Genomic DNA, 563,612 nt, shown 5'->3' with positions numbered 1-563,612 from the left:
TCCATGCCTTGGCTCAATCGGATCAGCTATGACCCTACAGGGTGTCATGTTCTTAAGAGACATGTATAATGTCCCAATTCTGTATAATATTGGAATACCTCTTCTTATTAATGATTAATAATGCTAGAAATCTACCAAATAATGGTGGTCAGCTGAGTGCGGGCTATGACATATAGAGAGGTTTGAGGTTTGGGTGAATATAAGTAGTGATAGATGTAGGGAAGGACACACGGCTTCTTTCTGCTTCCAAGAGAACTTCTCATTCTGAATATAAATAATGTTCACCTGAATGTATAATTTCTTTATTAAAATGTTGCATGCCAGATATACCATTGACTGCCTTCACCCATCACCTTGTATGTATGTTTTCTCACATTATTTGATGGGTGCATATAATAGTCACAACAACATGGAAGGAAGCCATTGGTCCATCGACTCCATACTGGCTCGCTGTGGAGCAATTCAGTCAGTCTCATTTCCCTGCTTTCTCCCTGTGGCACCGCAAGTTTATTTCTCTCTTAATGCTATCCAATTTCCTTTTGAAATCATTGATCATCTCCACTTGTACCACACTAATATGCAGCAAGTTCTAGGTCATTACCACTCGTTGTGTAAAAAAAAATGTTGTTCCTTGCAATACCCGTGCATCTCTTGCCCAAAACCTATAAGTCTGTGTCCCCTAGCCCTTGTACCATCAGCTAATGGGAACAGCTTTTCTTTGTCTACCTTATCTAAACCTGTCATGATCTTGTACTCTTCTATCAGATCTCTCCTCAATTTCCTTTGCTCCAAGGAGAACAACCCCAGCTTCTCCAGCCTAACCTTATAACTAAAATCCCTCATCCCTGGAACCATTATAGTAAATCTCAGCACCCTCTCAAAGGCCCTCGCATACTTCCCACAGTGTGCTGACCAAAACTGGACTCTATACTCTCTAATTGTGCAGCGGGACATTTAAACTGTTGGCTATAGGTACAGGAAGAATTATGCACAAAGAGTCCCTTCCACCATTCACTAGCATTTTCATTCTTCCTAAAATGAAGTTTGTTAAATAATCCACTTTATATTTAGAATGGTACGTGTTAAAATGTGAATGCCTTGCAATTGAAGCTGGATCTGACTCCACAGTGGCAGTACATAATGAGGTGAATAGATAAACTGCATGATCTGTAGACATCACAAGCAATAAGCTGACAATAGTTAAATATCAGTCTACCACTGGAAATATGTACAGTAAGATAATCATTGTAGTTAAAGTACACTTTTCTTTCTAGCTTTCACAAAAAATGTTGCTGCATTACATGTACCTTCGCATGTCCGTGATACTGGAATTTATAATAAGTATAAATAAAAAAAACTAAATGATGTTTTGTGTGTTCCTCATTCAACAGTTCCACAAAGCATATCAAAGAATTTTTATAAGGGTTACTATGCCAAATAGAATTTAACAAGCTCCAAAATATGCTGTATAATCAGCACATTCCCCAAATGGGAAGTCCAGGACTGCTGTGAAATTTGACCCCTGGCCTCACTAATATTTTTGAGTGAGCTGCCACTGCTTGTCACATCTCCCCAGGCAGCTCCCCACTTTGAAAAAGGTGAATTTTGGGCCCTCTCCCCTCTCGTCAGCAATCCAGGAGGTAGCTTGGAGCAGCAACCTGACACCCGCTGATTGGCAACCATTTTTCCCAGTGGGTGGGGGGGGTCCTCAAACAGATGTCAGCCCTCATTTACATATTTAAGGGGGCTGAGGCCTATTTTAGGAAGCCATTAGTAGTTTTTGGAAAATAAAGTTAAACAAGGTGTAAAACAAGCTGCTGATTTGATATCACTTGGCTTTCAGCAAGTGATACAAGTTTAAATTATCTCCTGTATCCTTGCACATTAAAATGAAAGGTTAGTGTTTCAGGACAATGGATATTTCCTACACATTTGGCTTATGATTCTTCTCAGGAAGCCATGCGCAGAGGCTGAATCATATCACAATGTGTGTGCTTAAAATGATTTGGAGTTGATAAGGTATATAGAAACAATTTCCTCTGCTGGCAGAGTCCAGAACAAGGGGATATAACCTTAAGCTTAGAGCTAAGTGTTCATGGGCGATGTCAGGAAGCACTTCTTCATACAACAGGCGCAGAAATCTGGATTGCTCTCCTCCAAAAGGCAAAGACAACTGAACATTTCAAAGCTGAGATTTTTGTTAAACAAGGGTGTTAAAGGTTATGGAATCAAGATGAGTAGATGGAGTTAAGAAACAGATCTGCCTGAATGGCAGAAAAGGCTCAAAGGGGCTAAAATGGCCTACTCCTGTTCCTGTGGTTCTGCAATCAGGTTATTGGGTGAATAAAAACCCTAATGAAGCAAACCATTAGAATTCTCAAACCATTAGAACAGGTGGGTTCCTGCTGCTCTGTGTTGTACAATAATGGTTCTGACAAGCTGCATGATTTTGTTCTGCAATAGAGCCAGTCAGGAGGAGAGATGGGGAGGGGGGTTAGGGAGCGAGATGGGGAGGGGAAGATGGTGGGGTTAAGGAGAGATCAGAGGCAGATTGCTTTTCAAACATTCTTAAAACCAATTACGGATTCCACCGACATTTTAAAGAAATTACAAATTTTCCTTACAGTACTGTTTCAAGGTCAAAATTCATCAAAATCTGCAATGACCAACTCTCCCCTGGAATTCCAATCTCTCTTCCAGTCTCTCCCTAATGCCCCCATCTCTCCTTCCAATCTCTCCCGAACCTCACCTTCTTGAATTGCTGCAGTCCATGTGGTGTAAACACCCAAAGTGCTGTTAGGAAGGGAATTCCAGGATTTTGAGAAGGGTACAAAACAAAAACAAAAATACCTGGAAAAACTCAGCAGGTCTGGCAACATCTACGGAGAGGAGCAGAGTTAACGTTTCGAGTCCGAATGACCCTTCAACAGAACACTTAGGTAGGCATCTCTGGCAAGCGCTAGAAGAAATAGAACTGGTGAGATTCTGATGTTACACAGCCCTACCAGTTGGCATGCCGCCCATTGTCCAGATTTGGAGCACCCAGGTCCATTCAATGAATTCACATGTCACTCAACAAATATCAAATGTTCAATTATATGATGGGCCCTGCACCAGCGCTATTTAAAGGGGCCAGTCAACAAGTTGCAGTCAGGGTGTTTGATTTACTTCTGCTTAGGCTGAGTTACTGGAATTACTGTGCCATGTTTCTGGAGTAGGTTTTTCAGAGTTGGTGCTTACAGTCAGGGAACAGGGAGGAATACCCGACCCAGACCTGGGGTCATTATTAGTTAAGGAGTCGGTTACTGCAGTAAGGAGAGATGATATCTTGGAAGGGGCATCCAATGAAGCTTTGGGGGTAGAGCTTAGGAATAAAAAAGGGGCAGCCAAATTGTTAGGTGTTTATTATAGACCCCCAGATAGTCAGTGGGAAATTGAGAAGCAAATATGTGCACAATTTGTGGAGGTGTGTAAAAACAATAACAATAGGGCAATTATATTAGGTGGTTTCAACTTTCCCAACATTAATTGGGGTAGACATAGTGTTAAGGGCTTGGATGCAGTGGATTTCTTGAAATGTGTACAGGAGAACTTTTTAGGTCAATATGTAGAGGGTCCAACAAGGGACAGCGCAGTGCTGGACCTAATTCTGGGCAATGCAGCCAGACAGGTGGCTGAGTTGGTGGTGGGGGAGCATTTTAGTGATAGCGACCACAACATAGTACAGTTTAAGTTTGTTATGGGCAAAGAAATAGACAAATTGCAAAAAAATGTTTTGGTTTGGGGGAGAGTGGATTTTAGTAAAATAAGGTAGGATCTGGCCAAGGTAGACTGGGAACAGCTACTTGTGGGGAAATCTACAGAGGAGCAGTGGGGGGGGGGGGACATTCAAAAAGGAAATGGGGAGGGTACAGGCTCAACACGTTCCCTCTAGGGTGATAGGAAGGAATAACAAGCCCAGAGAACCGTGGATGACCAGAGATATTCAGGATACGATGAGAAGGAAAAGAGAGGCTTTTAGCAGGTACAAGGGAAGCAAATCAGCAGAGGCATTAGCGGAGTACAGACAGTGCAGGGTGGAGCTTAAGAAAGCAATTAGGAGAGCAAAGAGGGGATATGAGAAAGCTCTGGCTGATAAAAGTAGGGAAAATCCCAAGATATTCAATAAGTATATCAATGGGAAGAGGATAACCAGGGAAAGAGTAGGGCCCATAAGGGACCAAGGGGGCAATCTATGGGTGGAGCCAGAGGACATCACTAGAGTGTTGAATGAATACTTCACATCCATCTTCACCCAAGAGAATGAGGATGAAGGTATCAAACTCGGGGAGAGAGACTGCGAGGTTCTTAAGCAAATTGATAAAGGGAGTGACAAGGTATTGGAGGTGTTGGCAGGCTTAAAAGTGGACAAATCTCCAGGTCCAAATGATTTGTGTCCCAGACTGCTGAGGGAGGCAAGGGAGGAGATCGCAGGGGCTCTGACCCAAATTTTAAAATTCCTCTCTGGCCACGGGGGAGGTGCCAGAGGACTGGAGAACAGCTAATGTGGTTCCACTATTTTAGAAGGGTTGTAGAGATAAGTCAGGGAACTACAGGCCAGTGAGTCTCATGTCAGTGATAGGGAAACTATTGGAGAAAATTCTGAAGGAGAGAATCTATCTCCACTTGGAGAGGCAAGGTTTGATCAGGGACAGTCAGCATGGCTTTGTCAGAGGGAGGTCATGCCTAACAGATTTGATTGAATTTTTTGAGGAGGTGACCAGGTGTGTAGATGAGGGTAGTGCAGTTGATGTAGTTTATATGGATTTCAGCAAAGCCTTTGATAAGGTCCCACATGAGAGACTTATAAAGAAGGCAAATGCACATGGGATACAGGACAATTTGATAAAGTGGATTCAAAATTGGCTTAGTTGTAGGGGACAGAGGGTGATGACAAAAGGATGCTTTAGTGACTGGAAACCAGTGTCCAGTGGCGTACCACAGGGATCTGTGCTCGGTCCCCTATTATTCACCATTTATATAAACGACATAGATGACTATGTGGGGGGTGGGATTAGTAAGTTTACTGATGATACAAAGATTGGTCAGGTGGTTAACAGTGAGGCTGAGTGTCTTGGACTACAGGAAGATATAGACGGGATGGTCAAATGGGCAGATAAGTGGCAGATGGAATTTAACCCTGAAAAGTGTGAGGTGATACACTTTGGAAGGAGTAATTTGACAAGGGAGTATTCAGTGTACAGCATGATACTAGGAAGTTATGAGGAACAAAGAGACCTTGGCGTGTGTGTCCATAGATCTCTGAAGGCGGAGGGGCATATTAGTGGGCTGGTGAAAAGGCATATGAGACACTTGCCTTTATCAATCGAGGCATAGATTACAAAAGTCGATGGATCAGTTCCTTTGGCGGGCTTATAGGGGTGGGGACAGGGGCAGCGGGCTTAGTGTGATGTGGATGGTAAGGTAGTCTGTGGCTCAAGTGTTCGCGTAGAACTAGCAACTGGAGTGCCACACGCGCGCCAGATTTCTACTTTGTTTTTATTGTGCTTCAAGTATAGTTTTAAGCCTAAACCAATTTTCTGAAGGATAGGGATAGGAGGTAAAAAGAGACGTAGTTTCAGAATCAATAGCCTTCACTCCAGTTGAAAGCAAGGCATCCTGCTTCCCATTGTCTCGCAAACAAGTCTACAACATTGTTGATTTGAAACAAGGAGTTGAGCTCTCAACACTTTCTTTTCAGAGTGTCAAGCAATTGTTGTCCATTGTAAGGAGTTTGTTTCTTTAAGATAGGCTTTTTCGTGGGTGTACTTATATGTTTGATGTCTGTGGAATAAAGGGTCACTGAACTGGAACAGTGTGTTTTTTCCTGCGTTACTATTGCATTAGACCTACAATATCTAATGATTTATTTATTTCATCAACTTTTTCAATCTAAGAAGGCTACATTCTTTGCCCATCTTATTTGCTCTGAGAAGGGGTTCCTGAGGGGGGGGGGGGGGGGGGGGGGGGGTCAGTGGGGGGTGCGGGGTATGGGGTTCTCCTTTAACTGCTAAAATCCTTCTAGTGATGGTGCTGCTACCATGGTGTTAGGTAGCAAATTCAAAGAGATTGATTTTCTTTAGTACATTTTACCAAGTTAGAACATGGCTGTGGCAATTGAGTTCTGTTGCCCTGCAGGATATCACAGCACTGCTAAGTGCTTTTACACTCTAAAACGGATTTTGAGCAAGTAGCATTACACTAGCCTCCTGGCACTGCTCTCCCCATTTACAATTTCATCTATAATTTGTTCTATATCAGCAGATGGGCAGAAGTAGAGCTGCGAAAACCCACAATAAATATCACCATAATAAGGGAAGTTTAACAGTTTATGTTTCTAACTTCAACCGATGATAAACACGTCTGTGTTTCTCGTCAGCTGCATTTTCAACTTTAATGGTTGCGTTATGTGGTTACACACACGCACCTCAGTCTGAAACTCAAAGTAGGCTCCTTTCCATTTCTCAATGTGGACGCTTTGCAGCAACAAGACTTACTGAATGATGTGGGCAACATTCATAAAAACTAAAATTAAATTAACTATGAGAAGAAAAGCCAGGTTAGAAAGAAATTGAATTAGAAAATGGCTCTATGCTGCCAGCAGTAATAATTTTAAGTATGAAATTAAAAAATGACTTTAATATTTCTTTCCAGAGCTATATCATTCTTCAGTATGACACAAAATACATGAAAAAAGAAATCAAGCACTGCAGTTCTCAGAAAAGCTCCTGACTCGGGTGGACATTTTGATTTTATAAGCAAAAGTCAAAGATTTTTGGTGAGTGCCTGTTTTCAAAAGGATTCTAATTCCTTTGTGCCATTTTCAACACCTAGGCCCAGGTTTTTGTCCCCAGATTGGGCGTGCAGAGTTGGGAGATTTCCCAGCTCTGTGAACCTGACCTTTAAAAATGTCTGCCCACAGGTCAGATCTATGGTCACGCCGGCTAGGTTGAAATTGGGCAGGTGACTCCGGAACGAAAGTGGTGGCAGCCAGGTACCAGCCTCTGTGCACCAGCATTCTGTTCAAATAAATAAAATAAAAGATTAAAACAGAAACACTCCTCCAGCTCTTACTCCTCACCAGACCAACACCCTCCACACACACACTCCCTTTACCTCATCCATGCCAACTCACCCAGCATCCTTGGACACATCCTTGATAGTGGTGACACTTGCTTGACAGCTATTACACTTCCTTGACAATTCCTTGACAGCTGGACAGTTCCTTGACAGCTAGACAGTCCTTTGACAGATGAACTGTTCCTTAACAGTTCCTTGACAGCTGGATAACTCTTTGACAGCTTGACAGTTCCAATGAGTTTGTGCGTAAACTGCATAATTTTAGCAATCCCAAAGCTGTCCTGGGACCCTGTCCAAACGGGTATGCTGGCTATCCAAACAAATCCACCAGAGTTCAGACCTCCCCTTACCTTTTCTAATCTGCACATTCCGGGTTTCACACTTCTGGCCTTCCAAAATCCCACTTCAGTTGAGGCAGCTGGTGATTTAAAGGGCTACCTGCCTCCACGAGTTGCGCATCCATGAACCCCCAGCCTGACTCCAGTCCCATCCCCACAATTATGGGAAATGTCTGTTTCAGGGGTGGGAATTAGAATTTTCGGTCTTTATAGACCCTAATTTTCTTGCTTTTCATGTGAAATTTTGTAACACTTGCTGATGAATAGCAAGTTATCGAGATAAAAGCAAAATACTGCAGATGCTGGAAATCTGAAATAAAAACAGAAAATGAGGGAAAAATTCAGCAGGTCTGACAGCATCTATGAAGAGAGAAACAGAGTTAATGTTTCGAGTCTGTATGTGCTCTGAAGAATAGAAGAATAGAAACTTTGAGGACTGGAAGGATAAATATGCTTCACCTTTTTAAACGGCATGTCAGAGAAGACAGTGCTGCAAACTAAAGTGTGGGAATTTTAGTTGTGAGTCAACCACACCTTGTGCCAATATCTTACCTGCCTCTGCACAGCTGCTGCCTCTTGGGTGGGTTGGCGGGTGTAGCTTGGCATCTGAAAGTGAAACTCACTAGGGTTGATGATGTCAGTTTATTTTAGAACACATTTTAAACATATACTTCCATTAACCGCACAGATGCACCTCAACATTCTGCAGCACTTCCAAATATTTACAGAGTATTAATGTTGAAGTGGCCAACGCTTTGCCCCTGCCTTTAAATCTCTCACTCAGACCTTGTCCCTTGCATGCAAAAAAAATCAGTGAAGCATTAACCATCACTTGTGGATGCCAAAATATTAGATTATGACCTGCCCACAGGCACAGAAATGAAACTTCTCCAGATATATCAATCTTTCCTATTACAAACCTGCTATTCTTACCTTTCTTTCTGATGCCAGTCAAAAAATCCATCAACTATAGAAGATGAGCTGAAACCTCGATGAGATAATCTGTCCTCGCCTATTTTGTGGCAATGAAGCCAAATTATCCACTAAACTGTGCTTATTCTTTCAAAAAATGTTAATATTGCAATGAATCCTCAAAGGAATATGACGGTCAGGATCTTGCAGTCAGCAGTGTAACAGAGGGAATGCCACTGACCATATGACAAACTACAATCCTTCCTTGGTCACGAGCTGCAGTGGGTTGTTGCTCCCCCAGCTGCAGAGCGATCTAGTGAGGTGACTGGGGAGATCTCGTGCCGAGGCGCAATCATGGTGAAGCCACCCTCCCTCTGATATCACATGCTGAAGACATGCCCATTGAGAACAAAAACAGAATTACCTGGAAAAACCCAGCAGGTCTGGCAGCATCGGCAGAGAAGAAAAAAGTTGACGTTTCGAGTCCTCATGACCCTTCAACAGAACTGAGTAATATTAGGAGAGGGGTGAAATATAAGCTGGTTTAAGGTGGGGGGGGTGGGGGGAGAGAAGGTGGGTGTGGTGTGGTTGTAGGGACAAGCAAGCAGTGATAGGAGCAGATAATCAAAAGATGTCACAGACAAAAGAACAAAGAGGTGTTGAAGGTGGTGATATTATCTAAAAGAATATGTTAATTAAGAATGGATGGCAGGATACACAAGGTACAGCTCTAGTGGGTGTGGGGTGGAAAGACTGACAGGGCATAAAAGGTATGGATTTAAAAATAATGGAAAATAGTGGGAAAAGAAAAATCTACATAAATTATTGGAAAAAACAAAAGGAATGGCGTAGAAACGGAAAGTGGGTGGGGATGGAGGAGGGAGTTCAAGATCTAAAGTTGTTGAATTCAATATTCAGTCCGGAAGGCTGTAAAGTGCCTAGTCGGAAGATGAGGTGCTGTTCCTCCAGTTTGCATTGAGCTTCACTGGAACACTGCAGCAAGCCAAGGACAGACATGTGGGCAAGAGAGCAGGGTGGAGTGTTAAAATGGCAAGTGACAGGGAGGTTTGGGTCTTTCTTGCGGACAGACTGCAGGTGTTCTGCAAAGCAGTCGCCCAGTTTGCGTTTGGTCTCTCCAATGTAGAGGAGACCGCATTGGGAGCAACGAATGCAGTAGACTAAGTTGGGGGAAATGCAAGTGAAATGCTGCTTCACTTGAAAGGAGTGTTTGGGCCCTTGGACGGTGAGGAGAGAGGAAGTGAAGGGGCAGGTGTTGCATCTTTTGCGTTTGCATGGGGAGGTGCCGTAGGTGGGGGTTGAGGAGTAGGGGGTGATGGAGGAGTGGACCAGGGTGTCCCGAAGGGGACAATCCCTATGGAATGCGGCCAGTGGGGGTGAAGGGAAGATGTGTTTGGTGGTGGCATCATGCTGGAGTTGGCAGAAATGGCGGATGATGATCCTTTGAATGCGGAGGCTGGTGGGGTGATAAGTGAGGACAAGGGGGACCTTATCATGTTTCTGGGAGGGAGGAGAAGGCGTGAGGGCGGATGCGCGGGAGATGGGCCGGACACGGTTGAGGGCCCTGTCAACGACTGTGGGTGGAAAACCTCAGTTAAGGAAGAAGGAGGACATGTCAGAGGAACTGTTTTTGAAGGTAGCATCATCAGAACAGATGCGATGGAGGCGAAGGAACTGAGAGAATGGGATGGAGTCCTACCAGGAAGCGGGGTGTGAGGAACTGTAGTCGAGGTAGCTGTGGGAGTCGGTAGGCTTGTAATGGATATTGGTGGACAGTCCATCACCATAAATTGAAACAGAGAGGTCAAGGAAGGGAAGGGATGTGTCAGAGATGGACCATGTGAAAATGATGGATGGGTGGAGATTGGAAGCAAAATTAATAAATTTTTCCAGGTCCCGATGAGAGCATGAAGCAGCACCGAAGTAATCATCGATGTACCGAAGAAAGAGTTGTGGGAGGGGGCCAGAGTAGGACTGGGACAAGGAATGTTCCACATGCCCCATAAAGAGACAGCATAGCTGGGGCCCATATGGGTACCCATAGCCACACCTTTTATTTGGAGGAAGTGAGAGGAGTTAAAGGAGAAATTGTTCAGTGTGAGAACAAGTTCGGCCAGACGGAGGAGAGTAGCGGTGGATGGAGATTGTTCGGGCCTCTGTTCGAGGAAGAAGCTAAGGGCCCTCAGACTATCCCGGTGGGAGATGGAGGTGTAGAGGGATTGGACGTCCATGGTGAAGAGGAGGCGGTTGGGGCCAGGGAACTGGAAATTGTTGATGTGACGTAAGGTGTCAGAGGAATCATGGATGTAGGTGGGAAGGGACTGGACAAGGGGAGAGAGAAGGGAGTCAAGATAACGAGAAATGAGTTCCGTGGGACAGGAACAGGCGGACATGATCGGTCTGCCGGGACAGTCCTGTTTGTGGATTTTGGGTAGGAGGTAGAAGAGGGCCGTCCGAGGTTGGGCGACAACAGGTTGGAAGCTGTGGGAGGAAGATGTCCAGAGGAGATGAGGTCAGTGACAGTCCTGGAAACAATGGCTTGATGTTCAGTGGTGGGATCATGGTCCAGGAAGAGGTAGGAGGAAGTGTCTGAGAGTTGACGCTCAGCCTCCGCGAGGTAGAGGTCAGTGCACCAGACAACAACAGCACCACCCTTGTCAGCGGGTTTGATGACAATGTTGGGGTTGGACCTGAGAGAACGGAGTGCAGTAAGTTCAGAGAGAGACAGACAGATTGGGTGAGAGGAGCAGAGAAATTGAGACGACTAATGTCACGCCGACAGTTCTCAATGAAAAGATCAAGAGAAGGTAAGAATCCAGAGGGAGGGGTCCAGGTGGAGGGAGAATATTGGAGGTGGGTAAATGGATCCGTTGAATGGGGAGAGGACTCCTGCCCAATGAAGTGATCATGGAGACGAAGACAGCGGAAGAAGAGTTCAGCATCGTGCTGAGCCCGAAATTCATTGAGATGAGGACGTAAGGGTATGAAACTAAATCCTTTGCTGAGCACTGAACGTTCAGCGTCGGAGAGGGGAAGGTCAGGGGGTATAGTGAATACACGGCCGGGGCTGGGCTTGGAAGACGGGATGGGGACAGAGGGACAGGCAGGGGTGGAGGGTCCTGGTTGGGTGTTGGTGTCGATGAGTTGTTGGAGCTTGCGTTCCTTAGCACTTGAGAGAAAGAGAAAAAGTTTCTTGTTGAGGCGTCGGATGAGATGAAGAATAAAATGAAACTGGGGGCACGCGCAGCTTTGAAAATGGGTGCGGCGGTGCTGCTGGAGAGAGAGGTCGAGTGTGTTCATATGGCAGCGCATGGCACTGAGTGTGGATCTCAGAATGCGATGGGAACAGCAGTCCGAGAAACATTTTATGTCCCGGAGATACCTGTAATCCTGGGTGGGTTCGAAACATGAGGGATGGAATTTCAGTTGAAATCCATGTGGGGTAAGTCGGAGACAGAGACAGTCACTGAGAAAGGAAATATGGCTGTGAAAGCGGGTTTTAGTAAACACCTTGTCAAACACCAGGAGAGAAATGGAAAGCAATGAAGGTGAATAAGGCAAAAGAGAGATACGGAAATCCTGTCGGAGAGAGGAGCAGTACTTCTTCAAGGTAGGCATTTCTTGAAGAGAAGTAGCAGTCAATTAAACACAAGAGATAAAAACAAAAAACTGCGGATGCTGGAAATCCAAAACAAAAACAGAATTACCTGGAAAAACTCAGCAGGTCTGGCAGCATCGGCGGAGAAGAAAAAAGTTGACGTTTCGAGTCCTCATGACCCTTTAACAGAACTGAGTAATATTAGGAGAGGGGTGAAATATAAGCTGGTTTAAGGTTGGGGGGGGGGCGGGGGGGGGGTGGGGTGGTTGGGGGGGGCGGTGTGGAGAGAGAAGTGGGGGGTGGGAGTGTGGTTGTAGGGGCAAGCAAGCAGTGATAGGAGCAGATAATCAAAAGATGTCACAGACAAAAAAACAAAGAGGTGTTGAAGGTTGTGATATTATCTAAACGAATGTGCTAATTAAGAATGGATGGCAGGACACACAAGGTACAGCTCTAGTGGGGTTGGGGTGGAAAGACTAACAGGGCATAAAAGGTATAGATTTAAAAATAATGGAAATAGGTGGGAAAAGAAAAATCTAGATGGAGGAGGGAGTTCAAGATCTAAAGTTGTTGAATTCAATATTCAGTCCTTCTCCTCCCTCCCAGAAACATGATAGGGTCCCCCTTGTCCTCACTTATCACTCCACCAGCCTCCGCATTCAAAGGGTCATCCTCCACCATTTCTGCCAACTCCAGCATGATGCCACCACCAAACACATCTTCCCTTCACCCCCCCGGCAGCATTCCGTAGGGATCGTTCCCTCCGGGACACCCTGGTCCACTCCTCCATCACCCCCTACTCCACAACCCCCACCTATGGCACCTCCTCATGCAAACGCAAAAGATGCAACACCTGCCCCTTCACTTCCTCTCTCCTCACCGTCCAAGGGCCCAAACACTCCTTTCAAGTGAAGCAGCATTTCACTTGCATTTCCCCCAACTTAGTCTACTGCATTCGTTGCTCTCAATGCGGTCTCCTCTACATTGGAGAGACCAAACGCAAACTGAGCGACCACTTTGCAGAACACCCGCGGTCTGTCCGCAAGAAAGGCCCAAACCTCCCTGTCGCTTGCCATTTTAACACTCCACCCTGCTCTCTTGCCCACATGTCTGTCCTTGGCTTGCTGCAGTGTTCCAGTGAAGCCCAGCGCAAACTGGAGGAACAGCACCTCATCTTCCGACTAGGCACTTTACAGCCTTCCGGACTGAATATTGAATTCAACAACTTTAGATCTTGAACTCCCTCCTCCATCCCCACCCACTTTCCGTTTCTTCGCCCTTCCTTTTGTTTTTTCCAATAATTTATATAGATTTTTCTTTTCCCACCTATTTTCCATTATTTTTAAATCTATACCTTTTATGCCCTGTCAGTCTTTCCACCCCACCCCCACTAGAGCTGTACCTTGTGTGTCCTGCCATCCATTTTTAATTAGCACATTCTCTTAGATAATATCACCACCTTCAACACCTCTTTGTTCTTTCGTCTGTGACATCTTTTGATTATCTGCTCCTATCACTGCTTGCTTGTCCCTACAACCACACCCCCACCCCCCTTTCTCTCCCCCCACCCCCCCCACCTTAAACCAGCTTATATTTCACCCCTCTCCTAATATTACTCAGTTCTGTTGAAGGGTCATGAGGACTCGAAACGTCAACTTTTTTCTTCTCCGCCGATGCTGCCAGACCTGCTGAGTTTTTCCAGGTAATTCTGTTTCTGTTTTGGATTTCCAGCATCTGCAGTTTTTTGTTTTTATCTCACATGCCCATTGAGGCCTGTCCTAAACTCAATGACAGCCTCTGAATTAATGGCCCAACTGCAGACGTTTGGTAGGTGTTTTTTGAACATTTTTATTTGAGTTAGTGTTAATTGCAGCTACCCAAGCCCCCTCCCTACCCAGGCTCCCCTGGCTCTGGCCCCACCTGGTTTTCATATGAATCTCATTTTTAAGTGTAAGTAAAATAGGATTTCAAAGTAGGATGGAAAGTCCAGTGGGGTAGATATGTTACAGGCATGGGCAGTTAGGGATGGGCAACAAATGCTGCCCTTGCTATTGATACCTACATCCCATAAACAGATTTAAAAAAACAGGCTTCTGACACCGGCCGCTGCTTGTTTTACCCCTCTTCCAAAGCTGAAAGTTTTGCCCCAGGATCTAATTTGCATAAATGGCACAGGGTGATTTAGGTTTAAAAATAATATATTAATGAAACAAGAGCATTATATTCAATAATGCCAAGATAACAAAGAGATTGAGCTAGCCTATTTAGCAGAGGAAAATGTAAAAGAGCTAGAGTTTTGGTTAAAGGAGTAAGAATTTCAATTCACAGAACTTCAGCTGGAGAGAGCATTAGACAATGGTTGAGGTATGGCCTGTAAAAGAAAAGGTTAGTACCACTTAGTTCAAAGACTGTTAATTTGTAAATGAGTTTAGCTATTTTAATGGCAGAGTTTCATGGTTTATTATTTTGTGGTATGGGAATTGATAGGAAATAGATACATCTCACTGGAAAATTGAATGCACAATTGAATCAGTTTGTTGGTTTACAATTGGCCTATCATCTCACTAGAGTACTCTTCAGTCATTTCTCTAAAAAGGCAGGAGAACGCACTTGGTAACACATGTAAGATCATAGTATCCAGTACACATAGGGGACCCATTCTTATGATCTCCAGGTCATATTGTCATTTAACAAACTTTTGGACAGTTACGTTGTTGTCTAAATCATATGGGATGGAAGGCACGCTGACAGAAGCTGACCAATGACATTGAATCCAAAAGTATATCTACTACAGTCTGTGAATACGTAACCGACACTATATAATGATAAACAGGCTTCAATCAAATGGGCCCCGTCAAAACAATGGCCAGAATTTTACGTTCAGCGTGCGGTTGCTTGCCCGACACGCCGGAACGTAAAATGGTGCGCGATGATAGCGAGCGTGCACCCCGATGTCACCGCACACCGTTGCAATATTTCATTCAGCGGGTGTGCGCTGGAGTCGGCTGCACGTCCGCCGATAACTGAAAGGCCTATTAAGGCCATTAAGGACCTAATTAACCTGAATTTTACGCTGACCGTCTAGCCTAACAGTCAGCGGGCAGGCAAAAAGGCCAAGCGGCCTTTATATTTTGAAGGAAACCTCATCCGCGAGTGGGATGAGGTTTCCTAAAGCTATTACATTTTAAATAAAAACTTTCTTTTGAAATTAAAAACATGATCCATCTCATGTGACACAGTCACAGAGGACAACTAAAAAAGAAATAAGGAGGGAGAAGATTAAATATGAGGGTAAACTAGCCAGTAATATAAAATAAGATTGCAAGAGTTTTTTTAGATATATAAAGGGTAAGAGAGAGGCAAAAGTGGACATTGGGCCACTGGAAAATGACGCTGGAGAAGTAGTAGTGGGGAACAAAGAAATGGCAGAGAAACTGAATAGGTACTTTGCGTCAGTCTTCACGGTGGAAGACACGAGTAACATCCCCAAAGTTCAAGAGAGTCGGAGGGCAGAGGTGAGTATGATGGCCATTACCAAGGAGAAGGTGCTAGGAAAACTGAAAGGTCTGAAGGTGGATAAATCACCTGGGCCAGATGGATTATACCCCAGAGTTCTGAAGGCGATAGCTGAAGAGATAGTGGAGGCGTTAGTGGTGATCTTTCAGGAATCACTGGAGTCAGAGGGTCCCAGAGGACTGGAAAATTGTTAATATAAGCCCCTGTTTAAGAAGGGAGTGAGGCAAAAGACGGGAAATTACAGGCCGATTAGCCTGACCTCGGTCATTGGTAAGATTTTAGAGTCCATTATTAAGGATGAGATTTCAGAATACTTGGAAGTGTGAAAAATAGGGCAAAGTCAGCATGGTTTCATCAAGGGGAGTTCATGCCTGACAAATCTGTTAGAATTCTTTGTGGAGGTAATGAGTAGGTTAGACAAAGGAGAGCCAATGGATGTTATCTACTTGGACTTCCAGAAGGCCTTTCACAAGGTGCCGCATAGGAGGCTGCTCAGTAAGATAAGAACCCATGGTGTTAGAAGCAAGGTACTAGCATGGATAGAAGATTGGCTGTCTGGCAGGAGGCAGAGAGTGGGGATAAAGGGGTCCTTCTCAGGATGGCGGCCGGTGACTAGTGAAGTTCCGCAGGGGTCAGTGTTGGGACCACAACTTTTTACTTTATACATTAATGATCTAGATGAAGGAACTGAGGGCATCCTGGCTAAGTTTGCAGATGATACAAAGATAGGTGGAGGGACAGGTAGTATTGAGGAGGTGGGGAGGCTGCAGAAGGATTTGGACAGGTTAGGAGAATGGGCAAAGAAGTGGCAGATGGAATACAACGTGGGGAAGTGTGAGGTCGTGCACTTTGGTAGGAAGAATGGAGGCATAGACTATTTTCTAAATGGGGAGAGAATTCAGAAATCTGGAGTGCAAAGGGACTTGGGAGTCCTAGTCCAGGATTCTCTTAAGGTTAACTTGCAGGTTGAGTCAGTAGTTAGGAAGGCAAATGCAATGTTGGCATTTATTTCGAGAGGACTAGAATATAAAAGCAGGGATGTGCTGCTGAGGCTTTATAAGGCTCTGGTCAGACCACATTTAGAATATTGTGAGCAATTTTGGGCCCCATATCTGAGGAAGGATGTGCTGGCCCTGGAGAGGGTCCAGAGGAGGTTCACGAGAACGATCCCAAGAATGAAAGGCTTAACATATGAGGAACGTTTGAGAACTCTGGGTCTATACTCGATGGAGTTTAGAAGGATGAGGGGGGATCTGATTGAAACTTACAGAATACTGAAAGGCCTGGATAGAGTGATCATGGGGAAGATGTTTCCATTAGTAGGAGAGACTAGGACCCGAGGGCACAGCCTCAGAGTAAAGGGAAGACCTTTTAGAACAGAGATGAGGAGAAACTTCTTTAGCCAGAGAGTGGTGAATTTATGGAATTCATTGCCACAGAAGGCTGTGGAGGCCAGGTCATTGAGTGTGTTTAGGACCAAGATGGATATGTTCTTGATTGGTAAGGGGATGAAAGGTTACGGGGAGAAGGCAGGAGAATGGGGTTGAGGAACTTATCAGCCATGATTGAATGGCGGAGCAGACTCAATGGGCCGAATGGCCTAATTTCTGCTCCTATGTCTTATGATCTCTTATGGTCTTATGGTCACATGAGGGGACATGTTTCGTTTAATTTTTACTGTATTTATTAATTTTTTCAAAAAACGCTTCAATCTCCCTGAGGCAGCTCCGTGCCTCAGAGAGATTGAAGTGCTCTTTCCCACACATGCGCGGATGCGCGCCAGGCCTGCTCTCCCTCCCCCCCCTCGCCCCCAACACAGTGCTAGCGCTCATGATCCACGCAAGGTGGGCCTTAATTGGCCCGCTCCCGTGAAATCGCAGTGCGGAGCTGATTGCTGACGGCAGTCGACTTCCCAACCGCCCCCGCCCACTCCCGCCAAGCCCACCCAACGACTGGAAAATCCTGGCCAATGTTACCGGCAATTTAGTTTCCATCCAGGTTTTTGATGATGATGTCATTCTACATTCATCAGCGAACTGCAAGTCATGCACTCTCAGTGCCTACGACTGCCAAACCTCTCACGCCACCGCATGCTGATATTTCACAAGAGAAATCCATTAGAACCATAGAAAAGTTATGATGCAGAAAGAGGCCATTCAGCCCATTGTGTCAGTGTCAGCCAAAAAGAGAAAAAAGAAACCAGAGGATACCAACTAATCAGGCCAGTTAGAAGGTGGGATCAGAGGCTGTCAAAATCAATCCGATTGATTGGGAGATAAGATTAGTGTTCATTAGAATTAATCAGTTAGGAGAACTGGAGCCAGCCAAAGTAAGTAAATCAGTTGAAGGTTGGATTTGAAGCTTTCAGAACCAGTCAATCAGGTATTACTTCCTCCACTTTCATCTATCAATCATTCTAAACTGTTTCTGTATCATTTCATAGAACCTTTTCCATCCTACACTCCACTATTTTGAAGTCAAGACCTACTATACACAGTCTCATAAGCAAGCACATATACCCAGGATTTGAAAGCTGAAATTTCTTGCCTCCTTCAAACCTTCCTTCCTCCTTCAGGCTTTTACAACATAAACTTGTCATCAGGCAGTAACTAATTTCTGATTTATCACTTCTCCTTTAATCTCCTTATGCTAGTGATGCATGTACTATGGGTCTCGGTCCTTCATCTTGATTTCTCAAGAAAATAAAATTATCACAAAAATTTCCTGGATTTAATTTAGTTGTGCATTTTGCTAGGGAAATATATTTTCATAATGAAAATGAAAGTGTACACCAGATAACACAGTGCTTTTAATTGTGCCTGTCAGCTGTAGAAATTTATTTTGGCTGCCAATAGAACTACCGAGCTAGTTAGCAAAGTGACCTATTGGATTTGCATGATGAAGGCTGTCCTACAGGGTTGAAAATGGCCAATTTTGCAGCTTGAGGAATAACCATATAAGCAAGTTATTCCAACATGTCAAAAAATGAACCAATTAATACTAATCTTATTTGTCATGGGTTGGACACTGCAGCTTCTCAATAATTAAACAGACTTGTGCTACAGTCTGCTGATATTTGTGATTGCTTTTGAAATTAATTACAAGATTAGTTAAGAAAATGGAGCCCAAGAAATTAAGTAAATGGAGTCAGTTCAGATGAGATGCTTAAAACATTGCAATTAAGCAGCCCATATTCCGAGGCTGGAGAAAAGTCTGATTGCAAATTGCATTAAAGTCATTTTAGGCAAGCAAGCCAAAGCAATTATATTTGTCTGACCTTTTATCGCTGCTTCAGTCTGCTTTGCTCAGCATCAAATTACTTGTTTAAGTGTATATAGAGATGGATAAATGTGAAATATCTTTATACCGTAATATTAAAAGCGCCAAACTTCCATAAGCCAGCTCTATCTCTTTGAATAAATCACAATTTGATTGAACTGCAGTGACTAACATTATCAACCAATGTTATAACAAAGTGAACAAAAACAAAACACACCCACATTTTAAGAAAAGAAAGAATTTGCATTTATGCAACAGTCTTTCATTATCTCAAGATATCAAAAGCCCTTTACTGAAGTACATTTTAAATGAAAACCCCAATTTTCACTTGGGGAACAAGTGTGGCATGCAGGGCCTGGAGTGAGCAGTAAGCTAACATGATGGCCCAGTGTGAGGCCAAGAGAGATCTTAACTCTCACGGCCTCATTTTCATGTTGAAAGCCTGACTCCAGACTGAACCAGACAGGAATCCCTACTTCTGGTGCACAGGAGCGGGAGCTGGAGGCTATCACAGGGAGACCTGAACAAACGGTTACCTACCGGCTTTGGGCCTCTTTTGACCTTGTTCGAGTTTGCCAGTGGGTTCCAACGGTACCTCCAGCAGCATTCAGGACATGCACAGTTAGAATTACACTGGGGTCCTAATCGCATCATAGGACTCCAAGTATTATATATTAACAGGACCCATATCCACCTCTGTTAAGTGTCTTCATACTGTCAAAAGCCCGAAAGTTAAGATGCTGGTGGGTGAGGACACATGGAGAATGGTGAATGAAGTACTCTGGTCCTATTTTAAACTCTGCATTATATTAGGTATCATCTCTGTCTTTTATATATATTTATATAAAATGATGAAAAGAGTGTGAACTAGATAATGCACAGAATTAGCAAAGCTTTTTGGCAATTAGTCATAATTAGTCTGCTAAACACAGCTGTAGGTCAGTTCTGAAGAAGTCATATTAGATTCGAAGCATTTAACTCTGTTTCTCTCTGCACATATGCTGCCAAACCTGCTGAGTTTTTCCAGCACTTTCTGTTTTATTGGCGGTCAAAATTGGTGGATGGTTAACTGACTGATTGCATAATCCCCAATAACTAATTGGAAACCATAGTTACAATCATCAAAGTCCACTGTTATCTTCAATCTGGATCACAGCCTGTGAGGAACTCTGATAACATACATTTGTAATGAAGGCCTCTTATAATTGCCTATTAAAGTTTCAATGTTGAAATGATCTACAAAGCAGTCAACAGATCCGTGGACACCAGTAAACTTTGTTTCACAAGATAATAGTAAAATTTACAACTGTTCTGCTAGGATACATTCTGTTTTGCATGTTGACATGGATGGTTTGGGAATTTCTATACAAAAGTAGCCAATTTCTTAATAATTTGTACCATGGCCCATTCAGTCATTCTTCTAGCTCTTCAGTTTGAATAAAAAAACTGAGAACAATTTACATTCACCTCTGAAGATAGAGTGAAACACAAAAATTAGGAGTTGGATACAGGCCACAGCTTTATAAATGGATATAAAAGACAGTCGCGTGATGCTAAACAAAGGTGAATAAATCATTCAGTCGATATTCCTTTTATCTACTTTTAGTAGTGACATTGTTTTCTTCGAACAACAAAGAATACAGGCAGCTAAGGACAAAAGGCAAGCTGGAAAGACTAGACAACCCCAACTAAATCAGACAATTCATCCCTGCCTGCCATCTGAAAAGTCTGAAATTGAGCTCCACAGCCATGCTAGAATGCACAACAGATGACTTTACAAACACAAGAAATGGCCATCTCTGATAACAAAGGGAAACTAACAATATTCCCTTTGTCTACTGCTCAGGTGAACTCATCCCCATTAAAGTCTAACTAGGACCATGGCCAGGATTTCCCCACCCCTCTGGGAGGCAGGGGTTGAAAAATTGCATGAGATGGCATTGGGATGGAGTCTCCATAGTGCCAACTGGCTGCTGGCTGATAACATTTAGGTACATTGAAAGGGGACTTAGAAGTGGTAGAGTGGAATGGCTGATCGCTTGTCTGGGAGGGTGGCCCTTGAGACTGGGAGTGCCCACCTGCCATGGGCATAGTCCACTCAAGAGGAGGATCCTCTAGTGACCTGAGACTTCAGCCACAAGGACCCTGACAGCAGCAACCTCCTGGCCACGTGCGGAGGCAGCCTTGGGGTGGGGAAACAGCAGGAGACCGTGGTGGGAAACAGCAACAAGTGCCAGCGTGGAAAAGGACGTACCCTGCAACAAGGGTGTACAGATAAGCCGAAGACAGTGTCTTTCCCAAGAGACCATCACAGATCTTTGCGTCATGATGGCGGATGAGCTGAACCCCTTTGCATTGGTGGTCACACAATGCCATTGACAGTGAAGGTCACCATGGCCCTTAATTTCTACAGCTCTAGTTTCATTCCAGGGGTCCACTGGAGACATGTATGGCATCTCTCAATCAGAGATACATCGCTACCTCAAGGTGGCGACTGATGCCCACTTCAGGAGGGCCAGCCAATACATCCAACATTGCATTTATCCAGCCAGTCATTCTAAGAGAGCTAAAGGATTCAAGGCCGTTGCTGGATTTCCCCAGGTGCAAAGTGCAATAGTTTGCACATATGTGGTCATCAAGACTCCCACAGGCCAGACAGCAGTTTTCAGTAACAGGAAGGCATTCCATTCTACCAACGTGCAACTGGTCTGTGACCAATGCCAATGGATCCTGCAGATGTGTGCTCAATACCCTGGGAGCAGCCACAATGCCTACATACTCAGGCACTCCCAGTGTCCGAGCTTTTCACACCCACCATGTGCCTTCAAGGTTGAATTATTGGTGACGTGGACTGCCTATTAACAGGCTTCAGTGAGGGACCCCATGAGCACCATGCAGCGACCCAAGTCACCATCAAGCAGACCACAGGTCTTCTAAAGATGACATTCAGGTGCCTGGAATTTTCTGGTGGGGCATTTCAATCTAGTATGCCCCTACTGGGTTGTGATGGTCTGCTGTGCTTTGCACAGCTTGGCGCTACAGAGAGGTGATGCCCAGGCAAATGAGGATAGGATGATTTGCGAAGCATTCTCAGATGAGGAGGATAACGAGGAAGCTGATTAGCAGCATCCTGGAACACATGAGGGGCTGCATGCAAAGTGCAGTCACATAGGCGCTAGGGAGGCTTGGGAGATGCTCATACATGTGCATTTAGGTCCGTAGAGCCATAGAAAAGTTACAGCACAGAAAGAGGCCATGACCCTTCTCACATCATCCTTCCAGTCAAATAAAGATCCACCTTCAACTTCCGCTGTTGCCGTTTACCTCAGTTGCAAGCCCCAGGTCCTGCTCCCAATATCAGCTGGTGTTTCTGCACCGTCAATATGGCGACAACAGGCGCTATGATCTCTCCCAAGCAACGCTTGGGATGAACCACATTACTTCTGCACTTCCAGAGAGCCTCCAATGTTGAGAAAACAAATAAATAGCTTTATTACAAACATAAGCAAAATCTCCTTCACAATCTATTCACCCGGGGCCCAAATGTGTTTTGTATATTTTCTTCATTCTTTTACAAATGCTCCTATGTGGTGCTCCCCCTTTACTGCCGGCTGCGATAGAGGCAGGCTGCTGATCTTGCTGCTCCATAGCCTGAGATGACCTTGACAGCCAGCCTCTGACTGCGTGAGGCCTGGAGGGCCCTGACATGTTGAAGGGCTCCTGCACAGGAACAGGAATTTTCAGCATCTACCACCTCACAGACAACTCCAGAGATTTGTCATTAGCCTGGGGTTGAGCATGGACCTGGCCTCCCATATTTATCTGACTATCAGTGGCCTCGGCTGTCATAGCCCCCATCAGCTGATCAGTCATGTGTGTGGTGGTCTTACTAGGTTGTGACCTCAAATCTAAGTGTGAACCGGCCTGCATTTTTTCTTCACTGGTGGAGGGTGTGGGGATGTGAACTGCGCTCTCTGATGCACCTTGCTCCTCCTCAGAGGTGGATGGCTCTCCACAGGAAACAATAGCTCTATGTTCTTGTGGATGATCTGTGGGAGAAAACAGCAAGACCAAAGGGTTTTGCCCTTCTAAGCATGGGCCTCCAGAATTGGCTGGTATTCAGATCAATGTACATACAGTGGAGGACACAGGAACACCATCCCTCATACTCACCTAAGATTTCCTTCTGCCTAGCCATGAGGCTACTCACCCTCTTGCACCCACACTCCTGCCTCACCCTGTCTGATGGAGTGGCTGCCATGCTGCCCTGCCAGATCAAGAGCCTCCTCTTCCAATGGTATTAGGATTACTAGAAATTACTAGAAATAGACCATTGGCCTGGACCATTTCTTTTGGCATTGTGGGTTCTCGTCTCCTGCAGGAACAAGCAAGAGAAATGTCAGTGCCGCACAATAACATGCATAACACCTTAGCAGCTCTCAACATAGGAACAGGAGTAGGCCATTCAGTACCTCGAGCCATTAAACTCGATCATGGCTGATCGCCTACCTCAGTGCCATTTTCCCATGCTATCCTCATATTCCTGGATGTCATTAGTATCTTGAAATCTATTGATCTCTGTATTGAACATACTCAATGACTGAACTTCCACATCCCCCTGAAATAGAGAATTCCAAAGATTCACCACCCATTTTGGGGCCACTCAAATACATCTGGCATTGGGCACACTCTGGAGCGATCTTCCAACTGTCACAACTACCAGACTCACACTGCATCATTCCTTTTACAGGAGCAGTTGCAGCCTCACCTCATTGCCACTGACATGGTGGGCTGTCCCTCCCCAGCAGCAACACCCTCACATGCACCCACTTGTTATCCCCCTAAGGGAACCAAGATGTAGTGTACTCACATTGGCAGAATGAATAAGGTCATTGACGGGCTTGTTGCACTATAGTCAGGTTTTCTGGATGATCCCATGGCTGCTGATTTCCTCTGTGACCTCCATCCAAATAAGGTGAAGAGGTTCTCCTACTTCTGTTCGTGGGGAAGAGAACCTTTCACGAGAAGCCTGGAGGACATGCAGGGAGTCTGCCGAGCATGCTGAGCACCCGGGGTCTTCCTTCTGCTATGCCAACAAGTGCCTCGTTCCTTAGGCCTTCACTATATTTGCTTCACTGACCTCATGGCCTTCTCCCATTGGCAGGGCTACAGTGCTGACTGGAAGTATGGATGGGGTAGCTGACTGGACTGCAGGAGGTCTTTGGCTGTGTTCCAGTGTTGGCAACCTTTACAAATGACGTCAGCACATCTGACCTTGTCAGCTAATGCCACTGTTGATGCCTTATTACCCGCCTCGAACCGCTGAAGAGTTGGCACCCACCCCCCACACCAACCCCGACTGCCAACTGTTAATTGGCTAGCAACAGTAAGAACTCGGTGAGATCGGGGACTGGATTGTGAGGCTTGGGTTTTTAACTTTGAGGTGGGTAGTGCAATTCAAGAAAATTTGTGGCTTCCCAAGTCTGCCTCAGGAGAAAGTACCTGCAAAGAAGAGATCTTCATTGCTAGAGGATGGGTGTGGGCTACAGTCAGGCCAGCCGACCTAGAAAAGAGGCCAGAGCCACAGGGGCTGCCAGGTGCCAAGGCGGGCTTTTAAAAGTTCTGCCTCGGTGCTGTGAGGCTTCGTCCAAGTTATAATGAAAAACATAGGACACTCTAGCCCTCACCTCTCATGCCTCCTCACTCCCCAAACATTCCCCAAACCCATCCATGTCACTTCATGAGCCTTGATCCACCCCCCCATGGCCCCTCATGCCCCTATCCCAGGCTATGCTCCTCCGCCCACCCCATCATGGCTCCCCATGGCCCTCAGGCCCCCAATGCCAAGCTGTGGTACTCCCTTGCCCATTCACCAACTATACACTGTATAGAACCAATGAACTCTATTGTGACAATAAGATGTGTAAAAAAAGCTTTAAGAAAACTGTCATTTATAACTTTCCAATATGATTTTAAAAGGTCCTTTTACTACAGGGCAATAAAAGTGTCAATTATCCAGACCCTTTAAGGTATCAATTACAGAAACTGCAGGTGCTTAAAACATCTCAATCTTGTCTAAATAAACATTCTGCACTGACAGCAAAGATCAGAGAGCAAGGGCTATCAATCAAGCAATGTTTTCTCTGGGGCTCAGGTGCTTTAGTACTCTAATGGATGTCTGAGCTCTCAGCCAAGAATATATAATGAGGCTTGGCTGAGAGCCTAGGCATCCATTAGTCTGTTGAAATACATGAAACCCAGGAAAAACATTGCTTGATTATCAGCTCTGGTTCTCTGATCTCTGCTGTCAATTTCACAATGTTTATATCCATAAGGTCAAGACGTTTCCAGTGCTGGCAGTTAGTAATATGAAACATTATGAATGATTGACTGTTTTTAAAGCTTTTTTTACAAATTCTATTGTCACCATAGTGTTCATTGGTTCTACACAGTGTATAGTGGCTTAATCGGCATGGAAGTGCCACAGCTTGAAATGGGGGCATGAGGGGGCATGAGGGTATGGATGGAGTAGCATACCTTGTCATAAGGGACATGAGGGACCATGGGGGTGGGTGGAGGGGCATAGCTTGGCATAAGGGTATGAGGAGTAGCCTTTCAAAGGTTCCCTCATGCAGACTATGGTTCACGACGCCTCTGATGTGCTGTGAACCACAACTCTTTGAAAAACTGGCCCAACTCCATGAAAGGTTTGGAGAACTAGGACATGCCCATCCCTGCAACGGAGGCCCACCAGGTCTTGCAGGTTGTGGGCTCACAACCCAAGCCAGCCGCACCCTTAAAAGGCACTGGTGAAAATCGGAACACCCAGTAATGGGGTTGGGAATCCCAGAGTCCAGACCCACCCACCATTTTTAAAGAGCTCCTGGCTCAACACTACTCGGCGAAAATCCAGGCCTGAATGTCAGCAACACCCACTTGCAGACCTGTCCTACCACAAACTGATGCAAAATCCTAGCCTTGGAGTCAGATTTGGCATGTCTGAGATTCTCTTTAATTAAAAAAGAAGCAGTTCCCGATTCTACAGAGTGTGCTCATCCACAACAGGCCACTCATGTAACAGGGAATTAGAATTTGTTTTCAATGTAATTCAAGTACAACTCCAATCAGATTTGGAGGGATCTAGTGATGGTGAGGGTGGGGTGGGGGATCATCCCTATAGGTCCTGACAAAGTGGGAAGTATAAACTAATCAGTTTTTACCACTAGGTTAGGGATAAGCTTAAACATTGTGTCAGAACAGGTTAACAAAGAAATAGTAACTGTTCTTAATCACAGTACCTATGCGAACACTATAAATTTGTCCAAGAACTATGAATATATGCAATTACACAAAACAACTGTACCCACACTCATGCCTTTTTGTTCGTCCCTATGCAACAACCAAGGGGAAACTTACTGATGGATGAAATCATGATAGCATTAACACTGGAATATTCAGTAGGTGGGCAGAGGGCTTTTAAGAGCAAAATGGATGACCTTGGGTGTCTGCAATTTCCCAGTACTTAACCACAATGTAAGTATTCAAATTATACTATGTGAGTCAAAAGACTGTTGATGATAATACTGGAATATAAATTATGCATCCTTATCAATTAAGGAATATCATCTCTACAAGAATCAGAAATAAATGCTAGCAAAGGAAACAAGGTGGTAATTCAATTAAAGTGATAGGTTGAATTTGGGAGGTAGAAAGAAATCATTTCAATAGCAGAGAGTACAGCTTTAAGATTTTACGTTAAAGTCAACACAAAGGATAATGCAAACCTACCATTCTGTAGATTATTCCTTATGATCAATAGTGTATTCTCTTGACATTTTCCTGTACACTATAAACCACAACTCTATTACATTAGTTCTATATTGAAAGAGATACTCATAAGAAGGAGTTAGCAATGTAAAGGATTTATAAGCCAATATGACACCAGAGACAGGTCAGAACCACTGAATAAATCAATGTTTTTAAAGATATGGTATGTTGCATTAGGATTCTGTTAAATTAGATTCTGGGTATCAGGGACAATATTTATACTTTATACAAAAATACTCCTCAGTTTCCACTTTTAGAACAAACTGTTGTTTCTGGTGCAGTTGGCAACATCAATAAGTGCAGTGTTTATTACCCATGCATAACTGCCCTTGGGGCAGTAAAAGTCAACCATTAATATGTGACAGAAGTCACATAGTATATGGGTTACAGGTCCCTCCCTGGAGAAGATCAGTGAACCAGTTAGGTTTTTATATCAGAACAGCATGATAACTCTTTCTAGTGCTTGTCCCAGATTATCTGTGAAATTGAAATTCAGATTCGCAAATTAGCATGATAGGCTTTGAGCTCATGACTTCTAGGTTTCCAGCCTACAATCATAACTGCTAGGCCACTAAACTGTTTCGTTCCTCAGTGGGGTATATACCCTCCAGTTCCCTTTATTCTGAATTGACTCCCCTGCGATTTGTATTCATTTAACATCCCCCCTGCTGGCCATTTCTTACATTATTAATTTAAAACTTTGTATAATAACTACAGATGAGCATCTTTCAGAACTTCATGAATTAAATCAGGATAAAACCACAACAGTGATGCCTTAATTGGAGATTAGAGTACATTCTAGTAGCAAGCTTATGACTAGTTTGAGTGATTTTGAATGATTTTTCAAGCACATTTTTCAAACACAAATGCATATGAATGATTAAAACGCAAAATAGAATATCCTGGGAAGTGCCAGGAAAACACTTAAGAATAATAAATCAAATCTCAATGTTTCAATTTGCTACCCTACATGAAACTATTGTGGCTCTCGGTGATAGAATTTGTTATTATTAAGATAAGAAGGGTAGACTTTGTTTGAAGTAAAGTTATTAGAATTGCAATCTGTGCAGCTTGTGTTGTAGTTAAATAGCCCTAAGGGTCATAACTGCTTTAATATTGTATTTCTAGATGAGCAAAGATAAAGTACAGAGTAGGATCAGGCAGGTCAAGTCAAGGGTCCATAAGTGCATCTCGTTGTCCAACCGTTATTCAGTGCTGAATACTCCGGAAAGTGCAGAATGGTATGTTGCTTCCCTGTTGCTGGGGCAAAGGTGTCACTGAGTGGCTGCAGGACATTCTGAGGTTGGAGGGTGAGCAGCCAGGTGTTGTGGTCCATATTGGCACCAATGACATAGGCAGGAAGAGGGATGATGTCCTGAAGGCAGATTTTAGGGAGCTAGGAGAGAGTTTGAAAAGCAGGATCTCAACGGTAGTAATCTCTAGATTACTCCTGGTGCCATGTGCTTGAGAATACAGAATTAGGAAGATAGAGTTGATGAATATGTGACCGGAGAGAAGGTGCAGGAAGGACGGTTTTAGATTCCTCTGGTTCTGCTTCTGGGGGAGATGGGACCTGTACAAGCCAAGCAGGGTGCACCTCATCAGGGCTAGGACTAATATCCTTGCAAGGGGCTTTGCAAATGCTGTAGAGAGAGTTGCAACTAGCTTGGCTAGGGGTTGGGAGCCTGAGAATAGATTCAGAAGGGAAAGAATAATGGTTGGAAATGGAAAACAGAAAATTAGTAAGCTTTTTGGAAAGCAGAGGAAACAAAAGCTAGAAAACAGTTAACAAGGGAGCTTAGCAGTGCTAAATTGTATATACTTCAATGCAAGAATTTTAGGGAATAAGACAGATAAGCTGAGAGAACAGGTGGACATGTGGGAGATGATATTACATCTATTACTGATACATAAGGACATAAGAAATAAGAGCAGGAGTAGGCCATTCGGCCATTCAAAACCACTCCACTATTCAATAAGATCACGCCTGATCTGATTGTGGCCTCAACTCCACTTTGTTGCCTGCCCCTCATAATCATTGACACCCTTATAAATCAAAAATCTGTCAAACTTAACATTGAATATATTCAATGACCCAGCCTGCACTGCTCTCTGGGGTAGAGAATTCAAAAGATCAATGAATCCTTGAGAGAAGAAATTCCTTCTCATCTATGTCTTAAATGGGATACCCCTCATTCTGAAACTGTGCCCCCTAGTTCTAGATTTCCCTATGAGGGGAAACATCCTCTCAGCATCTACCCTGCCAATTCCCCTCAGAATCGTATATGTTTCATTAAGGTCATCTCTCATTCTTCTCAACTCCAGTGAGTACAAGCCCAACCTACTCAAATTTTCTTCATAATACAATCTCTTCATCACAGGAGTGAACTTAATGAACGTTCTCTAAACTGCCTCTGTTGAAAGTACATGCCTCCATAAATAAGGAGGCTAAACTTGTATGCAGTACTCAAGGTGTGGACTCGCCAATGTCCTGTACAGCTGCAGCAAGACTTCCCTATATTTATACTCCATCCCACTTGAAATAAAGGCCAACGGTCCATTTGTCTTCCTAATTACTTGCTGTACCTGCATGCTAACTTCTTGTGATCCATGTATGAGGACACCCAGATCCCTCTGCACTGCAGCATCTAGCTGTCTGTCTCTACTTAAATAATATTCTGTTTTTCAATTCTTCCCACCAAAGTGAACAACCTTACATTTTCTCACATAATTGAAAGAAAGACAGGAGGAGCAGCTCAACTATCCTGGTTACTGGGTTTTCAGACAAGATAGAGAAGGGATAAGTAAGGAGGGGGTAGGTGCAATGTTAATTAAATAAACAATTAAAGCTGTGAGGAAGGATGGTATAGTAGAAACCTCATCATTTTTTTTTACAGAGATTGAAATAAGTGATTGGAACATAAACATGCGATTACGATAGAAACCGTAATATCAAGCTTTTAAAATGTGTATTTATCATGGTGGAGAAATGACATCCCACAAAAATAAAGTTGCTTTCTCAGGGCCAATGAGGGTGCTCATCAGTAATTATCAACTTAGTATGGCATCAAAAACATAGTTACACCTCATTCAACAAGGTGTAATCTTTGTAAGAGTTTCCATAGTGGTTTAAACTGAAGAACAAAAAGGGGAAATCACTACTGGGAATGTACTATGGATCCCCAAACAGTCAGAGGAAGATAGGACAACAAATATGCAGGCAAATCGCTGAGAAGTGCAAAAATAATAGGACAGTAATTGTGGGGGATTTCAACTACCCTAATATTAATTGGGATAGAATTAGTGTGAAATGCACAGAGAGAACACAATTCTTAAAATCCACTTAGAAGAACATTTTTTAGTCAGTATGTAGCAAGTCCAACAAGAGAAGGAACAGTTCTGGGCTTAGTTTTAGGGAATAAAGCTGGGCTGGTAGAGGGTATCAGTTGGGGGGCTTTTGGTGTAAGTGATCATAACTCATTTTGCATAATTATGGAAAAGGACTAAGATAAGCCAGGAATAAAAATTCTCAATAGGGGAAAAGGTAGTTTTACTAAGCTGAGTTGTTAGTTAACTAAAGTGGGCTGGAAACAACTGCTTGAAGGTAAATCAATGCCAGATTAGTGGGAGAGACAGTAAGGGTTCAAGGCCCTTAATGAAAAAAGGTGGGATGAACGAATCCAAAGTTCCCTTGATGTCTCGGGACTTAAAGAAAAGGATAAAGTAAAAGGGAAGCTTATGAAAGATCCCAAGGGCTCAATACTGTGGAAAACCTCGAGGCAAATTAAAAAGAAATTAGGAAAGCAGAGACATGAAAATATATTGACAAGTAAGGTCATGAACATCCCAAAGTTTTATTATGAACATGTAAAGAGGAAGAGGATAACTAAAGAAAGAATAGGGCCTATTAGAAACAATAGGAGTAACCTGGGTATGGAGGTGGAGGACGTTGGTGTGGTTCTTAATGAATACTTTGCATCTGTTTCCACAAGAGGGAGGGACAATGCAAACACTGCAATCAGTGAGGAGGTGTGTAAAAGTTTATACAAAATTAACATAGTGAGATAGGAGATATTAAGGAGTTTAAATTTTTGAAAGTGGATAAATCCTCAGACCCAGATGAAGCTGTTAAGGAAAGTAAAAGAAGAAATAATGGATGCTCTGACCATCAATCCACTCTGGCTACAGGTGTGTTGCCAGAGGACTGGAGGACAACTAACATTGTACCATTGTTTAAAGTAAGGGACCAAGTAATTAAAGGCCAGTCAGCCTTGGAGGGAAAGTAAATAGAAAAAGAGTCCTGATAGGCAGGATAAATCTTCATTTAGAAAGATACTGATTAATCAAAGACAGTCAGCATGGATTTGTTAAGGGAAGGCAGTGTCTGGCTAACATGACTGACTTTTTTGATAAGGTCTACATGGTAGACTGGTCACAAAAATAAAAACCCATGAGATCCAAGCAAAGTGGAATCCAAAATTGGCTGAACAGCAAGAAGCAAAGAGTAATATTCAGAAGTTGTTTTTGTGACTGGAAGGCTGTTTCCATTGGGGATTCACAGAGCTCAGTATTGGGCTTTTTTTTGTGGTACTTGTACATATCAATGATTTGTACTTGAATGTAGGAGCGTATGATTAAAATGTTTCCTGATGATGCAAAAATTGGCCATGTGGTTGAAAATGAAGAAAAAGCTGTAGACTGCAGGAAGATATCAATGAACTAGTCAGGTGGGCAGAATAGTAGCAAATGGAGGTCAATCCCAGAAGTATGAGGTAATGCATTTGGGGATGATGAACAAAGCAAGGGAATAGACAACAAAAAATGGCCAGGTACTGAAAAACATAGAGGAACGGAAGGACTGCGAAGTACAGGTCCACAGATGCCTGAAAGTAGCTGGACAGATCGATAAGGTGGTCAAGAAGACATACAGGATACTTGCCTTCATAAATCGAAACCTGCAAGGTACTAACTGGGGGGATATAATAGACTTGTTTAAAGCAGTGGTTAGGCCACAGCTGGAGTTCTGCATGCAGTTCTGGTCGCTTTCTCAAAGGAAGGATGTGATTGAACTAGAGAAGGTACAGAGGACATTTATGAGGATATGGCCTGGACTGGAGAATTTTAGTTGTGAGGAAAGGTTGGATAGGCTAGGATTGTTTTCTTTGGAACAAAGGAGGCTGAGGGAGACCCAACTGAAGTGTATACAATTCTGAGGGGTCTAGATAGGAAGGCCCTATTCCCCTTAGTTGAGGGGCCCATAACTAGGAGGCATAGATTTAGGGTAAGATAGGAAGCCTACAGGGGATTCAATGGAAAATGTTTTCACTCAGAGGATGGTGAGGATCTGGAACTCACAGCCTGAAAGGCTAGTAAAGGCAAAAACCCTCAACATTTATAAGGTGCTTAGATATGCATTTGAAATGCTGTAATCTACAAGGCTACAGGATAAGAGCTGGAAAGTGGGATTAGACTGGATAACTATTTGTCAGTCAGCTCAGACACAATGGGCCGGTCGGCCTCCTTCCGTGCTGTAAATCTCTATGATGTACATTAACTATCTTTTAATATCAAAAGATATCTCTGGCCTGAGCATCATGTACAATATACTGTATTGCATATATATGGTCTCAGAATAATCGCTGTATTGGATTTATTTTCTTTATTGATATTAAGAAATGTCTTGGGACCAAATTCTACTTATAGTCTATTTATTTTCTCTAGCAAATTGAAGTTTATGATAATTAGATTTCACCGTATTTCATTACATCCACATTCACCCTGATACTGCAGGAAATATTTTGTAAAACTATTGATTGTTACGAGTGGAATTTTTATTTTCATTTGTCACAAACTGTCACCTGAGCTGTAAACAGTAAAATTAATCTTAATGAGTAATAAAATGAATCTTTGGTTTGAGCAGTTAGTTGTCAGGATAGAAAAAGCTACAATGGGTCATGATAATAAGAAACAGCATGAAAGCAAGAAAAGGATGGAGGTGAAGTGCTAGTTTCCTAATGTTGATAGCTGAAAACTTTCTCTTACAGCTCTTCAAAGAAAACAACATAAAACATATATTTATGTAACATTTTTCATCACCTGCGGAGCTCCCAAAGTGCTTCACAGCCAAGGGAGTGCATTTGAGGCCCAGTCACTGCCCTGATATAGGAAAATTTGCTAACCATTTTCACGCAGCAAGGCCCTAGAAATGAGAGACGCCATCAAATAATTTATCTTTAGTGGAGCTATTTAAAGGATACACATTGGCTAGAAAACAGAGAATCTACTTCTCCTCTTTGAAAAGCATCTCATCTTTCCACTCTATAGCCTTCTGGACTCAACATTGAGTTCAACAATTTTAGATCATAACCTCTACCCCCATTTTGTTCTTTGTGTTTGTTTTTTTTTTATAGTTCAGTTTTTCTCTCATTTCTTTCTTAACCATTTATTCTGCATTTCCAAGGCTGCCAGCCACACCTCAACACAGAATCACAGAATCCCACAGTGCAGAAGAGGCCCTTCGGTCCATCGAGTCTGCACCGACACGTGAGAAACACCTGACCTACCTACCTAATCCCATTTACCAGCACTTGGCCCATAGCCTTGAATGTTATGATGTGCCAAGTGCTTATCCGGGTACTTTTTAAAGGATGTGAGGCAACCCGCCTCCACCACCCTCCCAGGCAGTGCATTCCAGACTGTCACCACCCTCAGGGTAAAAATGTTTTTCCTCACATCCCCCCCAAACTCCCTGCCCCTCACCTTGAACTTGTGTCCCCTCGTGACTGACCCTTCAACTAAGGGGAACAGCTGCTCCCTATCCACCCTGTCCATGCCCCTCATAATCTTGTACACCTCGATCAGGTCGCCCCTCAGTCTTCTCTGCTCCAATGAAAACAACCCAAGTCTATCCAACCTCTCTTCATAACTTAAATGTTTCATCCCAGGCAACATCCTGGTGAATCTCCACTGCAGCCTCACCAAGGTTCTATACAACTCCAACATGACCTCCCTACTTTTGTAATCTATGCTCAATTGATAAAGGCAAGTGTCCCATTTGCCTTTTTCACCAGCCCACTAACATGCCCCTCCGCCTTCAGAGATCTATGGACACACACGCCAAGGTCCTTTTGTTCCTCAGAACTTCCTAGTGTCATGCCGTTCATTGAATACTTCCTTGTCAAATTACTCCTTCCAAAGTGTATCATCTCATACTTTTCAGGGTTAAATTCCATCTGCCACTTATCTGCCCATTTGACCATCCCGTCTATATCTTCCTGTAGCCCAAGACACTCAACCTCACTGTTAACCACCCGGCCAATCTTTGTGTCATCCGCAAACTTACTAATCCTACCCCCCACATAGTCATCTATGTCGTTTATATAAATGACGAAAGGTAACAGCCCCGAAAAATTTAGACCAGGATTTCCCGGCCCCACCTACCGCCGGGATCTTCTGGTCCCGCTGAAACTCAATGGACTTCTGGCTGGCCCGCTGCATCTCCCATGGCAGATCCCACCACAGTGGGGCCAGAAAATCCCAGCTGTTTTTCTCTTTACAGAGGTTGCCTGACATGCTGAATATTTCCAACATTTTCTGTTCATACTTCATATTTCTAGTACCTGCAGTATTTTGCTTGTGCATGGGATTTCTGTCTCATCCAAAAGACGGCACCTCCAACAATGATTAAGCTACAAAGTAACTAATTACAGAAGAGCTGGTGAGTGGACATTTAAAGACTCCTCAGAATAATAATATGGTGCCACATCAAAACACTTCATCTATTAAAGGAGACTACGGACAGAATCTTATAGTTGTGTCCAGTGGCAGGACCAGAAGTGCACGGGACTTCCACTGAGAGGCAGGACGGCTCGCAATGCGCAATCACATGCTGCCAGCCAATTAGATATTCAGAGTCAAGCGGCCTGGCCAATTGTTTGGAGGTTACCTCATGGGTCGGAGATCTGGGTGCTCTATTTAAAAGGTACTCAGACAGGCATACACTCCCTGCAATCTAGCAACATCCAGGCTGTGTGAGTGGGTGTTTTGAAATTTGAACTGACGGTGCAAACTATTGATCTGAACTCCTCCCCCCATGCTCCCACAGCAAGTTGCAACCATCTGCTGTTTTTGAGTAATGTCTTAACACAGAGAATGAGTGGCCCCACAGTTTAATATTGCCTCCCTGCAGGTTCTCCTCCAGGCCGTCCGGGACAGCAGGAAGTCCTACTTCCCGGCGATGGAAGCAGGAGACCCTCCTGCCTGACTAAGGTGGGCTGGATGGAGATTACTGAAGAGGTTAGCAGCCGTGGGATCCACAAGAGAAACTGGGTCAAATGCCGCAGAAGGGTCAATGACCTCCTGTGAGGGTAAGTGACTGGGTGTAGTCACTGCAAAGTGGCACTCATGATGGCATCAAACATTGTAAATGCGTGTGTGGAGAGGTATGCCAGGCAAGAGCTTGGATTCTAGGTCTCAGCGCCAGATGGAACATGTGGACTGAATGTGTGGGAGCCAGTTCCTGCTGTGAAAGTAGTAGCAGTTGCAGATGAGTGCATGTGTGGAACTCTCGCTAGGGAGGTGACAATAGCTGTCATAGGCCTGCATGCTCTTAAGTGGTTTTCTGTCCATTGAGATGATACTCAATCTTTCTGTCTCCTTGCAGGACAAAAGAGTGCCTAGTGCTAGGGAGCATTCGAAGACCAGTGGTGGTGTCCCTGCCCTTTGCATATTGACCCCTGCAGAGCAGGAGATGGTGGAACTGACTGGGGAGCAGGGTGCATCCTCAGTTGTGGACGCCAAGGTCGGAGTGTCAAGACAACAGTGAGAATGTCTCCAACCTCATATCGAGAACTGGGCATGCAGGAGACACACATGACACTGTGCCGGAAAATAGGATTGTACATTACCTCAAGCTAATTCTTTGTGTTCTCCACAACAGGTCCCCGCAGTCATGAGACACACTGGTCTCAGTCCGCTGACAGCCAGAAATCCACCTCTGAGGATGACATGGCACACTCAGAGGGTGCACTGCACATCTTTCACCCTGTACCCTCCACCAACAGAGAGACAGTCACCTTGATGGGTATACATTCGCGACTAGACTCGGGGGCACAACCTAGTGAACACAACACAGACATGCGCGGCAGTTGATGGAGGATGTGGTAGCCCAGATCCCTGACAGTCGGAGGACTGCTGGAGACCCGGTCCATGCTGGTAATGTGCCTCTGGGAATGGCTGCAAGGAACTTGCTGGAGATGCAGAGACAGGCAGGGGAACATCCAGCAGAGACGTCAAAGGTTATGCGTAGCCTTGAGTGAATGGTGAAGGAGCCCAAGGTATGAACTCTGTCATGTCTCCAACATGTGAGCAGATGGTTAGCACCGTGGAGAGGTTGGTGACAGCCATGGAGAGGCAAGTCCAGCAAAACACTCAGTTGTTGCTGGATATGTGCTCGGGCCTGCATTCTGTCACTCTGGCCATGGGCTCTAAGCAACATTGGCTAGGCAAGAGGGAAACAAGGCACCTCGACCTCCCTCCAGGTGTCTCTTCTCCTCCTGGAGTCATGGAGATGCATCGTGCACCAACAGGGAGGACAAAAGCCAGCAATTTGTCTCAGGGGCATCATCCAGCAAGTTCTGGAGTTTCGCAGCTCACAGTGTATTCTTCATCCCGCAAACTTATTGCTCAATTTGCCTATTAGTAACAGCAACTGCCTTTAATGTGCTGTTATTTTACTGGCACTATTCGACCCCATGTGTATGAGTTGTGTATTTAATCTGTTCTGCTTATTAAGGTAAAGGCAGAATAGAATGAAACAGTTTCCATGTGTAACATCCATTATTGGCATCAAACACTTTCCATCAATCATTGTCCAAGTCAGATGCAGCTTAGAATTCAAAGTACAGTTAATATCTAAGCAAAAATTGAATACAAACAACATACTTATCAAATGACTCTCAAGCAGCTTAATTTTAATGACAGCAGTGTGATTCATTTTGAAATATCACAGTAATCATTTCTGTAGAGGCTGAATTATAAGACCCAAAATAGTACCTAATATAAAACAAGCATGAAATTCTATATATGAATTTAAAAATGCCACAGGTAAGGTCAGATCTATAAAATATTTTCAAACAGTGTCCACTGGAAGAAGGTTTGGTAACCAGAGGTTATGGATTTTTAGAAAATTTACAAAAGAACCAGAAGGGAAAGGGAGCCGGATATACACATGGAAAAAGAAAAAGTTGCAAAGCTATGAAACAGGGGCAGGGTTGTGGGACTAGCTGTTTCAAAGAGCTGATAAATGCACAACGAACTGAATGGTTTCCCTGTGATGTCTGGTTCTTTGATCCTTCTCTAACTCCCTGTAGCAATGGGCCTGGCTTTTAAGATATATCACTGTCTCCCCATCAGTGATACATCTTATCACTATCTGCAAAGTACTTCAAGTCTATAATAGGATGAGTTTGAGCATTTAGGCCTGATTTTTGCACCGAGGTGGGTAGCTCAAGGCAGGATCTTTGTTTCGGGGTCACAGATGTGGGATACAGTCAGGCCTGCCAAACCTGGAAGCAGATTGGAGGTGGCCACAGGGGTGGCTGAGTGCTGAGGTGGGCTGGTTGAAAGGCCCACCTCAGTTCTCTGGGACTTTGGCTCAATCGTTTGGTTACATTTTAGGCCCTCTAGACCTCACCCCTCTCATCCAACTCCACCCCACTCACTCCCCATGTAAATTCCATGTCCCCATGCAACACCATTCCCGCCATCAACCGCATGACCCGTTTTAGGCCCCATGCTACCCCCTGCCAACTCATGCCCATCCACCCATTCCCCTTGGGCCTTATGCCCTCTATGACGATTCATCCATCAAGGGCAGACCTCAGGAGCCATGAAATAAAGTTCTAAAAATGATATACAGTCTTCATTTTATTAAGAAAAATCCCATTCATGAAAGCCTATTCAAACCTTTTAAACCTCAATTGCTTAATCTTTTATAAAAATAAACAAAATTGTGCTCATACCCTAGAAAGACAGCTAATCCTTTAATTGCCTCTTTGAGCTGTCAATCAATCTGAACTCAGAACATCCCTGCCCCTGAATGAGATCATTTTAGCTTTTGGAAATCAGACAAACATTCATAAACAGCGCATAAGGAAATGTCAACACATAGCCATTGAAACTGCCTGAACCATGTTGTTTTTAACTTTCATTGACACTTGCAGCCATTTCTTTCCATTTTTAAAGAGCTGGGGATTTTAATAACTTCATATTATCATAATTATACAGATCTCCTATGCCCTTCAAGAGCATTCACATCACCTCCATGGGCAGGATTTTTTGGATGATGGGATTTCACACCCACCACCTAAAGAGTCAGTGGGGAATGCATCCCTGGCAACACTGACTGCGCACAGCCATTTGACTAGAGACAAGACTTCCACCTCTCACTCAGAAGGATGTCCTGCCTCAAAGAGCTGCTGGTCAATCTGATTGGCCGGCAGTTCTGTATTCCCAGCAATGCCAGTAGCAGCACTGGCCAAGCCAGGGGCTAACTACAGGCAGGCCCCAGATTCTAAATCCTAGAGTCCAGGACCACTAAGTGCAGGTGGTCTTACTGTGGGTTGGGGAGGTGACACCCAGGGAGGTGGTGGGGGAGGGGTAGCAGTCTTCATGGAGAGGCCAGGGGGAAGGGAGCACTCATGAGGGGTGACCTTGTGGGGGGGTGGGCACCCGATGTGGAAAGGAAGCCTTTAAGAGAGGTGACCACTGAACTCTTTCTGCTAGCCTCAAAATTGAGGGCGCTGAAAGGCATGCCAGGAGCAGCACCAGGCATACCTAAAAATGAAGTGTCAGCTTGGTGAAGCAACAACACAGAAATACTTGCATGCTAAACAGTGGAAACAGCAAGTGATAGACAGAGCTAAGTGATCCCACAACCTATAGATCAGATCTAAGCTCTTCAGTCCTATCACATCCAGTCGTGAATGGTGATGGACAGTTAAACAGCTAATCAGATGAGGAGGCTCCACAAACATTCCCATTCTCAATGATGGGGGAGCCCAGCACATCAGTTCAAAAGACAAGGCTGAAGCATTTTCTACCATCTTCAGCCAGAAGTGCCGAGTGGATGATGCGTCTCGGCCTCCTCCTGAGGTTCCCAGCATCACAGATGCCAGCTATTAGCTAATTCGATAATGTGATATCAAGAAATGGCTGGATACTGCAAAGGCTCTGGGCCCTGACAACATTCCGGCAATAGTGCTGAAGACTTGCGCTCCAGAACTTGCCGTACCCCTAAACAAACTGTTCCAATACAGCTACAACACCGGCATCTACCCGGCTATGTGGAAAATTCAGGTATGTCCTGTGCATAAAAAGCAGGACAAATCTAATCTAGCCAGTTACAGCCCCATCATTCTACTCTTGATCATCGGCAAAGTGATGGAAGGTGTTATCAACAGTGCTATCAAGTGGCACTTACACAGAAATAACCTGCTCACTGAAGCTCAGTTTGAGTTCCACCAGGGTCACTCAGCCCCTGAACTCATTACAACCTTGGTCCAAACATGGACAAAACAGCTGAACTCAAGAGGTGAGGTGAGAGTGACTGCCCTTGACATCAACGCAGCATTTGACTGAGTGTGACATCAAGGAGCCCTCACAAATTTGGAGTCAATGGGAATCAGGGGGAAAATTCTCTGTTTGTTGGAGTCATATCTAGTACAAAGGAAGATGGTTGTGGTTGTGCGCTTGGCGGCCTTCATTTTGGGGGAACTGAGGTAAGTAAGCAGCAGCGTTCTCCACAGCTTGCCTGTTGTTTACAGGCCTCAGGGGCGCCTGGGGGCGGGGGCAATTGATGCCTGGCCCTGCAGGCAACTGCTGAGGTCGGGGATAGTGTCCAGGGGCAAGTGCTGGCCAGCCTAGGAGGCGACTGCTGAGGCGGGGTTGAGGGGGGTTAACATGTGCTGCCCTGGTGCTGAATCCTGCGCACATGCAATCGGGGTGGGGGGCAGGGTAAGCGAGGGGAGTGACCACGCAATAGGAACACCTGTGTAAACTGACCATGTCTCCGCAACTGAGACAGATCAGGCGCAGCCACAGTGATATGATTGGGGTCGGGCTCCTAGCCTGCCAGCTCACGCAAGCAATGCGGAGGCACCATAGGGCCACCAAGCGCTCCATACCTTACCCCCCCACAAACCCCCACTCCCCCCGACAGAGTCTTTGAGTCTGCCACCACTTTATTGGACTGCAAAGCAGTTAGACTGCACACATTGTACAATCTCCTCGCCAACGTTGGCCATGTAGCAGTCACTGCTGGAGGCGCTCACAGCCCCTCGCAATCTCAGCAACCTGGTTCGGACCAGTGTCCCCCATGTCACAGGTTGACAGGGCAGCCATGCAGCGCACTCATCTGTGGCCATCCGAGAGGTAACCAGCACTCCCTGGGGAGCATTAAGGGGCGGTCACACAGGGCCAGGAAAGATGCTAAGTACACCCATGATAACCACGTCTCTCTCTCCCTTTCATGCTGCAGGAGAGGATCATGGATCCTGTTGACCCAGCTGTATGCCTGATGACCTACAGAGACTGTAGAAGACGGAGGAGAGAGTGACTGAGGCTCCTGGCCGCGCAAAGGCAGGAGCAGCAACCTCATGAAGAAGGGGCAGCAGGAGCTCCCGCACATGCTGCCCAGGAGCGATAGCAGCCGTGGCTGGTCAGCGCCTAGTGACACCCAGGGTCTATAGATGCCCGCTATTCTTGCAGATGACTGAGAACCAGTGTCGCCGACGACTGCGCATGTCTAGGAACCTGGTGGCTCACATCTGCCACTTACTGCAGGACTTGGCGCCAAGGGGACATGGAGGGCATCCACTGCCAGTGGCTGTGAAAGTGACCGTGGCACTCAATTTCTATGCCAGTGGCTCCTTTCAGGGTTCCAACAGGTGACCTCTGTGGGATTTCACAATCCGCCACCCACAAATGCATTCATGAGGTCACGGGTGCCATCTTCTCCATGGCACACAACTTTGTGCATTTCGCCCAGGACCGGGACAGCCAGGATGCAAGGGCCATTGGAATCACCTTGATCCCGGGATTCCCACAGGTGCAGGGAGTGATTGACTGCACTCATGTGGTGCTCAGGTCTCCATCGCTACACTCAGTGGACTTCATCAACCGCAAGGGCTTCCACTCTGAACGGGCAGCTGGTATGCGACCACCAGAAATGCATCCTGGAGGTAAGTGCGCAGTTTCTAGGGAGTGTGCATGATGCCTACATCCTGAGTCGCTCACAGATCCCTGCAGTCTTCCAGGGTCCACAGAGGCTGCAGGGTTGGCTCCTTGGGGCCAAGGGCTACCCACAGAGGCCGTGGCTGATGACACCCATGCGGCGGCCTCAGACTGCAGCAGACTGACGGTATAACGAGGCTCATGCTGCAGCTCACAACTTGGTAGAGCAGACCATCGGGATGCTGAAGATGAGGTTCCATTGCCTGGACCGGTCTGGTGGAGCCCTACAATACAGTCTGCAGAAGGTGTCACGCATCATCGTCATCTGCTGCACCCTTTATCTGGCGCTGCAACAGGGAGATGGGCTGGCTGAGGAGGAGATGGAGGAGCTGCACATCTCCTCCAGTGAGGAGGACGCTGATGGGGATGAGGGTGAGGGGGTCCTCGGTGGTAACGATGACGGGGATGAGGCTCTCGCACTGGCTATACTAGGCAGGTAAACACGCTAGACCCTCATAGCCATCAGATTTCTGGAGGATGATGATGACATGCAGTGAAGTGTCCCTGTAGATCCTCACATCGCAGTTGTGAACATTTGACTCCAGTCTGGCTTATAGCAGCATCAATACCTTCTGTGAGAATGCTCCTTTTATGGAGATGCAGTGGAAGCCCTAATAGTCACTCAATCGCAGGAGGATAATGACAGCATGCAGTGAGGACACTGCATAAATCTTCACACAGCCTCTGAGAATGTCTGACTCCTGTCTGGCCGAGGGCAGCTCGCTTGCGCTCCATGATCAGGGCCATCTCAGAGACGCAGCCATGAAACTTTAGATGCATCTGATGCTGTGTCCACCTTCAGCACCTCAGCCCTTCAGGAGCTGGTGCACAGCATCACTGGTCGCAGATTCTGGTGTGATGGGGGCCAGCTCCACCTTAAAGGTGCTGAGAGCACACAGAGAGTATGAGAGAACTCTGTGGCACCTGCCCACTACATTCTGGCAGCGATGACCAGCACCACTGAGGTGCAGGCTTCAGTAACACCTCCAGGGAATGTGAGGCTGGACTATCACTGTGGTCTGAAGGCCACACAGAGCACAGGGGAGAGGCCCTGGACTGAGACACCTGCCTTTTATCTTGTACAGAAAGATTTCACCTCTGAGTGACAAGAACACTGTCTATCAGAACAAGGACCCACAGGCAGGGTAACATTCTTAGGAGTATATTGACAATAGTGAACAGTATGTACAAGCGATCAACACTCATGGCCAGGCAGAGCAACTACTTTTAACCTAACTTTCCTAATCCTGCCGCTACGTCTTGGTGCTCCCCGGACATCCACAGCAGAGGTGGCTGACTGTGATGCCCTGTCTGTGATGACTTTGGTGGGCGTCCTCTGGAGGGCTGAGACTTGGAGGGCCCGGGCCTGCTTTCATGGTCCTGCTGTGTGGCAGTGGCACCCTCCTCGGCCTGTGAAGCTGGAGCTGCGGAGGTCACAGGAAGATAGGAGTCGGATGGGCCGGTCACTCCCAGAGTCAACTGGATGGCCCTGGAGCATGCACCTGCTGATCGTCCTCCCTATGGGTGCCCAAGGGCCCCTGGCTGACTCCGTGAGCAGAAGGGGTAGCTGCAGTCAGATCAAGCTGCCCAGCACCCCTCTCGCATACATGCTGTTGGAGGCCAACTATGACATAAGCGATGGAGTTAAGCCCGTGCAGCAGTGCAGAACTGATGTCCTGGACCGAGGTCTCCATGGCGGCCGCCATCCTGCCAGTGTTGACCACAGTGCATTGCAATGCTGGTGCTATCTCCCAGCCTAAAAATGGATGGACTCCTCCATCATGCCTTGCAACCTGAGGTGCGCAGCTGGACATACCTTCCTGTTGTTCCTTAGCTTGCCTTTGCAGCTCCAGCAACTGTGACATGACTACGTCAAAAGGATCACCTGACTCGGACTCAGCAACGTTCTGGCCTCCAGCAATCCTCCAAGTGCCAGGGACCTGGGAGGTCCTTGCCTCCGCCTGCTGTAGATCAGAAAGTGTGATGTACTCACCAGATTGTGATCCTGAGGCTACTCTAAAGCTGGGTCTCACCAAGATGTGTGTCTCTGCGCTGGTGGAGGGTGTGGGTGAGCGCTGTGACGGGACTTCAGGGAGGGTGCCTTCAGATTCCTCTTCAGAGGTTTATTCGGAGCTTGATTGATGGCCCTGGGTCATGGACTCTGTCGGCTGTTTGGCAGATGTGCCTGCAAAAGCAAGGAGAGATAATTTGTGCATGGCAGTGGCCTGTGAAAGAGGACACGTCACTCACGGCATGGTTGTCTGATGGGTGTTGCTCTGTTGGATCCGTACTTGGTAGGACAGCGCCAACCTCACTGTCCGCACAGGACTGGTCCCGGTCATCTCCGGCCAGCTGGACAGCTCTGTTTTCGAATTCTGCCAGAACTTTGATTTCTGGCATCCCTCCACCTGCCTGCGGCCTTTCCCTCCTGTTATGAGCCAGTTTGTCCTGCATGGATAGAGGTGGGGAGAGTGTATCAGGACTCCTGCCAGGCCAGGTGATAAGTATGCCTGGCCTGTGTGGGTGGTGAGTGGTCCCATGGATGGGATGAGGACAATGACGGTGTGTGTGAAAGAGTGATTGGTGATGTCCCTTGCACTGGCAGTGAGTGAGAGCCCTGTGGATGTGTGATGGGTTTGTGAGCATGTGAACCGAGAGTGATGAAAATAGTGACTTACCCTGGCAGAACAGAGGAGATCCGTCATCCTTCTGTGGCACTGGGTGGCAGTTCTCCTCTGGAGGGCATTCACGCTGACCACTGCTGCCACCGTCTCCCAAGCTAGGTTGGTGACAATGCTACCCATCCTGCAGCCAGAGTGGGGGTAGAGCAAATCCCGCTGGGCCTCCATGGCATCCAGCAGTTGCTCAATGCACCCATCATTGAAGCGGGGGGCTCCAGTCTTTTTATCTTTGCTGGCCATGTCTCCCGGACAGCGATGCTGAGCTGGTAGTGATGAGCGCTTTGCTGGTGGCTGGTTTTTAAAGATGGCGGTCGGTGTGATGCAACAGTGGGGTGATGGCGAACGGGCAAATGGAAGATATGGCATGAAAACCCGCCATTTTCATCGGCAGGTAGGACTCCATTTTATCTGCCTGCTACGGCACTTAGTGCAATTCTGGGAAAATTCCGCCCAGAGTTTTGAGTTGTAAACACACAAGTATAGCTGCTGAGCTCCTTTTGTAAATAAACAGAATGTGTTTGTTCTAAGAACGGTCTACAAATCTTCTCTGTCTTGGTACCAACTCAGTCATCCTGAAACAGGCATGCAACCCAGATCCTTTAGCCCAACAAACCAAGGGCACTGGATCCAACAACGAGCTTAAGTCGGGGCAGGGGGGAAGGCCATGGGATGGTCATTCTAAGAATTATGCAAGCCCTCTGCCTGCAAACCCACTGGCAGGGACCTTTAATTCTGCCCCAAAAATTCACGCCTCCCACACTGCGGGTTATGGCCTTTGCAACAGCCAAAATGGGGTCTGTTTGAACTCAGCACTGCGTTCAAATGGCCCTCCTGAGTTTGGGTTTTTGTCATGCCCTGCCCTCTTTCTCCTATCGGTAAAAATTCGATCTGCCTGAAATGGTGGTGGGACTTCCCCGTCCGGGTCCCATCTGCCATTTTGTTAGCTCCGAAGAGTATCCATGGCTCTGTGGAAAACTAGGTCTTTGAGCACTCCATTATTCTGTAGTTGTTTATGTTCCAAAATATTGCATTGTCATGTACCTTTAATGTAGTTATTTAAAAAAAATGTTTCGGATAACTAGCGTATGAAATTAAATTATTTTCTTTGTTAATCATGTTTTAATGTTTTCCTTTGATATTGCATATGATACACTTGTTGATCTATTAAATTCAATTTAGCTTCATAATTACAACTGGAGCCACAAAATGCAGCTTAAATTTTGCAGGAGATACTTTTCATTGATTAACTTCTAATGAGATTGTTTAACTACCAATTTCATAGCAGAGCGGGTGTACTTAAAATAGTTATAGAATTAGAGACATTAGAATCTCAGAATTGTTATGGTTGTAGAAGGAGGCCATTCGGCCCATCATGTCTGCACTGGCTCTCTGAGCATTTTAGCTTAGTGCCAATCTCCTGCCTTTTTCCCATAAACCTGCACATTGTTCTATTTAAATAATAATCCAATGCCCTCTTGAATGCCTCAATTGAACCTGCCTCCACCACACTTCTGCAATGGACAAATAGAACTTCATTTTATAGAACTTTATTTTATAGAACTTTATCTCATCTCTGCATGGGTCCTGAAGTCTCCTAGGTAGATTGGTATGGTAGGTGTAAAGGAAAAGGTTAGGGGGCATTGGTTGGCATAGGGGCTATAAGGGCCATTGGAGTGGGCAGAGGGGCATAGGTTGGCATGGGGAGTATGAGGGATGGGTGTGGCGGGGTTAGGGTTGGTGGGATGTTTCACCCAGCCCACCTCTGCACTTGACATCCTTCTCAGTTCTTCCCTGGTCACTCTCCTCAACCTCCAATCCAGCCGGTAAGCCTGCACCTGCAGCTCCCTGCCTCAAGGAGATTTCTGTGCTCTTACATGCACATGCGCGAAAGAGTGCAGGCCCCGACTCAGGGAATTCCACCCCCCACCCCCCCACATCTGCACAGGGAGCGCACAGCACTTAATTGGCTTAATTGGCCAATTTAATTGGCCCATCCACATAAAATGGCGGCGCAGCGCCGATCGGGTTCATGCCTGCCCCTGCACAACCCCCCCCAACGGAGGGAAATTTCTGCCCATGTTTACAAAGCTGCTTTTAGTTTCCTTTCATCTGGAAATTACACGCATAATTTAATTTTTTATTGATGTAAGGGAAGACCTGCTGGCTCTATTAAGCTAAGATAGAAGATCACTTATTGCTTATTGCTTTTGCACTTCTACCCATGACCTTGCAAGATAAACGTTACTTTTTTAATGTAATCAACCCAGGCTTGCTTGAATTGCAATTACATCAATTTCTCAATCAGATGTCCACTTTTTAAAAAACATTTCACACTTTAACCCCCAACCTAAAAATTATATTCCTGAAACAAAAAGTTATATTCTAAAACATATGAACTATGAACCAAATGTTTGCAACACTTGCCCCTTGGAAGCAATGCAATGGTTCATGTAGGCAGCTCACCACCACCTTCTCAAAGGCAATTAGGGATGGGCAATAAATGCTGTCCTAGCCAGTGAAGCCCACATCCCTTAAATGAATTTTAAAAATATCAACCTCATGATGCACTTTTGTTTATCTCATTTAAAATATTACAGCTTACAAATATTTTATATATCTTAACAACAATCTCACCACATGCAATACACATATTAATCATCCCCCCAACTGTTCAATGAAATTCACAAATCCCTCTCGATAACAGTCCACTTTATGATGTAAAATATTACATTTTGTGGCAATCTGAAAGTTTTCTTCCTACATATACAAAATCCATTTCACTACTATTAGGCGGAGACTCCTCATTGCCATCCACATGTGAAATTGTACACACAGTCTGTGAATTCCCAGGCTCAGTTTTTAAAATAGTCTGTTCAGAATTCACCTTCTGAACTTTACTATCCTCCGTGTTTGTAGTTTCTTCATTGTTTAAGTTCAAAAAGGTCCCAATTAATTCCATAATTAAACCGTCTCTTTCTTCTTGCTCAGTTATATGTATATCTTCATCTTAAGTTCATTTGCCAGACTCAAATATTTTAAATTGTCTTATTGAGATAACGAGTTCACAATGGCCACTTTATGTGCAACAGTTTATTCCTTTGTTGGTAAAAATGCTGCTTAGGCACTTGAAGAATATTAGACAATTTTTTATGTTCAAGCAGAACAGTTTGATATTCTTATTTGGTCTGATCTTTAACCATGGCACTCATGGTTGACAGTATGTGCAAACTGTGAGATGTGGGTGTGAGGCTTGCAGCAGTGCTAAGCATGTAGGAGTGAGGTGAAGCTATGTTAGGAATGAGTTGTAATTGATAGGGAATGTTGGTAGGTGTATTGAGCAGTATGCAAGGTTAGTGGTGCAGTAGGAGGGATATGGCACTTGAAGATATATTCACTGACCATGGCTATTGATGTGAGATCATTGAACATTTTGTGACACTGCCTAGTTATTTGGTCACACTGCCTTCGTAAAGTTTGTCCAATGGACCCCTTGGCCCCCTGTGAATAGAGGGCATCTATTCTCCTCTCCATTTTTTACCATGGCCTCCATGTGCAGTGTCATAAAATCTTGGAGGCTGCTTGCTGCCATTTTGTGCCATTATTTAGTATTCTGTAGATCAAGATCACTTTCAGAATGACCACCAGAACCTGCTCCAACCACATTGCACTTTCAAAGGTGAAGCTGACTTTAAGCAGTACAGGTTAGCTTCATTCTATGCTAGCCTCTCATAATTTTGCACCCCTTGGTCAGGCCTGCAGTAATTCAGAAGTGTTGGTTGTATGCTACAATAATTTAAATTAGCAAGTATCACAGAAGGTTGTGTGCTGCTTGCATCAGAAGAAAACAGCTCAGGATAATCCTGTATCATGATATCACACCTCTTTTTGCACCTTGTCCAATTTTGTGGCCACAGAATCTCAACAGGTATTTGGTAAAGTACCACATAAAAGACTTATTCAGAAAATAGAAGCACATGGCATTAAAGGGACAGGGTAACTTGAGTACGAAATTGCCACGAGGATAGGAGGAAGAGAGTACTGGTGACTATTTTTCTGACGAGAGGAAAGTACACAGCGGGGTTGTTGAAGTCTGGAATACACTACATCAAATGTGGTGGAATCAAGTAACATAGCAACTTTCAAATTGGACATATACTTGAAGGGGATTAATTTGTAGGTTTATGAGGAAAAAAAGTTGGGACTAAATGGGTCAGTCCTTTCAAAGAGCCAGCACAGGCACAAAGGGCAATGTGGTCTCCTGCTGTGCTGTGCATGATTCAAAGGAACATACTTTGAAATACTCTGTTTATAGTGGCTGTTTAACATCGGTTACAATAATTAGGGACCAAACTATATACATAAGTATCTAAAACCCGTCCCAAAGCAAGCTATTATAAACAAGACTATAATTATAAATTCAGACAGTTGACATGTGATATCCTCCATTTTAAGTTCAACGAGGGTTGCCAATTGTAATTAAAAGAATTCCTGGAGGTTTCATCACATGATTTGCCCCCACGTTCTTGCCATTTGTCACAAATCCATCCTTGTGTCTCACTGCCTTCCTACACCAACTGGAAAGCAAAAAGATTCTTTACCTAATTAAATGATACTTGACTATCAGCCAAGCACCCTTTTTTCCTCCCGTTTTCAATATTTTTATATCTGGTAAAGAGAAATGTTCAAATAAAATGACAAAAAAAATCTCTTTTTAACGTCCAGATGATATTTCTCCAGAATTGCATACAGCAGTGTCCTAGATATTGATCTTCAATTCCTGGAGACTTCAGGCCAATCCTAGAGGGTTGACAACCCTAAATCCACAGTCAATCTGAAAACCATTTACCTAAGCCATTAAGGTTTTCAGGCTCTAAATCATTAAATACCTTATGCAAATTTCATTACTTAATTTGATGTTAAGCAGAGAGGAAACAAATAAAGAGAATGACTGATTATTTAATATATTTTATCTATAGGAATACTTGTACTACTTTTCTCTGCATTAGATGTGTGATTAGTTATTTGTCGATTAATATGTTCAGCCTCATTTATATTGTAAGTTAAATCAAATGTTAAATCAATTTCCATTTATAAATCGTGCTCAATTTGTGGTACTGTAACAGTTAAATAAAATGAGAGATCAGTCTATTTCCAGTTTAGCCTAGTAGGGCAAGTATGCACCATCATAGATCCAACAGGGATACTCCAGTTTACTTTGTACATGCCACAGGGAAACCTGGTAGCAGCATGTCAGGAGCAGGGTTTTTTTTATTCAAAGTCAACCCGCTGTGGAAATGTACCAAGGGGGTCACAATGGCAAAGTAATTAGATAAATCTGGGCGACCACTATAACAAACCTCTGTATGCACTTTGGTTTCATTTTCACCATGAATGTGTTTAAATGCATAATAAAAATAGAGGCATTGTTACAACAAAGGCTCTGTATCTCAATAATGAAGCAAAAGAGGAACTTAATTAACATTTGGCTCAAAGTTAACAACATAGAGATTTTCAAAAGCACATTGGACCAGGAACCTCCATGGTCATGACTGGTTCAGTCTATGACTTGCAATGCTGATCCTATTGAAGTTATTTTAGTATTAGTCATCCATTATAGCAGAGCAATGCAAATTTGGGAATACACTAATTAAATATGATTTTGATTTCATTATTTGCTATAGACTGTAATCAGCTATTATTTATGAATACTTCAATACAAATTACAGGTAAGAGAAAATATGTAAGTTTACATTCAAGCATAGTGGTGGCTAATATGATAAGTCATTGGATTCACTGATGCTACTATTATTAAGTTTGAAGAGTGTTTAGGATATTATTGAACAATTAGCAGTAAATCAGGATCATGACAGAAGTTATCTAAATATAACATATAACACAATCAATGCCTTGTGAAACTGAATTCTCTCTATGGTGTAATAGTTTGTGAGCAGCTGGCTTAAAGATGCTAGAATGCAGATGGAAAGGATAAAGAACCATTCATTATTTATTTGAAAAGATTTCACCTGTTCTGAAAGGAAGATTAATCTTTGACCTATTGGCCTTGAACTGCAACAATAGCAGAAAAAAAGTCAACTGTTGGGTGTAAGCAAGTAGTCCTGTGTAAAGTTTAGGAGGGTGTTATATACCAGAGTGCCAGTCTCAAATGTCATATGACTGAACTGTAAAAAGCTGATAGTGAGGAAAACAGAGGCCCAGGGTTGTACTGATGCACAGCGGCTTATTTGCAGGAAGAAGCCTGGGTACCAGCTGTTAAGTGAAACCAAGTGGAAAACTGTGACCTATTGGAAACTATGTGAGGCACGTTGCTCTCAGATGAGTTCAAATGAGCTGACCATATCAGCAGTGGAACAGATGCTAAATTAGTTCAAATATTTTTGGCCAGGAGCCTCAGTCATGAATGTCGCCTTCAAAAATCAGAACAGATCAATTGCTCACAGTATCAGCTCATCAATTGTTGATGCTGGGAATCTGAAACAAACACACTCATCAGGCCAGGCAGCATCTGTGGAAAGAATGGATAAGTTAACATTTTGTCTAAACTGGAAAATATCAATGGACAACATTTAAATAGGAATAAAACAAGGGGAAAGGAAAAGGGAAAACACAATTAAGTACATGCACACATGCATAGAAAAGGAATAGAGTGACTTGTGAAATTAAATCAAAGATGGCTAAATGGCAGAAGTGCTGTTGACAGGAGACAAACAAGGCATATGTAAAAAAATATATACAAGCACAGAGAATGTGTAATTGTCTGAAAGAGGTGTGGGAATGTGGCAGGTATAAAGAGATATATAAAAACCTGGCAAAGGGGAGCAGGGTCTAGCAGCAGGTGATCCAGTACAAGGAAATAAAGCAGCTTGACACTAAGGGCTGAATTTAATGTCAGCAGTGGTGAGCCCATCCACCAGCCAGAAAATTGGGAGCAACCCTGCCACAGCTATTTCCAGGAGCCCTGAGGCAATTCAATGATCTTCAGCAGTTAACTGCCTGATGTTGGGGCTTCTGTCCCTTTAAAGGCAAAGATCCCACCTCCAAGAGCTGCCAGCCAGTGGGAGGGCTAGCAGCTCTTCAGTTCAAGCAACAGGCACTGGTACAGCAGCCGGCCTGGACCAGTGATAGAGGCCCCGAAACCCAGGTAAGTGGGTCAGTCTTACTGGGGCCCATCAGGCAGACCCCGGCAAGAGGAAGAGGGTGGTGGCATTGTTGAGGATGGGGAGGGGTCCTTCCGACAGGGAGCCCCTTCTGGTAGGAGTGTCCTCCGTGGGCCATGGGTGTCCGTTCAGGAGGGCATCACAATCCCCCACCCCAGGCCTGCAAGGGAGCAGTCAGTTTTTACTGGGCTGCCTCCTCACATGCCATAGGGCCCCCAACCCCATACCACTAGTGTTCTACTAGTGGCAGCAGGATGAGTCCCTTATGTGGCCATTAGTTGACCACTTAAGGGCCTCAAGTGGCCTCTGGGCCAGAATGCTGTCCTTGGCCTTTGCCTTCCTTGACTGAATCAGATGGAGTTGGCAGATGACGGGCACTCCATCTGCCACCTCCCAGCCCACTCTCAAGGGCTGGATTACCTCACCTATGTGGTGGTTGGAGCGAGGATCCCCACATGAAGCACCAACCTGCTACTATTTCCCCCTTCCCTTAATTACACATAACAGAATGGCAAAAGAGAATATGGCTTATATGTTTTATAATAAAACAAGATCTGTAATAATGAATATTAGATTTTAAAACACTTAGCATTATTGTAAAAACTATGCATTTAAACCAGCTTTTGCAGCATTTAAGAGAAAAGAAACATTATTACTGCTGAGGCCACCAGATGAAAATGTTTATCTTTAGTGACCTTGCTCTAGAGCAGAGTTGAAAGCAAATTACCATTTGCCAGCTCTCTGGAGAACAATGCAGTCACTCCCATAACCCTGCTCTATCCCTGTAGCCCTGTAAATTTATGTCCCTCAAGTGTCCATCCAATTTCTTTTGAAATAATTCATCATCTACATTTCCACCACGCTCACAGGTAACACATTACAAGTCATGACCAATTGCTGTGTAAAAAATGTTCTCCCTTACATCTTCCCCTATTTCTTGCCAAAAACCTTAAATCTGTGTCTCCTATTGTGATGAAATCCACAGTTTACGAGCTGTCATCTACACCAACTGTGGTTTCAAAGTCTGTATTTTTTGAGACAGTCCCCAACTGAAAAAGAAACCAGAATTTCGGGTTTCGGAGAAAAGGGGGAGTGTAACCCTGGATTCCTGGCTGTGACATAAGACTTCTGGAAAATAAACCTGTGATCTTAGGTTGCTAGGAAAAAGGAAGCTGATTGGGGGGAAAAACAAAGTGCTCAGAGATAAGATTTCCACACGGGGTAAAAGCAGTAAAGATTTTGAGGAACTATGTAGGTGAAACAGCTAAGAAAGAATGAACACTAAAGATTGGGTCTCGCAGCAGGGATAGTGAAATAAAGTTACTGCTGCTGCTTCAGTTTTTACTAGAGCTGGACATACTGGAACTCAGGTGTTAAGTGATCCGATGAAGATGACTCTTGGGAATCTCTGCCATCAAGACTGTTGTGAACCGAGCTACAGGGGTTCTGCAGACTTGTGCCCATTGGCGATAACCATATCTGTGGAACTTGGATGGAGTAACGCTATTGTTGGAGGTGACTTGAGGATCAAATCCTGCATGAAGAAAAGGAGGTTAACTCTACTTAAGGAAGACAGAGTTGTGATCCACTTTATGGCTGCACATGGTGACACTTATGTGTTATGGGGACTGCGAGTAAATCCATGAGCTCTATTGTTGTTGCATCAGCTATTTAAAGTGTAATTTATAGTTTCTATTAAATACAATTTGCCTGTTAATTTATGTTTAATTTTATGTTGAGTTTGGTTTGATTGTTAAAGTACAAGTTATAAAAATGAAATCTCGTTTATCGGTTTCTTTTGATGTGGTCATTTGCTAAGTTTGGTTCTTTTAGGTCACTGTTATCCATGGGGATCATAACACTGTTCCTTGCACCATCAGCTGATGGGAAGAACTTTTCCTCGTTTACCTTATCTAAAGCTGTCTCAATCTTATACATCTTTATCAAATCTCCCCTCAATCTCCTTTGCATCAAGAACAACCCCAGCTTCTCCAAACTAACCTTGGAGCTAAAAAACCCCATCCCTAGGACCATTCTGGTAAATCTCCTCTGCACCCTCTCAAGGACTCTCATATCCTTCCTAAATTGTGGTGACCAGAACTGGATGCAATACTTTAGTTGTGGCCTAACCAGAGTTTTATAAAGGTCACTATGACCTCTCTGCTTTTGCACTTAGTACCTCTGAAGCCCAAGATCCCTTATGGTTTGCTAACTACTCTCTCAATATGTTCTGCCGCCTTTGAAGATCTATGCACATGAACCACAGGTCCCTCTGACCATGCACACTCTTTTCAACTTTATGATTAAGTCTACATTGCCCCTCCTTATCCCTTTTGCCAAAAAGTATCTCCTCACACTTGTTTGTATTAAATCCCACCTGCCACCCATCTGCCCTTTCTGGTTGCCTATGTCCTGTCAGAATCATTTTTCACTGTCTGACAATCCTCCAAATTTGGTACCATTGGCAAATTTTGAAATTTTACTTTGTGTTCCAATATCGGAGATATTTACATGCATCAAAAAAAGCAACGAGCCTTGCACTGAACCTTGGGAAAAGCCATTGTCTCCCATCCTGCAGTCTGAAAAGCAACCATTTATCACCACTCACTTTTCTGTTAAAGCCAATTCTCGATCCAAGTTGACATTGACTATCCTATTCCATGCGCTTCAATTTTGTTAACTAGCCTTTTACATGGTACTTTGTCAAATGCTTTATTAAAATCCATATAGACAACATCCACTGCATTCCCTTCATCAACCTTCTCTGTTACTTCATCAAAAACGTCAATTGGATCAGTCAAGCATGGTCTGCCTTTTACAAACTTGTGCTGTCTCTCCTTAATTTTTTTTAATTAACTTACGGAATGTGGGCATCGCTGGCTAGGCCAGCATTTATTACCCAAACCTAATTGCCCTTGAGAAGGTGGTCTTGATCCACTGAAGTCCATGTGGTGTAGGTACACCCACAGTGCTGTAAGGGAGGGAGTTCCAGGATTTTGACCCAGCGACCGTGAAGGAACGGCGATATATTTCCAAGCCAGAATGGTATATGATTTGGAGGGGATCTTCCAGGTGGTGGTGTTCCTATGTGTCTGCTGCTCTTGTCCTTTGAGATCACAGTGGGTGTGAGTTTGGAAGATGCCGCCTAAGGACCCTTGGTGAGTTTCTGCAGTGCATCTTGCAGATGATACACACTGCTGCCACTGTGCGACAGTGGTGGAGGGCGTGGATGTTTGTGGAAGGGGTGCTTATCAAGCGGGCTGCATTGTCCTGGACAGTGTCAAGCTTCTTGAATGTTGTTGGAGCTGCACTCATCCAGGCAAGTGGAGAGTATTCCATCACAATCCTGACTTGTAGATGGTGGACAGGCTTTGAGGAGTCAGGAGATGAATTACCCGTCGCAGGATTCCTAGCCTCTTATCTGCTCTTATAGCCATAGTATTTATATGGCTGGTCTAGTTCAGTTTCTGGTCAATGGTAACCCACAGGATATTGATAGTGGGGGATTCAGTTGAAAGCAAACCACTGCAGATGCTGTAAATCTGAAACAAAAGCAGAAAATGCTGGAAAAACTCAGCAGATCTAACAGTATCTGTGGAAAGAAAAACAGAGTTAACATTTCGAGTCTGACTAACTCTGTTTTTCTCACCACAGATGCTGTTACGCCTGCTGAATTTTTCCAGCATTTTCTGTTTCTGTGGTGGATTCAGTGATGGTAATGCCATTGAATGTCAATGGGCAATGGTTAGATACTCTCTTGTTGGAGATGACCATTGCCTGGCACTTGTGTGGCGCAAATGTTACTTGCCACTTGTCAGCCCAAGCAAGGATATTGTCCAGGTCTTGCTGCATTTGGACATGGACTGCTTCAGTATCTGAGGAGTTGCAAATGCAGCTGAACATTGTGCATTCATCAGCACTGATTCCAATGTCCCAAGAATCTGAAGCCCTCCTTACTGCACCAGGCCTCAAGTCATGTATTGATCCTCCTTATCTTCCTATTCCTAATCTTGCTAGCATGTGGCACTGGCAGTAAGACAGAAATTACTACCTTTGATGTACTACTTTTTAAACTTCCTCCCTAGTGTCTGAGAACCTGGCCATAGGATCTCAATACCTGTCCTCTCTATATCATTGATACCTGCATATATCACAACTTCTGGTTCACTTCCTTACTCCTTCAGAATATTCTGCACCCTCTCTGTGGTGCCCTTTACCTTAAAACCAGGGAGGCAACACACCATATGGATCCCATGATAATGGTTATAGAAATGCCAGTCTGTCCTCCTACTATGGAATCTCCTATAACGACTGCATTTCTACTCTTTACAGTTCCAGTCCCTTGTCCATTGGTGCCACGGCCTGGACTGCACACCTTTAAGGTGGCATCACTCCCAGTAGTCTCCAATGCCAAGTACCTATTTGAGTGGCACACACCCTGAAGATCCTGCATTTCTGCCTCTTCCCATTATTCCGGATGGCCACCCATCTACTATCTTGAACTCTTACTGCCTGTGGGTTGACCACCTCCTGAAAAGTACAATCCAGGAAACTCTCATCCTCCCTGATGCTCTGCAGTGACTTCAGCTGCCCCTCAAGCTCAGAAATCCTGAGCTTGAGCTCAAGCAGCTGGGCACACTTCCTACACACGTGGTCCCCCAAGACACATGAAATGTCCTGAAATTCCCACGTGGTGCAGGAAATACAAGCATCAGGTCTCAGCTGCCCATTCATGACCTAAAAAAAAAACTCTACTCACTCTTTTAGAATCTAGTTACTACTTTGTATAAACCATTAATTTTAATCGATGTCTCTGGACCTGCTTGGTGCCAAAACTCTTAATACTAATTTCCTTACTGTTATGTTTATCTGATTGAAATTTGATTAATTAGTTTAACTAATTAGGCTATAAAATTAATACAGTACTCTATAGTTTTCTGATCCTAATTTAGAGAAAAAAATCTTACTACTCACCAACCTATCACCTACTGCTGTCCTGTGCCACTTCTGGCTTCTTTGGAAATACACTGATCAGGTCCACGTTGTTCTTCTGCTCTCCTCTCTCTCTCTTTTATTCTCCACTGCTGCTACTGGTATCTCTGTTCAGGTCCATACTGTTCCTCCACTTTCTCTCTTTTATTCTCTCTCGCTGCTGCTGGTGTCTTCGATCAGGTCTGCCCGATTCATATCAATGAATCAAAAATGTCAGTAAATGAGGATAGCAATCAAAATTAAGAATCTTGGCGTGCTTGATATTACACAGAGCAGAAAGAGCTGAAACTGCTCCGGAACTACACTAGGTGGCGGTTTGGCATATTCTACAGACCCCTAAGCATCAATCATGAGAGTCTATGCTAATAGGGAACCAACATTTTTTTAAATTTAAAATTATGCAATTAGTGAAGGATCCCAGTGTGGAGGAATACGTAACTTTCACAATTAATTTTCGTGTTGAATACTTACAGGTCAGAGACTTGTTGAATACTTACAAGTTAAAGTAACTACTCAGATGGCCTGGTAAGTGCACGCAGGTGAGCCCCTCAGATCTGGAAGGTTCCAGGTTTAATTCTTGTTCTATGTTGAGTTTATTGATCTCAGTTGGGGCAGTGGAAGAAAATGATTGGTTTCAATGATTGTCCATGATTTTGCAGTCAGCAGTGAAGTGACAGCGCTTGCTGCTGATCTTGGAGAAAGCTGCCCGCAAGGATCTCTGAGACATGGATTTCATCCTTTTCAATATTAATTTCATTCCAGCATCATCTACAGAAGATCTCCAGTGTCCAGTAATCATGTTATCATCAAGCAAGCGAAGCCACCAATCATACTGGAGAATTCTCACAGATAGCAAATCAGGAAGTTAAAAAGCAATAATTGTCCTTCTTTTAATCAACTTACAGAAAGCAAAATAAAGATAGTGACACACACAAAGGGTTATGGTAGAAGGTGAAATATCATAAACAAACTTTAAAATATTCCATTAATGTAAAACAAATTTAAATCATAAAGAAGAAATTCAGCATTCCACAAATATAAAATTAGCTTTTCAGGGTCAGAGAGGTTGTTCAGAGATAATAACAGTAAAAACCCAATTACACCTCATTAAACAATGAATAACTTTTCAAGATGAGACTAATAGCATAAAAAGCGTTAATCAATTCAAGTGATTTCTAAGACTTGCAACTGCACGGGCTTCAACAGCACGTCCTGTGGGGGAATGGGAATCACTGACAGCAACTTCTGGGTTTCCGCAATTGACCGTGCATGTGCAGGCATCAGAAGTTGCTGCTAGTTTCACAGTACTGAAGCTGAACACTAACAATTTTGCTGTTATTGCAATTACAAAATCTGAGCTAATATCTCAACAAGGAGGTGATGTGGGTGTGGGGGAGGAGGGGAGTAGCATAAGTATGCATTTACGGCATGGGCAATACTGAGCTCAGCAGCGATGTCCTTACCTGCTGAGCATCTTGCCAACAATCACTGCCTGGGCTCACACATGAAAAATGATTGCTAGCTGGGGTAGACAAGGATTACTGCCACTTCAAGAGAGGCAGGCCAGAGGCAATGTAGGCCTGATTTAAATCATCACGGCTGTCATTACTGTTGCTGCTGTTTAAATATGAAGGGAGTTAGCAGGACGCCTTCTGTGCCGAGCTAAAGTCTTCAAGGAATGGCATTGGAAAGCCGGAGGCCTGGCACTGGGTTTACGACAGCCCGCTGGTTCTCAGATGGTGACCTGAAGGTGATGCCTGAGGCTATGAGGGAGAGAAGGGAGGCCATATTCCTGGAGGGTGGCGGGGAGCTCACTCACTGAAAGTAAACAGGCCTGGAGTGAGGTAGCTGCACCATCATCGGCAGAAGCATTACTAGAAGAACATGGATTCACTGGTGTTAGAGATTCAACAACCTGATATTCTCTGGCAAGTGTTACCCAGTCCTCAGGACAGGTCTCAGGGCTTGTACCCTCCAGCAGATACGCCACCTAAGGACCCTCTGGGTGCCTGCTACTTCTGGACATGGGAGGACACTTAATGACCCTGCAGAATGGCTCAGAGCCACAGCACGGAAGAAGACTTGTCAGTGCTGAGATATGCAGATTCAAATGGACCGGGGCAGCTGCCATTGGCCATAAAGGACACAATGCCTTATCTTGCTTACTTTCAATGTTCAGGAAGCAGGCTCATAATGCACAGGAAGGGGGTTCCCTTCTACCAAAGGATAATGCCAATGGAGGAAAGGGCAATGGAGATAGCCAAGATTTTGAATGCTGATAAAGCTGGGCCTGCCGAGATGGGAATCAGTGGTGCAGATGATGATTACAGAGGGCAAAGCGCTCAATATGGAAAGGGGAATGGGTACAGTGAATTACACCATTTCTGGAAGTATGCTGAGCACTGAGTTGCATTGGGTAGCCTTAGTACTGCAGTGGCTTCTGCTCTCCTCGATGGGATCTCATCATTTCTTTGCATGTCTCCCACAGTTGCAGGCGTCCACCAGAGTACATCCTCTTCCTCTCCCACCACAGCCCAGAGGAACCTCCCAAAACCGAGGAAGCACCGTCACACCTGACAAATGCATCAGCAAAGATATTGTCATCTCAGTGCATCCTAGTACATGTTTAGATACAGTGGCACTGGTAAGAAGCACGACCCTAATGTGTAGGAGGTGCCAAAGGCAGTGGCAGCTTTGGGCAGGGAGGACAGACACAGCTGGGCACAGATGCAGTGCATCAGGAGTCTCAAAAAGACTATCTGTTACAGCAGCAGATGTGCTTTCATATGTCAGAGTTCCCTGAGGCAGTGAGGGGTCTTAGGCAGAGGATGGAGGAAACCATCCAGCTCAAGTGTGCACAATAGCTCAGGACTTTGAGCACGAGTTCTTTCATGGACAGAGTGTCCAAGCTTGTGGAGAGCAATATGCAGAATCACTCCGAGTGGATGCAGGAATAGCGAACTGACATGCACGGGATACATGCTTCACTGTTGAGCCTGGAATGGTCAATGGTGCTGGTGGCACAGAGATGTCTGGAGTGGATGCCAATTACATCCTAATTGGTATCCCCCTCCCAAGATCCAGAGTGCTAGCTGAGAGCAGAGGATGTCAGAGCGGAGAATGAGGTGCCTTCATAATCTTCCGCTTCCTCGGCTCCTCTCATGGAGGGAGCATCTGTGCAACAGAGCCAAGTGATGGAGACTGTCCCAGAAATGATGCAGATGCAGCAACCACACAGCCACCTCCACAATGAGCACACCCACCACACGCATCTCCGCCACATGCAACAACCAATCAGCAAACTGCCACTACCGCTCTGATGCCAGAACAGGAGCATTGCGTATAAGTGGTTGAATGCAAAGGACACCGTATCACACGGGGCAATGACTGGGATTACTGGGGTGCTCTCTTATTGTATGTGTGCACTGGTTTCTTTTGATATCATTTTATTGGTGGTGTGACAGCAAAAGCAGTAAGAGGTGGTGAAGGAGATCAAGGGTGTGATCAAGAAGAGGGTCAAGGTTTTAGGCAGATGTGGTTTCTTTATTACCGGTAAGAATTCAATGTTTCAGCCTTCAACTTCAATGGATGTGTCCTCAGAATCCATTGCGTCCCACGCCCTTCATCTTGGGTCAGGGGGACTCAGTTGAAACTTTCTGAAACCTGACATTCAGGCATCCTAACAAAACCTTTGTGGCCTGTGCTGTGCACAGCCACCTACTTTTGCAGCTGAGCAGCTCGGTGTTCTTCATCCTCCTGATATTTTCAGGCCCCACTAGACTCAGCTTTCACCTTTAGGGGGGGTGTTATGATGTGGCAGGTGATGTGGACGAAATCCACAAGGGAAACTTGTGGATTTTTGCATCAGTCCACTGAGACCTTTAGAAATTTTAAAAATTAAATTAAAATATTTATTAACAAAAGAAAAGATTTCAAGCACATACATAAGACTACAGTTACTTAATACTATATTGAAACCTAAAATTCTTAATTAACCTAGCTCCCAACTACGCACCCCCTTTAAGTCCAAAATAGATTTTAAATTTAAAAAGCAATCCAGCAAGGTTACCACCGCACCCATTCTACAGTGGAATATCAAACTTTAGTTACTGGACACAGCCGACTTCTGCAAAAATGACTGGAGGCTTCTTCAAGGCTGTTTCACACACTCCTGTTAGATCTTACATGGTCTCCTCAACATAGCCTTTCACTCCTCTTTATGTATGTCTCTCTGTTTAATCTGTAAATTCCATTGTTCCATATGTCTTTGCAAATTTACTTTTCCCATAATATAAAAATCTTACATGTTGCCAATATGATGTCTTTCTTTTTGGGAAAAATAAATACACTGCTTGGCCTTGCTTATCTTAGCAGCTGTAAAAATCCTACCATCCATTTGAAATCTAAACGACTCCTTCACTTATCTAAAAATGCAAATTTCCTTCATGCCTTTTATGCTAAAACCTCACTCATGTTTACTCATTAGCATTTCAAGTGCCCTTCTACACCAAAGTCCTTTTGATAATTTCTAGCTTGCAGTCTAACTGACTCCAACTCAATTAAATCCCGCACCGAGAGAATCATCCATACTCATCCTATAAACCTACTTTACAATAACCCACAATAATATTACGAAAATTATTATAGTTTCATAATGGGGGGGGGGGGGGTGAAAATTCAGCCCTAGCTCTCAGAATCATTGCTTTCTCTCATTTACCCTTCCAGCATTCAATTGTTTTCTAGTGCTGAAATCATATGACTGAACAGAAACACTCCATGTATAACTGTAAACAGTAGGATGACTATCCATTAGCTGAGTTATTGGCAGATCAGCTTGAACCAGGTTCACACTGCACACATGATTGATCAAGGAATTCCAAATCCACAATTTCCACAGCTTTTAAACTAGTTACTGTTTAGAACAAAATTCAATGGAGGGAGAGAAAGGGAGTGCAGCGCAATGCAGAACCAACATGCTGCATCAGTATACATCATGTATTTATAAAGTGCCTTTCATTATAAAACCAAATATGACAAAGTCACATAAGGACATACTAGGGTAGAGGACCAAAAACCTGGTCAAAGAGATAGGTTTTAAGCAGCAACTTAAAGAAGGAAAGAAGGGTAGAGAGGTGGAGAGGTTTAGGAATGGAATTCCAGGATTTAGAGCCCAAGCAACTGAAGGCCCAGCCACCTATAGTGGAGCAATTAAAATAAGGAATGTTCAATAAATAAGATTTAGAGGAGTGCAGATATCTTGGAGGGTTGTGGAACTGGAGGCAATTACTGACTTAGACAGGGGTGAGGCCATTTTTGCCAAAAACGAGGTGATGTCTGGTTCCAAGCTGAAGAACTTCAGTCTCATATCAGGCTCCATGTTCAGCTGCTTCCGCTTCTTTGTTTTAAGCCCCACAAGTGCTGAAAATCTGATCTCACAGTTGTTTGCAATAGAACCGCAAACCTTGCTTATAAAACTACATTGTTGTTGCTCACGCTGATGACAACTTGTGTCATGTAAGGGGAAGCCAGTCTGGTTTTGTGACATCACGCGAGTGGTGAGCATGAGAGTTTTCGCCGGGGGTTCTGCATCAGTGGCTTGCATTTTGGACTAGCCCACAGACCACTTGGAGAACCTCTGGCTGAGGAGTAATGGATACTTGAAAACTGTCACTGCTTCCTTTTCCCAGGAGAAAGGAAATCAAATGACTTAGAAAAATGCAGGGAATAAAATAAAATTGAATTCATTTAAAAAGAGGCAAGAATTGAGGTTGCAGAGATAGAATGGGGCGAGGCCATAAAGGGAATTAACCATAAGGATGAACATTTTGTGGTTATGATATGGAATGCATTACTTGAAAGGACGGTAAAAGCAAATTAATTACTTTTAAAAGGAAGTGGATAAATAGTTGAAGGGGAAAATAATTGCAGGGGAGTAGGACGAATCTGATTGTTCTTTCAAAGAGCTATCACAGGCTCAATGGACCAAATAACCCCTTGTGCTGCATCATGTTTGTTTTTAAGATTTTAGACACGAACTATTGGAGGACCCGGAGCCAACATAAGTTGGTGAGGTAAAGGGCGAGCGATACAGGATAGGATACAAGTATAGCTTTGGATGAGTTGAAACTTCGGGAGGGTAGAGAATGAGAATTCATTAGGACAATATTGAATAGTCAAATCTGGAGAACAATGCCACAAAGAGTTTCAATGGCAGGTGGGCTGAGGTAGGGTTGAGACCAACAATGTTTCAGAAGGAAAGTAGACAGTCTTTGTAATGGAATGGATATAGGGTTGGAAGCTCGGTGAATCAACATAAGAATTGCTAGATGACAAAAAAAATCATGGTCCATCTAGTTTGTTTTCTATCATATATGACTATCATCATGTTATGATAATGGAGCTGCTACTAATCATAGCAATCAATCTGCATCAATTAGTCTACACCAGGCATGAGGTGAGGATACCTCCAGTAATGGAGAGCTTTGGAAACCAATGATCTAAAGTCACCTATTTTTTCCAAGCTTTCTACAATTGGCATATGTCATGTCTTAAATTGCTCAAACACTGTACCCTAACACATTATCCAAAAGAAATATATCTAATTTGCATTTGAATGAATTAATACCATCTGCTTCCATTCTCTCTCCCAAGGAGTCTGTTCCACAGATTACTGCTGTCTTACTGAAATAATGGTGAATGGGTATTTTAACCACCGCATGTGCCCAAAATGGGAGAGTTTGCATCCAGTAGGAAACAAAAATTTTAATCTGGAACTTAACCCTCCTTGAATCTGGCCATTTCTGGTTTTAATAGAGACAGGAGGAACAACCAATATGCCCCCAGGAGGTGGGTTGCCCGTTTAAGTCTTCTAATGAAGCTGCGTGCTTCAAATATTTTCTGCTCCAGCTTTAACGTTGGCCAATGTGGTTTCATGGACCTCACTTAAGATGGGAGGAGAATCGGTAGTGGACAGCTTGTGTGTGGCACTGAGGGAGATCAGCGATTGGTCAGAGGACTGGACGATTCTACCTTCATCTCTCTTCCGAACAAAGGTGACCTGAAACAGTGCACAAATTATAGAACAATTGCTTTGATCTCTCACGATTGTAAAATCGTGCTCAGCATCATCCTGGAACTGATCCAGAAAAAGACAGAGATTGCTGATGAGCAAGCTGGATTTTGACATGGAAGAGAAACCAGAGATCAAGTCACTAATCTTAGAATCATAATGTGCAAAGTCCAAGAACATCAGCAGCCAACGTCCACGTGTTTCATTGATTTTGAGAAGGCATTCAATTCAATAACATACTAGAAATTCTGGTTGACAATGATTGACATGTGATTCCCACCACCTTTCATCTTGCTAGCCAAGCTTTATCGTAAGCAACAAGCTAGGGTCAGAGCTGCTGGCACTTTCTCAGAATGGTTCAGAGTGAAAAAGGGGTTAGACAGGGGTCTGTTCTCTCACCATATTTATTCAATATCCTAGCAGAAATGGTTATGAGAGAGACACTTAATGGATACAAAAGCTGGGAAACCAATTAGTGGGCGGCAAGTTTCAAATCTCCGATATGCTGATGGCATTATTCTGCTCACTAACTCAGTGGACGAGCTACAGGAGTTGGTGGATCGTCTTGATCAATTTAACTAGAAATATACAAGTCTCCTGATCAATGCCAACAAGGCAAAGGTGATGGGGATGGGTGGAAAGACCGGCAACATTCAGATTAACAGAGCTCAGCTTGAACAGATTGATACCTTTTGCTATTCTGGGTCACTCAGCATGGAGGATGCAAACTCTATCAAAGAAAGTTGGGCTAGGCTTAACAAGGGTCATGACATTGTGAACTCACTTATAAGAATATGGAGTAGCCACAGCATCTATCAGAAGAAGAGCTGTCATAATGCTGCAGGGCGCCACAGAACAGGTAGAAGATTGCCAAATCTGTGCATCCTGTTAGGAAATAGAGATAGTTTAAGTAAGTTATATTTGTATTCGTGGGTTTTAGGAATGAGTTTTAGCTTTAATGTTTAAGTTTGATTTGTATTTCTGTATATGTGTGTTAAGAAAGGTCAATTGAGTTTTAGTTTCACTTTAAAAGGTGCCTGCATTTCTAATGAGAGTTTTATGACTGTTGCAGCTAAGTTAAACAAATAAGAGTAGATAAACTGTTTCTGCCTAACAACAAGGGTCCAGAGAGACAGGTCCCTCCCACAGACACACAGAAGAAACTAGAAACAGCAGTTTGATTTGGAAGCTGTTTGAGTTCAGTTGGTTTTGAAAGTAGCTGCCAGGAGAGACTGGCGCAAAGGGCACAGGTACCTAGTCCCAAGCTAAAGAAAAGGTCCCAAAATCCAGGGGAGTGGAACAGGAGAAAGTTTTAAGCAGGCCTTCTAGTCAAAGGAAGGACAGGGACCTAGAAAAGGTCCTGCTAAGTGGGGTTAAGATGAGGGGCTGAGAAAGGCTCCAAGCTTCAGATTTAAAGCTATAACAGCTTGCAAGAGGCCAGAAGGTCCAAAGAGACAACTAAAGGTCTGTAACTCTTTGCTACGGGCATGTGAAGCAGTGGTGTACTATTGATGGCTGAGTCAGTGAGAGAGTGTGTGTGGAAGACAGCTTGAATGCATGTGATGATCCAGGGGACAGGAACATCAAAGCCTTGGAGGTGAACCTTTGCAGGCATCTGAGAGAAAGCATCAGTTTAGGAGAAGATTCCAAGGTGAGTTCTTGGAAAATGGAGATTGGAAACCCACGTGGTAAAGACCGGGTTCAGTGAGATTGTTTGGCTCACTATGTAACAAGCATCTGGGGCAATTGAGAAGAGATCCATAGCATCTGCCTGGGGTGGCATCTGTCCCTTGGTTTCAGAGTGTAGTGTGTCGGACCACAGGTCGTCAATTGGTTTACATGGATTGCGTACTTACTGTAGACATTAGAGCATAAGATAGCTTCTGTAACTTGCGTTATCCTTACAAATCTGTATACATCTGTAAAGGTATAGTTGTGGGCGAAGGAGTATTATAATATAGTTCATCTTTTCTTGTTTAAGAAATGTTTCATGCTTTTGTTAGAAGTTCTTTAGCTGACTCCGGTGACTCTGTTCAGTAGCCCCTTTCCACTTACCTAAACAAATAAAAGTTAGGATCTATCAAGCTGGGACCAGGCTTGTCCAGTGGTAACCTCAGCTGGGGAACATAACAATCCTCACAAAGCACAAAAGCAATGCACTGGAGCTGGAATGCTACCGGCCAGCTCGCTCCTCCGGTCGCGGTGAGGTGGGGGTCTTGGATGAAGGTAAGAGTGCAGGGACAGACGCGTGTGCAGTGGGTACTGGAAACATAATGAGCTGCTCTCATCAGAAACTGAACTGTCGTAGCCAGAGAGCCCATTGAAGCTCCATTGCAGATGGCACCATGCAGCAGGTCTCCACTGTCTCCTCAGCCTGCCTAGCATGCATAGTGATTATGATGATTGAAGGTACTGATCTTTTGCCTTCCTCCCGCAGATGCACCACTCGCATGAGCTGCCGGTGACCCCAAGGACACCCCCCATTGAGCTCTGAGAAAAACAGTACACTGCGCAAGTGTCACACTGTCTCTCTGAATCAGGCACCAGCGCAGATACTCACACGTCGGTGGCCATTGGGTATTTGACTCCACGGGTAATGCACAATGGTGAGGGTGCAACACACTCCCATGAGGAACTGGCAGAGGCAGAGAGATCCCAGGGAGCTGAAAGTGGGAGCACAGCTGGAGACCAGGACAATGTTGTGTCCAAGGCAGGTGATGGGCCTCTGGAGTCATCCATCAGGCAGTGGATGCTGGATGTCCAGCGGGATGCATGAGGGCAGGGACTCGAGGGCCTGTGTGCCATGGTCTCCATCGTGGAGGAGTCTATGCTGAGCATGAGTTCTACCTTGACCCTTAACACTGAGCGCACAGTCTCCTCCATTGAGTGTGGTGACTCTCATGGAGAGACAGCTTCAGGAGCAGACACAGGAGTTCCTGGGGACCTACAAGCCCTCACACAGACAGTGACCTGAGAAAGTCACTGCCAGTGTGAGAAATGGATGAGGCACCTAGTCTCCCTGCTAGGTCCCTATCCGTCAATGGTGAGCAGGGAAGTGCAAACACACCTCACACTGCAAGACCAGCTGCCTGTCATCTCTATGGGATTCTCTCAGGATGATCTGGATGAGGGCACCAGCTCCTCTGCCCCTCCGCAGTATCCACTGCATCTGATGATGCCACATCGACTGAGGAGTGCCCAGCCATGGGGCTGGATGCACCCTCCCAGGCAGAGCCTGCTCAAGTCCTGGGGGCCAGAGGACGATCGCCAATGTCATCAGGGTCACCAGACTGCCTCCAACACCATTGTGAGCGAAGTCAGGGGTTGGTGGGGGGGGCACTAAGATGCAGCACCCACAGACGTAAGTTGAAGGCACCTTGAGCACAATAAGGGCGTGTCACAGGTGACATTTTTTGTTAATTATTTTGACTCGTATGTTAGGGATGGGCACTTTGTTTGTTCATATGAAGTAACAAACATTTATTTGACTTAAACGGGCTGAGTTGGCTGGATGGTATGAATAGGTGCCAGATGCAGCACAGGCTTGTAAAATTATGGCATTGTGTGGTACTGGGCAAGGTTCTCACTTGTTAGCAAAGAAGTGTCATTGGCTTGACGAGGCATTGATGCCTTGGATGCCTAGCAGAAGGTTCGCTGGATCAAAGCATCCCTGGTGTCCCTGCCTCCATGAGGGTTCCTATCCTCTGCCTCGAGGTCCTCACCCTGCGCTTCCCCAAGCTCTTCCTCTGAGCCATCACTTGAGTCTTCCTCCCTGGCCTGTGGAGCTGCCTGACTTTCCTCAGCCTCCAGTGGGTCCTCCCTTGCCAGAGTCAGGTATAACAGGGCACAGCATGCAATGACTATGAGGGAGACACGCTCTGGAGAATACTGCAATGGACCCCCGGCCGCTCCTGCCACCCAACATACAGTAGAACATAAGAAATAGGAGAAGTAGGCCATTCGGCTCCTTAAGCCTGCCCCGCCATTCAATAAGATCATGGCTGATCTGCCCCAGGCCTCAACACCTCTTTCGTGCCAGCTCCTCATAACCCTCTACTCCCTGATATTTCAAAAATCTATCTACTTCCTCTTTAAATACTTTCAGCGATCTAGCCTCCACAACTCTCTCGGGTAGAGAATTCCAGACATTCACTATCCTCAAAGAAATTCCTTTGCACCTCAGTTTTAAACGAGTGTCCCCGTATTCTGTAACTATGTCCCCTAGTTTGAGTTTCCCCCACTAGTGGAAACATCTCAACACCTAACCTATCAAGCCCCCTCAGAATCGTGTATGTTTCAATAAGATCACCCCTCATTCTTCTAAACTCTAATGAATAAAGGCCTAACCTTTTTAGCTGTGCTTGATAAGTCAACCCCTTCATCCCAGGAATCAGTCTAGTGAATCTCTTTTAATCTGCCTCCAAAGCTTGTACATCCTTTCTTAAATATGGGGACCAAAACTGTACACAGTACCCCAGGTGTAGCCTCACCAACACCCTGTACAGCTGTAACAAGACTTCCCTATTTTTAAAACTCCAACCCCCTAGCAATACAGGCCAAAATTCCATTTTCCTTCTTAAATACATACTGCATCTGCATGCTAACTTTTTGTGTTTCATACACAAGAACATCCAGATCCCTCTGTGCTGCACTTTTTTTTGAGTCTCTCTCCATTTAGATTAATAGTCTGCCTTTTGATTTTTCCTACCAAAGTGCATGGCATCACACTTTCCTACATTATACTCCATCTGCCAAGTTTCTGCCCACTCACTCAACCTGTCTAATTCCCCTTGCAGATTCCTTACATCCTCATCACAACATGCCCTCCCACCTATTTTTGTATCACCAGCAAATTTGGATACATTACACTCTATCCCCTCCTTCAAGTCATTAATATAGATGGTAAATAATTGAGGCCCTACGACTGATCCTTGTGGCACTCCACTAGTTACGTCTTTCCAACCTGAAAAAGACACATTAATCCCGACTTTATGTCTTGTGTGTGTCAACCAATCCTCAATCCAAGCTAATATATTACCCCCAATACTGTGAGCTCCTATCTTGTGCAACAAATTTTTATGTGGCACCTTATCGAATGCCTTCTGGAAATCCAAATACACATCTACCAGTTCCTCTTTATCAACTCTGCTTGTTATATCCTCAAAGAACTCTAGCAAATTTGTCAAACATGATTTTCCTTTCACAAAACCATGTTGACTCTGTTTGATTGCATTAAGCTTTTCCAAATGTCCTATTTCTTCCTTAATAATGGACTCTAGCATTTTCCCAATGACAGGTGTTAGGCTGACTTTTTGTCTCCCTCCTTTCTTGAATAGGGGTGTCACATTAGCAGTTTTCCAATCTGCTGGGACCCTCCCAGAGTCCAGAGAGATCTGGACTAGCTTGGCCAATGCCTCCATTATCTCTGCAGCCACTTCCTTTAAAACCCATTGGATGCAGGCCATGAGGTCCTGGTGACTTGTCTGTATTTACTCGCATTAGTTTGTCAAATACTTTGTCCCTCGTGATAGAGACTGTTACAAAATCTTTCCTCCCATTAGTTCCTTGCGTATCTGATATCTTTGGCATGCTTATCGTGTCCTCCACTGAGAAGACCAATACAAAATAATGGTTTAAATTATCTGCCATTTCCCTGTTCCCCATTATCAATTCTCCAGTTGCATCCTCCAAGGGTCCCATGCTCACTTTAGCTACTTTCTTTTTATATACCCACAGAAGCTCTTGCTGTTTGCTTTTATATTTCTTGCCAATTTACTTTCATAATCAATTTTCTCCCTCTTTATTAGCTTTTTAGTCATCCCCCCTCCAATAACCTGCATCAATTTTTCCGACTTCAGATCTCTCCTGCATCGATGTTCTCCCAAACCTGATCTCTCCCACCCCATTTTCCTAACCTCTGCCAACTGATGTCCCCCTTGACCCCGACCTCTCCCAGCTCCCACCCTGATCAATGCCCCATCGGCCTCCAATCTCTTCCTCCTCTACCCTTGCCAGCTGTGGCCTGGTGCCACAAGCTGACCTGTCCCGACGCTGAGCCAGCTTCTCAATACATCTGGTTACAGCAGGGAAATGGATTCCAAAGATAGTAATAATGTCCTGTCATTAAATTCAGCAGGACCTGAAAGAAACCAATGTTTTCTTATCCCAAAGCTCCCCCTGAACTAACATCGGAGCTAATGTTTCTGCAGACTAGTTTTGAATAAACCAACCGAAGTGGAATCCTTGATCTCTGGTTCTCTCCGTTCTAGGCAAAGTTTAATAGCTAATCATGGTCTACATTATCTTGTCCCTTTAGAATCCTAAGAACAGCAATCAGATCAACTCTCAGCCGTCACTTTACCAGTGAGACATGCCCAATTTACATAATAGTTCTTCACAATCCAGTCCCACCATCCCATCAATAATTCAGGTTTCTCTCTTCTGTGTCCTTTCAATAACGATTTAGCAACTGAAGGAAGTGCCTTTGTCATTGTATAAAAAAAGTCCATGATCGCTTCAAGTTTGTTATTAGAGGTGAGAGTAAAGGAAGCAGGAAAAGGTAGCAGAGGAGGAAGTTATTCATGACGATCAGAGCGTAATAGGTGGTTTTGGAAAGGGAGAGTGAGGCCCTTAAGAGTCTAACCTAAGATGATATTGAATGACTAAGGTAATTGTGCCCAAGTCTGTAGCCCTAGCACTCAAGCAGAGAAATGGAAAGTGGCATGGTTACAAGACAGAAACAACCTTTAACTCCCACAAGAGTGTAACAAAAATTACTGACCTTTTGCTGCAATCGATCCCAGGTTTTGGTTTCTACCAGCAGAACAGCATGGCACCACTTTTTTTTCCTGTTTGCTACTGTGGTGGTGTCTCTGCTGGACTCCTGGAGGGTAGGCCTCTTGCCTTGATTAAGTAAATCGGCATCCTGCGATTCTGGACAGGATCTACCTTGAAGTAGATTTCCTGGGATTTTGGGTCAGTTATTTCATCCCATAATTATATTGTCCGAAGATGAAAATGTATATAAATGCCAATTTGTTTTCCCATGCACTTGCATTATTTCATTCTGAATTGGGATTTCCATGCAAACTCAAAGTTTTATGATTATCAACAAATATTCCTATGAACAATCTAGCTGCATCAAACATGTAATAAAAGTGCAACTTTTTATTAAATAAGTACAAAATATATCCATATATTTACAAAGGTGTATTATATATAATATATATATATATTACACACAAACACAGTGCATTTTTCAATTAAATAAATTCTAATGGCTATAATTGCATGTTAAGTCCATTTACTGCATTAGAGAAAGACTTCTAAAAACTAGACTAAGTTAGGTTAGCTCAATCATCTCAGTTGACAATTTGGTATGACAATTGATTAGCCAAAAATATTATTGGCAATTTCTCAACATTGAGCAATTATTTTAAAATGTTCATGTCAGCTTACTCTTTTTTTTTTTACAGCCCAGGCGTTTTCCCTGAATATGTTTTGGAGTCAACCCTGTGCCCAGTCAATAGTCTGCAGAAGCCTGTGCATTCCACTTGCAGGAGAGATGGATTACTTTGGCACATATTTGGCTGTTAATTATTTTGTCCCTTTACTTAATGAGGTACAGTACTGTTTTCAACTTGATCACTGCACTCCAGAAACACTGGACTGGAACAGTTAAAACAGGCAAACTAATAGTTGTATGGATTAGCATGTATAGACCAGGCAAAAACAACTCCGCTGCTTAAAGCTCCATAAAAAGATCTGAGGTGTTCTGCTATAACATCCTCAAAAGCTGCTTTCACCTTAAATGAAGTTCAGTGGCACTCTCCATAAATCAGATTTAAAACATAATTACATTATAGCTGTGTATAATGTTATGAAATGGATTAAAATAATGTCCTTTGCTTTAATTAACAAACATTTTATCACATCATAAACCATATTAAATTCATACATTATTAGATGGTTCAGACTGGCTGAATCTGCTTTCAGGCAAATCCTTTATGAATATATGAAGGGCTGCAATGAACTAGCAGACACTGGTCAGTTGTTAAAGCACTTTGTTCTTTTGCATGATTCTCAACATTTTAAAATATGTCAAAATCAACCAGATTCTGTGCAAAGTGAAGTCTCTTTGTATCAGTCACTTCAGCAGACTTAAGAATTCATAAATTTACAACAACATAAAAAAAATGCAATTATTTTCAGGACCAACTTACAATGATAAATATTATAAATAGTGATTAGTGTTTCAAATTCATTGCAGTCATTTTGGTAGCAATTATTTTGGGCAATGAGTTGACACATTTGAGTTCAAAGATTTTTGGATTCAAAACACCAAATAAATATGCCACTATCTTCAAACAAGCCTGCAGAAATGTACCTCCATTGCCCATTTGTTCAGTACGCACATATTCAATTTTTGAAATTCAACAGAATGTATTCAAGTGAAAGCAATGGACTTGACTAAAACCGACGAAATAATATTTGTTGCACATTTCATTTGTGGTGCAGAATGCCCCAAAAGGGTCAAATTTCTTCCTTTTCAGTCAACATTATGAGGAATACTGATTTACCATTATACCACTTCATCAGATTCTAAATTATATTCTTCATACAAAGCATCCAAGATCTCTATTTGCCTCCCCATGGCTGGAAGATACTGGTTTAAATCTCTCTGCATGCCTTCATAGAACGCCTCCTTCTGCTCATCTCCTTCATTTACAGCGAGTGCGGCCATAAACCCTTCATAAAATGGAGCTGCTCTTAATGCCAACTGTGAATGTGAGAATAAGGCAATTACACTTAATTTATAACTTAACTGAAAAAAGGAAATATGCACTAAACATTTTTTTAAAAAACTTACCGCAAAGACACCTCGAACAACCCAACCATGGTACTGTCGCAATGTTCTACCATATGAAGTATCTAAACAAAACAAAGAAAAACATATTTTGTGCAAAAGATAATAAAAAAGCCAGAACATATAAAAACTATATACAATTGTAGGAAACAATACCCAGTTCAAACCACATCAACAATTTGTCAAACAGTAGATTAACAATGGATAACTATAAATGCACAAATATTTTCTCTCTCGTTCTCTCTTTTCACACTGCAATCTTTCAGGAAATTGATCAAAGATAAGCAATGCCAATCTTTTTCTAAATCTACAGGAATTCACCACTGCTGGCTTAAGATTGGCACCATGTCACAGAAGCGACATCCATTCCAGGAATCAAGGCATAGACCTGAATTTAATCACAGGGCCAGAGATAAAAAAATTCATCCCTTTTCTTGTGCTGGTTCATGCAAAGATCAGAGGCCAAGTGTCTCCAGGAAAGTAGATTTTCATTCTCAAAGAAAATAGACAAGCTGGAGTAGAGGGGTGCTATCTGCAAAATGCACCCAGAATATACTACACACTGTACCAGTTTTGAAATGGAGTAATACTCAAATTTCCACACAAAATCATTAGTATAAAGGGTGACGCAAAATCTCTCATTAATCAGTGTGAGCAATCAATCAATTTGTGACTGGAGTATGGCATCATCTGGGATCACAGGGGAGTAGGATTGCCAGGAAATGAACCCTTTTTCAACTTTTTAAGCTAAATTGATCTGTAGCAGATCAATTGAATGATTTAATGCTCTTGGTCTTAAGTTTTAATTGGCTTTAGCTGACTGCTTGCATTGTGGCAGGCTTATACTAAGTAGTCATTTGCAGAGAGGAACCCTAGCTCCTTGATAGTAAAAAAAACTGTTTTTGGCACAGCCACATTTATTATTCATCCCCAGCTGCTCTAAAACAGCAAAAGGTCTTCTCCTTGGACTACTTCAGTCATTGCGCTGATGAAGCTGCCTCCAGATGGATTTATCTACAGATGAAGGAAGGATGATATGTCTAAGGCAGGATTTTTTTCTTTTCTTCATTCATGGGATGTGGGCGTTGCTGGCTAGGCTAGCATTTATTGCCCTTTCTTAATTGCCCTTGAGAAGGTGGTGGTGAGTTGCCTTCTCAAACCATTACAGTCCATGTGGAACACCCACAGTGTTGTTAGGGAGGGAGTTCCAGGATGTTGACCCAGCAACAGTGAAGAAACAGCAATATATTTCCAAGTCAGAACGGTGAGTGATTTGGAGGGGAACTCGCAGGTGGTGGCGTCCCCATGTATCTGCTGCCATTGCCCTTCTAGTTGGTAGAGGCCATGGGTTTGGAAGGTTTGGTCAAAGGAGCTTTGGTGAGTTGTAGTGTATCTTGTAGATGGTACACACTGCTGCTACTGTACATCAGTGGTGGAGGGAGTGAATCTTTAAGGTGGCAGATGAGCTGCCAATCAGTTGGGCTGCTTTGTCCTGGATTGTATAGAGCTTCATGAGTGTTGTTGGAGCTGCACTCATTCAGGCAAGTGGAAGAGTATTCCAACACAACCCTGACTTGTGCCTTGTAGATAGTGGACAGGTTTTGGGGAGTCAGGGGATGAGTTACTCTGCAGAATTCCCAGCTTCTGATATGGTCTTATATCCACAGTATTTATATGGCTGGTCCATTTCAGTTTCTGGTCAATGGTAAGCCCCAAGACGTTAAAGTTCCTTTGGCACTCTTCAAAAAAGCACAGGAGAGGCCTCCAACATTTATTTCTCAACCAACACTACTAAGACAGATTGTCTGGTCTGTTTGTGGCATTTAGCAATGCTACCTCACAGTGATTGCATTTCAGAAGTACTCCATTGATTGTGAAGTGCTTGGGATGTCCCAAGGTTGTGAAAGCCATTAGGCATATGCAAGTTCTTTCAGTCTTTTAAAAATAAAAAGGGCACAATTGGATTTGAGCTTGAAAGAAGTGAAAACCCAGCTGACACACCTCAATCAAAAATGTAAACAAAAAGTTAAAAACAGACAGCAAGTCCATCAGGATCTGAAAATTAAAAGATGGGTGAATGTTTTGGTGGAGATCTGTCATCAGAACAATTTGTACCAAATTGCTAAGAGTGCATATTCCCTTAGCACCCTCGCCTTTGAATCAGAGGGTTGTGGGTTCATGTCCCACTCCCGGAAACCAAGAACTGTGATTGTACTTGAAAGAGATGCAATCTGTGACTGTTGATAACTCGAAAGAGTTTCCCTTTGGTGAAGCTGATTGAGTCATTGTGAGGATATTTGAGGATCAAGAATCCCTTAGTCACCATTACAGCACTTGGAGGAGGCCAGATAGTTAGCTCCAGATTTAACTTTCATCATACAAGCTTAACCTTTGTGAACTCCCAGGAAGTGATTGAGCTCTTGTGAAAAGTCATCAATGTCTAGCACACCTCCTCATTGAGATCTTAATAAATCTGCTGATAATCCATCAGATATTTACACAGGGCAAAACAATGAGCAGGTAAATTGCAACTTTTAATTTCTGGTAAATTATTTAAATTTTTAACATAAGTGCTAAGTATTGTAACTGTCGGTTTATTGTATACTTCATATATCTGATTTACCTCAGAGCAATACAGAGAGGACAACAGTTTAACTCTACAACAGGTTTATTTACAGCGCTTAAAACTCTCTCTTCAATTACAATTTATCTCCACACATGTTCACAGCTCTGGCTTCTCAGGTCTTTCTGGAAGTTCCTGCTCACTTTAGCTCTCAGAGGCTACACCCTGGCCTAATCAATCTAGCACAGTGAACATAGATCAGTCAACAGACTAACATAATCAAACACAGATCAATTGAACACCATAATAATATTCATAATTTTCTGTGATAGTAGAATCCATGATTAATTTTAACTCAGGCCTTTATTCAAAATAATTGGATACAAACACAAACAGATCAGCTATGATCTTACTGTATGGTGCAGCAGGCTGGAGGGACCAAATGGCCCATTTTTGCTCCTATTTCGTATGTTTGTATGTTGATATTGAGGGATTCAGCAATGGTAATGCCATTGATTGTCAAGGAGGGATGGTTAGATTCTCTCTTGTTGGGGGTGGTTATTGCCTGGCATTTGTGTGGTGCAAATGTTACTTGCCACTTATCAGACCGAGCCCGAATTTGTCCAGGCCTTACTGCATATGTACATGGTGTGCTTCAGTATCTGAGGAGTTGCAAATGGTGCTGAACATTGTGCAAATCCGTGAACATTTACTGTGCAAATCCATGAACATTCCCAATTCTGACCTTGTGATGAAGGGAAGCTCAGTGATGAAACAGCTGAAGATGGTTGGGCCTAGGACACTACCCTGAGGAACTCCCGTAGTGATGTCCCGGGACTGTGCTTGACCTCCAACATCCACAACAATCTTCCATTGTACTAGATATGACAGCAACCAGTGGAGAGTTTTCCCATGATTCCCACTGACTTCAGTTTTGTTAGGGTTCCTTGATGCCACACTTGGTCAAATGCTGCCTTGATGTCAAGGACAGTCACTCTCACTTCACTTCTTCACCTCTTTTGTCCATGTCTGTAATAAGGTCAGGGGCTGAGTAGCTCTGGCACAACCCAAAGTGTGCGATGGTGTGTGATTCAGAAGGGAACTTGGAAGATGGTAGTGCTCTCAAGAAGTAAAAAATACCTGGAAAAACTCAGCAGGTCTGGCAGCATCGGCGGAGAAGAGTACAGTTGACGTTTCGAGTTCTCATGACCCTTCAACAGAACTAAGTAAAAATAGAAAAAAAACAAAAAACTACTGCGGATGCTGGAAATCTGCTGAAGGGTCATGAGGACTCGAAACGTCAACTCTTTTCTTCTCCACCGATGCTGCCAGACCTGCTGAGTTTTTCCAGGTAATTCTGTTTTTGTTAAGTAAAAATAGGAGGGGAGGGGGTGTGGTTGTTGGGACAAGCAAGCAGTGATAGAAGGAGATAACCAAAAGATGTCACAGACAAAAGAACAAAGAGGTGTTGAAGGTGGTGATATTATCTAAAAGAATGTGCTAATTAAGAATGCATAGCAGGACAAGCAAGGTAGCTCTAGTGGGGCTGGGGTGAAATAAGACTAAAAAGGCATAAAAGGTATAGATAAATGATCGGTGGAATACATTAAAAATAATGGAAATAGTAGGGAAAAGAAAAATCTATATAAATTATTGGAAAAAACAAGGAGGAGGGGGAAGAAACGGAAAGGGGGTGGGGATGGAGGAGGGAGATTAAGATCTTAAATTGTTGAACTCAATATTCAGCCCAGAAGGCTGTAAAGTGCCTAGTCGGAAGATGAGGTGCTGTTCCTCCAGTTTGCGTTGAGTTCACTGGAACAATGCAGCAAGCCAAGGACAGACATGTGGGCAAGAGAGCAGGGTGGAGTGTTAAAATTGCAAGCGACAGGGAGGTCTGGGTGATGCTTACGGACAGACTGAAGATGTTCTGCAAAGCGGTCACCCAGTCTGCGTTTGGTCTCTCCAATGTAGAGGAAACCGCATTGGGAGCAACGAATGCAGTAAACTAAGTTGAGGGAAGCGCAAAAGCTAATCTGCTTCACTTGAAAGGAGTGTTTGGGCCCTTTGACAGTGAGGAGAGAGGAAGTGAAGGGGCGGGTGTTGCATCTTCTGCAGTCGCATGGGTAGGTGCCGTGGGAGGGGGTTGAGGAGTAGGGGGTGATGGAGGAGTGGACCAGGATGTCACGGAGGGAACGATCCCTACGGAATGCCGCCGGGGGGGTGAAGGGAAGATGTGTTTGGTGGTGGCATCATGCTGGAGTTGGCGGAAATGGTGGAGGATGATCCTTTGAATGCGGAGGCTGGTGGGGTGATAATTTACTCAAGAAGTTACTGCTCTTGTCATCATTAATGGTAGACTTTGCAGGGGAAGGAGCCGCTATTGCAATCCTGTAAATCATACTACAAACATAGTAGATGGAGGGGAGTATGTATTGAGCCCAATGGCCTGAATCAAGCAAACTACTCTGTCATCTATGGTGTCAAGTTACTTAAGAATACAGAAACAGGACTGGTTCCCTTGAGCTGCTCTGCCACTCAGTTAGAACATGGCTGATCTATACTCTAACTCCATCCACCTATCTTTGTTCTGTAATCCTCAATACTCCTTTCTAACAATAATCTATCAATCTTAATTTTGATATGTTTAATTGACCTAACCTCAACAGCATTTTGGGGAGAGTGTTTTTCAGATTTCTACTACCCTTTTTTTGAAGAAGCAGTTGCTGATGTCACCCTAAATGGCCTAGCTCTAATTTTAATGTTATGCCGCCTTGTTCTACATTTCACCTCCAGGGAAATAGTTTTGTTCTATCTACATTATCAATTCTTTTAATCACCTTTAACCTTTACTTAGATGACACCTCAGTCTTCTGTACGCAAGGAAATACAAGTCTAGTCTATACAACTTGTCCTCATAATTTAATCCCTTTGCCCTGGTATCATTTTGATGAATCTGCACTACACTTTCTCCTTAGCCAAGGCATTTTTCTTGGGAACTTGAGCATCGCTGGATCCACACTCATCTAGGCAAGTAGTGAATATTCCATTCTAACTTGATGGTGGAGATGCAGCCAAGAATCAGGTGAGTCATGAAGTGTTCAATTTCTGCCGTGCACTTCTTGCTACAGTAATGATCCATCTGTTCCAGTTAAATTTCTGATCAATGACAACACAGCCCCCTAAAGTGTCAATACTGGGGGACTTGGCAACGATGGCAAGGGAAATTGAGCTTTTCTCGTTGGAGCTCATTATTACTCAACACATGTGTCATGAATGCTATGTGGCACTTTTCTACCCAAGCCTAGATGTTGTCCAAAACCTACTGTGGGACTGCATAATTCATTATCAGAGGATTTATTGAATGGAATTGAACACAAGAGAAATCTTCAGCCACCAGCCCCACTCTTGACTTTATAACAGATCTTTGAACATCTGAATTGATTTAGTGAGTTACATCTCCCTTATCAAAAAGGCAAAGGGATTCCTTTAAAAGGTACAGCTGGTCAAAAGCAGATTCATCTATCGAAATATCAAAAAAAGAACTCCCCCAAATTGTAGGCACACCATACCAACAACACATCCTATAAAATGTTAATTCACTCTATCCCATTTTTGCATGAGCCATTAAACAGAGGCCTCACCTGCCTGTTCAGGTGAACATAAACAATCTAATGGAACTATTGGAAAAGCACGGGGTTCTTCTGTTAACTATGCTTATCCTATACAGCAGCACCAAATGGATTCCACACATCTCATTGCTATTTGAGACCTTGCTGCAGAAAGCTGCTTTTGTATTTGCTTACTTTACTGCTACTAAGCACACTTCAAAATAATAATTGGTTGTAAAATGTGTTGGGAAGTTCCAAGAATATGAAAGGTGCTTTTTAAATGCTAGTTCTTTCTTGACTGGCCTTTTCCTCACTCCCTCACACAATGTTGACTAAGCACAGTGTAACAGAAAGGCAATCCCATAAAATAGATGGTTAACCCAGACTTACTTAGTGCTTTTTGTATATCCTTCTCTCCATTGTTCACTTCTTCCAGAAATCCTTTCAGAAATTTCAATCCTCTGTCACATGAGTATTAAAGGGGAAAAATGGTGATTTTCACATAGATTACCAATTACTTCTTGATACATATTATAGCAATGTTTAGAACAACAATTTTCTTACACTTGAAAAAAAATTGTTTTGGATTCCGTTGATAAAGGCAATACTGAAAGTTGCCACTAGGTGGTATACTGAAACACACACACACACACACACCCCCCTACTAAAATGGCAGTGCTAAAAAATAGCTTCAGAAAAGCTGTCACACTCCACAATAGGTCCACAACTCAAATCAATGTACAAATGCAAAATATCTCTTCACAAAATGTATATGAACATGATCACTTCATTAAGGTAAAATTAATTTAAGGTAATTGTTAAAAGAACCAGGAGCGACTGGAGGATGTTTTTAAAATGCAGTGAGTTGTTACGATCTACAGAGTGATGGAAGCAGATTCAACAATAACTTTCGAAAGTGAACTGGATAAATACTTGGAGGAGAAAAATTGAGAGAGCTTTTTGAAAGAATAGGGATAAGTATAGGGATAGGGTAAGTAAGTGGATAGTTCTTTCAAAGAGCTGGCATAGGCACAATAAACCATTCTGTGATTGTTAATTCCATTGGGTTCCAAAATTCTTTTAGTACATGGGCCACATTCTACAATTAAGTTTCCTGTGAAAAATGAACCCTAGGTCCCATGAATAATGTGAAAAGGAGCTATTGTGGAAGTGCAGCGGTATTTAACTGGGCATGGCATCAGCTGTAGCTATACCCAATATTCTATTAGTTGTACTATAGGGAGGAAACAGAAATAAACAAAGCGACATTTTTGCAGAGAGATGTGAGCTCTGATAGTAAAATAAAAGAGTTCTTATGGGGTCTGGGTAACACAGCTTCACCAGAATCATGCCAAAGTTAAAAGGGTTAAATGATCAGGATAGGTTGCACATATTAGGTTTTTACTCCCTTGGGTATAGAAGATTAAGGAGTGTTCTAATTGAGGTGTTTAAGATGATTAAAGGAATCAGTAGGGTAGGTAGAGTGAGTGAGAGAGTCCAGAACATGGAGACACAACCTGAAAAGAGCTAGGCTGCTCAGGGGTGGATCAGGAAGCCCTCCTCCACAAACAGTGCCATGGAAATCTGAAACTCTCTCACCAAAATGGTATTCAGGCTGGTTCAATTGAAATTTCAAAACTGAGATTGATAGATGTTTGTTAGGCAAGGGTATTAAGCATTATGGAACCAAGGTACATATATGGAATCACTTCGTCAATTATCTAATTGAATGGCGGAACAGGCTCGAGGGACTGGATGACCTATTCCTGTTCCAATGCTCCTCACACGGAAATTTAGAATTTTTTGACACTTTTTAAATACATTTGACAGTATGGAAGTGATACTCCAGTTAAAGCCAAATGTTCTGTAATGGATATATTCTACATTAATTATCAAAATAAGAATAGTAGTTGAGAGTCAAAAATCAGTGTGGCCCAAGAGAAATCAGTGACTAGTCATTGCCACTGCAACACCATTTTAGCAGCATGCACTAATTTTAGTAGAAAATGCTGTGTACAAAGAGAGGAAATGTACATCACAAAGTGCATATTTACTAAGTATCTATTACCATTCAGTGTGAAACTTAAAAACTTTTCAATTTTACCAAAGTTTATAATTTTGACATGAATTTATCAGACACAGCACATCTTAGTGCAACTTTTGGATTTTATTCTGCAGTTGTGAGCAGTATTTTGACTTCATCAAAGTGATTGCTGAGAATGTTGAACTACAAAAGATCTGTCAGACCATGCCTATGACATGACATGCCCTGTTGGAGCTATTTGGAATAGGTTGAGCATATTTACTTCTGTGGGTCTGGAACAGTTATTCTGATTGGTCGAGCTGACCATGAGAGAAGCTTGCCTCTCCATACATTGTTGATGATTTTCCATGATGCCGAAGTCTGGATTTTTTAAGCCTTATTACATCTCATTTTAATAGATAACCAGGAACCACTAACCAAGGAAAGAAAGCTAAACAACAACCTATAAAGGTACTCACACACTTGTGTCATTGCCCTTACCATTTCACCAATAAAACCACAGAAAGGTTAAAGTATACATGCATATACTATGCAAATAAGTATTGAAATCACATGTTCAATGATAGTGTCAAATTACTCATTCTTTATTCACAAATCAAAAATGCAATTAGCCACAACTAGACTCTCAACTAACCACGTGGTTATTGGCTAATGTATTGAACATGGTCATAAATTACACTTTTTATGCCCCCACCAACAGAAGGCAATACTGTCGAGTATAACATAACAGGCCTAAATGTATGCAGGTGTAATAGTTCAATGAGATATGGTCAGTAGTCTCACTTACATTATAATTCTGAAACAGATGAAAACATAAGGAAATTATAATGTAAAAAGCATCGATGCAAACAACAAAACTTGTTCAAGTGCACTCAAGTGCGGAAGTATTTCTATTGCACTCAAGAGCAAGAAGATTTCTCATTTCATTTTTAATTTAAAAAAAAGGGAGAAACATAATTAGTGAGCAAATAAATAATGGCACTGCAGCACCAAATAAACTTTTAAACATTTTCACTCTCTGATGGGCAGGGCTGAAGTTTCAGGGAGTCAGGGAGGCTCCAAGGACCTTTAAAAAACGGCAGAGAGGACCCCATTCTGGGATTCCCGGCCCCATTCCAAGATCCCCAAATTTTCATCAGCATGGGCTAAGGGTGTGGATCCCAAGCCCGCACCCTGCATTTTCGACCTGTTCGGCTCCATTTCGGGAATAGGTATCACTCAGCCACCCTCAATTTTTTGGAGTCGGGCCAGCTTTCCAAGGACTCATGGTTCACGACCACTCAGAGGTGTCATGAGCCATAGTCTGGATGAGGGAACCTTTTAAAAGGCAAGTTCAAAATGTCTTACCTATGCCCCCATGCCAACCTATGTCCCTACACACACCCCAATGGCCCCTCATAGCCTCCAAGCCAAACTATGCCCCTCCACCTACCCCACTGGCCCCTCATACCCTCCCAGTATACAGCCTGTACAGAACCAATGAACCCTATGGTACCAATGGCATGTGTGGAAAAGCTTAAAAAAGTCATTCATTACTTTAAGAAACTTATTTTACCATAGCACTATAAAAGTGTCAATCATTCAGACAGTTGAAGTATAAATAGAAGAAATTACAAGCACTTGACCCTCTTTATCTTGTGTAAATAAACATTGTGCACTTGACAAAATAGATCTAAGAGAAAGAGCTATCAATCAAGCAATTTTTCCCTTAGGTGCAGCTGTTTCAAAAGACTAATAAAAGTCTAGGCTCTCAGCCAAGAATGCATAATGAGATGAAAGGGTATAGGCTGGCATGGATGGGGCATGGAGAATGCGTGGGGGTGGTGAAGTGGTGAGGGCTAGAGGGTTTAATATTAAATAAAGCATTTGGAAAGAAGGTATGCCATTGTACAGAACTAACAAACCCAAAGTAAGAGAGAGTGTATTTTGGGTGAACGGGTATGGAGGTGTCATTGGTTCGTAGGGAGGGTAAAAAGGGCCATTGGGGGTGAATGGAGGAGCATAGGTTTGCATGGAGAGGATGAGGGGCCATGAGGGTGAATGGAGGGACATAGCTTGCATAGATGGAGCATGAGGCGTGTTTTGGAGGAGGTGAGGGGTGTGGGATAGAGGGCCTAACGTTTAATAAAACCCCAGAGCACCAAGGTGGGCCTTTTAACCAGCCTGTCTTGACACTCAGCAGCCCCTTTGATTGCCTCCGAACTGTTTCAGGAGGTGGCGGGCTCAACTCCAGTTAGCTCCTGCCCCAAGAATGAAAAACCCACCTATGCAGCCACTTTCTCCTGAAGCGGGGGTGCCAGCCTGGATATTTCCTGACTCCCACTACCCCCCTCTAGGATGAAAATTCAGCCCGCATTCTCCCAACCACCTCCATCTCCTCCAGATTCAGCCGACAGAGAAACTGCATCCCATACAATTCTTCCAGCCTTGTCCAAAACACTCTTCTAACCTCCCAGTTCATACAAGTCCCAACTCCCACTCAAGCAGGTGGTTTTACCACCCACCTCATACACATGCTGGTACTTTCTCTAGCACACCAATTAATACTGGCACTCTCCTTCCTCCAGCCAACCTGAAGAGCTCCTGTTTCAGAAACTAAAACAACCTCTCCTTTTCATTGCCATTTATTTCTCTCTTCCTTCTATTACCATCCATTTTTCCTCTTCATTGTCATTGACTGCCTCTTTCCTTTCCTCTTCAGTCATCCACTCATTCTTTTCATTCCCATCCATTTTCCCTTTTGATGTACTCTGTCGCCTTCTTCTCTTCTCTTGCTCTATTTTCTCTCACCTTGCAATCTTCCAGCTCCTATGAAAATCTATTTCATCCCCTCACTCCCCCACCACTTGCCCCAGAGTCAGGCCAATATATCTTTCCAGCACTTCCTATTCAGGAGGCCATGAGCTTGATAATTGGAATCAGTAGTTTTGGAAGCTTGCAAAACGAATGGTGCATTAGCCAAGGGAAGAACGGGGCAGAGTGGGATAAAGTGTTTGCATGGCTTGCTGACTTTGACAAAAATGTGCAAAGTGGAAACAGGGTTTCCATACATCAATAGGTGGTAGCACATGGGTTGCTGGTTAGATGCCATGCCTCATATTTAGCTCCAATGAGGTCAATGGAACTAGATATCAGGCAAGATGTATGAAAGGTGGTCAATGCAATACCACCTGCATTACATTACCATCCAAATCCCATTTCTATCCTATAGTGTGAATATGTGTTGGAAACTTTAAACTCAGTTAGAATTGTCCAGATGGATCAGAGGTTATTAAGATTTTAACAAAACAAAGACATCTGTAGTACTCCTTTATTCCCCACTCTGCCCCCCTCCGGCAACAACTATCCCCAGCTTTTCAGGGTCTGTGGTTTTGAAGAGAGAGGCTATGGTGATGACCAGCAATTGATGATGATTTATTACAATTAGAAACCTTAAAGAACAAAAAAAAAACAGGGTCCAATTAGAGAATTATATATACCGCGCCCCCCTCCACCCCCACCCAACTCCCACCGACTGTAGGAAATAGATCTATCAGGCATGATGATAGACTATACTTCCATTGGCATGTCTTAGAGGGTCAGTAGACAACTTAATCCATTACTCAGCTACATAGTTCAGAATGTTCTCTGTTTCAAACTTGGTTTTAGGTGCAGTTAACTGACCATAGTTCATATTAATGAGTGGCTGCAGCCTCCTTTGGGTGGGGGGAAGGAGAAGAAAGGAAGAATGGAGATAACAGCTATAGTTGCTACTCCTTATTGTGTTCCTGTGGCCTTTTTTGTGTTCCTATGGATTTTTAGAGTCTTGATTTCACTTGGAGTGTTCCTCATAGTTAATTAGGCTGGTACTCCCTGTCTGTGGGGTATGTATGAAGAATGGTCACTTGGATAAGCTCCAGGAAATGTGCAAGTACCTAAGCATGAAACTACATTCCCAATATAAGTCAGTCAATGTCTTCAGGAGAGAACTGATCAAGGAATAAATTTTTGGAAAGAATAGAAAATTACACATACATACCTCTTCAACCAAAGGAGTGCCTCAGTAGCAGAGTTTCTAACTGTAGCCTCATCAGTTTCCAGTTCATACAGCACTATCTTCTGAAGAGTAGTAAACCTTATGGAATCAGTGATGTATTTCTGATTTATTTTCTGAAAATAGAATACTTTTTTGCAATCATGATCAAACTTCAATGGTTTTAAAAAGCACATAAAACTGAAATACCCTATTTTATTACAAGTAATCATAGGGTAATGGTAAATTAGCAACATTTAGGAGGAATAAAATAATGAATCACTTACCTTAATATTACCCACAAAATCCAATTTTACAGGAGCAAAGACTGTTGGGCCAAGTTTATCTAGGAGGGGAAAAATGACAAGTTCAGGATAGAATATCGAAATTGAAACAGTGTGATCTGGAATAGAAATTAAAGGTAAAAAGGAAATTTCTGCAATTCATAAGGCTCTTGCAGCAGCCCATCTAAGCTTCTGATTTGAAAAGAATTAGGCAGGTTGAGAATTATTGCTTTCAAAATTAAAATAGATGGGAGCATTGAAAGCAATCCCATTGACAGAATTTCCTGTTACCACCTTTAAAGAAAGTGATACATTTTAAAGTAGCAAAATCACAATTATACTGTAGATTTAAAAATCTATCAGGGCTTTTAAAAAAGATGAGCACAGTGTCATGATTTTAATAGCAATATGAGCATGGTTTGTGCTGATAACCTAAAGGCAACAGGGGAGATTTTCTTGGGTTGGTGTCCAGGAACACCAGACTCTGGCAATTATCGGAAGCTCAGAATGGTCACAGTGCATGCTTGTAAAGGAACGTGCTCAATGGTCCTCCTTGGAGATAAACGGAGGAAATTTGGACAAATTCTTTTACAGGTGTAGACTCTGACCCACCCATTTTCCACTTTTTACTATGTTTGGGTGATATGGTATGCCTGGCCACAGACCCAGGAAAATTTCTGCTAAGGGATCAAAGTTAAGGTTTTGTTTCTTCCCTCACGGCAGCACCAATCAAACCATCCTCTGCCTTCAATAAAGTGAAAACCTCAATTCACTGAACATCTCATCAACAGAATATAGGCTCCTGTAGTTTAACAGATTGCTTTTATTCCCCAAGGCAGAAATAGATATCCGGAAGGAGCGAAAGTCATTAATGTGGGATGGTAGTTAAGTGGAAGGGTTGGTTCACTGCTTAGCTACACTATTAGGTCTCTCCACGCAGTACTTTATTTCTCAAAAGTACAGGGGGCTGAGTAACATGTGAGCAAACTACGTACCTGCTCCAGGTAGCCTTCTCTTTTTAAAGGCACAGTCCCTATAAGAAGGATGCTGCACAAATGAACTAAATGCTGCCGGGTAGTCACTTTGGAAGATTCAGGCTGAAGGGAGATATCACACTATGCCAGGGAAAGGGCTCCCTGCTTCACTGACCGTGGAAAGAGGTCATGTGTAAGCTGGAAGACAGGGAGCTTTCTAGACAAACTCTCAGAAGGGAATGGGAGCAGGTGGCAAGGTGCTGGTTGCCAGTGTTGCCCCCTGTACATGGCAACAGAGCAGAATGACATCATTCAGGTGGTCAAGGCAAGTGAATGAATCTGCTCATCACATCTCTCAGCCACCACACAGCTCAATGCACCACATCCCCATTACACACCTTGCAGCACACCCAGGAACTCAGGACCCTCCAACCCGTACCCCCCAAAACATCCTTCCAATGCACTTCACCCATACATGCCCTCCAAACAAGCCAGCTGCACATACACCTCCACAAGCCTCCACAAGCTTACAGCTGTCCTAGGGGTTACCAATGAAACTGAACTGGACTAGCCACATAAATAGTGTGGCTACAAGAGCAGGTCAGAGGATGGGAATCCTGCAGCGGGTAACTCACCTCCTGACTCCCCAAAGCCTGCCCACAAGGCACAAGTCAGGGGTGTGATGAAATATTCTCCACTTGCCTGGAAGAATGCAGCTTCAACAACACTCAAAAAGCTCGACACCATCCAGGACAAAGCAGCCCACTTGAATGGCACCCCATCCACAAGCATTCACTCCTTCCATCATCGACACACAGTGGCGACAGTGTATACCATCTACAATTTGCACTGCAGGAACTCACTAAGGCTCCTTGGACAGCACCTTCTAAACCCATGACCACTACCATCTGGAAGGACAAGGGCAGCAGATGCATGGGAACACCACCACCCAGAGGTTCCCCTCTAGGGCACACACCATCCTGACTTGGAAATATATCGCCATTCTTTCACTGTCACTGGATCAAAGTCCTGGAACTCCCTCCCTACAAGTACTGTAGGTGTGAACACTGGTTCAAGAAGACAACACACCACCAAGGCCAATTAGCAATGGGCAATAAATTCTGGTCCAGCCAGCAACACCCACATCCCAAGAGTGAGTAAGAAAAAAAGGTGACCCGTGACAGGCAAGAAAACTGTATTCTGACTGCATTCCCTCAGCGCCCTCGAGGAGATGGTCCCACAAATCATCGGGACCAATGCCACAAAGCTAGGATGCTGCCATTGAGGATGATGGTAAGCTGTTACCTAATGCACCATTTCCACTCACACCTCAACTTGATAGGGGTCAGAAAATGGAAACTGCAGATGTTGTGACAGTGCAACTCCTGCTTTCCTCCCCATGCTCCTACTTTCCCCTTATGCTTCTGTACTTTCAAATAGTCAAGAACTGATGCCTATGCAACCCCTAAAGATGCATGAGGTAGAGCAAGCCAAAGCTCCAAGCATTGTCATCAGCATTTCCCTGTAGTATACCCAAGCAAAGTCTTCATCCAAGTGCCCTGCAGCAGAACTCGGTGATCTCATCCCTGTGATCTCATCCCCTGGGAACTCACAAATGAGGCGTCCCACCACACCTACACCCACCACCACCATCCCCGCACCCCCCCCTCCACCCGCAAGCCTGACTGCAGCTCTCCCATTTCTGATGATTCACTGTGTGCTCATCGCGATTCTATACTAGCCTCTAAAGTTCACACAGTGCAGGTACGAGAGGTGAGGAGGCACTTTTGTTTTTATCTTACATGTGCAACCACCAGTTTAAATACTAGTGCTGTGCATACCTTACAGGCAGGTATAGGATTGCGATCAGCATGCAGCAAATCGGTGGGACATGAGTGAGCTATAGCCAAATCAGGGGATAGGACGGTTCACATGCAAGGTCCCTAGAGGGCGCGATCACAAATGAGCTCGTCTGTAGGGAAGGTGACCTCATTGTGGTGGACTACAAGAAAACTGATGACAATGCGCAGCAAGATGCTTGATGCAGTGGCAAGCCTGCCAGATTGCCTCCAGTCATTGGCAAGGAGCACGGTGGGGTCCACTCCAACCCAGGGGCAGGTTTCACACTGAGCCCAGAGCCCATTCTTTCCAACTTGGAAATAGTCGGCAACTCCACGGCAGCATTGCCTGAACGAGCAATGTTGGAGTGTCTGCTGGCTGCTGTCTCAGCTTCCACTGCAGCACAGGCAGAGGACTCCTGATGTCTCAGTGCTGCTGTGGAAGCTCTAATTGAGGTTGTGAAATCCACTGTTGCTAACATGCAGGCCTAAACTGCTGCCATTAAGGGAGGGGATCTCAATGTTCAACAGGGCTTGCAGACTCTTGCATCAGCCCACCAATCTATGCTCCAGCAGGTTACAAGTGATGCTGATAGGCACTGCCCCATGGTAGTAGTAGTGACTTGGGGGAGCACAAACTTGTTATCCTCTCTCAGGAGGACAGTATTCATGCTCCCAACATTGCCACTCCAGCAGTGCACTTGTTGTTACCTCTCAGCCAGCCAGCCCAAGCTGTTGCCTCCCATACCAAGGTGATGCAGTCAGAAGTAGGGCTCCCAAGGCCCAGAGCTACTTGAGGTCATCCTGCAAGGCCATTTGTGATCTCTCCTCACTTAAAGTCAGCAGCCTTCCACCAGCCATACAACAGCCACTGGAGTAGTACTGTGTTGGAGCACCAGGTAGGGCAAGGGAACCCACTGGCACTAAGGTATTGCACAAGGGTGATTAGTTCTGGGTCTTTTTGTATTATTGATGTGTTTCTGCTTAAAGTTGGTGAGCTGTTGGCCTTTATCCAGGGGATTGACCTAGATCCAGGGGATTTAGTAATGGGGAGTCTGATATGGGGGGTACAGTTAGGGAATGGTGAGTCTAAGCTGGGGTGGGGAAGTTCCACTTAACTAAGTGAAGACTCGCAAAACTGTCCCTTTCACTGTGTCCAGATGCACATGGTAGATGAAGTTCTTGCTCTCCTCCTGCTCCTCGTTTGGCCTCCAGGTCCCAGGAGATAATGGTAGGCTACTGGAATTGCAAGAGTTGCAGGACACAGGAAACCACCACAAACATGGGAACCCTCTTGGGCGTGCACTATAGACAGCAAAACTATTGTTTGAGAAAGCTGATGGCTCACTCCACGGTCTCGCGAGTTGCTCTTTGGCTCACATTGAAGGCCTTCTGACCTCGAGTGGTGAGGTGGCAGAAAGGGGTCAGCAGCCGCATGTTGCTTCTGCTGCATTTGGGAGGCTCACAGATAGGTAGGTATTACAGACTGATACATGGTAAAAACATTGTGGCTTCTGCTAGAATAGTAGGCATTCACAGAGGTGAATTTCTTGATGTGGTTAAACACCAACTGAACATTGATTGAGTGGTAGCCTTTCCAGTATCACTCTCCAGCCTTTCCAGTACCACTCCCCATTGACATGAACTGACCTTAGAATCACATGCGTTCAGTCAATGGTATCCTGCACCATTAAGATGGCTACTATAGTGACAAACCGATGTGCTCTCTGAATCTGATCTTACTTCCTCAGCGAGAAGAGGATGAAGTTCCTCTCTTCGCCTAGAATTCCTCTGTGATCTCTCAGATCCTTCTGACTGGAAGGATTGACTGGCATTGAATGCTAGGGTGATGATGACCTTCATGGCCACAGGGAAGAGCATCATCACCCTGGTATGAGGTTCAAGATTGGTGTGAAGGAGGTGGCATCGATCCTAAAAGTCTATCAGAATTTGCAACCAGAAATGCAGTTCCTATTCCTTCCTTATTTTAGACTATTTTGTATTTCTTGAGCTACTACATACAATAGCATTCCAATACACATTTCAAATGAATTAAATCATTATTTAATTATTCGGCATAATTCGTCACCCAAAAAAAGGGGCACTGCACACTGTGGGCTATGAGAGGCCTATAAAGAGTTCAGAGTTCTAAGACGATATGAGCCCAAGGGAAGAAAAAGTGGTGAGACAACAAGAATTAGAACCGTCAACACCTCTTTGTCCTTTTGTCTATGACATCTTTTGGCAATCTCCACCCATCACTGGCCCTCTATCCATTTCACCTCTTTTCTATTTTTCTTTAGTTCTGGTGAAAAGTCATACTTACTCGAAACGTTAACTGTATCCCTCTCCGCAGATGCTGTCAGACATGCTGAGTTTTTCCAGGTATTTTTGTTTTTGTTAAGAATTAGAACCTATTTATTCAGTTTAAATTTTAACAGGAAGTAAGGTGCCTCTGGCATGATGTCAACAGGATGTCAAAGACAACTTTCAGACAACAGGGGCTACTGCTTATTTTGTTAAGAAATTTACTTAACTAAAACCATTATGTCTTATAGCAACATTGCTCAACTATTAGACAAGGTCTTCGTTTTGTGTAAATTATATCCAGTGCTTTCAAGAATTCTCAATAATATAATTCTACAGGGTGGAGTTTAATGCTTTCCCCTGTGAGAGTTTGGACCTGGGAGGGGGCATTTAATCAGTCGGAAGAGCGGCTGGTGGGGGCTTCCCGTCTCAACTCTGATTAGGTCCATGGCAGGATGGTCTTGCTGTCCTGCCACCACTTAAGGCCTTAGCCTGCCACTATTGGTATTAATCCATTGGCTGGCAGAGGGCTCCCCATGTGGAGCTGCTTGAGGGGTCCCGGGAGATCCTTGTTCAAAGGCACTCAGCGACTGATTGAGGGGCCCAGCATTGGTAAGGGGCTCCAGCTGGCAGCCATCCCCTCCCTTGCTGCCGACCCCAACTCCCAATCCTCTCCTGTCATCACTCACCTGTGGGCTGGAATCGAGCGATGATCCTAGGCCTTGGGTGGATATAGTACTGGTAGCATCCACCACCTCCCCAGCAGCGCTGCCGTCCAATAGAGCTGCTAGCCTCTGACCGGCTGGCAGCTCTCAGCAGGCAAGACTTCTGCTTCAAGGATCCTTCAAGGAGCCTGTCACTACCCAATTAAGTGCCGGAGTGGTACTTAATTTGGTGGTTCTTCCTAAAAAAAAAGGCGATGCGGGGCTCTCGCCGGTTCTCCAACCAGCAAACAAGATAGCCATGCCGCCATTAAATACCACCCTCATCTTTTTTGCTTGGGTGTCAGATTTAATACATGAACTATGACAAGTGTCGGTTTCAAAACTTACTACCAAATAGTTCATTGATTCCTTAAAATGTAACAGTTTTGATAGAAACATTCAATACTTCCTTTCACATCAATGGAACCATTGCAAGTATCAATCATTAATTTTAAGAGTTTTTATTTATAGTTTTCTGTAGAACTTATTTAAGACAATAAAACTAAATTTGCTTTTTTTTTTTTACACGCAACAGTTACAAATTGCCATTCAAATACTGAACATTTCTTAAAGCAAAGGATCAAAATTTCTGAAACAAATCTAATATCAAAATGCTGCTTTGGCTGATATGCATAAAGTAGAACTCCACAATTAAAATTTGTCTCATGAAAATTTGTTGAATCAAAAAAATTAAGTGAATCAAGTACATTTGTACAAGAAAAATCCAATATCAGTTGCACATTTTGGCATAGCCATTCGTTTACAACTCCCAGGAACTTGGTAGGGGGACTCAATTTTGACCTGGTATAGGACAAGAAGACTTTATTAACAAAAAAAGACAATTTATAAAAAGGTTCAATGATCCATGCAAAATATTATTAGCACAATTATATTTGGGTTATGACATTTGCTCGAGATAAAAATGTATTTGTCAACAAGAGAAAACAAATTTGAAATTAAAAGGTTAGAATAATTTGCTTGCATCTCTCCCCAGATGCCTCCATGACAGAACATAGTTTTCCTGAAATTAATCTATGAGAATATTGCAGAAATAAATGCAGGTGCAGTTTCCTACCTAATACTGGAACTATTGCATAACAAGATTCCAGAAATGGCAGAGTAGGAATACCATTGTCTTCTTCAAATTCAATATCATTAAATCTGAAAATAAAAAAAAGAGACTTGCATGTATACTGATGGAAAGTATCAGAAGATTGGGAAAGCAAAATTTAGGAGACACTGGCCGGAAAAATTTGGAATGGCACCAATATCACCACTGCAGCAAATTCTGGGCCAACGTCATGTGTAATTGGTAAAATCAAAACTAATCAAATAATAGACACCTGACTGATTATCAGTTTAAAAGGATCACTTATACAAATTAACTTAAAAAGTAAATTGCATCATATAGTCAAAACTAGAATTAGCTTACCTATACATCTGTACAAGTACTAGATCAAACCAATGATTAGCTGAAACATGTAATCACAGCCTGATTATAACCTTTTGTTGATAGAGGCTAACTTTGAAAGAAAACATTGAATTGTTTTTCAATGTTTAGTTTGTGGCTAAAGAACTGTAATTTCTGTTCACAACTACGAATGCTAAATTACATTTTCATCAGTAATTTCCGTGGTGGTTTTCCTAATCCCCCGTAAAAACGGTTTAAATGGCTGTTTGTGTGGTTTCTCTGGGAGTTATCATTGAAATTACTGCGAAAGATTGAAGACCCTCCCCCACCCAAACTCTTATTATTTCAACCAAACAAAAATCTGCCAACAATATTTTCAGAAAACACTTCAGAAATTACTGAACTGAAGATCTCAAAGGAAAACAGTTGCAAGTCATAAATCTCATCATATCAGAGGATTTCAAGCTCTGGAAAAAAGTTTCACCATGTTCCAAATTATCAGTAACAACTTAATTGTTCCTTATTTAAAAGGGAATAACTGGATATAGAACAAATAAGTGAAAGATTAGCCTTTGTTTAAAGACAGACAAGTATATTGATTACAAAAAAAGTCACAAACTGATTGAAGTCCTATTTTCATGGAAGGAACACTTCTTTTGTATTGCATGGGAATTCTCATACAGACTGTTCATACCTTTGATCCATTGCACTGAAGAATGTCTGAATCTCTTCCTTTTCTGCTTGAAGTGTTGTATTTATACCACTCAGTTCCTCACTACCCTCAGCAATCTCATCTTCAGTTCCAGAGGGCTGAAGTTCAATATTCACACCACACTTCTCAGTAGCTGTATCTACTAATTCAGAGTTGTCCATCCTCTCTGCTTACATAACAAGGGGAAAGAAAAACACAGAATTAGACAAAAAACTTTACAGGTGTCAAATTCTCATTTTTTAAAAGCTCACTTAGATTAGGCAACATATAAATGGCACAGACTCAGCTGAATTAGGTACCCAATGTACATTTTTAGGGGAAAAATGTTTTAACATAAACATCTGATAGTTCCCACAGAAATAGCAATTTATGCAAAAACAATTCAAGATCATTGACTTATTTGTTGTACCATCTTATAGATGACTATTTTTTAACATACTTTAAAGGAGGTGCAGTGGAAATCCTGATAAGACCAAGTTTTGCTTGCATGTGAAATGTTACTATTCCAAGGAATGGACTTTATAACCTCTTGGTAGCTGGTAAGATTACTAAAAAAAAAACTGAACTACAACTGCCTCAATTCAGCTTTAGCCCAGCACATTTGTAGAAAACAAAGACCAGCATTCATGACAGAAGCTGAGCCTGTACTGCACGGGCTCTTGCTGCTGAGTTGCACCATGCGCGGTTTAGGAATTTGCATACTGTGATGGAATGAAGCACAGTGCTTTTATTCTTCTATCTCACTCATTAAGAACAAAAGATAATGGGAAAAGAATATAACATTCAATTGTTTAGAAAGATAGATTACTTGGGTTGTGTAGTGTTCCTTTTATTGGGTTGCTTTGAAATACACACAATACCAATATTCAAAGCTCAGCTTTCAAAAAGTATGAAAATATTTACTATTTCCATAAACTGTACTATAATATCCACTTCTCCACAAAAAAATGGTCGAGCCATTATGCAACAAGCATTAAGCAACATATGCAAAAAGATCATAGACTTGAAAAAATAAGGATCTTATGCAAACTACATGCTAAATCGAGCTTAACTTTACAAGGCAGCATCAGGTTATTGCAAGAATTATATCCATAGTGCAAAAGAAAGTTCAGAAACTTTTCAGAAAGTTCCAAAGTATAATGCAATACAACGATTTCATAGGTCAGCGAAAGGATAATATGGCAGAGTGGGTGGGAAGCAGGGGTTTGTGCTTCAGCGCTCATCTTGCAATCATCCATCCACTCATTTTAATAGGTGAAAAATCACAAGGTGCTTTTGAGGAAAACCCTGGCTAAGTTCTTTAGATTTCACAAATCTAAACAGTATCAGCTCTCAATTTCCTTCAGTTTGTTTAATAAAAACTGTATCCAGATAGATGCAATAAAATTCTCATTATTTTGGTGGGATGGGAAAAATAAAACAAACCAATAACTTAGTGTTTCTACAGAAGCACACTTACACTTCAGTGATTTTTGAAAGTCAAATATGTTATTGTGTACTCCGTTCATTAGGTTCTTCAGTTATCACGTATCATTTCAATCAAGGCAACAACCAAGTAATCCTACTCCGAAGACTTTGCCAGTATTGTCCACTAACAGCTCGATTTGCTACTTATTCTCCTTTTTATTTTAAAACATACCCTCTGCATTTTCTGTGCTTCCCCTTCTTGAATTCACTTGATGCTGATCGTCATTTTCTGACTGCGACTTTTCCTGAGTCTTGAAGTTGGCCTGTTCTATCGTTGATCCATTCTGGAAGTTATTCAGCTCATTCCTGCCGTAAACAAGTTTTGTGTAAAAAAAAATAAACTTTATCACTTATATAAAATTATCCTTTCTAGGCTGTGGTACCAAACACTACTACTTTTCACTAACAGCAGCAGCAAGATAGTTTGATAGCAGCACCGGAATCAATAACATTTAAAAAACATATTAGTCATTCATTTTATTGCTGTGAAACATTGTTGTAGAAAGTAGAAATTTTATGGAGCTCTCACATAATTAACAAATATGGGTTACTAAATTTGAATGACACTTTTGGGTGGGATTTGAACTGAGATACTGAGAGTCTAACATTGTATGCCAAATACTACTGGTCTATAGAATATATTTTCCATGCCCTATATAAATTCTTACCTTTTTGTGCAACTATAACTGGATAGATGATGGAGCTTAATCTACAAAAATGATATAAGAACACAAATTACAATAAATTGCAACATGCCCAACTCCATTCAATCAACAAATGATAAAATGTTGCTGATGGTTACTGTTAAACTCATCTTCCTGACCTGTGTTTCAATTCTTTGTTTCATTGATATATTTGGGCCTCAACCCAAGTTTTAATGTGTCTCGTACAGCAATAATTTGATCCTCGAATTTCCCACATTGGCCATCTTTGTAGAATAATGGGTGCTATCGCAAATATGTGACAAGTTCAACTGTGGGGAGTATAGGCTAAGACTATGCAGTTCTTCAACTATGGCCTAAACAGCAGAACATTTCTTCTTGAAAATAGTTTAAAAAAAAGATTTGATTTGGTGCTTTTTAAAAAAAAATAGGATGGTTCTGTGATATAATTTAGGGGAAGAGTAGAATGCCAGGCATCTGCATGACCTTCAACCATCTGCACAATGATAAGTGTTTGTCAAAGCTCATCGACGTTCGAAAATGAAGGAATAAGAGACTTTGAGACAATTTAATGAACATGAGTTACACATTCAGACCTTGACAATAGCACATGCTGCATTTAATAAAAGTACTGGTTCTTTGGAAATAAACATTGACTTGTGTGAGAGACTAGCCAGAAGCTGTAACATGAGGCAAGCAAAACTACAAACACGTACAAGCTCTGCCAATTTAATGGTACTGCCTTAGTGGATTTCTCTCCTAACTGGAAGGAGTTGACCCCTTGTTGAGATACCCAATTTTCACCTAAGGTCACTGAAGCCAATTGTAGCACATCCACCACTGCTCCCGAGGTCAGGCAACTAGCCAAGACTACAAATTGAACATGGGAAAATTATGATAAATATGCAAAATGACACTTAAGGTTACAAATAACAACAGCTGCCATATGGGGAGGTGGTGGAATAGTGGTATTGTCACTGAACAAAGACCCAGGGTAATGTGCTGGGGACCCGGGTTCCAAAATTTGAATTCAATAAAAATCTGGAATTAAAAGTCTGATGATGACCATGACCGATTGTCGCAAAAACCTATCTGGTTCACTACTGCCCTTTAGGGAAGGAAATCTACCACCCTTACCTGATCTGGCCTACATGTGACTGCAGACCCACAGCAATGTGGTTGACTCTTAAATGCCCTGTGAGCAAGGGCAATTAGGGATGGACAATAAATGCTGGTCTAGGCAGCGATGCCCACATCCCATGAACAAATAAAAAAATTGGCACATTTCCTAAACAGAAACAGTCTATCTAATGTACATAGAAATCATGCATCAGCATTAGCTGTACATTTTTCATATACAATTCTCCCAAATGTTGTTTAAAAACTGCTCCTTTCTGTTAATGCTGATCACTCTTTTCTTACCAATTGATTAGGATAAAACTTGAGCAAAACATTAGTTAGTTGAAATATTGCTGAAAAGAGAAACATATTACTGAAACTTTTCATCTTGCACTCATCAGCACAAATGCAAGAATGCCAATTTTGAAGCAATCACACCAATTTATACCACAGAGAAAAAGAGATTCTGATTGGTTGGCAAATTGGCAAGTCTGATTGACAAAGGCATTGCCATGGGGAAAGAGACAGCAAACTATAGGCTCCCCATGCTTCCATGTAATTCAAAAAAGGTGGGAGGCTTGAAGATATTCCTTTTGTTTGCCGAGAACAGCTGCCTGCATATGAGCGTATGTTGCTTCTAGCAAGTGTAAATGAGCCACAGATTATCTTAAATTAGTTGTTGATGTAGCTATTAGTGCATTCAAAATTGTTCAGCAAGAGCTGCTCAATCGCATCTAACAGTAGACATTTTGTTTTTGGTTTTGCAAAATTGAGCTAGTTGGGTACAGACTGTACTCTGCCTATTATGAACAGCCAGAGGACATGTGGCTTGATTCGATCAGCCAACTGTTGCGACGTACGGCCTATGTACCTGGCCTCATACCAGCACTGAAATTCTTACACGATGCTGCTCAATTTTGCGGTAGGCAGAATGTATTTTTGGACTCTCAGCAACATCCCATTAGTGGAAAATACCACTCACATCACCACTGCACAGTAGCAGCATGAAATGGCTTGCTTAACCTGTTGTTCAAATGTTTGAGATACTTTACCTTTCCAGGGGAATTTGACATTCTGAACTCGTAAAATGGCTCATTTATGTTTGCTAGATACATTCGTATGCAGGGACCCATTCTCTGCAAACAGAAGGATTATATTCCAGTCTTGTGGCTTTTTTGAATTACCTGGAAGAATGGGGAGCCTATAGCTCTGTTATTTTCTCCATGGCAACCTCTCAGCGAAGAGTCAACTTGCTAACCAATCAGCACCTCTTTTCTCCTGTCGTATAAATTGTTGAGACGGTTTGAAATTTGGCATCCTTGCATTTGTCCTGATGAGTGTAACATGAAAAGCTTCGGCAACATGTCTCGCTTTTCAGCAATACTCACGTTCTGTACTTCCAAGCAAATGTTTGTTGAAATACCTTTCTCGGTACAAAGCCTCTTTATTGCAGGATGTGGCACTCTGCACCATCCGTATTTGTGTCATAAGGCAATATGCCAAAATGAAAAACCATTTCTTTGCAACATACAGAAGCCAATTTGCTTTATAATGGACTGAAGATCAGTGGTCTCAGAACAGTATATTAACCTACGTGGCATCTAATCTAATGCCTTTTGGAAATTCAAGAATAGAACCTCTAGTGATTCCACTCTATATACCCTACTAGTTGCATCCTCAAAAGAACTCTAATAAATTGGTGAAACTCAAATAGCCTGTCGTAAAACCATGTTGATTTTCCCTGATCATACCAACCTGATCATACCATGATTTTCTAAGTGCCTTGTTAAGACTTCCTTCATAACAGATTCCAGCATTTTCCTGACTGATGTTAGGTTAACTGGCTTGTAGTTCCCTGTTTTCTCTCTCCCTCTGGTCTTGCATAGTGGTGTTATATTTGCTAACTTCCAATTTGTTGGGACCATTCTAGAATTAGGGAATTTTGGAAAAATCATACCCAATGCAGTTAATATCTCTGCAGCTATCTTTTTTTAGAGCCCTAAGATGTAGGCCATCAGGTCCTGGGGATTTGTCAGCTTCTGGTCCCTTAAGTTTCTCTAATACTTTTTCTCTGGTGATATCACTCTCTCTTATTAGCTCCTTGGTTACCCTCTATTTCTGGTATGTAATTTGTCTTCCACTGCGAAAACAGACAAAACATTTGTTCAATGTCTCAACTAGTTCCTCATTCCCTATAATTGCCTTATTTTATATATTTGTAAAAGCTCTCAGTCAGTTTTCATAGTCCTGGCTAGGTTGCTCTCAAAAATATCAATATTTTGGTCACTGTTTGCTGGTTTCTGAAACACCAAATCCTCAGGCTTAATATTATCTTTGCAAATTATAAACCTCTTCTTTTAATCTATGGCTATCCTTAACTTCGTGGTAGGCCATGGCTGAATCAATATCACTGGGTTTTGTCATTTAATGAAATGTATTTTTGTTGAACATTTAACTCGGTTTCTTTAAATGCTTCCCACTGTTTATTTACCACCAAACCTTTTAGTCTAGTAATTGGCTTTAAGTTTATTATTCTTGCTTTGGACTAAAGTATGCCACTTTCAAACTTAAAAAGGAATTCCGTTGTATTATGATCACATTTTTCCAGAGGATCTTTTGCTATGAGATTACGAAGAAACTTTGCCTCAATGCACAATACGGAAATAGCTTTATCCCTGGTTCATTCCACAACTTCTTGTTCCAAAAAAACTGTTGTGAAAGCATTCAACAAACTCAACTTCCAGACTACCTTTGTCAATTGAATTTGTGTAATCTATTTGAAGATTAAAGTCCCCCACAATTATTACATTGCCTTTAATTTAAGAAAAATGAGAGCATTATAGAAATTTCCTTTCTCAAACATCTCCTTTGATTGGTTGGTTACCTCTCCTCACTGAGGAACCAGGGACTATTAACACAGGGACAGAAATGGGATTAATTTTTCTCCCTTTGTGTTGTTAGCTTTCTCTTTTTACTTGCCTTTTTAAAAAAATCTCTTTAGCAGCATCCAAGTAGCAAATTAATGAAACAGAGCTAGGTCACAAAAATACATTAAATCAAATGTAACTTTAGCAAGTTAGATGCCCTTGTATTAGTAATTTGTTCCTGCAATGTGTTCTGCTTTCAATTTGAACTTGCCAGAGCAAATTAAGGTAAATACATGAAAAGAATATGTAGCATCAGTTCATTTGAAGAGATCCCATTCCATAAACTGAAGTAAAATAGAACATTAAAAAAAATTATTTGCTTAAAAAAACATACTCTGTTTGGTTTTATGATGGCCACATGCGGAGAACCTGGAGGTGTAGGGTGCAGCAGTTCAGGCCTAAAGGTAGCATTTGCAATTTGCATGCATTCTTCCAATGTGTTCATAAAAGTGTTGCAAGTTGATCTTAGAAGAGTTGCCATTTCAATCTTCGTGAAGTATGCACATAAATAGGAACAAGAATCATGACATAATATTACACTTTTGCATTAGATAGTTTAATGATTTAAGGGCGATCGTAATAGATGACAAAACATTGGCTCAGCTTGCCAACCCATGATGTAATAGCATTAATGAGTTCCTCAAACTCGGTCCCGAAAACAGAATTGCATGCAAAACACAGTAAAAATAATTCTGGTTTCCTTCCAGTCTCCTCAAAACAGTAACAATTCCCCTTGAAAATCAGAGAAAATACATTCACAGCAGTATAACTGACTGTTTTTTTTAAGTCATTCAGAAAAGAGTCACACATTTGATATTAAGTCACTCCTTCATTTTAAATAATTTATTTTTGCAGTGACTGTCAATACAAACTGCCAGAAAACAACTATTTGCATAGGGTTGTTTGTGATTATCATAGAGTCAGGCTTACATAGATTGCAAACAATATGGTGAATAGAAGGCCAAAGGGCAGCCCAATTTGTTTCACCATAAACAAGAGGACTGTAAAATTGCTTGGGGGCTTGGAGGTTGGGGGAGGGAGGGTCTGAGGTGGGATGGTTGCAGGTGGAACAGAAGAAACAAACAGGAAAAAGATCAACAATATAAAGTTCTTTCCTCCCTGGTTCCACATTTGGGATTTTAAAGTTGTTAGTGAGCAGCAAACGTTTTGTGTAAAATTTCCTCTTCCATAAGATTATGAACTTTCATTCCAACAACACTGTAAAAGCAGACTCAGACCTATAGACAACACAAAACATAGGATCAAGGAAGCACTGAGTGGCACCAGAAATTGTAACACTCAGGATTAATTAATTAATTAATAATTAAGAAAATGCAATTCCCTTTCCTGAGACAGTAACCAATGGAATAAAATGGAATATGTGATAGTGTTCTAAATTTGTTCAAAGGCAATGGAGTCTCCTTGGTTACCCTCATTATGTAATTTTATGGTGCACTCATCACACAAGGTAAGCAAGCCTTTTCAAAAGATGATTTAGTCTGGTTGCTCCATTAGCAGTGGTGCTAGGACAACAATGGTTGTCTAGAGTACTGTTTACTATTTTTGGCGATTAATTTGGCTATTATTGGATCAGCACTCAGCAGTACATTTTCACTGTTTGCAGGTCTGTCCATGACTTCTTCATTCATCATGCAGCTCAATTTGCCTGCACTATTACTTGGTCACCAGTGCTTTAGAATGATACCCGAGTTCCACAGGACGGGGAATCAGGACATTAAAGAACTCCCTCAAGAGATGGTACTGTTGGAACATAAAACACAGCTTAAGACAAGTGTAATCCATACTTGTACTCCTCTCAAAAGCTACCTCACAATCTAGCAAATTTGTTCAGAATTATATTAGTCCTTTCTAAGTATTAAGTGAAGGACTATACTGTAACAATATGTTGGCCTACCATGCATTTCTAGTGTTTTTTGGTTTTGTTTCAGTATTAGTATTCGTTATTATGCCAACTCTCTCTCCAAACTGTGGCTTGGTAGGTAACCAATCCTGATTAAGTTACAGACTGGTCAGATTGGTCATAAAACCAGTTTGCATCAGAACTCTCCCCTGCAAAAAGGAATGCCAATATGCTACAAAAGATTTTTCACCAGGCACTCTCATCAATATCTAGAGGCACTGTTAAGCTAATGGAAGCATGCAAGAGCGTAGGTTAACATAATCAGTTTTTTTTAAAAATTTAAATGAAAACGCAATGGCTTTGCTCAATCAACTAGGATGTTTTTTTTAAACATCTGTCACATTTTTCCATCAATATAAGTGAAGGGGAGGGTGTTGTAAAGATTAAGCTGCTGCAGTTATTAAAACAGCAGACCAGGAAGGAGAAGCAGTGGGGCACTCAAGTCTGCCTTGATTATAATGTGGGGCAGATTCCAAAGCATCAACAATGGACAAAAATCCAGTCATCTGAGATGCTGAGGAAAACTCAAGGATCTGATGGAAAGAGCGTAGATCAGTTACAAATCACATCAGTAGGTTTAGGTGAGTGGATAGGTTGGAAAAACCAACAATTTTTCAAAATAACGGCAGAGTATGGAGAAAAGAGGGAATGATGAAATGCAAGTTAACATCAGTAGCCTAATGGCTGAACATGAAAAAAATTTGGGATAGTTAATCACTCAGAACTATGCTATGGCCAAGATGTAAATGCAGCTCATGGTGCAGTGCTGATCATCTACCACAGGAAAGTCCAATTTTGATCCTTGACCTCTGATGTTAAGTGACCTTAGCCAGGCATGAGTGAGGGTGTTGCATTTATTCTTAGCATACCAGGTTAAGAAGAAAAAATAATCAGCTATATTTCTTCCTCTCAATCATTATCCAACGATGCCTGCTGGAAGTGAACATGGATGCAATGGAGCAATTGTTCAGCTGAGATCTTGTCCGCTTGCACATCTCTACCTCCACCCAGCACATGCACAAATACAATGGAGGAGCTTGTCAGCATTCACAGTCTGGACTGAAAAATGTGGAATAATCATCTGAGTGAGGTACCAGAGACTTGCCACTCGGAACTCAGGTTACCACCTTCAGATTAAGTTATCACCTTCAGATAACAACAACAACAACATTTAACACAGTACCCTTAACACAGTAAAACATCTCAAGGCACTTCGTGGGAGGGTTATCAAACAAAATTTGACACCAAGTCACATTAGGAAATACCAGGGCAGATGACCAAAGCTTAGTCATAGAGGCAGGCTTTTACTTAATTGTTCATGGGGTGTGGGCATCACTGCAAAGGCCAGCATTTATTGCCCATCCAAAATTGCCCTTGAGAAGGTGGTGTTGAACCACCTTGTTGGAGTCCTTGGGTATAGGTACACCCACAGTGCTGTTAGGGAAGGGGGTTCCAAGTTTTTGGACCCAGCAAAGGAATAGTGATATAGTTTCAAGTCAGGATGGTGTGTGACTTGGAGGGGAACTTGTAGGTGGCTGCATCCCCATCTACTGTTGTCCTTGTTCTTCAAGGTGGTGGGGAATCTCAGTTTTGGAAGGTGCTGTTGAGGGAGTCTTGGTGAGTAGCTGTGGTGCATTTTGCATATGGTACACACTGCTGCCGCTGTGTGCCGGTGTTAGAGGGACTGAATGAATATTTAAGGTGGTGGATATGGTGCCAGCCAAGCAGGGTGCTTTGTCCTGGATGGTATCAAGTTTCTTGAGTGTTGTTGAAACTGCACTCATCCAGGCAAGTGAACAGTATTCCATCACACTCCTGCCTTGTGCCTTGTCGATGGGGAACAGGCTTTAAGAATTTAGGAGGTGAATTACTCACCATAGAATTCCAAATCTCTGACCTACTCTTGCAGCCACAGTATTTATGTGGCTAGTCCAGTTAACTTTCTGATCAATGGTAACCTCCAGGCTGTTGATGCTGGGGGATTCACTGATTGTAATGCCATTGAATGTCAAGGGGAGTTGGTTAGTTTTTCTGTTATTGAAAATGGTCATTTCCTGGCATTTTGAAGAAGGAAAGAGTGGCAGAAAGGCAGAATGCTTTAGGGAAGGGTATTGAAGGGAATTCCATGAGCTACCTCATGGCAGCTGAAGGCACAATAAACAATAGTGGAGCGATTAGAATTGGGGGTGCTCAAGAAACCAGAATCAGAGGAGTGCCAACATCTTGGAGAGTTGTTTGACTTAAGGAGATTACAAAAATAGGAAGGAGTGGGGCCATTGGGAAGGGTTTGAAAACAAGGATGGAAATTTTAAAATCAAGACATTGCTTAACTGGGAGCCAATGTAGGCCAGCAAGCAGAGGGGTGATGGGTGAATGGGACTTGGTGCTATTTAGGACATAGGCAGCAGAGTTTTGGACGACCTCAAGTTTACAGAAGGTAGAACACTGGGGGCTGGCCAGAAAGGCATTGGAATAAGTCAACTCTAAAGGTAACAAAGGCATGGATAAGGGTTTCAGCAGCAAACGAACTGAGGCAAGAGTGGAGTCAGCCGATGGTGTGGCGATGAAAGTAGGTGGTCATAGTGATTGTGCAAGCCTGTGTTTGGAAGCTTACTCCAAGTAAATCATGTTATCATCAAGGTTGCAATCCGGTTCAGCTTCTGACATTTGCCAGGGAGACGGATGGAGTTGGTGGCTAGAGAGTGGAATCTGTGGCGGGGGCAGAAGACAGTGACTTCAGTTTTCCCAAAATTTAATCGGGGGAAATGGCTATTCATCCACTACTGGATGTCAGTGGAGGTACCAAGAGAGGCAGTGTAAAAAATGAAAACGGAAGGAAAATTTAGGGAATGCAAGTATTCGTAACCACAGGCATCCAAAACATTCGTAGTCGTATAAAAACCAAAAGCTCCAAAATCCACTGGCCCTTTATCCCACTGCAAATGCTTGGAATCACCTAACAGTGACATCCAGCAATAATCCTGTCAAAGGTTAAGATCATGGAAATGTCACCCCATTATCTTAAACTGGGTGGTTAGTTGGTGATGCAGCTTAGGCACACACTATTGCAGAGAAGCTGCAAAACGTGGCTATGGGCATACGCACATGGAAAGTGGAATGCCAAAGTCCTGTGTTCTATTGGAAACAGACAGGAGACCATCAGCACTCTTTATTAAGAGGTCAGCAGGAAAAAATTTGCACTCATTTGATCTCAAAGGATCCAGGTCACATCCTAAACCTTAATTCCAAAGGTGGACCCCACTTCCACCTGATCCCACACAACATAATAGTCCATTGCTCTTTTACTAGTAGAGGAACATGGAAACTGTAAACCTGGGATGTCCAGGTCCCCAGCTGCACCCCGTCCTTTGGTATTGCCCTTGTTTGGTGCAGAGGAGGTTATGCCCTGACAATAACCCTCAGAAAAACTCCTTTTCAAAGCTGTGACTGGGCCTAATTTGTGGCACTCCCACCTGAGTTGAGACAGAAGGGTCACAGGCTTTCAGAGCCCAAATGTTTATAGTTTTCTTCCTTTCAGTAAATTCCACCCTCCAATGTATGCAAACATTGAAAATGTATTTTATAAAAGGCAACTGCAAGATAATTGCCTTGTAATCTTACATGTCAAAATTGGTGTGTGCAATAGACTTAGTCTATGTAACTCACATATATCCAGAGTAAAAATAAAATTTCACTGTAGTTATGAAAAATAAATATACATGTTTATAGTCATGATTATCTGCAGAAAAAGAAACATGATTGCAGAGAAAGGGTTCATGATGTGCTAAACAGGTTCAAAGTCACGTTGATTGGTCCAAACCCAACAGGTGGAAAAAGCCCATATATTACACCAAATAGTCTAACAAATGGACAATTAAGCTCTAGAAAATTTTGCAAGCCCCACACTACAAGTACCATCATTAAACAATGATGTTCTGTAAATTGATATAATTTGATTAAACATTTATTAAAAATATGTAGTTGATTTCTAACAAAAACTGAGGCACTTTAATTTGACCAGGGGCAGAAATTTGCACTGAGTGGGCGGGCGCGAGCCTGACCTGCTCGAGTGTAAAATGATGCACGGTGGACGTCAGGCGAGCATCCTGACGTCATCACACACTCGTGCGATATTTCGGTCAGCAGACGCGCATAGTTGGCAGCACACCCACTGACAATTAATAGGCATATCAAGGCCATTAAAGTTCTAATTGAATGAAATTTTTCACTGCCTGTCCAACCTTACAGTTGGCAGGCAGGCAAAAAGGCCAAGCGGCCTTTGGATTTTTTAGGAAACCTCATCCACAGGCAGGATGAGGTTTCCAACAGCAATTAAAAAATTAAATAAAATTTTAAAAATTTCATTGACAGAGTCACATGAGGGGATATCATTGCTAAGTTTTTTATTTCTGATTTTTAAAATCTTCCGCTCCTGAGGCAGCTCTGTGCCTCAGGGAGCTTTCATTGCACGCACTTGTGCACACATGTGAACTTCCACGCTTGCCCTCCTCCCGCCCCCGCAGCGCTGACCGCTGCAGCGCGCGTTTCATGCTGGCTAGCCATTAATTGGCCAGCCAGCGTAAAATCGATATTAGGGCCTGATCGCGAGCAGCTTTGCGACCGCTCCTGGGCCCGTTCGCCGCACCCACCCGACAAGGTAAAAATCCTGGCCCAGAAACTTTATGGGACCATGCACATAAATGCTGTAACTACAAGAATAGGTCAGAGAGTGGGTATTCAGTAATGAGTAACTCATCTCCTTAATCTCCAAAGATTTTCCACTATTTACAAAGCAAAAATCAGATGTGCCATAGAAAATTCTCCCTTTATCTAGATGAGAGTGGCCCCAACAATACTCAAGAAGCTCAACACCATCAGGGCAAAACAGTTCACTTGAGTGGTACCCTATCCACCACCTTAAGCATTCACTCCCCTGACCACTGGCACACCATTTGCAAGATGCACTGCAGCAACTGGCCCAAGACTTCTTCAACACCACTTCCCAAACGCACAAACTCCACCATCTCAAAAGACAAGGCAGGCACCAAGTACAGCCCCTCCAGTCACACACCATGCTAACTTGGAAATATATTGCTGCTCCTTCATCATCACCATCAAAATCCTGGAACTACCTAACAGCACTATGGGAATACAGTCACCACACATACTGCGGTGGTAGAAGAACTAGGGTGAACATCACCTCAAGAACAATTAGGGATGGGCAATAAATGAAGGCCTTGCCAGTGACACACAGACATCCAGCAAATGAATTAAAAAAATTAAGCTCCGAGTGTTTTGAATTCATGTGACAAATGACTGCTTATTTTTCAAAGACAATTTATACAACTTTACATAAGAAATAGGGTCAAGAAGTCTGCTATTTAGCCCTTCGAGCTGGCTCTACCATTCAAGAAGATTATCAATCTTAACTGAACTTTCCTGCACTGCCCCTATATCCCTCAATTCTCTTAGTACCCAAAAATCCATTGATCTCTGTCTTGAAATATTCAATAAGCATTCATTGCTCATTGAAAGGGGAAAGGTTTAGGGGGAACTTCTTCACTCAGAGTGGTGAGAGTGTGGAACGAGCTACCATCTGACATGGTAAATGCGGGCTCACTCTTAAGTTTTAAGAATAAATTAGATAGATACATGGATGGGAGAGGTCTGGAGGGTTATGGACTAGGTGCAGGTCAATGGGACTAGCGGAATAATATTTCGGCACAGACTAGAAGGGCCGAATGGCCTGTTTTCTGTGCTGTAGTGTTCTATGGTTCTATTCACTGCTCTCTGGGGTAGAGAATTCCAAACATTGTTAATCCTTTGAGTGAAGAAATTTCTTCTCATCTCAGTTCTAAATGGCCTACCCTTTATTCCAAGACTGACCCAGTGTTCTAGGTTCCCCAGCCAAATGAAACATTTTCTCCGCATCTACCCTGTTAAGTCCTTAATGAATTTTATGTTTCAATTAGATCATCTCTCATTCTTCTAAAAGCCAGTGAATATATGCCTAATCTACTCAATCTCTCCCCATTGGACAATCCCCTCATCCCAGGGATCAGTCTAGTGAATCTATGTTTCATTCTCTCCAAGGCAAGTACACCAAAATCCCAAATCCCAGGGGCTCAGCCCACAAATGTGTGTTAAGCAGAGCTTCGTAATAGCTGAGGTGGCTCCATTCCCATCTGAATGCGTCTCTATGTAACACGATGTGCTTATAAACGCAGTCCGTGTCAAATACAACATGTTCAAATTCTAAATGAAAACACAGTAAAGCAGTGAAGGTGTGAAAAAGAGAATGGCCAGAATTTTTCCGTCAGCGAGTTGGGGGCTGGGCCCGCTTGCCGACGCGAAAATGGTACGGGGTGACATCGGGGGGGAACCCCCGATGTCATCCCGCCCCATTTAAATATTCAGGAAGGCGGGCGGACAGCGAAATCAGCTGTCCGCCCGCTGACCTGTCAATGGCCAATTGTGGCCATTGACAGGGTATTTAACACTTCCCAGTATCTCACTATTCAAAAAAATTATGCTTTTTTATTTTTTCTAAAAAAGTGGATAACTTCACACTTCACCACATGATTTTCCATCTGCCGTGTTCTTGTCCACTCAACCAACCAGTTTAAATTCCACTGCAGTCCTTTTCCATCTTCCTCACCGTTTACTTTCCCACCTAACTTGGTATCATCAGCAAGCTTGCCTTCTTTCATCTAAGTCATTAATATAGATTGCAAATAGTTATGGTCCAAGTACTGATCATTGCAGTACCCATCTAATTACAGCCTTCCAAATTGCAAATGTTCCCTTTATTTCTACATTCTGTTTTCTGCCCATTAACCAATCCTCAATCCATATTAATATATTACCCCTCAAACCCAGGAGCCCTAACTATTTGTAATGATTTCTTGTGTAGCATCTTATTGACTGCTTTTTGAAAATTCAAATACACTACACCTACTGGTTCCCCCTTTTCCATCTTACTAGTGGCATCAACAAAAAATACGAACACAATTTTCCTTCATAAATCTGTGTTGACTCTACTTAGTCATATTATAATTTCCTTAGTGCCCTAATAACAAATTGTAGCATTTTGCCTACTACTGTTAGACTTATTGGCCTTTGGTTCCCTGTTTCCTCTCTTCCTCATTTTTTGAATAGTGGGATTATGTATGTTAACTTCCAATCTTTAGGAACTGTTCTAGAATTTAAGGAATTCTGAAAGATCAAAACTAATGCATCAAAATATCTCTGCAGCTACCTCCAATACTATTTATTTAGTTATTCTGATTTCTTTAAATTCTTTATTTTTGCTAGACTCTTGATACTCCATTATTACTGAAATTTTTTGTGTGTCTTCTATCATGAATCTACAGGAGAATCAAGGATGCAATTGGTGGGGGAGGGGCCTGCAGGAAAGAGTTAAGGCCACAGTCAGATCAGCCACAATCTTATTGAACGACAGAGTAAGCACGATGCACCAAAAGTCTACTCCTGCTTATGTTCTTGCAAATTCTGATAATTATATTTGTTTAATGTCTGCCATTTCACTACTCACTATTAGAATTTCACCTATCTCTGCCTCTAATAGACCCATGTTTATGTTCGCTAATCTCTTCCTATGTATATACATAAAAACAGATGGAAACATTTACAATGTTTCTTTCTAATTTACTCCTATATTCTCTTTCCTTATCAATTTACTGGTCCTCCATTATCGGAATTCTAAAATTCTCCCAATCCACAGGTTTGCTACTTATTTTTGCAACAATACAAGCCTCTTCCTTTGATCTAATACTATCTTTAATCCTTCTTGCCAGACATGGTTGTGCCAATATTTCTGTTGGGCTTTTGTGCCTTAATAAAAGTTGCAAATTATGTAATCATTTTTAAAATGTTAACTACTGCCTGTCATATCTTTTAATGTAGTTTCCCAATATACTTTAGCAAACTCACCCCTCATACATACATAGTTTGCTTTGTTTAGATTTAAAATCCTTGTATTGGACATAACTAAGTCAGATTCAAAATCAATATAAAATTCTATAATATGGCCACTCTTCCCTCGAGGTCCCTTTACTACAAGATTAATTAACCCTTTCTCATTGTTGAATATTCGATCTAAGATAGCCTGCACCCTAGCTAATTATCCACATACTGATCTAGAAAACCATCTTGCATACATTCCATGAGCTCATTCTCCAAAATAATACTGTAAACTTGGTTTGCCTTGTTTGATCTTCTTATAAAGTCCCCCATAATTGCTGTATAACCCTCAGTACATGCAGCTCTAATTTCCTCATTTATACTCTGCCCTATACTACAATGATTGATAAGGGCCCTGTGTTAATCTGAGGTGCAATACATCTTTAAGAGAATGTGAGCATATTGACCACATGACTGTATTACCCAATTACTGTGTAGTGCAGGCTACAATGTCAATCAATAGTTTAGAATAAAGTCTAGTTGGAGAAGCACACATTGTGTTAGTGCTCTGGTACTTGTGTTAATAAACAGCATGTGCTTCATCTTACATTGGTCTCTGCATCTGCAGTATATCGTTTGCCAACTCACTCACCAGTAGATAGGTGTGCAACCATGTTCGCGAGCAAAGTGACCCAACAGAAGGAACATAACAACTGGCGACGAGGGAAAACATGATCAGTTGACAACACCAAGGAAAGCTGCGAAAATTCCACTGAAGTGAATCAGCCGGGCCTTGCAGGCCGATTGTAAATACAGCCCTCACCGTAGTCGTCAGCGTTATCTCCTTCCAGTATGCCACAATTTGGCCATATCGAACTGTTTGATCAGACCACCAGTGACTTGTCACGTTATACTGAGTATTCTTCTTTTTGGCCAATGACATATCGGGGGAAAAGGGGTGAGCGATCTTCTTATTGACACGTGGCAGTAAAACATACAGCCTAATTTGTAGTCTAACGGCACCCAACTGCCAGATTCCAAGAGCTTTGATGAGTTGGTAAATCTTGTGAAAAGCCACTTTCAGCCGAAATCCTCAGTAACAACACAGAGTTTTAAATTTAATTTGAGATGTCATGCCCCTGGAGAGACAGTCACTTGCTATGTAGCAGCCTTAAAACAACTGACAGAGTACAAAGTTCGGGACGTCGATTAACAACACGTTAAGAGACCAATTAGTATGTGGGATTAGTGAAGATGCCATTCAAAAAAGGTAAAAGGTAAAAGCAAAAAACTGTGGATGCTGGAAATCCAAAAGAAACACAAAAATACCTGGAAAAACTCAGCAGGTCTGGCAGCATCTGCAGAGAGGAACACAGTTAACGTTGAGTCCGAATGACTCTTCAACAGAACTAAGTAAAAATAGAAGAGAGGTGAAATATAAGCTGGTTTAAGGGGGGTGGGACAAGTAGAGCTGGATAGAGGGCCAGTGATAGGTGGAGATAGCCAAAAGATGTCATAGACAAAAGGACAAAGAGGTGTTAAAGGTGATGATATTATCTAAGGAATATGCTAATTAAAGGTAGAAAGCAGGACAAGCAAGGTACAGAAAGCCCTAGTGGGGGTGGGGTGGGGTGAAGGAATTGAAAAAGGCTAAAAGGTAGAGATAAAACAATGGATGGAAATACATTTAAAAATAATGGAAATAGGTGGGAAAAGAAAAATCTATATAAATTATTGGGAAAAATGGTGTGTGTGTGGGGCCGGGGGGTGGGGGGGGGGGAAGAAGATCATCGGAAAGTGGGTGGGGATGGAGGAGAGAGTCCATGATCTAAAATTGTTGAACTCAATATTCAGTCCGGAAAGTTGTAAAGTGCCTAGTCGGAAGATGAGGTGCTGTTCCTCCAGTTTGCGCTGAGCTTCACTGGAACATTGCAGCAGGCCAAGGATGGACATGTGGGCATGAGAGCAGGGTGGAGTGTTGAAATGGCAAGCGACAGGGAGGTCTGGGTAATGCTTGTGGACAGACCGGTGTTCTGCAAAGCAGTCACCCAGTCTGCGTTTGGTCTCTCCAATGTAGAGGAAACTGCATTGGGAGCAACGAATGCAGTAGACTAAATTGAGGTAAGTGCAAGTGAAATGCTGCTTCACTTGAAAGGAGTGTTTGGGCCCTTGGACGGTGAGGAGAGGGGAAGTAAAGGGGCAGGTGTTGCATCTTCTGCGGTTGCATGGGAAGGTGCCGTGGGAGGGGGTTGAGGTGTAGGGGGTGATGGAGGAGTGGACCAGGGTGTCCCGGAGGGAACGATTCAAAAAAGGTTGTCGTCAGAAACTAATTTAGACTTCTGCAAGGCGCTGGAGTTGGTGCTCGCAATGGAGAGTGCAGTCAGGGATTCAGAAACAATCAGGGGAGCACAAAATGGCGCCATCCTTCGCATCGGGTGGGAAGCACTGGTTAGAAATGGTGCGGAAGCGCAGGGCTCCGCAGAAAGGCGGGAAACAGCCATACCAGCAAAAAGGAATGGTTTACCAGAAAAAACTCATTAGTAATGGCAGAAATGGAACCAGGCAGCTTGCAAACGAACGACAATTTAAAAGAAAGTGTTCTACTGCCATAGTAATGGGCACATCATGCGATATTGTAAAGACAGATTGAGACAAAATTTTAAACAAACAAGTAGAAATCATTAAATCCACATAATAGAGGAACAGGAAGAAACAAAGTCAGATGTTTACTCACTACACAACCTTAAAAATGGGTAAAACAGAGCGAATCTACGTGACAGTGGAAGTCAACAGAAAACCCATCCGAATGGAGGTAGATACAGGGGCATCCACGAAAGTTACAAGGAATATGTTCAAATATCTGAATGAAGGAAGCCACTCAACTAAACCTGGAAAATTCAGATTAAGCACATATGCTGGTGAAGACATATGATTAAGAGGTACATGCAAGGTTCCAGTACAGCATGGAAGCCAGTCTGTTAATTTACCTGATAGTGGTAGCAGGGGAGGGTCCAAGTCTACTTGTTCAGAACTGGCTTAAGGAAATAAAGTTGGAGTGGACCGAGATTTTTCAACTCAGAATGAAAGAGCTGCAAGAATTATTACATATGCCTCTCTGTTCAGGGAAGAGCTCGGGAAGATTCAAGGGCTGCAAGCTAAAATCCACATGGTTCCTGGGGCAACCCCCAGATACTTGAAGGCAAGGCCAGTCCCCTGTGCATTACGAAAGAAAGTTGATGTTGAATTAGACAGGCTGGAAAGGTTGGGAGTCTTCCAACCTGTACAATTTTCCGAATGAGCAGCGCCCATAGCTCCAGTGCTAAAACCTGACCAGAGTGTGCGAATATGCAGGAACAACAGGTTGATCATTAACAAAGTGGCCAGACTTGATAGGCATCCTATTCTGAAAACTGATGAATTGTACTCCAAGCTGGCAGGGGGAACCGCATATACGAAACTTGACATGAGCCATGTTTACCAGCAAGTCGAGCTAGAAAAGGTCTCTCGGGATTTTGCGACTATCAACACATACAGGGGATTATACAGTGTACCAGGTTACCCTTTGTGGTGGTTTATCTCAACGATGTCGAGATAATCTGGAAGAGGTATTAAAGCATTTCTCACAAGCTGGAGTACATTTGAAAAGAGAAAAATGCATCTTCCAAGCAAAAGAAGTTGTTTACCTGGGTCATAGGGTCGACTTGCAGGGCCTTCACCCATTAGAAGACAAGGTGAGTACTATTCGTGAGGCGCCAGCACCAAAAGACGCCATAGAGCTCAAGTTCTTGGGAATGGTAAACTACTATGCCCATTTTCTCCCAAATTTGTCAATAGTACTGGCTCCATTATATGGGTTACTCAAGAAAAACCACCAGTGGACTTGGCAAGCTCCGCAACAACAGGCTTTTACGACAGTAAAGCAGTTGCTACATTCATCGGCCCTGTTGGTACATTTCGACCCAAAGAAAGAATTGATTTTAACCTGCAATGCATCCCCTTATGGAGTAGGGGCAGTACGCTCCCACTGGATGGCTCCGAAGAGCCCATTGGTTACGTCTCTAGAACACTCAGTGTGGCAGAACAAAGATACTCACAAATAGAGAAAGAAGGCTTATCCATTGTATTTGGCGTTAAGAAGTTCCACCAATACACCCATGGTCACCACTTCACATTGTATCCAATCACAAGCCACTACTAGGCTTGTTTGGGGAAGATAATGCAATACCCACAATTGCCTCGGCACGCATCCAAAGGTGGGCACTGATTCTAGCTGCTTACGAATATACTTTTATCCACTGGCTGGGGAGCCAATTGCCAATGCTGACACACTGAGCCGATTACCTCTAAAAGACAGCAATGGGGGCTTCCCAATTCCTCAAGAACTTGTCTTGTCATTAAACGTTCTGGATTCATCACCAGTACATGCCAAACACATAGGAGAGTGGACAGACCGCGATCCAGCTTTGTTTCACGTCAGGGAACAAGTCTTGCAGGGGTGGTCTAACGAGCCAAAGTCAAATGAAATGAAGTCCTATTTTAATAGGGGATACGAGCTCACCTGCCAGGGTGGTAGCTTGCTGTGGGGGTCATTGTGCCTCCGAGAGGAAGACAATCATTATTGAACAAATTGCATAGTGCTCACCCCAGCATCTCTACAATGAAAATGTTGGTACACAGCTACTTATTGTGGCCAGGGATGGACACAGAAATCGAAAACTTGGTCAAGAGCTGCATGCAGTGCCAACAGGTGCAGAAATTGCCCCCTTCTGCTCCACTGCATCCCTGGGAATGACCAGGAAGGCCAGGGGTCTGCCTCCACATTGACTACACGGGGCCTTTTTTGGGCAAAATGTTCCTTTTGATTATAGACGCTCACTCGAAGTGTATGAGGTGAGATCACCCACATCTGCCGCCACCATAGACAGGTTGCGTCAGAGTTTTGCGATACACAGGTTACCGGAGATAATAGTGTCTGATAATGGAACGGCATTCACCAGGGGGGGATTTACAAGTCTCAGTGGCATAACACATGTTAAGACTTCGCCATACCACCCTGCATCCAATGGTTTGGCTGAGAGGGCAGTCCAGACCTTCAAGTCAGGAATGAAAAAACTGGATGGAGACTCTATTGCAATTAGATTATCATGTTTCCTACTCAGCTATAGGACTACGCCACACACAACTACTGATATTGCCCCCGCAGAGTTATTAATGAGGAGATGTCTCAGGACATGTTTGAGTCTCATAAGGCTGAATTTAGGCGGGAGAGTAGAGAGAAGTCAGGAGGCCCAGAAATGTGGACATGATTACCACAGTCGTTAAAGAAACTTGACTATTGAAGACACAGTCTTTACAAAGAACTTTGGAGATGAACCCAAACGGCTGTCAGGTGAAGTTCGTGCTGTGATAGGACCCCTGTCCTATCATATATCAGTCGAAGGTTGGATAATTAGGAGACACATAGATCAACTCAGGGAAAGGGAAAAGGGAAACAGATCTACAAGAAAGGATGCATCAAGTATTCCCGTTGGAGTCTACACCACATGTAGAAAGAGCTCCTCTTGGTTTGGAAAGTACCCGTAGGATCCGTTGAGCCTAAGACAGTCGAAGAGACAAACTCACAGGTTCCTACTGGAGAGCCTAGCGAATAGATGACTCCTGAGAGAGAGGCCTCATATAAATGATCTGAAGTTGTAGAGCCACGACATTTGACATATTTGAAGAAGCCTCCAGGGAGACTGAATTTGTAAATAGTTCATTTTCATAAATAGTTGATATATTGTAAATTGTACTTTCGAGTAAAGGGGGAGGGATGTGGTAATCTGAGGTGCAATACATCTTTAAGAGAATGTGAGCAGGTTGACCACATGACTGCATTACCTAATTACTGTGTAGCGTGGGCTACAACAGTAGTTTAGAATAGGGTCTGGTTTGAGAAGCACACATGGTGTTAGTGCTCTGTTACTTGTGTAAGTAAACACGTGCTTCATCTTATATTGGTCTCTGCGTCTGCAGTATATCGTTTGCCAACTCCCCCACCAGTAGATAGGCGTGCAACCGTGTTCGCGAGCAAAGCAACCCGACAGAAGGAACATAACAGGCCCATAAACAACTGCCATCATTATTTGCTGCCCCTTAATGGTCTATTCAATTTCTTATGTTCTTCTGTTTTTTTTTTATTCATTCAAGGGATGTTGGTGCCGCTGGCTAGGCCAGCATTTATTGCCCATCCCTAATTGCCCTCGAGAAGGTGGTGGTGAGCTGCCTTCTTGAACTACTGCAGTCAATGTGGTATAGGTACCACAGTGCTGTTAGGGAGGGAGTTCCAGGATTTTGACCCAGCAACAGTGAAGTAACAGCGATATATTTCCAAGTCAGGATGATAAGTGGCTTAGAGGGGAACTTCCAGGTGGTGGTGTTCCCATGTATCTGCTGCCTTTGTCCTTCTAGATGGTAGTGGTTATGTGTTTGGAAGATGCTGTCTAAGGAGCCTTGGTGCGTTTCTGCAGTACTCTATCCAAACTGATTCTACTAAGTAAGAGCTGAATAATGTCTGCCTGCCCTGGTCCAATTATCCTTGCTCTACCTTGTTTTCAATTCATTCACAGGATGCTGGCATTGCTGTCAAGACCAATATTTATTGCCTATTCCTAATTGCCCTCGAGGAGGTAGTGGTGAACCACCTTCTTGAACCACTCCAGTTGTGTGGTGGCTAGTCCCATCACAATTATACTATCACAGCAGTTTGTTACAGCTGAAGGTGTTGCTGAACCATCTCAGAGGACAATTAAGAGTCAACCACGTTGCTGTGGGTCTGGAGTCACATTAGCAAGACCAGGTAACGATGGCAGATTTCCTTTCCTGAAGGATATTAATGGACCAGATGGGTTTTTACAACAATCCAGCAGGTATTTGGTCACCATTACTGATCCTCGCTCTTTTATAAATTTCTTTTTTATCCCAAATTTATTTAATTAACTGAATTTAAATTCCCCAGCTGCCGTGTGTGGGGTTTGAATCCATGTCACCAGATAATTGGTGCAGGATTGTGGATTACTAGTTAATTAACATAAAGTGTGCGCGTGTGCGCGCGCGCGCTAGTGGTTAAGTAACAAAAACAAACCAGCAGGGAACAGATTCTAACAACTCATTCCCTTAACCTTTTCCAGAATTGTATGACAAACCTGACATATCCTATTACTTTTGAGTTAGATACCTATTCATTATCAACAGTAGCACCCATTTCAAAATTTCGCTTTAACTAGCTTTTAAAAAAGTGTTTTATCGTATATTTTCATTAATATCATGCATGATCTACGAACTGTGGGTTTTTATAAATGCCACGGGCTGGATTTTACAGGGCGTTGTGGTCCCACCCCAGGCTAAAACATCAGGGGGTGGGGGGGAAGCCTATCCGCAAGCAACTTTAAGGCGATCATGGTAGCCCCGCCTTAGCGAGTTGCCATCCAATCGGATGGCCAGCAGCTCTGTAGTCCCACCTTCACCAGCTGGGAGCGGTGCCCACTGCTGGGACTACAGATAGTCCCACCATGCTGAGGAGCCCAGGTAAGTCTGGGGTTGGGGCTGGGGGTCTCAGAGAGGGGTTGAGGGGGCCAGGTTCAAAGGTTTGGGAGGAGGGTTAAAGGGAAGATGTTGGTGTCTCTGATGGGCCCAGGGGGCCCACAAAGGAGGTCGCCTCCCCCTTACCCAACACCAGTCCATGCAGCTAAAGCTGTCAGGCTTCACACAAGGCCTGGGCCTCCCCCACCACAGGTAACATACCGGCGGGGGCAGGATGACGCCCTTAAGTGGCCTTCCCCACACCCCCCCACCTGCAAACCCATCGGCAGGGAAGAGTAAAATCCAGCCCCCTACCAACGATTAAAAAATGTATTACACTATTAGAAATCATTCTTCTTTTAAAGAGATAAGATAAAGTTAAATATTGCTGTTTGTGCAAACTCATGCACAAATCCTCGCAATCCAAACCTCAAATTCAGCCTCACTTACCAGAAACTTGGTATAAATGCCTTCTTTCATGATTGGAAAACAATCAGTTATTAGCTTTTATTGTCTATTGTGCCCTATTCATAGAGCTCCTATAGTTAACTCAGGCTTTCTTCTGCAACAGTTTTGCTGTCAGTGCACATGTATTTCATATACGTATTATCTTATCCCATAGCCAACAATTCTGTGCCAGTCACTTGTATCTGCCCTTGATGACATGATTCTAACTTCAGTTGGCGTGCCTGGTGTTGCCAGTGACTTCTCGGCTATAAATAATTTCTTACTGTCCTTCAGTGTTAGTTTTTGGTGCCATGTGAGAACTTTCTTTGCCCGAGTGACCTATTAGTCATTTCTGTTTGTTCTTGGGGAAATTTAGTAAGTCTTCAATTGAGCAATCTTGGACCTTTTGACTGTTGCTTAAGAACTAAAATTACATTTACTTAAAGCACAAACATTTCCACTTGATCTTCGATATCTGACCCAACCTCCACTGAATATATGAAAATAAAACTATAAAAAGAATTTCACTCAGTCCATGTTCATAGCAACTATATTGTTAACTTATTAACTAATTTACTTTATTTCACAATTGTTCAAAATTTCCATTCTCACTAAATTTAAAGATTTTACAAATAGTTTACTAGAAATTTCTATATTTTTTATACCTTCCTTCAAAACGTGTGTAAATTAGCAACTTCCTTTTCCTGACCAAATTGACACCTGGGGCTTTCCACTCCCTTCCCTATCCAACTGTGCTGCTATCCACCGGTTTAATATTGCACCAGCTACTTAAGTTTCCTTTCATGTTGTCTCAGTGATGCTTTGATTTCCATTTCAAGGAGTTTTTAAATGGCACTTTGTGAATAGTGATGGTTACCTTGTGTGACCCACCCACTGATCAAACGTTATACTCACTTAAAACAAAAGTTTGAAAAATGCAGCCACTAGAGTGGTGGATCATGGGTTTGACCTAGTCATGCACTTCACCACAAAAGGGAGCCAAACAACCAGAGGCAAATCTTCAGCTTACTCTCAAATCGCAAAACAGTGCAATGGCTTAGAAGGTCATGGGTTCAAGCTCCACACAAGAAACTTGAGCGTCATATTGAGTGGGCTCTGCAGTGTCTAAGGTTTCATCTTTCAGATAAAACATTAAACTGTCTTATCAAGAAGAATGTGAAGGATCCCACAGTCAAAGAAGGATAAATGAATTCTAGTCAATGTTAATCCCCAGTAACTATCACTAAAACAGATGTTCTGGTCATTCGATTCAATGCTTTTATGTGGCCTCGTGCACAAATTGGCTGCTGAATTTCCTAAATTACAATAGTGACTATGTTTCAAAGTGCTTCCTTGGCTGTGAAACGCTTTGGGGTCTCCCGAGGTCAAAAAAGGATGCAAGATCTTTCTTATCATTCAAAGTAGATTAGATAGGTGAATTTGGGAAAAGGAATCAAAGTGATGTCAGAACAGGGTAGGCAAACATGAGTAAAATTATTTGTTTGAATGGAGGACAAATTATAACAGGTACTAGTTAGTTTGAATGGCCTGTCAGCATGTTGTAGCTCATTTACTTATATGCGCTATGATTCCACCTATCTGGTTCACTAATGCCCTATAGGGAAGGAAATCTGCCGTTCTTACTTGGTCTGGCCTACATGTGATTCCAGGCCCACAGCAATGAGGTCACCCTCTGAAATTATGTGGCAAGCCAATTGGCTCAAGAGCAATTAGGAATGGACAACATTCCATGAAAGAATTAAAAAAGAGCATCTTTCTCTGATGGCCAGAATTGCTGGTAGCCTCGGTTTTTTATATTGTAGTCAAGTTCTACTGCTATGTTTTGTTCCCATTGATGTACAGAACATCCCATTATATTAACCTGGATAATTGCCCAGAAAAATAATTGGCCTCAATGTACTACATATATTAGAAACACGTTAGCAGCAATGAGCACATCTATTGAGCAATATATACAAAGCAATGGCACATAATGAGTATATACCTCTAAATCAGTTGGATTAGGCTGATTAGATTGTGCATTTTCTTTTAGGTTATTCACTTGGTGGAGGAGAAGATCACAATACAATCTCAGTTCAGAGACCTTCTTTTTCAGGGACTCAGTGTTTTCACTTATTTCTTTAAAAAAAAAAGAGAAAATGAAAATCAGTTGCTTTCCCCTCAACTTTCTATAAGTCAACTAGTTTGGGTCCTAAAAGCCTTATACATCATTATATTTTTTGCAAGAGAAATAGTTTAAACATAAATACAAATAGATAATAGTGAATCTTGCAAGGATGAGTTTAACTTCAACTCTTGCCTGCATCAAAAGGTTACAAATCCTGTACAGTATGGTTTCACAATCATAGCAATCTTTCAAGTCTTTGTTCAGAAGTGGTCACCCTTCATACAAGAGCTTAGATAGTATTGGCACCCACAGGGGGATGTCAGAGTTCAACTCAATCCCCTCCTCATTCAGTGTCCACATATGCAAGCTTCATTTGTCAGCAAATAGAAGCAGGTGTATTACATAAGGAATCCAACTGCCTGCTTCCTTATCTTATCAGAAACCGAAGATCTTCCCAATCTAAACTGCTCAATACCATCAAACGTTATGCATATATCCCTTAAGTCCAGGTAAAATTGACAAAACAGATAAAACTTACTGAATAAATCTTCCACAGCTGAATAAGTAGACTTCATAACGTATGTCTAGTAGAGACACCTTAACTACCATTTACTAATATTTCCACTTTAGAGTGACAAATCCTGAAAAATCAGATGTGGTATAATGGAAATACAAGGGCTCATTTACAGTAAAGATGCATTTTAGAAGAAACTTTGTAGGCTTTTCATTTTAAAAAATGCATAAACAACCTTGGGTAGAGTTTTGTCACTCCTAATTTTGGGTACAATAACCCAAAACAATATCCAAGAGGACAAATTTCAGTCACCAGGAATAAAGGTTTTTCTCCAGAGCACAATTTTATTCAAACCTCTACCACTAGGAAGGACAAGGGCAGCAGATGCATGGGAACACCACCTCTGCAAATTCCTCTCCAAGCCCCACACCATCTTGACTTGAAACAATATCACTGTTCCTTCACTGTTGCTGGGTCAAAATCCAGGAACTTCCTCCCTAACAGCACTGTGGGCGTACTTACATCACATAGACTGCAGCGGTTCAAGAAGGCGGTTCACCACCACCTTCTCAAGGGCAATTAGGGATGGGCAATAAATGCTTGTCTAGCCAGTGACGCCCACATCCAATGAAAGAATTTTTTAAAAGTCAGAAATTGTGCTATGCTAGGGTGAAGTCCTCATTACACTGAACTCTCCAAGATTTGATGAGAGTACAATGCAGAGGATGAATTTTGAAACTTGAAATATTGAAAAACTTTTCACTTTATACATATTATCTGGTCATTATCACATTGCTGTTTGTGGGAGCTTGCTGTGCACAAATTGGTTGTGCATTTCCTATGCTACAACAGTGACTACATTTCAAAAGTACTTCATTGGCTGTTGGTGGTTATGAAAAGCACAGCACAAATGCAAGCCTTTTTATTTGAACTTCTGTGTTTACCTTTTACAATGAACTAACATTTGTGGGTGGCACGGGTAGATTGGGGATTAAAGAGTAAAATTGGACAGAGACTTTGGAACTCAAAATGAGTGTGCCAAAAACTGGTGGGACCTCAAATAGTATTAGCACAAATTTCCCAAATTATTTTTAGCAAAATTACCCAAATTTGGGGTGGAAGGGGTGGGGAGAAAGGGAAACAGAAGGGGAGGGAAATAACAAGTGTATCATCATACTTATTGATGTTTTAGCAATATAGCAGCATTCCAAGCAGTGAAAAAAAGCTCAACTACTGTGCAACAAGATCATTGAATAAATTAGATAGTATTGTATAAAATTAAAGTTTCCAATCACAAGCACACACGTGTACAAACCCCTCAATTTCTGCTCCAAACCTCACGCTAACTTGCAACGTCCAAACTTTCTGTCAAGGTTGCAGACCTCCTCCCAGGCCTTCACCAATTCCTTTATTTTTTTCCATTCAGCAGCTTACTTTTCCTTTAGGTTTTTCTACTCTCGCTTTCATGGTGAAGTGCTTTGTTCAACAATTCCCTACAGTAGTACTGGGACAGGAAATATACAATGTACCACCATGCCACTCCACTTCAGAAAGCATCCTTTCAAAATGTTTTGGCACAAATTACACTTTAAGATAAATAAAAATGGTAGCTCTACCCCAAAAATGAAAAAAACTTACCTTTCTCCTTCTTCGTCCTACTATCTGTCAGGCAAGCCTTGGACGATCCTAAGGCAACAAGCCACCTTTGTCTCTCTGCAGCATTGACAGCCTTCAGGTAAAAGTGTTGTTCTCCTGGGATGATCAGCTCCATTCTTGTGCTGTCGTTAGTATGCACTGCAAGTGAAAGAAACTGATTACAACATCCCTGAGAGAAGGGGATGGGGTGGGGTTGGGGTGTTGGAGAGAGAAGTATACTCATGAAAAGGTCGCTAGCAGAAGAAATAATTAACTCAGAAAGGCTGCCACTCACATGTTGAAGAAAAACTTAAACCAAAATATTTCAAGCTATTTTGCTTATTACTTTTGTTTCTATAAAGAAGAAACATTCCATCTGCACAAGGTCTTAGATTTCCGATCCACTACAGTGTGAAAACTATAGGTGAGATTTTAACTAATTTAAAATCCACCCATTTGCAGAGTTAAAATTAGACCCTGTGGCCCGGATGTGTGTAGAACTGGGCCTTTAAAAATGATGGGCAGGAGCTAATTGTGGGATTTCTGCCCCCCCCCACCTCTCGGCCACCAGCACTGCCCCCGCACCCCGCATCCTCCCCCATTCTAGCTACCGGCAACTTTTGTCAGCGCGGATTAAGGGTATGGGTAGCCAGACACATGCAACACTCCCACATTTGCCAGCTCCATTGTAGGGGTAGGCATTTCAAACACCCCACAGCTTTGATGGAGTCAGGCTTGTTTTGTTAATTGACGTGGTTCATGATACCTTAGGAATCGTGAACCATGGGAGAATCTTACTCTGGAAACTGGAGCCAAAAAGAAACACCGCCAATCAATATTCTTCTTGAGTTATATTGCTCCTCTTACATTCTCAAAGCTGTCAATCAATCACATTCATTCATAATACTGCATCAATGACAACAAGCTTTAGTCCAAATCGCATCTCTTAATCATGTGTAGTCAGAGGTATTGAAAAGACCCTTCAAAGAAAGATCAGGTTATTACAAGGTAATAAGGATGTGAAACAAACCAAGCTAGCACTTTCTGCAAGCTGTGCAACATTGCCTACAGTGCTGAGTCCATTAGTTACTCTGGGAGTTCAGCCAAACATTCAGAATAAGATCATCTATAAAAAAACAGATGTAAGGTCATCTATGCAACCTGCTTTTGTTGATACAATTGCCAGATGGCCTCATTATGAATGCTTGGCTGGACTCCAACAATGGCTGATGGACTCAGGTCTGTAGGCAATATTGACATATCTTTATTACCTTGTATTAACCAGATCTTTCTTTGAAGAGTTTTTTTTCCAAATTCCTGTGTGCTTATTTACATAATATTGAGAGGTGCGAAGTAGATTAAAAAATTTTTGTCACGGATACAATGAATGAAAGGTATGATTATTTTTTTTTAAAAAGGCTGAAAGGTGAGCAGTCTGCCCCCTTCCCCACCCTCCCACCACTCTAGAGGAGATTTTCAAAGCCTCATTGTTTATTGTGTCAGTTTCAGGAGCATTTCAAAGGCTTGCCAGATTTGCCAATGGCTTATTGGTTCTGAACATGGTGGATACTGGAAGAGTGGCTATAGACAATGCATGGGGGGGCCATAGAAGGGGCATGGGGTATATGAGAAGACATGAAATGTAGTGTCAAGGTAAATAGAATTACAGTTTGCAATAGTAAATCATTAGATGGGTTCAGGGTAAGGGGGAAAATAAAGCCTAAATCAGGGCTAATAGGTATATATGTGAACACATGGAGTGTGGTTAATAAGATTGGTGAACTACAGACACAGGTTGACAAATGGAATGATGATATTATTGCTATTATGATATTATTGTTGAGAGAACAATTAATAAAGCAGATAGTATTTTAGGCTTTATTCATAGGGGCATTGAGTACAAGAGCAAGGAAGTCATGTTGAACTTGTATAAGTTAGACCTCTAGTTAGGCCTCATCTGGAGTACTGTGTCCAGTTCTGGGCACCATACTTGAGGGAGGATGTGAAGACATTGGAGAGAATACAGAGGAGATTCATAAGAATGATTCCAGGGATAAAGAACTGTAGCTATGTGTAAAGGTTGGGACTGTTTAACTTGGAGAAAAGACTGAGAGGAGACTTGATAGAGGTATTCAAGATGCCGAGGGGTCTGACAGGCTAAATAGTGAAAAACTGTTCCCATTCAAGGCAGCTTCAAGGACTTAGAGGTTCAAAATAATTGTCAAAAGGAGTAAAAATGAAGTGAGAAAAATTTTTTTCACCCAGAGGGTGGTTGGAGTCTGGAATGAACTTCCTGAAAGGGCGGTGGAGGCAGGTTTGATCGAGGTATTCAAAAGGTGCTACCTGATTGCTACCTGAAATGAAAGAATGTACAAGATTACGGGGATAAGGCAGGGGAGTGGGACCAGGTAGAATGCTCTTTCAGAGACCCAATGCAGACTTGATGGGCCAAATGGCCTTCTGCAATGTAAAGATTCTGAGATTCACGTCATAATTACAACTGGGCTAATGTCAGTAAACAGAGGCGGGCCTTTTAGCCTGCCAGCCTTGCCATGTGTCCACCTCTGTTGCCACCTCGGACCTGCCTCTGGAGACAACCAGGTGGCCTAGCCCATCTCCCCGACAGGATGGAGATGGAATTGTGGGATTGGGAAAATTCCTGAGTGGTGGTGAAGTGGTGGAGGTGGGCAGTCAAGTTGGCGGGGGTGCGATTGCAGGTCGGTTATTTGGTGAGTTGAGTTATGCTGAGTTACACCAGAGATTAAACAGTGTAACAATTCTAGGTTAAGCATCCAGCTAAGTAGCACGTGTGCAACCCAAGTCTCTGACACTGCAATCACTGTAAGAGACATTCGCGGAAGGTTGTGAGCAGTGCAAATCAGGCAATTGGAAGTTTAAATTTCATGGGCAACTGCAGCACTTGTGCGGTCATTAGGACTTCCGAGGTGGTGGACGTTTGCTGCTGTTGGAATAAGATGTGGCCCCTTTACTCAGATAATCAAAAGCTTGGTCAAAAAGTTAAGTTTTAGGGAATGTCTTAGAAGGGACAAAACGAAATAGAGGCACAGAGAGGTGTAAGGCACGTATTGCATAGTTTAATGCCCAGGCAACTGAAGGCATGCCCATCAATGGAGGAGTGACTAAAATCGGGAATGCACAAGATGCCAGAATTAGAGGAATGCCGATATCTTGGAGAGTGTGGGGCTGGAGGAGATTACAGTGATATCTAATTTTAACTTTTACTAACAAGTCTATCAAGTATATCACCATTCTTTCATCATCATTTAGACTGTATCCTGGAATACTGCTGGGGCAACATTGCAGGAGGGCTGGGGTAGGTAGAGTAGTGGCATTGAGGCCACAATCAGATCAGCCATGAACTAATTGAATGGCAGAGTAGGCTCGAGGGGTTGAATGGCTTACTCCTGCACCTAATTTGTACGTTCGTATATGATTGCACCAGTTTAAGAAGAAAATCCACCATCTTTTCAGGACAATGAAGAATAGGAAATAAACACAGCCTTACCAGCATTTCCCAGAGCCTGAGAACAAATTTGTTTTAAAAAACTTCAATTTATTCTCAAGAGGTTTTGCAAACACGCAGTAGAAAGTCACTTTGCTTATTTCTGCCACAATGAGCATGAGATGAAGTTAATCACAAAAATAAGGCACTGGGATTAAAGAAACATACATTCTTCAAGTAGAGAAATAAAATTTGGTTTCACTGGTGTCCTAATGTTTTTGTTGATGTGGTGGATAATGTACCAACAGGTGATAGGAATGGGATCCTTGATAGTTCATTTCTAATCAAAATGTATGTAGACAGTCAGGTATTTAATCACAGCATCCTGAAAATGTGGAAATGATTGTTGCAACTATTGAGTGGTTTTGGGTAATTAGGTCTATGACAGCCAGAAAAAAACAGGTTGTTCTGGTTTCTTCAGTTAGTTTTATTGCTGCAATTGATTGTTCTCATCCTCCAAGTACAACAAAATTGTTGCAGCATATAGTAGACTCCACTGATCCTGAGTCTCTGACTGGACTTACCTTGTAGGATGACCTCAATATGTTGAGGCTTCTGAAATGTTGCTTCAAGTTACCTGTTGTGTTTGATCATGATTCCATAGCTGTAGGCACAGCAGCTGTTTTTAGCTGTTAGGGCTAGTAGGTAGGGGGCAATGGGGCAGCCTGGCATCAACCCTGAATTCTGTGGCTTAAATAATGGAGATATGGTAGTTTGCCTTTAAATTGAATTTAAACGTTTGCCTTAAGGATTTGCAAAAGGCCTTTGATAACTTAATTGCATAGTAGACTCATGATGAAGGTCATAGAGCATGTGGAGTCAGGAGACAGGTAGCAGAATGGATAGCAAGCCGGCTATGAGATAGTAGGAGCTAAGCGCAACTACTCAGACAGGCAAAAGGTGGGATATGGTGTTCCACAGGAATTGATGCTGGGACCAATTGTTCACAAACAATTCACATTAGATAATTTGGACTAGAGAATCAGAAGTACAGTTTCACAATTTGTGAATGACAACAAATTGGAGCATGTAGTTAACACAAAGGAAAAATGTACCAAAACACAAGACAATGTTAATAAACTTGTAGAATGGGTCTACAATTGGCAAATGAATTTCAGTATAGATATGTGCAAGGTGGTGAATTTTAGTAGGAAGAATAAGAAAGCCACATACAGCTTGGATAGCAAGTGTTTAAATTGATTACAGGAAAGAAGGAATCTGGAGACACAGATACATAAAATCACTAAAAGTAGCGGTGAAGGTACATCCACACTGCTGCTAGGGAATGGGTACCAGGATTTTGACCCAGCATTGATGATGGAACAGTGATTTATTTTCCAAGTCAGGATCGTGTGTGACATAGAGGGAAACTTGCAGGTGGTGGTGTTCCCATACAAAAGGTATGCATTAAAATTTCTCAGTTTTTGACAGGGGCTTCCTGCTCATGTCTCACCCAAACAGAAATATGCATCATCGGCAGAGGTCTGATGAGCATCTCAAACAACCCAAAACAACATTTGCATTAAAACATTTTGGATTTCCATCGTTTGACCTGATAAGTACACATCACTCAGATACAGTGCAAACTTGTTTGCATTTGCTGTTGAAGCTTACAGAAAGTGCATCATGAAATGGAGCGCCAAGCCAAAACAAGGAAAATTAAATATAGCTGTTTAAATTATTCAACATGGATGGAACATTCACAAAAAGAAATCAACATAACACTTCAAATAATATAACTGGAACTATGTAGCTGATGAAGCAACGTCAGAAAGAGAAAGGCAAATTATCCTGTGTAATCAGCTTTTTCCTTTCAGATGTCTAGTGTTCTACTGGGCATTTCCAAAATTAAGTAACAGTTACACCTAAAATGTTAACCTTTCTCCATCAGAGACTGATCATCCTGCTGACAAAATAACATACTTGCCATTCAATTGAAATAAGCCCTGGAAGTTTGTGTGAAGCAGATTCCTCACTTGTTACATTTCATATCAAACTTGCAAAAACATTACCTTCTCAGTCAATATAATGAAAATTAAAATCTTTCCACCGTAATTTTAATCAGAATCCATTCTTCATACATGTAAATACATCTAACAGCCACTTCAAAACAGCTTCCTTGATCAAAGCTACAGCCCCTTCATTCTGTACAATCCATTGATATCTACACACATTTAATCCAGACTTGTCATGAACCTTAAAAGTAATAATTTTAACTTATAATTTCAAGTGAGGGCAGTATCACTAGAACTCACCTCAAATGTTAATTTTGACAGCTAATATATTCTTTCCAGGTATAACTCGCATTTAGAACTACAAACTCCAGAAATGCACAGTTTCATTGTTCAATTAGATATAAAAAAAACTTCACACAGCTTTAACTGAGGTTTAACAGCGGATAAATGAAGAAGGAAGGCTCGTGGTGGAGAGCCTGTTGCCTTCCTAACTCTTCCACCAGCTCTCCAGCTGCCACAACCACTAAATTCCATATTGAGTTTCAGATTATAAAAACATTCCAGAGCTTTTTTCATGGGAAGTATAATTTATACTTAAAAGCTTCTGAGTCCAAAGCTTAAGAGTTAATTACTGACAGAGCACACAGTGAGGGTGGAATTTAATGCTCCCCCCAGGAGCAGGCTGGGAGGTTGGGGAAGCTGTATAATGGGGCAGGAAGGCTCGTGGTGGAGAGCCTGTTGCCTTCCTAACTCTTCCACCAGCTCTCCAGCTGCCACAACCACTAAATTCCATATTGAGTTACTGAAGATATAGGTTACATTCTAAAGTTGTGTGTTGAAAGCTCTTGAACATTAACTGCAAGTGGGAGTAATGCATCAAGGCATTCACTTTTAATTAAAAGAATTGCCTTTTGTTTTACCATATTGACTGGCACAAACCTAAGGAATTTGACAACAGGGTTTATTTTATTATTTAGTAAGATGCAATTTAATATCTACATCGGATTTTCCAATTGTTCCAATCTAGCATCAAGCAAATGAAAGTTAAAGGTTCGCAAAATTATGATCCAGTTCATGCTTTACCTTGTATTTCACACACCGCCATCTTAATGCTGCCTTTACAGCCCTTCCATGTGTCCTCTTGGGAATCATAATAAGACAAAATTCCACCAGCAAGAACAAACCAGCGTGGCTGCCATCCTGTGTCGAAACATTAATCATATCAAATTATTGCACAGTAGAGTAACATAAACATCTCTTTCTACAAAGGCAAATTGGGAATATTTAGCCAATGATTGTGCAGGTACCCAAACTTTTCAGCAGATGTTAGTGCCAGCAATTTCTTCAACAATAAAACACCAAAGAAATTCCATTTTTCATTCCAAGATTAGGAAATAGCATTTATAACTCTGAAAAGCACCCATTTTTAAAAAAATTCACTTACAGGATGTGGACATCACTGGCTAGGCCAACATTTATTACCCATCCCTAATTGCCCTTGAGAAGATGGTGGTGAGCTGCCTTCTTGAACTGCTGCAGTCCACGTGGTGAAGGTACACCCACAGTGCTGTTAGGGACGGGGTTCCAGTTTTTTGCCCCAGCCACAGTGAAGGAACGGCGATATAATTCCAAGTCAGGATGGTGACTTGGAGGGGGCGGTGGTGTTCCAATGAGTCTGCTGCCCTTATCCTTCTGGATGGTAGTGGTCAAGGGTTTGGAAGGTGATGCTTAAGGAGCCTTGGTGAGTTTCTGCAGTGCATCTTGTAGATGGCACACACTGCTGCCACTGTTCAGTGGTGGAGGAAGCGAATGTTTGTGAAAGGGTGTCAATCAAATGGACTGCTTTGTCTTGGATGGTGTCAAGCTTCCTGAATGTTGGTGGAGCTGCACTTATCCAAGGCAAGCTGATAGTATTCCATCACATTCCTGACTTGTGCCTTGCAGCTGGTGGACAGGCTTTGCAGAGTCAGGAGGTGAGTTACTCGCTACAGGACTCCAAGCCTCTGACCTGCTGTTGTAGCTATAGCATTGGTACGGCTAGTCCAGTTCAGTTTCTGGTCAATGGTAACCCCCAGGATGTTGATAGTGGGGGATTCCACGATGGTAATGCCATTAGCTATCAAGGGGCGATGGTTAAATTCTCTCTTATTGGAGATGGTCATTGCCTGGCACTGTGTGGCACAAATAGCACTTGCCACTTGTCAGTCCAAGCCTGGATATTGCCCAGATCTTGCTGCATTTGGACATGGACTGCTTCAGTATCTGAGGAGTCATGAATGGTGCTGAACATAGTGCAGTCATCAGTAAACATCCCCATTTCTGACCTTATGATGGAAGGAAGGTCATTGATGAAGCAGCTGAAGATGGTTGAGCCCAGGACACTAGCCTGAGGAACTCCTGCAGTGATGTCCTGGAACCGAGATGACTGACCTCCAACAACCACAACCACCTTCCTTTGTGCTAGATATGACTCCAACCAGTGGAGAGTTTTCCCCCTGATTCCCATCGACTCCAGTTTTGCTAGGGGTCCTTGATGCCACACTTGGTCAAATGCAGCCTTGATGTCAAGGGCAGTCAATCTCAACTCACCTCTGGAGTTCAGCTCTTTTGTCCATGTTTGAACCAAGGCTGTAATAAGGTCAGGAGCGGAGTGACCCTGGCGGAACCCAAATTGAACGTCAGTGAGCAGGTCATTGCTAAGCAATTGCCACTTGATAGCACTGTTGATGACCTCATCCATTTACTGATGATCAAGAGTAGAGTGATGGGGCAATAATTGGCTGGGTTGGATTTGTTCTGCTTTTTGTATACAGGATATATCTGGGCAATTTTCCACATTTCCGGGTAATGCCGGTGTTGTAGCTGTACTGGGACAGCTTGGCTAGGGGCACGGCAAGTTGTGGAGCACAAGTGTTCAGTACTACAGCTGGAATATTGTCAGGGCCCATAGCCTTTGCTGTATCCAGTGCCTTCAGCCCTTTCTTGATATCACGTGGGGTGAATCAAGTTGGCTGAAGACTGCCATCTGTGATGCTGGGGGTCTCCGGAGGAGGCAAAGATGGATCATCCTCTTGGCATTTCTGGCTGAAGAGTGTTGTGAATGCTTCAGCCTTATCTTTTGCACTGATGTGCTGGGCTCTTCCATCATTGGGGGTAGGGATATTTATGGAGTCGCCTCCTTCAGTGAGTTGTTTAATTGTCCACCACCATCTATGACTGGATGTGGCAGGACTGCAGAGATTAAATCCGATCTGTTGATTGTGGAATCACTTAGCTCTGTCTATCACTTACTACTTATATTGTTTCGCACACAAGTAGTCCTGTGTTGTAGCTTCACCAGGCTGACATCTCATTTTTAGGTATGCCTGGTTCTGCTCTTGGTATGACCTCTTGCACTCTTCATTGAACCAGGGTTGATCCTTTGGTTTGGTGGTAATGGTAGAGTGAGGGATATGCCGGGCCATGAGGTTACAGATTACGGTCGAGTACAATTCTGCTGCTGATGACCTACAGCACCTCATAGATGCCCAGTCTCGAGTTGCTAGATCTGTTCAAAATCTATCCCATTTAGCATGGTGGTAGTGCCACACAACACAATGAAGGGACTTCAGTGTGAAGACAGGACTTTGTCTCCATAAGAGGACTGTGCGGTGGTCACTCCTACTGGTACTGTCATGGACAGATATAACCTGACGCAGACCCAGTCTAGCAGCTATGTCCTTTAGGACTCGCCCAGCTCAGTCAGTAGTAGTGCTACCGAGCCACTCTTGGTGATGGACATTGAAGTCCCCCACCCTGTGTACATTCTGCGCCCTTGCCACCTTCATGGTTCCTCCAAGTGGTGTTCAACATGGAGGAGTATTGACTCATCAGCTGAGGGCAGGGAGGGGGGCTGGGGTGGCATGTTTGACCCAAAGTCAATGTTGAGGACTCCCAGGGCAACTCCCTCCCAGTTGTATATCAATGTGCCGCCACCTCTGCTGGGTCTATCCTGCTTGTGGGACAGGACATGCCCAGGGATGGAGGTGGTGGTGTAAGGTATGTATCCGTGAGTATGACTATGTCAGGCTGTTGCTTGACCAGTCTGTGAGACAGCTCTCCCAATTTTGCCACAAGCCCTAGATGTTAGTCGACAGGGCTGAGTTTGCCGTTGTTTCCGGTGCCTAGTTCGTTGCCGGGTGGTCTGTCTAGTTTCAATCTTTTTTTTTTAAATTGACTTTTTAGCTGTTTGGTACAACTGAGTGGCTTGCCTTTTCAGAGGGCATTTAAAAGTCAACCACATTTCTGCGGATCTGGAGTCATTTGTAAGACAGACCACATGAGGATGGCATTAGTGAACCAGACAACCAACAATGGTTTCCAGGTATTTATTTTCGACCCGGGTCCCCAGAACATTCCCCTAGGTCTCTGGATTACCAGTCTGGTGACAATACCACTAGGCCACCACCTCCCCCTATTATTAAGCTCTCAATTTCTTTGTAATATCCTAATAATAGTTTCAGATACCTTGTCCATCAAGAATTGGCTTGAGGATATTCCTCAACATCAAGAATGCAAAATAAAAGTAACAGCCTGGAATTTGCTCACAATGGCAAAGAAACAACTTTCACCATTGTCTGGAGTTTTTTCCCTGGGATAGTCAGCAGCGAATTCCACTAATCTGACATCTGATCTAGTGCAGTGACCTCTACAGGGGATCTGTGATATCATGAGCAATACAAGCAACAGCCAGATCTAAGTATCCTCACTTACACAGACTGCCAGCCAGGAAATAAAATGCAGGGAATATAAATAATATTTAAATCATGTACAAGAAGTGAAATAAAGATTGGGATTAAAGGGAGAGAGATAAAAGGGGAAAACTTCTTTTTAAAAATTCTGCAGCATTAATTTTATTCAGGGAATATGACTTCACATTTGCAAAATTAACTTTTCAGGACCAGAGTGGTTGCTCAGCAGTACTTTTTATGCCATTGCAACTTCACTTACTCCTAAATGCACTAGCCCTAATTTTTTATAGCCTTTTTTAGCGCAGAACTGGTGAGCAAGTAGCACAAGTTCATGCCAGTACTGTGAATTCAATGATAAGTCCATTGGCAAGGAGTGCAACATTGCACCCTGGGGAGGAGCAGGGCATCTCTGACATCAACTTTCGGATGTGTTTAACTGCACATATGCAGACACAAAGTTGCTGTGAGATTTAGCCTGGAATAATGACGAGTGCTTTACTATTACAGCAAAACTAGAGCCAACGTTTTTGACTGAGATAAGCCCAAATATGCTAAGTTCAATTGTGACTTATTTGCTTGGATGTAGGAGTTGAGATACAAGGGAAAACTATTTTTCTTTTGGTCAGCTGAGTAACCAGGATGTGTAAAAGTCCACTGTCAAGTATCTTCAAAACAAGCTATTGCTTATTTTGATGACAACAATAACAAAATCAGATAGTTTCTGGCCTCTATGCATACTGCCCACCTCCCTTGGATTAATGATGGAGAAAACTGCATATCAACAATTAAAGCAGCAAGTTCAAACTTAAGCTTCCATTCTGTGAAGGAAATATAATGAATGATGATGACTGAGGTATTGCAATCAGCTGCTGACCAAAAGGACATGAAATGCTTCTTCAATAAGCTACAGGTTGTGCACAGGCCAAAAAGAGGCCCTGTTCCATTGAGTGAAAATGGCACTAAAATGCTAATTGACCAAGCAAGAATCATGGAACACTGATACAGCCATTTCAACTAAGTCTTCAGCTGTCCCTCTGCAATGTCTTCTGACACACTAAATGACATACAGCAATTACTTTCGCAAGGTCAGCCTGCCACCCCAGCTGCCAATGCTGAAGTCAAATTTGCAATCAAGTAAATGCTGGGTGGAACAGTGATCAGTTCAGATGGTATCCCTGCACAGATCCACAATCATGGGGCCACAAACTTAGAAACTCCTTGTCCTCTACAACAAAATTTGGGAATGCAAAACTGTGTAAGATTTCAAAGATGCCCGGATCGCATACACTTCTACAAGCATAAGTGTGATTGCTCTGGCTGTGATCAGCACTTGGAATTTCACTTTTACCTGCAACCGATTCAAATTCTCACCCACATCATTCTCTGCCAACTAAAAGAACTAGAGCAGAAAATATTCTTCCAAAACGCCAATGCAGCTTTCAGGCTGGTCACAGAACATCTGATTTGATTTTTTTCAGCCTTCAAATCAAGGAAAATGTAGAGGAGGGTACCGGAATTTCAATACAGTTTCTGTTAACATTTGAATTTGTGAATCATGATACACTACAGGATATTCTGCCCTTTAGAAGATGCCCTGGCAGAACTGTGAATACTGTCCAGTTGTTTCCCCTTGGCATGATGGCCTGAGTAACAGACCAGCGTCATGTGTCATCACCATTTGTAGTCATTAACTATGTTTTACACGGTTATGTTCTTGCCCAGTGCTGTTGAGCATATTGTTTGCTGCAGTACTGCATGGAGTGTTCAAGAACGATGACAGAGGAACCTAAATCCGATACTGTGTAGGTGATGGCATCTTCAACCTTTGTCGGCTGTGTACAAAAATAAAGGTAATGCCAATGATTTTGCATTTCTTGCTCACCCAACTTGCTGTTATATAAACTCTTTAACAAAGTAAAGCATCCCAAGGCACTTCACAGGAGTGCTATTAAAAAAGAGACATGGCATTGAGCCATATTTAGAAATTTTCAGACAGGTGATCAAAAGCTTGGTAAAAGAAGTAGGTTTCAAAGGACAGGTGGAAGGAGTGGATTGATTTACAGAGGGAGTCCTAGATCTTACAGCCTAGGCAGCTGAAGGCACGGTGGCAATATGGACTGATGAAAATTGGGCATGTGCAGAAGGCCAGAATTAGAGGAGCACAGAGACCTTGTAGGGTTATAGTGATCAAAAGAGGTTTCAGACATAGGCAGGGGCAAGGCCATGGTGGGATCTGAACACAAGCATGAGAATTTTAAAATTGAGGTACTGCCAAAGATCATACTCGAGGATATTCAGCTTTTATCCAACTGCTTTGCTCAGGCTGCATAATCTTTTGGCCTTACAAACAACTTTAAAAAAAAACACAGAAGTCATGGTTCAGCCCATTCAGTAACACCCTCTGTGTTTATGATCAATAATGTACAACTGAAGATCACAGATACATTTTTGCTACCTCAGTGATGTTCTCTCACAGAATACCACAATCAACATCAACATCACACAATGGATTAGAAAGACCTGCTGTGCCTTTGTGAAACCTGAATTTGACTCCAGCAGGAACAAGGAGTTACTCTGCCAGGAAAAGTACCTAATTATTCTCACCATCTTCTAAATTGGTTTGAGTGGTGGATCTTCTCCCACTGTCACATCAAGAAACTTGACCATTTCCATTTGCACTGTCTACAATGTATCAATGGGATAGAGTGAAAAGACAGAATATCCAAAACTGATGTCCTGAAATCCAAATTATAACTGAAATTCAGGATGCAATCAAAAAGGTCCGGTTGCATTTGTCAGAACACATTGTTCACATGCATGATTACAGAATTCCCCAAGCAACGTATTATGGCTAACTGCAGTCTGGATATCACAAGAGACGTGGGGCAGATGAAACACTAAAAAAAGTCACTGTAAAAACTTACCATATTAACCCCAACATCCTAGAAAATATAGCTACCAAGAGACTATGATAGCAGCTTGTCTGCCTGGCTAGTCTGAATGATCTGGTTGCCAACCACCTGATCCCCAATGCAACTCATCTTCCTGACTCATATGACTTTCAGTAAAGTGCAGCCAGGAACAAACTTTTCTTCCATCAGCATATCCATAACAACTGAGACTCCATCAAATATAACACAATCTCTCTAAAGCAACACAGCCAACCATCTAAGTCCACAGAGTTTAGGTGTGGGCTGGCAGGAGCCAACGATTAGGGCTCATGGATGTATAGAAGGGAACGACTAGAAGTTAACAAGTGAAACCATATAGCCAACCAACACATAACACCAGTAGCTTCCTGGTGCTTGTCCAGCCAGGACTACCTGATTCAATAGGCCATCAGTTTCCAGGGCAATCTGGATCTGAGTGGAAACAATTCCAGCCCAGTGATGGATCTATCTCCCCAGATTCCATCTGTAAGCCAGCCTGGTTTATTGATAAACAACATGACACTGGACCACGATGGACCTGTTTGGGGCAATATTAGATTACTGAGGCAGCCACAGAGGGTTAACGGCTCATAGTCGAATGAGTTAAAAGGGAGCCATGTGACCTCAGACATGTCATCTCCACTTGCTCCAGACACCATGATGCTTAAATGCAGTGGTACATAGCCATCTTACTAGTAATCAATTGCTTAATCCAATCCCTCACATGGTTTTAGCCAAGTGACATGCCTGCTGTTAAATTAAATCTCCTGTAGGGTACTCAGCGACAGACACACCATGCTGTAGCCTTGGAAACTCTGCAATAAATCCTGAGTCTCTCCTGTGGGCCAGAAAAACTGAAATGTGGAATTAGTGTGGTGAAATGAAAAAGCCAGAAATAACATGAACAGAATAACAGTGCTGTTATGCTACACCATCAGCAGTGGTATAAATGTTTCAAATAAAAACTACAGTTGTAGTGTAAATGCACAGTCTGAAAATAACATGGAATATGGAGTTTCATTCCAATCCTAATTCACTCCTGTGTAATGTAAATCTGGTACAATGTCAGACCAGGCGTAACAAATGTGCATAGGGTCCTTTGGACTTCCTTATTTTTTTACACTTACCTACAACTAGCTGAAATTTTGAGACAATGCAGACTGTTTGACCTACATAGTTAAAACATTGAAGTTTGTCATATTGATGAGCAATCAGCCAGCCTGGCTTACTGACGACACCTGGAGACGAGTCATGTATGCATATAAACACAAATGTACAGAACTCTCTCCTCGGCACCAGAATTCAAGTGTCACTCAGGCAATGTAAATGGAATGTTGTCAGACTAAAGTGCCCAGACTGGTAGTTGCCTCTGAGCACACGCTAAGTTCATCCTCTTACAATATAAAATATGTTTCAGTATGAAGTAATTATTCATTTGATTTCAAACCAAATTATAAGTCAATAGAAACACACCAAAGCCCTATTATATAAGCTATCAATGGACAGACTAAAATTAACTTTAAAATCAGTCTAATCTCTTTGAAACATAATTCTAAAGAAGCATCCAGCGTAGTTAATGTTCAACAGTGCGAAGCATAATGCCGAAGAAGTGGGGCACGGAACATTTCTTCAATATTTTCCAACCCTTCAGTTTTAAGTTTTAAAAAAAATCAACCAAAACATTTTGTAATTATCAAACGTAAGCGTACCTGACATGCCCAATCATATTAATTTATATGAAATGGCAAAAAGGACCCACGGATAACAGATTTGTTTAAGGTACATGTAGTTAGGGAGAGTGAAACGTAGCCTTCACACGGGGCGGGGGGGGGGCGTGCTATTTAAGCCTTCTTTTTAAAATATATCCCCAATGACTTATAATGTCAAATGAATGCCAACAGGATTAGGTCCAACCTGACAAGAACAGCTTTACTGTCTGCCGTGTGACCCAGATACCATACCATTCTGCCTGCAGCTTACCCGGCGCAGTTTGTATTCCTATTTGCATCGCGTTCATGTCGAGATCCCGAATAGGCATTTTAAAAAAATACAATCACATAACGTCCTATTGTTGCACCAGAGGCCCAGCCACTATCTTAGGTGGCCTGTCAACTGGAGGAAATGAAATGCCTTCGGTCACAAGAATGCAACGTTTTTCATTATTACATGACAGGACAACAGAGCACCCACCCCACCCCACTCCACTCCACTTTTTCAATCAAAATCAACACAAAACCAAGTCTCACGCTTGAAATAAAAAGAGAGCAAATTACCACTGAGATAATTGGTCCACTTATAAAGCATTCCTTCCATGATAACTGTACAGTCTCCCTGCCATTCACAGCCCCTACCCCACGCCAGTGAAATACTGTACAACAATTCGCACAGCCAGGCGGAACCAGGAACACCAGGCACCCGATGATTGACAAGTTAATAAACCATTCGCCAGTGGCGCTCGCTCCGTAGGTAAACGCATCATAGGTCCCATAAGTAACCAATCAGAGGCTCGAGGAGGCGGAGTGATTCTCCCTCTCCCGCGCTCTCTTCCGGCCTTCTCTGCCGCCGTGATTAAAGGCTCCAATCAGCGTTTACGCTGAGGGAAAATCCGCCGCTTTGGGAAGGGGGAGTGTTTGTTGCGTCATAACGCTGGGAGGATTCGAGCTGCAGAACAATTCGGGAGCATGCGAATTCCTTTGTGACGTTGGACAGCAAGTCCGGAGGGGGCGGGGCTTAGTCGGCATGACGTTTGTGTGAGAGCTCAGCGCTGAAAAGTTGTAGCTGCCACGTCTGCGCGTGTTTGGCATTGAGTATCAGAGGGAGGGGACGGGATAGGCAATAAAAGGGATATATTCCCAAAAAGTGCGGCTAAAACTTACTTTGCGTATTATGATGCCTAAATGTTTAAACGTTTACCAAGCACTCATTTTTACCTTTGTGCTGGGTTATGCCAGCAGTGCTCTGATACCAGAGCCTGAAGTGAAAATCGATGTGTTGCAAAAGCCTTTCTTCTGTCACCGAAAGACCAAACTAGGTGATCGATTACTGATACATTACGCTGGATTCTTTGAGAATGGGACCATGTTTCATTCCAGGTAAGTCTGTGAGGTTCAAGACTTGATAGATATTTCAGAGTTTAAAATGTCAAAAATTATCCGAGATGCATTATGAGGAAAGATGACTGAATTGAATCATAACGGCGAAGGAATAATTTGCATTTATATTGTGCCTTCCACAACCTCAGGATGTCAAAACAAGTAATCAATTTGTGCACAGCAAAATCGAACAAACAACAATGAAATAAATGACCAGGTGATATGTTTTAGCTATTGACAGGATAAATGTTGGTTAGGACACCAGGAAAAATCTGCTCTTGGAGTAATGCCTGAGATCTTTTGTGCCCACCTAAGAGGGCCTTAGTTTATTATTTTATACAAAAATAGTACCTCCAAGAGTGTAGCACTCCACTACTACTGCACTTTTATGGTGTTGACAAAGATGCTTGCTCAGCGATCAACTTGTGGCTAAGGACCCAGCTATGTCCCATGCTTTGATGCAGTGAGTCCAGTTCTCCTAAAGGAGTATGAATCATCTGGTGACCTCCATATAGCAGGCCACCTCATTGAGTCTTTGAATACTACATGTCATGCCAAATGGGAGGAAATGACAGCAGGACTTAATTTCATTCATTCCAGTCGGAAGGACTGGAGCCTGATTCACTGTCTTACAGCAACCTAAAATTCATCTGTACCAAATTGTCCATCAGTCATCTTGAACAAAGTTGCCAGCACCTGCTCCATGAAGTGAAGGTACCACTGGGAAGAAAATAAAATGCCTCACCTCTAACAAGCTTAAAAAAAAATCACCAGTGCACAACACAGTAGTCCTGATCCCTTCAAGATCACATAACTGGAGAAAGCAATAAGGGGCCTAAAATATAGCAAAGCATGGGATATGACAACATTGCACAGATTCCTGAAACAACCTCCTCCCCCCAACTCCACCCTGTGCTCCTGTCTGGCTGACTCAGTTCTACACAAGAATCGTCAGCTCAAACTCGCTCCCAAAGGTGTATCGTATGGCAAAAATCATTGCCATTTCAAAGCCTGGAAAAGATCTCATTATCGGCTAGCTATTGACCGATTTCACCACTTTGTGTGCTTTAAGATCTTTAAGCCTCTTATCCTGCAACATACATCTCTGGAGAATGTTGACCAAGTTGGTTTCCATAAGGGATGCGGCATATATGATCAATTACTGTCACTCACCACCTACTTTGAAAATGGCTTCCAAAAGAACCTGAAGACAAACATGCTGCTACTGGACCTCACAGCTGCGTATGATACAGTGTAGCACGCTGATCTGCTCCTAAAGCTGTCCAGAGTGCTTTCAACCTGGGTTGGGACAGTTGTCGAAACATACTGGCATGAAAGAAGATTGGCTAGCTAACTGAAACAGAGTTGGCATAAATGGATTTTTTTCTGGTTGGCAGGATGTAATGAATGGTGTGCCACAGGGATCAGTGCTGGGGCCTCAACATTTACAATTTATATAAATGACTTGGATAGAGGGACCGAAGGTATGTTTGCTAAATTTGCTGATGACACAAAGATAGGTAGGAAGGTAAGTTGTGATGAGGACATAAGAAGGCTACAAAGAGACATAGGTTGAGTCAGCGGGCAAAGATCTGGAGAAATGGAATATAATATGGGCAAATGTGAAATTGTCCATTTTGGCAGGAAGAATAAAAATAAAGCATATTATCTAAATGGTGAAAGATTTCAGCACTCTGAGATTCAGAGGGATCTGGGTGCCCTAGTGCCTGAATCACAAAAGGCTAGTATGCAGGTACAGCAAGTAATTATAACATTCCATTAGCTTTCCTAATTTATTACGAGGGGAATTGAATATAAAAGTAGACAAGTTATGCTTCAGTTGTACAGGGCACTGGTGAGACCACATCTGGAGTATTGTGCACAGTATTGGTCTCCTTATTTAAGGAAGGGTGTAAATGCATTAGAAGCAGTTCAGAGAAGGTTTACCAGACTAATACCTGGAATGGATGGTGAAAGGGTTAACAATTTTATAATTTTATTTTGTTAGAAGTGTGTTTCAGTAAAAGCAGGGCTGTAAGCAGAAAAGCAGAACTGGGGATAGCAGAAATGAGACAGGCAAGCTATAAAACAAAAAACAAGGCCAGGGAGTGGGTGTTGAGATTAAGGTTGCCCAGAACCTGCACAATTAGCAAGATAAGAACATAAGAAATAGGAACAGGAGTAGACCATTCAGCCCCTCGAGCCTGCTCCACCATTTAATAAGATCATGGCTGATCATCTTGTGTTTCGATTTCCACATTTCATCTAACCCCAACAATCTTTGATTCCCTTGCCTATCACGAATCTATCTAGCTCTGCTTTAAAAATATTCAATGACCCCGCCTCTACTTTCTGAGGCAGAGAGTTCCAAAATCGCACAACCCTCAGAGAAAAAAATTCTCCTCATCTCTGTCCTAAAAGGGCAACCCTTAATTTTAAAACAGTGCTCCCTAGTCTGGTCTGACCCACAAGAGGAAACATCCTTATGACATCCACCTTGTCAAGGCCATTCAGGATCTTGTATATTTCAATCAAATCATCCCTCACCCTTCTAAACTCCAGTGGAAACAAGCCCAGTCTGTGCAACCTTTCCTCATAAAACAGCCCACTTATTCCAGGTTATCAATCTAGTAAACCTCCTTTGAACCGCCTCCAATGCATTTACATCCTTCCTTAAATAAGGAGACCAGAACTGCACACACTATTCGAGGTGTGGTCTCTATATAACAAGGATGACATCCTTCACGGAATCACAGTGCAGAAGAGGCCCTACGGCCCATTGAGTCTGTACCGACACGTGAGAATTTCCCTTACTTTTATGTTCAATCCCTCTCATAATAGAGGATAGATAATAATAATAAAGATATGGTAGTCTTGCAAGGATGAGAACAATGTCTAGTGTCTGTATACACGTGAAATAAGTAACCAAAGCTGGAGGCATCTGTTGAGCATGTGATTGTGAGTTGACAAGATTAGAATATTTGTACATGAGTAACTGTCTGTAGAAAGGAGATTTTGTTGTAATCTGTAGAGTACTGTCTTGGACCGCCCTGGGCTGTCTCTCCCTGCGTACGCTTGAATAATTAATAAACGATCATAGCCTATACCTGAGTCTCCTGGTGGTTTGTCCAGGTGAACTACAACATTTGGAGCTACGAGGAGGGCAAACGGGTGAGTATGTTTATTTACCACTCCTAGTTGTGTGTGTGAGAGCGAGAGAGAGTGAGATGCTATCCAAATAAAGGATATGTGTTGCTAAACATGTGGGACTTTTAATCTGGATTCAAATTTATAAACCTGAGAGAAAGGCAGTTTTAATTTTGATGGTGTAAATTACTGTTCTTACAAAGTTTAAACATTTGAGGTTTGGTTCCTGATAAAGTTCTCAAAAGGGAATTTTTATTTTAAAAGATTTGACAACAATTGACACTAATTCAAATGCTGCAAGCTTTTTGTATTTGTAAGTCTGTTCCCAAAATGTAAAGTTAAAGTCAAGACTTTGACAAAGTTTGGCAGAAATCCAATTTTTGGTAGAGTTAATGAACCTGGGATAATTTAAAAATGAAAAAAGGTCAGACACAATCTAGTGAGTTACTTTTGAGAAAATAAAATGTTGTTTGAGGGGAGGATGATAAGGAAGCAAAACACATTAATGCCTGGAATAAAAGAGAAACACTTGACTTCTGTTTTAAAAATGTTATGACAATACTTTATTGGACTGTAAAGTCTCTCCAGAGAAAGCTGAATGAGGTAAGATGGCAGCTATTGCATGTGTAAAATGGTATGAAGAAATTATTAAGGGTAGGAGATAGAGGTAGGGAAATAGGACACAATATACAAACTGTTTTAAGAGAACTGAATTTGATAATCTGGCCATCACCTAAGACATTGGAACCACACAGGGGAGATAAGCAAAGATCTAGAGACACAGATTCCATTGACATGGAATGGTTAATATGGCCTAAGGAAACATTTTAAACAATCAGAGCAATAGAGAAACTGGCCTTAATAGAATCTTAAGATGATCATGGTCAGAGGGAGTAAAGAAACTTAAAGGTAAAAGTATAAGGAATCTGTAGTTGCGGCAATTGAAGGGTAAGGAGAAATATTACTTAATGACAATTTACCACAAAATGGATACAGATAAAGAGAAAGCTGGAAAAAGGCTAATTAGATGTATTACTGACTATATTAATGTGCCCGAAAGCTACAAAAAGTAAGACCACAGGATTAACACCAAGATGACAGGCAGAGTTAAGCAGCTCCCAGCGAGAACTGCCACTTGAAGTGAAGACACTGAGCCATTGAAAGATAGGATAAGAAGGTGCATTGTAGAGTTGGGTAGACAGCTTAAGGAATTGAGGTCTGTGGCGAGACAGCAGCAGGAGATAGTGGACCAGGAAAGAAGTGAGGGGGAGCGGCTCCCCCAGGACATACCAGAAGTGAGGGATTTTTTTAAATTAATTCAAGTTGATGTGGGCTTCGCTGGCTGGGCCAGCATTTATTGCTCATCCCTAGTTGCCCTTGAAAAGGTGGTGGTGAGCTGCCTTCTTGAACTGCTGCAGTCCATGTGGTGAAGGTACACCCACAGTGCTGTTAGGAATCCAGGATTTCGACCCAGTGACAGTGAAGGAACGGCGATATATTTCCAGGTCAGGATGGTGAGTGACTTGGAGGGGAACTTCCAGTGGTGGTTTTCCCATCTATCTGCTGCCTTTGTCCTTCTAGATGGTAATGGTCGTGTGTTTGGAAGGTGCTATTGATACGGTAATGGTGAAAGTAACGCCCGAGAATCCAGGTTTTGCACCCAAGTGGATAATAATCATTAGCGATACTTGCGCCTGTGTGGATATGAAAGGGAAGGGGTGCTGGAAGCACTGGTCGCAATTGAAGCATGTTACTAACTGATCTTATTTTATAGAACTAATTGCGACCAACCAGTGATGACTGGGAGGTCTGTACTTGAATCCACAGGAATGACGCTACAACAACAGCACTAACTGACTTAAGTGGAGACAAAATGCCATGGCCACAATTAACTGATTCTCCCTTGTCCAGTATTGAGCCCTGGAGCAGAGAATGGACTAGTGTTGATAAAAAGTGTACAAAACTCTGTATGATAATGTACACCATGAGCTGGTACTCTTAATCCTAAACATCTCCAATATTGACCTGCCTGAGTGGTGTTCAGGTCATACTGTACGCAGCTCTGGTAAAGCAAGTGACAACATGGGCAGTTTAGTCTAACAGTGCAAGGCGGCCCATGGTTGCACCCCCTGTTCAGGGAAAAAGTCAGCTAAAATGTAGTCTGGTTAATGACGTCGCCATAGCATTTAACACAGGGACCTCAATTGTAAATTTGATTGATTTGGCAACAGTGGACCCAAAGTTCTGGAGCTTTAGCTCTCATCTTAAGAAAAGTCTGGAAAAGGACAGGGGTTCCAGGACAGGCAACTCAGTATGGACCAAGACCTGACACAGATGATTGAGTTTGGCCACTGTACTAGAGAGCCATGCTTGGACCATCGACAAATGGATTAATGTAGAGAGAAACCTCTTAGATGATGCAGTCAGGAATGATGTCTGCAGCACCTATGGATCATGGATGCTTGAGCAGACACTGGAAAACCTGAGACAAATACATAAGGGTAAGGTGCCCCTGTGGATAACAAATGCGCACTTGTTTAACCTGTCACAACACGAGAATTATGTTCTGACCGTTTGCAAGCTCAGGGCTCTATCTAACACGTGTATATAGAACCGATACGAAGCTTGTTGTGAATAATAATGTTAATCGGCATTGTTTTGGCAATCCCGATCATACCAGAATCAACACCCACTAAGACATTATACAGAGTAGAGAATATTGGGGTAATTAGGGGGGATTATTATGTAAGGCATCATAATATCCCCCCATATGCAGTAGAAATAAAGGATAGCATAGTAAGCCCCACTTTAGAGAGAGGCAGACTAGAGGCCTCCTCAGTAGTGTGTCCACATCCAATACATGAGACAGAAGAAGCAAAGTACGGGTATAATGCAACAGCCAATTGTACAATGGAAGCTATATGGGATACAATGAAACCAACTCATGTTGCTTACTAGGGTGCTGGGAGATATTGCCTTACCATGTCACAAAGAGAATATCAATATGGGAACAATCGATCTTGGCCTATAATCAGCTCTGTGGTGTGTCTACACCCACAGGTACCAGCCAGGGTGGGAAACGTAGAACTGGTGGAAACCTGCAAGAGGAAAATAATTCATGTGCAGGTAGAGGAAAAGCATAAAGGAAAACCTGACATAGTATTTGAGACAGTTCTCCTATGTAATCCACTGGTAGCATAATACCTTACAGGTATCCGTGGTGAGAGCCAGTGAGTGCACAAAAGCTATAACAAGTTGCAACAACAGGTTAAAACACTGACAGACGAGATCGAATAGATAGACGATATCACATGGCAGGAAGACTCATGGAATTGGAGACTAAATGTCCAGGTGCTCCCATGGATTAGGTTCATCTCACAAGTTTTGGTTATGGTCCAGTTGGTATTGGTTCTATACTTAACAAACTTGGTTCACTGCACCAGAAGGGCACACAAGAGATGGCAAAGAGTATGGGATTTCAGGAATATGGTGGCTAAACAAGAGAGACAAGTTCCTATGGGTTTTCTAATGATTGCTGGGCCAACCTGCACAGATGGTATAACCCAACACCCTTATAACCCTAAACTTGGTATCTGGCCAATATCAATGGGCGGCGGAGTATAAGGAAAGGGGAAATACTGCTGAGCTGCCTGCCTTGGGCTAGGCCAAGGGCCAAAAGTGGGGACGGTAAGGGTTAACAATTTTATAATTTTATTTTGTTGAAAGTGTGTTTCAGTAAAAACAGAACTGTAAGCAGAAGGGCAGAACTGGGGATAGCAGATGAGTTTTAGACAGGATAAGAAATGAGACAGGTAAGCTAGCAAAACAAAGGACAAGGCCAGGGAGTGGGTGTTGGGATGAAGGAGACCCAGATTCCTGCACAATCAGCAAAATATGGTGGTCTTGCAAGGATGAGAACAATGTCAAGTGTCTGTACACATGGGAAATAAATGACCAAAGCTGGAGGCATCTGTTGAGCAGGTGATTGTAAATTGACAAGATTAGAATGCGTACACCACTAACTGTGTATAAAAAGGTGATTTCGCTGTAATCTGTAGAGTAAGGCCTTGGACTGCCCAAGGCTGTCTCTCCCTGTGTATGCTTGAATAATTAATAAATGATCATAGCCTGTACCTGAGACTCCTGATGGTTTGTTGAGGCAAACTACAACAGGTGGGTTGTCTTATGAGGATAGGTTGAACAGGCCAGGCTTGTAACCATTGGGGTTTAGAAGAGAAAGAGGTGACTTGATTGAAACTTTCTAAGATCCTGGGGGCTCTTGACAGGGTGGATGTGGAGAGGATATTTCTTGTGTGGGAGAATCTAGAACTTGGGGGGGTCACTGTTTAAAAATAAGGGGTTGCTCATTTAAGATAGAGATGAGGAGAATTTTTTTCTCTGAGGGTTATGAATCTCTGGAACTCTCTTCCTCGAAAGGTAGTGGAAGTAGAGTCTTTGAATGTTTTTAAGGTAGAGCTGGATAGATTCTTGATAAGCAAGAAGGTGAAAGGCTATTGGGGGTAGGCAGGAATTTGGAGTTGAGGTACAATCAGATCAGCCATGACCTTATTGAATGGTGCAGCAGACTTGAGGGGCTGAGTGGCCTACTCCTGCTCCTAATTCATATGTTGGTATGTACTCCTTCGCAACAGACAATTCAGAGTCCACCTTGGCCAAGGGTGAAATGCATGGAGAAGACAGGCCAATAGACTACCACAGAGCTCAGTGCTAGCCCCAATGCTGTTCAACACACATACAAATGACCTGCCAACAACCATGTCCCCCGCAAGTTCATCTATGCTGATGACCTCTGTTCCATCCAAGCTCCGTCCTTCTGTATTCTGGACCAGGCCCTTAATGAAGGCTTTAAAAGTTGACAGACTACTGCAGCACATGGCGTCTCATGTTGAATCCCTCTAAAACTCTGTGTATCCATCTCCACAATGCCAGTGTCAAAAAAAAATTGCATATCTACATGGATGGCCAGAGACAAAAGCAAGATACCAACCCAACATACTTGGGAGTGACTCTAGGTATCACTCTGTCCTTCCAGTAACATCTGAAGAAAACAGCAGCAAAGGTCAAACCCTGAAACAATCTATTAACCAAGCTTGCTGGACCCAAGTGGGACACTGCTGCTGTAACACTTCGGACCTCAGTACTTGCCCTATCACTCCACAGCAGAGTACTGTGCACCTGTTTGGTAAAGATCTTGTTGACACTGAATTGAACGCAACAATGCACATCATAACTGGAAGCCTCCACTCAACACCCCTCCTTGACTTCGTGTCCTCACATAATCACTCGGTCACACATGCAGCAACTGATAAAAACCCACAAGTTGGCTGAAACCATCCGTGCTGTGCCTCACCTGCCACTCTATGATGATCTGGTCAAGTCACCTGCTGCCCATTTCCATTTTGGCGCCCCAAACCGATCAACCTTCCTGAGCAAGATCCTTCAGCAAACATCCTTTGGATGAAGGAATGGGAAACATGGGAAATCACTAAAAAGTTCCTTGCAACAAACCCCAACTGTCGAATGGCAAGCTTTGAACTTCCATGCTGCGAGTGAAGAAGAGTCATATGGACTCGAAACATTAACTCTGTTTCTCCCTCCACAGATGCTGTGAGACCCTCTGAGTTTTTCCAGCATTTTCTGTTTTTATTTATGTTGAGAGTGATCCTTGCTAAACAGGTTCAGGAGAAGCCAGGGCCACTATGCAGCCAACCTCCACCACTAGGGCCTCAGTACAAATTCCTTATGCACTTGTGGAGAGAGACAAACAATGCTGCACATTATCAAGGAGTGTCTTCTCTATAGACCAAGTAACAGACTAATCACCTTAAACTCTGCAAATTAGGAGGTTATTGCTTGGCTTCAGAGATTTGCATTTAGATAAGTATTGCCCTGAAGTGCCAACCTAGATCATATGCAGAAGGCTCTGCAGTGACACCACTGAAAGTTGTATGACTGGTGTGTAACAATGCCGTTGTGCTTCACTTTCACATTGCTATCCAGTGGTTCCATGTGTAAACTGATGCATAAAGTGATGCCATGAATTGAGTGTCAGTTCTGTCTCTGATTCCTGACTGCAGTAAAGCCAAGCAGAGTGAAAACCCTTCCATGAACTATCTAACATAATTTAAATTTACTGGCTGCAACATAACTTCAAATTGGTTAAATGCCATATTTTAAAATTCCCCTGGCAGTCCATCTTAATTGTATACCAATTGTATGCAGGTAATGAGCATTAATTAGGAATTCACTGGTGCTCCCATAAATGGGGCACTTAATTGGTAATGTATCCTACAAGAGAGGTATAAATATGAACAGACAAACTGGTGATTCGGTTAGGAGGTGTATGTTTGTAATGTGTTTCTCTAAATAAAGGCTTACAAAAGTGTGTAAAGATTGGCTCTAGGTCTTCCCTTCATTGTCTAGCTTTCTGGAACAGAACAGCCCATTGGTAAACAGTCAAAGAAACATGCATGAAAGTGTTCTTGCTCAGTGTTTCTTTGTCCCTGAGCTTTTGTGGAGGGCTGTCTGCAACATGACAAATGATAGATGGTTCTTGACCATCAGCAGATCCATTGTCGTATTGGGAACTATGGTGTAATTAAAGTCTAAATCATACCCCAAAGATTTACATGTGTTCTGTTTATGGAATTTAGAAGATATGATTTTGGTAGAAAATAATGTTTTTTAAAAAAAATACTAGTAAATATCCCATGGCGTTGACATGAGGAGTCAAAATGAAATGGAGTATTTAGGTCAAATGAAGTTCGAGAGTGAGGGGTATTTAAAAAAATGTATTTGAGATGTGGGCCATCACCTACAAGACTGGCATTTATTGCCCAGCCCTAGTTCTACAGATGCAGGTTGGTTGGCCAGCTTTGGAAAACACTAAAGACTGAGTAGTGATGGTGTCGAAAGGTTTAATTTAACTATGTGACTTTCCAGGCCAAATCAGAGGAACCAACCATATTAGTGCGGGATTCACACAAGTCAGATTGGCACTTTCTTTCCCTGCAGTGCATTGATGAACTAGTTGTTTATAGTTACTAATACTGATACTGATACAGCTGTTTATTTACTGATATTTAAACTAAATTGAAATTCTTAGATTGTCATGGTTGGATTTGGTTTTTTTTATTATTCGTTCATGGGATGTGGGCATCACTGGCTAGGCCAGCATTTATTCAGAGGGCGTTTTTAAGAGTCAACCACATTGCTGTGGGTCTGGGGTCAAATGTTGGCCAGACCAGGTAAGGACATCAGATTTCCTGAAGGGCATTAGTGAACCAGATGAGTTTTTACAACAATCAGCAATGGTTTCATGATCATTAATTTCATTCCATATTTTTATTGAATTCAAATTTCACCATCTGCCATGGTGGGATTTGAACCTAGGTCTCCAGAGCATAGCCCTGGGTGACAATACCAGTATGCCACTGCCTCCCCATATTACTCCAACAGCAGCATAAAGTCCCTTACATTGTTATAGCCTGTGCCAGGGTGAGGGAGGGATGCAACACTGTAGGCCTAGAAGTGGCTAGCGTAAGTTGGTAAAGGATGCGAGAGGATGGGGGGAGGACAGAGTAGGACTCTGATGATAGGGGAAAGTAGCGCAGAATTTGAAATTACTGGCGAAGGGAAGGTAATGTTAGAGGCTGGAGGGTGGCTTAAGAGGGGAAGGTTCTACTTGATAAGCCATTTTTTCTTGGGTGGCTGGTTGAACTGCTTCTTTCTTTCACTCCATTATGTCTGTATCTCATGTTGTCCGTTGTGCCTTTCTGATGATATCTCCAAGTATCAGCCCTTCTGTTCCACAAGTCATTTTAACCTAGTAGACAGGTATAAAAAGGCTAAGTGAACATTAGCTTTTGTTTCAAAGGGGCTGGATTACAAAGAGGAAGTAGCTATGCGTTGTACAGAGTCTGTCCCCATCCAAAGTACAGTTTTAGGCATTGCACTTCAGGAAGCATGTGTTGGCTGTGGAGATAGTGTAGCACAAATCCATTGTCTCGCTTTTCCCCCCTCTCTTTAATTTCCTCCAGCCCCACAACCCTCTGACACATCTGTACTCATCTAATTCTGGCATCTTGAGTATTCCTGATTTTAATTGCTCCACCATGGGTGGTCATGCCATCAGCTGCCAAGGCCCTAAGCATTGGAATTCTCTGTCTAAACCTCTAGCTCTTTTTATTCCTTTAAGATGCTCCTTAAACCAACCTCTTTGACCAAGCTTTTGGTCATCTAACCTTATATTGCCTTACATGGCTCAGTGTCTAATTTTGCTTTAAACACTCATATGAAGCACTTTGGGATCTTTTATTATTATGAGTGTGAGGTTTTATAAGGTGGTTATGTTTTAAACTGTCTCTTATAATTCATAATTAAATGAAGCAATGGAGAGGGATATGTGACCTCCTAGTTCTGCCTGGCAATCAATCTATGTGACTTGGTTGTCAGGGGCCAGGGCAGGAAAGGGCAAGTCCTGTTGAAACTCAAGTGCCAGCTTTCATGCCTGAGCACAAAGGAAATAGCAGTTGGCCTTGCTGTGGGCAGACTTGGAGACTCTCAGGCAGTCAGACTCTGAGAACCCAAACAGAGAGAGTGTCCTGGAGAGAAAAGGACAAGGAAACAGAACTGCTGTGAATAGCAGGGGAAAGGGCTGTTTTCTGTGGCCACCACCAGGCAGAATGCTGGTGGGAGTTTATGCCCTGGTCGAAGAGATGGGACCTGTAGAGATTTAAGGACACTGGAAGCTTCACCCTGGCATGACTGGGACAAGCAGTCACCAGTGTAGGCCAGAAGTCGGTTTGGGAATTCCCAGAAGACTGAGGAAAACTATTTTCAATGGACACTTGACGTTACAACTCAGTGAAATTGGGAGAAGTGAGCCTGTTGGAAGCTGGGAATAACTTCGGACTTGTTCTTGTAAAGAGTGCAATTCTGCGGAGAGTACGGTGAAACGTATAAATGCAGCGTGGGGTTTCTGGTTGTGTTAAGAAATTAAGGGAGGACATCTTTTCTATAGTTTAGTGTATTAGTTGCTTTCTAAGTAATGTTTAGTCAATGTTGATTTAAGTTTTTTTGTTAAGCATAAAGTCTTTGAAATCTTGTGTGATCCTTTGAGCCGGTCACAAGGAATTCAAATCTCTCTTTAAAAGTTAATGGTCTCTTTGGGGTCATTATTAAAGGTGCTATGTAAATAAAAGATGGTGGAAATGAGGAAGCATCTTTTCACACAAAGGGTAGTATAAGTTTGGAATTCTCTTCCCTTAAATGTTGTGGATGCTGGGACAATGCCTTCAAGATTGAGATTGATTGATTTTTCTTTGATAAGGATAGCAGGTGATAACGATTTGTACTGATATAGCATTTTTAATGTAATAAAATGTTTCAAGGTGCTACACAGGAGGATTATCAAACAAAATCTGAAACCGAAACATAAAGAAATATTATGTTATCAGATAATCAAAAGCTTTGTCAAAGAGGTAGGTTATAATGAGCATCTTACAGCAGCAAATAGAAGTAGAGAGGTTTAGAGAAGGAATTGCAGAGCTTAAGACCTTGGCACCTGAAGGCATAACCATCATTGGCAGGGCAATTAAGATTTGATGCGAGAATTGAAGGAATGCAGATATTTCAGAGGGTTGTAGGACTTGAGGTTAGAGATGAGGAGGGAACAAAGCCATGGAGGGATTTCGAAACAAGGACAGCCAACATTAACCCTTGTGGCCATCAGTAAATAATGGTGACTACACAACCAGCAATCTTTTGTGCTCAATAAAACATTATATGTATTGTGATTCTAACAGAGTATACACACCTGTCTTTTGGTTGGCTTAACAGGAATGGCTCACACACTAATATGTAATTCTGTTACATATTATATAGAAATATGAGTATAGAAATAGGAGGTTAGTCCAGATAAATGCGTGGTTGGAGAAATGGTGCAAGTGGGAGGGCTTTAGATTTCTGGGACATTGGGACCGTTTCTAGGGGCAGTGGGACCTGTACAAGGTGGACGGGTTGCACCTGAACCAGAATGGGATCAACATCCTTGCGGGGAGGTTTGCTAGTGCTGTTGGGGAGGGTTTAAACTAACTTGGCGGCGGGGGGGGGGGGGGGGGGGGGGTTTAGGATCCTGAGAGGAGGTTCAGCAGGGGGAGATGCACAGTCAAAATTAGAAGAAAAAGCAAGTGAGTCTGGAAGGCATAGAAATTATAGGCCAGTTAAGGCACAAGGGAGTTTGGCAAGGTTCGATGGTATTTATTTTAATGCAAGGATTCTGACGAATAAGGCAGATGAGTTGAGGGCACAAATTAACACATGGAAGTATGATGTCATTGCTGTCACAGAGACATGGTTGAGAGAGGGACTGGATTGGCAGCTCAATATTCCAGGATATAGGGTCTTCAGGAGAGATAGGGAAGGAGGTAAAAGAGAAGGGGGTGTCACAATATTGATCAAGGAATCAATTACAGCAGTAAGGAGGGATGACATCTTAGAAGGCTCCTCAAATGAAGCCGTATGGGTAGAACTGAAAAATAAAAAAGGAGCAATCACATTGCTGGGAGTGTACCAAAGGCCCCCAAACAGTTAGAGAGAAATAGAAGAGCAGATATGTAGGCAAATTTCAGAGAAGTGTAAAAATAATAGGGTAGCAATAGTGGGGGATTTCAACGTCCCCAACATTAACTGGATTAGTCATAGTATGTTTAGATTTATTAGATAGATAGGTTTAGAAGAAGCAGAATTCTTAAAATGCATCCAGGAGAGCTTTTTAAGCAGGTACATAGAAGGTCCTACAAGAGAAGGGGCGGTCCTGGACTTAAATTTAGGGGATGAAGCCGGGCAAGTGGTAGAGGTATCAGTGGAGGAGCATTTTGTAGATAGTGATCATAACTCCATTAGATTCAAGGTTGTTATGGAAAAGGACAAGGATGGGCCAGAAATCAGAGTTCTAAATTGAGGGAAGGTCGATTTTAGTAGGATCAGATATGATTTGGCCAGATGGACTGGGAGCAGCTACTTTTCGGTAAATCTGCATCAGAGCAGTGGGACTCATTCAAGAAGGAAACAGGGAGAGTACAGGGCCAACATATTCCAGTAAAGACAAAGGGACCAACAAATCCAGGGAACCCTGGATGTAGAGGGATATACAGGATTGGATAAAGAGAAAAAGGGAGGCTTATGGCAGATACCGAGGGCTCAAAACAGTGGAAGCCCTTGAGGAGTATAGAATGTGTAGGGGGGAAACTTAAAAAGGAAATTAGGAGAGCAAAGAGGGGGCATGAAAAAACATTGACAGGTAAAATAAAGGAAAATCCAAAGTTATTTTACAAGTACATTAGGAGCAAGAGGATAACTAGGGAAAGAGTAGGGCCCATTAAGGACCATAGTGGTAATTTGTGTGTGGAGCCAGAAGACATAGGTAGGGTTCTAAATGAATAATTTGTGTCGTTGTTCACAAGTGAGAGGGACGACATGGGTATGGAAATCAAGCAGAAGGACTGTGATATAATTAAAGAAATTAGCATAGAAAGGGAGGAGGTTCTAAGTGGTCTGGCAGGCTTAAAAGTAGATAAATCTCCAGGCCCGGATGAAGTGTATCTCAGGCTGTTGAGTGAGGCAAGGGAAGAGATAGCAGGTGCATTGGCAATAATTTTCAATACCTCTCTGGCCACAGGAAAGGTGTCAGAGGATTGGAGGACAGCCAATGTGGTACTGTTATTCAAGAAGGGACGAAGGGATGAACCAGGGAACTACAGGCCAGTCAGTCTAACTTCAGTGGTGGGGAAACTATTGGAAGTAATTCTGAGGGACAGAATTAATCTACATTTGGAGAGGCAGGGATTAATCAAGGACAGAGAGCATGGTTTTGTTAAGGGGAGATCATATCTGACTAATTTGATTGAATTTTTTGAAGAGGTGACCAGGTGTGTAGATGAGGGTAATGCATTTGATGTAGTCTGCTTGGACTTCAGCAAGGGTTTTGATAAAGTCCCGCATGGGAGACTGATAACGAAGATAAGAGCCCATGGGATCCAAGGCAATTTGGCAAATTGGATCCAGAATTGGCTGAGTGGCAGGAAGCAGAGGGTGATGGTCGAGGGGTGTTTTTGTGACTGGATGCCCATGTCCAGTGGGGCTCCACAGGGATCGGTTTTTAGTCCCTTGTTGTTTGTGGTGTATATAAACGATTTAGACTTGAATGTAGGAGGGTTGATTGGTAAGTTCGCGGACACAAAAATTGGTGGGGTGGTAAATAGTAAAGGAGGATGGCCTTAGATTACAGGAGGGTATAGACGGCCTGGTCAGATGGGCTGATCAGTGGCAAATGGTTGCCACTGAAATTTAATCCGAATAAGTGGGCAGGACAAACAAGGCACGGGAATACGCGATGAATGGTAGGACCCTGGGAAGTATCGAGGATCAGAGGGACCTTGGTTACATGTGCACCGGTCCCTTACAGTAGCAGGACAGGTAGGTAAGGTGGTTAAGAAGGCATATGGGATACTTGCCTTTATTAGCCGAGGCATAGAATATAAGAGCAGGGAGGTTATGCTGGAACTGTATAAAATGCTGGTTAGGCCACAGCTAGAGTATTGCGTGCAGTTCTGGAATCCGCATTATAGGAAGGATGTGATTGCACTAGAGAGAGTGCAGAGGAGATTTAGAAGGAGTCTCTCCTGGTCTGGAGAGTTTTAGTTATGAGGAGAGATTGGATAGACTGGTGTTATTTTCCCTGGAGCAGAGGAGATTGAAGGGGGACATGATTGAGGTGTATAAAATTATGAGGGGCATAGATAGGGTAGACAGGAAGGAACTTTCCCCTTGGTGCAGGGATCAATAACCGGGGGCATAGATTTAAGGTAAGGGGCAGGAGGTTTAGAGGGGATGTGAGGAAGAATTTTTTCACCCAGAGGGTGGTGGGAATCTGGAACTCACTGCCTGAAAGGGTAGTAGAGGCAGAAACCCTCATAACATTTAAGTAGTATTTGAATGTGCGCTTGCGATGCCATGGCATACAAGGGCCTCATGCTGGAAAATGGGATGAGAACAGTTAGGTACTTGTTTGACCGGCAGAGATTCGATGGGCCAAAGGGCCTTTTTCTGTGCTGTAAACCTCTATGGCTAAAATAGTGCATGTTGGGTGACCAGGAAAGTGTGACTGTACAGCATCTGCTAAAGGTATAATAGGAAATTGTAAGACAATGGATATTTTTTAATGGAAAATCCCATAATGGTTTACATTCCATGTATGCAATTTAACATGTTAAGGATGTTTAATAATGCCCTACACACTCAAATTTTTCCAGCTCTACCTGTCCCACCCCTCCTTAAACCAGCTTATATTTCACCTCTTTTCTATTTTTCCTTAGTTCTGGTGAAGAGTCATACAGACTCGAAACGTTAACTGTGTTCCTCTCCACAGATGCTGTCAGACCTTCTGAGTTTTTCCAGGTATTTTTGTTTTTGTTTTGGATTTCCAGCATCTGCAGTTTTTTGCTTTTACACTCAAATTTTTGTTCCATTTAAAGTCGTGCAGGTGCTAATGACTTTCAATTCAACAAGACTGTTCACAGTACAAGTGTACTGAGCTGAAATATATATTTGTGTGACATGGGTTTAGGCTTAGTGCACTTGTTTTATTTGTATTAATCAACTTATTGGACTTCTTTGAAGAAGTAACATGTGCTGTGGATAAAGAGGAACCAGTGACCAATGGATGTACTGTATTAGATTTCCAGGGGCTTGTGATAAGGTGCTACATCAAAGGTTATTGCGGAAAATAAAAGCCCATGGTACAGGGGTAACATATTGACATGGATGGAAGACTGGCTAGTTAACAGAAAACAGAGAGTAGGCATAAAGGAGTTGTTTTCTAGTTGGCAAGATATAATGAGTGGTGTGTCACAGAAATCAGTGCTGGGGCCTTAACTGTTTACAATTTATATAAATAACTTGGATGAAGGGACCGAAGGTATGGTTGCTAAATTTGCTGATGGCACAAAGATAGATAGGAAAGTTACCAAGATAGGTAGGAAAGTAAGTTGTGAAAAGGACATAAGCAGGCTACAAAGGGGCATGGGTTAATTGAGTGGGAAAAGATCTGGCAAATGGAGTATAATATGGGCAAATGTGAAATTGTCCATGTTGGCAGGAAGAATAAAAAAGCAAAAAACTAAATGAGAGATTACAGAGCTCTGAGATTCAGAGGGATCTGGGTGTCCTAATGCATGAATTGCAAAAGGTTAGTATGCAAGTACAGCAAATAATTAGGATAGCTAATAGAATGTTATCATTTATTGCGAGGAGAATTGAATACAAAAGTAGGGAGGTTATGCTTCAGTTTACAGGGCACTGGTGAGACCACATCTGGAGTACTGCATTGTTCTCATTTAAGGGAGGATGTAAATGCTTTGGAAAAAGTTCAGAGAAGGTTTCTAGACTAATAACTGGAATGGGAGGGTTGCCTTATGAGGAAAGAATGGACAAGCTAGGCTTGTATCAACTGGAGTTTAGAGTAAGAGGTGACTTGATTGAAACATAAGATCGTGAGGGGTCTTGACAGGGTGGATGTGAAAAGGATGTTTTCTCTTTTGGGAGAATCTAAAACTAGGAGTCACAAAAGTAAAGGGTTGCCCATTTAAGACAGAAATCAGAATTTTTTTCTGAGGTCGTGAGTCTTTGGAACTCTCTTCCTCAAAAGGCGGCAGAAGCAGAATCTTTGAATATTTTAATGGCAGAGCTAGATAGATAAGCAAGGGGGTTAAAGGTTACTGGGGCTACGCAGGAGTGTGGAGTTGAAGTTAAAATCAGATCAGCCATGACCTTATTGAATGACAGAGCAGATTCAAGGGACTAAGTGGCCTAAACCTGCTCCTAACCCGTATGTTTGTACTCACTCCCTTCCCTACAAAGTCTGAAAAGATATTATTTCATAATTAATTGAATTATATCAACTCCATGAAATATGAAAAAGTATGGATATTACATCATGTGTTATGCAACATATAAATTGTTCAAAATTGGGTGAAATAAAAATATGATGGAATAAAGACTTGAGATTCAGATTGAATTGAAGAATTGATAGTGCTATTAACTTTAGAATTGTACAGCCAATGGTGGACTCATGGTCCTCCTTCTCTTGAAGCATTGCCAAGTATAAACAACCCAACCTGGAGAAAACGGACAGCACCATAGACCCAGAAACATAGATCTCCTAAACTACAATTGGATTAAGGCTTCCTGCAGCAAACTAAAAGTAAAAAATTGCTTATGGGCATTTGCACACTCCAGCAATGGGGACTCTGTGGAGCTCAGCTGGTATTAGGGAATGAGTGCCTTGACATCAAATATAAGAATGAGCAGCATGCCAAAGTCACTCTCCAGAAATAGAAACCTTGATTTTATCACCAACCATTGACTTTGCATGGAGATAAAAAAATTGGGAGGGGTGTAAAATGGGCGCCTGACTCACCATCACCCATTTTGCAATATTGTATAACAAAATCAACCCCATCTTGTTTAAGTCAGGTAAGATGACCTATTGTGGAGAAGCACGGCATATTCTTAATTTTGTATGTTTACATAACCAGCAAGTGCATTGGGATATTAATGGTGCTATGTAAATGTAAATTGCTGATTAAACTAAGTGAGTCTGATCATAATTGTGCTGTTTATTCACTTGCTGTGGAGCAAACCTTGCCCTCAAAGTTATATCTTAGTCCATCTTTGGAGAGATCAAAGAAGTACACATGAACGATTCAAATATCTGGTTCAGGTCTCGAGGTGTTTTTACACCCACTGGTTACTCTACCTTACAATGTTAGTTGTATTTCAGTTGATAGCACTCATGCCTTTGAAACTCACCCAAGAAACTTAAGCATAAAATCTATGCTGACACACTAGTATTGAGAGAGCATTGTCGAACTGCCTTTTTTAAGCTCATTTGGGTATATCTAAATATCCCTAGTCCTGTTTTGAAGAAGACCAGGGAAGTTCTACCCAACCTGGCCATCATTTATCCCTCAATATCACTATTACATTATCATGTTGTTGTTTGTGTGAGCTTGTTATGTGCAAATTGGGTGCTGTGTTTCCTACATTACAACATTCTTTCTAAAAGTCCTTCATTGCAGGTAAAGCATGTTGTGACATCCTGAGGTTGTGAAAGTGTTATATAAATACAAGGGCCATGATTTCCCGAGCGGGGGGCAGGGCCCGCTCACCGACGCTTAAAATGATGCGGGATGACGTCGGGCAGAACTCCTAACGTCACTGCGCCCCATTTAAGTTTTCAGGTTGGCAGGGGCTCAGCAGAATCAGCTGTGCGCCCGCCGACCTATCAAAGGCCAATTGTGGCCATTGACAAAGTAGTTAAAGCAATTAATGGACCTGCCCGTCCAACCTTAGGGTTGGCGGGCAGGCCGGGAGCCCTGGCGGGCATTAGAAAAACCATGAGACCTCATCCACGGGCGGGATGAGGTTTCATGTAGGTTTTAAAAATGTAATTAAAGTGTATTTAAAACTGATGGATATGTCCCAACTCATGTGACTGTCACATGAGGGGACATGTCAGGGAAATTATTTTTTTCTATTTTTCAGATTTTTTATTGTGCAGCCAATCTCCCTGAGGCAGCACTTAGCCTCAGAGAGATGAAGTGCGCTCTTTTGTGCGCATGCGCCAAAGAGCACACTCTTGGTTCAGGGAATCCCCTCCCCCCCCCGGCCCACACAGGGAGCGTATAGCTCTTCCTTGCGGACGTCAAGCTGGGCCGGCCTTAATTGGCACGCCCATGTAAAATGGTGGAGTGCTCCCGCTCCTAAACCTTCCCCCCCACCCCACAACAGGGGGGGGGAAATTCTGCCCTATATGTATGGCTGTGTGAGCTAATGCCCATAAGAAGTGAGACTTAATTTCATTCTTAGTATGTGTTCCTCCAGAATGCATGTACATTTGTGGGTGCATTCATCAATTTTTTCAATAGAAGTATTTGGAATAATCTGCTTATGATATCTGTGCTCTCAAATTAGGGTACTGAAACTATTTTATTGTATTTCAGTCATGAGAACAACAATGGCGAGGCAGTTTGGTTCACACTTGGGATTAAAGAATCACTTAAAGGCTGGGACAGAGGGTTACGTGAGATGTGTGCAGGAGAGAAGAGGAAACTAATCATTCCCCCAGCCCTTGCCTATGGGAAAGAAGGAAGAGGTATTGCACCCAGAGTTAACTACACAAATGAGATTTTTTTTTAAATGCTTAATCCATTCTTTTTATTGCACAGTCTTAATATATTTTCTGTATACTTAACCACCAATTCAGGAAGTATTTTGCAAATGATATCTTATCTAGTATATATGTTGATTGATACCAAATACTTTGAGATAATTGCGCAAGATGAACATTGCTGAAATTACATTGATTGCACAGCTGAATCTTTATTGTTCTTAACAATCTTTCAACGTACATGAGTTTTACTGCACCTAAACTTGTGTGTTTTAGTGCTTTGTATTTAACATATTTTACAGTGAGCCATCTCATATCCAACCCAGTTGATTTTAGCTGCCATTCAGTAATATAAGCACAACAGTTGGGGTGGGTAAATTGGGGTGTACAAGAAATGAAAAAGTATGGGAGTTCAATAGTCCCAGTTATGTCATAGTTACATGTCAAGTATGAAAAGGCAAGCATCAGTCTACTCGGGACTCATGATCAACTGCTTTGTGTTACGATCCCCTTAGGAACTGTTAACTTTGAAAAAGAATTATGAATTTTCCAGTGACCAATGCAAAGGATCGCAAGGCAAGATTTCACATTTTAAGACTTCTGCTGTAACAAACTAAAATCAACATCGACAAAACATTACTTAGTAGGCAACTAATACTCTAAACTACAGAAAAGGCACTGCCCATTAATTTCTTAACACAACTGAAAACTACATGCCACATTTATATTAGGCAACTAATACACCACTCATAGCAGAGATGTAGTCTTGTATATCAAGCCCCAAGCTCCTCCCAACTTCAACAGGATCTATTCTCCCTACCTGACCAGGGTGAGTCTTCCAGTGTCCTTTTTAAAATAGTTCCTTCACTAAATCTTCTGAGCATAATCAAATTGACTGCAGTAGCAAGGCACTCTCTGGTGATTCCTTGGTCTTCAAATCTCCACAGCCTCACCTCTTCACCCTCTTCAAACAGGGAATCCATCCTCACCAGAACTCTGCTTGGTGGTTAACACAAAAACAGTCCTTCTCCTCTGCTGCATTGCAGCACCTATTTTCAGTCTTCTTTCCCAAATCTCTCTGTCTGAGAGTCTGTGTGCAGCAAGACTAGCTGTCACCTCCTTTGTGACGAGTTGTTAAAACTTGCATCTTACTTTCAATATGTTTTGACCTGGGCCTCCCTTCCCATGACAACCGAGTCACACATTGGCTTGTCTCTGGGCAGATTTCATAGGAGGTCACATTTCCCCCATTCTAGGACATTCTGCCTCATTTTAAATTAAAAGAGTAACATTTGACATAAGAGATGACACAGCACACATATGCTCTTCAGGAAAGTCATTCTGCAGTTTTGAGCTCTAATTGCTTTTGGTGCAGGTAATATGTACAAGGAACAAAACCAAATGTTGTGCTTGTGTAGGCATTTAATATGACTACCAAAATATCCTGCATCTACCTTTTTTCATCTTTTTCAACTAATGTACTAAATAATTGCTAATATGAAAATTGTTAATGATTTTATTATCAAATTACTAACCATTCCATGCTCTCTTTGGTTAACAGCTAACATGGTCATGCATACTCAATGCATATCCTTGAATTGAAATTTCCGTTACCCGATGACCTTTGCATGCTGATTTTGGCTGTTGTCAGTTTTACTTTCTGGTAAGGTTGGCTGCAAGTGAGTGAAAGGGATACCATAATGGAATCATTCCATCTATCCTAATCAGTGACTAATGATTGACTGCTTGGTGATATGCAACCTGGCAAGATTTGTCCCAGAGTACATATGTGGTGATAGTCTAAATCTACTCTAAATCTTAGTCTGATTCAAACTCTTGTTATCCCTTTACCCTCAACAGCTGAGACCCACATAATCTCTAGATGTCAGTGTATGTTAGGAATATGAAGGGTTGTTAAGATAAACATTGAATATTGGATGTCGAAAACATTAGGCTTAACTGTGTTTTTTCCTGAGCTTCCAATTCTCATTGGCAAGAATCACACGTGAAAATTAGCCATTTGAAAATGGTACTCCAGTGCCCAGCAAGGAGTCAATGGCCCCAAAAATTTATTGTGGCACTATCCTGCCACTGGACTCGGAGGTCTGTAATTACATATCGCCAACAGATGCTCATGTTACTAGTACCCATCCTGAGCACTCACACAATTCAGGAGAGACTGCAAAATGTGGCAAAGGTTGACTTCTGCGGGAGTACAATTAACAGTTACTCCTCGGCCTGAAGTTCAAATTTAGCGAGAATAATAGAATGCAAATCTTCACTCTCTGCTGCCTGTTAGTCTTGTTCATTAAATGAGTTTGACCAATTTTGATCCAGTTACCAATGGGCATGACTTGACAATACAAAACCACCGCTAATTCAGCAATAAACTGACCAACTCGCGCAGTGTGGCTGAGAGAGAAATGGAAAAATGATATTGCAGGTGCTCTCATGCTACTGGGGCAGAGTTGAGGAAGCTGTACTCCATATCTAGTCATGCTGTATCTCTTGGGAGTGCTTGGTACTAACACTGGGTGCCCAAAATCTGAAATGTTTCATTTTTCACAAAAACAATTTAAAAAGTAAGTAAATAACATTACAATTTAATTGTGTATAGTATAACAGTTGGCAGCAAAATTTATCCCCACATTTTAGTTTGTTTCCAAGTATATCTTGATGTTTATGTCAACCATGTGATCAGTGATGCAGGACAGAAATTATCAGGCCTTTATTTGGCAGAAATGGTGAGGTGGAAGTGATCATTTCAGGAAAATTCTGAAAAGTCATGACATTGTTTAATTTTGTACACAAGTATTCTGTTTTGCAACTAAAATAAATATGTTAATACAGGAAAAATTCCACCTGAAAGCACTTTGACATTTGAAATTGAACTTCTTGAGATCAAAAATGGGCCACGGTCTCATGACTCATTCCAGGAGATGGACCTCAACGATGACTGGAAATTGTCCAGACAAGAGGTAAGCCTATTTTTATTTATAGATAAATATTCTCTACTCTCCAGATTAAAATTAAAATCAAAATTACACCGAAGTGTCTAAAACCAGGAAAAATAAATTATAACATTTGATTCAATATAAAATGTACAAAAGCAAAAAAAGAGTGGGAAAGAAAGATGTAATCAAGAAAGATAGTTAAAGAACAGAGCATTTTTTAAAATGTAAATTTTAATTTTTAAAAAAATTCTCCACCAATAATTAAACTTGGAAGGAATATGACCCCAGATTTTAAAATTAAATTTAAGACCAGAGAGCTTGTTTGGTAGAATTAAGACTTATTATACCATTAAAAAATCAATTACTTCTGAATGCAGCAGCCTTGCCTTAATTTTTTTGCTGGCATGTTTAGTGGGAAGCTAGTGGGTAAGTACCGCAAGTTCATGCATTTCCTATATTTTAATGCCGAATCTATCAATGATGTACCGTTGTAGTGAAGCTGGTAGAAAACAAAAGAAAATCAGACAGCAACTCCTCAATTTTTGCATTTAACTGTGCATGTGCAGAAGCTAGAAATTGTTGTCCGATTTACTCCAAAATAACAGCGAATGCTGGTACCCTCACTGCTTTTTCTATCATAAAATCCAGGTTATTGGGTTTCTCGCCAGCCTTTCTAAACTCTTTTTTGTTTCCCTTCAGCGTTTCTGTTCAGTTTTTTCTTATCTATCATCGACTTCAGATTTGTCATGTGCCTTGTTTATGAGTCTAATTTCAATTTCTGTACTTATTGAAGGAACTCCTTTTGCTACATTACAATTTCTTCTTTGTGACAATATATCTTCATCTGTCCCTTAACATTTTGTGTTTCAGTATTTCCCATTGTATCTGTACTAACTTAACTGCTAGTTTTTTTATTTCCAGTTTATCTGGGCTAGTTCCCTTTTTTATTTAATTAAAGGTGGTTTATCAAAACTCAAGTACTTTTAACTTTGTCATCTGTCCTTGTCAGTTGTTATATTGAACCTAATAATGTTGTGGTCACTGTTTGCTAGATGCTTCCCTGTATCTTGCATGAACTACTTGTCACATTTCATTCTGACAATCAAATCCATTGCTTGCTTTTGTTGGACTAAAACATATTGTTTATGCAGCAACTTAACTGTAAATGAGCAATATTTAATGTAGGTGGACTTATTCTGGCCATTTTAAAATGGTTTCCTTGCAAAACTGTCCTTTTTTCCTCAATGATATTGTTTATTATTTTGAGTATAGAGTCTCCCTCAATAAACAACTAGAAAATATTGTTTAATTGCAAAATTTCAGGCTTTCAGTCATTTTTATTTTATTCACTCATGGGATGTGGGTGTCGTTGGCCAGGCCAGCATTTATTGCCCATCCCTAATTGCCCCTGAGAAAGCGGTAGTGAGCTAACTTCTTGAACTGCTGCAGTACATGTGGTGTAAGTGCCATTAATGGGGCCCTTATTGCACCACGCACTCATTATTACATTACAAAAGAGCTTCCCAGATCCACAAACTTGGTGTCAATAGTTTAAGAATCCAGCAAGCACATCAGGATCACTTAGTGTCTGCCTGCACACACACATACACATTTACCCAACCAGAATAATTTTTAAATAACTTGATAAATACCTGCCTAAAGAGCAAGATCTTCCAACAAGTAAAGCTTATGAATGTGGATGCCTAACGTTTTTTATTATGTAAAATACTTCACATTTAAATTTTGTTTAGTTTTAATTCCATTTCTATCTCCCTAGTATTACAATATTTTTAACATATAAACTTCCTACACTTTATTATATATGCCTTTGAATGTTCCTTTCTGCTAAATTAATCCTGGGCTATCTTTGCAAATTAGGTGAAAGAGTACCTCCGCAGAGAATTCGACAAATTTGGAGTTCCACAAAATGACACCCAGCAGGAGTCTATGGTTAGAGACATCTTTAAAAATGAAGATGAAGACGAAGATGGATATATTTCTGCCAGAGAATTTACATATAAACACGATGAGCTGTAAATCATTTAATGGCTCTGTTCCCTGCCAGCATATGAGGACGCTGCATTTGTGATTTCAAAGGTTTATTTTTCAAAGGAAAAAAATAATCACTCCATTGAAAAGTAAGCCTGATATACGAAGTCTCTTTTCAAAAGTTTTTTTTTAAGAAGACAAACCTGACATATTCTAAAAGATGACTGGATGAATTGCTCATTGGATGGCATATTTACCTCCCATTTTAAATGTTTTACCTTAAGCATCCACTCAGTAAGTGCAGACATTTCTGTGGACATTAACATCAATCATAATTATATGACAGTTGTCGAGATAGAGGGGGTTTTGGAATCGCAAGTCCATTACTGATTGATTGATTGTTGATGTTCATTTTGAAAAGGTGCACTGTTCTTTCAATTGTGCATTGCCGAAGACTTAGTTGCGTGTTTGTGGTATAAAACAGAGGATTGGGTGAACAAAATATTAATCCAATCTGCTTTACCAGTGAACTGCACACTCCTTTTACTTTTTTTTCACTAGATTTTTTTTACATAAAACACTGCCAGAGTATATTTAAATATGTTCAAGAAGAGCTTTCTCACAGTAGAAAATACTAAAACAAACTCCGACTGGTGATTTTTACCTCCTTCCCCCTCACCCTGCCATGACAACAAAATTCAGTTAGATGGAATAACTTTGTCTTTCTTGTTTATGAACGTAATTTAATACATTGTTTCTAGTGTTAATTGTTGCCAAGATAATTAATTATAGATGAGGAAGATAATTTGGCTAACTTAATTCATCCACCCAGGGAGTTCCTCTAGTCCACCAAATGTCACATTCAATTTTTTTCTTAAGTGCCAGGGTGTTTGCCTTGACTACTCTGTTCGGAAGTGTATTGCACATGTTGCTCGCTTGATGTAATGCACTTCCAGATAGCAATCCTAAATATATTTTTTATTAGTTTGAATCCATGTCCCTTTGTTAGGCTCTCTCAACTTAAAGTATTATCTTTTTAAATCTATTTTACTTATATACTTCTAAGATTATCTCTTAGATCTCTCCTTTCCAGGCTGCAAATTTTAGTCTTTCCTCATAATTCAAACCTTTAACACTACCCTTGTGATCAATCTCTGCAATGTCTCCAGCACTTGAATGTCTCTCGTATGTCTCAGCAACTTGATTTGTATGCAGTGCTCAAAAGTGTGGCCTGACTTGAGTACTGCATAGTTTGGACATAATTTTTTCTGACTTGTGTTGCCTATGTAGTTCAGTGTTCTGTTGGCTTTGTTTATTCATGCTCTGCATTGGTTGGATCTGTTACATGTCAAGTCTATAAACTTCATCCTTAGCTATTTTAAAACGTCCACAGATTATATATACTTCCTACTTTTTCCTTTCCTACATGAAACGAGGTTTGCTACAGCTGTAAAAGCCAAAATAGATTAGAAGAGCATTTAGTATGAAATTGTACGGGCAAATCTTTTAAAACATCCACAGATTATATATACCACCTACTTTTTTCTTTCCTACATGAAACGAGGTTTGCTACAGCTGTAAAAGCCAAAATAAATTAGAAGAGCACTTAGTATGAAATTGTACAGACAAATCTTTAAAACTGTCGTTCCTATATGTTCAATATGGTAGAGTAAAAAATTAATAGCTAATAGATGTGATTAGTTAAGCTGCAACAGTGTGGTTTTAAATTCTGTCTGATTAGTGCTGGGGCGGGTGTTCTCGTGAGCTGCACAATTAGGGAAGTAGAAAGGGTTTTAAACTAAATAGTGGGGGCAAGGGATCAAATTTGGGAACTTGTGGTGAACTAAAGAGTAGAAAAAAGGCAAGAGAGAAAGGTACTCATATGGGAAATGATAAACAGACCATGACAGGAAGGGACAGAGAGTACTAATCTAAAAGTAAATCATCAGATAAGATTAGATGCAACAAAAAAATAATAAAAGGGCAAAACTAAAGGCTCTGTATCTGAATGCACATAGCATTCAAAACAAATGGCTGCAGGATGACAGATTGGGACCTGAATATTGAAGGGTACATGACATTTAGGAAGCATAGTAAGTTAGGAAAAGATGAAGGGGTGTTTCTGTTAATTTACTGATGGTATTAGCACATTAGAGAGGGATGACATAAGTTCAGGAAACCAGGATGTAGAAGAGGTTTAGGTTGAGATGAGAATGATAAAGGCAAGAAGTCACTTGTGGAAGTTGTGTACAGGTTCGCTAATTGTAGCTACACAATAGGACAGGTTATAAAGGAAGAGATAGTGGGAGCTTGTCAGAAAGGTACAGCGATAATCATGAGGGATTTTAATCTATATATAGACTGGAAAAATCAGATGGACAATGGTAGCCTAAATGCGTTAATAGAATGTTTTTGGGATAGGTTCATAGAACAGTACATTCTGGAGCCAACCAGAGAGCAGGCTATACTAGACCTGGTATTGTGCAACGAGGTAGGATTAATTGATAACCTCATAGTGAAGGCATCCCTAGGTAGCAGTGATCATATGATGTTTGAATTTTACATTCATTTTGAGGGAGAGAAGAGTGGGTCCAAGCCTAGTATTTTAATCTTAAATAAGGGCAATTATGGAGGCATGAAAGTAGAGCTAGCTAAAGTCAACTGGCAAATGAGGTTAAGGGATAGGTCATTAGAGATGCAGTGGCAGACATTTAAAGGAGTATTTCAGAAAATAGATAAAATCCACAGAGAGAAAAATTCCACCATCTGTGGTTAATTAAAAAAAAACACTGTCCCTCAAACTGAATGTAAAATTCAATCATATTATGATTGTGATTAAATAAAAAAGTTAAAGACAGTATCAAACTTAAAGAAAAAGCATATAATTGTGCAAAGGCACATGGCAGGTCAGAAGACTGAACAGAATATAAAGAACAGCAAAGAATGACGAAAAGGTTTAATAAGGAGGGAAAGATTAGAGTATGAGAGAAAACTAGCTAGATACATAAAGATGGATATTAAGAATATCCATAGATATTTAAATAAGAACAGAGTTAACAAAGTGCGTTTTGGCCCAATGGACGGTGAGGCTGGGGAATTAATAATGTAAAGTAAGGAGATGGCAGATGAATGGAACAGATATTTTGCATCAGTCTTCACTATAGAAGATACAAGTTACACCCCAGAAATAGCTGTAAATCAGGAAATGGAAGGGAGGGAGGAACTCAGGAACATTACCATCACTAGGAAAGTGGTATTGAGCAAATTGTTGGAGCTGCGGACTGACAAATCCCTGGGTCCTGATGACTTCACCCTAAGGTCTTAAAAGTGGTTAGTGAGATAGCTGATGCGTTGGTTTTAAATTTCTGAAATTTCCTAGATTTGGGGAAGGTTCCATTTGATTGGAAAAAAGCGAACGTAACTCCTTTATTCAAAAAGGGAAGAAGAAAGCAGGAAACTACAGGCCAGTCAGCTTAACATCTGTCATAGGGAAATGTTAGAAGCTATTATTAAAGATGTGATAGCAGGACACTTAGAAAAATTCAAGGCAATCAAGCAGAGTCAACAGAGAAATCATGTTTAATCAATTTATTGGAGTTCTTTGAAGGAGTCATTGTGCTTTTCACAATGTACTGCACTTAGATTTCCAGAAGGCATTTGATAAGGTACCACATCAAAGGCTATTGCGGAAAATAAAAGTTCATGGTATATGGGGTAACATATTGACATGGATAGAAGATTGGTTAGCTAACACGACACAGTTGGCATAAATGGGTCTTTTTCTGGTTGGCAGGATGTAATGAATGGTGTACCACAGGGATCAGTGCTGGGGCCTCAACTTTTTACAATTTATATAAATGACTTGGATGAAGGGACCAAAGGTATGATTGCTAAATTTGCTGATGAGACAAAGCTAGGTAGGAAAGTAAGCTGTGAAGAGAAAATAGGAGGCTACAAAGGGTCATAGGTTAAGTGAGTGGGCCAAGATCCATAAAAAAGAAGCATCTTATCTAAATGGTGAGAGATTGCAGACTTCTGAGATACAGAGGGATCTGGGTGTCCTAGTGCATGCATCACAAAAGGCTAGTATGCAGGTACAGCAAGGAATTTGGAAAGCTAATAGAATGTTATTGTTTATTGCGAGGGGATTTGAATACAAAAGTAGGGAGATTATGCTTCAGCTATACAAGGCACTGGTGAGACCACATCTAGAGTACTGTGTACAGTACTGGTCTCCTTATTTAAGGAAGGATGTAAATGTGTTAGTAGCAGTTCAGAGAAGATTCACTAGACAAATACCAGGAATGGGTGGGTTGTCTTATGAGGAAAGGTTGGACAGGCTAGGCTTGTATTTGCTGGAGTTTAGAAGAGTAAGAGGTGACTTGATGGAAACCTTGAAAATCCTGAGGGATCTTGACAGGTTGGATGTGGAGAGGATGTTTCCTCTTATGGGAGATTCTAGAACTAAGGCTCACTGTTTAAAATAAGGGGTTACCCATTTAGGACAGAGATGAGGAGAATCTTTTTCCTGAGGGTCGTGAGTCTTTGGAACTCTACCCCAATAGGTGGGGGAAGCGGAGTCTTTGAATGTTTTTAAGGCAGCGCTAGATAGATTTTTGATAAGGGGGTGAAAGGTTATTGGAAGTAGGCAGGAATGTGGAGTTGAGGTTAAAGCCAGATCTATTGAATGGCAAGGCAGGCTCAAGAACCTATCCTAATTCGTATGTTTATGTTCATAACGCAGTGTTTACACATTATCAGGAAGTTACATTACTTCAGCTTATCTGGAAATGACTGCACAAAGTAAGAGTCCATAATTTGAAAGCAGTATGAGCATTTGGTCAACTGCATGTCAGCAACATGCGGATGGTGCCAACACAACTGCATATTTAATGATGAGGTGTTCTCCTCGCCTTCTCATTCCTCAGTTGAGGGGTTCCTGGTACTCTGTTGTCTGCCTAGTGAAAGCTCAAACGCACATTTCTCAATGTGTAATAATTAACTAGTGAATTTCCTCTCTCTACAGTTGAGTTGGCTCCAAATGACACTGCCAGCAATCCAATACTTGATCCCAGAAACTTTGGAGTACTCTAGAATGCTGTTGGTAATTAACCAGCTGGTCTGACTCATTACTAGAGCCAAGAATGTTAAACCTCACTGGAGACTGGAACTCTTTTCTCAATCAACTCAAGATTATCTAGCAGGTTGAAGCCTACGAATAGAAACTCTACTCATGGGGATGAATCAGTAGTTTGGTTTGGAAACTCCTAATGAGTGGCTTTCCAAATGTATCAGAACAAAAACAGTCAGTATCTTTCAATCCAATTATATTTACTTACTTTTCTTTTTTCAGCTTAATTTTATTAATTTCTGGTAACTATAATCCTTAATTATACTGTGTGACATTGTAGCTTTTAAAGAGAACTACCGTCATGTCTAAGTTTTCCTCAAGCAAGTGAGAAAGACAATGATGTGCTGTTTTTATCACAGGCAATGGATTTGGGAGGAGTTTGAGTGCATGGTATTAATCCCCACTAAGCTGACTCATTTGTAAAATGGTAATGGAACAAATGCTGTCATAAGCCAATTAGATTTCTAAAAATCAAAAATGCATGATATTTAAAGAGATAATTTGTGAGATGATGCTGAAATGTTTCACTTTTTACATATTACCATAATCGATATTCATATTTAGATTTGAAATGCATTTACTATCACAGTACATCTCTTGGTCCTTGGTTTCACTCCCACTGCTTCTGGTTCCACTGCTGGCCTACCAGATCTGCTGTTGTGCACTGTTAACACCTGAAACCACATCACATCTAGGATGAACATCACAATCAATCTCTGGTAGCTCATGGATGATTTTCCAGCTCCATCCACTGATTTCATTGGACAATATATACCAGACTATTTGCTGCATCCTTCTCCACAACTGCTTCTGAATCTGGACACTGGTACGTAGATGCTGCAAGCTGACTCTATACCATTTACAAGTTGACTTCATCTCGCTTCAGGTTCTCATTGTCTGCTCCATGTTCTCTATTTGTGGTCAGACCATCTAATTCAAATGCCCTCTGTCTATTTACATGTCAAGCCTAAGCCTAATATTTATGGATCCCTTTTTGCCTGTCTTGGCTCTTTCTCTTCTGTCCTCTCCTCTTCCGGTCACCCACCCTTGACAATTTGCATTTTTCCCAACTCAGTAACTTTCCTGCTGTTAATCGACGGCCCAACCCATCACCACTGCTTTGCCTTCTTATTCTCCTGATGTCATCCCAGGCTTCAATCTCCCTTGAATAAGTCTATGGCTTCACTCTTTGCTTCTTGCCATACTTTAGGATACTGCCACTTTTTGAGCAGAAATTCCTTTCATTCTCTCTTTGACCTTCCCGGCCGATGTGACGGCTGAGGGCGAAGCTCACTAATATTCTTTTCACCTTTCTCATTCCAGCCACCACTATGCCCTTGAACTCCAGTACTGTATTAATAATTATCATCCCTCTCCAGGCATCCCTTCAGAAATTATATTCATTTTCAGAAAATACTCTTAATTGACACCCTGGCTTTGGATTATGGATGGCAACACCTTACATCTTACCGTAACTTCTCTGCCTGCCAATATATTCTGTTCCACCAAGACCATTGCAATGATGGTGTGGCTCTTTTCACTGTCTGTTCCTCTACTCCTCTGGCACCTAGACCTACAAGCACTTCAGGCTATTCCACATTTTTAAAATCTTCCTGGTCTGCTGCCTCCCAGCTCCACCAGCATAAGATATCCTCATTCCTATTCTACTTTAGTTTTTGCACCAACCTACTCCTCATCTTTGGTAACAATCTCTATCTCAATGTAGGATAGGGCAGGGGAACTCACTCCCCTTCATAAACCTTTCCTTCCTTTTTTTAAAAATTCATTCTCAGGATATGTGCCTTGCAATGAAGGCAGGCATTAATGTCAATTTATAGTTGGCCATGAGAAGGTCGTGATGAGTGTTCTTAAACCATTGCAGTCCACTACTCTGTGCTTTAAGGTAGGGGATTGTTCGATTTTAACTTAACAATGATGAAACAACAGCAATATATGTCTGTCAAGATGGTGTGAGGCTTAAAGGGCATCTTGGAGATCATGGTATTTCCACGCACCTGCTGCTTTTAACCTACATAGTGGAAGTCATGGGTATGGAATATACAGTTAAAAAGCTTTGGCAAGTTGTGGCAGTGCATCTTATGGATGGTATACACTGCACCCACCAAATGCCAGTGGTAGTGATGGGAGTAGATGTTTATGTGATGGATGGATGGCAATCAAGTAAGACTGCTTTGTCCTTGATGGTGTTGATGGAGCTGCAATTATCCAGTCAAATGGAGAGTATTCCATCACACTCCTGACCTGTGCCTTGTGGGTGATGGAGAGGCTTTGGGAAATCAGGTAGTGAACCACCCAGCCTTCAACCTGCTCTAGTAATCAAAAGATTTATATTGCTGGTCTGGTTGAATTTCTGGTCCATGGTGATCCTCAGGATGTTGATGGTGGGGGATTTGACAATGGTAATGCCATTGAATATCAAGGGTAGTTGGTTCAACTTTATTTTTCTGGACACAGTTATTGCTTGGCACTTGATGTAACACAGATGTTACTTGCCACTTAATGCCCAAGCCTGGATGCTATTCAGGTCTAGCTGTATATGGGTATACACTGCTCCATTATCTGAGGAATTGTGAATGGAGCTGAACACCTCAGACCTCAGCTTCTAAACCTCCTGAACCACTGAATGTACCACAGTAGTTTATCAAATCCCATGTTGAAGCCATCGGATCCACTTTATAGGAACACTATAGCAGGTGAAAGAGAATTTCGACTAGCACTAGGGATGCATCAAGGTAAGAAATACCTTGTAGGACTTTCAGTTAACTTTTCCATTGGTGGTCTTTCCATCTCCACCTACACTGTGAAGGCTTTGTGTGCGGAGAATGGGGGCAATTTTGTCCTAACTCGCCAAATGGGGAACCTGTGGGCTCAGGTGAAATGCTGATTTACACCCTATCCAAAGGGAGCAATTTTAACCTATCCTGTCAATTGGGAAACTGATTGTACTCAAACCATGTTGGTTTTATACTCTGTAGATCTTATTGTCCATTGAAGACAATCAGTAACAGTGTGCAGGGTGTAAAATTACTGTTTCACCTGTTGTCATGGGTTTCCACCTGGTGAGTTGGGTTAAAATTGGGTAGTGTCCTAGGCCCAACCATCTTCAGCTGCTTCATCAATGACCTTCCCTAATCATAAGGTCAGAAGTGGGAACGTTTGCTGATGATTGCACAATGTTCAGCACCATTCACAACTCCTCAGATACTGAAGCAGTCCATGTCTACATGCAGCAAGACCTGGACAACATTAAGGCTTGGACAGATAAGTGGCAAGTAAAATTTGCACCGTGCAAGTGCCAGGTAATGATCATCTCCAAAAGAATCTAGCAATCTTCCCTTGACATTCAATGGCATTACCATCATGCTGAATCTCCCACTATCAACATCCTAGGGGTTAGCATTGACCAAAAACTGAACTGAACCAGCCATATAAATATTGTGGCTACAAGAGCAGAAGAGAGGTTGGAAATTCTACCGTGAGTGACTCACCTCCTGACTCCCCAAAGTCTGTCCACCATCTTCAAGGCACAAATCAGGAGTGTGATGGAATACTGAGATGTTTTGTCACTGCTTCTGAACTCCAACTTCTTGTATGAAAAACGAAGGTTCCTGGGACCTATTTTGATCAAGTTGCCTTGACCCAATCTTTCCTTTCAAATCCAAACACAGCAAATCCATTCTGGAATGCAGCTGTCTTCTAAACATCAGCTTAGCAGGAGATATGTCTGTTGTTGAATGTGGAGTGTTACAATACATCATCAAAAAGTTCTTCAGCTTCAACTTCCAATCTGTTTGCGTCCTCCCCTTCAATATGGCCATTTTGAATATCTGGACAAAGTGCTCTGCTTCACCATTTGAGGATAGGCGTAAGGCGAGATGAGAATCTGCTTGATCCCATTGTTTTTCAGCAATGTTTGAAATTCATATGATGTGAACTGTGTGCCATTGTCAGACACAACCTGCTCCTGCAAACCAAAAGTAGTGAACACATTCCAGAGAGCATCAACAGTCTTTGCTGAAGTAATCGACTTCATGGGAATAAAATGAGGCCACTTTGTGTAGGCATCCATCACAATCAGGAATGTATGTCCAAGAAATGGTCCGGCAAAGTCCACATGAAGTCTCTGCCATGGGTGGTCAGGACAAGCCCAAGAATGTAATGGGGCAGATGTAGAAAAATACTTCATTTTTTGGCATGGAAGGCAATCACTGACCATGCCTTCGATGTCTTTATCCAGGTGTGGCCACCATACATGTAGATGAGCTGAAGCTTTCATTTTGATGATTCACATGTGACTGAGGTGAAGTTCTTCGGACACTTGTTTGGAACTTTGGAGGGGTAGCAACTCTGATTCCCCATAACAAACAACCGTCTTTCAGAGTCAGATCAAATCTATGCATGTAGTAAGATTTAAGCTCAGTAGTCACTTCTTGAGGTACATACCAATCTTGTGTGTATATGTAAACTTTGGAGAGCACAGCATCCCTCTGCATTTCAAGTCGAATTTGATCCGCTTTAACAGGTAACATCTGGTTCACAGTGAAAACAGTGACTTCACTTTGGGTTTTGGAGCTGTGGTGTAACGGAAGACTGGAAAGAGCGTCCGCATTTCCATGATCCTCAGTAGAGTGAAATGTAATTTTGTACAGGATCAGTGCCCACCTTTGTAGGCGTGCAGTAGCAAGTGTCGGGGTTTGTGACTTTGGGCTAAGAAACCAAGTCAAAGGCTTGTGGTCTATAATTAACGTGAATTAACGCCCATACAAATATTGGTGGAACTTCTTGACTCCATAGATTAGTCCGAGAGCTTCATTGTCAATTTGGGTGTAAGTTTGTTCTGCCTTGGACAATGTGTGTGAGGTGTATGCAATGGGCTCTTCACTGCCATCAGGAAATGTGTGGGCGATGACAGCTCCAACACCATAACCAGATGCATCACAAGTCAGGCTGACAGGTAACTTTTCATTTAAATGTGCCAGGACTTTAGCAGAAGTGAGCCCTTGCTCGAGTTCCTTGAAACTTTCCTGACAGGCTTGTGACCAATCCCATTTTGCATTCTTCTTCAGCAGATTATTCAGTGATGCTGCCTTGGTAGCCAAACCGGAAATGAACTTGCCGTGATAATTTACAAGTCCCGAAAATGAACGAAGCTCCTTAACATTTTTGGGCTGTGGTGCATTCACCACTGTCTCCACCTTTCTGGGTGAGGTTGAGAGGCCGGTTTCATCAATCACATATGCCAGGGACTCCACTGAGGGCTTCAGGAACAAGCATTTGAATTTCTTACAGCGGATGCCGCATTTTTCAATGTGTACGCAGGGCCCTGCCTAAGTTCTCTAAATGAGTTGGGGGGTTGATGTACAAATCCATGAAGGGAGCCCGCATCACATGTCTCCCAGTGCTCTGATGCTGCCTCACCCCATAGGAACCCAAGGATACAGTGCAGCTATGGTGCCACCTCCTATGTACATGTCTCCCTTCCCTCAAGCTCTGCACCATTCTGTCTCCATGGGCAATCACTCCAGTTAGAGGTGATAAGCATGTTGTCTTGGAAGCAGATTACACCAGGGAGGCCCTGCAGTATTTTGTCCATGGCCTGCTGGAATAAGGCTGGTGATGACGTGATTCCAAATGGTAGCTGTTTGTATTGACATAGACCTAAGTGTATGTGCTGATGGTTGTATACTTCCTGGAATTTTCACTCAGCTGCATTTGCAAAAATGCCTGTGATAGGTCAAGTTTTGTGAATAATTCACCTCCATTCAGAGCAGCGAACAGGTCCTCAATTTTCAGTAGCGGGTACTGACGCACTTTCAGGAAAGCATTAATGGTGATTTTATAGTCACCACACATTCTGATAGACACGTCATCCTTCACTACTGGGACTATTGGAGCTGCCCACTCTGCATAATCAACTTTCTCAATTATCTGAAAGTTTTCAAGTCGTTCTGGTTCCTGCTCGATTTTTTGTCACATTGAGTAGGGAACTGAACGTAGTTTCAAGAACCTTGGAGAAGCTTCGGTCTTCACTGCAAGTTTGACATCAATGTCTTTAATAACTCCAAGACCTTCTTTGGAGACATCAGTATGCTTGTCTAACAAGGACTGTAACATGGGGTTGCAATGCACTTTATTTATTTTACTCCAGTCCAGCCAAATTTCTTTTTGCCAGTTCTTGCCCATAAGCGATGGACGATCCCCTTTCACAATGATAAGTGGCAACCTTGCTATTTGATCTCCATATTTAACTTGAACGGACATTTTTCCAAGTATGTTCTCAGGCTTACCAGTGTAGGTGCTAAGCTGGAGGGGGGTTTTCTCCAATGGGCATTTCTTGAAAGTTTTCTCCAGTGTCTTCTCTGAAGCAACAGAAACAGACGCTCCAGCGTCAACCTCCATTTCAGCTATTTTACCATTTGAGGCAATGCCAAATTTTAGTCCTCCTTCTAGTTGCAAATCAGACTGAATGCAAACAATTACTCTTCCCCATTGTCGCTGTTAGTTTCATTTTCTGTCTTGTCTGGACTCGCATTACTTTTGTATTTTGTTTCCAAGTAGTGCGTCGTTTTAAACTGCCTGTTTATTTTCAAACACGACTTGTCTATGTGCTCTTCGTGATGCCCTTTTATTGGTGGTACCGCTTTACTGTGATCAGCCTTTGATCTACATGCATGCTGTATGTGTCCTTTTGTTCCCCAAAGTAGCAACAATCAGCGGTTTTCCACTTGAAGGCTTTTGCATTATGCCCTATTCCATTACAGCGGTAACATGTTTGAAAGCGAGTATACCCTGATTTTAATATTTTAACTTTGGCATTGTTAGAATCCAGTTTCAAATCTCCAGCTTGTTTCTTTGCCATTTCTATGCTTCGCACAATCTTGAACGCTTTCTTAAATGTCAACTCTTGCTCCGCTAACAATTCTTTCATTTCTTAGTCCACAAACCAAGCGATCACACAATGCTTCTTCCAGGTAACCGCTAAAATCACAATGTTCGGCTAATTTTCTCAACTCAGCCAGGAACTGGGAAACTGACACACTGTCATACTGTTCTCTTCGGTGAAACTTGAATCTCTCGGCATTAATTGCTGGTCTGGGATCGAAGTGCTTTTTCAAAACGTCCACAAGCTCTTTAAAGCTTTTATCTACTGGCATATCAGAAGCAATGAGATCTCGCAGTAAAAAGTGAAAATGTTCATTCCGATGACTGTAAGAAACATTGAGGCCTGCTTTTACTCTTCAATCTCATTCGCAATGAGTAAATGGAACAGTTTTTCAATATAAACTACAAAGTCCATAGTGGTTGAATCAACAGCCTCTAAAGCCCCTAATAATGATGATCCCATCCTTGTCGCCATTTGAAGTGTTTTGTCACTTCTTAACAATTAAGAATACACACACAGCTATCTGCTTCTGACTCCAACTTCCTGTATGAAAAACAGAAGGTTCCTTTATTCCTTACTCTCCACCAGAGGGCAATACATTCAGGACTTAGAAAATACACTCCACTTGACTGGTTGAATGTAGCTCCAACAACACTTAAGAAGCTCAACACCATCAGGACAAAGCAACCCGCTTGAATGGTACCCACCCACCACCTTAAAGGTTCACTCCCTCCATCACTGATGCACAGAGGCAGCAGTGCATACCATCTACAAGATGCACTGCAGCAACTCACGAAGACTCCTTCAACAGCACCTTCCAAACCCATGACCTTTACCATCTAGAAGGACAAGGACAGATGTATGGAACAACACTACCTGCAAGTTCCCCTCCTAGTCACTCACCATCCTAACTTAGAACTATATCACCATTCCTTCACTGGGTCAAAATCCTGGCACTCTCGTCCTAACAGCACTTTGAGTGTACAATGCCTCACGGACTGCAGCAGTTCAAGAAGGCTGCTCACCACCACCTTCTCAGCGGCAATTAGGGATGGACAATAAGTGTTGGCCTAGCCAGTGATTCCATGAATGAATAAAAATATAAACACAAGTCTTTTTTATATATTGAAAGAGCCTCAAATACAAATACTGTTTACTTACTCCTTCACAAACCTTACTAAAGATTCAAGCAACTTTCCTTGCAACTTGTTTCAATTTATGATTTTTTTTTGCTTCACCTCACAACAGACTTTCAGTATTTACATAAGATGCAAGTACTTTAATTCATTTGTTTATTTTTATCCTCATAATACTGATTAAAATTGGAGGTATTTCCACTATCATCCAAGAGGCTCAGAATTATGTCATTTATGTTATTATCAATTACGTTATTATACTATTTTAAAGAATGGAGAAAGAGAATAGTGCTAATGGGAAGGGAAGAAAGGAGTATTTTGCTCGAATGAAATGTCGATTATATGCGAAGACTTGTAATAATGGGAATCAACCTTCAGTTATTCCTTTCCACCCACAGCCAAAATTACCAACTGGGAGCCCCAATATTAAGATGATTGATCTGGCAGTTATTGTCATCACCTGGTAAAACTATTGTCCCTGAAACTAGTCTCCAGTAACATATTCAAGGAGGAAGCAGATGGGAGAATTTGGTAATAAAAGAAACATAGGAAATATTTATTGTGATGTATCGTCAGTTAATCAAATCCTGGTGCAGGTCTTTGAATGGAAGGGCCAAAACCTAATTTTTACTTGTTGATATAGAAAAGCTTTTTTTGTAAATTGCAATTTGAACAGTCAAAAATATCAGCATCTTTGAGACATGAGAGGAGAGATTTGGCAAAGAAAAAATCAATAGGAAAGAGCTTTAATAATAATTGTACAAGACAAGGAAGGAGTCACAGGGAGACCAGCATCCGGCATGTTTGCTGAACACATGCATTTAAATAATGCGGCTTTTACTGATGAAATCCCTGTGTGTTAAGTGACACTGTTACCAGAATTTTACCTGAACTGGCAGGGTCAGAGGCAGAACCGAAGCAGGTGGCAAATCCCTTCTGCTCCGACGTCTGTTTACACAGCATTCTCGTGTCAGCTGGCCAATTATTGGCTGGAAGACAGGGCCGCTAGTAACACTGCATCCAGAGGCGGTGGCCACGTCATCACCTGACAAAGGAGGAGCTGTTGGTGGTGTGTTTAAAGGGCTTCCAACACCTGAGCCCTGAAGCAAGCTGTGGCCAGCATGAATCTTGCAGTTTGATATGAGCCTGCTTAAGCCTGAAACCAGTCCCCTTCTGCCTCCTAACAAGGACGTTAGCCCAGGTTGCAGTTGGAACCCAATCATGGACATGGCAGAAGTTAGAACCTGGATGGCTGCATGGTTCAGTGACAATTCCCTGCATGTTGTCCTTCAGGCTACTTGGGCAAGTAAGAAGGTCCTCTTCCCCAGGAACAGAAGGAGAAGACCTCACTGCCTAACTAAGCGAGCCTAGACAGAGATTGTAGAGATCAGCAGCCATGTGGTTGTCCAGAGAGTCTGGCTGCAGTGCCACCAGCGCATCAATCTCCACTCCGTGGAGTGAGCAACAAATCGCAGTACCCTTTGGGAAGCATCAGGCAAGCATGAAGGATGGTTGCATCTCCCAATTAACAGACATCTGTTTGAGCTGCAGCTGAGTTTGTGAGCTCCTGTCTGGAAGGTTGCCTGGGCCTGATTTTTTTTTCAAGTAGGTCAATCATAGGACCAAAGAGTGGGGGATATCCACTTCTGAGGAGGAGGGGATCTCAGATGGTGCAGTGTCACATCTTTGCCACACAGCTCCACAAACTCAGATATTGTCACCTCAGTGAGTATGCATTTGAGAGTAGATTCGTCATCGCAACCTGCTCCGAGCACCACACACACACACACACACTTGAGCAGTTGTTGGAGGCTGTGACAGCTGAGGCCACTGACAGTCAGGAGAGTGTTGGACGCCAGGGCCGTAAGAGCTCCAGACTGATGATACATCTCTGGAGTTAGCCATGAGGCAGCGGATGCAAGAAGTCCAGTATGAGATGCATGAAGAACTGGCAGAGCTTCCAGAGGGTATCCCAGCCCTGGCTTGAACGATGCACAAGTTCATCCAGGCCATGAGTACTGTGCTCTCCCTCTCTTGTGCGTGCATAGCCTCCTCCATCAAGAGATTGGTGGCTCTCATGGAAAGCCAGATTCTGCAGACCAATCAGTGGCTGCCAGTGATGTGTGCTGATCTATCCCATCGCCTTGTCACTGAGGTTAAGGAAGCAGTGGCAAGGTGAGGGGGGGGGAACAAGGCACTTGGAGTCACCACCAGGTCCTTGTCCTTCTCAAGTCAGCAGGGAGGTATAAGTGTGCCTTACAAAGGACGAGAAGCAGCTGACTTTTGCATCTGGGGGCTCCTCTCTGGGCCCTCCTTCTGTGAACAGCAGCTCCTTAGCCTTTCTGCCAGTGACACCAGCGCCTGAAGTTGCCATAACAATAGAGGAGGGTCCTGCAAATGTCCAAGAGTCCCTCAGTATTCTGGGGTCCACCAAGCCGCAGGCAGCCAGAGGACATGGTCAAGGTTATCCAAATCCACAGGGAAGCTAGGTTAGCAGCTGTCCTCCACCATAAGTGGCAGAGAAGGGGGAGCACCACGTAGAAGCACACGCTAGAGATTTAAGAAAACACTTGGGATGCACTTGAGCCTCATGGGTGCTCATAGAAGAAATGATTATCCATCTGTATGCAATGATTATTGTAGTAAATGTTTAATTTAGTTTATGAATGTCTCTGTGCAGTGTTGGTAGCCATCCAGTAGTGTAAGAGAGGCATGTGTTGACTCAGGGATTGGCTGGGTGTGATCACAGTGTGTGTGCTCATCATATGCACGTTGCAAAAGCAATAGGTGTTAGTGGATGAGGGGGGTCTGGGCTTCCAACAGAGTTGAGTGGCTTTTTTGTGTCCTTGGGAATGTGGATCTTCATTTGGCAGTGATGGCTGAAGAAGTAAGGGACAGGAGAAACATGTGAGTATGCATGCCTCCCATGCACTTGGATCTTGGTGCCCTCCAAGGGGTCCTTAATGTTTGAAAGGATGTTGCAGCACCTCATCATCCTCCTCATCTGAGGATGTCTCATGCTCCACTATGTCTCCAGCAGCCAAGACCTGCCCGCTATGCAGGTTGTGTAAAGAGCAACAGACACCACTGTTCAGGAGACCCTTGCTGGGCATACTGAAAAGCATCAGCTGAATCTCATTTTGAGGAGACCAATGATCTGCTCTATGGTCGTTCTGGTCACAGCATAGCTCATGCCATAGTGTTGTTCTGTCTCAGTACTAGTGTTCCTTACTGGTGTCAGCAGTCATCTCTTCAGCGGGTAACCCTTGCCATTAGTATCCCTCCCTTCACGCAATGTTCAATGGATTGCTAACCTCGACATCGAACTATAACTGCTTCTCTAGCCATAAAAACTATACCAGCATGATCCACTGTCAGTGGTCACAAACTAGTTGGACAATGAGGGAATGAAATCCCTTCTGGTTAATGAAGGATGCTGGCTGGCCTCTGGCAGTCTTAATGGCGTTCAGTCTATGAGACCTTGCACCTGGAGGAATCCAGCCATGGTGCCAAAACCTCTGGCTCTCTTGGCCTGACTGTCCGCATTTTTTCTGAACTTGGTGTACTGGTTGGCCCTCCTGAAGAGGGCATCAGTCACTACGTTGAAGCAGTGATGTACGGCTGATGTCTCCAGTGGGCTGCTGGGATAAGCGTGAGGCGTAGAAATTCAGGGCCACTATGACCTTGAGAACCACTGGCATCAGATGACCACCAATGCAATTGGAGCTTACCTCCTCCCCTATCATAGTGCACAGATTGATCATGGCTTCTTGGGACAGGCACAGTCTTCAGCAACACTGCCAGATGACATCTGGAAGTAGCTCATCTGTTGTCTGTACACCCTGGCCACTCAACTTTGTCCTAGGCTCTGTGCCCGGTGCTTCTGCAGTCTTCTGTCTTTTCTCCATCATGAGGCTGCCACTGCAGGTGGCCAGGAGCTAGCTGTTGCCCAATTCCGACTGTCCACTCCTCCCTCCCTCAGGTTCTCCTCCTTGCTGGAAGAACGTCCTCCAGAATGCACAATCCCCATGCAGCAATGCCAATATAAAGGAAGGACCATTTCCGTGGATGCAGGAATGCTACCCAGTCCTACCCTCTCTTAAGTCCCATTCCAATGAGCCCCTGCCAGGAGGGCCAATCACTCAGTGGGGTCTGAAGCCAAAATAAATGGTTGCCCTTCTCCTTCCTTTCAATTAAGTGACAAGGTCTAAGTGAACAGCTGCTGAGTGCAGCAACACCAACAGCTGCCATCCCAATGCCGCCCTTTGAATGATGCCAAGACTCCAAATGTGTGCCGCCCATGCCTTGATCATAGAATCATTGTCAGTTGCTTCCTCAATGACCTTAATTGGCTTTTAATTGCTCATTTAGAAATTGCAAGTGAAGGCCCCACTCAACTTGCCATCTGCCCCTGGTGATATTGTTTCCCAGTGTCATGACATTGGGGCCTGACCTGATGCTATCTCCCAAGGTTTTCAGCATTTCCCCACCGCCCCCTCACTCTCGCCACACCCCCACCCCACCATCAATAGGTAAAATTCCAACCTGTTAATTTACTGGAAATTATTTACTGGAGCTGAGCGTTAACTGTGTGGCAGCGAATGAAAATAACAATAACTTGCATTTCTCATATAAAGCAAATATTTTAGAGCTTTTATCATGGCAACTTATTTATCACAGTCGTTCAAACCTATGAGCACCTCCTCAACCAATAAAAATATCTCTAAAAATATTCTCCAAGAATGCAAATTTGGTGCTGTGCAATTAAGAGTTTTCGTCAATACAGAGAATCATTGATGACTAAAGGCTATGGTGTGCATTTCTTTATCTGATGCGCTAATTTCTCACTTCAAGCCAAATCAGAAAAAAAAATTTAGATTTTCATAGGGTTTAAATATGATGGTAATTGAACCAAATACTTTTTTGGCTTTTCATTTTTCTTAAACTACTTCAAGTAGCATAATCTATCATAAGAGCTTATCATATTTCATAATCAGAAACCAATCAAAAACAGAAAAGCTCATGTAATCAAAGTAAATTATTGGTATTCACCAATAAAGTGCACCACAGCCCAATTGCAACGACCAATTAAAGTCACAAGACTGGACCATTACTAAAAAATTTGGAATGTATTTACTTGACCCCCCTAGTGGACAAACTAGTACTTACTGTTTGGGACTAAAATCCTTCACAAGAAATAAAAGATAGATTCAAATGAAGGCCATAAAGTCCATTTGATTTTTTCTTCCAGAATATCAATTTTGTTATCTTCCCATTATAGTTTCAGCATCTATATAAAAAAGAGAAAGAATTTTATTTCAACGTCTCATTCGAAGGGCAACACCATTAACAATATACTGCAATATAGACCATTGTCCTATGAGCCTGTGATTGTTTTAAGCTTTACAGAGGTTGCTGTACTTTTGAAATCTAACCAGTCAAAAGGAATTAGAGTCAGCTTTAACATCTCCCAGATTTGTCACCATACAAACATACAGCATTGCAAGAAATACTAAAAGCAGTGTAATGGCAATGTTGTTTGGTGGCATTGGGGAGCTCAGTAAAATTAAGCCAGCTTACTAATGGAATCTATCAATCTATATCACTGACATTTAATGAAGCAGGAACCATTGTACTTAATCTGAACCAAGCCAAATTAAGAAGGCAGAGAGAGGTAAGGATGTTGGAGGTTAAATTGACATACATAGCTCTCATACTCCTCCGGATTAACTGTTATCAGCAGAGGCCAACAAACAGCTGGATTTCCAGCAATGATTTTGGGAAATTCTTTAGATTCAAAGTATTTTCTTTCAAAACATCTCAAGCAATTTTATGTTATCTAGGATTAAACTGTTACTGACAAATAAACAACTAGAAATACCAGTGCAGGCTATGTACCAGGACTGTAATGTGTGTTAGTTTGTGAACAGAGAGACCAGCTTGAATTGCCACTTCTGTCAAGAATCTACCTTCAGACACTTCAGTTCAGTGCCCTTGAGCTGGTGTGTGAGTTAATGGCAGCCAGATTCATAAGCGAGAGAAATTTCTGGATAGTTTTCTCCAGTGTACAGCCACACCTCAGGAGGAAAACACAGGAAAGGTACAGTGTAATGGTCAGCAACGGTGTAGGTAGAACCAAGGGAAGGTAGAGGAGGAGGAGGAAGCTCCACATACAATGGTCCTATCCAAAAGGTACAATGGACTTGATACTTGTGAAGATAAGGAAAAGGACTGTCAGGAGGATGGCAACATTGGACTGTGCCCAAAGGAGTGGTGGTAAGGGGGGGTGGGGGGGCTGCAGATTAGAAATATTGTTGTTATAGGGGATTTAAGGAGTCATAAAGGTCCACAGCACAGAAAAAGGCCCTTCCACTCATTGAGTCTCTGCCAGTCAAACAAGTACCTAACTATTCTAATCTCATTTTCCAGCACTAGGCCCATAGCCTTATATGCCATGGCATCGCAAGTGCACATCCAAATACTTCTTAAATGCTATGAAGGTTTCTGCCTCTACCACCCTTTCAGGCAGTGAGTTCCAGATTCCCACCACCCTCTGGGTGAAAAAATTCTTCCTCACATCCCCTCTAAACCTTCTGCCCCTTACCTTAGCTCTATGCCCCCTGCTTATTGATCCCTCCACCACCGGGAAAAGTTCCTTCCTGTCTACCCAATCTATGCCCCTCATAATTTTATACACTTCAATCATGTCCCCCCTCAATCTCCTATGCTCTAGGGAAAATAACCATAAGTTAGGCCATTCGGCCCATCGAGCCTGCTCCGCCATTCAATCATGGCTGATAAGTTTCTCAAACCCATTCTCCCGCCTTCTCCCCGTAATCTTTGATCCCCTTACCAATCAAGAACCTATCTATCTCGGACTTAAATACGCTCAATGACCAGGCTTCCACAGCCTTCTGTGGCAATGAATTCCATAGATTCACCACTCTCTGGCTAAAGAAGTTTCTCCTCATCTCTGTTCTAAAAGGTCTTCCCTTTACTCTGAGGCTGTGCCCTCGGGTCCTAGTCTCTCCCACTAATGGAAACATCTTCCCCACGTCCACTCTATCCAGGCCTTTCAGTATTCTGTAAGTTTCAATCAGACACCCCCTCATCCTTCTAAACTCCATCGAGTATAGACCCAGAGTCCTGAAACGTTCCTCATATGTTAAGCCTTTCATTCCTGGGATCATCCTCGTGAACCTCCTCTGAACCCTTTCCAGGGCCAGCACATCCTTCCTCAGATATGGGGCCCAAAATTGCTCACAATATTCTAAATGTGGTCTGACCAGAGCCTTATAAAGCCTCAGCAGCACATCCCTGCTTTTATATTCTAGTCCTCGCGAAATAAATGCCAACATTGCATTTGCCTTCCTAACTACCGACTCAACCTGCAAGTTAACCTTAAGAGAATTCTGGACTAACCCCAGTTTATCCAACTCTTCTCATAACTAAAACTCTCCAGCCCAGACAACATCCTGGTAAATCTCTTCTGCACTCTCACCAGTGTAATCACATCCTTCCTATAATGGGGGTTCCAGAACTGCACGCAATACTCTAGTTGTAGCCTAACCAGCGTGTTATGCAGTTCCAGCATAACCTCCCTGCTCTTATATTCTATGCCTCAGCTAATAAAAGCAAGTATCCCATATGCCATCTTAATCACCTTGTCTACCTGTCCTGCTACCTTAAGGTGGACATACACACCAAGGCCCCTCTGATCCTCGGTACTTCCCAAGGCCCCACCATTCATTGTGTATTCCCATGCCTTGTTTGTCTTGCCCAAGTGCATCACTTCACACTTATCCGGATTAAATTCCATTTGCCACTGATCAGCCCATCTGACCAGCCCGTCTATATCCTCCTGTAATCTATGGCTATCCTCCTTACTATTAAACCACCCCACCAATTTTCATGTCATCTGCGAACTTACTGATCAACCCTCCTACATTCAAGTCTAAATCATTTATATATACCTCAAACAGCAAGGGACCCAACACCGATCCCTGTGGAACCCCACTGGACACAGGCATCCAGTCTCAAAAACACCCCTTGACCATCACCCTCTGCTTTCTGCCACTCAGCCAATTCTGGATCCAATTTGCCAAATTGCCATGGATTCTTTCGTTATCAGTCTCCCATGCGGGACCTTAACAAAAGCCTTGCTGAAGTCCAAGTAGACTACATCAAATGCATTACCCTCATCTACACACCTGGTCACCTCTTCAAAAAATTCAATCAAATTGGTCCCCTTAACAAAACCATGCTGACTGTCCTTGATTAATCCCTGCCTCTCCAAGTGTAGATTAATTCTGTCCATCAGAATTGCTTCCAATAGTTTCCCCACCACTGAGGTTAGACTGACTGGTCCGCAGTTCCCTGGTTCATCCCCTCTTCCCTTCTTGAATAACAGTACCACATTGGTTGTCCTCCAATCCTCTGACACCTTTCCTGTGGCCAGAGAGGTATTGAAAATTATTTCCAGCACCCCTGCTATCTCCTCCCTTGCCTCACTCAACAGCCTGGGATACATTTCATCCGGGCCTGGAGATTTATCTACTTGTAAGCAGACTACTTAGAACCTCCTCCCTTTCTATGCTAATTTCTTTAACTATATCACAGTCTTTCTGCCTGATGTCCATATCCACGTCGTCCCTCTCACTTGTGAACACCGACACAAAGTATTCATTTAGAACCCTACCTACATCTTCCAGCTCCACACACAAATTACCACTATGGTCCTTAATGGGCCCTACTCTTTCCCTAGTTGTCTCCTTACTCTTAATGTACTTGTAAAATAACTTAGAATTGTCCTTTATTTTACCTGCCAAGTAGCATTCTTGTAGCCACAATCAAGAGTCCTGAAGTATGTGTTACCTATCTGGTGTGAGAAAGATAATATCAAAGTAGAAGGACAGGCTGGAGTCGCTTGCCCAAGCTGAAGTTTTTATATACTAATGCATGGAGTATATGAAATAGAATGAGTGAATTAAAGGCTCAGTTACAGCTTTGAGAGTGAGATATGGTGGCCATTACTGGGATAGGGCTGCAATTTTATCATGAGTGGTTGTTCAATATTCCAGCTTACATGATATTTAGAAAGGCTATAGACACTAGAAGAGGAGGAAGGGGAGTCACATTGGTTAAATATACTATTACAACATTAGTAAGAGAAGATAAAGGTAAGGAAAAACAATCAGTTAAAATTGAGGAATAAAAGACAACTTAAAACTGTAATGGATGTTGTCCAAAGGTTTCCTGATAGCAGAAATGAAGTGGTGGAATGTATTAATTTAGAGATCGGAGAGGCTTGAGGAAAAAAAGAGCTGATTTAAAAGGGGAGAATTTAATTTTTATATAGATCGGGAAGAACAGAGTAGCTCAACTCAGAAGGCAGAGAATTTATTTTGTACATTCAAAATTCAACAAGCGGGTAGGACATACTAGGCTTAGTAATGAGTAATGTGACAGACTTGGTTAAAAACCTAACAGTAAAGAAATATTTAGCTAACAGTGATCATAATATGATAAAATTCAATGTTAGGTTTGAAAAGGAGAAAGGCTCGAGGGGCCAAATGGTCTACTCCTATTCCTATTTCTTATATATGTTCTTATGTATGAAAGCTAACACTGTTACTAAAATTCTAGAATTTGGTAAGGCTACTTTTAATGGGGGAGATTTTGTGGCACAGTGGGTAGTGTCCCTGTCTCTGAGCCATAAGCTCCAGGCTCGAGTCCCACCCCAGGAATTGATGGCTAAAGAAAGTGTGTTGGAGCCTCTACTATCACTATTCAAAAAACTCCAGACTACAACATGTATGTAAAAGTGCACGTTGCCATAGCAGCTTGGACTCCCTGAGTGATCTGTAATATATAATCATCACACCACCTTTAATAGGATTAGACAGAGACTGATGACAGCAAACTACCTAAACTGTTACTGGGGGGTGTTCAAAAATTAATTCAGCTTAATTCAGGGCCAGTATATACCCTGAAGGATCAAGAGCTCCAATTACCAAATAAAACAACATGGTTGATGAAAATGTGAAAGATAGCAAAAAACTAAAGGAAAGAGCATACAAAAGTGCAAAGAATAATGTTGGTCCAGGGGGTTGGAAAAGATATAAAGAACAGCATCATCAAGCTACCTCAAGTATACAGCACACAAACAGATCATTATGACCAACCGGTCTGTGCTGGCTTTTATGTTCCACTTGAGCCTCCTCCCACTCTACATCTTATCCTATTAGCACATCTTTCTATTCCTTTCACTTAAATGCATCTATGCTATTTGCCTCAGTTATTACATGTGGCAGTGAATTCCACATTCTTACCACTTTCTGCATTTAAAAAATTCTCCTGGATCCCCTATTGGATTTATTAGTTACACTCTTTAGTTTTGGATTCCCCACAAATGGAAACATTTTCTTCACATTTAGCCCATCAAACCTTTTCTTTTTTAAAGACTTCAATCAGATCATCCCTCAGCCTTCTCTTTTTCCAGAGAAAACAGCAACAAGCTCTTCAATCTTTCCTCTCTGTTCTGGTATCATCCTTGTGAATCTTTTTTTTTGCACCATCCCCAATGCCAATTCCAAGTGTGGGGAACCAAAGTTTGATACAAGTTTAACATACTTCTCTGCTTTTCAGTTATATCCCTCCAGGAATGAACGAACCTTGGTTTAGTTTTTGATGGTCTTATTGGTGTCACTGCTTTTAGTGTTTTTTTTATGTGTCCCATGATCCCTTTGCTCCTCTACCCCATCCAGACTCTCATCATTCAAGAAGTATGTGACCTCCTTATTCTTCCTTCCAAATACACCATCACACTTACCTATTTTCAAAGTTATTTGCCATTCTGCAAGCTTAATGTCATATTTTATTTTGTCACGTTCCTCACTTGTATTAACTAAACTTCACAATTTGCTGTTATCCATACGTTTTGAAATTGTACTTCTGAATCCTGAGTCCGAATCATTAAATTGTGAGCAACAGTGGTTACAACACCAATGCCAGTGGAACACCACTTCCCTCCTACCAGTCTGAGTAGCTGTCCTTAAACCCTATTCCCTGTTTTCTATTTTGTAGCCAGCTTGCTGTCTGTGCTGCTCACATGACCCTTGGCTCCATATGCTCTGACCTTAATTTTGAGTTCACTCTGTGGTACCTATCAAAGGCCTTTTGAAAATCCAAATACATTACATGTACTGTATCACCCTTGTCTACTCTCTCTGTGACTTCTTCAAATAATTCAATACAGTTGATCAAGCATGAAATCCTTTTGAAATCCACGCTGATAGCTATTATTTTTTTGGTTTCTTTGGCAATTTCAACCTCTATCTCAAATCTCCTTGCCCTCTTGTCCTCCCTTAACCTTACCCTCCATATAAACTCCAACCTATTTTCATGACTACTCCCTCAACCTTGTCATTTCTCCGTTCCTAGCAACTCAGTCACAGACAAGATCATCTCTAATCACTTCTATGGCATCCCTCGCCACTCATATTCTCCTTCCACCCCTGAAAATCACTCTCTCCCAAGTAATTTACAATGGTACTTACAAACTCTCAATAGTCTAGCATTTAGCCTCTGTTTACCACAATACTTCTACAGCTAGCAAATGACTCAATCACATGCTCACCTCTGTCCTTGATGTCTTGGTCTCCAGTAAAGAACTGGTAGTGCAGATTTGAACCTATATGATGCACATTTAATCATTCATCTCCAGAACCGACTGGATTACATCAACTACTACTGGGCTCTGCTCACCTCTGCCAAAACAACTCATGATTTCAGAATCATTCTGAAATGCAAAGGATAATTCCTGGATTTTTTCCACTGGCAATCATCTGCTGAAAGTCTTCTCTGCAGCCCACTGCACCATTACCTACAACCATAAGTGCAAGGAGCTGATGGATATCTTTGTCATTAAGATTGCAAAAATCCATTCAGTTGCATCTATTACATCCACCTTTTCCCTACAAGTCAAGCTTCCCTAAGTTGCCCCCCTGAACTTGCAAAGGAAGACTTTGGAATATAAAAAGAAACTTGCAAGGGATATCAAGATTAACACAAAAAGCTTTTACATTTACATTAAAAAAAGAGTAATCAAGGATAAAAGGAGCCCTTTAATACAGAGGGGGTAGTACTGCAAATGAAAATAAGGAAATGGCAAACTTTATGAATAACTACACTATATCAGTTTTTACAGTAGAGGAAGAGGATAATATACCTGACATTCCAATGAAACCATTAATAATAAATCAAGGACTGGAACTCATTAAAATTAACATAAGCAAGGAAACAGTATTAAAAAACATAACGGCACTAAGACTGAGAAATCCCAGAATCTGATGGTTTCCACTCCGAAGCTTTAAAAAAAGTAAATGAGGAAACTGCAGATGCTTTAGCCATAATTTCTGAAAGCTCTTCTGGTTCAGAAATTGTTCCTTTATATTAGAAATTTACAAATGTAACTCCAGTATTTAAGAAAAGTGAGCCTGGCATTTGTGTGATGTGAATGGTACTTGCCACTTATCAGCCCAAGTCTGAAGGTTTTGTTCAAGTTTTGCTGCATACGTGCACAGGCTACTTCATTATCTGGGGATTTGCAAATGCAGCTAAGTACTGTGGACTCATCAGCGAATACCTGCACTTTTGACTGTATGATAGAGGTAAGGTCATTGATGAAGCAGTTGGAGATGCTTAGGCCTAGGACACTGCCCTGAGGAACTTCTGCCGTGATTGCCTGGCCGAGTTGATTGACCTCCAACAATCATTTTCCTTTGTGCTTGGTGTGACTCCAGCCATCCAGCAGGGAAGTTACTGTATTCAAACCTATAATTAAGGACAGAGTAACAAATTTAAGCTGATTAGAAAAAGCTAACATTGATTGGTATAAGGGTAGGCCATGTCTAAAGAACTTAATTCATTTTTTAGGAAAGTAATTAAAGTAATAGACAGTCAAATGTCTAGGGATGTAGTATATATGGACTTCCAAAAGACATTCAATAAGGATTTGAGAGACTGTTAGCTAAAATTAAAGCTACGACAAGGAGACATAACCTTAAATTCAAGGCCAGGCCATTCAAGAGACACATTAGGAAAAGCTTCTTCATGGAAAGGATGTTAGAAGTGTGGCTATCTCTCTCACAAAAACCAGTAAATACTAGCTGATAAAATAATTATAAATCAGAGATCAATAGTTTTTTTTACATCTGAAGATATTAAGGGATATGGAGTGAAGGTAGGTAAATGGTGTTAGGATAACAATCAACCATGATCTTATTGAACGATGGGGCAGGTGCAAGAGGCAAAATGGCCTTCTCCTGTTCTTATATTCCTGTAAAGCAAAGTATCTTTTAAGATATATACACAAAGACATTTCACACAAAGCATAATACTGTTGATATTTATTCTTATTCTGTTGAGTTCTGATCAAGCATGTTTAAATGTGCCCTCTTCGCCAACAAAACTGTGACATTTCAATCCATGAATATATGATAGATTGCTTAATAATTGTACAATCACTAGAGGGAACCTGGAAAGAATTGGTAAGAAAGACGTTAGATCTGATACTATTGGTGTACTAACTAGGCTGTATTAATTAAATGACTTTTTATAAAAAGCCCTCTTTCAGTCTTTAACATGTCAGTAATGGCTTGAGTTATTTTCTGATAGAAAGAAATATTGTTTAAGTGGCCTTATTAGGCTCCCTCATGAAAGCGTCCCAGTCATAAATTGTTTTTGTAGACCAATTTGCTGATGTATTTTCAGAACAAGGCAATTGTGGACCAGTTGTTAGTATTACTGATGTGGAAAGTATGGGCTTTTCACATCCTGTAATATCTTAGCACAGGGAGGAAAAAATCCCATATTCATCATCCTAAAATGGCATCTAGACCATTGGATTGTAGTTCCCATATCAAACAAAACTGGGTATTTGACATTACAACTGCTTACTCTCACTAAAATGTTATTTATTTATTTATTTATTTATGTATTTGGTAAAATAGTCAAATTCTATCAATGGCAGATTAGGAATAGGAAGCTAGCTTTGTTTTTGCAGATAATCAGCTAAAAGCTTTCCTAAGCACTTTAAAGGGAGAGGTTTGCTCTGTGCAGCATTAGTAGCAAAAATATTAACACCTTTTCAAAGACTTCATTTGAAATTTCAGTACAAAGTTAACAGAAGAGGTGTTGATTTACAAGTACGTAAAGCTCTGCTCCAAGTCATTATAGTCTTAAGCCTGAAAAACAGTTCCAGTTTGGGTATATAGTCTCAAATTTTTCATAGTAAGCAATTTCACACATGAGAAAATCATTGTAATGATTCAAAGAACATTCCAAGAATTACAGAATCACCAACAAGCATTCAAGGATGATTGTGTTTTAATATATACATGAAATGAATTGCATCTGTATTAATTTCCACAAGCAATTCAATACAATTTTAATTCTTTGTCCCTGGACAAATTTTGCTCTAATTTATCTGAGTCTGAAATATATCTAACTTTTTTATATCCTCTATTCCTTAGCATATCTGAAAAGCTGCATGGAATTTATTGAACTTGTCAGATCTGAGTGGAAATCCTACAAAATTTGTTCTTTAACAGAAACTCCATTGGAATTAAATTGACAATCAAAACAGACCTACTTCAGTTGCAAAGAAGGGAGGGAATTCCAGTGCACTGGGCCTAGAAAGTTGAAGAATTGACCACTGGACTGATTACATTAGGGACGCTTAAGATGTGGGATTCAGAGGAGCACAGAATTCTTCAATAGTTGTAGGGCTGAAGGCAATTACAGAGATAAGGAATGGCCAGGTGTCAATATTATTAGCAATTACATTGTTAAGGTTTAATTGCAATTACGTTGTTAAACAAGTGATGGGTATTTGTACACCGATAAATGGGGATAGCTGGGACACTGGGGGGTGGAAAATGATTGATTCTGTACTAAGTCAATAAACTCTCTCTCTCTCTCTCTCTGCAAGGAAAGACTTGCTTGTCTTAGTTTTGACTTCACCAACTGGCTTGGATCTGTGTAACATTAGGCCATTTAAAAACAAGCATGAAAATTTTAAAATCGAAGCACTGTTTAACCAGGAGCCAGTATAGATCAGCAAGCATAGGGATAATAGGTGAATGGCATTTGATGTGAGTTAGGAATACTAATATGGAATTTAAAGCTGGTCTCAATAATGGTGACCATGATAACTTTCATCGATTGTCATTAAAAACCCACCTGGTTCACTAATGTCCTTTAGGGAAGGAAATCTGCTATCCTTACGTGGTCTCTTCTTCTTCTTAGGTAGTCCCTTGGGACCGAGGATGACTTTTGTCCACATCAGGGTTGTGGGTCCTGAAGCGACGAAAAAGTCCAATGCTGGATCTGCACACTCTGCCACAGGTTTGACAGGTAGTGTTTGATGAGGTGGATGGGTGAGATGCTTGGAGTTTGGTACGCTCCTTCCACTGTTTGCGCTTGGCCTCCACCTGGGTCTATTGGAGATGTTCAAAATGGTTGGCACCTTGTTTGGGTGGTCTCGAGCAAGAGATTCTCACAAATCGGTGGGGATGTTGCTTTTTTTCAGGGAGACTTTGACAACGTCCCTGAAATGTTTCCTCTGCCCTTCTGATAACCCCTTGATGTGATGAATTTCGGATTAGAGAGCTTATTTTGGGAGTCTTGTGTCAGGCATGCAGACGATGTGGCCTGCCCAACGTAGCTGATTAACAATAACCAGTGCCTCGATACTGGGGATGTTGGCCTGAGAGAGGATATGATATTGGAGCGCCTATCCTGCCATTGAATTTGCAGGATTTTGCGGAGACATCGCTGGTGATAATTTCTCCAGGAATTTAAGGTGTCTACTGTTCGTTGGCCATGTCTCTGACACATACAGGAAGGCAGGGCAGGATGTACCTAGTCTGACCTATAAGTGACTCCAGGCCCACAGCCATGTGGTTGACTTTTAACTCCTCTCTGAAATGGCCTAGCAAGTGTTCATGGTTTGTTGATTATGTTGTTAAATGTTTGATTTAAGGACTGAGATCACATATATAGAGAGATAGTCAGACTGCAGCTATGTTCGTGGCTGGGTTGCCCTGGAGAGGGAGTACGCAGTGTCCACACTGGGCACCACGGGGGCTGGATACATCATCAACCCCAGTGATGACATTTTGATTTGATTTTGTGAGTTTCCTTTCATGTTTTTGTTTTAGTTACAGTGCGCCAACAAGGGCTGTCACCCCCTCTGATTTTTATTTTAATTTATTGATTTTTGTTTTGCTTAAAAGAGTATAAAGAGAGTCAGCATTCAGCCCGACTTTCTGCCTCTCTTCTGTGAGTATGTCCACGCCTGGGTGGCCTTGGAGAGGGAGCATGCGATGTCCACCGGTACGCTTGAGGCCTTCCATGACCATGGGCATTGTAGGTGCTGGAGTGCATCACCTCCCGTGGAATATTATTTTAAATATGTTTCTTTTTAAAGTTTTAATTTTTGTTACATGCCCCTTTTAAGGGACTGTTTCTTTTTAAAGTTTCAATTTTTGTTACATGCCCCTTTTAAGGGACTGTTTACCTAATTAACAAATTAGCAAGTTAATTTTTTTGGTATACTCAAAAGAATATAAAGATTCAGCTGGGACACTATGGAGTTAAGTTCTTTCTTTACAAGCTCTGTCTGCTGCACATGGAGAGAGAATCAAGAATAGCAGGCAGGCACCACAGCTTGCAAGTTGTGTGGAGAGAAGAGCAGGAAGGACCTCTCTTAGCTTCTCAGTTGCTTGTTCAGTTCTGCAGAGAAAGCATATACTTAAAACATACAAAGTGGTTTGTGTTTCATGTGACTGTCCTATCCAACTGCCAATAACTCAAACATGATTGTATATTCTAATTGATTAGTTGAAGAAAGCTATCTTAAACCAGGGTTTTTTTTTAATTCATTCACAGGATGTGGGTGTTGCTGGCTGGGCCAGTATTTATTGCCCATCCCTAGTTGCCCTTGGAAAGGTGGTGGTGAGCTGCCTTCTTGAACCGTTGCAGTCCATGTGATGTAGGTACACACACAGTGCTGTTAGGGAGTTCCAGGGTTTTGACTCAGCAACAGTGAAGGAACAGCAACATATTTCCAAGTCAGGATGTAGAGAGACTTGGGGGGCAACGTCCAGGGGGTGTTCCCATCTATCTGCTGCCCTTGTCCTTCTAGATGGTAGTGGTTGTGGGTTTGGAAGGTGCTGTCTAAGAAGCCTTGGTGATTTCCTCCAGTGCATCTTGTAGATGGTACACACTGCTGCCACTGTTCATCAGTTGGGTAGGGAGTGAATGTTTGTGGATGGGGTGCCAATCAAGCGGGTTGCTTTGTGCTGGACGGTGTCAAGCTTCTTGAGTGATGTGGGAGCTGCACTCATCCAGGCAAGTGGAGAGTGTCCCATCACACTCCTGACTTGGGCTTTGTAGATGGTGGACAGGCTTTGGGGAGTCAGATGGTGAGTTATTCATCACAGGATTCCTAGCCTCTGACCTGCTCTTGTAGCCACTGTATTTATATGGCTAGTCCAGTTCAGTTTCAAGTCAATGGTAACCCCCAGGATGTTGATGGTGGGGGATTCAGTGATGGTAATGCTATTGAACGTCGAGCGGCAATGGTTAGATTCTCTCTAGTTGGAGATAGTTATTGCCTGACATTTGTGTGGCACAAATGTTACTTGCTACTTGTCAGCCTACGCCTGGATATTGTCCAGGTCTTCCTGCATTTGGAAATGGAATGCTTCAGTATCTGAGGAGTCGCGAATGGTGCTGAACATTGTGCAATCATCAGTGATCATCCCCACTTCTGACCTTTATGATGGAAGGAAAGCCATTGATGAAGCAGCTGAAGATGGTGGGGCCGAGGACACTACCCTGAGGAACTCTGCAGTGATGTCCTGGAGCTGAGATGACTGACCTCCAACAACCACAATCTCCCTTTGTGCTAGGTATGACTCTAACCTGTGAGAGATTTCCCCCTGATTCCCATTGACTCCAGTTTCGCTAGGACTCCTTCATGCCACACTCTGTCAAATGTGGCCTTGATGTCAAGGGCAGTCACTTTCACCTCATCTCAGGAGTTCAGCTCTTTTGTCCGTGTTTGAACCAAGGCTGCAATGAGGTCAGGAGCCAAGTGGTCCCGGCGGAACCGAAACTGGGCCCCAGTGAGCAGGTTATTGCTAAGCAAGTTTGGGTTGATAGCACTGTTGATGACCCCTTCCATTGATGACAGAGAGTAGACCGATGGGGTGGTAATTGGCCAGGTTGGAGTTGTCCTGCTTTTTGTGTAGAGGACTTACCTGGGCAATTTTCCACATAGCCAAGTAGATGCCAGTGTTATAGCTGTACTAGAACAGCTTGGCTAGAGGCATGGCAACTTCTGGAGGACAAGTCTACAGTACTATTACCGGAATATTGTCAGGGCCCATCGCTTTTGCAGTATCCAGTGGCTTCAGCCGTTTCTTGATATCACGTGGAGTGAATCGAATTGGTTGAAGACTGGGATATAATCTGTAAGATATGATTCCGCGAGGATGACTATGTCAGGCTGTTGCTTGACTAGTCTGTGACACAGCTCTCCCAATTTTGGCACTGGTACCCAGATGTTCGTAAGAAGGACTTCGCAGGGTCGATATTGTTGTTGTCGTTTCCAGTGCCTGGGTCAATGCCGGGTGGTCCGTCTGGTTTCATTGTTTCTTTTTTGAGATTTTGTAGCAAGTGAGTGGCTTGTTAGGGCATTTAAGAGTCAACCACATTGGTCTGGAGTCACATGTAGGCCAGATTTCCTTCCCGAAAGGACATGAATGAACCAGATAGGTTTACAACAATCAACAATGGTTTCATTGAGATCATTAGACTTTTAATTCCAGATTTTTATTCCCCATATGCATAAAACACTCCAGTTCCTGTGGTGCCTACTGGTTGCGGGTGGCTTCAAATGTACTCCTTCTCCAGTGCCTCCAGGTGTGAATGAGGCTGCTGAAGAGAAGCAGGCACAGCCATAATGTACAAACACACGGCCATGTTCAACCTAGACCAGTGGGTAACCACCACCTTTTTCCCCCAGAGAAGCTCGCTCCCCCCTCTCCACCCTTCGCTGCTACCACCCCCTCTCGTCCCCTTTCCTCTCTCTCCCACCCACTTCTATGCTTCGGGTGGTCGAAGATCAGGAGCGTGAAACTGAAGTAGAGCCAGAAGATGAAAGGCAGCCCCTTCAAAAAATATACAACAGGGGCGGCAACATCCCACTCCCGATATAAATGTGAACCACTTATTCATCTCGGCCTGGGAGTCTGTGAAGTGGATTAAAAGCCTGGCTGATAGAACTGCTCCTTGCAACACTGCTCAGCGCCTAGATCCCCAATATGCCAGCGGACACTCACATACAAGTCCTCACTAGGATCCCCTCTCTCCACCGGCTAACAAGAAGGCGCGTCCGAACAGAAACCCTCGCAGAAATGCACCTAGTCTATACCTGAATTACTCCCTCTTTGAAAGGCTCTCATTTCTCAGCCAATCTTTGGTTCCAGCCCACCTGAGCCAGGTCCCTGAGGCCAACTCACTGAAATGAAGGCTCCTCCAGCTGAATAGTTTCACGTTTGATGGTCCCTGCTCCTTTCCGATGGTAACTTTGCAGGATGAAATCGAAACCAGTACCACCACCGCACGATGAACAGTAGCCGGCAAAGCGGAGGCGAGTGGAAAATATTCTCAACTCGCCTGAGTTTGAGGTTTCCAAAGTGATGCTCACTCGGCAGACGGCGCTGCGGCGCGCGCGCGCGAACCCCCCCCCCGGGCCTCGGCAGCCCCGCCCCTTGAACGCCAAGTGGAAACATCAACACTTTGTGCGAATGGCAGTGGACACCGTCACAGTGAACGGAGCACCTTTTGGTTAGAGAGAGCTATTTATTTCGCTCTGTACGTGTTGTCTCCTCCGCCCTATACTGCGGTCACATGACCAGGAGCCAGCCGCTACCTCGGTCTGTGGAGATCGGCAGCCCCTCAGGTAAGTGTCAAGCTCCCAGTGAGTCATGGAATCTCTCCCCATCCCCGGCTCGCGGCGGGAGGCAGCGGGATTGTTTCGCAGGCTTGGGCGGTGGCTGCTTTCCCCGTCGGAGGGAACTGGGCTAGGCTGGCGGCACCTTCTCTGTCCAAAATCAAACCCAAGGGGAGGGGGGGAGAGAAAGGGGAGATTGTCGCCATGCACAGCCAGATTTTTCTTTTGCCTCCCAAAAAAAAACACCCTCTCTTTCAGCTGGTGGTAGACGGGTTGCGAAGGGTTGAGCTATCGACTTAAATTGCTTTTCTGTATCCCGAGTTTGGGGAGGGGCGGATGGACCCTGTCACAGGCTGGGAAAAGGGGGAAAAAATTGTCGGAAGCGAACGGCAGGACATGTCCCTCATTGCCCGCTGCTTCTCAGCCTGACCTTGGTTATTGCCCATCTGCTGAACCCACAGGTGCCCCATTTTTCACACGTTCCTGTGCGGTCGCCCCCGACAACAGCCTCTGCGCCCCACCCCACCCCCTCTCTTCTCACCTCTCTCCCCCACCCGGCGACAACATCCTCTCTCTTTGACTTTTTGTTAGTAGGGACCTCCCCGTCCTGTTTTCTAGCCTACCTGGTTTCCCTCTTCCGGGTCCCATTTCCACTCTTTTCTTTGCATTTCTATCTTTAAATATTTGATTTCTTCACAATACATCCCTTAGTTTGAACACTATCGATTTCTTGTCCGCATTTGATCTTCGCTCTCTTTCGCCGCCTCCTCACCCACCGCCCCCCATTATTTTTCATTTTCTCTTGTGAACTGCTACTCTGGGTTAATTTGATCAGCTACAAAATTGACAGCATCGCACCACAACAAAGAGAGGGGGTTGGTAATGGAAATTCTATGTATTATTTATGAAATTTGCGAGATGATGCTTTAAATCCAACCCGTTACATTATACAACCACCTGGGTAAGATGTGTGATTAAGTTATCCTGTATCAACTGAATAAATGATGTTATAATCATGCAATCCTGTAATTCTAGGGGGCATTGAGGAAGTTGAGCTTTGCATTTCACTGAGCTGAAGTGTTGCAATGAAAGCAGGAGGTTACTTCGGGCTTTTCAATCACTTTAATATAAACTGATGATTCTCAAACTTCGCTTTGTTGGGAGACTTGCTGTATCCATTAACACATTCCTGCGGGGGTTTCCTTTCTTAACTCCAGAAAGGCTACCCAAAGGATAAGTGGTTTTATTAGTAATTTCCTCGGCAGCAGAAATATTCCAAAAATTACAGAGCAGTTTCTGAGTCTGATCATGGAGACCTGCACAAATGCTGTGAAGACCCGTGTTTGAAAATCTGTGGCGTGAGCAGAATAAAGTAAGTATCATTGATACATGTAGTATTGTAAAATATCGCAACCTGGTGTATGATATTTCTTTTTTTGCAAAATTTTGTTTCTATAGCACTCCCTTCCAATGAAAACCCATCTCCATAAATCAATGGACGGGTGTGATCCATCACATTGAATACGCTTGTTTGGGGGTGGGGGAGGTTGGGCTTTGCATGTTAAAGGGCTTTCCATTTAATTCTTTACACTGAAAGTCTGATTTATACTAGGCTGTGAAAGAACGGTGCAGTTTTACCTTTTGGTGCTGAAGTTTCAATCAGCTGTACATTTGTGTTGTTACTATGATCACAAAATAGAAACATTTGACATATTTTAAAAACTTTTGATGAAGTCACCCGTGTTTCAGTTGGATGTGTGTAGAAGTTATGTCATAATTGCATGTTATAAGGAAATTATGATAAATCTGTATAAAACACTGGTTTGGCCTCAACTGGCATACTGTGTTTCGTTCTGGGCACCACACTTTATGAAGGATGCAAGGGCATTGGAGAGGGTGCAGGGAAGCTTCACCAGAATTATTCCAGGGGTGAGGAATTTCAGTTACGTGGATGGGTTGGAGTAGCTGGGGTTGTTCTCCTTGGAGAAGAGAAGATTAAGAGGCAAATCATGAGAGGTCTAGCCAGAGAAAATAGGGAGAAACTGTTCCCTTTGGCAGAAGGGTTGAGAACCAAAAAACACTGATTTAAGATGAGTGGCAAAAGAAGCAACAGCAACATGAGAAGAAACATCTTTGTGCAGTGAGTGGTTACGATCTGAAATGCAGTGCCTGAAAGTGTGGTAGATGCAGATTCAATCCAGGCTTGCAAAAGGGAATTGGATAATGATTTGAAGAGAAATTTGCAGGGCAACAGGGAAAAGTTGGGAGAATGGGACTAGGTGAACTGCTGTAACCATTCTATAATTCTATGTTAAGATTCTGTTTCTCAAAATAATGTGATTTTGGTTACTGGAGATAATCTGAGATTATTTTGTGGTTTTATAATTTGCAGAGAAATGTAGGATCACTGTGAGTGATTGCTGCTTGAATCAAATGCAGCTCCTGCATATACACAACAGTGTTGTAAATATATTTATTGTGTTTTGAACAGAATGTGCTATCAGTTTTACATAAAAGGAACAGTTTTAATAACACAAGACCTGGGAAATGAATTATTTCAGTCAATGAGGTTGCAAGCACATTACATCAGTGCTGTAAATACATTTTGAAATATCTACTACATTTGACCATTTCTAGTTAGATTGAACTACAGCTTCTACAACTATCAGGAGTCAATTTAATAAGTTTGATTTAACAATTGGATTTTTTTTTGTAGAATAAGTATTGCAGTAAAATATTATTTTAGAATACCTTAGGTTATTCCTCAAGATGCCTCATGCACTATCCAGTGTTAAACTGAATTTATAGATACAAGCCCAAGTTTGATGCTGATCTGTGCTGAGTCAGGTTATTTCAGTGGGAGAGCAGCAGGACATTGCAATTAGCTTCAATATTTTTGGGCTTAAAGGAGAAATAAATATCCATGGACTCTCTTATCCTAACTGAATTAAGTGTCTAACTTAATATGAATTACATAATTCATATTCCTAGAGGGTTTCTTCGAACAAGTATGAGTCAGCTAAAGGCCCTGCTAGTAATGAAGTGGAGGGAGGAAAATGTACAGAAGTTGGAGTGCAAGGAAAGCTATAGGGAAGGTTAAGCTTTAGAACATCATGGAGGTGTGGGGGCTGAAACCATTTGAGGGATTTGTTGATGATTAATCAAACTTAAGATTTTCGTGAGTCAAGGGTCCTGGTATTAATGTGAAGGCAACATCTGAGCGCAGAGTGGAATTGGGTGCACAAAATGGTGAAGTCAAGTCAGTGCATCAGCTTGATTTTTGAGGTAATAAATTTTGACTTCTGTGTTTCACATTTCCAAGCTGCATGATGGGTGTGCTGAGCACCTACATGACACAGTCTCAACTGTATTTAAAGGAGCAGGGCAGAAATGGAAGCTGGAGGAGCCAGGAGGTGCTTTTTGGGGTGGATGCACAGAGAGCAACAAGGACAGCTTTAGTAATGAATCTGTGAAATTACTGTTGGGAACTGGCAGGACACACTTTGCCCCTGCAATGGGAGGAAGAAACCTGCAGTTCTTTAAGAAGGCATGGTTGGAGGAAGCTGCGGAGGTGAGCAACAGGAACATTGTGCCCCAGATTTGGATGTAGTACAGGAAGTGATTCAATGATATTATCTAACCAGGTCAGGAAAAGTGAGTACATTTACTGACTCACTTCCAGCAGTGCACAACTCTCCACCCCACCTAATGTCTTGTCAAATGTACACCATCGCATCACTCCTCATGCCCACTCAAATTTCAGCCGCACCCAGCCTTCGTTTGCTATGCACTCCATTGGGTGAATAGCTGACCTTCAGTTACTCAAAGATCATATTTATTTTGCCCCTTGTAGGAGAAGAAGGCACAGGGAAGGCAATGGACTAGTAATCCAGAGACTCTGGGTTCACATCACACGACAGCAGATGGTAGAATTTTAATTCAATCAATAAAAATCTGGAATTAAAAGTCTAATGATGACCATGAAACCGTTTTCGTAAAAGCTCATCTGGTTCACGAGGGAAAGAAATCGACCATCCTTACCTGGTCTGGCCTAGATGTGACTCCAGATCCACAGCAATGTTGTTCACTCTTAAATGCCCCCTGAAATGATCTAGCAAGTCATTCGGTTGTATCAAATCACTAATGAAAATTGGATTAGGGATGAAACCAGATGGACCACTCTGCATTGACCAAGGCACTGGAAACGACAATGGGAAACTCAGCCCTGTCAACCTTGCAAAGTCCTCCTTACTAACATCTGAGGGCCTGTGCCAAAATTGGGAGAGCTGTCTCACAGACTAGTCAAGCAACAGCCTGACAAAAGTCATGCTCGCAGAATCATTGCTCACAGGTACCTTGCATACCCAGCCACCACCATCACCATCCCTGGGTATGTCCTGTCACCACTGGTAGGGCAGACCTAGCAGGGGTGGAGGCACAGGAGTATATAGCCAGGAGCGAGTTGTCCTTGGAGACCTCAACATTGACTCTGGACCACATGAAGCCTCATGGCATCAGGTCAAACATGGGCAAGGAAACCTCCTGCTGATTACCGTGTATGGCTCCCCTCTCTGCTGATGAATCAGTGCTCCTCCATGTTGAATGCCACTTGGAGGAATCACTGAGGATGGCAAGGGTGCAGAATGTACTCTAGGTGGAGGACTTCATTATCTATCACCAAGAGTGGCTCTGTGGCACCACAGACTGTGCTGATGGAGTCTTAAAGGGCAGAGCTGCTAGACTGCATCTGCGGCAGGTGGTGAGGGAATAAAGGGAAAAACATACTTGAAATCATCCTCACCAACCTGCCTACCACAGATGCATCTGTCCACGATAGTATCGGTAGGAGTGAGCACCGCACAGTCCGTGTTGGGATGAAGTCCCGTCTTCACATTGAGGATACCTTCTATCTGCTGTGTGGCATTACCACCGTGCTAAATGAGATAGATTTTGAACAGATCTAGCAACTCGACTGGGCAACCATGAGGTGCTGAGGATCATCAGCAGCAGCAGAATTGTACTCAACCACAATCTGTAACCTCATGGCCTGGCATATCCCCTCACTTTACCATTACCACTAGGCCAGTGGAACAACCCTGATTCAAAGAAGAGTGCAGGAAGGCACGCCAGGAGTAGCACCAGGCATACCTAAAAATGAGAAGTCAACCTGGTGAAGCTACAACACAGGACTACTTGCGTGACAAAGAGCGTAAGCAGCAAGTAATACACAGAGCTAAGTGATCCCATAATCAGATCTAAGCTATGCAGTCCTGCCACATCCAGCCATGAATGGTGGTGGACAATTAAACAACTCACTGGAAAAGGAGGCTCCACAATATTACCACCCTCAATTATGGGAGAGCGCAGCAGATCAGTACAAAAGATAAGGCTGAAGCTTTTGCTACAGTCTTCAGCCAGAAGTGCCGAGTGGGTGATCCATCTCGGCCTCCTCTGGAGCACCCCAGCATCACAGATGCCAGTCTTCAGCCAGTTTGATTCACTCCATGTGATTTCAAGAAATGGCTGAAGGTACGAGATACTGCAAAGGCTATGAGCCCTGATAATATTCTGGCAATGATACTGAAGACGTGCTCCAGATCTTGCTATGCCCCTAGGCAAAGCTGTTCCAGTACAGATTAAATACTGGCACCTACCTTACAATGTGGAAAATTTCCCAGCTATGTCCTGTACGTTAAAAAGCAGGGCAAATCCAACCCAGTCAATTACCGCCGCATCACTGTACTCTTGATCATCAGTAAAGTGGTGGAAGGAGTCATCAACAGTGAAATCAAGCAGCACTTACTTAGCAATATCCTGCTTACTGACGCTCAGTTCGGGTTCTGTTAGGGTCACTCAGCTCCTGACCTCATTACAGTCTTAATTCAAACATAGACAAAAGAGCTGAACTCCAAAGGTGAGATGAGAGTAATTGCCCTTGTCATCAAGGCAGCATTTGACCGAGTGTGGCATCAAGGAGCCCTATGAAATCTGGTGTCAATGGGAATCAGGGGATAACTCTCTGCTAGTTGGAGTCATACTGAGGACAAAGGAAGATGGTTGTGGTTCTTGGAAGTCAATCATCTCGGTTCCAGGACATCACTGAAGGAGTTCCTCGGCCCAACCATCTTCAACTGCTTCATCAATATTCCATCATGAGGTCAGAAGTGGAGATGTTTGATGATTGCACCATATTTAGCACCATTTGCAACTCTTCAGTTATTGAAGCAGTCCATGTCCAAATGCAGCAAGACCTGGACAATATCCAGGCTTGGGCTGACAAATGGCAAGTAACATTCATGTCACATAAGTGTCAGACAATGACCATCTCCAATAAGAGAGAATCTAACCATCGGTCCTTGATGTTCAATAGCATCAGCATCACTCTTACCCCACTATCAACATCCTAGGGGGCTACCATTGACCAGAAACTGAACTGGACTAGCCATGTAAACACTCTGGCTACCAGAGCAGGTTGGAGACTAGGAATCCTGCGGTGAGTAACTCACCTCCTGACTCCCCAAAGCCTGTCCACTATCTATAAGGCACAAGTCAGGAGTGTAATGGAATACTCTCCACTTGCCTGGATGAGTGCAGCTGCAACAACACTCAAGAAGCTTGACACCGTCCAGGATAAAGCAGCCCCCTTGATTGGCACCCCATCCACAAACATTCACTCCCTCCACCACCGATGCACAGTAGCAGCAGTGTGTACCATCTACAAGATGCACTCCAGGAATTCACCAAGGGTCTTTTGACAGCATCTTCCAAACCCACAACCACTACCATCTAGAAGGTCAAGGGCAGCAGATCGATTGGAACACCACCACCTGGAAGTTCTCCTCCAAGTCACTCACCTCTTGACTTGGAAATATATTGCCATTCCTAATTGTCACTGGGTCAAAATACTTGACCTTCCTTCCTAACAGCACTGTGGGTGCACCTACACCACTTGGACTGCAGCGGTTGCGGTTCAAGAAGATAGCTCACCACCACCTTCTCATGGGCAATTAGGGATGGGCAATAAATGCTGGCCCAGTCAGCGAAGCCCACATCCCATGAATGAACTAAAAAATGAGAGAGAGAGGAATAGCGGTTGGCCACTAGAAATAGTTAAGCTCACAGATGCAGATGAGGATGCCATGGGGATAAATGACACATCTGTGCCTTTCAGAAGCAGGGAGCTCTTATAGCTGGTGACAGAGTTACAACTATTTCTGCTACACATGCTGACTTTATTTCATCAATGATTGCACTATGAGAAGAAAGTGTATGGTGAGTGTCAAGATTGTGATTTTGCCAAGAATAATTCATATCCCTTTTGTCTTCCAGGGCCTTCACACATACACCAGATGTTGCTGGACATGCATGGGGGTGATTTCTCAGAGGACTTCAATCCTCTGAGGGTGCACCATCACAGGACAAAGCTATGCATAAGTGTATTACTTGCACTTCAGTGGGTTCAGTTAGACAGTTAGTTGCATTTTCACCGGGTGAATCACGTTTCACAAGTGAATATCAGCAGACACTGTTGGCAGGGACAGCTGTTATGATCAAGTTTGGTTGGGGGGGGTGGGGGGGGTGGGGGGGGTGTGGTGGGCGAGAGGTGGTGGGGGTGAATAAATTCCTTTCTTTTTTCCAATCCTGAGGTTGGTTATAACTCTTTGAATTTTTAGAAAATTGTGATTTCAATTTAATATATACTTGACCTTATGTAAAACTGGATGAAGAAATAAACCAGACAGATCTCTTGAGTAAACAAATAAGGAGTTAATTTTATTGTTTAAAAATTCACTCGGGTAAAAGTATAAGACATATTAAAAAAAGATAAAAACACATCCCGAATCCCATGAGGCCCTCTCTCTCACTCACTCTCTCTCTCTCACTCGCACTCTCTCTCACACACACACATACGCAAAACAGAATAAGTTACAGGATGGCAGAGGTGAAGTTGATAAGAGTTAAAATCCTTGGGAAGAAATATATGTTCCCAAGTTCCTTTGGTCTTGAAATTCCAGTGGTGTTGCGGCCAATGTAAGCTGATTGTTTTTCTGGAGATCATCTTTTTCCAACTGTAATGTGCCTTTTTATCAAAGTGAGTGCTATTACACCTGAAGTTCCTTTCGATTAAAATTCTCTATCTCTATGATGTATTCCAAAATGTACAAAGGTAAGGTCCCGAACTTGAGAATAGCAGAATGAGAGAGAGGTGATGTTAGATTCTGCAATCATTGTCTTGATGTTACTGGTGCATCCTACAGACTCCTTTTTCTGTAACAAACAGACAAGCTTATAATCATAGCTTTTCACAAGTGGGGTTCTGATCATGTGATAGCTGGCTAATAGAGGGAAATCCATATTAGTGAAGAAGTTTCAATCTCCCATTGTCAAAGCTATCAAGATGCTATTGAAACAGATGGGGAGTCCTTAGCATCTTCCTTGCATAATGAGTCGTGTTAATCCTTCTTTGTTCCTGGCAGTTTCTGGAATCAGGAAGTTTGGTGGCCTATTGCCCTCATGTTTTGCAGAGAGTTCAGACAATGACAGGTGAAGTCCACCAGGGGAACTGCCTAGACGTGTCCCTTGGTAATCCACATTCAGCGGCTTCTAGAAACTTGGCCAGTTTGTAGGTCAGGTGACTTCTGCAGCCGTTTTAAAACATTGTCTTTGTAGTTCTAGCTGTTTCCTTTTTAAAAAAATAATCTAAGGCATTACACTAGCAGATGAAACTAACGAGTAATATCCCACATTGCACACAACATATTGACACTGTGGGGAGTCTCTGTCAGGGGGATGCAAACTGCTCCAAGCTCTGTTCACTGGATACAAGCTGAACCAGGCGGTTTTCATTGAGAAGGAGAATGCTCCAGGTGCATCAGAAACATAACCGGGTATCGACAGACATGCCACAGTAGCAGAGAGGATGGAGGAGTTCAACTCTATCACTAGTGAATTGATACAGGAAATCAAGAATGTCTGCCATGGAGAGAGTGGTTACCTTTGTGAAGATTCAAATTGGCGCTCAGGTGAGCACATGCAGGCCACTTGTACAGCCCTCCAAACTTTGGATACCAACATATGTGTTGCCTTAAATAGGATGACATACTTTATCCATGGGCTTGTAAGGTGTCACTGATCTTCAACAAGCTGGTCTGTAGCAGAGTGATAGTAGTGATGTGGCACTGGATCAAGAGAGGGATGATGATGAAAGTGGATATGGAAACTCCACTCAAAGCACTCCATTTTTTCAGCTGTTGCTACCACCACCCCAAACAAGTGAGTATCCATCTCCGTATTGCCAGCTCCCTGTGCTGTCTTTGGGACCCTTGGGCAGTAGAGTTAGGGATCTGATCAGCCTGTCTCTCTCTGCTAAAGCCACACAGGATTCACCATGTAGAAGCAGTAGGAAGTGTAAGAGAAAACTATTGTAATCACTAAGTGTATGCCCATGTTGTTTGACAAAATACTAAGTTTTCTTAAGACTCAAGTTATTACCTAGCACCACTTCCAAATCTTATTTATTGTGTCACAAATGTTAACCCCCTTTCATTTGTTTTCATGATGAATGTCAATACGTGATGGCACCCATTGAAAGACTTTGTTTAGTGGGTGGGGAGTGGGGTGGTGCTGGTGGTGGGAGCAGACCAGAGAATTTCATTTGTGATTTTTTTTTTTGTCTGTGAGTCACCACGCTGAACCTTCAAGCCATTAGGGCAACCTGGGTAGCAGTGTATGTGGATGTTGCCTTATCTTCATAATCCTTCTCTTTCTTTTTAATGTTATCCACATCTGAAGATGCCTGATGAGTGCCTTCATCCTCCTCCACCTACAATCCTATCTATAGCCCAATGTTGTGCAGGACTTCATGCACCACTGTTGGTCTGGATATCCTCACTGGTGAATACTCCAAGCCTAAATAGGCACTTGTGGAACTTCACCATTCTGATAATTTACTCCATGATGTGCTTGGTGGTCATGTGGCTTTAATTGTAGTGATCTTGCGCCTCATTGGTTTCTCACTGGTATTGAGAGACCTTTTTGAAGGGGATATCCCCCGGCTCCTATGAGCCAGCCCTTGGGTCTGCTTCTTGGAACAAAAAGGTCTGGAATGTTGGACCACCACAGTATTAGTACATCAGGACATCTTCCAGGAAATCTGATGCACATCTGCATGGACCTCTCCCTTTGGTTACACACCTGCACATTGAAGAATATTTCTCGTGGTTGATTTTAAAAATTCCTGGCTGCTGTGGTGATGCTTGGATCACCATAAGTGTGCAATTAATGATACCCTGTATCTGTGGGAATCCAGTCCGAGAGGTGAACTGAGTACCCACTCATTCTAGCTATTGTTATCACAGGAAAGTTACAGCCTTGGCAAACAATCAAGTAGTCATCTGCCTAATGCAGTTATGTAGATTGGACTGCAAAACTCTCCATAATGTCTCCAGTAGCACGTTTGAAGGATGCAGAGACAAATATTGAAGACAGTAGTGAATTTCACAGCCACTGGTGATATATGACCACTATGTCCAGCAGGTAGCAGGTTTTCTTGGACGCTTGAGATACCTGTGACCGCTTGATGAGACAATGTCCACCTGCAGAGGCACTGCTCTTCTGAGAGGTGAAGGAAGCTGTTTGTCTGTACAGCTTGCTATGTGTATATTGCCACCTGTGCACCTGCTCGTTCCACCAAAATGTATTGTTGCTACTGTGAATGGTGGTGTTCTTCCTCTTCTGACGTGATGTCAAACACACCCGATGCGCCTCCCATTCTAAATTCGTTTGCTTGGAAACCTCCAAATTTGCCAGAGAGTACTAAGACATCTGCTGTAAGTATGGAGCTTTTATTCATAAGGGAAATCACAACTTTAAACACGCTGGAGAACTGTGGCTCAAACTCATCTCCATTTTACTAGTGGGATTAATGAGCCTCAAGGAAACCCAGAGTTGGAGATGTTGAACTTAAAGTTTAGTGAAATTTAATTTACAAAGGTCTAATTAACATCTCAAGGATTTTAATTGCTGCAATAATTGCCCTGCAGCAGTAATTAATGCCCCAACTTCAGCGAATAGGTTACTCACAGGCATCCAAATGTGCCTCTGTTAAACAATTACGTGGGTACTTTGGAACCAGATGGTGGTGACAATCCAAAGATCAATTTTGACTACCCACACATCCCCAACCCATCTGTTATTGAAGGTTACAATTCCCTTTCGGAAGTCAGTGTAGATCAGTGAGGTTGGGAGTTAGTGCAACTTAAGTTGGAGAAGTGGAGGCTAGAAATTGGAAGGTGGCCACATTGAACCATGGAGAAATTGAGTCTAGGGATACTAGAGGTTTGTAGAGGAGGAAATAATAGAGTTTGGTGATGAATAAGATAATAGGGTCTGAAAATCAACTGTAGATCAAATAGGATGCCAAGTTTTTGCAAAGTCTAGTTTAGCCTAGGCAAGTAGTTGTGGTGGTGTGGAGTTGACAGAAGTGCCAAGGGAGAAGAGATTTTGGTGGGAGCTGAAAACAATGGCTTTAGTTGTCTTTGTGATCAATTGGAGGAAATTCTAACTTATCTATCACTTTGCTGCAAGGAGAAACTGTTGATGGTGATGCATTGGCTCAAATGGGACAGGTAGGAATGGAACCACACAAAAAGTGGTGCCATTTGAACCAAAACTGAGCATCCAATGTGCTAAATGACCACAGTAATTTTTCTATCATTGTCTTATCGCTGAATATACAAAATTACTTCTGCACATTTTGTATATGGGAAACTCGTAATTTCCAAAAGCTGCAGAGGGCTCATATCCAACTCATGCAGAGCGGAACTCAACAAAGACAAGAGAATGTTGAACTACGTAGACAAAACAGTACATGTCAGTTGTAGTCACGATCAAATTCAACAATATTTTGAGACCGATTGTTCAGTACTGTCTTCTGTTCTGGTTATTGAGAAACAAAGGAGGCATTCAATAGAAGACCTCTAATATATAGTCTGAATTACGAAGATCAGACAGATTCAGGTTTTTCAGCCTGGAAATAAGGGATTGAAGAGGTGACCTTATCAGTGTATATAAGGTAGTAAATGGTATGCAAAAGATTAATCAGGATTATTACTATAAATTTAACTGTAGGTGTTGGACAAGTTTGACATGGGTTTAAAATAGTAAAAGACAACAGTAGGACTGGAAGACTTTTCATGCAGAGTGAACGACACTTAAACTGGATTTATGAACAGTTTGGAGGCAACAGGGGAGTTTAAGTTTGTTCTGGATGGATGAATTAAGATGGGCCAAGTGTCTTTCCTCATAAGTATTTTCTGATCTTTGGAAGTGTTGCTTTGTATAACTGCTGATGGAGCTGCTGTAGTAGGAATTTTTCGGTAATACATGCTTCTTGTAATCAGCCTCCCTTTCTTTGAAGGTAAGCTATAGAATGGTTAAACTCAATATTTTAAAACAACGTTTCAGAACTCAAAAATTGTTTTGGAAAGGGATCAGAATGACTTCAGGTTTGAAGAGATCTTGCCAGTAAAGTTGAGTCACTGTCACGTTGTTCTGTGATTGTACAGCTATTCATAGAATGAAGTGCAATTTTAGTTCTGGAATACAGTATAATTTTGCAAACTGTTACTTCACACTTAGAAACCCTGTAGGCTCTAAGAATATTAAATATGTGAAATAAATGTAATATTGTACAACCCATACATACAAAGTCAAACTCGCAAAAGTTTCAAAACATCTGAAGGAAGGCTAATAATCAGGCCATTGATGTGAAAACGAATAGCTTACATGAGCTTTGTAACTTAGAATGTTGGGTAAACCTGTAGTTTTAAATTAAATTGAGAAGAAAAGGCATGAAAACCTGAATGGAACAATCCAGGTTTTGAAGGTACAAAATTAGTGATGGATTTTGTGGTGGGTCATGAAGCCCATTCTCCTGGAAAACTTGAAGTTACGTATTAAAAATTATGTAATATTTTTACTTTACAGTTGATTTTTTTTCCCTCTTTTTCAGATTAAAAATCTAAACCACTGTCCCGATTTTGCAGACATTGAACCCATCCTTTAACACATCCATATGTTTCAAAGTAGGGCCAAGGAATATGATGCCCCTGCAATGGTTGAACAAGGGATGGATTTGATTATACTTCTTATTAATATTAAGGATGCTCTAGAGATGCATGATATTGGAGTAGGAATATAAGGAGATGGCAAGAGACCCAATTGGCCAGAATCAGAAGGCCGAGTGGCATGTGATGTGGGGACAAGGTAGTGTGGCATAGTATGCTTAGCGGAGATTATTGAAATGGGATTGGGCAAATCAATGGAGTGATTTAAGGCACGAGGATTTTAAATTGTTGCATAACTGGAAGCCAGTATTCCATTGAGGATGGAAGTGTTGGATTTAATCTCAGGTAGAACGAGGGGAACTAAATGTAGAAAAGGTTTGAGTTTATGGATGATGGCAAGTAGCAAGGAGGACATTGGAGAAATTGTGGCCAGAAGTTACACTGGGAAAGAGGTACAGGTGGAAGCAACAGTATTGGAAGTAGGTGAAAAGATAGGTCTTGGTGGTGAACATGCTAGGTTTGAAGCTCAATGTAGCATTAAACAGGAAGCAACGTTTTTACACTGTATAGTTTAACCTGGTTAGGGAGGGATGTGGTGACGATGGCAATGGGCTGAGCTGAAAATAATGGTTTATTTCATTATTTGATTGGGGGGAATTTTGACACATCCACACATTGATGTTAGACAATCTGACAATGCCTAGACTTGGGCTGGAGAACAGTGGTGGAAACGTTGAGCAGGGTGTAATCAGTGTGCAGAATGATCCCGTATATAGGGATGATGTCTCAAGATTTGCTTGTATATGAGATCCTGTCCTCCTTGAACTTGATTGGCAACATTCAGGCAGAGTGTTAAATATGTCATGAGGTGTTTGATCAGTAAGCTTGTTGGCCCATTTCATCTGTTTGGGGAAGAATTGGGGTTGTAACAGGATCAGAAAACATTTGGATAGCCCAGTGAACACTTGCTCAATTTTTTACACTGTTTCTAGAGATTGAGCAAACTTACTTTTAAAAACAGGGTTTTAGTTTGGATTAATAATTAAAGTAACATTGTACTGTCAAAATAAGTGTTTAATCATTAATGCTGCAATGTGCCAAATAAAAGCTAAAAGGGGGTTGCCTACTTGTCAGTAAATTGTTTGCCATTTTAGATTGTGCACATATTAAACGGGCAAAAAAAACAGTTATACGTTGTCCAAAAGCCAACCTGGTAAGGAAATTACTGCGGCAGTGTATCATAATTTAATAATTCTCTTCTTGCCCCAAACTCTTGAAAAGGAGATTATTCCCCTATTGCACTGAGCATAATGACTTGAGTGTGTATCAGAATATGTTCTGTCATAATACTGTCAAGCCATGCTAGAATTTAGATTTGCTGTATTCCAACCTTGCACCAATGAGTCTGGCCTTTTGAGGTAAAATCTTCTTCCTGCCCAAACAATGCTTTCAAGGTAAGAGGAGCCGGCCTGAGGGAGATGGGATTCTCAAAGTTCAGAATGATTGTGGCAAAGTCTCAAAGGGGCCTGGTGTATGGTTAGTGGAGGCATGCCTGGTACAACCAGGTGTGCCTCTGATTATAAAAACAGAAACTGCTAATGCCAGAAATACTCAGATCAGGAAGATTCTGTGGAGAGAGAAATGAGTTAACATATCAGGTCGATGAACTTTGAACTGGGAAAAATTAAAGATGTAATAGATTTTAAGCAAAGTGAGGAGGGTGGGAAAAGTCTGTGATTGGGTGGAAGGCAGGAGAGCTTATGACTAAAAGGTGGGTGGTGCAAGGCCAAAGGAAGTAGTAATGGGGCAATTAAAGAAACAGAAAATATGTCTCCAAAAAGGTGTAAATGGCAGAATTATGAACCAGGTGCCGTCTGAAAGCAAAAAAAGAGAAAAACAAGGGAGTAAAACCAAAGCCAGCAAAGGAAAAGGAAACAATGAGGGCATATGTTAGGGTGTGCAATTGTTCAACTCAATGTCGAATCTGGAAGGCTGTAAAGTGCTTACTCGAAAGATGAAGTGCTGTTCCTTGAGCTTGCATGGTGCTTCATTGGAAAACTGCAGGGCAAAGAGGTATGAGTGGGAGAAAGTTGGACAACTGAACGGACAGGCAACTGGAAACTTGGTTTTCTCATACTAAACTGAAAAGTGCATGTAAGTCACTGCTTCGCCTGGAAAGAGTATTTGGGGCCTTAGCCAGACAGGGGGGAAGGGATAAAAGGACAGGTGCTGCTTTTCCTGTGATTACATGAACAGTGAGGTAAAGGGGAATGCTAAAAAGATTCTGGAATGGAGGGGAAGGGGTAAGAGCAGAAGTGCAGGAAATGGGGCGGACACAGTCGAAGGCCCAGTGAAGCACGGTGCAGGGGATCTTCAATTATGGAAAAAGGAAGACACAACAAAAGTGCTGGTAAGGAAGGTTGTATCATCAGAACAGATGCGACAGAGACAGAAGAATTGAGAGAATGGAATAGGATGGAGTCCTTAACAGGAAGCAGGATGTGAGGAAATGTAGTTGAGGTAGATGTGGGAGTCAATGGTCATGTAGTTAATATTTGTTTGCCTATCCCCAGAAATAGAGACAGAGAAGTTGAGAAAGGGAAGAGTCAGTGAGAGACCATATAAAGGTGAGGGAATGGTGGAAATTAGAAACAAAGTTAATGAAACATCCCAATTTGGGGTGAGAGCAGGAAATGACACCAACACAGTCATCAATGAAAAAGAGGGGACTAGAGGAAATGAGAAGGACTGGAACAAAGATGGTCCACATATCCCACAAAAGGCAGGCTAGGAGCCATCTGGCTACCATAGCAATGCCCTTTTATTTTGAGAAAATGAGTGTAAGTGAAGGAGAAGTTGTACAATGTGAGAATAAGTTCAGCCGGTAAAGAAGGGTGGTGGTGTTTGGGGCTGGTTGGGCCTCTGTACAGGACAGTGGAGAGCCTTTAGATCATCTTGGTGGAGGGTGGGTGTGTAGAGAAATTGGACATCCATAGTGAAGAGCTGTTTAGGGCCAGGAAACAGTTACAGTTATGGAGGGCAGCAGAAGAGTCATGGATGTAGATGGGAAGAGACTGCAGAAGGGGAGAATAACTAGAGGCAAGAAAGAAAGAAATCAGTTGAATGGGACAGGAACAGGTTGAAATGTTAGGTCTACCAGGGCAGTCCTGTTTGTGGATCTTGGGAAGGAGGTAGAAATGGTGGGGTGGAATGGTGTGGGTGGAGGGTACAGGGTTGGCATATCATCGGGTTGGAAATCAGGGAGGAAAAGTCTCCAGTGAAGGTAAAGTCTGTGACAGACCTGGATACAAGGGCTTGATGTTCGCTGGTGGGGTCATGGCCCAGGATGTGGGGGTTGTGTAGGTGAGTTGATATTCGGCTTCTGCTATGTCGAGGTTGGTTCACCGGACAACAGCATTATCTTTGTCAGCAAGATTGGATCTAAGAGAATGGAGTACAGCAAGTTCATGGGGAGATGGGTTAGGGTGAGTGTCACAGACAGGATCGGGAGAGAACTGAAACCCTCATACACTTTCCCTCATTGCCGTAATCAGTGTGGTTTTGGAAAAGAAAGTGTGCATTGTCTCTTAGACCCTTGAGTATGTAGCCAATTTGAATAAGAGCAGTAAGCGTTTGTATGTTTAAATAAAGAGGATTATTTATTCACACATTCATCCCAAAAGTCTAAATGCTACATGATTCACACACCCACATGAGAAATTGCAGTTACAGAGAATAGTGCACTTTTACAAGTTGTGAACAAAAGTAGTTCACATGTTTGACTCATCTTGGAAGGTCATATTCATTGCGCATCGGTCAAAGAAAGTAGTCTTTTTACCCTTGAGTTGTAGTTTAGATGGATTCAGATAGCTGGGGTCAAATATCAGGATTATTGCAGGGTTCCCTCAAAAAGATGAATATTCAGCAGATCACAAAGTTAGACACTTGTGGTTTTTGTACCAGGAGGTCAAATTTCTTCACAGATGGACTCATATTTAGGAATCAGGCTGGGAGGCTTTTTAAGATGTAGCAGCCTCCAAATTTAAAAAGACTTCAGTGTTACTGCCTTGGTCTGCTGCTGATATTCTGCAGAGGTGTTCTTTTCAGACTGCCCAATTCTCCCCGGGTCTTTAGATAATAAAGGATTTTGCTATCAGAGGCCAGTTTTGGTCACATGATCAACTGCTATACTACGCCAAGAATGGCTTAAAACTGAACGCGTTGCTAAACACTGGAGATAGGTGATGGCTCTTTACATTCACTTGTGGTTAACTGGTTTTCGGTAGTTCTCTTTTTTGTTGACTTGCAAGCTTGGAGGTGTGAAGTCTGGAAGCCCATTGATCTTAAGTTTGAAGAAAACCTCAAAGAATGGCAGGTCTGAATTCTACAGAGGGATGCTGTCTGGACATTCAAGGGAAAAGCTCTCACTAGGGTGATTCAATTAGGAATAAGTAGTCTGTGTTGACGTTGCAAAGGTCACCTGACCCTTGACAGCTATCTTAACCACCTTGTTAGTGTCCATTTAAAAAAAAAGATGATTCCAGAAGCTTCCATATAAACACAGTCATGTTTGAAATTATGAATTGGCCATGACTTCACTGTGCATAAATGTGAGTGAGGGGAGCGGAGGAACTGAGACAGCCAAAATCACCTCAGCTGTTCTCAATGAAAAGATCTAGAGTGGATAAGAGGCCAGAGGGAGATGTCCAGGTGGAGGGAGAATGAAGTGGAATGCTTCATCAACCTTATTTCCAATTTCCATCCTTCTCACATTCATAGGGCCCATCTCTGACTCTTCCCTTCCTTGACTTCTCTGTCTCCGCTTCTGGGGATAGGCTATCAACAGATATTTACTGTAAGCCCCCTGACTTCCACAGGTGTCTCGACTGCACTTTACACCCTGTTTCTTGTAAGGACTCCATTATATTATCCCAGTTTCTCCTCCTTCGTCGCCTCTGTTCTGATGGTGCAGCCTTCCATACCAGCTCTTCTAATAAGTCTTCCTTTTCCCTTGACCGAGGATTTCTCGCCCACTACAGTTGATTGGGCCCTCAACTGTCTGCGATCCATTTCCTGCACTACTGCTCTCATCCCTACCCTCCTCCCAGAACCACGATAGGGTTCCCTTTGTCCTTGATTTCCACACCACCAACCTCTGTATTCAATGGATCATCCTGTGCAAATTTGTCACCATCCCTTTTAGCATTCTGAAAGGAATGTTTCCTCTTCAACACCCTGGTCCACTCCATAATTGAACCCCCTTCCCATGGCACCTTCTCACACAAGTGCAGGGGATGGAACACCTGCCCTTGAACCTCCTCAGCATCCAAGGCCCCAAATACTCCTTCCATATGAAACCTGATTTGCATGTACTTCTTTCAGTTCAGTGTACCATGTTCATGGCTCTCAATGCCATCTGCTCTACATTGGGGAGAACAAATGCAGATTGGGTGACAGTTCGTTCAGGTCACAAGCATGACCTCAAACTTTGAGGTTGCCTGTTATTTTAATTCTCCACTATGCTCCTAATCGGATCTCTGTGTCCTCAGCCCTCTGCAGTGTTGAAGTGAAGCTCAATGCAATTTAGAGGAACAACAGCTCATCTTTCATTCAGGCACTTTACAATCTTCCAGGCTCTTCCATCATGACCTCTGCCATCATTTTGTTTCCCTTCTATTTGCTGGTTTTGGGATTATTCTCTTGTTTTTCTCTTTTTTTCTTCTTTTGTGGGGCGGTGGCTTTTCAGCATCATGCCATTCACACCTCCCCTCAACATATCTTGTCCCATTACCACTTCCTTTGGCATTTCACCGTCAACCATTTTGTCATTTAATCTCTCCTGCCTTCCACCCATCTCTAACTTTACCCAGTTCTAATCAAAGATCACTGACTTGAAACATCAACTCTGTTTCTTTCTCCACAGATGCTTTCTGACCGACTGAATATTTCCAGATTTTTTGTTTGCTTATGTTTCAGATTTCCGGCATCTGCTGCATTTTGCTTTTGTACAGTTGCCTCCTGATGGATGGAAGTGGAACCATATGAGGTTCTTCATCCGAATTTTTCAAAGATCGTTATTCTCCCAACTCCATGAATAAATGGCATTTCTTTGGACCTGTGTATTAGTTCGGTTACATCTATAGAAATCCGTTTTTCGGGTTCTGTCTTCGGAAATGTAAATGTGGAATTGCTTCAAGTGAAGAGTGCTTGTGAATCACTGTTGCAGAACACTGCTTCTCTGTGCTACCAGAATGAGCCTGTGCTCAACGATCCACACTTGTGCCATCAAAACTTTGTAAAAGTTTTTCTGCCTTTACTGCATAAATGCAACCTGGCCAATTACTACCACACTCGCAATCATCAGCAAAGTGATGGAAGGTGTTGTCAACAGCGCTATCAAGTGGCACTTACTCAACAATAACCTGCTCATAATATTCAGTTTGAGTTCTGCCATGCCCACTCCACCCCTGACCTCATTACAGCCTTGGTCCAAACATGAACAAAAGAGCTGAACTTGAAATGAGTTGAGAGTCTTGACATCAAGGCAGCATTTGACTGTGTGTGGTATCAAGGAGCCCAAGGAAAACTAGAGTCAATGGAAATTGGGGGGAAAATTCTCCACTGGTTGAAGTCAAACCTAGCACAAAGGAAGAAGGTTATGGTTGTTGGAAGTCAATCTTCTCAGTCCCAGAACACCACTGCTGGAATTCCTCAGGATAGTGCCCGAGGCCCAACCATCTTCAGCTGCTTCATCAATGACTTTTCCTCCATCATACGGTCAGAAGTGGGGATGTTCACTAATGATTGCACAATGTTCAGCACCATTCGCGACTCCTTGGATTTTGAAGCAGTTTGTGCCCATATGCAGCAAGACCTGGACAATGGTCAGGCTAGAGCTAATAATTGACAAGTAACATTTGTGCTACACAAGTGCCAGGCCATGACCATCTCCAACAAGAGAGAATCCAATCATCTCCCCTTGACATTCAATGGCATTACCATCACTGAATTCGCCCGCTATCAACATCTTGGAGGTTACCATTGACCAGAAACTGAACTGGACCAGCCATATAAATACTGTGGCTACAAGAACAGATCAGAGGCTAGGAATCCTGCGACGAGTAACTCACCTCCTGACTCCCCAAAGCCTATCCACCATGTATAAGGCACAAGTCAGGAATATGATGGAATACTTACCACTTACACGGGTGAGTGTAGTTCCGACAATACTCAATAAGTTCGACACCATTCAGGACAAAGCTGCCTGCTTGATTGGCACCCCTTCCACCTCAATGTCAGCAGTGTGTACCATCTACAAGCATCCAATACAGAAACCCACCAAGTCTCCTTCTACAGCACCTTCCAAACCCATTGCCTCTGCCACCTAGAAGGACAAGGGCAGCAGATTCATGGGAATGCCTCCACCTGTAAGTTCCCCTCCATGCCACACACCATTCTAACTTGGAACTATATTGTTGTTCCTTCACTACTGTTAGGTCAAAATCTGAAACTCCCTAATAGCACTGTGGGTGTACCTACACCATGTGGACTGAAGTGGTTCAACCGCCATCTTCTCTAGGGCAGTTAAGGATGGGAAATAAATGCTGGCCTAGCCAGCAACATCCACATCCCATGAAAGAATAAAACAAATTACTGAAGCACAAAACTTTGAATAAATATGGTACCTTGATTCAACAATTAGACCTGTAAGAGATGCTTACAAATTTGTTGCTTTGTTTCTTGCTTGGATCAGCCTTGTCAGATAAATATGTTTCTCCAATGGGGCCTTGATGTGTTTTCTTTTTTATGAGAGACAATACAGTAAAGCATGAATTGGCAATATTTGACTGCTTAACTCTTTATACCAGGTTGATATGATGAACAAAAGAGTAAAGGCACCATTTAGTTTATTATGAAAGGTTCCCAGTTGAATTCCTAGTCTGAGTTATCTGATGATGTAAATAGCCACAGTTGATAATGCCTCTAGACACTGGCTTTTTGAGAGTGGGAGTGAGAATGAAATTTCCAGCATCTGTCTATTATTTAGTGAATACTTTTGTAAAGCAGGCTTGCCTTTGGGGATAAACCAAGCAGTGCTAAACTGCTCTTTATGGTTAGATAGTCTCCTGGAATTCATTGCTTACATTGACATGACAAATGGATACCTGGATAGAGTATCAGAGGTCTGGTGGCTCCCATGGTACTGTGTGCCCATACCCTTAGAGCTTGCAGGTAAAAAAAAGACACCAGGAGAGAATTGTGCAGTGATATACTATGTTGTTTGTGTGTCGTGTAATGTACCACAAGCTGTTTGTCAAATGTATGATTGTGGATCAGAGTCTTGGCGTTAACCTTCAATTTGCTCAAAATTCATTTGACTATAAATAATGTGATGGGTAAATGCAGATCTGCAATGCTGTTTTGCCATTTCTGTCACCTTTAAAATGGAACAGTAATCTCACATATCTTACACTTGAAAGATGATGAGATAATTTGTTGGGTAAATAAATAAAAACTAACACTAACCTTCCAGTATTTCAGTGTGATTGGCTGTATATTTATGGCAATCTGAAAAATGACTTGCATTTTTTAAAAAAATGTTCACAGGGCATGAGTATCACTGGCAAGGACAGCATTTGTTGCTCATATCTAATTGCCTTTGAGACAGTGTTGGTGAGCCACATTCTTGAACTGCTGCTGCCCATGTGGTGTTATTACACCCCCATTGCTGCTAGAAAGGGTGTTTGAGGATTTTGTCCCAGTGAAAGAACAAGTCCAGAAGGTGTGAGACTTGGAGGGAGACATGCTGGTGGTGGTGTTCCCATGGGTTTGCTGCTCTTGTTCTTCTCGGTAGTCAAGGTGCTGTTAGAGGAGCCTTTACAAGCGGCTGCAGTGCATCATGTAGATGGTACACACTGCTGCAACTGTGTGCCAATGGTGGAGGGAGTGAATATTTAAGGCGGTTTTGTCCTGGATTGTGCTGCGCTTCTAGAATGCTGTTCGATCTGTACTCATCCAGGCAAGTGCAGGGTATTCAATCAAACTCCTGACTTGTGCCTTGTCTATGGTGGAAAGGATTTGGAGAATCAGGAGGTGAGTTACTTGCTGCTGAATTCCCAGCCTCTGACCTACTCTCATAGCCATAGCATTTATATGCCTAGTCCAGTTAAGTTTATGGTTGAAGGGGGTCACCTCCAGGATGTTAATGGTGGGGGATTCAGTGATGATAATGCTGTTGAACATCATGAGAGGTTGTTAGATTTTCTCTTATTGGAGTTGATCTTTGCCCAGCACTTGTGTGGCGTGAATGTAACCTGCTACTTATCAGCCTAAACCTGAATGTTGTCCAGGTCTTGCACATAGGCATGAACTGCTTCAGTATCTGAGGAGTTATGAATGGTGCTGAACATTGTGCAATCATCAGTGAACATCCCACTTTTGACCTTTATAATGTAGGGAAGATCGTTGGTGAAGCAGCTGAAGATTTTTGGACCCAGGACACTACCCTGAGGAACTCCTGGGACTGAGATGATTGGCATCCAACAACCACAAACCATCTTCCTTTGTGCTAGGTATGACTCCAACCAGTAGAGAGTTTTATCTCTCATTCCAATTGACTTCAGTTTTGGTTGGGCACCTTGATGCCATACTCAGTCAAACACCACCTTACATAAGAACATCAGAGCATAAGAACTAGGAGCAGGAGTAGGCAATTCAGCCCCTCGAGCCTGCCCTGCCATTCATTATGATCATGGCTGATCTTATTTCAGCCTCAACTCCAATTTCCCGCCCTGTTCCCATAACCTTTCAACCCATTACTAATTAAAAATCTGTCTATCTCCTCCTCAAATTTATTCAGCGTCCCGGCATCCACTGCTCTTTGAGGTAGTGAATTCCACAGATTCACGACCCTTTGAGAAAAGTAATTCCTCTTCATCTCTGATTTAAATCTACCACCCCTTAGCCTAAAACTATGGCCTCTTGTTCTAGAATGCCCCAGAAGGGGAAACATCCGCTCCACGCCTACTTTATCTATCCCCTTTAGCATCTTATATACCTCAATTAGATCTCCTCTCATCCTTCTAAACTCTAGTGAGTATAGGCCTAAACTGCTCAATCTCTCCTCATAAGACAAGCCCCGCATCTCTGGAATCAATCTAGTGAACCTCCTCTGAACCGCCTCCGGTGCAACTACATCCTTCCTCAAGTACGGGGATCAAAACTGTGCACAGTACTCCAGGTGCGGTCTCACCAATGCCTTGTACCGTTGCAACAACACTTCCCTATTTTTATACTCTATTCCTTTAGCAATAAATGCCAAAATTCCATTTACCTTCCTTATTACCTGCTGTACCTGCATACTAGCTTTCAGCGATTCATGCACAAGGACACCCAGATCCCTCTGCACTGAAGCATTCTGAAGTTTCTCTCCATTTAAATAATAAGTCGCCTTTTTATTCTTCCAACCAAAATGGATAACCTCACACTTATCCACGTTAAACTCCATCTGCCAAATTTTGGCCCGTTCACCTAACCTGTCCATGTCCATTTGTAAATTTCTTATTTCTCCATTGCAACTTACTTTCCCACCTATTTTCTTGTCATCTGCAAATTTAGCTATAGTACCTTCTATCCCTGAATCCAAGTCATTAATGTAAATTGTAAATAGTTGGGGCCGAAGGACCGAACCCTGTGGCACCCCACTAGTTACAGCGTGCCATCCAGAAAAAGACCCATTTATCCCGACTCTGCTTTCTGTTGGTTAGCCAATCCTCTATCCAAGCTAATATATTACCCCTAGCTCCGTGTGATCTTATCTTATGTATTAATCTTTTGTGCGGCACCTTATCAAAGGCCTTCTGGAAGTCCAGATATATTACATCTACAGGATCCCCATTATCCACTTTGCTTGTCACATCTTCAAAGAACTCTAGCAAATTAGTCAAACACGACTTATTCTTCATAAAACCATGCTGACTCTGATGGATTGCATTTTGACTTTCCAAATGCCCCATTACTACTTCCTTAATAATAGATTCCAACAATTTCCCAACAACAGACGTTAAACTAACTGGTCTATAGTTTCCTACTTTCTGCCTCCTCCCCCCCAACCCCCCTTTTTGAATAAGGGTGTTATATTAGCTTTTTTCCAATCCACTGGAACCTTTCCAGAATCCAGGGAATTTTGGAATGTTATAGCTAACGCATCCACTATCTCCACTGCCACTTCCTTTAAAACCCTGGGATGTAGGCCATCAGGTCCTGGGGACTTGTCACCCTTTAATCCCAATAGTTTGCTCCGTACTTTTTCTTTAGTGATGGTGATTGTTCTAAGTTCCTCCTTCACTATATCCTCTGCACTACCTGTTACTGTTGGGGTGGTACTTGTGTCCTCCACTGTGAAAACTGAGGCAAAATATTGATTAAGCATCTCTGCCATTTCTGCTTTCCCCATTATTAACTCCTCAGTCTCGTCCTCCAAGGGACCAAATTCACTTTAGCTACTCTCTTTCCTTTTATATATTTGTAGAAGCTTTTACTATCAGTTTTTATATTTTGCACTAGTTTTCTTTCATAATTTACATTTGCTCTTTTTATTATTTTTTTAGTAACCCTTTGTTGATCTTTAAAAGTTTCCCAATCTTCCAGCCTACCACTGACCTTTGCAATTTGGTATGCCTTAGTTTTTACCTTTAAGTTATCTTCAACTTCCTTGCTTAGCCATGAATGCTTTTTCCCCTCTTACCATCTTTCTTCCTCATTGGGATATATTTTACTTGGGAGGAATTGAATATCTCCTTAAATATCTGCCACTGTTCATCAACTATCCTACCTTGTCTTCCTGCCCATTCCACTAGGGTCAAATCTGCCCTCATGCCTATGTAGTTACCTTTGTTTAACTCCAGGACACTAGTGTGGGACTCCAGCTTCTCGCTCTCAAACTGAACTTGAAATTCTAGCATGCTATGATCACTCATCCCTAGAGGATCCTTTACTATGGGATCATTAATTAATCCCATCTCACTACACATAACCAAATCCTGAATAGCCTGCTCCCTGGTTGGTTCCACAACATATTACTCCAAGAAACAATCTCTAATACACTCTATGAACTCTCCCTCAAGGCTACCCTTGCCAATTTGATTAGTCCAGTCTATATGCATATTAAAATCACCCATGATTATTGCTGTGCTTTTCTTACATGCTCCCAGTATTTCCTGGTTTATACTGTGCCCTACTGCTAAACTACTGTTTGGGGACCTATAGATTACTCCCACCAGGGACTTCTTTCCCTTGCTATTTCTTATTTCTACCCAGACTGACTCTACGTCTTGCTCTCCAGTGCCTATATTATTCCTCGCTATAGCACTGATCTCTTCCTTTTACTAACAAAGCTACACCACCTCCTTTTCTTTCCTGCCTATCCTTCTGAAACACTAAGTACCCTTGGATATTCAACTCCCAAACCTGTTCTCCCTGTAACCACATCTCAGTAATCGCCACCAAATCATACCTATTTATCTCTATTTGCGCTGTTAACTCATTAGTTTTATTCTGAATGCTACGTGCATTCAGATACAAAGCCTTTAAGTTTGCCCTATTGTCAATTTTCCCTACTTATATGATTCTTTGGTGCAATATAGCGTTCACACACTCTGTCCCTTCCTTTCACTTTTGATGTCATGGGAAGTCACCCTCATCTCACCTCTGAAATTCAGCTCTTTTGAGCATGTTTGGCTGCCATGAAATCTGGAGCCAAATGGCTCTGATGTGACCCAAGCCGAGCCTCTGTAAGCAGGTTATCGCTAAGTAAGTGTCACTTCATAGCATTGTCTTTGACACCCTTCATCACTTTGAAAGTAGTCCTGGGCAATAATTGGCCAGTTTGTTCTGCTTTTTACGGACAGGACATAGCTGGGCAATTTTCCACTTTGTAGGGAAGATACCAGTGCTGTAGCTGCACTGGAACAGCTTGGATACGGGCATGGATAGTTCTGGAGCACAGGTTTTCAGTACTACGGTGGGGATGTTGTCAGGGCCCATAGCCCTGGTATCCAGTGCCTTTAGCTGTCAAATTGTCTGAAGAATGGCACCTGTGATGCCAGGGACCTTAGGAGGAGATTACAGTGGATGCTCCATATGGCACTTCTGGCTAAAGATTTTTACAAATACTTCAATCTTGTCTTTTGCACTGATGTACTGGGCTCTCCCATTGTTGAAGATGGACAAGAGATACAGGGGAATATGAATAATAATTTTTTTTAATGCAGAGAGTAGCAATGACTAGGAACTTCCCACCTATGAGAGTAGTGGAAGTGGAGATGATTAATAATTCCAAAAGGAAAATGGATGGGCACTTGAGGGAAATAACCTTGTAGGACTACGGCGATAGAGCAGGGAAATGGGGCTGCTTGGATTACTCAATAGAGAGCTGAAGTGGATTCAATAGTCTAAATGGCCTCCTTTTGTGCTGTTATGAGTTGGAGGCGCAGAGAGTTGTGAAGGTAGTTACTGATGCAAGGATAAGGCCATAACTGAAGTTGAACGTGAAGGTGAGAATTTTAAATTGGAGACATTGGACAGGGTGCCAGTATAGGTCAGTGAGGACAGGAGTGCTGAGTGAGTGGCACTTTGTATTGGGATAGGATGTGGGCAGCAGATTTTTGCATGAGTGAAATATTCTACCACTCAATTTTTTTAATTTTTAAAATTAAGTCAAACTTGTACATCAAAGAGCATCTTGAGTATACTTCAACATTAAAGACATTAAACTGACCAAATAATGTGCCCTTATTTTTGACTCTGCGGTGTTATGATTCCAGCTGATGTCACTACTGGATTCACCAAATCCCAGGGTGGAACCCGGCTTGATAAATCCTAACTTTTATTTTTTGTTTAGATGTATGGAGAGTGGCTATTGAACAAAGTCACAGGAGTCAACTGATGAACTTTTTACAAAAGAATAAAACATTTATTAAACAAGAAAAGATAACAATATTGCAATACTCCTTCACCCACAATTCTCCCTATACAGATTCTTAAGGACAGCACAAGGTAGAAAAGCTATCTTGTATGCTAATGTTCACAGTAAGTACAATCCATGTAAACTACTAGGTCACCTGTGGTCAGGCACACCACACTCTGAAATCAAGTGACAAAGGCCCCCCCCAATCAGATGCTATGGATCTCATCAACTCCCCAGAAGCTTATCACCCCGTGAGTCAACCGGTCTCACTGAACTCCGTCTTTCACACAAGGATTTCCAATCTTCACTCTCGAAGAACTTGTTTTGGAATCTTTTCCCAAACCGACACTTTCTCTCAGATGCCTTCCACAATGGTTCATCTCCAGGGTTTCGAACTCTCCTTCTGGTATTTCTCTCTCCTAGATCACCACATGCATTCAAGCTTTCTTTCATGCACTCTCTCTCACTGACTCAGCCGTCAAGAGAACACCACTGCTTTACATGCCCATATAGAACTACAGACCTTCAGCTGTCTCTTTGGACCTTCTGGCTTCCTGCACACCTATATTGTTTTAAATCAGCTTCCTGCAACTTTCTCCCTTTTTAAGCTTAAAACTTGGAGCCTTCCTCTCTGCTCTTTTATTGTCACTTCCAAGGAACAAGACTTTTTCCAAACTCCTGTTCTTCCTTTGACTAGAAGATCTTCTTGGGACTCCTCCTTTCTGTCTCACTCCTTGGCCTTGGGACTTTTTGGGTTCTGTCTGGAATCCTGGCTTCAACTTCAGTTTGGGACTTGCTACCTGTCCCTCTGCTGTCCAGTCTCTCTGGCATCTGCTTCCAACTGAACTCAAACTGCTTTGTATGTGCGAGTGTGATAGTGTGTTTGTGTGTGTGTGCATTAATAGGGTTAGAGCCAGCTGTAAAATAGGTGGAATCAAAGGATATTATTGTTAGAAGAGGTAAAATGAAAAGCCTACTGATACAATGGAAAATTTACATTCAAAGAGAAAGATATATATAAAGGAGAAACGAGATTGTAAGGCAGAGGGATTGTTAAGATCCAACAAGTGTGAGAAGCCTCAAGCTGCTGCCTGTAAGAACCCGAGCTGAAAGAAACTCATTTTGAATGCGACTGTCCAGGGTGTGCTTTGCCAGGTGTCTGTTTAAATCTATGAGATTTACTATTGCCTTATCAGGGGTCCAACTGAGAGCCAGATTAATTAGGGGATTTTTGTAGTTAGTATAATAGTAATTTTGTAGACATATGTATGTGCTTACAATTTTTCTTGTATTAATACATGTTTAATTTAGTTTTATAAAAAAACTTCTTGATTCTCAGTGGTCTTATTACTACTGAATTCAAAGCCTGCATCTCGAAACATACAAATTGCATAAATGGGTTATGACAGTTGTTTCAAGTTTCCCTCTGGGATTTGAACAACTGAGCCTTTACCATTGGTTGTATCACAATACCCCAACACTGACCCCTCCGACACACCATTTGTCACATCATACAAACCAGAAAATGAGCCATTTATGCGTACTCTCTGTTTCCTGTTAGCTAGCCAATCTTCTATCTATTGGTAGACTAGGAATCAGTGTAGGTCAGTGAGTACAAAGGTGAATGGACAATGTCCCTCTAAACTACGCGTGGCTACCTAAATTTCCATGCCGGTCATATACATATTGGTTCCTTTTAAGTTACTGAGTGCATGTGGCCGCACAAAAAAATTTAAAGGGTGTGCACATAACAAATCGCCCCCGCTCCAAAAATAAATAGAGGTTATATTGATGGGTGAATGGGATTTGGTGCAGCATAAGATGCAGGCAGTAGAGTTTTGAATGAGCTGAAGCTTATGGAGAGTTGAGAACAAGAGTTTGGCCAAGATTGCATCAAGTAGTTTGGTCTGGAGGTAATAAAGGCTTGGATGAGGTTTTTGGCAGCAGATGGATTGAGGCAGGGGCAGAGATGAGGTTTTTGGCAGCAGATAGATTGAGGCAGGGCGACTGAGGCATGGGTAGAGGTAGGCAATGTTGATGGCAGTGAAAGTTAGTGATCTTTGTAATGAAGAGATTTGGGGTTGGAAGAGAAAGTTCAGCTTGGCGTAAAATACAATGCCATGGTTTTGGAAAGTCAATTTCAACCTGAGGCATTGGTTGGTGAGTGGTATGGAATTGGTGATGAGGGAACAAAGTTTGTGATGGGACACAAAGGCGATGATTGTTTAATGCAGGAAAGTAGTGGCTCATCCAGGACTAATGGTGGTGTTGAGAAACGTGTGTGGAGATAGTGCACAAGGCACAATAACATAGGATATCATTTCTGAGTTTTATTAGGACCATTCCGGTGTGGTGACAGAGATGGAAACATGATTGGGAGGTTCAAGCATGCAATTGTGGGAAAGATGTTGCCCAGGAAACCTGTACCCAATACATTTAAGAACTTTAGAGAGGCAAGGGAAGCTGAAGCTTGGGTGGTAGTTAGGAAGAAAGAAGACTCAAGGGTTGTGTTTTGAGAAGGTGGGTATCATCAGTTTTGAAAGGGAGAAAGTAAGTGAGGGTGGAAAGCATTTAAAATATTGGCTAGAAATAGGGCCGAGAATGGAAATTGGGATAGTCAGCACTTAGTGCAAATGGGGGTTCAGAGAGCAAGTGGGACTACACCAGATAGCAGAAACATTCAGATCTGATTTCCTGGGTATGCTCTCTATTGTCTAGGTGCATTGACCAGGGTGGGAGAGAGGGTTTTTACTGGAATAGGGGCATCAAAGATACAGGTAAAACAGTATATTAAGCATATCAATAGTTCATAAGAAATAGGAGCAGGAGTAAGCCATTCGGCACCTCAAGCCTGCTTTGCCAATATTAAGATTGTTTTAATAAGGCTTTAAATCTGCCTGCCCCCATAAACCTTGTAGGTCAAAAATCTGTCTAACTTAGCCTTGAATATATTCAATGATCCAGCCTCTGCTGCTCTCTCTGGAAGAGAATTCAAAGACTTAACAAGCCTCTGAGAGATGAAGTTCCTCCTCATCTCCGTCTTAAATGGGTGATCCCTTATTCTGAAACTGTATTCCTTAGCTCCAGATTCTCATGATGGGAAACATCCTCTCAGCATCTACCTTGTCAAAGCCCCTCAGAATCTTATGTTTCATTAAGATCAATACTCATTCTTCTAAATTCCAATGAGTATAGGTCCAGCTTGCTCAATCTTTCCTCATAAGACTATCCCTTTTATCCCAGGAATCAATTGAGTTAACCTACTCCGAACTGCTTCCATTACAATTATATCCCTTTTTAACTTGTCTATCAAAAGGATCAGCTGTGAAAATAACAGCACTAAAACACAGCTTTCATGCAAAAACATTTTCACATCGCTTGGCAATTCAAGATGTGTTATTCTTAGTATTATAATGAGAATTATTATCATAATTGTTATTATGTGCTTCTCGCATATGCTGGCTGCTTGTTGTTGAGAAAAAACACGCATTATACTGATTTAATCTTGCATGCTTTCCGCACTATGGAAATTATGAATTGCCAGGATTTACCACTCGACAAAAGCGTTCAACTCTTCTCCCTCAGAAATCTACCTTGTGCAGGTCTTCCCTCTCTTACAATCCAATAGTTTTTAAAATCTGAGCTTGTCAACACTTAATCTAGTGGTGCTGACTTACAGACTCTCTTCAACCTTGATGCGTTCCCACACTCTGGGCTTTGACCTTCCACACAGGCTGATGGATAAATAATAAAGTACCTGAGTAATGGCAGTCTACTTCTCCATGATAATTGCCCTGCGGCTTCATCTCCAGATCCTTCACAATGGCGTACATGACACACTCCCTGCCTCTGTCAAACTGGGCAATGGCAGCCCGGACAGTAGGGGCCAGGTGTTCGTTTCACTTCTTGTCCCCCTGTGACCATATGCAACCCAGGCAGTGGTGGGGGTCAACTTTCTCGAAGACTTCCTATTCAATAGCTGCAGAAGCACTGAAGAGAATGGAGGCCCAAAGCCTAGTTAGTTGTGCTTGAAAGTATAATTTTAAATTAATTGGGTAAATTTTTTCTAAGGGTGGATAAAGGAGGAGTGTGGGAGTGGAGGTGAATGGGAGTGGAAGTGGGTAAGAGGAATTGAATGGTGAGGTATAAAACTGGTTGGAGATGGACCTATTTATGTTTGAGAAAATTAAAGTAGGGAGGGGATGGCACTGATGGGACACTGGCACCAGTACTGGGGAAAGAGGGAGCTGTAATGTCGGGATGGCCTTCACCTGAGTCGTGCTGGGACCAGAGAACTGGCAAATTGCATAACTAGGGCTGTAGAGATGGGCTTTAATCTAAATTGTGGGGGGTGAAGTTCATGTGAGGGGAGATTTGGAAATTTAAAGAGAAAGGTCAAGGCCATAGCACAGGGAAATGATATGAGTAATAATAACCAGAGTGTGACAGAAAGGAACAGATTGAACAAACATAAGAGTGCACCAGCAAATAAGGTTAGGTTAGGCAAAAATGGTAAAAAGACAGAGTTAGAGATTCTTTATCTGAATGTTTGCAGCATTTGTAACAAGGTGAATGAATTGATAGCACAAATAAAAATAAATGAGAATGATAAGATAGCTATTACCAGAGACTTGGTTGCAAGGTGACACCTGAACATTCAAGGGTATTTGACATTTCAGAAGGACAGGAGGAAAGGAAAACGTGATGGGGTAGCTCTGTTAATCAAGTATGAGATCAGTAAGAAATTATCTTGATTCAAAAGATCAAAATGTAGAATTAATGTGAGTGGAGGTAAGAAATAGCAAACAAAAGAAGTCACTGGTGGGAGTAGTTTATAGGCATCTTAACAGTAGATACACGGTAGGACAGAGTATAAATCAATAAATAATGAGAGCTTGCAAAAAAGGAACTGCAATAATCATGGGTGACTTCAACCTTCACATCAATTGGACAAATCAAATTGACAAAGATAGCCTGGAGGATGAGTTCATAGTGTTTCTGGACAATTTCTTAAAACAATTTGTTCTGGAATGCACCAGAAAACAGGCTATTTTGGGCCTGGTAATGTGCAATGAGAAAGAGTTAATTAATGATCTCATAGTAAAGGACCCTCAAGGCAACAGTGACCATACCATGATAGAATTTCATATTCAATTTGAGAGTGAGAAATGTGGGTCCATAACTAGTGTCTTAAACTTAAAGGCAATTACAAGGATATGAAGATAGAGTTGGCTAAAGTGGAGTGAGGAAAATAGGTTAAAAGGGAAGCAATGGCAAATGTTTAAGGAAATATTTCATAATTCTCAACAAAGCTATATTCCATTGAGGAAGTAAGACTACCAGAAGGATGCACGATCTTTGGCTAATTAAGAAAGTTGAGGATGGTATCACATTGAAAGAAAAGGCATACAATGCTGCGAAGGCTAATGGTAGGCCAGAAAATTGGGCAAGTTTTAGAAACCAGCAAAGGATGATAAATAATAGAGGGAGAAATTAGTGTATGAGAGAAAGCTAGCAAGATGTCTAAAAACAGATATTAAAAGCTTCTACAAGTATATTAAAAAGAAAAGAGTAGCTAAAGTGAGCATTGGTCCCATAGGGGGTGAGACTTGTGAATTAATAATGGGAAAGGAGGAAATGGCAGAGGCTCTGGATAAATATTTTGTATTCATCTTCACAGTAGAAGACAAAGGCATCCCAAGAATAATAGAAAATCAAGAGGCAAAAGAGAGGGAGGAACTTAGAATAATCACTATCACTAGAGAGAAAGTAATGGGAAAACTAATGGAATTTAAGGCTGACAATTCCTCTGGACTTGATGGTCTAGAGCCTTAAAGGAATTAATGGATGCATTGGTTGTGATCTTCCAAAATTCCGTAGATTCTGAAAGGTCCCAACAGAATGGAAAATGCCAAATGTAACAGCTCTGTTCAAGACAGGAGGAAGACGGAAAGCAGGGAACTATAGGCCAGTTAGCCTAATTTCTGTCACTGGAAAAATTCTGAAATCCATTATAAAGGAAGTAGTAGCACGACATTTAGAAAACCATAATTCTATCAGTCAGAGTCAACATGGTTTTGTAAAAGGGAAATCGTGTTTGAAAAAATCCTTAGAGTTCTTGGAGAATGTAACAAGCAGGGTGGATAAAGGGGAACCAGTAGATGTGTATTTGAATTTCCAATAGGTATTCAATAAGGTACCACATAAAAGATTTTTGCAGAAGGCATTAACCCATGATGTTGGGGATGAGACATTAGCCTGGATAGGGAATTGACAACCTATCAGGAAACCGAATCATGATAAGTGGGTCATCTTCAAGATGGCAGGGCGTGACTAGTGGAGTGATGTAGGGATCAGTGCCATGGCCTAAGCTTTTTTACAATCTATACTAATGACTTTCTGGGAACTGACTGTATTGTGGCCAGATTTGCTGATACAAAGGTAGGTAGGAAAGCAGTTTGTGAGGCAAATGCAAAGAGTCTGCAAAGTGATAAAAGTTAAATAAGTGGGCAAAAAATGGAGTATAATGTGGAAAAATGTGAGGTTATCCACTTTGGCAGGAATAGAAACACAATTTTATTTAAATAGGGAAAGACTGCAGAATACTGTGCGTACATGAATCACAGAGTTAGCCTGCAGGTGCAGCAAGTAATTAGGAAGATAATTGGAATGTTGGCATTTATTCAAAGGGGGATGGAGGGTAAAAGTAGGGAATTCTTGCTACAACTGTACAGGGCATTGGTGAGACATGTTATGATGTGGCAGGTGATCTGTGCTAGGCGGACCAAATCCACAAGGGAAACTTGGCCACGCTTTCACACTGGTTTTGCAATTTGTACTTATTACAAGAAGGCTTAGGCACTGCATTCAGAAGTATTGAGTCATCATCATAGAATCATACAGGTCTACAGCACAGAAAAAGGCCCTTCGGCCCATTGAGTCTGCGCCAGTCAAACAAGTACCTAACTATTCTAATCCCATTTTCCAGCACGAGGCGCATAGCCTTGTATGCCATGGCATTGCAAGTGCACATCCAAATACTTCTTAAATGTTATGAGGGTTTCTGCCTCTGCCACACTTTCAGGCAGTGAGTTCCAGATTCCCACCGCCCTCTGGGTGAAAAAATTCTTCCTCACATCCCCTCTAAACCTCCTGCCCCTTACCTTAAATCTATGCTCCCTGGTTATTGATCCCTCCACCAAGGGGAAATGTTCCCTCCTGTCTACCTTATCTATGCCCCTCATAATTTTATACGCCTCAATCATGTCCCCCCTCAATCTTCTCTGTTCCAAGGAAAATAACCTCAGTCTATCCAATCTCCCCCCATAACTAAAACTCTCCAGCCCGAGCAACATTCTGATAAATCTCCTCTGCACTCTCTCTAGTGTAATCACATCCTTCCTCTAATGTGGATTCCTGAAGTGCACGCAATATTCTAGCTGTGGCCTAATTAGCGTTTTATACAGTTCCAGCATAACCTCCCTGCTCTTATGTTCTATGCCTCGGGTAAGAAAGGCAAGTATCCCATCTGCCTTCTTGACCGCCTTATCTACCTGTCCCGCTACCTTAAGGGACCGGCGGACATGCACACCAAGGTCCCCCTGATCCTCGGTACTTCCCAGGGTCCTACCATTCATCGTGTATTCCCGTGCCTTGTTTGTCCTGCCCAAGTGCATCACCTCTCACTTATCTGGGTTAAATTCCATTTGCCACTGATCGGCCCATCTGACCAGCCCGTCTATATCCTCCTGTATTTTAAGGTTATCCTCCTCACTACTTACTACCCCATCAATTTTCATGTCATCCGCGAATTTACTGATCAACCCTCAAGTCTAAATCATTTATATATACCACAAACAGCAAGGGACCTAACACCGAGTTCCCTGTGGAACTCCACTGGACACTGGCATCCAGTCACAAAAACACCCCTCGACCATCACCCTCTGCTTCCTGCCACTCAGCCAATTCTGGGTCCAATTTGCCAAATTGCTTTGGATCCCATGGGCTCTTACCTTCATTATCAGTCTCCCATGCAGGACCGTATCAAAAGCCTTGCTGAAGTCCAAGTATACTATGTCAAATGCATTGCCCTCATCTACATCTATAAAATTATGAGGGGCATAGATAGGCTAGACAGGAAGGAACTTTTCCCCTTGGTGGAGAGATCAATAACCAGGGGTCATAGATCTAGGGTAAGGGGCAGGAGGTTTAGAGGGGAAATGAGGGAGAATTTTTTCACCCAGAGGATGGTGGGAATCTGGAACTCACTGCCTGAAAGGGTGGTAGAGGCAGAAACCCTCATAACATTTAAGAAGTATTTGGATGTGCAATTGCGATGCCATGGCATACAAGGCTATGGGCCTAGTGCTGGAAAATGGGATTAGAATAGTTAGGTACTTGTTTGACCGGTGCAGACTCGATGGGCCGAAGGGCCTTTTTCTGTGCTGGAGACCTCTATGACTATGCTCCTGGTATGCCCTCCTGCACTCTCCATTGAACCAGGGTTGATCACCTGGCTTGATGGTAATGGTAGAGTGGGGGATATGCCGGGCCATGAAGTTACAGATTGTGTTCGAGTACAATTCTCCTGCTGCTGACGGCCCACAGCAACTCATGGATACCCAGTCTCGAGTTGTTAGATCTGTTCAAAATCCATCCCATTTAGCAAGGTGGTAGTGCCAACAACATGAAGGAGGGTATCCACAATGTGAAGGCAGGACTTAGTCTCCACAACGACTGTGCGGTGTCGCTCCTACTGATAATGTCATGGACAAATGAGCCTGCGGTGGGCAGGTTGGTGAGGATGAGGTCAAGTATGTTTTTCTCTCTTGTTGGTTCCCTCACCACCTGCTGCAGGCCCAGTCTAGCAGCTATGTCCTCGAGGACTCGGCCAGCTTGATCAGTAGTGGTGCTACTGAGCCACTCTCGGTGATGCACATTGTAGTTTCCCCACCCAGACACATTTTGCGCCCTTGCCACCCTCAGTGTTTCATCCCCAGTGCCGCTCAACATGGAGGAGCACTGATTCATCAGCTGAGGGAGCACAGCACGTGGTAATCAGCAGGAGGTTTCCTTGGCCATGTTTCACCTGATGCCATGAGACTTCATGGGTCCAGTGTCGATGCTGAGGACTCCCAGGGTAACTTCCTCTCGACTGTATGCCACTGTACCTCCACCTCTGCTGGGTCTGTCCTGTGGTGGGACAGGACATACCCAGGGATGGTGGTGTCTAGGACATTATCTGTAAGGTATGATTCTGCGAGGGTAACTATGTGAGGCTGTTGCTTGACTAGCCTGTGAGACAGCTTTCCCAATTTTGCCACTAGCCCCCAAATGTTAGTAAGGAGGACTTTGCAGGGTCACCAGGGCTGAGATTGCTGTTGTCGTTTCCGGTGCCTAGGTCGATGCCGGGTGGTCCGTCTGGCTTCATTCCTTTTTTGTGACTTTGTAGTGGTTTGATACAACTAAGTGGCTTGCTAGGCCATTTCAGAGGGCATTTAAGAGTCAACCACATTGCTGTGGGTCTGGAGTGACGTGTAGGCCAGACCAGGTAAGGACAACAGATTTCCTTCCCTAAAGGACATTAGTGAACCAGGTGGGTTTTTACAACAATTGACAATGGTTTCATGGTCATCATTAGGCTTTTTAATTCCAGATTTTTTTTTTTGAATTCAAATTCCACCATCTGCGGTGTCCCCAGAGCATTACCCTGGGTCTCTGGATTACTAGTCTAGTGACAATACCACTATGCCCTTGCCTCCTGTTCTTCCAACCAAAATACTTCTGTGTAAAATTTCATCTATTGTGTGTCTTTACGGCAGTGATCCAACCAGGTCTCCATCTCTAAGAACTGAGCACTGTAAGAACCAGTTGCCCATGTGAGACACTTTAGCACAATCCAGCAATTAAACGTTGATAGTGATTCAGGGATCCTCAAACTGAATTAATAGATAGGATCTTTTATACATTCTATTAAAGTCCATGATATATTCTTCCATGGCATGATCATCTGTTTTCTAAAGTCCATTAAAGTCTGACCATGCCTCGTAGGCCTTTAAAAGATCATCTGTCTTCTCGATTTAATCCAAGAGCTATTATAGAAAGTCCAAACTTTCTTCACTATCTAACTGATGGGCATCCATCTCTCAAAATACCTTACTTTTGAATTTGATACTTGTAGAAAGCAATAACATCAAGGCCATACCCTGTTTTCTTTTTGGTGGGGCATAAGCCTAATTCACATACCCACTTAATTTTTTCACTGGCCTTATGATTCAGAACATTGGAGAGTAATAATACCCTGACAATTTGCATTTGCTTTCTACCATTTTTCATAATGGCCACTAACATTGTACTTTTCTATCTGAAAAATGGTTTCCAACCTTCACCCTTAACATAATAGGAGAGAATGGTTGCTTACATTCCAGAAGGCCAGCTGTTGAAGGATAGAACTGGAGCCAATCTTTACACTTTCTAAGCATTTATTTACAGAATTACATGCTGTAAGTATCAACCCCCCAAACAAAACAATTACAGTTTCAGCCTTTGCCTATTCATAGGGGCACAAGGGGTAGGTGATGGCAGAGTGGTATTGTCGCTGGACTAGCAATCCAGAGACCCAGGTTCGAAACCCACCATGGCAGTTCTTGAATTCAATAAAAACCTGGAATTAGAAGTCTAACAATTCTGGATTGTTGTAAAAACCTATCTGGTTCACTAACATCCTTGAGGGAAGGAAATCTGTCGTCCTTACCTGGTCTGATACGCCTGGCCTACACGTGACTCCAGACCCACAGTGACCCACGGCAATGTGGTTGAATCTTAAATGCCCTCTGAAATGGCCTAGCAAGCCAAGTTGTAACAAACTGCTACAAAGTATCAAAAGGAATGAAACCGAATGGACTACCCGGCATTGACCTAAGCACCGGAAGTGACAATGGCAATCTCAGCCTGTTGATCCTGCAAAGTCCTCCTTACTAACATCTGAGGGCTAGTGCCAAAATTGGGAAAGCTGTCTCACAGACTAGCCAAGCAACAGCCTGACATAGTCATCCTCACAAGATCATACCTCACAGATAATGTTCCAGACAATCACCATCCCTGGGTATGTCCTGTCCCGCTGGCAGGACAGGCCCAGCAGAGGTGGCGGCACAGTGGTATACAGTCGGGAGGGAGTTGCCCTGGGACTACTCATCATCAACTCTGGATCCCATGAAGACTCATGGCCATCAGATCAAACATGGGCAAGGAAACCTCCTGCTGGTTACCACTTCTGCCCTCTCTCAGCTGATGAATCAGTGCTGCTCCATGTTGAACACCACTTGGTGGCAGAATGTACTTTGGGTTGGGGACTTCAATGTCCATCACCAAGAGTGGCGTGGTAGCACCACTACTGACCGAGCTGGCTGAGTCCTAAATAACATAGCTGCTAGACTGGGTCTGCGACAGGTGGTGAGGGAACCAACAAGAGGGAAAAACATACTTGACCTCATCCTCACCAACCTGCCTGCTGCAGATGCATCTGTCCAGGACAGTATCAGAAGGAGTGACCACTGCACGGTTGTTGTGGAGGCGAAGTCCCACCTTCACATTGAAGATACCCTCCATTGTGTTGTGTGGCACTACCACCGTGCAAAATGGGTTAGATTTCGAACAGATCTAGCAACTCAGGACCGGGCATCCATGTGCTGCTGTGAGCCATCAGCAGCAGCAGAAGTGTACTCAAACACAATCTGTAACCTCATGGCCCGGCATATCCCCCACTCTACCATCACCATCAAGCCAGGCGATCAACACTGGTTCAATGAAGAGTGCATGTCAGGAGTAGCACCAGGCATACCTAAAAATGAGGTGTCAACCTGGTGAAGCTATAACACATGATTATTTGCATGCTAAACAGCATAAGCAGTACATGACAGACACAGCTAAGCGACCCCACACCCAATGGATCTAATCTAAGCTCTGCAGTCCTGCCACATCCAATCGTGAATGGTGGTGGGCAATTAAACAACTCACTGGAGGAGGAGGCCCCACAAATATCCCCATCCTCAATGATGGTGAAACCCAGCACATCAGTGCAAAAGATAAGGCTGAAGCATTCGCAACCGATAGATACATGGATGGGAGAGGTCTGGAGGGTTATGGACTAAGTGCAGGTCAATGGGTCTAGCGGAATAATATTTCGGCACAGACTAGAAGGGCCGAATGGCCTGTTTTCTGTGCTGTAGTGTTCTATGGTTCTAACCGTCTTCAGCCAGAAGTGTTGACTGGATGATCCATCTCGGCCTCCTCCAGAGGTCCCCAGCATCACAGATGCCAGTCTTCGGCCAATTCGATTCACTCCACGTGATATCAAGAAATGGCTGAAGGCACTGAATATTGCAAAGGTTAGGGCCCTGACAATATTCTGGCAATGTTACTGAAGACTTGTGCTCCAGAACTTGCCGTGCTCCTAGTCAAGCTGTTTCAGTACAGCTGCAACACTGGCATCTACCCAGCCATGTGGAAAATTGTCCAGGTATGTCCTGTACACAAAAAACAGGAAAAACCCAACTTGTCCAGTTACCGTCCCATCAGTCTACTCACGATCATCAAAGTGATAGAAGGAGTCATCAACAGTGCTATCAAGTTGCACTTGCTTAGCAATAACCTGCTCACTGATGCCCAGTTTGGGTTCCAGGGCCACTCAGCTCCTGACCTCATTACAGCCTTTGTTCAAACGTGGATAAAAGAGCTGAACTCCAGAGATGAGGTGAGAGTGACTGCCCTTGACATCAAGGCCGTATTTGACCGAGTATGGCATCAAGGAGCCCTAGCAAAACTGGAGTCAATGGGAATCAGGGGGGAAACTCTCTGCTGGTCAGTGTCATACCTAGCACAAAGGAAGATGGTTGTGGTTGTTGGTGGTCAGTCATCTCAGCTCCAGGACATCACTGCAGGAGTTCCTCAGGGTAGTGTCCTAGGCCTAAACATCTTCAGCTGCTTCAGCAATGGTCTTCCTTCCATAATAAAGTCAGAAGTGGGGATGTTTGCTGATGACTGCACAATATTCAGCACCATTGCGACGACTCAGGCACTGAAGCAGTCGATGTCCAAATGCAGCAAGACCTGGTCAATATCCAGGCTTGGGCTGGCAAGTTGCAAATAACATTTGCGCCACACAAGTGTCAGGCAATGAACATCTCCAACAAGAGAGAATCCAACCATCACCCCTTGATGTTCAATGACATTACCATTAATGAATCACCACTACCAACATCCTGGGGGTTACCATTGATATGAAACTGAACTGGACTAGCCATATAAATACTGTGGCTACAAGAGCAAGTCAGAGGCTAGGAATCGTGCGATGAGTAACTCACCTCCTGAATCCCCAAAGCCTGTCCACAAGGCACAAGCCAGGAGTTCAATGGAATATTCCCCGCTTGGCTAGATGGGTGCAGCTCCCACAACACTCAAGAAGCTTGACACCGTCCAGTACAAAGCAGCCTGCTTGATTGGCACCACATCCACAAACATTCACTCCCTCCACCACCAACGCAGTGGTGTACCATCTACAGGATGCACTGCAGGGATCCAGCAAGGCTCCTTTGACAGCACCTTCCAAACCCACGACCACTACCATCTAGAAGGACAACGGCAGCAGATAGATGGGAACACCACCTGGAAGTTCCATTCCAAGTCACTCACCATACTGACTTGGAAATATATCACCGTTGCTTCACTGTCACTGGGTCAAAATCCTGGAGCTCCCTTCCTAACAGCACTGTGGGTGTACCTATGCCACATGGACTGCAGCGGTTCAAGAAGGCAACTCAGCACCACCTTCTTAAGGGCAACTAGAGATGGGCAATAAATGCTGACCCAGCCAGCGAAGCTCACGTCCCGCCAATGAAATTTTTAAAAAGGGAATCCCCAGCTAATGCCTACCACCTGCATACAAATAAATACAATTAACATTGTAATCCTCATTTTCAAATCCCTCCATGCCCTCAGTTCTCTCTCTTTCTGTAATCTCTTTCAGCCCTACCACACTCAGGGATATCTGCAATCCTCCAGTTTTGGCCTCTTGAGTATCATTGATTTTAATCACTGCAGCAGTGGTGGCTGTGCTTTGAGCTGCTAAGACTTTAAACTCTGGAGTTCCCTCCATAAATCTCTCCACTCTTCTACCTCTTTCCTGCTTTCAGATACTCCTTAAAATCCAGCTACCTCTTTGACCAAGCTTTTGATCATCTGCCCTAATATCTCCCTACGTGGCTCAATGTCATTCTTTCTTTGGTCTGGTAAAATGTTTGGGATATTTTACTACCTTGAAGGCACCATACAAATTCAATTTGTTGTTCTCATACACTTAATTTGACAATCCTTCAAACTCATTGGTTAAGGGGATAAAAAGTTACTTGCTCTAATCATTCAGGATCCAGATGCCTTGTTTCTCTTGCTATTATCAATTGATACTTTCGACAATGTACCACACGCAAAAATTTGTTAATATACAAGGGCTATTTAGTTGATGGCAAATGCTGTTATATGACCTGCTACAGCAAATGATGGAAACTTTATATTTTATAGTGACCCTGTTGACTTTTCTCAATCTTTAGAATGGCCATACCACCTCCCAGTTCCTGCTTTGCAGCACTGCAGCCTGTCACAGAGGGTGCATATACAATATTTGGAAAAAATTCAGCAAGGCCTGACAATGAAGTTCAAGAAGTGATTTATTTTCCTACTGCTTCTCATGAACCAGGATCAAAGGTTCAGGTAAGAAATAATTTATTTCTTCATCTGCATATAGTTATTTTTAGTTTAGTTTACTTCAGAATTGAAATATACACTGTGATTCCCTATGATCCCCATCTTGATCAAATTTTATTTATGTTTTGCAATAACTTGTAACATATCTCAGGAATATTTTATTTCAAATAATCCTTGAAATCCATTTCCAAATTAAAAAGATTGTCCGGAGGAATATTCTGCCTCGCGCTTCCACCTCAATAGGTAAGAAATTTTAGCTGACCTGGCATTCATGTTGTATTTTTAAATCCTCAAATGGCTGGCCCATTACCAAAATGATTGTGGGTTTTATACTTGCCCTGCTGTCATAGTGTTCAAAGGCTGCAGATCATGGTATTGTATTGTATGATGCTGACATCTGGCACCCACTTCAGCGCTGAGCAGAATGTTGATGAGATTCTGTCCATAAAGAGCTCTCCCAGGACAATTCTTTCTCTCATCTAATGAAAAGTGTAAAATCACTAGTGCTGGGAGGGTATAATCCTTTTAATATAAAACATTATGGTCCTATGTTCCTAAGAATGTTTCTGCTTTCAGCTTGGCTCATCACTAAACTGTTGTAGTTGATGTCTAAGTACCATTGTTCTACAATTGTTTACATGTCGAGATTGGCCTTGGACAGATTAAAAATTCTAATGTAAAATCCAAGTAAATTTAAGCTTGATTTCTTACCTGATGAACTAGGAAGTGTTGGGGTTGATGGCATACTGAACCTTTTCTTGAGTATTCTTTAAACATTATTTTTCTTGAAAATTTTTAATCGGGAACTCTCATTATTCCGTGGAGGAAATAGACTCTTCTAGAAAAAACAGTCATCAAGGAAAGGAGAAAATATTCATAGCAACAAAGGGCTGGGTATAGACCATTGAGCTCCTCTAGCCTGTTTCACCATTCAACGGGGTTCATGGCCAATCTGCACTGAATGCCATATACCTGTCTTTGCCACTTATGCCTTAATACATTTTAGATAACAAAAGCTTAACAATCTCAGGTTTTAAATGAATTGATCTAGCATCAATTGCTATTGCGGATGTGAGTTCAAAACTTTTACCACCCTTTGCGTGTACAAGTGTTCCCTAATTTCCCTCTGAAAGGTCTGGCTTTTTATTTTTAAACTATGCCCCTTTGTCTAAGACTGCCTAGCCAGCAGAAATTATTTTTTTGTATCGACCCAATCTGTTCCCCTTAATATCTTCAACTTCAATCAAATCATTCCTTAACTTTCCACATTCCAGGGAATACAACCTTAGTTTGTGTAACCTCTCCCCATAGCTTAACTTTTGGAGTCCAGGTGTCATTCTGGTAAATCTATGGTATACTCCCTTCAAGACTAGTATATCCTTCCTAAGATGGGGTGCCCAGAACTTCTCACTTTATTCCAGGTGTGGTCTAGTCAGGGCTTTGTTTTGCTGAAGCATAACCTCTATCTCCTTGTATTCTAGCCCTCTAGGTATAAAAGCCAGTATTCCATTAGCCTTTTTTGATTTTTCTGTACCTGTTCATGATACTTAAATGATCCATATGACTGGACCCCAAGTCTCTTTGCCCTTCCACTGTTTGAAGCTTTTCCCCATTTAGAAAGCAACCTGTTCTATCCTTTTTAAGTCCAAAGTGGCCTCACATTTGCCTATATTGAAATCCATTTGTCACAGTTTTCCCCATTCATTTAACCTAACCTTTGTGATTTTATGTTTCCAACGACAAGGCTTAAAGTGCCTCCTATTTTTGTGTCATTGACAAATTTGGATATGTGGCTTTTATTATCTAAGTCATTAATAAAGATGGTGAAAAGTTGAAGCCCCAACATAGATCCTTGTGGGACACCAGTGGTTTCATTCTCTTATATCAAAGGCCAACTGGAAGTCCATATAAATAATATCTGTTAATATTCCCCTGTCTACTGCATTTAACTTTTATTTGAAGAGGTGAGTAGTCAAATTTATTAGATATGACCTACACTTTACAAATGCATCTGATAACTGATCATGAAATCTCTAGTCAACAGAAAGTTTTCAAGCGATTTAGTCACCTGATCCTTAATTATAGACTTAGCAATTTCCTGTCAACCAATGTTAGGCTAACTGGTCGATAATTCCCTTATTTTCCTCTCTCACCTTTCTTAAATAGTCGAGTAATGTGCATAATTTTCTGATCTAAAGGAACAGTTGCTGAATCAGGAAAACTTTTGGAAGATTTATAGTTAGGGCATATGCAGTGTTCTTACCTGCTTCAGGGATGGTAACCATGTGGTTCTGGGAATTTGTCCCTCAGCCATTGGTTTCTTCATTACTGTTACAGTAAAATCTTGAGTTGAATCCCAGAGGAGCCGCCTCCAAATTTGTGTTGAGCAGAGCTTTGTAACAGCTGAGGAATCCCCATTCCCACATGAATATGTCTCTATGTAACCTGATATGCCTACAAGCATGGTCAAATGCCAAATGAAAACACAGTAAAGTAGTAAATGTGTAAAAATGTCTTTACTGGTTTGACCTGATCTTGCAAAAGGCTGGAGCTTTTCATTGAAAAAGGCCGGAGGTCATCCAGACAGTTTTGTGACTGCGTGGGTAGTATCTTGACATTTACAAAGCAACGTGGTTTCTTGAACTTGTCTATCACAAGAAGCGGCCACTTTCAGTGCTGTCCACGTGTTGGTGCAGGCTATAGCAGAGATGTGTTCCTTGCTTCACTTTCCACCATTACATGTTTCACTTTTAAACATCAAAGCAGTCTGCCAAAAGACGGTAAAACAGTCCAGCCTCATCTGCGTTAAAAATATCTTTTGGTGCATATCCATTCGAGTTGTGGGCATGACCATGTTGGAGCCAATCATCTGTCATTGCTGCCACAACCACTACACCCTCACTGCTTGCCATGTGGAAGACTATGCTATGCCTTAACTTGAATCGGTCCGTCCATCCATTGCTGCTGGTGGGCTCCCTGTGGCCCAGCTTCTTTGCCAGGGCGATTCTCCTTTCTTGCAGGATTGGACCCAAGATGGGCAAATTTTTTGCTCGGGCTGCCTTGAACGACGTTAGTAGAGATTTTTCAACATCGGGGTATGCATCCATTCTCACCCTTGCTGGAGAGAATGCCTGTTTGTCAAACTGTTCCAAGATGTTTGTTTTGTGTTTCATAATGGTTGCCAAACTTGTTGGCGGAATCTCCCATTCCATTCTGATGTCTGCTTTCTGCCACGGTTTTCTACTTGCTGTATCAACTTTACCCTCAGTTGAATCGGCAACACTTTAACTTGCTCACAGATTTAGCCATACTCAGGTTTTGCACATCCTTTCACAGGGCGATCTCGATGTCAATGATGGCTTGCCCAGCAGTCAATGGTTTTGCGCTCTTGTGCAATCTGAATTCACTCTGGTTGGTGCAGTCATGTGACAAGCTTAGACAAGGTCAGCTAATCTGGGTAACCAGTGCAGAATTCTGTCTTATCACAGGCATCGTTCTATGGGATTTGTAATTCTACCGACAGGAATGCTTGATGACTTCGACATAATAGGAATTTCATGTCACCTGAGTTTGAATCATTGTGATTTCACTGTATTTTGTTTGTGTTAATTTTGGTGAGTTCCTGTCCCTGATTCAATGTTAGTTCCTTTGGGATTCCTAAAGAAGCTCTTTCTTTATTGTAAATACTGATGCAAAGTAAATACTGACATGAGGTAATTATTCATCATATCCGCCATTTCCTTATTTTTATTGACATTACCACCATTATCAAGGGGCCCACAATACTTACTAACCAGTGTTTTTCCTAATACAATACATTTTTTTATTAGTTTTGATAATCCTTTTAAGTTTCTTTTTATGCTCCCTTTTTGTTTTGCTCTTTCTGTCTTGCCACCCTTTGCTATTCTTTGCACCTTTCCCATTTGCCAGCATCTATGCTATAATTTACACTTCCTTTTGTTATATTTTATCTCTTAGTTCTTTATTTGTCTGTGGCTTCTTTTTTTGGCACAATGACCCATTGCCATTTAGGGATATAAATTGGTTATATCATAAGTTTCTTTATTGAACACAACCCACTGATCTGCAATTTCACCCATTAACTGACTTGCCCTTCAGCCTTAGTGTTTGAAAGGGAGAAATACATAACAGCGACTAAGCTGAATACAATCATATTATGATCAATGCTAGATAAATGTTCATGCACTGTTAACTAAATCTAGCTCATTATTCTTTATGGATCAGATGGCATGTTCCCTTGTTGGTTTAGGACCCCAGCATCACACGTGGCAGTCTGCAGGCAATTTGGCTCATTCCGCATAATATCAAGAACCAGCTGAAGGTGCTGGGTAGACCAAAAGCTGTAGGCTCTGATAACAGCCCAGCTGTAGTATCGAAGACTTGTGCACCAGAACTAGCTGGGGAGGTTTCATTGACAGTGCTATCAAACAGTACTTACTCAGCAATAACCTGCTCATGGATGCCCAATTTGGGTTCTGCCTGGACCATTCGGCTCCAAACCATGTTACAGCCTTGGTCCAAACAAGGCATTAAGGAACCCTAGTAAAATTGAAGGTAGTGGGAATTGAGAGGGGAAAACTCTCCACTGGTTGGAGTCATACCTAGCACAAAAGATGGCTGTGGTTGTTGAAGGCCAATCATCTCAGCTACAGGACATCGCTGCAGGAGTTCTTCAGAGTAATGTCCTAGGTCCAACCATCTTCAGCTGTTTCATCAATCACCTCTTTCCATTATAAGATCAGGAGTAGGGATATTTGCTGATGATTGCACAGCGTTCAGTACCATTTGCAATTCCTCAGACATTGAAGCAGTTCAGGTCTGTATGCAGCAAGACCTGAACAACATTCAGATTTGGGTTCAAACAGGCAGCTCACCACCACCATCTCAAGGACAATTAGGGATGGGCAATGTCCGTACCAGTGATGCTAGTGTCCTATGAAATAATATTTTAAAAAAACATGCTGGAAGCTATCCCAAACACAAATTCACTACATTTCTGACATGTGCTGGCCTGATTCAAATCAATCTATATGAAAGTCATCATTTTTCATTAAAACCACTCTGTCTTTGCTGTGTACTCATCCAATCTCTGTATAAATGTGATCCACTATTTCACAGCTGATATCAAGGGGCTTATATACACAAGTCCCACGACAGCCTTAAATCTTTAAATTCATTATGCACTTAGGTCTTTGGATGGCTACGCAGCATATTGATGATAAATCCTTTTGGTGATAACTGCATTTGATCAGGAAGAACACCTGTGCCTGATGGGCTCAGTGTTAATGAATTGCTTAATGCCTATGATTATGGTAGTCAGGGTAATTCTGTCCCTCCCCTCAGAAAAACCATAGAGTTTTACAGCATGAAAAGAGGCCCTTTGGCCCATTGTGTCAGCACCGTTCATCAAGCCCCTATCTAATCCCATTTTCCAGCACTTGGCGCATAGCCTTGTATGCTATGGCGTTTCAAGTGTTCATCTAAATACTTCTTAAATGTTCTGAGCGTTTCCACCCCTACCACCCTTACTACAGGCAGTGAGTTCCAGATACCCCCCACCCGTTGGGTGAAAAATATTTTCCTCAAATCCTCTCTAAACCTCTTGCCCCTTACCTTAAATCTATGCCCCCTGGATATTGACCCCTTCACTAAGGGGAAAAGTTTCTTCCTATCTACCCTATCTATGCCCCTCATAATTTTGCACACTTCAATCAGGTCCCCCCTCAACCTTCTCTAAGGAAAACAACCCGAGCCTATCCAGTCTCTTTTCATAGCTGAAACGCTCCATTCAGGCAACATCCCCCTCTGCACCCTCTCCAGTGCAATCACATCCTTCCTACAGTGTGGCAACCAGAACTGCGCACAGTACTCCAGATGTGGCCTAACTAATGCTTTATACAACTCCATCCTAACCCCCATGCTCTTGTACTCAATGCCTCGACTAATGAAGGCAAGTATCCCATATGCCGCCTTAACCACATTATCTACCTATCCTGCTGCCTTCAAGGATCTATGGACATGCATACCAAGGTCCCTCTGATCCCCTGTACTTCCTAGGGTCTTACCATTCATTGTGCACTCCCTTGCCTAGTTAGTCCTCCCAAAATGCATCACCTCACACTTTTCAGGATTAAATTCCATTTGCCACTGTTCTGCCCATTTGACCAGCCATCTATATCGTCCTGTAGCCTAAGGCTTTCCTCCTCGTTATTTACCACACCACTAATTTTCGTATCATCTGTGAAGTTACTGATCATACCTCCTACATTCACGTACATTCAATAGATCATTAAATGTACACTACAAACAAGGGACCCAACACTGAACCCTTTGGTCACTGGACACAGGCTTCCAGTCAGAAAAACAACCTCCAACCATCACCATCACCCTCTGCTTCCTGCCACTAAGCCAATTTTGGATCCAATTTGCCAAATTGCCTTGGATCCTATGGGCTCTTACCTTGACCAGTCTCCCATGCGAGACCTTGTCAAAAGCCTTCCTGAAGTCCATGTAGACTACATCAACTACACTACCCTAATCTACACACCTAGTCACCCCCTCGAAATATTCAATCAAATTTGTTAGACATGATCTCCCTCTGACAAAGCCATACTGACTGTCCTTGATTAATCCTTGCCTCTCCAAGTGGAGATTAATTCTGTCCATCAGAATTTTGTACAAGGGCAGAATTTTGCCCTTGTCGGGCGGGCTTGGCGGGGGTGGGCGGGAAGCTGCCTGCAATCGGGGCCGGACTGCAATTTCATGTTGGTGGGCCGATTAAGGCCTGCCCAGCATGAAACGTGAGTGGCAGTGCTCAGCACTGCCTGTGCGGGCGGGGGAGGAGGGCGAGTGCAAACTTCGCGCATGTGCACAAGTGCACACTTGAAAATCTCCCTGAGACACAGCTGCCTCAGGGAGATGAACACTTGTTAAAAAAAAAAAAAATTTTAAATGTTGTAAAACATGTCTCTTCATGTAATTTTGTCACATGAGCAGGGACATGTTATAAATGAAATGTAAAATGTTTTATTTTATTTTTATTTGCTGTTGGAAACCTCATCCTGCCCATGGATGAGGGTTCCTAAAAAGTGCAAAGGCCGCTTGGCCTTTTCACCTGCCCGCCAACCATGGCAGTGAAAAATTTAAGTTAATTATCTTTTTAATGGCCTTAATAGACCTTTTAATTGTCAGCAGGCGCGCTGCCAATTCCCGTGCTTTCCTAACCAAAATATTGCACGACTGTGCGTTGACATCGGGTCGCTTGCCCGACACCAATGCACATCATTTTACGCTCAAGCGGGTCGGGCGTGCACCCGCCCAGGTAAAATTCTGCCCCAAAAATTTCCCTACCACTGATGTTAGACTCAATGGCCTATAGTTCCCTGGTTTATCCCTACCACCCTTCTTGAATAATGGTACCACATTAGCTGCCCTCCAGTCCTCTGGCACCCCTCCTGTGGCCAGAGAGGATTTGAAGATTAATGTCAAGGCCCCTGCTATCTCCTCCCTTGCCTCCCACAGCAGTCTGGGATACATCTCATCTGGGCCTGGGGAATTACCCATTTTTAAGCCTGCTAAAATCTTCTCCTTCGCAATGCTAATTTATTCAAGTATATCAGAGTTCCCTCCCTGATTTCTATGCCTACACCATTCTTCTCTATAATGAATATAGATGCAAAGTACTGTTAAAACCTCACCTACATCTCCTGGCTCATCACACAGATTGCCACTTTGGTCGCTAATGGGTCCTATTCGTTCCCTGGTTATCTTCTTGCCCCTAATATACTTATAAAATGCCTTTGGATTTTCCTTTATTTTATCCACCAGTGTTTTTTTATGCCCCCCACTTCACTCTCCTAATTTCTTTTTTAAGTAACCCCCTACACTTTCTATACTCCTCTTGGGCTTCTGCTGTTTTGAGCCCTGGGTATCTACCATAAGTTTCCCTTTTTTTCCTTATCCAATCCTGTACATTCTTCAACATCCAGAGTTCTCTGGACTTGTTGGTCCCACCCTTCGCCTTTACGGGAACGTGTTGGCCCTGCACTCTCACTATTTCTTTTTAAATTACTCCCACTGCTCTGATGTAGATTTTCCTATAAGTAGCTGCTCCCAGTCCACTTTGGCCAGATCCTGTCTTATATTAAAATCAGCCTTTCCCCCAATTCAGAACCTTTATTTCCAGTCCATCTTTGTCCTTTTCCATAAGTACCTTAAATCTTACTGAGTTATGGTCACTATCACCGAAATGCTCCCCCACTGACACTTCTACCACTTGCCTGGCTTTGTTCCCTAAAACTAGGGAACCTCCATTGTAGGGCTTTCTACGTGCTGGCTTAAAAAGCTCTCCTGGATAGATTTTGAGAATCCTCCCCCTCTAAACCTTTCACACTTTGTCTATCCCAGTTAATATTAGGGAAGTTGAAATCCCCTACTATTATTACCCTATTATTTTTACACTTCTGAGATTTGCCTACATATCTGCCCTTCTATCTCACCCTGACCATTTGATGGTCTATAGTACACTCCCAGCAATGTGATTGCCTCCTTTTTGTTTTTAAGTTCTACCCATCTGGCCTCATTTGAGGAACCTTCCAAGATATCATCCCTTCATATTGCAGTAATTGACTCCTTGATCAATATTGTGACACCATCTCCTCTTTTACACACACTCCCCACCCAACCATCTCACCTGAAGATTCTATACCCTGGAATATTGAACTGCCAGTCCTGTCCCTCCCTCAATCATGTCTCCATGATGGCAATGATATCATATCCCCATGTGTTAGTCAACACCCAACGCAGCAAATATGAACTGCTGCAACATTTGTTGTCAGGTTGAAGGTGAGATGCCATTGATACATAAGGCTGAGGGAATAATCATAGCTCTGGCAGAAGCTCCTGCAGGCAGCTAGGCTCAGACAGGAGAGTTCCCTCCCTAACAAGATACTCCTTAGAAACCTACCACTGGCCAAATGTCCTACTTGGTCGTGTTACAAAGGCGTTAGATCAATGCAGACTATTGCATTACAATATTCCAGGTTGCAACATATTAAAATGCACAAGAGAATTAAGGAGAGTTTGGAGTCAGACTAACATGCAATTTATTACAATTGTAGTAGACCCACAGACTAGTGTCTGCCTAATCTGCCTTACTCGCAAGACTCCTTGCATTAATATAAATGGCACCCAGGCTTGCTATGCTCCCTTGTGCCTTAACTTGACTATATACGCTCTGCCTTCCAGCCTGGCTTGGTTTTTCTTCTATACTTGTCTTCACATCACCCCCTACTATATCTCCACTCTGTATCCCACCCCACCTGCCAAATTAGGTTAAATCCCCGCCAACAGTACTAGCAAATCCCCCCGCAAAGACTTTGGTCCCGTTCCGGTTCAGGTGCACCCCATCAGACTTGTATACGTTCCACCTTCCCAGAAACAGACCCAGTGATCCAAGGAATCTAAAGCCCTCCCTCCTGCAACAATCCTTCAGCCATGCATTCATCTGCTCTATTCCTATCCTTACTAGTTTGTGGCACTGGGAGTAATGTAGAGATTACAACCTTTTGAGGTCCTGCTTTTCAATCTGCTACCTAGCTCCCTAAATTCTTCTTGCAAGACCTCATCCCTCTTTCGACTTATATCGTTGGTACCAGTGTGAACCACAATCTCTGACTGTTCACCATCCACCTTCAGAATGCCCTGCAGCCGTCATGTGACATCTTTGACCCTGGCTCCAGGGAAGCAACATACCGTCCTGGAGTCAGGCCTATGGCAGCAGAAACACCTGTCTATACCCCTCACTATTGAGTTTCCTACCACTATTGCTCTTCCTCTCTTTCTCCTATCCCCTTGTGCAGCTGTGCTCTGGCTGCACTCCCCAGAGGAACCGTCACTCTCACTATTTTCCAACACAGAAAAACGGTTCTTGAGTGAGATGCACTCTGGGGCTTTCCTGACTACCTGCCTGCCTCCCTTCTTCTGACTGGTGCTCACCCATTCCTTCTCTGACTGCACTTTCTTAAGCCGCGGGATGACCATATCTAAAACCGTGCTATCCATGTAACCCTCAGCCTTGTGGATGCACCGCTGTGCCTCCAACTGACGCTCAAGCTCTGAAACCCGGAGCTCACGCTGGTCAAAACTGTGACACTTCCTGCAGATGTGGTCATCCAGACTGCCAGGAGTGCATTGGACTTCCCACATTCTGCAGGCCATGCAACACACAAGACTGAGTGCCCCTGCCATATCTTTAAGCCAAGTAGAAATTTATTTGAAATAAATGATGTGAAAAAAAAAATAACAAAAAGGAGTCATACATCGAAGCATCGGCTCTGTTTCTCTCTCCACAGATGCTGTCAGACCTGCTGAGTTTTACCAGCATTTTCTGTTTGTTTCAAATTTCCAGTATCTGCAGTATTTTGCTTTTATCAGAAAATTATTTAAGTTTATTCTTTTTTTAAAAAGCTAGAACTCTTATCTTTCTTAATTAGCTTTAAAGTGGAGAAAAACAACTTACCCATTACCTACCAATCAGCTCTCTGCTTTGCACTGACTTCACTTTCGTCAGTATTTTCAAATTCTGGTGGGGTTCCTGTTTTCCCCCCCCGAACGCGCGCCATTCTCTCCCCCAAACGCACGCCATTTTCTCCCCCGAAGTGCACGTCATTTTCTCCCCCGAACCTTCACTCTATGAGATTGTGTGCAGGCTAACAGGATTTGTTTTTCCCTTCCAGTTTTCTTCTCCACCACCTCCTCCCTCCTCCTGATTTGAGGATAATTTAGTTTACCATGTTACTTTGGGTCAAGAGAATGCTCCTATTCTGGTTGGGATAATTTATTCATGTGAGCCCAGGAAAAGATATCTGTTTAGCACTTAATTGTGAAGGAGAAGCTTGTTAGCATGGTTTGCAGACCTGCTCGCAAATCCAAAATATTTGAAAGCTGAACCCTCACTGCTGGAAATACAGAGAGAAGGATAAAAAGAGATTGGGGCAGTCACCTTTTAAACAGGGGATGGTGCAATCCCAACTTAGGTGGGTCAATTTCTGCAGTTAGTTGTCTTAACAGAAAAGACATGCTAAAGCAAATTAATTAACAACGAGAGAGACTGGCATGTGTTGCTTTATTCTATGTTTGAGCGAGAAACATGTAATTTGCTTAACTGTTACAGTCAATGGACAGCAAGTAAATAAAGTGGCTTAATGGTTTGTATTAGTCAAATCTTTGACGTGTTTCTCAGTCTTTTGAAAGATGTGAGAAATGCATGTGCTGAAGATACAATATCCTGTTCAGGTGACCAGAGGGTTCTTCTGTTACACCGTTGAGTTAGGCAACTATAACTAGATATTGGGCAGTTCAGGCACACAACTGAAAATAAGGTGCTTGGATCATTCATGGGAATGCCTGATGGATATTGAAGAGAAATCCAAACTTCTAGAATACCAATTTGTTGAGTTCAGACTTTAAATTTTATTAAAGACTAGTGAATCTCTGTGGTGCTACTCGCATTGGTAAAGGAACTGCTGTTCTACAAGGCTGGAACGACTGATTAAATTGAAATGAGAACCATTAAGGGAGCATTACTAAACAAAGTATGACACTGAACCATATAAGAGATAACGAGGCAGATGATCTAAAGCTTGTTCAAAGAGGTAGGTTTTAAGGAGCATCTCAAAAGGAGAGAGATAGAGAGTCAGAAGGGTTAGGGTAGGAATTCCAGAGCACTTAGATCCTTTACAGCTGAAGGCATGGCCACCAGTGGTGGAGCAATTAAAATTGGGGATATTCAAGAGGCTGGAATTAGAGGAGCACAGATATCTCGGAAGGTTCTGGGGCTTGAGGAGATTACAAAGATGGGGGTGGAGGTAGGTAAAACCATGGAGGGATTTAAAAGCAAAGATGAAGATTTTGAAATAAAGGTAATACTTTATCGTGAGCCAATGTAGGTCACCAGTCCCAGGTAGTGAATGAACAGGGCTTGGTGAAACTTAGAACGCATGTAGCAAAGTTTTAGATAACCTCAAGTTTATGGAATGTAGAACATGAGAGACCAAGCAGGGGCATATTGGAATAATTGTCTAGAGTTCACAAAAGCCTGGATCAACATTGCTTCCACAATCAGAGCATTAAAAAAACCTGGCTATTCATTCATTCCAGTGTTCTTTGTGCAATGTCGCTGGCATAATGGCTGGATTTTCCTACAAAACAGCCAGTGTGTGTAACCTGAGGTAGCTTAGTGGCTACATCACTATAGGAATGCATACATGTTTTTTAAAAAAATGTATTTAAATGCTTAGAATGCTCATTGAGCAATAATATCTATTTTAATTGATGATATAAACTGTCCCTGTGAAGATCCTATAATTAGGAATTTATTCAGGAGTGTTTACCTTAGAGCAACAACTTACTTCGAAGATAGCCTCTCAATAAAACACGTGCTATCCCTTTATTAATTTCCTGTTTAGCATCTGTGCTGCATGTCCAGGTAGAAATGGAAAATGTAACAGCCTTTTTCAGTGATTGTTCATTAAAAACTGGGGACTGGATTTTCCCAATGGAGATTTTTTGGCTCAGAATCTGTCTCCACTAGAAATCTGACTTCAGTTGCAATTGTCATGGGGCTGAGCCCTTAATTAGAATGGGTCTGGTTTCCCACCCAATTGAAGCTAGCAGAGGCAGGAATGGAGACAGGATTCAAACACACAAGGCAGCCATCACTGAGGCTGCTGCTTGTCTTAAGGGAGAGAATTTGTGCCAAAGCCTGCCACTGCGCCACATGGACCCCCGATGATACAGAAGAGCTGGAGACCTGGAACTCATGAAAGAGAAGGAACATCCTCTTCCCAGAGCGTGGCCACCTTGTCATGCAACAGGATCATCTCCCTCAGCCTGAAGGTGTTGCAAGGCACTGCACCACCTCACCACTCCTGGCATCAGATATGGTGCCCTCTGAGCCACAGTATCACAGTATCTTTACAGTGCAGAAGGAGGCCATTCGGCCCACTGAGTCTGCACTGGCTCTCTGAAAGAGCATTCTACCCAGTCCCACTCCCCTGCCTTATCCCTGTAACCTTGCATATTCTCTCTTTTCAGGTAGCAATCCAATTCCCTTTTGAATACCTCAATCGAACCTGCCTCCACCACTCTCACTCTCAGGAAGTTTGTTCCAAACTCCAACCATCCTCTGGGTGAAAAAATTCTCACATCACCTTTACTCCTTTTGCCAATTATTTTGAACCTGTGTCTCTAGTTCTTGATGTTCTCTTGAGTGGGAACAGTTTCTTCCTATTTACCCCTCAGGATCTTGAATCCCTCTAATATAAAGGTTTCCTCTCAGCCTTCTTTTCTCCAAGGAAAACAGCCCCAACCTCTCCAATCCATCCTCATAGCTACAGTTCATCATCCCGGGAATCATTCTTGTGAATCTCCTCTGTACTTTCTGCAATGCCTTCACATCCTTCAAGTATGGCACCCAGAGCTGGATGTAGTACTGCAGATGAGGCCTAACTATTGTCTTATACAAGTTCAACATGACCTCCTTACACTTGTACTCAATGCCCCTATTAATAAAACCTAAGGTACTATATGCTTTATTAACTGCTCTCAACATGCCTTGCCATCTTCAATGACCTATGTATGTATACACCAATGTCCCTCTGTTCCTGCACCTCCTTTAGAGGCTCTCCCTTTATTTTATACTGTCTCACCACATCTTTCCTGTCAAAACAAATCACCTCACACTTCCCTGCATTGAACTTCATCTGCCACTTGTCTGCCCAATCCACCAACATGTCTATGTCCATTTTGAAGAAGTTCAAGACGAACCCCATCACAGTTGACATTTCCAATCTTGTTATCATCTGCAAATTTTGAAATGATGCCAGGCATGCCACAGTCTACGTCATTAATATATATCAGTAAGAGCAAGGGTCCCAACACTCATCCCTGAGGAACTGCACTACAAACCTTCCTCCAATCTGAAAAACAAACATTTATCACTATTGTTTCCTGTCACTCAGCCAATTTCTTATCCAAGTGCCTACTTTCCCTTTTATTCAATGACCTAGAATTTTGTTCACAAGATGTTGTGTGGCACTGTATCAAATGCCTTTTGAAAATCCATATACACCACATCCACAGTATTTCCCTTATCAACCTTCTCTGTTACCTCGCAAACTCCAGGAAGTTAGTTAAACATGATTTTTCCCTTGATGAGTCCATGCTGGCTTTCCTTAATTATCCTGCACTTGTCTAAGTGATTATTGATTTTATCCTGTACCAAAGTTTCCAGAAGTTTCCCTACCACTGAGGTCAAACTGACTGGCCAGTAATTGCCAGCTTTATCCTTGCATCCCATTTTGAACAAGGGTATAACATTCGCAGTTCTCCAGTCCTCTGGCACCTCCCCTGTGCCTAAGGAAGTCTGGAAGATTATCACTAGTGCCTCTGCAATTTCCACTCTCACTTCCCTCAGTATTCTTGGATACATCTCATCCGGTCCTGGTACCTGATCTTACTTATTTTAAGTAAAGATAGCCTTTCTAACACCACCTTCCTCTCAATTGTAAGTTCTTCTAGTGCACCAGTTACCTCCTCTCTCACCTCGGCCTGGGTAGCAATTTATTCCTTTGTAAAGACAGATGCAAAGTACTCATTCAACATCTCTACTATTTCTCCAACGTCCATATGCAAGTCCAGTTTTTTGTCCCTAATTGGGCCTACTCTTTCTTTTACCACCCTTTTATTATTTACATGCTTATAGAAGACCTTGGGATTCCCTTTTATGTTTTACTGCCAGCCTCTTCTCATGCTTCCTCCTTTTCTTATTAGTTTCTTCACTTCCCCTCTGCTCCTTCTATATTCAGCCTGATTCTCCATTCTATTTTCTACCTGACCCCGGTCGTATGCGCACTTCTTCCTTTTCATCTTTATCTCTATCTCTTTTGTCATCCAGGGTGCTCTGGATTTATTTATATGCTCATCAATGATGATCTTGGTGTTGTCTATCATCAGTAAAGAAGGCATCTGTCACTTGGGAGATGCAACAGTGTGCCGCTGCCTGTGAAATGCCACAGAGGCCTTTAACGAACTCCTTAGGCCTGTTGCACCACCTGTTCCACAGCCCGCTCCCTTCCTTGCCCCCAGGAAATAGCTGAAGGTGGAAGTGGAGGTGGAACGTCTGGCCTCACATCTCCGTGGTCATTGCTTTCCTCTCCTCACCTCACCTCCATTAGGACCCGACCTGGACTGGAAAAATGAAACCCTGGAAAACTGACAGCAAATCTCAAAATTTGTAAAAAAAATGAAAAGGATGATAAATTTCTATTTCTAAAATAGGTTTCATACGAACATCATATGTATTAGGAGCGGGAGTAGGCCTTTTGGCACCTCAAGCTGCTTCTAATACAATTAAGTTCATTCTTAAATAAGGAGACCTACACAGTACACAGTACTCCAAATGTGGTCTCACCAGTGCCCTATACAACTGTAGTGAAACATCCCTACTTTTATAATCAATTCCCCTTGCAATTTCATTTATTTATGTTATCTTAAACAGCAACAAATTTGTTAGTTAAACCTTAGATAATTTGCTGCCATTCTGCAAAAAGTAAACTGAATTGTCTAATAGTTCGGTATTCTGATGTGTCACGTTAAAATGACACTGAAATATTTTCAAACCAGCATTTTTGTTTGAATAAAGAAGAAATTCCTCTTGTTATTGGCCCTATGATTACCTACTCAACATGCATATTGTTAATTGAGCATCTTGATTTTAGTCTATCAAAAAACATGATTTGAATGAGCCCAATTTGCATATCCTTGTGCCGTTTGAATTATGCAGGAATCTGAAGTAAAGTTATGGTACTTGTAGTAATTCTAAGTAAAACCTTTCATACTGTTATGGGGATCATATGACCATGCAGATGAATTGGCCTTAAGCGCGAGTAATCTTAGGGTCTGAGCTTTCTAGCCTTTGCCTTGGTACAAGCATGTAATTTCATCAGGAGCTCTGTAAATAAAGTTTACTGTTTCTAACAAGAAACCTGTCCGGTACTCCAAGTTCATTACAATTGGTGATGAGAATAAATAGCTCCAATGCTGCACCTCGCCTCACGAATGAGTGTATTTCGATTTTAAGGAGAGAAAAAAAAAGTAAACCCACCAGTCATGCCACTCTTCAGCAGAATCGACTCGTACAACTCATCCATCAAGGACTGGAGTCAGTACGTGGAGAGCCTAGGTTTCTACTTTGTGGTGAATAAAATAACAGCGGAAGGGAAACAGAAGACAATTCTTCGGAGTGTCTGTGGGAGCAAAACTTATAACCTAATCTGTAGTCTGATGGCTCCAAACGCATCAAATTCCAGATTCTTCAACCAGCTAGTAGACCTCATGAAGGCACATTTTCAGCCTAAACTATCGGTGATCATGCAAAGATTCAAGTTCAACTCTAGAGTAAGTGAGTCAATCGCAACATACACCACAAAGTTAAAACAGTTAATGGAGCACTGTGACTTCGGTGATGCTTGAAATGACACATTGGAAGATCACTTGGTTTGCGGCATACACAACGACGCCATTCAGCACCGTTTACTTGCAGAAGTTAATTTAGACTTGAAGCACGCCATGGAGATAGCGCCAGCAATAGTGTGCTGAGAGGGACTCGCAGGCTTTGCAGAGAGTGTGCAACAAGGTGCTGTTTTTCAGTTAGGGCAGGAACCTGCCACTGGGCATGGTGCAAAAACTAAGACAACCGCAAAGTGGGACACGGTCCCTACTGCTTGAGAAACAAAAAGAAATACTAGAAGTAGCTCAGCAGTGATTCTGAAATGAAAGTGTTACTGATGCGGGGGTAACCATGTACTGGAAACCTACAGATTTAAAGAGGCAGAATGCCACTACTGTCACAAAAAAAAGCATATTATAAAACAAAGTAGGGTGAAACCAAGACAGCTGTTCAGACAGCAGGTCAAGTTTATTGAAGTGCGCAATATAGATTAACCAGGAGCTGCTGATATCTATTGCCTATACAATCTCAAGGCCAGAAAAACTGTACCAATTACTGTTAAGCTTCAAGTAAATGTGAAGTCTCTAATCATGGAGGTTGACACAGGAGCATCGACCACAGTGATGGGAGAACACATCTTTAAATACCTCAGAAAGTACCTAGCCATTGAATTTGGAGCAAACCACAGCTCAGCTGAAAACATATACTGGAGAGGCAATACAGGTGAAAGGTATTGCCTCTGTACCTGTATCCTACGGACAACAGACAGCCTAGCTGCCAGTAATTATTGTAACAGGTGATGAATCTAGCCTTCTGGGCCATGATTGGTTGAAAAAAATTAAAACCAATTGGTCAGAAATTTTTCAAGTCAGAACAGGAAGAAATCCTGAGTTAAGGGAATATGATGGTGTATTTTGGAATGAGCTAAAAGAACCGAAGGACCTTCACAGGAAGCAAGGATCCCTCAGATCAGAGTTGGTTCCACGGAAAAACCATGAAAAGAAGCTAAACTAATGCAGTGCCACTCTAACCCAACTGAAGAAACAGTTGGCAGAAAAAACACAACAATGTTCCAAGAGGAAGCCAAAATATACAAAACAGACAGTAGAACTAAAGAATCAGTTGATTGAGGCATAAGAGGAATTAGAAGGAAAAGTCATGGAACTTTCCAAGGTGCGAATGGGTAGCTTGACCCCCGAACTGAACCAAGTTTTCACCAGAGAGAAATGTGGCCGACTGTGAAATCAAAATGAAGGATGAGACAAAACCCTGTGGCAAACAAGAAGAAAATACAGAAATCAGGTCTGAAAGGCCAATAGGATATGGCACCAGAACCCCTTCTGCAGCCAAGAAAGGTTACTCACGACTTGAAAAAGGCGGCTTATCTGTAATAACTGGAGTAAAGAAGTTCCATCAATATTTGCATGGTCGACACTTCACCATAGTGTCAGATCACAAACCACTGTTAGGTTGGTTTAGTGAAGATAAAGCAATCCCACCATTAATCTCTGCTAGAATTCAAAGATGGGCTTTAATTTTTGTCAGCACATGAGTACTTTTATGCACCATCTGAGTGTGCATATAGCAAAGTTGTCTTCCTTTGCCAGATCACATTACACATCCTCCAGTACCTCAAGAAGTTGTACTTGTGTTGAATTTCCTGGACTCCTCACTGGTCTGTGCAAAACAGATAAAGAATTAGACAAACTAAGATCCAATTTTATCAAGAGTCCGAGAACAGGTATTGCAAGGATGGTCAGATGCACAAATCTTTAAAGAATTAAAACCTTTCTATGCCCATAAGTCTGAATTAAGTTGTCAAGGTGATATCTTTTAATGGGGGGAGCAAGAGTCGTCGTCCCTTCACAAGGGAGAGAACCACTATTGACAGAGTTTCATAGTGCGCATCCAGGCATTTTGAAAATGAAGGTGCTCACACAAAGTTATATCTGGTGGCCAGGTATAAACAGTGATATAGAAAAAATAATCAAACACTGTCTCCAGTGTCAGCAACAGTAGAAGTCGCCTGTTTCAGCTTCACTGCATCCATGGGAGTGGTGTGGTCGGCCATGCGTTATACTACATATAAATGATGTAGTTCCATTTTTTAGGCACCATGTTTTTAGTGATCATCAACTCACATTCTAAGTGTATGAATTGAGACCACCTACATCGTGTGCAACTATTGAAAATCTGTGCTAATGTTTTAGTGTACATGGCCTACCAGAAGTCATTGTTTCAGATAATGGTACTGTCTTCACTAGTATGGAATTCCAGAGATTCATGAATCTAAATGGGATTAAACATGTCAGAACAGCACTGTATCATCACTCATCCAATGGGTTAGCAGAAAGAGCAGTACAAACAATTAAAACAGGCATGAAAAAAAACTCTGAAGGAATATTAGGAACACGAGTTTCAAGATTTCTTTTCAACAATTGCATGACTCATCATGCAACTACAGGTTCAACACCATCTGAATTGCTAATGAAATGCCATCTTTGTACAAGATTGAGGCTAGTATTCCCTAACTTAGAAGGGAAGGTGGAGAAGAACCAGAGTAGTCAGAAAGTGAATCATGATGTTCACAATAAACATCACAAATTTACTGTGGGGGAGACAGTTTTTGTGCGAAATTTTGCAACGAGATGGGTTCCTGGTACAATTGTCTCTGAAACAGAACCTTGGTCATATCAAGTGGAAGTAGAAAACAGGATTGTTAGGAATCACGTGGATCATCTAAAAGTAGAGAGATATTCCAAAAACTGGAATAGAAGTGTAACCTTTGATCCCTGAGGCGCCAGATCGACAAAGAATAGACATACCTGATATCTCTGTTGAAGTAAATAATTCTGAACTGCCATTGTTTAGGGATGACCCTGATTCTACAGCTCCTGGTCAAATTGTAGAGTTGCGTCACTCTACCCGAATCTGAAAACACCTCAAAGACTAAATCTATAATTGCATGAACTGTATATATTTGTATATGATATGGGTTAAGATATTTTTGTAAATAAGAGGTAAAACAAAATTAAAGGGGGAGAAATGTAGTAATTGTAAGTAAAACCTTTCACACCATTATAGGGATCATGTGACTATACAGACGAAACAGCCCTAAACACAGGTAATCTTAGGGGCGGAGCTTTCTAGCCTTGGTCTTGATACGAGCAGATCATCAGGAGCTCTGTAAATTAAGTTTCCTGTTTCTGACAAGAAACCTGTCCAGTACTCCAAGTTTATTATAGTACTCACTTTTTTTCACGTTCAATTATTCAGTTGCTTTCAGTGAGTACTTTAGCTATTTTTAGTGTAATGAAAGAGCATCATTTTCTTTGAGTAAGCAAAGCAACTCAAGTTTTTCTGTAGTAATTCACATAACACTTTGTGCTGTTCCCCGACTGAAATGGATGGCCCAAGAAAAGCAGTTGGGCTGAAGTCACATTGCTGAACTACACAAAGAATTGAGTATCTGTTAAGTGTAACAAGCAGCATTCGGATGCACTGATGCTTTAGTATATGCATTCCAGATACTAAAAGCATTTTTCTTTAGTATTTTAGCCTTCACTGACCCTGCAATAAACAACCTGGGACAGTGATGACTGCAAAACCAGGAGAAAAAAAAAAGTCCAGTTCTTTTGCAGGATAAAAGGGATGTGGAATTAAGAATATTGCTTGTGTGAAGAATATGCATCAATGTGGCTTTACCTGTGTTGTATTTTCTATGCAATTCTATGCCATCTATTTGTATTCCTTTTCTAGGTTTATTTTTGACATGTATTTCTGCAGTAGGAGTTATGCCGATGGTCAAAAAAATGCTTTAAAACAAATCTGCACAGCAGAAGTAAGTTTAAAAAAGGATGTTAAAAGCAAAATACTGCAGATGCTGGAATATTAATAAGGGTGTTTTCAGTTTATTGATAGCTGGAGGAGATCATTGGTTTTTTTTGCACTGTTTAGTTGCTGTGAAGTGAAATGCATTGAAAGCCAGGAATGAAGACTTTTATATGGAGATCTTATAAAATTAGAATTCTCTATGTTAAATGGAAATGATTTGATCATATTCATGATCCTTTAGCATGCAAATGAAAAAGGTAATTCAATTCTTTCAGTTCCAAATGAGTGAACCACATTTGCCATTCTGCCAGTTACACTCTGATTGGCAGTAGTACAGGGCAGCCAAATTTGGAGTATTTATGCATTAAGTGCTGCAGATGAGACCATCTGGAAAAAAGTGCTAGTCTGCCAGTAACACTATTGTACAGCAACCAGCATAAATCTACTTTTAAAAAGTGTAAAATAAAATCAGACACCTTTGCTATCATTCCGTTTTTAAAACGCATAGTTTTCAATGAATCAGTGGAAATTTCAACAGCAGTAATTGATTCATCTTTCACATATTGGAATATTGAAGTCTTTCCCACTCTGGTCACACAGACCAGTGTAATCAACAGCTCCCACTTTCATTGCTGTTGTCACAAAGACATGCTTATGTCGACTATTAATTTTTAATTCGTTGGCTGAAAACAGGAATTGAACTTTTAAAAAGACGGAAGCAAAGAACTTTTGTTTCAGATTTCCAGCTTCTGCAGTATTTTGCTTTTATTTTAAAAAGACAGACATTGTTGAAACAGAGATTTTAACTCGCAGCTCAAGATGGCTAACCCTAATTTACATTACTCTATGTTCCACATTAATTCCAAACCTATTGCAACTGAGACAGTAAGTCTGCAAAACTCACCAAAGACAGTGAATGACCCCCCCCCAACCCCTGTCTGTCCGTCCCCCATCCCCACCTGGGAATTATGATTGTGCCATTGTGCCCTATTAAAAAGACATTGGGTATTCAACTGTTGAAGATGAACTGTTAAAGGTTAATTGCTTAGACAATGGGATTCTTGGCTAAGAGGGTGGAACTGACCTGACTTAATCAAGTTACAATTATGTTTGAATTACTGGCAGTTGGAAAGAGAGGTCACGTGACAAGCCAAAGTCCTTTGTGTCTTTTCAGTACATTTTCTCTGCAAAATAATACAAGCAGCTGAGAAGCTAAATAGGGTTCCAATTCTGAAAAGAGTCATATTGGATTCAAAACTTTAACTGTTTCTGTCTCTACAGATGCTGCCAGACCTGCTGAGTTTTTCCAACTTTTTGTTTTTATTTCAGATAGCCAGCATCTGCAATATTTTGCCTTTCTCGCTCTCTTTTATTCTCTCCCCACACATGACCCGGCAAGGACCCTGTCTATTAATATTTGACTTTGGGCATAATTGTCCACTCCTGTTTGCAGGCGTCATAGCAGGCAGGAATGGAAAATAGCGGGAGATTGCAAAAAATTGGTTTCACGTTGTTGTAAAACCAGTTTGCAATTGTCTGTTCCACCCATCAATGGCGGGCCGTGTTTCCTGCCACCACACGTCGGGAACCTAATTTCAATACTTTAGCATCATCTCATTATAAGCCCTGCTCGTCGGAATCAACCCCCACCCCCCTACGCTGGGTCATCTGGGCACATTTCACGTGTTTCACAAGTGTACATAAGCAATATGTACCTGGCGAGCTGCACTTCGCTCGGGACTTCGAGGTTTGTTTGCCTATCTTGCTTCAGGCAGCACTCATGGTCATTGGCGCCAGGCTTCGCAGACAGCACCACATCACTTTTATGGGGACTCATGGGCTCTACCTACCAGACCAGCTGTAAGGCGGAGGTGGCTTTTCAATGGCTGCAGAGCTAGGGCTTGCTTGGGGAATGGAGAGAAGAAGCCTCAGATAAGGGAAGGAGCTGCAGGGGGAGGGCTGTACTGGGGAAGGGTGGTATCCTAGGGTGTGTGTGGTGCACATATTGATCTGTGTAAGTGGCCTGCAGATGGTGAGGGCTGAGGAGGCAGTCTCCAGAGAAGATGAGGTCAGATAGAGATGTGAGAGTGCGAGAGTGAGTGAGTGGTGATATCCCTTGAATTGGCAGCGAGTGAGATGCCAGTGAATGTGGCCTTGAGTGAGAGTTTAGAGTAATGAAATAGTTGACTTACCTGGCGGCACAGATGAGATCTTCAATCCTCTTTCTGCACCGGATGGCCAACCTCTTCTGTGCAGTGTTGGCACTGACCACCACTGCCACAACCTCCCGAGCTGGAGTGCTGAACCACCTGCAGGGATGGAGGACATCACGGTGGGCCTCCAAAAGGTTGTCCAGTGACAGATCACTGAACACAACTTGGCTTTCAGGGCCATGTTTTCACTGGAGCAGTCATCGCCGGCAAGCATTGCTAACTATGTGCGCGGTTGCGGTTTAGATGTGGCACTTGGAGTGAGGAAACAGTGAGGTAACTACATGGCGAGTGATTCAGAGGCCACCTGCCAGCGAGACAGCATGTTTCCTGTGGCTGCATAATTAATGAAGCAGGAAGCGGATGATACAATGCAAAAATCCACCATTGTGGCCGGCGGGTAAAACTTCTTTTTTCCCGCCCACTTACTGCACTTAGTGCCAATCTGGGAGATTCCACCCTTTACCTCAATTTGCAGTAGATGGAGATTTTTCAAAGAAAATATTCAACTCCAAAGCTACAACACAAGGACAGCGAGACCACCTGCAGTTTTAAACGGCCTTGACACTGAAAGTGAGACCACCGGGTTCAACCTACAGCGAGCCGAGAAATCAAGCTACAAACCGAATTTCTGTTAAGTTTTCTGGACTCTAATTTGGCCAATCTATCCTCGCCTACTCTGTAATCTGTCTGTGCATGTGTGGCCTTCGGGTTGTGTGCGTGCACAGGAGTCAGAGTGTATTTTATTTTACTTAAACTATTCTAAGTATAACAAAACTAACCTCTCTTTGTTAAACTCAAGAAAACCTGTCCAATTGATTCTTTTTATGATCACAACATGTAAACAGTTGTGCACTCACTGAATTGCAAAGCATAATCTTTTCAAACAAAAACATTGTTGTGGTCAAACGATGAGAGGGGAAAGAAAGAAGCCATTCAACCCCTCCTCAGCTGGTCGTAACACTGTTAAAATGTGATTAAGGCGTCAGTGTGATGTAGTATAACTATATAAAGCCCTATGAGAACTGGTTAATAGAATTGAAATATCATACAGTTTCAGTAGTGTAGAAGGCTTTCTGAAGTTTTGTTAGCTGAAGCGTCATCTTGTTTATGATCAATATTAAACTTGGCCTGGGAATGTTGGACATCACAATGCATAAAATGGAAAATAGACAGCAGTGGAATCGGAATCCAAACTTCATATTTGATTCTCAATTTGACTGCATTGTCTTTCTCTAGGTCAATGTTGCATAATATAATTCAGATTTCTTTTTGGAGTGAAATCTCCACTTCCCTTAACTAGCTAGGTGTATACACTGTGCCATCTATAAATGAATAGATTTTGAATTTACTTTGTTAATTTTATTTTCAAAAATGTGTCTTTGTTTCATTTTATGAAACATATCATTGTCACCAATCTGATTTCAAAGACATTATGACACTTATGGCTCAGCTGGTCTCAATTTAAATCGGGCTATGTGATTTTCATATCATTCACCATTAAAGTTTTTAACTTTGCTATTTAAACACCATTACTATTTAAACACAGTGGCACATATGATTCAAATTAACCATAATGACTGTCAGAATATTTAGATTTGTTCAGCAGCGTGAGAACGTGTTGGTCTGCTTTCTAATTGCTATATTCTGAGGAGCTAATGAGTAATGAAAATATTCTGCATTGCTGGTTGCCAAATGTTACATCATTTAAAAGATGATGCAGATAAAGTTAACATTGAAAAGTTCTTAATACATTTTATGACTACTGAAATTACCTGTTTTCATCAATGTGGTTTGGTGCCAGTATGTTTGTTTTCCCAGTTGTTACTGTGAGCACTGAGAGGTAATGGTTTGTGACATTGACTATGTGTTACGTTGGCGTTCTCTGGAGCTTGAAACTAGACTGCAAGGGTTCAAATATAGCATTTGGAAGAGACGGACATTGTACCCTCCTATGTCTGTGGTTGAGCTTGGAGAGGAAAAAGATTTGAAGAATTGGTCCTATCCTGTCCAATCTCTCTTGTGCCCCATCTGTCACCTTGTGCCTCTCCAATGCTTTAGCATAGCTCTGTGCAGCTGCGCATCACCAGTACCAAGTTTTAAATAGTTGTATGTTTGCTCTGTGCTGGAATTGACAAAGCCATTAGTTTTCTAAAAAAAACCTCAGTCTTAAAAAAAAATTGTAGAGACACAGGATTTGGTCTCGGGAATCCGTTGATTTGCTAATCTCAATGTGGAATATCCTGTTACGTTGTTTAACTCATCTGTCCTCTATGTAATATCAACTCCTTATGTCACAGGAGTAGTAATTCAAATAAACCACACTTATAGGCTTATAGACTTTTCTTGAGACCACAACCATGAAAGGAGCTCTCTATTGCAACAGTAATCATTTTGCAATCTCAATATTTGATTGATAGGCTGATATATGATGATAAAACTGTGGTTTCAGTTTAGCTTAATAGTCAAATTTTATGATGGAGAAGCTTGTACAATAACATGGTGTAAATATCCTGAAATTTAAAAACAGTGACACTATAATTTTAGAAAAGCTTCATGTTAATGAAATTATTTAGTAACCAATTTACTTGTTTCATTCAGAATCACTACACAAAATGAATAATGTATTGCACATTGACATGTGAAATGTTTAAATGAAATACAAATTTTTTGAGTTAAAAATAAAGTTTGATATAAACCACACAATGTCATTGTCCAGCTGAAACAAAGAAATAAGGAACTGAGAGATCTGCAGAAAAAGGGGGAGATAGTTGGAGATAAACATACAGAGATGATAGTTAAAGAAGAAACTGTAAGAAACAGAGAGAGAGAAAGGAAAGCCAGTATTTTGTTAAAAGAATAATGACAGAAAATGCTCAGCAGGTCAGGCAGTATCTGTGCAGAGAAAAAACCAGGGTTAACCTTTCCGGTCAGTCAACTTTCACAGGAACTTGGAAAAGTTAGAAAAGTTAGAGGTTTTGGGTAAGTAAAAGGAGGATGGATGAGAAAAGAGCAAAAGGGAAGGTCTATGATGTGGAGGGGAGGAGAGGTTAAATGAGAAAAGTCGCTGTGCAGGCTAGAGGGAGTGGTGATGGGACAAGTAAAGAAACAAAAGATGTGTTTAGAGGAGGTACGAATGGCAAGATCAAGAATAGCTGCTGCCTGAAAGCAAAGGGGAAAAAAAGAGAAACAAGAAGAAAAAGTAAAGAGAAAATTGAAACCAGATTTAGGTTAAAATCTAAAATCGTTGACCTTCATGTTCAGCCCAGAGGCTGTAAAGTGCCTAGTCAAAAGATAGTAGTAGCACGAGGTCCAGCTCAGCTGAATACTGCATGTCAGAGTGCTTAATTTTGAGAATTTGGTAAGTGAGGACATTAAGAGTTGATCTCTTTGTTAGATCTAGTTAAGTTTGCATCTGGCATTTAGCCTTAGTCAGTGGTGATGAATGAGCTCCCTGCTAGAGGCAGCTGCACAGTTAGTTAATTATGTACCACACAAAAACAGAAAATGCTGGAAAAACTCAGCAGGTCGAGCAACATCTGTAGAGAGAGAAACAGAGTTAACGTTTTGAGTCCGTATGACCCGCCTTCAGACCCTCTTTTGTTTCAGATTTCTAGCACCCGCAGTATTTTACTTTTCCTTAGTTAATTATGTAGCCAGTTAGAACATGTTCCTTAGCCAGCAGGGTCTGTCTCAGGTCTTAGGAATTTCAGCTAGTATAAATAAAGGAGGTTTTGTTAACACAAGAAGTCCAGCTCCACTGAGTACTGAGAGACCGAGTACTTAACTTGGGGAATTTGGTAAGTGAGGGAGTTCAGTGCAGTGAGAGAGGAACAACTGTTCTGGTCTTTTACAGAACAAGGAGTGATCCAAGGAAGGGAGCTGCAAACAATGAGACCTGAGATGTGAAGGCCAGAGGCATTCATTAGGTGAGCATGTAGGTGATTGGTGAGTTTTAATGTTTTTTCCACTCTAACCTGGAGCATAAGTTTATACTGATACTGGGGAAGATGTAAATAAATTTATAGCTTAAGTCAAGCTACTTCATAAAATTACAAATGATCATTGATATTTCTAAACCTGAAACCTAATTAGTTAAATAAGTTACAATAAAAATAGCAGAGTCGATGATGTGTTGCAGCTGTAGCATGTGGGTATGGGTGGGCACCTACTGTGATCCACAGAACCACATCTGCTGTAAGTGTCTGCAGCTTAAGGAACTTCAGATCAGAGTTGATGAGCTGGAGCCTAAGCTTCAAACGCTACAACGTATCATGGAGGGGGAATGTTAACTGGACAGTTTGTTCCAGGATGCAGTCACACTTCCTTCATCTAGGTACTTCAAATTTGGTCCGTGGCCAGGGACAGGAGGGTGTGACTGCAACTGAGGCAGGTATAGGGCTCCAGAAAGTAGCATGGAGGAGCCTTAACCCTTGCACTTGTCCAACAGGTTCAAAGTTCTTGCAGCTTGTGTGGATGAGAACAGGGACTGCAAGGAGGATGAACAAACTGACCATGGTGCAGGAACCATTCAAGTAGAGGGAGTAAAAAGGAGTAGGGGACAGAATAGTTGGGGGATACATACTGTTCTCCATAGCCAAGAGCGAAAGTCCCAAATGCTGTGGTGCCCGCCCGATGTCAGGGTTAAGGGCATCTCCTTGGGGATGGAAAGGTACTTGGAGTGTGAGGGGATGGATCCACATGGTTACCAACAACGTGGGTAGGATTTAAAAAATGGGTTCTGCTAATGGAGTATGAGCAGCTGGCGGCTAAATTAAAAAGCAGAACCACAGGTAATAATCTCTGGATTACTACCTGAACCATACGCAAATTGGCATTGGATAAATAAAAATAGACAATTGAATGATGTGGAAGAAATGGGTTTTGAATCATGGGATACTGGCACCACCAATACTGGGGAAAGAGAGACCCGTGCTTTTGGGACAGCCTAGACCTGAATCACACTGGACTGCAGAAATGTGATTTAAGGTAAATAGTGGGGGGAGGGATCATGTGAGGGGAGATTTAGAAAGTTAATGAGAAAGGAGAAGGCAGTAGTGCAAGGTAATGATGCTGTTAATGATAACCAGAGTGTGTTAATAAATTAATTATTGATCTCACCATAAAGGATCCTCTAGGCGAGAATGATCATAATACGATAGAATTTCACACTCAGTTGGAGGGTGAGAAACATTGGTCTGAAACTAGTGACTTAAAATTAAAGGCTAGTTTATGAAAACAGAGTAAGCTAAATTGTACTGGGAAAATAGGTTAAAAGGTAAGACAGTAAAGAAGAATTGAGAGACATTTAAGGATATATTTCATAATTCAATAAATATGTATTCCATCAAGAAAGAAAGACTGAGAAGGATGCACCATCCATGGCTAACTAAGGAAGTTAAGGATGGTATCAAATTGAAAGGGAAGGTGTACAATGAAGATTAGTGGTAGGCCAGAAAATTGGGAAAATGTTAGAAACTAGCAATTACTAAAAACATAATGAAGGAGAAAATAGCTATGAGAGTAAACTGGCAAGAATTTTAAACACCGACATCAGAGCTTCTACAAGTATAGTAATTCCTCGCTTTGAGTTGCCCCACTTAATGCCGTTTCATGTTCACACCATTTCTTCTTGAAGGCCTGTTTACCAATTTATGTCACCATTTTTGCTTTTACATCATTTGCACTCTGGTCTTGCTCACCCCACGCTGTGCTCTTGGTCAGCCGCTGCTATGTTGTGAGGTCGGAGCCACCGCCTAACTTGCCACAGAGGCCAAAGCTGCAGGGAGAGAGTGAGGCCCAGGATGTAGGAGCAGGAATGTAGTTCAGGGAGCCTGACCCAGAAGCTTGGCTGAGACAGTCACCTCCACTCAGCGAGGTACCATGGCAGCTTGGGGCTGGGAGCTGCTGACTGGCTGGTGAAGTTGAGTAACTATTGGTGGGGGGTGGAGGGAGCGCGTTCCCCGGCTCAATCTGCAGCCGACCCCAGCTCAAACTGAATTTATACTGTATTTCTGTTATATTCAGTGATTTATTTTAATTTGCAAGTTATTCCAGCTAGGAATGCAGAGTGATGCACATGTACAGTACAGTATTTCAACTTGTACCGTGGTTTTTCCAGGCAAGAAATGTATAAATGAACCTAATTCCAATTTTAACATTGATTTCTATGGAAGCAGATAATTCACTTAAAGTTGTTTCACTTAAGTCATGATTTTCAGGAAAGCAACCACAACTTTAAGTGAGGATTTACTGTATCTAAAAAGGAAAAGTGTAGCTACAGTAAACATTGGTCTCTTAGAGCATGAGACTGGGGAATTACACAGAGAAACAAGGAAATGGCAGTGACTTTGAATAAAGTATTTTGTATCTGTCTTCATAGTAGAAGACACAAAAAGCATCCCAAAAATAGTAGAAAAATCCAGGTAAAAAAGTGGGGCAGGAACTTAAAAGAATCACTATCACTAGAGAAAAAGTAATAGGAAAACTAATGGGATCAAAGGCTGACAAGTCCCCTGGACCTGATGGCCTGCAACCTAGGGTCTTAAAAGGAGTGGCTGCAGAGATAATAGATGCATTGGTTATAATCTTACAAAATTCCCTAGATTTTGGAAAGGTTCCAGGAGATTGGAAAACCACAAATATAACACGCCTATTCAAGAATGGAGGGAGATAATAAGCAGGAAACTATAGGCCAGTTAGCCTAACTCTGTTATTGGGAAAATGCTAGAAACCATTATTATGGAAGTAATAGCAGGATATTTAGAAAATCTTAATACAAGCAGAGTAAATTAGGTTTTATGAAAGGAAAATTTTGTTTGACAAGGGAGGAGGCGATGGCGTTGGGGGAGGCAGTGGCGTAGTGGTGTTGTCACTGGACTGGTAATCCAGAGATCCAGGGTAATCCAGAGATCCAGGGTAACCTGGAGACCCAGGTTCAAATTGCAGAATGTGAATTCAATAAAAATTTGGAATTAAAAATCTAATGATGACTATGAAACCATTGTCGATTGTCCTTTAGAGAAGGAAATCTGCTGTCCTCACCTGGTCTGGCCTGCATGTGGCTCCAGATCCACAGTAATGTGGTTGACTCTTAAATGCTCTTTGAAATGGCCTGACAAGCCACTCAGTTGTACCAAACCACTAAACAGTCAATAAAGATGAATGAAACCACTCTTAAACGACCTCTGAAATGGCCAGCAAGCCACTCAGTTGTATCAAACCGCTACAAAGTCACAAAAATGGAAGAAACCAGACGGACCACCCGGCATCGACCTAGGCACCGTAAACAACAGCAGCAAACCCATCCCTATCAACCTGGCAAAGTCCTCCATGCTAACATCTGGGGGCTAGCGCCAAACTTGGGAGAGCTGTCTCACAGCCTCAATCACAATCTGTAACCTAATGGCCCAGCGTATCCCCCATTGACTTTGTAATACTCATAGAATCATACCTGACAAAGATAACGTCCCAGACACCACCATCACCATCCCTGGGTATGTCCTATCCCACTGGCAGGACAGGCCCAGCAGAGGTGGCAGCACAGTGGTATACAGTTGGGAGGGAGTTGCCCTGGGAGTCCTCTACATTGACTCCGGACCCCATGGCATCAGGTCAAGCTTGGGCAAGGAAACTACCTGCTGATTACCATGTACTGCCCTCCCTCAGCTGATGAATCAGTGCTTCTCCATGTTGAACACCACTTGGAGGAAGCATTGAGGGTGGCAAGGATGCAGAATGTACACTGGGTGGGGGGACTTCAATGTCCAACATCAAGAATGGCTCAGTAGCAGCACCACAGACCAAGTTGGCTGAGTCCTAAAGGACATAGCTGCTAGACTGGGATTGCAGTAGGTGGTGAGGGAACCAACAAGAGGGAAAAACATACTTGACCTCATCCTCACCAACTTGCCTGTCGCAAATAATGGAAATAGGTGGGAAAAGAAAAATGTAAATAAATTATTGGAAAAAAGGAGGATCGGAAAGGGGGTGGGGATGGAGGAGAGAGTTCATGATCTAAAATTGTTGAACTCAATATTCCGTCCGGAAGGCTATAAAGTGCCTAGTTGGAAGATGAGGTGCTGTTCCTCCAGTTTGCGTTGAGCTTCACTGGAACAATGCAGCAGGCCAAGGACGGACATGTGGGCATGAGAGCAGGGTGGAGTGTTGAAATGGCAAGCAACAGGGAGGTCTGGGTCATGCTTGCAGACAGACCGAAGGTGTTCCGCAAAGCGGTCACCCAGTCCAACGTAGAGGAAACCGCATTGGGAGCAACGAATACAGTAGACTAAATTAAGGGAAGTGCAAGTGAAATGCTGCTTCACTTGAAAGGAGTGTTTGGGCCCTTGGACGGTGAGGAGAGGGGAAGTAAAGGGGCAGGTGTTGCACCTTCTGCGGTTGCATGGGAAGGTGCCGTGAGAGGGGGCTGAGGTGTATGGGGTGGTGGAGGAGTGGACCAGGGCATCTCAGAGGGAAAGATCCCTGCAGAATGCCGCCCGGGGGGGGAAGGGAAGATGTGTTTGGGAGTGACATCATGCTGGAGTTGGCAGAAATGGCAGAGGATGATCCTTTGAATGTGGAGGCTGGTGGGGTGATAAGTGAGGACAAGGGGGACCCTATCACGGTTCTGGGAGGGAGAGGAAGGTGTGAGGGCGGATGTGCGGGAGATGGGCCGGACACAGTTGAGGGCCCTATCAACCACCGTGGGTGGAAAACCTCGATTAAGGAAGAAGGAAAACATGTCAGAGGAACTGTTTTTGAAAGTGGCATCATCAGAACAGATGCGACGGAGGTGAAGGAACTGAGAGAATGGGATGGAGTCCTTATAGGAAGCAGGGTGTGAGGAGCTGTAGTCGAGGTAGCTGTGGGAGTTGGTAGGCTTGTAATGAATATTGGTGGACAGTCTATCACCAGAAATTGAGACAGAGAGGTTAAGGAAGGGAAGGGAAGTGTCAGAGATGGACCATGTGAAAATGATGGAGGGGTGGAGATTGGAAGCAAAATTAATACATTTTTCCAGATCCAGACGAGAGCATGAAGCAGCACCGAAGCAGTCATCGATGTACCGGAGAAAGAGTTGTGGGAGGGGGCCGGAGTAGGACTGGAACAAGGAATGTTCCATATACCCCATAAAGAGACAGGCATAACTGGGGCCCATGTGGGTACCCATAGCCACACCTTTTATTTGGAGTAAGTGAGAGGAGTTTAAGGAGTAATTGTTCAGCGAGAGAACAAGTTCAGCCAGACGGAGGAGAGTAGTGGTGGATGGGGATTGTTCGGGCCTCTGTTCGAAGCGGAGAGCCATCAGACCATCCTGGTGGGGGATGGAGGCATAGAGGGATTGGACGTCCATGGTGAAGAGGAGGCGGTTGGGGCCAGGGAACTGGAAATTGTTGATGTGACGTAAGGTGTCAGAGGAATCATGGATGTAGGTGGGAAGGGACTGGACAAGGGGAAAGAGAATGGAGTCAAGGTAGCAAGAAATGAGTTCTATTTTTATTTTTATTTTTGTTTTGGATTTCCAGCATCCGCAGTTTTTTGCTTTTACCCCAATCACTGGTATTGCCTTAACACGTACATCACCTAACCTAATCAAGAGTGTGGCTTATTGTTGCAGATGTTCCCTGTTATCTCAGCATTTGGCTTCAGAAGTGTTTGGGCCTAATAACTCCCTGTCTGTTTCCTTATCTCCCTAACACCCTGTTTACCCAAGCTGTGAAGGCCATTAAGTTTATTCTTAATTGGTTCCCACGAACTGACTATATTTCCCATTATGCCTAGAAAGAGCTCTCATAAATACATACGGTTCTGATGAAGAGTCATACGGACTTGAAACGTTAACTCTGTCTGCAGCGCGCACTCATGTGCATGAGTGAAGTTTGCGCTCGCACTCCTCCCCCTGCCCACATAGGCAGCTGAGCGCTGCCGCTCGTGTTTCAGGCTGGGCAGGCCTTAATTGGCCCACCGGTGTGAAATTGCCTTCTGGGTCCAATCGCGGGTGATGGTTGGTTTCCCGATCGCCCCTGCCCACCCCCGCTGATCCCGTACGCCAAGAGCAAAATTCTGCCCTAAGAATTTTACATGGATTTTCAATGCCACAGCATAGTCATGGTTTAGAGGCTTTACTTCACCTTTTAAAAAAAATTGACTTCACTCATTCAGGCCAGGAGGCCTGATAGAAACACACCGACCAGAGTATCAGATCTTCTAGCAAGTTACTTTTGAAAAACTATGATGCCATCTGAGATAAAGAATGTGTGTTGAGAAACATGTGGGACTTTTAATCTGGATACAAATTCACACACATGAGAAAGAGGTAGTTTTAATTTTGATAGTGTAAATTACAATTCTTACGAAATTTAAAAATTTGAGGTTTGGTTCCTGATGAAGTTCTCAAAAAGGAAAAGGAATTTTTATTTTAAAAGGTTTGACAACAATTGACACTAATTCAAATGCTGCAAGCTTCTGTGCTGAAAAAGGAGTTTAAAATGTACTTGTAAGTCTGTTCCCAAAATATAAAGATAAGCCCAGAGGCCTGAAGAAGTTTGGCAGAAATCCAATTTTTGGCAGAGTTAAAGAAGGCAGCTCAACAAAATTGCTGTTTGAATCTGGCATCATTTTAAAATGAAGAAAAAGTCAGACACAATCGAGTAGGTTACTTTTGAGAAAATAAAATGTTGTTCGAGGAGTAGACGACAGGAAAGCAAAACATGTTAATGCCTGGAATCAAACAGAAATATTTGATTTCTGTTTTAAAAATATTATGAGAATACTTTATTGGACTGTAAAGTCTCTCGAGACAACCTGAACAAGATAAGATGTTAACTATTGCATCTGTAAAAGAGTATAAGGAAATGATTAAGGGTAGGAGATACAGAGTTAGGGAAAGAGAACTGAATTTGATAACCTGGCCATCACCTGAGGCATTGGAACCATACAGGGGGAGATAAGGTCTAGAGACAGGGACCCTCTTTGACATGGAATGGTTAATATGGCCTGAAGAGTAAGGAAACATTTTAAAACAATCAAGGCAATAGAGAAATTGACTTTAAGAGAATCTTAGGATGATCATGGTCAGAGGGAGTAAAGAAAATCTTAAAAGGTAAAAGTATAAGGAATCTGTGGTTGAGGCAATTGAAGGGTAAGAAGAAATAATACTTAACAGCAACTTACCACAGGATGGATACAGATAAAGGGAAAGCGGGAAAAGGAATAACTAGATATAAGTACTGACCATATTAATGTGCCTGCGAGCTACAGAAAGTAGGACCACAGGATTAACACCATGATGCCAGGCAGAGCTATGCGGCCCCCAGAGAGAACAACCACTGGAAGTGAAGACACTGAGCCATTGAAAGATAGGATAAGAAGGTGCATTGTAGAGATGTGTAGACAGCTTAAGGAATTGAGGTCCGAGGTGAGACAGCAGCAGGAGGTAGTGGACCAGGAAAGAAGTGAGGGGGAGTGATCCCCTAGGACATGCCAGAAGTGAGGGATAAGGTAGTGGTTAAGGGGCCACTGGAACAACTAGATCTACCTGGCAATGGCAAAGATCTCACTGAATAATGATGACTAGTGATATACATGTGTATGTTTGGAAGCACTGGTTACAGGTGAAACCTTATGTCTCTCTGCCTGCTTCCATCAGCAGGAAAGCAGCCAGCAGCTCACTTAACTAGTTTGTTTCAGAGAAATCCTCAGAGCAATAGCAATCTGAAGGACAGCAGCAGTAATTGCCCTCTTAACAATAACAGCAGCATGGGAGGCACCCACCGTGAACATCAATAAAGATACCTGTCTGCATCCAGGACAATACATGCAGCTACCTAAAAGAATGAGCAGAGAGTGGATAAGGAAACCGAGCGTTTGGATTTCTCAGAGTCACTACTGATAGTCATTGTGTTATTCAGGTTACATTATCGAAAGGGGACAGTCTGACTCAAGTAACATTGCCCTGACTTTTACGCTAATGACACAGCTGGGAATGTGGACATAAAGGGAGTGTACAACACCAGCTCGGGCATGGTATCTGTATCCAACACAGGGATGGACTAATCTTCCCCCATTGGTTTGGGGATCAGGATTAGAGGGACAATATTGTCAAGAGCAATGTATAAATGTTGTTAATCAGTTTGGTTGTAGCAATACGACATGCTTTAATTTGTCAACCTGTGGGAATCAGAGATCCACCAAGTGCCCAGACACCAGGTCACTGCCCCTGGATGGGGTAATTAGAATTGGGAAACCCAAAGTGATACTACATGACATTACAATGAGTACGCTGGAGGTGACCTGCAATTTGATCGACCTCATCCTGACCTATTAGCTGATTGGGCCAAACAAGAGTTACAGCCCTTATGCCTCCTAGGTAGCAAAAGAGACTGCAGGAAGTCTGCGATTCGCATTGCAGGGGACTGAATTAAAATACAGCTATACAAGTTCAGGGGGAATCTAGACGAGAAGGGTTAGAAATCATTAATACAACTGACTCACACTCTGAGGAAAGGGCATGTGACATGTTGGCTCGAGACTTGATAGACAATGTTAGATCAGATATTGAAGATATAAGATTTGGTACTGCGCCTTGACACATATACCAGGCTGTGGAGAAACTAGGCCTTATCAATTTTTAGGAAGAACAATGGGAATTAGTAGTTTACACAGCCCGCGACAGGAGGTGTGGGAGACAGTAAAATTTCTGATGAGTATACCACAGGAACACACTGACGGAACATATTGGGGTGGGGGGAGTGGTGGAGGTTATAAATTTGAATCCCTGGGAGTGGGAAAGAATGGGTGGGTGTACCAGGTAGGATCCCGGGGATATCTGGTTCCGGGCTCAAATACAACCCTTCTAATGACAACACGAGAACATTGTACTGAATTGCAGCATTACATCATCTGCTCCTGTAATACCCTGAAATCCATCAGTAATGATTCTGCCATTGTGGTATGTCAGTTAACCCTCTTGAAGGGGCCTTCAAGGCAGTCCAAACCTCCCCCACGCAGTGGTGCTTTCTGATGGACAGGGCAAGATTCTCAAATGGAAGATTAGAGTGTGACAATAATCACACTTTCTGCTTACAAATCACTGACTCCTATACCATAGAGAACTTTCACCTCACAGGCAGGGCCCTCACTGGCTATGTATTCAGTCCATGGTGGGACAGTATGTTAAACATTGACGATGCCCTGGGTTGAACGGCTGGGGTAACAGTGGAAAGGGCCCTCACGACTACCAGGAGGAGTATGGAACAAAGCCAACACACAATCACGAGGGGAAGGGTGCAGGTGAACTGGCCACAGGAAAGCCTAGGAGATTGGAAGGCTCAGCCAGTAATCGGGCCAAGATGGAAAGAATGCAGTATCCGGTAGGAAGTAGGGAGGGTGGCAGCAGCTGTTGTGTCTGTTGCAGTCTTAACAGTTAGTCTCTGTATTTGCTGTTATCAGAGGCTGGTATCCCAAGCAGGACAGATGGTAATGCTGACCAATAAAGGGAAGACCTCGGTATCCACTGCAACTGAAACTCCCCTCCCAGAAAATACAAAAATCAGGAACATTTACGAAGATTTTGCAATATCAATTAAATGATGGTTCAGGGTCTGGCTTAGGTGGTTAGGACTTAAGCAAAGCCATTAAGAGAACAATAGAGTTACAAACTCGAAGCCCATTGGACTCTAGTAAGATCCCTAGAGGTACTGGTGGGCAGAGGGTCTTGGGAATGTCCAACCTGGGCCACGTAGTGCCTGATCAGAGGTCCAAAGGAAGAGACTGAAGTGAGGTAATTCAAATAATTTGATATTAAGATTGATTTTAAGACGTGCATTAACAGCTTTGAAGTAGGCAAATGTATTTATGACACAAAAACAAAAATTGCTGGAAAAACTCAGCAGATCTGACAACATCTGCCCTTGGATGAGGTTTCCAAAAAAGCCTTTCCCCTGCCCGCCAACCATAAGGTTGGACGGACAGTGAAAAATTTATTGTAATTAACTATTTAATGGTCTTAATAGGCCTTTTCATTGTCGGCGGGCGCGCAGCCAACCGAAATATCTCATGATGTACACGGTTATATTTCCCATTATGCCTAGAAAGAGCTCCCATAACTACATTTGTCTACTTCAAAGCTATTAAAGCATGTCTTAATATCAATCTTAAATTATTTCAATTACCCCACTTCAGTTCACTAGACTGTTACTTCGGACAAAGGGATTGTCTTATGAAGAAAGGTTGAGCAGGTTAGCCTATGTTGATTGGAGTTTAGAAGAATGAGAGGTGATCTTATTGAAACATATAATATTCTGAGGGGGCTTGACAGAGTCGATACTGAGAGAAGTCATGGTGGAATCTAGAACTAGGGGCACAGTTTAAAAATAAGGGGTCTCCCATTTAAGACTGAGATGAGGAGGAATTTTTTTTCTCTGAGGGTCATTAATCTTTGGAATTCTCTTCCCCAGAGAGCAGTGGAGGCTGGGTCATTGAGTATATTCAAGGTTGAATTACACAAATTTTAATCTACAAGGCAGGCAGTGTTACAGACAGGGTGAGAGAGAACTGCTGAAATTCCTGTCTCCTTCCCAACTTTCCGTAACCAGTGAATTTTTGAGAGGAAGATGTGTGTGGTTTTTAACCCGTGTACGTGTGGACGATTTGAAATACCAGCAGCAGGCTTTTTGTGGGTTTAACAAAGAAAGATGATTGTTTATTAAGCACTCACCCTGAAATCGATTGCTGTGCCACTCGCACTATCTCACACACAAACACACAAGAAAATTGCGGTTGGAAAAAATAGTGCACTTTTGACAAGATTTTTTTTAGAAAATAGTTCTTAATTCATGTGGATGTCTTGTTTTGGAAAAAGTACATTGCAGGCCTGGTGAAGATCTTCTTCAAACCTGAAGTGCCATTTAGGTAAGCTCAACAGCTGAATTCATATGCCAAAGTTGTTTGCAGTATTTCCATGATATAATGGAATTTCCATAGGTCTCAAAGTGAGTTTCTTGTGATCTTGTTATCAGGGTCTTGTTCAGCTGTTTTGCTGGACCCAAAATGATATAGTCTTTGAGATCTTACAATGTTCAGCCTTCAGATCTTTCTCAAACTGTTACTGCCACTCTTTTTTGCTGTAAAAAGCAGGCCTTATTAAAGTTGCCTCTGGAAGATGGCTGGTCCCACATGTCAGTACAGCTCTTTTTCTTCATTGTCAAAAATGGTTTCTCGAAGTGCAAAACCCACATTCGATCTCCATTGTTCTTTCAGGATTGTCATTCATTAGCTTGTTGGCAGACAAAACTTGCACTGCTTCATCAACAGTTTAATGGCTTTTAGTTAACACTTTTAAGTGGAATGCGTGGTTGTCTATCTTTAGGACATAAGTGAGTCCGTTCCTGCATCAGTTCCTTGAATACACAGACCAGGTTGTCTGACCTCCAGCAGCCACATTGTCCATTTTAAAAGACTCAAATCAAAGATTCCATGTTGAATAAAGTTTGTATTTTAAAAGTTATGAATATGACATGCCTTTAATGGGCATGATACAAGGGTTATGGGGGCAGGCAGAAAAGTGGAGTTAAAGCCACAGTGAGATCAGCCATGATCTTATTGAACAGTGGAGTGGCTCGAAAGACTGAATGGCCCACTCCTGCTCCTACTTCTTATGTTCTTAAGAGGTGCTTTTCCTCATACTTGCATTGAGCTTCTTTGGAACACTGCATGAGGCCAAGGACAGAAGGGCCTGAGTGGGGGCAAAGTGGAGAATTAAAATGACAGAAACTAGAAGCTTGGGGACAAGCTTGCTGCCTAAATGAAGGCATTTTTTTTCTTTTTAAAAATTCATTCAAGGGATGTGGGCTTCGCTGGCTGGGCCAGCATTTAATGCCCATCCCTAGCTGCCCATGAGAAGGTGGTGGTGAGCTGCTGCCTTGAACCACTGCAGTCCATGTGGTGTAGGTACACCCACAGTACTGTTAGGAAGGGAGTCCAGGATTTTGACCCAGCGACAGTGAAAGAACAGTGATATATTCCCAAGTCAGGATGGTGAGTGACTTGGAGGGGAACTTACAGGTGGTGGCGTCACCATCTATCTGCTGCCCTTGTCCTTCTAGATGGTAGTGGTCGTGGGTTTGGAAGGTGCTGTCTAAGGAGCCTTGGTGAATTCCTGCATGCATCTTGCGGTTGGTACACACTGCTGCCACAGTGCGTCGGTGGTGGAGGGAGTGAATGTTTGTGGATGTGGTGCCAATCAAGCAAGCATTGTGGGAGCTGCACGCATCCAGGCAAGTGGGGAGTATTCCCTCACACTCCTGACTTGTGCCTTGTAGATGATGAACAGGCTTTGGGAGTCAGGAGGTGAGTTACTTGTCGCAGGATTCCTAGCCTCTGACCTGCTCTTGTAGCCACACTATTTATATGGCTAGTCCAGTTCGGTTTCTGGTCAATGGTAACCCCCCAAGATATTGATAGTGGGGGTTCAGTGATGATGATGTCATTGAACTTCCAGGGGCGATGGTTAAATTCTGTCTTGTTGGAGATGGTCATTACCTGGCACTTGTATGGCGCGAATGTTACTTGCCACTTGTCAGCCCAAGCCTGGATATTGTCCAGATCTTGCTGCACTTGGACATGGACTGCTTCAGTATCTGAAAAGTCGCAAATAGTGCTGAACATTGTGCAATCATCAGCGAACATTCCCACTTTTGACCTTATGATGGAAGGAAGGTCATTGATGAAGTAGCTGTGGTTGAGCCGAGGAACCCTGAGGAACTCCTGCAGTGATGTCCTGGAACTGAGATGACTGACCTCCAACAATCAAAACCATCTTCCTTTATGCTAGGTAAGACTCCAACCAGTGGAGAGTTTTTCCCCTGATTCCCATTGACTCCAGTTTTGCTAGGGATCCCTCATGCCACACTCGGTCAAATGCGGCCTTGATGTCAAGGGCAGTCATCTCACCTCACCTCTGGAGTTCAGCTCTTTTGTCCGTGTTTCAACCAAGGCTGTAATGAGGTCAGGAGCTGAGTGGCCCTGGCGGAACCCAAACTGGGTGTCTGTGAGCAGGTTATTGCTAAGCAAGTGCCACAAGATATGCCACAAAGTTGTCATCTAGTTTTCTTTTGGTCTTCCCAATGGTGAGGAGACCACATTGCCTCAGCAGCAATGCTCTGAAGAAGAGTCATACGGACTCGAAATGTTAACTCTGTTTTTCTCTCCACAGATGCTGTTAGACCTGTTGAGTTTTTCCAGCATTTTCTGTTTTAGTTTCAGATTTCCAGCAGACGCAGTATTTTGCTTTTAAATACATATGCTAAATTGAAAGAGGTACAAATAAATTGCTGTTTCACCTGGCAGGAATGTTTAGGGCCATGGACATTGAGAAGGGAGGAGTTAAAAGGGCAGGTGTTGCATCACCTGCATTTGCATGGAAATGTTCTGTTCGGAGTCTGGCATAACAGGGGTTAATGTGGTACTGGGAAACAGTTCTGCCCACGGTGTGATGTAAAGAAATACATGACCTGAGACTGGGGTCAGTTGTGGACTGGACAGAAACATGTGTAGAAGCAAGCATGGAGTTAGCTCATATATACAGGGCATAGCCAAAGCTGTGTGCATAGTTAAGCATTGTCAATAAACACTTAATGTTCAACCATACAAGACTCAGAACCTCATCATGAGACTTACTGATCGATAACATACAACATGGTGGGAGTTAACTGAAAGAAACCCATAACCTCAGAGGACTGGAGCAGAAATTCAGAAGCTGGAAAATTAAAGGAACAGCATCCTGACCTGATTAAAAGCACCTGAAGTGATGACACAGAGTGGGGGATCCCCTGAAAGAAGCTCCATTGCAGAACTGGAAGCAGAAAGGCAGAAGAAAAAACTCCACTGTCTAGCTGAAGACTCCACAAGGTCTTGTGGAGGTCCATTGTGAATGCCCACAGAGTGCAGAGTCAAAGGACCTAGCAGGGGGTGAGCAAAAAATTCAGTTCTAAGCCAGGACTCGTCTTAAAAAGCTTCAGTGCTGTTTTTTTTTAAAAAAATGTCAGACCAGCCCATTTCCAAAAGCACCACAGCCAACCTGGGTTCAGAATCAGCAGCATACCATGTGGCAGCTGAGCTCGTAAGAAAAAAAAGTGGAAGATTTAAAAACCTCAGCAAAGTCAGGCATCGATTGTAAAATGCCCGCAAATCCTCCAATACCGCAGGGAAGTCCCTGAATAGTTGATTGAATAAATCACCGCACAACACTAAAGACAAAGTGGTCAGGGCCACCATCGCAGGGAGAACCTGTTAAAACACAAGCATGGGAAGACCTCTTAAAGTTACTGTGGCACCATCCTTACAACCTGCACAACATTTAAAGCTGTACTCACCTGAACTTTAAAGCAACCATGGACAACAAATCTACATTACCAAACCAATTTGTACTGATCCAAGGGCCAGACTAAACACAGAATTAGGGTCTTTAGCAGAAAATGTTCTTAAAAGCTTCAGGATTAGATAAAAAGACAGAAGCTGAACAAATGAATACACTACTTTATTCAGTAGGTTTGATAGCCGCTGATATTGCGAAGCAAGGAATAAATGAATCCTCAGATAAATTTGAAGTTCTAAAATAATTCAATGTATATTTTAATTTAAGAAGCAACAAAATTTTAGAGAGAATGAAATTCAACAAACATTTCCAACAGCCTGGAGAACCAGTTGACTCTTTTATAAAAGAATTCTACAGATTGTCTGAAGGCTGTGACTACAGTGACCTTAAGTCAGAACACATAAGGACAGAATTGTTGTTGGAGTGACTGACTGCCATTTCAGACACACTACAGGCTAAGGAAGATCTGACTCTAAACCAGGCCATCCAAATAGTCAGACAGTCTGAAATCTGCCAACCACACTGATCCATTTTACATGGTGAAAGCAAGTCATGGTACAGAGCAACCCCAACTGATCAGCTAGTGAAACAACAGAGGGGCAGAGAGACTCCAGGCCAAGGAAGACAATACCCAAACTGACCACAAGAGTGTGGATGACCATGTCAGCACTGTGGATCCAAATGATCTCACAGGTGAGAGCAATGTCCAGCAATTTCAGTGTAGTGCTTCAACTGCAACCGCCTGGGGCACTTTGGTAAGCTATGAAAAACTGAGACAGCCAGACAGGTGAAGGATCCCAAGGCAATCCATGAGATTGAGGTACTACACCAGGAAGAGACCCAATTGTGCTTCTTGGGTGAGGTCAAGGATCCTGGATTCTCCCTTTTGAATGTGGCTATCTCAGTAAGTGGCCATCTCACCAACTTCAAATTGGACGTGGGAGCCAGTGTTATGGCCCTCTCGGATAAGGAACCATAGCTGAGGCACCTCTGGCTATGAGTGACAGACAGCACTCTATGGGCCTGGAGGAATCCAACTTCCAGCCATAAGCATGATCCTCAAACTACTAAGGTATGGCGTCAAGCAAATATTCGAACCAATGTATGTCATCCGAAACAAACCTTTTCTCTCTTGAGTAGAGATGTCTGTGTTGCCCTTAATTACCACTGTACCTCAAGTGGAAGACACACAGGAAAATGACCAGTAACAGAAGAATGAGTCCTAACCCCAGGCTCCAATGGTTGCTGTCACACTACCCGTAGGTACCATGGCAAAGACACTAACCTCCAGCCAATGTGCAAAACTGCAAGGTGATGCTGAAGCAAGGAATTAGCAACTTTCCAGAGCTCATCTCAGCGAGGCGAGGTAACACACAGAAGAACAGTGTCGTGATAAAAGATGAGCTGCAAGGTGAGTCCACTGATGAACATCCAAACGACACCTTCAATTCTCACAAAGATCATGTTGGACCGCAGAGAAAAAGAGTAACTAGGTTTGTACCACGAATGAACAGAGTGAACACTCTCTCCAGAAAGAATGGGAAAAACCGACGGCCCCTGAGCAGAGCAGATGGAGAGTTGACAAAGAGACGTTCAACTCCAAGGAGCAGAAAAGCATATCCAAAGAAGACAGCCAATTACCAGAAACACAGACTACAACCCGAACACCAAGTCAACAAAGTTGCCCAAATCAGCAGAGCCTATCACGCCTCCAAATGTGACCACAACAAGATCTGGAAGAATTGTCAAGCCTCCAGACCATCTGAATTTATAAAGTCAGAGACTGGAGGAGTGGGGGGGAGATATGAAATATCTTGAAATATAAACATGTTGGGTAAAGACTAGGGGAAGGTGTAGTTTAAGGGTATCTGGTATAGCAAGGGTTAATTTGGGACCAGGAAATGGTACCACCCACAGTGTGATGTAAGGAGACACATGACTGAGACCTGGGGTCAGTTGTGGAATGGACAGAGACCTGTATAGAAGCAAGCATGGAGGTAACTCCTGGCTTGGGCTATACCCTGTGTGTGTTATATATATATATATATATATATATATATATATACATAGTTAAGTGTTATCAATAAACACTTAATTTTCAACCATACAAGGCACGCAACCTCTTCACCACACCTACTGAACAGACAACATTGTTGAAGGGGATTGAGATGTCGACCAAGGTATTGCTGAGGGAATGGTCCCTTCAGAATACTGAAAGAGAAGGAGATGGGGAAGATGTGTTTGGTGGCATCTCACTGGAGGAGATAGGAATGGTCATGATGATTTGTCGAATACAGAGGCTGGAAGCAAGACAAGGCAACCCTATCACGGCTCTGAGAGGAAGGGATGACAACAAAAGTGTGGCAAATGCAACTGACACTTTTGAGGCTCCTGTCAACCATGGTGGGGAGCACTCCTGGGTTGAGGTGTAAATAAGATATAAGGGAAGTATTCGTATTGAAGGTTGCATTGTCAAAACAATTGTGATGGAATCAGAGAAACTGGGAGAACGGTTGGAGTGAGGTGTGAGGAAATGTTCTCCAGGTAGCTGTGGGAGTCGGTCTGCTTATCGTAAATATTGATGGTTGGCTTATCCCCAGAAATTGAAACAGAGAAGTCTGGCAAGGGAAAAGCCTGAGGTGAAAAAGGGATGAGGGAGAGGGCCTGAGTAGAACTAAAACAAAGGATGTTAGTGCTACAGGAATTTGTTTTTTGTGTTCATTGCCATAGGATCACAGTTATAAAAATAATGAGTGAAAAATTATTGATTTCTGAGTTATATACTCATGTTAGATATAAAACCTAATTTTACTTCTACTGCTGCAATTTTTTTTTCAAAACTGACCAAAAAGCCTGTTGTTAAACTTTTATTTATACACCATTAAGCAGCATTGCTTAATGATGTAGCCCTGCCTGAAGATATTTTGGTGTTTTTAATTCTTTTGGAGTCATTTTGGTGTCTTTATGTGAAGACAGGTGAAGGTCATGTTATTGCTTGGTCTGTTTGATACAGAATGGCAGTGACATGCTTGGACTTTTGTCAAGCACTCCAGTGAATTGATTATGCCTGACTCAATTAAGGCTTTGCATCAGGGCTGCAGATGGTAAGAACTTTGAACACTTAAACTTGCTACATGCATAACTTACAGCCCCACATGATACCTGAGCTGTCTCAATAGTATAGGTGAAAGTAAATTTATAGAGAAAGAGTTGATGCTTGCAGTGCACAGAGAGCAGTGGCCCTCCATTGAAAACAATGTAGCAGTACTTAAATTGTGTAATGCTAGTGACAGCTGAAAGAGTTTGCTAAGTCAGAAGTTGGTGCAGTTACTTGTATAACCCACTCCTCTTGTAATGACCTAATTATGGAAAGGAGTGATCTAGTGCAGTGGTTCTCAAACGTTTTGGTTGAAGGGTTTAGTGATCATGGATTCTTCCCATCTAAATTATAATGCAGTATATATTGAGTATTATAAAGTGTTTTAATAATTTTAAAAAATTAATTCATGGGTGTGGGCATTGCTGGCTAGCATTTATTGCCCAGAGGGCATTTAAGAGTCAATCACATTGCTGCGGATCTGGAGTCACATGTAGGCCAGACCAGGTAAGGATGGCAGATTTCCTTCCAGAAAGGGCATTAGTGAACCAGATGGGTTTTTACAACAACCAACAATGGTTTCATGGTCATCATTAGACTTTTAATTCCAGATTTCTTTTTTATTGAATTCAAATTCCACCACCTGCTGTGGTATGATTCGAACCCAGTCCCCAGAGCATAATCCTGGGTTTCTGGATTACTAGTCCAGCAACAATTCCACTAAACCATCACCTCCGACTAATGCTTTTAAGAAAATAGGTTTTTAATTACGGATATCAGTGAGATGGGTGTGCCGCCTTCTCATTGCAGAGCCTATCTATCCTTAGCAGGAGCACCAAGAGGATGGGAGCTTGCAGAGTGCAGGAGCTTGAAGAGAACAGAGTCTGAGGAAAGCACTAGGGGGGTGCAGGAGCACTGGGGAAGTACAGCACAGAGAGAGCAGGAGAATGGGCCAAGCACTAGGGTAGGAAGAGAGCAGAGCACACTCCTGGCTGCCATCACTTGGTTATTCTTGACAATGATGCCCTTGGGTGGCCACAGACTTGTAAGGCTGGCCCAGCATCGTGGATCCCCTGCAAGGTATTTGCTGACTCTTAGAGGACCATGGATCCCAGTTTGAGAATCACTAACCTAGTGTATCAGTACAATATTTCTGGAGCTCATGATGTAGAGGTATTCATTATAGTTACTATGGATTTCAAATGTATTTAAGGAGCAACAGAACAGCAGATATCTTGCCTCTTGCTCTGCCCCAATCCAGCCTCTTGGTAACTTGAGACCTTGACAGAAAGTTGCATCCCTGATTATGACAGAGCGCACTGGATTGAAGCAAGATACTTCTCCAAGGACAAAAAGGACAAATCCAAGAGCAACTCTCTTCCACCTCCTTGCAATCTGCTCAAATGGCATGCACAGAGCCTCAGGCCTTTCTAGTACCTTAGTTAAGGAAATTTGACGGATATTTAAAAAATCAAAACACAATACTCTACATGTACATTTGAAATTGTGTATTAACCAGACTGCAACCACTGCAAAGTATCATAACAGTCATTGTTATTGAATATTTGCAGCAGTACTGTATGTCATATTGTGCAATCTCTGCCCCTCGCCAAGTTATGTTCCATGGTATCATTGTCAGTGACATAGGTCTCCGTCCCTTCTTCCAGTGCTAGTGACCCTGTGCCTGGGATTTAGGATGACATCTGAGCCAGGCCCGATTAATTTTAGACTGCTGACATCTAGGTCACAGTTTCCATTGTATTCAGTGAACAGCAGCACTGGTCCTTCGAACGCCATATAGAAAGCTATATGTTGGACCGTTTTTTTATTTTTATCATACATGCAAGAACAAGTATGCAAATATTAAGACAGTGAGAAACGTCACTTCTAAATGTTAATGTGTGTTCAAATTGATCATTTGGGTCTAGGGCGGAATCGAACTAAGTGGGGCAGTGGGTGGGGAGAAAGGATATTTTACCCACTGGCCACAATGGCAGGTTTTCACACTGTATCGCCCTAATCCCACCTCATTAATCATGCATTCCCAGGAAACACGCTGTTTCGCTGGCAGGCAGCCTCCCATTCATCCACCACGCCATCACCTCGCCGCTTCCTCACTCCGGGTACCACATTTAAGGTGCAGCCGCGCGCACACCTCTGTACTTCCAGCCCAGAACTGCTGCACAGAAAACCTGGCCCCGAAAGGCAAGAAGACTGCAGCCCCCGATTCAGTGATGCATCCCTGGGATGCCTTCTGGGCACCATTGGAGCCCGCCACAATGTCCTCTATCCCCACTCTGGCTGCAGGAAGTCCATCAGTGTCACCACTTCAGCTTGGGAGGTGGTGGCAGTGGTGGTCAGTGCCAACACTGCGCAGAGGAGGTTCGGCATCCAGTGCAGAAAGAGGATGTAGATCTCACCCATGCCGCCAGGTTAAGGCAACCATCTCATGACTCTAAACTTACATACTCACAAGCCCATCACATGATCACTGGCATCTCACTCACTGCCAGCTTAAGGGACATCACCACTCAGTCTCTCACACACACCCTCACATGTCCATCTGGCCTCATCTCCTCTGGAGACTGTCTCCTCAGCCCTCACCCTCTTGAGTCCACTTGACAGATTAACATGTGCCCCCACACACACCCTGGGATATCCCCCTTCCCCAGTAATGGCCTAGCCCTGCAGCTTCTTCCCTTGCCTGAGGCCATTTCTCCCCCTTCCTCAAGCAAGACCTAACCCTGCAGCCATTGAAAAGCCACTCCTGCCTTACGACCGGTCTCATAAGTAGAGGCCTGCCCGTTGGGCACCCTTACAAGCATTGTGGTGTTGCCTGCAAAGCTTGGCACTGATGAACGCGAGTGCTACCTGAAGCAAGGTAGGCGAACAAGCCTCAAAGTCCTGAGTGAAGTGCAGCTCGCCAGGTGCATGTTGCTTACGTTCAGTTATGAAACACCTCGGCATGATATGCCCGGATGATCCAGCATGGGGAGATAATTCTGGCAAGCTGGACTTATAATGATATGCAGATGTATTACAATGAAGTTCCCGACATGCAGCAGCAGGTAACGTGGCCCGCCATTGATGGGCAGAGCAGACGATTGCAACCAGGATTCACGATGTCGTGAAGCCAATTTTTGGCCACCTCGCCATATTGTTCACTCATTCCTGCCATGATGCCTGATGCCAGCGGGCACAGAAAATTCCTCCCTTAGTTGCTATTTCTGTCTTCTACTTCAGTAGGCATTTTGGTTGGAAACAAAGGAAAAAAAAATTTACTTCATGGGAGGCAGGATGCCCAGTTTTAAGAACTTGTTCACTTGTCAAAATACTATGAGATACAATATTTCTGGTAAAATTCATAACATTAAGCTTCTGTAAATTTATTCACTATTTTCAGCTTATTTTGGAAGAGGTTTAGAAAGTAGTTATGACGTGTTATGACCATAGCCAATGTTAATTGCTGCACAAACCAAATCCCAGAGGGAAGCTTGGCTTACAGGCCATACCCTTTTTCTGTATCCTGTAAACTAGAAGACAACATACTGATCTCACTAGCAAGAAGTCCAGTAACACTTTTGGGATTTTAAAAATTAAAAGTAAAAGTTTTATTAACAAAAATAAAAAAAACTTAAGAGCACAAGATTACAGTTACACAGTTAAACTCAGTCTTACAAAACATTCCCCCCAAAAAACTCTACTTGCTCAGACCCACAAGTAAACACTTTCCAGGCAACACTCCCTTATAGACATTTAACCTCAAAATTCCAGTAATATCACCTAAGGTAAACTGCTGTAGCTTTAATAAGGGCAAACCACATGACCTGTAACTCTTCCACTGTGCTGTGAAAATCCAAATTTCAGAATAAAACTGCTTTTTTACAGCTCAAGACTTTTATGACTTGACTGGATGGCTGATTCAAACCACATCTTCTCCCAGCCCAGAGCCACAGCTCAGCAGCTACATCTCACTACACTTTGGGAACCCTAAAATATCTTTATTACCTTTCATCTCCGGTTCCATTGCTCTCACACCTCTTTGAAACTCAAATCCTTTCAAATATAAGATCTTTCATGTTTCCACCTTGTCTTTGCTTTCAGGCTAATAAAATATAATATCCCCACTTCTGTTTACCTATGGAACTCCTACAAGATGCCTCTGACTTGTCGCCTCTGACTTCTCTTTGATATTCAAACAAACTCTCCACTTATCCAAAAATGCAAATGTTAGATCTAACCTATTCACTTGTACCTCAAACCTAACACCTCTATCTTTTTCATGTTTTAAACCCCCCAGACAACCTGCCTCCTATTAATCTCTGCCCAGCTTAATTAAATCATACACACATACACACGCACACACAAAGAGACGGACACACACAGCCTACTTTTCACAGAATAATACAATATTCCCCAAAAATATGTTTAAAAATCCATTTCTCTCACATGGTACAGCTCAAGTATTTTCACTGTAATTTTATAAACATGGTTAATTTAAGAATTGGTAAATAATAAGAACATGCAGGATAACAATCCTTTTGGAGTTTGTGCACCAGATGATGCAGGAAAATAGAAACACAGCACTGAATAAACACTTCAGTTATTTTCAGCCTGGCTAATTATCATCCTTAATTAATGTTGCAACATTGTTCCTAAGAATCGATGCATAAGAAATAAGATACACGCAGCTATTATGACATCTATATTCACAATAAAAATTTATGTTGGATTAGAATTACAAATGTTGTTTCCTTTTGATGTGACATTCATACCGATGAGGTACATTGGCATGAAAACAGAAAATGCTGGAAATACTCAGCAGGTCAGGCAGCATCCGCGGAGAGAGAAATGGTTAATGTTTCAGATCGATGACCTTTCATCAGAACTGGGAAAAGTTAGAGATGTAATAGAATTTGAGCAAGGGGGTGGGTGGGACAAGGACAAAAGGAAGGTCTTTGATAGGGTGGAAGACAGGAGAGATTGAACAACAGAAGAGTTGGTCTTACAGGATCAAAGTGAATGTTGATGGGGCAGAAAATGAAACAAAAGAAATACCTAGAGCAGTTGTGCTGCTGTGTGAAGGCAAAAATAAGAGAAAACATGCAAAGAAAAGGAAACTAAATGGGGGGAAGGAGGGGGGGTGGAATTTATGCTCTGAAATTATTGCATCTAGCATTGAGTCCAGAAGGCTGTAAAGTGCCAAATCAAAAGACGAGGTGCTATTCCTCAAGCTTATTTTGAGATTCACTGAACAGTGCATTAGGCTCAGGACAGAACTGTCAGTGAGGGCAAGGCGCAGAATTAAAATGACAAGTCACCTGAGGCATGGTGTCATGCTTGCGGTCTGAATGGAGGTGTTCTGCAAAGGGGTCACCCAATCTGCATTTGATCTCCCTATTGTGAGCAGCGAATACAGTAGACAAGATTGAAAGAAGTACACATAAATTGCTGTTTCACCTGGAAGGCGTATTTGGGGCCTTGAACAGTGAGGAGAGGAAGTAAAAAAAGCTGGTGTTACATCTGTATTTGCAGGGAAAAGTGCCATTGGAAGGGGCTGGGGTGTTGGGGGTGATTGAGGAGTAGACCAGGATATCACAGAGGGAACAGTCCCTTCAGAATGCTGAAAAGGGAGGGGGGAGAGGAAAATGTAAAAACAGAAAATGCTGGAAAAACTCAGCAGGTCTGACAGCATCTGTGGAGAGAGAAACAGAGTCAGCGTTTTGAGTCCGTATGACTCTTCTTCCGAGCTGGAAGAGGAAGATGTGTTTGGTGGTGGCATTACACTGGAGGCAGCGGAAATAGTTGAAAATGATCCCTTGGATATGGAAGTTGGTGGTGAGGAGGGGACAAAGGGAAACCCTATTTTATCTGAGAGAGAGGGCAAGGTAAGAGCAGAAGTGTGGGAAATATGGCAAACACGGTCAAGGGCCCTGTCAACCACAGTGGGTGGTGGTGGTGGGGGAGGTGGGGGTGTCGCGGGAGGCAGAAATCCTCGGTTGAGAAAACAAATCTCAGAAATGCTGGTGTGGAAGCTTTCACAGCAGATACCACAGAGATGGAGGAACTGGGAGTTTCCACATGGGGTAAGTCAGAACCGGAAACAGTTGCTGAGGAAGGTATATTGGCATGTAGTGAAAGGAAGAAATGACATTATGACATTTTAATGTCCAAAGATGGCCCATTACTTTGAAATAATTTTCCTTCTCTTTATAAATCAATTTTATAATAACTAATTACCAGAAACTCTTAAAGTTTCTAAGTTTCTATATTTAATGGTCCACAAATAATATTAGCCAGGTCCAGTACAGAACTTGCAGAATGCAGAGTTGTCGGAAATCTACACAAATTCTGGTGCTTAAGTTTGGAGTAGTGCTGTTCTTGGCATTAGAAACTATAGCCTGATCTGACTGGGGTCAGTTGTTCTCATCAATTGTTGATGTGCCATGTTGCGACATTACTAAATAAGTAGATTATCTTGAGCACTAGTGCAGATAAAGGATAGGCAGGTGTCAGCTGTGTTCTTAATGCATCAGCCACTGTAACCCTCTTACACTGCCAACAAATGTTGTTGTTGAGCATAACGATGAGTAATAAAATGGTAGCATAACCTAATTGTGTGAGCCTGGGCATTAAAAAAATATAAGATGGATTTCTGCACATGTCTACAGATGCTGAATGTTGAGGCATATTTCAGTCTCACATTTTAGCAAAGGTATTTAATTGAATATTGGGATAGCCCTGCATCCAAGTAATATTTTATTTTTCATGTTCAGCTGTGCAGAGAAGGAAACAGTATTGAGAAAGTGATGCCGGCAAAATCATTAGTCAGTGAAGAGGCAGAGGGGTAATGAGTATATAATGCAACTTTTACCAGAGTGCAACATTGTGTCATTTTCAAAGATACAAACAGCTGCCTTTTCGCTGTTGCACTGATGCTCAAATACATGGACAGAGCATTGATCATTGACCTATGTGATTTTAATGATCTGCAGATAGTTAAGAGATATTGAGAATTTCAACAAGGATTAAGCCAAGTAAAGCTCTTAAATTACCCAATATATACATAGGTGTTTGAGACCAGGGTGAAAAATAATGGAATTTTCAACAAGCAAGCTCTTTTGAATAATTCCCAGGACTCCAGTCCAATGATAACAGGCAGATGTCCTATTCTATATTTCAATTATACTTCTACTTGAAGCACCAAGGTATAATTCAGGATAGAGATAACTGATGGGCCTAACTTCCTAGTATAATGGGTCAATATGACAGGAATAAGGGACAAGTCCAGAATATTTGCAAATGTTCTTTAATTTACAACCATTGGCATTGAAACGGCAATAGAGTATAGTGAGCACAATGGGTAATTGTCATTTGTTCTTCCCAGAGCTGGGTGTTGGTTGATAGTCTAGGAACTGTAGAACAATTAACCTTCCATTTCTCCCTGAAATTGTGCAATTAAGATGGCCTTCCCTAATTGAAACAATCTCAGCAGGTCCATTAAAAATATAAAAAGCTACTGTAAAATTAATCCATTCTCTTAATGAAACATTCATAAATGCTCCCAGCACTGACACTTGTCTAGAAATCTAATTCATCCTTTCTGGTGTAGAAAGCAAATTACATTTCTGAAGATATCCCTTTTTAAAAGTCACCCGCTTTTGTAGAAAATCCAAGGATCAAATTAAGACCCCTTCCAACAAATAGAGCTGCAAAGGATGATAATCAAATGACTTGTTGACCACTGAAGGAAGGATCATTTTCAGCATCCCACAGAAGATAAACAACACCAGAGAATATAAGGTGCGTAAAATTTGTGGATGTTTGGGCACAGGGACCATGGTTCTTGCCCGTTGATAGGAGGCAGGTAAAACACACAATTCTTCTACCTAAAATAAAAGCAAAAAACTGCGGATGCTGGAAATTGAAAACAAAAACAAAGATACCTGGAAAAACTCAGTAGGTCTGGCAGCATCTGTGGAAGGGAGCACAGTTAACGTTTCGAGTCCGCATGACTTAAAAGTCATGCGGACTCGAAACATTAACTGTGCTCCCTTCCACAGATGCTGCCAGACCTGCTGAGTTTTTCCAGGCATTTTTGTTTTAATTCTTCTACCTACCTCATTTCCATGATAGTGGTGTGGCCATGAATGCCTCAGGTGCAACCTTGGTCTCCATTTCAGTACAGGCATCTTCTGTACCCTCAAGGGGGCCAAATAGTGTTCTGAAGTAACCACCTTCATCCAGCAGCCTTCCCTTTTTAACGATGCAGTCCCTTTAAAAGGGGAAAAGTTGCACCAATGGACTGCAGGCTGCTGAAAAATTGTTTTTCCACTATTGAGGGGGAAGAAATGGCACCACAAAGGAAGGAGAGGGCTGCAGATTTTATGATGCTGACCTGCATGCACTGTGTCAAGAGGTCCAGGCCAGGAAGGAGGGCCACATTTCTGGAGGGTAGGGTAGGAATCCTTAGGTTAACCCTGCAAAGGGAGTAGGAACGAGTGGTAGGAGTAGCGAATGCCCAGAGTGCTGTCCCCAGGATGTGATAGCAGTGCAGAAAGAAGTTTAATGATCTCAACTGGGTGGTCAAGGCGCATGAATGTATTTGCACATCACATCCTGCACCCACCAAACTCAATCCTAACATCCTTATATTGCACTTCACCCACATGCACCTTCCAATCATGCCAGCTACAAACACACCTCTACACTCCTCTACAAACCTACAGTTACTCAGCTGTCGCAAACACATCACCAAATCACACCGACATACAGTCACCGACATTCTGACCTCTCTCTTACAGGAGGTGGCCCACAACATGCGGGAGGGACACATGACAGGTGGAGTACCACCAAGGGCCATCCCTCCAGTGCCCTCATACAGATGGTCCTATGGGTCATGGGCACCGAGCATTGCCAGGACCATCCTGGATGATGGTAAGCTGCTGCTTTGTACACCTTCTCCACTGACTCCTCACCCTCATCCGAAAGATGCCATGAAATGAAAAATGCAGATAGACTGACTCTGGACGTTCTGCTTTCCTTCAAGTCCCACTTCCTGCACCTTCCACCCTCCCCTTATGCTTTCAGCTAGCCAAGAACTATCATCAAGTCCCTGCTGTCTCATGTCAAAAGGCAAGAGTAGGAAGAAGCACAGTCCCTCAACCTAACACTCTCAGCCACCAGCTCAGGTACTGGCATTGCGTGAACATTAGAGACTAGAGTCAGGATCTACATCGGGTGAGTCACTAGGCACAAGTGAACTGCAGCCAGCCATGAAATGGGTCAGTTGTGTGAAAACTCTCGAGAAGGCGAGGTTGTGTACCAGTTCTGCAGACAATTAGGATGGGGACTTCATTGGGGCGGACTACACAGAAACATTGATGAACATGCTTATTCAGCTGTTTGGTCCAGTGCCAGAGTTGCCAGACAGCCTCCAGTGACTGGCAAAGGACAAGGAGGAGTCCAGCTCTGATGTGGCACAGGGCATCATGCTGAGTTTAGAGCCCATCCTCGCTAACATGTAAGTTTTGAACACCTCCATGGTAGCACTAAACTACCCATAATGCAGTGTCTAGTGGCTGTTGTCTCAGTTTCCACTGTAGTACTGTCACGACTCACTGGGGATGGTGCGCTGTAACATCAAGCCCCACTGTTCCCCGAGCCGCGACAAATGTGGAAAGTTTGACCAAACCATTAGATTGCCCTAATTCTACCTAACTGTTTAATTTAGGTTAACAGAATACATGCACCAGGTTGTAAACTTAATAAGTAAATACCTGTTTATTGAACAAATCGTCTTTAACCAGTGGCAAAAGAAAGAAATATGAAATGTTAATTTCTAACACTATAACTTAAACTCTACCCCCTTCTTAAATCCCCATACATACACATACAAGACACCTAAGATACATAAAACATGGATTTTAAGGGTGGGGTAAAACAGGATTGGTGCAACAAGATTCAGTGGGTTGATTTTGATCAGTGCCTTCCAAATTCCTTTCAGTTCTTATTGATGACACGAGGTGGTCCACCAGCACTTGCAGTATTTAGTTCACTGGTTGTGAACTTGCTTTTCAATGTCTCTAACAGTGAGTTTCCCTTTTTCCTTTTTACAGGGGTTTTCTCAGAGAGAGTGAGCAGGTTATAGAAATATGAGGAAAAGAGATTTTAAATGTTTCTCTTTGTAGGCCAGGAGCTTTCTGCTGCATTGCTACCATACAAAACCCTGGTCACCTGGTCAGGAACCAATTAAAATGCTGTTGTCAGGCAGCTCCCTTGGTCCAGGACTCCTTTTCGGCACCATCCTGTCTTTCATGGCACACTCTGTTCCAGGACTGCAACATTTTATATATATCTCATCCTGTTCTTGCTGCAATTGTACAAGGCCTTGGTGAGACCACACCTGGAATATTGTGTGCCGTTTTGGTCTCTTTATGTGAGGAAGGATGTACTTGCTCTAGAGGGAGTGCAGCGAAGGTTTACCCGACTGATTCCTGGGATGGCGGGACTGACATATGAGGAGGGATTGAGTCGATTAGGATTATATTCGCTGGAGTTCAGAAGAATGAGGGGGATCTCATGGAAACCTATAAAATTCTAACAGGACTAGACAGGATAGATGCAGGAAGGATATTCCCGATGATGAGGGAGTCCAGAACCAGGGGTCACAGTCTGAGGATATGGGGTAGACCAATTAGGACTGAGGTGAAGAGAAATTTCTTCACCCAGAGAGTGGTGAGCCTGTGGAATTTGTTACCACAGAAAGTAGTTGAGATCAAAACATTGTATGCTTTCAAGAAGGAGTTAGATATAGCTCTTGGGGCGAAAGGGATCAAAGGGTATGGGGAGAAAGTAGGAGCAGGCTATTGAGTTGGATGATCAGCCATGATCATAATGAATGGCAGAGCAGGCTCGAAGGGCCGAATGGCCTACTCCTGCTCCTAGTTTCTATGTTTCTATGTTCCAGTGGACATGTCTTTCAAACTGCAGCCATTGTAATTTTACTTCACAGTCCAATAGAAATAAAAAGATTTGTTCCTTACAGTACAGGCAGAGGCCTCCTGATGTTACAATGCTGCAGTGAGATCCCTGGTTACTGGCATGCAGTCTCAGACATGCTGCCATTCAGACATAGGCAGATACCATTATGGGTGTGGATATCAGTGCTCACTTGGGCATGCAGGCTCTCGCAGCAATCTGCTCCAGCAAATTGAGGATTGGTGAGATGAAGCCTCATGGCTGTGGTAATGGCACCTTAGAGCATGAACCTGCTCTCCTCTCAAGATTTGTTCTCCCACCAATTCCCTCACCAGTGTTTCTCAGTCAGCCCAGCCCAGACTGCCGGCATCCTTTCCGAGGCGGCGCAGTCAGAAACCGAACCCTCAAAGCCCAGAGCTACTCCTGGTTATCCTGCAAGGCTATCTGCCATCTTCCTCAGTAAAAGTCAGCAGTCTCCCACCAGCCATGCTGCATCCACTGAGGTAGAAGCACTAGGAAAGGCAAAGTTGTCTGCAGGACAGTGATGAAGAGGTTGCACAAAGATAACTGGTTCTGTTTTTTTTATATTATTGATGCGTTGATGGATAAAATTGCTGTGTGAAGGTTTTTTGCCATTGGCCTTTACTGAGTGATGTTGGCCAAGGGGAATTTGTGATGGAGAGTCTGAAATGGATGTACTGAGAGGGAATGGTGGAGTCTGTGTTGAGGATGGGGAAGTTCATTTAAACTGAAGCAAAGCCTCACTCTGCAGTCCCTTCACTCTGCCCAAGTGTGTGCAGTCTGCTCCCTTCCTTCTTGCTCCTCCTCCTTCCTTCTTCCCCCATCCCCTCTACCACCTCCCTCCCCAAGTGGTCTCAGGATGTGAGGAGGCAGTGGTTGATTATTAAGAGGTCACACCGCATCATATGGAGGCCTTTGGGGCACTCACTACAGAGATCACACCAACTCTCCGAGTGATCTAATCAGCTAAATGTTTACTTCAGGAGACCGATGGCATGCTCCATGGTGTTGTGGGTGGCTCCCTGGTTCTCATTGAAAGCCCTCTGACTTCATGTTGGGATACATTGGTAAATTGAGTTATTTTTGTTTCAGAGTTATCAGCGGAACTCTTATATAAATTTGACTGCTTCATCTGGGCTTTCAGTTCTGTTTGGAATGTTTCTTGTCTGGTCACTGATTCTTGCAGTTCATTAGTTAGATCCACAATGTGCTTCTTAGAATTCTCCTTCTCTGATTTCAAATTCTGGATTTGCTCTTCCATACTACATATCTCATCCTTCATGTTGTCCAGATTGGATTGGAGTTCAACCCCCATTTTGTCAGTTTGGGTTATTAATTCTGCATTCAAGCAACTGTCCTGATTTTTCAGCAATTCCTTCTCTTGTTACAGGCATTTCTCATGATGTTTACTAGAGACATCTGATATGTGAAGTCCAAAAAGTTTTAATTGAAGATCTCTCTTGATTGAATTTGTTTGTACAAGTTCACCATTTAAGCATTTCAAGTCCTCTTTCAAGTGTTCTACTGCCTGTGAGCGACACTCCAGTGTTTTCAGCAGTTCTCGGTTTTCCTTAATAAACTCATCTTTCATACGTGAAAGCTGATCCCTGACAGTGATCAGTTTTCCCTTGGCAGAGTATAATTCCTCTGTGCTACCCTTCAAGCTTATATTGTCTAATTGCACTTCTCATCATTGTTTTTGAGATATTTCATGCTCTTTTGCCATTCTATGTTCTTGATTTTCATCCCTTCATTTATGTAATGTAATGTTTTTCCAAGGTTCCTTCCAAATGTGCAACTTCAATGCTGCAATCTCATTCTTATACGTCTCGCTATCTCCTGGAATAGTTAACAATTCCTGAGCCTTCTCTGAAAACTGGTTCTTCAGTTCTTTTGGAGTGGCATTAAATTCATTTTGTTTCACTCTGTAATGTTCCAGAGGAACAAACTCTGACCTGACAGATCCTTGTAGCATATGAAGGTCCTTCAACAAGTCTTCCTTTTTGTTGCCAGCTCAATTACTAAGTATTTTTGTAATTTATCCGAGTGTCATTGGGTTTGTTCTGCTGTTTTACCATTCTGCTGCTCAAGGTCATCTTTATTCTGTCATGTTGCTGAAGAGTTATGTATTGTTTTGAATCTGACCTTGAAAGACAATTAGCTGTGCTTAAAACTGTTAATTTTCTTTATTCATTTTCTTGTTCAGCCCTTGTCTTCTCACTCTGTTTCAGTGCATTGCTTTGTCACTATTGATAGCTGCAATGCAGCTTTTTCTGCACGTCTCTGTGCTTTTCCAGGGGCACATATTGGTTTTTCAAGGAGTCTTTCAAGGCTGCAACTTCTTAAGAGTGTCTTTCCTACCTGCTGTTGTGCGTGACTATATAGCTGATTGATTTTTCCCAACTCCTGCTTCGATTTGCCAGCTGTGGAATGAAGGGTCATTATCTCCTCCTGGTACCTTTGTGACGTCTCTGAAACTTGTTTGTTCAGAACTCGAACAGTTTGGTTCATTGAAGACTCAGTTTATTGTGCATTCTCAAAGGTATGTATTCAGCTTAAAGCTTGCATTTCAAATCGTCCAGTTCCACTTTGATTCATTCATGGGATGTGGGCATCACTGGCTCAGCCAGCATTTATTGCCCTTGTTCAAACACATTGCTGTGGGTCTGGAGTCACATGTAGGCCAGACCAGGTAAGGATGGCAGATTTCCTTCCCTAAAGGACATTAATGAACCAGATGGGTTTTTACGACAATCGACAATGGTTTCGTGGCCATCATTAGACTCTCAATTCCAGATTTTTATTGAATTCAAATGTCACCTTCTGCCATGGTGGGCTTCGAACCCGGGTGCCCAGAGCATTACCCTGGGTCTCTAGAATATTAGTGACCAGTGACAATATTACTATGCCACCTCTCTCTCAAACATTTCTCACAAACATCGCGACGGTCCAGCTCAGAAAACATCAAGCATAACTTTAAATTCAAATGCATCGTTACTTGTCATAATAAACCACGGAACAGAAGAAGCCGCCACACAGCCGACCCAGGCAGCCATTATTAAGACTCCTCGTCAAGAAGCATGCCATCACTATTTTGCAGAGCCCACCAAAACCACTAAGCGCAGGAAATCCCTTTCTTTCAGAGTCAATGGCGACGCCACCTTGACAACACCATTTTATGATTATACTTCTGCTTTTTCTTGCCCGGCCTGTCGCAGGGCTGTTTCCTGGTTGTTCACTACCAGCTGCTTGTAAAATCCTAGAAACATGTTGGGGTCCTCAAAAAGGTATTCCTTTGGGACTTCTGGAAAGTTTCCTGCCTCTCTGGTGCCCTTGTGTGGTTTGTTTAGGGACTGCCTTTTGTCACTTTGTTGGGGGTTTTCTGTGCCTCTTTTTAAGCTCTGCACTCTCCTCGACTTAAAGATTAAAATATTCATCGAAGGCTATTAATAGTTCCTCAAGGCTTGTTGTGGATTCATCAATGACTTGCATTAGGATAGCGTGATTTGCAAAACCAGTATAAAAAAGGCAGTAATTTGCGCTCCCTTTGATTATTTTTTTTTCACTGAGACCTGATGTACTCCAGTAATTTGAAAAATCGCTTCTCAAGGATGCCAAATTTCCTGTTGGATTTGGCCCTTGGATTAGCCAAATTGAATTGGAGTGTTGGATTGCAATTCATGTTGGGAATTTTTAAATTGAATGTGCAGCTTTAAGAGCATACAGGCTTTCAAGGTGGTGTCGCCATTGACTCTGAAAGAAATAGATTTCCTGCACTTAGTGGTTTCAGTGGGCTCTGCAAAATAGTGATGGCATGCTTCTTGAAGAGGAGTCTTAATAATGGCTGCCTGGATCAACTGTGTGGCAGCTTCTTCTGTTCCATGGTTTACTATGACAAGTAACGATGCATTTGAATTTAAAGTTATGCTTGATGTTTTCTGAGCTGGACTGTTACGATATTTGTGAGAGATTTAAATAATTCTTTTTCTGATTCTATGAGTTCGTAGGCCAAGTGTTGAGGCTGCAGCTGGGGAATTGGGTTTTTAGTGACGGGCTTTCCTTCAATAGTGTCTCTGACACTGAATATAGGGAACGGGTTCTCATAGCTGGCTGCAGCCTATAACAGCTCACCCTTGCAAGCTCTGTGGACTCAGTGCTGTGCAACTGGACTTCCAAGGGAGATTCAATGGAGTCTTCTGGTGCAGTAATACCTCTGCCTTCAGCTTCCAGGCCTTTCTCTGGAGCATTTTCTGGTGAATTTTCTCTGCATCTTCAGCTTCTGTTAAAAGCTTCTCTCAGGTCAGAATTTTCATTAAAGTTTTGTCTTAGTCTTCTAGCATCTCCGCTTGCTTCAGCATTTTAGCGAGGTTGAGGGATTTTGATCCCCAGCTCCCACCATGTTGGTGTGATGTTGGTTACAGAAAGATGTCTCTCAAAGAAATCTTCATAGTACTTAGTAGAATAACTGTAAGTCTTTATTAACCAGTAGAACTATTTACACATGTACAGGGAAGGGTACAGGCTAGGAGCTATCTCCATGCTTGGGTCTTAACACATCTTTGTTCAACACCACACTGAGCTTGGGTCTGGGTCATGTGCCTTCTTACATCCCTGTGTAAGCAGTACTATACTCAGTCCCACATTAACCCTGCATGTGCCAGACTCATATACTATGCTTGTTATCTTTTAGGATCTGTAGACATGCACCCAAAGGTTCCTCTCTTCCTCCACACTACTCCATATTCTCCCATTATGCATTTCCCTGCCTTGTTTCACCTCCCAAAATGCATTACCTCTCACTCCTCCAGATGAAATCCTATTTTCCACATTTCTGCCCAACTGACCAGACTATCTATATCTTCCTGCAGCCTAAAGCTTTCCTCCCCCTGTCAATCACACAGCCAATTTTTGATTCTTTATCGTGCCCCCTGTTTTGAGTCTAAATGATTCATATAAACTAAAAAAGAAAGGGACTGAGTACTAAGTCCTGTGGAGCTCCACTGGCAACAGCCATCTAGTCACGAAAACACCCACCAACCATTACTCTTTGCTTTCTACCATTAAGGCAACTTTGGATTCAGATTGCGCTGGTAAAACCAGGGCAATTTAGTATATAGGCCCACAAATCAACACAGTGAAGATCATTTATTACTTCTGTAGTTTTACACTACTAGGGAGTTGCTGGCTTATCCTACTCTACTGATTTCAGTGTAGTTGTTGCCTTCATACAGTACAGCCAAGATTTAGCTCCAGATTTCTTTGGAGATATTTCAAAACGATGGGAAGTTAAAAACTATATTTTTCGTATCTACACTTGGTTCATCTATTATTCACAAGGTGCTTGTAACTGAATTAAATCTGTTGACTGCTTCCTTCTGTTCCATCAATTATCAACAACGTTTCACTGCAGAAGTTCACCTGTATCTGGGCACCTATTAGGGTCACTACTGAAGAGAACATTGCTCAGCTTGAGGGCTGACAGTTTTTCAGACCATTGCACTTATTTCTTTTATCTTGAAGAAATAGTGAACTATGTTTAATTTTAGCCTAGTGCATACCATCTAACAAGAAAGAATGAGATGTTACCAGCTCCAATAAACTTCAGAAAATTTCTGCAGTTTCTTCAGCCAGTTCCACCAGCACTTTTTGGATGGAAATTGCCAGAGCCAAGCACCTTGTTTACCTTAAACTTCCTACATCTTAATATACCTTCCCTTATGATGGCAAAGGCTTCTAATTTGCTTATTCCCATGCTCTTTTCCCTTAAAATGAGCATCTTCCCTCCTCTTTCCAAGGTAAAATATCCCAGAGATGTCAATGTCTCTTTTGAGATGCTATCATTGCAAAAAAACCTGTTTGTTAGTGTGCAACAGAGCTATATACAATTAAGTACAGGAAAAAGTCAGAATTCCAAAGATGGACAAAATTTTTATGGGACAGGATCGTGGATTCTCTACGGCCTAGGAACCCCAGTTTTTAAGTCTTTTAAAGAATGCATCCCTCAAAGATTTTACAGTCACCATCATGTCAGTCTTGGAAAGTCTGAGCTAATTCAAGCTCACAAGACTGAAACAGGATCAGATATTAGATGTTAACTGTCCCTGCACATCACAAATGCATTTTTAAAATCAATAAATCATATTCAATCTGAAATATGGTTTTTGACTTGTTGAAAAGAAGCAAAACTGCTCACTGTTAGGCAGGATCTAACAGATGTCCACCTAGCCTCTCATGAAATTATTAAACCCCTATCAAGGACAACAGAACAGCCTCATGCAATTCCAGACTCTAGTTATATTGCACCATCTGTAATAGTGTAAAAATATTAGATCAGATTGCACATGCTATTGAGTACACAAGAATTGCGATTTTTACTTTTTCACTGCATCAACGTTTTGTGAAGAGTATCTATTAGTCTGACTTGAGTGCAGTATCATATGAATTAGAAATATTTTAAGTTAATGCATTATTGATTCTATTTTGGATTCTGAACATGTCTTCCATTCTACATGTAGAATACAAAACACTGCTATTAACTTTGTAAAAGTACATTGGAATTATATAACTGCAAATTGTTTAAGTTTTATAAATGTACTAATTCACAAACAAGATCTATAATATTGAACTGCTTCAATTTAGGTCTGGTCTGCCTATCCTAAAAAGACACAGAAAAAGGAAATACTGTGGATGTTGGAAATCTTAAAAACTGGAAATACTCAGCAGGTGAGGCCGCACCTGTGGAGACAGAAACATCAACCTGAAAAGTTAACTGTTTCTCTCTTCGCTGATGCTGCCTGACCTTCTGAGTATTTCCAGAACTTATGTTTTTATTATACATCAGAGAGTCTAGTAAAAACTAATTGATTTGAAATTGCCTCCTGTAGTAAACTGTTAAAAGTACTGAACTTCTGCAGGAAATGACTGAGAGTTTGTATTGATTAAGCTATTGCAAGGTTTTTTAAAATTGATTTTCCTATTTAATATTTTGATGCTTTTAGTAAATTCTTTAGGTGCCTCTTTGTCAACATTAAGTATTTTAACACACTCAGTAAAGTTAAATTCATGACTGTAATGTTGATGCATTTTCTTTAGCTACTAAAAATGATCGATCAAACTATTTGTTTTTATTGCTACTGCTACTATTTTATATTATGCGCATTTAATTGAAAATATCTGACTTGTTTAAACTTGCAAAAATGCTAATACTATCTGTGAATGTAGAGGTTGCAAAGTTCTGATGTGTAGCACCAATGTTTTGGCACTACAAGTGGTCTTGAAGGTCCAAAGTGCCGTCCATTGTATGCATACAAATCTTTGGTGCCAGTCACACCGAATGCTATGTTGCTGAGGGCATTAGTATATTTTCGCCTATGTAACACTGATTTTATGCCACTCTGCCAATTCAGAGCTCAAGGCCCCAGTGAATGCCACCTATTAATCACACATGGTTGAACAAGCCATCAGCAGTGAGAAGGACCCCAGCAGCCTTGGTTAAAGGGATCATTAGTTATTTTCTGATTGATTACTTCAGGCCATTCCTGCGATTGTACAAGTATTTGCTGCTTTCTATAGTTGTTTGAAGTTGCTGAAGTCTACAGGAAATGATGTGGTAGGTGCTGAAGGAGTTGGTCCTGACTTCAAGGCTTTTGCACTAATCAGTTGCTCCCATTCATGGATGCTGCAGTAGACATTCTTGGCAGGGGAGTGGCACTAGGCAAATTGCTCCTTCAGATAGCAGCACTGAGGCGACAGACTGAATGGCCTCCTATGCTGCAATCATTCTATGATTCTATCTTGGCAGCAGTCATAACATCTTCATTCTGCGGCAGCCTCCTGCCCCTAGCCGCAATTTAGCCACCATGGCAAACCAATGGGTGAATACCGGGTGACAAGGGATAGCCATTGACCACATGGCTGATGATCCTGGTGTGCAACCCACACACATGCGCAACATGCATATAATTGAAACCCATGCTGCCACACAAAATGTAATAGCACAGACAATTGACATGCCAAAAAATGTTTCCACTGACATGACTACAGTGGGAGGAGCCCAGCAGTACTCAGCAGAGTAGTTGTCAAGAGCCGTGGTGGTCTACATGCCATCATGAGGATATAACCTCGTTAAATGTTATACAACCTGCCCCTATGGAGCAGGAGGAGGAGAAAGAAGGAGACAACATAGATAGCCCTTTCTGGCTGGACTGTGCATGAACAACTCATCAATCTGTGATGCCAGTAAAGAACCCCCAATTCCCCATTCACCTACAGCCTTCCACTTGCCCTCCCTCTGTTACTGACCATCACAGCATCTACTTGGCCATAATGCAATGATGAAAGCCACCACAAAATTAACATTCCAAAATAAACTTTTACATTAATTGAAGTTTAAACGCAATAGTCATGATTTATTCAGCCTTTGTGCCTTCACTGTCTGTCGTCTCAATGCGTTTGCATACTGGTGTGCTCCTACGCAGTGCTACCCCAGTGGTTGCAATATGACTGGGAGAAGACTGCTGACTTTTAATGGAGGAGACAGCAGATGCCCTTGGAGGAAGATCTCGAGCAACTCTGGGCCTAAAATGCCCAGATTCACATTGCAGCATCTGGACATGTGTGGCGGCATCTTGGACACTTGACTGACAAGCAGGTGTGGGATCACAAATGCTGTCGTTCTGAGAGGACAACAGGTCCTAGCACCACAGCTGAATTCTCGGAGCAGTGCTTCAGCAGTCCTAGTAATTTGTTGGAAGGCAGATTGCTGCACTGCTGTGATACCCTGCAATCCCCTTTGAACACTGATCTCCACAGCATAATGACAGCAGTCAGAGCTTAGATTATAGCAAGCTGACCTTGCATGATGTAAGTCTGAGCTTTCAGTGCAAAACCCAGACTTTTGGAAGCTGCTTGTGCTGCAGTAGGAAGGGAGGCATCGACCATCAGACATTGCACATGGTTGGGTCTACAAGTATGGTGACGCAGTTGGTCAATTCCTATTTCCTATAGAACTGGACTGCTCCACAGAGAGCCTGCATGGACTTGATAGGCCTAATGGCCTCTTTCTGTGCTGTATATGACTCTATTAACATGGGCCAGTTCCAATATGCAAAGGATGGCTCCGAGCTCTTCACAAAGTCCTGTACAAAGATGGTGAAGAATTCCTGTGCCTCTGTTCAGTGCCATCCCAGCCACGGCAAGATGGCTGGTGGAAGGTTGCTGACTGTCAATGACATCCTCCAAGACGATTTGCAGACAGATCTTGAGCAGCTCTGAGATTAGAAGTTTCAGCTCTGAGCTGCACCATGTTGGCAGGGTGGCAGTAGTGTGGGTTGGCTAGCTGACAGGAAAGAACAAGGGCACTGTGAAATGGTAGGGACGCGAATGCCTAAGCCTAAGACTACAGGTTTGTGCTCTTTGGAGCCACTGCCGCTTCCCACAGGCACGCATCTCACCATCCTAGTAGTCAGGTGTAAGACAGATTGCTAGATTGTTGTGTACCTGTAAGCTCCTTTGAGTACTTGTAACCGCAGCTATGCAGGGCTGAGTGCAGCCTCAGCAACACTGTCTGCAGCTCTCAGGCCACAAATCAGAACTGCCAGGCCCGGCGGACGTACAGTCAGGGCCCTGTGAGTGTTGGGGAGGAACTGTGGTACCATTAAAGCAATGGTGCAGTGCCACCCCCATCGAAGCTGCCGCTTCCCAGTCTCTTCTCCCGTTTCCACTGAGTCAGACTCACACCAAAGGACAGGACCAAAGCCCACTCAGAATGTCCCACAGCTGGCCTTGGGGGGCATCGGGATATGAATATCATTGGCTTTTGAACATGAGAGCTCAGTGGGGACAAACCATACCCTTGTTCTGTCTGTAGATGAGGCTTCAGCTGATCATCTGGCCTGTCAATTGGGGAGAAGCATGTAAATGTGAGGACTGTGGCAAGGGATTCAATTACCCATCTGAGCGGGAAGTTCATCTGCACATGCCTATCGGGGAGAGACCATTAACCTGCACTTTGTGTTGGAAAGGATTCACTTGGTCAACCAGCCTCCATACACACCAGCGAGCTCATAATGGAGAGAGGGTTTAAATGCTCAGATTGTGACGAGTTTTAAAAACCCACATTCCCTGATGGAGCCCAGCACATTCATACCGATTCCACACTGTTCAGCCACTCTCACTCGGGAAGAAGGTCAGGCAATTTTCCAACGTGCTGCAAAAGAGCTGTTCGCCTGCTCTATGCGTGGGAAGGGATTCACTAATTCAACCAACCTGCTGACACACCAGCTGGTTCACACTGGCAAATGACCTTTTAAACGCCCAGACAAGTGTTGTGAAAGCTCTGCGGAACTGATGTGCCATCAATGTATTCACACTGATGAGGGTGTGAGGCAACTCTCATCTTGTTTACCAGATGGATTCTAGCTAATGCCTCATTAGCAAAAAGGAGGCTGATCTCTGATCGGTGGTCCTTTGTGGGTCTACAGTCTCTCACTTAAAGTCCTATCCAACCTTTCTTGTGGTGATCACTATTCCAGTCTTCCAATATCTGTCCCTCCACTGTGAGGTAGAGGTTCACAAAGTCCATTGCAGTATGAAGGCGACACCTACAAGTATTTGGTACTTTCAGCAGATATGGTATAATGGCAATGCAGTGTGGACTCTGGCAAAGGGTGAAAGCAGGGAAATACCTTATCAGCCACCCACTGCAGCTGCCCATCTACCTAGCTATCTTGGATCCTATCGCCTTTGATCATACAAAAGCAGCCAAGAGAGTGGGGGCAGTAGCAGACACCCTTCCTTCACTATAACCAAATGCCTCAACGTAGGTTTATCTCTAAAGTGTAACCTACAGATATACAACAAAGGCCTACATCGTTGGGAAGTGGGCAAAACGACAGGTGCAGTCATATTGGAAGTCATAGTCCTCAGCCTGCGGGCAGTTGGGCCTTTAGATGATGGTCAGTTGCTCGATGTACTCAGAAGCAGCATTAGCATCAGGCAAGCCTACGCGATGACCCAGCAGCTACCCTGGGAACATTGGAACATATGATTTAGGAGCAGGAGTAGGCCATTCAGCCCTTCGAGCCTGCTCCACCATTCAATAAAACCATGGCTGATCTGGTTGTGCCTCAACTCCTTTGCCATCAGCCCCCAATAACCCTTAACTCCCATGTCTATTCAGTGACCCAGCCTCCACTGCTTTCTAGGGAAGAGAATTCCACAGACTAACAACCCTTTGAGAGAAAAAAAATTCTCCTCATCTCGGTCTTAAACGGTAATTATCTCATTCTTGTGTCCCCTGGTTCTAGACTCTCTCACAAAAGGAAACATCCTCTGGGTATCCACCCTATCAAATCCCTTCAGGATTTTATAAATTTCAATAAGATCAACTCTCATTCTTCTAAGATAAAATCAAAATACTGCGGATGCTGGAAATCTGAAACAAAAACAAAAATTGCTGGATAAACTCAGCAGGCCTGACAGCATCTATGGAGAGGAAGACAGAGTTAACGTTTTAAGTCCATATGACTCTTCATCAGAACTATGATGAAGAGTCTGATGAAGAGTCATACGGACTCAAAACGTTAACTCTGTCTTCCTCTCCACAGATCTGCTGAGTTTTCCTAGCAATTTTTGTTTTTGTTTCTCATTCTTCTAAACTCCAATGGGTAAAGGTCCAACCTGTTCAACCTTTCTTCATAAGTTAAGCCCCTCATCCTAGGAATGAATTGAGTAAAGTTTCTTTGAACTGCTTCTAATGCAATTATATCTTTTTTCAAATAAGGAGACCAAAATGGTACACAGTATTTCAAATGTGGGCTCACCAAGGCCCTGTACAGCTGCAATAAAACATCCATACTTTTATATTCCATTCCCCTTGCAATAAGTAAACATTCTATTTGCCACCCTAATCACTTGCTGTACCTGCATACTAACTTTTTGTGATTAATGTACCAAGACACCCAGATCTATGTACCACTGAGTTCTTCAACCTCTCTCCAATTAAAAAGGATACTGCTTTTCTATTCTTCCTGCCAAAGTGAACAAGTTCACACTTTCCCACATTACACTGCATCTGCCAAATTTTTGCCCACTCACTTAGCCTGCCTATATGCCTTTTCAGACTCTCTACTTCCTCTTGACAGCTTATTTTCCTACCTATCTACATGTCATCAGCAAATTTTGCTATGATACATTCAGTCCCTTCATCCAAATCCTATTTAAGGATGCACTACTGTTGGCTGTTTTTCACCAGAGGCATTGATTAAAAGGAGACCTGAACAAAGACTACTTCTTGCATTGCTGCCCAGCATACCATGGCTGGGAGTGACTTAATCCAATGGCAAGAAACTGCAGAAGAAAGTAACAACAAACAAAACCACCAACCATGACAGTGGCATGCTGGAATGTCTGACCCTACTTGATCACCAAACCAGCAATGAACCTGAATGCCATACAGGTCTAGTAACCAGGAAACTTAGCTGGTATAAAAACAAAAAACTGCGGATGCTGGAAATCCTAAACAAAAACAGAATTACCTGGAAAAACTCAGCAGGTCTGGCAGCATCGGCGGAGAAGAAAAGAGTTGATGTTTCGAGTCCTCATGACCCTTCAACAGAACTGAGTACACCCACCCAGCCCCCACCTTAAACCAGCTTATATTTCACCCCTCTCCTAATATTACTCAGTTCTGTTGAAGGGTCATGAGGACTCGAAAGGTCAACTCTTTTCTTCTCCGCCGATGCTGCCAGACCTGCTGAGTTTTTCCAGGTAACTTAGCTGGTATGGTGTGGCTACAACTACCCTTAGTGAGACAAGAATAAGAGAAGGCCAGCTTGAACAAATAGGAGCAGGATACACTTTCTTTTGGAGTTCCTACAGAACATAGAGGGGCAGGGATTAGTTTTGCCATCAGGAGAAAGATTACAAAGGATCTGGTAAACCTCCACAAAGGCATCAACAGATGCCTGATGAACCTATGCCTTCCCCTACATAAATACTGGAGACACGCAACACTCCAGTGCATATGTCCCCACAATGATTAATAGTGAAGACGTAAAGGAGAGGTTAAATGATGATCTGGACCATCTCCGACAAGCAGCCCCTAAATGTGACAAAATTGTCCTTATAGGTGCTTTCAATGCCAGCATTAGACATGACCACATCAGATGGGCTGGCATCCTTGGTTGATATGAAGTCAGAAAGGAAAACTCAAATGGAACCGTTCTACTTTCGTTGTGTCAATCATGACCTTGCCATAACTAATTCCATGTTCCACCTGAAAGGAAAATGCAAGATAACTTGGCAACACCCAGGAGCTAAGTGCTGGCATCTCCTTGTGTATCATTTGTCAGATAGAATGGATGTCAGAATAACTCGTGCCTTGCGAGAAGCTGATTGCTAGATAGACCACCACCAGATCCGCACCAAGCTGAGTCTAAAGATCCAGCCAAAACACTGTAAATCAACTTGTCAGGCACAGCAAAAGCCAGATGTCAAATTTCTCAAGAACCCTTCAACTTGACAACACTCTGTAATTTCATCTTCCTCCCCTGAGTGACATAAAAGATGAATGGAAATAGCTCCATGATCAGATCAAAACTTCAGTTGACATCCTGGGATACTACAAGCACCAAGGCTGGTTTGATGAGAATGATGAAAACGTCTCCGCTGTTCTCAGTCAGAAACAGCTCGTACATGCAAGTCTTCTAGCAGCCCCACAGTAAACAACCAAGCACCGAGTCAATAAAAATGCTAAACACAAGCCCCAGTGTACTTTAAGAGAAGTGCAGAATAACCAGTGGAACACGAAAGCTGATGCCTAGCTGAGAGGCATGATCTATGTTTTCACAATGTGCTGAAGGCTGTATAAAGCCCATCCAATCTTGCTCCTATCCTAACAGCTGATAGAAATGAACTAATCACTGATAAGGCAGCTGTAATGGAATGATCGTAGAAGCACATCACCGAGCTCCTCAGCAGCGACACCCACATCTCAGCAGATTCCCTGCATCAAATTGAGCAGCTTCCTGAGAAAGAAAGCCTGTCTTTTCCCCCTTCCACTGAAGAGTTGATAAAGGCAATCAAATCAACCAAACAAGGCAAGGCTCCTAGTCCAGATGACATTCCATGAGAGATTGAGATGCATAATTGTACAGAGCTCATGAACAAGCTTGCAACCATCATCAAGAGTATCTGGGACCAGGAGAAAGTTCCACAGGGAACAAGGATGCCAATATAGTGAGCATCTAGAAGCTGAAAGAATCCAAAAATGTATTCGGCAACTACGAAGGAATAAGTCAAGTCCCAATCACAGAAAAGATCCTTACAAGAGTCCTATTAAACTGTCTACGAGACAGCCTCATAGATGATGTTCTACCAGAACCATAGAGTGGATTTTAGAGCTAACTGTGGACAGCAGATATGGTTGCAGCAAGGCAACTACAAGAAAAATTCAAAGAACATCAGGATCTATATATGCTGTTGATTAACCTAACAAAAGCTTTTGACAGTATGAATTGACTTGATCTATGGTCTTTAGCCTCCAGGCTAGAATGTCCAAACAAGTTAGTGAAAATTCTGTACCTACTACACAATTGCATGGTTTGACATGTTTGTGCCTGTGGTGAGAGGTCTGATGCCTTTGCGGTAACCAGCAGCATAAAGCAAGGATGCTTTGTGGCCCCCCAACTCTTCAATCTCTTATTTGCTGCAATGATTAAGGAAGCCAACAGGGACATGCCTGCAGGCATCAGCATTCGGTTCCATTCTGGGAAGCTCTTCAACCTCTCAAGACTGCATGCCTCCACCAAAGTCTCAAGAGGTAGTAATCAGAGAGCTTCTGTATGCAGATGATGGTGCTTTTGCACAGATATTTACTTTATCAAAAGCATTCCTGATTTTCATCTCTTATCAGATCTCCCCTCAGCCTTCACCACCCTAAGGAAAACAACCCCAGCTTTTCCAGTCTTTGCGTATAACTGTTTCCACACCCCACCATTCTAGCTAAATCTCTTCTTGCATCCTCTCTAAGCTTTTGACATCGCTCTTAAAGTGTGATCCCAAAATTAAACACACTTCTTTGGCTGAAGCCTAAAATTTTTTATTCTATTCCTCTAATAAAGCCAAAGATCCTTGTATGCTGTTTTTAACAGCCTTCTCAACTTATCCTGTTACTTTTAAAGGTTTGTGTACATATACTACCAGGTGTCTCTTGCACGTGATTTAAAATCACATTATTTAGTTTATTTTGCTTCTCTTCATTCATTGTACCAAAATGTACCAATTCAATGTATTAAATTTCATCTATCGTGTTTCTGCCTCTTTCATCAGTCCGGCTATGTCCTCCTGAAGTCTGCTGTTATCCTCATCATTGTTTATAACATCTCCAAGTGTCACAGATACCTTAAAGACATTTCCCCAAAGTTGCCCATGAACAATGTATGCAAGTGTGTATATTTTACCCTAGGCGTAAGTAATTCATTGTAAAAATAACCCAGGAAAAGGTTAGTTTATTTCACATTAGTGCTCTGGAAGCTACCTAAAAAAAGATAAAGTTAGTAAAGTTCAGTTATATACAGACACAAAGATAAATTACAAATGAAGATGGAACGATACTTATAAAATTGGAACAATTCAGTCTGTATTCAGTGCAGGTCTGATATGTTTTGAAGTAGATATGTTGCGTTGTCTGAAGTAAAGGTCTTGAGGTTGCAGAGTTGTCTGTAATGGCTTCTGCTATTGAATTGCCAGCAATTCTTTACCAGGTGAGCTTAGTAAGTGGAATCAGTTTTACATGAAAGAGGGAACGTTCCTTCTGTTCTGCAGGTGTGGCACTTTTAGCTTCCTAGTTACTTTACAGCAGACCAGTAGCTGTTTTGTACGCCTTTCTCTGTCTCTCCCTGGATTGAAGCTTCTTCAAGATGGTTCTTGCTGGAGCTCTGTGCTGTAGGCATCTTCCTGCCCTTTGTTTCTTATCCTAAGCAGGCAAGCTAAGATGGCCACTATTATCATGTGACCTATACAAAATGCTAAATCATCTCCCAAATAAGGCATCAACACTTCAACCAGTCCTTCCCCCACTTGTGGTACTTGGCATTAATCCTGGGCAAGGCATAATTTACTTTCTCACATTGAGGCATCAACAAAACTTTATTTCTTGGATGAGATCACAGTGAACCATAATTAAATTAAGGATTGTCTTTTGTCCTGTTGGAAGAGGAGACCCAGTCTGAAATCCACAATTCTGACTGGTAGCTTGGAGCCATTTTGAAACAGTCTTTACACTCAGTACAAGGTTTAAAAAATGTAACCTTTGGAACTGTTTTTTAAAAATTTATAATATTATAACTGCGCATTGTGATACAATTCTTGTGTCATTTACAATCTTTAAAATTATGAGTAACTCCACAGTACACTTCACTCCAGGATGAAAATGTATCGTTCACCTCTATTCTGATTTCTAATCCTTAATCAATTTTGTACCCAGACTGCCACTCTCCCTTTTATTACATAGACTTTTTAAAATTTTGCGAAGAAGTCTTTTGTGTGGTACTTGGTCAAATGCATTCTGAAAGCCCATATACAAAGCCCAATGCTGTCCATTACTACTTCAAGCACAATTTGCCTTTAATAAATCTGTGTTGGCATTCATTTATTCATTATTTCAAATGCCAATTCATTTTAACCTAGATTATTTTGTCAAAGTTCCTTCACTACCGACATTAAGCTGACTGGTTTGCAGATGCCAGATATAGCACTCTCCCTTTTTGTAAACGAGTATAACATTCGCAATGCTTCAGTCTTCTAGCAGAACTTTCATATATAAGGAGGATTGGAAGATTGTGGCCAGCGCCTCTGCAATTTGAACCCTTGCTTCCCTCAATAACCTAGGATGCATCCCAGCAATGACTTTGATTCTTTATGTCAAACTAAAGGATGGTGTGTGGTGCCCAGATGACTGATCTTCCGTCTCTTTTGTTTTGGCAGTGCACATACATTGCTATTGATCAAGTACAGAGGACACTTGCTGTAACACTAAGCAAATCAGCCTGGACGTGGGGGGCAGAAATGGGAGCCAACGACCATGGAGTCTGTATTGGTAATGGGGCTGTGGTGACCAGAAAAACAGCTACAGAGACAGAAGCATTACTTGGGATGGATCTTGTCAGGTAATTAACTATTGGAAAGAATAGCAAAAGTCCTTTCATTTTTTTTGATGAAATGTTGATAAAATGCTTTGATTTGGGACATTAGGAATGTTGCAATCTAATTAATAGCTGGAATACTGATCTTTTTTAAAATAGAAATCACTTATGTATTAGAATGGTGAAAACTGACAATGCCTCAGAAAGCCCTTTCCGCTTCCCTTTTCCTGTCGGGTGTCCTGAGGCCAGGCAAACCTGGCTGACGTTAACAAGGTTTCTATTTTTAGTTGAAATGCAGGCACTTAACCTCCTCAAAAGGTTTCAATGTCCGACTTACCTGCACGGAGTTGATTATATGGCCAGCTGTCGTTCCCCATCACCCCCATCACACCTCATTTAAAAACGGAAGGGGTGGATTTGAAGCATGTCTGGGTTATGTTTGAAGTAATTAACATTTTCACTTCCCACCCAACCGTTTTTGGGGCTTAAAATTAACGACTCAATTTTTCTACATCGGCATTGGACAGGGGATCAGCACTTGACCCATGACTGCAGTGTTTTCAGAGCTTGGATTTTTCTCCGTTCTCTTGGTGACCAGAATTGAATGCATTATTCAAATTTTGAACAGAGCACTACATAGTGACATGGTGACCAGTTCAGTTGTATCAATATGGCTAAATATTCTGTTTACTTTGATTGTTACTCTGCAATGATTGAACGAGGTGAGTGGCCAGTTTGCAATCACTCTTGAATTCTTCTGCTGCTCTCACCTAATTGCTCTGATTCCAGTCATTAAATTTATTTCTCCTCCCGCACCCCCACCCTCCACCGAACCCCAAGATAGGTTAGTAACACCTTGCAATTTTGTATTGAATTTAACCTCTCCCCTATCCACCCCCGGCCCCCATCAAATCAGCATCTTCTGTGACCTTGACCAACTTGCATTATATTTCTGAACCTACGTTGTTTAATTGAATTGGAAACAATTGGGGTCCAAGCACCGATACCCTGGGACACTACATTCCCCATGCCTAACACCACTTCCCAGCATCTCTTTCTGCTAATTCATTATTTACCTCCAATTTCTACCTAGCAGTAAACATTGCATTCAAATTATGGAACAACCTTTCATGCATGTTTTTTTTTTGAAAGGAAGATTTAGACAAGATCCCCATCCCCACCCCCTTCCCATTTCTTCCCCCTCCCTTTTGTTTTTTCCAATAATTTATATAGATTTTTCTTTTCCCACCTATTTCCATTATTTTTAAATCTATAACTGTAATACCCTGTCGTCAGTCTTTCCACCCCACTCCCACTAGAGTTGTACCTTGAGTGTCCTGCCATCCATTCTTAATTAGCACTTTTCTTAGATAATCTCACCACCTTTAACACGCCTTTGTTCCTTTTGTCTGTGACATCTTTTGATTATCTGCTCCTATCACTGCTTGCTTGTCCCTACAACCATCCCCCCCCCACAACTTCTCTCCCCCCACCCCACCCCCACCCCCCCAACCTTAAACCAGCTTATATTTCACCCCTCTCCTAACTTTACTCAGTTCTGCCGAAGGGTCATGAGGACTCGAAACGTCAACTCTTTTCTTCTCCGCCGATGCTGCCAGACCTGCTGAGTTTTTCCAGGTAATTCTGTTTTTGTTTTGGATTTCCAGCATCCGCAGTAGTTTTTTGTTTTTAAGATTCCTAATGTCCACTTGGAATATAAATTTGTTGGGAAAATGTCAGAGGTTGAACTTACCAGTTTTGAAACCATGTTGATTACTATTTGACTGCCCAAGCCCTGAACTCGCTTCTTTCTCTAGTTTCTCTTTTATTTTCTCTCATGCCCTCTGTGAGTTCATCTTGCCCACGAGATCTACCTCCTGCTACCTTGTCTATATTCCTACTAAACTGCTGACCACCCAACTTCCCCCATTGGTTCCCATGTCAGCTAATATTGTAGTAAAAGCACAATACTGCAGATGTTGGGAACCTGAAATAAAAACAGAAAGCGTTTGAAATACTCAGCAGGTCTGACATCATCTGTGAAGAGAGAGAAACAGAATTAACATTTCGAGTCAAATATGACATCCTCAGAACTGAAGGAGGGTACAGTAGAAATGCGATAGGTTACATGCTGTTAAAGGGAGGGGGAGGAAGAACAAAAGAGAAGGTTTGGAATAGGGTAGAGGGCAGGAGAGATTCCATGACAAAAGATGTCATAGAACAAAAGGCAAAGGGTATGGTAATGGTTGTAGTAAAGAGACAAAGCATTTGTCCAGAGTGAGTTTAAATTTCCAGAATAATGAACAGCTCTATCCAAAAGCAAAAACTTGAAAAACAAGATTCAAACCATCACATGGCAAAAAAGAACTAGAATCTAAATGGGGAATCAATGTTCGGTATCCTGGCAGCAGTCCTGTTGCTATTAATCTGTGCCAGCCGCACAAGAGCCACCACAACAAACCAAAGAGACACTACTGGGGAACAAGAGCTATCCACTGATTACAAGTTGTGACACCAGTGCACAATCCATGCACACGTGGGTGGCATGCAAACCTGAAATGTGACAGAGCAGACAATCAACATGCTAAAACACTGCCTCACCGCTCTGGAGGGCCCTGCAGTACTTGGCATGGCAGCTGTCAAGAGTTGTCATGGCCTGCTGCATGCTGTACAAACATGTCATCATGAGGGCAGAGACCATGCAACCAGCTATACTGCGAGCAAAAGGACAAGGAGCAGGATGAAGAGAAAGCGAGAGGGAAAAGGACGAGGCAGCATAGACAGCCTCTTTCTGCTCAAGCTGTCCAAGAACAACTAAACCTTCTGCAATACCAGTGAATGCAACACACCAATTCCCTGTTCAAAAACAACCCTGCATCTTGCCTTTGTTCTGTTACTGACCATCACGGCAACACTTCAATTTTGATTCATTTTTTCCCCAAATGCTAGTCTGTTTCTTGTTTTCTTGAACCTCATGTTTCTGTATTCATAGGTGTCTCCAGACCTGCTGAGGTTTTCCAGCATTTTCTGTTTTTATTTACTTGGATCAATTCTCCTACCAGAATCTCAGTGACTATGAATTTTTGAGACATCTGCGCTTCAATAGGGATATCCTATTTAAAAGCAAAATACAGCGGATGCTGGAAATTTGAAACAAAAACAAAAATAGCTGGAAAAACTCAGCAGGTCTGACAGCATCTGTGGAGAGGAAGACAGAGTTAACGTTTCGAGTCCGTATGACTCTTCTTCAGAACTAAACAGAAATAGAAATGTGGTGAAATATAAGCTGTTTACGGGGGGTGGGACAGGTGGAGCTGGATAGAGGGCCAGTGGTAGTTGGAGGCAAAGGAGAGATTGCCAAAGATGTCATAAACAAAAGGTCAAAGGGGTGTTGACAGTGGTGATATTAGCTAAAGGATGTGCTAATGGTAACATTAAGGGTAGAAAGCAGGATGAGCAAGTGACAGATGGGCCTAGTTGGGGTGGGGTGGGGGGAAGGGATCGAAATAGGCTAAAAGGTGGAGATAAAACAATGGATGGAAATACATTTTAAAAATAATAATAAAAATAGGTGGGAAAGAAAAATATATATAGAAAAAATATATAGTCATTATTAGAAAAAAGGGGATGAGGATGGAGGAGAGAGAGTTCATGATCTGAAGGTGTTGAACTCAATGTTAAGTCCAGAAGGCTGTAAAGTGCCTAATCGGAAGATGAGGTGCTGTTCCTCCAGTTTGCGTTGAGCTTCACTGGAACATTGGAACACTGGAACACATATCCTCACTGAAACCTGCCACCATCTGCAACTGCAGCCTCAGAGCAGAGCAAAGACCTGCATTGTCAGTGGCTGCGAAGGTGATTGTGGCAATGTGTCTTTTCATGTTTTTATCCTTCCAGGTGGAGCTGGCGATATTTGCAATATCTTGCAGTTGACTATTGAATTAAGAGAGGTCACTGAGGTTCTCTGACCAAAGACAGATAACTTCATTTAGTTCCATCTTGCCAGAGAGAAGGCAGAGTGAACACATGGATTTGGAAGGTCTACAGACTTCCCTGTAGTGCAGGCTGTTATTCACTGTGTGCACAATTTTTTAATTCATTCATGGAATGTGGGTGTCACTGGCCAGCATTTATTTCCCAAGCCCTTGAGAAGGTGGAAATGAGCCGCAATCTTGAACTGCTGCAGTCCGTGTGGTATATGTACACTCAGTTCTCAGTTAGGAAGGGAGTTCCAGGATTTTCACCCAGCGACAGTGAAGGAACGGCGATATAGTTCCAAGTCAGGATGATGTTTGACTTGGAGGAGAGCATGCAAATGGTGGTGTTCCCATGCATCTGCTGCCCTTGTCCTTCTAGGTGGTGGAGGTCGCGGGTTTGGAAGATGCTGTCAGAGGAACATTGGTGAGCTGCTGCAGTGCATCTTGTAGATGGTACACACTGCTGCCACTGTGTGTCAGTTGTGTGTTATGATCCCAGCTGATGTTAATACTAGGCAAGTCAGACGTCAGACCCCAGAGTGAAACCTGGCTTGATAGATCCTAACTTTGTTTTTTAAGAAACCGTGGATGTCAGTTACCGAACACATTCACAACATGCCAGTATTCGTTTAACAGAGAAAAACATTGATTAAACAAGAAAAATGAACTATATTACACTAGACAAAAAGATTGGAAAGATTTCAATACCCTTACAGATACAAAACTTCAGTGAAGATTTACCACTACCTCGACACCAAGGTCTCTTGCTTGAGTTATTTTGGTTTCAAACAGGACTTCTGAGCATTCACTGGATGCTTTTCTTTAGCTGGTATCTCTCCCTGAGGCAACCAAATCCCGCAATCTAAACTCATGTTACTTCAACTTCAGAGCAAACACATGAGTTCCCTAAACTGAATTCCCTAGCAGGCTTATAGGATTTCTTATTAGAGAGATTAGACCTTCTGCCTTCCCTCTCTGGTGTGCACACACTAACTAACAGCCCTTCTGTGTTTTTCTGTGTCTCTGGACCCCTTTCGCTAGGCAACAGCACAGTTTTTTCTACTTTTATTTTTTAACTTCACTAAACCGCTAACCCCTTGGTAACCCATCTCTTCACTTCAGGAGTTGTAAAACCTCATCAAAAATGCATGTATACAAACAGGGCCCCAGACTCACCAGCACCCAGCTCACAAAAAAAAACTCTAAAATGGAACTAGAACCCTGTTTCACCTTTCTTAACGCACACATACAAATATAAGTTATACATCGGTCCTAAAAGGTGGAGGGGGTGGATGTTGTAGGTAGTAGATTGGATGCCAATCAAGTGGGCTGCTTTGTCCAGGATGGTGTCGATCTTCTTGATATATATATATATATATATATATATGGCTAGTCCAGTTTCTGGTCAATGGTAACCCCCAGGATGTTGATAGTGGGGGAATTCAGTGATGATACTACCATTGCATGACAAGGGAAAATCGTTAGATCTTCTCTTGCTGAAGATGGTCATTGCCTGGCACTTGTGTGGCATGAATATTACTTCCTATTTATCAGCCCAAGCTTGAATATTGTCCAGGTCTTGCTGCATATGGACACAGACTGCTTCAGTTTCTGTAGAGTTGCACATGGGCCTTGGACATTACCCTGAGGAACTCCTGCAGCAATGTCCTGAGACTGAGATGATTGACCTCCAAGAACCACAACCATCTCCTTTGTGCTAGGTATGACTCCAACCAGTGGAGAATTTTCCCCTGATTCCCATTGACTCCAGTTTTGCTAGGGCTCCATGGTTAAATGCTGCCTTGTTGTCAAGGGCAGTCACTTTCACCTCACCTCATGTTCAGCTCTTTTGTCCATGGTTGGACCAAGGCTGTAATGAGATCTGGAACTGAATGGCCCTGGAAAAACCCAAACTGAGCTTCAGTGAGCAAGTTATTTCTGAGTAAGTGCCGCTTGATAGCATTGTTGACGACCCCATCCATCACTTTGTTGATGATCGTGAAGAGACTGATGGGGCAATAAATGGTCAGGTTGGATTTGTCCTGCTTTTCGTGTACAGGATTTAGTGTGGATAGCTGCCAGTGTTGTAGCTGTAATGGAACAGCTACATAGGGGTGTGGCTAGTTCTGGAGCACAAGTCTTCAGTACTATTGCTGGAATGTTGTCAGGGCCCATTGCCTTTGCAGTATCCAGTGCCTTCAACTGTTTCTTGATATCATGTGGAGCGAATCGAATTGGCTGAAGGCTGGCATCTGTAATGCTGTGAACTTCAGGAGGAGACCAAAATGGATTATCCATTTGATACTTCTAGCTGAAGTTTATTGCAGATGTTTTAGCCTTCTCTTTTGCACTGATGTGCTGGACTCCCCCATCATTGAGGATGGGGTTATTTGTGGAGCCTCCTCCCCAGGTAATTGTTTAATTGTCCACCAGCATTCATGACTGGATGTGGCAGGACTTGCAGAGCTTAGATCTGATGCATTGGTTGTGGGATCACTTAGCTTTGTCTTTTACATGCTGCTTATGCTGTTTAGCACGCAAGTAGTCCTGTGTTGTAGCTTCACCAGGTTGACATTTCATTTTTAGGTATGCCTGGTGCTGCACTTGGCATGCCCTCCTGCACTCTTCATTGAACCAGGGTTGATTCCCCCGATAGTAATATTAGAGTGGGGATATTCCTGGCCATGTGGTAACAGATTATAGTTGTATATAATTGTGCTGCTGCTGATGGCTCACAGCCCCTCGCTAGATCTGTTCAAAATCTATCCCATTTAGCATACAGTCAGTGCCACACAACACGATGGGGGGTATCCTCAATGTGAAGATGGGACTTTATCTCCACAAGGACTGTGGAGTAGTCACTCCTATCAATTCTGTCATAGACAGATGCATCCGTGACAGTTAGATTAGTGAGGACAGGGTCAAGCAGGTTTTTACCTCAGCCAGCTAGATAGTGGTAGTGATGCTACCAAGCCAATCTTGGTGACAGACATTGAAACCCTCCACCCAGAGTGCATTCTGTGCCTTGCCATCTTCAGTGCTTCTTCCAAGTGGTGTTCAACATGGAGGAGTATAATCATCAGTTTTGAGGGTGGGGGGGTGTGTGTTGTGGGCAGTGGTAGGTGGTAACCAGCAGGAGGTTTCCTTGCCTGTGTTTGACCTGATGCTATGAAACTTCATGGGGTCCAGAGTTAATGTTGAGGACTCCCAGGGATATTCTCTCCTGACTGTATACCACTGTGCCGCTACCTCTAGTGGGCCTGTCCTGTCGGTGGGACAGGACATACCCAGAGATGGTGATGTGTGGGGCATTGTCTGTAAGCTATGATTCCGTTGGTATGACTATGCCAGGCTGTTGCTTGACTAGTCTGTGAGACAGCTCTCTCAGTTTTGGCACAAGCTTCAGGTGTTAGTAAGGAGGACTTTGCAGAGTTGATAGGACTGGGTTTGACATTGTCAATTCTGGTGCCTAGGTCGGCGCCGAGTAGTCCGTCCTGTTTCATTCCTATTTTATAGACTATACAGCAGTTTGAAACAACTGAGTGGCTTGCTAGACCATTTCAGAGGGCATTTAAGAGTCAGCCACATTGCTGTGGGCCTGGAGTCACATGTGGGCCAGACCAATTAGAGACAGCAGATTTCATTCCCTAAAGGGCATTAGTGAACCAGATGGATTTTTACAATAATCAACAATGGTTTCATGATCACTATTACTGATTTATTAATTGAATTTAAATTGCACAAGCTATCCGTAGTGGGATTTTAACCTGTGTCCCAGAGCATTAGCCCGGGCCTCTGGATTAGTATTCTAGTGACATTGCCTCTATGCCACCACCTCCCTGACAAAGCACACTGCTTTGCGGGAGTCACATCAACTCTGCCATGTAACAAAACTGAAAAGCATTCCACGCCCTCAATGGTGTGTGACCTTAGGCAGTGTATCATGTAGGTTAATGCCCAGTATCCTGGCAACAGTCCGCTGTGGCAGTCACACGCCAAACCAGAAAGTGGCTGATAGGAAACATGGGCTATCCACTGACAGCGTGGTTCAGCATTCTAGTTCACAACCCACATACACATACACAGAATACATGCAGTATGAGCCATGCTGCTCCAAGAAATGTGATATAACATACTATTAGCCTGCAAAGCACTGTTTCTGCTGTCTGGACTACTCGAGAGGAGTGCTGCAGTGCTCGGTCTCAGGATTGAGGTGGTATGCTGAATTCTGCACAGCCTTGACTTCAGAAGAGGACAGACCTTGCCACTACCTATCAGGTGAGCAACTGTGAAGCAGAAGAATGAGGGGGAGAAGAGAAAGGGAGGCTGCAACCTAGACAGCTTTTTTTTGCTCAGGCTCTTTGTGAAGAACTAACTCAAGTCAACATGACCCTAATTCCCCATTCACCAATGGTCCCACACTCCTTACCTTCCCCTTGTCACTGTCCATCACATCGTCCTCTCAGCTAAAAGCCAACGCAAAGTGCATAGTCCAAACCAGATTCAGAATATAAATTATTCCATATTACATACAACTTTAAGTATTCGCCCTAGTGCATTCCCTTAGTGCTTGTCGTCAGTGTGCCTTTGGCTCTCATAGTGTTCCTATGTATTGCTACCCCAGTGGCTGTAACATGGATGGTGGCTGCTGACTTTAACTGGGGGAGATGGCAGATTGGCTTGCAGGATGACTTCAAGCAGCTCTGAGTCTAAAAGGCCCAGAACCACTGCATCATCTGAGTGTGAGTGGCTGCATCTGGGGCGGCTGATTGACGGGCAGGGGGTGAGGTCACAAATGATGTGATCATGAGAAGACAACAGGTTCATTTTCCATGGCACCACAGCCAAATTCTCGCAGCAGTGCCTCAGTAATCCTGATAACCTGTCAGGTGGCAGATTGAGGGATTACTGTGACACCCTGCACACCCCTTTGAAATCAGATAGCCACAGCCACAATGACAGGAGTCAGAGCTTGCAAGGCAGCAACCTGACATTGCATGATACCGGTTTGAGCTTTCACTACAGCATCCAGACTTTTGATGGAAGCTGCTTGTGCTGCAATCAAAGCGGAGACATCAGATGTTGCAGCATGAGTGAATCCTCAAGTGTGTTGATGGAGTTGGTGACCAGCTCCAACCAAGCTCTGTAAAGCCCTGTGCAAAGTTGGTGCTGGATTGGTTCACATTCCTTGGCATTGAATGCTGGCTTTCGGGCAGGCATCCCAATGCACCAAGCATTTTAAGAACCCAAGAACATAAGAAATTGGAACAGGAGTAGACCATTCGGCCCCTCGAGCCTGCTCCGCCATTCAATAAGATCATGGCTGATCATCTTGTGTTTCAATTTCCACATTCCCATCTAACCCCGATAACCTTTGATTCCCTTGCCCTAACAAGAATCTATCTACCTTTGTCCTTTAAAATATTCAATGTCCCTGCTTCCACCACCTTCTGAGGCAGAGAATTCCAAAGCCGCACAACCCTCTGAGAGAAAAAATTTCTCCTCATCCCTGTCCTAAAAGGGCATTTTGTTGTGTACACCCATTCTTTCTGGCCCGTCGAGGTATTCATCTGAGTCCGCTACAGTATAACTCGTCTGTGATCCTGCCCTCCATCTAACAGGCATCTGCACTATCCTTTTCCTCTGCCTTTGCTGCAGCACAGTCATGACTGGAGCTTCACCACATGTAGATTCTGTCCCTATGCTCTCCACTAAGATATGCAGAGTGTCAGTGCCTGAGCTGGTGGCTGAGAGTGTGAAATCAAGTGCCAGTGTGTCTTCCTCACTGTCTTTTTGGTCTTCCTCCAGTGCCTGGTAAGATTGCACTTCTTGGGTATCTGAATGGGGAAGAGGACAAGGGTAAGATTGTGGTGAGGGGAAAATAAAAATTACATATTTGCACCGTTTGTTGCTCCTGTGTCAAAAGAGATTGAGGGATTAGGGGCAAGTGGAATATGAGAAGGAAGGTTAGGTATGAAGATACCATCATCATATTGATTTCAACCCCATCGTTGATCATAGCCTCCGCAGTGGGCATTCCAGTAAAAACCAAGCCTGTTGTCTATGTGGGGTTAGGACATGCAGGTATGCCTCTCCCCTCCTTTTAATTACTGCTGCCTCTGGTTATTTGTCACTTTCTCCTGCTTTCAATGTCCTACATAAGGACAGCATCCGAAAACCTTGTTTTTGTTTTGGATTTCCAGCATCCGCAGTAGTTTTTTGTTTTTATTACTTTACCCCTTGTTGTTTAATTCCCTTATTCCTCCTGGCATAAGCTGCATTAAATGCATTTGAATTTAGCAGAAACCTATCATTTCCTGGTGGATATATTAGTATATATGTATCCAATAAAAGCACCTGATATTGATTCACAGATTATTTTATAATGCCTGTTTGTTGCATTAATAAATTTCATAAGCCTTTGATGTATATCATTTATTCATAAAACAAATATGTTTTAACTTGGGCAAAGTACATTAGTACACTACTCTTTCACTCTGAGTAGAAAAATATCTAAAGGCTCTGACATACTAAATCTTATAAACTTGCAGTTTGTGTTTTCTTTTTTGAAACACTAGTTTCAAAGCTGCAAACTAATTTTCAAGGCCTGCTTTGGTTATCACACAATTGAGCACAGTAAATTAAAAAACAGCACTTCTGTAACTTGTGCCTTCATAGAATGAAAGCTATTCCTAGTACATGTGTGTTGCAATAGCTCTGAGCAAGTGTCAAGCCTGTTCTTTCTTTGTGTGTTTGGATTTTTCTCAGACTTGGTTTAGAAAGAGGCACTACAGCAAAAGAGTCCTTAGATATTATAGTGTCCCTTTTAGAAGAACATGGACAAGGTGGCAATAATTTTGAAGATGGAGCTACACTCCACGCATTCCACAGTACGTTTCTCATTGTGGACAGAACAGAAGCCTGGGTCTTGGAAACGGTTGACAAATATTGGGCTGCTGAGAAAATCAAAGGTTGGTAGTTTTCATATGGATTAATGACTGACATTGTGTAAGGACAACAGTGGTGTGATCCATGTGGTTCATTTTCCGTTTACCATTGCGTGCTTGGCAGACATGTTGAGCAGAAAAAATCGCTAAGAGATGGTTCAATCATGACATTTCAATTGAATGTAAGCGTAGTAGACCACAATACTTGGAAGCAAAACAGTATTTCCTAAATTTGCCAGTTGTTGAGTAGATTGCACAACTCATTAGTATAATACTCATAACCTCGAACAAGTACAGCATTTATTATGTTATCAGTTCCATTTTTTCATCAAGACAGTTACATTCTGAGTTCCAGAGCCGTAAGCACATGACCTCCATCTGCCCTGATTTTTTTGTCTTGTATCTTGGATCAGTTTTGCCTTGTATCAACACTCGTGAAGGAGACAGACACGCTCTCCACAGATCGGTGGAATATTTTTATTATGCTGATAGTTGGAAACTTACCAATAGCAGTATGTTTCTCAAATGGCATTTTCATCATTTGAGTCCATCGAGGTACCCATTGTCAGATAAATATGATTGATTGAAATTGAGTCTTTCCTTTAATAGCACCATCATTTTAAAACATTCATTAACAGGCTTAATGTGGTGACCTTTTAAGAATGATTATCCTGTAGCAAAGTGGATATCTTAAAAGTGTGCCTACACCACACCTTCAGCATCAGCAAGAAGTGATTTTCACATTGTGCCAATGCTAAAATAATACATATCTGGAGTCTGGGCCCTGGAAGAGAGAACTTGATATGGTATGCCATGCAATTGTAGCCAAATGTCAAAGTTGGTATAAAAGTACTCAGGTAGTCTGATGCTTGGTTGAAACTTGAACTACATCTACCAGTCTCATTTCATTAGCTGCAGTCTAAACGCACTTTGCATTTCCAGTCTAAATTATGATACACTATTAATGACATGATTTATAAAGTTGGATGTGGTTATTTCCGTGGATGTTTGTCCTTTTTTTCTGCATCAGTTGCAACAGATTTTGCTTTTGAATTGATTTGAGGTGTGAACCATGTTGATATTTATTTCCAACAGAAGTTGGTAAATAGCAAATGGAAGTAGGAGCTCTGCCTCTTTTTACTTTCCAGCTGAACCATATAGGACCTTAATCATTGTACACAGATTTAAGGTCATAGGCAGAGTAAGAGGGGAGTTGAGGGTTTTTAAAAAATTGTTAACACCCTGTTGTAATGATCTGGAAGTTTCATAAGGATTTGGATATTTATTTATAAAGGAAATATTTTCAGGGTTATGGGGAAAGAGTAGAGGAGTGGAACTAATTGGCAAGCTCTTTAAGAGCCAATGCAGATAAGATGGGTCGAACGGCTTCCTCCTGTGCTGCGAGATTTATGTTAGAGCATAAGAAATAGGAGCAGGAGTAGGCCACGGCCTCTCAAGTCTGCTTCGCCATTTAATATGATTATGGCTGATCCTTGAACGCAACTCCACTTCCTGCCCAATCCCTATGTGACTTGAGTCTCATAAGAATCCAAAAACCTATTGATCTCAACCTTTGAAAATACTCAACAACTGAGCATTCACTAGCCTATGCGTAGAGAATTCCAATGATTTGCAACTCTCTTGAGTGAAGAAATTTTTCTTCATCTCAATTCAAAATTCAAAAGGGTCATCACCTTATCTGAGAATATGCCTCCTAGTTCTAGGCTCTCCTGCCAAAGGAAACAGTCTCTCAGTGTCTACCCCGTCAAGCCTTATCAGAACCTTGTATATTTCACTCAGATCACTTATCATTCTTCTAAATTCTGAAGGTTTGACCCATTCAACTCAATCTCCCCTCTTAGGTTAACTGTCTCATCCCAGGAATCAACCTAGTGAACCTTTGATGCATCTTATGACTCTTTTCAAAGGCAATTCTATCCTTCCTTGGGTATGGAGACCAAAACTGTGCACATTAAAGTACTCCATTAAAGGCCAACATATTATTTCCCTTCCTGATTGCTTGCTTTAGCTGCATGTTAACTTCGTGTTTTGTGTACAAAGACACCCAAATCCTCTAAACAACGGCACTTAATAGGTTATAGCCATTTATAAAGTATTCTGATTTTCTCTTCTATCTACCAAAGTGAATTGCCTCACATTTCCTTACATTATACTCTATCTGCCACCTTAACCAATCCATATCCCTATGCAAACTCCCTGGGCCAGATTTTCTGACCAGCTGTAGCCAGTAACAGGGCCAGACAGGCATTAAAAATAGTGCCATCAGCCTGCGTATGGATTTCCCAGCTCCATCCCACCCACAGGTCATTTTCCCGGAGATGGGACGCGTGTAGCAAGTAGCTGATTAAATCACTTAAAGCTTATGGAAGGAGGCCAACTGGGATTTTCCAGTTGGCCGCCAGGTTCCCACAGGCAGCGGGGGCCAGTTTAACTACCTGAAGGCGACCACCTGGCGGCAGACCTCCCTGGGGGTCAGCGCTTAGAGGCTCTCTTTGCCTGCCTGGGTGCAGCAGCAGCTACAGGTCCTCCTGTAGAGGGTTTAACCACCACAGCGGTGGCCTGGCTGAAAAACCATTTATTTTCAATTTAAAAAAAGTTGAAGAGAACGCACCTCCATTTTAAAGCACTCTCTCTAACTTAACTGCCATGACATCCTGCTGATGCTTGGAAGCTGGAGGGTCTCTGGCCCTGCTCGGGCTTCTAGAGCCCACCTACCATCCTTAATTGGACAGCAACCTCACCCTCTGGCTATTAATTTTCTGCTCCAGTGAAAATCACGAGTGACTGCTTCCCTCACAATGCTGGCTTCTGACCCCCATTTGAGTCTAATGGTGGTGTTCAGAAGCCCACAGAAAAGTCCTGCTCCTTATGTGCTCAGAGCTTACTTTCCCACCTAATTTTGTATGGTCGGCAATCTTGGATACATTATACATTACATACCCAGACCCTTCACCTGAATCATTAAAATAGCTTTCAAATTGCTGAGGCCCCAGCACTGATCCTTGTGGTGACCCACTTGTAACAAGCTGCCAAACTGAAAATTATTCCTACTCTCTGTTTTCTGATTAGCCAATCCTATATCCATGCTGATACATTACCCCCATAATTCTGATCCTGATCCTCCTGGATAAGATTGACCAATATAGACTGGAATTGAGCCCAAGACATTCTTATTCTCTGCTCAATGTATAAACACCCATAAAAACTGGGACGTGTTATATAACAAGTTCATATAAACAGTAAAAAATAAATATGGGGCAGTTTAAAGCGACTTTAAAAATTCACAATATGTGCTAACTATTCTTGTTACAAAAACTTGCCATTAATATAAAGTTTTTGAAATTAATTAATTCAGATATCTGTTTTGTTCATAGAGGGCTTGAGGAGCATCTATAACCGATTGTCTATAACCACCAACATTGATGCAGAACACCCAGAACTTAGACATTATGCCCAAAGTCAGGGCTGGTGGAATGGAGAGGAAGAATTCAACTTTAGTGCAGTGTTCTCAGCACCAGGGGGAGATGAGGCTTTGGATCACCACTGTGCTGGCAAAGAACTTCTACTGGAACATGCAGGTGAGAGCCTTGTGATGGGGCTTGTAGCATTGGGAACTATTTTTTTAGTGTAGCATGGTTTACATTCCAAGAGGTAGTAAAATCTTACAAAAGATTAAAGTAGCTGGGTTGTAGATTGTTAGATAGAGGCGATACATCTGAGTTGTGCATTATTTAAAAAAGCAATAGAATGTTGAAGGGTGTTCAACTTATGAGCGTAGTGTCATAACTAAATTACATTGATGCGAAGTAATTCTCTTACACTTGGTCCATAGTGTTGAGCAGCCCTGAACATCCATTTTATACAGACAAGAGGAGGAAACCATGCAATTGAGACAAATCAAACAGCATTTCTGCAAATGCTACTATGGTGGAGAATTAGTACCTCACTCCTATTTTTGAACCTTGTTTTCTGCAACAAAAACTATTGTCATACCAGTTACTGCAGAGCCTTTAAACCCCACAGCAGTATTCTATTTCCTGTTGCCATTCAGAGACATTTTTGACACCTGGAGCTCACCTAAAATACTATGAGGCCAACTTTCAAAATGAGTGTGGGATCAACACTGCTTTTCTTCTGACTAGGCTCGCAACAGGTGAAGTAGTTGAAAAGAAAAACCCAGTGAGGTGTGTAACAATCATTTTGCTACTGCCTATTTTCAGCCACCGCTGAAAGTGGAAACCTACCTCATGGCATATATGTTGTTATCACCATCATTGGATCAAAATTCTAGAACTCCCTACCGAACAGCACCAATGGACTGCAAATGTTCAAGGAGGCAGCCCACTACCACCTTCTCGAGGGCAATTAATGCTGGAATGCCCACATTGTGTGAATAGATTTTTTAAAAACTGCAGTGAAACTAATTTTTTTCTTACATCCTCTGATCAGAACAACAGAATGTGTACTCAGTGGTTCAAAGACAAATATTATGTCAAGTATAATATAATGATTCATATGGGGTAATTTTCCACGCTTCTAAACATAGAAAATCTGCCCTATGGGGCTAATATTTTGTATAGTTATGTATTAACACAGGATATTAATGACTTTGTGATATTAGCAGAGATTGTAAATTTCTAATAATATAGGAATTGTTAAGTGATAATGATTGTTACAGCTCACTATCAGTTTCTGAATACCCCATCACTAGGAAATATTACTATGCAAACGATGATCGATGTGCTGCGTGACAAGGACAACATGGATCTGGATTCTTACCTTATCACAGGGAGCATGGTGTCCATCCTGCCTCAGAGCATCAGCTCACCTTGTATCCACTTCTTCACGGCCACTCCTGACCCCACAAGGTCTGTTCTATATTATCAAGTCATTGGTTGGGCTTGAGTGAAGGGTAATAGATATAACCAAAATACTTTATTCCACTTGTGCACTTCTTCATCTGGAAAAATAAACTGTGTAAGTATTAGGCCCCTTCAATGGCTCAACATTGAGAGGCTGAGCCACACAGACAAAAAAAATCCCAAGTTTGTTAGCCTTGTTTTTAGTCGGGTAAAGATGTCAGGAGCTCTGATTGGTCTCACATCCTTGGATCAGGGAGGGGGAAGTTAGCCAGGATTCCGGTTATTGAATACAATTCCCTCCTGTAACTGTTGCAAGGTTGGAATCAGGATGGATTAGGTGCAAAGGCTGTGAATAATCAGCCAACTGACACTGCTCAGACTGGTGTGAATAGTGTCTGCTTGACAAGGTACTGGTGGGACACCAGTGGAACCTTACTGCAGAAACAAATCATTACCTGAAGGAAAAGAGAAGGGGAGAAAGAAATATAAAAGTCATTGTGAACTCCACAAAAACAAGGCTACCAGCAAGATGGAAAAGGAAAAATGTATGTAAGGAGGAAATGATCTGTAAATTTCTGTCTTTGCTTCTGTCTGTGGTATTTGGATACTTAAATGCACATTCGGGCCTGGATTTTCATCTTTGAGGTGGGTAGCGGGAGTTGGGAAAATTCCTGGCTTGGCCTGCCCGCTTTGTGAGTGAGTACCTGCAAAGGTGGGATCTTCATTGCTGGGGAGGCAGGTGCAGCTGGAGTCGGGCCAGCGACCCGGGAAGAAATTTAAAGGCAGCCACAGGGGCTGCCAGGTACAGAGGTGAGCTGTTTAAAAAGCCTGCCTCGATGCTGTGGGACTTTGTCCTAGGTATAATAAAAACACAAAGGCCGTCCAGCCCTCACTCACATCCCCACATCCTCTAAACACTTCCCATGCCCCATCTATGCCACATCATGTCCTCCCACCCACCCCCATGGCTCTTCAAGCCTCTTATGCCAAGCTACAGCATTCCATGCCCATAGACCCACTGTGCACTGTCAAGAACCAATGAACCCTTTAGTAGCAGTATGATGTGTTTAAAAATTAAGTTTAAAAAAGGTAATTCATTCATATCTTTCTCCAATGTTGAAAAAAGTTATTTCATGACAATTTAATAAAAGTATCAATAATCTAGACACTTTATCAATAACAAAAACCACAAACACTTGAAATCAGCTAACATTGTATAAACAAATATTGTGAAATTGATAATAGAGATCAGACAGCCTGAGCTGTCAAACAATATTTTCTCTGGGATGCAGGTGTTCCAATACTTTAATGGTTGCCTAGGCTCTCAGACAAGCCTCATTATGTATCTTTTGTGGCTCTCAAACTGTAACTTCACACACCATTTCTGTGTTTTCACATAGGGGTTGCGTTTGCAGTTTGCCAGCCCCGCTGGAGTGTGTGATCAGTGTGGGTGTGGAGGTGAGCTGGTTACAAGACCCACCTCGATTCTCCAACACAGTATCTCAGCTCCTAACAGTGTATAAAGGCCCCCTAAACCTCACCCTTCACCTTCCACCCATTGCCCGTGCCACCTCAGATCACCCATGCCAGCTCAGATCATCCATGCCATCTCCATGCCTCCCATCTATTCTCCGTAGCCACTCATCCAGTGGCTCCATAGCCACTCACCCAATATGCACTATCTACAATCCTCAGATTCAACGCAATATCAATGGAAAATATTTTACATTTCTTGGGAGATAGAAATAAATCTTTCACCATCTAATAAAGGCCTCCATATCATTGATTCTGAGAAAAAGAAATACATTCTGCCATGCGAATAGAAAGTTGTAACACTTGTAATCCTATTAACTTGTGTCAACAAATCAGAAACCACTTCAAATAGACCATCTGTTTTTGCAACTTCTTGAAACTGTCATTCGTTCTCAGATAAATGGGGTGCATACTGTGATGAAACCCATCAGCACTTGAAATTCACCCAAGCATTGATAATGGCCACAGCTGTCCAAACAATAGACTACTCTCTGGGAAGGAAAGAAAAGTAGGGCCAGCATCTTCCGGTCGGCGAGCGGGGGCGGGCCCTGCTCGCCAATGCGTAAAATGACGCGGGGATACATCGAGCGGGCATCCCGACTTCACCCCGCGTCATTTAGATTTTCAGCTATGCATGCGCCAAACTGTCAACGGCTTATTAAGGTCATTAAAAAACTAATTAACCTGATTGATGCACCTGTCTGTCCAACCTTAAGGTTGGCAGGCAGGCCGGGAACCCAGGCGGGCCTCGGAAAAAGCATGAAACCTCATCCACGGGCAGGACGAGGTTTCATGAGGGTATTTAAATTTTTATCAAATGCTTTTATAAAAGTTATGGACTTGTCCCAACTCATGTGACAGTGTCACATGAGGGGACATGTCAGGGAAATTTTCTTATTACCTTTATTTCAACTTTTGAATTGGAGCCAATCTTCCTGAGGCAGCACTTTGCCTCAGGGAGAACTGTGTACCCTTTCGCACTCCTGGCTGAGGGAATCCCTGGCGGACGTCACGCTGGGCGGACTTTAATTGTCCCACCCACGTAAAATGGCAGTGCGCCCCCGACCGCCCACTCTCATACTCCCCCCCGCCCAACAGGGGGAAAGTGTTACCCTAGGTGCTCGTTTCAATATCAAAGCAGAGTGCCTGTCAATCAATGCAAGTGAGCAGGTGGTTAGATTTTTTCAAGTTTCAAAACCAGATATTTTTTACTAACCAAACCTATTTAAATCACAGTTTTGTAGCATTTTGCATTGCATTATGGTGCTTTCTCCATTGGAAAATCATTGTAATACATGTGAACAAATACACAAGGCTGGTCAAAGTAAGTGTCAATTTACTTTAAGGACAGAACCCTGTGATGCATCACTGCATCAAAAGCACACCTGTGTTTACAATACGGCACCTAATAGAGACATTTGAAAGTGTGAGAACGCTTTACACTTATCTTTCAGAATGTTCCAGACTCCTCAGTTGGCTTTCCATTTTCTTCACAAACTCAAACCTGGTGTGCTTTTAATGGGCTTCCAAAACTCCACACCACCAGACAAAGTGATGTGTGGGGGGAAATCTGATTTTCGTTCCCCATTTTAAATGGGAACCCGACCTCGGCAGGGGTGTGTGTGGGTTTTACACTCTAGGCATGCCTGATCCGTGAAAAGACTAGAGGAAAATGGGGCAGGGTCGGGAACATGAAGGAAAATCGGATTTCCTCCAAAAAAAAACTAAGCTTGGCCATTCGCGTACTGAAACACGCCTCTACACACAGACAAAAATCCAGCCCACTATGTCAAGATCTTCTGCTGTGTGCCTCATCTTTTTGTTCCATAATCTACAGTATTAGAGGTTCAACATGTCACACCCATGTACCTTCCATCTATTTATTTATTGATTCAGATTCTCAGACACTGGAAATGTTTGGCTAGGATTTCATTGTTGGAGTATGCACTTCTCCAATTAGAGTCTTTAGCCCTCACAGTAAAATTCTAATGCTTCATACCAGCATAAATAGGTATTCCAGTATTTAATAGATAAAACAGCTGTTCAAAGTCAGGCCCAGCAGAAAATATAAAGAACTCAGAATTGCAGAACAGTTCCGCCGCCGCCTCCCCCCCGCCCCCCCCACCCCCTACCCCCTCATTTGAGATTGATAAAATTATGGTGATAGTCATGGTCCTTAACATTTCTACAGATCTTTAGATCTGTCAGTGAAATGTTTAAAAGCCACATTGAATTGTTATTTGGTATTTGCACAATATTTTGGCTTTGCTACGCTATTCCAGATTGACCAACATACTTTTTCTCTTATGTGTAACTAATTGTACTATATTTTGGATCTTCTATTGAGCAAATCAGAAAAATGTCTATTTTCTGCCTTTGTCATCACTTCCCTAAATTCCAAAGCTAACATTGTTCTAAGATGTTGGGCTGCATTTTGTTATTAAATGGACTTCAACAAATTTTTGTGAAGGGAATATGAAGAGATGTAAAATCAGTCTTCTGCCTGGCTATCCAGAAAGCTAGGATCGTCTGTTAACTAAGTTAACCTGTGTGAAGACAGACTGATGAAGTACAGTTTAGCTTCTCAGTTTTGAGGGAAGAGAAGATAACTAATTGTGTCTGTAAGATGAACAAATGCTGTTTTTAAATTATAATACCTTCAAATGTGCTCTTCAGGTAGATGTCTGATGATTCCCTGGAGCTAAACCGGTGCAGAAGGAAATATTTAATGTTTACATTTCATGGTACCAATGATGCCACACTTTGTTGACCATGTGAAAATTGTGTTCCAAACCCATGAATACTCCAGCAATGTAACTTTTACATTGCTACTTCTCCCAGTTTTAGGAAAGATTGGTATGCAGAAACTTTTAAAATGAGCAATTCCTTTGGGCAAAATTACATATGCAGTTATTCCAGTTTTGGCACCAGTATTCAGAATGCACCTTCCATTGTAAAAAGATAATTTTAGAGCACCATAAACCTTAGTACGTTGCTGAAGGAGTTCCCTGCAATTTAAAAATGCCATTAATGTGATAACTAAAACAGAATCCTTCACTTGTATCTCTCTCTCACACACACACACACACACACACACTTCCTAGAGTTGTATAGTGGACTGAAGGAGATCCTTGGACTATTAATTTTTTTAAAAACCCTCTAATTTGTTTGCTTCTCAGGTCCATCTTCAAACCCTTCATCTTTGTAGATAATGTCAAGCCAGTTCCGAAAACACAATCTCCAAGCTTTGGTGATGAGGACCCAGCAAAGCAGCAGCCTAGTTTCCAGAACAGACCTGACCGTAGACATGAGCTGTATCAGGCACATGAGTGTGCCAGATCAGTTATGAAAACTGAAGAGGTAGGAGGTTTCCTGTTGTCATTTATGCCATACTGTTTCTGCCAGACACTGAAACTTCTAGCATTTCCCCAAATTTTATTTTGATCAGATTTAAACTAGATTTTTCAATGATTTTTAAGTATTGCTTAAACAAAGGCACCCAATAATGTTCATGATGAACATTTACACTGAGCGATGGGTTATGGAGGATTAGATAGTTGCTTCTAGCCACAGATCAATATTTTCCTCTGGAATGTTCTTTGCTGAAATTATATTTTTGATTAACAATATTATGGACTTATTTTGTTTGACATTATCTTTCAGCTTTAGATATGGCCTTTAACAATGATTTCAAATAAAACCTTCCATTTCACCAGCTGCGCATGAAAGAAAGGATATCTAATTGTTCAATCTTCTATTCTCTTGCTTTGCTTTATTTCTCCAAGTTGGGCCTGATGGACACAGTGTTTTAGTTCTGTGGTACAACAAATTGAGAATACAATAAACAAAGCTTTTGATGCTCATGAATATATCACAGTCTTCTGAAACTAATAATGCAATTTGCAATTATTTCTTGAATGACAACAGGTTCGTTGATTCGACTGTAATGCAGTCACAACTAATTAAATGCTTCTAACTAGAACAAATAGAAACATTTGCACAAGATTTCTTGGTGTAGGTTTTAAGTCCCCTGCCCCCAAATCTCAAAACATTCGACTTGCCTTTTCTTCTGTCAACTGGCAGCATCTTCCAAGCTTTATACAGTGATTGAGTAAACCACGTAGAACAGGAAGGTCCAGTGTTTGATCTCTGGTCCATGCAATTATCTAATGTTGATCTGGATGGTGGTAGGGGTTTCTGCAGTTGATCCGGATGGTGGTAGGGGTTTCTGCAGTTGATCTGGATGATGGTAGAGGTTTCTGCAGTTGATCTGGATGGTGGTAGAGGTTTCTGCAGTTGATCTGGATGGTGGAAGGGGTTTCTGCAGTTGATCTGGATGGTGGTAGAGGTTTCTGCAGTTGATCTGGATGATGGTAGAGGTTTCTGCAGTTGATCTGGATGGTGGTAGAGGTTTCTGCAGTTGATCTGGATGATGGTAGAGGTTTCTGCAGTTGATCTGGATGGTGGTAGAGGTTTCTGCAGTTGATCTGGATAGTGGAAGGGCTTTCTGCAACTGATCTGGATGGTGGTAGGGGTATTTGCAGTTGATCTGGATGGTGGTAGAGGTTTCTGCAGTTGATCTGGATGGTGGTAGAGGTTTCTGCAGTTGATCTGGATGGTGGTAGAGGTTTCTGCAGTTGATCTTGATGGTGGAAGGGGTTTCTGAAGCTGATCTGGATGGTGGTAGGGGTATTTGCAGTTGATCTGGATGATGGTAGGGGTTTCTGTAGTTGATCTGGATGGTGGCAGGGGAGGACCAGAGATGAGTGTTCCTCCCGTTCATACATGAAAATATATGGAGACATTACTGTTTGACCAAGGTGATGAGAGCCATGTGCAGAACGCCTCACGCAGACACTTTTCCACTTGTGCCCACTATCCTTGGAACTCTATAGAAAGACCATTGCCTCGGGAGTTGGAAGAACAACAGCATGATCCCTTGTCGGCCATGACCATTCACACAGGAGGAATAAGTTTAGGAGCTGCGAGTTGGATGCCCTCCACCAGCCATGCTCCTTGGAGGCATCCACCTCCCTCCCTCCCTTCATCCCTGCCTCTGACTATAGCCTATCACAAATGGCATAGAATGAATGGCAGCTCCACATCTTGGTGGGATCTTGATGTTATGAAACACCTGAGTTGGGAACAAACCTGCTGGAGTGTGGGATTCACCATAGAAAGGAGAACAGAAGTGAGCATCTTTGACATCCAGTTGCTTCATAATTATTAGAGTGTCCCTTTAGATGGGCACTTTTGCTGACCGTTAACTCCACCCACCCGAAAAGACCCTCCTCCAACTTGGAAGAATCACACATATAGAAAAACTGTGTTGTCAAGAACAGCCTTGAGAAATGGTGTGCGTAACATTTCAGACTTGCTCCACCACCTTCTACCCTCCCCTGTCACCCACCAACTACCCCCCACCATCGTAGACCCACCCAATATCACTATTCCTCTCCATTCTTGAACTTTCCCCCATTACCCTGGACCCAATTACGATCCACCTCCAAATGCCTTTCCTTCCCTCAGAGCCCACACCTCTGCCCACCCTGACCCTGCCCCCTCTGGATATCTGAGCCACCTGACTTGCTGTTCTCTGTGACCCAACCGATGAGGCCTTCACCTTCCAGATTCTCACCCTGGACCTGCAACCCTACCACATCCCACTAACCCCCCCACCCCCTCACCTGACTGTGACTGTTCCCCCCCAGTACCCTGACTCCATCCAGGACCCCACTGCTGACACCACCACCTACTCCACCCTCTAAAACACTTCGCACTCACAACACCCCTTCGCCGGACACACTCCTTCCATACCCCACTTCTCCAGACACTCTCCCTCTCCTCCGGTCCAGCTTCCCCGAACAATCTTCCCCGTACCCCGGTCACTCTTTCCCCTCCTTCCCTGGACACACTATTTCTGTCCCCCCTTCCCCGGACACATTATTTCTGCCCCCCACCCCCTCCCCGGACAAACTATTCCCCCCTTCCCAAACACACTCTTTCCCCCCACCCTCCCCCCAATTTCTCCGGACACTCTTTCCCCCAACCCCCCCCCCCCCCCCCCCCCCCCCAACTCTTCCCCAGACATTCGCCCCCATTTTCCCGTAAGCCTGCCTCCCCTGTCCAGCCTTGGTGCAGCTTGTGAAACAAGCACCCAAAATCTCGTAGCACCCTTCTTAAAGATAGTCAAAAGCAGCATCTACATACCTCGAGATGAAGTGAAGCTTCACGCGCCGCTTATGTACAGTTGGGAAATAGACCATTCTAATAATCCACTGGAGGGGCACTTAATGTGGAGGGGGAACATAATGCCGGTGAGTTGACCTTTTAATGAGTGTTCATGGGATACAAATGTGATTCCCGACATAGATCAGCAGGAAACTTGAGCCACCTTTAAGCTGCCATCAATGTCGGGAGAACACAATTCCAAACTAATTTCCCACCAGTGTGAAAGAAACTTTTGCCATCATGCCAATTTAATGCCCCTGCCCACCAGTACTCCCACCACTGGCAGGAAGACAAAATTCCACCCATTATTCCTTCTCCTCCTAAAGTGATGTATTATTAAATGAAATAAAAAGACATGCACTTATATAGCGCTTTTCATGGCCTCTATACATTTCAAAGTACTTTTGAAGCATAGTCATTTTTTATGTAGGAAACATGCAGCCAATCTGCACACAGCAACCTCCCACTAACAGTAGTGTGGTAATAATTAGATAATCTCATGATGCTGAATGAGTGAGAAATATTGGCTAGGATACCAGGGATAACTCGCAATCTTTGGAATAGTGCCATGGGATCTTTTATATCAATTTGCAAAATCAAATAGGGCCGCCTTTTACATCTCATTCAAAGATGTTGGGGGAATATTTGGATAAGGCTGGAAAATTGGTTTGGGGGATTGCGATCTGCTGCCTGCTAACTTAAATAATTGTGGTGCACAGCCCAGCGTGAAGCACACTGCTGAGTATCTGCACGCCTCAGCAGGGGGCCCAAGCTTCTGGGAGGCTAACACCATTTTAAGCCAGCCTGTATCTCTTAAAGATGAGAGGCAGTGGATGCTAGAACTGTTTAAAGACAAGTCTCTGAGCTAAAAGAAGAGTGCAAATGGCCAGAGAGCATGCTTCAAGGCTCTGTGATTCAGCACTGGAGGACTTGATGTAGGGGTAGACAGGAGGAGAGAGACCCTCTTCCCATAAGGACCAGGAGGCCCTCCTGACAGACACTAAAAAGGCAGTCGAAACAGGTAATTGGGCAGTCACTGCCAGTAATCTAGTCCCAGGACCTGAATACAGTGCAGAAAGAAGTTTAATTACTTCACATAAGTGATAAAGATCATTGAATGCATCTTCAAATGAACCACCAGCCTGTCACACTGTTCCATTCAACATCACTCATCTACCAATAATCTCAATCAAGTACCGCTTGAACCTAACATAGTTTCATTTCATGCTCGCACACTTAGCTGCAGAAAGCGTCATACCCACATCTCTCAGCTTGCACACACTACCAACTATTCAACTATGACAGGTGAAGGACCCAAACACATTGTACCACACTCACTGATACACCTCTTCTCTTGCAGGACTCCACAACTAAAGGCAGCAGTACCTAACTGGCAGGGAGCAGGCATGCTGCGTGACCTCATCCCAATGGAGGAGATGGTGTTCTCCATGGGCAGGCTTTTCCGATCCTGTTAAGGCCATTAAAAAACTAATTAACCTGATTGATGGACCTGCCTGTCCAACCTTAAGGTTGGCGGGTAGACCGGGAGCCCAGGGGCGGGCCTCGGAAAAAGCATGAAACCTCATCCACAGGCGGGATGAGATTTCATGAGGGTATTTAAATTTTTAAGAAAGTTTCAATAAAACTTATGGATATGTCCCAACTCATGAGACAGTGTCACATGAGGGGACATTGCAGGGAAAAATTTTAAACATGTTTATTAAAAGTTTTAAATTGGAGCCGATCTCCCTGAGGCAGCACTTTGTCTCAGGGAGATCTGTGCGCTCTTTCGTGTGCATGCGTGAAAGAACGCACTCCCAACTGAGGGAATCCCACCCCCCACCACCCGCACAGGGAGCACATAGCACTTCCTGGTGGATGTCACGCTGGGCGGGCCTTAATTGGTCTGCCCACTTAAAATGGCTGTGCCTCCCCTACCGGGAGCGCCAATCGGAAGTCTGCCAGCCAGTGCCCGCTCCTGCACTTCCTTCCTGATGGGGGGAAAATGTTGCCCCATGATTCGAGAGGCCGGGAAACCATTGAAGGTGACGGTAAGTTCCCACCTAAACCAATTTCTCACATCCCACTGTCTCTTCTGAGTTGCAAGTTGTGGATGATGTAAGCATACACCTCTTACTTTCTCTTGCTTTCTTCATCACAACTCTCCCACTGTGATATTGTCCTTTCAGAAACCCTAGAACTGCACCCCAGTCAAGTACCAATGTGAGAGTATGAAGTGGAAGAGGAGAAGAAACACTGTCACTCAATCTCACACTCGTACCAGCTCAGATACTGGCATTATGTGAGCTTTAGATGGGAGCAGTGTGGCATGAGTAACCTGAAGCCAGGGCAGCAGGGAAAGGATAGCAGAGATACTAGCTTCCTGGAGAATGAGACTGCACATGAGATCTGCGGCAAAGGACTCGCATGAGTACTTCTATTGGTGGAGGCGCACAGAGAAAGGCTAATGAACATGCACACACAAATGCTTGGTGTGTTGGCAGGCCTGCCAGTGAGCCGGCGGTCAGTGTCAAAGATCATGGAACTGACTGGCTCTAACTTGGCACAGGACTTTGCACAGAACTTGGAGCCCATCCTTTCTAGCTTGGAAGTGGTGGCCAACTCCATGAAAACACTTACAGACCCAGACTTACAGCACAGTAGGTGCCTGATGGCCAATGTCTCGGCTTCCTTTGCAGCACAAGCAGAAACCAGCCAACATCTTAAGTGTTGCAACGAAAACTCAAACTGAGGTCATAAAATCTCAGCTTGCTGCCATACAGGCTTAGTCTGTTGCCAACATATTTGCAGATACCAATACTGAAAGGAACTTTCAGGATCTTGCAGCTGTCCAGTAATTTGAGGATTGCTGAGGTGTCACCCCATGGGAGTATCAGTGGCTCTTTGAAGCAAACCTGCTGTCCTATCTCAGGATGACAGCCTTCATGCTCCCACCATTGCTACTTTGCTAGTGCCTTTGCTGTCAGATAGTCAGCCAGCCCAGATTGCTGATGCTGATGCTGAGATGGGGCAGTTCGAAGCAAAGCCTTCTAGGTCCGGACCTGCTCAAGGGTGTCCTGCAAGGACATCTTCAGTCTTTCCCACTGAAAGTCAACAGCCCTCCGCCAGCACTGAAGGCATATTTGAGGACAATGGGGGAATGCAACCTGAGCAAAGAGGATTAGCAAAGAGTAACTATGAACAATGGTTATGCATTTGGCTGAAAGCAAATAAGACAGGAGGTGAGGAAAAGTAAATGTTTTCCTCACTGTAATGGCACCAGCTGCTTTTGAGGTAATGTCTGATTAATGTTGTCTAGAGACTAGGTGCATTCAAATATCTAGTGAAGGTTGAAGAGAGACTCCGTAAGTGTCATGTAGATCATTTGCTTGAAAAAGAAAATTTGACAAAGGAAGAGCATGATCAACTGCCTATTGTCCAAATTCTCCCTACAGTCCAAAGTGAAAGTCAAAAAGAAACTGAAAGTTTGCTGATCTCACAGAATATACTGATAGAGCAAAGCAATCCATGTCACAGTTCCAATCATTAAGTGGAGTTAGTAGTCAAAATCAAAATTCAGGTTTGACACAGTCAGAGATATTGAGAGAGCCAGAGTCAAGCTAATGGAAATGGAAGGAGACACCCAGACAGAAAGAGAAAGAAGCCGGGTAGGTTAATTGAGAGTATCTAGGAAATAAGTTATTTTCTTTGGGGAGGCAGTGCTGTAGTGGTAATATCGCTGGGCTAGTAATCCAGAGGCCCAGGTGAATGCTCTGGGGATAAAAGCAAAATACTACGGATGCTGGAAATCTGAAATAAAAAGCTGGTGGAATTTAAATTCAATTAATAAAGTTGGAATCAAAAGCTAGTGTAATGGTGACCACGAAACCATTGTTGATTGTCATAAAAATCCATCTGGTTCACTAATGCCCTTTAGGGAAGAAAGTCTGGTCTGGTCTATATGTGATTCCAGACCCACAGCAATATGGTTGAGTCTTAATTGCCCTCTGAAATGGCCTAGCAAGCTACTCAGTTGTATTAAACTGCTGCAAAGTCTAAAAGGAATGAAACCAGATGGACCACCCAGAACCAGAAACAACAATGGCACACCCAGCCCTGTCAACCCTGCAAAGTCCTCCTTCCTAATCACGGGGCTTGTGCCAAAATTGGGAGAGCTGTCCCAGAGACTAGTCAAGCAAAAACCTGACACAGCCATACTCATGGAATCATGCCTTACAGACAAAGTCCCAGACACCACCATTACCATCCCTGGGTATGCCCTGTCTGACAGATGCACCAGTGGTGGCATTAAAGTGGTATACATTCAAGAGGGTCTTGCTCTTGGGAGTCCTCAACATCGACTCTTTACCCCATTGAAGTCTCATGGCATCAGGTCAAACATGAGCAAGAAAACCGCCTGTTGGTCATTGCCTACCTTGCCCCTCAGCTGATGAATCAGTACTCTTCCACGTGGAGGAAGGACTCAGGGGGGCAATGACACAGAATGTACTCTGGGTGGGGAACTTCAATGTCCATCTGCAAGAGGGGCTCAGTCGCACCACTACTGACCAAGCTGGCTGAGTCCCAGACTGGGTCTGCAGCAGGTTGTGAGGGAATCAACAAGAGGGAAAAACCTACTTGACCTCAACTTTACCAATCTACCTGTCTCAGATGTTTCTGCCCTTGACAGTATTGGTAGGAGTGACCACCACATAGTCCTTGTGGAGGTGATGTCCCATTTTCACACAGCGGATACTCTCCATCATGTTGTGTGGCACTACCACCATGCTAAATGGGATAGATTTCGAACAGACTGGCAACTCAAAACCAGGCATCCATGAGGCACTGTGGGCCACCAGCAGCAGGAGAATTGTACTCAACCACAATCTGTAACCTCATTCTAGTATATCCCCCACCCTACCATTACCATCAAGCCAGGGTTCAACCCTGGTTCATACCCAGGAGGGCATGCCAGGAGCAGCACCAGGCATACCTAAAAGTGAAGTGTCAACCTGGTGAAGCTACAACGCAGGACTACTTGCATACCAAACAGCAGAAGCAGCATGCGATAGTCAGAGCTAAGCAATCCCATAACTAATGGATCAGATCTAAGCTCTGCAGTCCTGCCACATCCAGTCGTGAATGCTGGTGGACAATTAAACAACTAAATGGAAGAGGGGGCTTCACAAATACCCCCATCCTCAATGTTGGGGGAGTCCAGCACATCAGTGCAAAAGACAAGGCTGAAGCATTTGCAACCACCTTCAGCCAGAAGTGCCGAGTGGATGATCCATCTTGGCCTCTTCCGGAGGTTCCCAGCACCACAGGTGCCAGTCTTCAGCCAATTCAATTCACTCTATGTGATATCAAGAAACGGCTGAAGGCACTGGATACTGCAAAGGCTGCGGGCCCTGACAGTATTCTGGCAATAGTACTGAAGACTTGTGCTCCAGAACTAGCCATGCCCCTAACCAAGCTGTTCCAGTACATCTACAACACTGGCATCTACCCGGCAATGTGGAGAATTGTATGTTCTGGACACAAAAGGCAGGACAAATCCAACCTGGCCTATCCCATCCCATCAGTCTACTATTCATTATGAGTAAAATGATAGAAGGCACCATTGACAGTGCTATCAAGCGACACTTACTCAGCAATAACCTGCTCACTGACACTCAGTTTGTGTTCTGCGCAGGCCACTCAGATCCTGATCTTATTACAGCCTTGGTCCAAACATGGACAAAAGAGTTGCATTCAAGAGATCGCATAAGAGTGACTGCCCTGAACATCAAGGCTGCATTTGACCAAGTGTGGCATCAAGGAGCCCTAGGAAAACTGGAGTCAATGGGAATCGGTGGAGGGAACTCTCTGCTGGTTGGAGTCATAACTAGCACAAAGATAGTTGTGGTTGCTGGAGGCCAATCAACTCAGTCCCAGGACATCGCTGCAGGTGTTTCTCAGGGTCGTGTCCTAGGCCAACCATCTTCAGTTGTTTCACTGGTGACCTTCCCTCCATCATAAGGTCAGAGTGGGCATGTTAACTGATGATTGCACAATGTCCTGCACCATTCACGACTCCACAGATACCGAAGCAGACCATGTCCGTATGCAGCAAGACCTGCACAATAAGATTCATGCCACAAAAGAGCCAGGCGACCGTCTCCAATAAGAGAGAACCTAGCCAACTCCCCTTAACATTCAATGGCATTATTATCGCTGAATCCCCCACTGTCAACATCTTGTGGGGGGTTACCATTAACCAGGAACAACTGCACTAGCCATATAAATTTGTGGCTACAAGAGCAGGTCAGAGGCTGGGAATTCTGCGGAGAGTAATTCACCTCCTGACTCCCCAAAGCCTGTCCATCATCTACAAGGCAGAAGTCAAAGTGTGATGGAATACTGTCCACTTGCCTGGATGAGTGCAGCTCCCACAACACTCAAGAAGCTCAACACCATCCAGGACAAAGCAGCCTGCTTGATTGGCACCCCGTCCACAAATATTCACTCCCTCCACCACTGATGCACAGTGGCAGCAGTGTGTACCATCTACAAGATGCTCTGCAGAAATTCACCATGGCTCCTTAAACAGCTACTCCCAAACCCACAACCTCTGCCATCTAGAAGGACAAGGACAGCAAACATATGGGAACACCACCACCTGCAAGTTCCCCCCAAGTCACTCACCTTCCTGACTTGGAACTATATTGCCATTCCTTAACTGGCACTGGATCAAAATCTTGGAACATCATCCCTAACAGCACTACAGGTGTACCTACACCACATGGATTGCAGCAGTTCAGGAAGGCAGCTCACCACCACCTTCTCAAGGGCAATTAGGGATGGGCAATAAATACTGGCCTAGCCAATGATGCCTACATCTCTTTAACTAATAAAAAAAATTACTACTTGTCAAATTATATTTTTGTTAAACACCTACTGGTGTTAAGAAGAAACTTTTTTTTTTACACGTACCGGTTACTCTGTTAGTATCGGTCATATCCGTTTCGGTTGTGACTATAGTAAAAACAAGTATGTGACCCAACCTGATAAATTTTCAGGTATGTTGGTTTAGTCATTTTATATTCTGGGGGTTTTACATTGTAATGTATGAGTTTTTAGGAGGGAGAGTGTAGGATATTGCAAGAAATGACATTTTGTTACATTGCCCTCCTTTGGGGTGGTATAAATAAGGTTAGTCCAATAACGGCTGCCTGCGGCTGAGTTACTCAATGCAATACACAACAATGACTGCTGCCGGGGTGGCATCCACCAGCGTGATATGCTAAGCATGGTCACTAACTGCACATTCAGCGACTTGTAATTTTTGCAGTTGGAATACATTTAGATGCAGTGTCTGCAAAGCCACATGTGTGCACTTGGCGGCACTTTGCACCAAAGGGAAGCTCATTACCCCGGAAAAGCCACATGCATGTTCCGCCTGCTTCTCTTAGGTCAGAAACAACACAATAAACTTTCCTATCCTGACATAAAAAATGTCTGTCACCTCTCTTATGCAGCAAAGATGGCGAATTGGGGGGATGTTACAGATCTCGCCTGCTCCAGTCTGACCATGGTCACCTTTGCAGCCACTGGCAGCACCATCCTTGCCCTGCCCTTAGGTTGTATGTCTGCCTGCAATAGATGACAGAGTTCTGAGAGCACCTGCTTATTAAAACACGTATGATGCAGATATTACCTCTGGCTTAGGCTGAGATAAGAGAATTGCTCCTGGAAGACCATAGGTGGTTAAGGCCTTCTGCTGCAAGCCCTCCTCCTCCTCCCCCTCTGCAGGCAGCTTGTTGTCTTCTGTGCTGCCTCTGCTTGAACTCCCTGTCATGCTGTAAGTAAAAGGGGATTGCAAATAAAGTATCCATGACTGGGAACAAGTCATCTAACCAGAACCCTTGAAGTCAGAACAAAGGCCTTCTCCATTCACAATCCTTGTCGATATCACCAACTTAAAACATCTCTGGAAACCACCAAACACTTAAACAAATTCATCAGAACCAGAAGAAACTAATCAGCAGCTAATCTGTAAGTGGCTGATTACCCTTTGGTGGCTGGTCCTTCCTGTTGCTGAACACATGTTCAGCTATACACATATATAAGAGAGTGTTAACTGGAGTGTCGCAAATGTCAGCGCTCGCATCAAATCTGCATTACATGCCGATTGAAATCAGTCTGATGATTCTGCATACGTCTGGTGCACACTCCTAAAGCTCAAGCTAATGCACTCACCAAGTATGTGTTCATCACGAGCCATACCAGATATTTGCATGTGCAATGCAGAGACCATTTTCATATCAAAATGGCACCCACAATGCCAAAACTACAGGTGATCAGAGCCCAATTTTCCGGCATTATATTCACTGGCTTTACAGGTGCCAGGGGGCCGTTTAGCTCACTTGGCTAGACACGAGCATGTGACTCAAAATGAATCCCAACAGTATGGGGTTAGATCCTTGTTCTGGTTGAAGTAGACTTGGAGCCTGTCTTCTCACCCTGCCCCATAGTAAAATCAAGGCACAAGCTGTAGGTCAGCAACCCTCAAATATTAGAGGATGCTTCCTAGAGAAAAAGGTGATACGGGAGCCATCACATAGCTTTGAAAGAGTAATTTCTATTGCTACTGTATTTTGGTCTGCAGAAAGACAATAGTTTAAGCTCACCTTAATGATTAGAAATTTAGTTTTCTAAAAATACAAAAAATCAAGGCAATCGCTATCTCTATTTAGTAAATTAAATTGTCTCAGTGAAGAACAATGAAAAATGTCATATTCAGATTCATGTATTAATGTGCAGTTACTATACACTTAAAAATGCATGCAAAAATACCACTTCTGTCTGTTGAAGAGTTTCGAGTAAAATCTTTACACTCAACATGAGAAAATGAGCTAGCTGTTTTCAACTATAAGCAGCGAAAAGCACTTTTATATGTGATTGCTCTCAGTACTGTAACCTAGATTAGTGATCTGTGCAGAGGCTTGGGAATATGATTCTATCACCAAGGGGACCAGTGCAAGCTGAGGAGTCAGACAATGTGACTGAAATCTTAAAGACTTGGCAACCTGATGATGATTTGTATCATGCACATCATAGTGTATGATAAATCTGTTTCAAGAGACATTATTTATTATAACAATATCACCGTGACTAGGCTTTTCACTTTGTCAGCAGTCAGGGTAATTGTCATTGCGAGATTTCGGCTTGCTGGATACAAATTCCTGATGCAAACAACTTGCATAAAGCTTGTGTAAAAGAAAAAATGCTTCACTAAGTGGAAACGGAGCTGGAAAAGCACCAGAAGAAAATTGGAAGTGGTTAGGGTGGGGGGGTGGGTGATTGAGAGAACAAAAGCCTGGTCAAAGAAGTATTTTTAGGAGGCTTCTGAAGAAAGACAAGTTGTAAAGAGAGTTTCAAGTAGGCAGGGGTCTGATAGTAGAGTGACATGTTGGACGGGGTTGGCGAAGGGTGGGTGGGGAACAGAAGTAATCTGGTATTAAAGGAGTGTAGTATGTTAGGGACTTAATAAGGAAGAGGATCTTGACTTGGCTAGGATAGGGTGAAGGTTTTTTAAGATCTTGTACAGCAAAAGACACAGGCTGCAGAGCTCTGTATCACCTGTTAGCGTTTGGGTGGATTGAATAAGAACCTAGAAGCACAGTTTGTTTTGAATCGAGTATAAGTTGTGAAATTAATAACCGACGTATAAAAATGACTACAACAGCTGGCGTCATGAAAAATTGCACAAATGTCCTATCATATCTACCAGCTCAACCCTGCTCATTTGTATAAAAATGAGTACAATCAAGAGGGTGACACAGCAGCAGTGCAGTGGGCAATAACCACGGTCCTGCCAGTGATACACCCCCCCATTCAAAGAGCAAATTTAAAAGCAGTGGGAGTCACCAGATGGCAATCAGAAGCAAGAACTTTGGGAGATTTATTTTTCCTTTCACTAACTTGGTGGCACTAAGGCCACTGAACTGTCCTTAAGCATTACTCCCACTGAGATCGGCTAACTTGGCAAGCACCAATCCTGGACCTCCTTGGTCTGTGGATAAGCTCATTGAACCATTAAGGAAGCTGTTCATACACCATTACAGAAGATAGTAATTGGAAATACATTTTGGAAGAACAGGGAAATCAAATACACATTAAATCGTAAGATTTTACTAGCCATGTTTTAATGAACAGTGTAGGAAAGCATGCCACGAGCACTACGAAGCATACCTACAAATGAGGTGCCAAACTGGTGAAGCTAAAACAGCTGCAGAAGCAGCATGCTATAAACAGAATCCACAACCAATGGATCAAATCAAGGCTCTGAAGTCCTGCCACACCTAGTCATGAATGGTGAATGATAATTAAACAGCTAACCAGAGCAGGAGGCTCCACAAATATCCTTATCCTCAATGATGGTGGAACCCATCACATCAGTGCAACCAGCTTCAGCCAGGAGTGCTGAATGGATGATCCATCTCAACTCTTCCCTAGATTCCCAACATCACAAATGCCAGTCTTCAGCTGAATTCATTTAATTCGCTCCATATGATATCCAGAAAAGGCACTGGAAATGGGACCTGACAACACCCTAACTGTAGTTCTGAAGACATGCTCCAGAACTAGCCGCGCCCCAAGCCAAACCGTTCCAGTACAACTACAAGACTGGAATCTACCTGACGATGTAGAAAATTTCCCAATTCTATCCTGTCCATAAAATGCAGGGCAAATCCAATGCTGCAATTACTGTCCCATCAGTCTCCTCTCAATCATCAAAGCAAAATGATGAAAGGTGTTGTTGACTGTGCTATTCAGTGACACCTTCTCACCATTAACCTGCCCTGGATTCAACCAGAGCTACTCTACTCCAGATCTCATTACAGCCTTGATACAAATATGAACAAAAAGAGCTAAATTGCAGAGGCAAAGCCAGGACTGCCCTTCACATCAAGGCAGCATTTGACAGAGAGTGGCATCAAGGAGCCAGAGCAAAATTTGAAGTCAGTGGGAATCAGGGGAAAAACTCCCCATTGGCTGGAGTCATACTTAGCACAAAGGAAGATGGTTGTGGTTGTTGGAGGCCAATCACCTCAGCCCCAGGACATCACTGCAGGAGTTCCTCAGGGTAGTGTCCTAGGCCCAACCATCTTCAGCTGCATCATCAATGACCTTCCCTTCAACATAGGGTCAAAAGTAGTGGAGCATTCAATGATGTTAACAAAATCAAAAGAAGGGACTCAAACATTTTTGCACCTGTTAATGGCTCTGGATACCTGTTGTTCACAAGAATGAATAATGAGCTTTTTCTCTGTGAAGAAGCACATTTTGCTCCAGCTCATTAGTTCCATGATATTTGTAATTCTGATTTACAATGATCTAATTGGAATTATGTGATATCCATCTTTTCCAAATATTGTGAAGTATGGTTTCACTTTGGTTTAGTGAAACCACTATATTCTGTTCATGTTGGCTTATTAAATAAATAACATTTTCAAAATAACAATTTGTCTCTATAGGACCCTGGTCAGAAGCTTTGGCAAACCATGCTGGATCTGGAGAATCAAGGTCTGGAAGCCATGCAGGATATCTTGAAGTGTGAAGGACCTGTTGACCCTTCAGAAGTGGCGGACCTCTTTTATGATTGTGTGGACACTGAAATAAAATTTTACAAGTGACGTATGTGCAAGCTTCTTGTTTTATGGTAACAAGCAAAAATTAGTTATTAGACTAAGGCACCAAATGTGCTTCAAAATTGATTTATAAAGATGAGTATAGCTAATATTTTCAAGCACAAGACTAATGTATCCTTTAAGCGACCAATCAGAGAGGAAGAACTATAAAGTAGAGGTTAGAGAAAACTGTTGAAATATTAAATGTTTTCTAAAAGTATTTCAAACAGGATAATAAAATAACATGTTTATCAAATTCTGTAACATATCTTGTATCCTGGAGGATTTTTATGTGTTTACAGCAAAGGTACTTCCTCAATTATGGGAACTTTAGTCAAACAAATTCTTGGGCTACAACAACAAAAGCAAAATACTATAGATGCTAGAAATCTGAAATAAAAACAGAAAATACTAGAAATTCTCAGCAGGTCAGACAGCATCTGTGGAGAGAAACAGAGTTAATGAAGCTCTGATGAAAGGTCACCGACCTGAAACGTTAACTCTTGTTTCTCTCCACAGATGCTGTTTGACCTGCTTTGTCCAGCATTTTCTATTCAAATTTCCAATTTCAAATTCCTGGGGATTTGGTTTTATATTTTCCCTATCTTAATGTAGCTGTGAGCAAATTCATTTTTGTTTTCAGGTTAAAAATGTATTAATGTTAGTAATTGGAAAACTGAATGTAATTGGGTTCACTCATCAAAACTACTAATTTTTTCTTTGCAAAATTCTTCAAATCATGCTTACAGCTATTTTTACAAAGTATAATGCTGAAAGGAGTTAGTATGCATCAGTGGCTGCATCCCAGCACCCTTTTCCTTCATGAAGCTACATATGACTGTATATAACTAAAGATGTGCTCTACATTCAAAGTTGTCCATTTGTACAAAGAGATGAAGGACTACCTTCACCAGTCAAGGATAGTAATAGGGCATCACACCAGGACTCCAATATTCTGATCTTGAGGCTTCCAAATTCTATCACGGTTAACTTTAATTTTTGCATTAAACTTCTGGGGATAATTTCCAGCTTTATTCATATTTGGTCCTAAAATGTTCAAGACATATGGCCACAAGGCAAACTCAGATTTCTTCAAAATAACCCAAGTATGACCATGAGGCATAAGTGACAATTAACGAAAAGTAAATTTTCAACAGTTATGAAGAAAATGTCTACTACAAGAGCAACAAGTGTTTAGATAAATATAACAAAATACTCAACTGAAAATATTGGGGTTGTTCAAAACACAATTGGATGCCAACACTGGAGAATTATTGCACTAGAGGGATGACCCTCAATGGACTTTCCATATCCCTACTTTTATTATGTTTTTTCTTTATTTTGCAGCTGGTAGCAATTGCCCAATTGGTCTTTGTAGGCCTCTCTGGAAAAAGAGGGCGAGAGTTCTTCAAGACAAGATTATCTCTTCAATTGAAGTACAAAAGAGAAGACTTACTTTTGCTTGGTTGGTCTCCTTTCTCAGATAGCTACTCACTGAAGTGAAAACTTCATACATCCAATTGTGTATTATCTAACCTTTGTGTCTAGTCATAGGAAAAGCCAATGATTGGTTGTTAAGTGTGTGCATGCAGATTGATATAAAGCAGGATCTTCTAAATGCTTTATGTTTGTGATTACATTCATCAAGATCATTCATTGAGCAGAGAATAATAACCAGGTGGCAAAGAAGCATGGGGTAATCTGCTCCAAGCCATGGTTGGTGCTCTTTGTATGGCATTCTTCTATTCTTGTGATAAATCTTGTCAAATTTAATTTGGACTAACCTTCATTTTGTCTGTGGTTAACATACAGGTTGTGTTTTGTGCCTCCGCATGTACTTGATATGGAATTACTTATTATTTACTACAATTAATAGCAATTGTGCTTTATGTCCCTCAGTATATCCCAGCTGCCACAGCATTGGGACTTAAACATTCCTTTATAGTCTTAGAGTCATAGAGGTCTACAGCACAGAAAAAGGCCCTTCGGCCCATCGAGTCTGCGCCAGCCAAACAAGTACCTAACTATTCTAATCCCATTTTCCAGCAATAGGCCCATAGTCTTGTATGCCATGGCATCACAACATGGCATTGACATGAATAAAAACTCTAGAACGTTGGGGAATCAGTAAATCTTATAATTTAATGAAAAATCCTATTGTGCAAGGGAGAGTGTGCTATGAGCTCTACCTGGCTCTCGGTTAGTTACATTTGTAAATTGTTCAAACTTTGCTCCTGCAATTTAAATCATCTAAATTTTCATGCATTTACTTCCTTCAGTATCACTTTTAACTACTCTTTGTTCTTTAATATCATTTCCAGGAAAGATGCAGTCAAGATATTTTCTGGTTTATTAATTGCTTTTCCTAAACTGCAGCTTTGTGCTCCTTATATCAAAGAACAGGTTCTTCTGTACGGAAAAAAAGAATGACTTTCTGTTTCATTTTATTCTCATGATTTATTAGCACTGGTTGGTATTCACGTATCTCACTGCATGCTTGGTCCTTGTACTGGGTTTTGTTTGGTAAAGTCCAGTTGATTCTATTAAGATTCATTTTGAATGTAATGTTTTGTTTCTGTCCAAGGAAATGTGGTATATTTAGTTCCTTAATTTGCTTATTAAGAACAGAAACTCAGATCACCTATTTCAGCTACAAATTTGGGCAGAATTTTCTCTCCTTCATGATGTAGTGATGAATTGTCAGTTGGTGTCATGTAATTAAGAGACCAGCACAATTACTGATCATCATTACCAAAGTTATCATCTACTTTTGAATCCTAATTAAGCCAAGTTACATTGTTTCAATAACATAAGCATTTTATGATTTGAATCCTGTAATAGCTCAAGATGACTTAGTAGCAATTAAATTGATTACGGATTTGTAAGTTTGTTCTGGCTTAATCATTAACTAAAAAATGTGTATTGAGAAAATTTGTGTGTTAACATTTTTAAGTGGTCAGTCCCCATAGGACAATAGTTGACTGACATCACTGGCCCTTAACTTGAATTGTAATCAGCTACTGCCACTTGTCATGAAACCACATGATTTGTATCTTTTCGATTGTTGCATTACTTGGGAGGCTGCACTACGCATTATGTATTGTGTACTATATGTCAAGATGGGAGTCCTTCACTTAGCAGCTGCATCTGTGGACAGCAAGACTAAAGAATATGCACTGTGTGGCAAGCTTAAGTGCTCAGTTTGGACATTGCAGTGATATAATTTCTGTTTTCTTTTGTCATGTTAGCTCTGGTCTGACAATTAATTTATTAGCTATCAAAGTATGTCATGATGGTGGAAATTTCAGCACCTCACTAAAACTGATGTCAGATTCATTTTCTCTATTTACAACCATGATATGAATTGATCTGCTTTTCTTCTGGCAGAACAGTGATGTGCAGAGAATAATAATGCTGTAATAAACTGATTAAAACCTCAATGTCTTGCATTGCACCTGTGCATATATACATCTCCTGGATCAATGGACAGTGGAAGGTTCCATTAAGTTGTAGGCCTTTTTTGTTTTGCTTGCACAAAAAAAATTGTATAACTGTTTTCTATAATTACCCACCAAATCTCTACACAACAAATTCAGGAATATCTCAGGCACCTTGGTGGTTCACATTCGGAAGCCATACACTAGCTTTGATAATCGGAAAACTTTGCCAGCATTTATTGTACAAAATAACCTTAATAACTTTTATCCCCAATTTTTGTTATCTAAGCTTTTCTAAACTCTCCAAGTTCTTTGTTGGATAATCTTCATACTCATTTGTAAATTTACTTTAAGAAATGTGCTGGATCCTTTTTATTGCCTCATTTTATAGATTCAAAACAAAATATGCCATTCTGCCAGAAAACACCACTCCAGCTTTCGCTCAATAGGGGCTCAATATCTCTGGAAGTTCACTCATTCTTGGAATGCAAAACATGAAAAAAATGGTTAATGGTGCAACAGTTTGTTGCTCAGAGAACCTCTGTGCACTGCACCATGGTGTTGTAGTATGCAGGTTTGTAGTTTTGAGATTTCCCATGTAAATGCACGATACTCCAAAATGCTGTTGTAGGGAGGTACTGTACCATGTACTGAACATGTATTCACATTCTAACAACTTGCTGCTGACTGGCATCGCACCAGCACTGAAATTCAAACACAATGCTGCTCAATTGTGTGGTAGGCAATGTTCGCTGTGTATCGTGCGAACTCTCAAACGGGTGAAACGCTGCCACTTTCCAGAGCTAGCTGCACCTCTAGCCAAGCTGTCCCAATACAGTTACAACACTGCCAATTATCAGACAGTGAAAAATTGCCCAGTTATGTCCTGTCCGCAAAAAGCAGGACAAATCATGAGAATGGTTTCAGGGATGAGGAATTTCAGTTACGTAGGTAGATTGGAAAAGTTGGGACTGTTTTGCAGAGGAGAAGGTTGAGAGGAGATTCAATTGAGGTATTCAAAATCATGAAAGGTCTGGACAGAGTAGGTAGCGAAAAACTGTACTCTCTGGTGGAAGGATCGAGAATTAGAGGTCTCATATGTAAGGTAATTGGCAAAAGAAGCAAGGGAGACATGAGAAACTTTTTCATGCAGCAAGTGGTTAAGATCTGGAATTTGCTGCCTGGAAGTGTGGTGGAGGCAGGTTCAATCTATGCATTCAAGAGGGAATTGAATTATCTGAAAAGGAAGAATGTGCAGGGTTACAGGGAGAAAGCGGGGGAGTGGCACTAGGTGAATTGCTCATTCAAAGATTCAGGACAGACTCAACAGGCTGAATGGCCTCCTCCTGTGCTGTAATTCTGTGAAATCCAATTTAATCAATTACCAGCCCATCACCTATTCTCAATTATCTGCAAAGTGACAGAAGATATTATCGACAGTGCTACCAAGCAGCACTTACCAATACATAGTTTGGGTTCCACCTCTTGGCTCCAGATCTCATTACAACCTTCGTCCAAATTTGGGCAAAAGAGCTGAATTCCCAAGCTGAAGTGAGTGACTACCCTTGACAGCAAGGCAACGTCTGAATGTGGCATCAACAAACCCTCATAAAATTGAAGTCTATGGGAATCGGGAAAGAAAGCTGTCCACTGGCATAAGTCATACTTAGCACAAAGGAAGATGATTGTGGCTGTTGGAGGCCAATCATCTCAGCCCAGCACTTTGCTGTATGAGTTCCTTGGGGCAGTGTCTTGGACCCAACCATCTTCAGTTGGTTCATCAATGATCTTCCCAAGTCAGAAGTGGGAATGTTTGCAGATGGTGGCACAGTATTCCGTTTTATTCACATTTCCTCAGATAGTAAAGCAATGCGCTAGCACATTTACCAAGAACTGGACAATATTCAAGTTGGGACTGGTAAGTGCCAAGTAACATTTGTGCCAGGCAATGACCATCTAACACGAAAGTATCTAACCATCTCCTCAATGTTCAATGGCATTATTATTGCTGAATCCCCACCATGAACATCCTGGGGGTTACTATTAATCAGAAGCTTAACTGGACCAGCCATATAAATTCAGTGGCTGTGAGAACATGTCAGAGACTGGGAATTCTGTGGTGACTAGCTCATCTCCTGATTCCCCAAAGTCTTTCAACCATCCATAAGGCAACAATCAGGAGTATGATGGAGTACTCTTTCACTGACCTGGATGAGTACAGCTCCAACAACACTTAAGAAGCTCAACACCATACAAGACAAATCACCCCACTTGATTGCCACCTCAACACCATACAAGACAAATCATCCCACTTGATTGCCACCCTATCCACCACCTTAAATATTCAATCATTCTGCTACAGGTGTACAATCTACAATTTATTAATAAGGAGTATTCAGCCAACATATGGTAACCCAGTAAAATAGCTCCCACTGAACATTGCCTGTAGTCACAAACCGTAGCAAGGAAACTTGCTTTCAAGTTTAAATCTCAATTTACCTATTTTTAATGTTGAAGAACTTTGTGGCAATTCATCACAAGGACTGTATGATGCTCACTCCTATCAGTATTGTCATGAACAGAGACATCTGCAACAGGTAGATTGAAGAAAATGAGATCAAGTAGGTTTTTTTCCCCTCATGTTGGTTCTCTCACCACCCGCCACAGGGTCAGTCTAGCATCTATGTCTTTCAGGACTCAGTCAGTAGTGATGCTACTAAGCCAATTTTAGTGATGGACATTGAAGTCCCAGAGTATATCCTGTGCCATTTTCACCAACAGTACTTCTTCCAAATGAGGTTCAATGTGAGCGTGCACTTAACCACCTACTTTCTTCCCCCAACTGAGGGAAATCAGTAAGGGGTTTCTTTGCCCATGTATGACCTGATGCCATGAGACTTCATGGGGTTGCAAAGTCAATGTTGAGGACTCCCAGGGACACTCCTTCCTGACTGTACACCACAGCACCACCACCTCTGGTGGGTCTGTCCCACTGGTGGGACAGGACATACCCAGAGATGGCGATGGAGGGGTCTGAGATATTTCTTGAAAGGTGTGATTCCATGGCTATATCAGGTTGTTGCTTGGCACATGATGCCAGATATTAGTGAAGAGGACATTACAGGTTCCATTGGGTTGGATGTGCCTTTGTCATATTTGGTGTCTAGGTTAGTGCCAGGGGAAGTGAAAAAACAATTGGCAAAACAGGTCCTTTACAATGCAATTGTGAGGGATATTTTTTCAAAAAAAGCTGGTAATTCTTTGCTTTATAATCTACTTCTCAGCTACCTCAGAATAGATGGTTTCCCAGACAAGTTCATACAAACAAATACTTTGGAGTACCTGATACTGTGAAACTTTACAAGACAAGACAGAATAAAGATGATAATTTTCAACTCAAAAGGGCCAATAATGGTGATACCAGAGCGGCCACCCATTATACCTCCTGCTGATCATGGGTGGGGTGTGTAAAGGATTGCTGCTCCACTACCATCAGTTTTTAGCCACTGCTAAAATTAAAAATTGACCCCAGGCAATGACTACTCAACCCTACAGAAGTGGTGGATATCTGGGAGAGAAACTGGCTTGTTAAGTAAACAGGGAAACCAATCATTCAGACAGAGAAGGACAAGACGGCTAAGGGTAACATACAAACTAAATCTGGTCATTATGGAGCTCGGGGGCAAGGATGTGGGAGGAGGGAGGTCTTCTAATGCAGGAGGACCACAGTGACATAGTGTTTTAATTCAGTGCTTTTTAGTGTACACCATCTTCCATTTTATTCATTTGTTAATTCAGAACTTTTGTCATTTTGTTTGAACTGACCATGTTACTACTGTGCTCAAAACAAACATTTCCATAGTTTCAAAATTAGGAACACAAGGCAATTCTTATGCAAATTCCTTCTGCAGCGTGGGCTTACCAAGTCTAATGTATCAATTCACTTGATTTGAAAGATTGTGAACTGTTGTGATTTCTACTTTGGAGATGCATTTCATATTCAGGCAGAAACTAATAATGGTTACGAGACATTCATAGGCTAGTTTTCATGTCAATTGAATTGGTCAAGATTCACAATATTATGCATTTTTATCATTATCACAATACAAGTATAAATGATCTGACGCAGCTGAAAGGGAAAATAATGGTGGTCAGCGCAGTCTCTAATTAAAGAGAGAGGCTTAGGTATTCCTGATCTGAGAGGACCTGTCCAAGTAAGCCTGAAATGAAGCAGAATAAAAGAAATAACGTCCATTTATATATTGCCTTTTACAGTTTCAAGCCATCCAAAGGCGTTTTACAGCAACTGAGATACATTTAAAGCGTTATTACTGCTGTAGTTTGGAAAATCTGACAGCCAAGCTCCCACAAACAGAAATGAAATAATGACTGGATAAGAACTCACCTGTTCTTCTTGGAGAAGTGTCATGGGATCTTTTATGTTTGCTTGAGAAGGTGAAGCCTGGATTTAAGGTCACAATTGAAGGACAGCCCCTCCAGCAATGCAGCATTTCCTCAGTTCATTTAGGTGTTTAGAATATTCCATATTTAGTTCAATTATTTATACACTAATCACTTTCTATATTTAATCTTTAAAGAATAGACTTTAAATATTCTTCAGGTGAAGTTAAAAAAAATATTAGCCTAGATTTTCATTCGGGAGAGAAGCTTGGGTGCTTGCTCACTGCTGACCTCAAAGAAAGACTTGCTGAGAGAAGCTGAAATATTCAAAACTTCATAAAAAATTAAAAATTTAGTTTCAAAACTCTAGTAATGATTCATAATGGAGACATTTAACAACACTCAGTAAATAAATTAATTTTTCAAGGCTGGATCTGTTGTACAGCAATAGTTATTATTCAGATCACAATCACCATTAAAAGCCCAGTTACACTTGATTGAACAAGGAGACACTTTTTATGGAGTTTCTAACAGCACGAGAGAGTGGAAAGGGGAAGGTCTTGCCACATAAACGGATTTAACTACTGGCTCTGGGGGAGGGGGGCTGGGGAGGGGAAAGAGGTATGGTCCATAGTGCAGCCTGTGGTGGAGCAGTGAGTGATAGAATGCAATTTCATGATTTTCCATGAATTTGCCCATTAATCTACCTCTGTGTCTAATTCAGTAAAATCAAACCAGGTTTCTGAAACTAATTACAATCACAAGTGTGTAAAAGGCTGTTGATTTTTCATCGTGTGAGAGAGTATAACTACATGAGAAAGGTTCATCTGGCAATGGCATCTTGCATACTAACATTGCAAGGAGTACATTCAATTACAAAACCACATATGGATACACAGAATTCACGCAATTAATTGTGACATCTTTAACTATTTTGTTAAACATTATTAGTTAATAATTAAAGCTGGAAGAAAACTGCAAATTTTAAGATCCCAACAAATTAGAATTACTGGACAAGAAAAGTAAATTAACTGAATTTTTACTCCTTTTAAACAGTTGACAATCTATTCATTCTGAACACCTACAAAACTTTTGTAATTAACCATGTGTAATAGTGCTCCCTGCTGGTAACAAAACTGCAGTACACAACAACCAAAAAGTGTTTTGCCATACAAATGGAAAAAGCCCCTTAAAGGGAAATGAACATTTAGGTTAATTCCTAATTCATCAAAGAATAAAAACAAACAAAAATAGTGCTGAAATTAGTGAGCCAGAACTTATTTAGATTGACCCCATCAAGTCATCATTTACTTAAAATTATTGCATGAAAATAAAGCACCCTTAAACAATCCCATTTTAAAAAGTTATCAACCATGAAAAAGTAAGTTGTAACTTAAGTAAAATATTTCTTATCAGTAGTAACATTTAATATTATCCACATTATTTGTTTCTCTTCAATGGGAAGTATTCAGATTTCCTGGTAGTTTATTTAGCTAAAAGGTTAATATACATTTTTGATATAGCAATCTAAAATAATCCTTACTAGGTTCAGACGGCATTTCTAATTGTTTTTAAAAGTTGAAAATGCACATTTACACAGTTATATTTTTTAATTACCTAATTCATAATCAAACAAGCTATTTTGCTAAAATATAAATGAATAAAATGTAATTAACAGTGGAAAAACTTTTGTCACTTTCTCAATTATGAAGGAAAGTCAGTTTCTTCAAGTGTGTGAAGAAAGCGCTGTTTTCATTTTACTGATGGGACAAGTTCATTACAGAAAAATCTTCTTTCAGTGATTTCACATGCTGTCTTCAAACTGATAGCAAAATGTGGACCCTCATCACAAGCAATGAAATGAACAACTCATCTTAACGGTGTTGTAGCCCGATGACTTTTTTGGCTAACTGGAAGAAAGGACATTTAGAAAATAATTAGGAAGTAAATCATGGTTCATTTATTCTGTCTGCTATATTCTCTAAGACTGTTCAAACAAGACTAGCAAATGGTATAGAGCAGCAAAGTTAAAGTTAAATAACGCCTCTTTACCACGAATGACAAAATCTCAACCAAGCTCAGAATGTCACAATCAAGTTTACTTATCACCACTAAAGGTAATAACTAAAACTATAATTTCACGCTGGACTTTATGCATACAAGCAGTGGCCCTGTGATAAGCACCAGGAAGCTGGGATAAAACTGCAGAGACTCTAATGCTGCCTCCTATATTAATGGTTGCTCTTCTTCAGTGTTAGAGATGATACTGTCAAAGACTTTTACAGGGTAATTTTCCAACTTTGCACAGTTGTTAAAAGGCTTTAGCCATGGAAAGCTCATATTGGAAATTCAAGCTGCATTATAAATGGTTTACCAATCATTTAAATCAATGATCCACAGTGTAGTAGAAACTGGATGTTGGACGAAGTTTGCTGCTGGTCTCCCACATCTGGAATTTGATCAAAATCCAGCCCTGACTGATGAGATAGAATTCTCCAGCTTTTCCCAGTACCATTAATCTTTGTGCCTATCTATTAATACACATCTGTATATGACGGAAGTGAACATTTCCCACTTTAGGACACAATAAATGCAGGGGAATGCTCTTCTTCACAAGAGAAGCTGAAACAGACACCAGTGACATTATTAAGATAGGTGGATACCTGACTAACCATAATGTTGGAAAATTGCTTGGATGCACCCTAATCAAAATGCCAGGTTTGCAATGGTACAGTATAAATCAAGTCAAAATGGGGTGACGAACTATCTCGTCAAGCCAACCAATTCTGCAGGCCAGGCACATCTATCTTGAGTACAGTCTCCCCAGAATCTAGGTCAGCAGATAGGCCTGAAAGCTCTGCTTGGAGACATGTTGACTTAGGGTAATTGAAGAAACTCCCTTAATTCCACCCCCCCCCCCTCCGCCGCAACATTTTGAGGCTTCTACCCTTTAGCCTTGAGACTGAGATGTCTGCTGAGATTCTCTGAAGGCTTTCAGAAATATTGCCCACTTATTGTGATGTTATATTTGTTACCATTCATTTAAATTTTCCTTACATACAATTTGAAATTCCCATCTGCTGTCTAGCTCCATCAAAATATATCCCTGAAGTTATGCTAATGAGCTAGCTATGGGATGGAATTTTACACTACCCTGCTGGTGGGTTTGAAGGCAGGGGTCTTGTAAAATACAGCATGTGGCCTGCTCAAGGAATAAGTGAAACATTGTCAAATTTGTAGATCCTTAACTTTATGACAAACATGGTTGTCTACAGGTCAGGGCTAGGAATTGTGCAGCAAGTAACTTACCTCTTGACTTCTAGCTTTTCCACCATTTACAAGGAAAAAGTCAAGAGTGTGATGGAATATTCTCTTCTTGCCTGGATGATTGTAGCTCCAAAATACTGAGTATACCTACATCACATAGACTGCAGTGGTTCAAGCCTACTTCACCACCTTCTCAAGGGCGATTAGTAATGGGCAATAAATGCTGGCTTTGCCAGTGATGCCCACATCCTATGAATGAATTAAAAATACTTTCCTGAGCAAAACGTTGTCTGCAATAATCTCCTTATAATTTGAAAACGACACTTTGGTCCAGGCTATCCGCACTTCTTTCCTAACCAATCTTTCACCTGCAACTTTGTTACCTTCTGCAGTGTTGGACGATGTCTTACATCTGGTTGTTGTTGTACTTTCATAGGATGTTTTTGAGACTTTCTTACCCTTCTTGCTTCCTCTCCTGACTTTTGAGGCAAAATTTTATAGCTCCTTCCCCAACACCGGCAGGTTTGAAGATAGTCAGGGGCTCGTAAAATGCAACATGTGGCTTGCCCTTTGCCCACCCCACCTCCCCAACCCAGACTTGTTATGGCTGGAAGTGTGGTGGGGGGGGGGGCGAGTTGGAGATGGTGGAGGCATCAGATGTCCTGCCTGCCTTGGGCCTATTGAGGACCATCACTGATCAATTAATGACCACTTAAGGGCCTCATCCTGCCCCTGTTGTTACCTTACCCAGGGGGAGGCCCATGCCAGGCAGCAGCCCATGCCAAAGTAGCCCAGCAACTGCGCAATCTGGTGTTAGGCAAAAGGGGGTTACCTCCTCTGGGAGGTCCCTGGTGCCCACTGATGGCAACTCCTTCCAAGGTTATACTCCCTTTACACTTTCATTCCAGCAACCCCAGCCTCTCAAAGCAGCCCCTCCCAACTCCCTCACTCCCCTCTCTGGGACCTGTCAGCTATATCCTGCTGTTAACCCGGACATATGTTCAGTCCCGCCTCCATTAACTCCTCTTCTTCGAGTACTGGCTGTAGTCCCAGCAATGGCCACCACTCAAACCTGGCGCTGGCAAGCCTACAGAGCTGCCGGTCATCCAATTGGCTGTGGCTGGCAGCTCTCTAAAGTAGGAATTCCTTCCCAGGTTGGGTGAAAGTCTCACCCTGAGTCAATTAATGCCCTGCCAAAAGCTAATGGCTGTGGGGGAGCCAGTATCGCGTCCCCGCCGACTCTTGGATGGTAGTATGGGTGACCCTGCCATCTGAAAAATCCTGCTCATGGAAACTGAACACACACACATGTTTCCATCAATAGCCATGCTGGTGGTAGGTGTACCAAAAGAAGAACATCAAAGTATAAATATTGATCAAAGTGTAAAATTGCCACTAACACAAAGAAATCACTTTTGTTTCAAAACTTGATAAATATTCCAGTAATTAAGTCTAATTTCAAAAACTCCAACTCTGCTGGCATTGCCTGCATACTACCGCCAAAGGCAGTACACATTAGCTGAAATCTTCCCAGCCACATGGAGGCAATTTGGGAATAGTGGGAATGTGTTCAGGGTGGAAATTCTGAGCCACGTTGGGTCTACCTCCCCATTGTGTTCCCTCTTCCAACAGCAAGCAGCCAATCAACATATTTGAAAGGGCAATTAGCCCTAATTGTGCGCGTCAATGCAATCTTAGGGAAGATGCATGGACCCTCGCTGCGTAAGGAGTCCGGCAGGTAAGGTAGTCTCACAGTGGGAAATCAGAGAGATCCCGGAAGCTGCTATCCATGGCTTTATCATGGGCATCAGGGCAAGGCTGAAACGGGCACAGCCATGGCTAAAAGCATTCTTGTGGAGAGGCCTTGACAGCTCTGGGTCTTCATTCTTAAACCCTAAGAAGTTTTATGACAGTGTCTCCATTTAGAGACACCTTCACACTTTCCATCTGACCCAACAGCATCCCAGTGGGACTGCCAGCTGTCCAGTCCTCTAGGCCCTCCCTTTGGGCCTCCTGCATCAGTGTCATGCCTGCTGTCCTTAATTGGATGGAGAACTCAGGACCTGCTTGTTAATTGGCCACCTCTTGTGAGATTGTGCCACAGGGGAACATTGCACATTGCCCTGATGCCTAAAATTTTTAAGCTGGAGAAGATTCTCCCGAGTGTGACATCATTGATGATAAAAGGTGGCTTTTTGTTCTCAAAGACCTTTTTTTAAGACTGCGGACGTAACGTCCAGATATGTCGGGCCTGTTTTTGGGTGTTGTGAGTGGTCTGAGAGTTCCAAAATGATGTCCGCTAGAGCTCTTCTGCTTGAGTCATGCCAGACACCATATTGGTGAGGGCATTGTGCACATGCAAATAGCATCTGTTAGAGGGAAGCATTGTAATGTTGATTTGACACCAGCACTGCCATTTTGGAGCTCAATCCATTCAGCAGCATGAAGGATGCCCCTGCCTCCGCCCGCGCAATTTATAGGAATCATTGCTATGATTCTACAAGTGTTTGATACTTTCCAGAGTTCTTTGAAGTTGCTAAAGTCTACATGGAGTGCTGTGAGCAGAGGCTGTACAGATAAAGACAAGCTGATGGAAGAGGGAGAAGAAGGGGGAGAAGGGCTCTTGTCAGGAGGGCTTATCCACTGAGGATGTTTAGAAATGTTTATTCTCCTCTTTGAAGCTCAGCAAGGATCAATGTGTTAGACATCTGCACTTCACTAAGGGTATCCTCACTGGTATTTTCCACATTCTGCAGCTACAATTATATCCTTTGAGCAGGACAAGGACTGCTTTGCCACTGGCGGTGAAGGTGACGGTGGCGATGAGCCTTTATGCTCCTGGCTCCTTCTAGGGTGGAGCAGGAGACACTTGCAACATTTTGCAATTTGCTTCTGCTAGAGCAGGAACAGTTGTATGAGGAAGGGAGGAGGCAACTGAGACAGCCTCACGCTTGCCAAGCTCTTTTTAAACAACTCATCCATCCCTGATACCATATCAACAAACTCAATTCCCTATTCATCACCTTACCTTCCCTCTCACTGGCCACTGTGGCTTTCGTTTGGCCACAATGCAAAAATAAATGACACCACAAAATAATGATTCCAAACCACATTTATAAAGTAAATCATGCAGTGTTGCATACCAAAATCACCATTGTGTATTACCTTAGTGTCTGCCTTGTTGCGAATATCTAGTTCACAATTTATATATTTTAGAATATAACTTTTAATTTTAGGAATTAAAGTTTAAACTGTAGAGATATGAGGGTATCTTGTTAAGAATTTGGTAGGTATCTCAAGTGAATGCACTTTAAACAAGCTTGGAGTTAATTGCAACAAAAAACTACTGCGGATGCTGGAAATCCAAAACAAAAACAGAATTACCTGGAAAAACTCAGCAGGTCTGGCAGCATCAGCGGAGTAGAAAAGAGTTGACGTTTCGAGTCCTCATGACCCTTCAGCGGGTCATGAGGACTTGAAACGTCAATTCTTTTCTTCAGCGGGTCATGAGGACTCAAAACATCAACTCTTTTCTTCTCCGCCGATGCTGCCAGACCTGCTGAGTTTTTCCAGGTAATTCTGTTTTTGTTTTGGAGTTAATTGCAGTTGAAAGCTAAACTATGTTCATCTTACAAGGTCAGGGGTAGAAATTTAAAACTAGAATAATGAATGACCCATTCCTGCGGAGTCAGGTGGAGTCAGAAGGCCTACACTTAATTCAATAAAAGCTTTAAATTATGTATGTAGTTCTCAGGTCAAAAAAAAAGGTAAAACCAGGTTGTAAACAAGAGGGTTCCTTATCAGGGCCAGCACTTCTGGGAAAAGGGTCGTAAAACTCCACGAACAATCTATATTTTTCTTATGGGTTACAGAATCAAAGAGTTGTGTTGAAGATAAAATAATTTGTTTGCATTTCTATTTGAACCAAAGAATGCCACTTTGCCATAGAGATAATGAATCAGGATGGAGCCTTGGTTAGAAGGTTCTTTTGTTTAATTTATCAGTGTGTGTTTGCTGACAGAAGTATGGAGTTCAGTTTTTGGGACAAAGGCAGTTGCAGCTTTGCTTCAGTGTAGACTGCATCTCACCAGATTGAGATGATAGTTAGTTGGACCTGCACTTCAAGCAGAGAAAGTATTAACTTCATCATTCACCACATGGAATGCTGGTGGGGCTCTATCTCAATTTGGATTTTGTGAGGGGAAAAAATGAAAAGCCTACTCCTGCTCCTAAGTCCTACGTTCCTATTTGCTCCAGCTTGCAGGTGATGGAAGAAAGCCAAAATGGTCCTCACAGAGCCTTGTGGTGGAAAGCAGTCATAAGAGTTAGCATTAAGGCTGTGGAAAGGCAGCTAGGTAACTGCCGGCAACCCGAACAAGTAGCTGAGGCATCCACACACATGGGGCTGAATTTTCCCCCGTTGGGGGGGAAGTTGATGGGCAGGCGCGTACGAGCACGCTTCCGATTGGCGCCCCCAATCGGAGGTGCGGTGCCATTTTACGTGGGCGAGCCAATTAAGGCCCGCCCAGCTTGATGTCCGCAGGGAAGCGCTATGTGCTCCCTGTGCAAGCGGGAGGGGGGGGGGGTGCGGAATTTATAAAATCGAGAGTGCGCTCTTTCGCACATGAAAGAGCGCACTCTTCCTGGGGCTAAGAGTACTACCTCAGGGAATTCGGGTGTACATGTAAAAAAGATAAAAATAGAAAAATAAAATTTCCCTTACATGTCACATGAGTTGGAACGTGTCCATAATTTTTACAAAATCTTTATTAAAATTTTTTTTAAAGCCTACATGAAACCTCATCCTGCCCGTGGATGAGGTTTCATGTTTTTTCTAGTTCCCGCCGGGGCTCCTGACCTGCCTGCCAATTAATTACTTAATTGACCCTGTCAATGGCTTCAATTGGCCATTGACAGGTCGGCGGGCACGCAGCTGATTTTGCTGCGCTCCCGCCTTCCTGAAAATTTAAATGGGACTTCCCCCCAACGTCACTGCGCGTCATTTTACATGTCGACGAGCGGGCCCCGCCCCCGCTCGCCAACTCGTAAAATTCTGCCCATGAGGTCTGTAAAGAAAAGATGAAGGGTCACATAGCTAAAAAATGCTAATGACCCCATAGAAACTAACCTTGGAGGATAACTGGAAAACTGAGGACAATTAAAGTGAATTCCAGAAGGCAGTGGAATGGCTCTGATGAAGAGTCATTTGGACTTGAAATGTTCATTCTGTTTCTCTCTCCACGGATGCTGCTAGACCTGCTGAGTTTTTCCAGCATTTTCTGGTTTTGTTGCAGATTTCAAGCATCTGGAGTATTTTGCTTTTATTTTAGGCAGTGGTTGGTCCCTAAACAAGTGAATGCACCTTCAAGATAGTTGTAATGTATAAGGGAGTTTTTGGGGGGTAGTAAAAAGTAAAGCTGAGTTCATAATATATGTAGTTGTAAACTATAGTGTTAAGTTAATAATGCTTACTTTGTTTAATTCTTTTTGATATACGATAAAATTTGTTTTTGTTTGAAAATGTGAAATCTTCTGGCATAGTTCTGTCAGTTAATTGGCTGCAGCATGGCTGGTGGAAGGTTGCGGACCTTTAGAGGAGGAGACTACTGCAGATGGTCTTGGCGAACCACCTGGAGCAGCTCTGACCAAGAAATCATGTCTAAGGACTGCACCATCTTGACATGAGTGGCAGCAGTTTGGACTGGCTCGCTGACAGGTAACAGTAACGGCACTGGTAGAGTAACAGGGTTGGGAGGATGAATTTATTCTTCCTAAGAGATGCCAACATATTTCTGGAGCCACTGTCATCTCCCAGGGCAGCACCCAGCAATCCTAGTAATGCGTTGGGTACAGATTACAGGACTTCAGTGAGACTCTTCAATCCCATTTGAGTACTAGTATCTACAGCCATGATGGCAGCAGCCTTACCTTGCATGACTTCAGTCTGAGCTTCCAGTCAGTGCCTGGATGGCCCCTGCTTGTGCTACAATGGAATTTAAGACACCAGCCTCAGAGGCTGCATCATGGTTGGGTCCACAAGTGTGCTAATGGAGTTGGCCACAAGTTCCATGCTAGAAAGGATGGTCTCCAAGCTCTGCACCAAGCCCTGTGAAAAGGTGGTACTGGGCTCCTCAATGCTCCTTGATATTGAACACAGGCTGCCAGTGTACCAAAAATCTCACTGCTCACGTACTTATTAACCTTTTTCTCTAGCCTGCCACATTAAAGTGCTCATCTGAATCCTCCATAACAGAACTCCTTTGCAATCTCCCCCTCTGCGAAGCTAGTACTGCCTTGAACCCTGCCCTGTCAGCAGGCCACTCAAGCCCAGTGACTCATTACATGCATATCCTGTCTCTAATCTATGCTCCAAACATTCAGTGTCAGTATCTGAGCTGGTGGCTGCAAGCAAGAGTTTAAGTCACAGTGTTTCTTCATTATCACTGTCTTCTTGCTCCTCCAACTATTGTTCTTCCACCACTGCCTGGCCAGGGTGCAGTCCTTGGGTATATGAAAGGAGAAAGGGACAAAATTAGGTTTGTTATGAGAGGGTGGTGGTGAGGGCAGTGTAGGGGGAAGGAAGTAAGTGGTGCATGCTTACACTACCTTAATCTTCTAAATCAGAAGCTGAGGGAAAAGTGGGATATGAGAAGGAGGATTACGTATCAAAATACCATCATCTTCTATAGTAGCAGCTCCCCCACTTGCATTGGCCTCAGCAGTGGCCGCTCCAATGATGATGAGCAGCAACTCCTCTACAGGGGTGAGGACATGCAGTCACACCTATCCCTCACCAGTTAGCACCTGCTGCCTGCAGTTGTGTGCCACCTTGTTCTGCAAGAGACAGGGAGTTGTGCAAGTGAGTGTGGTGCAATCTGCCAATTATTCAACCATGATAGCCACATCACCAAACGTATGCAAGCTGTGAGAAATGGGTGAGGCTTGCAGTTGAGCTAATTGCGTAAGGATGAGGTGAAGCTTTGAATATTATTTATGAGTCCTGACTGATAGACATTTGATAGGCAAGAGCAGGAGATTTAATGCATTGAAAAGTGTTTGAGGCTAGAAGTCCAGTTGGTGGGGTAAGTTATTTGAAGTTGCATTCACTGATGTTGGCCACTCATCTGAAATAGTGAACTTTTTGTAGCACTTTTGCATCCAGGTCCTCAGGACTTGACCCCTGGCATTGACTGCCACAGCTATCCAGTCCCACTGCCTTCTCATTCTTTGTCCAGAGGGCCTATTGGCCTCTTTTGGATATAATACATCTCTCCTTCTTCTACACCTCCTCAACCAAAGCCTCAAATGCTGGGTCGTAAAATCTTGAAGCCTGTTCTCTCCCATGGTTTTGCTATTTTGTGTCTTTCTCCGGTCAGAATCAGTTTTAGATTGATTTCCAGCACCTGCTCCAGCCATAATACAACTCTCATTAAAGATATGCAGGTTGGCTTTCAGAGATGCAAGTCGGCTTTAACTGGTACTAAACTCGGACAAATTTTGGCCCCCTGCTGAGGGGCAGAATTTTGTTTGTCGGGTGGGCGAGCCTAACCAAATCGGCAGCGGGCGCGTAGCCAATCTCCGCCGGCGAAAAACGCTGCACCGCCATTTTGCGCGGGTGGGCCAATTAAGGCCCGCCCAGCGCGTTTCAGACTCCCGTGTACAGCAGGAAATTCAAATGTGCGGCGGGCGTGTACAGACTGCCGGTTCCAAAGGGGAAATGGCACTCTGTATAAAGAAAGGCCAGGCTGCCTCCTTTAGGCTGTTCACCATGGCCAGCGACCAGTCTGCACAGCAGGCTCGAGAGGAGGGCAGGGCAGAGGAGGAGGGGGGCGGGCTGCAGGGTAGGTCAGCGGAGGGGGTCACTGTGCCCCTCGGTTCTCCGATGCCTGCCTTGCTGCCCTCCTGGAAGAGGTGTCACATCGTCGGGAAGTGTTGTTTCCTGATGATGGGAGGATGATGGGAGGAGGATGGCCCCCACGTGACCAGGCAAGCAAGGCAGGAGGTGGCAGAGGCAGTAAGCTCTCAAGATGCTGTGCGGTGCACAGGAACCCAGTGCCACAAATGCTTCAATGATTTGTTGCGCTCTGGCAGGGTGAGTACCATGTCAGCCTTGGCCACTTAACCCAGCAGGTAGCCTTAGCCTTTGAGGTCCCCCCACCACCCCATGTCTTAGTGTCGATACTGCATTGGGCATTTGGCGCACGCTGGGTGGGCAAACAGATAGTGACCATGCTTACATCAGCCTTAGTGGTTGAGGAGAAGATGGGTTCTCCCCGCAGCATATGTTGGTGTTTGTCGCATTTGAGTAGTCTGGGGGCAACCTGCAGGGGAGGCAGCTAGACACATACTCAGAACTCCAACACATGTCATATTGATGGTGATGAGATGGTGGACGGGGAGCCTCAAGGTGTCGTGGCCAAGAGCCATCTGCTGGCCTTGGCACCGCACCTAGTTGCGCCTCCTTGCCATGGGCGCTAAGACCCGTGTGTTATTCAAAATGATGGGTGCCAAATGTGTCCAAGATGGCCATTGGGGGAGAGGGTTGGGAGCAGCCGTACTATCTTCTGGGGACTGATCACCAGTAGTGTGGACAGAAGCCGCTTGAGGCCTCGGATGGGCCACTGTGGTTGGGGTGCAGCGTGCGCGTGCAGAGTACATGAGTGATCAGCCCCAATAAATGCTCTTCTCTGTTCTGCAGGCAAAAACAGAGCACAATATGAGGAACCGTTTGCGGACAGGTGGTGGACACGCCGTGCTGCAGCACGTAAACACATTTGAAGAGCAGGCCATGGAGCTGGGGAGGAGGCAAGCGGCCAGGTCGGCAGGTGTCAGCGAGGCTGGGGTGCAGCAGCCAGGTATTTGAGGGCCACAGTCCCATCCACTCTGTCTCCCCACCATCCAAAGCACTGGTGGTTTCTGCAATCGTTAATGCAGCAACACTGCTCATTCACAGACTGATACAGTAAGATGTGTAGGTCATACACAAAGGTCCCTCAGCCCCTTGAGGATGCGCATCTCTAGCACCTTCCAAAGTCGCCTTATCCCATTTCTGACCACTATCCCCATGGCCTAACATGCCATGGCACCGCTGCTGCACATCCAATGACTTATTGCATCTTAGGAGGGTTTGTACCTCCACCACCCTTTCAGCCAGTGCGTCCCACATTAACTCTGTCCAAAAGGTCCTCAGCACCTCACCTGTCAACCTCATGGTACTCAACTTAAATAAATGCCACCATGTTAGTCATCCCTGCACTGAGGGAAAATGTTGCCTTCTGTCCACCCAGTCTATGCCTCTCATAACGGTGTGAAGGTCAATAATGTGACCTGTCAATCTCCTGTGCTCCATTGCAAATGTCGCAAGTGTATGCAATGTTTCCTCATAACTCCAACTCTCCAGGCCAGCATGCATTCAGGTCAGGAACCTCTGCACTCTCCCCACTCCAATGCCATCCCTCCCATGTAGCGCAGGTCACAACTGAACGCAGAAGTGTAGATGTGGCCTCGACAGCGTTTTCTGCACTTGTAACATGACGTCCCTTTTCCTACATTCTATTCCTCGGCTAATAAAGGCAAGTCTGGCTTCCACCTTGTTAAACGCCTTACGTTCCTGTTCTGCTACCTTAACGGGTCTGCCCAGCAAGGTCCCTGTAATTGTCGTGACTTTCCACGGTCCTATCATTAGTCATGTATTCCCATACCTTGTTTGTCTTGCCCAAGTGCTTAACTGCACACTTATCCACATAACATTTCATGTGACATTCCTTAGGCCATCTGACCAGCATGTCTGTATGCGCATGTAATGTTTGGGCCTCCTCTTGACTATTTACCACCCCACCAATGTTCGTCTCCTTAGGTTCTTGAAGGCTGAGCGCATTATGAGTCTGGGGGGAAAAGGGATGAAAGGTGTTACTGACTGAACGCTAACTGATGCACTGTCCTTGTTGGTAATTTCAGCATCACCACCGCATGGCCGCCAGGAACAAGTCCAGAGCCCCCCCTCCACACCTGAGGGGCGTCAATTGCAACTTGCATCACAGCATTTCAGCGAGCCAGGCACCTGCGCAGCGACAACCACATCGGTGGGGATAATGATGTCGGCTAGTGTCCCGGGGCACAGTGGAGAGGGTACTTCACAATCGCTGGAGGAGATGGCACGGACAGAGAGTGCCGATGTCGCCAGCAGCCAGAGGACTGCAGGGGACCAGGCACATGCTGAGTCAGGCAGTGATGATGTGCCTCTGGAGATGTCAGCCATGCAGCAGCTACAGGACAAGTGGTAGGGTGCGCGGGAACATCTGACAGGGTTGCATGAGGGTGTGCTTCACTTGGTCTCTGTGGTGGAGGAATGCAGGCAGAGTGTCAGTGAAGGCATGAACCTTAGGACAGAGCTTCAGGCTTCCTCCATTGAGAGATTAACGACTCTCATGGAGAGGGGCCTCCAACAGATTGAGAATCATCTTATTGGGTTACGCTCTGACCTGCAAGCCCTCACAGCGGTAATGGCCACAGGTGGTCATTGGCAATGTGCGAGATGTTCTGGGTACCAAGTGTCCCAGCTTGGTGCCCATCCATCTGCGGTGAGCAGGGAGGTCCAATGTGACATCTCGTCAGCGCAGCAGCTGCCTGTCGTCGCTGCGAGCTCCTCTCAGGGTGCTCCAGATGAGGGCAGCATCTCCTCCGCCACTCTGCCAGTGACCGTTGCATCCGTTGAGGCTGCGACAACTGGGGAGGTGCCAGTTCTGGAACTGGCCACTCCCTCCCAGATGGGGCCAGCACAGGCTCCACGAGCCAGAGGACGGCCGCCAAGGTCATCGAGGCCAACAGGACAGCAGAGTCAGCAGGTTGTCTCATAAGCACCGGGCTCACCTGCTGGCGCCTTGATGGCCACATGTGTGCAGCCTATTGCACCCTGGACGCGGGGGAAGCCAGCAATGGCCACGAAGCCTCTGGCTCGCTCTGTCTGGCTTGCCTGGTCACAGTGGAAGTGGATGAAGGTCAATGCACGTCTGAACAGAGCACCTGTAACCTGCTTGACACAAGTGTGGACAGCTGATTGGGAGACACCGCAAAGATCACCCGCCGAGCCCTGGAAGGAGCCAGATGCATAGAAGTGGAGGGCAACTGTGACCTTGAGAGCCGCTGGCATGGGGTGTCCACCCACACAGTTAGGGGAGATCTCAGGGCCAATCATCTGACAGACATAGTTCACTGTTTCCCTTGACAGTTGAAGCCTCCTTCGACACTGCACCTCAGGCATATTGAGGTAGCTGCTTCGCCACCTGCATACCCTGGCAGCAGGATAGCGGTGTTTTCTGTGGCCCCTTCCACCTTGGACAACCTCTTGGCCCTGCGCCCCTTGTGCCTGCGCCTGGCCTCCCAAAGGTGGCTCCCCTGAAGGCTGATTGTTCACTCCTGGCCTCCTCCTTATTCTATCCCTCCCTTCCTCCTCAGAGGAGCTGCCTCCAGTGGAGATGTCAGAACCCATACCCCCAGGCTCAGTGGAGGCCTCCGGAAAGCTGCAAGCCCGAGAAAGATGACTGTCTGCAGACTGCTGAGCTGAAGCTTCAAAGTACAGAGAAAGCTATTGGAAATCAATCTGAACTGCTAACAATCACACAGGCAAGTTTAAAACACTTTCTGCAATAAATACTTCAGATAAAATATTAACAACCCCTCTGAGCCCACATATATCACCCATGGATGAGGTTTGTTAAAAAAATCACTTACCCGCCTGCCCGTTGTGTCCATGCACCGAGCTGAAGTTCACACGGGCACCTCAAAATCGGCATCGATTGCCGAGTTAAGGGCCTTAACAAGGCCTTTAATTAATGGCGGGCACGCGTCGCACTTCATCGCGCGCCCGCCCAGCTAAATATCGCGATGGCGTGTGCTGACGTCAGCACGCTCGCCCAACATCAGCACGTGACATCTTAAGCACTGATGTGTGGCTCCGCCACCCGCACATCATACATAAAATTCTGCCCGAGGTGTGCAGCCACTCAACAGCGCAGGTAGCTCTGGCTGCACACTCCAGTCATGGTAATGAGTAGGCATTACGCCTGCAAAAGGCGCCGATTAATCATGCATTGTGATCCCCTACATCTGTCTTCAGGATTATCAAATTTTGTGGTCTGCATTCCAAAGTTTACACAAATGAAAATGGGAAACATGAATTAATCATAGAAACTAGATGTTAGTGGAGTATTAAGTGTATTGAATATCAGTTGCTTAAAACCCTATTGTTCAGTGTCCCTGAACTAGTGATTCAAGGATAGGGAGTTTTCTTCCCATTATTTCCTCAGTGAGTAAAGTAGAGATTGGTTCATACAGATTAACTCAGTGTCTGTTTTGTAACATTGTAATCTTCAACATTCCACTGGCTGGAAATGTGAGCCAAAGCAAGTTTCGTGAATTCCCAAAATGGCTCTAGCAACCAAAGAACATCTCACAAAACAGAAAAAAGCATATACAAATACAACCGTGGCAAGGAATAAAGCAAGTGAACCAAAATCATTCACATGATGGATTTTAACTAATTGGCTGGCCAGCCGATAGTGCCGGCGGGAAAGCAATTTATTTGGTGGCCTAGGTCTCATTACCATGCCAGCATCAGACTGAAAGGGCAAAACAGGCATCCAACTGCAGTTCACCAGCTCGGACAGGTGGCCCAGAGACTGAACCAGCCAACAGGAAAGTATGTGGTTTCAGAATTATTCCTTGATGAGCCCCTATGTACTTGTCTCAGACTAATACAGGATACAAATCATAAATAGCTGACAGGTTCATGCTATACTCGATACACTCACATCGTGTATTGGAAAGGTTAATCAGAAGTAAATTTAAAAGTTTAAGGAAAAAATGAATGCAATGCCAGATGAAAAAAATTGCTCCATTTCCCAGTACTGATGTTCCTCACCTTGATCAGACTAGACATCTCATTAATAAAAATAACAAGCTACACTCTCCAAAGATAACTATGGTGCTGAGTGATAAAGACCAGGGAGTTCAAGATTCATGGTTAGATGACCTCGGCCTAGATGGTGCTAGGAGTGTGAGTATTCCCCTCTCTGTCCTTGTACTGGGGGAGGAACCAAGATAAACTTAAGGTCCATTCCTAATTGCTATCGACTGGCCCTTACTATAAGCATGGACACCAAATAAAGTAGGTGCAGGCTCAGCTGTTTGTCACCGAGGTCAACTAGCTTGCTCAAACAATCAGTAAAGTGCGTTTTTAAGGGTGAGAGAACGCTTAAAAATAAGAGATTAATTATGCTATTTTGATTTTAAAATATTGGTGCTTAGAAAATATGGTAAAGGCACTAAATATGTTCTCATCTCATTAGGCACTACAGAAGAAGTTGAGTCTAATTCACAACTTTCTTTTCGTTGTCAATCAATAATTTTGTAAATATCCAGCAATAGTGCACATTTTGTGCTGATATGATACAATCTTTCCCGCCCCGTCCTCTACAAACAATCTGTGGAGTATTTGCTATCAGTAGTGACACAATCTGCCAATGGCTGTTTACAGACTATTTGATGAATTTGCAGTATAAGCAGTCATTGTGTAGTCATCTTCCTAAACCTTAAAAAGTACCCAAGTTTTATCACCATTACATTTAGAAAAGAGGCAACTGCAGAAATTTTCATGGCAATCAGGAACCAGTGATTGTAGCTTTGTGCATGTGTTTTGAGCTGTATTTTCCCAAACACAAAGAGCAGTATAAGCAGACAACAGGACCACAGCTGTCCACAAACATCACTCTCAGAAACATGCCTATATTACGTTACTTTGTGCAGTATAATAGGAGCGTTAAACTCTTCATTTTGCACCCTCTCTCTTCACTATATATTCTTCCCTTTTCCCCTCTTCAGTTTCCAGTTTTAACCCTTGTATTTATCCCTGTATCAAATCTAATTGCTATTTAGGGTGTGGCAAGAAATAACTTGCTGTAAAATACTATGTAGGAAAAAAAGCTATAAATTAAAAAGCATGCACAGAGAAATATAAGGAGTAATTTTAAATTAACCCAGCCAACAATATGAAGCAATCAAACTGACCACCCATTTTATACCATACTTCAAATCCTTTGAAGTCAACTGATAGCATCAACTTCCCACCAAGGGCATTTGGTTAAATTATTCACCATTAACACTGTAATACTGAATTGACAAGTGATGTGCTTACCTCTGGGCTGCTTGCTTGGGTATGTCCTGGGAAACGATTTATATTCATCTGGAGGTGGAAGGTCTTCAACTGAATGAAAATTATACTTTGACTCAAAGTCATCTGTGGAATGCAAATAATTGGACATTCACCACTAAATAAGAAACAATCTAACTTTCTTTTAAAACTTTCTTTTAAGTTTATCCAAAGTGAATTTTTCAGATGTAGTTGCAATTAAAATACAGTTTACATTAACATGAAACATATATTCCACAAAAAGGGATCAGAGTTGAATTTCCACTTGAGGGTTTCCCAATCACTTGCTGTTTCTTCAGCTGAAGATGTGTGGAAACCCCAGCGAAGTTACAGCACCCAATCGGAAACCACCAACCTCGTGAAAAATCAACTCAATTATATTTAATTTTGGCTATCAATCCACAAAATCACTCAATATCCTTTATATTCATAACATATTAAAAGGTTATAAATGCTTCAAGAAAAATATCTGCTGAAATCCTATCTTTGAACGTTCTACCACCAAGTCCAATTTTCATAGATTTTATACTTTCTTAACGAGCATTATAGTTAGTAGTGCCACACTAACTGTGCTCTGAGAGAGCTAAGCTGTTCCCTAAATAGTGTTGATATTTTCATGATGGATACTAAGGGTCAAGGAGAAATAAATCTTTCAGAAGCTACTAATAAATTGTCCAATTTTGCCATCAATTCCACAATTTTTCAATAAATCCTTTAGAATTCATTAGAAAATGTAACCATCAAGAAATTAATTGAAGCATAGAAATTTACAGCACAGAAGGAGGCCATTCAGCCCATCATGCCTGAGCCAGCTGAAAAAGAGATATCCAGCTTAATCCTACTTTCCACCTCTTGGTTTTGGAGACTGTAGCACTTCAAGTGCATATCCAAGTTTTTTTTTTAAATACAGTAAGGGTTTCTGCCTCTATCACCCTTTCAAGCAGTGAGTTCCAGACCCCCCACCACAATCTTGGGTGAGCAAATTACTCTTCAACTCCCTTTTAATCCTAGACCAGTTACTTCAAATCTATGACCCCGGGTTATCGACCTCTCTGCTAAGGTAAATAAATCCTTCCCATCAACTCAATATTGGCCTCATAATATTATACACTTCAACTGAATCTCCCTTCAGCCTCTTATGTTTCAAAGAAAACAATCCCAACCTAACCAAACTTTCCTCATAGTTAAAATTTTCCAGCCCTAGGAATATCCTCATAAATCTCCTGTGTACCCTCTCTAATGAGATCACATCCTTCCTGCAATCTGGTGACCAGAACTGTACACAGTACTCTAGTTGTGGCCTATCTAATGTTTTATACAGTTCTAAGATAACGTCCTTGCTCCTTGCTCATATTTTTCTTGTCTCAGTTAATGAGAGAAATTCATATCATAAGCCTGGAACATCCAATATCAGCACTGTTTACACCAGAATGGTTACTGGCTTCTTTAGGAATAACATATGTGTACTTTGAGCTGATGAAAGGTTGTTGATCTGAAATGTTAACAATGGGCCTTAACTTCCTCGGAGTGATAATCAGTGTCGGATTGCCACTCTGTGCCCAATTACTTACATGATTTTTCTTCCAATCTTATCTCGCCAGACCTTCTGACTCAGGCTGGGTGAGATCCAGGCAGTGCAGCACATCCCCAAGGTCCAGCATCGAAGTCCAGTGAAGGAGGACACACCCCCTTTTTTACAGCACTAGCTGCTGTAAACTAGGTAAGTTAAAGGCCCCATTGAAATTTAAACGTTCTTGACAGGCCAGGGAGAAGTTAAGTGTCTAAGGTAAATGGATGGGATTTGGAAGGGTTGGGGGTGGGATTAGAGATCAGAAAGGGGTATCAGAGGTCGGGCCATGGTGGGTGGAGTGGGGGGTGCAGGGAAGTAGTGATTGGGGGGGACGAGGATTAGGGATGGGGGAAACAAATCGGGCCTCAGTGGGGGGAGTGGGGGGGTGTGTCAGGTCTTGGGGATGGTGGGATTCAGACTGTGGGGGTGTTCCGGTTGGGTCGGGTAAGGCCTGCAGTGGGGGGAAATCGGTTAGGGCCTGTGGGGAGGAGGGCGTCAGGCCTCGGGTGTGTGTGTAGGGATGAGAGTGCGGCCTGTGCGAGTGGGGGAGTCGTTGGCGGGTGGGGTTGGGGAATACCATGGGGTGGTGGTTGGTCGGGGGGGGGGTGTGAGGGGAGTCCTCAGTGAGGGGGGGTTCAGGGGTGTGTTTTGGGGGGGTTCCTGTGGGGAAGGTCAGTCTGGATCTGTACAGTAGTTACCCAGACGTTAATTCTTCTAACATTTTCTGGGTAACTATTTTTTTTATTCATCATGAGATGTGGGCATCGCTGGCTAGGCCAGCATTTACTGCCTATTCCTAATTGCCCTTAAGATGGCGATGCAGAGCTGCCTTCTTGAACCACTGCAGTCCATGTGGTGTAAGTACGCCCACAGTGCTGTTAGGGAGGGAGTTTCAGGATTTTGAACAAGCTACAGGGAAGGAAGAACAGTATATTTCCAAGTCAGACTGGTGAGTGGCTTGAAGGGGAACTTCCAATGTTCCCATTGTCCACTGCTCTTGTCCTTCTAGATGGTAGTGGTCATGGTTTTGAAAGGTGCTGTCTAAGGAGCCTTGGTGAGTTCCTGCAGTGCATCTTGTAATGGTACACACCACTTCCACTGTGCTGGAGGGAGTGAATGTTTGTGTGTTGGGTGCCAATCAAGCAGGCTACTTTAGACTGAATGGTGTCAAGCTTTTTGAGTGTTGTTGGAGCTGCACACTCCTGACCTGTGTCTTGTAGATGGTGGACAGCTTTGGAGAGTCAGGGGAGTTAGTCACCGCAGGATTCCTAACCTTTGAAATGCTCTTGTAGCCACAGTATTTATATGGCTAGTCCAGTTCAGTTTCTGGTCAATGATAACCCCCAGGATGTTGATAATGGGGGATTCAGTGATAGTAATACCATTGAACATCAAGGGGCAATAGTTGGATTCTCTCTTGTTGGAGTTAGTCATTGCCTGTCACTTGTGTGACGCAAATGTTACTTGCCACTTGTTAACCCAAGCCTGGATATTGTCCAGGTCTTGCCACATTTGGACATGGACTGCTTCAGTATCTGAGGAGTCACAAATGGTGCTGAACACTGTGCAATCATCAGCAAACATTCCTATTTCTGACCTTATGATGGAGGTAAGGTCACTGATGAAACAGCTGAAGATGGCTGGGCTTAGGACACTACCCTGAGGAACTCATGCAGTGATGTCCTGGAACTGAGATGATTGACCTCCAACAACCACAGCCTTTTTCCTTTATGTTAGGTATGACTCCAACCAGCAGAGAGTTTTCCCCCGATTCCCACTGGCCCCAGTTTTGCTGGGGCTTCTTGATGCCACACTCTGTCAAATGCTGCCTTGATGTCAAGGGGAATCACTCTCACCTCACCTCTGGAGTTCAGCTCTTTTGTCCAGTTTGAACCAAGGCTGTAATGAGGTCAAGAGTCATGAGGTCATGACTCCTTCCATCACTTTACTGATGATTAAGAGTAGACTGATGGGGTGGTAATTGGCTGAGTTGGATTTGTCCTGCTTTTTGTATACAGGACATACCTGGGCAATTTTCCACATTACCAGGTAGATGCCAATGTTGAAGCTGTACTGGAACAGCTTGGCTAGGGGTGCAGCTAGTTTTGGAGCACAAGTCTTCAGTACTATTGCTGCAATGTTGTCAGGGCTCATAGCCTTTGCGGTAACCAGTGCCTCAGCCGTTTCTTGATATCACGTGGAGTCAATTGAATTGGCTGAAGACTGGCATCTGTAATGCTGAGGACCTCCAGAGGCGTCTGAGATGGATCATCCACTCAGCACTTCTGGCAGAAGATTGTTGCAAATGCTTTAGCAATATTGCTCCCCCATCATTGAGGATGGGGATATATGTGGAGCAGTAAGTTGTTTAATTGTCCACCACCATTCATGACGAGATGTGGCAGGACTGTCAAGCATAGATTCGATCCATTGGTTATGGAATTGCTTAGCTCTGTCTATCGCTTGCTGCTTATGCTGTTTATCACGCAAGTAGCCCTATGTTGTAGCTTCACCAGGTTGACACCTCATTTTTAGGTATGCTCTCCTGCACTCTTCATTTAACCAGGGTTGATCCCCTGGCTTGGTGGTAATGGTAGAGTGGAGGATATGCCGGGCCATGAGGTTACAGATTGTGGTTGAGCACAATCTTGCTGCTGCTGCTGCTGATAGCCCACAGCGCCTCATGATTGCCCAATCTCGAGTTGCTAGATGTGTTCGAAATCTATCCCGCTTAGCATGGCGTAGTGCCACACAACACAATGGAGGGTATCCTGAATGTGAAGACGGGACATCATCTCCACAAGAACTGTGCAGTGGTCACTCCTACCGATACTGTCATGGCCAGATTCATCTGCGGCAGGCGGGTTGGTGAGGATGAGTTACATAGGTTTTTTCTTAAACAAAAACAGAATTACCTGGAAAAACTCAGCAAGCAGTGATAGGAGCAGATAATCAAAAGATGTCACAGACAAAAGGATCAAAGAGGTGTTGAAGGTGGTGATATTGTCTAAGAAAAGTGCTAATTAAGAATGGAAGACAGAGCACTCAAGGTACAGCTCTAGTGGGGGTGGGGTGGAAAGACTAACAAAGTTTTAGTTTTGGATTTAAAAATAATGGAAATAGGTGGGAAAAGAAGAATCTATATAAATTATTGAAAAAAAAGGGAAGGGGGAGAAACGGGGTGGGGATGGGGGGAGGGGGAGTTTAAGATCTAAAGTTGTTGAATTCAATATTCAGCCCGGAAGGCTGTAAAGTGCCTAGTCCGAAGATGAGGTGTTGTTCCTCCAGTTTGCGTTGGGCTTCACTGGAACAATGCAGCATCCAAGGACAGACATGTGGGCAAGAGAACAGGGTGGAGTGTTAAAATGGCAAGCGACAGGGAGGTTTGGGTCTTTCTTGCGGACAGACCGCAGGTGTTCTGCAAAGCGGTCGCCCAGTTTGCGTTTGGTCTCTCCAATGTAGAGGAGACCGCATTGGGAGCAACGAATGCAGTAGACTAAGTTAGGGGAAATGCAAGTGAAATGCTGCTTCACTTGAAAGGAGTGTTTGGGCCCTTGGACGGTGAGGGGAGAGGAAGTGAAGGGGCAGGTGTTGCATCTTCTGCGTGGGCATCGGGAGGTTTTTTCTTGTTGGTTCCCTCACAACCTGCCGCAGACCCAGTCTAGCAGCTATGTCCTTTAGGACTCAGCCAGCTTGGTCAGTAATAGTGCTTCTGAGCCACTCTTGGTGATGGACATTGAAGTTCCCCCATCCAGAGTACATTCTGCACCCTTGCAATCCTCAGTGCTTCCTCCAAGTGGTGTTCGACATGGAGGGATACTGACTCATCAGCTGAGGCAGGGTCGTAGGTGGTAATCAGCAGGAGCTTTCTTTGCCCATGTTTGACCTGATGCTATGAGACTTCATGGGTCAGAGTCGATGTTGATTACTCCCAGGACTTTGCCACCACCTCTGCTGGGATGGCGATGGTGGTGTCTGGAACATTGTCTGTAAGGTATGATTCTGTGAGTATGACTATGTCAGGCTGTTGCTTGTCTAGTCTGTGAGACAGCTCTCCCAATTTTGACCCCCAGATGCTAGTCAGGGTCGACAGGGCTAAGTTTGTCCTTGTCGTTTACGGTGCCTAGGTCAATGGTGGGTGGTCCATCTGGTTTCATTCCTTTTAGACTTTTTAGCAGTTTTATGCAACTGAGTGGTTGCTAGTCTATTTCAGAGAGCATTGAGAGAGTCAACCACACTGCTGTGTGTCTGGAGTCACACGTTGGCCAGACCAGATAAGGACAGCAGATTTCCTTCCCCGAAGGATATTAGTGAACCATATGGGCAATCGACAATGATTTCACGGTCATCATTAGATTTTTAATTCCAGATTTTTATTGAAATCACGTTTCACCATCTGCCATGGTGGGATTCAAACCCGGGTCCCTCAGAGACCCTGGGTCTCTGGATTACTAGCCCAGTGACAATACCACTACGCCACTGCCTTCCCTTTTGGTGTAACACAGTAAGTACCATACGAAATTTGCAATTTAAATCACATTTTCAGATGGTTACCAATGCAGGGCAATTGCCCAGAGGAAAGAAGTTTACACTTCTGGGCAATTGCTGTGTAAACCCTTACCTGGGAACTTCCGAAGGGAATTCCCCAGCACTTCTTTGGTGTACCCCCCAAATACGATGCTGGGGAGCTCGGAATTTACAGCCCTTAATGTTTCTCACTCCATACATGCCACCAGACCTGCTGAGTATTTTCAACATTTTCTGCTTTTTTTCAGAATTCAAGCATCTGCAGTTATTTTGCTTTTGTACTTTTTGCTTCTAGTTACTGAACTCAACTGAATAGTATAGCATCAGAGAGGTGAGAAGAGCATTCTAGTGGTGGGAATAGAAAATTGCTCGTGAGTGAGTGAAATGTAAAAAGGGACGCAGACAATTAATGGCGATTGAATCAATGAGGAAGAAAAATTCTGAAAGTCCTTGGAAAACCTCAGAAGATGTATTTGTCAAGACTAAAGTGATCAGGGACTATGAAGTTAAAGAAAAGGAAACCCAAAGTTCAGGCACATGTGTCTGCAAAAAGTGAGAGGGCAATCAAGTCCCAATTCCCTACTGGTGGCTGTTTTAAGTGATGATGGTGCTGTATGATACTCCTCTATATCACTTGAAATGACAGATCAGAACTTCAACATGCTTGCAAAGAGCTGTAGCTATGTTTCAGGCTATGCCGCACCATTATCGTCACTAGATCACAGAATTACAGCAATTCTATAATGGATGATAGCTGTAGATAGTTATTATCATAACAGATGGCACAGCTCTGCATCTGTCTTTCTGCTGACCCAGATAATGGAAAGAAACTTCCTCGAAAGCTCATTATCAAGGGGTGTAGAAAATCCTCCAGATATGGTTGGTGGTACCTTGTCAGGTGCACCCAGGTTTAATTGGCTATTATCCACTCTGGCATGTCTTCATTCATGCTGCACCACTAATCGTGTGATATACAATGATCAGGGTATGTTCCAACATTACAGTTAGCCAGGATTTCATACATCAAAGTGCTCCCGTTGTGTCTGCCATCTCAGCTTTCTTTGAGAAGCACCACTGGCACTAACTGCCATCCTGCTAAATGAGTTTTAGCCACCTTTGTCTCACATCAATTTACACAAGTGCTCATGAGAACCTAATTGCTAAAAGTAAAAAGGAAAAGTCAAGACATTATCAACTTAGTTGGGAGGTAGCACTCTCACCCCTAAGTCAAAAGGTGTGATGGGTCCAATCCCACTCCAGGACTTTAGTAAATAATCAAGCCTGACAGTTCATTGCAATACCGAGGGATGGCTGCACTGTTGAAGGTGCTGTCTATCAGATGAGACATTAAATTAACACCCTAACCATACAGTTAGCTGGATATAAAAGAACCTACGGCTCTACTTGAAGAAGAGCAGGCAAATTTTCCCAGTGTCCTGGCCAACCTTTATCTCTCAACCAGTATCATTAAAATAGATGATCTAATCAATTATCTTGTCGCTATTTATGGGACCATGATGTGTGCAAACTGGCTGCTGTGTTGCTTACACAGCAGTGAATACACTTCAAAAGTAATTCATTGGTTTTGAAGTGCTTTGAAAAATTTTGAAGAAATTAAGTGCAAGTTCTTTTCTTTACAATATATTATGTCTTTCACAACACCTGCAATATATTTATTATCCATTTCAAATAAGCGTAACATATGTTTGATATCCTGCAGGACATTATATGCAGAACCAACATGTTCCATATTAATATTTAAATGAAGCAATCAACAGTCTTGAGATAGGCATTTGCTCTGATGCTGGTCCCACCCAACAGCAAATTAAGTATACACCCTGGGGTCAGCTTTGGCTTGGCAATAGCACACTTGTCTCAGAGTCAGAATAGTGCAGGTTAAAGTCCCACTCCCAAGAATTTACTCACATAATCTAAGTGGACACTTAATTGTACAGTTGGCAAAAAGAATTCTAGTTTGAGGCTCAATTGGATTATGACATTTTTCACTGCTTAAAGGCAAAACATTTTCCACAATTACCATAAACTGGTGGCTGTGCAATAGAAAGTCCTTGTCGAACTTTAAGTGGTAAAGGTGGTGGTGGTGGTGGCGGTGGGGGAGGAACAGAGTAGAGTGGTGTCCGAATCGGGCTGGGTGAATGCTGGCTTCTGCTTGTAAGTTCCGTACTGGGTGACCTGACTGGTGGAAGAGGGGGTGGTGCTAGTTTTCCAACGCTATTATGCACTAGAAAACACAAAAGTTAACATGTGAACTAAAGTGCAACATCAATGCAACATAGCAGAATTCATAGTAGGTGTTGCAGTTTTTAAGCATGCTGATTGCATATCTGTACAGAGAAATTCAACCATCTGAGTCATTTTATTCACAGGACAAGTTAGATTTTTTTTTTGCAAAAATATACTTTATTCATAAAATATCTTCAATCACATTCCAAACCATTTCAAAAACACCATTACGAGGGTACAATCCAGGTTAAACTTTTACAAAATGTATCACCAGGTGCATCAGTACAAACAATATTACAATCATTTACAGCCTTTCATTTTGAGCTGTACAGCCCGAGGGGCTCTAAACAGTTCCCAGTCTCTCGGTGCGCTGTGGCAGAAAGGACTTAGACTGCGACCCTTCCCCATTGCGCCTTTGCGGCAGCTGCCCCAAGCTTTAGTGCGTCCCTCAGCACGTAGTCCTGGACTTTGGATTGTGCTAGTCCGCAACAATCGGTCGGGGACAACTCTTTGTGCTGGAAGACCAACAAGTTTCGGGCAGACCAAAGAGCGTCTTTCACCGAGTTGATGATCCTCCAGCTGCAGTTGATGTTTGTCTCGGTGTGTGTCCCTGGGAACAGCCCGTAGAGCACAGAGTCCTGTGTCACAGAACTGCTCGGGATGAACCTTGACAGCAACCACTGCATCTCTCTCCAGACTTTCTTTGCAAAGGCACAATCCACAAGGAGGTGAACAACGGTCTCTTCCCCACCACAGCCACCTCGAGGGCAACGTGCAGAGGGGGTGAGACTCCTGGCGTGTAGGAAGGATCTGACGGGGAGGGCCTTTCTCACCACTAGCCAAGCTACGTCTTGGTGCTTGTTGGAAAGTTCTGGCGATGAGGCATTCTGCCAAATGACTTTGACAGTCTGCTCGGGGAACCATCCCACAGGGTCCACCCTCTCCTTTTCCCTCAGGGCCTCTAGGACGTTACGTGCTGACCACTGCCTGATGGACTTGTGGTCAAAGGTGTTTTTCTGCATAAATTTTTCCACCAGGGACAGGTGGTACGGCACGGTCCAACTACTTGGAGCGTTCCGCGGCAGCGTGGCCAGACCCATCCTTCGCAACACCGGGGACAGGTAGAACCTCAGCACATAGTGACACTTGGTGTTTGCGTACTGAGGGTCTACGCACCGCTTGATGCAGCCACACACAAAGGTGGCCATCAGTATGAGGGCGATGTTGGGCACGTTTTTTTCCCCCTTTATCTAGAGGCTTGTACATCGCGTCCCTGCGGACACGATCCATTTTCGACCTCCAGATAAAGCGGAAGATGGCTCGAGTGATCGCCATCGCGCAGGAGTCTGGAATGGGCCAGACCTGCGCCACGTACAGCAACAGCGAGAGTGCCTCACACCTGATGACCAGGTTCTTACCCGCAATGGAGAGGGAGCGTCGCTCCCACATGCCCAGTTTCCTTTTCACCATAGCCACTTGCTCCTTCCAGTTTCTAACGCATGCCCTGGTCCCTCCGAACCATATCCCCAGCACCTTCAGGCCGTCAGCCCTGACAGTGAAGGGGACAAAGGATCGGTCAGCCCAGTTCCCAAAGAACATGGCCTCGCTCTTCCCACGATTTACCTTGGCTCCCGAGGCCAGTTCGAACTGGTCGCAGATGTGCATCAGTCTGCGCACCGACAGCGGATCCGAGCAGAAGACGGCGACGTCGTCCATGTACAGGGAGGCTTTTACCTGAGTGCCTCCACTGCCTGGGATCGTCACTCCTCTTATGCCCGGATCCTTCCTGATGGACTCGGCAAAGGGTTCTATGCAACACACGAAAAGAACAGGCGAGAGAGGACAGCCCTGCCTGACTCCAGATTTAATCGGAAAGCTATCTGTTTCCCACCCATTGATTGAGACTGCGCTACGGATGTTAGTGTAGAGCAGTTGGATCCAATTTCGAATTCCCTCCCCAAACCCCATTTTGGAGAGCATATCCCCCATGTAGGTGTGCGATATTCTGTCAAAGGCCTTCTCCTGATCCAAGCTGATGAGGCAGGTATCCACACCCCTGTCCTGTACATAGGCAATCGTATCCCTGAGCAGCGCGAGGCTGTCAGAGATCTTCCTGCCTGGCACAGAGCAGGTCTGGTCAGGGTGAATCACCAATTCCAGAGCGGATTTGACCCGATTGGCGATGACCTTGGACAGAATCTTATAGTCCACATTCAACAGTGAAATGGGTCGCCAATTTCTAATTTCCTCCCTTTCCCCCTTGTGCTTGTAGATGAGGGTGATGATGCCTTTCCTCATGGATTCTGACATACTACCGGCCAGGAGCATACTCTCGTACACTCCTAGCAGGTCTGGGCCGATCAAGTCCCACAGAGCCGAATACAACTCCGCCGGCAAGCCGTCGCTTCCGGGAGTTTTACTCTTCTCGAAGGACTCAAGGGCCTTAGTCAGTTCGTCAGGAGGTAGCGGTTTGTCCAGGCTCTCCCGCGTACTGTTGTCTAAGACCTCCGTGATAGAGGACAGGAAGGACTGGGAGGCCGTGCTGTCCGTGGGCTTCACGTCATACAATCCGGCATAAAAGGATTTGCTGATCCTCAAAATGTCGGACCGTGATGACTTTACTGAGCCGTCTTCTTCCTTCAGGCTGCTGATCACAGAGCTCTCTCTGTGTACCTTTTGGAAGAAGAAACGTGAGCACGTCTCATCCTGCTCCACGGAGCGGACTCTGGAACGGAAGATGATCTTGGAGGCCTCCGAGGCAAAGTGCGAGGCTTGCTGGCTCTTCACCTCTTGGAGCTCCTCCTTGACATCGACCCCCATCGACTGCAGCCGGAGCAGATTCTGCATCTTTTTCTGGAGTCGGGACATTTCCCTCTGTTCCTTTCTAGCTTTCTGGGTGCCTTTGAGGATGAAAAACCTCTTGATGTTTCCCTTGATCGCTTCCCACCAGTGTGTCAGGGACTCAAAGAGGGGTTTCACGGTTCTCCAACCTTTGTAATCCCTCTTGAGCTCCTCAATGTTCTCTGGGGTCAGCAGTTGCACATTTAGCTTCCATGCCCCCCTGCCCACCCTCAGGTCCTTCTCCAAGTGGCAGTCCGCCAGTAGGAGGCAGTGGTCAGAGAAGAACACCGGCTTGACCTCGGTGGATCTGACTGTGAATGCACGGGACACAAACAGGAAGTCTATCCTGGAACGAATGGACCCGTCTGGCCGCGACCAGGTGTATCTACGCTGCGTTCCGTCTGCAGGGTTGCTGAAGACGTCGTGCAGCTTGGCATCCTTAACTGTTTCCATCAGGGATCTGGACGTAGCGTCTAATCTGCTGCCGGCCCTGCTGGATCGTCCAGCCGCATCGATGATACAGTTGAAGTCACCGCCCAGAATGACCGGCCTGGAGGTCGCCAGCAGCAGTGGGAGCTGCTGAAAAACCTCCAGCCGCTCAGCCCCTTGTGCCGGGCCATACACGTTAATTAACCGGAGTGGAGCGTTCTTGTACATTACGTCTGCTACGAGGAGTCGCCCGCCCACCACCTCCTTAACCTCGGAGACGGTGAAGTTGCCTCCCCGCAGCAGAATACCCAGGCCGGAGGAACGAGAGTCGTTTCCGCCCGACCAGATCGATGGCCCGTGGGACCACCATCGTGACCATTGCCTGTAGGAGCTGAGGTGCGGTATCGCACACTCCTGCAGAAACAACAGGTCAGCTTTGACCTTGGCTAGGTAGTCCAAGGTCGCAACACATCGCGTAGTAGATTTAATGCTACGCACATTTATGGATACAATCTTTAAACCCATTTTAAAGCATTTATTCTCCTACCAAACCCACTGTCTCTGAGAGTCCCAGACCTTTAGTCTGCTCCTTCATACCCGTAGTGAGCTCAAATTCCTTCACTTTGGATGGGCTGAGGTAGATCTCCTTGGCAGTGTTCTGCTCAGGTGGCATCTGGAGGTTCACGTAGAGAGCGGGTTTTGAGATGACCTTTGCTGGAGAAGCTTCTCCAAAACTCACCCCCTCTGGGGTGTTGCTGTTCCCGGCTTCCTGGAGCTGGGGTGCGATGATTGCCTCACTGCTCCCAGATTCCAGGGGCTGTGGTGCACTGGCCTCCTCAGGTTGCAGGCAAAGTTGGGGTGCGCTGGTCTCCTTGTTGTCTCCAATTTTCTGGAGCTCGGGTGTCTCGTCCTCCAACGCCCTGGAGCTTTGCCGCCTCTTCTGTCGGTGCCGCCCTGGCACTTCATCATCCGAAGAGCTGCTGCCCTTGTCATCCATGTCGGATGGGAGACGCCTCTTGCCGCTTCTCTGGGAAATGGCTTTGCTTCTTCTTCGCTCCTTCTTACTTTTGTTGTTCTTCACCGTCCGCCACTCCCCCTGCTGCTTTTCCACTGCTGCCTCCTCCTCCATTGATTCGCTGTCCTGAGGACTGGGAGGTTTAGGGGGTAGTGCCGTTGATTGGCTCTCTGTTGCCTCAATCTCTTTCTCCACCTTGTCTCTCTCTGTGTCCTCCTTTGTCCCGTTGAGCTCCCTGGGGGCCTTGGTGGTTGGAGTGACACGAAACATTTCTTCTGCTTCCCCCTCGTCGGCTTTGGCTGCCTGTGCGTAAGTACGGCAGCGTTTGGGGCAGGTCCTGTAGAGGTGACCTGCCTCGCCACACAGGTTGCAGCACTTGGCCTGTTTGCAGTCTTTTGTCTGGTGCCCTTCCTGTTTGCAGATCTTGCAGAGGGAGGCGCTGCAGTTGGCCGCCACATGACCAGCCTTGCCGCATGAGCGACAATGCTTGGGTTGCCCAGCGTAGACCAGGTAGCCACGGTTTCCCCCGATAGCGAAACTGGAAGGAGGGTGGAAAATGGCTCCCTTACCATCGGTCTTTAGCGTGACCTTAAACAGGCGTTTGCCTGTCCAGATCCCCAAGTCGTCTCGAATCTCGGTGCCGCTCCCCACCTTATTGAAGTATCTGGTGAGGAAGGTGACCACGTCGGCGACAGGGACGAAGGGGTTGTACACATGCACCATCACCACACGTTCCCGTTGCAACGGCAGAGAAAAGTGCGGCTCCGCCGTCAGGATCTTCATCTCCGGCAGGTCTCTCTTCTCCTCGAACACCCTCAGTTGCTGGACGCAGTCTGCCACCCGCTTGAACGTCACGTCGAAATAACCAGCTTTGGGGAAGTCCTGCAGGGTGTAGATCTCCGGAGCTTCGAAGCCGCACGCCTTCAACAGGATCCTCCTGGCGAAGAAGTCCCGATCCATAGGTGATCCTCCTTCGCTGTCGTTCACCGTGACTCGGACGGTGATAGGTAACCCACGGTATGGATTTGGTAGGACAAGTTAGATACATTACCTGTAGAAAAGCTGCAAGTGACTTAAAGATGAACACAGGAAGAAAAGTTGGTGATTCAGCTCCAACAGCCCACTTCACCATTCAATTAGCTCATCCCTAATCTGCTACACTCAAAGAATACAAACCTAATCCATATAACCAGTTCTCAAAACTTAACCCTTTGTCATTCCAGTGATTCAGCACTGTACTTCCTCCAAGGTTAATATATTCCTCCTGAGGTGTACTGCTCATAACTGATTGCAGCACTCCAGATGGGCTCTAACCAGAGATCTGTATAGCTGTAACGTAACTTCCACCCCTTTGTATTCCTGCCCTCTTGAGATAAACTCCAACGTTCCATTAGCCCATTTAATTATTTTTGTGCCTATCCACTAACTTTTAATGATTTCTGTACTTGAACTCCTAAATCTCTCTGCTCGTAACAATTATATATACAACCATAACAGTTACTGGCTTCTTGCCATTTAGAAATACTCTGATCTACTTTTCTTAGATCCAAAGTGGATGACTTCACACTTACCCCAAATTGAACACCAGCTTTCACAGTTTTGCCCATTCATTTAATCTATCTTTGCAAAGTTTTGCTTCCATCTACACAATTTACCATGCCACATAACTTAGTGCTACCAGCAATTCTTTATCCAAGATGTTTACTGTTTGTGAAGAAGAGCAGGGGAGCTATTCCTGTTGCCCTGGTCAATATTTAATCCTCAATCAACATCACAAAAAAACAGATTATCTGGTCATTATCATATTGCTGTTGTGGGAATTTGCTGTATGCAAAATTGGCTGCCGTGTTTCCTGCATTACAATTGTAAGTGCCCTTCAAGAGTACCTCATTGGCTGTAAAGCACTTTGACATATCCAGTAGTCTTGTAAAATGCTATATAAATTTAAGCCTTTCTTTTCCCCTGATGTGGTAACCATCAGGTCCTAGAGATTTGTCATTCTTTAATGACAATAGTTTCTCCATTAACATAATTTTAACTATATTGAATCACAGCTAGTTCTTCCCCTTGATTTATTTTTAGATTTCCTCGGATAGAATTTTATGGACCCTGCTGCAGGCGTGAGGGTGTTAATGTAAAATTCCATGGATGACCTTCCCACTACTCTCCTGTCTGCAATTTTATTGTGGGACAGGCGAGGCATAGGACAGCCCGCCCACCCTTGCCCGATTGAGGCCCTTAAATGGGTAATTATTAACCACCTGACCTCAATGTTGAGGCTGGCAAGAGGAGTTCTTGGGCGGCGGGGTGGTGGGGGAATGCCTGCAAAGTGACCCTGCTCTGGCCTTGGCCAGGAAGGGGAGTGGGAAGGCTGATGGGGTGCACTTCCATCAATGGCCTCCTCCACACAGCGCAAAATGTCTGCCTCCCGCAGGTGCTCAAACCACCCCAGCCTCTGCATCAACATCCCCAACCCCGCTCTGCCTAGCAGCCTCCCCAGCCCCCAGGCTTAACCTGCCCTCTCCGCCCTGAGCAACCCTGCACTTACCACGTCCTGGACTCCAGGACCTAGACTCTGGGGACCATTTTTAGTCCCAGCAGTGCCCATTCCTGCCAATGAGATTGGCCAGCAGCTCTCTGAGGCAGGTCTTCCTCCTGTATGAGGGGCGAAGTCCCACCTCCAGCCAATAAAAGCTCTTTGGAGTGTTAAATGGCCGCGGGGCAGCCAGTATCCGCAGGGATGCATTGCCCGCTGACTCTTTGGACAGCGGGGTAAAAAACCCTGCCATCCGAATAATCCTGGCCCTTGTATCTCTGGTATTTTATCCTCATATTTACTGTGAAAATGGATACAAAGTAGCAATTTAGTTAATTCTGCCATTCCCTGATTTCCCATTAGTAGCAATGACTCAACCTCCTCCCCCTCCAGCTGTTGGCTGCTCAATGAAAGGTTACAAATAAACATTCTGGCTGGTGAAGTTGCTGTCGAACTGCTGAAAATACCCTGTAAATAGCTGAAATAAATAAATAAATAAAAATAAGCTGAACTGAGACCAGATGCCGCCTTATAGTGCAGTGCACAAACCTTGTGGAACATTAGCACCAATAGTCTGCTGTGAAGCTTTCTCATCTTCAGATGGATTTATTTGAAATGTACTGACTTCTTAGCAGAATGTTGATTTTTCCCAACTCCACACTTTTTAAAACTACCCTTTTATAAGCCTAGAAATAACATGAATCAATATTTCTTGTAATGTTAACTGCTTTGCTTAATCCATTAGAGAAACTGATCTTAGATTTGTTTTCGTAATTGATTTAATCTATTATAGTTACAGTTCACTGCAACAGACAATGCAATACCACTAACATAACCATTATTGCTGTATAATCTACTGGTTCTTACCTCCAGATCTAGCTGGGCCTTCCCTTGCAGACAGCTGGCTTGCATATGATGTTTGACTGCATGACGAACTTGAACCAGGGTGGCCATAAGCAGGGAATGGTGGTGGCGGTGGAGGTGGTGGTGGTGGTGGTGTTGGTGGAGGAGGAGGAGGAGAAATTGAAGACATACTTGGCTTTTTGGAAAAGCTGGGCAATTTTGGTGGCAAGGGCGGAGGAACTTCTATATTGCTCAATAAAAAAGGAGGTGGTGGTAGAGCATTTTTAGTTTTACTGTAAGGAGTAAAGGAAGGAACTGGTGGTAATGGAGGTGGAGGGAGAGGAGGAAGAGGAAAATCTGTAGAGTCTTCAATACATAGTAATGAAGGTGGAGGTGGAGCAGGAAACATAAAATCTGAAGTTTGGTCTTGGAAATTATGGGAAGGTGGTGGAGATGGTGGTGGCTGTGTGTATTGAAATGTAAATGGTGTAACGCTTGCAAGCATAGGGGGAGGGGGAGGGGGAGGGGGAGGAAGAGAAGGAGCAACTGGAGGGGGAGACGACCGAGTTGTTTTTGTAGGTTTATTATTGGAAGAAGGAGAGGGTGTGGGAGAGGGACACACTGACAGGGATTTACTCTGACTTGAAGGGGGAGTTACAGGAAGGGGAGGAGGCATAGCAGCAGACATATTAAGATGCCCTTGAATTGCCCTTTGCACTTTAGATAAATCAAGTTGGTTGGATGCACTTTTATCATTTCTTGTACTGTCATTCTGGACGGGGTATCTTGATGTTTGCGTTTTCATATTGAGAGGTTGAACAGCTGGTTTGGAACCTCTCTCTGAAATCAACAATCACAGCTATAATTAAAAAGACTTTTACATCTAATTTTTATTAGCTAAAATCCTCAACACTACAATAAACAATTACACTTCGTACAAAATTAATTTATCAAACCTTCAATCGAAGATTAGGTGAAAAATATGGTGGGGTCAGTATTAAAATGTGCAATAATATTAAAAGAGTTTGTGGAGATTTTTTATTTCATATCTCCAGTAAAATCATAAGCAGGTTGCAAAAAAAATCTTCACAATGTCGCTAGAAATCTAATGTGAGAGGAAACCTCCATCAACCCATTTACAATTTCACTACACATAGTAACTAAATTCTTACCTCGATTTAAGTGATATCAGCTTACTGGCTGTGTCGCAAAGTATCATAATAAGGATGAATAAGAATAAAGATCTTTATAGCTGGAATTCTATAATTTTTCTTAAAGCATTAAAAGGATAGTTTTCTGACATCACACTGCTGATGATGATACCGCCCACCAACAAATTGGAAATTCAAATGCACACAATGTAAAATTAAATTAATCATAAATAAAAACGCATCATTTTTATAAAATCCACCCTAGTTACATCTGGTAATCAGAATTTTATTTATTTTTAAAATACTAATCTATTCTCTCCCCTGCCCAATCAGCATGTGGAACAGGCCACTCTGGGGTGGCAGGAGGATGATGGACAGCAGTTCAATCAAGCAAAGGAATTTCAGGTGAAAACTGGACAGTTTCCATCACACACACCAACCTTCAAATCTCTCAGATACGGGCAAGCGAGTCATCCACCTACTTCCCACGTGGCAAGACAGACTTTGTGGTCGCTTATAGTCATTCCAAGAAATTGCAGGAAACACAACCCTTCAATAGGCCCAGTTAAACAAACTACTACTGGCAACAAGCAAGAGTTCCATGTCAGGCCCAACATCAAAGGAGGAAAGGTGTTTAACCTCAGAGGTTTAACCCCTAATATCCTAAAAGTGGTCAATTTTGTTCCCCTACAAGGAATAAATAATTTCTGAGGCATTAATCTTTGCCCAATAAAGACCTGTAAGCTTTCTTCATCAGAGATACAGGGTGCTGTATCAATCTTTCAAGAGCTCACTTGGGACATGTGACTATGATATGCTTCTACTAGCATGGACAGCGTGCTCTGACTATTTAATGACCTCGCCTCGATCATTTGAAACAAGGTCAATGGTTTGCACATCCAGCAGGCAAGCAGGGTCCGTGGAATTTTGGGGCCTCTGTCACCATGGGTGAGAGAGCTACTAGTTTGACAGCAGTATATGAAGTACCACCAACAGGAATCTGTTTTTCTTTTACATGAGAGCATTGCTTTCTTTCATAGTTACTGTTTGAAGTTGAAACGTCCCAATTGTAATGGGTCAGTTAATAGGTATTATGGCATTGCTCAAGTTCTGATTCATTTTTCTTTTAAAATGAAATTTGTCCAGATGGCTGTGTTGCCTCCCCGGTGCCAGGGTTCCAGGTGTTTGCTCAGGGCTGGGAGGGGGAGGATCTTGTTGTCATGGTCCATGTAGATTCCAATGACATAGGTAGAACAAAGGAGGTTCTGCATAGTCAGTATGAGGAGCTAGACATTAAATTAAGAAGCACAATCTCAAAGGTAAAAGTCTCTGGGATATTACCTGAGCCATGTGCAAATTGGCATAGGGCAAATAAGATTAAATAAATGTATGCGTGGCTCAATGACTGGTGTGTGAGAAGTGGGTTCCGGTTCCTGGGGCACTGGCACCAGCACTTGTAAAAGTGGGGGCTGTACCATTGGGACGGACTACACCTGAACCATGCTGAGGCTGGTGTTCTAGCAAGCCACATAACTGGGGAGGTAGATAGAGTTTTAAACTAAATAGTGGGAGCAAGGGATCAAATTTGGGAATACGTGGTAAACCAAAGAAGAGAGACAAGGTAAGAGAGAAAGATACTGATATGGGAAATGATAAACCAACCATAACAGAAAGGGACAGAGAGTACAAATTCAAGAGTAAATCAGTAGAAATGGCTAGACGCTACAAAAATAATAAAAGGACAAAACTAAAGGCTCTACATCTGAATGCATATAGCGTTCAAAACAAAACAGATGAACTGAGAGTACAAATAGAAATAAGTAAGTACGATCTGATAGCTTCAGTCTCTTCAGTCTCTCTCCATTTAAATAATATTCTGCTTTTCTATTCTTTCCACCAAAGTGGACAACCTCACAGTTCCAAAATTATACTTCATCTGCCAATTTTTTGTCCCTCATTCAACCTATCTATATCCCTTTGCAGACTCTTTTTGTCCTTCTCACAACTTGCTCTCCTACCTATCTTTGTATCGTCAGTAAATTTGGCTACAATACACTCAGTCCCTTCATCTAAATTTTTAATATAGATCGCAAGTAGTTGAAGTTCAAACACTGATCCCTGTGGCACTCCACTGGTTACCGTTTGCCAACCTGAAATGATTTCTCCATTTCCTGTTCATTAGCCAATCCTCTATCCATGCAAACATATTACCCCAAATACCATGAGCTCTCATCTTGAGTAGCAACCTTTTACGCGGCACCTTATCAAATGGCTTTGGAAATCCAAATACGCTGCATCTGGTTCTCCTTTATCTACCCTGCTTGTTACATCCTCAAAGAACTCTAATAAATTATTGCAAACCTTTCACAAAATCATGTTGACTCTGTTTGGTTGGATTATGATTTTCTAAATGCCCTGCTACAAATTCCTTAATAATGGATTCACTGCCATAGGTGCCCAAGGCCTGTTACTTTCATTACTTGTGTCACTCAATGGAAACAGGGATCCCACTGAGATTCTAAAATATGGTAATGAACCTGATCCCTGAAAATTGGCCCAGGTCAGGAGCGGAACATTGGTGCATATGGAATTCCAACCCCGCTGAACAGGTATCAAAATCAAAAATCTGACAGCCCAACATTTGAATCTTCAAGTTAGTTGCTTGTTCTAGGTATCCATTATTAGGAGTGCTCCAAACACAGAAACTTACCTAAGATAAAAGCAAAATACTGCGGGTGCTGGAAATCTGAAAGAAAAACAAAAATAGCTGGAAAAACTCAGCAGGTCTGACAGCATCTGTGGAGAGGAAGACAGAGTTAATGTTTCGAGTCCGTATGACTCTTCATCAGAACCTTACCTGCCTGGAATGCAAAATGGAAATCTGCGCAAATCGTCAAATTACCTTAAAGTACTCTAGGCAGGTGACTCTCCAGACCAGGAATATAATATCATAAGATTACCCCAAATATGTTTTAACTTATCCTACAGGACTACCTGAAGCATCTCTCTGTCCTGTAGGTCTGAGAGCAGGAAATCCTCCCTGAAACAAGCCACCCATAGCGGCTGGTGTTGCTCCACCGCCCAGAGCTCCGTTTCCAATTTTGGGTTCTGCAGACAAATAGAAATAAATTGTCTAGATTATAGTTGGAACTTCTATAGGATCCACACCCATCAGAACTTCCTTTAAGATAGTGGCAATCACAATGATAATTTACAGAAATGTATTCGAAACAGAAAAAAACTTCCAAAGAATTTTCTTAAAACTTATTATAAATATTATAAATTATTATAAATTTTCCCAAATTTTCTGCTTAATTAAATAGTCAGAAAGTTGCATTTCTGCAATTTCTGGTATATACTTTTGATAGAAGAGGCCCTCCATTAGGAGCATGAGCCCACAAAATTACCACTGACTTACAACTTAAAATTACTAATTCATTTTACCCATATGTTAGAAAAATGTAACTATGAATTTATGAAATAAACGAATCAAGAAATTTATGTAAAACATTACCATCTTTGCATTGGCCCCATCATCACATAACTCTGTTGAAGGGACTTAGGATGTAAGGTTTAAGTATATAAAAGCTGAGTTGTGTATAACAACCCCAGAAGTGATGTAGTACCAGACTAAAGCACTTACTGTCAATGATCGGGGCACTTCTGTCATTGACCTGTGTCACCTTTCTCAATCGTAATCCCTTGTGGATATCTCCTAGCAAAGCACTCCGTCCTTTTAGTTCACCTTTGGTTTGTTTGGGAAGCTGTACATGTGCCTGTAGGAAATTTGTAACCCGTTATGATTCTTCTAGAGTTCACATAAAGCTTAAAATTCAGAAAGATAAAAGAAAAACAGTTGAATCTTAATTTACATTAAAATACTGATTAAACTGAAACTACAGCGTGGTCTCATTATAAGATAAATTGCATCCAGTAACAGTTGTCAGTTTACCAAAGTCGGCTTTAAGTGTCTACAAATTCATAACTTTGAGGGATCTCTACTGCTTGAAGAACCTTGGGCCTGTTAGTAAGTGCCTTTCCTTGAGAAGATAGTTTGTTTCAGTTATACTCTCATATAACTTACAGGCTTGTAATTAATCCCTGATTATTATGCCAGGATACATGAGTCAAATTACATTGAGTCAGAATTTACTGTAAACAAGCGCGGAGGCTGCCGTGTACAGAGGTGGGTTGGATGGAAGGCCTGCATTGTGCTCTGGCACTTTGTTGAATTTATTTTTTAAAATGATTAAAACAAATAACATCCCTCCAGCCTTCAGCCCTCATCCCCCCACACACTCCCCATACCTCATCGATGCCAACCTATGCCATTTATGCCCCCACAGACCCCCATTGCCCTTCATAGCCCCTATGCCAACCCATGACCCCACTCATCCCCATGACTCATTATAGCTCCTGTGCCAACTTAGTGCCAACTCATATCAACCCCTGCCCCCACCCACCAATCTTGCCCTTACCCCCTCCATGCTAACTTGCCTAGTATCCACCATGGGAAATCAAGAGCATGCTGACATAAAATAAATGTGCCTATGGATGAAGTCACGATTTAAAAAAAGTCTCATTGATTTAAAAAAATCTGTACGTTGACACTCCTTTAACTAGTCTCTTATAAAAACAAATCGTTCTATTCTATAGCTACTTGAAGATGCCAAACACTTTCTTACTTAACAGGTGATAATGTTAGGTTGTAAAATGAGTCATGCAGCACAAATCCTATAGTGATATCCCCCAGGTTTAGGTCAACAGAGAGTAAAATAGCAGGCACTGATTTTCCTCCAACTCCACACTTTTTTTTAAAATTTAAAGCCCAGCAGAGTTAAATCTCTTGACAGCTTTGACAGGGAAAAATGCAGCACATGCAAGAGACAGAAATTAGACCTGGTGGCTTATCAAAGCAGACTGACTTTGACTTTTGCCCCTTCATGTAGCTCAAAAGTCACATGATAACTTTAAGCTGCATTATAAAGTCTGTCACCTGCCACTATTCAGCTAGTGCTAATCCTTGTATTTTTTTCTCTTTCCTCTAGGTCCTTATCAGCAGCAAGCCCCTCAAGACACCTCAGAGGACAATCCTGTTGAGAATGAACTGTCGCACACTTTATTCCTATCAAACACCATCACAGGGACTGGCACTCTAGGTGGGTTATGAGCAATAAGCTGGAAGTCAGCATAATTGAGCAGATTAGATAATGGTGGCGGGGATAGCACAGTAGATGGCTTGCCGGAGAGGAAGGCCATCTCCCAGTTTTGCTAAGCAAGACAGAGATATTGACTTCAGGGACCCAGCCATGAAAAGGAAACAGCTTGCAGCAAGCAAAGAATTCATAGAATCATATATCACAGAAAGAGGCCATTCCACCCATCGTGCCTGCACCAATGCTTTGAAAGTGCTATCCAGTTAGCCCCATTCCCCTGCTCTTTCCTCATTTCCCTGGAAAGATTTCAAGTATTTAAACAATTGTATAAGATATTGAAAGGCCTGTCAAGGTGTTTCCACACCACTGATAAAAGTATGGAGGAGTCCACTTCTATTTTGTATGGCATCCTCTCCCATGCATCAGCACTCTGCCATGTACCTGAAATCATGCGGCCACTTTCAAGAGACACTTCACCTGGTCCCTCATACCAGGAGTCTGTGTTACCAGCCTTTGCGGCTTTGACAGAAGTTCAAACAGCTGCCACCCAGATTCTGGGCTCTAAAGTATGCTCCATCTTGAAGGGATTGGTGGACTGTACAGTTAGGGACTTTCAAGGAATTCACCAAGGCTCCTTAGGCAGCACTTTCCAAAGACATGACCACTACCATCTAGAAGAACAAGGGCAGCAGACACATGTGAACACCACCACCTGAAAGTTCCCCTCCAAGCCACTCAGCATCCTGACTTGGAAATATATCCCAGTTCCTTCATTGTCACTGGGTCAAAATTCTGGAAATCCCTCCTAACAGCACTGTGGGTGTACCTATACCACATGGACTGCAGCGGTTCAAGAAGGCAGCTCACCACCACCTTCTCAAGGGCAATTAGGAATGGGAAATAAATGCTGACCCAGCCGGTGATACCCACACCCCATGAAAGAATTAAGAAAAGGTATCAATCATCTCCTATTTTCTACTGTTCCAACGATCAGTGGGAAGGATATTCCAAACCCAATGGGAGCAGCACACATTGCCCTTGCTCAGAATGTCACCATATTGACCCCTTTGCTAATCCCTGTACAAAAATTCACCAAGATGCCAAGAAAGCAAGCTGGGCCAAGATGCCTGGCAACAAGTGAAGTGCTATAGTCTGCAGTCACACTCTAAGGCTCGAACTCCCTAAGGTTGCCAGCCCTGAGCATCACAAGGGCTCCAACATGAGCAAGGCAGCCTTCCACCAGCTTTACTAAAGCCACTGGGAGATAACTTAATAGGAGTAGCCAAGTTCATAACATTTCTTATATAAAGAGATTATGGGTTGACACTTGGGTAAGAATTGAATTCAAGGAAATTATTAATTTAATGGCAAATACTTTTTATCATATTTGAAACTTCGGTCTGCAAGTTGCCAGAAACTTTGTGCTTTCAAATGATCCCTGGCTTCCCTGGGCTCTAAATAGTGGAAGAAAGGCCCTTCAGACTCTTTCAAAAGTCAAGGACTAGCCTATCATTACAGGAAAGACAGAGCCCACCCTGATACATTTCCAAACTACACAGCATGTGGGCCGCAGATGGCAGACCTTAGTAATGTTCAATCATAGAGAAGATTATTGCAGCAGGGTCGATGAAGCGGCACTGAATTCCATGCATTGGTCAGTACTGACTTACAAATTCTGAAATACCTAGTATGAAAAGGACCTGAAAGGATCAAACACACTGACCCAAACTTATCCAAATGTTACTATGTATGCAGTATAGAAATACGGAGCATAAACAGTTAAGGAAAAACATTTTAACAATCAAATTATTGGAAGCATTGCTTATGGAGTGCAAGCAAGGAAAATGCAATCTATGGAATGGATGGCTGCTCCTCACAGAACTGTCAGGTGTGATATAGAGTAAGGAGATGGCAGGAAGGATGCAGGATGTCTCTGAGCCTGCTGAACCTAGAATAATCATCAGGAACATAATGTTAGACTTCAAGAGATCTACTCAGGTAAGTTATACATGATGACAATTTCTGATAAGCAAGCATGCAAGGAACTCTGCCCGGAGGTATCTGAAGGAGAAGTACATCATTCAATTCAAATACTAGCATGTTGTGGGCTTTAGTTTTATATTTATTTGCTTGACACATTTTTTTTAGGGACACATATTACTTTTTTTCTTTGTTCTAGCCATTTCTTGGAAAGTACTTCTCAGCTTGCCTCATTTAAATTGTGTCGTCTGTGCTGATCCATCAGAAAGACAATAAGTAGAGAAGCTCTACAGACAATTACTAACAAACTGACACATTAAACTTATTGGGTTGGATTTTGCTGGAGCATCTTCTATTAGCTAGACTTTTGCTACATCCTTCAGCTCAAAACAATTTAGCCCACTGAGATGCTGAAAGTGTAAGCGGATGACATTGCAGTGAAGGAAACAGTACATCTAGGACAACAGGAAAGCAATAGACTATCTCCTTAACCAATGAGATTTAAGGATTGGGCAATAAACAGAGGAATAACTGAGAAGGGGGGTGAATTAAAGTGGTTAAAGCAAGGTCAAGTCAGCCACAAGAAGAAAAAATAAAGAGAGGGGCAAAAAGATTAGATAATGAGCAAGAAAAAAGGAGAAAAAAATAAATTTTAACATTTTTAAACTCTCCTGAAAATCTCAAAACCTGGAGAAATGAGACTCCCTCTTGCTATGGTTAATTTTCAGTTCCAACGAGGTTGATTGACAGTCGTTAACACTGATCACATCATTAAAGGAGTAATAATTCCCAGCATTTATTAACTGCAGTGGATTTGGGTTGTGTTTATGTGAAAATTAAGCAACTTCATGATATTCAATGCCATCAATGGTGAGGCAGACAACAATGATATTTTTGTGAAGCTAATGGTGAAGCACCACATCTTTGAACAGCAACTTTTGAATATTTGCATTTAATATGCACCTGCTCCTTGCCTGAATTTTCGGTACCGTTTACACAAATAAAGGCAAATGTGATTAGCCTCACCATTACTTTGACAACAAAATGTGACACAAAATATTCTGGAGCATTTCACCTCGTTCAGTTTACAATGCAGTTTAAAGCAACTGATGTAAATCTGAGATGGATCGTGAAGTCTACCTGTTATAAATGTCCAATGTTTTATTGCTTCCATTTACATGTTGTTGCAAATATTTAATTCACATGTTTTAGAATATAGCTTTTAGCTTTAGGAATTAAACTGCAAATAAATGGGGGCATCTAACTGAGAAACCAATTAGCAACCCTGATGCAACTCAAACAAGTGTGGGTTTTTTTACACTTAAAAGCTAACCTATGTTGATCTTACAAGGTCAGAGTTGATAGTGAAATACTTGGACAATGAATGATCTCTCTCTAAGTTTGTAATGGAGCTAGGGAGTCTGGAAAAAGAATTTTAAAACTCCATTAACAATATAAGTATTCATATGGGTGGCAGACTAGTGTTGAACGTAAAATAATTTGTTTGCATTTCTGTTTGAATCATTCCAAGGCATGCCATGTTTTCATAGAGATTCTGATTCAGGGTAGAGCCTTGGTTAGAAGGTTGTTTTGCTTAATTTATCTGTGTGTGTTTGCTGACAGAAGCAGGCAGTTCAGTTTGGGTTTTGTGAGGGAAAAGCAGCTGGAAGATTTGCTGTAGCTTGCAGCTAGTGGAAGAAATCTACATTGGTCCTCACAGAGCCTTGTGACATAAAGCAGTCAGCTTACATAGTTAGCTTGGAAAGAGCTGTACAGAAGCTATGGGAGTAGACTGGGAAAAAAAAACTATCTATGTTTATGCAAAGCCAGGACAAGGAGCTAAAGAGTCCAAAGTCATGGGTTCTTTAAAGAAAATTGGAGGATCGCTTAACCAAAAGCTAATGGAAGGATCCCATGAAATTTGTACCTCAAGGAACACCTGGAATAATAAGGAGGATTAAAATAAATTCCAGAGGGCCATGGGGCAGAATTTTACATTCCGCGGGCAGGCGCGCACCCGACCCGAACGGGTGTAAAATCGCGTGAAATGATGTCAGGCGAGGGTCCCGACGTCATCGTGCACTCGCGCAATATTTTGCTCGGCAGGCACATGTGGCAGTCAGAAGAGCGCCTGTCGACAATTAGGTGGGCAATTAAGCCCATTAACGGCTCAATTGTACGGGATTTTTCGTGGCCCGTCCAACCTTACGGTTGGTGGATGGGCCAATCAGCCTTTATATTTTTGATGAAACCAAATCCAAGGGCGGGATGAAATCTCTGTTAGGATATAAAATAAAAATAAATATCTGAGGACAGCGTTTTTGTGAGTCCTGCTCTCAGGTGCTTGATTCTGCTGCGTGGACATTTTCTGCAGCACTTTTGTGCTTTATTTTATTACTTGGAGATCTGCAGCTCCCTGAGGCAGCTGTCTGGCTTCAGGGAGCTCAGTGGCGGCACTCACCCGCGCCCGTGGTGAGGTCGGCACCCTCCTTCTTCCTGCCCCCACCCTAGCAATGCTGAACTTTTCAGTGCACGTTCCACACTGGCTGACCGTTAATTGGCCGACCAGCAGTGAAATCGCAGTCGGAAGCCGATTGCAGTCAGGGGCCGTTTCCTGACTGCTCCCGGGCCTGCTAACTGCGTGCATCTGACGTGTGCAAAATTCAGGCCTTTGTGTTGGTCCCAGGAAAAGTGAATGCATTTTCAAGTTTTCATAAGATAAGGGAACTCTTCGGGGGGAAATGAAAAGTAAAACTGAGTTCATAATATACGTAGATGTTAAGTTAATAGTGCTTACTTTAATTATTTTTTGGTATACAATAAAGTTTGTTTTTTGTTTAAAAACATTAAAAGCTTGTCCTGTAGTTCTGTCGGTTAATTGCTGGGTCTTGGGATTTCGGGCAGGATTTTCCCATCCGGGACTAAGTCCCGTGGCAGGGGCGAGGACGGGGAGTGTTTCCCACCATGGAGTCTGCTGGGAATTTGCGCGGTATCATGTGCCCCTGGCCTCATTAAATATAAAGTCAGGGGTTTCCCGACGCATTGCGCAGCAGGGCGGGCTAGATGGTGCACGCCCCGCCGTCATATCCAGGCACCATTTTTAAAAGGCGCCCAGACAGCAACTTAGTAACAAGGCCAATAGAGAAGGGGACAAGGTCCTCCAGCGCCAAAGTTCACTAACTCATCCCTGGGCATCCTCCTTGACCATGTGGAGAACAGGAGTGAAGTCCTGTACGCAGCTGAAGGGAGGAGCAGCCGAACAGGGCGACAAACCCTGCATGGCAGCTGGTCACCGCCGCAGTCAGTGCCCAGAGCCTCCAGCGCAGGTCAGCCTCCAATGCCGAAAGAGGATAGACGACCTCATTCACACTGCCAGGGTGAGTGAACCCTCAGCTGCTCACACTAACCACAATGAATGTTACAGGGGACATAGGTCACAGCGACAATGCCATAAGTTCATGCCTCACAGTCCTATTGCAGTCCATACACTCTGCAGGTGGAGAGACCACTGTGGGGGGGAGGTGAGGGGGGAAGAAGGCTCAGGCATTGAGGCACCAGCAAGTTCCGCAAATGAAATGCCTCTCTGGGTCTCATCCTTGTATATGGATGGATTCTCTGTCCTGGAGGGTGCCAGCCCAGAACCCTTCTGGACAACATGCAGGGCATTAATGAAATGCCACACAAACCAGTGGGTTATCGCTAAGACTGGAAGCATGAGACAGAAATGTGAAATAGCTATGTACAAGAGGATGCTAAATACAATTCATCTCAACCCCATCTTCTCTGTTCTCTTTGAGCAGGAGAAGTTAAGCCATAACCACCGAGAAAAGGAGAAAATGGGAGGGGGTAAGCCACACCTGAAGTAAGTGACAGAATTCAAGGAGCAGGCAGCCCAGTTGGCAGGGGTGGCGCGAGAACATTTGGCAGAGATGTTGGAGCCCTTCAACAGGGTGGCACCTAAGGTGGAGGAGGCCGTCCGCCTGCTGGCTTATGAAGTGCTGTCAACATGCACACACATCGAGGTCTCCATGGGAAGGATAGCAGACTCCATCAAGATCCTAAACCAGCACATTCCGCCGGAGATGCGTGCCAGCCTGTACTCCACTGTGGTAGCCATGGGGGAGCTTCTGCCTTGTCTAGGTGAGAGGGGGACAGGGCACCTACACCTCCCTTCAGGTGTCCCTTCCCCTCAAGGAGTCAGGTATCGGCCTTTAAGCACCCAAAGGGAGAAGGAGCGGCAGCTGGGCACCCCTCGAACATCCAATCAGAGCTCTGAGGTTGTCCGGCCCTTCCGGATTCCCCTTGCCTGTGACCCCCTTCAACCTCATCCTCTGTCATCACAGAGGGAGCAGCTGGCCCACAGCAGAACAGTCAAAGGGCCAGGACCCTCCAGGCCTCGGGTCTCCGCAGGACAGCTGCCAAGGTCATCCAAGGCAACAGGGCCAACTGGTCAGCAGACTGCCTCCACCCCTGCTGCGGATGTTGGAGGAGTACTTAAAAGAAGTGGCAGGGAAAGGAAAAGTAATACTGAAATCACAATAGGTTGCGCAGGAGCACAATTGAACATCACAAATATCAAATTTTTGTAAATATATTCATTTTCACTTTAATAATGTCTAATGTGTTGTTTTAGCTATATTCCTTAAGGCTTAGGGTTTCCCCCAATTTTTCATCTTCTTGGGGACACCCCATCCCCTGGAATGAGGCATCTGCAGGGAGGCAAAAGTTTATGCCAGGACCCTTGTGAGCCATGTGCAAGCAGTGTCCTGTGCACGCTGAGCCTTTGGCCTTCAAACTCCCATGTGTCCCAGGGCCCTAGCATTGTGACGAATACATGCTGGTGGTCCCTTTCAGTTGCCCAGTTGAAATTACCTGCATCTTCGCTCATCCCAATGACCCAACTCCTATGCAGCACCACGAGGCTCTCCATATTTGCGACCAGCCCAGCATGGTGGTAGTGATGTTCTACCTTCGATCCAACCCCTTTTCCCCTCCCACAGTCACTGACACCCTATTCTGCATAACCACTGACCCACCCCCAGTATAATTTTTGACCTCCCCACTGTCACCCTTCAAACCTGCCCCATCACTTTCAGAATTATGCAGATTAATGTCGAAGTCCCCTTCCTCCCTGAGAATCTCACCCATTAGCATTGACTTGCCCGCCCTCAACCTGCCCACCCCCCAAATCTGTGTCCATCTCCACGTCTCCACCAACAACCCTCGGCGTCCCTTCATGCGTTACCGTCGCACCCTAACCCTTCCATCCTACCAGCTCTGTCTGCCCCCTTCAACCCTCACCACACCCTCCTACTACAGTTACCCTCAGTTTGCATTCCAGGAGTCGACGATAAACTCCACCAACCCCTCCCTGTGAGCCCCTTCAGACCTCTGCACCCCCCATACCCCTTCACCCCTCCCTCCCCCACCCACAACCCACCACTGCCCTTCCCACCCTCCCATTTATTCCAGCTGACATTGAGACCCCTCATCTGATCCCCAACCTCCCCGGCCCCCTCTAGGCCTGAACCCCCACACCATGGCCGGAATTTTTCGGCCCTGTTGCGGAAGGGACAGGGCCGTGAAATGCAGTGAGCCATTCTAAACTCCAGTGACTTCAGCAAGAGCATAAAATCCCACTACCGTAAAATTCCACATTCCTCTTCATTCCTCTCCTACTCTTCTTTCGCACTACACCCACACCCCCCCCACCCCTCACCTCACCCAGACAGACCCTCGCAGCCCAACAGTACATCCTACAGCCTTCTACCTGCAGCTGGAGGATCCGATCCCTAGGCAAAGTCCCCAGATGATGGTCCAATCCCTGGACAAAGTCTCTGGATGATGGTCCAATCCCTGGACAAAGTCTCTGGATGAAGGTCCAATCACTGGACAAAGTCTCTGGATGAAGGTCCAATCACTGGACAAAGTCTCTGGATGAAGGTCCAATCACTGGGCGAAGTCTCTGGATGAAGGTTTGATCCCTGGGAGAAGTTTCTGGATGAAGGTCTGATCCCTGGGAGAAGCTGCTGTGATGAGAACAACCGCCCCTCGGATGCTGCTTGCACGGAGAAGATCCACGTGGTGGATTCTGCATCCACCCAGTGCTACACATGGTGTTCCACAGTCCACGGTCACTGGAGGCCTGCATCTTCTGTTCAGATCTCCGTGAGCTGCCCAAGGCCTTCTTCAGGAAAGTCTTAACTTTTACATGCCACAGTGTTCTGGGCTGGCATGATTTGCCGCTGGCGTTGCGGACGATCGGGCATGGAAGGTCGATATCAGTCATTCCATTCATCAGTGGGATGCAAATTGGTTTCAGCCGGCCTCTGGCAGGGAATGTGAGCCACTATGGCGGGCAGTAGCGGAAGATCCGCCCCGTCATTTCACGCCGACATGAAACCGATCCTTGGACCTTCCACCATATCTTTCCCTCCCTCCCGCCATTAGGCCCACCAAGGGGAGCATGGAAAAATCCCACCCTTCTTCTTTAAATGTGAACAGGTTCAATTGGATTGTAACAATAGGCATTATTATTTAATGACTTTGTTAATTTATAGCTAAGCCACAGTGTAATGAAGCATTTATTTTACCATTTTTGAAATTGAGGAAGATTGGCCTAAACCTTACACTCTTTGAAATAATTTCAGGCCTTGGGACCATTTCCAACTCCAACTGGCTCAGAGGTGTGCCAATAGGTGGAATCTTCCTGGAGCAGCCAAATAACAGGCCTCCCGTGTTCTCTGTCCAGTGGGCTGGTTTCTAAGGTGGGATGGCCAACCACAGGACCTGCAGCACAGGAGAAACAGCAGCCACACTGGGAAAGGTGGGTGCCGCTGAGGCAGGTGGGAAAGCACAACAGTGCCTCAAAACGGAGGGGAAACCCCTCCACAGGAATGGCCCAGTCTTTGGCCTTTGAATCCATGCAGCTTGGTAACAGGGCCAGTGAAATGAGGGACTGCTGGTTCCCTGGGCAGCTGCTGGAAGGCCGCCTCCGAGTTCCTTAGAGGGGTGCCAGTCCAATGCCAGGACAATTCCAGTGGTCTCTGCACCTCGGCTCTCAGTCAGTCCTTAATGGATTAGAATTGGCTACCCACTGCTGTTGGGTGGATGGCTGTTACTGCCTTTAGCAAAAAAGTGCACAGAGGCAGGAATGTCTCGGGAGACAACCCGACGCATGGCTGTCAAAATTTGCTCCCAGCCCCACTTCCAAGCTCCCTCTGCAGGGCTGGGAAAATTCAACCCATCATTTGAGGGGACCATAGCCAATATACATCAATAAAAGTTTTGCATTCAACTTCTGGGATCATTGCAAGTTGCCTGGATATAGGACCCAGAAAGTGCCTTTATGGGTCATAGCAAGTGAGGACTTGCATATGGGAGTGGTCTAAGACTCTGAACTTAAGATAAATGTCTCAAGTAAAACCACAAAATCGTAACACTGCCCACACAGGTTGTTTAAAATCCATCCTAAGTGTAACTGTACATAACTCCAACTTCCTATTTACAGATCATTATGATATCTTAATTTCCTCAATCATACAAAGTATTCTTTACACAGACTCTTGTCAGTGCTGCATCTAGGCAACTCCTCATACTACATTGCTTCTTCAAAGTAGAATGATTAAAATGCTGGCAGAGATGCCTTACTTGTATCTCTACTAATACAACAGGAACATATGATGCGTAACACTAGTGTTAGCTTACCTTACCAAATGTCTTTATGTCTGTCATTTTCCTTATATTATTTTGCCAGCCCGTGTATGACTTGGACTCAATATCTACATTATTAACCACCTCCTTCAATGCCTGCTGCACCAGTTGCTGCTGGGGGAGGGGGTGGGAAAGATCAGTACCAGAAACTGCATCCCTTCTCTACCAGAGTCATTTCTGTAGGACTTCCAGCAATTTGTCAGTATGTCTAGCTTTCCTTTGTCTGCAACACTCCATTCATTAGTAATATTGATGTCTAAGCCACTGCCAAATGCTATTTCAGCTACCTAAACGGCTCATTGCTGCAATTCACACCTGATAGTCTGAATTATTGATTCTGTTACATTACTGGATAGCGTGTTACACACGTGTTAAGGTGCACATTTTAGTACAGTTCAAGAATCAGCAAAAAATTGAAATTAACCAGGGCTCTTCGTAACTCTGGAAAATTTTAATCAACCCTTAATTAACTCTCATTAAAATTTAAATAGCTCTTTTAGGCTTATACATAGGGCAGAATCATCCCAGGTTTGCTCTAAGTGTGGTAGTGGGCAGGTAAAACAATGCGCCGGCCGCAATGGCGGGTTTTCATGCCATTTCCTCCCAAACCCACCACATTAGTTATGCATTCCCAAGAAACACGCGGTTTCCATGGCGGGCGGGCTCTCATTCACCCACCACGCCATCACCTCGCTGCTTCATCAAACCGGGTGCCATATTTAAAGTCCAGCCGCGCGCACATATCTCAATGCTTCCAGCCCATGACTATGGAGGGAGGATGTCCACCAAAGGCAAAAAGTCTGCAGCCCCCAGGTTTAGTGATACGTCACTGGAATGCCTTTTGGACGCCGTGGAGGCTCACCGCAATTTCCTCGACCCCCGCTCTGGCTGCAGGATGGGCAGCGGCATAACCAACCAGGCTTGGGAGGCGGTGGAAGTGGTGATTAGTGCCAAAGCTGCACAGAAGAGGTTGGCAATCCAATGCAGATAGAGGATTAATGATCTCATCCAGGAAGCCAGGGTATGGCAACCATCTCATCATTCTAAACTCACACACTCAAGCCCATCACACATTCACTGGCATCTCACTCACTGCCAGTTCAAGTGGCATCACCACTCATTCTCACACACATACCCTCACATGTCCATCTGGCCTCATCTTCTCTGGAGACTGCCTCCTCAGCCTCACCATCTTGAGGCAACTTGCATAGATCAATATGTGCCCCGACACACACCCTGGGATAACCTCCTTCCCCAGTACATCCCTTGACCTGCCGCCTCTTCCCTTACCTGAGGCCACTTCTTCCCTTCGCCAAGCAAGCACTAGCCCTGCAGCCATTGAAAAACCACCCGTACACGGCTGATCTGGTAGGTAGAGACCTGCTGTGAGTCCCCCTAAAAGTCACGTGGTGCTGTCTGTGAAACTTGGCGCTGGTGACTGCAAGTGCTGACCGAAGCAAGGTAAGCAAGCAAACTTTGAAGTCCCAAGTGAAGTGCAGCCTACCAGGTGCACATCGCTTATGTGCTGTTGTGAAACACGTCAGCGTGTTTTCCCGCCGGGGTGGGCAGACGATCCAGCGAGAGGGGGTGGGACGATAATAATGATATGCTGATATATTACAACGAGGTTCCCGACATCCAATGGCAGCGAACGGGCTGAGTGGACGATTACGAACTAGTTTCATGTCATTGTGAAACCGATCGCACCATATTGTCCACACATGCCACCGAATTACCCAACACCAGCAGCCACAGAAAATCCCAGTCATAGTTTATAATCTAAAATATAAACAATTACTAGATATAGCAAGGTAACATAGTGGGGATGTGTTTCGCTAGTGGAAAACGGATTCTAATGAATCGGCAGCCCAATTTACATCACTCACGACTTTTATTTCCATTTACTTCTGGTTAGCTATCATCAATTTTACACTATCACACAAAGTCAAGATTATCCCTGTTGTCCCTAAAAGTTGCATCTGCCCACACAGATTGGGGCCAGGACAATTGGAAGGTGGATCATCTGTTTACAGCTGCAATTTAGGGTGAAACTGCACTGTTTGTGGCTACCATCCATTTTCTGATGGGAATGGGGTGTGCAGATCTTCCAACTGCTCCCACCTCCTACATCAAGTAAGCATGTCTGGGAGAGTTTCCAGGCTACTCTAGTTACTCCAGAACTTCTGGCTTTATAAGGCCTCAGGGGAATGTTCACCAGTAGACAGCTGGCATGAGTCCTGCTGAAGAACTTACAAAGGTCCCACATTTTTAGTAAAGGAATGTAATTGACCCCAGAGATGATTGATTACTTACTGCATGAGGTCTACTGGCTCTGTTAGGTGCAGTTTAAAAATAGATTGTTGTTCAGCTCCTCCAATGCCTCCTCTCTGGAATGGCATAAGTATGGAAGTTTACTTACTTTAACAACGCACCTATGCTATATGTGTAGATAACTCTTTCCTGTAATGTTATGGTACCTCGATTTGCCTGTTTGGGCAGACTTAGGCCTTACTCCACCACCCTTCTATTGGTGGAGTTGCCTTATAGAAAATATGGGCCTATTGATTTTAATTCACTGGCTGTTACACTAAGTCACACCCTCATGATGGCACTGCAGCATCACTGTGCACTGGGGGGGGGATTCCAGTTTGGACATTATTAATTTTGCTCTACAGTATACAAGATCTGTAGAATGCTAACTTTCACATAAACACAACCTGCATTATTTAGATTGCAGCATTTTAGATTCCCTGAACAACATTTGCACAGGGTTCCATCTTACTGCATTTATTTAAGTGCTTGCAATACCGTAGAATTATTACAAAAAGATTTCTTCTGACACTAGTTTCTTTAATTTTTTTTTAAACTGTCACAACTAACCTGATATAAAGCAAAGCAAAAACAAGGTGGGGTGCTACAAGAAAATTCTCTGTACAAATATACAACAGTAAAGTTTAAGTAAGCCTTATCATGGCACTCCACATATAGTTAAAGCAAATTATTGCTAGGACACGTCTTACATCACCTGCGTATGACTGCAATGTTTGCCTAGTGAACAGTAAATTACCTGAAGCACTTCCTTGATGCAGTGCTTGATTTCTGTTAAAATATACACATCAAGGGGAGTTTTACAAGTTGATGTTCCCTGCATGGAACTGCCTCTGGAAATGCTTATCAAGAATTTAGATGCTTTCTCACACATTTCTTAACCATGCCTGAATTCACAAATGCTGCTGGTGGGAGAAGGTCTATGGCAGGAGTATGAACTTGTGAAATTACCCCCAATATGTCGCATTATTGCTATTTAGAGTTTCATACAAAACATGCGAAGTGTGGGGTGGTAGGTCTGTATTGAAATGTTTGTGGTTTGTTTAGAGAATGAGTTATTAAAAAAAAAAATTAAATTAAAATATTCAACAATAAATCACTAGCACCAAATACTGTTCACCTGTCATCCCTGTGCTCACTGAACTGCATTGGCTCCAGTTCCGCCAACAACACCTCAAATTTTAACTCTCATCCTTGTGTTCAAATCCCTCCATGGCCTCATTCCTCCCTATGTTTACAACCTCCTCTAGCCCTGCAAACCTGTTAGATCTCTGTATTCCTCCAATTCTGGCCCCTGCATTTTTATTTTCTTCACTCCACCATTTGCAGTCATTAAGATGCTCCTTACAACCTATGCCTTTGGTCAAGCTTTTGGTCACCTCTCCTAATATCTCCTTCTTCAGCTCTATGTCAATTTGTTTGTCTGTTTATGCTCTTGTGACATGCCCTGCAATGTTTTACCATGATGAAGACACTATTTAATTGCAAGTTGTTGATATGTTCCTCATAAAGAGGTCATGCATGTGTACCGGAACTAGCAAGGTAGAAACAATAACCCTTTACAGTTCTGAATATCCTATCTACCTTTCAGCATAGGGGGTAGCAATCAGAACTGAAACAGTGATGTTTCCTGCCCCCTAAACCGGGGCATGTTGAGGCTAAGTGATACTAGCTAACTGAAATAGGAGCACAAGGTTCTCATAATGACTCAGTAAGTTTATCCAGTGAACAGCTGAGCAGCACAAGGAGATCTCATGCTACATGCTTTGAACACTGAATTTACTGAATAATAATTAGCATTGGTTCCATCAGATGTGGTGCTGATAAACAGACTGCCTGTGTCTTTCTCACTTTCAGCTTAGTTAACAAGTTTGACAAACTCAAAGCTTGACAAACTATATCGTTGCATTACCAAATGCTTTTAAAAGTGTACAGTAATTTATAGTTTAATATTTTATAAAGACTATAACTATCTTTTTTAAAAGTATTTATTGCAAACACTTCAATATAGTTTTAGTATAAATCACAATGTATTGAGCCTCTTGTATTAGTATAAATCACAATATATTGAGCCTCTTGTACTGTACAAGCTACTTCTGACAATCATTTATAATATAAATACCCTTACAGTGAAGTTAATGCTCTGTACAACTGTTTTCCTTTTAGTTTATCAAGGAAAAGTAAAACTGGCCTATTGAAGTATAGCCTATTAAAGGCCCAAGGTCACCTCTATGCACAATATAATTAGGTTTTGTTCTCAGATACTTAGAAATAACAGTACTGCCTGTCAAAATAAGTTTCTCAATGTTCAATATATGTCAGTTGGTTGCTGTACCAGAAAGTAACTTCCTCCAAAGTATCAAAGCATCAGGATATGGGCAGGTTGAGCAATATGAATAGTAAAGTGTAAAAGCAACAGCAAAGTATCATATAATGATAATTAGGTTAAAACTAATTTAACAATATTGAATAATTAGTAACGTGTATCTGGCTAAAGTAACTTCATTGTAAGCAGCTTACACTGCAATTAAATTAAGTAGCTTCACATTCTCTTTAAATTCTACTGTCTACCAACTGAAATCTGAGGAATTACATTACACGATGTTACAGTCTGAAAGATTAAGAGTTTTAGTTGTTTGGTAGTACAGAACTTGAGTATTGCTGAAAAAGAGAGACGTGTCTAAGCTTTTCATCTTGCACTCATCAGGGCACTCGCAAGAATACCAATATAAGGGGTAAACAACAATTTATACTATGTGAAGAGAGTGCTGATTGGTTGGTAAGTGGCATTGCAAGGGAGAATGCACCACTGATGGTGACTGACAGTTAACTGCCAAGCATTGTTTGAAATTTAAACCAAGCAGCTTGACCCTGACTGGTCAAGGCATTGCCCTGAGGAATGAGTCAGCGAATGGCTGCCATTTATTTTGTTTAGCTGAAACAGGCAGTGTATGTGGTGGCGGTGGCGCTGGGGGCCGCTGAGCAGGAGCTCATGGTCCCACATGAGGTTTCATCTCCAATATACAGGTTTGGAAACCAGACCAATTGCTAATAAAAGCACACTAAGAGGAGGAACTGAGGCTGCTCAGTGCATCAGCTAACTGCTTGGGAAGACACTAACCATAGGGACAAAGCGTCTGTTCATTTCTAATCACAGGTATGAACAGTATATGTGAAAAAGCGGCGTCAGCATAGAAAGTAGATGTTAGGCATGTATGCCTCGACTGTGTTTAGCATTGAATAATTTCTAGACATTTATCAGGTTCTTTGATTTCGAAAATCATGTTGACTGACCACCTCCTGTGCCAAAAATCATTGTCCATCTCTATAGTATCTTGCACAACAAAATATATTGGGCCATAAGTTCCAGACTCCAGGGCAGTGTATCTGGGGGAATATCCCAAAGGTGCACTGAGGAATCTTTCCCCTCCCTGTAAGTTCTCTGGTAAGGTTCAAGCTTCTGATGGGCAATTGCCCTGCACTGGGAACTGTCCGAAAATGCAATTTAAATCGCAAACTTCAGATGATTCCGACTGTGTTACAGCAAAAGTTATACAGAGAAAGTTAGAAGAATTAAAACCATTTCTAGCTTCTGGGTAACTATAGCACTGACCTGCCCCCACTCAACATGACTCCCCCCCATCCCTCATTGGGGCTCACCCACCAGTCCCGCACTACCCTACCCAACCCAACCCCATCCCACTCCCCTGGAACTAGCCCTCAAACCCCACAGGATTAACCCCCACACCCCCGCTCCTGGCCCAACCCCCACCACAACCTCCCCCATCCAGGCCCGACTCCTGATCACCACCCCCCCCACACCTCCCCCACTAAGGCCTGACTCCTACTCCTGGCCCCCCCAAAACCTACCCACTTACCTTCTCCCTGGCTTTTCAGAGACCTTTATACTTGGCTGGACCTTTAAACCTACCTAGTTTATGGCAGCTAGTGCTGTAAAAAAGGGGGCGTGGCTTACCTAATCGACTGGGCTGCCCATGACTGTAGGCCACGGGAGCGCGCTGCACTACACAGATCTTGCCCGGCCTGACTCGGGAGGTCAAGCATGATAGGATCGACTGGATTTCCAGGTAAGTAATTTCGAGCGGAGTGGCAATCTGACTCAATTGCCACTCCATCGGAAGTTACGGCCCATTACCTATTTATGCGTATTGGCTTCCATAGTCCTGTCTGCTGATTAGCAAGTTTATAGAATTGTAATATGTCAGTATTTTCATATGACGTCTTATAGGTCACAGGTCTAATTTCTGATTTTTTCAGCTATTTAATTCAAAGATTGCAATGTGTTTGATTTATGCTTTGAATTGCCATTAGTGGTAAATTGATATTGTGAGGATACAGAAAATACTGTCGAGAAATCAAGTGTTAATAACATGAACTATTATATTCAGCCTGAGCAACACAGCAGCTGGTAAATACAAGGCACTAACTAAAGTAGGAAAATAGGAGTCAAGAAGATGGTCGTGGCCCCTTTCTCCAACAAGGATTGGTAAAATGTTAAGTCTTTGGTGATGTTTAACAGTAGTAACCAGTAGGAGGTGTGAAAGGCTATGGGTTGAGAAATTGGGCTTGTTAGCACCATTTAATGATGTAGTGAGTGCCCTTAGAGCTCCCAAATGCCATCTGAGGCACACTCACACTTGTATGGTGAACACGTTGGATGCCATAATGGCCAATGTGATAGTGAGCTTGCAGTGAACATCCGTCAAAAGTATGAAAAGCAAGCAGATCCTGACATCAATCAATGTGCAATGCTGATTTGATGGCAGCAGTACCATTTTGAAGCTCAGCACTTCAGCTCATGTCTTGTCTTAACCCCAAAAAGCTGAGCATGCATTCAGCAGCAAGAATGATTCCCCCATCAGCAATATTTAAAGGGATCATCAAATACAACCACATTAGTTGCGGGTTGATTTCTTCTGGCACTTACTGCAAGTGTTTGATGCTTTCTGTAGTTGCTTCAAGTTGCAAAAGCCTACAGGCAATTGTGTGCCAAGTGCTGAAGGATTTTTACTCACTTCCAGGCTTCTGCACAAACCAGTAGCTTCCAGGCATGCGTGCACTGGTAAACATTACCCTTGGAATACAGCATGACTTAGAGAATGAGATCACTGAGACTCTCTATTCAAAGAGAACCCATCCCTAATTGCCCTTGAGAAGGTGGTGGTGACCTGCCTTATTGAACCGCTGCAGTCCATGTGGTGTAGGTACACCCACAGTGCTGTTAGGAAGGGAGTTCCAGGATTTTGACCCAGCGACAGTGAAGGAATGGCAATATATTTCCAAGTCAGTGTAATGAGTGACTTGGAGGGAAGCTTCCAGGTAGTGGTGTTCCAATCTATCTGCTGCCCTTATCCTTCTAGATGGTAACAGTCGTGGGTTTGGAAGGTGCTGTCGAAGGAGCCTTGGTGAATTCCTGCAGTACATCTTGTAGGTGGTACACACTGCTGCTACTGTGTGTTGGTGATGGAAGGAGTGAATATTTGTGGGTGTGGTGCCAATCAAGTGGGCTGCTTTGTCCTGGATGGTGTCAAGCTTCTTGAGTGTTGTGGGAGCTGCAATCATCCAGGAAAGAGGGGAGTATTCCATCACACTCCTGACTTGTGCCTTGTAGATGGTGGACAGGCTTTGGGGAGTCAGGAGGTGAGTTACTCGTTGCACGATTCCTAACCTCTGACCTGCTCTTGTAGCCACAGTATTTATATGGCTAGTCCAGTTCAGTTTCAGGTCAATGGTGACCCCCAGGGTGTTGATAATGGGGGATTCAGTGATGGTAATGCCATTGAACATCAACGGGCAATAGTTGGATTCTCTCTTGTTGGAGTTGGCCATTGCCTGTCACTTGTGTGGCACGAATGTTACTTGCCACTTGTCAGTCCAAGCCTGGATATTGTCCAGGTCTTGCCACATTTGAACATGGACTGCTTCAGTATATGAGGAGTCGCAAATGGTGCTGAACATTGTGCAATCAACAGCGAACATCCCCACTTCTGACCTTATGATTGAAGGAAGGTCATTGATGAAGCAGGTGAAGATGGCTGGGCTGAGGACACCACCCTGAGGAACTCTTGCAATGATGTACTTGAGCTGACATCCAACAGCCATAACCATCTTCCTTTGTGCTAGGTATGACTCCAATCAGCGGAGAGTTTTCCCCCTGATTCCCATTAACTCTAGTTTTGCTAGGGCTCCTTGATACCACACTCTGCCAAATGCGGCCTTGATATCATGAACAGTCACTCTCACCTCACCTCTGGAGTTCAGCTCTTTTGTCCATGTTTGAACCAAGGCTGTAATGAGGTCAGGAACTGAGTGGCCCTGGCTGAACCCAAACTGTGCGTCAATGAGCAGGTTATTGCTAAGCAAGTGCCGCTTGATAGCACTGTTGATGTCATTACTTTACTGACAATGGAGAGTAGACTGATTGGCCTCATTGGATTTGTCCTACATTGTGTGTACAGGACATACCTGGGCAATTTTCCACATAGCCGGGTAGATGCCAGTGTTGTAGCTGTACTGGAACAGCTTGGCTAGGGGCGCGTCAAGTTCTGAAGCACAAGTCTTCAGTACTATTGCCAGAATATTGTCAGGGCCCATAGCCTTTGCACTATCCAGTGCCTTCAGCCGTTTTTTCATATCGAATGGAATGAATCGAATTGGCTGAAGACTGGCATCTGTGATGCTGTGGACCTCCGGAGGAGGCCGAGATGGACCATCCACTCGTACTTCTGGCTGAAGATTGTAGCAAATGCTTCAGCCTTACCTTTTGTACTGATGTGCTGGGCTCCTCCATCATTGAGGATGGGAATATTTGCGGAGGAGCCTCCTCCTCCAGTGAGTTGTTTAATTGTCCACCACCATTCACGACTGGATGTGGCAGGACTGCAGAGCTTAGATATGATCCGTTGGTTGTCAGATCACTTTGCCCTGCCTACCACTTGCTGCTTATGCTGTTTGGCATACAAGTAGTCCTGTGTTATAGCTTCAACAGGTTGACACCTCATTTTTAGGTACGCCTGGTGCTGCTCCTGGCATGCCCTCCTGCATTCTTCATTGAACCAGGGTTGATGGTAATGGTAGAGTGGGGGATATGCCAGGCCATGAGGTTACAGATTGTGTTCGAGTGCAATTCTGCTGCTGATGATGACCTACAGCTCCTCATGGATGCCCCGGCTTGAGTTGCTAGATTTGTTCAAAATCTATCCCATTTAGCATGGTGGTAGTGCCACACAACACAATGGAGGGTATCCTCAATGTAAAGGCAGGACTTCATCTCCACAAGGGCCATGCAGTGGCCACTCCTGCCAATACTGCCATGGACACATGCAGTGCGGCAGGCAGGTTGGTGAGGATGAGGTCAAGCATGTTTTTCCCTCACCATATCATACCCAGTCTAGCAGCCATGTCATTTAGGACTCAGCCAGTAGTGGTGCTACCAAGCTACCCTCAGTGCTTCCTCCAAGTGGTGTTCAACATGGAGAAGCACTGATTAATCAGCTGAGGGAGGGCAGTACATGGTAATCAGCAAGAGGTTGCCCATGTTTGACCTGATACCATAAGACCTCATGGGGTTCCACCTGTATACCACCTCTGCTGGGACACACCCAGGGATGGTGATGGTGGTGGTGTTTGGGACATTATCTGTAAGGTACGATTCCGTGAGGATGACTGTGTCAGGCTGATGCTTGACTAGTCTGTGAGACAGCTCTCCCAATTTTGGCACTAGCCCCCAGATGTTTGTAAGGAGGACTTTGCAGGGTCGACAGGACTGAGTTTTCCGCTGTTGTTTCAAGTGCCTAGGTTGATGCCGGGTAGTCCGTCTGGTTTCATTCCTTTTTTATAACTTTGTAGCAGTTTGTTACAACTGACGCTATTTGCAGACCAGGTAAAGACAACAGATTTCCTTCCCTAAGGGGGAATCATCAATGATTTCATGGTATTCATTAGACTTTTAATTCTGTCGTGGCGGGATTCGAACCCAGGTCCCCAGAGCATTACCCTGGGATTCCGGATTACTAGTCCAGCAACAATAACACTACACCATCACCTCCCCTTATATCAGAACTAAAAGGGATTCCACTCCCTCAACATCCAGCTGGATTGTGACCATATGCAGCAAATCTTACAGGTCAATGTCTGGTTTCCTGGTAGCAGTCGTGATTGCCTTTATTCTGCAGCAGTTTGCTGTGCCAGCTGCATTTGAGCCATCGCTCTCTTTTTTGTGTTTCTCCTCTGCCTAGTCTGGTTGCTCCCTTGAGTATCTGAAAGGTAAAAGGCTCAAGGGTAAGGCTGTGGTGCAGGGAGCAGGCGAAAATAAGAGGTGCTTGTTTACACTATCCACTGGTTGTAAATCAGAAGACAGTGTGGGAGAGGGAAGTGAGATGTGAAAAAAAGGATTAGGCATGAGGATACCATCATCCTTGATGGTTTCCGCCCCACTTCTTGCCACAGCCTCAGCACTGGCTGCTGCCATAATTGATAGTATCATCTCCTATATAAGGGGTTAGGACATGCAGGTGCACCTGTCACCCTCCAGATAGCCCCTGTTGCCTCTGGTTGTGTGCTACCTTGTCCTGCAAGAGGGAAGTGTATCAGTGATTGTCATGCAATCTGTTTGATTTAATGTGGCTGTCATGGTTAAATAGCTAGCTGTGTGTGCAACTCTTAAGATGTAGGTGTGGGGCTTGCAGCAGTGCTAAGTGTGTAAGGGTGAGGTGAAGCAATGAATGTTTGAGTTCTTATTGATTAGAGATTGTTGGAAGGTGAGTAATGGGGGTGTGGCAATTGAGCAGTACTATTGATGCAGTGGTAAGGTATGGCATTTGAAGATGTATTCATCGACCGTTACCACTTATGTGGGATCATTGAAGTTCTTGCTGCTTTGATTTCCATCACTAGCTGCTACCACTGTCTTTTGAGCTTGTGTTTGGAGAGCCTTCTGGCCCTTTTGGATACAGCATACCTCTCTTATTTTTCCAACCCTCCATCAAGGCCTACAGTGCAGCATCAGAAAACCTCAGAGTCTACTCTCTCCTATGTTGTGCAATTCCATTCTTGACATTTTCGCAGGTCTGGGTAATGCTGGGAAGTTATGATTTTGTTCCTCCTGCTGATGCATGCAGCCAATGAATAGCATGGTTCGTGCTTGCATGCAGCAATTATTCAAATAGGCAGGCAGCATGAAGTTGGCATGCTGCCTGTGGTACATTGAGCAGGCACAGGGTTCATTGTGCATTGCAATCCTTGTGCCCCTTTTGGGGTCTATCCAATTTAACCCTCTATATTTTTGAAGTGAGCTTTGTTAATTGGTAGCATGATGATACAACCTTCCTTAAATTCCAGTTGATCATTGAAGACTGGCAAGAATTTTCAAGTCAACTAACGTGGCATGGATTTAATGGGTGAAAATATGTACTCCATGCTAAAAGAAATGGCAGACTATGATTGAATCCACAATGATGAAGATCAGTCATTACTGGTTAGGGTTCATCATGAAAGGTAACAAATAGATATACAAACCAGCACCAACTTAATACCAAGACATCTAATCAAGGTGGTAAAGTTCATGATTCAAGTTATAAATCAATTACCTCAAAGGTTATCTGGAAACTAATTGCTTAGAACTACATAGGATCTATAAGCACAGAAATAAAAAAAATCAGCCCAACTGGTTCATACCAGAGATTATACTCCACCTGAGCCTTCTCCCACACTAACTACCACTTTTCCTAAGTCTGCATTAAGTATGTGTCAATGTTTCAACCACATTATGTGGTCACAAGTTCAAAATTATCACCACTTCCCATGTATAGAAATTCCTCCTAAATTCTTTATTTGTTATAATTGGTAAAGATATTGAGAAGGATTGCCAGACTACCTAACTTCTCCACAATGTTTGCAAAACAAAGGGGGGAGAAATTTGTTTGCATAAGCAGTGTTATGTGGATTCCTCAGTGGCAAGCAATGTGTTCGTCATTGGTATCACTGAAGAAATCCACATGGGCTCCTGGAGAATCAACATAGTCTGTATGGTGCTACGTGAGTAAATTTCTCCCACAAGAAGCTTAGAAATCCCAAGTTTGAACCACCACTCAATTACCTTCTTTCATTTCAAAGTTATTCATTTTGCCCTCACCACCCCAAACAACATCAAACCCAAAACAAGAACCAAATTTATTAAACAAACCACATCAACATTGACAAAAAATGAGTACTGTCCCTTAATGTCCATCTTGTGCGCTTGTTTTCCTATACTGATGATCCTATTACATGGCAGCACGATTCTCATTGTTGCAGCAGAGTGCAGGCTCATGACTGGAATAGTTAGTCATTTATGGAGAGGTATTCCTTGTTACTCAATAGCCAGGTCTGGTTGGGATAAGGCAGCACAGAGGACTGGCACAGAGTGTCATGGCTGCTGCTGGGATAGTGGGCACAGGCCTGCATGATGCCCACCTGTGATTGAAAACCAGCCACACACCGAAGAAATGGAATCCCTTTTGATGATAAAGATGATAAGAAGTATGCAAGGTGATGTGCATATAATCAATGGCTTCTTCCACCATGGAGAAACCTGCCCTGCAGGCAAAACCAGTGCTCCACTCTTGTTTCAGCTTGGTGACCTCCCTGGAACATTGGTGTACTGCAAACTATAAGATGTTGCTGGATTACTAGTCAGACTCGTTGCAGTCTGAACAGGAGCCTATACATAGCATAAATGTTGAGCGCAGCAGTAACCTCCTCCTCCCTGCTCTTCTGGCATTTCCACATGATCTGTGGTGTCTTTCTTGCTGCTTCCTTTTGTCCTCTACCTCCAAAGTCTGTCCTAGGCCTGTAGCTGGACTATTTGTGAAGCCAAGAACAATATCAGTACAGGACCAGAAAATCTATCTCTGTAATCAAAGAGAACTTATCAGAGTGATACAATAAAGAAAAAAATCTCTTGAAGTCAAGCCAGACATTAAAAACTAGCAGCTAACCAATGAGAACTGCACAATCCCTTTGAATAGTGCTATAGAGAGGACCTTCCTTTTGGTAAGCATCACACTGTGATGTGCAATGTCAGTACTTGGAGAGTAAAGTGCTGAGACAATCAAAAATTGAATGAGAGCTGCAAGAAGCAGGACCCTAATTTAATGCTGCATTATTCCTAACTTTGAATAGGAGTTCGGGGATCCCCTCACTCCTATATGCTTTGGAGGCTTGGGCAACCTACAGCAGGCACCTTAAAGCAGTACCCTCGCAAGACCCTCCAAATCCAGTGGCAAGAAAGATGGTCCAACAGCAGCACCCTCTCCAAAGCCACTTCCCAGCATCAAGGTGCTAATCACTCAAAAGCAGCTCCACTGAACAGGACATGTCGTTCATATGCCTGGCACCAGACTCCAGAAGCAACTCCTCTACTCAGAACTTGGTTGCAGCAGGAGACTCCCAGGAGGACATCGGAAACACTTTAGGGATATCCACAAAGCATCCCTGAAGAGGTCAAATATCTCTGCTGACTCACAGGAGTCCCAGGCTTGTGACCAGCCAAAATGGAGAAGGCTCATCCAGGGAGGTGCCAAAGACATAGAAAGGCTTCATCGGGAACATGCAGAGGTGAAGTTCAGGCATTGGAGCAAGCTAGTAAACCTCCAAACAACTTATCTACCCAACCCTTCAAGCACCACTTGATGTGCATGTGGCAGAACCTGTACTGGACTTATCAGCCATCTTAGAACCTATTGAACTAGAGTTGAAGCAAATCATTCACAAGCCTAAGAGAAGAATTTCAAATGTTGCCAGCTTGTGTTCCTGATGCAATGCAACCTCCTCCACCAATATGGCAGGTGGGGCACTATGAATTGGAAATGTGCGCAAGCGTTCTGCTGGCCATTTTGAAGACATGGTAGGAATGTTAATTTGAGTGCTGCTTACAGAATTTATAGGCCTTAATGTATGGAAAAAAGAAACTGACATGTTCATCAGTCACAACATAGACACAGACACAAGAAAGGTTATGATATTATTTTTAGGCCATCTTCTTTCACATGATCATGCAGTGTCAGCTGTGGCTCAGTTGATAGCACTCTTGCCTCGGGGTCACGATGTTTTTGGTTCAAGTCCCACTCCAGGTCTCGACCACAAAAATCAAGGATAACACTCAGTGCAATACTTAGGGAACACTGCACTGTCGGAATTGCTGTCTTTTGAATGAGATGTTAAACTGGGACCCCAACTGCCTGCTCAGGTGATATAAAAGATCCTGCAGCATTATTTTGAAGAATAGCAGTGGAATTCTCCCTTGTGCCCTGGCCAATATTTATCCCTCAAGCAACATCTCCAAAAAACATGATCATCTGGTCATCATCACACTGCTGTTTATGGGAGCTTGCTGAGTGCATATTGGCTGCCATGTTTCCTACATTAGAACACTGACTACCCTTCAAAAAGTGCTTAATTGGCTGTAAAGGGCTTTGAGGCGTCCGGTGGTTGTGAAAGTGCTATATAAATGCTGGTCTTTTTTTTAATTGGAATTGCATTTCATTGGCTGCTCTTTGGACAATAGTTAAACACAAAGCATAATGTTTGTGCACAACTAGGTTGTACTTGTATAGTGGGCAGTGGATGTACTTGTACAGTGTGTAAGTGATGTACCCATACAGTGGGTAGAGGTTGTCCCTATATGAGTAAATAGTTGTAATCATACAGTCCAGCTCTTTGCCACTTTGAAGGTCAGCCTAGAAGCAATTTAGTTACCAAGTATTTTGTAAATCAAGCCAACCAGCACAGATACAATAAATAAAACTTAACTAACACACAACCAGAGAAGACTCTCTTTTCCAATGAGAGATAAGGGTGCCCTAATGTATTTCAAACCTACTGCTAGAATAAGGCAGGAATAGCTTCTAAAAATAATAGTCACATGATATGCTTTTTGGAAGCTTAGAAGTACGGAGTAAGGATCAGATGATAATTTATAGTTACAGAGCTACTTTCAAGCCTGTCAAAAAATTGACTATTTGGCATCAATCATTGTTCCTATTTCACCAACTAAAAGTTAATTGTATGCTTGTAAACGAATGTCCATCAGATAAAAATGTAGCTATACATTCAAAAATGTGTTAGAATCATTGTTGCAAACTAGTGGTTGGACAGGCCACAGTTACCATAACACAGCTTACACTGAAACTACTGTAGAACTGAATTATTCATTGCCTATGCCAAGTATGTCATGCTGTTAGCTCAATTCATCAGGAAAATAGCAGTAAGTAACAGTGATCATTGCAGAACATATTCAAATTAAACAGTGGATTATATATTGATGAACAGTGTAAGTTAATACTCAATCTATACAATCAAGAAGTATGTAACTAAGACAAGAATCTAATTTTCTTCCTTGGTCTTTGGGGAAATAATATTGTGCATTAAAATCTCTGGAACAGAATTATTAATAATATAACATCATACTGAAGGTGCAGGTACAAGGAGTTTTATGTTAAATTCAAAGGCATTTTGCATAATGGAAAATTAGGCTTCAAAATTACCTCAACTGACACTTTTGTATGAATGGTTAATGCATTCCCCTACATTAGTGGATGCATTAAGCTTCTGGAGATAAATGAGTTAATGCTACAGTTAAAATAGTGGAGTGAAAAGTTTGATACAGTGGGATAAGCACTTTGTATGACTGCATCACTCAGTGGTTTCCAGCCTTTTATCTTTCTAAAAATATTTATTTGTTTGCTACAATTGGTCAGGCAGAATGAAGTGATATTAAACTGCAATTGCTTAACATATGGAAGATCAAGATTATTCACCTAAAGTTTGAAAAGCTTTTAATATTTTGCGAAGATCTGAAAAACAGGTTTTCAAGAATATTTGAGAATTTGTAGATGGTCATCAGAAAGTCCAATGAAGCACAGCTATCCCTCATTTAACACACTTAATGTGTTCCCAAAAACAGCATGCTGAACAAAACCATGCTAAACGAAAATAACTTTCCAATGGAAGGCATGTAACAAGAGTGGGTTACATTCCTGACCTAGATCAAAAACATATTTTCATGAATTAATTTAATGTGCTTTATGTATCTCACATGTATGATAGGAAATTTGGGCCAGTGCTTTAATTCCAGAGAGCTTGGGAGAAGTTAAATTATAATATTAGAATGTTCAGCATTCATCACCTACTTGTATTCTGATATACTGTAATTCCTCGCTTAACGTTGCAGTTGCATTCCTGAAAAGTGCAACTTTAAAGGAAACAGTGCGCAGAATTTTGCCCTTGATGGGCGGGCAGGCCCCACCGGTTCGGCAGCAGGCGGGCAGCCAATCGCCGCCACTGAAACGGGCCCCGCCGCCATTTTAAGTGGGCGGGCCGCCCGACGGGAAGTGCTATGCACTTCCTGTGCGGGGGGGGGGAGGGATTCCCCAGCTGTCAGAGTGCGCTCTGTCGTGCATGCGTGCGAAAGAGTGCACATCTCCCTGAGACTAAGTGCTGCCTCAGGGAGAGCACTGACAGTGTTTGAAACTTTAAAAATAGAAAAATAAAAAAATTATTAACATGTCCCCCTCATGTGACAATGTCACAGGAGATGGGACATGTTAATAAATATCTGAAAAACTTTATTAAACTTTTTTAAAACAGACATGAAACCTCATTCCGCCGGTGGATGAGGTTTCATGTTTTCTCAGAAGCCCACTGGGGCTCCTGGCCTGCCCACCAACCTTAAGGTTGGACGGACAGGGCCTTTAATTGGTTTAACTACCCTGTCAATGGCCTCAACTGGCCATGGACAGGTCGGCGGGTGGACAGCTGATCGCGCTGTCCGCCCGCCTTCCTGAATATTTAAATGGGGCGGCATCCCATATCATTTTCGCATCCGTGAGCGGGCTCCGTCCCCAGCTCGCCAACGGAAAAATTCTGCCCAGTGTTAAACTAATCAGATTTTCCCATTACAATGTCATGAAGCTATTAATGTATATAATATTATTGGAAAATATTTATCTTTTAAAATAAAGGTTTAGTCTGTGGGTGTGTCTTAATTGGATTAAAGCCAGCTAGTCTGGTTGCTTTGATGTGTACTAGTTTTGATATGTAAGAGAGATAGTGTGCATTTGCATTTTTTTGAATAGAGCATTCAGGAAGTGGGGTGAAAACTGACGCCTATCTAGCAGAGACCAAGCAATCTGTTTATATTACTAATAAAATTGGTACAATGAAAGGGGTTTTATTGTTAGAGAGGTTTAGTTCAGAGGTTGGTGATACAATGAGAATTCACATTCAATGGGCTGTGCTAGGTATAACTTCAGCAGTGTTGTGTGTGTAGAGCAGAAGCAATGTGAGATCAAAAGCAGCTGTAAGCCTCCACAGGAACCAAAAGAACCTCATTTTGAATTCATAAGGTGAAAATGCTTTGCCTGGTGTCTGGTTAAGTCTATGGGTTGCTGTTGCCTTAATGGAGATTAGTTTGGGAATTTGTTATAAGTTATGATAGTAGTAATTTGTAGCCATGTGTATATATATTTTGACCTGTGTAAATTAATGAAATGTTTCATTTAATTTAAAGTAAAACCTCAAGAACTGGTGGTCTGATTCCTGAATTTAGAGTCGCATCTCAAACATAACACTTAAAATTATAGGTTATAACAGTTGTTTAAAGTTTCCCTCTGGGATTTTTAAATAACTCAGCTTTACCAACTGCATCGGTCATAACAACAACCAATGTAAAAGCTATAGTTAGGTTCTGTAGGATCTATCTAGTCAGAACAAAACATTAAAATATTATACCCTGTAAGTTGAAATACTTTACATTGCTAAATTCCTATATTCCTAAATGAAATACCTTTTAAATTACAATAAATTAAAAAATATAAAATAAATATGCTAATTCTTTCTACTTATCTCCCACTCGCTGACCCTCCATTACACTGCCTCTCCCAATTGCCATCTCTCGTGCTCTCTGATCCTTCAGCTCATCGAACTTATGATTAACTGCCTCACCGCTTGCCGCCTCTCGTGCTCAACAATCCTCTCGCTCACCTGCAACCTCGCTGCCGATCGTGCTCACTGGACCTCCCACTCACCACATATCCCACTGGCCGACAATCCCTCTCACCAACCCTCCCTCTCGTTAAACCTCCCTCTCCCTGCCTCCCTCCCGAACCCACGCCATGAGTGCAGGTTTGGCAAGTGAGGCAGCAAGAGCAGCTCCAGACCAAGAGCAGTTTCAAGTTGCAGGGCTGTGGAGGTAAGCTGCAAGCTGGAGGGTTAATGAGAGGGAGGTTCGGCAGCAACTGGGAGGGTTGGCAGCAAATGGGAGGGTCGGCAGTGAATAGGAGGATCGGTGAGGAGGGTCGGGGAGCGGGACAGGCTGCTCTTGATCAAGTCATATCACTCCTGATCGCCCCTGATCCTCTAGCTGTTTGGGTCACGTGGCCCTATGTGAGACCTGGTGCAAAACAACATTAAAATGAAACTCCCAACACTAAACACAAATACCATTAACTGCACAATGTTAAAGTGGAGCGACTTAAAATGGGGCAACTTTAAACAGGGACTAACTGTAAGCAGTACCTTGCATGAGAAAGAGAATCTATCCCATTCTAAAGTAGGACTTATTTTCTCATGTAGGTGAGGACTGCCTATGTAAGAAGTGGGAAGCCATGCAATCCTCTCACCAACACTACAAATTTTGGACCAGCACAGTCAAGCTGGTAGATCTTGTTAGCCAGATTTTAGTTGCTGATAAATTGTACACTTGGGTAATTCCGCTCACAGCTTGGCTAGCCCTCTTGCACAGCACAAAATACCCCGAAGGGCTGTGGTGTGCAGGTGGGAAGGGGAGAGCAGACTGCATAACCTGTGAAAAGGAAGCTTGGGTTTCAGTCACCAGCAATAATTCTGCTCCCAATGACTAGGCCCTTACTGCTTTCATGGGTTGGGTCCACAAAATAACTTAGAAGTAGCATGTACACTGAATACTGGTGCACTTCTTGACACAGATGCAGTAACCACACTAAATCGAAAATTGATGTCGAGCCGACAGTGCTATTCGCCGAAGTTCACTTTTTTAAAAATTAATTTACAGGATTTGGGCTTCACTGGCTAGGTCAGCATTTATTTCCCACCCCTAGTTGCCCTGGAGAAGGTGGTGGTGAGCTGCCTTCTTGAACTGCTACAGTCCACCCACAGTGCTGTTAGGAAGGGAGTTCAAAGATTTTGACCCAGCGACAGTGAAGGAACAGCGATATATTTCCAAGTCAGGATGGTGAGTGACTTGGAGGGGAACTCCCAGGTGGTTGTGTTCCAGTGTATCTGCTGCCCTTGTCCTGCTAGATGGTAACGGTCGTGGGTTTGGACGGTGCTGTCCAAGGTGCCTTGGTGAATTTCTGCAGCGCATCTTGTAGATGGTACACACTGCTGCTACTGTGCATCGGTGGTGGAGGGAGTGAATGTTGCCAATCAAGTGGGCTGCTTTGTCCTGGATGTTGTCAAGCTTCTTGAGTGTTGTGGGAGCTGCACTCATCCAGGCAAGTGGGGAATATTCCATCACGCTCCTGACTTGCGCCTTGTAGATTGTGGACAAGCTTTGGGGAGTCGGGAGGTGAGTTACTCGTTGCAGGATTCCTAGCCTCTGACCTGCTCTTGTAGCCAGAGTATTTATATGGCTATACTAGTTAAGCTTTTGGTCAATGGTAACCACCTGGATGTTGATAGCAGGGGATTCAGCGACGGTAATGCCATTGAATGTCAAGGGGCGATGGTTAGATTCTCTCTTGTTGCAGATGGTCGTTGCCTGACACATGTATGGCGCGAATGTTACTTGCCACTTGTCGGCCCAAGCCTGGATATTATCCAGGTCTTGCCGCATTTGGACATGGACTGCTTCAATATCTGAGGAGTCGCAATGGTGCTGAACATGGTGCAATCATCAGCGAACATTCCCACTTCTGACCTAATGATTGAAGGGAGATCATTGATGAAGCAGCTGAAGATGGTAGGGTTGAGGACACTACCCTGAGGAACTCCTGCAGTAATGTCCTGGAGCTGAGATGACTGACCTTCAACAACCACAACCATCTTCCTTTGTTGTAGGTATGACACCAACCAGTAGAGAGTTTTCCCCCTGATTCCCATTGACTCCAGTTTTGCTGTGGCTCCTTGATGCCACACTTGGTCAAATGCGGCCTTGATGTCAAGGGCAGTCACTCTCACCTCACCTCAGGAGTTTAGCTCTTTTATCCATGCTTGAACCAAGGCTGTAATGAGGTCAGGAGCTGAGTGTCCCTGGCGGAACCCAAACTGGGCATCGGTGAGCAGGTTATTGCTAAGCAAGTGCCACTCGATTACTTTACTGATGATGGAGAGTAGACTGATGGGGCTGTAATTGACTGGGTTGTATTTGTCTTGCTTTTTGTGTACAGGACATACTTGGGCAATTTTCCACATTGCTGGGTAGATGCCAGTGTTGTAGCTGTACTGGAACAGCTTGGCTAGGGGTGTGGCAAGTTCTGGAGCACAAGTCTTCAGTACTATTGCCGGAATATTGTCAGGACCCATAGCCTTTGCACTATCCAGTTCCTTCAGCCATTTCTTGATATCACGTGGAGTGAATTGAATTGGCTGAAGACTGGCATCTGTGATGCTAGGGGCCTCTGGAGGAGGCCGAGGAGGATCATCCACTCAGCACTTCTGGCTGAAGACTGTAGCAAATACTTCAGCCTTATCTTTTGCACTGGTGTGCTGAGCTCCTCCATCATTGAGGATGGGGACATTTGTGGAGCCTCCTCCTCCAGTGAGTTGTTTAAATGTCCACCACAATTCAGGACTGGATATGGCAGGACTGCAGTTCTTAGATCTGATCAGTTGGTTGCGGGATCGCTTTGCTCTATCACTTGCTGCTTATGCTGTTTAGCATGCAAGTAGCCCTTTTGATATAGCTTCACCAGGTGACACCTCACTTTTTGGTATGCCTGGTGCTGCTCCTGGCATGTCCTCCTGCACCCTTCATTTTAAAACTACTGTAAAATGAAAATGCCTTATTAGTATGTGCTCTAAACAGAAGATATTGTACACATAAACAATAATAGAGCAACATACAAATACAAGCAAAGTAATAGAGATACTTGAATGAAAGATGATGATCATTGATCAAGAATGAAAAAATGATAATAGCAGGTAAATTATTGCAAACAGACTCTCCCATTAGGTGAACAAGGTCTAAATAGTTTCATTAGCAGTTAATCTGCTATCTGTTGAGAAGTCGCAAAGCTTCTTACTGATATTACCAAAGTAATAAATTTAACACTGGATGCCTACCACACCAGTGGTACCTGGTTTTATAAGTTTACACACTCAATGCTGAGTCCCATCCACCAGGAGCCCATAAGTGTAAACTTACCCCTGGAGAGTTTATAGACTACTGGAATCTTGGAAAGCTGTGGTTACTTGTGTAAAATTAACCCAGACTACATGCAAGATACTGTAATTCTGTATTAAGATGAACCTTGCTAATGATGTACTACTGCATGGCTAAAAATCAAATGTATGGTTTTGTTTTTGATTTAAATTATGTTGCTCTATGTTAAATATTAATCAACTTTGTTGAATCATACTACTGCAAAGACTGATCCTGAGTCTGTGATGAATCGGTATTAGATACAATTAAGTAAAAGTTATTAGTAGTGGAAACCTAGTCTTTTATGTCTTAGAGGTTAGCTATGTATTAAGTAGTACTTAGCCAATGTTTTACTCCATTTATACTAATGACCAAAATATGGCTGGATCTTTTTTGTGTTTATTTATGTAGGATAACTCCAATAATACATTAGAGTTCACTTACACAAAATCTTTGGATACAAACATAAATCTCAAACAAACTCCCCTACATACACTTATATAAGTACATAACATTGTCTTCAAGTAGCCTTTAAAATATGTTCTTTTTTAATAAGATGTCATTTCTCTGCAAACCAGGTGAATAATACTTCATGGATATCAGATTTGACATAAAATTGTGAGGAGGTTTATCATGAGCCCTGATGCATAAGGTGGTGCATAACAGTTGACATGAGTACCTCAGAATGCTGCCAATTTGCTCAGTTTTTGTGGATTCAACAACAACAATTTATATTTATATCACACCTTTAATGTAATAAAACATCTCAAGACACTTCACAGGAGCATTATTAAAAGTATGACACCAAACCATAGAAGGAGAATTTAGGTCAGATGACCAACAGCTTGGTATAAGAGAGAAGTTTTAAGGAGTGTCTCAAAGGAGTAAAGCGAGGTAGGGTGAGGGAAGGGCACGGAGGGTATTCCAGACCTTGGGGCCTAGGCAACTGGAAGCATAGCCACCAATAGCGAAGCGATTAAAATCAATTAGAGGAGCACAGATATCGCAGAGGGTTGGGGCTGGAGGTTACAGAGATAGGGAAGGGCAAGGCCATAGAAAGATTTCATAACAAGGATGAAAATTTTAAAATCAGGATGTTGCTTGACCGGGAGCTAAGGCAGGTCAGCGAGCACAGAAGTAATAGAGTGACAGGACTTAGTGTGAGTTAAGACCCGAGGAGCAGAGTTTTGGATGACCTCAAGTTTATGCAGGGTGGAATGTGGGAGACCAGCCAGGAGTGCACTGGAATAGCCAAGTCCAGAGGTAACAAAGACATGAATGTGGATTTCAGCAGAAGACAAGCTGAGACAGGGGAGAAGTTAGGAAATGTTACAAAGTTGGGAAAAGGGGAAGAAAAGTGTAGGGATAGTACCTTCTATTTGAAGTACTTTCCCTAACTTTGGAGGAGAGCTATACACTGCAATGAGAACCATGCTTCAGACAGACCTCAAAAATCATCTATAGTTGTCTCCAACTCTTAAAAAACACACATATGGGATCCACGGTATATAGCTGGCAATCTATTTTAAGCAGAAAACTCAAAGATGTGAAACTGAGTGCAAAAACAAAGAAATATCCTATTCACAATACAAATATCTAAAGGTCCAATAATCTGCAATGTTTTGGGTGTCTCTGAGGCACTAACTGGGTGAATGGGGGTGGAATTTCAAGCAGTTACACTGTGTCTTCATCCCTTTCAGCGATACAATTGTTGCCAGATTGGGACAAGCACTGATTTCAGCCATCTCCTTCCACATGAACATGACCAAAAGAGGTGGGTACAACAGGATGATATTAACTGTTCAAGTTCTCAGCTGCCTTGCTTCAGCTGCCCTGATTCAATGTACACCCTTCATACATTTGGCCATACATAATTCTGGTGAAAGTGTAGCCAATAAAAATTTTAAAAACTGGTTTCCCTGCCATTTCCAATAATGAAAGGATTGACTACTACAAGGAACAGCAGCATATTTGGGAATCAACCACTTATTTTACATTTTTTAAGTCTTTGGCTTGCTCACTTAGGGTTTCAAAGCTGTGATATGGTTTCAGAAACAAGTTCATCCATCCCCTAGGTGCCCTAGCCCCAGATGTACACAAATTAATTGGGTGTAAGCTTGAATTATAAAACCCCCCTTACAAATTTGGACAGAGCCAAAGGCACAGCTATCCAGTAAGTGGAAGTCCCATTCTACCATAGCTATACCAGCAAACTAAACTTGGAAGATTTTCAGGGTCAACATCTTAATAAGTACAAAGGTCACCTCCAAAAATCATGGTCAAATTAAATTCTTTAGAAATAAATACAAACATGCATGCATCATCACTAACTGATTGAATGGTTTTGAATTGATGAAAAGAAACACTTAATCAATACATGATTGCAGATCACCAGTTAAAGGCAACACTCATTCAATGTTGTGGTTTGGACTCTAAAGGGTGACATGTCCCCAAAATAAGCCATGATTTGAGTGTCTTGAAGTTTGTTATCATAACGTAATTAAAGCATTTCTGACTTACAGAAGGCAGCGGCGGAGCCCCTGGTGGAGGAGCAGGAAGTGGCGGTGGTAGTGGCGGCATTGGCATAATTTTACCTGAAAAACAATGGAGATTTATACTTTTCAGATATTAAAGATATTGTCTGATTATTGAGTGTCATGAGGCTATGCCCCTTTAATTTTTAAAAGATGATTTTTCAACTTTCAACTGACTGGAAATTTTGCAATTTGAAATGAGACACAACAAACCACTTAAAAATGCAAAGCCACCTTCCAAGGTAAAGATGAAAAAGCAAACAAGACACCCTCAGGGGAGTGTGAAGAGAGTGACATTTCCTATGATTCAAAGACCCATCAAACCTCATCACTTTCTAAGGAAGAGACATAAAAATACAAACTGCTGGATATTGAAACAATAGCTGCCAGAGACAGATCCACCCAAAACCACGTGGAAATACACAATGGGTCAAGTATAAAAGGCCAGCCTGCCAGCCACTGCAGGGAGGTTGCAAGTGACACAGGTGGTGTCAAGAAAGCTTTCAGCAGAGGAGACTGGCTGAAAAGCTACATTCTCTCCCTCTCTCTTTTAGAACAAGTGTATTAACTGGTTTGGAAGACAATGTTACTAGAAATCTACCAGCAACCAGAGATCTCATAATAATTGCAACATCTTCTATATCTGACCACATCCACGAAACCAACTAATCTAAATCGGCCGCTATGTTTAACAACCTACACCGCAAAGACAAGCAAAGGACACTTAACCGTATATTCTTTTAACTTTTTTATTGGACTCTAACTCCCCTTATGTCTGATAAGTGTGTGCATGATGTCACATTTTTATTATTTTTTCTCAGGTTTAGTAGTTAATAAATTTGCTCTTTCTTTAACTCAAGAAAACCTTGTTTGATTGATTCCTTCTTGCTTACTGCTTAAATAGTTAAATATATTTGGATTCGGAAAAGGCATATCCTCATCAGAAAGAAACTTAAAATCTTTGTTATGACCAACCAAGGAGGCTGAATAGAGGGCAGCCAGTTCACTCCTTCTCACCTGGTCATAACAAGATTCTCTGTCTTAAATGTTATATTTTCTCTTATTTTTGCACTACACATCAATGATGATCCATATCTGAGCATCCTGCTCCTAGCCTTTCACCAACATAGCTCTGAAATCAGCTAGTAAGAGATGTGTGAGAGTAACCACAGAGTGAGGCTTTCTCCGATTTCCTTGCTCTTCCTGTGGCAGCTGGCAATAATTTACATTTCCCCACAGTGGTGCAGTTGGGAGTGCAAGGGATCACAGGCATGAATCTTTGCCTAAATATTTCATAATACAATATGTTCATAATCTACCATGCCACATGCTAAAGAATCTTATTTTTCTTCATCTGTTCTTAAACTGAGTCCCCTTTATTCACTCAGAGGCAGGATTGAACTGTAGAAACTAAATTGTTGCAAAAAAAATTAACATCAACATCCTTGATTCTTCTGTCCATTTCTACTGATAATTTAGAAAATGGTTACAAATTTGAAAACATTACTGAGCCCAATAATGTTGGAAAGATGAATTAACAACAGCACAACAGTAACACCAGTCTTATTATAATGATGATTCAATATTCAGACTTCTGACTCTGTGTACATTAATCCTGTTCCTTCCCTTATACTATCATGTCCATGACAATCTGACCATTAAAATTTACTGCTGGTGAATGAGGCTCCCCTCTGCAATTGCAGACTCTTAATTACCCTCATTAGTCCTGCACAAGAACACAAGAATTCGGAGCAAGAAGTAGGCCTTTCGGCCCCCTGAGCCTGCTCAGCCAATCGATAAGATTGTGGTTGATCTAATTGTGGCCTCAATCTCATTTTCCTGCATGTCCCCCATAACCTTTGACTCCCTTGTCGATCAAAAATCTTTCTAACTTAGCCTTGAATATATTCAATTTCACAGCCTACTGTGCTCTCTGGGGAATAAAATTCTCCTCATCTCAGTCTTAACTGGGAGATCTCTAATTTTTAAACTGTCCCTGGTTCTAGACTCCCCCACAAGGGGAGACATCCCCTCAGGAGCCACCCTGTCAAGTCCCCCCAAGATCTTATATGTTTCCATAAGATCACCTCTCATTATTCTAAACTAAATCTAAGGGGTATAGGCAAAACCTGCTCAACCTTTCCTCAGAAGCTAACCCCTTCATCCCAGGAATCAGTCGAGTGAACTTTATCTGAACCGCTTCTGATGCAATTATATCCTCTCTTAAGTGTGGAGACCAAAACTGTACGCACTACCCCAGATGTGGTCTCACTAAGGCCCTGTACAGCTGTAGCAACACCTCCCATTTTTATACTCAATTCCCCTTGCAATAAATACCTACATTCAATTTGCCTTCCTAATCACTTACTGTACCTGCATACTAATCTTTTGTGATTCATGCACCAGGACAGCCAGATCCATCTGTACCATAGAGCTCTGTGGTCTCTCTCCATTTAAATATACTGATTTTCTATCCTTTCTGCCAAAATGGGTAAGTTCACATTTTCGCACATTATACTCCATCTGCCAAATCTTGGCTCAATCACTTAACCTATCTAAATCCCGTGTTCTCTTGCTAACTTACCTTCCGGCCTTTCTTAGTGTCATTAGCAAATTTAGCTATCTTACATTTGGCCTCTTCATCAAAATCATTAATAAAGATCGTAAATAGTTGAGGCCTGATCCCTGTAGCATTCCACTAGTTACAGCTTGCAAACCTGAAAACAACCCATTAATCCCTACTCTCTGCTTTCTGTTAGCTAACCAATCCTCTGTCCACGCTAATATGTTAGTGCCTACACATGTTACCACCTACACCATGAGCTCTTATTTTGTGAAGTAACCTTTGATGTGGCACCTTAATGAATGCCTTTTGGAAATCCATGTACACCACATCTATAGGTTCCCCTTCATCCACCTTGCTTGTTGCTTCCTCAAAGAACCTTAATAAATTAGACAAACACAATTTCTCTTTCACAAAACCATGCTGACTCTGCCTGATTGTATTATGATTTTCTAGATGTCCTGCTATTACTTCCTTAATTTTCCCTATGACAGATGTTAGGCTAACTGGCCTATAGTTTCCTGCTTTCTGTCTCCCCCCTTTCTTGAATAGAGGTGTCATATTTGTGACTTTCCAATCCGCTGGGACCTTTCCAGAATCTAGGCAGTTTTGAAAGATTAGAACCAACGGGCAAAATCTTCTGGCTGGCGTGCGGGTGGCAGAGCCCGCACGCCAGCGCTTAAAATGTCGCACGCTGACATCGCGCGAGCGTTCCGACGTCAGCACGCGGCATCGCGATATTTTGGTCGGCGGGCGCGCTATGCAGTGGGACGCATGCCCGCCATTAATTAAAGGCCTTGTTAAGGCTCTTAACTTGCCAATCGTCGACGATTTTGAGGGGCCCGTGCAAACTTCGGCTCGGCGCACGGTCCCAAGAGGCAGGCGGGTAGGTGATTTTTTTACCAACCTCATCCAGTGGCGGGATGAGGTTTGATAGCAGTTTTAAAAACATTTAATAAAGTTTTTGTTTATTTCATTAACATGTCCCATCCCGTGTGACATTTTCACATGAGGGGAACATGTTGATGAATTTTTTATTGTTCTATTTTTTATATTTGCCAGCCTTTCAGCCTTAATTGGCCCGCCCACTTAAAATGGCAGCGGGGCCCGTTTCGGTGGCGGTGATTGGCTGCCCACCTGCCGCTGAGCCAGTGGGGTCCACCTGCCCATCAAGGGCAAAATTCTGCCCAATGTATCGGTTATCTCTGCGGCCACTTCTTTCAAGACCCTGGGATGCAGACCTTCAGGTCCAGGGGACTCGTCAGCCTTTAGTTCTAATAGTTTTCAAAGTAGTTTTTCCCAAGTGATTGTGACAGTTTTAATTTCCTCCCTCTGTTGTGATGTGGCAGATGAATTGTGCCAGGCGGATCAAATCCACGAGGGAAATTTGATCACAACTGTTTTGCTATTTGTATTTTATTTCAAGATGAGTGCCTTGAATTCAGAAGTAGTAAGACTACCGTGACTTTAGAGGTTTTTAGAAAACTAATTTAAACATTTATTAACAAAAGAAAAGATTTCAAGCACATACATAAGTCGACAAATTACTATTAAAATAACTCCTAAAACTCCTAATTAATCTGACTCCGTTGTATCTCCATTAAGGCAACAGTAAAAACAAATAGATTTAAACAGACCCAGGCAAAGCAACACAATACCCTGGATAGTGATATTCAAAGTGAGTTTTCTCAGCTTCAGTTCCTGTAGACAGCAACTTGATGCACAGAGACTGGAGGCTTTTCACACTTGTGTTAGATCTTAGAATGCCTTCTCCTCTTACACATAGCTTCATCTCCTTTGTTTCTCCTTTTTAATGCAAATTCCATTGTTCCCAAATGTTTTTGCAACTTTACTTTTCTAATAATATAAATCTTTCATAGTACTAATTTTATCAGTAACCTTTGGGAAAAAAATAAATGCACTGTTTGGCTTAGCTTCTTCTGGCTAGATGTAACATCATACCATCTCTTTGAAATTCAAACTAACCTAACTTATCAAAAATGCAAATGTTCCTCACACCTCACATTCTAAAACATCAGCCATGTTTACGTATTTAGCATTTCAAACCTAGCTTCTTTTTGATAACTCAAAGCCTCCAGACCAGCTGTCTTCAAGTCAATTAAATCCCACACACATACAGAGAAACTAACCCACTATTAACCCACTTTTACACTAAATCACAATAATATTTTGAAAGTTATTATATTTTCATGACACCCTCCCTTTTACCTCTTGATTTTCAATATTTATTGGAATGCTTTTTGTGTCTTCCACAGTGAAGACAGACACAAAACACCTGTTCAATGCTTCAACCGTCTCCTTGTTTCCCATTATTAATTTTCTAGTTGTACCCTCTAAGGGGCCAGTGCTCACTTTACTCTTTTCATTTTTAACTACTTGTAGAAACTCTTATCATGTTTTTATATTCCTGGCTAGCTTTCTCTCATACTCCTAATTTCAACCTCTCTTTTACTTTTTGGTCATTCCTCACTGGTTTCTAAAATTTGTCCAATCTTCTGACTTACCACTAATCTTTGCAGTAGCATACTATTTTTCTTTCAACTTGATACTATCCTTAGCTTCCTCATTTAGTCATGGATGGTGCATCCTGCTCCAAAGATAGAATCTTTTTTTCTTAAAGGCAATGCAGGGCGTAAAATTGGCAGGCTTACGATGAAAGCAGGGTAATGAGTGTTTGTCAGTAATCACACGATGGTCCTGCTGAATCACTCTCAGTGAGTACAATGCTAACACAACTCTCAGGTCTCTCCTGGGACTCAGTATCAAGATGTGGCCTATGCATTAATCATGCATGAGAGCTGGCGTTTGAGTGATGGTACTGTCCCGATGTAGCTCCATCTTCAGACAGTCAAACGATAACCATTGACGGATGCTTTTCCTCTTAGAGCCGCCTTGCTAAGCTCCTGTCACACTGGTATGAATTCATCGATGTGTGCAATAGCATTTCTGCCTCTTGAAGGCTGCCATGGCCACTGACTTTTTCACACCATGGTTGAAGGGACTGTACTATGTGTAGTTGCTGAAGGATGAGCGCTAGTGAAGTGTTTATCCATTACACAGCAGCCACATGACCCAAGACTACTGTGTCTTCTAAGGATGCCCCCATCATTAGGGTTGAAGGTGACTTATGATCCCTCTGTTATCATTTTGAGATTGATGACCTTTTGTGAGATGTTGAAGATGACAATGAAGATCATATTAACTCCCCTGTATCGAATTGTCAGAAGAACTGCGCTTGTATCAGTTTGTCTTCATCTTATTCCTCCTAGAATCTTGCAACTGTGAGGTTGCCACAGGCATGTCTTCTGTGTTGTGCCCCATGCATTTGCATCTTCATGTGGCTCATCTGAATCCTCGTCCTCTTCAAATTCAACCTTCCCAACATCCTCCTTGTCAGATGAGATGTGTAGCTTCTTCAAGTCTCCCTGTGGCAAAATATTCCCCCTTTGCAGTGCTAGGTTGCACAGGGCACAGGAAACAATGATGATGTGGGATATCCTCTGTGGTGAGTATTGGAGATCCCCGCCTGATCGGTGCAAACATCTGAAACGCATCTTTAACAGACCAATAGTCTGTTCTACTAAGGACCTTGTGGCTAAATGTGCAGCATTGTATCTCTCCTCAGATGCACCCCTGTGGATGACAAATGGGTGTCTTTATCCACGTCAGGGAGTTCCCGTTATCACCAAGGAGCCAACCCTACATGCGCCAAGGATCAAAGATCTCTGGCACCTGCAAATGACTCAATATGTAAGAGTTGTGAGAGCTTCCTGGGTACCTAGCACAAACATGCATGATTTGCTTTCTGTGATCACAGATTAGCTAGATGTTCAGAGAGTGAAATCCTTTTCTATTAATGAATTCACAGGCTACTGCCAGGGAGCTCTCAAGACCACATGTGTGCAATCGATGGCACCCTGCACTTGCAGAAAGTCTGAGATCACAGCAAATCCCACAGCTCTGGCAGCCTGGCTTTTTCATCCATGCTGAACTGCACACAATGGTGAACTTTACTGAAAAGGGCATCTATCACCTCCCTTATGCATTTATGTGTCGCCAATTGTGAGATTCCGCAGAGGTCTTCAGTGTAGCCCTGGAAAGATCTGCTGGTCAAAAAGTTGAGTGCAGTGGTAACCTTAAGAGCAACTGGTATTGGATGCCCTCCCAGTCCGTGTGGGGTGAGATCCTCACAGAGAATGTGGCAAATATGAGCCACCATAGCCTTAGACAACTGAAGGGGTCTTTGGCACTCTCTTTTGTTTATCTCCATGTATAACCTGTGTCTTGTGTAGACCCTTGGTCGCACCAAACATCTTCATGGATTTGGTCCCTCCTTGTCAACATCTGGGTCTTCTTGGGGCCCCACAGGTTCTTGATCCTCAGGATGACAATCTTCCCTGAACTGTGCCAAACATTGACAGGACCTTCTCCTCATTCACATTAAAGCTACCAAGAAGGCAGCATTGACTGCAGCCTGTATTCTCAGCTCCTTGTTTCCGTGAACTGATACTATTGAGCAATCAAAGCTACTTCCCATTGATTTAACTTCCTCCATATACAAGGCAGCTATGGATTCTCCCGCCCTTGACTTTCCCTTAGTCTGCACATCGCATAGCAAGGCAACCCTTTGCAGGATGTGATATGATCCTGGAGGACGAGAGGTGGCTGATCTTTCCCCTCAGTGGGTGCTCATTAAGGTCAAGAAGTCCAAGTCTTAGGAGCCACAGTCAGCCTTGTGCTACTTGTCCTTCAGTGGCATTTACAACAATTATACATATCCAGTCATTGTACTTCTGTCCTGACTGGAAGGATGGTGCCTTGAATGTCAATGTCAATGCACTTGGAAAATGGATACATGTAGGGCCCTTTCTGCCTCTGTACAATAGACGTGGCCATTGATTCTTGGAGCCTGCATCAGAGCGGAGATTTAAAAAGAGCGGGACCAGAAAGTCAGAGCGGAGATTTTTAAAAAGCGGGAGCAGAGAGTCAGAGTGGAGATTTTAAAAGAGCGGGAGCAAAGAGTCAGAGCGGAGATTTAAAAAGAGCAGGAACTGAGATTCAGAGCGGAGATTTAAAAAGAGTAGGAGCTGAGAGTCAGTGCGGTGATTCAAAAAGAACAGGAGCTGAGAGTCAGAGCAGAGATTTAAAAAGAGCGAGAGCAGGAGCTGAGAGTCAGAGCGGTGATTTAAAAAGAGCAGGAGCTGAGAGTCACGGAAAAGATTTAAAAAGAGCAGGAGCTGAGAGTCAGAGCAGAGATTTAAAAAGAGCAGGAGCTGAGAGTCAGATCGGAGATTTAAAAAGAGCGGGAGCAGAGAGTCAGAGCGGAGATTTAAAAAGAACAGGAGCTGAGAGTCAGAGAGGAGATTTCAAAAGAGCAAGAGCTGAGAGGCAGAGCGGAGATTTAAAAAGAGCAGGAACTGAGAGTCAGAGCAGAGATTTAAATAGAGCAGGAGCTGAGAGTCAAATAGAACATTTAACAAGAGCGGGAGCAGAAAGTCAGAGCGGAGATTTAAAAAGAGCAGGAGCTGAGAGTCAGAGGGGAGATTTAAAAAGAGCAGGAGCTGAGAGTCAGATCGGAGATTTAAAAAGAGCGGGAGCTGAGAGTCAGGTAGAACATTTAAAAAGAGCGGGAGCAGAAAGTCAGAGCGGAGATTTAAAAAGAGCAGGAGCTGAGAGTCAGAGCAGAGACTTAAAAAGGGCAGGAGCTGAGAGTCAGATTGGAAATTTAAAAGGAGAGACTGAAAAACTGTGGGAGCTGAGAGTCAAGTTGGAGATTTAAAAAGAGTGGGAACTCAGAGTCAGGGCAGAGATTTTAAAAGAGTGGGAGCTGAGATTCAGATTGGAGATTTAAAAAGAGCAGGAGCTGAGAGGCAGAGCGGAGATTTAAAAAGAGCAGGAGCTGAGAGGCAGAGAGGTGATTTCAAAGAGCAGGAGCTGAGAGTCAGAGCAGAGATTTAAAAAGAGCGGGAGTTAAGAGTCAGAGCAGAGATTTAAAAAGATCAGGAGCTGAGATTCAGAGCAGAGATTTTTTAAAAAGTGGGAGCAGAGTGTCAGAGCGGAGATTTAAAACGAGCAGGAGCTGAGAGTCAGATCGGAAATTAAAAAGAGAGACTGAAAAACTGTGGGAGCTGAGAGTCAAGTTGGAGATTTAAAAAGAGTAGGATCTGAGAGTCAGGGCAGAGATTTTAAAAGAGTGGGAGCTGAGAGTCAGAGCAGAGATTTAAAAAGAGCAAGAGCTGAAAATCAGGGCAGAGATTTTCTAAAAGTGGGAGCTGAGAGTCAGAGCGGAGACTGAAAAACTGTTAGAGCTGAGAGTCAAGTTGGAGAATTAAAAAGAGTGGGAGCTGAGAGTCAGAGCAGAGATTTAATAGGAGGAGGAGCTGAGAGTCAAGGGCAGAGATTTAAAAAGAGCTGGAATTTAGAGTCAGAGCGGAGATTTAAAAAGAGCAGGAGCTGAGAGTCAGAGCGGAGATTTAAAAAGAGCAGGAGCTGAGAGTCAGAGAGGAGATTTAAAAAGAACGGGAGCTGAGAGTCAGAGCGGAGATTTAAAAAGAGCGGGAGCAGGAGCTGAGAGTCAGAGCAGAGATTTAAAAAGAGCGGGAGCAGGAGCTGAGAGTCAGAGCACTGATTTAAAAAGAGCAGGAGCTGAGAGTCAGAGCGGGAATTTAAAAAGAGCAGGAGCTGAGAGTCAGAGCAGAGATTTAAAAAGAGCGGGAGCAGGAGCTGAGAGTCAGAGCGGAGATTTAAAAAGAGCAGGAGCTGAGAGTCAGCGCGGTGATTTAAAAAGAACAGGAGCTGAGAGTCAGAGCAGAGATTTAAAAAGAGCAGGAGCTAAGAGTCAGAGCAGAGATTTAAAAAGAGCGGGAGCAGGAGCTGAGAGTCAGAGCAGAGATTTAAAAAGAGCAGGAGCTGAGAGTCAGATCGGAGATTTAAAAAGAGCGGGAGCAGAGAGTCAGAACGGAGATTTAAAAAGAGTGGGAGCTGAGAGTCAGAGTAGACATTAAAAAAAATAGCGGGAGCAAAGAGACAGAACGGAGATTTAAAATGAGCAGGGTCTGCGAGTCAGAGCAGAGATTTAAAAAGAACAGGAGCTGAGAGTCAGAGCAGAGATTTAAAAAAGAGAGGGAGCTGAGAGTCAGAGAGGTGATTTCAAAGAGCAGGAGCTGAGAGTCAGAGCAGAGATTTAAAAAGAGCGGGAGTTAAGAGTCGGAGCAGAGATTTCAAAAGATCAGGAGCTGAGATTCAGAGCAGAGATTTTTTAAAAAGTGGGAGCTGAGAGACAAGGCAGAGATTTAAAAAGAGCAGGAGCTGAGAGTCAGATAGAACATTTAAAAAGAGCGGGAGCAGAGAGTCAGAGTGGAGATTTAAAAAGAGCAGGAGCTGAGAGTCAGAGCAGAGATTTAAAAAGAGCGGTAGCTGAGAGTCAGAGCAGAGATTTAAAAAGAGCAGGAGCTGAGAGTCAGAGCAGAGACTTAAAAAGAGCAGGAGCTGAGAGTCAGAGCAGAGATTTAAAAAGAGCAGGAGCTGAGAGTCAGAGCGGAGATTTAAAAAGAGCGGGAGCAGAGAGTCAGAGCGGAGATTTAAAAAGAGCAGGAGCTGAGAGTCAGAACAGAGATTTAAAAAGAGCGGTAGCTGAGAGTCAGAGCAGAGATTTAAAAAGAGCAGGAGCTGAGAGTCAGAGCAGACACTTAAAAAGGGCAGGAGCTGAGAGTCAGATCGGAACTTTAAAAGGAGAGACTGAAAAACTGTGGTAGTTGAGAGTCAAGTTGGAGATTTAAAAAGAGTGGGAACTGAGAGTCAGAGTGGAGATTTAAAATGAGCAGGGGCTGAGTCAGAGACTTAAAAAGGGCAGGGAGCTGAGAGTCAGATTGGAAATTTAAAAGGAGAGACTGAAAAACTGTGGGAGCTGAGAGTCAAGTTGGAGATTTAAAAAGAGTGGGAACTGAGAGTCAGGGCAGGGATTTTAAAAGAGTGGGAGCTGAGATTCAGATTGGAGATTTAAAAAGAGCAGGAGCTGAGAGGCAGAGCAGAGACTTAAAAAGAGCAGGAGCTGAGAGGCAGAGCGGAGAGTTAAAAAGAACAGGAGCTAAGAGTCAGAGAGGTGATTTCAAAGAGCAGGAGCTGAGAGTCAGAGCAGAGATTTAAAAAGAGCGGGAGTTAAGAGTCAGAGCAGAGATTCAAAAAGATCAGGAGCTGAGATTCAGAGCAGAGATTTTTTTAAAAGTGGGAGCTGAGAGACAAGGCGGAGATTTAAAAAGAGTAGGAGCTGAGAGTCAGAGCCGTTGGAAATATTGGATGCATTGGTGGTCATCTTCCAAAATTCTATAGAATCTGGAGCAGTTCCTACAGATTGGAGGATGACAAATGTAACCCCACTATTTAAAAAAGGAGCAAGGGGAAAAACAGAGAATTAAAGACCAGTTAGCCTAACATCAGTAGTGGGGAACATGCTAGAGTCTATTATAAAAGACGTGGGGCTGAATTGTCCCTCCGCCAGGGGGGTTGTGCTGGTACAGGTGGGAGCGAGCGTGCAAGCTGGGGGGATTCCCTGCATCGGGGCCTGTGCTCTTTCGCGCATGCGCACAAGAGATCGCAGAAATCTTCCTGAGGCACAAAGGTACGTCAGGGAGATTAGTTAAAGTTCTGGCAAATTGATTAAAGGTGAAAAAAAAATTTAAGGACATGTGCCCTCATGTGAAACTGTCACATAAGCTGGGACATGTCCATTAATTTTTTCAAAATTTTTTATTTAATTAATAAATCCTTCATGAAACCTCATCCTGCCTGTGGATGAGGTTTTATGAAAAATGCAAAGGCTGCCTAGGCTCTTCGCCTTAAGGTTGGACGGTCAGCATTCTTAACAACTTTAATTACTTTCTTAATGGCCTTAATAGGCCTTTGACAGTTCGGCAGGCACGCAGCCGACGTGGCTGTACGCCCACCAAACTGACAATCTAAATGATGCGCAGTGACATCAGGACACCCGCCCGATGTCACCGCGCATCATTTTGTGCGTCAGCGAGCAGTCACCGCCCCCGCTCGCCGACGGGAAAATTCTTCCCTTGGAAAGCATTAACGGAATTAGACAAAATCAGCATGGGTTTATGAAAGGGAAATCATGCTTAACTAATCTACTGGAGTTTTTTGAGCATGTAGCTAGTAGACTAGAAAAGGGAGAGCCAGTGGATGTGGTGTATTTCGATTTCAAGAAGGCCTTCGATAAGGTCCCACATAAGAGGCTAGTGGGCAAAATTAAAGCACATGGGATTCAGGTGTGGATTGAGAATTGGTTGACAGACCGGAAACAGAGAGTGGGAATAAATGGGTCTTTTTCTGGGTGGCAGGCGGTGAGTAGTGGTGTATCACAGGGATCAGCGCTTGGCCCTCAGCTATTCACGATATATATAAATGACTTGGATGAGGGAACCAAATGCAATATTTCCAAGTTTGCTGATGACACAAAACTGGGTGGGGTTATGAGTTGCGAGGAGGATACAATGAGGCTTCAGGGCGATTTAGACAAGTTGTGTGTTCGGATAAACACATGGCAGATGCAGTATAACGTGAATTAATGTGAAGTTATACACTTAGGTGTGAGGAACAGAAAGACAGTATTATTTAAATGGTGACATTGGAAAATGTGGATGTACAAAGGGATCTGGTTGTCCTTGTAAATCAATCAATGAAAATAAATAGGCAGGTGCAGCAGGCAATTAGGAAGGCAATCAGGTTGGCCTCCACTGCAAAAAGATTTGAGTTCAGAAGTAAGGATGTCTTACTGCAGTTATACAAGGCCTTGGTGAGACCACGCCTGCGTGCAGTTTTGGTCTCCCTACCTAAGAAAGGATATACTTGCCATAGAAGTACTGCAGCAAAGGTTCACTAGCCTGATACCGGGGATGGCAAGACTGTCGTATGAGGAGAGATTGGTTCGACTGGGCCTATATTCACTAGAGTTTAGAAAAATGAGAGGGGATCTGATTGAAACATATAAAATTCTAACAGTGCTAGACAGATTGGATGCAGGGAGGATGTTTCCCTCGGTTGGGGAGTCTAGAACCAGGGGCCACAGTCTCAGGATACGGGGCAGACCATTTAGGACTGAGATGAGGAAAATTTTCTTCACTCAGAGGGTGGTGAACCTGTGGAATTCTCTACCACAGAAAGCTGTAGAGGCCGGGTCACTGAGTATATTCAAGAAAGAAATTGATAATTTTTTGGATATTAGGGGCATCAAGGGGTATGGAGAGAAAGCAGGCTTTGAGACAGAGGATCAGCCATGATCATATTGAATGGTGGAGCAGGCTCAAAGGGCCAAATGGCCTACCCCTGTTCCTAGTTTCTATTGCAGCCAGGTTGTGAAGGGTGCAGGCGACGATGATGCATGACATCCTCTGTGGACTGCATTGCAGGGTTCCACCAAACCAGTCCAGGCACTGGAACCTCATTTTCAACATCCCAACGGTTTGCTCCACCAAAATGCGAGTTGCAGCATGAGCCTCATGTACCTTCTTTCTGCTGCACTCTGAGGCCCCCGCACAGGTGGGTCATCAGTCACACCCTCTCCAGGTAGCCCTTGCCCCATAGGAGCCAACCCTGCAGCCTCTGCGGACCCTGAAAGATGTCAGGGATCTGAGACCTACTGAGAATGTAGGAGTCATGGACACTCCCTGGGAATTGTGCGCAAACCTGCAGGATGCATTTGAGGTCGTCGCGCACCAGATGAACATTCAGTGAGTGGAAGCCCTTGCAATTGATGTAGTTGAATGCTTGTTGCCAGGGAGGTCTAAGCGCCACGTGAGGGCAGTCGATGGCACCCTGCACCTGTGGGAAGCCTGAGTGGAACGCTGCAATGCAGACCATAGAGGATGTCATGCATCGTCATCACCTATGGCCTTCACAACCTGGCTGCAATAGAAACATAGAAACTAGGAGCAGGAGTAGGCCATTCAGCCCTTCGAGCCTGCACCAGTTGTCTAGATATGTGCAGCCTTCGGCAATGCTGCTTCTCAGTCGTCTGTGTGAATGACAAGCACCATCTGTAGACCCTGAGCTTAGCTAGGCGCCGACCCACGATGACTCGCTGTGGCTCTTCAACGGCATGCACAAGAGCCCCAGCCACCCCTTCTTCTTGAGAGTACTGCTCCTCCCTCTGCCCAGCCAGGCACTTCTATCGCTCTCTTGTCCTTCGTCTCTGCTCCCTGTAAGCCATGAGGCATACAGCTAGGTCATGAGGCTCCATGCTCCTGCTGTACTCCTCCTGCAGCATGAAAGAGAGAGACAGTTAGCATTGGTCTCCTAAGGACCTCTCATGGTTACATGTGCGGCTCTGTCTCAAGGCCCCCTAACGCATCCTGGAGAGTGCTGGCCACCACTTGGATGGCCAGAATTTATTGCAGTGCATGGCTGCCCGAAACCTCACCCACTTCCGCCCTACTCCACCCAACCGATTGGAAGCTTTGCCCACTGGACCGCATGCTGTGCTCTCAGCTCAGGCATTCTCCTAACTCACACTGCAAGGCTGCGCTGTTAGGTTGAGCCATGAGAGAGATTGGTCCAATACTTATTGAAGACATTGCAAGGGGCTGTGAGTGCCTCCACCAGCGACTGCTCCATGGCCAACCTTTCGCAAGGAGATTGTACAATGTGCCCAGTCGTTCAACTGTTCTGCAGTCCATTAAAATACTCATTAATTTGCAGTCTGTGCCGAGGAGTGCAAAGTTTAGGAGTATTTGGTGACACTTTCATTTTTCTGCGTTGCTCAAGTGGGCAGATAGTTAAAAGGACAATTCCAAGCATGTCAATGTAGCTGTGCCTGAACTGTCTGAGCTGCGGAAGAATGCTCACTTTATATAAAGTTTCCCTAAGGCATGGCCACTTCCCTCCCCCGCCACCCACATGTGCTTGTGCACTACCATCAGACCGTGCTGCCTTGCCCTCCCCACCAACTCGCCCCAACCGCAATGCAGCCCTTGCCCCGTTACCGCACTGTCAGCCAGCCGGGAAAAAGTGACTTGCCTGTGCCTTTGCCTGAATGTGCGGTGCCTCTTCCTCGAAGTTGAACAGGCAACTCTCACGAGCACTGCGTGACATTAGTGTGCACTCACCTGCAAGTTCCCCTCGAAGTTCAGCTTGCTAGGTGCACATTTTTTAAATGCTGTTGTGAAACACGTCGGTGTGATTCCTGGATGACCCAGCATGGAGGAATGTTTCCGGAGGTCAGGGCTTATAATTAAATGCAAATATATTAAAATGATATTCCTGATGTCCGGCGGCAGGAAACATGGCCCACCATTCTCAGGTGGAGCGGACGGTCGCAAGCTGGTTTCATGACGGCGTGAAACCGATTTTTGGCCTTCGCCATATTGTCCACTCACGCCTGCCATGACACTCGACAGAAAATTCCAGCCTTAGACTTTGGGAACTGATTGCAGTCCCAATCCTGTCCACTGCAGTTTCTGGCTCTACTGTGACTCAAGAGCTACCAGCCAATCAGATTGGCCAGAAGCTCTCTGAGGTAGGACTTGTTCACGAGTGAGGAGCAGAAGTCCCATCTCCATTCAAGATTGCAGTGTTGAATGACTGTAGAGCAGCCAGTATCAGTGGGGATACGTTTGCCACTGACTCTTCATATCATGAGAAGGGGAACTCCATCATCTTAAAAATCCTGGCCATTAGATTGAGCTCAAGGCCAATGGTGCTTTTCCAATAAGGGGAGAAAAATAAAGCGCAGCTGTCTCTAAACTGCTCTCTAATACATTTTAATAATTAGACATAGATAAACTTCAGCAATATCTGCTTTGCCTGCCCTACCTTTCAAAAGGAAGAGAAAACATGTAGGCACATTGAAGCCCAGCGTAACTTGCATTAATAAATGCTTCCTGACTGACAAATTCTCCAATTGAGGTTACCAGTTGTTTAAATGAATTTTAGATCGCACACACCATGTAAAGATGCACATAGGAGGATTCCCAACCCTCCCATAATGCTGCCACCAGCAGTCCACAAGACCAGAAATTTCAGTTTCCTGCCACAGTATGAGGTCCCCTTCCCCCCTTTGTGACTTTAGCAGCTGCTGCTGGAGAAGCCTTTGACTCGATGAAGTCACTCCACCACCACCACCACAGAAAGCTGCTTGGAGTGCAGTTGAGAGGGGGCTGGAGAGTCAGCAATTGTGGGGACTCAGCATTTGGGTTGGGGAGGGGGGGGTTTCCTAGATTTTCACTCTTGCCTCACCTCAGTTTCCTCACATTGTTTACTCATGGTGGCCTCCTAATTGTTGGAACTTGTGACACAGCAGCTGCTGCCACAAAACCATGAGCAAAAATACTCGACTACAGGCAAACCAACCTTTATAATGTGATTGCACTCATAGAAGTCATGTGACCAAATGCCACATGGTTAGCTAAGACTGGTCACAATGCGGTAGTCAAATCACACACACACAAACATCATAAACATGGGTGTGTGAAGCTACCATAAGGCATATTCCAAATATTTTTAAAGAAGCGAAAAGTGGAAAGGCCTGACAAGCTGCTGTTGTGAAATGCAGCTGTTGTTTTGAGTGTGGTTTTACATTAATGCTAGGTGGAGTTGGCACAGCTGAGTAACAGCTGCTTTCTCACAGTAATGTTTCATTTTTTTCACCAATGCTATTGTTTCTAGGAGATTTAAGTGATTTGCTATGTCAATGCTTAATTACTATATTTTCTCATTACACAATCTGTTGGTTTGCTTGCCAATAATGCCATTGCTGCTTTCTCTGGAGGCCCTTTCCTGAAGTTGCTACCACTCATTTTTTTGGCCAAACAATCCATTTTGAGTAGGCTGACCATTTTAATATACATTAGCAGCAGAAGTTTTCTTGTTTGATGCCCAGTCCTGATGGATTAGGTTTTTGTTCAGTATCACAGAATTTACAGTAATCATCAAAACTGAATAAGTTCAAAATGTGCCAGGAGCTGCAGAACTATCAGAGCATGAAGTTAAGCATCAGCAGAATGGAAAGGAACAGCCAGGTTTTGTAATGCAATTATAAAAAAAGTTAATAGAAAATTAGAGTCCAATAAATGCCTCGTTTTACATAGGTAATTTTCTGACTTTACATGTAGTTTGGCAGGGGGAAGAAAGAGGAGAGAGAGAGAAGACATAATTTAAATATAAAGTTGATACTGAACTTTGGAATATTTTGAAATTCTAGGATCAGCTCCCAGGGCTGGAAATTATGCCAAACACTACACAAAATTAGGAGCCAAGTGTTACCAACTACCACATACTTTAGATAAGTAACTAATTTCCAATTAGGAGAGTTGATGTGCTAGGTAGCAGTAAAAGTGGACTAGATGTAGGGGTAAACAAGATTATCCTCAGCATAAATCACATCCATGGTACTTGCTTTAGTATGAACGAGCCATTTATAAATAAGTAGCGTTTAGCAAGACAAAACTTTCTATTGGTTAAAGTATATGGAGATACAACAAATATTCCAGAGGAAAGCAGCTTGCAGCAATTGTATACTAATATTTCCGAGATCAGGTCTGAAAAATATTCACATTTCTGAATTTGTGCAAAGACGGGAGGGGGTGGAGGGGTGGAATATAATTTAACTATTTGGAGACAGACAACTTACATCAGCGCTTCCCAAATTCTTTCCTGGTGTGACCCAATTTTAATGCCTCAGACTTTGTGTGACCCTGGTGTGAAAATCTGGGATACGAGGGCTTTTAGGGGGCAGGTGTTGGGGAAGGAGAAGAGTGGTTTCAGTTACTGAGTGGGGAGAGGGGAGCTTCAGTTGCTGAGAGGGAGTGGGGAGCTTTGGCTCTTGACTGGAGGTGCAGGAACAGGAGTTGAGCACTGGGAGAGTTGATGAAAAGGTGGGGTTTCTACAGAAAAAAACAAACATTTACCTTTTCATAGGCTTTTTTTACAGCAGCAATGAGGCATCAGAGAGGGGACCATTAGGTCAATAGGAAAAAATGTGAGATTTAAAGGGGCCTCACAGCTGTTAGCAATCATTCTGACAATCCATGACAGCCAATGCTGCTTCGGAGCTCAAACTCCAAAATCTCGTCACATTACCCCACTGGGAGGTCATGACCCACAGTTTGGGAACCCCTGAATTACATGGTATAACTTAGATCCCATTTCACACACATGTTCACTAGTGGCAGAACTGCAGTCAATTCTGATCTAATCAAACCAAAAATTGTTTACATGAAAGTGACAGAAGGTGAAAATGGGCTCAAAGAAAAAATCAATAGCTGTTTTCATAGGAATCCACTGGAGTAGCAAATGCGAGACTGAAACAAACTCTGTCTCCTATGTGCATGTCAACTATTTTTTTGCTGGTAACAAGTGGTTAAAATCTGTTATATTGTTATATAATTAGTGAGGAGCTAATCGTTATGTGAATGTATATCCAGGGTACCACAATTCCATATGCACTGCACTCAGGTACTGAGCAACAATGTGTCAGTCCACCAGCCACATGGAAAACTGTACGGAATACACTTGATGAAGCTCCAGCGTTTGGAGTTTGAAAGTTTGACTATTCCGAACTTATGGAAACCAGAAGACATAACATGGTGGCAGCAGGTGCTTGTGAATAAGACTCAAACGTTTTAAACAAATTTAATGTTGATTTAGATTGAGAAAAATCAACTTGAATTAGTGCCAGAGAGAGAAAAACTGAGTGAACTGTGCAAAAACAAAATGGCTACCACCACAGCAATGAATTCACAGCTACAGCCCATAATGAACTGGGAGGCTGATGTTGTTGTAGAGGCATTTGAGAAGTTTAAACAAAAGTGCAGATTGACATTCAGTCACTTTTTAAAAGACACTAGTGATGAGGAAAGGATCAGCTACATCATTTTGCCACAGGAGAGAAAGGGTTAAATTTGTTTAATAGCTGGGAGTTAAGTGAGAACAACAGTAAAAACCCAGGCAATATTTTGGAAAAATTCAGCACATATTTCCAGTAAAAGTCAATTCATTGGATCCACCGACATGAATTTCAAAGCCTGGGGCAGGAATCAGGTGAGCCTGTTGACAATCCTTAACAAGATTGAAAAATGCAGCCAGAAAATGCAAATTCAAGGAAACAGATGAAAGGCTGATAGATCAGCTCATTTGGGGTTCTGTGCAGCCTGAAGTACAAAAAGATTTAATTAGAAAGGACAGCCTCACAATATTGCAGGTTGTTGACACTGCCAAAGCATATGTATCCAGGAGTAGACAGATGAAAACACTGACTACCCAAGTGCCTAGCCTTCAGATAAGTCAAGCGAAGGGCAGCAGGGTTGATGCAGTGAAATGGCAACAAAAGAATGCACACCAGACAAAGAGAAAGATGTGCAGAAGCTGTGGACTGAGTTCACAGACAAAAGGAAATGTTCCACATATGGATCAAATTGATGAGCTTGTGGAAAGCTCAATCACTGGGAAAAAATTTGCAGAACAAACAAAGAAGATGGTAAACGAGTTATCATAGACAGAGCAACACGGTGAATGAGAAGGACAAGGAACCAAAACATCCATAGATGACAATGAGCTTGAGAACAAAATAGACATAGGAACCATGAAATTGCAGAATACGACAGTTCTTAGAGAAAATAAATTCACAAAATCATTCAGATCAGGAAGAGGGTGAGAGACAAGTGCACAACCATAAATCTGAGGCTGAAGATTAATACCAGAGCACTGAGTAACATCATCCTGCTCAGAGTGTACCAGAAAATCTTTCCTGAAAATTTGAAAGAAAATTTTAACCCAAGGAAAGATGCTCTGAAACTGAGCAATGTCATACAAGTAGCATACAGGGGAACCTGAGATTCGACAGCTAGGAACAACACAAATCAGAGGGTCACACAAAGGAAAAGATGTTAACTTTATGTTCCATGTAACTGATGGTCCTGTTATCCTGGGATTGAGCAGTTGCAAGGAGCTGTACCTTACCTCAGTAAACCATGAGGTAAAGGAGGCAACACAGGGTTGAAGGTAGTACATTCATTGAAAAGCATCCTCCAATCAGAAGCAAAGAAGATCTAGTCCAAATGCATCCAGAATATTTTGATGTAACTGTTGGATGCTTTAAAGATTTTGAGTATCACATCACTATTGATGCAGCGAAGAAACCAGTGATTCATCCCTCACATAAAGTACCAATAGAACTAAAAGGGAAGCTTGAAAAAGAGCTCCAAGAAATGGAAGCGAAGATAGTGATTGTCAGGATCACAGAGCCTACTGATTGGGTAAATTCCATCATAGTAAGAGAGAAGTCAAATGAACGGCTAACTATTTGTCTGGATCCCAAAGATCAGGCAATGAAGAGGAATCACTACCCTATTCCAACACAGGGAGAAATCACGCCAGCAATGGCAGGACTAATGTTTTCAGCAAGCTTGATGCCAGAAATGGCTACTGAAACCTTGAGCTAGGATATGTTCTACCAGAAAATATACAGAGGGTATAAAGGAGAAGTTGGCATAGCTGATGATATCCAGATCTATGGTGTAGGTGGAAAAGATCATGACCATCATCTATGTGAAGCCATGGAGAGAACCAGGAAAGCTGGGATCAATCTAAATACAGTTAAATGCTTTGTAAAAGGTGACAGAATGCCAGTTCTTCAGAATGGTGTACACCCTGATGGAGTCAAGCTAAGACCTGAAAAAGTCACAGCCATCTCTGAGATGGGAACCCCAAAAGACAGTAATGAGTTGAAAAGCTTCCTTACCTTGATTCAGTACTTGAGTTCTTTCATACCTCACTTCTCAGAACACACAGCAAACCTGGGAGAGCCAATGAAAGAAGATGTTAAGTACCAGTGGTCAGATTCACATGAGAGGAGTTTCAACAAACTCAAAGTAGTCATATACAAGGAGACAAGTCTGGCATACTACAACAGAGAGAAACCTGTCACTCTGCAACTACATGCTTCTATAAAAGGACTGGAAGAAGCCCTGGTACAAGAGGGAAAACCAACAGCATTCATATCCAAAGCTCAGCTGAGACCAGATACGCCAAGAGAGTTTTTGGCAGTCGTGTATGCAAGTTCCACACATACCCCTATGGGAGGAAGTTCATAGTGGAAAGTGAACACTGTCCAGGCTTGAGGCTTCTGAATTATGATTTCACTCTGAAATACAAGCCAGGAAGAGAAATGGTGCTAGCAGATGCCCTATCTTAGTTTTTACCACAGGAGAAACAGAAGATAAAAGATCTAGGAGTAAAGATCCATCACCTAGTGAACGTTAACACAACCAACACCAAATCAAATTAAAGATGAGACCAACAAAGACAAAGAATTACAGATGCTTCTTCAGCAAATAATCCAGAGGTGGCTTGCTCAGATACGGCAAACACCGGCAGCAATATGACAGCATTGTTCTTTCAGAGATGACTTCTCACTGGAAAATGGTGTTCTGCTAATCCGATCCAGAATAATCGTACTCAAAAAAATGCAGGAAGAACTTCTCCTGAAGATACACAAGGCCACATGGGAATAGAGAAGTGATAGCTCTGAGTCAGCTCAGCTGTGTACTGGATAAGCATCTACAAAGACATCAAAAGAATGGTGCCTACATGGATTATATGCCAGTGCCAGTGCGGTGGTCGCTCCTATCGATATCAGTATCAGTAGGAGCAACCACCGCACAGTCCTTGTGGAGACCAAGTCCCATCTTCACATTGAGGATACCTTCCATCATGTAGTGAGGGACTACCACCGTGCTAAATGGGATAGATTTTGAACAAATCTAGCAACTCAAGACTGGGCATCCGTGCGATGTTGTGGGCCATGGTCAAGAAAATATAATAATTTTCATAATGTTATTGGAATTTATTATAAAGTAGAAATAATGTGTGTCTGTGTGTGTGTGATGGTTGGTGGGGGGGGCGCTTAATTGAATTAGAGACAGCTGGCCTGAAGGCTTTCATAAATCAAGAAGAGAAGCTAGGTTTGAAATGTTAAATAGTTAAACATAGCTGGAGTTTTAGAATGTGAGGTGTAAAGGGAACATTTGCATTTTTAGATAAATTTGGGGAATAAATTTCAAAGAGGTGGTAGGGTGTTACACCTAACCAACAGAGGCTAAGCCAAACAGTGTGTTTATTTTTCCCAAAGCTTACTGATAAAATTGGTACTATGAAAGAATTTTATTATTAGAAAAGTAGAGTTGAAAAGACATATCGAAACAATGGGATTTACATTGAAAAGGGAGAAATCTGTATAAAGGAGATGAGGTTATGTGTAAGGGAAGAAGGCATTTCAAGCTCTAAGCCTCCAGCATCTAAGCCTCAAGCTGCTGTCTACAAGGAACCAAAGCTGAGAAAAACTCATTTTGAATTTGACTGTCCAGAGTGTGTGCTTTGCCTGGGACTGTTTAAATCTGTGTGTTTTACTGTTGCCTTAACGGAGGTGTAACTGGGAGATAGATTAACTAGAGGAGTTATGAGTTATCATAGTAGCAATTTGTAAACCTATGTATGTGCTTAAAATCATTTTTTTTAATTAATAAAGGTTTAATTTAGTTTTGTAAGAAACCTATAAGACTTTGGTGGTCTCATTACTGCTGAATTCAAGGGATGCATCTCAATATAAATACAAATTGTAAAATAGTTGTGGCAGTTGTTTCAAGTTTCTCCCTGGGATTTGGACAGCTCAGCATTTACCATCCGCTACGCCATAACAGCCACCAGCAGCAGCAGAGTTCTACTCAACCATAAACTGAAACCTCATGGCTCGGCACATCCCCCACTCTACCATTACAAACAAGCTGGGGGTCAACCCTGGTTCAATGAAGTGTGCAGGAGGGCATGCCAGGAGCAGCACCAGGCATAACTAAAAATGAGGTGTCAACCTGGTGAAACTACAACACAGGACTACTTGAATGCCAAACAGCTTAAGCAGAAACTGATAAGACAGAGCTAAGCAATTCCACGACCAGCGGATCAGATCTAAGCTCTGCAATCCTGCCACATTCAGTCATGAATGGTAGTGGACAATTAAACAACTCATTGTAGGAGGAGGCTCCGCCAATATCCCCATCCTCAATGATGGGGGAGCCCAGCACATCACTGCAAAAGATAAGGCTGAAGCATTTGCAACAATCGTCAGGTAGAAGTGCCGAGTGGATGATCCATCTCGGCCTCCTACTGAGGCATCACAGAAGCCAGTCTTCAGCCAATTTAATTCACTCCACGTGATATCAAGAAATGGCTGAGGGCACTGGATACTGCAAAGGCTATGGGCTCTAGCCAAGTTGTTCCAGGACAGCTACAACATTGGCATCTACCGGGCAATGTGGAAAATTGTCCAGGTATGTCCTATACACAAAAAGCAGGACAAATCCAACCCAGCCAATTACCACCCCATCAGTCTGCTCTTGATCATCAGTAAAATGATGGAAGGAGTCATTGTTATCAAGTGGCACTTGCTTAGAAATAACCTGCTCACTGATGCTTAGTTTGGGTTCCACCAGGGCCACTCAGCTCCTGAGCTCATTACAGCCTTGGTTCAAACATGGACAAAGAGCTGAACTCCCCAGCTGATATGAGAGTGACAGCTTTTGGCATCAAGGCAGCATTTGACTGAATGTGGCATCAAGGGGCCCCAGCAAAACTGAAGTCAATGGGAATCAGGGGAAAACTCTCTGCTGGTTGGAGTCATACCTAGCTCAAAGGAAGATGGTTGTGGTTGTTGGAGGTCAATCATCTCTGTTCCAGGACACCACTGCAGGAGTTCCTCAGGGTAGTGTCCTAGGCCCAACCATCTTCAGATGCTTCAATGACCTTCCTTCAATCATTAGGTCAGAAGTGGGGATGTTCACTGATGATTGCACAATGTTCAGCACCATTCGCGACTCCTCAGATACTGAAGCAGTCCATGCCCAAATGCAGCAAGACCTAGACAATATCCAGACCTGGGCAGATAAGTGACATGTAACATTTGCGCCACACAAGTGCCAGGCATCTCCAACAAGAGAGAATCTAACCATCGCCCCTTGACATTCAATGGCATTACCGTCGCTGAATCCCCTGCTATCAACATCCAGGTGGTTACCATTGACCAAAAGCTTAACTAGTATAGCCATATAAATACTCTGGCTACAAAACCAGCTCAGAGGCTAGGAATCCTGTGGCAAGTAACTCATTTCCTGACTCCCCAAAGCTTGCCCACCATCTACAAGGCACAAGTCAGGAGTGTGATGGATTACTCTCCACTTGCCTGGATGAGTGCGGCTCCAACAACACTCAAGAAGCTTGATATCATCCAGAACAAAGCAACCCGCTTGATTAGCACCCCATTCACAAACATTCACTCTCTCCACCACCGACGCACAGTGGCAGCAGTGTGTACCATCTACAAGGTGCACTGCAGAAACTCACAAAGCCTCCTTAGACGAACCCATGACCGCTACCATCTAGAAGGTCAAGAGCAGCAGATACATGGGAATACCACCACCTGGAAGTTTTCCTCAAAGCCACTCACCATCCTGACTTGGAAATATATCACTGTTCCTTCACTGTCACTGGATCAAAATCCTGGAACACCCTCCCTATCAGCACTGTGGGTGTACCTACACCACATGGACTGCAGTGGTTCCAGAAGGCAGCTCACCACCACCTTCTCAAGGGCAATTAGGGATGCGCAGTAAATGCTGGCCAAGCCCACATCCCATGAATGAATTTTAAAAATGTAGAAATACACAGCAGAAAGAGGAGATGATAGCAACTGAAGTACCACCCAGACCTTGGCATACTGTGGTAGCCAATTTTTCACACACAACCAAGAATGGTATCTCATCATTGCAAACTGCTACTCAAAGTTCCCTTTTATCTGAAAGATGAAAGATTTGAGAGCTACAACAAGGTCATACATCATTGAGACTGAAACCGGTAAGCAAATGAGAAGGAAGAATCCATATTCACCGACACCCAAGCTGATAAAGCGCAAAATATCATCAACAACACCAGTGACATCACTAACCAGCAAGCCAACATCAATATCATCATCAGAAAGTGATACAACATTACCGACTTCAAGCATGACTCCTATAACACCAGGAACAAAACACAACATTGCCTTACAGTGTGCTAACTCACCACTGAGAACGATGAATGCCAAATCTACAAAATGGAGGCACAACATCCTGCCACCTAAGTGATACTATGAATAATATTTGGAGGGAAAAAAACAAGCCATACAGACACTAAGGGCTGAATTTTGCCTTTGATGGGCGGGAGGGCCCGACTGACTTGGCGGCAGGCGGGCAGCTGATCGTCGCCACCGAAACAGACTGCGATGCCATTTTGCGCGGGCGGGCCAATTAAGGCCCGCCCAGCGGGTTTGCAACTCCTGTGTACAACGGGAAAATCGAATCGGCGACGTGCGTGTTCAGACCGCCAGTTACAGCGGGGAACCGGCAGTCTGTATAAAGAGTGGCCAGGCAGCCTCCTTGAGGCAGTGCACCATGACCACTCATAGGGAAGGACATGGTTTGAGGGCAGAGGAGGAGGAGGAGGGGGCATGCTGCAGGATAGGCCAGCGGGGGGCCACTGTGCCCCTCGGTTCTCTGATGCCTGCCTTTGCTGTCCACCTCCAAGAGGTGTCCAACCGTCGGGATATTTTGTATCCAGTGGATGGGAGGAGGAGGGCCCCCCCACGTGACCAGGCAGGCGTGGCAGGAGGTGGCGGTGGCTGTAAGAGCCCGTGACGATGTGCGGCAAGGAACGCAGTGCCGCAAGCGCTTCAATGATTTGTTGCGCTCTGGAAGGGTGAGTACCATGTCGGCCTTGGCCATTTTACCCAGCAGGTAGCCTTAGCCTTTGTGTCCCCCCCCACCCCACATCTTAGTGTCGTTACTGCATTGGGCATTTGGCGCACGCTGGGTGGGCAAACAGATAGTGACCATGCTTACATCAGCCTTAGTGGTTGAGGAGAAGATGGGTTCTCTCTGCAGCATATGTTGGTGTTTGTCGCATTTGAGTAGTCTGGGGGTGACCTGCAGGAGAGGCAGCTAGACACATACTCAGAACTACAACACATGTCATATTGATAGTGATGAGATGCTGGAAGGGGAGCCTCAAGGTGTCATGGCCAAGAGCCATCTGCTGGCATTGGCACCGCACCTAGTTGCGCCTCCTTGCCATGGGCGCTAAGACCCGTGTATTATTCAAAGTGCTGGACACCGAATGTGTCCAAGGTGTCCGTTGGGGGAGGGGGTTGGGACCAGCCATACCATCTTCTGGGGACTGATCACCAGTAGTGTGGACAGGAGCCGCTGGAGGCCTCAGTTGGGCCACTGTGGTTGGGGTGCGGCGTCCGAGTGCAGAGTACATGAGCGATCAGCCCCAATAAATGCTCTTCTCTGTTCTGCAGGCAAAAACAGAGCACAATATGAGGGAGCGTCAGCGGACTGGTGGTGGGCACGCCGTGCTGCAGCACCTCACCACCTATGAGGAGCAGGCCATGGAGCTGGGGAGGAGGCAGGCGGCCAGGTCGGCAGGTGTCGGCGAGGCTGGGGTGCAGCGGCCAGGTATTTGAGGTCCACAGTCGCATCCACTCTGTCTCCCCACCATTCAAAGCACTGATGGTTGCTGCAATCGTTAATGCTGCAACACTGCTCATTCCCAAACCGATACTGTCAGATGTGTGGGTCATACACAAAGGTCCCTCGGCCCCTTGAGGATGCGCGTCTCTAGCACCTTCCAAAGTTGCCTTATCCCATTTGAGATCACTATCCCCATGGCCTAACATGCCATGGCATCACTGCTGCACATCCAAAGACTTATTGCATCTTAGGAGGGTTTGTACCTCCACCACCCTTTCAGCCAGTGCGTCCCACATTACTCTGTCCAAAAGGTCCTCAGCGCCTCACCTGTCAACCTCATGGCACTCAACTTAAATAAATGCCACCACGTTAATTATCCCTGAGCCAAGGGGAAATGTTGCCTTGTGCACACCCATTCTATGCCCCTCATAACGGTATGAAGGTCAATAATGTGACCTGTCAATCTCCTGTGCTCCATGGCAAATGTCACAAGTGTATGCAATGTTTCCTCATAACTCCAACTCTCCAGGCCAGCATGCATCCAGGTCAGGAACCTCTGCACTCTCCCCACTCCAATGCCATCCCTCCCATGTAGCGCAGGTCACAACTGAACGCGGAAGTGTAGATGTGGCCTCAAAAGCGTTTTCTGCACTTGCAACAGGACCTCCCTTTTCCTACATTCTATTCCTCGGCTAATAAAGGCAATTCTGGCTTTGACCTTGTTCAACGCCTTATGTTCCTGTTCTGCTACCTTAACGGGTCTGCCCAGCAAGGTCCCTGTAATTGTCGTGACTTTCCACGGTCCTATCATTACTCATGTATTCCCGTACCTTATTTGTCTTGCCCAAGTGCTTAACCTCACACTTATCCACATAACATTCCATGTGGCATTCCTTAGGCCGTCTGACCAGCCTGTCTGTATGCGCGCGCAATGTTTGGGCCTCCTCTTCACTATTTACCACCCCACCAATGTTCATCTCCTTAGGTTCTTGAAGGGTGAGCGACTTATGAGCCTGGGGGTGGAAAGGGATGAATTGTGTTACTGGCTGAACGCTAACTGATGCACTGTCCTTGTTGTTAATTTCAGCATCACCACCGCATGGCCACCATCAACATGTCCAGAGCATCCCCCTCCACACCTGAGGGCCAAGACTTGCAACTTGCGGCACATCATTTCAGCCAGCCAGGCACCAGCGCAGCGACAAACACTTTGGTGGGGAATATAATGTCAGCTAGTGTCCCGAGGCACAGTGGAGAGGGCACTTCACAATCGCTGGAGGAGTTGGCACGGACAGAGAGTGCCAATGGCGCCAGCAGCCGGAGGACAGCAGGGGACCAGGCACATGCTGAGTCAGGCAATGATGATGTGCCTCTGGAGATGTCACCAATGCAGCAGCTACAGGACAAACTGCAGGGTACACGGGAGCATCTGGCAGGGTGCATCAGTTGGTCTCTGTGGTGGAGGAATCCAGGCAGAGTGTCAGTGAAGGCATGAATCTCAGGACAGAGCTTCAGGCTTCCTCCACTGAGAGATTGGCGACTCCCAAGGAGAGGGGCTTCAGTCGGATAGAGACTCTTCTGATTGGGTTACACTCTGACCTGCAAGCCCTCACAGCGGTAATGGCCACAGGTGGTCATTCCCAATGTGGGAAATGTTCCAGGCACCAAGTGTCACCGCTCGGTGCCCATGCATCTGTGGTGAGCAGGGAGGTCCAATGTGGTGTCGCTGCGAGCTCCTCTCATGGTGCTCTGGATGAGGGCAGCAGCTCCTCCGCTCCTCTGCCAGTGACCGTTGCATCCATTGAGGCTGCAACAACTGGAGAGGTGCCAGTTCTGGAACTGGCCACTCCCTCCCAGGCGGGGCCATCACAGGCTCCACGGGCCAGAGGACGCCCGCCAAGGTCATCGACGCCAACAGGACAGCAGAGCCAGCGGGCTGTCTCACAAGCCACTCCGAGCGATGGGGCGGCACCAAGACCTAGCACCTGCAAACGAAAGCTTAAGGCACGTTCGGCACTCCACGGGTTTGTCACTGGTGATTTTGTGTTGGCCCTAGATTAGGGAAAAAATACTCATGTACGTCTGAGCAACGTTTGTGTTTTATTTTGGACTGAATAAAGTCCACTTTTCTGACCATGACTGAGGGTGTTTCCTTTGTGCTGCATTTGTATTTTTCACAGATATCTCATGAGTGTTTGAGTGGACATTGATGTTTCTGTACTAAGCCCTTAGTTGCAGCTGATGAGGTGGAAGATGTAGCACCTAAGCTACATGGAAGCACTAGGCAATGCTGGTCCTGCTGATCGATGCGTGTGGGGGTAGCTGAAGGTTCGTTGGATTAAATTGTACCGGGTGTCCCTGCCTCCTTGGTGTAGTTGTGGGTCAGCATGCTGCCCCTCATCATTGCCCTGTGCTTCCTCATCCTCTGAGCCACTGCTGGATTCATCATGTGCAGCCTCATCCACTGAGTCAAGGTCTTCATCGTCAACTGCATCCCCCCCTTTCCAGCGCAAGATTGTGCAGAGTGCAGCATGCTACCACTATCAGAGACACGATCTGGGGGGTACTGGAGTGCACCCCCTGAGCGGTCCAGGCATCGGAAGCGCATCTTGAGAAGACCGATGGCTCTCTCCACCATGGCCCTTGTGGTGCCGTGGCTCCTATGGTAGCGCTCCTCAGTTTCTGTTCTTGGATGACGGAGGGGCGTCATGAGCCAACTTCTGAGGGGATAGCCCTTGTCGCCCAGCAGCCATCCAGCCGAGCCGAAGCACTGAAGAGCACCATCTGAGGATGTAGGTGTCGTGGGAGCTGCCTGGGTACCTTGCACAAACTTGCAGAATTAGCATCCTGTGATCACACACTATCTGCACGTTCATGGAGTGGAAGCCCTTCCTGTTGATGAAGGCACTGGGCTCACCTGATGGCGCCTTGATGGCCACATGTGTACAGTCTATAGCACCCTGGACACGGGGGAAGCTAGCAATGGCCGCAAAGCCTCTGGCTCGCTGTGCCTAACTTGCCTGGTCGCAGTGGAAGTGGATGAAGGTCAATGCACGTCTGAACAGAGCGTCTGTAACCTGCTTGACACAAGTGTGGACAGCTGATTGGGAGACACCGCAAAGATCACCCACTGAGCCCTGGAAGGAGCCAGATGCATAGAGGTGGAGGGCAACTGTGACCTTGAGAGCCGCTGGCATGGGGTGTCCGCCCATACAGTTAGGGGAGATCTCAGGGCCAATCATCTGACAGATATAGTTCACTGTTTCCCTTGATAGATGGAGCCTCCTCCTCAGTCATATTGAGGTAGCTGCTTCGCCGCCTGTATACTCTGGCAGCAGGATAGTGGTGTTTTCTGTGGCCCCTTCCACCTTGGACAACCTCTTGGCCCTGCGCCCCTTGTGCCTGCGGCTGGCCTCCCAAAGGTGGCTCCCCTGGACGCTGATTGTCCACTCCTGGCCTCCTCCTTATTCTATCCCTCCCTTCCTCCTCAGAGGAGCTGCCTCCAGTGGAGATGTCAGAACCCATACCCAGGCTAAATGGAGGCCTCTGGAAAGCTGCAGGCCCGAGAAAGGTGACTGTCTGCAGACTGCTGAGCTGAAGCTTCAAAGTACAGAGAAAGCTATTGGAAATCGATCTGAACTGGTAACAATCACACAGGCAAGTTTAAAACACTTTCTGCAATAAATACTTCAGAAAAAACATGAACAACCCCTCTGAGCCCACATATCCCGCCCGTGGATGAGGTTTGTTAAAAAATCAGCTACCCGCCTGCCCGTTGGGCCCATGCGCCGAGGCGAAGATCGCACAGGCTCCTCAAAATCGGTGTCAATTGCTGAGTTAAGGGCCTTAACAAGGCCGTTAATTAATGGCGGGCGCGCGTCATGCTGCATAGCGCGCCTGCCAACCTAAATATCGCGCTGACGCGCTGAGGCATAGATAGGGTGGATAGGAAGGCGCTTTTTCCATTAGTGGAGGGGTCAATAACCAGGGGGCATAGATTTAAGGTAAGAGGTAGAAGGATAAGAGAGGAGTTGAGGAGAAATGTTTTCACCCAGAGGATGGTGGGAGTCTGGAACTTACTGCCTGAAAGCGTAACATTTAACAAGCACTTAGTTATACATTTGCATTACCATAGCTGGTCCAAGCACTGGAAAACGGGATTAGTGTAGTCAGGTCTTTGTTGACCAGCGCAGACACGGTGGGCCGAATGGCCTCCTTCTGTGCTGTAAACGTCTATGAGTCTATAACCAGGAGATATAACAAATTCATCCCATAGATTCCTGCATAGCTATGTCCTTTCTGTGAAGTATACTTCCTGCATTGCTGAGTACTGTGCTATACAATATTGTTTGGCATATAATCCATGTGACCTGCAATCTCTTTTGAAATATTTGGGAATATCCTATACCTAGCAACAGAATAAGATGGATCATATGGCAAAATACTGAACAGTAGGTTTGGCAATTTCCTGTTTGACAAGTTTTGTCCCTGACTTCTAATTGCATTCAAAACTTTTCCATTACTCAAAAAGTATAAAGCATGAGAAAGGTTCCAATAAAGTGTCACACGCAAGACATTAACCTAACACACTCTCTCAGATGTTAATCAACATTATGTAGATTTCAACAACAATATTTTGCACTTATATAGTGCCTTTAACTAAGTAAAAGACACTTCACAGGATCATTATCAACAAAATTTGACACCAAGCCATGTAAATGGATTATTAGAAGAGGACACCAAAAGCTTGGTCAACTATGTGGTTTAAAGGGATTTTAAAGTAGGATAGGAAGTAGAGTGGTGGAGAGGTTTAAAAAGGGCACTCCAGAACTGCATGTTTGGGCAGCTGAAGGCACTGTCAATAGTGCAACAACGAAAATCAGGGGTGTGCAAAAGGCTAAAATTGGAGAAGCACAAAGGTCTTAGAGGATTGAGGGCTGAAAGAGGTTACAGAAATGGGGAAGGATGAAGCCATGGAAGGATTTGAAAACAGGATCAGAAATTTAAAATTGAGGAGTTGCCAACCCAGGATCCAATGTAAGTCAGCAAGCAGAGGGGTGATAAGGGGTCTTGGTGCGAGCTAGGTTATAGGCAGCAGAGTTTTCGGTCAGTCCAAGTTTACCAAGTGAGCAAGTTGCAAGGCCAGCCAGGAGAGCACTGGAACAGTTAAGTCTAGATGTAACAAAACCTTAGATGAGGGTTTCAGCAGCAATTGAGAAACATTTCTAATGTTTTCCCATCTGCTGCTGAGAGGATGAATTAGGCTGTGTGGTAATGCATGTTTCCAATGTTTTCTACTTTTATTTCAAGGTTCTTGCATTGGGGGTGTTCTTTCTACCCAAAAGGAAAGGTACTCAAAATATAGCATCTTATAGCAGTAAGGTTCCAAATTTAGACTGGTCAACACAGTAAGATCAGTATGATAGAAAATCACTGGTTTTTAAATAAAAGGGAAATAGTGGAAATCACACAAAACTTCTCAAGGTTGTTGCATCAAAACAACAGAAACTGAAGAATTACACAGGTGAGCAATCTGAGAATTTAAGAGCACAGAAGTGACCATTCAGTCCATCACACTTGTGCTAGCTCTCTGAAAGAGCTATCCACTTAGTCTCATTTCCCTATTTCTCTTTTCCTAATATTCATCCACTTCTTTTAAAATCAAAATTGGTATCATTTTAATAACTCTCTTCACTCTCCATGATCTTGACATCCTTTCTAAAGGAAGCCATGCAAAACTATGTACAGTTATCTAAAGGTACAGTTTTTTAAATGTGACCTCACCAATGATTTATATAATTTTAATATTAACTCTTTTTTACTGCATGCTCCATTTTCAAAACCTAGAATCCCATTTTTTTAATAAACTGGTCCTCCCACTTTTAAAGGTTTGTATACATTTAGCGCTTGTTGGTGGGTTTATACAAACCCTACATAAAAACACACCCTATGTATGGGCTGCAGTTCAATGAGGAAATTTGGACACTAGGGGCAGAATTTTACATCCTATGGGCGGGCGCGCCCAACCTGATCGGGCATAAAATAGCACGCGACGACGTCAGGCAAGCGTGCCAACATCATTGCGCACTTGCGTGATATTTCGCTCCACAGGCGCGGGCAACTGCCAGAGTCGCGCCCGCCATTAATTAACAGGCCATTTAAGGCCATTAACAGTCCAGCTGATGGTGATTTTTTGTTGCCCATGCGATTTTGTGCTCGTCACACAGGCAAAACTGCCAGGCGGCCAGCCAACATTTTCAAAAGCCTCATCCAAGGGGTAAAAAAAGTATCAGCAGCATTGCCAGTGTGAGTAGTGAGGAGTTTAGTAGATAGCTTGCTGCTGGTGACTTATTGGTACTCGGCGGCTTCATCTCTGTTCGGGGCTTCTATCTTAGCATTTCCAGCCTTCATTTCAGGACTCCTTCGTGTCTGCAAGGCCCCTGGAGGATTCAGAATGTGTGGACTCTTCCAGGTATCTGACAGCCTTTTGTTACCCTGGTAGTGGAGATCGTGATCTCCGCTACTGGCACCTCCTCTGAGGAGGAAGAGAGGGGCAGAAGGGAGAGGAGGCCAGGTGTCCCTATGCAGCTTCCAGGGGAGGGACCTGTGGGAGAAGAGGAGTAGGCACAAGGGGCACAGGGCCAACAGGAAGTCCAATGCGGAAGGGGCCACAGAAGACGCCACTATCCTGCTGCCAGTGTTTACAGGTGGCGATGCAGCTATCTCAATGTGTCTGAGGTGCTATGCCAAAGGAGGCTCTGCCTTTCAAGGGAGACCATCACCTCCATTTGTCAGATGATTGGGCCTGAGGTCAGCTCTAACTGTATGGGTGGACACCCCATGCCAGTGGTTCTGAAGGTCGCAGTGGCCCTCAACTTCTATGCATCTTTCCAGGGCTCAGTGGGGGATCTGTGTGGAGTCTCCCAATCAGCTGTCCACAGGTGTGTCGAGCTGGTGACAGAAGCCCTGTTCAGGCAAGTACTGGACAGGGTGAGCGAGCCAGAGGCTTTGCAGTGATTGCTGTGTTCCCCCGCGTCCAGGGAACAATCAACTGCACACATGTGGCCATCAAGGCACGTAACCTCCAAGGAGGCAAGGACACCAGGAACGCCTTGATCCAACGCTCCTTCAGCTAAGCTAACAAAGATCAGTTTCAACCGCATGCCAGGGCTGCCACCTCCATCCCAGGTGTCTGAAAGGACCCTTTCATTTGAACACAAAGAACACTCAGTACCTATGCAATAAAGTTTAGAGCCACTCAAGTCCAGCATTACATACTGGCGTATCCTGCACTAATAAAATAAAAAGGTGAAGCATACTCAGGCCATGATGAGGACAAAAATATTTATCTCATTTTGACAATTCCAAACTATTTACATAAGCTTCTCTGGTCTTCATTCCCAGACCAGTATCGATAAAGTAAACATAAGTGAACATAAAATCACCTGTGACTTGGCTCATGGTGCCTTTAACTTATGTTTGTGAATGCTACATGGTGCCATCGTCTTTCAATGATCAGTGGGGACTCCAGGATAGAAACTCACATCAATGAAAATACTACACTAAAATAGTTGCACAACCCGAAGCTCTCACCTCTGTGCACTGCACTCTTACCTTTGTCTGGCACCCCCGTCTCTCCGCGCCTGATTGCAAGTGGAGCGTACCGGTTCTCAAGCTGCAGGGCGTCTTGCTCGAACCTGCTGAGTAACAGGCGGTTGGGCTGCCCTCCGCCTGTATGTGCCCTCTCTGCCTGGTTATGGCTTGTCTTCTCCTGAAAGAATAGAGGAGCATTGATTAGTCCACTACCTACCTGCAGTGCCATTGCAGCCTGGCCAACCCCAGCTGAGGAACACCTCCCAGGGCACATCCAAGTTGTGGCCCTTGAGCCGCAAGGCACTCAGTCCAAGCAGCCAGGGCTCACCCCCTTGGCCAGCTCCATCGTCATTGACAGTTGGCAGACTCTAGCACCCCTGAGGTCCAAGGGGTGGGTGGGGGGGGGGGCACACCTTAACATTTCTGCACACTGATCCATGCCAACATGGTACTCATCTGTCCTGAGCGCAGTCGGTCATTGGAGCGCTTCTGGTACTGCACCCATGTGCGCTGCACCACATCATGGTTGCTCACCATTGCTGCCACCTCCTCCCATGCCCTGTTGGTGAGGTGCGGTGGCCTCCTCCTCCCATTTATACGGACAAGGGTGTCTCTGCTGGCATTACCTCCTCCAGGAGGATGGCGAGGCACTCATCGGAAAAGCGGGGGGGCCGTGTGCCCACCCGACCTGCCTTCCCACCTGCTGTGTGCAGCCGCACTCGACTCCATTGGGAGCGCTGAACACGCGTCCTTCTGTGGCAGCCTTCCAACGACTGCCTGGGCTGTTTTTAGACCGGCCACCAGGTCACTATTGGACCCGGCGGCCGACAGGCCCCCAACCCCACCCACCCCTTCCCTGCCAGTGCAGAGCCGCATTTCACGCTGGACGGGCCTTAATTGGCCCGCCAGCATGAAATCGCATTTGGGGGATGATCATGGGCAGCGGACTGTTTCCTGGCCGCTCCTGGAGCCGCCCATTGGGCCCGCCCGATGACCTCAAAATCCTGCCCTAGAATTTACTCACCTGTCCATTGGACTAGTCACAGTGTTCAAATTTGATTTTTCTGAGTTATACATTACTGTGCACTGCTCATTTGTATATTGGTGCTAATTTAAATTTAAATTATTTGTTTACGTAAACTTATCAATAGGCATAAGTATTGACTGCAACAATCTTAATTGATATTTAGAAGTATGATATGCCAGAATTATAAATACTTGTACATCGTGAATGAAGAGGACTTCAAGCTAAACCTTCAATCAGTGAAAAAAATTCATGGCACTAGTATTAAAGTGCTGTAATCTATCCAACCGCAATATCCTGCCTTTGTTAGTTATATCCTTTGAATATCCTGAGCATGAGAGTCAATCTGGAGAGATCCAAGCCAAGAAAAGTTGGTTTCAGCATTATAGTCTACTCCTCATATTAAAATTCTAGTTATGTGTTATATCAGAATAAAACCTTGCAACTCATGCTGTTTTATTAAAATTATTTAATTGTTTTTTTTTGGCAGAAAAAGTGAATTAATAAAATAGAATGCATATAAAATAAGAAGAAAATACAAATAGACCTCCGTTAGAAAGACTTGCATTTGCATTGGTATTGTTCCTTGGCAGATCTTGGTGAAAAACTTCTCAAAAATACTTCCTGTACAATGAAATAGTTTGGAGTACAGTATGAGTACCTTTGCTTTGAGGCCCCTTTTGCATGTTATGATAACAATCCAGGGATCCCCATAATACAATGAATATTTCAGTACAAAAGCCCAACAAAGTGGCTAAAAACCAGTGACTCAAATTAACCACACCAGTAATGCCGGATGAGAGAAATGGAGAATTGAACATGGCCCTGAGCAACTGCACCCACCTGACCTCATCACCATAAACCTTTTAGCAACAAAGGCCTCTTTTCTCCTCCCTAGCAACAGCCAGCAATATTGATTCAAAGGATATGAGCACCCAGACAAAGCATCTGAGAAGCACATGGCCATGAAGATAAAGCTTCAAATTCGAGGCACAAGGAAAACCATGAAAGTGCCTTCAGGTATTCTAGGGAAGAATCACACCATATCTTGATTATTACAACCTTGCTACAGGCCCGAAGTCTGGTAAGCCTTTTTCTTTCCACCCATTTTACCCCACCCAAACCCCGCAAAACCACATGGCATGCACACTCTCTCCATTGACTCAATCAGTAGATGTGACTCAATCAGTAGATGTGCCTTCCAATGTGTTTCTGAGCCATAAAGAGCGGGAAGCTGCCTGGATTCAATCCTTGGCCTGTGCTGGGTTATCAGATCTGAGCTAAGGTGGCAGTAGTGATGCCACAGTTGATTTTGAAGCCTCTTTCCTCTCATCTCAATACCAAATATGGGTTACAGTCTTGTTGCAAGCCCAGATACTGACAAGTGTCTATTTTTTCGTCCTCTTTCTACCCACCAAAGCCACATGGCGCACACACTCTCTATTAACAAGCTACCCACCCTCCCCCCGCCCTGTTTCCATCTCAATGACCAATTTAATGTGGAAAAAAGCAGTCTCATTTCAACTGCACAGTTGGCCTCAAACCAATACAGGGCTGCTCTGCCTGAGGGGAAAGCAAATGGTTGAAAGGAAAGCTCACTACCTTGGCCCACACACCAGACTAACTCACTGTTCTTCCTGCCCTCAGCTCAGGTTTCAAAAAGTTCTAACACCCTCCATTTTATTTAAAAATTAAAAGTAGTGAGTTGGCTATATCTATGAACGGAGAAACAATAAACGTAAACATAGTGAGATGTATCCATAGCAGCCAATGATACACAGGGGAGCTCACCCAACAATGCTGCTAATGGTGTCCAACTGTGAGAATCTGTGCATACATAGGCCTGAATTTTCAGTCATCAGGCGTGTGCAATCAGTGGAAACGGAACCCCGACCACAATCGGCCCCCAACCGCGATTTCATGCTGGCTGGCCAATTAACAGCCAGCCAGCGTGAGACGCATGGTGAAAAGCTCAGCGCTGCTGTGGTGGGGGTGGGAAGAGGGAGAGTGATGATGTCACCGTGGGCACAGGTGAGCGCTGCGAGAGAGCCCCCTGAAGACAGACAGCTGCCTCAGGGAGCTGCAGACCTGCAAATAATGAAATAAGGCTCTAAAAAGCTGCAAAAATAATGTTCACGCTACACAATCTAGCACCTGAAAGCATACCTCATAAAAATACTGTCCCCAGATATTTATCTTTATTTTATTTCCTAACGGAAATTTCATCCCGCCCTTGGATGAGGTTTAATGAAAAATGTAAAGGCTGCCTGGCTGATTCACCCATCCGCCAACCATAAGATTGTATGGGCCACGAAAAATTGCAGACAATTGCGCCATTAATGGGCTTAATTGCCCACTTAATTGACAGCAGGCACGCTTACAACTTTTGTGCGAGCCCGCCGAGCAAAATATCATGCGAGTGCACGATGATGTCGGGATACTTGCCCAATGTCAATTTCTGCCCATAGTTTTTGTATCGGAGACTATTCCAATGATTTCAAAACATAGGGGAGCAGGGACACTAGTAATGGGTCAAACCAATTTGCAGACTCCCTGAAATCTTCTCATAAATCCCAAGGGGATTGCAGAACCTGCTCGTAAGCCCCTGATTTAGGCATACCATTTTGCACACAGCATGATCCCATAAATAGTTATTACGCACGTGACAAGTTAATCTTTTCTTGGTAATGTTTTTTGACTGAAATATTAGCTAGAATGCCAGACAACTCCCTTGCTTTTCTTTCAACAGGACTATAATTTTTCATCTGATTCTGGTACATGGGGAATGTCCAGGATACTGCTCATGAGCCAAGTCTGACCCATGAGCTCTTTTTCTGTGGACGCCACCATTTCTCATATTAGCACACAAAGCCAATTTCAACTACAGCTAATTTCATTGGGAACCAAGACTAACTAGTTGTGCATTTAAAATAAGAAGCATGTGTCAGGTAAATAGTAATACTGGGAGTTTGCTCTGAATTATCCATAGTTTATTACCTTTTTCACATCCTTTTTATATTGTGGGTATACTAGCATTTGCAATAGCCTATTTTAATGGTTGCATTGATTTAAGTGCCATTGGCTCAGTTAACCCGTGACTGCATTTTGCAAAGTTCTACCACGTAGCGAACACCTATAGTCAGTGCAGTGTTATAAATGTACTGGAGTGAGCTATGTCCTTCCTCAATCAACAATAATGATGATGGATTAATCTTGTCTTGCACAGGTGCCTCTGCTAGAATCTCAGAAGCCTTTCTTCCACTATTTGGAACCCACAAATGTTGTGCAGATATTTTGAGAGATGATATGCCACTCTTATTGTTCTATTTATACTACCACTACTATCAGCACGACAACTTGCATTTATGTAGCATTGTTAACAAAGGAAAACATCTCAAAGTACTTCACAAAGTTATAATCAGAAAAAAAGGTCTCTAAACAAAGGGAGTAGATACTAGAAGTGGTAGCCAAAAGCTTAGTCAAATAGCTGGGTATTAAGAGTGGAGTTAAAGAAGAGATGAGGGCTAAGGTCTAAGAATTTAGAGAAGGAATTCCAGAGTGTAGGCCCTAGATAACTGAAGGCACAATCACCAATAGCGAGGCAAATGGGAGATTCAGATACTCAAGAAGGCAGAGTGAGAGGCAAGAGTGCTACCCCCAAGACATGGCTGACATTAATAATAATTGAAATAATAATGCAGTCTACTCATATAGCTATGTTTGTGTTTGATACTTATGTAGCTTTCTGCGTTGGTTCCATCTTGTTAAAAAATATGAAATACATTGTGTATATCAATATAGTTAGCAAATATGTATGCTATAACTAATTTGTGTTCTGTTTATGTAGGTTACGTGTCTGGCACATATAGGGCCAATGTGGGATTGATTACAGTACTGCCCACACAGCGATGTAAGAGACCACATGGCCTGCACCCAGGGTCAGTCGAGTGTTGCACAGAGCTATGTGTAGCAGTAAGCATGGAGATGGCTCCAAGCTTGCACCCTTTACTGTATATTTGTAAATAGTTCTAAGAACCAATAAAGGTTTACAGTTAACCTTCGTATGGCTATTAAGACTTCTTTGGACCTACTGAACTGTAACCAACACCCTACAACATGGTGGCAGCATGGGGAAAAACCTAAAACCTCACAGAAAATGTAAAGAACTAAAATGCTGAAAGACTGGAAATTCGGACCTGAAAAGAAGCTCCAGAAGCTGAGGAAAAATTGCCGGGAAACAGCTTCAAAGAAAGGCTTGGAAGCTGAAGGCAGAAACTTAAAATTCCTTACTGCTTCAAAAGACTCCACTATATCTCCATTGGAAGTCCAGCTACAAATCCCGAGCACACAATCAGCGGACCTAGCAAGAGTGAGCTAAATCTTTTATAATTCCAGGCTACAGAACATCCTGCAAAATCTTTAAAAATTTCAGTCAGAAGTGCAGTTTGAAAAAAAGCCATCACTAAAAACCCAATCCCTGAGTTGGTCACTTAACACTCACCTCAGAGCTCGCTCCAAAAATTTTTTATAGATAATTAATTGAATACTCTGGGAGAATCATGACTTTTTAAACCCAGCTAAAGCCAAGCAAAAGCCAGGATTCACCAAATTCACGACTTTAAACATAAAGGCTGAGCAAGAGAACTCTGCAGGCAGCTGTTCCAGGTAGCCATTGTTGAAATTTTTTTCAAGCTCAGTGCAATTGCCAGTGTAGCACAGCCTGCCAAAAGCAGCAAGCACAGGAAATCCCTTTGTCTCCAAGTGAACAGCGACACCATCTTAAAATTCAGAAAGCTCTTAAAGCAGAACCTAAACTTTTACATTTTTATCCACGGATCGGAACTCCACTCATCCAAATCAATTTGGGCTTATCCAATACAGTACAGGAAATTTGGTATACTTGAGAAGATAATTTCTAAACCACCACAGTATATCAGGTCTAAGTAGAAAGTCAGAAGACGTTCAGATTAATACCTTTTTATACTGGCTTGGTGAACTTGTGGAAGAAGTAATCCTAATGCAAAGCACTGATGAATCCTCAACCAGCTTCAATGAAATATTAAAAGCCTTTGACGGATATTTTAATCTTCAAGTTGTGGAGCACACATAGCTTAAAAAGAGGCATAGGGACCCCTGTAAATCTACAAAAGGGCAAAAGACGATACCCAAGAAAACCACATGAAGGCACCAGAGAGGCAGGGAACACTGTAGAAGTCCCAAAGGTATCTCTTTTGAGATACAACACGTTTCCCAAACTGCAACAGCAGGTGGCAGAGTGGAGCGAGCAGCTGGCAGTGAACAATAAGGACAAAGCCTTGCTGCAAGCAGAGCAAGAAAAAGCAGAAGTAAAATCAGAAAATGTTCACAAAGCTGAATTGGAAGATTTGAAACACAAAATTCAAGCTTAGCATGCCTTTGAAAACACACAATAAGCTAAGGTCTTCAATGAACCAAATTGTTCGAGATCTGAACAAACAAATTTCTGAGGGGTCACAAAGGTATCAGGAGGAAATAACAACCCTGAAATCCATGGTTGCCAAATCGAAGCAAGGGTTGGGAAAACTCAACCAGATGTACAGCCAGGCAGAAAAGGTACTCAAAGAAGTTGCAGCATTGAAAGACCCTGAAAAACCAATATGTGCCCTGGGGAAAACACGAGGATTAAAAAAAGTTGAATGCTACTTCAGAAAAAGCTGCATTGGAACTATCAGTAGTAACAAAGCAATGCACTAAATCGCAACTTGAGAAGGTGAGGGCTGAACAAGAAAATAGACAGTTGAAAGAACAGCTAACTGCCCTTCAAGATTAATTTCAAAAAAAGTAACCATTCAGCAGCATGAAGGAATAAAGACTACCTTGAACAGCAGAATGGAGAACAGCAGAACAAACTCGATGAAACTCTGTTAAATTAAAAGAAAACTCAAGATGAAGTCATTACACTTCACAAAGAAAAGGGAAGCCTGCCAAAAGGCCTTCACAAGCTATAAGGATCCCTCAAGTCAAAGTTTGTTCCTCTGGAAAATTACAATGTGAAGCAAATTAATTTAACATCACTCTAAAGGAACTGATGAACCAGTTGGCAGAGAAGACTCAGAACTGTTTTATATTCCAGGAGGACGCCAAGGTACAAGAAAGAGACTACAGAGCAGAACAAAGTAGTTTGACATTTGGAAGAAAACTTGGGAAAAGAGGTGAAAATTAAGAACCCAGAATAGCAACAGCAAGTAGAACTTCTCACTAAAGAGCGTGAAGAGTCTCAGAAACAATTGGCAGAAGCGCAATTACAGAATGTAAGCTTGGAGGATAGTGCAGAGAAATTATGCCATGCTGAAGAAAAATTGATCAGCACAGAGAACCAACTATCACATATGAAAGACGAATTTGTAAAGGAAAAACGAGAGCTGAGGAGAACACTGGAATGTCACTCACAGGAAGTAGAACACTTGAAAGAGGATTTGACATGCTTAAATGACAAACTGGCACAAGCACATTTAACAAAGATAGATCTTCAATTAAAACTTGATGAACTTCAAGCATCAGAAGTTGTTAATTAGTATCGTGCAAAATGCCTGGAACAGGAGAAAAAATTGGCGATGCATCAGAACAATTGCTTGAAAGCAGAATTAACAACAAAAACTGATTAACTTCTTGAACTTCAGTCCAATCTGAACAACATGAAGGTTGAGATATGCACTATAGAAAAGCAAATCCAGGCTTTGAAAGCCGGTAAGAGAAATTCTACAAAACAGATTGATGGTCTAACGAGTGAATTGAACGAGTCCAAGGAGCAGTCAGTGACCATGGAAGAATGAATCCAAACAGAACTGAATGCCCAGGTGAAGTTGTCAATCTTATATAAGTTGTCTCTGGAACAAAGACAACCACTGCCATTAATCATACAGAACTGTAAATTCCCGAGTACTCAGGCAAAAAAAGGTGCCCTGACCTGTCCTGACCAGGGCTTCAGCAATGAAATGTCTTCTATCTTTGCAGAGCAGGTTTGTCCATTCTCCGTAAAAAGTTCAGTGGTCAGACCAGCCGACCACACAGGAGGCAACCATGAAGCCTCCAGTGGAGGATGCGAAGGAGACCAACGGTTAGTCTGATGAGCTTCAACCTCCAGTTCCAACAACAGCACAGCAGGCCAACACTGTAACTACTGAACATACGCTGCAACCCCCAAAGCCATGCCAAAGCCACAAAGATGCTGAAACCTGGTAGCAGCCTTCCATTGCCACCAGCAAAATGCAAAGGTGAGCGTGCTACTAAACCTCATTCCAGTCACAGGAACGTTCATCCTCCACCATAGAGGACGTCGCCACAACCCACACGACGATGGAAGAAGCAAAAGAAACAATGAGAAGACAAATACAGTGTCTGTCCACTCTTCAAGAAATGAGTTAGGGTAGCAACCATCGACCAGCATAACAGCTGAACCAACCAAGTGCGGTTCAACATGAAGGAATGGAAGGAAAGCATGAAAACATAGCCAGATGCCAGAACAGCTTCCAAACCTCATGAAAGAACAAGCAGCGACAGAGCCTATCACTCCTGCAACAGTAGTGCGAACGAGATGTGGAAGAGTTATAAGACCTTCAGACTGCCTGAAACTTTAAATTCAAGGGCTTGAAGGGGAAGATGGGATAGTGATAATGTAATAATGACGGTGTAAATATATGATAGTAATAACACTGTAAGACATAAGGTAAACTATAATCTCTTAAATTGCATTGGATAAAGACTTGAGGGGGATGAGTGGTATAAGAGTCTGACACATATAGGTTTAATGGGACTGAGTACAGTATTACCCACACAGTGATGTAAGACAGCACATGACCCACACCCAGGGTCAACTGAGTGTTGGACAGAGACATGTGTACTAGCAAGCATGGAAACAGCTCCTGGCTTGTATCCTTTACTGTATATTTGTAAATAATTCTAAGAGTTCATAAAGACTTACAGTTAACCTACTTTTGGCTACAAAGACTTCTTTAGACCTACCGAACTGTAACCAATACCCTGCAATAGTTTATGCAAAACATATTGTAATGAGAGTTATCTGAAGAAAAATGCACGTGCAAAGATTGTTTATCTGAAAATGCATACTGATTAATGTTCAGTGATGACAGATCACATTTATAATTTACCATTGTTGTAAAGTAATTAGGATGTTTATTTTCTATTTAGCTACAGATAATCTGAATTGTTGTTTACCACACAATTTATCATGTGCAAATAAAGTGGTGGAAACTCTGGTAGAGTCAGTCTCCTCCATGAGCAGCTATGATTCCCACTCTTCTATTGTTGCAGCAGTAAAGTGGGATCACAGATGTTTAGGCCATTATATATAATGAATAAATTGTTAGAATGCAGTCTTTAAAGCCATAAGATGCCTATAACAGTTGTCCTAATAAAGGTGTTCCAAATTTTGGATCTGAGCAAAATATTCTTTTTGGCTGAACTGCACCAGAGAAAAGAATGTGTGGCTCAAAGACTGATGTGGGAGAAGTGCATTCTGATTTGTGGGGCACTGGCACCAGTATTAGGAAAAGTGGGATCTACACCTGAACTGTGCTGGGACTGGTGTCCTCACAAGCCGCCTAACTAGGGAAGTAGAGAGGGTTTTAAATTGAATAGTAGGGGCGAGGGATCAAATCTGGGAAGACCTGGTAAATCAAAGAGTAGAGACAAGGCAAGAGTATTAATATGGGAATGATAAACAGATTGTGACAGGAAGGGACAGAGTACAATTCTAAGAGTAAATCAGCAGATAAGACTAGACAAAACTAAAATAATAAAAGGACAAAACTAAAGGCTCTGTATCTAAATGCATGTAGCATTCGAAACAAAACCGATGAACTGATAGCACAAATAGAGATAAATAAATACGATCTGATAACCATTATAGAGACATGGCTACAGGCTGACATAGATTGGGACCTGAATATTGAAGGGTGCGTGACATTTAGGAAGGACAGGGAGTTAGGAAAAGGTGGAGGGGTGGCTCTGTTAATTAATTATGGTATTAGCACATTAGAGAGGGATGACCTAAGTTCAGGAAACCAGAATGTAGAAGCAGATTGGGTTGAGATGAGGAATGATAAAGTCAACAAGTCACTTGTGGGAGTGGTGTACAGGCCCCCTAATTGTAACTACACAATAGGACAGAGCATAAAAGAGATAATGGGAGCTTGCCAGAGAGGTACAGCAATAAACATGGGGGATTTTAATCTACATATAGACTGGAAAAATCAGATGGGCAAAGGTAGCGTAGATGAGGAATTCATAGGATGTTTTCAGGATAGTTTCTTAGAACAGCACATTCTGGAGCCAACCAGAGAGCAGGCTATACTAGACCTAGTATTTACCAACGAGATAGGATTAATTGATAACTTCCTGATGAAGGCACCCCTAGGTAGTAGCGGTCACAATACGATTGAATTTTGCACTCATTTTGAGGGAGAAATGAGTGCGTCCAAGGCTAGTATTTTAAACTTAAATATGGGCAATTATGAGGGCATGAAAGCAAAGCTAGCTAAAGTGAACTGGCAAATGAGGTTAAGGGCTATGTCAATAGAAATTCAGTGGCAGACATTTAAAGGGGTATTTCAGAATACACAGAATATATACATTCCAAAGAGAAAGAAAAATTCCAAGGGAAGGGCCCACCATCCGTGGTTAACTATAAAAAAGTTAAAAACAGGGTCAAACTTAAAGAAAGAGCATACAATTACGTAAAAACGGTTGGCAGGTCAGAAGATTGGAAAGAATATAAAGAACAGCAAAGAATGACAAAAAAATTGATAATGAAGGAGAAATTAAAGTATGAGAGAAAGCTAGCCTGTAATACAAAGATGGATAGTAAGAGTTTCTATAGGTAGTTAAATAAGAAAAGAGTTAACAAAGTGAGAGTTGGTTCTATAGAGATTGCGTCTAGGGAATTGATAATGGAAAGTAGGAAGATGGAGGACGAATTAAATAGACATTTTGCTTCACTATAGAGGACACAAGTAACATCCCGGAAATAGCTGTAAATCAGGAAATGGAAAGGAGGGAGGAACTCGGGAAAACTACAATCATCAGGGAAGTGGTATTATGCAAATTATTGGGGATGCGGGCTGACAAATTCCCATCTCCAGATGGACTTCACCCAAAGGCTTTGAAAGAAGTGACTAGTGAGATAGTTGATGCACTAGTTTTAATTTTCCAAAATTCCCTAGATTCGGGGAAGATTCCATTAGATAGGAAAATAGCAAATATAACTCGTTTATTCAAAAAGGGGGGGAGGCAGAAAGCAGGAAACTATAGGCCAGTTAGCATAACACCTGTCAAAGGGAAAATGTTAAAAGCTATTATTAAACATGTTATAGCAGGGCACTTAGAGAAATTCAAGGCAATCAGGCAGCGTCAACATGATTTAGTAAAAGGGAAATCACATTTAACCAATTTATTGGAGTTCTTTGAAGGAGTCATATGTGCTGTGGACGATGGGGGACTGTTGGATCTACTGTACTCTGGTTTCCAGAAGGCATTTGATAAAGTGCCACATCAAAGATTATTGCAGAGAATAAAAGCTCATGATGTAGGGGGTAACATATGGGCGTGGACAGAAGATTGGTTAGCTAAAAGGAAGCAGAGAGTTGGCATAAATGGGTCATTTTCTGGTTGGCAGGCGGGCACACGAGTGGTGTGCCGCAGGGATCAGTACTGGGGTCCCAACTGTTTACAATTTATATAAATGACTTGGATGAAGGGGCTAAAGGAGCAGTGGCTAAATTTGCTGATGGCACAAAGATGGGTAGGAAAGTAAATTGTGAAGAGGATGTAAGAAGGCTGCAAAGTGACATAGATAGGTTAAGTGAATGGGCAAAGATCTGGCAAATGGAGTATAATGTGGGCAAGTGTGAAATCATTCATTTTTGCAGGAAGAATAAAAAGGAAGCTTATTATCTAACTGGTGAGAGATTGAAGAGCTCTGAGATTCACAGTGATCTGGGTGTCCTAGCACATGAATCACAAAAGGTTAGTATACAGGTACATCAGGTAATTAAGAAAGCTAATAGAATGTTATCATTTATTGTGAGGGGAATTGATTACAAAAGCAGGGAGATAATACTTCAGTTTACTGGGCATTGGTGAGACCACATCTGGAGTATTGTGTACCATACTGATCTCTTTATTTAAAGAAAGTTGTAAATGCGTTAGGAGCAAGTCGGAGAAGGTTTACTAGACTAGTATCACGAATGGGCGGGTTGTATTATGAGGAAAGGCTGGACAGGTTAGGTTTGTATCCACTGGAATTTAGAAGAGTAAGAGGAGACTTAATTAAAACCTTTAAGATCCTGAGGGGTTTTGACAGGGTGGATGTGGAGAGGATGTTTCCTCTTGTGGGGAAATCTAGAACTAGGAGTCACTGTTTAAAAATAAGGGATCGCTCATTTAAGACAGAGATGAGGTGAAATTTTTTCTCTCAGAAGGTTCAGAGTCTTTGGAACTCTCTTCCTCAAAAGGCAGTGGAAACAGAGTCTTTGAATATTTTTAAGGCAGAGCTAGATAGATTCTTGACTAAAAAGGGGGTGAAAGGTTACCAGGGGTAGGAAGAAATGTGGAGTTGAGGTTACATTCAGGTCAGCCATGATCTTATTGAATCAAGCTTGAGGGGCCGAGTGGCCTATTCCTGCTCCTAATTCCTATGTTCATATGTTAGACATTACTTGTATCTCCTATAAGATGGAAAACACCTTTGATGCTAAACATCTAGTTAAACAATAGTCTGATATAACAATAAGGTTGACCTGAAGGAAAAGCAACAACCACTTCCCTCACTTCCAAACTTAAATAGAATTTTGGAAACATTTCCTCTGGATAGCTTATTAAAATATGTATGATCAAATATGTATCTGTCAATCATCTTTTGGTTTTCAAGGGTCAAGGGGGGCTGGCAGTCTTATAATGTCAACATATCTACTAGAAACTTAAAATGACTCGTGCCTTAATTTTCTTCTTTTGTTATTTGGTCACACACCTCTGCTACGGACAATGCACAAGCGGGCCCAGATACTCTTCTTTGTAGTGCCTGGGGAATTTTCAGTTCCCAGGTTCTGTGGACAGGAAAACAGGACAAAAATCTTTCATGTCACGTCTTGGCCTTGCAGTGCATCCTGGGATTTGTAGGCCTTCCCTAGGGAGACAAACCTGAGCCTATGTCTGCAACAGCTACAGGACAAGGGCAGCCATGGAGATGGCAGGAGGGGGAATTCCTAGCATTTCCATCTCAATTTTTTATTTGCGCCCATTCTGATGGGTGTGATCTCAGTCAAGCCACCAGCAGCAGCTCTAAATTTAATTTCAATGCACCTAGTTCAAGGAGGAGAAAACTGGCAAGGTTCCCACTTCAGATCATTACCTGAACTTCTGTTGCAGTTACATGTAGAACATTGTGTGGATTTTACTGTGATATCCCATATGGAAAACAACCTGCCAATAATCACTATTTGCACACACAAAGAATGGACACTTGGATGACAGATCAGTACACTACCAGCACCTTTCAAACAATATCTTATCAAAGCATCAATACATCAGGAGAAGAGGAAATGGCATAGAGAAAACAAAAAAAAGGGGGGAAGGAAAGAAGTAGTAAAACATGTTTGGGGAAATAAAAAGCAGATAGGCAAAGAAGCAAAGCTGGTCCATGGAAGGAGGGATAGGAATTCTTGAAGTGAGTCACAGGTGCATTTTATACATGAGTGTTTAGTACCTCATAAAACTACTTGTTAATTTAACTGATTGATATGTAGGGTATTTTACAACAACCTGGAAAGAAAATGCCTATTACTATGAGATCATCATATTTTCCTTTCAAAGTAACCTGATTGCACTCTCCAATATCTGTGAATAGTAAAGCAACTTCAAGCAAGATGTACAATTCAAAATCAATACTGAGTTGTGATGTTCCACCTTTAGCTTAGTGAAAATGACATTTCCCTAACTACTTCACCATTGAAACATCATGAGGTTGCCATGATTAAACAATAGATAAGCAAGTAAACTCACCGCAGATAGTTAAGTCTGGTCATTACAAGTACAAATACCTTTTTAACAATGTGATAATTGTTAATTATGCCAAACACCAACTCTGACACTGAAAATTAACTTTTATAAGTGTGGAGTCTCATTCCTTCAGGTATTACTTGTTGGAGATTTGAAAAATGACCATTTTTAAAACAAATTTTTTCTTACCTTTTCTCTTTTAACATTCTCAATATATTTTTCCCTCTCTTTATCTATCTTTCTGTACCTAACGCAACATTAAATTCACTTTTTGTTTTTATCTCTGTGTTTAATTGACTGCCACTTCTCTTCAAGAAATGCCTCCCCTGAAGAAGTATTGCTCTGTTCTCCAACAGGATTTCCGCCTGTCTCTTCTGCCCTGTTCACCTTCATTGCTTTCCATTTCTCCCCTGGTGTTTGCTCCCCCCGCCCCCCGCCCCCCACCTTAAACCAGCTTATATTTCACCCCTCTCCTAACTATACTTCAGTTCTGTTGAAGGGTCATGAGAACTCGAAACGTCAGCTCTTTTCTTCTCCACCGATGCTGCCAGACCTGCTGAGTTTTTCCAGGTAATTCTGTTTTTGTATTAAATTCACCACTCTAATTAACACTTCCTTCTTGCCATCCCTGTGTTTATTTTGCTTTATCTTTCAATATGATTGGTTAGGGAGCTAAAAAAGGGCTCTTTTAGGGCTACCTTGATGATGGAAATGGAGGTGGTGGCGTGGGCCCTGAAAATACCAGTGCTGGAGAGCATGTCTATTTCAAAGCACCAATTCTACTGCTGGCAAAACTGAGCAGCATGTGGGGTGGAGGGCAGGTCAAGAATTCTGCTCTCCCTCCAAATCAGACCATTTAAGGTACTTTTACATGCCTTTTAGGAGCTGCAGGGGTAGTAGGTTGGATTTTCAAAGAGGCACATGGATAACATGTATCTTCCAAAACAGATCAGATGAGGGATGGCAAGTACTGAGTGGGGAGTCACTCATAGCTCCACCAAGACGTCACTCTGGCCCGGTAAAAGGGGCAGCAGGGCAAAGGGGGACTTAGCTCTTAATCAGAGGTGCCCTTGGTGCAGTGCAGGTAACAGGGAGAGTGGGAACTCAGTGCCTGAGCTTTGAAGGGAGTTAGCACCCTCCTGGCATCACGAGACAGAAGAGCAGATTGCAAGGCTGTGAAGAACAGCTGTGCAGCCAGTTTCAAGAATGAAGGCTCCAGCTAGCAATTGGGTCACAACTGTTAGATATTGAACACTGTGACACTGTGTGGCAACACCTTCTACAGGAAAGGTGGGATGCCAAGCTGCAGGAGGGCACAGGAGAGATAAGAGGGGCAGGAAGGACACAGAGGCCATACCCTCAATGCAGGATCGACTGCCAAAAACGGAGATACCTCGAGAGGACTGAGATCTAGTGCCGTAGGAGACTTTGACTCTCCAGGCAGATGGCCACAGACATCTGTGGCCTCATCGCAAAAACCTTGCACCTCACTGCATAGGTCACCATGCTCTTCCTGTGGCCATCAAAGTCACTGTGGTCTTGAGCTTCTTCACTTCTGGCTGCTTCCAAGGATTAGATGTGGACCTCAATAGCATCTCAAAAGTGGCTTCGCACAACTGCATATTGCTGGTCACTGAAATCCCCTTTGCCAGAGCTGGGCAGCACGTTCATTTCAAGACAGACGTGGGCTTGCATGGACAGAGGGCATCAGGTCTTGCCTCCATCGCTAGATTCCCCCAAGTGCAGGGTATCATCAACTGCACCCATGTGGCCATCAAGGCACCAAGTAACTACCAGTGATATCCAGCAATAGGATGAACTTCCATTCTCTCAAAGTTCCACTGGTCTGTGACCACAAGAAGAACTTCCTCCACGTGTGAGCTGCCAGTAGCCATCACTCCTTCATTCCTTGTCAGTCCAAGCTGCCTCAGATCTTTATTCCAATGCCCAAAATGCATGGATGGAACCTAAGGGACAAGGGGAGAGATTGAAGAGATTGCTTCTGACCCCTCTAAGGGCGCCCCAAAAAAAGGCACAAAGGTGATATAACCAATGCCACCTTCTCAGCAGGACAATCATTGAACAGGCTATCAGATTTGTGAAGATACAATTCTGCCACCTAGACTGATCAGGCAGTGCCCTCCAATACCACCCTGCAAGAGTCTCAGTCATTGTGGTGGTCTGCTGTGCTTTCCATACAGTGGTCCTCCAGGGAAGTGTGGACTGCGCAGACAATGAGGCCTTAGAAAGAGACAGTTCATTGGAGAAGGAGAAGGAGCAGGAGGTAAGAAAGGAGGAGGAATTGAAGGTGGAAGGAGATGCCACTGAATAAGGAGGTGCCCCAGCTTCATGACAAGATGGCCTCCTCCTGCCATGCTCTGGGAAGAAGACATCTCTCTTTCTCTGCCCCTGGACAACCAGCAGCCTAAGTGATGGCTGCTGTGGGTTGTCTAAATGAGACTAACACTTCACCTGACCCACCTCCATTTCCCCCCCCATCCTCCGCCCCCACCCTCTCATTCTAAGTGGACAGGAAACCTGTCTCCATTCCAATTAAGGTCTCATCATTCCAAAGCTCAAACAACACCCTCCCACCCACCCCCACCCACCCCTTGCATTGAACATCTGAACTATAATCAATTTGCCAAGAGAGGCACGTTTCTGACCCAAAAACCAGACCCGGCTCCAGTTTCCCACCTCTGTGGTGAAAATTTAGCCCATGGCTGCTTGCCCTGTTCACTCAAGTCCCAGATGCCCCATTTCCATTTTTAGTAACTTGCAGCTTCAGCAATTTGTCATGCAAAACATTTAAAACCTAAAGATTCAAGTCTAACTAATGGCAGAATCCAATCCCTGCTGCAGGTCATCACTTTCCATTGTACAATTATTGTAAGAAGATGCAAGTACACAAAAAGGTGTTTTGAAATCAGGCGCTCAGAAACAAGGACACTTAAGTCATTATATGGTTGAGCCATCACCATTATTTACTCAAATGTGTCATTTTTAGGCCCAGGCCTTGCTTGCATGCCACTGGTGAGCTGTGAGTGCCATATGGGCTTCTTGCAGCAGTTCATCACTCTCACCTCACCTTGTAGCTAAAGATTGCAATGGGGGTCCTACATCCATCTCAAGAGCCCCCTGTTAGAAGATGGTTGTTCTTTTTAGTCAAGATAAGAGGACTCTCACAGCATTTATTGTTGATGCACACAGATTATTAAGCCTACAATAATGACTAATATTGACTTAAAAACAACATTTACAGCAAAGTCCTGCAAGAATTAGCTGGGAAATTCAAAATACATTACAGTTCTGAGTTCTGTGTACTTAGTTGGCCAGACTTTTGAGTTCCAAAATATCTGCTCCAAGACCCACTCCTAATAATCTTTTTCCTCAGATTGTGCATAACAATTTGCATGTTTCATAAAATTATCCAATACACAGTCATCATTTAACACTGATTTGCCTCTTCTCGCAAAAATATATCATATTCCCTAACTTGTCAGATCTATGCTCTTTCTCAGGTCTTTATCTTTCAAGAATGGAGTTAACAAAGAAAGGGTTTTTTTTGTCTATTCTGCTACAAACAAAAGTCTGCACAATAACTTTAGTTTTAGTAAGTTATTTTCCCATCTGATAAAGGTGATGTATTGCTGTGAACTCCATTTGTTGCATTACAAGATACAGGTGGGAGTACTTGGGCGTTTCAATCTGCTGCATAAGAAAGAGAGTGAGACAGAGAAAGAAGAACCTGCATCATGACCTCAAAATGTCTCAAACAGAACAACTAATATAAGAATTTTTGAAGTGTAGCCACTGCTGTAATGTACAAAACATGGCAGCTAATTTGCACATAGCTAAGTTCCAGAAACAGCAATGTGATTATGATCAGATAATATGTAAATTATGTGCTCAGATCTCTGGAGCGGGATTTAAATCCAAAACTTTGAGAGGTGACAGCGCTACCAACTAGTTCATGCTCATAATTTTCTTATGAGTTTCCTATGTCAGGCATAGGTTCATGTTTGGAAATTGGATGCAGTTTGAAATACCTTTCTGTACCATTATGTTGGGTTAATAACTTTGTTAAAGTAGTGCACACAGGAATTCAACACAAATTTATTTACATTAGGGTAATTTTGACTGTTAAGTGCTTCTCAATGCAGATGAAGAAGTCTTTCAGAAGGCCAAGTTTACCATCCCTCTTTTACACATTACAGACTGGCATCAACAAACACCAAGGAGGAGGTTATCTTGTTGCGCTCCAAGATAAGAATGTGACCCACAGAATACCACTATCTTAAAAATGAATTAAAAACAGTGAGAACTTTTTCACACTCTAAGGGCTAACATTTTTGCTCAGCAGCGGGCAGGCGCCTGGCCCGCTCGAGCTTAAAATGGCGTGCGATGACACTGGGCGAGCGCCCGATGTCATTGCACACTCACGCCATATTTCGGTCGGCGGGTACGTGCGGGAGTTGGCAGCATGCCCGCCGACAATTAACAGGCCTAATAAGGCCATTAAAGTATTAACTGAATGCAATTTTTCACTGCCCGTCCAAACCTCCTGTTGGCGGGCAGGTGAAAAGGCCAAACGGCCTTTGGATTTTTTATGAAACCTCATCCACAGGTGGGATGAGGTTTCCAACAGGAATTAAAAATAAAATAAAAATTTTGAAGTATCATTTAGAACACGTCCCTGCTCATGTGACAGAGTTACATGAGGGGACATGTTTTTAACATTTGTAAGTTCTTTATTTTTGATTTTTAAAATCTTCAGCTCCCTGAGGGGAGCCTTCAGGAAGCATTCGTTGCATGCACCCGTGCGCATGCGCAAACTTCTGCGCTCGCCCTCCTCCCGCCCCCACCCCGGCAGCACTTAGCACTGCAGCCATATTTCACGCTGGCTGGCCGTTAATTGGCCAGCGAGCATGAAATCGATACAAAAGCAGAAAATGCCGGAAAAACTCAGCAGGTCTAACAGCATCTGTGGAGCAAGAAACAGAATTAACGTTTCGAGTCCATATGACTCTTCTTCAGAGTGAAGAAGAGCCATACGGACTTGAAACATTAACGTTCTGTTTTTGTTTCAGATTTCCAGCATCTGCAGTATTTTGCTTTTATGACACTGTTACCTCATTTTGTTCACTGCATCCAGACCTGGTTGCACTGGTAAAATGACATGGCCCAAACAAATGTTGAGAGCTAGATTTTACTCTTGAATTTTTCTATGGGTTTTTGCATTGGAAGTTCCATTTAGCCAACCATCTCAAAAGTACAGCATCCTCTACTGAGTACCTAGTACCTACGTGAAGAGGGAAAGCAACTGTGTATGTCCTTAACCAATCAGATTGTAGAATGTTTCATAAGTCTGAATCGGGAAGTTTTTTTTCATATTTTTTCATGGGATGTAACCATCTCTTGCAAGGACAGATTTTGTTGCTCATCCCTAATTGCTCTTGAGAAAGGTGATAGAGAGTCACTTTCTTGAACTGCTGCAGTCAGTTTCGAACTGTGGAACTGAAGAACAGTCATACTGGACTTGAAGCATTAACTCTGTTTCTCTCCCCCCAGGTACTGCTAGAGCTGCTGAGTTTTTATTTCAGTGAACATCCCCACATCTGACCTCATGATGGAGGGAAGGTCATTGCTAAAGCAGATGAAGATGTTTAGGCCTAGGACACTATCCTGAGAAATTCCAGCAGTGACGTCCTGGGGCTGAGATGATTAGGTTCCAACAGCCACAATGATCTTGCTTTCTGCTAAGTCTGGTTCCAACCAGTGGAGCAGTGGAGAGTTTCCTCCCTAAATCCTATTCACATCAATTTTGCTGGGGCTCCCTGATGTCACATTCTGTCAAATGCTGCCTTGGGGCCAAGGGCAGTTAGTCTTACCTCACCTCTTGAGTTCAGCTCTTTTCTCCATGTTTAGACAAAAGCTGGAATGAGGTCAGAAACCAAAACTGAGTATCGGAGAGTTGGTTGTTGCTGTGTGAGTGCTACTTGATAGCACAATCGACAACTCCTCCATCACTTTGCTGATCTTTGAGAGTAGACTGATGGAACGATAATTGGTGGATTGGATTTGTCCTACTTTTTGTGGACAGGACATATCTGGGCAATTTTCCACGTTGTCAGGTGAATGCCAGTATTCTAGCTATACTGGAACAGCTTGGCTGGGGGCACAGCTGGTCTGCAGCATAAGTCTTTAGTACTATTGCCGAGATGTCGTCATAGCCTTTGCTGTATCTATTATCTTCAGCCGTTTCTTGATATCACGTTCGGTGAATTGAATTAGCTGAAGACTGGCATCTGTGATGATGGGGACCTCTGGAAGGAGGCTGAAATAGATCATCCACTCAACACTTTCGGCTGAAGATGATTGCAAATACTTCTCCCTTGTCTTTTGCACTGTACTGCTGGGCTCACCCATCATATAGGATGGGGATATTTGTGGAGCCTCCTCCTAGTCCTAGGATTAGTTGTTTAATTATCCACCACCATTCACAACTGGATGTGGTAGGACCGCAGAGCTTAAATCTGATCCGTTGGATGCAGGATCACCTAGCTCTGTCGATTGCATGCTGCTTCCGCTGTTTGGCATGCAAGTAGTCCTGTGCTGTAGCTTCACCAGGCTGGCACCTCATTTTTAGGTAGACCTGCTGCCTACAGGGTTACAGAACCAAGGTGAATCGATGGAGTTAAGATACAGGTGAGTCAGAGTCTAATTGGATGGTGGAACAGGCTCAAAATGGCTGAATGGCCTACCCCTGTTCCTGCATACTCTTAGATGGGGGTAATTTTAACTTATAGTGATAATGTAAAATGGATAATATCTAATCTAATATATTGACTTAAATGCAAAGGAAAACCAGGCAAAATGTGAAAACAAAATACTGCGAAGACTGGAAATCTGAAATAAAAACTGAAAATGCTGGAATACTCACCAGGTCCAGCATCTGTAGGGAGAGAAGAAGTATTAACATTTCAGGTCGTGGCCTTTCATCAGGCAAAATGTACACCCTGGCAACTAATCCAATATCATCCATTTTACATTACCCCCACTGACTGTTTCCAACTACTTCTCCAATTATGTTAGGAATATTAAAGTTAACAATGTTATTAAAATATACTAGACCGTTTCAGAAAAAGGTTAAAATGATTCATAATTTTGATCTTTTAAAGAACCTAGCAGAAGTTAAATCTGATAGAATGACTTGTTTCAAACTAGTATGCTTTATATGAATAAAACACTGCTAGTTTCAAACCTTCTACTTTCATTTCACTCTGATATAAACCTCACTTAAATGTGCAAATGAACAAAGTGTTATATGAACTTTCTTGTGTTAATTAGGTAAATTTCAGAGTTGTGAGTAACGTAGCAGTACATCACAACATTAAGTTGTATAGTCAGCAGGATCTATATTAGCAACAGGATAAAGCTCAAGTCCTAATCTTTTAAGACTTATGACAACCAGGAAGGAATGATGCTAACAAAATTATTTACTGATTTTTTTTTGGTTTCTAATCTACTAGAGGAAACATTAAAGATCAATAACTGTCATTACAAAGATATGATTTTTAAGCACTAAGCTTTAGTTACTTATGATATTTTTACAGTAACATTTAGTTTAGTGCGGTTAATTAAATTCTGTAAGAACTGAAAGGATTAGGCGTTAGAAAAATAAAAGTTCTTTAAAATTGAGATATTTCACAACTGGTTTTGAATAACAAACAAAAAGAACATAAAACACATATAATATTTCATTTAGTGCATGTCCCTATCTGACTGAACGATGCAAATCTCCAGTGAAAGAATTTGGAAAGAAGTTTGTAAGAGATTGCTCCAAAGACAGCAGGTTTTTTTTTAAAATTGGTTTTGCAGTGAATTTTATTTACTTACAAAAAGACGGATAGTTAAACAAATAAATACTTTGGTTCTATGAATAAATCTCCTTTTATGAAAAATTGTTGCTTGATTGCTCAATACAAGTATTTAAAAAGCACATGCATAACTATTTAGGATACATTACAAAATATAAAAGTTCCTCACTCAGATTCAGCATTGTTTAAAATTCTGTTCATCACATGTAACATGCGCTAAATAACTCTTGAATATGAAGCAATTCTTTTCAGGAAAATCCTTGCAGAAAAAGTTGAGACTCATGCTGTGGCTAAAAATTAAGATTTTCATTCTTAATGCTTTTTCATTGGAAAGAGTAGGTTTACAGCCAGGAAGTTCTAAAATACTGAACAAATGCACAATCTAGCTGTCAGCATTTCTCTGTACTAGGCAGTCCTTGGCTTTCCTGTCAATTTATAGTACCTCAAAAAGGTTCCAAAGTTCATACTGTACCTTATGTGTAATAATACATAATTTATAATTACTGTGAAAGCCTGCAGAATAAGTAGATTAAAGTAGCACAGATTGTTTCACTGGTCCATACTGGGAGCTTTGTCTGTGACTGTGTCATGCAGGGAGTTGTGGGCACATGCACTTCTGCGAGTTTCAGTTGTTTCTTTTTCAGCTGTTGTAATGAACATAAGTTCAAGGCCATTCAGAAAGGCACTTACCTCTTAGACACATTTTATATATAGAAAATCTTTCACAGTAAGTTTAAGAATTTAATTGTAAATGGTATCATTTAAAATTGTGTTGCAAACCTTATGTTAAGTCGTCAGTATTTCAGCTAGGGAACAGTTCAATTTGGTAATGGAAACGACTTTCGAAAATGTGATTTTTAGATTTTTTTTTCATCGTTAGCTTTGTTGGCGATTTTGATTATTAGTTTCTGAAGTTCCTGATTGGCACTTTTCATTCCTACTTGCTTTTCGTTGACTTAAGTTAATTTGAGATTTGTTGCTCTTTTACAAAATAACATGTGAGCCAATCAGGAGTCATGATAGCCAAATTGAGACGACCATAGTATAATGTAACAGATAGTAAATGTGTTTGGCATTTATTATATTTATTTTATATGTAGGATAGATTGCACGCAAAAGAAAAGTTATACCTTATTAATAAGAATATCAAGATTCAACTGTGATGGCATGCTACTGGAAGTACTGGAGTAAATGTGATGTGAGGGAAAAAAAATTCACCCATAGGGTGGTTGGAGTTTGGAAGAAACTTCCTGAAAAGGGTGGTGGAGGCAAGTTCGATCAAGGTATTTAGAAGGGAATTGGATTGCTACCTGAAAAGAGAGAATGTGCAAGGTTATGGGGATAAGGCAGGGGAGTGAAACTAGGGGGAATGCTCTTTCAGAGAGCCAGTGTAGGCTCGATGGGCCGAATAAACTCCTTCTGCATGTAAAGATACTGTGACACTGTGAATATAAAAATATTCCTTGTCTGCTCTGAATTCTTACGTAGCTGAAGGCAGGAGGTTCAGTTCTCTCACAATGATACTGTTGGGGGTCTCCCACTCATTGTCTACCGTAACTTTGACGGAAAAGGCACAGAAACCTGGGAATCACTGAAATGTCGTGGCTTTTTCCCTGCAATATATCACCTGCCGAAACTGTAACCCCATTATTCTCGCAGAGACAAGCGTAGATATTTCACGTTCTCCCAATACAAATACGCTGGATGAACTTCTTTCATAGCTGACAGCTGATTACCACCTTAGGCTTTACCCGGTTTAAAGCTATTTCCTAAAAATATTTTTGTTAAATACAACCTAACACTGCTCACCCCCCACATAAAAACTCATTACAAAATGATGATGAGAAATGTCCAGCGCCTCAATAAAATAGCTGACTTAAGATTGGGTGAGGCTTGTTAAAAAGGACACTGTTGCTGTTAAACCACAAGGAATGTTTCAGTTGTAATACCTGCTGCAATAAGAAAATAAATACCAATTTAAAAAATAACCTACTTACAATATTAACCCGAATACAAGTAAAGATAAATAAATAACTCACCGAGCAGTGGAAGCCTCACACAGCTTCTGTTGCAATCACATATATATACGACCAATAAGATTTGACATCTTCTTGCTTCTGGCAGGTGGAAATGAGACAAACCAGTTTAAAACACGAAGTTGCTTGCCCTGTTATCAGAAACTCAACCAGTTCCTTCCAGCTCGCGTTCCGAAAGCCCAGCGCAGGCTCAGCTGTCAATCACCCCTGGGGAGGCGGGGCCTCGTTGAACCTGCCCACCCACCGTCTGCTGTCAAACACCACTGGGGAGGCGAGCCTCATTGCACCTGCCCTCCCACCTTCTGCTGTCAATCACCCCTGGGGAGGCGGAGCCTCATTACACCTGCCCTCCTGCCGTCTGCTTCACCCCAGGGGAGGCGGAGCCTCATTGCACAAGCCCCACCCCCCCCCCCCCCCACCGTCTGCTGTCAATCACCTCAAGGGAGGCGGAGCCTAATTGCACCTCCCCTCCCACCGTCTGCTGTCAATCACATCCCGGGAGGCGGAGTATCATTGGACCCGCCCTCCCACCGTTTGCTGTCAATCACATTCCGGGAGGCGGAGTCTCGTTGCACCTGCCCTCCCACCCTCAGCTGTCAATCACATTCCGGGAGGCGGAGTCTCGTTGCACCTGCCCTCCCACCCTCAGCTGTCAATTTGAAGAGCCACACAGGACGAAGGCGATGTCTGCCAACTGCTTGACTTCGGACAGGAAGGAAGATGAAACATTCGTGGTAGCATTGAAACTGCAAGGAATTAATCTTAAATAACAACTAATGCAATCAACCAGCCCAGCATGTTTAGGATAGGAAGGAATGACTGATGCAATGGGAGAGCTTTAACTTTGTTTTCCAAATTGCAAACACAATCCTTTCTGATGAACTGTTATTGACTTGAATGTTTCTCTCTCCACAGATGCCTGATCTGCTTCTTTCCAGCATTTGCTATTTGCTTTTCAAATTCATAGCCTCTGCAGCATTTTGCTTTTGGACAGAGGGGTCTCACTGGGTTGATTCCCTTTAGTGATTCAGTGAAAATAGAATCACAGGGCAGAAATTATCCCAGGCTTTGGGACCCTGATACCAAGACCAAATGGGAGCCCATGCCCACACTTGCCAGGAGCCAGACAGGCGGAGCTACTTTTTCAAAGGTGGCCTCCTAACTGGTTCCCAATGCTGCCAGCCCAACCACAGGGCCAACAGCTCTGAAGCCTCGGCAGCCACACTGGGAGAGGTGGGTGCTGCTGAGGCAGATTGAGGATCAAGAGATGTTATGCCACAGCGGATGGTAAATGCTGAGCTGCTCGAATCCCAGAGGGAAAGTTGAAACAGCTGCCACAACTGTTTGCAATTTGTACTTTATTTCGAGATGTGTGCCTTGAATTCAGTAGTAATAAGCCCACCATGATTTAGAGGTTTTTTACAAAACTAAATTAAACATTTATTAATAGAAGAAAAGATTTTACACACATACATAGGTCTAAAAATTGCTACAATAATAACTGCTAAATCTCTTAATTAATCTGACTCCCAGTTAAGACAACTCTCTGACTCTCTGTTAAGGCAACAGTAAAACAACATAGATTTCAACAGACCCAGGCAAAGCACACAATACCCTGGACAGTGATATTCACAGTGAGTTTTCTTAGCTTTGGTTCCTGTAGACAGCAGCTCGATACATAGAGGCTGGAGGCTTTTTATGCTTGTTAGTTTTTAGAATATCTCCTTTCCTTACAAATAACCTCATCTCCTTTAAACATGTTTCTCCCTTTTTATTGTAAAATCCATTGTCCCAATATATCTTTGCAACTTTACTTTTTCCACAATATAATTATTCCATAGTATTCATATTATCAGTAATCTTTGGGAAAAATAAACACACTGTTCAGCTTAGCCTCTGTTGGCTAGGTGTAACACCTTGCCATCTCTTTGAAATTCAAGACTCTGGTTTATCTAAAAATGTAAATTTTCTTTGCACCTCACATTCTAAAACTTCAGCCATGTATACGTACTTAGCATTTCCTAGCTCCTCTTTTGATAACTCAACAACTCCAGACTAACTGGCTGCAATACAATTAAAATTCCCCCACACACAACCTCACACAGAGAAACTAATCCAAACCTTTCAAGGCACAAAAATGGTTCCAGGGATGAGGGACTTTGGTTACGTAGATAGATTCGAAAAGCTGGGGTTGTTCTCCTTGAAGAAGAGAAGTTTAGAGGGATAGAAATATTCAAAATAATGAGGGGTCTACACAGAGTGGATAGAGAGAAACTGTTCCCATTGGCAGAAGGCTCAAGAACTAGAGGACACCGATATAAGGTGAGTAACAAAAAAGAGGACACAAGCAACATGAGGAAAAACTTTTTTTACACAAGTGGTTAGGATCCAGAATGTACTGACTCAGAATGTGGTGGAGGCAGAAATGTACACATGATAACTAATTACTTTTAAAATTGTAAAATCTTGTAGTTACATTTTGCTATTTTCAGTTACATCTTCTGATACTTTGTGTAAATAAATTGCAACATGATTAAAGCCATTTTTTTCTGCATTGGGTGGCATAACAACTGTGTGAAACTATACCAAGGACAGCTGCCTTGAAAGCACAGAAAGAAATGAAGGAATTGGAATGAAGATACAAGGACATGTTATAAATTCCCCTTGGCCTAATTCTTGTCAATGCTTTATCAAAATCGATATTGCAGTTTATTAATCTAGGGTTGCTGAATATAAGCAGATCAAAGCAGGACATTTTGACAGTTATATTGAATTCTGCTGAGAATGGTTCCAGAGGCACTGTTGGAACATTGCCCAATTGATTATTCATATGTGAACCTATACAGTAAGTGTTAGCAGGTTATTTAATTGCTCATCCTATCTTAGCCTCACTCAATTAGACTTGCACTTTTGAAGCAAGCAATACTATGTTATGATCAGGAGCAAAGATGATATCACCTCATTAGCCCACAGTCACTGAAAAATATGCATTTATTTCACACAATATCACATCTCTTGGAAATGTTTCAAAGTTCTTGTCAATAAATGACATTGAAGCGCAGTGACTTCAGAGACTGGGGCCTTTAGTTTTGCCTTTTTGTTATCTTTGTAACATCTAGTCTTGACTGTTGGTGTATTCTTCGGTTTTGTCTCTCTTTCCCTTCCTGCCTTTCTCTGACCCTCATTTCACATATTACTATTTTGCTCTCCTGCTTTGACTCTACCCCATGATTTGCAACATCCACCGATGCTTGATCGGTCACCCACCTTGTTTAGTTTAAAGCCCTCTCTACTTCCCTAGTTATGTGACTCGTTAGAACACTGGTCCCAGCGCAGTTCAGGTGTAGGCCTTCCCAACAGTACAGCCCCCACTTTTCCCAGTACTGATGCCAGTGCCCCACAAACTGGAACCCACTTCTCCCACACCAGTCTTTGAGCCACGCATTCATCTCTCTAATCTCATTTACCATATGCCAATTTGCACGTGGCTCAGGTAATAATCCAGAGATTATTACCTTTGAGGTTCTGCTTCTCAATTTGATGCCACCCCCTCATACTGACTATGCAGAACCTCTTTCCAAGTTGTACCTATGTTGTTGGACCACGCGACAACTGGATCCTCCGCCTCCTGCTTCCAAGTTCCTCTCCAGCCCAGAGCAAATGTCCCGAACCCTGGCACCGGGCAGGCAACACAGCTGTCTGGACTCTCGCTCTTGGCTACAGACAACAGTGTCAATCCCCGTCACTATACTGCCCCCACTACCAGTACATTCCTATTTGTTCCCCATGACTGAATGGCTTCCTGTACCATGGTGCCATGGCCAGCCTGCTCATCCACCTTGCAGATCTTGTCTTTGACCATGCAAGTTTTGAGCACCTCAAACCCGTTTGACAATTACAAAGTCTGAGGCTCCTCCACTCCTGTCTGTTCGGTCCCTTTACCTGCCTCACTCACAGTCACATCCTCCTGTCCTTCACTGCTGGTCTAAACAGTCAACCCTAGTCTAAAAGTGTGACCATTTTCTGGGACATGGCTTAGCTTGGAATCCACTTACATATGCTTCTATGTTAAAGATGCTACATATGGGCACAGTATTGCTGGTTACATTCATACTGTGCTTTATTACGTTCTCAAGACATACAAATGCTTCACACCCAAGGAATTACTCTCTGAAGTGAAAAAGGAGTTTTCAGCCATTATGTTGTCATCAGAACTAGTCTTGCTTTACAGACCAAGTGCTTTTTCACAATTTGCATTTACTATGTTCGAGATATTTTTTAAAAAAAGATCATTAACCTGAAATGCTAATTCTGTTTTTTATTCCACAGTACTGCCTCACCTGCTGAGTCTTTCCAGCATTTTCTGTTTTTATTTAAAAGAAAACAGATGCTGCCTTTTTGCTCCTTCTGTGTCAGGGCAGTGCTACTATTGTCTAAGGGCGGAATCATTCCAGGTTCGCACTAAGTGCGGTAGCGGGCATGAAAAAAGTCTTTTTACTCGCCAGCCACAATGGTGGGTTGACATGTCATATTGTCCCATTTCCAGCACACCCCGCCTCATTAATAATACATTCATGGGAAACACTCTGGATCGCTGGGCACAGGCTGTCTCCACCCCTGCTGCGGATGTCAGAGCAGCACCTAGAAGAAGTGGTAGGCCTAGAAAAGTTAAGAAATTCTGATCACAAGTGGTTGCACGGGTGCACACATTTTGTCACTTTATAATCTGAAAATATATTAATTTTCACTGAATAATGTGTAATGTTGCCTTTCAGCTTCATTGACAGGCTTCATGAGTCCTCCCACTGCATCCCCATTCACCCCCCACTAGCAGTTCAGCTGCACGGAGCCAGATCATGAGTGATTTTGGATGGAGAAGTGTGTGTATCGCCAGCAAAGGGGACTCGGAGGGAGCGGACAGCATTTGAGATTCCTGAGTGGATGACCCAGGGGTGTCTAGCTACCACCCCTCCTCCCTTCGGGTGCCTGAGGGCCCTGATCTGATCCTTTGAGGGGAAGGATCACCTGGAGGGATGTTGAGGTGCCCCGTTTTCCTCTCGCATTGCCACTGCAGGAACTCACCCATGTCTACCACAAAAGATTGCAGGTCTGTGCACATCTCTCTCCATGACATCTGCCATCCTTCCCATGGACTCCATGCATGCATGTGGGTACCACTCCATCAGAGAGCAGGCCGACGCACTCCTCTGACTCATGTGCTACTCTGTTGAGGGCTTCTAACAGCTCTGCGGAATGTTCCCCCCCTTCTGCTGACTCTCCATAATGAGCTGGAAGGCCAGATTTAGAGGCTTGCCCTCTGACTCGGACCTCACAGGTGCACCTTCCCCAGCAGTTCTCCGAGCGTTGGGGAGCTCGGCTGAACCTGTCTCCTTCTGCCCTCCCCCTGCTGCGGACACGTGTCTGTGCGGTAACCACCAGGTTGTGAACCCAAGCCTGCATTAGATCTAGGTCCCACCGAGGTATGTGGCTCTGCACTGGTGAAGGGTGTGGGTAAGTGCTGTGATAGGCCTTCCAGGCTGCTTATTTCTAGCTCTTCAATGGAGGACGTGTCCTCTTGACTGGAGATGAGGACCTGGATGGAGCTGTGGTGCTCTTGGCTGGAGGTGAGGACGTAGATAGAGCTGAGGGACTGTCTGCCTGAGGGCGTTGGTCGCTTGGCAGAGCTCCCCATGAACCAAAGCAAAGATAATTAGTGCATGGCAGCCAAGTCAAAAGGAGAAGAGAGAGCGCTCACAGTTGCGTTGAGAGATGAATGATGCGGTGAAGGATCCTCACGTGGGTGCTTGCTGCCGACCTCACCAATGACCTCACAATCCATGGCCTCACCAGTCAGTGCGATGGCATGCTCCTCGAAGTGAGTGACGGGTCTAATGTGGGCCATGCTACCTCTGGTCTGGGACCTCTTTTTGCTGTTGTGAGCCAGCTTCTGCATGAAAACAGATGGAGAGAGTGTGTGCAGGATGCATGGCACTGCATGGAATGTTTGTGTGCTGAGCGGAGCCATGGACGGGATTTGGATGCTAGTTCCAGAGGATTTGAGCCTGATGGAAATGTGAAGATGCATGTGAGAGTTAGTGGTGTTGTCCCTTCAGCTGTGAGATTGCTGTGGATGTGTAATGGGCTTGTGAATGTGTGAGTTGAGAGTGATGATGCGGAATGGACGAGACCATTCATTCTCTTCCTGCACTGGATGGCTGACCTCCTCTGTGCTCCGGTGGTGCTGATCGCTGCTGCTACCACCTCCCAGACCAGATTGGTGACTCTGGTCCATCTCCTGCAGCCAGAGCAGGGATTGAGGACATTGTGGCATCCTTCCACTGCATCCCAGAGATGCATCACTAAATTTGGGGACTGCCTTCTGTCAAGAAACTATCCTATTTTTCCTGATATTACTGTAGTATATTTTAAAACAGGTTTATGTGTGTGCGTGTGTGTGTGTGTGTGTATGGTTCTGTGTGTGGGGCTAATTTAATTAAATTAGAGACGATTAGACTGAAGGTTTAAATTATCAAAGAGGTGAGGTGTACAATGGGCGTTTGAAATGGAGATAAGTAAAGCTTTGGTGAAGTCACAACAGAGATGGTATGAACTGCCAAGATAAGTAAGCCAAAGTGATTACGTTTACTTTTTCCAAATGTGCTGGCCATAAGGATAACATGAAAGACTTTTATATTCTGGGAAAAGTAAGTTCTAAAGACAAGCGGAAACAATGGGATTACAGATCAAAAAGGGAGAAATATATTTGAAGAAGGATGGAAGGCTCTGTGAGATTTTGAAAGGTGACTATGTGAAACAGACTTGGGGAAAAGCCTCTAGCTACCCTGCAGAAGTTTCCTATTCCAGTAACCAAAGTTGTGTTAAAAGTCTTTGGAAGCTCATTATCCAGTGGGCGCTTGTGGTAATTTTGCTGGATGACTTTATAAATTTGGAATCTATTTGGCCTGTTGCCTTAAAGCGGGTGTGTGGTGGGAGTCTGGTTAAGTAGAAATTTTGGGAACTGTTATAACTGTGTAAGTGCAATCTTGGGTATGTTTAAGTTTTTTTGTTGATAATATATTTTAATTTAATCTTCAAACTCTCTAAAGGTGGTAGTAGACTCATTACTTCTGACTTCAGTGCACAAACCTTCTCATAATAAATACAAATTGCAAAATCGTTGTGATAGCGTGGCCAAGTTTCCCTTGTGGATTTGGTCAGCTTGGCAAATACCACCCACCATATCATAACACTTCTTCTTTGCTTTAGGGGCCATCTGTCACCTGGAGCAGTCCTGGTCTGTAGACATGAAATAGGCTTCTGCTCTGGTGCACTTTTAATATGGCATCCAGAGCAAGGAAACATTGAGTTCACAGCATGTCGGGCAAATCCAAGCACGCCCACCACCGATCCGGCATGTTTCCTGTGAATACATTACTAATGAGGCGGGATGCGCTGGGAATGCGATGAAATGGCATGAAAACTGACCTGTTACTGCATTTTGTGCAAACCTGGGATGATTATGCCCTAAGTTTGAACTTATTTTACAATTTTTTGAAACCTAGAGCACAATTTGAGGTGCACAATTTGATTTGCATTTCTATATCTGTGTGTTAAGAAAGGTCAAATTGAGTTTTAGTTTCACTTTAAAAAGGTGCCTGCATTTCTAATGAGGTTTTTATGACTGTTGCAACTAAGATAAACAAACAAGAGTAGAAGAATTGAGCTGTTGCCTAGCAACAGAGGTCCAGAGAGACAGGTCCCTCCTACAGGCACGCACAGAAAAGCTAGAAACAGCAATTTGATTTTGGAAGCTGTTTGAGTTCAGTTGGCTTTGAAAGTACCTGCCAGGAGAGACTGGAACAAAGGGGGACTTATAGCAAGTCCCAAGCTAAATAAAAACCCCAAGGACCCAGGGGATTGGAACAGGGGAAAGTCCCAAGCAGACCTTCTAGTCTAAGGAAGGACAGGAACCTGGAAAGGGCCCTGTTAAGTGAAGTTAAGAGTGAGGAGCAGAGATGAAGGTTCCAAGTTTCATATTTAAAGAGGCAAAAGCTGCAGAAAGCAGGTTTAAAGTGAGAACAGCTTGCTAGAGGCAAGAAGGTCCAAAGAGACAACTGAAGGTCTGTAACTCTTTACTCTAGGCATGTGCCATAGTGATATACCGTTAACGCTGAGTCGGTGAGAGAGAGTGTGCGGAAGACTCCTTGAATGCATGTGGTGACCCAGGGAAGAGGAATATCAGAAGGAGAATCCGAAACTCTGGAGGTAAACCCTTGCAGAAGGTGTCTGTGAAAAGATGTCAGTTTGGGAGGAGATTCCAAAGCAAGTTCTTGGAAAGTGGAAATTGGAAACCCTCATGTGAAGGACAGAGTTCAGTGAAACTGATTGGCTCACAGTGTGACAAGCATCTGGGTGGAGTTGAGGAACGATCCATAGCATCTGGTTGAGGTGGCATTTGTCACTTGGTTTCAGAATGTGGTGTGTCTGACCACAGGTCACCTATTGGTTTACATGGACTGTGTATTTACTGTTAACATTAAAGTATAAGATAGCTTTTGTAACTTGCAAATCTGTATATATCTGTAAAGGTATAGGTGTGGGTGAAGGAGTATTATAATATAGTTCATCTTTTCTTGTTGAATAAATGTTTTATTCTTTTGCTAAAAGTTCATCAGGTGACTCCTGTGACTCTGTTCAGTAGCTACTCTCCACATATCTAAACAACCAAATAAAAGTTATAATCTATCAAGCAGGGATCAGGCTTGTCCAGGGGTAACCTCAGCTGGGATCATAATAATAGCTTTATTGTTCTTCAGGCTAAACCTAAACTTCCAACCATATTCACTGCAGGGCAGTGTGTGCATACAGATATAAAAGCTTTCCATGCACAGAGGTGTACTGGCAGGCTGGGTGCAGCGGAATCTCATCATTGGCATTCGGCACATGAGCGGGCCAGTGCCTATGCACAGACCGGCCATCTTGTATTGACAGGATTTACAGTGTTTTATAATCACCCAAGTGAATCCCTTTGTATCACTAATGGAGTGTTACAGCTATGGCTTCAGAAGAGCTTGAGGCAGGCTGCTCATTGCCCTGTTCTGATATCTGAGATGCCTATGGCTCCACCGAAGACTGCTACATCCGCCTCTACTTATGCAGGGGTAGACTCAGTCATCAGGGAAAGAGGCTGCATGGGGGATCTGACTCAACAGGTGGGATGCAAGGGATGAGAACGGGGAATACCTTGAGCAGAATCCCCACTTACTTGCGCCTTTTCTCAAACTTCTCACTCATGGCAGACCCAACCCTCGCTGCTAACCAAGAGCTGGTGAGCACTTTGCTGCACTTCAGGAAGGCACTGATTGGCCAATAAGACTTCCCTCTATTTTAATTAATGTGACAGGCTGAGTTTGCAGGCCATTGGTGAGGATTGGATGCACTCATTTGCCTGCTGTGACTGATGCTCCATGCAGTTGGAGACTCATTCCATGGATGTGGACGACAGTGCAAATGCCTGAGACATCATGGTACTCATGCTGAGATGGACTCTTCCAATCTCTCTTCAAAGATGTGCACTGTCTCTGGAAATGCTGACTGAACCACACATTCACACATATTTTCCTGTTGGTGCTCAAGAATTGTCTTTCTCATGGAAGACCCTTGAGGCTCAGCATTTACATACAGCTGAGCAGAGCTAGGAGTGTCCTGCATCCTATGACAGGGACTCCACACTGCTGAACCTGTCTCTAGCATCTGCTTCTGCTCACTTCTGATCCGTGCCTCAGCATGTAAGAACCTAGCTATCTCCCTTGGATGCCCCAACGAGGTGAGGGTATCTTTGCATGAGTGACAGTGAGTGAGGCAGGTAAGGAGACCCAGAGAGCAGGAATGCAGGAGCCTCAGCCTATGCGAATGTCAAATAAGTCTGAGGGTCTCTCAACTTGTTTGGGAGAGGATGAGGGCTGCAGAGTGGATGAGAAAACTAATCATGGCACCGTGATTCAGGAAACCATTCAAGTGGGGGGAGCAAAAAGTAATGTAGTGGTAGCAGGGGGCAGTATAGTGAGGTGGATGGACACTTTTCTGCAGAATCCAGGCGGATCCAGCGAGGATCCAAAAGGCTGTGTTGCCTGTCAGGGTACGGGATATCTGCTCAGGGCTGGAGAGGAACTTGCAGTGGCAGGGGGAGGGTCCAGTTATCATGATCCATTAGGAACCAACGACATAGGTAGAACTAGGGAAGAGGTTCTGCATAGAAAGTATGGGCAAAATTTTTAGCTCAGTGGGTGGGTGCGCGCGCGCCCGACCTGCTCAAGCGTAAAATCATGCGCGTTGACATTGGGCGAGCGCTCGCACAGTCGCATGATATTTTGGTCGGCAGGCATGTATGGGAATCGTCAGTGTGCCTGTCGACAATTAAAAGACCTATTAAGGTCATTAAAGTATCAGTTGACTGACATTTTTCACTGCCCGTCCAACCTTACATTTGCCGGGCAGGCGAAAAGGCCAAGCAACCCATTACACTTTTTGGGAAACCTCATAGGCGGAATGAGGTCTCCTAAAACAAATAAAAATTTTAAAATTTAAGTAATAACATGTCCCTGCTCATGTGACAGAGTCACTTGAGGGGACATGTTTTATATCATTTTTAATTTCTTTATTTTTTTTTAAACTCTTCATCTCCCTTATGCAGCTCTGTGCATCAGGGAGACTCTGAAGTGCGCACTCGCACATGCACAAAGGTCGCGCTCACCCCGCTCATACCCCCCCCAACACCCCCCCCCACCCCAGCCCCCCCACCTGCACAGGCAACGCTCAACGATGCCACTCATGTTTCACGCTTGGCCTTAATTGGCCTGCCAGCATGAAATCGCCTTCCGGCCCCGATTGTGCGTGGCAGTGGGCTTCCTGACCGCCCCTGCCTGACCCTGCCGAGCCCGCCTGACAAGGGCAAGATTCTGCCCTATGAGAAGCTAGGTACTAAATTAAAAAGCAGAACCTCAAAGGTAAAATTGGCATAGGGAGATAAAATTAGAGAGATGAATACGTGGCACAAAGATTGGTGTGGGAGAAGTGGGATCTGGTTCGTGGGGCATTTGGCACCAGTACTGGAGAAGTGGGAGCTATACCATTGGAATGGTCTACACCTAAACCGTGCCGGGACCAGTGTTTTAGCAAGTCACATAACTAGGGAAGTAGAGAGAGGGTTTTAAACTAAATAGTGGGGGCAAGGGATCAAATTTGGGAAGAATTAGTCAACCAAAGAGTAGTGACAAGGCAAGAGAGAAAGGTACTAATGTGGGAAATAATAAATAGTCTGTAACAGGAGGGGACATAGAGTACAGGGAGTACAAATCCAGGACTAAATCAGAAGATAAGGCTAGAGGTTACAAAAATAATAAAAGGACAAAACTAAAGGCTCTGTATTTGAGTGCATGTAGCATTGTAAACAAACATGTCAGTGCAAATAAAAATAAATAAGTATGATCTAATAGCAATTATAGAGGCACAGCTCCAGGTTGGCACAGATTGAGACCTGAATATTGAAGGGCACATGACATTTAGGAAGGACAGACAGCTAGGAAAATGTGGAGGGGTGGCTCTGCTAATTAATGATGGTATTAGCACAAGAGAGAGGGATGATCTAAGTTCACGAAGCCAGGATGTAGAAACAGTTTGGGTCGAGATGAGAAACAACAAAGGCAAGAGCACTTGAGGCAGTGGTGCACAGACCTCCTAACAGTAATGATATGGTAGGACGGGGTATAAAGGAAGAAATAATGGGAGCATGTCAGAAAGGTACAGCAATAATTATGGGATATTTTAATTGCATATAGATTGAGAAAAGCAAATAGGCAAAGGTAGCCTAGATGAGGAATTCATTCAATGTTTTCGGATAGTTTCTTAGGATAGCACGTTCTGGCACCAACCAGAGAGCAGGCTATTATAGACCTGGTATTGTGCAACAAGATGGAATTAATTAATGACCTCATTGTGAAGGTGCTTCTAGGTTCACTCCCTCCAAGCCCCTGTCAGCCCCTCAGTCCCATTCTCTGTCACTGCAGAGGGAGCAGCTGGCCCATGAGTGATTCTGGAGGGAGAAGTGTGTGTGTTGGGAAGGGCCTTTCGGAATCTCGAGCAAGCACTCTTTCATGCACGTGGATCCTCCCTGTATCAGACTCACCTCAATGTTCTGAGCATTTTGAATGCTGCCTGCTGGGGTTCACTTTCAGTTGTCCATCTGAGCTGACCTGCATCACTGCCCACCCATTGATCACACTCCTATGCAGCACCTGATCTTGCCCACCACAACTGTTGTTTCATTTTTCACTGGAAAGCATGGTCTGGGTTTGCTTTTTCGTCAGCACTCCCATCTTATCCCCTCCCCCAGTCACAGATTTCCTTCCGTCATCACAGTTGACCCCTCCCAACCCCCACCCCGACCCCCCCAAACTCCCCCCCTCACCCCGGCACAACTTTCCACTTCTCCTCCGTGACCTACCAACCCCAATCCTTTTCTTTCGGGGATGTCCAGGTGAACATGCACGTTCCCTTTCTTCCTGAAAATCCCACCTCCATCCACGTTAGTCTCCCCAACCTCCTCCTTCCCACCCCCAGGTCCATGTCTGACTCTGAGTCCCCACCAGCCACTCTCGCCAACTCTTCTATCACTACTGTCTGGAGGTCTCCATGGGGAGGATGGCGGACGCCATCGAGACCCTGGTCCAGCAGAATGCAGAAATTTGTGTGGGCCTGCACTTCATTGTGGGAGCCATGGGTGAGTTCCTGCAGTGTCACCACGAGACGGAAATGGGGCAACTCGACATCCCTCCAGGTGCCCCTTCCCCTCAACAAGTCAGGCCGGGACCCTCGGGCATCCGTAGGGAGGGGAAGCGCCAGCTGGATATCTATCACTCTCGCCATCACTTCTATCATCCTCCCACCTTACCGCCTCACTCTGCCCTCGATCATTCTCACCATTCCTTCATACTGCGCCCGCCCTCAGTTCACTCCCCAGGAGGCAGACATGGACCCATCAGACCCCTTCCTTGCACGTTCACCTGCACATCCCCTCCCAGACCCCTTCCCCCCTTTGCGCCCCTTGCCCCCTTCACATCCCTTCGACTGCTGGAATCCTTTCACCCTGCCCCTCAGTCCTTCCAACCCCCCCGGACTCTCCCGCCACCCCGCCACTGCCCCCCCACCCCCCCCCCCCCACCCCCCACCCCCCACTTAGTCCCTCCCCCTTCCTGGCTACTTTCTTCACCCTTATTTCTTCCACCACCCTTAGTCCTTCCCCCCCCTCCCGACTCCTTCCTCCAGCCTTACCTCTTCCTCCAGCCTCACTTCTTCCTCCACCCTTACTCCCTCCCCTCTCTGCACTTCCCCTCTCTGCACTCCTTCCTTTACACCTTCCACCCCACCTTACACATACCTCCCCAGTTGCCGTCTTCACCCCTATTACCCCCTCCTCCTCCCATACTCCCTCCCCCCGGTCCCAACCTTCCACCCCAACACCTTCATTCCCCCGCAACCTCACCCCCCGACACTGTCATTCTCCCCTCCCAACCTTAGCCCTCCCGACACCTCATTCCCCCCCCAGCCGATCCTAGGCCTTTCTCTCCACCCCCTCAGCCATCATCCATCGTGAGCATCAACGGTAACGATCCAACTTCCATGAGCTGCTTCACAGCAGAGCCATGTCCATGACAATCCACCTAGCATGCCACGGACATTCCTCCAGTGTGTCATTGCTGTCGGGCTCCAGAATCTTCTGCTCCTCAGATGTCCATTATGTGAGTAAGACCATGGCAGGTAAGTCCTCACAGTTTTCAAGATGTGTTCTACACTGTTTTCCCGCTGACTTGGGCAGACGATCCAGCGGGGTGGGGTGGGGGGTGGTGTGGAAATGAATCTGGAGCCTTATAATGATTTATTACAATGAGGCTCCCAATGTCCGATGACAGGGAGTGTGGCCCGCCGTCAGCGGGTGGAGCAGACAATTGCAAACTGGTTTCACAGCATTATGAAACTAATTTTTGGCCTTCTCGCCATATTGTCCGCTTACGCCACTGAACACGCCCGATGCAAGTGGGCACGGACGATTCCACCCAATGTGGCCCATTGACTTCCCCACCTGCATTCCAAATAAGCGCCTGCAGTGTAAATTTATGAAAATACTTCTGTAATGTTCTTTAAGAAAGACAATGCAATTGGTATGTCAAGAATGGCCGCCTCAAATTATTTCTTTTGACCTCACTGAATCATCTCTTTCACCTCTACATTTAAAAACAAGTGCAAGCAACTCTTGTATTTCTTTGTCTCTAAAGTTGAGTAGGCAGATCATGACGTCAATCAGCATGCAAAGCTAATCACCAGTGCTGCCATTTTGGAGCTTCCTGCTTCCTGCAATGTTCCAATGAAACTCAACGCAAGCTCAAGGAACAGCACCTCATCTTGCTACTGGGCACTGCACAGACTTCTGGACTCAACATTAGCTTCACAGTTTTAGAACGTGACCCTTGCCCCCATTTTGTTTTTTTTTCTTTGCTGACTTGCTTTTTTCTCTCTTTCATTTCCTTTGCTTTCAACCAGCAGCCATTCGTGATCCTGAGATTCACACCTCCTCTAGACACATCTTTTGTTTCTTTACTTGACCGATTTCCACTCCCTTTGAACTAGCACCATTTGATCCCTCCATCATATCAAAGACCTTTCCTTTTCTTCCTATCCTCACCACCCCCCCTTTCACTTGCTCAAAATGTATTATATTTCTAACTTCCACAGTTCTGATGAAAGGTCAAAGACCTGAAAGGTTAACTTTGTTGCTTACTCCAGATTTTGCCAGACCTGCAGAGCATTTCCAGAACTTTCTCTCCATCATGGAAAAAATAGCAGATGAGCCAGAAAGTTGGAAGTCTCGCAGTTGAACACAGCGTTCCTTATTTTAGCGGGGGCTGGAATGGAGTCGGGCTGGGGTTCGTGAATGCATGGTTTACGGAGGCAGTTGGGCATTTAAAATTCATCAGCTGCCTCCACTGAAGTGGGATTTTAATAGGCCAGGAGTGTGAAACCTGAAGGCCGGAATTTCCCCTCCCGCCAGAGGTGGAGTTCATGACGGGCAGGGGTGGGGAGTATGAGGGGAGGAAAAAAATTGATTTCCCAACGACGAGAAATGATGATGGGAACTTGCGCTCCGGAATGTTTTGACGGGATAATGGTCGGCTGCCATTCCCGCCAAAGGTCGTCGGAACCAGGTTAGCATATAATTAATGCTATTCAAATAAGCAGATGACTGCAATGACCCCAACATCCCCCACCCCCAACTGGCATATCTTCCACCCTGCCAGCAGGAATTTACACCAGTCCGATTCATGACCAGGCCAACGTGGCATTCACATGGCGACAGCACTTACCTGAAAAGCCATGGCCTGGATCACTGGAAGGCCACACGGAGGTAAGGAGGCCTGAGAAGTGCTGCAAGACAAAGGGAAGGGGGGCGGGGGTTCAGAAGACAAAAAGGGAGGTGGGAAGCCAAAAGGGGGCGTCAGAAGACAAAGGAAAGTGGTGGGAAAGCAGGGAGCCTTGAAGCGGGGGTAGGAAACCAGGGAGCATTGAAGGGGGGGAATGTTCAGAGGGAAGAGTCTGTGCTGTCGATGCTGGAATCTTGGGGGACAACCTGAGGGTACTGATGGTGGGAGGGCAATGTAACTGTGAGAGGGTGCAATGGGATGCAGTAGGGTGGAAGGGTGAGGGTCCGTCTGTGGTGGGTGTAGGTCTTGTCTGGGTCATTGGAGAGGACAATATGTTTAACACGGATCTTGGGAGTGGGAGGTCAAGGTGCCCCATCCCCCTCTCGCATAGCCACTGCAAAAGCTCAACCATGGCTACAGTGATGGAGTGCAGGTCTGCACGCATGTCCAGCAGAAACTGGGTATTCTGTTAGACCAGGTTCTCCAAGGTGTCCACCATCCTCCCCATGGAGACTTCAATAAGCTCACATGTCAGAACCACTACTTCAGAGAGCACGCGGACGGACTGCTCTGCCTCGCATGCCACTCTGTTGAAGGCCTCTGACCCCTCTGCCTGATGTTCCCCTGTGTCTCGCTGATACTCTAACATCTTCTCCATTACTGCTCCCAGGGGCTCATCATCTCTCTCAGACTTAGTAGAGGCCTCTTCTCCAGCAGTCCTCCAAGTGCCGGAGACCTTAGCTGTCACTGTCTCCTCCTCCTGTGGATACGTGTCTGTGAGGTGACCACCAGCACGTGAGCCCGAGCATAAACTAGATCTATGAGCCACCATGATGTGTGTCTCTGGGCTGGTGGAGGGTGCAGATAATACTGTGACAGCTTTACAGGTGGAAAGTCGTCCTTGTCCTCTTCCGAGGTCTCTTGGGGGCTGGGGCTAAGTTCAGGTGTGGGGGCTGGCCTCCCCCTCTTCCAGCTGTCACCTGTAATGGAAAGAGGGAGAATGAGTGACTGCCTAGGCAGCCTCCTACATTGGACACAGCATCTCCCTCAGGTTCCAATTGGCAGAGATTAAGCATGCTCCTCACTGGACGCTTGGGGGAGGTTGACCTTGCCGTCGGGATGTACATGGTTCCGGTCCTCCCCTGCCAGCTCAGCAGCCTGATGCTCATATTGTATGGGGCCGGATGTTAGGCATGTCTCCTCCCATCTTCTCCCTCTCATGCCTGTTGTGTGCTGTCTTCTCCTATGTAAAAATAAAGAGTTGGATTGTGAACACTTCTGATGCAAGAACAGGTTGCATGCTGCTAATTTCGTGGCTGAGATGTGACCTCATGACTCCTTAAAGCCTGCCCACCATCTGCAAGGCAGAAGTGAGGGGTTTGAGGGAATACTGTCCACTTGCCTGGATAAGTGTAGCTCCAACAGCACTCAGGAAGTAGGACACCATCCAGGACAAAGCAGGCCACTTCACTGACACCCCTTCCAGCACCCTCAACATTCAGTCCCTCCATCGCCGACCCATAGTGGCAGCTGTGTGTACTGTGTGAAAGATGCACTGCTGCTAGTGCCCAAGGCTACTTCAGCAGCCCCCTCCAGACCCGCAAACTAGCATCTAGAAGGACAAGGGCAGCAGAGGCATGGCATCAGCAACATCTGCAAGTTGCCCTCTACTCCAACCTTCCCAACCCCTCCCTCCTCCACCCTGTAGGCTGTGCCTACAATGTGGCTGGGTCAACAACCCACAATTGCCTCCCTACCAACAAAACACAATGGACTGCAGTGGGGCAATGAGGCAGCACACCAGCACCTTCTGAAGGGCTTTTAGGAATGGGCAGCACAGATGCTGGCCTTGCCTTTGACGCTGCGTCCCATGACAGATTCATAAAATGTGAGGTGAGTATGGGTTCACTTACCCTGCATAATTAATTAGGTGAGTAGTGCACAATTCGACGTGCTTACCCACCCTGCCCTCCAGTGGGAGTCTCTCTGACTTCCTGCCCCCGTCACCGGACTTAGGTCCAGAGCGGAAAATCTCAGCAAAAGTGTGCAGATTAGGCCAGGTAAGAGCTGATCTGAACTTGGTGGATTTGTTTCATTGGCCAGGGTAACCCTTCGGCACTGGTCCGGGGACACCTTTGGGGGAGGTAAGATGCCCTTTTAGTAGGTCAGGTGTCCTTCGGGGTAGGTCAGGTGCCCTGTAGGGGACGTCAGTTGTCCTTTGGAATTGTTAAAAGTAGGCATAAATGTGTGTTTAAAAAATGCATAAACTCATTACTGTCAAGCTCATTGGAACTGTCAACAGGCCTGTCAAAATCAATTGTCAAAACTGTCAAAAGCACCGATCAAAGAGAGCTGCCAGAACTCTCAAGAGGGCCTGGCAATACTGTCAAGAGCACCTGTCAAGTTGTCAAGACATTTAAAGACTTGCCCTTTAATTCTTTGGGAAAATTGCTTGCTATAGGTACAGGGGCATAGGTTGGCATAGAGGGTATGGGGTAGGTAGGGGGGCATGGGTTGGCATGAGGGTATTAGGGGCCATGGGGGTGGGTACAGAGGCATAGGTTTACATGGAGGGTATGGGGATTTGGGGCTGGGTGGGGCATCAGGTGGCATGGGTTGGCATGGGGAGTGTGTGGAGGGTGAAGGCTGGAGGGTTTTTTTTTCAATCTTTCACACAGTGCTGGTGCACAGAGGCAAGCCTTCCAGCCAGCCCGACTCCGCACTCATTCTGGGGGCGGCAGACCCAACTTCTAATCCAGCCCATTCCCCTGGAATTAAACTCCCAACTTCCAGGCCTTTTTTTCTTGGGTTGGGCTCACGGGGCTGGGAAATGTCCCAACGCTGCACTCCCGACCCCAGGAGTGAAAATTCAGGCCTCTGTTTTTATTTCATTGAAATTTTTTAACTAACCTTATTGCAACTAACTGACGCAGGGTTGAATAAAGCAGGGAGCTAACTAATTCCTTCTCACACGGGATCATAACAAAATTGGGGTCCTGTCCCAGTCGTAACAAATTGGGGATCTAGTCCAGGACCAGTCGTAAAAAGTATTTAAAGTTGATAAGACATCAAGACTCGATGAGATGCATCCAAGGATACTGAAGGAAGTGAGAGTGGAGATTGTAGAGGCACCGGCTATAACTTTTCAATCTTCCTTACACTCAGGGATGGTGCCAGTGGACTGAAATATTGCAAATGCTACACCCTTGTTCAAAGAATGGTGTAAAGATAAGCCCAGCAACTGCTGGCCAGTCAGTTTCACCTTGGTGGTGGGGAAACTTTTAGAACTGTTAATTCAGGACAAAATTAATAGTTCGTTGGTCAAATGTGAGTTAATTAAGGAAAACCAGCCTGGATTTTTTAAGGACAAATTGTGTTAATCAACTAACTTTCTTGAGTTTTTGATGTGGTAACTGAAAAGGTTGATGAGGGTACTGCTGTTGATGTGGTGCACATGGACTTCGAAAAGGCATTTGACAAAGTGCCACACAACAGATTTGTGAGCAAAGTTAGAGCTCATGGAATAAAAGGGACACTAGCAACATAGAAATGAAAATGGAGACAGAGAGTAGTGATAAATAGATGTTTTTCAGACTGGAGGAAGGTTTATAGTGGAGTTCCCCAGGGATCGATGTTAGGACCCATGCTCTTCCTGATACATATTAATGACCTAGGTGTACAGGGCATAATTTCAAAATTTGTGGATAATTCAAAACTTGCAAGTATTGTGAACCATGAGGAGGATAACGTAGAACTTCAAAAGAGCATACACAGGCTGATGGAATAGGTGGACAACTGACAGATGAAATCTAATTCAGAGAAATGTGAAGTGATTCATTTTGGTAGGAAGACTGCAGACAGACAATTTAAAATAAAGGGTACAATCCTAGAGGAGCAGAGGGACTCGGGTGTGTGTGTGCATAAATCGTTGAAGTTGGCAGGACAGGTTGAGAGATACATTAATAAAGCATAGGGCATCCTGGGCTTTATCAAAAGTGGCATATGTTAGAAAAGCAAGGAAGTTATTTTAAACCTGTATAGAAAATATAGGTTTGGCCTCAGCTGGAGTAGTGTGTCCAGTTCTGGGCACCACATGTTAGAAAGGATGTGAAGGCATTAGAGACCATGTAGAACAGCATGGGGGGGGTTCAGTGTGGATGACAAAAGCTCCATTAGAAACACTGAGCACGGGCCACCCCCAGGCCTTCGTGGTTAGCCCGGTCTGCACACCCCTCGCCAGGGCCCTGCCGCTGCTGTACACCAGAGCTACAGGCCTCTGATGGGCCAGCAGCTCTCGTTAGGTGAGGTACCAGAAATCGATTATTCTGTTGAAATACCTGAGTCCCAGAGAAACATTTCTTTATTGACAGCTCTGGCTTTCTGATCTCTGCTGTCAACTTCACAATGTTTCTTTACACAAGGTTAAGATGTGTCAAGGACTTACAGTTTCTGTTATTGACACAGTTCTGTACAGTATATAGAGTCAATGGGCAAGGAAGTGCCATAGCTTGACATCAGGGGCATGAGTGGCCATGGCAGGTGGGTGGAAGTGCGTAGCTTAGCATAGGGGGCATGAGGACCCATGGGGGGGGTGGGTAGAGGGGAATACCTTGGCTCAGGGGGCATGAGGGGGCCAAAGGAGGTGGGGTGACATAGCTTGGCATAGGGAGCATGAGGAGGATCTTTTGAACTCCCTTTTTAAAAGATTCCATCATGCAGACTAAGGTTCACAACACTTCTGAGGGGCCGTGAGCCACAACTCTTAAAAACCTGGACGGCTCCATGAAAATTGTGAAAGACTAGGACATGCCTATCTCAGCAATGGAACTGGCCAGGTTGGGACTGCAGGGTGCGGAGCTTTTGATCTGTAGCAGCCCGCACCCTTTAAAGGCACTCAGGAAAATCAGACAGCCCGGGAATGGGGTTGGGAACGCCGGAATTGGGACCACCTGCCATTTTTAAAGGGCTCCCAAGTCATCCCAGCTCAGTTAAAATCCAGGCCAATGTCTTGGCTATGGGGTGCAGCAATCTCTAATAAATATTTCAGGTATTTTTAGATACTTGATCATTCTCCATCAAAGTTAAAATCCATTCAATTAGTCTCCATGTAAAAATTACACCTTCTCATCCAAACAATACATAACTTTTAAATTTATTCCATTACTTTGAATTTTGCTTTACTTTTCAGCTGTGGAATCAAAAACCTTGCAAAGCTGTAGAGCTTTTGGCCCTCAACTGTTTCAATGTTTTTCAAGCTTTTCATTACTAGAATTACAATTGTCTAGAGCATAGAAACAAGCCATTCGGCCCAAACTGTCTATGCCGCATTTATGATCTAAATGAACATCCTCTGCTTTGAACGATTATATGGGATGGAGGGGGGGTTAAATGTTGCTTCCTCATTGCATGAATAGTTTTCTGTTTTAACTTAAAGCATGTTTTAATTTCTTTTGAACCTATTATATTACTCATTAGATACTCATTTAGGACTCGTAACTACGTAGAGCAATGTGAAGCAGTCTGAATTGAATTATATGACCTTGCCTGTGTCATTCGCTAACCAGGTAAACTGTAGCGCTGCACTAGTACACAAATATGTGCTATAGGTGGACATCCTATTGCAACTTTGTACTTTTAGCATCTTTGCAAATTAAAGATGCAAATTTGCACTCCTGTCCCATGCCACTGTTTCTATTTCCAGCTTTTAACTGTTTGAGTTCCTTGAAAAGGATCATTCTTTGTTCATATTTTCAATGAATTTTGGAATTATCTACCAGTAACAGCACACGGAACACAATTATCATGACATTAAGCAGTACAATCCACAACATTGCAAAGCAAACTGCAGCATGGGAAGCTAAACCTATTCGAAGGTTAGAGCCTGGCTGGACTGGATTTAACTCATTTGATGAAACACCTAAGATAAATCCACAAAGTCACGGAGTTCAAATCCCCACATGCCTTTCTTGAAGGTGATTGAGCAAACCTGGAATCAGTGCTTTTGAATCAAGTAACTTGCATCCATTCACGTCAAGTACCCTATGAAATAGGTCCTATGTATCTAGGCAACCAGTATATTATTTGTGTGTGAGCAGTGCAATGTCACTGCAGTACAGAGTAAGGATTTAAATGTGGTGACCTTGCTTTCTTATACTGAAGTCTCATGTTGCCTGAATCTCAGTGATTTAGGACAAAGGATTCATGGAAATGGAAGTTGAGTTTGAAACCTGAAAGTAAACATAGAAAGGACAAACGACACATCATTAAAACTAAGTGGAAATGTTTACCCAGGAGAAAATTGCCCAACAAACATGTCAACTGCAAAGGTTTATAATTTCTGATACAAAACAACCACTAAAGATGGGCTAATGATTGGTCCTTGGACACTTTGAAAACAAACAACTATCAATCAGGATTCATGCATTTATTTAAGATGCTATTTGTGAGTTTTTTTTAAAAAGTCATTCCTGTCCTTGGACATCTCCTGTCACAATGTTGAGGTGTGGCCAAAAATGCGTGCTGTCATTAGTACAACAGAACAGAACTTCAGTCTGTCAGTGAATTGCATTGCTGTATTGTAGGGCTTCACCAAATTTATTCAGGCACCTAAAATGGGGCTTCTTAATGCCTGTGGTCTGTTCTATCACACTTTATAGTGCCATGGGACTCATTATATCTATTCTAACCCTTTTTTAGTGAAACCCTTACTGGAATCGTAATCCATGGCTGCTCACTTAAAAATTGAACAGCAGACCAGGAGCTCAACTCTTCTGTAACATAGGAGGAGACATGCTTCAAAAGCCTTTGGCAACTAAATGGGCAATAGCTTCTTGGGGCATAGCACATTTGCTGAGTTGTTTTCTGCTCAAGTCATCTTGACCTGCACATCAATGCCTGATATCCAGAAAGCAGCCATGACATGTTTAGCATACTATACTAGCCATCATTACTCAAAAACATATATCAGGATAGTTAATTGGTAAACAGAATTTTCCTTTGCAGCCATGGATTACGATTCCAGTAAGGGTTTCACTAAAAAAGGGTTAGAATAGATATAATGAGTCCTATGGCACTATAAAGTGTGATAGAATGGCCCACAGGCATTAAGAAGCCTCATTTTAGGTGCCTGAATAAATTTGGTGAAGCCCTACAATACAGCCAGCACGTTTCCAGGATCATTGTAAATTGTTGTGTACTACATAATGTCGTGATGAAGAAAGATTGTTTTTTCCAGAAACTGAATGGGATAATGATCGAGACAATGTGAAAGGGCCTCCAATCCAACTGCACTATTGAGGGTGCAGACAAAGGAGAAAATGTGGAATAGGAGAGCCAACCGATAGAAAAATGAGGAGATAGGCCCAAAAAGTTAAAAGTTGACACACCAAGTAAAGTCACTTCACCACTGTCTCTTTATCTCGCCCATTCACCTACACAAAATCCCACACTGTCAAATATTTCCACTGGAGGCATCAAGCAAGCTCTAGCTCCCTGGTTGTTAGAGGATTTGGAATACCTATTTAAGGGCCTAAAGCTGAATGTCTAATGCCTGTGATACCTACAAAAAGATCCCACAAATTTAACAGTGGCACCAATGCCTGTGCAGGTAGAGTGCAGGCCATTGCCAAATAAGTATGCTTAATGCCAGTCTTGCACCCAGAAAATAGGTGCAATGCATACCATCTTCTACCCCATGGGGCAGAATTTTACGAGTCGGCAAGCGGAGGCAGGGCCCGCTCGCCGACGCATAAAATGTTGTGTGGTGATGTCGGGGAAACTCCCAATGTCACCGCACCCCATTTAAATTTTCAGTAAGGCAGGGGTGCAGCAAAATCAGCTGCATGCCCACCGACCTGTCAATGGCCAATTGAGGCCACTGACAGGGTCAATTAAGTAATTAAAGGACCTGCCCGTCCTACCTTAAGGATAGCGGGCAGGCCAGGAGCCCCGGCAGGAACTAGAAAAAGCATGAAATCTCATCCACAGACGGGATGAGGTTTCATGTAGGCTTTAAAAAATTTTAATAAAGATTTTGTAAAAATTATGGACATGTCCCAACTCATGACATGAGGGGACATGTTAGGGAAATTTTACTTTTCTATTTTTAGGTTTTGTACATTTTGAGCTGATCTCCCTGAGGCTGCACTTAGCCTCAGGGAGATGAGTGTGCTCTTTCGTGCACATGCGCGAAAGAGCGCACTCTCGATTTTGGGATTTCCCCCCCCCCGCCCACACAGGAAGTGCATAGCGCTTCTGTGCGGACGTCACGCTGGGCGGGCCTTAATTGGTCTGCCTATGTAAAATGGCGCTGCGCCTCCAATCGGAGGCGCTGAATTGAAGCGCGCCCATACGCGCCCGCCCATCAACTTCCTCCCCTCAATGGGGGGAAAATTCAGCTCCATTAGTATTTCAACAGGAAAACCTACAAGAAACACTTTTATCCAATTTCCTTTATTTGAACACTGATTGTCATTACATATTTGAATTGTAAATAGGGTTGATGACACAGCACATTACACTACATCTATTATTTTATTTCATGGGTAAACGTAATTAGTGCAATTTAATGCACCTGATTTTTCTGTTATTTTGTCTGGAGAAAAGAACAGGAAATAGGGGAAAATGCGATTTTTGAGCTCCACCCCATTCATTGTCCCAAGATTTGTGGAACGTCCTAAGATGGGAAGAGTTCATGCACCTATGACAGTTGCTGGAGAACGATAGTTATTTAAATTAAATAGGAGGAATCCCAGCTTTCCTGCTTTCTTTTCCTCAAGGCTTGCCAGTGGGATGCTCAGACATATAGTAGTACCTGAGGAAGTTGGAGGATTGAGTCTTGCATCTGGGCCCCTCTCCACTTCATAGAGCCAGGATCTGAGGGAGAAATATATAATATCCTTGAAGCTTAGGAGGCAGATCTTACCTTTCTCTTCCAACTTCCAATGTCTTTTGATTCTGTAAGTCTTCAGACTCTTGTTTTCCAACAACAGCAAGGAGGTCCCAAGGTCAGCAACCAGGCTGTGAGACCTGAAGCCATTCATGTATTCCTGCCCCAGTTTCTAGGCATAAGGTCCTGTCAGAGGGCAGGCTACAGCTAGAGTTTACAGCTAAACTATTCAAATGACATGACTCACCAAATTCAAACATAGACAAACCAGGAGTGATATAGCACACTATGTGTGCACTGCACCTGCCAAAGGGGATAGAGAATGAAAATTATGGCATGTGCTGTGCTTTTCATTTGCTCCCCAACCTCTGCATGCATACAAAAAATACATATTCGATAGATTATTTTCAAAATGCCACTATTGGCTCTGAAAATATTTATTTCAAAACTCAGCAATTTAATTAGTATTGTCAGAGCTTTCTGAAAAGCTCCAGAAATAATCTCTAAGGGGTGAAATTTGCATTTAGAAATCGGGATCACTGCCTCCTCTCCCCATCCTCCACCCCTCCGTGCGCTTCCATAAAATTTGTTGCAAGGGTGTCGGGCCACGAACCCAATGTCATCGTATTGACTTCTGATAATACAGGAGTCGGGGGGCGGCAGGGTGGGGGGGAGGGGGGGGTCGAAATTAGCAGCCCACCCACCATTTTTTAAAAATTAATTAACAAGCTATTAATTTTTTGGGTGGGCACACGTGAAAAACGTTTGGTGAGAGTCACACCAGGTGTCATGATATGTTGCAAGGGCAGATATAAAGCTCAAAATGGGACTGTGGCTGCATTCAGCAGAAGACTCTAATACTGAAGGTGGGAGAGTTTCACGGTGGTTTAAGTTTGATTTTTCATAATTTTCAGATTGCACTAGGACATTTTCTCAGGGAACGGGGTAGACAGAAAGGGTTACAATCAAGTTTGCGCACTCCAGCATTGAACCTTTAGATCATTGTCCCCCATGGGAATTGTTCATTCTATAGGAGGCTCCTCCTCCAGTGTGGAGGAGAAGGAGAAGGAGGAGAGAAGCTGGCCAAGGACAGGTGCACCCTGTAGTCCAACTTGCTGCTGCACAAGGGGCTGCAGAGGACAGATTGCAACATCAGGCAGGCAGAGGTAGACAAAGGCCCTACCCTGACAACTGGGTCTACAGGGTGAGGATGACATACCTCTAGATATCCAAATGACACTGCTTTAGAAGACTGCGTCTCAAGGGCGACAATCACATCCCTGTGTGACATGCTGTCTGAGGAGATTGCCTCCAATTGTGCTGATGGTCCCAGATGTCTGTGGCATTAAACATAACTGTTGCCTTAATTTGTTTTGCCTCTGGATTATTCCAGGCATCATATGGAGACCTTAGTGGAATTTTGCAGCCTGCAGGCCATCACTGTATAAAGGATTTTACAGATGCCATATTCAGGCATTTATCTCCTTTATCAGGGACAACGCCAGTCCAAAAGAAAGAACCAGAGGCTTTGCAGCCATGACTGGATTTCTGAAGGTGCAAGAGGTCATCTATTGCACTCATGTTGCAATAAAATCTCCATCTGGACAGCCAGGGCTTTTTTCAATAGAAAAGATATCGCTCCATCAATGTGCAGATTGTATGTGACCATAGACAAAGGATCATGCAGGGCTGCCAGCTCCAGCACTTCCTCCACTAGAGGAGTAAAAATGACCATGTGGCTTGACCACCTCCAGTCCTGGCCCTCTCTCTGGCAATGTGTGCCCTCTTCTCCTGCAAATAAAAAGGAAAATTGCAATGAATATGCTGTGCTATAATCACGCTTTCAAATGCATGCCCTGCATGCCCTTTGTCGGTGGAAAACATTCCTCAATGCTCCTTGCTAACTAATAGGTGTTGCAGTCCATAAGCTTCCCTCCCAGCCCCAGAATTCCCTGGTGCCATGCAGAGTGGTACATCTGCTTCATGCTATCTTGTGCACTTGGCCAAGACACTAGGTAATCCCACACTTGACACACAGCACACCCTCTGGGCCTATATCCAAAATGATTACACACTTACCCTGGCAGATCATAAGTGGTCATTTAGCCTCTTATGGCACTCTAACCAAGTCCTTTGGATGATCCGAAAGCTGTTGCTCTCTTCTGCAACCTCCATCCAGGCTGTTTTGGTCTGGCCCCCCCCACTGATCACTCACAGCCTGGAGAATGGCTCTTAGGGAGTCATCATCAAACGATGGGGCTGTCCTTGGCCTGGACCCTTCAACAGCTCCTCTCTCCACCATATGGTGGCCTTAATGCCTCTGTAGAAAGACAAAGAGAGTTAAACAATAGAATTTGAGTATTTTTCTAAACGGTTGTTATTTATAAGGGGAATGGACATGTTTGCTCAAATGTTCTTTTCTCCTGGCAAGGGTCCTGGGTGAAACAGTGCTGACACAATTGTCACCAAAATTTAAAAACAAGCTCTTACCTGCTGGTCCAATAATTCAAAGGATTTCACGCTCTTCTGAGTCAAAACTTCTGTCTAAAAACCACTATTTATGATGCAACTGGCAGAAACTCAGGCCAGGGTGCCTTTAAATGGGTGGCCATGACAGACTTCCAGTTCACGGCTGCCCCTTCTCTTCCCAGACGTCCTACCCTGGGGGCCTGATTGGGCGAGATGTCCACCCTTCTCTTACCTAATTGACCAGCTTTCCACTGGGTGGCCACTAATTGGCTGCAAGACACTTAATTCAGTGTCTTTAAAAGGCGGGGGCAGAGTTGAAGTTGGCAAATCGCACACTTCTGGTTGGCACTCCCGTCCACCACCGAGAAGCATAAAATTCACCCGCATAAATTTAAATCATTGTTATCGAAAGCGTCTGATTTAAAAATAGCAAAATAATACTTATTGTTAATTGTCGAAGATTAAATATTCCACTCACTGTTGATAATCAAACCAATAGGAAGTATTTTGATTACAATGATCAAAACCAGAAATTGAGGGGGAGGATACCACAGTGCCCCTAATGGCATAGCCTACTAATGAATTGCTTCTAAACTTTCCCTTTCATATTCTTATTTCTAAAACAATGTTTTTATTAATTAATCAATCATCAATCTAGAATAACCATATTGCACTAAACTTATAAAAGAGACCAATTCTTTAGAGGATGTACAGTTTCAGACTATAATCTTCTACATTAAAGATTAATCAATCTCACATTTCTCTAGCTGAATATAAATTCTAATATCATATGTCCCCATCTAAACTCATATTTACAGAATTCATCTAGAAGACAATTTATTGATCCAAACGAATCATGAACTTCACGAATCATTTTATTTTCTTTCCCGACCCGCTCAAGCGTTAAATAAAGCCCATTGACGTCGGCCGAGTGTGCCCACGTTAACGCACACTCTCACAATATTTCACTAGGCGGGCACGCAATGGAAACTCTTTCGAGTTATCAACAGTCACAGATTGCAACTCTTTCGAGTACAATCACAGTTCTTGGTTTCCGGGAGTGGGACATGAAACCACAACCCTCTGATTCAAAGGCGAGGGTGCTATGAACTGAGCCACAGCTGACACCTCGGGCACGCAATGGAGATGGACGCATGCCCGCTATTAATTAAGTGGCCAGTTAAGGCCCTTGGGACACCAATTGTCTCCGACTTTATGTAACCCATGCAATTTTTAGGCCGTCGCACAGGCAAAACGGGAAGGCCACAATTTGCAAAATCCCATCCACGAGCGGGATAAGAGGAGTCAGTGGCCTTGTCAATGTGATTAGTGAGGAGTTTAGGATATCACTTGCTGCTGGTTGCTTCTGTGAACAGGACAGCTTTATCTTGCTTTAGAGTTGCATCCAGAGAACTTCAAGGCTCCAGTTCAGGACTCACTGTTGTTTTCCAGGCCCCCAGAGGATTCTCGATATCGATACCTTCCAGATATCAGACTGCCTTCCCCAACCCTGGTAATGGGGATTGTGGTCTCCACTGGATGCACCTCCTCCAAGGAGGAAGAGAGGGCCGGGGGAGGGGAGGAGGAGGCCAGGTGTCCCTATGCAGCTTCCAGTGGAGCGACCTGTGGGAGGAGAGGCGCAGGCACAAGGGGTGCAGGGTCAACAGGAAGTCCAAGGCGGAAGGGGCTGCAGAAGACGCCACTATCCTGCTGCCAGAGTTTACAGGCGGCAATGCAGCTACCTCAATATGTCTGAGGTACAATGCTGAAGGAGGCTCCATCTCTCAAAGAGACAGTGATCTCCATTTGTCAGAGGATCGGCCCTGAGATCAGCTCCGACTGTGTGGGTGGACACCCTATGCCAGTGGCGCTGAAGGTCACAGTGGACCTCAACTTCCATACCTCCGGCTCTTTCCAGAGCTCAGTGTGGAGTCTCCCAATCAGCTGTCCACAGTTGCGTAAAGCTAATGACAGAAGCTCTGTTCAGGCGTGCATTGACTTTCATTCATTATCGTACAGACGAGGCCAGCCAGGCAGAGGCTTTGCAACAATTGCTGAGTTCCCCCGCGTCCAGGGTGCAATCGACTGCACACCTGTGGCCATCAAGGTGCCAGTGGGTGAGCCCGGTGCCTTCATCAACAGGAAGGGCTTCCACTCCATGAATGTGCAGGTAGTGTGTGATCACAGGATGCAGATTCTGCAAGTGCGTGCAAGGTACCTGGGCAGCTCCCATGATGCTTACATCCCGAGGCACTCCCAGGTGCTGAGGCTCTCAGTGCTCCAGCCTGACTGGATGATGGCTGCTGGGTGACAAGGGCGTGGTGAACATGGTGGTCCTCAGGGGTCAGGGATGGGCCTTCAGACTCCTCATGACGATTGCCTGCTCGTGAGCTTAAAAGGGAGAAGAATGACATGTCATTAGTTTAAGTCATGACACTGTCACTGTCACTGTGCGTGCCTGGCACCCTGATGAGACAGAGAAATGCATCATGGTGCCTTCATCTTCCGATTATCAATGGGGATTCCAGGTTTGACGCTCACATCAATATAGAGACTACACTGGGATGGCTGCAATAGCTGACATTCTCACCTCAGTGCACTGCACTCTTACCTTTCTCTGCACTCCAACCTCACCATGGCCACTGACCAAGGTGCATGGTACCTATCCAGCTCCAGGGCCTCCTACTCATACCTCGTGAGGATGAGGAGGTGTGGAGGTCCCCCGCTAGTCTGCGACCTCTCAATATTGTTATCGGATGCTTTCTCCTGAAGGGACAGAGGTGCATTGATTAGTCCACTCTCTACCTGCAGTGCCATTGCAGTCTGGCCAACCCCACCTGAGGAACACCTCGCAGGGCTCAGCCGATTCGTGACCCAGGAGCCGCAAGGCACTCAGTCCAAGCAGCCAGGGCTCACCCCCTTGGCCAGATCCTGCTTCAATGCCATTTTCCACTCACACTTTAACACGTCTGAGGTCCACAAGGGGATGGGCAGCTCTTACCAGTTCTGTAAAGTGACCCATGCCAACATGGTACTCACCCCTCCCGATCGCAGGAGATTGTTAAAGCACTTCCGGCACTGCACCCTTGTGTGCCTCACCACGTCGTGGCTGCTGGCCCTGGATGCCACCTCCTCCCAGGCCTTCTTGGTGAGGTCTCTGGGACAAGGGTTTCTCTCCTCGCTGCCACTTCCTCCAGGAGGGATGCGAGGCACTCATCTGAGAAACGCGGGGCTGACTGCCCCACCGATCTGCCCTCCCGCCTGCCATGTCCACCTGTAACGGATTCCATTGTGCAGACTTCAGCATCCTTCCGTGGCAGCCTTCCAGGGGCTGCCGAGGCCGCTTTTGAATCATCTGCCGGGTCGCCATTGGACCCGGCGGACATCATGCCCCCGCCCGCCCCTTCTCGCTCATTCACAAGCCGTGTTTCATGCTGGGCAGACCTTAGTGGGCCTGCCAGCGTAAAATCGTGGTGCACTGCTGATCGTGGGTGGCGGTCGGCTTCCCAATCACCCGCGCCTGCCCCCGCCGATCCCGCACGCTAAGGGCAAAATTCTGCCCCATGGGTGCAATGACCAAGATTGTCCTTCCATTTATGGATGTGTGCTATCAAATTGTCCCATTACTATTTATATCCTTCTGCTATATAACAAAAACCACAAAGGTCTTGGTAAATATTTTAACAAAAGAATAATTTAAATTGATTGTATGCAACTTTAACCATAATCTTAATTTTTTGCTTTATCCACCTTTCCTTGTGAAGGAACTCATACTCGGACAGTTCCATGGACTGCAGCCCTCTCATCCAAGTCATTATTCTTCATCTTTAAACCTTAGCAGTGAAGGTTAATGGTCTGTGGAGGACATCATAGCAAAAGCAACTTCCACATATTTGCAGAATCAGCATTCTGTTTTTTTCCACTTCTCTAGCCTAGATGCACTAAGGCAGATGCGGTTAGCCTTTGACTGCCCTGCAAGTTCAGCTAACACAGCAGAGATCAAATCCATTGCTGCACTTCCCCAACACTCTCTGCTATTAGGAGGATCTTCTACAGGAATAAAGCCTTGCAAAATCAGGACTTAAATGTAAGTGCGTTTGTTAAACATTAAATAACACACAGTCAGAAACACAGAACTAGTTGCTTAAAGTGACACAGAAGGAGCAAATTCATGCGTTTATTCTCTGCATGGTAAGTGCAAAATTTTGGAATTCTGCTGGAGAGTTAAACCTGTCATTGCTATTGGGTATTACTAGCTCCATGCCATAGTCAATAAAATATACTACAAGGGTACAAGGGTAACTGAAAATTAATAATTAGGTCTCTCTTTCTTGAGCACTGTCTCCACCTGCTGGCACTCTTCTGAATGAAGCCATAGCTGACTCAATAGAAACTAAAATTTCTTGGTCACCTGCAGTGCTTCCAGTGAGAGATTGGTGAAAGCCCTGGGAAATGATGGGGACTGAGTAGTGCTATATCTGTTCTTTCGAAAAAATATTGATTTGCCATTTTTGCACCAGAGCCTCCACCTATCCCTTACAAGGCAAATGTTACTGTGATGAAAGGGAATTGGAAGGAAGGGCTTGCATTTATGTAGCACCTTTCACAACCATAGGACATCCCAAAGCACTTGACATCCAAAGAAGTTCTTTTGAAGTGTAGTTACTGTTGTAACATAGGATGCACAGCAGCCAATTTGCAGACAGAAAGCTCCTACAAATTACAGTCTTGGTTCAAACACAGACAAAAGAGCTGAACTCCAGAGGTGAGGTGAAAGTGGCTGCCCTTCACAATTGAGTGTGGCTCAAAGAGCCTAGGTTTCTACTTTGTGGTGAATGAAATAACAGCAGAAGAGAAACAGAAGGCAATTCTTCTAAGTGTCTGCGGGAGCAAAACGTATAACCTAATCTGTAGTCTGGTGGCTCCAAACGCATCAAATTCCAGATTCTTCAACCAGCTAGTAGACCTCATGAAGGCACATTTTCAGCCTAAACTATCGGTGATCATGCAAAGATTCAAGTTCAACTCTAGAGTAAGGGTCCCCAGTGAGTCAATTGCAACATATATCGCAAAGTTAAAACAGTTAACAGGGTACTGTGACTTTTGGTGATACTTTAAATGACATGTTGCGAGATCATTTGGTTTGTGGCGTACACAACGATGCCATTCAGCGCTGTTTACTTGCAGAAGTTGAGATAGATCTGAAGCACGCCATGGAGATAACGCTAGCAATGGGGAGTACTGAGAGGGACTTGCAGGCTTTGCAGAGTGTGCAACATGGTGCTGTTCTTCAGTTAGGGCAGGAACCTACCACCAGCATGGCACAAAAACCAGGGAGAAAACCATGAAGCGGGACACGGTCCCTACTGCTTGAAAAACAAAAAAAAATACTGCAGCAGCTCACCAGTAATCCAGAAATTAAAGGGCAGGATCTTCCCCCCATCGGGAGGGGGTTGTGCGGGAGCGGGTGCGAGTGGGCGGGTTCCTGATTGGCACCCCCAGTTGGGGGCGCGCTGCCATTTTATGTGGGTGGGGCAATTAAAGCCCGCCCAGCATGAAGTGTGCTAGGAAACGCTATGTGTTCCCTGTGCAGGCGGTGGGGGGGGGGGGGGGGGGGGCGCGGATTCCTGAGCCGGGAGTGTGCTGTTCCGTACATGCGCACAAAAGAGTGCACAGATCTCCCTGAAGCAAAGTGCTGCATCAGGGAGATCAGCTCAGGTTTCAAACATTGAATAAAGATGAGAAAAAAAATTATTGACATGTTCCTTCATGTGACACTGTCACATGAGCTGGGACATGCCCATTACTTTTATTTAAAAATTCCTGGAACATTTTAAATCCCTCATGAAACCTCATTTCGCCTGTGGATTAGGTTTCATGTCTTTTCTGAAGGCCGTCTGGGCTCTTCACCTGCCCGGCAACCTTAAGGTTGGACAGGCAGGTCCATTAAGTGTTTTAATTACTTTATTAATGGCCTTAAGTGGCCGTTGACAGGTCCGCAGGCGCGCAGTCGAGTCAGCTGTGCACCCGCCGGCTCGAAAATCTAAATGACACAGGGTGACTTCGGGACGCACGCCCGACATCACCCTGCGTCATTTTATATGTCGGCGACTGGGCCCCGCCCCCACTCGCCAACCTAAAAATTCTCTCCAAGGTGTTACCGATGTGGGGGTAACCATGTACCGGAAACCTGCAGATTTAAAGAGGCAGAATGCCACTACTGTCACAAAAAAAGCGGCATGTTATAAAACAATACAGGGCGCGATAAAGACAGCCATTCAGTCAGCAGGTCAAGTTGAAAAAGTGTGCAATATAGATAAACCAGAAGCTGCTGATGTCTATTCCCTATACAATCTTAAGGCCAGGAAAACGGAACCAATCACTGCTACCCTTCAAGTAAATGGGAAGCCTCTAGTCATGGAGGTTGTCAGAGGAGCATCGACCATAGTGGTGGGAGAACACATATTTAAATACCTCAGAGAAGGTATCCAGCCACTGAATCTGGAACAAACCACAGCTCAGCTAAAGACGTGTACTGGAGAGGCAATACAGGTGAAAAGCATCGCCTCTGTACCTGTATCCTACAGGCAACAGACAACCTAGCTGCCCGTAATTGTTGTAACAGGTGAAGGACCTAGCCTTCTGTGCCGTGATTGGTTGAAAGACATTAAACTCAACTGGTCAGAGATTTTTCAAGTCAGAACAGGGGGAATTCCTGAGTTGTTAGTAAAGTGTGACCGGCTGGGTTGGGAAAAATAAAAGGTCTACAAGCTAAAATATACATAGATTCTGAAGCAACACCCTGTTTTTTTTAAGGCAAGGCCTGTGCCTTATGCCCTAAGGGAGAAGGTGGATGCAGAATTGTGCCACTTATAGAAGTTAGGAATAATCTAGCCAGTCCAATTTTCAGAATGGACAGCACCCATCGTCCCTGTGATGAAAGCAGATCAAACCATTCACATCTGTAGAGACTACAAATTAACTGTGAACAGGGCGGCTAAATTAGACAAATACCCAATCCCAAGGATTGAAGATCTAGACTTGCAGGAGGAAGATCCTACACTAAACTGGACATGATCCATGCATACCAACAGCTAGAGCTAGACAACACATGTAGAGGGTTTGTCATCATAAACACACACAAGGGCCTGTACCAATATTCACGCCTACCTTTTGGTGTGCCATCTGCCTGTGCGATTTTGCAAAGAAACATGGAAAGCCTACTACAAGGACTTCCCCGAGTTACAGTGTACCTGGATGATGTCCTGATCACAGGACTAATGGACAGGGAACATTTGGACAACCTAGAAGATGTTCTGAAGAGATTTTTGGAGGTTGGCATACTTTTGGAAAAAAAAGAAGTGTACTTTCCAAGTGACTGAAGTCATGTATTTAGGTCATCAAGTGGATGCCCAAGGGTTGCATCCATTAGAGGAGAATGGCAATCAGGGCATTCAAGGAAGCGTCCTCTCCTACCAACGTCTCTGAGCTCAAGTCTTTTTTGGGCATGGTAAATTATTATGGTTGCTTCTTGCCTAATCTATCTACAGTGGTAAAAGCAAAAAACTGCGGATGCTGGAAATCTAAAACAAAAACAAAAATACCTGGAAAAACTCAGCAGGCCTGGCAGCATCTGCTATCTACAATGGTAGTCCCTTTACATTTATTATTGAAGAAGGACCACAGATGGTCTTGGGGGGCACAGCAAGAGGAAGCCTTCATAAAAGTCAAGAAGCTTTTACACTTGTCAGGTCTGCTAGCATACTATGACCAGTCAAAGGAATACTAACTTGTGATGCATCTCCCTACAGAGTGGGAGCGGTATTGTCACACAAGATGGAGGATAGATTTGAAAGGCCAGTAGGATATGTTTCCAGAACCCTCTGCAGCTGAGAAAGGTTACTCGCAAATTGAAAAAGAAGGCTTATCTGTCATATTTGGAGTAAAGAAGTTCCATCAATATTTGCATGGTTGACACTTCACCATAGTGTCAGGTCACAAGCCACTATTGGGTTTGTCTAGGGAAGATAAGGCAATCCCACCAATAGCCTCTGCTAGAATTCAAAGATGGGCTTTGATTTCATCAGCATACAAGTACACTTTTATGCACCGTTCAGGTGTGCATATTGCAAATGTAGACGTCTCCATTTGCCTTCCATTGCCAGATAGCAATACACATGTTCCAGTATCTCAAGAGGTTGTACTTGTGTTGAATTTCCTGGACTCATCACCAGTCTGTGTGAAGCAGATAAAGAAATGGACAAATCGGGATCCAATTTTATCAAGAGTCCAAGAACAGGTATCGCAAGCATGGCCAAATGCACAAGTCTCTGAAGAGGTAAAACTATTCTAAGCTCGTAAATCTGAACTAAGTTGTTAAGATGGTATCTAGTTATTGGGAGCAAAAGTAGTTGTCCCTTCGCAAGGAAGAGAACCACTATTGACAGAGCTTCGTTGTGTGCATCCAGGCATTTCGAAAATGAAGATGCTTGCACTAAGCTATATCTGGTGGCCAGGTATAGACAGTGATATAGAAAAAATAGTTAAACACTGTCTCCAGTGTCAGCAAATACAGAAGTTGCCCATTTCAGCCCCACTGTATCCGTAGGAGCAGCCTGGTGGACCCTGTGTTAGATTACATATAGACAACGTAGGTCCATTTTTAGGGTACCATGTTTTTAGTGATCATTGGCACACATTCTAAGTGGATGGATGTGTATGAAATGAGATCACCTCCATCGTATGCAACTATTGAAAAGCTGCACCAATATTTTAGTTTACACGGCCTACCAGAAGTTATTGTGTCAGATAATGGCACTGCTTTCACTGTACAGAATTCCAGAGATTCATGAACCTAGATGGGATTAAACATCAAAACAGCACCGTATCATCCCTCATCAAATGGGTTAGCAGAAAGGGCAGTGCAAACCTTTAAAACAGGCATGAAGAAACTAACTGAAGGAATGTTAAAAACACAAATTTCAAGATTTCTTCTCAACTATCGCAAAACTCCTCATGTAACTACAGGTTCAACACCCTCTGGATTACTAATGAAACGCCGCCTTCGTACAAGATTGAGGCTAGTATTCCCTAACTTAGAGGGGAAGATGGAGAAGAACCAGAGTAGTTAGAAAGTGAATCACGATGTTCACAGTAAAGATCGGAAATTTACTGTGGGGGAGACAGTTTTTGTGTAAAACTTTGCAACTGGACTGAGATGGGTTCCTGATACAATTGTCTCTGAAACAGTCATATCAAGTGGAAGTGGAAAACAGGATTGTTAGGAAACACGTGGATCATCTAAGAAGTAGAGAGACACTCCAACAACCAGTTATTCCAGCTGAAATTCAAGTCGAACCTTTGGTCCCTGAGATGCTAGGTCAACAAAGAATAGACATACCTGATGTCTCTGTTGCAGTAAATAATTCTGAACTGCCATTGTCTGAGGATTTCCCTGATGCTGCAGTTCCTGTGCAAGTCGATTCAATGGAAGAATCTCAAGTCGTAGGGCTGAGTCGCTCTACCCGAATCTGAAAACCTCCTCAAAGACTAAATTTATAATGGCATGAACTGTATGTAATATGGGTTAAAATATTTTTGTAAATAAGAGACATAAAACAAAGTTAAAGGGGGAGAAATGTAGTAATTGTAAGTTAAACCTTTCATACTGTTATAGGGGTCATGTGACTGTACAGATGAATCAGCCCTAAGCGCGAATAGGGCTTTCTAGCCTTGGTCTTGGTACAAGCATGTAGCTTCATCAGGAGCTCTGTAAATAAAGTTTACTGTTTCTTACAAGAAACCTACCAAATACTCCAAGTTTATTACAGTTGGTACAATGTTTTCAACTAAAGGACCTTCCAAGACAGTCAGTTGCCTTTGAAGATATCTTTAAAAAGCTTTTAAAATAGTTCAGACAGAAGCTTTTCTCTTAATGATAATTATTCTTTTGACTAAACTGATGTCTGCTAGGTTTAAACTGCAGCTGATATTCACAGCAGCATCTTTGCAAGCTGTTTGTGATTCACCAGCTTCATTTTTTCTAGTAATTGTCAAGGTAAAGGCCGGAATTTTCTGCCCAGTTGGCGTCGAGTGTCATGGCAGGTGGGGGGTTAGCAACAATATGGTGAAAAGGCCAAAAATTGGCTTCACGCCATTGTGAAACCAGTTTGCGATCGTCCGCTCCACCTGTCAATGGCAGGCCGCGTTCCCCACTGCCACATGTCGGGAACCTAATTTCAAAACATTAGCATCTCACTATAAGCCCTGCTTGCTGGAATCATCCCCCCACATCAAATTTACTGCCCACGATAGCATGACTTCAGAACGATGTACCTCACTACTGCCTTTAAAAGGCGTCCACCTAGCGACCTGAATTTCAGGGGGAACTCGGGGTTGAGTGCATACAATCTTGCACAGCACTTGCGAGCTTTGCCTGTAGGACATCAAGGAAGAGGTGCCGTGTGTTTGTCGGGGCACAGGCAAAGTCGCTTTTTCCTGGCTGGCTTTCAGTGCAGTGCCGGGACAAGGGTTCCAGTGCGGGTCAGGTTGGGGGTTGGGAGGCAACACAGCACATTGTGAAGAAAGTGCTCAAACACATAGTGGCGGTGGGGAGGTGGGAGACAAGACAGCACAGACTGAAGGAGGTACTCAAACACATAGTGGGGGGTGGTGGGGGACAAGGCAGCACAGACTGAAGGAGGTACTCAAACACATAGTGGGGGGTGGTGGAGGACAAGGCAGCACAGACTGAAGGAGGTACTCAAACACATAGTGGGGGGTGGTGGGGGACAAGGCAGCACAGACTGAAGGAGGTACTCAAACACATAGTGGGGGGTGGTGGAGGACAAGGCAGCACAGACTGAAGGAGGTACTCAAACACATAGTGGGGGGTGGTGGAGGACAAGGCAGCACAGACTGAATGAGGTACTCAAACACATAGTGGGGGGTGGTGGGGGACAAGGCAGCACAGACTGAAGGAGGTACTCAAACACAGAGTGGGGGGTGGTGGGGGACAAGGCAGTACAGACCGAAGGAAGTACTCAAACACAGAGTGGGGGGTGGTGGGGGACAAGGCAGTACAGACTGAAGGAAGTACTCAAACACAGAGTGGGGGGTGGTGGGGGACAAGGCAGTACAGACTGAAGGAGGTACTCAAACACATAGTGGGGGGTGGTGGAGGACAAGGCAGCACAGACCGAAGGAGGTACTCAAACACAGAGTGGGGGGTGGTGGAGGACAAGGCAGTACAGACTGAAGGAGGTACTCAAACACATAGTGGGGGGTGGTGGGAGACAAGGCAGTACAGACTGAATTAAGTGCTCAAGCACATGCTGGGGGGGTGGGGTGGTGGGGGCAAGGCCACACAGACTGATGGAAGCACTGAAGCACATGCCGGGGGCATTGTGGGGCCAAGGCAGCACAGACTGAAGGAAGTACTCAAGTATATGCTGGGGTGAGGTGGAGGGAGGGGGATGGCGAGGGAAGCAGCCACACACTTGTAAAAGCTTGTTAAAAGTGAACAATCTTTTGCAGCTGAGATCATTCAGCTGCAGCTCCATTGACATGCTTGGAGTTGAGCCTCTGAAGCTTTACTGTCCACTCAAGTAACACAAAAGCATGAAATGCCACCAAATGCTCCAGAACCTTTCATTCCTCGGGTGCAGTCTGCAAATTAATATGCATTTTAGGGGGCAGCAGAGTGATTAGCCAATTGGGTAAGTTGTCAAATCCCCTTGCGAAAGGTGGCCATGGTGCAGTCACTGGCGGAGGCGCTCACAGCCCCTTGCAATGTCTTTATTAAAGTTTGGACCAGTGTCCTTCATGGTTCAAAGTAACAGCAGAGCCTTGCAGAGCGGGTTAGGAGAATGCTTGCACCTGAGCTGAGAGCACAGCATGCAGTCCAGTGGCCGAAGCTGCTGCCAAGTGGAGTGGGCCAGGGATGGGTGGTGTTTCAGACAGCCAATGAGCGCACAACACACTGGCCATCCAAGCAGTGGCCAGCACTCTCCTGCATACATGAAGGGGGCCTTCAGACTTAACCAAGAGAGGTTCTTAGGACACCTATGCTAACCCATGTGTCTATCTCTTTGATTCTGCAGGAGGAGAACATCAGGATCATGGAGCCTGGTGATTTAGCTGTATGCCTTATGGCTTACAGGGAGCAGAGAAGAAAAAGAAGAGGGCGGCGGAGGTGCCTGGTTCAACAAAGGAAGGTGCACCTCCCTCAAGATAAAGCTGTGCAGGCAGCTGAAGATCCCCAGTGAGCCATCGCTCGTAGGTGCCTCGCTAGACCCAGGGTATATAGATGGCTCTTGTTATTCCTGCCGATGACTGAGAACCAATGTTGCCGAACACTGCACATGTCTAGGGAACTGGTCAGTCACATATGCCACCTGCTGCAGGATTTGGTGTCACGGGAACATGGAGACCATCTACTGCCAGTGGCCGTGAAAGTGGCCACGGTGCTCAACTTTTACGCCAGGGCTCTTTCCAGGGCTCCACAGTTGACCTGTGCAGGATCTCACAAGACTTTACGCAGAAGTGTATTCAGGAGGTTACAAATGCCATTTTCGCAAAGGCACAGAACTTTGTGCATTTCGCCCGGCATCAGGAAAGCCAGGAAACAAGAGCACTAGGATTTGTGTGGATATCTGGTTTTCCACAGCTGCAGGATGTCATCGACTGCACTCACATGGTGCTTAGATCTCCATGGCAACAAGCAGACAACTACGTCAATTGCAAGGGCTTTCACTCACTGAATGTTCAACTAGTGTGCGACCACCACAAGTGCATCCTACAGCACACCGCACAATTCCCAGGGAGCATCCACAATGCCTACATTCTTAGCAGGTCTCAGATCCCTGACATCTTCCAGGGTCCACAGAGACTGCCGGGTTGGCTCCACGGGGACAAGGGCCACCCACAGAGGACATGGCTGATGACACCCGTGCGGCGGCCTCAGACTGCAGCAGAGCGACAATATAACAAGGCTCATGCCGCAACACGGACTTTGGCGGAGCTAATGATAGGCATTTTGAAAATTAGGTTCTGGCGCCTCGACAGGTCCAGTGGAGCACTACAATACAGTCCCCAGAGGGTATTGCGCATCATCCAATGAGAAAGACATCGAAGGGGACGATGATGATGAGGTTCTCGAAGGCGAGGATGCCAGCGATGTGACCATTGCACTGGCCAGACGAGGCAGGCGCATTAGGGAGGCCCTCATAGCCATAAGATTCGTGGAGGATGATGATGAGATGCAGTGAGGACAGTCCTGACATCCTCACCTTGCATCTGTGAACGTTTGACTCCAGTCTGGCTGATGCACACATACCCTCTGTGATACAGCTCCTGTCATGCAGATGAAGCGGAGGCCCTAATAGTTGCTCGATTCCAGGAGGGTGACACCGAAATGCAGTGAGGGCACTCCACAGATCTTCCCATATACCCTGTGTGAATGTCTGACTCCTATCTGGTTGAGGGCAGCTCGCTTGCACTCTGTGTTCAGGGTCATATCATAGAGACGCAGCCATGAAACTTTAAATGCATCTGATCCTTTGTCAGCCTTCCGCACCCGGCCCCTTCAGGAGCACACCGTCACCAGTCACAGATGCTGAAGAGATGGGGACCAGCCTCATCTCAAAGGTGCTGAGAGCATACAGACAGAATGACGGAACTCTGTGATGCCTGCCCACAACATTCTGGCAGCAATGACAAGCACCACTAATGTGTCCAGTAAGTGTGAAGCTGGTCTGAAGGTTACACACTGCACAGGGAAGAGGCCCTGGACTTGACAGAGGCCTTTATCTTATGCATGAACCGAGGTTTCATATCTGAGTGACGCGAACATTGCTCATCATAAAAAGGAGACATTTTTGGGAGTTTATTTATTAAAGTGAACATTATGTACAAGTGATTAACACCCGTGCCCAGGCTGTGCAACTACCTCTTCTTAACCTTCCTAACCCTACTGCAACGTCTTGGTGCTCCCCGGAAATCCACAGCAGAGGTGGAAGCAACCTGCTGATGGCTACACCCTGTCTGATGACCTTGGCAGGTGTCCTCTGGAGGCCTGAGACCTGGATGCCCCAACCTGATTTGGGTGTCCTACTGAGAGTCAGCTGCACCCTCCATGGCCTGTGGACCTGAAGCTGCAGCGGTCACAGGAAGAGGGGATTTGGATCGGCCGGACATTCCCGGAGTCACCTGGGTAGATGGCTCCGGGGTGTCGAGCTGCTGGTCCTCCTCCCTACGGGTGCCCGACAGCCCCTGGCTGACTCCTTGAGGAGAAGGGGAAGCTAGAGCAAGATTGAGCTGCCCTGCACCCCTCTCGCGTTGACACTGTTGGAGGCCAACTATGGCGTCAGCGATGATGTGCAGCCCAGGCACCAGTGTAGGATGATATCCTGGACCAATGCCTCCATGGCAGCTGCCATCCTACCAGGGTTGACCTCAATGCATTGGCATGCCAGTCCTATCACCTCAGACTGAAGGCGGATGGACTCCTCCACTGTGCCTTGCAATATGAGGAGTGCTGATGTTCCCGAGCTTGACTTTGCAGCTCCAGCAACTGAGGTATGACTGAGTCCAGAGGCTTCTCATCTGACTTGGCCTCAGCAGAATTTTGGCCTCCAACAGTCCTCTGAATGCCGGAAACCTGACAAGTCCCTGCCTCTGCCTGCTGTGGATCAGACAGTGTGATGTGCTCACCAGATTGTGACCCTGAGGCTGCTCTAGAACTAGGTCCCACCAAGGTGTGTGTTTATAGTGGAGGATGTGGGTGAGCACTGTGACAGGTCTTCAATTAAGGAGTCATGAGATTCTTCTTCCGAGGTGCCTTCGGGACTTGAGTTGCCGAACTGGCTCGTAGACCCCCTCGACTGCTTCCCAGATGTGCCTGCGAAGGCAAGGAGAGATAATTAGTGGTAAGGGACTGCGCAGCAGGAGAACTGACTCACAGCATGGTGGTTTGATGGAAGTTGCACTGCTGGATCCTCACTTGGTTGAGCACTGACCCCACCGTCAGCACAGGAATGGTCCAGATTGTCACCTGCTAGCTGGATGACTCTATTTTCAAAGTCTGTGAGGACCTTGATGTTGGGCATTCCGCCAACAGTCTGCAACCTCTCCCTTTTGTTGTGTGCCAACTTGTCCTGCATGAAGACAGATGGAGAGAGTATAAGCAGGATGCCTGCCAGAACAGATGAGAGGGATGCCGGGCTTGTGTGGGTGGTGAGAGGTGCCATGGACAGGATGAGGACACGATCCGCAGGGCAGATGAAGGTGTGTGAGAGAGTGAATGGAATGTCCCTTGAACTGGCAGTGAGTGAGACCCCTGTGAATGTGTGATTGATTTGCGAGTGCGTCAGTTGAGAGTCATGAGGAGGGTGACTAACTCTGGCAGAATAGAGATCATTTATTCTCTTTCAGCATTGGGTATCTGCCCTCTTTTGCAGGGCATTGGCGCTGACCACCGCTGCCACTGCCACTGCCACTGCCACCCATGCTGGATTGATGACCTTTCTTCCTGGTCTTCGCCCAGAGTGGGGGTAGAGGGCTTCACAGCGGGCTTCCACTGCATCCAGTAGGTGCCCGAGGGAGGCTTTGCTAAATTTGGGGGCAGTGTGTTTCCTCTCTTTGGCAACCATGACATTCCAGTAGCTTTCGATCTCTTAGAGAGTGCTAGGTCTGCGCAGGGGTGCCCTTTAAATATGCTGCCTGGGTTATTGAAGGCCTAAGGTGGGGGCCAGTGATCCAGAGTGTTTCCCCTGCATGCATTATCAATGAGCCGGGAATGAGATGGATACAGCACGAAAACCCACCATTATGGCCAGCGGGTGAAACAACTTTTTTCACAGCCGCTACCGCACTTGCGCAAATCTGGAATGATTCTGCCCAAAGATATCACTGTGGGCGATGGGGAGAGCAGAATACTTCTTTACGTTCAACACCGGGCACTCTGCAGTCAGCTGTAGCAGAGTAAACAGCAACAGCTACTTGTATTTATATGGCACCTTTAGCAGAATAAAATGTACCAAGACACTTCACAGGAGCATTATAAAGCAACATCTGACATGGACCCGCATGAGGAGATATTAAGTCAAATAACCAAAAGCTTGGCTAAGGAGGCACATTTTAAGAAGCGTCTTAAAGGTGAAAAGCAAGGTAGAGAGGTTCATGGGATGGAATTCAAGAACGTAGGGCCTAGGCAGTGGAAGGCACAGTCACTATTTGTGGAGCAATAAATATCAGGGATGCTGAATAGGCCAAAATTCAAGGAGTGCAGATACCTCAGAGGTTGTGGGGCTGGAGGAGCTAGGGAAGGTTGAGGCCATGGTGGAATTTGAAAACAGGAATGAAAATTTTCAGATTGAGGCATTGCTTAATCGGGAGCCAGATCAATGAGCACAGGGGTGATGGGTGAACGGGATTGGGTACAAGTAAGGGCAAGGGGAGAGGGGAAGAATATTGGATGAACTCAAGTTTACAAAGGGTAGAATGTGGGACGCCAGACAGGCTGTAATTGGAATAGTCAGGTCTAGAAGTAACAAAGGCATAAATGAGTGTTTGAGAAGTAGCTTAATAAGGCAAGGACAGAGTCAGGTGATGTTACTGAGGTGGAAACAGGCGATCTTAGTAATGGTATGGATATGTGGCCGGAAGAATACCTTGACGTCAAATATGAGACCAAGGTTGCGAATGGTTTGGTTCAATCTGAGGAAGTTGCTAGGGAGGGATATAGGGCGGAATTGTCCGGTCCCATTGGTGGCAGGCATCATGGCAGTTAGGGGCAACTATTCAGCGTGAGGGTCAGAAATCGGTTTTGCGCCAGCATGAAATCACAGTGGGATCATCCAAAGGTGTCCTCCATGAATCCTGCTGGAGGCCAGCGTGAACCTGAGTTGCATCCCAGTAATGAGATACAAAGGCCCAACTGAAATGGTCCCCCACACACCTAGTTTACCATTATGCTGGTTGGAAAACACGCCAGCCCAGAACATGTCTGCACAAGTGTGATGTGCAGAAGTCAGGGCTTACCATTAGGGCCTTGCTCAGATCGCAGACATCCAAGGAGAAGATTATGCTGGAGCACTACAGCTAATAGACCCTGGAGGAACACACGCATCACATGCTGGGTGGATCCTCATGCACATGGCTTCACTGTGAACCAGCTCTCAGAAGGTGGGAGGTCTCTGTTGATGCTTTGGATCTGCTTTGAAACATCATGGTCTTGACCATGGACTGCTACGGATGATCGGCAAAGGCTAGGCGAGAGCAAGTTCCAAGTGTGAGTGGGAAAGGAAGGTGTACTGGGAGAGGAGTGATGTTGGGAGGGTTAGGGACAAAGGTGTCGGGGGGTGAGATTGGGAAGGGGGAAAGGAAGGTGTCAGGGGGGGATGAGGTTGGGAGGGTGAAGGGGGAAGTGATGGGGGTGGGCATGTCCAGGTGAACGTGCAAGGGAGGGGTCTGTAGAGTCAATGACTGCCTCATGAGGAGCGAACTGAGGGTGGGTGTGGTAGAAGGGAATAATGAACGTGAGAGGGGGCAGAGGGAGCCGGTGGGGCGGGAGAGTGAGGCTGAGTTGGTAATGGTAGAAGGGACGGCAAGGGTGGTTGGTGGGGACTTGGAGGCAGAAACGGACTCTAGGGGTGGGAAGGAGGAGGTCGGGGAGGTCAATGTGGATGTGGGTGGGATTCTCAGCAAGGTAGGGAATGTGCACGTTCACCTGGGCATCCAGCTTGCTTTGGCTGTCCTCCTGTAGACCAGCTGCTCCCTCAGTGGTGACAGAGGATGAGGTTGAGGGGGGGTCACAGGACTCGGAGGGAGGGGACGGTCTCTGAGATTCCTGAGTGGATGACGCAGCAATGCCCAGTTTCCACTCCTCCTCCTTTTGGGTGCCCGAGTGTCTTGGCCTGACTCCTTGAGGGGAAGGAGCACCTGGAGGGACGTTGAGGTGTCCGATTTCCCTCTTGCATTGAAACTGCAGGAACTCACCCATGGCTACCACGATGGAGTGCAGGTCTGTGTGCATCTCCGCGTTCTGCTGGGTCAGGGTCTCCATGGCATCCAGCATCCTCCCCATGAGACCTCCATATGCGCACATGTGGGCACCACTTCATCAGGGAGCAAGTGGACGCATTCCTCCAACTCGCGTGCCAATCTGTTATGGGCTTCCAACAGCTCTGCTAGATGTTTCTGCCTTCTGCTGACTCTCCACAATAAGTTGGAAGGCCTAATCCAGAGGCTCGTCATCTGACTCGGACCTCACAGATGCCTCTTCCCCAGCAGTCCTCCAAATGCTGCGGAGCTCAGCTGAACCTGTCTCCTCCTGTTGCGGACAGTGTCCATGCAGTGAGCGCCAGATTGTGAACCCAAGCCTGCTCTAGATCTAGGTCCCACCGAGGTGTGTGTCTCTTCACTGGTGGAGGGTGCGGGTAAGCGCTATGACAGGTCTTCCAGGCTGCTTATTTCCAGCTCTTCAATGGAGGGGGTGTCCTCTTGGCAGGACGTAAGGATGTGGATGCAACTGGGGGACTGACAGGTTGAAGGCATCGGTTGCTTGGCAGAGCTTCCTCTGAGCCAAAATAGAGATAATTAATGCATGGCAGCAGAACCAAAAGCAGGAGAGGGAGCACTCACAGTTGTGTTGAGAGAGGGATGATGTGGTGCAGGATTCTCACGTGGGTGTTCGCCACCGACCTCACCATTGCCACAGGCACAGTCCACATCCTCACCAGTCAGCGTGATGGCACGTTCCTTAAAGTGAGTGAGGGGCCTAATGTGGGCCCAATCTGGGACCTCTCCCTGCTGGTGGGAGCCAGCTTCTCCTGCATGAAAACAGAGTGATCAGGATGCATGGCACTGCATGGAATGTTTGTGTGGTGAGCGGCGATATGGACAGAATGATGACACGGTTTCCAAGGATATGAGCCTGATGGAGATGTGATGGTGTGTGGGAGAGTTAGTGGTGTTGTCCCTTGAGGTGTGAGGTCCCTGTGGATGTGTGATATGTTTGTGAGTGTGTGAGTTGAGAGTGATGAGGTGGTTGACTTACCCTGGTGGAACGGATGAGAGCATTCATCCTCTTCCTGCACTGGATGGCTGACCTCTTCTGTGTTCCGGTGGTGCTGACCGTCGCTGCCAGGCCAGATTGGTGACTTGGTGTACCTTCTACGGCCGGGGCAGGGGTAGAGGCTATTGCAGCAGCCTTCCACTGTATCCAGGAGGCGTTCCAGAGACACATCACTGAATTTGGGGGCTGCCGACTTCTTTGCTTTCATGGCCATCTGTCGCCTGGAGCAGTCCTGGTCTGTAGATATGAAGTAGGCATTCACTCTGGTGCGCTTTAAATATGGTGCCCAATGTGAGGAAGCGCTGAGGTCACTGCGTGGCAGGCAAATCTGAGCCCACCCATCAGTGAGTGTTTCCCGTGAATGCAATATTAATAAGGCAGGATAAGCTGGGATGGGAACGATAGTGTGAAAACCCACCATTGCGGCCAGTGGATAAAATGTCTTTTTTCTGCCCACTACCACACTTAGTGCAAATCTGGGACTATTCCGCCCAGAGTCGATGACTATGAAACTGGATTTGTTTCGTGAAGCAAAGGCAATGGCTTCGGTCTTCCAAATATTTAATTGGAGCAAGTTTCTGCTTGCCCACTTCTAGATGTTGGATGAGCAGTCTGATAATTTGGAGAGGGTGTAGGAGTCAAAAGAGATGGCGGTGACGCAGAGCTGGGCATTCTTAGTGTACATGTGGAAACTGACACTCTGTTTTTGGATGATGTCACTGAGCATGTAGCAGCATAATGCACTATAAACAATCAATGATGTCAGGTATATGTGCAAATTGGCTTTGGAACATGTACTTACATATGAACATAAGAAATAGGAGCAGGAGAAGGCCATTTGGCTCCTTGAACCTGCTCCATCATACAACAAGATCATAGCTGAGACAATTGTGGCCTTAACTCCACTTTTCTGCCTGCCCCCTATAATCCTTGTCTCCCTTGTAGATCAAAAGTCTGTCCAACTCAGCCTTGAATATATTGAATGACCCAGCCTATACTACTCTCTAGGGTAAAGAATTCCAAAGATTAACAACCCTCTGAGAAAAGAAATTCCTCCTCGTCCCCATGGAGGTGATGGCATAATGGTATTGTCACTGGACTAGTAATCCAGAAACCTAGAGTAATGGGTTTAAATCCCGTCATGGCAGATGGTGCAATTTGAATTCAATAAAAATCTGGAATTAAAAGTCTAATGATGATCATGAATCGATTGTTGTAAAAACCCATCTGGTTCACTAATGCCCTTTAGGGAAGGAACTCTGCTGTCCTTACCTGGTCTGGCCTACATGTGACTCCAGACCCCCAGCAATGTGGTTGGCTCTTAAATGCCCTCTGAGCAAGGGCAATTAGAGATGGGCAATAAATGCTGGCCTAGCCATGAATGAATTAAAAAAAAGCTGGGAGAGCTGTTTGTTTTGAAACTGTTCCCCCTAATACTAAATTCACCCACAAGGGAAAACATCCTCTCAGCATCTACTGTCAAGCCCCTCAGAATCTTATATGTTTCAACAAGATCGCCTCTCATTCTTCGAAACTCCAATGAGTATAGGCCAAAACTGTTCAACCTCTCCTAATAAGATAACCCCTTCATCCCAGGAATTCCAGTGAACTTTCTCCAATTCAAGTGTATCACTCCTTAAATAAGGAAACCAAAACTATACATAGTACTCACCAATGCTCTTTCCAGTTATAACAAGGCTTCCCACTCCATCCCCCTTGCAATAAAAACCAACATTCCATTTGCCTCCTTAATTACTTCCTGTACCTGCTTGCTAACTTCTTGTGATTCATTTTCCACTTCCCACATCAGTCATCCTTATATTCTTCATAAACTATATTACTTAATTTTATGCCAATTGTGGAAGTTTTTTGTTGTGTAGATGTGCCCATTAGAAATTAAGTTGAATTTGAAACTCATTTCATATAGGACTTTTACAGCCTGCAAGGATGAGACTTTCAACAACAACTTGTATTCATATAGTGCCGTTAACATAGTAAAACACCGTAAGATGCTCCACACAAGTTTTATCAAATAATATTTAGCACTGAGCCACATAATGGTTATTAGGACAGGTGACCAAAAGCATGGTCAAAGAGAAATGCTTGAAGCAGCATATTAAAGGAGAATAAAGAGATGTGGATGGAGAGGTTATTGGAGGGAATTCCAGAGCATGAGGCCAAAAAAGTTGAAGGGACAGCCATCAAAGATAGAGTGATGAAAATTGGGGGTGCAAGAGAGTCCAGGGATAGAACAAATCAGATATCTTGGAGGGTTGTAGAGCTGAAGGAGGTTACAGAGGTAGGGAGGGGTCAGGCCACGGAGGGGTTAGAAAAGGAAAGAATTTTAAAATTGAGGCATTTCTGGACTTGGACCTAATATAGATCAGTGAGCACAGTGCTGATGAGCAAACAGGACTTGGTACAAATTAGGATACAGGCAGCAGAGTTTTAGACGAGCTCATGATTATGGAGGGTGAAAGGTGAGAGGCCCTCCAGTAGACCATTGGAATAATTGAGTCTACAGGTTATGAAGCCATTTATGAGGGTTTCAGCATCACATGAGCTGAAGCAGGGGTGAAAATGAAAATGTTATAGAGGTGGATTTTTGTGATGGAGAAGATATGGGGCTGAAAGCTCAGTTCAGTGCCAAATCAGATGACAAGGTTTCAAATAGTCTGGTTCAGCCTCAAACACTCGCCAGGCAGAGGGATGGAGTTAGCGGAAATAGAGTTTGTGATTGAGACCAAAGACAGTGGCTTCAGTCTTATCAATCTATAACTGAAGAAATTTCTGCTCATCCAATACTAAATGTTGGACAAGCAATATGACAAATCAGAGGAAGTAGAGGAGTTGAGAGGGTTGCTGGTGGGGTAAAGGTGGGTGTCATCGACATTTATGTGAAAGCATGATGTGTTTTCAGATAATGTCATTTAAGGGCAGCACATATGTGAGAAATAGGAGGAGGGCAATGATAGATCTTGGGCAGATGGCGGGGGGGGAGTGGGTGGGATGGTGTCCAGAGGTAACAGTGTAGAAGCAGGAAGAGAAACCATTGCAATTGATTCTATGGCTATGACTGGATGTATAAGTATGGAACCAGGTGACAATAGTCCCACCCAGCTGGACAATGAAGGAGAGGGGTTGGAAGAGGATGGTATGGTCAACCTTTCCCAGACAGATCAAGAAGGAGGGATAAATGACCACAGCCATAGGCACATAAAATGGTACTTGTTAATCTGATAAAGGCTGTTTTGGTATGGTGGCAGTGGAAAAACCCTAATTGGAGGGATTCAAACAGGGAGTTGCAAGAAGTTGGGCACAGATTTGAGAGCCAACAACACATTCAAGGTCTATGGGAAGGACATTTGGAGGTTGGAGATTGGGCAATAGTTAGACAGGGCAGAGAATCAAGGGTAGATTTTTTGAGGAGGGAATAAAGGCCTGAATTTTCAGCTCAGTGGGCGAGTGCGATCGGTGGGAAATGGACCACCGATCGCGATCAGCCCCCGACCGCGATTTCACGCTGGCTAGCTAATTAACGGCCAGCCAGCATGAAACGCGCACTGAAAAGCTCAGCGCTGCCAGGGTGGGTGTGGGAGGAGGATGGGCGATGATGTCAACACAGGCATGGGCAAGCGCTGACAGAAAGCTCCCTGAAGGCAGAGAGCTGCCTCAGGGAGCTGATGACCCAAGACCAGGAAATAAAGCTTTTAATAACAGAAAAAAAGTGTCCAAGCATCACAATCAGGCACCTGAATATATAGATTATTAAAATGCTGTCCACAGATATCTATTTTTATTTTATTTAATAACGGAAACCTCATCCCGCCCTTGGATGAGGTTTGTTGAAAAATGTAAAGGCCACCTGGCCAATTAGCCAGTCCGCCAACCGTAAGGTTGGACAGGCTATGTAAAATGACAGACAATTGCACCATTAATGGGCTTAATTGGTATCTTAATTGTTGGCGGGCGCGTTTCTGACTTTTGTGCGTGCCCGCCGACCAAAATATCGCGCGAGTGCGGGATGACTTTGGGATGCTTGCCGACGTCATCTCGCAAGATATCACACCCGATCGGGTCAGGTGTGCACCCACCCAATCAGCGTAAAATTCAGCCCAATGACTGTAGATGCGTGGGAAGGGGATAGTAACAGAGGAGAAGGAATTGTAAACAGTATCAGCTAAAATAGGGGCCAGGGAGGAATGTTGGGTGGTCTGCAGTTTCATGGGAATAGGATAGAGGGAACAGCAGGTGAATCTTATGGACAAGATGAGCTCAGAGATAACATGAGGGGAGATAGGTAAGAATTTAGACGAAGTTGAGAGTTAAGGGCTAAGGACGGGGAAACCTTAGGAAATACTTTGCTTGGTGGGCTAGGTGGATTGAGGGATGTGGCAAAAGCAGCAGAATGTATAGTCTTAATCTTAGTGACAAAGACGTCAATGAATGTCTGGCACTTGTTGAAGGTGAAGGTGGAGGGGAGGAAGAAAGGGGTTTAAGAACACAGTTTGAAGTGGCAAAGAGAAGCTGGGTTTCTTTTCACATTCCAGGATGATCCTAGAATAATGAGAAAGTATGGCAGAGGAGAGCTGAATACAATAGTGCTTTATGTGGCCCAGCCAGATCAGGCAATGAATGGTTAAACCAGTTGTCTGCCATAAACATTCATGTCTGTGCCCCTAGATTTAAAAGAACAGAGATGAGTGCCATAGCAGGGGAAACAACCAGGGTGAGAGAGAGTAGTGGTTTTACTGGGGACAGGGACCTCAAAGGTGGAGGTGAGGGTATGAGTGAGCATATCAGTAGCTGCAGATGTGTCATGATGAAAGCAGTGCCAAGGCGAGACAATTAGGAATTTCAAAGTGCCATTACAAGTGACTTGAGGAAAAAATGTTTTCCAGGGGCAGAAACAGAAGTGTCATTAACATGAAATATTGGCTAGAATTTTCCATAGTGACCCAAGGTGCCACTCGTAACCTGATGCACAAGTGGCAAGTTATCTCATGCTGGCTGGCCAGTTGACAGCCAGCAGGCACAGGGGCCTCACCACTGCAGGAATGGAGGCAGTCACTGAGGAGGCAGCCTTGGCATCAAGTAAAGCCATTGGACGTGTTACCACATTTTTAAAGGACTGCCAGTACTCTTGGAACACAGCTGAAGGCAGCTCTGAATGACCTACCTTCCCTTAGCACCCAGCCTGCCTTGAAGGCCCAGCCTGCTCTGAAGGCCAAGACTACATTGAAGGCCCAGCATGGAGTCCAATCCTGCCACTGTGAGAAGGCTTCTTTGTCAACAAAACAAACATTCTGAAGGCCAGAGGGACAAGGCACTTGTTGGCATTGCAGAAGGAAGATTCCAAGAGTTCCACGTTTCCGTAATAGCTTCCTACAGGTTCTACTCCAGGTTACTTGGAAAAGGTGGGAGATCCTCTTCCTCAGAGACAGGAGGAGAACACCTCCCTGCCTAACTAAGCAAGCCTGGATGAAGGGCACAGAGGAGGTCAGCAGCAGTGGAGCCTTTTGGAGAACCTGGCTGCAGTGCTGCAAGTTCGTGGAAAGTAATGGTCAAAAGAAGAAGGAGGCCATCCCGTGAGTGATGCAACAGTATGGCAACCAACCCCGATCACCTCCAGAATCAGTCAGCCAGTGAGAAATGAGGATGTGCAGCTGGATGGCCAGGTGACAACTCAGCGTGGGTGTGAGAAGGATCAGTCATGAAGTGAGGTAGTTCCGTATGGGGAAGGTACACACTGGGAACAACAGGAGACGGATATATATGTCAGGCTGTCTGCAAGAATCTAGGGGGTTCACAGTGTGTCACCCTAAATCCCACACCGCACCCCCCCACCTCCCCACCCAATCCTCCTCCCTGAAGGTTGGTATTGGTATTGATGATCTGAGGCGACCTGGATCCAGAGTGAACAAACTTGTCCCAGAATGGCAAAGGGTTGCAGGGTGGTGGAGGGCAGACAGGTACTGCTCACGCTGGGAAGATCACAACAATCACAATGAGTATCTTCCACTGTCTGCAATTGCATGCCATGTCCAGCAAACCCCGTGTGGTACCTGCAGCTTCAGCAAGTTGGGAAAATGGTGACCCAGTACTACTTGTCCTTGTCATGGTGCATCCTCAGTGGCCCAAGCAGGGCTACCTCTGGCTGCTGCAGGGATCCTCACCACTTCCTGTTAATTATGGCCTTCCAACAATTCCCCCAATTCTGGCCTCTTGCCCATCCCACTGCTATGCCTACCCTTAGAGTGTTTCAAGGCCAGCGTAGGGGGAGCTTTGCTCTGTATCTTGCCCATGTTGCACCAATCCCTTGAAAGTTTGATGGGACAGTGCACGAGGAACCTTCCCTATGCTCTACCTAGCCTGGGAATGTTTGATAGCATAGCGTAGAGGGAGCCTTGCTCTGTGTGTAACCCATGCCATCCTTGCCCTGGAGGTGTTTAATAGGACAGTTTAGAGAAAGCTTGATAGAATAAAGTGACCTGTCCTGTTGTCACTACCCATGATGTGTACTGCTTGGGCAACATGAAGCAGCCTTTTTGAAGCTACAAAGAAGTCTTTATTAACAGTACTGAACAGTACATATTTACAGTAGAGGGGAAAGGTATGGAAAGGGCCCCATGTTAGGTCCTTACATGTTGCTACTTATCTCTAGACTGGCCTTAGGTCTAGGTCATGTGCCTTCTTACATCACTGTGTGGGCAGTACTGCATTCAGCCTCAAGTTAACCCCTTAGGTACCAGGTCCTTCGACTACACAAAGGTCACCCTCTGTTTCATTGTGTGGTCAGGTTTTAATGAGGGTTTTTGGAATTGTCTATTATCCCAAAGTATGCTGCTCAAGTCTGTAGATTCTCAAAATCATCACTCTTTATTTACAGCAAGTATTTACACATTTGGACCTCTACACTAGGTTGGAGCTTCTCCTCCTTCCAGATCTCTCTTACTTCTCAGTCCTGTCATCTGATATCATTATTACATTAGCATCAGGCATGTTTCTGATGCTAACCTTTTATTCTACATCTCCCCCCTAATTCTTATCCCTAACATATTTACATCTTCCTACACGCTCCTGTGGAGCTACAGGTCTGTGTCCAGTAGCAAGCTAGTCATCAGCAGGCAGTCATACTTCTCAACTTATGATAAAGAGGACATCATTGAGAAAGCAACTGAAGATAGTGATGCCTAGGACGCTGACCTAAGGAACTCTTGCAGTGATGTCCTGTGGCTGAGATAATTGCATTCAACAACCACACCCCTCTTACTTTGTGCTGTTAAGAGTTTTCCACCAAATTGCCATTGACATCAGTTTTACTAAATTCCATGGGGCTGTATTTGTCAAATGTTTCCTTGATAGTTGAGGTAGGCACTCTCACCTCATCTGTGGAATTCAACCCGTGTCCAAGCATAGACCAAGGCTATAATGAGCTCTGGAGTCAAGTGGTGCTGGCAGAAACCAAAAACTGCATCAGTGAGCTTTTAGAAATGCATTTTACATGATTACGACAGCTGCAATATCTCAGTTTTATCTCAGAATTCCAAAGTGCTCAGGAAAACTGAAGATAAATATAAAGATTGACAAGCTCTGTTAATTATTGTGCCATTATTTAGGTTCAAATAGAAGTTCTAATGAAAAGTCATGAATATTTATGCAGACCATTTTAATAACACCAACTATTGTTGAAGTGATATTTTCTATAGAAGGCCACTGTTTTTAGACATTTCTTAGCCTCCAGTGTAAAAGTCCTAATCTAGCAAGATGAATGGTAAAATGCTACAACCCCATATTACATGAGAATCTTTATGCAGGGGTAAAATGTGAGCAAACAAAAGTATGCACATGCAATGAGTAAGGTGCATACTGGGCAGAATTTTGAGGTCGTCGGGCAGGCGCTGTAGGTGGACCCAGGAGTGGCCAAGAAACGGCCTGCCACCCATGATCGGCCCTCAAACACAATTTCATGCTGGCTGACCAATTAATGGCCAGTCAGCATGAAAGGCGCGCTGAAAGGCTCAGCGCTGCCGGGGTGGGGGAGAGAGGAGGGCGAGCACTGAAGTCAGCAGGCGCAGGGAAGTGCGCAATGAAAGCTCCCTGAAGGCAGAGAGCTGCCTCAGTGGGTTGAAGAATTTAAAACCATCAAATAAAGATTTTAAAATGCAGAAAAAAATGTCCACACATTGGACTCGCTCACCTAAACATATAGATTATAAAAATTCTACCCAAACATTTTTATTTTTTTTAATTAACATCGCAAACCTCATCCCGCCCTTGGATGAGGTTTCCTCAAAAATCCAAAGGCCCCCTGGCTGATTTGCCTGCCCGCCAAACATAACGTTGGACGGGCAGCGTAAAATCCAGTTAGATAATACATTAATAGCCTTTATAAGCCTCTTGTCGACGGACGCAATGCCGAATCTCACGCACACCTGCCGACCGAAATATCACACATGTGCGATGACACTCGCCCGACATCATCATGTGCTAAAAATCCTGCCCACTATTTATCTACCAGAAGCTAGCCAAAAAAAAAATCTTCTCTGCTGTTGCTGGGTAGATCTTTTACAAGTTTCCATTCCAATAGAGACATGTGTCCCTCCACCATCATCACAGCGTATGGTTAGCATGGAGTGACTCCTGCCAATGAACTGGAAATGCATTTTGTGCATCTGCATTGATTGAATTTTGCTAGTCCGCATGTGCTCAATTCCATTCACCTCAGTGACATAATAAAAAAGCATCCTTCTTCAACAGACACCACCCGGCTGCCTTCACATATGTGAAAATTACCCAAATCACTTGCGCTGGTACAGTTTCAATCATACATACTGATGTTATCGAACACCCATATGTACCTCACTCAGCACAGTTTTTAAACCTTTCTTGTTGGATGGTCCGTCAAGAGAGTCCACAAAGAAGAAAACATCTTTAAATCAAGATAGCTATAAATTGTTTTAGATATGAGTACTTGAGAGCATTTATTTGCTATTTATTGTACTGATTTAACAATCAGAATTTTTAATGCTATTTGTGAGAGGTTACATTGGTCTTGGGCTGGTGTGTTAAAATAAATAATTAAAAATAAATTAAAAATTTACCTTTCCACTGAATGTTAAGTCTCAACTCTTCTCCTTCCCCGTAAATACATAGCTCAACAGCTTGACAGTCAGTGGAAATTTAGTTTTTAAACATGACTCAGTTAGGTGTAAATACAGTAGTTTCACAAAGCCCCTAGGCAAATTGTACGGGCTCTTTAGAGGAGAAAAAGAACATACAAACATAGGAATTAGGAGCAGGAGTAGGCCACTCGGCCCCTCAAGCCTGCTCCACCATTCAATAAGCTCACAGCTCATCTGATTTTAACCTCAAATTCACATTCTTTTCTGCCCTCTATAACCTTTCAGTCTGGTTTATCAAGAATCTACCTCTGCCTTAAAGATATTCAAGAGGCAGAATTTTCAGTTTGACGTGCATAAATTGATGCGCGGTGACGTCGGGTGAACGTCCTGACATCAGTGCCCGCCATCGTGATATTTCGCTGGGTGGGCGCACGATGAAGTCTGATGCACGCCTGCCATTAATTAACGGGCCAGGCATCACAAGTGCTCATCCAAATACTTGTTACATGTTATGAGGGTTTCTACATCTACCACCCTTTCAGGCAGTGCATTCCAGATTCCCACCTCCCTCTGTGTGCAAAAGTTGCTCATCACATCCCCTGTAAACCTCATGCCCCCTTACCTTAAATCTATGCCACCTGGTTACTGATCCCTCTGCCAAGGGGAAAAGTTCCTTTCTGTCGACCCTATCTACGCCCCTCATAAGTTTATACACCTCAATCATGTCACTCCTCAATCTCCTCTGCTCCAGGGGAAATAACCCCAGTCTATGCAATCTCTCCTCGTAACTGAAACTCTCCAGGCCAGGCAACATCCTGGTAAATGTCCTCTGCACTCCCTTCACTGCAATCACATCCCTCCCAGAAAGCGCATTTCAGAACTGCATGCAGAACTGTAGCTGTGGCCTAAGCAGCTTTTTCTGCAGTTGCAACATTACCTCCCTGCTCCTATATTCTATGCCTCGGCTAATAAAGGCAAGCATGGCATTTGCCTTCTTAAACACCTTATGTACCTGTCCCGCTACCATAAGGTCCCTCTGATCCTCGTTACTTCCCATGGTCCTACCATTCATCATGTGTTCCCGTCCCTTGTTTGTCCTGCCCAAGTGCATGACCTCACATTTATCCACATTACATTCCATTTGACATCCACCAGCCCATCTGACCAGCCCGTCTATATCTGCCCGTAATGTAAGACTATCCTCCTCACTATTTACCACCCCACCAATGTTCGTGTCCATTGTTTCTGGAAGGTTGAGCACATACTGAGTCAGGGGGAAAGGGATGAAGTTTGTCACTGTGTGCATGCTAACTGATCTACTGCCCTTGTTGTTCATTTCAGCATCATCAGAGCATAGCCGGCAGGAGGAGCTGCAGATGCCCCATACTTTGCTCCCATAGCAAGGAAGCACAACTACGTGCAGCATCGAGGGCAGCAGATGGCTCTTGGCCACGACACCTTGAGGCTCCCCTTCCACCATCTCATCACCCTGAATAGGATATGTGCTGGAGCTCTGAGTATATGCCTAGCTGCATCTCCTGCGGGTTGCTCCAGCCCAGCCAAGTGCGACTACGAGCAACACATGGTGTGGGGGAGAACTCACTTCCTCATGAACCACTCAGGCTGATTTAAGCATGGGCACTATCTGCTTGCCCACCCAGCGTAAGGAAAATGCCGAACATGATTCAATGCAGTCACGATAGTAAGACTTGGTGGGGGGGGGGCCTCAAAGGCTAAGGCTACCTGCTGGGTTAATTGCCCAATGCCAACATGGTACTCGCCCTGCCAGAGCACAACAAGTCGCTGAAGCGCTTGTGACACTGGTTCCAGGTGCGCCGCACCACGTCGCAGGAGCTCACCACCTCCGCCACCTCCTCCCAGGCACGTTTGGTCATGTGGGGGGGCCTTCTCCTCCCATCCTAGGGGACCAACACCTCCTGCCGTGCTGCCACCTCCTCGAGGAGGGCAGCAAGGCATTCATCTGAAAAACGAGGGATGCATTGGCCCCCTGCTGGCCTACCCTGCAGCCTGCCCTGCTCCTGTGGCAGATCCTGCAGCCTGGCCAGCTCCTCTGCCCTTCCCTCCAGCCTGGCCTGCTCAGCTGACCCCCTGCGGTGCACCCTCGAATTGGCCATTGTGAGCAGCCTACAAGAGGCTGCCAGGCCTTCCTTTAAACAGACTGCCGTGTCGCCATTGGACCTGGCGGTCTGTGCATGCCCACCACAGCCCGCCCGCTCACTCTCGCTATCCACGGGAGTCAGCAAATACACTGGGCGGGCCTTAATTGGCCTGCCCGCATAAAATGGCAGTACGGACCTGATCGCAGGCGCCGATTGGGTCCGCGCCCACCCTCGCCTGCACCTGCTCTCCTCCCCCCCACGGAAAATTCTATCCAAGGACTCTGCCTCAATCACCTTTTGAGGAAGAGAATTCCAAAGTCTCACAACTCTCAGAGAACATTTTTTTTCTCATCTCTGTCCTAAATGGGTGACCCTTTATTTTGAAACAATGAACCTGAGTTCCAGATTATCCCACAAGAGGAAGCATGCTTTCCACATCGACCCTGTCAAGTCCCCTCAGGATTTTATATGTTTCAATCAAGTCTCATCTTACTCTTCGAAACTCCAGTGGATACAAGCCTAGCCTGTCCAGCCTTTCCTCATAATACAGCCCACCCATTCCAGGTATTAATCTAGTAAACCTTCTCTGAACTGTTTCTAATACATTTACATCTTTCCTTAAATAAGGAGACCAATACTGTACACAGTACTCCAGATGTGGTCTCACCAATGCCCTGTATAACTGAAGCATAACCTCCCTATTCTTGTATTCAATTTCCCTTGCAATAAACTATAACATTCAATTAGCTTTGCTAATTACATGCTGCACCTGCATTCTAACCTTTTGCTTTATGGGCTCTCTCTCTCTCTCTCTCCGAATTCCAAGCTGCTTCATGGGCTCTCACTCTCTCTAAACTCCCACTGCTTTATGGGCTCTCTCCCTCCAAACTCCCACTACTTTATGGACTCTCTCTCTGAATTCCACGCTGCTTTATGGACTTTCTCCCTCTTGAACTCCATACTGCTTTATGGGCTTTCTCTCCCTCTGAACTCCGCGCTGCTTTTTGGGCTCTCTCTCTCAGAACTCTCGCTGCTTTATTGGTTCTCTCTCTCTCCAAACTCCACTCTGCCTTGTGGGCTCTCTCTCTCTCCAAACTCCATGCTGCTTTATGGGCTCTCTCTCTGAACTCTGTGCTGCTTTATGGGTTGTCTCTCTGTGTACTCCCACTGCCTTATGGGTTCTCTCTCTCTCTCCAATCTCCATGCTGCTTTATGGGCTCTTTCTCTCTGAACGCCCACTGGTTTATGGGCTCTCTCTCTCTCTCAATTCCACACTCTCTTTACAGACCCTCTCTCCGAACTCCTGCTGATTATGGTTTTGAAACAAACTCTTCAAATAAAACAGAAATTAGTTGTGATCTACGCACATGGGCAGGCATTGTTCAAAAGAATGAAAGGCACGAAAGGCCTTTCATGTGAAACAAACTGTGATTTTGTATGATAAATTTGCATCCGCTGCATGAACAGCCAGCTGTTCATGTCACATCAGCAATAAGTGTTAGACAATAGAGTTTCTTTGTAGTCAATCAGAGTTCAGTTGGCAATATTATAAACTGGAATACTTTGATCTAGTATCGATACAGGAATGCTAATTCAGAGGATTTTTATTTTCAGAGAAACTCCTGCCAATGAACCTGAATTGCAATTTTCAGATGACAATATATTTCTTCAGAAAATACTCTGCAGATTTAGCCAACAACTCACAGTTACCAAATTTAAGTACTGCCCTGAAATACTCTAGAAAGAAAATGGAGATGATAAGACTTTATTTGTGAAATTTGATCAAACAGCGGATCAGTGGTAATCTTAAATTCATCTACTGTGTTTTACCAGCTGCAAACACAATTCTGTAACAACAAGCACTGCAATATTACTGGCCAGTGAAACAAGGAAATTGCTAGGATAATAATTCTAGTTAGAAAATGCCCATTTAGTTTCAAGTATTCGACTTGCATTTCATTGTGGGGACATAAATGTAAATGTAAATCTTGCATTCATGTAGATTCAGGGACAACAAAATAGTTTGAATACTTTGAGAATAAGTTGGCAAATTTTCATCTAATTATTACTATCCAACAAATAGATTAATTTCCTATATTACAGCAGTAACAAATTACAACAGGAGAATAATTTGGTCATGTGGCACAATTTTAAATTATGCCATATGGACTTATGTCAATTCTCTGTGGGCAGACAGCTAGTTGTAGCATTCCTCATGGGTATCCTTATCCCCAACCCGCCTGTGATGCAGTGGGTAGCATACCTGCCTCTGAGCCTGAAGCTCTGGGTTCAAGTCCCACACCAGGACTTGATGGCTGAGGAAGGTACATTCATATTGCAGCCAAATAGGTTGAGTAATTTGTAGATCAAATATATGCCAATGGCAGGCAGGAGGAGCATGAGTAATTCTTGGTTAGCTTTGTGATGGAAAGAAATTGGAGCCTCTGCCTTAGCTCCAGGCTACAACTGGCATGTAAAAGTATATTTGGTAAGTCAGCTGAGGCTTAATTCTAGCACTGTTGCCTATGAGTCTTAAGATTCTGTGTTCAAGTATTTGAACACAAAAATCAAGACTGACATTCCAGTGCAGTACTACACTGTTTCAGGGGTGCTGTCTTTCTGATGGGATGTTAAACTGCCCTTTCAGATGGATGTTAAATACTGCAGCCCTCATGTGCCCTTTAATTCACCTCTTGCAAATTATGCTATCCTCTAAAATAAGTGCATTGCCAGCATCTGAGCTGGTGTCAATCAAGTGCTGATGTGTCTTCCTCATTATTCTTTTCTCCTGTTAGGCCTTCAGACTCTCAAACAATTGGTTGTTATTTCAGCAGTTCTTGCATACTTCAAAACATAAAGGCAAAAGTAAAGGTTTTAGTTAAGTGAACTGGTGGCTGGGGAGACTGAAAGCATGGTTACACCATCTGCAATTTGCAAATCATAACAGATGGTAAGATGAGGGTGAAGCCTCCGTGAAAAGATGGATAAGGTAGAAACATAGTAGCATCCTAGATGGTGTCCGTTTCGCCACTGGTCACAACCTCAGCGATGACTGCTATTTCCAGCACAGCTACTCCATGCGGATTGGCACATGTAACCATGCCTGCCTCTCATTGGTTAGCTGCTGCTGCCTTTATTTATTCTTTCCTGGGATGTGAGTGTCATTGGCAAGGCCAGCCTTTGTAGTCCAGCCCTCATGGCACTTGAGGAGGTGGTGGTGAGCTAACTTCTTGAACTGCTGCAGTCCATGTGGTGTAGTATGCCACTGGTGCAGTTGGATATGAAATTCAAGGAGTTTGTCCTTCTTACGGTGAAGGAATAGCGATATAGTTTCAAGTTAGGATGATCCGTGACTTGGAGGGTGTAGTATAAGGGTCTGAAATAGAAAGGGTTGACCTGAGACTGGGTACGGTACCACCCATACTGTTATGTAAAGAAACACATGACCCAAATCTAGGGACCAGGCTTGCACTGGACAAAGGCGTGTGTGTCGGTAAACATGGAGACAGCTCCTAGCTTAGACCTTATTCTGTGTATATGTTTATAGTTACTAGTAGTTGACAAACACTTACTGTTAAACTACACAAGACTCAGGACCTTTTCATGAGACCTACCGAACTACACACATCTGACAACAAAGGGAATCTTGCAGGTGGTGGTGTTCCCATTGTCCCTCTAGGTGACAGATGTTGCAGGATTAGAAGGTGCTGTCAAGGGAGGTTTCTCGAGTTGCAGCAGTGCATCTTATAGATATTACACATTGCTGCCACAGTGTGCTGTTGGTGGAGGAAGTGAATGCTTAAGGTGATGAATAGGGTGCCAGTCAAGCAGGCTGCTTTGTCCTGGATCATGTTGTTGGAACTGCACTCATCCTGGCAAGTGGAGAGTATTCCAATTCCTGACCTGTGCCTTGTAAACAGAGGCCAGGCTTTGGGAAGTCAGGAGGTGGTTGCAGAATCCCCAGCCTCTGACCTGCTCCTGTAGCCACAGTATTGATATGGCTAGCTCAGTTTCTGGTAAGTGGTGACCCCCATGGCATTGATGGTCAGGATTCAGCGATGGTAATGCCATTGGATATCAAGGAAAGATGGTTAGATACTCTCTTGTTGGAACTGGTCATTGCCTGGCACTTGTTTGCTGCAAATGTTTCTTGCCACTTATCAGCCTAAGACTGAACATTGTCCAGGTCTTGCTGTATGCGGGCACAGACCACTTCAGTATCTGACGTGTTGCGAATTGTACTGAACACTGGGCAATCATCAGCAAAGATGCCCATTTCTGACCTTATGCTGGAGGGAAGGTCATTGATGAAGCAGATAAGATGTTGTGCCAAAGATACTACCCTGAGTAACTCGTGCTGTGATATCCTAGAACTGAAATAATTGGCCTCCAACGTCCACAACCATCTTCCTTTGTATGACTCCACCTCCAATCAAGAGCTTTCCTCTTGATACCCATGGACATCAGTTTAGCTGAGGCTCCTTGATACCACACTTGATCAAAGGCTGTCTTGATGTCAAAAGCAGTCACTTTCATCACACCTCTCCATGCTTGGACCAAGGCTATAAAGAGGTCTGGGGACGAGTGCTCCTGACAGAACCTAACTTAGCATTGGTGACCAGGTTATTGCTGTGTAAGTACTGCTTGATAGCACTGTCAATGAAAGAAAGAAAGACTTCCATCTATATAGCACTTTTCATGACCACTGGATGTCTCATAGCGCTTTACAGCCAATGAAGTGCTTTTTCAAGTATAGTAATTGTTGTAATGTAAGAAACATTGTAATAACATCTTCCTTCAATGTTCTGATGATGAAGAGTAAACTGATGGGATGGCAATTGGCTAGATTGTCCATTTTTTTGTGGACAGTTTTCCACATCATTGGATAGTTGTAGCTGTACTGGAACAGCTTGACTAAGGGCGCATCTAGGTCTGGAGCATAAGTCTTCACCACTACAGCTGGGCTGTTGTCAGGGCCCATTGTCTTTGCTTTAACCAGTGCCTTCAGGTGTTTCTTGGTATGATGTGGTGTGACCTGAATTGACTGAAGGCTGGCATCGGTGAAGCTAGGAACCTCTGCAGGAGACCAAGATGGATCATCCATTCAGCATTTCTGGCTGAAGGTGGTTGCAAATGCTTCAACTTTGTCTTTTGCACTGATGTACTATGTTCCCCCATCATTGAGTTTGGGAATGTTTGTGGAGCCTCCTCCTCTGGTTAGTTGTTTAATTATCCACCACCATTCACAACTGGATGTGAAAGCACTGCAGGGTTTTGATTTGATCCATTGGTTGTGGCATTGATTAGCTCTGCCCATAGCATGCTGCTTCCTCTGTTTAGCATGTTTTTGGACTGTGTTGTTGCTACACCAGGTTGGCACCTCATTTTTAGGTTTGCCTGGTGCTACTCTTGGCATGCTTTCCTGCAATCTTCATTCAACCAGGGTTGATCCCACAGTTTGATGGTAATAGTAGTGTGAGGGAAATGCCTGGCCATGAGATTACAGATTGCAGTTGAGTATAATTCTGCTGCAGCTGCTGCTGAACCAAAGCGTCTCATGGATGCCCAGACTTGAGCATCTGGATCTGTTCTGAATCTATACCATTTAACACAGCAGTAGTGCCACACAACACAATAGAGGGTATCCTCAGTGTGAAGAAAGGACTTCAGCTCCACAAAGACTGTGCTGTGGTCACTCCTACCTATACTGTCATGGACAGATGCATCTGTGACAAATTGATTGTTGAAAGCAAGGTCAATTAGTTTTTTTTCCCTCTTGTTTGTTCTTTCACCACCTGCTACAGGCCCAGCCTGGCAGATATGTCCTTCAGGACTCAGCCAGCTCCATCACTAGTGGTGCTACAGAGTCACTCTTAATGATAGACATTGAAGACTTCATCTAGTGTACATTCTGTTCCCTTGCTACCCTCAGTACTTGTTCCAAGTGTTGTTCAACATGGAGGGGTACTAATTCATCAGCTGAGTGAGAGCAATAGGTGGTAATCAGTAAAAGGCTTCCTTGGCCACGTTTGATCTGATGCCATGTGACTTCATGGAGTCCAGAGTCTCATTACAGCCTTGGTTCAAACATGGACAAAAGAGCTGAACTCCAGAGGTGAGGTGAGGGCGACTGCCCTTGACATCAAGGCAGCATTTGACAGAGTGTGGCATCAAGGAGCCCTAGCAAAACTAGAGTCAATGAGAATCAGGGGGAAAACTCTCCGCTGGTTGGAATCACACTAGCACAAAGGAAGTTGGTTGTGATTGTTGGAGGTCAATCATCTCAGTCCCAAGACATCACTGCAGGAGTTCCTTAGGGTAGCATCCACAGCTGCTTCATCAATGACCTTCCTTCCATCATAAGGTCAGAAGTGGGGATGTTCGCTGCTGATTGCACAATGTTCAGCACTACACGTGACTCCTCAGGCACTGAAGCAGTCCATGTCCAAATCCAGCAAGACCTGGACAATATCCCGGCTTGGGCTGACAAGTGGCAAGTAACATTCATGTCACACAAGTGTCAGACAATGACCATTTCCAACAAGAGAGAACCTAACCATCACCCCTTGACTTTCAATGGCATTACCATTGCTGAATCCCTCACTATCAACATCCTGGGAGTTAACATTGAACAGAAGCTGAACTGGACTAGCCATATCAATACTGTGGCTACAAGGGCAGATCAGAGGCTAGGAATCCTGCGGCAAGTAACTAACCTCCAGACTCCCCAAAGCCTGTCCACAATCTACAAGGCACGAGGCACACGTCAGAAGTGTGATGGGATACTCTCCACTTGCCTGGATGAGTGCAGCTCCAACAACACTCAAGAAGCTTGACACCATCCAGAACAAAGCAGCCCACTTGATTGGCACCACATCAACAAACATTCACTCTCTCCACCACCGATGCACAGTGGCAGCAGTGTGTATCATCTATAAGATGCACGGCAGAAGCTCAGCAAGGGTCCTTAGGCAGCCCCTTCCAAAGCCACGACTGCTACCATCTAGAAGGACAAGGGCAGCAAATACATGGGAACACCAACGCCTGGAAATTCTCCTCCAAACCACTCACCATCCTGACTTGGAAATATATTGCTATTCCTTCACTGTCACTGGGTCGAAATCCTTGAACTCCCTCCCTCCCTCCCTAGGGTGTACCTACATCACAGGGACTGCAGCAGTTCAAGAAGGCAGCTCACCACCACCTTCTCAAGGGCGATTATGGATAGGCAATAAATGCTGGCCTAGCCAGCGACACCCACATCCTATAAATGAATAAAAAATACGTTGAGGACTCCAGGGACCACTTGCTCCCAACTGTATAACATGCTGCCAGCACCTCTCCTGGGTCTATCCTGCCGGTGGAACAGGATGTATTCAGGGATTGTGTTGGAGGAGTCTGGGACATTGACTGTAATGTCTGATTCAGACAGTTTGACTAGATCAGGCTGTTGAATGATTAGTGCATGAAGTGGCTCTCCCAATCCTGGCACTCGTCCTCAGTTGGTAGTAAGGAGGACTTTGAAGGGTCAGCTGGGCAGGCTTTGCCTTTGTCATTTCCAGTGCTTAGGTCGATGCCAGGTGGTCCATCTGCTTTCATTTTTTTCGATTTTTCTGTAGTGGTTTGATACAACTAAATGGCTTCTAGGTCGTCTCAGCTGGCAGTTAAGAGTCAGCCACATTGCTATGGGCCTGGAGGCACATGTAGGTCAGACTGGGTAAGGATGGCAGATTTGCCTCTCTAAAGGACACTCATAAACCAGATAGGTTTTTTAACCATAATTCAGTAGTTTCATGGTCACCATTACTGAAACTAACTTTTTATTCCAGATTTATTAACTAATTGAATTTAAATTCTACCAGCTGCCATAGTGGGCTCTGACCTTGTGTGTCTGGAGCTCAGGCCTCTGAATTACTAGTCCAGTAACATTACCATAATGTCACCATGACCATTATGGGCCACCATATCCTGCAAGAGAAAGGGAAGTCATTGAGTGTGGCACAATGTTTCCGAATGATTTGCCTCCCACAGTTGAATAGCTGGCAGCGTGCACAAGATGTGAGTGGTGTGGTGCAGAACTTAAGAGGTCACTATAAGATCCAGAAATAGCAGAGTGTAGAAAAATCAATTTCTGATCATGAAACACTGTCGCAAAATAAAGCTGATAAGCCAGTTGTATAGGGTCGAGTTGATTTGCCAGCAGAAAACACAGCCTTAAGAGTTGAGTTCTGATGAAAGATCCTGAAACACCAACTCTGTTTCTCTCTAACCAATGCTGCCTGCCCTGCTGAGTATTTCTAGCATTTTCTGCTTTTATTTCAGATTTCCAGCATTCCAGTATTTTGCTTTTGAATGCAAATTTAAGCATGGCTGAGGTTGGACAGTAGTGGAAACATTGTCAGGCAGGGTACAAGTAACAGTAAATTTGATCTTGTAATTAGGCAAAAATGCATCCCTTATTAGAGGCAGAGGAGCAAGACAGTCGAAGAGGGGAGATTGGGGAGTAAAGACAAAGGATGGCAATGGATTCGCAAGGATTTTGATTCACAACAAAGAGCCACACTGGCCTCAGAGCTGTATAACGCCTCCCAACTAGTTCTGGTTGCTAAATAGGTACAATAAATAGTAGATAAATGCTCAAGTACTTGCATCGATAACTGTTTCCAGCTGCGCTCCTGGTTTAAATAAGTTTTCTCTTTTCTGGGCTCTCTCCATGAAGCTGCCAAAACAAAATGTTTAAAGATCCCATCGAATGAAGTACATATGTGTGTATGTTGCCAACGGAGGGCGCTTTAAAATAACATCAGCAATGTGAATGGAACTGTGCGTGTGTGAACTAGCGAAATTTGGCTGACGTGTTCAAAATTCTTTACCGCTTTGTTACAAAAAAGTCACCAAAGCTGGTCCTATCCGTGACTGACTTTCATTTTATTAGTGTGGACTGAATTGAGATCCAGATTTTTGAGTTAAAAGACAGTTGTTAATCTGCTGCATCATCCAGAACCTCCTATTGTTTAGAATAATTGCAGGTGCGACCAGCAATGGCAATGACGTTATTTCGTTCTCCTCCCATGCACCATTTGCCTTGTCACTCACTCAGTAAGCAGGTTAAAATGTACGTTCTGTCCGAGAACTGGCTGCAGCAAGAATACAGACAAACAAAACAGTCAAGTAGAATGAAAGTGCAGAAAACAAAAGTTAAAAAAAAAATAAGTTAATTCACTGAAATCTAATATCGGATACTTTAAGCATGCTGTGTACTTCCACTTAACTTCCTTGACTCGCAATAGATCCAAGCCAAAAGTCAAACAAAACAATCAGGTAGAGCAGGTATAGTACAAGACAATAACAACCCACGAAAACACAGCTAGTAAAGGTCACTAAAAAACAAGCTAATTGAAACTATAGTTTCTAAATGAATTCCACCGGAATTTATTCTTCAAAATAAGCCCATCACTCCATCCTCCAACAACTTCCCTGTCTTGCAAATATCTGAAATATTGGTATTAAAGTTATGATTTATTATGATTGATGTTAGTGAAATTTCTTTATTTGATTTAATAGAGACAGTTCAAAGTTCAGGACTGATTGGCCATTTCAACAAAAAGAAAACACTATTTTCTGATTTAAAATCAACGAACCCTTGTCCACAAATTTCATGACCTCATAAGCTAAACCACAGTTAGGACAGCTCTAAAATTAATTTTAACATCAAGGTGTCAGACAAGCAATTGGAGCTTCAGCTTAAAATGATATTATTAGCCTGCATTTCCGTCTAGTTGGGCTAGTGATGAAGAAGGAATACTATAGATCAGATTTTAATGTCCCTGACTGTGTCGGAACGAAGGTGGGGTAATTTTTAAAACGGCGAACAGCACCTGATTCTGGGATTTCCGCTCATTCCCGACACCCCCAACTTTTGGTGCAGGATAAGTGTTGGGTGTAATCAGCTCAGCAATTTCTCCAAGGCAATTTCCGTGGAGTTGGGCCAGCTTCTCCATGACTCATGGCTCATGGCCCCTCAGAGGAGTCTTGATCCATTGTCTGAACTCAGACACCTTTTGAAAGGTCAAAAGGTCTTACCCATGCCCCCTCCATGCCAACCTATGTCCCCATCCATCCCCCAATGGTCCCTCATACTTTTCATGCCAAATCAGGGCATTTCTATGCTCGTTCATCCAGTATACAATCTGCACAGGACCAAAGAGCCCTATAGTAAAAATGGCATGTGCGGAACTGCTTAAAAACAACCATTTATCATTTTCTTTAAAAAAAAAATCTGTTGTTACTGCAACCCTATCAAAATGTCAATCAACCAGACCGTTAAAGTATCAATAACAGAAGCTATGAGCCCTTGACACTATTTATCTTGGGCAAATAAATATTGAGCCATTGGCAAAACCAATCACAGAAAAAATAGCTTGTTATAACATCATAAAGCTGTCGATCAGGAAACGTTTTCCCTTCCTCCCTGCTGTGTCAACAAAGTAAAACCTTTGGAAGTCTGGGGTCTCAACCAAGCCTGCATGCTTGAAGAGGAGCTGTTGCAAAATATGCAAGTAGACAGGAAAATCTGTGTGAGAGGGCAAGAATGGAGACAACATGGTAACAGAAGGTTAATTAAATCTATTACATGTTCATTTTAGTTAATCTCAGCTTTATGAGCTTTCTCAATGTATTATAATGCCCTATATACTCGGTAGCTATTTCTTAGAGGGGGAATGTCAATGTATGTGAAGTAAAAAAATCTCTTCTGCGTTTTAAATCTTTGGGGACACCTTTTTGGCAGTGGAGGCATCAGGTGGCCTGCCTACCATTCTCGGCCTTTTGGCTAAGATCAAGTGTAGTATCTGTTTTTATCAGTTTCTTCTGCATGTGCAGGCTCCAGTGCCTAGCATCGGGAACCTGAAGAGGCAATGGCTGCAACCAGTCGAGCCCCAAACCAGGGGGTATGTAATACCATTAGGGTGGCATTGAAGGACAGCGAATGACGAACACCCATGAATCGTGCCTTCTTTATTAAGTGAATCCTTTTGGAGTCGTGTGGATTTGAAGCCATGGAGATCTACTGCCTATAGGACTTCCCCAGCGCTGGATATTTCAATATGACCTTCAAGAATGTTGCTGCCTGCGTCAAGTTCCTGAAGGTGTTCAAGGAGAAGAGAGACCAGCCGCAGATGAGGATCCTGACGGTGGAGCCACTCTTTGCTCTGCAATTGCAATGGGACCGTGTGGTAACTGTGCATTTCTACAACCCACACGTCCCTGTTGCCGATGTGCTCACCTTCCTCGCCAGGTAAGTCGACAAGGCTGGGAACTGCACCAAGGTTAAAGACGCCCTCTGGATTTGGACCAGCAAACGCCAGGTCAAAGTCACGCTCAAAGCTGATGGTAAGGGAGCCATCCTCCGCCCTCCTTCCAGCTTCGCTACTGGGGGAAGCCGTGGCTACCTTGTCTATGCTGGGCAGCCCAAACTTTGTTGCTCATGCAGCAAATTTGGTCACATGGCGGCCAACTGCAACGCCGTCCTCTTCAAGAATTGCAAGCAGGAAGGGCACCAGACAAAGGACTACAAACAGACTAAGTGCTGCAACCTGTGTGGTGAGGCAGGATACCTCTACAAGACGTGCCCTAAACGCTACCTCACTTATGCACAGGCGGCCAAAACCAACGAGGGGGAAGCAGATGAAACGCTTAGTGTCACTACTACCAAGGACATTTGCAACCCTCCAACCACCAAGGCCTCCAGCGAGCAAAATGGGACAAAGGAGGACACAGAGAGAGCCAAGATGAAGGAAAAGATTGAGGCAGCAGACAGCCAGACAACTGCACTGCCCCCTGAACCTCCCACTCCTCAGCAGAGTGAATCAATGGAGGAGGAACCAGCAGAAAATCATCAGGGGGAGTGGCAGCTGGTGAAGAGGGCCAAAAAGAAGAAGGGGCTAAGAAGGGGCTAAGCCACTTCCCAGAGGAGTGGCAAGAGGTGTCTCCCATCTGACACGGATGACAAGGACAGCTGCTCTTTGGACGAAGAAGGGCAAGGGTGGCACCAACAGAAAGAGAGGCAAAGCTCTATGGAGTTGGAGGGCAAGACACCCGAGCTCCAGAACATTGGAGACAATGCGCACCCCAACTTTGCCCACACCTTGAAGAGGCCAGCGCACCCCAACCCCAGGAATCTGGGAGCAGTGAAGTGCGCAGCTCACCCCAGCTCCGGGAAGCTGGGAGCAGCAATGCCCCAGAGGGGGAGTGGATCGGAGAGACTTCGCCAACAGAGAAAAATTGCAAGGTCATTCCTTGCACAAACCCCCAGATGCCACCTGAGCGGAACATCTCCAATGGAAGTGGTTCAGGACAGTTTCCTCAGCCCATCCAAAGTGAGACATTTTGTGAACACTATGGGTATGCAGGAGCAGACCAAAGGTCTGGAACTCTCAAAGACAACAGGTTTGTTAAGCGACAAAATGCTTTAAAATGGGGATAAAGATTGTATCCATAAATGTGCAAAGCATTAAATACTACGCAATGTGTTGCGACCTTCGATTATCTTGCCAAGGTCAAAGCTGACCTGCTGTTTCTGCAGGAGTGTGCGATACCACATCTCAGCTCCTACAGGCAATGGTTAAGATGGTGGTCTCATGGGCCATTGATCTGGTCAGGAGGAAACGACTCTCGTTCCTCCGGCCTGGGTATTCTGCTGCGGGGAGGCAACTTCACCATCTCCGAGGTTAAGGAGGTGGTGGACGGGTGCCTCCTCATAGCAGACGTAATGTACAAGAATGCTCCACTCTGGTTAATTAAAGCGTATGCCCCAGCACAAAAGAGCGAGCGGCTGGCGGTCTTTCAGCAGCTCCCACTGCTGCTGGCAACCTCCAGGCCGGTCACCCTGGGCAGTGACTTCAACTGCATCATCGATACAGCTGGATGAGCCGGCAGGGCCGACAGCAGATTGGATGCTATGTCCAGATCCCTGATGGAAACAGTAAAGGATGCCAAGCTGCACAACAGCTTCAGCAACCCTGCAGATGGAGCGCAGCGTAGATACACCTGGCCGTGGCCAGACGGGTACATCCGTTCCAAGATAGACTTCCTGTTTGTGTCCCGTGCGTTCACAGTTAGATCCACCGACGTCAAGCCAGTGTTCTTCTCTGACCATTGCATCCTACTGGCTGACTGCCACTTACAGGGAGACCAGAGAGTTGGCAGGGGGACATGGAAGCTGAGCATGCAACTGCTGACCCCAGAGAATATTGAGGAACTCAAGAGGGATTACAAAGGTTGGAGAAACGTGAAACTCCTCTTTGAGTGCCATGCACACTGGTGGGAAGCGATCAAGGAAAACATCAAGAGGTTTTTCATCCTCAAAGGCATCTAGAAAGCTAAAAAGGAACAGCGGGAAATGTCCCGACTCCAGAAAAACATGCAGAACCTGCTCCAGCTCAATGGGGGTCAATGTCAAGGAGGAACCCCAAGACATGAAGAGCCAGCAAAACTCGCTCTTTGCCTCGGAGGCCTCCAAGATCATCTTCCGGTCCAGAGTCTGCTCCGTGGAGCAGGATGAGATGTGCTCACGTTTCTTCTTCCAAAAGGTACACAGAGAGAGCTCTGTGATCAGCAGCCTGAGGGAAGAAGACGGCTCAGTAAAGTCATCGCAGTCTGACATTTTGAGAATCAGCAAATCCTTTTGTGCCGGATTGTATGACGTGAAGCCCATAGACAGCACAGCCTCCCAGTCCTTCCTGTCCTCTATCACGGAGGTCTTGTACAACAGTACACAGGAGAGTCTTGACAAACTGCTAACTCCTGACGAACTGACTAAGGCCCTTGAGTCCTTCGAGAAGTGTCAGAATCCCAGAAGCGATGGCTTACTGGCTGCATTGTATTCGCCTCTGTGGAACTGGATCTGCCCAGACCTGCTAGAAGTGTACAAGAGTATGCTTCTGGCCGGCAGCATGTCAGAATCCATGAGGAAAGGCATCATCACCCTCATCTACAAGCGGAAGGGGGAAAGGGAGGAAATTAGAAATTGGTGACCCATTTCACTGCTGAATGTGGACTATAAGATTCTGTCCAAGGTCATCGCCAATCAGGTCAAGTCTGCTCTGAAGTTGGTGTCCACCCTGACCAGACCTGCGCTGTGCCTGGCAGGAAGATCTCTGACAGCCTTGCGCTACTCAGGGATACGATTGCCTATGTGCAGGACAGGAGTGTGGACACCTGCCTCATCAGCCTGGATCAGGAGAAGGCCTTTGACAGAATATTGCACATCTACATGGTGGATGTGCTCTACAAAAAGGGAGTTTGGGGGAGGGAATCCACAACAGGATCCAATTGCTTTACACTAACACCAGTAGCACAGTTTCAATCAACGGGTGGGAATCATTCCAATTCATGCAGGGCTGCCCTCTCTCCCCTGTCCTGTTTGTGTGTTGCATAGAACCCTTTGCTGAGTTCATCAGGAAGGATCCGGGCATAAGGGGAGTGATGATCCCAGGCAGTGGAGGCATTCAGGTCAAAGACTCCCTGTACATGGACAATGTCACCGTCTTCTGCTCAGATCTGCTGTCGGTGCGCAGACTGATCAACATCTGCGACCAGTTCGAACTGGCCTCGGGAGCCAAGGTGGCAAGAGCGAGGCCATGTTCTTTGGGAACTGGGCTGACCGATCCTTTGTCCCATTCACCTTCAGGTCCAACGGCCTGAAAGTGCTGGGGATGTGGTTCGGAAGGACCGGGGCATGCATTAGAAACTGGAAGGAGCGAGTGTCTATAGTGGAAAGAAAACTGGGCATGTGGGAGTGACGCTCCCTCTCCATTGCGGGTAAGAGCCTGGTCATCAGGTGTGAGGCACTCTCGCTGTTGCTGTACATGGTGCAGGTCTGGCCCATTCCTCACTCCTGCGCGATGGCGATCACCCGAGCCATCTTTCGCTTTATCTGGAGGTCGAAAATGGATCGTGTTCTCAGGGATACGATGTACAAGCCTCTAGATTGAGGGGGGAAAAACGTGCCCAACATCGCCCTCATCCTGATGGCCACCTTTGTGTGTGGCTGCATCCAGCTGTGCGTAGACCCTCGGTACGCAAACACCAAGTGTCACGCCATGTGCTGAGGTTCTACCTGTCCCCAGAGTTGCGAAGGATGGGTCTGGCCACGCTGCCGCGGAATGCTCCAAGTAGTTGGACCGTGCCATGCCACCTGTCCCTCGTGGAAAAATTTATACAGAGAAACACCTTTGACTGCAAGTCCATCAGGCAGTGGTCGGCACGTAACATCCTAGAGGTCCTGCGGGAAAAGGAGATTGTGGATCCTGTCAGCTGGTTCCCCGAACAGACTGTCAAAGTCATTTGGCAGAATGCCTTATCACCAGAACTTTCCAACAAGCACCACGTGTAGCTTGGCTGGTGGTGAGAAAAGCCCTCCCTGTCAGATCCTTCCTACACGCCAGGAGTCTCACCCCCTCTGCACGTTGCACTCGAGGTGGCTGTGGTGGGGAAGAGACCGTTGTTCACCTCCTTGTGGAATGTGCCTTTGCAAAAAAGGTCTGGAGAGAGATGCAGTGGTTTTTGTCAAGATTCATCCCGAGCAGTGCTGTGACGCAGGACTCTGCTCTATGGGTTGTTCCCAGGGACACACACTGAGACAAACATCAACTGCAGCTGGAGGATCATCAACTCGGTGAAAGACGCTCTTTGGTCTGCCCAAAATTTGTTGGTCTTCCAGTGCAATGAGTTGTCCCTGACGGAGTGTTGCAGACTGGCACATTCCAAGGTCCAGGACCACGTGCTGAGGGATGCACTAAAGCTTGGGGCAGCTGCCGCAAAGACGCAATGGGGAAAGTTCGCTCTCTCAGACCTTTCTGCCATAGTGCACCGAGGGCCTGGGAATTGTATAGACCTCTCGGGCTATACGACTCACATTGAATGTATGTAGTGAATACTAAATGTATTATAATTGTATTGAAGCACCTGAGTGCAACATGATGTGTGTCGATAGCTCCAATCCCATTGCACTGTCTCACTGTCTGTAATGACCATATTGAAATGACTGTAATATTCATTGATTATATTGAAGCACCTCATGATCCATGTGTAAAAGTTGAATATGATTGCACTTTTTGTGATGGCCATTTAGAAATGTTTTGTAATGTTCTTTCAGATATTTTATGAATAAAGTATATTTTTCCAAAATAAAAAAAAAAATCAGGTGGCCCACCTACCCTTGGGCCTATTGATGCTTTTAAGTTGCTAATTAATGGCCACTTAATCCCCCTGCTACTATTTTACCCGCAGCAGAGGAAGGCCCACACAAAGTGGATAGCCCAGCAGCTTTAGCTGCACAGGCTAGTGCTGGGTGAGGGGGTAGGGTACCTCCTTTGGGAGTCCTCTGTGCCCATTGAAGGCACCCCCCAAAGTCATACTCCCCTTTAACCCTCCTCCTGGCGTCTCAAACCAGCCCCCTCACTCCCCTCGCTGGGCCTGCTAGCCAGTCCCTGCCGATATCCCGATGAACCTTCATTCTGTCCTCCATTAGCTCCTCTTCTTCGGGGACTGCCTGTGAACCTGGTGCTGCTAGAACTACAGAGTTGCCAGCTATCTGATTGGCCGGCAGCTCTCTAAGGAGGGGCTTCCTCTACAGATGGAGGCAGATGTCTCACCCTTAGCCAATTAATGCCCCGCCGAATGTTAAATGGCTGTGTGGCAGCTGTTATCAGCAGGGATGCATTCCCTGCTGATTCTTCTGGTGGTGGGACAGGAACCCCACCATTCGAAAAATCCTGCCCACTGAGAACTCATGAGATGAGAATCACTGAGAATGAGAATGAAGACTTGTGAGTGGAAGGGATTACAGCAACAACTTGCATTTATATAGCACTTTTAAAATAGTAATAGATCCTAAAGTGCATCATAAGACCATTAGACAAAATTTGATACTCGATCAGGACAGGTAGGTTTTAAAGAGCATTAGTAAAGAAGTAGTCATCGGTAGAGAGACTTTGAGATGTAGGAAGGGAATTCCAGAAATTAGGACTGATGCAGCTGAAGACACGAAGATGAACAATGAAAATCGGTGATGCACAGGAGTCAAGGTTTGGAGCAGCACAGAGATCTTGGAGGTGTTTGGAATGGAGGAGGTTACAGAGCAGGGATGAAGGCACAGGGAGATTTGAAAAGAAGGAGCAGAATTTTAACATCAAGACTTTGCCAAACTGAAAAACAATATAAGTTCGTGAGCACAGGGCAATCAGAGAACAGGGCTTGATATGAGTTAAGATATCAGCAGCAGATTTTTGGACAAGTTCGAGTTTACAGAGGTGCAAGGTGGGAGACTGACCAGGAAAGCATTGTAATAGTCGAGTTGGGTAACAAAGGCACCAATAAGGGTTTCAGCAACAGGTGAGCTAAGGCTGGGGCTGGGACAGGTGATTTTACAGAAGTGGAGTTGTTAGTCTTGGTGATAGAGAAGATATAATGTCTGAAGCTCAGCTCATGGTCAAACAGGACATTAAAATTGCAAACAGTCTAGTTCAGGACCTGGCCAGAGAGGAGAATGGAGGTGGCCAGCAAATGGAGTTTGTGGCAAGCACAAAGGCAATGCCTTTAGTTTTCCCAATAATTGCAAGAAATTTCTGCTTATTCAAATACTGAACTGCAGTGTGACAAATCAGAGACAGTGTAGAGCGATGGTGGTGTGGAAATTTGACATATTTTAGGATGAAGTCACCAAGGGGCAGAAAGTTGATGAGATAGATCTTTGGGGAAGACCGGAGGTAATAGTGCAGGAGTGGGAAGAAAAGCCATTGTGAGTGATTCTTTGGCTACGACTGGATAGATAAAAATGTAACCAGGTGAGTGCAGTCACATCCAACTGCAGGTGGGTAAAAGACATAGTAAGAGGATGGTGATGATCAAATTGTGTCAAAAGCTGCAGACAGATCAAGAAGGATGAGGAAGGATAATTTACCACAGCCATGGTCATAGTCACATAGAATGTAATTTGTAGCTTTGATATGGGCTGTATCAGTGCATTGGCAGGGATGGAAACAAAGTTGAAGGGGTTCAAACATAGAGTGTGAGAAAGTTGGGCACGTATTTGGGAGACAACAATATGACTACCCTCTGTTAAGGAGCCTAGGTTCACATGTGTAGCTCATTGAAGGAAAATAGTCTTTTCGAGTCCAGTGATGAAGGAAGTCTTTTCCACTCTTGAGTTGTAGTTTAAATGGGTTCAAATAGCTGAAGTCAGATATCCAGATTATTGCAGAATTCCTCCACAAAGAGATGAACATTCAGCAGTTCATGAAGTTAGGTACTTGTGGTTTTCATATCAGAAGGTCCAATTTCTTTACAGATGGACTTGGAGTTTTGGAATCAGGTTCGGAGGCTTTTAAAAAAAAACTTTACATTCTCCCAGTTCTTAAAAAGGCAAAGATGACCTTGCCTTTTCTGCACCTATTGTATCTTCTGTGTTTTTCTGCAGACTTCCCAGGTCTTTTTGAGTCTTTAGGTAAAACTTGTTATCTCAAACCAGTTTGGTTACATAACCAATTCTGGTGTCATCAAACCTGAATGGTTTAGAAATCCAAAGCTAACACTACACAATAGGATAAAAACAAAATACTGCGGATGCTGGAAATCTAGAACAAAAACAAAAATACCTGGAAAAACTCAGCAGGTCTGACAGCATCTGCGGAGAGGGATACAGTTGACGTTTCGAGTCCGTATGACCCATCATCAGAACTACATAATAGGAGGTAGATGGCAATCTTTTGCACTTAACTGGTGGATAACTGGTCTCGTCAGCTTTCTTTTGTTAACTTGGGGATATAGAGTATAGGTCCATTGATTTTGTGTTTAGAGTAAGCTTCAAACAATGGCAATATGAATTCCATCCAGAGGGGTGCTGTCTGGATATGTCCAATCCAGCTGGCCCCCTACCCATGGTGATTCAGTTATAGCATTCTGGAAACTTGAGGTAATATGTCGAATAAGCAAAAGTCACCTGATCTTTTGGCAGCTGCCTTTGTGACTGTCCATTTTAAAATATCAAAGACAATTCTAGAAACTTCCACAGGAATACAGTCCATGTTTGAAGTTATGAATAGGATATGCCTTCACTGGCCTTAACAATACCACAAGTCACCTTATAACAATAAGAAATGTTCTCCAATAACAATTTATGGTGGCACTTGAGGTACATATTGTACAAATTTATTTTTTAAGCATAGTTGAGTAAAGTGCTCTAAAACACAGCAGAACTATTAAGTATAATAAATGTTGCCACTGTAATTGACTGATCAAATTACAATCTGTTATTAACCTCAATGGAAACTTTGTTAGATCAGCTCCCCTTTGCCACTGTTATCTCTTATTTCAATGCACAGCTGACAGCAGTGCTAAAATATAAGATGATTGCTCTATTTCATTCTTACAACAGAAAGAACAATGCATTAAAATGAGTTAACCTTCAAAAATAAATTTTTATACAAGGTTTTGTTTGTAGGTTTTCTTCTGTTTTAACATCTATGCTAATTAAACCTAGCTATAAGGGTTGGGGACCAATTGTATAGAAAATTTGTATATATTATTCAGATTCTTATGCTGTGGCCCAGGATTTTTCTTGCAGTTGTTGCCAATTTTTGCCTAACTGCAGTAGGAACCCCATTCACACATGCAAACAAGATTTCCACCACATAGTCAGTGAAGTTTTTTTAAATTCATTCAAGGGATGTTGGCTTCACTGGCTGGGCCAACATTTTATTGCCCATCCTTAGTTGCCCTTGAGAAGGTGGTGGTGAGCTGCCTTCTTGAACCGCTGCAGTCCATGTACACCCACAGTGCTGTTAGGAAGGGAGTTCCAGGAATTTGGCCCAGCAACAGTGAAGGAACGGCGATATATTTCCAAGTCAGGATGGTGAGTGACTTGAAGGGGAACTTACAGGTGGTGGTTTTCCCATCTATCTGCTGCCCTTGTCCTTCTAGATGGTAGTGGTCGTGAGCCTTGGTCAGGAGCTGAGTGTCCCTGGCGGAGCCCAACTTGGGCGTCAGTGAGCAGGTTATTGTTAAGCAAGTGCTGCTTGATAGCATTGTTGATAACCATTACTTTACTGATGATGGAGAGTAGACTGATGGGGCGGTAATTGGCCGCATTGGATTTGTCTTGCTTTTTGTGTACAGGATATACCTGGGCAAAACACCTTTGACCACAAGTCCATCAGGCAGTGGTCAGCACGTAACGTCCTAGAGGCCCTGAGGGAAAAGGAGAGAGTGGACCCTGTGGGATGGTTCCCCGAGCAGACTGTCAAAGTCATTTGGCAGAATGCCTCATCGCCAGAACTTTCCAACAAGCACCAAGACGTAGCTTGGCTGGTGGTGAGAAAGGCCCTCCCCGTCAGATCCTTCCTACACGCCAGGAAGCTCACCCCCTCTGCACGTTGCCCTCGAGGTGGCTGTGGTGGGGAAGAGACCGTTGTTCACCTCCTTGTGGATTGTGCCTTTGCAAAGAAAGTCTGGAGAGAGATGCAGTGGTTGCTGTCGAGGTTCATCCCGAGCAGTTCTGTGACACAGGACTCTGTGCTCTACGGGCTGTTCCCAGGGACACACACCGAGACAAACATCAACTGCAGCTGGAGGATCATCAACTCGGTGAAAGACGCGCTTTGGTCTGCCCGAAACTTGTTGGTCTTCCAGCACAAAGAGTTGTCCCCGACCGATTGTTGCGGACTGGCACAATCCAAAGTCCAGGACTACGTGCTGAGGGACGCACTAAAGCTTGGGGCAGCTGCCGCAAAGGCGCAATGGGGAAGGGTCGCTGTCTAAGACCTTTCTGCCACAGCGCACCGAGAGACTGGGAACTGTTTAGAGCCCCTCGGGCTGTACAGCTCAAAATGAAAGGCTGTAAATGATTGTAATATTGTTTGTACTGATGCACCTGGTGATACATTTTGTAAAAGTTTAACCTGGATTGTACCCTTGTAATGGTGTTTTTGAAATGGTTTGGAATGTGATTGAAGATATTTTATGAATAAAGTATATTTTTGCAAAAAAAAAAAAAAAAATTATCCACATAGCCGGGTAGATGCCAGTGTTTTAGCTGTTCTGGAACAGCTTGGCTAGAGGTGCAGCAAGTTCTGGAGCACAAGTCTTCAGTACTCTTGCCGGAATATTGTCAGGTCCCATAGCCTTTGCAGTATCCAATGCCTTCAGTCATTTCTTGATGTCACGTGGAGTGAATCGAATTGGCTAAAGACTGGCATCTGTGATGCTGGGGACCTCCGGAGGAGATCGGGATGGATCATCCACTTGGCACTTCTGACTGAAGATTGTAGCAAATACTTCAGCCTTATATTTTGCACTGATGTGCTGGGTTCCTCCATCATTGAGGATGGGGAATATTTGTGGAGCCTCCTCCTCCAGTGAGTTGTTTAATTGTCCACCAGCATTCACGACTGAATGTGGTAGGGCTGCTGAGCTTAGGTCTGATCCATTGGTTGTGGAATCATTTAGCTCTGTCTATCGCTTGCTGCTTATGCTGTTTGGCATGCAGGTGTTATAGCTTCACCAGGGTGACACCTCAATTTTAGTTATGTCTGGTGCTGCTCCTGGCATGCCCTCCTGCACTCTTCATTGAACTAGGGTTGATCCCCTGGCTTGATGGTAATGGTAGAGTGGAGGATATGCCAGGCCATGAAGTTACAGATTGTGATCGAGTACAATTCTGCTGCTGCCAATGGCCCACAGTGCCTCACTGATGCCCAGTCTTGAGTTGCTAGGTCTGTTCGCAATCTATCTCATTTAGCAAGGTGGTAGTGCCACACAACACGATGGCGGGTATCCTCATTGTGAATGCGGGACTTCGTCTCCACAATGACTGTGCCGTGGTCATTCATACCAATGCTGTCATAGACAGATACATCTGCAGCATATATAAAAACAAAAAACTACTGCGGATGCTGGAAATCCAAAACAAAAACGGAATTACCTGGAAAAACTCAGCAGGTCTGGCAGCATCGGCGGAGAAGAAAAGAGTTGATGTTTCGAGTCCTCATGACCCTTCAGCAGAACTGAGTAAAGTTAGGAGAGGGGTGAAGTATAAGCTGGTTTAAGGTGGGGGTTGGGGTGGGGGGAGAGAAGTTGAGGGGGGTGGGCTGGTAGTAGGGACAAGCAAGCAGTGGTAGGAGCAGACAATCAAAAGATGTCACAGACAAAGGAACAAAGACGTGTTAAAGGTGGTGATATTATCTAAGAGAATGTGCTAATTAAGAATGGATGGCAGGACACTCAAGGTACAGCTCTAGTGGGGGTGGGGTGGAAAGACTGACAGGACATTACAGGTATAGATTTAAAAATAATGGAAATAGGTGGGAAAAGAAAAATCTATAAAAATTATTGGAAAAAACAAAAGGGAGGGGGAAGAAACGGAAAGGGGGTGGGGATGGGGGAGGGAGTTCATGGTCTAAAGTTGCTGAATTCAATATTCAGTCCGGAAGGCTGTAAAGTGCCTAGTCGGAAGATGAGGTGCTGTTCCTCCAGTTTGCGTTGGGCTTCACTGGAACAATGCAGCAAGCCAAGGACAGACAATTGGGCAAGAGAGCAGGGGGGGGTGTTAAAATGGCAAGCGACAGGGAGGTTTGGGTCTTTCTTGTGGACAGACCGCAGGTGTTCTGCAAAGCGGTCGCCCAGTTTACGTTTGGTCTCTCCAATGTAGAGGAGACCGCATTGGGAGCA

At 43.6% G+C, this 563,612-nt stretch overlaps 4 protein-coding genes and 1 pseudogene across 9 annotated transcripts; 3 read left to right on the top strand and 2 right to left on the bottom strand.

The window, feature by feature from the left end:
- Positions 1-69,968: 69,968 nt before the first annotated feature.
- Positions 69,969-136,011, bottom strand: plekha8 (pleckstrin homology domain containing, family A (phosphoinositide binding specific) member 8). 2 transcript variants are annotated; one of them, XM_078539035.1, is made up of 14 exons: positions 135,854-136,011; positions 127,004-127,120; positions 120,446-120,601; positions 118,171-118,304; positions 98,649-98,801; positions 94,275-94,315; positions 93,779-93,912; positions 92,122-92,308; positions 91,092-91,177; positions 84,197-84,255; positions 83,916-84,046; positions 78,244-78,314; positions 71,686-71,747; positions 69,969-71,595 (listed from the first exon to the last, which is right to left on the bottom strand). In XM_078539035.1, the coding sequence occupies exons 1-14, from the start codon at positions 135,891-135,893 to the stop codon at positions 71,398-71,400; spliced, it is 1,569 nt and encodes a 522-aa protein (XP_078395161.1). In that variant the 5' UTR covers positions 135,894-136,011; the 3' UTR covers positions 69,969-71,397. The 2 variants fall into 2 exon arrangements, with proteins under 2 accessions (XP_078395161.1, XP_078395162.1); XM_078539036.1 differs by having other exon boundaries at positions 92,122-92,305.
- Positions 136,012-136,315: 304 nt separating this feature from the next.
- Positions 136,316-163,630, top strand: fkbp14 (FKBP prolyl isomerase 14). The gene is made up of 4 exons (XM_078539038.1): positions 136,316-136,672; positions 156,904-157,055; positions 159,921-160,048; positions 161,903-163,630. The coding sequence occupies exons 1-4, from the start codon at positions 136,467-136,469 to the stop codon at positions 162,059-162,061; spliced, it is 645 nt and encodes a 214-aa protein (XP_078395164.1). The 5' UTR covers positions 136,316-136,466; the 3' UTR covers positions 162,062-163,630.
- A 31,457-nt stretch (positions 163,631-195,087) lies between these two features.
- On the top strand, positions 195,088-347,874 carry LOC144678928 (secernin-1-like). Its single transcript, XM_078539029.1, has 9 exons — positions 195,088-195,219; positions 236,847-237,006; positions 309,033-309,214; positions 319,936-320,138; positions 323,510-323,713; positions 324,847-325,003; positions 329,710-329,890; positions 344,284-344,443; positions 345,784-347,874. Exons 2-8 carry the CDS (start codon positions 236,848-236,850, stop codon positions 344,440-344,442), a joined length of 1,245 nt encoding a protein of 414 aa, XP_078395155.1. The 5' UTR covers positions 195,088-195,219; position 236,847; the 3' UTR covers position 344,443; positions 345,784-347,874.
- Positions 347,875-353,297: 5,423 nt separating this feature from the next.
- Positions 353,298-483,899, bottom strand: LOC144678926 (WAS/WASL-interacting protein family member 3-like). 5 transcript variants are annotated; one of them, XM_078539023.1, is made up of 9 exons: positions 483,742-483,899; positions 459,767-459,923; positions 426,000-426,073; positions 390,547-390,679; positions 389,898-390,011; positions 385,777-386,592; positions 377,883-378,086; positions 369,701-369,834; positions 353,298-354,184 (listed from the first exon to the last, which is right to left on the bottom strand). In XM_078539023.1, the coding sequence occupies exons 3-9, from the start codon at positions 426,063-426,065 to the stop codon at positions 354,149-354,151; spliced, it is 1,503 nt and encodes a 500-aa protein (XP_078395149.1). In that variant the 5' UTR covers positions 426,066-426,073; positions 459,767-459,923; positions 483,742-483,899; the 3' UTR covers positions 353,298-354,148. The 5 variants fall into 5 exon arrangements, with proteins under 5 accessions (XP_078395149.1, XP_078395152.1, XP_078395153.1 ...); XM_078539026.1 differs by having other exon boundaries at positions 369,733-369,834; XM_078539027.1 differs by lacking the exon at positions 369,701-369,834.
- Positions 483,900-551,697: 67,798 nt separating this feature from the next.
- LOC144679243 (U2 spliceosomal RNA) lies at positions 551,698-551,819 on the top strand (annotated as a pseudogene).
- The last annotated feature ends 11,793 nt before the right edge of the window (positions 551,820-563,612 follow it).

The sequence above is a fragment of the Cetorhinus maximus genome, chromosome 3 (genome assembly GCF_964194155.1).
Source record: "Cetorhinus maximus chromosome 3, sCetMax3.hap1.1, whole genome shotgun sequence".
Taxonomy (NCBI): domain Eukaryota; kingdom Metazoa; phylum Chordata; class Chondrichthyes; order Lamniformes; family Cetorhinidae; genus Cetorhinus; species Cetorhinus maximus.
Note: the sequence above shows the minus strand (reverse complement) of the source record. Positions and strands in the feature narration are given on the sequence as shown.

What these genes read in the sequence shown, in the direction of transcription:
- plekha8 (XM_078539035.1), bottom strand. Translation starts at nt 135,893, where the DNA reads ATGGAAGGAATGCTTTATAAGTGGACCAATTATCTCAGTG. An exon ending in TTCAGTGCAATGGATCAAAG is followed by an intron (nt 91,178 to 92,121) that starts GTATGAACAGTC and finishes TTTTATTTTCAG; the next exon opens with ATTTAATGATATTGAATTTG. An exon ending in ATTTTGTGGGTAATATTAAG is followed by an intron (nt 84,047 to 84,196) that starts GTAAGTGATTCA and finishes TTCTATTTTCAG; the next exon opens with AAAATAAATCAGAAATACAT.
- fkbp14 (XM_078539038.1), top strand. Translation starts at nt 136,467, where the DNA reads ATGATGCCTAAATGTTTAAACGTTTACCAAGCACTCATTTTTACCTTT. An exon ending in CTATGGGAAAGAAGGAAGAG is followed by an intron (nt 157,056 to 159,920) that starts GTATTGCACCCA and finishes ATGTTAATACAG; the next exon opens with GAAAAATTCCACCTGAAAGC. An exon ending in GGAAATTGTCCAGACAAGAG is followed by an intron (nt 160,049 to 161,902) that starts GTAAGCCTATTT and finishes TTTGCAAATTAG; the next exon opens with GTGAAAGAGTACCTCCGCAG.
- LOC144678928 (XM_078539029.1), top strand. Translation starts at nt 236,848, where the DNA reads ATGGCCATACCACCTCCCAGTTCCTGCTTTGCAGCACTGCAGCCTGTC. An exon ending in AACCAGGATCAAAGGTTCAG is followed by an intron (nt 237,007 to 309,032) that starts GTAAGAAATAAT and finishes TTGTTTTGGCAG; the next exon opens with TGCACATACATTGCTATTGA. An exon ending in CAGTTATGAAAACTGAAGAG is followed by an intron (nt 329,891 to 344,283) that starts GTAGGAGGTTTC and finishes TTGTCTCTATAG; the next exon opens with GACCCTGGTCAGAAGCTTTG.
- LOC144678926 (XM_078539023.1), bottom strand. Translation starts at nt 426,065, where the DNA reads ATGCCAATGCCGCCACTACCACCGCCACTTCCTGCTCCTCCACCAGGG. An exon ending in AGGCCCAGCTAGATCTGGAG is followed by an intron (nt 378,087 to 385,776) that starts GTAAGAACCAGT and finishes TGTGTTTTCTAG; the next exon opens with TGCATAATAGCGTTGGAAAA. An exon ending in TGCACAGCCACCAGTTTATG is followed by an intron (nt 369,835 to 377,882) that starts GTAATTGTGGAA and finishes TGCATTCCACAG; the next exon opens with ATGACTTTGAGTCAAAGTAT.